This window comes from Cryptomeria japonica, chromosome 4 (assembly GCF_030272615.1).
Source record: "Cryptomeria japonica chromosome 4, Sugi_1.0, whole genome shotgun sequence".
NCBI lineage: Eukaryota > Viridiplantae > Streptophyta > Pinopsida > Cupressales > Cupressaceae > Cryptomeria > Cryptomeria japonica.
In genome coordinates this window covers 378,414,894-378,991,609 of record NC_081408.1, presented here as the reverse complement: position 1 = coordinate 378,991,609, position 576,716 = coordinate 378,414,894, and the positions used below count along the sequence as shown (strand labels likewise).

Sequence of the window (576,716 nt, the reverse complement as noted above, 5' to 3'; positions counted from 1 at the left end):
CTTTCCAAAGGTATGTGGTTTTAGCATAGTTTCCACTATTAAAATTTTGAGAACTTTTTATTAAAAAAAAGGCTCGTTGTTTTACTTTTTATTTTAGAATATTTACAGACAATCATGATAGTTTGCTTCACGTATTTGGCAATTTGGGGCCTCACACTATGAAGAAAGCCGCTACATCCACCTTTCTCTATTTTTTGTAGACACGCTATTTATAGGAGTCTATTCCAGGTTACTTGAATCCGCATTGAATGTGGGAGTAAATATATGTAGTGTTCTTTCATTCGCCATGCATTTTAAAGGAATCATTATTTTCAATTGGTAACAGTTTTTGAATGTTACAAGATTCATTATCTTTCATCCGACTGCAATGAATCTTGTATCTGACTGCAATCAATTTTGAGTAGCGAAGAGAGGAATCCTTCCAAATGGCAGAAATAAATTTCTACGTGAATAGGAATGGAAAAAGAGAACGAGAATTGCTACTGGAATAGAAAACAGAGGAATCGAAAGAGCTACAAGAACAAAATCTAAACTTAAATGAAAGTGTGGAAAAGATTGGGAGAGGATAGGTTGGGTTAAGTGGGCCCCACAGACCGACATATCTAAGCAGTTTGTCAGCTTAGTGTGTTTTCTTTAAGCCGCGCCTTTCCTATGCCCAGTCTTCTTTGTTCTAGACTCTAATGATACTTTCCTTCTCATGCTAGGTACTTCCTATCTTTTTCTATCAATTGTTGTCATATCATTATGAATTAGTCAATACTTATTTATTTGATTTTATCTAATATCCAACAACTTTCTCTGAAATATCCATTGTATCAATGCAAGTATATCTATTCTTGTACCATATTGTTTTCTTGGGATTACCTATTCCCCTTTGACCATCCATTTTTTTAAATTTTTGCATCAATCATCCCATATGGATAGAAATAAATTGATGTCTTATCTAGTGTGCTTTCATATCTTCATTCTTTGCAACCAAGGCTTTTCTAATTCGACTATTGGAAACATCATTGTTAAGGGTTTTCCATACCTACCATTCCTCTCTTGTCATTTAAAATTGCTCTATCTAGACCCGTCCATTTTGAAAAGTTTGCACCTATAATTTCAACATCATCTTGATTAACTCCATGATTAGCTATTATGTCTTATGTCTACTGCCATGTTGGCTTCTCGGTACACATGTTGAATCGAGAAGTCACCCACCTCCTTTACAAGATCCCATGTCATTGTACTAAGTTTTTAAGCTTCCAATTAGGTGTTTCTTTCTTTATTAGTGCTTGTATATAGAGCTAAGAATATTCCTTCAATCTCAATATTTTTTTAGTTTTTTCATTTTTCATAGCTTTAAACCCATCACCGCAACCTCCATCTTTGATTCATTGTTTGTTGTGACTCCCAAACACTTCCTGGGCTCACTTCCAGGTAGCCCATATGCAATCACCATTTTTATTTCTTATAATGCATCTAACTCTAACTAAACCCAAATTACCTTTTGAAGCCCCATCAAACTTCATCTTTAGTTGATTCATATAGGATGTAATCCATTTGACATCTCTTCTATTATATATTTTGTTAGTCATTATTGTAATTAGTCTTATAAGCTCTATCCATTCTTTCTGAATTATTTCATCCCATTTTGAAAACCTTATACCTTATTTGAATATGATTTTAGCATTTGAAACTTCCACAATGTTGTCCTTAATTAATTTGGTTATCCCCTCAATTCATTTTTTGACATTCTTGAATTTTATTTTTATTTCTCTCCTTTGAGATTTTCCATACTAAGATTGATGGAGCAATTACCCATATATCTACCCATAGAGCATTCCATTTGATCCTCGACCAACCATTAAGAAATTCTTTGATATGATCTTATCGAGGGCCAACCCAACTAAGTGTATATTGAAGCCAATCCTAGCAATGAGAAGCAAAGGGGTGGGATAAAAGAAGACGATCTATTGTTTCCATATTTTTACAACAAAGAGGTCATCTAGAAGGACCTTGGATACCAATTACCTATAGTTGATCTACAATAAGCACTCACTTATGTAGAGTCATCTAAAAGACCAACGTACAAGGATGTCGACATAAATAAAAGGGTCCAGATATATTTGATTGTATCATACTAAGGATAGAATATCCTAATTTGATAGTATATTCACTAGTCTTTGCACGACATCAAATACTCTCATCCTCTTGATCATAGATGCCCACTTTCCTTTATTCAAGCTCTCTTAATAGTGACTACTGAAGGTTGACTAGTATGGGAATAAGAGAGGGGTTAATGCACCCTGTTACATGGTTCCTAACACACCTTCCACTTGTGTGATATAGTTTTCTACCTTGGTGCCAAAAACATCTTTAATTTTTTCCACATATTTGCCTATACCTTCAATGTTTATTAATGGCTTATAACCATTCCAAGAATAAGTCCAAAAGTTTTCTTTCTATCCATTATTAATATTCCATGTGAGATGGTTTGTAATTAGATGTTTGTTGTCCCATAGAAAATTCCATATTGATGAGCCTCTCCTTGTGTTACCAATAGTAAGGATATGAATAGGATCTTCATTGTCCAGATATTTACTTTGAAATATTCTACACCATAGCTTGTGAGGATACCTATACATCTTCCATGAGAGTTTTTCTCCAAGTGCTACATTTTGTGTCCTCATTCTACATAGACCTTGTTGGTTCCCAAATCAACAGATCCTAAATCCTAGAGAAATAGCCATTGACTCATAAATAGATCTAGGATTGGGTTGGGCCAACGAACAAGATTCAATACAAAGGCTGCAATGTTCTGCTCTTTAGGCTCGGAAGACCTAGGTGGGTATCCCTATTGCAATGTTATACAACATTTTGGATTTATATAAATAAACATTGCATTGTATAACAAATGATTTCAATGAAAATATACCAAGGAAAGTATGATGAACTACAAATTCTGGCTTGAACCTTAGCTTGTATCACTTTGCTTGTATTGAAAGTTGACTCTAATCTATTCTACTCCTAATGCACAAGAACTGAAAACTTAAATATAAAAGGTGAAATAAGAATATGAGAATGATCCAGAAACCTAAAATAGTATGACCAGTGCCTGTTCAAGGGATATACAGAGTCAAATGATGAGCCTAATGACTAACAATATCATGTTATCAACGTTAAGATTCGATACTAAACATCTAAGACTTGCTTAACATGCTCAGAATAAGAACACATACACTCCTTCCTCACACTTTCTCTCACACAAATGCTGCACTATTCAAGACAAAATTTAATTCATTTTACTTGAAATGAAACCTATCAAGGAATACACATTCTCCATTAGAGAAGACAAGTTGAACATGTTATTAACATTACAACTCATACAACATAATACAAGAAATATGAGGAAGAAAAAATGAATGTTCTCTATATTGAGTTTCAGAATAAAATTGATACATTTATGATAGATTATTATGCTCACTAAACTTGCAAAAGACTATACATTTATGATAGATTATTATGCTCACTAAACTTGCAAAAGACTAACTGTCATTAAATTGCTTTACAACTTTCCTAGTACATACTAATCAAAATTTTGGAATCCTTCTTCTTGGCCCTGAATTCCTTTTTATAACATAAGGGAGCAAAACCAGCTTTAGGCCAAGAAGACACTTGTCAAAATTACATTGCATTACAATTCACCCTAAGTCTTTTTGTCCTTGTTACTCTACATGCAATCTTCTTTGTTGCATTAAATGTAGGCGACTGAGAGGGCATCATCCTAGGAGCTTTGGACTATAGGTCTGCTAAATCTGCCTTTTCATTGGTACTTTAACATTTTCTCTTGTCAAGATCTAAAGTACTTCTTGGCATCTGGTAGCAGGTATCTTAGAGAATGGTCCTTGGAGATTGAGTACTTCTATTAATCTTCCCTAAAATAAACAACTTGCACAAAATTTATAGTAACAAAAATAGAAGGATTATGACTAGTCCTCTCCCTCAAGTTTCTCTTCTTCCAAGGAGAAGTACCTTCTATGTAATGCTTCTATATCGTCCACTAGCCAATGAAAACTCCCCAAACCTTGCAACTTACTATTTTCTTTTTGCTTGGCTAAATTTGTTGGAGGGTGCATTGATTTGTTGAAACTCGCTCTTCTTCTCGCTCTGGAATGCTCTGAATTCACTTTCAGATGCAAGGTAAGGAAGAATACCGATGAATTCCTCTTTTATGGCGTCGCCATTAATTCATCCGTGCTGGGCAGAGCTGGTCGCTGGTGCCAGATTTGAATTTCATCCGTTGATCAAGAGATAAACGGTCAAGATTGTCCTTTGACAACTCTCGAATGATGACATGGCATTCATAAGACTCTCTTGACCACCTTAGAATTATCCAAAATTATATTATTTGAGATACTTTTACCATCCTATGATCTTTACTATCTATGTGAGATAAGCCTTCCTTACATACATCTTGTTTTCTTATCCCACATCATCTTTTACTACCTTAACTATCCCCATGGGATAAGGTTCTGTAGACACCTAAAACTTTCCCAACTAAATAAATGAATTTATATTTGTTTAATTACCCTAATCCTCCTATTGACTAAGCTAAAGTTTAATCAATATCCCTTTTCTTCTAATCAACCATTAATCAAATTAAATATTTAATTAATTCGCCCTTTCTTCTATCTAAGCCATTTAAATTAAATTCAACATTTAATTAAATATCCCCTTTTAGCCATTTTAATTAAATTCAACATTTAATTAAATATCCCCTTCTAGCCATTTTAATTAAATTCAATAGTTAATTAAATATCCCCTTCTAGCCACTTTAATCAAATTCAACATTTAATTAAAATTCCCTTTCCATTTTAATTAAATTCAACATTTAATTAAAATTCCCTTTCCCATTTAATTAAATTTACAGTTAATTAAAAATCCCTATTTCCCTCAACCCACTTGCATTTTACAACATATGCAAGTTGCATCTCCTTTTGGCTAAAATAAATCTTTTATTTTATCTAAAAAATCTTATTTTCCTCCACCCACTTGCATTTTCCTACAAATGCAAGTTGCACCACAATTTTAAATAAATAAATAATTTATTTGAAATCATATTTATCCTCACCCACTTGAAACCTTTAATGGCTTCCTTCTAGAGTCTTCTCAAACCTTTAATGGTTTCCCTTAAAGTCTTCTTAAGCCTTTAATGGTTTCCCTCAAAGTCTTCAAGCGTTTAATGGCTTCCTTCTAGAGTCTTCTCAAAACTTTAATGGTTTCCCTTAAAGTCTTCTTAAGCCTTTAATGGTTTCCCTCAAAGTATTCAAGCATTTAATGCTTTATCCCCCTTTTTCTCATTTAAATAAATTAAGATTTATTTAAATAAAATCCAAAATTCACATTCACATTTAAATAAATAAATTTTTATTTAAATATCTATCTAAATGCAAGTTGCATTCATTTTAGTTGAAATAAATCTTTTTATTTTAATTAAAAATTCTTATTTCTCCCACTTGCATTCTCCTACGTTTTCCATTAACTTCCTAAGCATTCTTCTAGAACTTCTCAAAACCCACTTAATTAGTCTAATTCTTCTATCATGGTCACAACCCTAAATTTTGGGGAAGTCACTTCTAATTTTGGAAGAAAGTCTTCTAAATGCATTTAAAGTTTTATCTTTTCAGCAAGCTAACTTTGTTGAGTTCCCCAAATTTGTAGGACTCTCACAAAAGTATTGAAGGTTATCTAACTTCCAATAAGATAACCTCCAAGGTCTCCAAAGAGCTTTTAATGCTCTTACAAAACTTCACATTTTTAACACATTGAGCTTTGCACAAGATTTTGTCCATTAGACAATATCTTTATTCATTGGATAAAAGCTTTTTTCCATGAATTTTCCCAAATGGGAATAACCATTAAGTCTTCTAAAGAATTTAATGTCTCCTCCCTCTCCTCTCAAGAAATCTTATGGTGACACTTGTCAGCATGGGATTGGGTTGAAAATCTAACATGGATTGATAACTTTCAATCTTGACCCTCAATACAATTCAATCTTGGCCATCCAATTCTCCAATTCTTCTATAAATAGAGCCCATTTCCCCTTAAATTGATATCTCAATCTTGTGCATCTAAATTATAGTCATTTTGCAGGTTAAGGAGCTCATCTTGTCATCTTCAAGCATTCAAGCCATCTTCAAGCATCCAAGCCATTTAGCATTAGCATTAGCGTTTTAGCTTCATTTTAGCATATCATCTAGTTAATTGCAAATCATCTCATAGTATTTTATACTCATCTAGGATCATCTAATCTTTAATTTGGAATACATTTAACATCTTAATCATCTAGTCTTGCATCTTGCATCCTACCTTCATCCATCATCTCATCTTAGCTAAGATCTTAGTTGCAACCATTTTGATCTTAGCACATCACTAAAATCTCATTCTCTAGGTTGTCATCTCAGAGATCAAGTGCTCTTCCAAGTGAGGGCCACCTTGAATCTTGAAAATATTTAGAGATAGAGGACAATGAGGTGATTTTAGGAGTTTTAAATCCACTAACCTTGTTTATGATTTCTAATTCTAATGCAATGCTTCATTGGTGTGTTTGAAGTGTTTTTCTTCTTGTAGGTTGAAGACCATATTTTTGGCATACAGGTTCCTATGTATTTACTTTGCTTTTTTATCCCACAACACTCGGGAGCATCTCTTTCACCTTCATGAGATAAGGCATCACTATCCTTCCTTTGTCGACATCCGTCTCTTCTTATCCCGTAGCACAACAGTCATCTTTGTTTTTCCTCACGGGATAAGGTTCTGAGTATGTCTTCTAATAATTTCCTTATCCTATGTTGCTTGTATCTCTCTATTTTTCTGCTGCTTGAAAGTGCTTTTCTTGGTGTGTTTACTCCATGCGGGATAAGCCATGTAAACCTATTCTCTCTCTTCCCACAACCAATCTCTTATCCCCACAGGGACGCGCAAGATAAGAAATCCTCTTGTCTTTGGCTTGTAATTCTTATCCTGCGACCCCATTTGAATAGGTGAAATTCCTTGCAGGATAAGGCTCCTTGAGAATCCTTTGATATTCCTTATCCCACGGTACCAATTTTTGCAGATGAAGAATACATTGGGACAAGCCTTTATACTTGTTACCTTTTCCACTATCTCTTATCTTGCGCTACCACTTTGGTGGCTTGGAGACCTTGCTGGATAAAATTTCCTTTGTGACTTTGAGTTATTTCTTATCCTTGGGGCTCATCTCGGTGTCCCTAAGATGCTGCTGGATAAGCTTTTCCTCCCACTGCTTCGGTGAATTCTCCTTGTCCCGCAAGATCCTTTTGCTGTTATGAAGCGTTTGTGGGATACACTTTTCTCTGTATTTGCTTTAGACCTCTTATCCTGCGGTGCTCTATTGCTACCTCAAATGTGTCATGGGATAACACTTCCTCTTGAGTAGTGCTATTCCCTTATCCAGTGGGGTCGAGACTTCTTGACAAAATGCTTGCGGGATAAACTATTCTTCATATTTCTCTTTGACATGCTTATCCTGCACAACAGTGACACTAAGGCAGACATTTAAGTGAATCTCTTTGAGCATGTGGAGACCTTTATGGGTGAAGTGACTATGTGTAGGGACCTTCCTAAGGGAATTTTGAACTTTATGTATCGGGGATTTTTGCAGCACTTAGGGACATAATAAAAATTAAAAGCACCGGCTTCAAGCGGTGACTTCTAATGCGTGAGCTCGGTAAACAGATGATAGAAAATAATCCTGACCATGACTTAAGACCAGGTCACTGACAAACACAAGTCAACTACAAAATATAACATAGCCCGGGGAGATCAAAGGGAAAATGCAGCAGGACAAAAAGCCTTTTAAAACCTAAACCCTAGGGATTGAGAATAACAGGCAAGGCACAATAAAAAGCTAATTTTTATTAATTCTAACAGTGGCTCTAGCTTGGGGACATTTGAACTGTTAGGTGAAAGAGAGGATCCAGATCTCTGGGGAAGCAGACCATTCAAAAAACATAAGTATATTATAAGATCCTAACCTACATATGTACAAACCCTAAACCTATAGTGCATGGAAGTAAATCAAGCAAATAAATGTGATGCAAAGCCAGGCAACAAACTAGGTGAAAATCTTCTCTCATCCACAACTACTATATCCAAAACAAGTTTTTTTAGGTGTAAACAACACACCTACCAAAAACTCAACTCACACAATGATTTGTGTGACCAGATCCATACCGGTTTAGTATCTTCTGGTACCGGTAGGATGAAAACACTCTACACTTATGTGAATGGCGGATAATCTTCTGGTACTGGTGGGATAGAAACCTATTTTATTTTGTCTATTGGTGGTCCAACCAATACAAAACACCCATAAGATCTTACTATCAAATGTGTTAGGGGATACTTGTCTCACAACTGTCCTAATTGTCAAGTAGCCCTACCAGTTGAGTTCTCTACACACAACTTAATAAAATTCCAAAGGACAAGACAAACTAAGGGCATATTCGTATACCCTTTATCGAGTTACACATTTCCCTGAAGGCTTAGACTCTAACCACAAGGTGAAAGGTCTATAACCTTACTGTCCTTCCAGACCTAATTAAGCCAATTAGGGCTAATTTACAAAGCAAGTACCCCTTGTATTAGTCCCCCGACTAAAAAACACTTCTGCAAGGTGGGGTAAGGTGTCAAATCACAAAATCCAAGGTTTCAAGACTTGATCCCATATTCTTTGTCTTCTGCAAGTGATTTCCATTTCTTCAGTTAAGGCGGTCACATAGAGATGCCCGCCTAGGGTCAATTCAATCTCTTCAGGCTTGGAGCCTCCCTACAAACAAAAACCAAAATATTATGGTACAATGTCCCCTCTAACATTTTTCCACAGGTTGTTTGATCCTCTGGTGAAAATGTTAGATTAAGGGCATCTTTACAGTAAAACCCTAGGCACCGATAGGGTTTGTGACCAGTCTGGTTAGTTTTTGATGGATCTCTACAACCCAATTGTTAAAAGACCTAAAAATTGATTCAAATTAAAGGTAAGCAACTTACCTAACTCATCCAATGGATTTTAGACATCCACCAATCCGTACTGGTAAAAAATGAACAACAAAAACACAAAATTTCAAAAAACTCCAAATATATTGTATTGCTCCAAACTCCAAAACATCATCAATTTCAATAACTTCAACAACTACGCCAACAAAAAACAACCTTGGAATCGATCCAAGTGGGCATAATATAGCCTCCCTAACGGTTTCCAACCACTTTTCAAACTTTGGAACCATTGGAGGATTAGTTACCCCTTTTTACAACAGTTTGCAATGACAACAAAAGTTGTCAACTTGCACTTTTCAAATTTGGCAACTCCAAGGTGTATTCGACCTATTCCAAGGATTGGTCTGATGTTTCTAAGACCAATATTTTTTTCCCAACTCATGCCTATACTCCTACTGACCCACATGGTCAATTGTCCATGGTGGCTTATAAAATGCAACCATGACAATGGCTTACATCAATTGGGTCTTATTGAATCACAAACCTATCAACCTATTACATATGATCATTTTCCCCTCATGAGTGATATTAGGCTCTTTTAGGCTTCATTTGTGTCTTCATTTTTTTCTTTGGGTGCTCCTGCACCATACTCCCCGGGTGATTCAATCTCAAGTCCACTTGAGATGAGTTCCTACAATGTAGCTCCATGTTTCTTCATCTGGTCTTCATCCATCCATAATTCATCTACCTTAGGGAGTCCTTGCCACTTGACAAGGTATTGTTTGTAGACCTTATTCCTAGTTTTCTTCACAATCTTGGTATCCAATATCCTTTCAAGTTTGGGTGGCCCTTGACTTGGAAAGTCTTTCAGTATGTCTGCAGCATCTTCCACCATGAATGTAGCATCTTCTTGCACTATACCTTTGAATGGTGTTAGATCTGCAACATTAAAGATTAGGGATATACCTATATCTGAAGGTAATTGGATTTCATATGCGTTGCTCCCAAACTTCTTGAGTATTTGACAAGGTCCAACCTTTCTCATCATGAGCTTTGTGTGTTTCCCTTTTGGCAATCTCTCCTTTTTCAGATTTGCCCATACCATGTCTCCAACTTGGAATTGCACATCTCTCTTTCTTTTGTTAGCTTTCTCCTTGTACTTCTCTGCAATTGCATCCTGACTTGGTCATGAATCTCCTTTATCCCTTTAGCAAATTCTTCTCCACAAGCACTGATATGTTCAGTTGAGGGTAGATTTCTCAATTCCAACACACCTCTTGGATTCAATCCATAGACAATTTGGGAAGGTCTCCTTCTGGTACTCCTATTGACAGAATCATTATAGGCATATTATGCTTGGGAGATGATGGAATCCCACTTTTCACCATGCTTCTTGGTGAGGCACCTCAACAAATTTACGAGTGACCTATTTACCACTTCTGTTTGGCCATCCATTTGGGGATGATAAGCTGAACTAAAAGACAAGTTTGTGCCTAACTTCCTCCATAAAGTCCTCCAAAAATGTCCTACAAATTTCACATCTCTATATGACACAATGTTCAAGGGTAAACCATGTATTCTCACAACTTCATTAAAGAAAAGGTTTGCAACATATGTAGCATCACTTGTGCTCTTGCATGGAAAGAAATGTATCTTGCTAAACCTGTCAACAACCACAAAAACAGTGTCAAAACCTTTTTGAGTTCTTGGCAAACCCATCATAAAGTCTATGCTAACACTCTCCCAAGGTCTTGAAGGAATGGGCAATGGCTGGTATAGTCCTGCATTTGTTTTTGTCCCTTTGGCTTTTTGACACACCACACATGAATCCACAAATTTTCTGACATCTGTCTGCAATTTAGGCCAATGATAAAATCTTCTCACGAACTCAAGAGTTTTGTCTAATCCAAAGTGTCCCCCATACAACCACCATGCTTCTCCTTAATTATGTTATCCCTCATTGAATATTTAGGAATGCATAACTGACATCCTTTGAAAAGTAGCCCATCTTGAATCAAATAATCAAAATACTCTAAATGATACCAGCTACCAAACTCAGTGCATACCTTGTATCTTTGAAATCTTCATTTGCAACATACATACCCTTGAGGGAATCAGCTCCTACACTCTGCAACTGGATTTATGAAACTATTAGTGCCCTCTTCCTAAGAGCATCTGCAACTTTGTTTGAGACACCTTTCTTGTGTTTGATTGTAAAGGTGTAGGCCTGAATGGACTCAACCCACTTCATATGCCTATGACTCAATTTCTCGTGACTATTTAGGAAGCTTAGGGCCTAATTATCTGTATACACAACAAATCTTTGGGAAGCAAATAATGCCTCCGCTTCTTTAGTGCCTGAACTAATGCATACATCTCCAAATTATAGGAAGAATATTTCTTTTTAGCATTATTTAATTTTTCACTAAAAAATGCAATTGGTCTACCTTCCTGGCTAAGTACTGCACCTATTGCCAAATGAATTGCATCACATTCAATCTGAAAGATTTTGTCAAAATTAGGTAAGGTAAGAACCGATTGTTGTGGTACCTTTTTCTTCAACATTTCAATGCTTCATCTGCGTCCTTGGTCCATGAAAATTTGCACTTTTGTCCACCCCTGATGGTCTCTAGCATGGGAGCACAAATCTAGCTAAAATTCTTGATAGACTTCCAATAAAAGGTAGCTAGGTCATTAAAAATCCTTACATCACCAATTATTCTAGGATTTGGCCATGTGAGAATGTCATTCACTTTATCAACATCCATTTTTAGATTTCCTCTAGAAATCACAAACCCAAGGTAAGTCAGTTCTTCTTGCAAAAACACACACTTTTCCATGTATATCATTAGTTTCTCTTCATTCAACCTTCTCAAGACCATATCCAAATGTTTTAGGTGCTCCTCCTTTGTCTTGCTAAACTCTAGGATGTCATCTAGATACACTATGACAAACTTACCAATGAACTCCTTCAATACCTCATTCATGAGTCTCATGAAAGTGCTAGGGGCATTTGACAACCCAAATAGCATCATCCTCCATTCATACAATTCTTTTTTTGCTTTAAAAGTAGTTTTCCATTCATCACTAGCTCTAATCCTTATTTGGTGATAACCAATTTTTAAATCAATCTTGGAATAATATCTTGCACCTCCTAAACAACCAAGCAAATCTTCTATTCTAGGCATAGGGAAGCTATACCTGATGGTTATCTTGGTAATGGCCCAAGAATCAGTGCATAATCTCCATGTTCCTTCCTTATTTGGTGCTAAGACAACTAGGACTGCACAAGGGCTCAATCTCTTCCCTATCAAACCTTTATCAATCGACTCTTGGATCTGCCTTGCAACTTCCTCATTTTGCTGGGTAGTCATTTTGTAGGTTGGCTTGTTTGGTAAGGTGGCACTGGGAATGAAGTCAATGCAATGGCTTATCTTCCTTATTGGTGGTAGGGTTCTTGGCAACTCTTCTACAACTATGTCCTTGTATTTTCTCAACATTTCCTTCACCTCCTAAGGGACTGTCAACCTTTTCGTTTCTACCTTGCCATCTACAATGGACTCTTCTTCTTGCCTTGGTACTGACATCACTGCAAAATGAGGTGTTCCCTCTTCTTCGATTGCCTTGAGGAACTCTTTTCCTTCCATGATCATGATCTTGGCCTCCTTCTCCTTCTGATCCTCACTGTTATCAGGCAGGGGTATCAATTCAATCACCTTTTCATCTTTGGTGATGGAGTAGGTGTTCTTGTATCCATCATGACAGGCCTTGAGGTCATATTGCCATGGCCTCCCAAAAAGAAGATGACAGGCATCCATCTCAACAATATCAAACAAGATTTTCTCTTTGTATGCTCTTATCTGAAATTCAACCCATGATTTCTCTTCTACCAAGGTTTGTTTTCCTTTAGTAAGCCAAGAAACTTTATATGGAAATGGATGAGGATTTTTTCTCAATTTTGTTTCTCTACCATTTCTAAGGATACTAAATTTTCAGTTGAACCTGAATCTATTATAACCTTACATACCTTGCCTCCTGCTTTGCATGTGGTCCAGAAGAGTGTCTTCCTTTGTGGAGGTTCAATATTGCTTGGTACTTTCAACAATGTTCTCCTCATCATCAAGGCTTCTCCTCTCTTTGGAAGTCCGTGGGAATTAGGTGAATTGACACTCTGACAATCAGTGTCTAGAACCAAATGTGTTCTCCTCTCTCCTTGGGAGCTTGATCTGGTCTTCTCAGGGCACTTAGCTGCGGTATGACCTACTTGATTGTAGTTGTAGCATTTGAAAGGCTCTGAGCTTCTTCCACCAAATCTACCTCTATGATTGGGTCTTCTTCCTCTGAAACCCCCTCTTGTGTTACCATCTCCATACCAAGTTTCTTGATTAGCCTCTCCTTGTGGCCCCTCTACCATTCATAGAGCCTCTGCCTCTAAAGTTTCTACCCCCTCTACCTCTATTATTCTGATCATTCTTTCTCTTTAGCTTCTCCTCTCCTCTTTGTGCTAGTTGAAAACTCTTGTTCACTGTCGCCGGTGCTAGTATGTTGATCTCATCTTGGATACTATATTTCAATCCGCTAAGATATCTTGCCACTTTCTGTGGTTCCTCCTCATGGTGTTTGGTCCTTAGACTCAACCTATGGAACTCCTCGATATATGTACTCACATCAAGGTCTTTTTTCCTCCAACCTTTTAGCCTCTTGTAGACTTGGACTTCATAGTCTATTGGGATGAATTGCGCCTTCACTTTTGCTAACATTATATCCCATGAGGTTATCATACCTCTACCTTCCTTCACCCTCTCACCTTGGAGGTAATTCCTCCAAGTGAGCACTGCTCCTTTCATCTTGGACTTAGAAAAGATATTCTTCTTATTCTCAAGGGTCTCTTGGACTTGTAAGTTGAGATATCAAAAGGCACAGTTGCCTTTGGCACTTCCTTCACTTGCTTAACTACTTTATTGGTTTATTTCATTTTCTTGGGTTCCTCTTCAGTATCAATTCCTTTAGATTATGCTTGGAGAATTAATTTCGGACCTCTTTTATTTGATGCAGTCTCCTTCTTTGCATATACTTTAGGTACCGGTTCCTTTTTGGTTTAGACACTTTGTGTCACTCTTATACTTTTTATTACTGGAGGTGCTTTCTCAACCTTCTTCTTCTTACCTTTACCTTTACCACTTATGGATGGAACAATACTGGTTTCAGCTGTTGCACTTTGAACTTCAACAATATCCAATCTTGCCTTATTTTTGTCCATTGGAGATGCCAACAGGTTATTGGCATAACCAATCAATAAGTCATAGTTGACCTCATAACTCACATCTTCCATTTCTTGTTCTCTAGGCTCAATAGCCTCCATCAACCAGAAATCACTGGTAACTATGAAAATAATGTCTTTAGCGAAGTGTTTTACCACATCCTCAGGCAATCTTACTCTCATACTAATTTTCTTTTGGAATTCATTGAAATATTTATTCATGGCAGCAAAGAAGGTGTTCTTCACAACTTTGATGTTGTTCTTAATCTAGGTAGATATTGGTAGATCCTTAGACCATTCAAGATCACCTATTCCTGATAGGAAATTCTGGAAATAAAAGAATAGACCGATCAACAATTATCCAAATTTAAACTTTAGATTGCTATCCTTCTTGATAGACTAAAGATTCAACAATATTTGGCTCCTTATGGCCTCACATAGGTCATATTAGCATTTTCAGCTATCATCTTGTAAGCAGTATGCACTGCTGTTGATGGAACACTATTCAATCTGCTAGAATAGAATACCCGGTAGCCTATAACCATAGCTACCAACTTTACCACTGGGTCCCTGATGTTATTGACAAAAAAAGCATGGCCATCAGATGTTGATCCAATTAGAGTGTTTATTGTCTCTTTTGAAATACGCCTTAGCTTAGGTACTTCACTGGTTGAGTAAAAACCAGTTACAACTTGAATAGCTTCCTTGGTCATAGTATGAGTCCTTTCTAAATACATGTTTTCCCCATGAACACGACTTAGAATAATTCGGATATGTTCTTCTTCAAAGTATTCAAGAAAGTATGCTGCATTATGAAAACCTTTCTCATAAACCCTAATATATTCTGGTTGAATCTTTCCATTTTCATTGCAAAGGGATTTCAACTGAGAATAAATGGACAATGATTCTAAATCCTCAATTTTGCAATCAATGTAGCTCAAATCTCCTTTTACTATGACACCACTAGGAATTTGTGATAAGGCATTATAAGACACAATTTGTTCCGCTTTTACAACTTCCATAGGTTCAGATGTAATCATCAATTTCTCTACTGGTTTAGAAGATGATGTCATTTCAAATAAACTAGATGCGAAGTAGGATTTTTCAAAGAAATACCTTATTTCACGCGTACTACCTCATTTACCGATTGAATACTCAAGTGAACACTAGTTCAATCTTCACCAATCTTCAAATCATCTTGATTACTCAAATCACAGTGCAACATCGACTGAAATTAGCTAACAATCCTTTCCTAGCTCTGCAAGCGCTCAAAAAATCTTTCTCGAATGTGTTAGGGTAAAAATAACAAAGTGAAAACTCGCTTTTATCCTTTTTACCTACTGCATTGAATGCTTGCTCGTTAGGGTTACAAGCCCTAATTATATCGCTTAATAATACATACAATTTTGACAGATGTAAAACCGGTTGATAACCGATTGTCAAAAAGTTATCAAAATTTCATGCATTCAAATTTTCTTACCAATCATTCATCTCAAGGGGTCCAGAAGTGGATTTACCGTTAAGTTCCCCTTAGCCATATTGAAAAGGCTTAGTTTACCGATGTAGGATTCTCTTCACTGGGTGAAGGAATAATTTCTTCTCCAGGTGAATCATCACTTTTCTTCTTCCATATTTGATTCATTTCTTCTCTGGTTTCTTCAATATTGACCTTCTGCTTGCCTTTCAGATCTTTAGAAGGATTGCCTGGTTTGCTCTTTCTAGATCTACAAAATTTTGCCAAGTGTCTCGGTTTATGATAGTGATAGCAGGCCATACCAGATGTTCTCCAAGGTCTTGCATTGCCTCTCCCAGTTCTTGTGCAATTCATAACCACATGACCAAAGTTGTTACAGATGTTGCAAATGAAATTTGTTACCTTTTCCATCTTAAATGGACTAAACCGGTTGTCGTAGGGTCTTTGCTAGTTCATGTTGACCCGATTATCATAGTTTCTCATCTAGTTGCCATTTGGTCTTGGATGCATATGCGGTATTGGATTGTTTGTTCCATATCTTCATTCAACTGATCTATGTCCATACATTTAGCATGTGAAGCAATGACCTTCAAATTTATTGGATACATACCTAGCATTTGTATTGTAGCTTGCATTTCCATTAGGTTTGTTTTTACAAACATTTGTAGTGTGACTAGGTTTATGGCAAACAAAACAGACAAGTTTAAAGACCTTCTTACCGGTAGGCTTTTTGTCCTTAGGAGTAGATTTGTTCTTATGAGTGTTTCTCTTGGTACCAGAGGATTCTCCTTTTTCAGATGTGTGAAAACCAAGTCCAAAGGTATCAACATTCATTCTTTGTGATTGTATTTGTTCTTCAAGCAAGGTAGAACTTTTGTTGAAATTTTCTAATTTCCCATTTGCTTTAGTGAGCTGTTTGGTGAGATATTCATTGTGTTTTGATAGGTTCTCTCTCAGAGATGATGTTAATTCAAGATCTAGCTATAAGTTCTCTCTTTCTTCTCTCTCTACATTCAAATGCTCATGCAAGGTAGCATTCTCTCGCTTGATCTTGGCAATCTCATGATCTCTTTCCTTGATGAGATCTTCATGAGTTCTCTTGGCTTCCAGTTCCTGATGCATGCAGATAGTAAGACCTTCTAGCTCTCTCCTTAGATTTAGCTTTACACTGTTTAGTTTTTCAACTTCCTCAGCTAAAGCATCAATATTGGCCTCATTTGAAGAACTATCATCAGAATTTTCTAATAGTTGTTCAGTTGGCTCTCTTCTTTTGACTTGAGAATTTTTCAGTTTGACCCTTAGGGTTTCAAGCTCATTCCTACTAGCCTCAAGCTTTGTAGCCATCTCAAAATAGCTCATATCCCCCATGGTAGCTTTAGGGTTTCCTTCCAAGTGACCAGGCTTTAAATATGTTATGCTCTGATACCAATTGATAAACTTGTAAATCACTGAGAGGGGGGGGGGTGGTGAATTAGTGACACCAAAAATAAAACAACTTTAAACACTGACCGATAGAAATACTTAATCAATCTGTTAAACAATATGCATGCAATCCAAAATGATATAACAACATCCACAATAAGTATAACATCCACCATAACACAAGTATTTATATGTGGAAAACCCAAATAGGTAAAAACCATGGTGAGATGTGACTCACAAGTTAACTATTTGTATTAATAGATAGCTGACCGGTTAAGGTCTACAAAGTGCTCTACTAGGAGCAAATCCTATTAAAGATCCCAAAGCTTAGTTAAAAGCTATACCTTCTAAAGGGTAGTACCCTATAAGGAGTAACCTCAGTGGAGGATTTCTGAATCCAAACTAATGGATCACCTAGTTAGAGGATTTGTAAAATGAATCTCGTTAGAGCTTACCTGGTTAGGGGATTTGACTGTTGCAATGATTATAAAACAATATGTAGTGTGATCTAGTAATAGCACAACTTGCTTGGATAGATCCTCTTCTGGGCACTCAACACTTCTTTTCCATCATACTCTACAACTTAATACTTCTACCTTTGCACATAACATTTCTCCTTCGCTCATACAAAATAATTGATTGCGATGTCAATATATAGACATTTAGATTTCATGTTAGCCTCTAGAAATCATATCACAATTACCTAGGTGCAGTGTATCTAGTCAAACAATCATAACACATCACAAAAATACCGCCAAATCTTGTTGGCAAGGATAACTCATCACGACTAGTGATAACTCATCACCTAATCAATGAGTAGCAGTTGGAGTTTAAACATATAAACTATTTATCCTTTGATGCTCCCTTGATAATCTTCGTTGGATATTCATGTTGATGCCGAGACAAGTATAATCACTAGTTGTCTCCATGCATATACTGGTTGTCACCATGTACTAGTTAGATATAAACCTCTAGTATACCGGTTGTAATATAAATAACTTTGAAGTCACACCGGTAGACAATATGAACATATGTGTGTATGTGTTTCATCAATTACAACATATGATGAAGTTTAATCATTACAATCATCATCAAGCCAATAGAATCCCAAGCCTTTTTATTTTTTTCCAGAGTCTTCTTGATGATCTTTAATAGACTCTTTTTGATAGACTCAGCTTGCCCATTTCCATGTCGGTGATACGGGGATTGATGCAAAGGTTGGCAGAAGTAGGGTGATAAACCCACCTACACACCTTGGTTTTCTTTACCTTGAGTCTTCCTCACAGTTACAATTCACACCTCAACTATGAAATCAAACTCTTACCCCTAACTAGGGATGGCACAACACTTTTACCCACTTCCTAAGACCTATCGAGATCTTCCAACATGCTATTTTGAAGTACAAGACAAATATTGGCTTTTGAGGCCTAGACAAGCCTACCGGTACAGGTCTACCGACACATGTTTCACAGGTTTACCGGCATCGGTCTACCGGTTAGTAGCCCTATTTCACTGTATTTTTGGACTTTTCTCTAGATAACACCAAAAAACACCCTAAACAAATTTAGGTTTCAGACACCCTTTTGGGATTACTATCAGATTCAAAAAGATTGGAATTCCACCCTATTCCTGCACTCTTCAACACCTACTTGGGTCACGAGACTAATTGATTAGGTTAGACCGATTTCACAAAGGAGGTATATGAGAATGGGATCACAGGAAGGTTCCAACTCTTCAGGAAGTTTCTTCTATGTTCAAATACTCTAATTCCATCAATTCAACTCATCATCTCATCATTGTTCATTTTAAGCTCAATGAAACTCATTTAATCTAATCTAAACCCTCAACCTGTTTAGACTAGGGCTTGGTGGTAATGTACCAACCATCTCCTCTGACCTCACCCCTCTGGAATCTCAAAATACATGTCCCTAACTTGCATTCTACCCATGGCCATCAGATCCCAATGAGTAGATTGCGAGGTAGGGTCTTATTTTCATGGTAACCCTTGAAAATGGAGGGTTTCAAACCTGCAGAGGATAAAACACTTATAACTTCCACTAAACTTTACTTCGAGAGGTTAGACCAAATGCATTGGAAGGGTGTTTCAGGGTTCTTTCCAACCAGATAAAAAATTCATCAATAGATCTCACGCTCTATATAGATAGTACGGAAAAATATCATGGTTATGACGAAATCAAACTTGTTCTATTCACTTTCTCCACCAAACTTTACAAAACTTTTGACTCTCATCTTCCTACGATTGTCCAAGCATATATAAACTTTTTCCAACGTCCATAACCAAATTTTGAATAGTTAGGACCATTGGAGAAGTAGTTGGCATCCTACCGATAACTTTGAAAAATTTCTTGACAACAAAAGCAACATTTTGCAACTTAGGACAATATCGGTTATTAACCACCTAGACCTTATGGAAACACATCCAAGGTCATTATTTGCCATTTTTTTAGACTCCAAACACCTAAGACAACATCCTAGACATACTAACATTGAAAGTCTAAATTCCAAGCCTTCATGGCCTAATAGACCTCTAGGTTTATATGCTCACCTAAGAGATTATTGACCATACAAATAGGCATTCAATTACATCAAGGGTGATCATTGATCCAACCCATTATTACATCACAAATGAACCTGTAGACACCATCGTGTGCTTGAAAATAGACGTGTAATGGAATGTTCTCTGCACCATACTCCCAAGCCCAAAATAAATTCAAGTCCCTTGAGTTGGGATGTCTACAAAGTGAGTTCCAGTCTTCTCAATGAGCTCATAAGTCATCCATGTAGCATCCTCTAAAGGTTGATTCTTCCATTTGATTAGGTACTCCAAGTAAGTCTTCCTCCTTGTTTTCTTGCTAACCCTTTGATCCAAAATGCACTCAATCTTAGGTTTGAGAGGGGAAGGAAGTCCTTCCAACATAGCTAGACTGGAAGAATCAGATGGACCTGCAACACAAACGTCATCCACAAAACCTTTATATTCATATATATCAGATACATTGAATATAGGAGATAAACCAACATCAGGGGGTAGATCTATCTTGTATGCATTTGTTCCACATCATTTTAGGACCTTAAAAGGACCTATCATTTTCATGAGTAGCTTGGTGTACTTCTCCCTAGGGAGTGTTTCTTTTTTTAGATGAATCATCATCATTTTTCCCACTTTAAACTGAACATCTCTCCTTGTGACATCTGCTGCTTGCTTATACTTTTCAGTGGTTTGTATCAATCTATCCTAGACATGTTGATGTATGTCTCTCATCACTTTAGCAAAATCATTCACTTGAGCACTCATTATTTCAATATTATTCACTTCTTCGAGTTCAAGAACACCTCTAGGATGGGTTCCATATACAATTTGGAAAGGACTCAGTCTGGTACTTCTGTTCACAGAGTCATTATATGGGAATTTTGCTTGTGGAAGAATAGTATCCCAAGTGACCCCATGGTCCTTAGTCAAACACCTCAACAAATTACCAAGGGATCTATTAATCACCTCTATTTGTCCATCAGATTGAGGGTGATAAGTAGAAGGGAAGGACAAATGTGTCCCTAACCTATGCCATAAAGTCCTCCAAAAATGTCCTACAAACTTAGGATCCCGGTCTGAGATAATGCTTTAAGGTAACCCATGAAGTCTAACAACCTCCTTGAAGAACAAACCTGCAATATTGGAAGCATCATGTGTAACTTTGCATGGAAAAAGTGTGCCATTTTGGAAAACCTGTCCACAACAACATATATACTATCATATTCTGATTTAGTCCTGGGAAGACCTAAGACAAAATCCATTCTAACTGAATCCCAAGGTTTAGTAGGGATTGATAATGGAGTATATAGACCTGCATTTGAACTTGTCCCTTTTGCGCTTTGGCATACCACACACTCTATCACATACTTTCTCACATTTGACTGCATCCTAGGCCAAAAGTATAATCTTCTAACTAATTCAAGTGTCTTATCAAGTCCAAAGTGTCCTGACAAACCTCCACAATGCTTTTATTTTATAATATTTTCCCTCATGGAGCAATTATGAATATAAAGCTGATTGCCTTTGAAAAGTAAGCCTTCTTGGAGGATATAATAAAAAAAATCAGTATGATACCTATCATTCATGTCCTTACAAACTTGATAGGCCTCCTTGAAATCTTCATATCCTTGATACATGTCTTTCAAGGTATTGATTCCCATGATTTCCAATTGAATCTCTTGGATTGCTAAGTTCCCTCTACTAAGTGCATCGACAACTTTAATAGCTACTCTCTTAGCCGATGAATTAGTTTCTCCATCCTGTTCAAAAAACTTAGAGCATGGTTGTCATTATATAAAATAAACTCCTTAGGTAAGAGGTAATGTCTCCACTTCCTAAGGGATCGCACCATAGCATACATCTCTAGGTCATATGTAGAATACTTCTGCTTTGCTTCATTTAGTTTCTCATTGGAAAATGCCACTGGCCTACCTTCCTGACTCAAGAATCCTCCTATGACCTTATTTGATGCATCACATTCAATAGTGAAAACCTTATGAAAGTTAGGGAGTACCAAAATAGGTTGCTCTGAAATTTTAGTTTTCAAAAAATTAGAAGATCTATCAACCTCCTTAGTCCAGACAAATTGACATTTCCTACCACCTTTTATGGTTTCTATCATTGGTGCACTAACCCTATTGAAATTCTTAATAAATTTTCTATAAAAACTTACTAATCCATGGAAACCTTTTACCTCACTCGCTGACTAAGGGGTTGGCCATTTTAAGGTTGCCTCCACCTTAAATGGATGGATTTCAAATTTCCTTAAGAAATCACAAATCCAAGGAACACTAGTTCTTCCTGCAAGAAGACACATTTATCCAAATTGATCTTCAATGACTCCTCATGTAAGCTTTGCAACACCAAATCCAAGTGTGTTAGATGTTCATTCTTGTCTTTACGGAAAATCAATATATCATCTAGATATACTACTACAAAATGATTAATGAAGGGCTTAAGAACCTCATTCACGAGTCTCATGAATGTACTAGGGGCGTTGGAAAGTCCAAATGGCATAACCATCCACTCAAATAGGCCTTCATTGGTCTTAAAAGTTGTCTTCCATTGGTCTCCATCTCTGATCCTTATTTGGTGATAACCACTTTTCAAATCCATTTTGGAATAATACTTGGCCCCTCCTAGACAATCCATCAAGTCCTCCATTCTTGGCATTGAGAATCTATATCTGATTGTTATCTTATTGATGGCCTTAGAGTCGGTACACAACCTCCATATTCCTTCCTTCTTAGGAGCTAGTACTACAGGGACTGCACAGGGACTTATGCTCTTCCTAATGAACCCTTTCTCAAGTAATTCTTGGATCTGTCTTGCAACTTCTGCATTTTGTTCAGGGGTATGCTTGTATGTTTCCTTATTGGGTAGTGTAGCACCTGGTATGAGATCAATACAATGATTGATTTCCCTTTGAGGGGGTAAGGAATTGGTACTGTCTGCAAATATTCCCTTATACCGGTCTAGCAGATTTTGAACTTCTTTAGGACCTACTTTCTTTTCCGTCTCTTGGTTCTTAGGCTGCTTCTTAGGTTTAGTCCTAGGCTTGACAACTATTGAAAAACAAGGAGTATCTTTCTCCTTCAAACCTTTCATGAACTCTTTCTCATCTACTATAATGACTCTAGTCACATTGTGCTTATCCTTACTGCAATCCAGAAGAGGTGTCATAGTGAAGTAAAAATTCTCCCTTCCCTCAAGTCTAGCATCTACATCATATTGCTAAGGCCTGCCTAGTAGCAGATGACAAGCATCCATTTCTACTACATCACACAAAACCCTATCTTTGTATTCACCTATTAAAAATTCTACCCAAACTTGCTCACTAATTAGGGCTTGTTGACCTTTGTTCAACCAAGACACTTTATAAGGATGAGAATGAGGTATTCTTTGCAAGTTAAGCTTAGTAACCATTTCAACAGAAGCTATGTTATCTGTGGACCCTGAGTCAACAATGACTTTTCATACCTTGCCTTGTACTTTGCAGGAGGTTTTGAAAAGAGATTTCCTCTAAGGTGGTACTTTAATGGTTGGCACTTTCAAGAGGGTCCTATTGATCATCAAGAGTTCTCCTTGCTCCAGATCTGCAGACTTTGAAGTTGATGTGTGGTAGGAGGTTGTTCTTTGACTATCTTCTTCTTGTATTAGATGTGCCCTCCTATTACCTCCTTGGCTACCATTGCTTAGTTTCTCAGGACATCTAAATGATTGATGCCCAACTTGGTTGCATGAAAAACACCTACTGGTAAAGACACTAGGTCCTCTTCCACCGAATCTTCCTCTACCATTTCCCCTCCTTCCTCTAAAGCTACCTTTGTTCCCTAATACTCCCTCTTCTTCCTTATGGCTGGACTCTCCTTGGGGTTTAGGATCTTCCATTGAATCTACCTTTGCCTCTGAAACTTGTACCCTTTCCTTTATTATTGTGTTCTTCTCTCCTTTTTTGCTTCTCCTCAATCCCAAGTGCCATCTAAAAACACTTGTGCACTGATTCAGGGTTAAATAAACTCAGTTAATCTTGAATACTAAACTTAAGACCATTCATGTACCTTGCTAGCTTTTGTGTTTCGCTCTCCAGCATCTTTTCTTTAAGGGTCATCCTGTGGAACTCCTCAGTGTAAGTACTGACATCCAAATCTCTTTGCCTTAGATTTTGTAATCTCTTGTGTAAAATTATCTCATAGTCCTTAGGCACAAAATGCCTTTTGATCTCTATCTCCATATTCTTCCATGAGAGTATAGGTCTCTTTCCTTCTTCATCTCTTTCATTTTGTATAAAGTTCCACCAACTAAGAGCCGGACCTTTCATTTTGGATTTAGCCACCTTCACCCTTTGGTTTTTAGGTACCTCTTCACATTCAAAATAATTGATCATTGCTTCTATTCAATCCATACACTCTTCTAGATTCATCTTTCTAGAGAATGTAGGTAGTTCTGCTCTATTATCTCTTCTTCCTACCTTATTGAGGGCTTCAACAAATTGCCTTTGATCTGCCGACATAAATAGTCTCTCTTCTTCCTCTTCTCCTTCTCCATCCGATGCTGATGCAACTCCCTTGCCTGCCTGGTCTTTCTTCAACCTTTCTATCTCCTCCTCCATCTTTTTATTCTTAGCCACCTGCTCCCTCCTTATCTTGGCTAACTCCATGTTTTTCATGGGTCTAGTGGGAATCTCCTCACTATTCTTTGTTGCATCTTCCATTGCTTTATTCTTCTCCAAGGCTCTTCTAACGCTCTGATACCACCTAATATAGAGGTTGGCAATAGTAGGGTGATAAACCCACCTACACACCTTGGTCTTCTTTACCTTGAGTCTTCCTCACAACTACGATTCACGCCTCAACTGTGAAATCAAATTCTTACCCCTAACCAGGGATGGCACAACACTTCTACCCACTTCCTAAGACCTATCAAGATCTTCCAACATACTATTTTGAAGCACAAGACAAATATTGGCTTTTTAGGCCTAGACAAGCCTACTGGTACAGGTCTACCGACACATGTTTCACAAGTTTACTAGCACTGGTCTACTAGTTAGTAGTCCTATTTCACTATCTTTTGGACTTTTCTCTAGATAACACCAAAAAACACCCTAAACAAATTTAGGTTTTAGACACCCTTTTGGGATTACTATCATATTCCAAAAGATTGGAATTCCACCCTATTTCCTGCACTCTTCAACACCTACTTGGGTCACAGGCCTAATTGATCAGGTTAGACTAATTTCACAAAGGAGGTATATGAGAATGGGATCACATGAAGGTTTCAACTCTTCAGGAAGTTTCTTCTATGTTCAAATACTCCAATTCCATCAATTCAACTCATCATCTCATCATTGTTCATTTTATGCTCAATGAAACTCATCTAATCTAATCCAAACCCTCAACTGGTTTAGATTAGGGCTTGGTGGTAATGTACCAACCAACTCCTCTGACCTCACCCCACTAGAATCTCCAAATACATGTCCCTAAATTGCATTCTACCCATGGCCATCGGATCCCAATGAGTAGATTGCGAGTTAGGGTCTTATTTGCATGGTAACCCTTGAAAATGGAGGGTTTCAAACCTGCAGAAGATAAAACGCTTAAAACTTCCACTAAAATTTACTTCAAGAGGTCAGACCAAATGCATTGGAAGGGTGTTTCAGGGTTCTTTCCAACCAGATAAAAAATTCATCAGTAGATCTCATGCTCTGTACAAATAGTACAGAAAAATATCACGGTTATGGCAAAATCAAACTTGTTCTATTCACTTTCTCCACCAAACTTTACAAATTTTTTGACTCTCATCTTCCTACCATTGTCCAAGCATATATAAAACTTTTCTAACACCCATAACCAACTTTTGAATAGTTAGGACCGTTGGAGAAGTAGTTGGCATCCTATCGACAACTTTGAAAAGTTGCTTGACAACAAATGCAAAATTTTGCAACTTAGGACAACATCGGTTATTAACCACCTAGACCTTATGGAAACACATCCAAGATCATTATTTTCCATTTTTTAGACTCCAAACACCTAAGACAACATCCTAGACATACTAACATTGAAAATCCAAATTCCAAGCCTTCATGGCCTAATAGACATGTAGGTTTATATGCTCACCTAAGAGATTATTGACCATACACATAGGCATTCAATTACATCAAGGGTGATCATTGATCCAACCCATTATTACATAAAAAATTAACCTATAGACACCACCATGTGCTTGAAAATAGATGTGTAATGGGATGTGCTCTGCACCAGGGATGAATAGGAGATACTGATACCATAAGTACTGCATAAATCAATAAACTCCTTAGATCTGAAGCACATTGCATTGTCCATTATTAATCTAACTAAAACTCCAAACCTGGTGATTATGTTACCTATAAAAAAATCAACCTAGTGGGAATAGCTTCCACCCATTTTGTAAAATAGTCTGTGGCTACTAGAATCCATCTATGTTCCCCACTAGATCTTTCAACCATCTCCCCAATAAAATCTATACCCCATTGATGGAAAGGAGCTTCAACATGCATAGATCTGAGAGGCAGAGCTCCCGAATACTTCAGCTAACTTGAGAAATTTGGGCAAGGTTCACATTTTCAGACAAATTCATGAGCATCCTTGAATAATGCAGGCCAAAAATACCCAACCCTTAACACTTTATGAGCAATATTTTTTGTTGTATAATGCCCCCCCACATATTCCTGTGTGCATGTCTTTAAGAATTATCTGAGACTGATTCTTATCTAAGCATAACAATAGCATACCATCTATGTTTCTGTAGTATAAATCTCCAGAAATAAAAACATACCTTTGGGTATGTAGTTTCAGAGTCCTTTTTTGAGTGTCAGTGAGTTCATTAGGACACTTTGCATGTTTTAGAAAATACAAAATGTTGGTATACCATGAGGTATATTGTAGGCTACATATGTTGTCTTCTGCGGTAGACAAAACATTAATTTGGGCAGCATCCAAATTTTCTTCTGCCATTTAGCTTTGCTAAACCCATTCCCTAGACCAACTTAGTAATCTGACTATCAATATTAAATTCTTGGATTTTATTGATCCATCTACATCTTTTGCTTGTTGTCTTTGATTGGACATATATATCTTTTACTGTTGCATTAGCCACATAAGCTATGACATGGGCGCCCACAAGGTATGGTTTGAAATTTTTCATAGCCTCGACTAAAGCATAGGCTTTCTTTTCCATGATTTCATTCTTGAGTTCTGTTGCTTGGAGATATTTACTATAGATAGAAATAGAATGTTCATACCCCTCATTGTTCTTTTGTAACATAACAACAACTATAGTGTGGAATGAAGAAAAAGAAAAAACCTAGAAAGGCTTGCTGAAATTTGGTGCTTTTAAAACAAGAGCCTGTTTAATGGCTCTCTTGATAGACACAAAGGCTTATAAAGCTTCATTTGTCTAGTCTATTACAACCCCTTTCTTTAGCATCCTAGAAATAGGTTTTACTATCTTTGTAAAGTTAGATATAAACCTACAGACAAAGTTTATTTGGCTAAAGAAAGATTGGATGGCCTTCACAGTTTTGGGGATGGGTATCCTGTCAATGGTAGCCACTCTCTCATGATGTATTATTACTCCATCCTTGGACACAATGTGTCCTAGTAGTTTACCTTTAGTTATAACAAAGTGACACTTTTTAGGATTAAGAGAAATCCCATACTCTAGTACTCTGGTGAATACCTTTTCTAAGTGTAGGCAATGCTCCTCTGCTTTCTTGGAGAATTCTATTAGATCATCTTGATAAACAACCATAATGATGTCTATTAAATCTAAAAAAGCTACATCCATAGCTCTCTGAAAAGTTTCTTCAGCATTAGTGATTCCAAAAGGCATTCTGACATAAACATAGGTCCCCCATGGGGTAGTGAGGGCAATCTTGTATTGTTCAGATTCTTTGACCTTCACTTGGTTGTAACCAGAGAATCCATCCATCATGGATAATAACTCACAACCTGTGATCTTTTGTAGTATTACTTCCATGTTAGGCAAAGGATAATTGTCTTTCAATGATGACACATTTAAATTCTTGAAATTCACACACAATCTAATGTCACCATTTTTCTTTCTGACAGGGACAAGATTAGAAACCCATGATGAATGCCTGATGGGTTTGATAATATCGTCATCTCTGAGCTTCATTATCTCCTCTTGCATTTTGGGTCTAAGCTCTGGGGTGATTGGACTTTTCTTTTGTCTACAAGGCTTAGTAGCTGGGTTCAAAGGGATTTCATGCTGGAATAAGTCTTCTCTGTAAGCCTTTAGGTCATCATATGACCATGCAAAAATATGCTTATATTTTCTAAGTAATCAACATGGATCTGATATTTGGGCTGATGTTTTTACCAATGTAGATTTTTCTAGGAGATGAATCAATTCCTAGGTTAACCTCCTCAAGGTACTCTTTGTTCACAGGGGACTGTTTCATTGTTTGACTATCTTGATTGTCAAACACTCTTTCTAGAGCCACCAATCCTTTTGGGATTTTATTCTTTAGCTGCACTATTTCATTCCCAAAATAGTGTCCTTCCCATCTATAGTTTCCACAAAAGCATTAAAGTCTATTTCTTGACTATCATACTCATCTATGCAATGCAAGAACCTCAACAAGTCATCATCATCATCATTAAAGACTTGCCAATTGCAAATATTATCAAGTATGGCAGGCCTAGTCTTTACCTCCACCTTTGAAATTCTAGCCAAGGTGATATGATCACTCTTCAAAGCAACATTTGCCAAGAAGTCTGACATAATGTTCTTTGATCTCTCTATCCATTTGATTTTGAAGGCATAAAAAATTTCTAATGAATCCCACACACCTGATCTGTATTGCTTCAATCTATCATTCTCGGAGGAATAAACCGATCTAACATGTGATACAATCAATTCTCAATCCCCTCATACTGATAGTTTCTTTATCCTATGCTTAGTGGAAAGATTTAAACCCAGTAACAATGCTTCATACTTTGCTACATTATTGATACATTCAAAAAGCAACTAGAAATAATACTTGAATGTTCTTCCACTAGGGGCAATAAAAACCACACCAACACTTGACCCTTCCTTCCTGCAAGCTCCATCAAAATACATGTGCCACAAATCTTCTTTACTGTTCCAAATTTTAGTTATGACAGGGTCTGAAATTTCTGGGGATAGTTGACTGGGTTCCACTTTGAAACTTCCCATATCCAAGTTACAAAACATCATCATATTATTTAGGTCATCTTGCTCATTAGTAGTATCCAATCTAGGTTCTCTTTCTAACCTAACATCTTGTCCATTAACAGGGATTGTAGCATATGCCAATCTACGTGAACATTTCCCCCAACCACAGTTGTCCATTGACGTGATAAAAGCATACCATAGTTTGGTGGGACATCTGCAACTGTTACATCTACCTTGTAGGAAGCTTCTGGAAAATTTTCTATCTTGACTTCTAAATTTTTTAGGATACCTATCACAGGTATGGATCTATTATCCATGGCATAACATTTAACCCAAGTTCTTCCATGACTCCTATAGGGATGATATTAATAGCAGCCCTAGAGTCAATCATACATTTTTTTACATACTTTCCATTTATCAACAAAGTTATATAGAAAGAATCTACTTGGGAAGGGATTTTAGTGATAGTATTCCCTAGATAGACCTCAGGATCTTGCATTGTTCCAGAGTGTTCCCCTTGTTTACAATTAGTTTCATTTTCTAAAATAACATTGTTGTGCAAAGCATCTTGGGGCATACTAGGAATTCCATTTATCAAAGGTAAAGCATTATTTCTATGTTATGGGATTTTCATCATTTCTAACAAAGGAACAAATTTTTTTATCTGAGACAATGTGTGCATCATGTCAAAAGGAGCAACAAAAGTACCTGGATTAACCTCCTTTTGATTTGTTGTCTTTGATTGCTTCTCCTTCTCATCTACCTCTGCTTTTGGGGGAGCTTCAGTTGTGATCTCCTTTTCTATCTTCTTGAATTTAGTGCTCCCTTTTGGTACATATTGGTGGGTAGGGGTGGTCTTTGCCACCTTGTTATTTTCTTCTGTAGATGGGGGATGAGTCTTTTGCTTAGGTTTTGGCTACTTGTCTTCATGGCTATTCCACCGGGTTTTCCTTGGTTGGGCAAAGCACCCCTCGGCTTCAAATTGTACCCACTCTTAATTTGGGTGATAACAACCATAATGATTATTTTGATTTCTTCTTCAGAAGGTCTCCTCAGATTGATGCTTTCAGATTGATCATTAGAAGCATTGACCCTATAATCTTACTTATTCTCTTCATTTGAAAACACTTCCTGATGATGGATACTACTCCATAGTCTCTGAACATCCACATCTATTTCTGCTTCATTTTATTCAGAGGTTGAATACTTAGACTCACTATCAGCTCAAAAAGAAATCATATTCACCATGTGATTAATGAATCCATCTTCCAAGCAACTAGCATAGACATCTTCATCTTCTTCCATGGATTTTTCTATTGCACATTGGGTTTGTGTATGTGGCAAATTACATGCCATACACCATGGGATATCTTCTACAAGATGAGCATGTTAGCACATATTTTTACAAAATATTTTTGTGCTATATATAGATCCCTTTTTCCATCATACGAGCATTTACTGCTAGTGTTTTATATGTAGGATCGTAATTGAAGAAAATGGAGTTGCCCAAAAGATCAAATGCCTCATGAATGGCATTGCCAGTCCTCCGAGCCTGCACAGATGGAGCTGTAGATTAGACATTAGAAACTTCCAAGAAAACACAGTTGCAAGGGGTTGTGTGGTTGCAGACTAGGCTCAAAAGTTTTCAAGCAAAGGCTCAGGTGTAGAACACATGCAATAGCAGGGGAGGCATAAAAGCATTTATCCCACATTGGCTGTGGAGAGGATATTTTTTGTACTTAAATGCAAAGTCACACACATCCATATTGTCGAAAGACAAATGGATTTTGGTGTGAAGAAGGTTGAACCTAGTGCACCCCATGCATGCAGACGCACATCTCGAGGAAACCAAAGTTTAGCGATAGACTGGCGAGGATGGAGGCTAAAGATTGAGAAAGTCAGGAAGATCTGATGGCCGGGCGAAAAGATCCAACGACTATCACTACATCGTGATGGGAAACCACTCGATGAATATCCATCGTGACTTGGCGACAAGGCAGAGCTTCATTCCAATAGTTAGTGAGGCCGTGCTAAGGTGGCAAGGTAGGGACTCCGAAGCCAATCAGGATGTGCCACATGGTGGAGCGTAGAAGAGGAACCCAGGTCTAAGTGGTGGGTAGGTGGATCCATGGGCGAACCAAAGAGTGACACATGGCATAGATGAGATAAAGAGCTGACAGGTCCGAGGAAGAACGCGGACGAGATGTTTTGAATATCGGAGTATCGAGAGACATTAATGTTGGGTTACCCCGATGTTCAATAGGATGAATAGGGGAGCCGAGGAGAAAAAGGTGCAGATCAAAAGTAAGATGGGTTCATTGGAGAAAATGTTAACTTTCAGAAAGGAATCAAAATAGCTTCATCGATACCCAATAAAGAGGATGAGCTCGTCATGATGGAAGTGATTACATCGGGAAAACTTACACCGATGGACCGAAGCAGCCCAAAAAGGAGAGTAAAGTGTGGGAGGACTCGTCGGGATATCTTACGATATCAGAGACACATTTATAAAGTTATGTCGATGCCTAATGGGCAAAATGCCACATAGGGCAGATCCATCGGGGTGACTTCTAGCATTAGAGAAGGGTGAAATGAGTTATTCTGATACCCGATGAGAGGTGTAGTCATTGAAATAAGTTACATCGATATAGATCATGTCATCGAGGTATCTTAGGTCATCAGGGAAAGGTTTTTTCATGTCATGCCGATACCCAATGAGGAAGTTAAGGTGGTTGCGAAGAAAGAGATCTCATCGGGAAGACTTATGTCGATACAGCCGAAGGTAATTTTTTCTGTTTGACTTAATGAATACCTAATTTTCTTTATCTCATGCAGAATTTGTTTATCTGGAAGACAATGGCATTGAGGATTATACAAGTGGAAGAAACTATGGGAATGCTTGAGATCTTAGTCTGTAATCTTAGTTGTTTGTCATGTTGTAATTACATGTCTTCAATTGCAAATTAGGTAGTTGTTAGGAATAGACGAATCAGTTTGAAGCTTGTTCACATCCCTTCAGTTATGTATATAACGGGATACCAAAACTGATGACAGAGGAATCATAAGAACAAGATATTGCTGTAAGGATTGAATATCATTTTGTATTAGGGAAGTCTATAGGAAGAAGAAGTATCATTTTGTGCAAGCAATCTGTAATGGAGTATCTACAAGTGCAGCTTATGTATGTAATTATTTCTTGAAGATTAATATACAAGGTTCGCTGTTTCTTTTCCCAAATATTATGTACACTTTTGTGTTGATGATTATCTTTGTCCTATTGATAAATTCGTTTATAGATTTGCTATGATGTGAATCACATGCCATTGCATTAAGTGAAAGATTGAGTTCTTATTGTTTGTGTAACACGTACTGAACCTTCATAGTTGATGAGAAATTGTCTCTTGAGTTGATAAGATATTTTGCCCACAAAGTGTCATATATATCCTTGGATAGAGGCACTAGTCTATTATTGATCTTTTAAGGGTTTTGATTTCTATGCATTCAAGGTCCTTGATAGAGAAACGTTCTTCCCAAATCCTATATGAACTAATCTATGCAGATTTCATTTAATTCCTAAAAGCAATTTCATTTTCAATATACATTCACAATCATTTCTTTTCAAAGCATTCAGTTAAAGCACATAATAAAGCATAGTTGCAGAATAATAATTTGTCAGCTATGTAAACTTGCTAAAAGGTTTAAATCCACTAAAAATAACCTCTTTTGTTCTTGAGAGGAAGATGCATACCCACCTAGGTTCAGTGGAGCCTAAAGTGCAGAGGGATTTGGTCTTTGACCATCCCTATTCATTGGCCAAGGTTGATTGGACTACTTGAGGATTTGGCAAGTCTTTTGGATTTCCAATTTGTGGTTTTGGGAATCAACAGAGCACTTGGTCTTTTCAATGGGTCTGGTGTTTCTTTGTTTTCAGGCCTTTGATTTCCAACTACAGGTCATCTATCTTTTCAGTTTGTATTATAGGGCATATCATGCAACTTGGATCTATCATGCCTTTGAAAACTAGGTTTGTCATGAGACATACACTTCTCATTTCTAGACACTTTGTAGCTCAAATATTTTAAGGCACTCATAACTTTGTCCAACTTATCCTCCTCTTTGAGCACTTTGTTGTGATGTCCTTTGGGATTTTGCAAGATCATAACATCATCTCTTCTTGTTGTTTTTTCTGAGGCTTTCCTATTGTTTTCTATGGTTTGAGAAAGTTTAAAAGCAACCCGCAAAGTTGGAGGGTTATTTGACCTCAACTCATACCCAATTTGGGATCAAAAGCATCAAATTAGAATACTAAGTTCATATTGTTAGTTGGTTTCAGACTAAGAGGAATTTTGTTGAGTATTTTGATAAACCTGTTATTAAAACATGCAACATCATCATTGTGATTCATTCTGATTCTTGTCAGCTCATGTAAAGAAAACTTGGGATCTGAATGGTCACCATACCGATTTCTAAACATTCTTTTGAAATCTTGAAATGATCTAATAGATAAGTCAGACAAACTTTTGTACCATTCTCTAGCATCATCAGTTAAAGATTGCATGAGAATTTTCTTGAAGATATCTTCACTTTCTACTTCAAAGTTATCCATTATTTTTTGGAATGTTCTAAGATGATCTTCCCTTGAGATTGCATTGTTTCCTGAGAATTTAAGTAGTGCATCCCTCAATTCATTGCTTACTGGGTTTGGGAAACCTACGATCCTAGTGAAATCAATCTGTCTATATCTATCCACTTGCATTGGTCTTCTAGCAAACTGATTATGCATTTGTTGTTGGTGTACATTTCCTTGATTAGGAATTTGATGCTATTGTTGTTGTTGTTGTTGCAAGGGTATCTGATATTGTTGTTGGTACTGCTGTACCATTTGCTGCTGAAATTGCAGGAATTGTAAATACTGATGGTAAGCATTATTTCCTCCCATTTGGTTATTGCTTTGATATGTTGGTGGGGGAGAATACTATGGAAAAAAAGGATATTGAGGAGGTGATGGGCCAAACATTTGAACTGACGTGTTGCATTGAATTTGTGTAACATAATGATGTTTCTGTGCTCCATGGTGTTGACTAGTACTTGTGTGACCAACGTTTCTATTTTGGACATTAGCAGGAGGTACACTTATGCTCATAGAAACAAAGGATGGACTTGACATTCCAATCATCCATGAATGAGTCACTAATATAGTACTAGCAACAATACTTGAAACATTTTCTCAAGTATTAGCTTGGGCAGTAGTTGTTGCACATGTTGAAACAACACTCACAACAGGGGTTTGAGCAGTAGTACTTGTAACAGCAGGAGCTGAAACTATAGTGGTACTTATTGTGGAAGGCAAAAGTGCAGAAATGTTTAAAGGACAACTAGATGTAATAGGTACACTGGGTGTTTAAATTGACACTCCTTGGAAAGGTATATATGTAGATTGTTGAATGGCCAAAGTTAACATCTCTTGTGACATCATATCTCTCTCATTTCTTACTTTTTCTAACTACCTCTGCAACTCTTCTATTGATCCCCTAGTTTCATTTCCTGAGGTAGAACATATATTAGACTAGGTGAATTGGGTTTGGAATAGATTTTGGGCTGCAGGGAAGCTCATTGACACATGGATGGCTATGGTGAATTTCGAACCAAAGTTATTTTGTGCATTAGCCAACTGGTCAGCATACCTAGCTTCGTATTCTCTTTGCAACCTAACCCTTTCAAAATCTGCATACAACTTGTCACAAGCTGCTTGGGCTTGGACCGGATCTTCATAGTAAGGATGTTATGGTTTCCTATCCATATTAGGGAAAGTGTAACTAATAATAAGATTCTCTCTTGAAAAGGAATCATCACTGCTAATGTTGTCTACCTCGTAAGAAGATCTATAAGTGTCACCGTGGTAGTTTTTTGAAACACCATTCCCTTTTAAACCAATATGCAACTGATTCTACTCCTCTATCCTAACAACATGAGTATTAAGGCTAACACTAACTGATGTTTGAGAGAAAACCATTTGAGGAATAAATTTATCCTTGACAATCCACCTTTTGGTGGTTGTATATTTGCTCCCTTTCCTGCTCCTTTGATCAACTTCTTTATTTGAACTAAGCTTAGTGTATGATGCTTTATGTCTTGCAATGCCTTCACTCCTCCTTGTAACAATATTTGTCACCTTTTTTCTGCTCATGTGAGGTTTTCAAGCTATGAACTAGCTTTCTTCTTTTCAGAGCCACCACACAAAATGGGAATACTTGTTTTTTTCTTTCACAACTCTGTTTGCCAGACAAGGACTACTAGGATAAAATACTTTTCTTGACAAAGTCTTGAATTTTCTCCCTACTAGAGTCGCTAATCTGTTGGTTCCAAAATCAACAAATCCTAAATACTAGAGAAATAGCCATTGACTTATAAACAGATCAAGGATTGGGTTTGGCCAACGAACAATATTCAACACAAAGGCTGCAATCTTCTGTTCTTTAGGCTCTGTAGGACCTAGGTGGGTATCCCTATTGCAATGTTATAGAACATTTTGGCTTTATGCAAATAAACATTGCATTGTATAGAAGATGCTTTCAATGAAAATATACCAAGGAAAGTATGATGAACTACAAATTGTGGCTTGAACCTTAGCTTGTATCAATTTGCTTGCATTGAAAGTTGGCTCTAATCTATTCTACTCCTAATGTAGAAGAACTAAAAACCTATATATAAAAGGTGAAATAAGAATGTGAGAATGATCCAGAAACCTAAAATAATAGACCAGTGCCTGTTCAAGGGATATACAGAGTCAAATGATGAGCCTAATGACAAACAATATCATGTTATCAACATTAGGACTCAATACTAAACATATAAGACTTGCTTAACATGCTCAGAATGAGAACAAATACACTCCTTCCTCACACTTTCTCTTACTCAAATGTTGTAGTATTCAAGACATAATTTAATTCATTTTACTTGAAATGAAACCTATCAAGGAATACACATTCTCCATTAGAGAAGACAAGTTGAACATGTCATTAACATTACAGCTCATACAACAAAATACAAGAAATATGAGCAAGAAAAAATGAATGTTCTCTATACTGATTTTCAGAATAAAATTGATACATTCATGATAAATTATTATGCTCACTAAACCTGCAAAAGACTAATTGTCATTATATTGTTTTACAACTTTCCTAGTACATACTAATCAAAATTTTAGAATCCTTCTTCTTGGCCCTGAATTCCCTTTTATAACATAAGAGAGCAAAACCAGCTTTAGGCCAAGAAGACACTTGTCAAAATTACATTGCATTACAATTTGCCCTAAGTCTTTTTGTCCTTGTTACTCTGCATGCAATCTTCTTTGCTACATTAAATGCAGGCGACTGAGAGGAAATCATCCTGGGAGCTTTAGACTGCAGGTCTGCTAAAATTGCCTTTTCACTGGTACTTTAACGTGTGCTCCTATCAAGATCTGAAGTACATCTTGGCATCTAGTAGCAGGTATCTTGGAGAATGGTGCTTGGTGATTGAGTGCTTCTAGCAATGTTCCGTAAAATAAACAACTTACACAAAATTTATAGTAACAAAAATAGAAGGATTATGACTAATCCTCTCCCTCAATTTTCTCTTCTTCCAAGGAGCAATACCTTCTATGCATTGCTTCTATCTTGTCCACTGGCCAAGAAAAACCCCTCAAACCTTTCAAATTATTGTTTTCTTTTTTCTTAGCTAAATTTGCTGGAGGGCGCGTTGATTTGCTGAAACTTGCTCTTCTTCTCGCTCTGGAATGCTCTGAATTCACTTTCAGATGCAAGGTAAGGAAGAATATCAATGAATTCCTATTTTATGGTGTTGCCATTAATTCATCCATGCTATGAAGAGCTGGTCGTTGGCACCATATTTGAATTTCATCCAATGATCAGGACATAAATGGTCAAGATTGTCCTTTGACAACTCTTGAATGATGACATGGCATTCATAAGACTCTCTCAGCCACCTTAGACTTATCAAAAATTATATTATTTGGGATACTTTTACCATCCTATGATCTTTATCATCTCTGTGGGATAATCCTTCCTTAGAGCCATGTTGTTTTGTTATCCCACGCCATCTTTTACTACCTTAACTATCCCCGAGGGATAAGGTTCCTATGTATTTACTTTTCTTTTTTATCCCACGACACTCGAGACCATCTCTTTCACCTTCGTGGGATAAGGTGTTGCTATCCTTTTTTGACATCCATCTCTTCTTATCCTGCAATACAACAATTATCTTTGTTTTTGCTTACGGGATAAGGTTCTGAGTATGTATTCTAAGAATTTTCTTATCCTGCATTTCTCATAGCTCTCTATTTGTCTACTGCTTGAAAACACTTTTCTTTGTGTGTTTACTCCATGCAGGATAAGCCTTTAAAAACCTATTCTCTCTTATCCCGCAACCCATCTCTTTTCCTTGCGGGAACATGCAGGATAATAAATCCTCTTGTCTTTGGATTGTAATTCTTATCGCGCAACCCCATCTGAATAGGTGAAATTACTTTTGGGATAATTCTTCTTGAGAATATTTTGATATTCCTTATCTCGCGAGACCAATCTTTATAGATGAAGAATACAGTAGGACAAGCCTTTATACTTGTTACCTTTTCTACTATCTCTTATCCCGCGCTACCACTTTCATAGTTTGGAGACCTTGCGGGATAAAATTTCCTTTGTGACTTTAAGTTATTTTTTATCCCGCAGGCTCATCTCGGTGTCCCTAAGATGCTGTGGTATAAGATTTTCCTCCCGCTGCTCCTATGAATGCTCTGTGTCCCACAGGATCCTTTTGCCGTTATGAAGCCTCTACAGGATAAGATTTTTTTTGTATTTTCTTTAGACCTCTTATCCCATGGTGCTCTATCGCTACCTCAAATGTGCCACGGGATAACACTTCCTCTTGAGTAGTGCTATTCCCTTATCCCACAAGGCCAAGACTTCACGCCAAAATGCTCACGTGATAGACTATTTTTCATATTTCTCTTTGACATGCTTATCCCGCACAACAGTGACACTAAGGAAAACATTTAAGTGAATCTTTTGAGCACGTCAAGACCTTTATGGGTGAAGTGATCGTGCATAGGGACCTTCCTAGGGGATTTTGGAACTTTTATGTATCGGGGATTTTTGCAGCACTTAGGGACATAATAAAAATTAAAAGCACCGGCTTCAAGTGACAACTTCTAACGTGTGGGGCTGGTAAACAACTGATAGAAAAGCCTCTCGACCATGACTTCAGACCAGGTCACTGACAAACACAAATCAACTACAAAATATAACACAACCCAGAGAGATCAAAGGGAAAATGCAGCAAGACAAAAACCCTTTTAAACCCTAAACCCTAGGGATTGAGAATAAAAGGCAAGGCACAATATAAAGCCAATTTATATCACTTCTAATAGACCTACATCCCCACTAGATTTTGGAAGCTAGAAACTTTCCTCTTTTATTAAAGGAATCTTTCTCTCCTCTTAGGATCACCTTGTATTCCATTGGTTGTGCTAAAAAATCCATATAAGGATCCATTAATCATTATTGAATATCTAACCGTAGTAACACAATACTGAATCATGTCAATCCATTGAGGGTTGAAACCAAAATTCTTTTTAATTTTAAATAAAAATTAAACACTGTCATATGCTTGTTACCTAATTTTGCTAATAGCTCAATCATGTAGAGCTATTTTATGTTTTAGAAGTGAGAAGGAGGTACATTTTAACTCTGCTATATCACATTCATGTGCATAAATAAATATCTGAAGACTACACTACTACATTGCATAATGCAAATGCATATAACATAAGAGACTGCACAAGCTTTTCAAAATGTAGTTTTATTGACAGTATTAATTTATGGTGTTCCACACAAGCCATGTAACTGACTATCTGAATGCATATGATGGAAAAAACTATACATTTATAGATACAAAAGAAAAAGAATGCACATAGGGAAAGGGGACCAGTCATTCCCTGAATGACAAATCCTAGTTGTTTGTTCTGTATCAGCTTCAATCTTTCCTGCTTGTCCAAGCCTCGAAGTTGGTGCTCCCTTGCTACTCCTAGTTTCCTACATCTGAGAGAGAGAGTGTTCTTAGAGAAATGAAGGGTCTGGTGCAGGAGCACCCATGGCGTAAGGAAAATATATGGTCAAATTCATCATTTGAAATATAATTTATATTTGAAGGTCATTTATAATGTATTTGAATCCATTTGGAATGATTTGTAAGACTTGGAAGCCTAAAAATGTAAGCAAGTCCTGATTATGTCCTAGTTGTCCATATAGGCCCTTATAGGTCAAGATGGTCAAAATTGTATAAAAGGCCATGAGAAGGCTATCAAGTATGTAAAAGGTATTAAATAGATTATTTGGACATGTTTATGAGGTTTTTACAATTTGGAGAGTCATTAGGAAAAAGTGTCAAAGTTGCAAGAAAATTGCAAAAGTGCAACATTTGCAAAAATGTAAAAGTGCAAAAATTGCACATAAAGTTGTAAGATGGAAGATGAAGGGTCATAAAAGTAGTTGGATGGTTTATAACTACCAAAGAGTCTATAAATATATTTTATTGGTCGAACCATATGATTATTGGAAGAATAGAGAAGAAAGGAGAACATTTTGGATACATTTTGGTGCATTCTACTATTGTTATTTTGGTTGGCTTTCCAGTTTTTGTGTTGGTTCCAGGCCTTGTACAACTATGTATGGCCTGGAAACCTTTGTATATGTATAATGGATAGTTAGATATGTTAATCACCTTTCTTTTCCTTTTTGTTTGGAGTTATTATGTTCAGAAATGAAGAAGATATGGAAGTTTTGGTGAAAGTTGTTAATTGCAGATTTGATACTTCCTGAGAACAATCACATTGCAACGTATGGTATGAACTCATATGATATTATTAAGACCTATAAATAGACTCATTGGAAAGATATGTGAATCATATTTCTTTTCCCTTTGGTTTGAGGAATTTTTATTTTTATTTGTGGAAGTTATGAAGATTTTGGTGAAAACTGGTTTTAAACTATCTTAAATGGAGTTGCTAGAAAGGGTTTGTACTTATCTTGTGATTTCACCATTGGAAAAATTAATGACTTGAATATTATGAAAGTAGACTCAGAGGGATTTAATTTTAGTATGGTATTGTTTTATTTTGGTTAAGTATTTGTTGTGAAATATGATGCCCTAGCAGGCAACAAGCATACATTTTCCAGATTTATGACAGTCAAAATTGGTCTCGGTGCAAAGATGATAACGTTTTAATGAACCATTGGATCATTCTCAATTTTTGATATAGTTTTAGAAACCTAGGTTTCTATAGTTTCACCAAAGCGATCTTCAAAATATTCTTGGGTTAAAAAGTTATTAATAACTGAGTACGGGTATATCAGGCTGTCATTAACTGGGACAACATAATGCATTGTTTTGGTCTTGATTAATGTTTAAAGGGTTATAAAATGATATGATGGATTTGATATTGGATTGGTTGGTTGATATTAATATCGTTTTGGACTGTAGAATGATTATTATGATCAGATTATGCCTCTAATACAAGTGAAGATGTTGTGTTGAGATTGAAACTCCATGTTGATTTGGGGTTCTTGAAGGGTTTTTCATGATGCCTCCGCATCAGGGTCACCATTCAATACATACACATGCATCTATAAACATATAATTTGATCATCTTATGTGCATTCAAACAACTAGCATATCATAGATTCCTAAGAAACAAGAGAGTGATCAAATACACCTATCATATGCTTTTTTTTAATCTAACATTGTTTATTTCCTTGTGCAGATACAGGTGAAATTATATCATTGGGTTTCATTCAATTTTATTTTTACAACATGTGGATTAAAATGAGGCTCCGACAAGGGTTGATCCCAACATACTTTTATGTCACTATAGCTTCATCAGGCAGGAACTCATCATCCACAACAGTGAGCCAATGTGGTCATTGTTATAGATAAAAAGTTTGTGCCTAATGGAACCATACTAACATGAGAAAATCCATTCAATGATTACTCTTATGCACCAGTTGAAATACTAGTCATAGCATCAATAACAACATTTAAATGATCAACACATGACATAGTTGGTAAGGGAAGAGTATGAAGACATCATAGTGAGAGCAACAATAGACTAGCAAGCAGCCCTAAAGTTTGAGAAGGAGTTAAAAGTTTGGACAATGATCAAAAGCAGTTACGATGATCTTAGTTACAATCATCTGAATACTTCAAGATTGAACCAAGAAAAAGGATTTCAAAGAACATAATACACTATTAAGCATACAGTCATCATACAACTACTAGAATCAAGCACAACCAATAGTTAATGGTCAATGACGATGGAGCAAAAGACAGTCATATTAGTCAAATAAGGAGTAACAGTCATAGGCATAGTTAGCATAGATCAAAGACAAGTTTGTAACAATTATATCGCATATCCATGTTTCCTATAATCATTATTACCTTTTAAGCTATTTGGAGTGCTCTATGGTCAAGTCTAGAAATTTAGAATGAAAAGACCAACGATGCAGTGTTCTATTTCACAGTGTTTAAAAAAACAACACATAACCAAGATTGCTTAACACAAAGTAGTAGTCATTAGCTTGTCAGAACCCAAAAGAGTGAACTAGGACAATCATCTACATGAGATAATCACAGTGAGAGAATTATTGGGTAGTCTTAAAGTTTGTTGAGCAATTCATTTTTAAAAAAATATAGTGCCTTGAATTTCACAGAGTTATTCACTGTTGATGAGCCATAAAAAGCTACAAATAACCCAGTGAAGGAGCATATTTATAAATAGTCAAACCATAGTAAGAGAAACTTTGATGCCCTTTTTTAGTATTTAAAAAAACATACTTCAACTTCTCAGAAGGCATCAAAAGCTAAGATTGCAGCCACAAGCCATAGAGAATCATATAAGAATAGCAATGACATATGATTTATCCCAAAGAACAATCATGAAGGGCTGTTATTTTCCAGCACATCAGCTCAAAACAATGACAATAAAGACAATGAATTCAAGAAAGTAACATGGCATTCGGGTCATTTGAAGAAAGAGCAATACCGGTATGGTCAAGAAAGACCCAATACTTCATAAGCAGAGTAATGGCAGTCTTGGAAAGGGAAGGACATATCAATTTATTCCATATAATGCAGATCTAACTGATAAATGGTAGTATACAGTCATTGTAGCAGTCATATAGGGTCCAACCACTATTGTATTTCATAAGAGGATAATTTGCCCAATGATGTCTGTTGTCAAGAAGCTCAAAGAGACCCCAAAATCATAAACATAAGGTTTGAAGAGAGAGAAATGATGTAACTTCTCTTAGGACATAAAGAGAATGATCTCAATCAACATAACAGTAATCTAAGGTAGATTGATGATGAAGCACTGCTTAGGGATCTCAATCACAAGAACCAAATGTACCCATGTGAGAGATATAGTCCATTTCATATGCACTTATGACACTCATGACATTGGAGAATAGTATGAATGTTAATGCCAATAATCTTGCACAGGGGAAGTCCCAAATCTACAAAATATAGTCTTCATGCTCTAGAAAATAGTGAGCTAGCACATAGAGAAGAATTTTTTTGGGTAAAGCTTTCTTTTAGAGTCCTAAATAGCAGTGAATGCTATAGGAAGAAATCTAGGGTTTCAAGGCATTGTTGTAGGTTCAACAAAGACAAAAGAATATCATAGATCAGTCCCGTACCCTTGTCATGGTAAAAGAGAAGCCCTTTACAAAATACAGTGATGAAAATTTTGACAGAACTTCAACAAAACAAAGGTGAGAAAGTTAAAACAATGAATGACTCAAGCAAAGAAGCCTTGTTGACAAGAAAGGCATGATCAAGAATAGAAGGCTAGAGTAGTAGCAGTAAAGTTTTAAGTAAAATGTAGTTAGAACATGGTCAAAAGTTATATACCAGTGATTTATTCTTTGTTACTATCAAAGAGATATTGAAGGTTGATAAATACAGTCAAAAGGTGTGGTTGCAACTTCATAAAGGTTTTTGATGTGCATGATAGATAAAAGATGCAAGTCTATCTTAGAAGAAGTAAGAGAAGCTAATGAGCAATGCACACAGTGATAGAATTTATGATGGTGACTTCCTTATGCTCAGAACTTGCATAAAACCCTTCCAGTTTCTTCCATTTATACCCTCAAATGCAAAAGATCATGGCGGCGCAACACAAAGTAGAGAGAGAAACATCAAATGCCAAAGTAATGTAATAAATGCTTTAGGGTTTGTAACCCTAATATGCCGATAAGAATAGGTATTTTTGTTGCCTTTCTTTTAGAAACTTCTTCCTCACTAATACCCCTGTGGGTATTAGAGTAAAACATTTGTTTTACTTTGAATGAATTTCATGAATGTAAATAATATTTATTAAGTGGTTTATAATTGGTCACTTAATGAATATTATCAAATGTAATGAATATTTATTAAGTGATGAATTAGAAATCACTTAATACATATTATTTATGAAGCAAATGATAACATATGTTTAGAGCCAGTCAAAGTAATGTAACTGGAAAATTAATGACAAGTGACAAGTCATAAGGGGGGATACGAATAAGATTTATGACAAGTGTCAAAGATATAGGACATATGTGCTATGAAAAGGGGAGGAGTTGAGAGTAGTTGGGACCATTGGGAAAGAATCTAGGAGACTTTATTTGTCATTTTAGGACTCTTAGAGTATATCTAGGCATGCTCTGAAGTGTTTTTATGGCATGTATGGTCATGGTTTGACCATTTCCCACATTTGAGCCTTTTTAGTGACTTTTAGGGACCTAAAAAGTAGGGTTTTTAGTTGCATTTGACCAAGGAGGTTGGGATTCCTATTATTTTGTGACTACTTGGAAAAAGCATAAGTATGGTCCAAACTTAATTTTTGAAGTTAGTTCTTTTCATTCACTGGCATTAATGTAACTCATTTCCTAAGTTCTTTACTGCAGAGATAGATTTGTAACTCATTTTTCTAGATTTTGTATATCAGATTACCTTTTGAGATCAATAGATAAGTGTTTGCCTTCCTTTATTTTTTGTCACATTGTATGCACTTAAGTGATTTAGCATTGCTACTTGTGAAGTTCTTACTTCCTTGTAATTTTGTTTTATTATTAAACATTTTTTGCAGAAGGAATATACATTTGTTATAGGTTTTTATGAGTTGTGTTGTGTTGTAGTTGTTCAAGTTGTGAAGTTTATTTATTCCTTTTTGGATTAGGTGCAGTAAAAACCTTCTTGTAGAGTGTCTATGCAAGGTATACAGTTTGAATTTGTGCAAGTTAGCTTATCTATTGATTGAAATTGTGTCATTGTTAAAGTTGATTTTACAAATTTGGATAGAATACTTTGGTGCATCACCTGTTAGATTATAGTTTCAGTTCATGCAATCCTCCTTTCTCTTTTCCTAGTGAAGCCCCCATAAGAACCAACTTTCTATAGAGGCTCACTCTAAGTTTTAGGCAACCCACAAGCCTAGGAATGTTCCCATGTTTCTCCTTAAAGCTAATTTCTACAAATTAGCAAGGGTGCATTTTTGAGAGATAACAATGCTTTCAAAATATTAAGCATTATCATCATTCATTTATTTTTCTCTAAAACCATAGTGTGAAATGTCTCACTTGCAATAATAATACTATATGTAATCTCTCTCCCTAGTGTAAAACCATTCTATTCTTCTAAAATACCTGCCTCAAGTACCCTTTTTAATCTATTTGCCAATACCTTTGTTGTGATTTCGTAGATAGAGTTACACAATGAAATAGTCTTGTAATCTACAAAGGATTCACAATTCTTCTATTTTGGTATTAAGTGTTATAGTTGTGTTATTAAGGTCTTTAACAAATCTTCTTCTAATTCTAAAATCCTCACCAATTTCCAAACCTCCATTCCAATAAAATACTAGCACGTTTGGTAGGATTTTGCTAGAAATTCATCAAGTCCCAGGGATTTATCCAAGTTTAATTAGAATACTACCTCTTTGACTTCCCTTTTTGTAACTAGTCCACATAACATATTGAAGTATCTTCCTCCCTAATAATTTTCTAAATGAAATTATGAGTATTATCATCTATCCTTAAATCTGAATGAGAGCCTAGAAATTTTTGAAAGAATTCTATTACCTCTTTTTCCACCTCGACTTTTCTGCAAGCCATATTTCCATTTGCTTTTTTAATCCTTTCAATTTTACTACCCACTCTATGTTCTTTTAAAGAGAAGTGGAAGAACTTTGAGTTCTAATCCCCTAATTAAGCCATGTAATTCTTGATTTAGTTCACAACTCTTCTCTAGCCAACACCTCTTTTAGTTCACTATTAAGTCTTTTTTCTTCTTCATAATCATACTTGAACATCCCATGCACCATGACCTTATTATTAAGATCAACCAATTCCTACTCCATCCTCAATTTTTCATCAAATATATCTTTGAAGATGTTCTTGTTCCATTCCTTGAGTTTTGTCTTGATATAGTGTGTTTTCTTAGTGAAAATATAGCTTAGTGTTCCACTGACCTAAATCTCCTTCCACCATGTTTCAATGTTGTCCACTAATTTCTCATCTCTCTACCACATACTTTTGAACCTAAATAGTGTCTTATTCTGAACTAAGTTTGATCTAATCTACAATTCTAGTGGGAAGTAATCTGAAATAGAAATAGGAAGAATACAACCTTCAATTGACGTTGCTCCCTTTTTCCGCTTTGGTGATATCAAAACTTGTCCAACTGTTCTAATATATTTGTAAATCCACTCCTTCTATTTGTCCATGTGTACCATCCATTTATTGTTATGCAGTCTATTAAGCCTAAATCTACCACGCACTCCTTGAAGTCTTGTATGTTCTTGTTTATCTTATGTAAGCCTCCACTTTTCTCTTTCAGTTTCTTTATGGCATTAAAGTACCCTCCCATGATTACTTGAATACCTTTGTTTCTTTCTAGGACATCCGATATATAATCTCATGTTTTCTTTTTATCTTATATTTTTTTGGGCCCATAAATGTTCACCACAATGAATTATTTATTCATTTTTATATTATATGCTTGACCATTAAGCCAATTTTTGTTAGGAATCCATAGGTATAATGGATGCAGTCTTCTCATTCCATAACAAACCCTTACCTCCAAATGAGCCATTTGCTTCCTTAAAAATTCCCATCCATGGCTTGCAGTAATTGTGAAAACTTGAGGCATCCTCTTTTGAGGGTGTAGCTTCTTGTAATAGTATAATATTTGTTGTTAATTTTTGTAAATGACACTTCATTAAGCATCTCTTGTCAAGGAAATTCAATCCCCTCACATCCCATATTATCATCTTCATTGTTTCCCAAGGGAGTTCGCTCCCTTGGTACTTGTCAAGAATTTTCTGATGCTTGCATAACCTCTCTATCGCTTCATCTTCCCTTTTCTTTTTTTTTAATGTTTTCCTACCACTCCCTTTCCTTTATATTTCTTTACCAAGCAATTGTGTCACTGAATAAGAGATGTACCCTTGATCAATGATGCCCAACTCTTCTTGGTCTAACCCCTCTGTTGACCCATTTGACATTGGTTTTGGCATTGATGTCAAGGATATTGGTATTAATTTTGAGCATCCTTGGCATTTGTTTATGGCAGATTGATTGCATTTGTGTATGACTTTTTATTTAGATGGACCATCTTCATATTGTACTCTGAATAGTGACAGCGTAACCACAATTGCATGGGTATTCAGAATGGATTGTTATTTGATGACATGTACCTTATATTATATTGGGTATTAATGTCTTGTATGTTTCTGTTTTATATAAGGAATCAATATTTTATCAATATATTATTGATAACTTGTTGATGCCTTTATCTATACCAAACATACAAGTTATTAGTAATTGATATAGAATAGGGTTCATGGGTGTCAAGTGATAAGGGTCAAAAGTTAATTATTTTTGCCTTAATTCTTTTGGTTTAAAATCAGTGGCAAAGGACTCGATCATTGATGTTGATATTGCCATTGGATACTTCTCTTATTACGTGGCACAATGACTGAAAATTCTCTTTTGCAGTGGGTCTCAACACAATAGAGAACATGCTATCAGAATAACATTGAGGTTCTAAGAAAGCCACAAGAGGTCTTGTCGACATCGAAAGTCATACCAAAATTCACCAAAACACCTCCCGTGTCACCCCGACATATGGATGTCGGTGTAATACCAAGGTATACAAAGATTGAAAGTGATTCTTCCAAAATGAGTAGTCTTTCCGAAAATTGAAGTGGAAATTTTTAAAAACATTAAGGCTTGGGATAAATTCAATTCAGTTTTTTTTGACCAGTTTTTGAAACTCTAGATGTAGTGAGCTAGGGCACTGACATTCTCAGAGATTAGAGATTATTTCGAGACAATATTGCATTAGAGAGTGGACTTAGAGCTAAGTAGTTATGGCGGCATCATTCAGACAACATTTGATAAATTTGGTAATATTGTTTTGGTTCCATTGGCTAAAAGGCATTTATTATGACAACTTAGTTAATCTGTTGATAAATGAGAGATGCTTACTTCTTTATTTGTTGATTTAATTTTCATGGTTTAAGAATTATTTGATATAACTTCTTGAAAATGTTTATCAAAAGGTTTAAAAGGGATTTCATTTTCTTATTGAAATGATCCTATTTTTAAAAAAAGAGAATAAGGCGAATAAAGAGTTTTGTTATGAAAATCCTTTATGAAAAAGCTATTTTGTAAGCACTGTTGCTTCTTTGTAAGTACTATTGAAAAATCACGAAACACTCATGCTTATGAGAAGATATTACTATATTAATACATTTTAGTTCTGATGGGCTTCTTGTCAGTGAAGTCTATGAGACATAGAGTGTGTTAATATGGAATTGTGAAAGGTACTTCAACGAAACAGAGAAACCTCTGTATTTTATTCTTTCAAAATTTGTTGGATTGTTCAAGGTCTTGTCAGTGAGACATATTGACCTCTTTGTGCATATCAGTAATATTTGGTGTTATTTTTTTCCAGTGAGGCATTATATGCCAATGAGGCCATTGTAAATAGTCATTTTTTATTATAAGCTAGTGAGGCAACTTGTGAGTGGTTTTTATACCCCAAGGGGTTTTTTCACTCATGAAAATTATGGTGTTAATGTTGTTCAGTGATCTCTCTGATGTTACATGTTGCAAAGATGTCTCATGTTAATTAATTTGTTCATGATTGAAAGTTACAAATTGGATATAACTGTATTGGTTAGTTGACTGTTCAAATTTGTTATAATATTAATTTAGCCTAAAACACTGGTTCACCCCCCCCCTCTTAGTGTTTTCTAAACTCCAACAATTGGTATCAATGTCAAACCCTAGTCAAATTAGGGGTTTCTTGGTGGAGTATAAGTCATGGCTAATTTAGAAGGTTTCTCTACAGCCAAAGAACTATTGTTTGATGGTAATAATTTTGCCTTTTGGAGTGTCAAAATGGAGACTTACCTGTCTTTATTGGGATTTGATGTGTGTGAGTCAGTCACTCAAGGTTATACATTGCCTTCAAAAGGCCCTTCTACAACTGATGAGAAGAAAGCAATGCAAAAGCTATAAATGCTCTTCTGTGTGGTTTAACCAATAAAATTCTTGTGAAAGTTATGGATTGTAAAAGTGCTAAGGAAGTATGGGATAAACGTTTTAGCATTTATCAAGGTGATGACAAAATAAAAGAAGCCAAACTTCAAACACTTAGGGCCAGATTTGAAAGCCTTAAAATGAATGAAGATGAAAAGGTTGTAGAATATCTACTTAGAGTAGATGAGACTGTTAATGCCATGAGAGGCCTTGGCGAAAAAGTTGAAGACAAAACTGTTCTTAAAAGGTCTTAAGATCTTTACCTTCTAGGTTTGATCTAAAGAGTCTGCAATTGAAGAAGCTAAAGATTTAAAAACATTTACTATAGATGAAATCCATGGATCTTTGACTACATATGAAGTGGGAAAACAAGATGAGTTGCCCATTAGCAAAGAAGCTGCATTTAAAACTTCAAAGAAGAATAGTATAATAGATTCTGAATCTAAGGATCTCTATTCTCTTAAAGAAATAAAGAGATTAAAAAAGGAATTGACCAAATATGAAAATCTCTTAACTAATGCTAGTCAATAAGTTGTTAACTTAGATTCTCAACTTGTAGAAAGCAAGAGAATAGAAGAAGTCACTAAGAAAGAGATAGAAATAAAAGAAAAACTTGTCAGAATTTAGAGGCAGAAATTGTTTCTTTGATAAAGAAGCTTGAGAAGTATGTCAAAAGAAGGTTAGAAGACCTTTTGAAAGGGAAGAAACAGAACAAAGATAAAACTAGTCTTGGTTTTGAAATTGGCTAATGCTCAAATTCATCAAAACTGTAAAAAGATCAATGTAATACTCTTTCTGGTCATAACACTCCTAAAAACTATATATGGTCAAATTATAATAGAAGGAGTGAGTATCCAATGTGTAGTGCCCCTCTCTCTTTTGGTTTGACAAACCTTGTGGTTTTGAGTTATGTGTGGTTTCCACCCTTTTGGTGTTGGTCGATTTTGGTTTTGGCTATGATGTTTGGCTATGCCTTTTGGATTCATATATGATATTCATACTTTGTGCTCTATGGTTCATTGCAATAATGATGTACTTCATGTTATATGATTATGAATGATCATTTATATGTTGATGTTTATGATAGATTGATATGATGTTGTTTATGATGTGCTTATAAGATGTTATTCATGTTCAATTAGTTAGATTATTGTGATTGATTACTCATGAGTTTATTGATGCATACTGATTTGATGTAAACTGCTTCTATTTTGATGTGCTTAGGTGAAAGGGAAAAGCATCGCACTGCCCTTCACGAGCATGCTACGTTGCTTCCATTCCCTATTCACGGTATGATATTATGTGGTTTATATGTACATGTTCAACAATTTGTTTATGAAGTTGCAAGTACCGAGCATTGACTGCACCTAAATCTTCAGGTCTGAGTGTGCTCTCCAACCCAATGGTAAAGTGGTAACTAGAGATATTAGTGAGACCCTAGACACAACCTTCCTGTCAGGTATCCTTGTGGTCATAGTTAGTTTGTATTTGCTGGTCATGTCCTTGTGTTCTTGTGTTATGTTGTTGCAATTGTCGTCTTAGAGTTGGTTAAAGTTTGATTAAATATTGCGAAAAAAGATTAATTTTATAATCAATAGTACTTGAGTTTTCTTGATCAATTATTTAATTAATGAAATGCAAATTGTGCTAAATTAAAACATTTAATTTGGTATTTTGTGCTCAAAAGAAATTAATTTTTAAAAGTAATTATTTGATATATTTGGCACTCATTAAATAATCCATTTAACCCTTTTAATAATAATAATATAATTTTTATGGGCATTTAATTATTTTATGCACGCATGAAGGGAGTTACGTGAAGAATTCTGTGCATGTGTTTCTTTTCGGGGAATGGCTTGAAAGAAATTGGGGAAAATTGATTTGGGAAAAAGAGAAATTTGGGGAAACCATGGAGTGTTATTGAATTTTTGCTCAGAAAGTAGAGGGGTTTTGTATGATTATTATAGTTGCTGGAATTTTGTGTTGGGCTCTCGGGATTTGACAACAGAGGATTATTTGGAGGACTTTGCATCTACCTTTGCACGAGATTCCCCTGTTAGCGTATAGAGGTAGGGATCCAAATCCTTCTATTTTGCATGTGAAGATTTCTTTGTGTTTTAGAAAATTTGTTGTTGAAAAGATACAAATTTTCTCGGATTGTCTGTTATTTGGTAAATTGTGGGTATTGGAATTTTAATGGAGAATCTGATTTTAATGCTTACTGTGAACTCTAGAAAATTGGGAGATCATTATTAAAAATAAATAAAAATAAAATCATTTACTATAGTCTTCATTTATAGATTTTGTGTGACAAAGAGTTCATGTTTTCAATTAGATTATCTGTCAAATGTGTTAATATTAATGTTATTGTTTTTACAGTTTAAATGTTATGTTTTTATTTATAAATATTAAATTTATCTAATTACATTAGTCTTGCCTGATGAAAACCCCTATATATGCTCTGGTTGTTGTGATTATACATACATACACACACACACACAGATGTGTATGTATATATATATATACATATACATATATATGTATATAGGTATATATACATATACATACATATATATACATATACATACATATATAAACATACATACATCTATACATACATACATACATCCATACATACATACATGTATGTATGTATGTATGTATGTATATGTATGTATGTATGTATGTATGTATGTATATGTATGTATATGTATGTATGTATGTATGTATGTATATATATGTATGTATGTATAAAATTTATAAATAAAAACATAACATTTAAATTGTAAAAACAATAACATTAATATTAACACATTTGATAGATAATCTAATTGAAAACATGAACTCTCTGTCACACAAAATCTATAAATGAAGACTATAGTAAATGATTTTATTTTTATTTATTTTTAATAATGATCTCCCAATTTTCCAAAGTTCACAGTAAGCATTAAAATCAGATTCTCCATTAAAATTCCAATACCCACAATTTACCAAATAACAAACAATTTACCATATATGTATGTATGTATGTATGTATGTATGTATGTATGTATGTATGTATGTACATGTATGTATTTATGTACATGTATGTATGTATGTATGTAATGTACATGTATGTATGTATGTATGTACATACATACATACATACATATACATACATATACATACATACATGTACACACACACACACACACACACACACACACACACACACACACACACACACACACACACACACACACACACACACACACACACACTTAACTGATTACAATTTGTGCATATAATTTCTTATGTCCGAATAACTCTTTATTTAAATTGTTGTTGAACAGATTGAGTTAACAAACTATATGAGAATATTTTTATTTCTTATTTGTTTGAAGTAGGAATTTAATGAGATTTAATGATTTAAAGTTGAATAAAACTAATGGGAGTAAAATAAGATGTAATGGTTTCTTTTTTTATAACCTTGGATTAACAAAGTTAACAATGTTTTGTTGTATTAGTGTAATTATGGTCTTATTAGTAATTTAAATTGTAATATTTTATCCTTGGCATGATGAGACCTTATTTTTGCTATTGAATCTTTTCTATCCTTGTGGGATTTATTCAGATGAGTTGTTCTTTGTTATTGTTTTTCGAGAGGCTATGGGAGAGAGTTTGTGGTTTCTTTGTTGCATAGTCATGCTTCTCTTTTGCTGAATTGAAGATCAAGCCTTGTCGTGTTTGAATCTAGATGATGTTTCCTAGTCTATGTTGGATACTCCATGTTTGTTATCTTATTCTAGAAAGAGAGAGTCAAGCCTTGCTATGGTATTTTGGTGTTTTACCATCTTGTGATTTCCAGTTTGATCTTTGATGTTGCTTGGATTCCTAGGTACAATCATGGGGGAGTAGCTTTCATTGGGGGCCGAGACCCAAAGTGGTTGCCAGGGTAACTCAATGAAAGTTTGTAATCAAGTGAAAACATATCATAATGAATTGGGGTGGGTAGTTAGATCACATTAATTTTTGTTGCCTCTTATGCTTAGGTACTTGTTTAGGGCTGAGGTAAGTAGAGAAAGGTATGGAATGGCTTCCACCAATCTTGTCCTTTTGAAAAGTTGGTGTGGTCCACTAGTGTTTGTATGGGGGCTAGGGGTTGGGAGAGGTCACCAGGGTAACCCAGGAAGGGGGTCGATACCTAGTGAAGGCCTACCAGGGTAACTCATGACAACTTAGTGATGACACTCTTCCCAATTGGTTTGTTCTTCTATGACTGCTTGGGCCTCTGGAAGTTGGTTGTTGTTCTTATGAGTTTCTTTGATCTCGTCTTGTGGTTTTCTTGTGATTGTAGTCTTGTGAGCCTTGTGTGTGTCCTTGTATCAATATGTTTCTTTCTTTTGTCTCTTGGGTCTGACTATTACCTCCTAGCATGGGGGGTGGACCTGATGGTACCAGATGGTTGGGTGGAGTGCTATTCACACGCATTGGGTTTTGGTATGAGTTGCATCTTGATCAAGATAGTTCATGAGATGACCAAAGATCTACATTGTGTACCAGTATTTGTACTCACTTCATTATTGTACTCTTGGAAATTATATCCTTATGGATACCTTGTAATGTAAACAATGATCTTATGTATATTCTCTCATGGAAATATAGTATTTAACCATGTACCTTATAAAGGACAATGTTATCTTATTTGTAAAAATTTTCATTTATTCTTATATTAATGGTTGTGTTAATTTTGAGTATAATCGTTGTCGGGCCCTGAGGACTCTTGTTAGAAATTATATGATCATTTTATCTTTATATTGTATCTTCATGTTACTCATTTCATTTGTCTATTTTAATTTTTTTTTTAATTATTCGCATTTTTATTGTTTATTATGTTTTGTCCTCTGGGCCTCATAGCCGAAGCGTTACACGATGTTTAGATCATCCTTCTCAGAATATTGTTTCTATTGCAATCAATATGGTCATAGAGCAAATACTTGTAATATGTTGAGAAGAAGGACACACTTTGTCTATAGAACTCCTTTTATGATGATGAGTCATATACAATGTTTTAGTTGCAACAAAACTGGACACATAGCTAAATTTTGCAGATCAAAGCTAAAAGAGAAAAGCTTGGAGAAAAACCATCACTTGCTAAATGAAAAGCCCAAAACCAAACTTGTTTGGAAACCAAAACAAAATCTTGCTAAAAAGTCAATGTTTGTAGAGGTTGCTCTACATCTGAAAAAGAAAGACTTGTGGATTATAGACAATGGTTGTTCAAACCATATTAAAAGGGATAAAAGCAAATTTACCAAACTGGAAGACTTCGATAGAGGGTTTGTAACACAACGTGATAATTTAGGAGTACAAATAAAAGGTAAAGTCACTCTACTTTTGGATAATGAAACACCTATTCATGATGTGTACTATGTTGAAGGGATTAAGAATAACCTCTTAAGTGTGAGTTAGATCTATTACAATGGCTTAAATGTCTTTTTTGACACAAATGGGTTTGAGATAAAAAATAAGTCAGGAAAACCAGTAGCCAAATGAATAAGTACCAAAAGTAATTTGTATAGTCTGTCAGGAACAAAAACTGTCAGTAATACACACATTTGTCTCATGAGTTAAGTTGAAGAGAGCTGGTTATGGAATAAGAGGCTCAGACACTTAAACTTTGACAATCTTGTCAAAGTGAGTAAACATCAAAATGTTAGGAATCTGCTACCTATCAATAAACCTGACAATGATATTTGTAATGAATGTCAACATGGAAAACAAACCAGAGGCAACTTCAAAACAAAAGAATATTTTTCAGCCAAGCCTTTAGAGATTGTGCACATAGACTTATGTGGACCCACTAAGACAAGAGACTTAAATGGAGAAAGATACTTTATTCTCTTTGTGGATGACTTCTCTAGAATGAACTGGGTAACATTTCTTAGGCACAAAGATGAAGCTTTTAATAGGTTTAATATTTTTAAAAATATGGTTGAGAAAGAATCAAATTACAAACTGAAATGTTTGAGATCCGATAAAGGAGGAGAGTTTATCTCTCAAGAATTTACTGATTACTGTGAGCAACATGGTATAAAGAGACAGTTTGCAGCATCAAGAACACTGCAAATAGAATGGTGTGGTTGAACAAAAGAACATAACAGTAAAAGAGATGTCTAGAACACTTCTACTTAGTGTTGGGCTACCTAACACATTCTGGAAAGAGGTTGTTCATATATAATTTTATACATTAAACAGAGTTCAATTAAGGGTGAAAACTCATTATACTCCTTATGAACTTTGGTATGGTAAGCCTGTTAATGTTGCCTATTTTAAGATTTTTGATAGCAAATGTTTTAGTAAAAGAAATGAAGAAGGTTTAGGCAATTTTGAATCTAGAAGTGATGAATTTATCTTTCTAGCTTATTCTACTCATAGTAAAGCCTATAGATGCTTTAATAAGAGGCTAAGGAAAATAGTAGAAAGTGCTAATGTTAAGGTTGATGAGAACTTGCATCCTAACATAAAGGAAAGGTGTTGATAATCCTTTGCATACTAAATAAGAACACGAAGCATCCAAGGAAAAGAATACTCTTGAAAATACAACAGAGAACACAATAGGAGTCCCTACCAAAACACCTTTAAAATCTATGCAAATAAATCATCCATAGGATTAGATTATAAGTGAGAAAAATGTAGGCGTTCAAACGAGAAGAAAAATTGCTAAATCAGGCGAAACAATAAATTTATGTCTATTATATTCTTTAGAGCCTAAAAATTATACTGAAGCTAGTCAAGATGATTCTTAGGTTAGGGTTATGAAAGATGAAATAAACCAGATAGAGAAAAATAAAACATGGGAACTGATTCCTAGGCCAAAAGATAAGAATATCATAGGTGCAAAATGGATTTTTCATAAATAAATTAGATGAAAATGGAAACATAGGAATAAATAAAGCACAATTAGTTTGTAAGGGATACTATTAGGTTGAGGGTATATGTTTCGATGATACCTTTGCACCTGTAGCAAGGTTAGAAGCTATAAGGATGTTCTTAGCCTTATCTATTTATAAGAATTTTAAAGTTTATCAATTAGATGTGAAATCTGCTTTTATTAATGGATTTCTAGAAGAGGAGGTTTACATGGAACATCCTGAAAGATTTCAGGTTGAGGGGTGATTTTGTTCTCAGATTAAAAAAGGCCCTGTATGGCCTTAAACAAGCACCTAGAGCATGGTACTCTAGGTTGGATAGATATTTGCAGGAACAAGGTTTTATCAAAGGCGAAGTTGATAGAAATTTACACTATAAAACAAAAGGTAACAATATTCTTGTTGTTGTTATTTATGTTGACGATATCATTTTTGGAAGTGATGATGATACTATGTGCTCAGATTTTTCTAATATAATTGAAAGTTGAATTTGAAATGTCAATGATGGGGGAACTGCCATTCTTTTTGGGCTTACAAGTTGCACAACTTAAAAAGGGCATATTCATCTCTCAAATGAAATATACTAAAGAGATGTTAAATTTTTTTAAATGGATGAAAGCAAACCTGTTTGCCCACCCATAGAAACAAGTTGTAAATTAAGAAAACATGTTGATCTTCCTAATGTAGATCACACATTGTATAGATCCATGATAGGAAGCCTTCTATATCTGACTGCCACAAGGCCTGATATTATGCAGGCAGTATGCCTAGCCTCTAGATTTCAATCTACTCCTAAACAACCACATCTTAATGCTTTCAAGAGGATACTTAAATAAATTATTGGTACTATTAATTACGGTCTATGGTATCCTAAGCATAATGGTTTTACACTGGTTGCATATACTAATACTGAATGGGCTGGTTGTCTTGATGATAGAAAGAGTACTTCAAGAGGTGCCTTCTTCTTAGGAGGTAGATTAGTTGCATGGCATAGTAAAAAACATGACTGTTGCTTTGTCCACAAGTGAAGTAGAGTACATTGCTACTTCCTCTTGTTGCACCCAAGTTATTTGGATGGTACAAACATTTAAGGACATTAAGGTTGAGGTTACCCCACCTGTACATATTCTTTGTGACAATACCAACACTATTAATATTTCTAAAAATCATGTCATGCATTCCAAAACTAAACATATAGCTATAAGATACCATTTTATATGGGAAAAAGTCTTATCTAATGAAGTTCTTTTGGAATATGTGACCTTAAAAGAGTAGGTGGTTGACATATTTACTAAGTCTTTACCGAAGGCATTGTTTGAACCATTATGAGAAAGACTTGGTGTCCTTTCCTTCAGTGCTTTTCCTTGATCCAACTTCATGCATTTCCATAGGGGGAGATTTCATGTTTTTCTTTCCTCCCTATTTTATTAGTTGTTAATGTTTCTTTGAGTTCTATGATTCCTACCTATTTTTCATAATGATTGACATGAGAGTGATATTTGTGTTCTCTTGGAACTATTACTTTAACCAGTGGTGGTATTTCTTGTGCTTCTCCTATGTATAGAGAGTTCTTTATGCTTCTTATATGTTATACTGATGGATTTGTTCAACCAACATGATGGCATCTTGGTTCTTTTTGTGACACCGTGTCAGCCGTGTATATTTCTATGCGATGCTCTTTTTTTGTGGCTTTATTCCTTTAGCTCTAATATTGTCTTGTGTCACTATGACAACAACTTATTGTTCATGAGCACCCATTTGTTGATATCCCATCCCTTTTACCTTTGACATTGTTGTCAAAAGGGGGAGAAAAAGAGATACACAGATTCATAAGTTCTTTTTGATCATTAAATTTTATTGATACAAGTTCATCAATTGAATTCATTTTGGTTCAAGTTCATTCTAATATTGCTTCAATTGAGTAATCATTTTATGTTGCTATGACAATGCATTAATGATCACACATGTTACTTGGCAGGTTTGACATCAACGCCAAAGGGGGAGTTTGTTGACCCATTTGACATTGGTTTTCACATTGATGTCAAGGATATTGGTATTGATTTTGAGCATCCTTGACAATTGTGTATGGTAGACTGATTGCATTTGTGTATGACTTGTTATTTAGATAGATCATCTTCATACTGTACTCCGAACAGTGACAGTGTAACCACAGTTGCACGGGTATTTAGAATGGCTTGTTATTTGATGACATGTACCTTATATTATATTAGGTATTAATGTCTTGTATGTTTTTTGTTTTATATAAGGAATCAATATTTTATCAATATATTATTTATAACTTGTTGATGTCTTTATCTATACCAAACATACAAGTTATTAGTCATCGATATAGCATAGGGTTCATGGGTGTCAAGTGATAAGGGTCAAAATTTAATAATTTCCACCTTAATTCTTTTGGTTGAAATCGGTGGCAAAGGACTCGATCCTGGATGTTGATATTCATATTGGATACTTCTCTTATTATGTGGCACAATGACTGAAAAGTCTCTTTCGCAGTGGGTCCCAACACAATAGAGAACATGCTATCAGAGTAACATTGAGGTTTTAAGAAAGCCACAAGAGGTCTTGTCGACAACGAAAGTCATACCGAAATTCACCAAAACACATCTCATGTCACCCAACATATGGATGTTGGTGTAATACCAAAGGTCTACCAAGGTTGAAAGTGATTATGCCGAAATGAGAATTCTTGCCGAAAACTGAAATGGAAATTTTTAAAAACATTAAGGCTCAGGATAAATTCAATTCAGTTGTTTTGACCAGTTTTTGAAACTCTAGCCGCAGTGAGCTAGGGCACGAGCATTCTTAGAGCTCAGAGATTCTTTTGAGACCATCTTGCATTAGAGTATGGACTTAGAGCTAAGTAGTCATGGCAACATCATTCATACAACATTTGATAAATTTGGTAATATTTTTTTGGTTCCATTGGCTAAAAGGCATTCGTCATAACGACTTAGTTAATCTCTTGATAAACGAGAGATGCTTACTTCTTTATTGGTTGATTTATTTTCCTTGGGTTAAGAATTCTTCAATATAACTGCTTGAAAATGGTTATTAAAAGGTTTAAAAGGGATTTCATTTTCTTGTTGAAAGGGTTCTATTTTTAAAAAAAAGAGAACAAGGGGAATAGAGAGTTTTGTTATGAAAATCCTTTCTGAAAAAGTTGTTTTGTAAGAATTGTTTCTTCTTTGTAAACACTATTGAAAAACATGAAACACTCATGCTTCTAAGAAGATGTTACTATATTAATACATTTTAGTTCTAATGGGCTTCTTGTTAGTGAAGTCTATGAGACATAGAGTGTGTTAATATGGAACTGTGAAAGGTACTTCAACAAAACAAAGAAATCCTCTATATTTTATTCTTCCAAAATTTGTTGGATTGTTCAAGGTCTTGTTAGTGAGACATATTGACCTCTATGTGCATATTAGTGAGATTTGGTGTTATTTTCTGCCAGTGAGGCCATTATAAACAATAATTTTTCATTATAAGCCAGTGAGGCAATTTGTGAGTGGTTTTTATACCCCAGGAGGGTTTTCCACTCATGAAAATTATGGAGTTAATGTTGTTCAATTATCTATCTGATGTTATATGTTTCAAACATGTCTCATGTTAATTACTTTCTTCATGATTAAAAGTTACAAATTGAATATAACCACATTGATTAGTTGTCTATTCAAATTTGTTATAAGATTAAATTAGCCTGAAACACTGATTCACGCCCCTCTCAGTGTTTGCTATACTCCAACACCCTCCTCTAGCAATTCATCCTCTATCTCTCCTGATCAAACGTCTCTTCTATAACCTCCATTTATTCATTTCTAGCTTCTATTGTAAGTACATCCATCTACTTGTCCACTTACATATATTTACTGTTAAATCTCTCTGTCCTTCTTTGTTCATAATAGGATTCCTAGTTTCCTCTATGGGAAGATTGCTTTCTAAATATGCATTCTTGTTCCTTGTGACTTCTCTGACTGGAGTTTTCTAACCTACAATTTTTCTTTGAATGTGAGAGAATAGGGTATTTCACCTTGCATGTTTTTTTTTCCTTTTTATTTTCTCCTTTAGATAATCTTTATTTTTGCATTCCAAATTATTGCAAGCTATTTTATTATCTTTGTATCCTCTTTTGCTTCCTCTAATAAATCTATCTATTACAATTTTCCTTTTACTTTTTCTATGATCTCCATTTATCTACTTTATACTACTAAGAGATCCCTCAATATCATTTTCTTTCTGTATTTGCTCCACTTTGCACTGGTCTGGAAATTGTTACCCTTTTTACCATCTACAGACATTCACTATTATGGTTTTACTAAACATGTGCCAGGTTAGCCTGAAAATTCTTTTATCAAATACCAAAATACAATTGAAGTCTAAATGAAACAAAAATTTATGTACAATGATTAGTTTGTTACTAAAAACTTAAAAGAATCAAAAACTACAAATGAACAAAGAAAATAAAACTTAAAAATCTCTTTGCTAGAATCCTTCCTACTCTTGTTAAATGACTAAACCCTAAAGATTAATCTATGATAAGATATTTTAACCTAGAAATATATATTTTTATAAAAAAAATGAAGCATATATAACGGCAAAAAGGATTGAGTATGTTCCCAAATGTAACACACAAAGGCAAGTTAATTTACGAGGGTTTGTTATTACTATAATCCTGCAATTCCCATGCTAGAGAGCATAGCATATACAAAATAAAGATTGTATAGAGCCCTATGGTTAAAAATTTACAATAATTCTATAAATCATTAAACTTAACGATGAGAATGAAGAAAACTCCCATGATATTTTCCAATTTAGGGTGTAGGGCTTGATCTTGTTTTCAAAAGGACTGCAAAGGATTCACTTATTTGAGATAATATTAAGATTTTTTGTCAATGCGAAAAAATTATAGTAGAATATTTGTTTGCAAGACTTGACCATTAATAATTTAGTAGACATCAAGTTTCCACAATCCATGTGTAGTGTCATAAAATTGTGACCCTAGCAATTTTTGACTGCATTAGGGTCCTCACGCATGCGAGATCGAATCTTCTATCCTAATCGGAGACCAGAGATTACTCAACCCTCAGAATCTGCTTCTTCATTAGCCTCTGCATCACCCTATCTGCACTCTACCTTGGAGAAAGGGGTATGCCCCTATCCCTCCTAGGATAGGGGCGTGTCACCCCTATCCCTGCCCTATTTTTGGGGCAGGACCTTTCCTGAGCATGCATTGTGGGTTGTGCATTGGGCGGGAAACTCCCCCGATGTCAGCCTGTGACAAAAATCAAATCCACTAACATGTATTTAAGGGACATTCATCCTCCCATTTACAAAAGTTGGATAGGTCAAAGTTGGATGAGATTCAAGTTTCTCAAGTTGCATAAGAGATCAAGCATTCAAAAACATTCAAGCATTCTTTTCCAGCATTGAACATTCTCAAGTCTCCCTTCAAGGATAGGTATTGCATTCAAGTCAAGGATTCAGCCATTGAAGAGGAGATTGATTCCAACATTCAATTCCACACAAGCATTTCTATCAACATTGCTATCACAACCTCCCTTGAGGTAATTTATAATTCAGTCTTTCATTTACAACTACTTGCAAGTACTTTATTTCATTACTTGGTTAATTCCAAAACTGGGGTTTGACCTAAAGGCAAACCCCCAATCCCAACCCATTTTCCTCTCTTTTCTATGTGTAGGTTGCAGGTGTGCAGCTATACTTTTAGATTTGGGCTCCATTTGTAGAGGCGGAAAAACCCTTTTCATTTTGCAGATTTTTTGGAGGACCGTGTACATTCTTGCCATGGTCTGGGCAACTTTTCCTCAAATTCGCAGGGCGACTTCATCTCAACACATTACCGCTAGATCCAGGTGCACAGTTTCATCCCATGTTCTGATCTTAAGATATAATTAGTTCTTTGTCACTCTTGCACCACATAATTCAATCAATTCCTTTCCATTTCAAATAAGGAAGAGGGGATCAACTTATCATTCCCATTTCATTTATAATTCAATCTTCATCTTTGAAGGTTGAATCTAGTGAATTCTCCTCTCCTCTTCCGAATGTAACTTGGTGAAAAGTGTTTGAAGGGTAATCAATAGTGAAACTCTCATCTCTCCTTGGAGGGAAAGGATAGTTTTCTTCTTGATCGCTTATGCACATTTCACCAACATTACACCATGATATATTAATCTTGAGTGTTTCCGGATTAGATTGTGTATGAGTCTTTTCATCAATGTTTTGGATCACACTCCATGATCCATCATCAGGATGACAAAACGCTGATGAAAAAACTCATCCACAATATAATCCAAAAACACTCAACATTAATAATTTGTATGAATTCTGTAAAAAACAATTGGCAAGTTGTAGGAATTGATTATGTTTTGCATTGATGTTTTGTCATTGATGGTAACACTAGCTGTTTTGATTGTTTACTGGTTTCCGGTATGTTCGATAGAGCGGTTGGATTATGATATTGATCCGGTATGCTTCGATATGCTTCATTTTGTGGAATTGGTTTGGATCTGTCATTCATGCTATTTATATGTGTATCATGATTAGTTGGTTTGGGATTTACCTAGGAGCTATCATTTGTTCTAGTGAGCCTTTTGGTCACCGGTAAGGGTTTTACCGACATAGCTTTGTTGAAGATCTTTTGATGTACTTGATAAGTGGTGTTGGTGCGGCTTCTAGATGGATTTCAGGATGCTGCTGTTGGTTATCTTGTTCGTGTTCTTGTTGATCAATGGTGTTGCATTTTGGACCGAACCTAATGGTATCTTATTTTGCTAGGTTATGGATGGGTTTATGTAACATGTTGGTGGATGATCCCGATGCATTTCCGGTTGAATCTATTGATTGGATTATATTGTTTCGATCTTAGGCCGACTTGGTTGATCATTGGATTGTGGGTTTATGTTATGAATTTATTGTATTATCATTTAGGTGGCCATCCTAATTGTTTAGGTCCCAAGTTGGTATAAATATGATGTAAGATCTCTTTGTAGATCGTGGTTTTTGGGATATAGGATTATTTGTGTGCGAATAAGGTTGTAATCATATGAAGAGGTTTTGGTAGATCATAGGTGATCTAATTGGGTTGGTGAAAGAGGTTTAAGACCTCTGGTACTAAAATTAACCAGAACTGTATTCAAGCATAGGAGATGCTATTCTTGCAGTTCACTCTTCTTTTTGGATTGTAGTCTAGATTTATTTTGTAGTCAGTGAGGCTCCTTTTGTGATCATGAGTAGTGTGCTCTAGGTTGTTGGCCTTCCTGCATGTGCATGCCCCTCTTTTTTTAATCACATACTTACTGCAGAAGTATTATCTGACTATGGGTAGGCTTCCCATCGTGGTTTTCCCTTTACCGGGTTTTCCACATACAAATATTGGTGTTATATTTTTTGGGTGGTTGGTAAATGTTCTATGGTTTATATTTGTGCTTAACTATTATATCTTTTATTCTGGTAATAATATTTTAATGCTTAATGTTCTATAATCTGTTAACAATTAATTCACCCCCCCTCTCATTTGTTCACTGGTTATCTAAGATGTCTAACAATTGGTATCAGAGTCTGGTCCTCTTTGCAGAAGATTAACAACTTGAGGAAGATCCTATGGCATCTAATAGTTGAAGTTCATCAAGTTCATCTGTAGCTATTTTTTGGAGAGAAATTCCTAGGCTTGATGGAACAAATTATAGAGTATGGAAGATTCAGATGGAGACTCATCAGAGATGTATTGGTAAGGAGATTTGGGAGATCACTAAGAAAGGATATATACCTCATAATATAGCATCTGGAAATCCTCCTCTGACAGGCTTGGATAAGGACATTGACAATTATTGTAGATCTAGAGAAGACCTTTTGTGTGCACTTTCTAATCAGCAAGTTATGGGACTAACTGACACATCAACTGCAAAGGCTATATGGGATGAATTGGAGAATCTAAATGAAGGTGACCCTACTATTAAAATTTCTAAAACTTGATTGTTACTGGGTAAGATATGAGAACCTAAAGATGGAAGAAGATGGAAGGATTACTGCTTTTATGTAGAGAGTTAATGAAATTGTTTTGGGAATTCAGTATTGTGGTGGATCTTTGAGCGAAGATGAAATAGTTTCTAAAGTATTGAGAGCTTTGCCACCAGCTTATAAGATGAAGGCTACTGCAATTAATGAGTTGAGAACAATAGAAAACACCTTTGTTAATAGGGATACCTTGGTTGGGAAGTTATCTACTTTTGAGCTTGAGGAATTTGGTCCTTCTGGAGTTGTAAAATCTGAACTTGCTTTTCATGCATTTACATTATCTACCGGCAAGAGTGATTGGAAAGGCTTATATGCTAAGGAAATGGAGGAAATGAAGAAAGATGATGAAGGGTTTTGGCAACTTGAATCTCTATTTTCTAGAAGAGTACCTAAAGGTCTGTCAGGAAGTAAGTATGAAGGAAAATTACCTTTTAAATGCTTCGCATGTAATAAGATAGGTCATTTTGCATCTAGATGTCCTGAAAGGAATTCAAGATTTGAGGAAAGAGCTAGAAGATTGTTTAGGCCTAACCATGATTATCAAAACAAGAATAAGTACAAGAGGAACATAGACAAATCATGTTAGTATGCGGATGAGGAAGGTTGACTAATTTTGATGATGAACCGACACAAGATTCAACTAGTGGATCCGACAATGGAAAGGAATGGGTATTCTTGGCTATCAAGGAAGATGATCTAGTACCTGAAGAAAAGGCCCTTGCTTCTAAAGTTGAAGACAAGGATGAATGGGTGATAGACAATGGATGTTCACATCATATGACTGGAGATAAAAGGAAGTTTCTATCTTTGCAAGAATTTGATGGCAGTCTAGCTAGATTTGGAGATGACAAAGCATGCATGATCAAGGGAAGAAGAACTATATCATTGGATGGTAAGCATGATACTGATAATATTTATTATGTTGAAGGTTTAAGGCATAATATTTTGAGTGTAGGATAGTTGGTGGATAATGGATTTCAGTTATAGTTCAAGGATGGAAAATGCAAGATTATCAACAAATCTGGATTGGAGATTGCAACGGGTACTCAGACTAAAGGTAACATCTTTCATTTGAACCACGATGAGAAGACATGTTTGATTGCACAAATTGATGAGAGCCAACTATGGCATAAGAGGTTGTGTCATGTGAATTTTGATTGCATTATAAATATCAGTTATACTAAGGCAATTAGAGATATACCTAAGATTGTGAAGCCCTATAATCCGGTATGTAAGGAATGTCAAATGGGAAAGCAAGGCAGAACTTCTTTTAAGAGTATACAAGACAAATATAATGATGTTCTTGATCTTATTCATACTGATTTGTGTGGTCCTCCTAGAATAAAAAGTTTTCAAGGTGATAGATATTTTATGCTAATCATTGATGACTATTCTAGAATGATGTGGGTTACTTTTCTAAGGGAGAAATTTGAAGCATTCAAAAAGTTTAAAATTTTTAAAGTAAAGTTGAGACAGAGATAGGATTGAAGATTAAATGCTTAAGGTCTAATCAGGGTGTAGAATTCATATTTGATGAATTTAACAATTATCTGCACCCCAAACACCTTAGTAGAATGGAGTTGTGGAAAGGAAGAATAAAAATATCTTGGATGCGGCTAGAACTATGATGATGGAACTTAATCTGCCTCATATCCACTAGAGAGAAGTTTTGAGAATGGCGGTATACATATTCAACATAGTTCATTTCAAAGGAGACACCGGTAAGACACCTTATGAGTTATGGTTTGGTCATACACCTACAGTTAATTATTTCAGAATCTTTGGTAGTAAATGCTATATGAAAAGAGATGATTCCATTGCAAAGTTTGATCCTAGATGTGATGAAGGAATATTTCTTGGTTATTCTAATGAAAGAAAAACATATAGATATTATAACAAAAGATTACAGAGAATTATGGAGATAAATAATTTCAAGGTGGATGAGATTAACATAAGTCAAATCAAAACTTATGAGAGAGAACCGATAGTAGAAATGATCATAATTGAACTAGTAGCACCTACACCGGAACAAAATGTTGAACTAGTTACTCGGGCAGTATCAAAAAATTCAACAGTAACTGAAGATCAGAGCAGAGGAACAAAAAATCAAAAGACTCCTACTTGTATGTTAGGTTAAATCATTTAGAAGATTAGATTATTGGAGACAAGAATAAAGGAGTGATGACAAGAAGAAGGTTGGCAGCTGATGAGGTATGTTTAATTTCTCAAATTGAACTGGCATCAGTAATTGAAGCATGTAAAGATGAATGTTGGATAAAAGCTATGGAAGAGGAATTGGATCAGATAGAAAAGAATAATACATGGACTTTAGTTCCCTGACCTAAAAATAAGAATGTTATTGGGACTATATGGGGTTTTAGGAATAAATTGAATGAAGATGGATGAATTGTGAGGAAAAAGGCTATATTGGTTTGTAAAGGATATTCTCAAAAGGAAGGAATTGATTATTGATTATGATGAAACTTTTGCTCTGGTAGCTAGGATTGAAGTTGTGAGATTATTTCTTGCTTATGTTGCCCATAAGAACTACAAGGTTTATCAGATGGATGTTAAGTGTGCATTTCTAAATGGAGATATTGAAGAGGAAGTTTGCATTGAGCAGCCTAATGGATTTTCACTTTCAGATGACAAAAAAATGTTTTGTAGGTTAAGGAAAGCTTTATATGGATTGAAACAAGCCCCTAGAGCTTGGTATGCAAGATTGGATAAATATCTTTTGAAGCTTGGTTTCACTAAAGGTAATGCTGATAGTAATTTATATTATAAGATCACTGATGCGACATATTTATTGTTGAAGTCTTTGTTGAAGATACCATTTTTGGAGGTGAGGATAAGTTATGTATGGAATTCTTTGATATTATGAAGAATGAATTTGAGGTCTATGATTGGGGAGATAAAATTATTCTGAGGTTTGCAGATTACTCAGAATGATAAAGGTATTTTCATCTATCAAACTAACTATGATAGGGAGTTATTGAAGAAATTCGGTATGAAAAATTCTAAACCGGTTGGTACTCCTATGGTTACAAGTGAGAAATTGACTAAGATAGATGCATCAACACTGATATATCCTACAAGGTACAAGTCTATGATTGGAGGTTTTTTATATCTGACTTAGACTAGACCGGATATAATGAATGTAATTTGTATTGTATCAAGATATAAGAGTGATCCTAGAGAGAATCATGAGAGTGCGGTGAAAAGGATTTTTAGGTATTTGCAAGGAACAATTGAATATGGTTTGTGGTATCCTAAAAATGATGATTTTACACCATGTGCATATACAAATGCAGATTGGGTTGGAGATGTTGATGACCAGAAGAGCACATTTAGTGGAGTTTTCTTTCCTGGAAAGAAACTTGTTTCATGGATTAGCAAGAAGAAATCATGTACCTCTTTATCTACTGCTGAAGCTGAGTATGTTGATGCTGCTACTAACTGTAGACACTCAAAATTGTCATGTCTAATTAAATAAATATTTTATTTATTTAATTATCTAAGCCTAATTCTTCTATTAATTAAATAAATTTTTATTTATTTAATTAATTCATTTATCCTCTTCTAGCCTTATTTCTCATTTAAATAAATACATTTATTTATTTAAATTATCCCTTTCCTAAATTAAATAAATATTTTATTTATTTAATTGTCCTACTTCTTCTATTCATTAAATAAATCTTTATTTATTTAATTAATTCATTATCTTTTTCTACACATGACACATGTCATTCATCTCTTAATTTATACACTACCTACCTCTTTCATTATTTTGGTATTTCTTTTACCTACCCTCTAATCCTAGCCGACCTCTCTTTTTACACCTCTCAATCTTAACCCTCCATTTCTTATTGTGTCTTCTATTTAAGGAGATGCTTTCTTCATTATCAAATCCTAATCATTCATTCCTAATCACTCATGCTAATGATCTTTCATGCAACTTGCTACACTACGATCCTACTTGCAACCACATTCTGTTCTTTGTTGAGCTCTTGTGCATATAAAAATCTGAGAGCAAATATATATCAAGCAAGATCAATGGAGATAGGAAGAATGGAGATCAAAACCCTATTGGACATGTGATGGTATAATCTTTGTGATTTCATTTGATTTGCATTGTCTTAGGTAATCTTCATATGTTATGGTGGATCTTTACTGATTGTTAGGCTAGGGTTTAGTGGTTGAATTCATTTAGCCTTTCAATATTGTTATTATTGTATCCATTTTCACCATAAACACTAACTGTACACAAGTTCTATGGATGAAACAAATGTTGAAGGATATAAGGGTGGATTGTAATGAATCGGTAGTTATTCACTGTGATAACTTTGCTACTATTGACATATCAAAGAATCCGGTATTTCATTCTAAGATAAAGCACATATCTATCAAGCACAAATTTTTGAAGGAGAAGGTGGAAGCAAATGAAGTCAGATTGATTTATATGAACACTAAAGAGAAGATTGAAGATATCTTCACTAAACATTTGCCTAAGGAACCATTTGAGTACTTCAGAGACAGATTGGAGGTTTCTGCCCCTCTGATAGAGACCCGAGTGATGCTAATTGGCATCAGCCCGGTATGCATTTATAGAGCTACTATTCATTTTGGATTGATATGTTGGTGCTACTACTCAGGGGGAGTAGTCAGCTGTGTGGTTCAGTGGATTAATGATTTTTCTTTGATGTTTATGTCATATTTTTGGCATTGATGTCAAAGGGGGAGTGATATATGTGAAAAACAAAACTTAACAAAATATCAATCAACATGAGATCAGAGCTTAACAGGGATATCATTCACAGGAGGAGTTTGTTAACTTCATTGTAATATCATATTATGGGAGATTGTTGGTTGTCTTCCTTTGGGGGAAACTTGTTTGGCATTTCTTGGCACTTGGATATTTTTCACATCTAGTGTTGCCATCAATACCAAAGGGGGAGATTGTTGGCAAATTGGAGGAATTGATTATGTGTTGCATTGATGTTTTGTCATTGATGGCAACACCGACTGTTTTGGTTGTTTATCGATTTCTAGTAGGTTTTGATAAACCTGTTGGATTATGATATTGATCCGATAAGATTTAGTTTGTGGAATTGGTTTGGATCTATCATTCATGCTATTCAGATGTGTATCACGATCAACTGGTTTGGGATTTACTCAAGAGCTATCATTTGTTCTAGTAAGCCTTTTGGTCACCCGTAAGGGTTTTACTGGAAGAGCTTTGTTGAAGATATTTTGATGCACTTGATAAGTGGTGTTGGTATGACTTCTAAATGGATTTCAGGATGCTATTGGTTATCTTGTTCATGTTCCTATTGATTAGTGGTATTGCATTTCAAACCGGACCTAATGCTATCTTATTCTGCTAGGTTATGGATTGATTTATGTAACGTGTTGGTGGATGATCCCGATGCATTTCCAGTTGAATCTATTTATTGGATTATGTTGTTTCGATCTTAGGCTGACTTGGTTGATTATTGGATTGCGGGTTTATGTTATGAATTATTGTATTATCTTTTAGGTGGCCGACCTAATTGTTTAGGTCTCAGGTTGGTATAAATATGATGTAAGATCTCTTTGTAGATTGTGGTTTTTGAGATATAGGATTATCTATGTGCGAATAAGGTTGTAATCATATGCAGAGGTTTTGGTCAATCATAGGTGATCGAATGGGGTTGGTGAAAGAGGTTTAAGACCTCCGGTATTGAGCTTAACCAAAACTATATTCAGGCATAGGAGATGCTATTCTTGCAGGTCACTCTTCTTTTTGGATTGTAGTCTGGATTTATTTTGTAGTCAGTGAGACTCCTTTTGTGATGAACAGTGCTTTCTAGGCTGTTGGCCTTCTTGCATGTGCAGGCCCCTCTTTTTGTAATCACATACTTACTGCAAAAGTATTATCTAAATGTGGGTAGGGTTCACACCATGGTTTTTCCCTTTATCGGGTTTTCCACGTAAAAATCTTGGTGTTATCTTTTGTGGATGGTTGGTAAATGTTCTATGGTTTATATTTGTGCTTAACTGTTATATCTGCTATTCTGGTAATAAGGTTTTAATACTTAAAGTTCTATAATATGTTAACAATTGATTCACCCCCCCTCTTAGTTGTTCACCGGTTATCTGAGTTGTCTAACAAAAATAATATTACAACCCACAATAAATGGACTCGATAATCTAAAACAATATACAAAAATCCTAATGTTAGCAAAAAAAAGAATAAATGTATAAAACTCTAAAAAAATAGGATAAATATGTGATTATGTGAAAGTAGAAGTGTCTCAATACAAATCATACATATTTAGAGTTTATTCATAGGTGTCATTGCTGCCAAGTTAAGAGAAAGACTGAATATGCAGTGGTGCGAATAAGTAGAAGGCGAGTTTATTCTCCAATGTAATAAAATCGTTTTCAATAATTTATGAAATAGGGTTGTATAAAACTGAGTTTTTAATATTTTTTTTGAATTGATAATATATTACCAAAATGATACATGAGGGTACATTCAATCATAACATAGAGGATAGAGTACTAAGACTGATGTCACATATCATAGTTATATTGTAATATGATTGGAAAACCAAACTACACCCTATAGACTCAAACTATAACATCCAAATCATAGTAGCATATTTATAATCAATACTAGGATCAAAAGTTGAAAATATAATATTTAGAGCATGAAACATTCCAAGCCCAAGATTAAAAGAACTATCATAGAACCAAAGTCCAAGAGCTGAGGATGCAATCATACTAGAAAAATCTAGCATTGTATTACTACAAGGATATCCAAATTTAAAGATACTACCATTGTATTGTTTGGAACAAAAAGTAAATTGTACCCCATTTATACGACCACTTACAAAATGAGTATTAGGTACCATAACAATATCAAAAATGGAGATGGTCTGACACTTTATTCATTAAAAAAAATGGGTCTCAAAATGTAAGATCCTCGAACAAAGTCTTAAGTGAATCTTTCACTAAATGAGTCCACATTATTCCACCTTATAGGTGGTTTGATCTCACAACTTCTAACATGAACTCATTACCATAAGGTATAAATACTGTTGACATTGTCTGGGTTCCTCTTGAGATGTATTGCATCCTTGACTTGGAGGAGCAACTGTGTTATTCTTGGGTGGGGGGTTTTGTCCTGCAAATCGTACCATAGGTTGTGCACTTTTGATAGTTCTTGCATCCACAACCCCGTTTTTGACGATGTTTTTGTTTTTGTTCCAGAAGTTAGGCTTATCACTATTGAAACGTGGGCGAGGGCCATCCTTTGGTTCATTATATATTTTGATAATCCCTTTTTTGATGAGAGCCCTCTCACATTTTAAGCCTTTTGTGATCATGTCGTTGAAAGAGTCTGTGCCTTTTATGTCTAGGTGAAATTCCATTTCGTCATTTAAGTTGGAAATAAATATTTCTACTAGTTCTTGTTCAGGTAATTGAAGAGAATGTCTGCTAGACATTTGACGCCATCATTGCAGAAAGACTGAAAATAGCTCACCTGGTTTTTGTTTAGTGTTACATAGATCAGCCATTGTGATATCACGTTCAATGTTGTGTGAGTAGTGTGTCAGGAACTTCTGGACTAGCTCTTTGAAGGTCCTAATGCCACCTGGTAATCAGGAAAACCATGATATGGTTGTTCCTCCCAAGCTTTGGGGAAAAAGTTGCATTAGGTATGTATCCTCGTATGCCACTTCAAGGCAAGCTGAATGGAATTCTCTAACATGATCACGAGGATCTCCTTTTCCTTTATACTTTTCAAACTTGGGTGTCTCAAACCCTCGCGGAAAAGGTGGCATATGAAGATTCCTATCAAAGGGATAGGGACAAATGTCATTAAGTGGAAACTGATTAGTTTTCACACCACTATGAAGTTGTTGGGCAAGATTCTCAACTTGTTGCCGCAACATTTCTATTTCATTTGGAGGAGGAGGAGGTGGGGGATTACCTTGATGAAGGTTGTATCTGATATATTCTCGACCTCTTTCATCCTCATTATGACTTTGGCATTCTGATGCTTGTCTTAGTTGTGCAACATCAAAGTCAGAGGGTAGTTTAGCCCCCTCTTGAGCAAGTCTTAAAAAGTGAGCAACGACGTTGCTCCTGAGTATTTCATCAAAAAGTCTATTAAAGAGAGGGTTGTGTTGTGCCCTTTCTATTGTCGCCGAAGTAGGAGTGCCTGGATTTTCATCATTTATATCTCCTCCTAGGGCTTCTTGGAACTCATTGATATTTTCTTCCTCTTCCTCTTCAATTTATTGTTGTCTAGATCTTGATCTGGTATGAGCCATTTTGTTTATAAGTTTTTGTTGAAGTTTGATGAAAATGATGATGACTTGGTGATGAAATGAAAGATTGATGTTTGGTGAAGTGTTTCGCATATGAATCTCTAGCACTAAAGGTAGATGGTACCAAAGTTCTTTCTTGAATTGTTTGTTGTGTTTGATTGACAAAGTTTGATGTGATAAGGTTTAGAGAAATCTGAGATGTATTACAGACTCAACTACCTAGTAATGAGAGGATTCACTCATAGACTAGTTTTAACCTGCATAGAAAGGTCTCTTAGGATGAGTTTATCCTAGATGTAGAGACACTCTAAAAAGTGATGTATTGTGTTTGATTCAAGAAATATCGAAATAGAACTTAGGACAAAAACCTCTTGATGTTTTGAGAGTTGGAAGTGGATTTGATGAGATATGGATATGATAATGGATGAAATGTGAACTTCAATAAAAGCTTTGTGTCACATATGGGACAAATTCTTCCTCTTCTCTTTCGGGAGTTGGTGGTTCTTCCTGAGCTACGTTATATGTGATGCAAATGTCAGGAAAGAAGTTAGGATTGATCTTTCCTCCCTTGTTTTTGTGATAACTCAAAGCTCGATATTGAGTAAAAGCTCTGCAATTTAATGACTCTTGATCAAACTCGTTTGATTTTCCTTGAAGATATAGACGCATGTGACGTAAGAAGGTTCTATGTGAGACAAAGATTTGTCTATTAAGATAGAAGAATTTCCTCCTTTTGATAAGAGCCTTTGAGCTTAATGGTCTTCTCTTCAAGTTGACATGTTGATGATGATTCTTCTTTCTTAAGATGTGAAGAATGGTCATCTAGTTTTGACAATTTTCTTTTGCTCTTTGTTTTTTATCTTTTTGCTGGTATTTGAAAATGTTGTGTTGGATGAATACTTGTTTTTGGAACTGATTTTTAATTTTTCTTTGACAAGAAAACCAAGCAAGCACACGAACACAAGAATGTTGCCTCAAAAGGTACAAATAGGTGTGGGTCTAGATCAACCCAATCCTTTGAACTTTTTATGACCCTTTCCTTCAAATGTTTTTTTTTTAGTCGGCTCAATTTGTAGGTCTGACACAAAACGAAGACACTTCAAACACACTTTATCCCTAAGGTCAAATGACCAGTTATGATAATTTCAGCCCGCATCTTGATATTTCTTCAACTTTGGTACTACATACCTTATGAATCCCATCGTGGTAGGTAAGGATGTGACATACGAAGTCTTTCACGAGCATAATAAATAGATGATCCCTATGATGGGGGAGTCACCACTTTTATCAGGCTACAAGTAACCTTTCAAAAAGCTATGTTTCTACTCAAGGAAATATGTATGGTGAGTATCTTGGGAGCAAAACCATCTATGCTCTTGCACTTAATTTATCACAAATATCCTCAATCAATAGAACGGGTGGGCTACTACATAAAGGTGTTTAGTAGTTTTTGATGTTTTTGGACATAAGTTCATTCTGTAGTGACTCACTTAAGAACCTTGTAACTTGTGGTGGGGCCCATTTGTCCTTTCGACAAGTTACACTGTAGGAACAGGTATACCCAAGGCTACAACTTTTGCTCACACCTGATTTCTATAGTGGCTCAAAGGATTTACTGTGCAAGGTCATTCCTAAGAGTGATGTGTCTCTTGGCAAGCCTCTCTTAAAAATATAAAATTTGAGTGTTACTAACACTTTTCTCTTGCACCTAGGACCACGAAAGCCAAGGGAGAGGATAGTGTGTGTTAGAAGTAGGACCACTCTACAGATTTTGCACAAGCATGCCAAACACAAAAGACACTTGTTCTTTTTAATTGATTTTCATTGCAATGTGATCTAACTATTTGGAGATGTTGCTCCAACAATCATGGTGTTCTTTTTAACTTTCAAAGGAAAAATGTGTTGTAAAGTTGGAACTTGAAATCCTGGTCAACTGAATTGAAAAACATATTTTTGCTTGAAGTAAAAATGCTTTTGAACTTTGAAGAAAAAAAATGGCTTGTTCTTTTTAGTTGGCCCCAAAACGAAATGTTGATTGTGAATTTCCTTAAGTTGATGCAAGAAATGAAAGTTGTGTTGTTGATTTTAAGCACCAAAATAAAGATTGTTCCTAACTTGCAAATAAACTTTGAAGTTTGGGGTTCTTTTTAATTTGCAAGTGGGGTTCTTTTTATAAACCAAAACTAAAGATGCCATTCTTTTTATGATAAAAAATGAAAATGTGAGGCTCAATTTTTAAGCCAAAAGAGACAATGAATTTGTTTTAATCCAACTTTGAAAACAAAGTCAAAGAAAGAATTCAATGCTTTCTAATCTAACTCCTCCAATCCTGCATAAACAAACAAACAGTTACTCGAAAAAATAAAAATAAAATGAGGTATTGGTGGGCTTCTACAAGCCTAGGTTTTGATTTTCGGTTACAATAAAAAAATTTACAAATCTCTATTACAATAGCGCCACTCTGTGTAAACAAAGAAATGCTATTTAACATGAAAGCGCTAAAGTGAAACCTGTGTGGCAATTTAAACAAAAAAGTTAGTAGTTTTGTAGAGAAATCTTGTGTTGGATTCACGTAGGGTTCACCAAATGATGCTCTGCAAAAAGGATTTGAAAATCTATTTGATGGCAACACACACAAGAGCACAAGAAACAAACGTTAGTGTTAACAACAAAAGATTATCCTAAATAGGCATATCAAGAGAGATATTAAGCATGAAATAGAAAGCATACAAACATAGAATAGATAAACTATACTCCTCCAAATGCTAATCAAGATGCTCATAGTTGCTCCTCCCTTGTTCATCTCCTCTTCAAGTTCCGCATGAGTGTAGCTCTAAGCTTTTAGCACTAGCTATGGATGCCATATGGAGATTCAAGATGGTTGAATATGATAAGAAAATGCTATGCAAGTGTAGATAGTGATGCTATGAAAAAGCTCTATGGTAATACCAGTATAACAACAATACTCTAATGCTTCCTTCTTTGCTTGAGGAGAAGGGTTCTATTTATAGAAGAAATGGGGAAATGAAGGGTTAAGATTGAGCAATCTTAACAAGGATTAGGATTGAAAGATATTCAATCCATGTGAGACTTTCAACCCAATCCCATGTTGATAAGTGTCACCATGAGGAGGCTTGAGAGGATAGATAAGGAGCATTGAATGATTGAGGGGACATGATGGTTACCCTAGGGGGTTGGGTTAGGGTTAGGTTAATGGATATTCCTTTTATCCAAGGGATAAATGAATGTGCAAGGGTTAAATGGTTGCCTTAGTCAAAGAAATAAATGCTTTGAAGAGACTCATGAGTCAAAAGGATGGTTAAGTTAGAGGAAAGTCTCTAACCAAAGGTAAAAGGCGAGTTAACCATAAATGGTTATGTAAGAGCCTTTAATGGTTTGGAAGACTTTAGAGGTTAACCATTTGAAGACATAAAGCCTTTAATGGTTGTTGAAGACTTTGGAGGTTTTTGAGAAGTGACTTCCTTTTATTTAGGAATGTGACAATGATTAGGATAGGATTAGGCTAATTAGAAGGAGTTAGAAGAATCTAGAAGGGATTTAGGCATGCAAGTGGATTTTGTAGGAGAATGCAAGTGGGAAGAATTTTGGGATTTTCAATTGAAATAAAATCATTTATTTCAATTAAATGGTGTAATTTGTATTTGGATAGATATTTAAATAAATATTAATTTATTTAAATGTGAATGTGATTTTTGGATTTTATTTTAATAAATCTTAATTTATTTACATGAGAAAAAGAAAGATAAAGCATTAAATGCTTGAAGACTTTGAAGGAAACCATTAAAGGCTTGAGAAGACTCTAGAAGGAAGCCATTAAGCTTGAAGACTTTAAGGGAAACCATTAAAGGCTTAAGAAGACTCTAGAAGGAAGCCATTAAGTTTGAAGACTTTAAGGGAAACCATTAAAGGTTTCAAGTGGGTGAGGATAAATGGGATTTTAAATAAATAATTTATTTATTTAAAATAGTTGTGCAACTTGCATTTGTAGGAAAATGCAAGTGGGTGGAGGATAAAGGTGATTTAAATAAATGTTAATTTATTTAAATGTGAGAGATGGGATTTTGGGAGATTTAAATAAATATAAATTTATTTAAATGTGAGAGAAGATTTAATTAAACAAATATAATTTATTTATTTAATTAATGGCCTGAATTTGGTTAAGTGAATTAAATCAAATAAATTGAATAATTTATTTAGTTAATAGGAGAAGAGGGTTAAGATGAATTAATTAAATATTAATTAAATTAATTATTGAGTGATGGTCAAATAATCAAATAAATACTAAACATTTATTTAATTAAGTGGACAAATTTATGTGACTACAAATACCTATTCTCATCTCTAAAACCCAAGTCCTTGGAAAGAGTGTCCTAGTACTTCTTATTATACTGCTTCTAGAACTCTTCAAGAACTCTTCATTGCCTTTCCTTGATTCAGGTCAATAACTTGCATATTTTATTGTAGACATGTTAAGAATTGTATGACCAAGGTCCCTCAACTCATCAAAACTATCTTTAGATATTTTATGTGTGATAGTCACTTGTATATTAACAATGTTGAATACGAGTCATCTAGAAGACTTAATAAGTTTCCTCATTTGGCCTTGATACCATTCATCAGTCCTAGATTTCCATAAAACCCAAAGAATCTCAATAGAAAGAACAAGCCATAAAATATTATAAGCTTTACCAAGATCTTTAATGTAGCCAACTAGGATTTAAAAAATACACGAATTTTCATTAGGAGAACAATAATTTAAACCAAATAAAAAGAACAAAAAGATGAACCAAACCTCTTTTACAAGCAAACATTTGAAACATTTTTAGGAACCCTACACAATGGGCTAAGATTAACATAAGATTTAGACAAGGGAAGCTTTTTCAACAATACAAGCCACTTGAAACATGATTTTTTTTTTCTCTAAAACACAAGACCAAAATGAATAAGAGCTTTGGACCATTGGGAAGGACTAAGGTTAAGGTTCCAACATTCATTGAGGTGTACAGTCACATTATTAATTTGTTGAACACTACTAGATGCTGAGAGGAGGGGGAATGAATCAACATATATAAAAACTTAATTAGAATTAACCTTTTTACTTATCACTCATTCTATATTATTTAAGCGTGAAAGTAAATGACTGAACCACAAAAGAAACCACACATGAACACCAATATTTTTACATGAAAAAACAAACTAGGAAAATCCATGGTGAGAACTATCTTACTGTATTAATAATTGAGTTACAATGTTTACGCTAGAGGCCAAGGATCTCATTTCCCCTGAGATGACTTGCAAAGCTAAGACACACAACCTAAGGGTAAGATACAAAAAAATACTTGCAAACACGAAAGATAATTTATTTAGGGCAAGATACAATACTCCAAATAAAAAGACATCAATAGGATTGAATTGTAAATAACCACATCCACTAAAATGCTTATCATAGTTCACAATTCAAAACATATCATAAATTATCTTCATCACTACTTTGTAATGCTTTTGGACAATTGTATTGCTTCACATATTCTTTGCACAACATAAACAACCTTTCTCTCACTTTACACAATCATTTAATCCTTTATATATCATCTGCAACCTCAATGACATCAATTAGATCAACCTAATTAGATGTAGCATGCAAATACATAACTATCAACCTAGAAAAAAACTACAATGCAATGTAGAAGGAAAAATAGGACATGTGAGGCTTCACACCAAGTTGACACACCTTCCTATCTAACCTAAAACATTTCCCATAGATCTACATGCGACCACATAGACCAAAACATTATAAATCAGGTGTAAAAGATAAAATTGTCAAAACACAATGCCACAACTTTACAAAATCTTCAACACGAAGCACTAAGAGTACTTCCAGATGCCCAAGATAACATCAACTAATACCAATAACATTTAATAATCAAACCACATCACCAAAATACTAGTAGGTATAGGAATGCAATGCATTCTTGTACATTGACTCCAAAACAATCACACTTGACTAAATACTAATTGCAGGTCCAAGAAACCAATACTCAAGGTTTGAAAATTTCAAGATACATCATTAAAAGACTTATGGAATAACCACAAATAGACTCCACACATCCACATGAACAAATTGCTATCCCACTATAATTGCACATACCAAATCACATTCGAACCAAAGGCTGTAACCAAGTATCTCGTTTGGATCAACAAGTTTGACATCAATGACAACAAGAACTCATTTGCAACAATCTACCCCTTTATCATTGATGGCAACACTTGTGCTAACTCCACAATCACTTCCGCTTTCACATCAAAGACAAAGGGTGTCTTTATACAACCAAATTAATGAATCTATATGACTCCCTTATCTAAAACACTTGCTAAAAACTGAAATCCAAAAATACATAATTTGTTAGACATATATGATATAGGGAATAAAATAAGAGGGGGGGGGGGGGGGTGAATCAGTTTACTATTAGAAATCAGAACTATTGCATATCAAAACCTTTAAACCAGAGCACAAAGAAACCAACACAATGAAAGATAAAACATGAAAGCACAATTTACACAACACCAATATTTTTGACGTGGAAAACCCGGTAAAGGGAAAAACCATGTTGGGAAACCCTACCCACAATTAGATAATGCTTCTGCAACAATATGTGAAATAATTACAATGGGGATTGCACTTGCAATCAGGCCAACAACCCAGAGCTCACAACTCATCACAAAAGGGAAGTCTCATTGACTTACAAAACATGAGACTACAATTCAGAAAGAATGAACTATTAAAGTACCATCTCCTAATGCTTAATACAGTTCTAGTTAAGCAGAGATGTCTTCCTGGCAACAACAAATCCTTCTATTGAATGATATATCACTTGTTCCCACATAAACCTTCCTCTGATAATGCAAACATAACCATCAATCCCACATATGAAATATTACATGAATAAGTCACCTATAAATATAGATCATCAACCTTAATGATAAGGTCGACTAAACCCTAAACCCAAAAACCCATAATTACAAAAATTACATCACACGATACTACCAGACCAATATTATGATTTACATTACATAGCATGAACCTAATTCAAATATCCAAGCAATTATATCCACCGGTAATTTCGTTAAGACCAAAATCCAACACATTTCACCAACCAGTAGAAACCCTTAGTGCAATAACACAAACAGTCTAACCAGATCCAAATAGGACCACCATAATAGAATGCCAGCCAATGCAAATTCACCAAACACACAAGACACGATCAAGAAGTACCTTCAAAATGATAGAAACTGATTCCATAAGCCAGACCAAAATCATCTAATCAAAACATCAAATATTGCTAATCAATACCAAGAAATATTAGTAGAGAACATAATTGATAGTTACCGAAGCACCAAAACATGAACCAACATAATATGGCAAGCATATAACCATCCCGAATAAGCATCCAAAACTGTATCCAAGGATATGATCATACCAAATCAGAATAAAAGCCAAAACCAAGATAAACACCAAGTCTAACCGGGATAGGTCCAACCAGGATAACATAACCATATCCAACCAGGATACAGTATTGACATCAATGACAACACTTAATCAAATCCAGCATATGCCAACACAATTAACATGTTTGCATATGTATACAATCAAAAAATTTCTTATTGGAAAATCATTTAACTATCTCGCTAAGATGAGGGTATGATACTCTAGTGGACAAACTTTAGCTGAGCCTAGGAAGTACTCCAATTAGCGCCTATAAAGACCAAAAGATTATGCTATCTCTCCATCTTCAACAAAAGATCCTTTGCCTCTTCACACATTTTTGGTACCTTCACTATCTTTCTTAACTCCTATGATTCTTTAAGGATATAGTGGTGAGATGCACGTCTATAATATCTCTCAACTTGTAGAAGTCCTTCTTGATCTGTTCTCTAATTGAACTCTCCCTTTACCATTTCTATATTCCTTAAAGTTTATTAACTTAGACGCCTCTACAATTTGATTCTAAAAAATGTTTATCTAACCCTGTATACCTTGAGTCGACTCAAGCCACTTGTGGTAAAATTGATATACCTCTACAATATTATCTACACTTTTCTCAAAAATGGAAATGCTCTTGTGCAACCGGTTCTGTGAATCTGCACACTTATTCACTAGATCACTCAATCTCTTCTTTGCCATCTTCTTCTTAGAAGTTGCTTCCAAATTAGAAGCACAATCTTTCAGTCCAGTCAACATAGCCTACAACTGCTCCTCTTCACTAAGAGACTCATCAACCTTCACTTTCAAAAGTTTGTCATGGAGAAATTTCACTATGTTACTTATCAATTTTGTACAATCCACCTTAGATATGATATGTTTCTTCCTTGCTGTGTGGTGTAGAACATTAGCCGCATGTAGCATATGAAGGGGAGATAACTTATTTGAATCTATCTTACCTTGTTTCATCGAAACCTGCTATACTTTTGATGTTACAACAGGTTCAAACTTCATTTGTAGCTATAATAATCTTAATCCACTCCTTCGTAGCTAAAATCAAGAAAATTCTTTCAAACATTCAAACCCATTGCAATTCTTATACAACTCCTTGAATGAAGTTAAATCATCTTCTATCAACTTATCCCAGATATCATGAAACTTTAGATGACTATAACCTCTTTCATCTCAACATGAATGTATGCCCTCACGTCTTCAGTGTAAACACGGTAAATCAAAACCCTTAAAAATTAACCTTCTTTGTATTTCACCATTTCCACAAACAAATATGGCTTGAACACAACTTGTGGATCTAATTTAGGGTTGACAACAATTGGAGTCACCATTTCACTCTTTCACAAAATTCACAAGGAACTTTGGGTTTATAGGAAAAAATACTTCAAACACACTGATTGCACAAGAAACTTGTTTCCACGCAAGATTTCTCAAGATAGCAATATCACAAGTGATCAAAATGATTTCAAAAAACCCATTTGTTTGTTGGGTTCACCTACGTAGGGTTAAATAGTCATTAATGCATTTTACAATTACAACTCATAAAGTTAATATGTTATTTCATCAATTTTCATAAATAATACTACAAACCAACAAAACCATCTGGAAACACCTTCACAAGCTCTGCCATGCTAAAAACAACTTAGCATCCAAATCGCATGGGGGTTCATAAGATCTTCATTTCACTCTCCCACTTGGATAGTGCATATTGTCTAGTTACGAGAAGAAGAATCTGCACCATAAGTAGGTGCACACCCATCCTCACTCTTTTCTTCCATCTTCTCATCTAATTTCTTTACCAATGTCATTTTCATCTTCTCTTTTTCTTCATTGACATCAATATTCTTTATCGAACCAAAAGTCTTCTCATTCTTTCCTCTGTAGAACCTAGCAATGTGTCCAAATTTGTTGTAGTTATAACAAGTTGAACATTGTTTGTAGATCATTTCTACTACTTTTGACATTAGATTTGGACTCAAAAGCCTTGTGTCCAAATTTCATGCATGCATAACAATACCCATTGAATGAATGGACATTTCTACCATAGTTTTTATTCACATATCCATTCCATACCATCCCACTTTTGCACTCATTTGCCTTATGTATAAACTTATTGCGAGTGTAGCATTGAACATTAAATGACTAAGATCTAATATGACTTCTACATTCACTAGCTCTATGTCCAAACTTATTGCATGAAAAATAGTTGCCATTAAAAGTTGATGAATACCTAGTTTAAGCAGGAGGAGTCCTTCTAACAATTTTATTGATAATCTCCTTGTTGATCTTTGTTAGAGTCCTTCAATTCATCTTGACCTTTTCCTTTTATTTATCTCCTTTTCTAGGAAATTTAGAGCTTTCACTTTTCTCATAACCAAGCCCACCTTTATCCTTTTTTTCTTTTTTCTTTTGAGCACTGAGCACCACATCAAGAACTTCACTATCACTTTTAAGCTTTAGACATTTGTTAATTTTTTATTTTGCCTCCTTCAACTCTTTCTTCATTATACCCACTTCTTCCTCAAGTTTGATACATTTTTTAGTTTTGTCATGTAGATTCAAAACAACAGGTATAGGAATGCAACGCATTCCTATACACTGACACCAAAATAGTCATACTTGACTAAATACCAATTGCGAATCTAAGAAACCATTTCCATTCCTATGTCACCCTTAATCCATTAGTATTAATCAATATGAGATATAAAAAATGGCTTGAACTCTTTGTGGTTCAACTAGTCTAACCCCCCTCCCCCCCCCAACAAGACATTAAACCCTAAACCCTAAGCATTCATGCCTTAGTCTTTTGGCCTTGTTCTAATTTTTAGTTGACATGCTTAATCGGTTACACTACTAAGGGTCACTAGTCGAAGGCCACTTAATCATTCTCTAAACTAGCCCTAGTTACTCATTGTCGGCTGCCTCGTCTCTTTGATGTGTTGAGGTCTCCTCGATGAAGTCCACAAAGCCACATTCTATCAACATCATTAAGACTGCAAGGTATGTCTCTCCGAAGTGTCAAGGTATCACCGACTAAGTTTGTGGGTGACATAATCAACATCAAGAGGATCTTTTTTCATATGTTCTCAATATCAAGGAGACTTAAAATGTGTCTCTTTGAGATGCCGATGTCTCCCCGACATGGCATGCACTATCGAAATTGATGAGACCTTGTCAACAATCTCTTCAATGTTGTCAGGTAGTATCGATGGTTCAACCCAAAGGAAATGGAGCCGATGACTGCAGATGTTGAGAGGGAGTCGTCATGGGGCCATTTCATTAGCCTGTTGACCTTCAATGTTGACAAAGACAACAAATGCCTTCTCATCCGTTGGGGAGACTTTGCTCACATATCTCCTATTTGTGATGGCAATGAGATATAGGGAGCTCCCAAATTAATCTTATCCATTCATTTGTGCATGAGGAATGAATCTAATGACTAGCATTCAAACTTGAGGGAAACATTCAAATTCAAATGGCTACCTAAGGTAGTTGCCGACTAGCAGGCCGATAATTAATTTTGACCTCGTCGATGGCTCAAATCTGATATGATCTCACTCCAACCACTTCCAGTTGATGTAGGACAATTTCAAATACTTTTTTGAAACTCTTGAAGTCTCTCCATACCCATTTATTGCTCGAAGAAGACCTTCATGTGTTGAAAAATAATTTTCAGACACCATACCTATGATAGAGCCACTTGGATTTCAGGGGTCTCCTGCCTACATCAACTGCAGCCATGCCTCTCTCTATCCTTTTCTACTTAAATGCATTTGTTCTAGCACACAAGCAATCAAATCTTTTAATTTGATTCATTTATCTTCATCCTTTCTATAATCTAACCCTAATTGGTTAGGGTTTTTGAATTCAATGCCTAATAAGAGTTATGACTACACTATAAAGGCAACAATATAACATATTTTGGGGGTTCTCTATCTCTTAGTCTATTAGATTTCTCACACAAAGTTATTCTTTATTTGTCTGTAAATCAACTTTCTCGTTGTTAAAGAAATCACTTGTTCTGCCTCCCATCTCATTCATACTTGTGTAATGTCATTGTCTTCTTGTTGAATGAATTATTTCCTTACTTCTATGCTATATGATTGTGTAAACATCCTTAACTAATATGGTTTGTAATAAATTCTCTGTTCCTTTCAATATTTTGTTAAGAATCACACCTTGATATGATTTTTAGAAGACAAGTTGAGATAGAAATATGTGTATTACTAATGCCATTAGTATATATCATGCATTGTCTAAGCTTGAGAAAAGAACCACAATTCTAGTCTTGGTGCATCACCTCCATTTAATTTATGCATTCCTTCTCCCTTTTCTCTACAAGTTAGTAAAAATGGGTTTAAGAATAGGCTTTACAAGTGTTGGGTTGGCTCAACATTGTACCCTGATTGGAAAGGAAGGCAACCTTCTTCAGAGATTTAACCTCACATGTCAAGGTCCCATGCTAGGAGGTTGTTTCCATGTTTCACAAGGTTGTTTGAGTTAATATCTCGAACAAGGGTGCAAACTTTTATGATAACAATTTCTAGCACACCTAGTGGGACAATTACATCAAGTTTATTCATCAAATCACTGGTTAGATAGTGTTAGCTAGATAAATTTAGCATTCATGGTAAGGATCCAATGTTGCTCTTAGCATATCAACCTAGATGAGGTTCATTTCTAAGCACATGACAACTCTTTGTTCATATATTGGTTCTCAGATCAGACCTAACATTTTCATGCTCAACATTCAAACGAGGTCATCTTCTAGAGGTATCTTCCAATATTCAGAACTCTAGAAGAAGGGGAAGTAGATCTTCCTTATCACCAGTTAGGGACATTCGAGTTGGAGTTAACCACTCCCCTAGATCTCTTTCTACTCCTCCACCTATTAGATCATTACAGCCTAGGGTTCCAGTTGCTCAGTTAAATAGACCATAATTCCATATAGCTCACCCTAGAAATCAAAATTTTGCTACCTTTAATGGAGGAAGTCCCCTTGTTTTAGCTCAAAAACATAATACTTCTATAGCTACATTAAAAAGTATACCTTATTTCAATAATGAAACCTCCATTACTCTAGTTGAAGATATTCGAGAGATTGTAAATGTCTTTGCTATCCATGACTTTATTGAGGATGATGTAGTTATTAGGTTATTAGCCTCATCATTGAAAATAAAGGATTTGTAGTGGTATAGGGGATTAACTCATAACTCCATTCACAACCGAGATGAATTAGGTGAGAAATTATGCAAAGCCTTTGAGGATAAAAGTGATTACCTATCACTTATGGAGCAATTGACTACTATTAAAAGAGCATCTGATGAGCTTATTGATGACTCTAACTTCAGATTTTAGAACACATGGGATAGAATCTCTGTTTTGGTTAAGAAAACTTCAAATTATTCTTTCGTATACTTCCCAAGGGCTCTTAATAGTGATATTGTTGTTATGATTTAGTCGATGGGTGGGGATTTCTTACCAAATGCATATGATATAGCCATAAATGTAGAGAATTGTTTTATACAGGCTAGTAAGATAGCCCCAAGGTCTCAAATGCCTTTATTTCCAAAGTCATCAACTTCTTAGCCTACTTTGGCTCCCAACCTAGTAGTCATTCCACATACAAGTTATGCCCCCACGACCTCTACATCCTAGAATGAATTTGATGAGAAAATATATGCTTCACATTCTTAGCAATGAAGTGGTGACAATGAAAAGGCAACAAGCTAAGGGTAGTAGAGCATATTGGGTGCAAAACCAGAACTATTAGCATAATGGACCCTCTTTTAAAGGGAAAAACCAATGGAATAACCCAAAAACTTTGAATAGTATGGGTCATTAGGTTGAAAATGATTCAAAAGAACTTATTCTACTGCAAAATAACCTTTCTCAAGAGCAAGATTGGCGCTTCCCATGTAATCAACCTCATAGTCAAACTACATGTCAAAATGGAGAGCTTTCTCAAGCTCTATTTTCTCAGAATGAACCAACAAATTTAGGACAACAATATGAGCACAATCAGTCTAGTGTTGACAATCAAAATCATGTACAAGGGGATTCAACTTTTATCAATTGGCAAGAGTCAAAATTTTGTGGCGTTAACCATTCAAGAACCGATGTTGTAGTGCATAACACTAGATCAAAAAAGAGGGTCATATAAAGTGCTACACTTTCCATGATGCCTCAAGCTTGAACTTTTGAAGTCACCACACACATACCGGCTCCAAAAACACCAGACAAGGTTGCTACTCTAAATCCAAATTAGAATACAAATCCGAACAACAAGAATATAGAGGGGCCCAAGGTTGCTCCTATATCAAAGGTAGAACTTGTTGTTTATAAAGGTCCTTCAAAGCTAGTGAATATTCCTTTCAACATTGTGGAACAAATGAAGAAGGCCAATCTCAATGTATCTATGTGGGACATCCTCTCTATTCCATTTAAGAGAGATTTTCTTCAAGAGACATTAAAGAATATCAATCAACAACAATGAGCAAAAATGACAAGAAAGACTCCAACTTCTATTATCTTTTTATAACCCAAGGAGGAAGGAAGTTCAAGCAAAACTAGTAAGACACCTCCTTCTATCTCTCTTTAATAATAGGAGATAATTTCTAGTGCGTAATTGCGTGATAGATTCAGGAGCCAGTAGCTTAGTCATGCCGAAGAAGGTAGCTAATATTCTTGGGATACAATATGAGCCTATGACTAAAGGGGTTGTCCTATTAGATGGCACATTAGGAAAAATAGTAGGGGTAATAAAAAAATTGGAACTTGTATGCTTGCCCTAATTGCCCCATTTTGCAAGATATTTTAGTCATAGACCTCCTCGATTTCTTTGCCATTTGCTTATGTAGAGACTTTACTACCAAAATAGGTGGGTAATTGTCCTTAGATTGGTCCCACATCTTATTTAGAACTAGATATGGCACAAAGATTGTCATTAAAGCAGAGCCTGTTGCTAATGATCATATTGAACCCTATAATCCTAGCCCTATGAACACAAATTGCAATTTATATGATGAAGAGGAGGAGTGTATGATCTTTGAGATTGCTGCTTAGGGGAGGCCCCTGATTTTTCATTAGATGAGTGGGATAATGCCTTTCATTTTCATTCAAGTGGTGAAGTTGAAGAAACCAACCTTGACACTTATTGCATTCATGAAGATGATACTCCCATAATCTCACCAAAATATAAAAAGATTAGAAAATTGTAAATTTCTTACAAGATGAAGTAGATTTTTATGCTAAGAATAAACCATGCTACAAAACCAATACAGAGACCAAATCATGCAACTCAAATCCAATAAATTGCCTAAAGGCTTAGTCACCTTGTAATGCATCTTTAATTCAGATGCAGAAGTAAAGAATAAAGGAATGAACTTAGCTACAAAAAATGGTGATTACAAGACAACCAACATTGCTAATGGAAGAACACTCAACTTGGAAAAGGTATGTGTTCATTTCTTCTTGTGATAAATCCAAGGTTTTAGGTGATTTAAGGTTAAATTGTTTACTTCATTGATCATTGTCCAAGTTGCACTATTTTGAAATTTTCTTTTGATTTTAGACATTGTGGTGAGGAGTCAAATAGCAAGAAAAGTCATGTTGATGTTTTATTAAGTTTTGGAGGGATTTTGTGCACATCAAACAAACCCTAGATATTACTTAACCATTGTAGGGTTGAGTTTATGTACTGCGGATGAGCTCTCACACAAGGGAAAACCTATTTTTTTTATCTTTCATTCCAACTACATTTCCTAAGGCTATGATGGTGACAAAGAGTGATTGAAAGTTGTTGAAGGTTGTAGTTTGGTTGGGGAAGATTAAAGGATTCAGGGGAACATGCTTTATTTCCCAAATACATTATCAGACACTTGGACATAAGGTAGTTTTTGTCACTATGACCCTAGATTTTTATCAGTAATGCATCTATGGAGTGATTTTAGGACATGATGAACGCATTCCTAATAGGAAATGGTCATTGTAGAGTCTTAATGTCATTATACTCTTTCCATTCAAATGCATGCTAAGGTACAAATGTGGGATTCAACATGTAAGGAAGCATGTTCAGGGTTTCATATGAGGAAGGGAGAGTTAAAAAACAATCTCGAGCAATCAACCTTCTAGAAGTATACATAACAATGAGAAGATTAAGCAAAGGCATGTTGTAGGCCAAAGTCAGTCCCTAGGTTATAATAGTGTTCAATGTAGGGGTTTGTGACAAGGAAAATTAAACAGCCTTATTGATCATCTTCAAATAGTGAGCAAAATTTTATATGAAGGTTTTTGCTGCATAAGCTCATGATTTGAAGATGATGAAACAAGGTAGTAGTCTTTTATGATAAAGAAAGAATATCATGAACAATAGAGGTTAATGAAAATGTGAAAGATCTTCTAGACAACTTGATTGCAGATACCTAATTACTATTATAGCTCAAAGGAGTAAATATAGTTCCATGAAGTATATAAGGGAAATAAGACAACCAATTCAAGATAGTTGCAAAGACAATTATACTTGTAATTAAGAACAACAAAGGTTCTTATTTAGAGATGTTTGGTGAAATCTATAAAGAGTCACAGGAAGTATTTGGAGTCCTTGTCAAAGTTTAATAAGGAAAGAGGCAGAAGATCATCGTTTTCAAATTTCTTAGCATACATGGGATAAGTAAATGATGGCTACTCAAGAACATAAAGGATAATTTTATTCAACAAATGTAATTTAATATTAGTGAGGGTGTAATGGCAAAAAATCAGTGAAGTATGGCAATAAGAATCACTTTGAAAGATATTTCACAAATAAATAAAGATAGGGTCTCAAATCCATGATGAAAGTTTGTAAATAGAGAAACAATACTATGCTATGACAACTCGATAAATAAATCCAAATGGAAGTGGAGATAATATTGATAGTAAAGATGAAGCATCATGAGTCCAAAACAGTGAAGACATCCAAAAGATAGTGATAATATTTTGTACAAAAAAATGAAAAGAAAGATGCACTCATGAAATCTCATTGACAATTGTTTTTGGCATGCTCGGTGGAACTAAGAACTAATTTTTAGTCCATTTTTAGAGTTTTTTACTACAGTTTGGTGTGTGCAGCAGCAATTCTAGTGTTTAAGAGGCAAAAAAGTCACATATCTGACAACTCTGAGCTCTAGTTAAGAATATTTGGTGCAAAACAGTGTATGAGAAGAGTGCAAACAAGAAGTAGCTCAGTCCCATTTGAGTATTTACAACTTTCTCCCCCTAAGAGGAAAGGGAGGGAAGTTGAAAGACCAAAGAAAACTCTTGTTAATCCCAAAAGAACCAAGTCTACCCCACCTATTGTAATACTTTATCCTGCTATCTCAAGAATACAAGTACCTTTGATTCCTATGGCTGCACCTAGGAATCAACCTTTTGTTCCATTTAATTAGGGCAGTCCTCTAAACTTAAATTAGCATGATGATATACCAACAATTGCCTTAAAGATTATCCTAGCTTTCACAAGTGAATACCAAACTATTCATATTGAGCACATAAAAGATGTGGCAAATATTTGTGGTCTTTTATCCGCAATTTGGAAATATTGGGGTAACCCTACAAATTTTTGGCCCATTTGTGATTCAATTGCTCTAGGCACGCACTTCAAGATGACTTTGTCATCTTGTGCATGGTTGTCATTTTTAAATTCCAAGTTATCCTCCTTTTTAAGTCCTAGGTTTCAATCGGGTTTATGAACCTGATTTACACCATTTTTGGCCTCTAGGTGCAAATCGGGTTCATAAACCCGATTTACACCTCCATTCATGTCTTTCCTTTTGCACATAGGTGCAAGTCAGGTTTGTGAACCCGAAATGCACCTTGTCATAGTAATAAGTGCAAATCAGGTTCATGAACCTGACGTGCACCTATTAATGACACATTGTGTGATATTAATGCCCCCTTTTCCAATTCGATTAGGATTCTTTTATCTTATTTTTAATCTTTTTACCCTACATTTTCTCTTATTGGTTTATCATTTTTCTCAAAGGTGACTTTGTGGAGCATCTCTTTCCTCTGATTTTGCAAGGTATCTTTCATTTCTTTGCCGGTGAGTTCTTTTCCATAATATTTATATTATTTTTCTTTTCCTTTTTGAATCTCTTTCCTTTGGTTGGTGCATTCGAGCTTAAAAACCCTAGCTGCATTTTTGTTTCCTGTGATGGTTTTCGGATTTTATAAATCCCAAACATATGTTTTTTTTTTTTAATTCACCCAAATATTTTGTGGTATTCAAGTTGGTGAATCTGAATCACACCAATGTGTGGTGGTATTCGGGTTCACCAAGCCAAATACCCCTTTTTCCTTATCCTTTGTTTCGAGTGGTCCTTCGATTGCATGCCTTTGCATACCATTTTTGGTCTTGTTTGGGTTTACCGGCCCAAACAACACCATATCTATGATGTTGCTCGGGTTTGGAAACTCGAGAAACATTGTGTCTCCCTTGTGCATTGAACTCATGGTGAGTTTCAGATTTGTAAACCTGAACCACACCAACTAATGGTGGTAGTCAGGTTTACAAACCCAAACCTCACCATTTTTAGCTCTTTCCCATTTTTGGTGTATGGCGGACCTATCGGTTCAACCTACACCATTTTATCTCTCCCTTAGGTGTAGTTTGGACCTATAGGTCCACCCTACACTTGTTTTAGCCAATCACATGTTTTTCTCCAGTTGCAGTTCGGGGCTATAGGTTCGAAATGCACCTAGACTTTATTCCAAGTGTAGTTCGGGTCTACAAACCTGAATTGCACCTTTGAGCCACACTTAGCCATAGGTGTAAATCGGGCCTATGAACTTGAATTACCCCAATTGCACACACATATAAGTAGGGTTCATAGGCCCAATTTACATGTTCTATCATGATGCAATGAGGGTTTTGGTAACCCGAATATCACCAGATACAACACATGCATGATCCTGTTTAGTTTTAAATGATCAAGATGCTGATGATTTCTCTTCTCAAGTACTAATGATTTCTCTATGCTATAGTACCATTCCTATACAAATGACATGACCATCTCCAAGCAAGAAGACCATGAAGTTCAAAAAAATAAGATTCACATCTAGTCTTCACACCTTCGTTAATGTCTTCAAATATTGATCATATAAGGGATGCTGAAATAGGTCATGTGGATCTAGTAGAATTTCTCAAGAGGATTGAGTAGCCACCCTCCTACTATAAGATGGAGCCTACCATCAACAATGGTATTCATTTGGTCTCAACATTCCCAATGTCTACTCAAGGTCTCGAATATGTTATGGCAGCTACAAATCAATTTGATCTTGTTAGTAGGAGTGTGAAGGATACTAGTGGAAAAAAGATAATCAGGCTTGATGAAGACTTTTTCAACACTATCTTCAAGTTTTTGAGCATTGAAAAGTATTCTAATATCACCATGCAGTTAGCACAAGATTAATATGATAGGAATTTAGATAAGTGTAGAAAGTATGAATGATAATTGGTTAAAGACCTCAAGACCTACAATTGCCAGGTGGTTAAAAACCTTTCCTAGAAGTGATCTCATTGAAGAGGTCAATGACTTGGTTACTACCTTGAGCAGGGTGAAAGGGATTCCTACTTAAAATACCTATTATTAATCGATGTATCAATACATCCTTGTCATTAAGAAAAATAAGGAGAAAATATTTTATGGAAAGAAAATAAGTGATGCCATATATGAACAACTCACTAAAGTACCAACTACCCTCAACTTCTACATGACATATTATTTGGTCTACGCAGTGGCTTCTACAAGAAATTTTCTAATTTTCTCTACATTAGAAGACAAAAGACAAGTGGTTCTGCATGAATACTATTCCCAGTTGGTATTGAAGAATAGTTTCCATCATTTTCGAAGGGTGAATGATGCATTCTTTAGCTATCACATGTGCATTGTTAACAAAGATTTATACAACAAAAGAGTATTAGATCATGCATGGGAAGTAGTGAAAAAATACAGATTTATGTCCCTATAGTTCCCTACCTTCATCTATCTTAGGGTGGGATGCTTTAATGTGAACCTTTTATGCTCCCAAGGTATCCATTAGATAAAATTATCTTGATGGAACTGGCTCATCAAATGGTGGCAGTACAAGAAGCACAATCTGGTTCCCATAAGGCAGGTGTGAAATTCAGATTGACTATTGGTAGATACTCTATCAACTCAATCTTCAAGGCAAGGGCAATGGATGAATAAATGAGAAGAGTAACTATGAAATACTTCAAAGTGAGGAGAGATTTTGACTATAGAGGAATGAGGAATAAATTGAAGAAAGCATATGTCCATGTACACCATATTGAAGACATCTGGATCGATTGTAGGACAAAGCACGATATCAAGAAACTTGATTATTGTTGGCTCACAATTAACCAAATCTGAGAGCCTGATCTTGCAGATATCCTAGATGATCTTGAAGATGATGGCAATGTTATAGACCTTGTCTATGTAGAAAATAAAGTTTATTCAACACCCTTTGCACTCATTCAATGGTCACAAAAAGAGACAACATCCATTAGAGAAAGATTCCAGTGTATTCTTGAAAATACTAATGTTTGGCTTTCTAAAAAGGGAATCCAATTGAAGTCCTTCTCTACTGGTTTTGATGATGACATTGATGGACTTATTGGTAAAAGGTTAGAAATTAGAACAAAGAAAAAACAAGATCCTGCTACTCCTCAAAAAGACCCAAAGTTGAAATTCATAGTTGGGGCTGACAAAGGAAAAGTCCAAGGAGAACCATCCATTTCAAGTGTTCAAGATGCGAAGGAGCTTGAGGTATAAGGTGAGAATTTGGATGGAGAACCTTTTTATCTAGAGCCTATTGATGTAGATCAATTTGAAGGTAAGGAGGAGGGTAATGAGGAACATGATGAAGAAGGATTGCCACAATATTCTAACAATTCTTAGTCAGATAATTCCCATGAGTCCCTTCCATAGATATCTCTTTCTTACTCAACCATGGTTCATGGTCTTGTTTCTACCATTGAATAAAAACCTTTTGGATCTACTATCACTTGTGTTACTCCTAGTACAATTGGTCATATTTATTCCACTGGTACTAGAGAGTTTTCTTTGGACACCTCTCATGACAATATTGAGAATGTTTTCTCTACCTTTCCAAATTTGTTTGAAGTGTCAACCACCATGCTAGATGACTTTGATAAATTCATGATAGAGATTGGTCCTAGACCTAACATGTCATCTCTTGTGAATTATCCCATCATTTTAACTATAACTTCACCTATTGTGGCTACCACTTTTCAAGAAAAAGCTAATCCCTCTCAAGCTTTAGTCATAGGTGTTGATGATGATTCTTCCTTACCACCATAGTTGTTATCCAATGCTCCTAAGAGGAAGAAACAAGATATTTATTCAGATTATATTTATTTGTCAGTTCATTTCCACCAAACCTAAGACTACCAAGGAAGCCAAGACCTTATCAAGGATAAATGTAGATGAAGCTAAGAACAAATATGCAAAGATTGCCATTCCTCCCACTGATAAGGACATTGATCAAATTCAAGATTTAGACAATATTATTAGCAGGGTTGATTTGGGAAAATAAAATAATGACTCTATCAAAGGAGATATTCAAACAATGTTAGATGCTCTTATTGATAGATATGATGAGGACAAAATCAAGAAAGATAATCTTAAAGCATAGGTTTTGGATTAAGGCAAAATTAGGTTTTGAAGGGGCCCTAAAACCCTTTACATAAAAGATTGTAAAAGGTTTAGAATCAAAGCATCAAAATAAAACCCAAAACAAAATAGGCTGCAAAAGATAGAACAATACATATGGCAGCCAAAGAACCAACAAAAGCCCAGATGGGTAGCAAAAAACCAGCAATGACCTAAAGACTAGCAACAAGAAAGAAATAGAACCAGAGACACAGAGACCAAAAATACATAAGGTTCTTAAGGGTCTCAGTGACCTCAGCCTCCAGAAGACTCATATTATCAGCAACAAACCTCAACTTGTTATAGTTTACACTTTGGGTAGCAGTTTTTTTTTTCAAATTCCCCCTAGTCTGCTTACAAGGGCCAAAATCCCCCTAAGTCTTGTCTTTGTAATCATCCAAATTGATTAGCATCTTGTCTTGTTGAACACTGTCAATATTTTTCACCATGATATTCATAGCATCAGCCGTTTGCTTGACAATTCTATGGTTGTTGGACATAATGGTCATGAGGGTGACCTGAATTTTCTTGTAATTCTCCTCAACATGAGTGAAGCTATCTTCAAAACCTTTCTTCATATGATCAATAACTTCAACAACTCTATTGATAAAATCCATGACAATTTTTTTGTCATCATCAGTTACTGACCGTCACCGCTCTATCTATCCTAGCAAGTAGAAGTGGGCAAAACTCCCAATTTGCTGCTCAAGGCCCTCTGGTTAAGTTTAACCTCCTTGAATTCATGGAAGAGCCATTTAAAAAGACTAAAAGTGTCAATGGAATAGTCTCCTACCATACCTAGGATATCCTCATAGTCCTCCCTTTTATCATTAAGATCAACACTCTTGGCATGAAGGTCCTTTTGAGCGACAACCCTAGTAGTGGTAATGGTCTCCTTATGAAGAGACGAGGGGGTAATTTCAAATTTTTAACTCCCAGGCTTCGGGCTAATTCTCTTGCTGACTGCATTGTCCTCATACTCCACCCTATGGCCACCAAAATCAGAGTCCTCATTACCAGCAAAGGTAGAAGAGGATGAGATAACAACCTGCTGTGAACCGTTCTTACCCTTGTGCAGAGTAGGTTTATCTTTAGTAGTATTCTTAATTTTTTCTTTTTTAGGAGGAGAGAAATTCTTATCCTCCTAATCTAAACTAGATTCCTCATCCTCAGACTCCCCAACAGTAGCATTATCATTTGAGGAAGTGGGGATATAAGAAGAAGGGGCAGGAAGGGCCCGACAATGCTTGTCAATTAGCACAAACAACCCTTAATGAAGGATAGGGTGCTTGGTCAGATTCTTCTTATGAGATCTGAAACTATCCCTAAGAGAAGACAACAGGAAAAAAGGAAAAGAAACCCTAACAGTATGGCATAAATGGTAAATACAGAACAAAATGGTGGCCATAAACGCTAGTAAAATGCCCATCAAGAGTAAAGTAATCCATGAGCACCTTCAGGAGTTTAGCCCATACGTCCTTACGAACACTGATATGATAAAAGTTGACAATTTTCTTCACCAATTTCCCCCTTTCCTTCTCAAATTTTGTAAAGTTCTGGACCACGTGTAATTCCTATCCCTGTAGTATTTCATGCCATCAAAGGATAGGTCTGTAACTTCAACAATCAAATTCTCATCCACCGTAACCTTACACACATGCAGAGTAATGGTGCCATCCTTCTAATGCTTGTCGAAATAAGCAACAACATCCTTGTTAACCCCCTGCACTTTCTCAATGAAGGGAGTAACACCCCCTTTCACAAGAAGCCTCCAAATGTTTTGGTTATTCTTCAGCTGCTCACAACTCGGAGGCTCAACCCGCTTCCTAACTCCCCCCATAATGCTCAGAGAAATCACAACAATCACTCTGAATAGAGAAGGCCAAACAAAATATATATCAACCCACAAAGCGTGCGAAATAATGACACAACAATTACATCGTCTGCAGCCAACACATGCCAAGAGGAGAAAGAGGACGATCTTTATAGAATCCCTACTACTAATAAAAGCAGTATTATTCATTGTCATCACTGCCTTGAATTATGTCATGAAGGATAATCATGTAGAGCTCAGTATCCACCTTGTCCTCATTGGTGCACGCCACTTTGCTAGCACTATTGACCCCTTTGTTAGCAAGGTAGTTGGCAACAACCTTAGACTCCCTATAAATATGAGAAATAATGGAATTTTCAAAAGAGTTAATGATTTCCCTAGCTTTATTTATCCATACTTCTACATTCCAAGATGGCCTAGAAATACCTTTGAGATAATTAATAATGTTTTTGGAGTCACCCTCTATCCAAACATGTTTGAAGTTATGCCGCTTAGAAAGATTAAGACCTTGGAAGGCTCCAATGGCTTCAACAAGGTGGTTAGTCTGAGTTCCCAATGGGAGCACCACCACTGAAATTAACATACCATTATGATCTCTTAACAATCCCTCGTAACCAGTTGGCCCAGGGTTACCCTTGGCCACCCCATCAAAGTTGATTTTGACCTAGCCGTGCAGGGGCATGCTCCAAGCTTGGATGACCCTACTCTTGGGGTTATTCTTCAAAGTTAAAGAAATGTCAATCTGCACCTCCCATGCCTTGGTGACCTTGAGCTCATAGTCATTACAAACCAATCTATTATGGAGGCTAGGCCTTGGGTTCAAAATAGTTAGGTTATCAATAATAACCTGATTGATTTTTCTAAAAACAATATCAGGTTGAAGATAGGCCTCCCTGAAAATATGATTGTTACACTCCTTCATAAGCCCCAAGCAACATGAGGGAAAACAAAAGACCGTAGAGTTTTTAAGATGTGTTTCTTAGTTGGCACCTACCATTGGAAAATGAATTCCTTAACCGAATCTGGAAAGGTCCAACATAGATCCCATCTTTAAAGCACATGACTCCAGACATTAGCAGGAAAGGGGTAGTGCAAAAAAAGATAATCAAGAAATTCAACATCCTTCAAGTAGAGATAACACCTGTTGGGAATAGAAAACCCTCTCTTACAGAGATTATTAGTAGTAAGGATCTTTTTCAAGATGAGGAGCCAAAAGAAAATGTTGATTTTCAGAATCAAATGTTTAATCTAGACTTTAGTCCACCAAGGGGAAGGAGGAGAATTAACAGATAACCAAATCGCTGAAGCAACAAAAAAATTACTAGAAGAAGAGCACCTCCACACCATCATATCCTCAGAGTTCACATTATCCAAAGAAAAGGAGTTCAATGAAGACTGCAAGGGCCCAAGGGTAGGATTAACCAAGGATAGATTAACCCACCTCTCATCAACCCATTAATCTACCACTTTCAGACCAAAAGAAGCAATACAATCTTCTTTAAAAACCCCATAAATAAGATTAGAAGCTAGTAGGATCTTACCAATTCAACAGTCATCCCAAAACAAAATACTTCTACCATTTCCTAGATTCCAACAAGACCCCAAAAGAGAAACATCCCTAGCCATGATAATATTGTTCCAAAGATGAGATCCGATAGGGAGATACGGGGAATTAAGGAATGCCTGAAAAATTCTAAAAATCATGAAGGTACTTATTATGCCATAGGGTGTTCCATTCACGTCTACATCCAAAGGTCTTCCAGACTTGCTTAGCAATGAGCACAAAATTGAAAGATTTGATACTCTTGAGCCCCAAACCTCCAAATCTCTGGGGTTTACATACACTCTCCTAATCCACCAAAGGGATTCTTTTTCTCTCGTCCACCCTAGACCAAAAGTCTTTTTTTTGAATTTTCTCAATGATATCAGCAAACTTAGTGAGAATATTGAATAAACTCGGAGCATACACTGACAAGTTTTGAAGAGTAGACTTTAAAAGTTGGACTTTCTCAGCCTGGCTCAGCAAGGCACCTTTCCAACCCACCAACTTCCTATAAAATCTATCAATTAGAGGGACGGAAAGAATCAAGAGGCTTAAGAGCCAAATGTCTAGCCTCAGGGTTGTTGATAAAGAAGATGGAGCTTTTGGCTCTATTTATCAACTGACCTGAAGCTCATTCATAAAGACTTAGGGTAGACTTCATAACTCTAGCCTCACCGACAGTCAAGCTCATAAACATAGTATCATCAACAAATTACTGATGAGAATAAATTAGAGCAGTAGAAGAAGGTTTCAAACCTTTTAAGGAGACATTACCAACCTATTTCAGAATAAATCTCCCAATCTCTCCACCATGATAGTAGATAGGATAGGAGAAATTGGGTCTCCTTGTCTTAAGCCACAAGAAGTATTTAAAAAATGGGAGGGTGACCCATTAGCAATACCAACCATGGAAGCAAAAGAAATAAGATGCCAAATGAGATTGATGACCCTATCAGAGAAGCCAAAAGAAACAAGGATTTTCTTAAGGAAAACCCAATCAAACCTATCATAAGCCTTAGAAATATCATGTTTCAATAGGAAACCTTGAGATTTAGAGATAGTCAAGGAGTGAATATTTCACTACTATGTTAATTAAGGTGACAAAGTCCTCTGAAATAATCAAACCAGTGACTTCATCATTGGATGAACAAGCTATGAAGAGAATAGAGCAAGTAGCTTCCCGAAGTAGAGTAGTGGGTGAATGGATAGATAGATTGGCCAGTCAAGGAACACAACTCTTGAGTTTAGTTGTCACCAGAGTCAAGAATCTTGACCTTGTGAAAATTGAGGTGGATAACACTAGAGAAATATTTTCCCAAGAGTTGGAAACATAAGAGAAGGACTTTGATACATGGTTGAAACTTGAATATTTTGACTCAGATGTTCTTGTGGAAAATGGCTTGCCATTCCTTCTCAAAATATCTATGTTGAGCATTAGGAAGCATTGGAGCATCAAATTAATACTCTAGAGTAGCTTATCAAAGACCTAAGAATGGCTCAAAAGGAATGTATGAATAGAAATAAAGAAAGATTATTGACAAAGTATCAAAAATTCCTTGCACTTTCTTAGATGAAAACTAGAGAGTTGTTGATGTTGATAAAATCATCAAAGGATTTAGTATGTTGCTAACAGCTGAATTTGAGAGAGAGGACTTCTATTTGTCCTCTATTAATAAGTTGGTTAATCTTCAGTTCATCTTGTATTCTCTCTTGATGAAACATAAAAAATGTTGCATTGATTTAGGAGATTCTATTACACGGGTCAAGGTCATCACCAGTCATACTCAGTGACCCAATGAAGCCCAAATGACAATTTCTCTACAAAACTTTGAAGAATTCCAGGAACACAATCAATGTGAAGATAATGATACTTATATTATTTTATGCTCTCTTAATGTCATTTTGAATAAGTAATTGACACCTTAGGTGTCATTCTATGTATGTACTAGTACACATGTAGGAATGCATGTGTCCTAAGTCAAATAGGTTTCTACCTCGACTTAGTCAATATTAGTTGTAACTTTCACTATTTTTGTGCATAATCCCTCTTCTATATATATGAGGGATATTTTTTTAATAAACATATTTTGGCTAAAACATCGAAACTCTGCAAAATTGAAAAGCTATCTAAGACTTTGATCTTCTAGTGTATTAAAAAAGTTTAATAAAGGAAGAAAAGAAGTTGCATCAAATATTTGTCTTGGGACTACTTTATTGTGTGAGGGAATGTTCTTATGTCATTCTTTTATACTTTCTTTGAGTATATCTTGATTTGTGACAAGTATTTGAGTTGAAAGAGATAAAAGTAAAATATCATAGACTTTATGTTATGATATCTTACCGAAAAAATTGTATTAAGTAAATAATAAGGTGAAGACTTTGTTCTTTGTTGAGTTATCTTGTTAGAGTAGAAAGCTTTGTGATACATTTGGGGGACTTTGTGCTTACAATATATCAATATTTGGGTTACAATGGTTGATAGGACTTGAGTATTTGAAGGAGACTTTGAGCTCTTTGTATACAAATGACCTGTCCCTTAAGTCATTTTCAGAAAAAGGAAGCAATGAAAGAATTTGCACTTTCATGGACACTTTGCTTCCAATTAGCATATATTTTTAAGATTGTTGTAAGTTAAAATTGTTTTGTTGATCTATCTAAATAGAGAACTAGAGAAATACTTATTCTGAAAAAAGAGAACTAAATTATTGTATCGTCCTAAAATTAGTGTAAAGTTAGTAGGTAGATTAAGAATAGATATAGATTGCAGTAGAAAGGGGGAGCCTTCCCTTATAAATAGGAGAGATCATATATTGCCTTCTAAGAGATATTGTCTCACACACTGTGGTGAAAATCCTCATTTTGTAAGCCTCACTAAGTTTACAAAATTTTCACCCAACACTATCAACCATGTCACTGAAGAGAATGTTGCAATCAGACTACTTGTAGTATCATTGAAAGGGAAAGCTCTACAATGGTTCAGAGGCTTACTGGTGAATTTAATAGATACATGGGACCAACAAGGTGATCGACTTTGCAAGCATTTTGAAGACAAATATGATCATTTTTCATTGGTGGAGAAATTTTCTACAATCAAGAGGGCTCCTCATGAGCACATGGCTAATTTCAATTTCAAGTTCCAAAGGACATGAGAGAGAATTCCACAAATGGTAAGACCATCAGTTGACCATACATTTTTATATTATTTTAGAGCTTTAAATAGCAATATCTTGATATGCTATAATATATGGGGGGTACTACACTCCCAACTGCATATGCCATTGCAATTAGGGATGAAAATAACCTCATACAAGTTGAAAAGATTGCCCCAAGACCACCCATGCCTTTTTTCCCTGAAGTACAACCACTTGCACCACTACAAATAGCCCCCATAGCTATTGTCCCACTACTACCTACAATGCCAACAAATAATAATCAACCAATCAATCAAGAAAATACACTTTCAGCTCTACCTAGTGAACTACAAGAGATTAAAGGCCTTTTGCAAACATTTGGCAATGAAATACTAAACCTTAAGAGACAACAAAATCAGAATGTCAGACCTTTCCAACCCTCATATCAACAAAACCAATATAATAGGCCTCCATATCAGCCCAACAATTAGGGCCAAAAGCAATTAGTTAATCCTAGGCCTTATCAAGCTTACAATCCAAATGTTGCTGGCACCTCAAAATAGCTTGTGCCAATTCAAAACAACATGGCTTAGGAGTATGAGTGGTGTTACCCACGTAAACAAGCTCATAACCAAAATACTTTCATAAATGGTGTTATAAATCAGGCTTTAATGGTCCAAAACAGTCCCAACTTGCAACCTAATGTGTCTGATGGAGCACCTATACAACATCAAGAAGAGAAACAACATGAAACAAATCTCCTAAATTAGCAAGGAGAGGAGTTTTGTAGGGTAAATCAAGATAGCTCATCTATTGCAGTCAATACAAGGAGCAAAAAGAGGGTTGTTGATATAGGACAAGCTAATATTGGTTCTTTTCAAGAAAATCAAGCACCAAAGATGAACCAAGGAGTTGCTGGTATGACTAATGGTGCAAGTAATTTTCAAGTTGGTGGCCCATCTAGTGGGCAGAATGTTCGTATTCTACCAAGAATTTAGACTTTGTCAAGTGTGGGATAACCTGATGGACAACCTCAAGTGAAACAAATTCAAGGAGAGTCTGTTGTTCCTAAAGGACAATCAAAGGTAAGCACACAGTCATTAAATATTTTGGAGAATATGAAAAAAACTAAAGTTTCAATTTCCATTTGGGATTTATTAGCCATTCCAGGATAAAAAAGAACTTTTGCAATCAGTTTTGTCTAACCTTTCTTTGTCCAATGAGTCTCCCCAAAGTACATCCAAAGTTGTGCTCACAAATGATGCCCAAACAAGTAGTAAACAACAAGATAAAAGTGTCAAGCTACCTTCATTCTATGTGCCTTTGATCATTGGTGACCATCTAGTTCATAATTGCATGATTAAATCAGGTTCTAGTAGTTTAGTAATGCCAAAAAAAATTATAGATTAGTTTAGTATTGAGTATGAACCACTTGAAAAGGGAGTTGTACAACTAGATGGTACTGTTGTTAACACCATATGGGTCATTAAGGGGTTGACTTTGACCTTATATGCTTGTCCAAAATTCTCTATTCCCCTAGTATTTATGTCATAGAGCCGCCTTCTTATTTTGATATTTGTTTGTCAAGGGATTTCACTGCTAAGATAGGTGGTTATCTATCTTCAGATTGGTCACATATACTTTTTAGGACTAGGTGTGACACAAAAGTTACTATAAAATCAGAACCCATGCTAAGGATCATATTGAACCATATATTTTAAGTGCTATCAATGCATTAGCTGTTGTTAATTGTAATATTATTGACCATGAAGATATTCTTGTAGCCAAAGAGTCAAGAACATAGATTGAGGACATACCTGATGCACTTTTAGATGAATGGGTAGCTGAGAATGATAAGGATATTTCAAACCAGTAGCTAGAAGAAGTTGGCTTTGGTGTTTATATGATGCATGATACTAATTCCTTTATGCCTAACCCTAAAAAAAGTGTTGAACAATAATGTGGATAGGAAGATAATGAGGTTTAGGAGCTATATTTTGATGGTTCCAGGAGTAAGATTGGAGTTGGTGTTGGATGCATGTTTGTTTCCCCAAAAGGTGAGAGGTATCATTCAAATTTCAGGTTTTGTTTTAGTTGTTTTAACACTACTGTTGAGTATGAATCTCTCATCTATGGTTTAGAATGGGCAAGAAAAAGATGTATTAGCTGTTTGAAGGTGTTTGGGGACACAAACTAATTGTAAACCAGGTAAGAAACCTCAATGTCACTAAGAATTAATTGCTTAAGTCCTATAATCATAGAGTGTGGGATATTATTGAGGAATTTGAAGCTTTCAATTTCTCGTCCATACCAAGAAATCAAAACAAATATGTTGATAGATTAGCTGCTTTAGGGGCTGAGTTTGATATTCCTAAAGAGATTAGTAGTGGAAGAAGCCATCAACATGTTAAGATTGTTGTTAAACCTTTTGTTCCAAAGAATAACATTAATTGACAAGTGTTTGATAATGATCAACATATTGTAAATTTCATAAGGGAAGAAATTGAATTTTCACATGTAAATTAGAAAAAGTTGGAACAACAGTATGAAGATCAGATTGTTCAACTGAAAATAAATAAGCCGCCTAAGGGATCGATAACATTGGAGTCTATTTTCAATTTAGATGACCAAATGAGGAAGGAAAAGGATAGTTTGAAAATCAAACTAGATCATTATGAGGAGATAGTAATCTTCAAAGGTAAACTCCTCAAGTTGGGTAAAATTTGTACTAAGGAAGAGAAAGAGTCATTTATTAAACTTTGTCAAGATTTTAGTGATATTTTTGTTATCCTTGTTTTCAATTCAAGAGATAACAAGGTAACCCCCTACAAATTTTTATTATATTCATCCTCTTTTCTCTACGTTTTGGTTTTTGAGGCATTTTCCTTACCTCACTCTTCTTTGAATACTTAATATTCAATCTAGAAAATCTCACCTTTTTAGTTAAAATCCAATTTTAACTTTAAAATGAGTTTTTTAATTTATTTTAGTGCTAAATTGGATTTAAAATCCGACTTTACACCATTTTTAGTCCTTAGGTGCAAAATCAATTTTTAAACCCAAAATTGCACTTGGTAGTCTCTTTTAGGTGTAATTCGGACTTGTAAGTTTGAATTACACATCTTTAGATATAATGGTGCAAATCGGACTTCCAAGTCTGAATTACACCATTATGAATCACATATTTGCAATTAATGTTTTGGAGAGTTCGATTCTTTTTGGGTTTCTTCCCCCTTGATTTTTGATTTGGGTCTTCTTTGTTTTCATTATTGAGTAGGTTATTCACAGGTGCCGAAGTTCTTTATTGCTCCAAATCAGACTTATCTTTCTTGTGGTATGTTAATTCTTGGTCTTTCCTTCATGCTTTCCTTTGTATTTTCATTGAATCTTTAGCTTTGATATCTATGTGTCAGGATTGAACATGAACAATATACATTGAAGGTTTCACTTCGATGTATATTGCTAATGTTAAAACCCACATTATCGTTCTTCATTGATTCATATTTTATTAAACCCAAGTTATAATTTTTATTTGTTATGATTCATACTATATTCAAAGCCATTTTCAGTGTGGGTCAGGGTTTAGAACCCAACACACACCGAAGCCCTAAGCTTCGATGTGTGTAGGGCCATAACCTGGCCCACATCCTTATTTCCTCCAAACTGTGCTTCTCGATGGTGGATGGTGGGGATGTGACCCTGCCATGCAACAGAGTGTTGATGCACAATGCGTGTTGAGGCCATGAATCCACCACCCACCATTTGTCCAAACTTTTTTTTGTGGTGCTAGTCGGGTTTATAATCTTGACTCCCACCATAGTCTTTTGCTTAGGTGCAAGTTGGGATTATAAACCCAACAAGCACCACCAATATTTTGACTTGCATTTTTATAAGATGAAGTGCATATAAGATTTATATTCCCAATATGCACCTTCACATTTTGACCTTCCCAAGTGCATATCGGGGTTATAAACCCGATATGCACATCCTTTTGAATGTTGGTTTTTTTCTTAAGTGCCAATTGGACTTATAAGTCCAATATGAACTTCTTGGTTTTCTCGCTATTTCTAGGTGCTAATCGGACTTATAAGTTTGTTTTTCATTTAACACACACACACTTACAAATTGGGAATTTTTAACCAATTTGTGATCAATCATAGGTTTTTGTTCTACCAAATGGAATTCTTATATCCATGAAAGGAGGCTAACCGACTAAAATATGGTGATGATATTTTTCAATATTGCAGTGCAATTATTTTCAAATGACGGAGCCATCACCAAGAAAAAGAACAATGGTGTTAAAAAAGCTAGAGATTCATCTGGTTTTCCTCCTCATTCTATATCATCAAATATTGAAAATATCATCGATACATAAATAGGGCATGTAGATCTTGATGAATTCATTAAAAGAGTCAGAGAGCCGCCAGTGTCCTACAAGATGGAGCCCACCATTAATAGTGGAATTTATTTGGTCGCGATATTCCCTATGTCAACACAAAACCTTTAATTTGTGCTGGCCTTGGCTAACAAATATGATCCTACAACTAGATCAGTGAAGGATGCATAGGGAAAAAATACACTTATCAAGCTTGATGATGATTTATTTGATACCATTTTCAAGTTCCCACAAATTGATCAATATGCCAACATTGATATGTAATCAATAGTGACCTACTATGATAATAATTTAGATAATTGTAAAAGAAACATCAATGAAAATTGGTTGAAGACTCTTAGGAAAACAATTGCAAGGTGGCTCGAGACTCTTCCTCAGAGTGATTTTATTGAAGAGGCCAAAGATTTGGTTACCCTTCTTAGTAGAGTGAAAGGACTCCCAACTTCTAACACATATTACAAGTGGATGTACCAATACATTTACATTATTAGGCAAAATAAGAAGCAAATCTACTAGGGCAAGCAAATTGCAAATGCATTGTGTGAGCAATTGACAAAAGAGCCTACCACCTTGAAGTTCTACATGACTTCATATCTTTTCTATGCATCTGTCTCAATGAGGAATTTTCCAAGTTTATCTACCATAGGTGACAAGAGTCAGATTCTTGTTTATCAATACTTCAGTCAACTGACTCTCAAAGAGAGTTTACATGTTTTCAGGAGGGTCAATGATACTTTCTTTGCCCACTGGATGTGTATGTTTGATAAGGATCTTCAGAAAAAGAGAGTGTTTGATGAGGCCTGGAATGTAGTAAATCAATATGGTTGTATGTTTTTACAATTCCCTACATTCACATATCTCCAGATTGGATGCTTTGATGGTGAACCTTACATGCTTCCAAGGTATTTGTCAGAGAAAATCATTCTCATGGATATGGTTCATCAAATGATATCAATACATGAGAGTCAATTTGGAGCTCAGAAGTCTGGTCTTAAATTATCCATCATCATTGGGAGATATTCTATTAATTCTATCTACAAGGCTTGAGCCATGGAGGATGAAATAAGGAGGGTGACAATGAAATTCTTCAAGGCCAAAAATAATTATGACTACAGGGGCATAAAGAATAAAATCAAGAAAAGTTACACTCATGTCCACCAGATTGAAGATGTATGGATTGATTGCAGGACTGAAGAAGACATTAGGAAGCTTGATTACTATCATATGACAGTAGAGAAAATTGAAAATTTGGATCTTGTTGATATTCCTGAGGATCTTAAGGATGATGGAGACATCCTAGATCCTATGTATGAAAAGACCAAAGTTATTGATTCTCCTTTGGCTTTGATCCAATAGTCTTAGAATGAGAATACTTCAATAGGGCCCAGGTTCCAAAACATCCTTGAAAATACCAATGTTTGGTTAAATCAGTGAGGAATTTAGTTGACGCCTTTAGAAATTGGATATAAAGATGACACTGTCGGTCATGTGGGTAAGACTTCAGAGTTGAGAACAAAAAGCAGACAAGATACAACAACCCCAAAGGTTCCCAAATTCAAATTCATAGCAGGAAAATGTAAGAGTCAAGGAGAATCATCAGCCCAAGAGACTCAAGTTCATGAAGAAGGTGAAGAAAGTGAGCAAGTAGAAGACAAAGAGCATGAAAAGGAACTAGAAGAACAAGATGAATTTGATGAGGAGGGATTACCTAAAATCCCAAATACTTCACAGTCTCAAGAGAAGGTGTTCCTCTTACGTCACATGGTGCTACAGGTACAACTTTAGTTTCAATTTCTGACACTGTCCCTTTTGGTTCCACTATCTCATTTTCATCTCAAGCTCCTGAGATCCATGTCATTCTTTCTAAAACTAATTGTGAGTCTACCCTTGACACACCTCATGACAACCTTGATAGTGTTTTCCTTCCTAACCTCTCTGAGGTTACCTCTTCCATGTTGGAAGAGTTTGATAAGTTTATGTCAAAAACTCATCCTCCTCCTAGATTTTCTATTTCTCAAAATCCACATGCCATTGTTACCTCCACTTCACCCATTGTTACTACAAGTATGTAGTCCCAAGAATTGGGATCAGAAGTATTGATTGTTGGAGTGGATGATGATACACCTTTGCCACCTTGGCTAGTATCTAACACTCCTAAGAGAAAGAAGCAAGCCATCTCTCTAGATGACTTTTATTTCAGTCAGTTGATTTCTACTAAGCCCAAAGGTACAAAGAAGGCCAAAAATTTATCTAGAGTGAAGGTGGATAAATCGAAGAATAAATATGTGGAAATGACAATTCCTCCAAACACGAATTTGGATAAATTTCAGCCTACAGATTATGTCATCAATAGAATTAACTTGGGAAAACAAACACAAGAAGGAGCAGTGGAAGATGCCCAAACATCTTTTTCATGTCTTGTGGTAATGTTCAATGAAGAAAGGTCAAGAAAGATAAATTGAACAAATAGGTAGATCAACTCACAAAGGTTTTGATCAAGATAACCAAATCATTAGAGATAGTTGATCCCGTCACTTCTTCAGTGGATGAGAAAATCATTAAACAAGATGAACAGGTCAATTCTCATGGGAGAATAGTTGGTGAATGGATGTATAGGTTATTGAGCTAAGGAACTCATATCTTATGTTCAACGGTGACTCTAATGAACAATCTTGAGGAGGTAAAGACTGAGATTGATAAGCTTTGAATTTCTTTTTAAATGAATTGGACATATGAGAAGGACTTCGACTCTTGGTTGAAGTTAGAAGATTTCCAATTGGATGTTCTAGTTGACAATAGAGTACTTCCTTCAAGAAATATATATATTGAACAAAGGAAGGTACTAGAAAATCAAATGAATGTTCTGGAGGCACTTGTCAAAGATATGATAAAAGCTCAGAAGGAGTGCAATGACAAGGGAAAAGACATCATTGAGAAGATATCAACACTTCCTTACACCTTTCTCGATGAGAATTAGAAACCTTTTTACACAGATGTCATCATCAAAGAATTTAGTCTACTTGTTGGTGAACAAGTTGATAAACAAGAGTTCTCATTATCTTGAATTGATAAGCTGATACATATTCAAGTTAATCTAGATGATTTAGCCTCTCTTTTGAAAAAGCACAAGAAATGTTTCATAAGCCTTAGAGACTCTACTACCCGGGTCAAGGTTATAGAGAGTCACACCAAAGGACCTGATAAATAAAAGATTAAAGTAATTCCGCAGAAGTTCAAGGAGTTCATGACACAAGATCAAAATGGAGTGTCTGGTGACACTTGGTATTTTCTATATTTTAGAATTTTTATATGCATTTTTGTAATAAGACTTTGACACCTCAAGTGTCATTTTGTATCTAGGTTTTTTCACCCAGGCTGTGCATGAGATCTAAGTCAAATAGAACTCTTCTTTGCTTTAGTCATAGTTTTTCCTAGATTTTATCAACGCACCTCACTTATATATATTGAGGTTGCTTATTATAATTATCTATCTTTAATCTATATGCAACAAAAATCTGCCGAAGTGAAGAGCAAAAGTGAAACTTTGTGTTCCTATTGTTATTTTGCAAGCTTATTCAAATAAGAAGATACCTTTGGCAATCAAACTTTGTGGTGGCTTCATTGTGTTCTTGGTAAGAGTATTTTTATTGAATCTTATTTTGCTTGAGTAAAGGCTTTGTGAAAAATATTGTTAAAGAGTAGAATAAGTGTTGGCTTTTGAACTTTGTGTCATATTTCAGCTCTTGTTATTAGAATTAAGAATAGGTGAAAGTGTTATCATTTCAAAGACTTTGAGCTTCATATTGGTACTTTCAAGATTCAAATTACTTGAAATATAGTAAGATAGCACTTCAAAGACTTTGTGATTTGTTTTGTCATCTTGAAAAAGGAAATTGTAATTTTAAGACTTTGTGCTTCATGTTATTGGTTTATATAAATATTATCTCAGTTCAATATTGTGGGTTACAAAGAAAGCTATTTGAAAAAGGGTTGATAGGAAAGCGGTGATTTTTTAAAACTTTGAGCTTAAACACTCTTTCCTATCTCAGAGAAGCAACAAAGGACTTTGGGCCTTTATAGAAACTTTGATTCTTTATGCATTTGTAATTTGTTCATTCGCACATTTCAAGTTAATTTGTAACATTGAAATTGTAAGAATTATTGCTGCTCTATATTGTAATTTTTTTCCTGAAGAAAGAAGAGAGAATACAATCTATTCTAAAAAAGAGGATAGGATGATGCATGACCCAAGCTTAAATTAGAAATCAGAAGTTATATTTTATTCTAGATAGACAGAGTAGTAAGTTAAAGGGGGAGCCTTCCCTTAGAAATTAGGAGAGATTCAATCTCACACACTGTGGCTGAAATGATAATTTTGTAAACTTCTCTAGTTTAGAAAATTTTCAACCAATAATTTTTTGCATGGGAGTATTCTGATTCATAAGGCTTTGATCCTAAGATAAAACAACATGCTATTGAGATTGAGCCTAATGCCAAACCTATGAGACAAAAAGGTCCCTTAAATCCTAAACTTGAGCCACTCATGAAAAAATAATTGAATAAGCTGATTGAGAGTAGTATTATCTTTCCCATTAAGCATACTTCACGGGTGTCAAACCCTATTCTAGTTAAGAAGAAAAATGGAGAGATAAGGATGTGTGTTGAATTTAGGGACTTGAATAGAGCCTCAGTCAAAGATCATTACTCTCTGCCCTCTATGGAACAAATCCTTCAAGTGGTTTCAGGTTCAGAGAGATTTTCCTTGCTTGATGAATATTCGGGCTATAATCAGATTTTGGTAAAAGAAGAGGACCAGTATAAGACAACATTTACAACTAAATGGGGTACCATGGCCTACAAGAAGATTCCCTTTGGTTTGTATAATGCTTGGGATACTTTTCAAAGATCCATGTTTTGAAGATTTGATGTCCAAGATAGTGTTGGTTAAATCTTGATGATATCACTATTTTTTCAAAGAATGCAAATGAACATCTAACTCATTTACAACATATTTTTGAAAGATGTAGGGAGTTTTGGATTTCCCTCAATACCAAGAAGTGTGTTTTTTTATTTCATGAAGGTAAGTTTCTAAGATATTTAGTGTCAAAATATGGCATTACTATTGATCCTAAAAGAGTAAGTGTCATTCTAGCTCTTCCTTCACCAGCTCATAAGAAAGGCTTACAAAGTTTCATTGGGAGAACTAATTTTGTTAGAAGGTTTATACTAGATATTGTTGATTTTTTGAGTCCACTAACGTATATGTTAAGAAAGAATGCGCCTTTTAGCTAGCGCAAAGATGGGAAGAGAAGTTTTGAAGCCATAAAAGAGGCACTTGTAGCTGCACCTATGCTGTTAAACTCAGATTTTTCAAAGGATTTCATACTATATAATTATGGGAATATTGATACTATCTCAGCTATGTTTGTAAATCAAAATGATGAAGATTTGGAGAAGCCTTTAGCCTTTTTTAGTCAAGGACTCAAAGACTATGAGTTGAGGTATACATTTGTTGAAAAACATGCTCTTGTTGTTATAAGGAGTTTGAAAAAGTTTAGGCATATGTTATCAAATAACAAGATTATTTCAATGGTTGGTCACCCAAGTGTGAAGGAGTTTTTGTTAAGCAAAAATTTAAGTGATAAGAGATCTGGTAGGGTGACTAAGGTGATGGAGTATGATGTTGAAATCAAGGTCACTAAGCTGGTTAGGGGCAAAGGTTTATGTGAATAGTTAGCTAGAAAATTAAAAATCAGTCAAGAACAAGAGGAGGAAGTTGTCTTAGCGCTCCAAGATGGAGAACAAGCAGTTGATGTAGCTCCTACCAGTAGTTGGGTACATGATATGACTCATTTACTACAAAATGGTGAATGTCCTCAAGGTTTGGATAAAGATAAAAGAAGGTACTATAGGCTACAATCTATTCCTTATGTTCTTCTCAATGGTGTTCTTTTTCTAAAAGATTTTAATGGTGGGATATTGAGATTTATTGAAGCTAATCATGTTGATAAAGTGTTGCAGGAGTTACATGAAGGGTGAACTGGAGGTCATTTTCCATTAAGAGCAACAACTCTTAAGGTCATGAGAGGTGGATATTATTGGCCCAATTTGTTTAAAGATTTGCACTCATGGGTGAGAAATTGTAAAGAGTGCGCTATATTTGTAGTGAAAGAGGACTTCTTCAACCATCAAGGCAAGGACACTTGACATTTTTCCAACAGTAGAGGCTTTCTATGTATGTAAATTTATAAATACTCAATTGAGAAGCCTTCAAAAGGCTAGTTCTTACTTGTTTTCTTGCTAAGTATTTTAGCCTAGCTCTTTGTTAGCAGAATACACTTGTTTGTAACTCAACATCAATCACTCTTGAACTGATATTTCTTTGTAAAAGTCATTTTCATGGAAATTTTTGAGTATTTTTAGATTTATTCTGTTGCAAAAGAGTTTCTTTGATCAATATAAAAACAAGTTTTGCATTCTATTAGTTGTCCCATATTGTGTTTAGCTTTCATGCATATGTTTTTCCCGTGTTTTATGAATATACCTATTAAGACATATGTTAATAAACCTATATGAGTAGAAAATGTATTCTTTTACTAGTTGTAGATTGTGACATAATGGTATAGGGTTGTTAAACAATGATAGGGTTTTCTATTCCTTCAAAAATAACAAAATACAAAGTCTTTTTTACAAAATGATTAAGTTAAAGTTTACAAAACCAGTTGTTGTGAAAGAAATTGAGATTTTCATTGAGTCATTGTGAGCTTAAACAACAAGTATGGGTCTTTCTGTTAGGGTGTATCACCAAAGTTAGTGTAGGTTTCATTTCTAAGCAATTTTTTCTTTTTTCCTCAATAAATCAGTAGTTTTAGGATAAGTTTCAAGTGTTAAATCAAAGGGAGCCAACCCTTTAACCTGGAGGTTTGATTTCACATAAGGTACCCACAGCTTGAGATCACTCTAATATTTCAAGAGATTTTTGAGCTATAGGTTCAATCAAGGTGCAAATCTCATTGACAACAGTATGCTCCAAGACTAAAAATGAAACCTTTGTTAATCTTTGTCAAGAGTATGTTGATGTAGTTGCTTGGATTTATGAAGATGTAAAAGGATTTAATTCTATTTTGGCCCAATAATATAGAATTAGACCCTAATGCAAAACTAGTTAGACAAAAGGAGAGGCCTGTCAATCCCAAGATATAACCCTTCATGAGGAAAAACTAACTAAGATCATAGAGGCTAATATAATATTTCCTATCAAGCATTCTTCATCGGTAGCTAACCTTGTTCCCGTAAGAAAGAAGAATGAGGAAATTTGATTATGTGTAGACTTTAGAGATCTTAATAGGACCTCCCTAAATGACCATTACCCCATGTCATATGTGGAACAAAATCTATCAAAGGTTAGTGGCTTCGAAATATTTTCATTCTTGGATGGGTATTCAAGTTACAATAAGGTTTTAGTCCAATAATCAAACCAATATAAGACTCCATTCACTACTAAATGGGGCACTTATGCCTATTGTAAAATGCCATTTGATATAACTAATGCAGGGGATACATTTCAAAGGGCAATGGATATAGATTTTAAAGGTGTATTAGCAAAAATTGTGCTAGTACATATTGATGATGTAGCTCTTTATTCAAAGCATGTAGTTGATCATTTTGATCATCTCATACAAGTGTTTGAATAATGCAGAGACTATGGTGTGCCTTTGAACCCAAGAAAAAATGTGTTTTCCACTAATCAAGGAAAGTTGTTAGGACACATTGTATCAAAGGATGGCTTGCCCATAGATCCAGAAAGAGTGGAAGATGTTCTTTCTCTTTCATTCCCTAGTCACAAAAAAGGATTGTAGAGTTTCCTTGGTGAGATCAATGTTGTGAGAAAGTTTATCCCCAACCTTGTAGCCATGGTAAAACCTCTCACAACCATGTTAAAAAAGAATTTAGTATTTAGTTAGACCAAGGAAGGGATAAATTCTATTAAAAAAATAAAGCAAACAATTACACAAGATCCTACTCTTGTCAATCCTAATTATGAACAAGATTTTATTCTCTATACTCTAGGAGGAGATTCAAGTATATCAGTTGTCCTAACGTAGACGAATAAAGATAATTTGGAGCAGTCCATTGCTTTCTTTATTGAGGGATTAAAATATTATGAGCTTAAGTACAACTATGTAGAGAAGCAAGTCCTCAGTGCCATAAGGGCATTAATAAAATTTAAACATATACTATCCAACAATAGGATCACAATATTAGTTTTTCATGCAAGTGTTAATGAATTCCTTTTGAACAAGGACATCAATGAAAGAAGAGTTTGATGGATCACAAATGTCATGAAATATGACCTAGATATAAAAATCACTAAAGTGATAAGAGGTAGGGGCCTATGTGAACAATTTTTTTCATCATTTGAAACTCAACCGAAGGTTGCCCTTGCATTGCAAGAAGAAGAACAATAATCTAACAATGATGATAGGCAAATCAGTTGGATAGAAGACATGAATACCTTCTTGTGAGAAGGTAAATATCCTCAAGGTCTTAACAAACCGAAAAGAAGACACTATAGACTGCAGTCCATTCCCTATGTCTTGGTGGATGGCATTATTTTCAAGAAAGACCTTAATGGTGGTTTACTAAGGTGCATAAAAGAAGATCAAGTCAACAGACTACTGAAAGAATTTTATGATTTCTCCTCAAGTGGTCATATATCTGCAAGAACCACAACAATAAAGATATTGAGGGTTGGATATTATTAGGCGACCCTATTCAAAGATTCATATAAATGGGTGAGGAAGTGTGACAAGTGTGCCTTCTTCTCAGGTGAACAAATATTATCTACCCTACCTCTTCATCATATTTAGGCAGACCAACCATTAGCACAATGGGGATTAGAATTCATTAGACCCATTAATCCTCCATAAAGTGCTAGTCAAAAAAGGATTTTAACAACCATAGATTACTTCACAAAATAGATAGAGGCAGTAGCATTGAGAGATACCACTGAGACTTCATTTCTTGATTTCCTTGATGGTATTGTTAATAGGTTTGGTACTCCTTCCACCATCATTTCAGACAATGCAAAGGTGTTCATTGGAGCCCAAATTAGTTCATGGGTTGTTAAGCAGGTTATTTACTTAAAGACCTTATCAAACTATTACCCTCAAGGCAATGGCTTGGCTAAGTCCTCCAACAATAATCTCATTAGGATAATCAATAGGACCATTGAAGACAATTAGAAATCTTGGCATATTAAGCTAAAGAGAACATTTTGGGCTGATAGGATTACACCTAAGAGGGCTATTGGTAACTAACATTTCATGTTGGTATATGGAAGAGAGGCAAGACTCCCACTATCTCTTGAATTGACTTCTCTTGAATCGACACATCGATTAGAGATAACAAAGGATGATGCAATTACAGTCATGATATTTGAACTAATGGAGCTAGAAGAAGTCAAAAATTAGGTCATGTTAACACTAGAATCTTAGCAAAAATAGGTCAAGAAGGATTTAATAAGAAGGCCATCAAAAGAACCTACAAGGAGGGTGATTTATTCCTCAAGTGGGATGTTGAAAGACCTTAACCAGGCTAACATTCCAAGTTTGATGCCATTTGGAGTGGCCCATATGTCATTACCAGCTATAAAGAGGCCAACTCGTTTCAACTATCTAGGCCTAATGATGAGCTACTACCCATTCTTGGGAATGGGATACATCTCAAACCTTGCTTCTGAAGGAGGTTTCAAGATATTGTAAATATCAGAATAGAGGTTCTTTTCTTTTCAAGAAGTGCTTGAGCACAAGTTGTTCCTCCTTAGAATGGTGAAGTTTTAATTTTTTTTGCAGTTTATAGGAGAGAATTCATTAATGTGTTGCGACCTTGACTCTACGCCCAATGGATTTTTAGGCATCTAGTCGTATGCAAGGCAGACTTGTACCCCCCTCTAAGTTGCCAAAAATGTTGACATTCCTATGTCACTCTTAAGCAATCAATTATAATTAATCTGAGATATTAAAAATGGGTTGAACTCTCCATGGGTTAACAAAGATAACCCCCACAACAAGGTTGTAAACCCTAAATCCTAATCTTTCATGCCTTATTCTTTTGAGCTTGTTGTAATTTCTAGTTAAATTTCTCAACCAGTTACATCACTAAGGGTCACTGGCTGAAGGCCACTTAATCATTCTCTAAATAGACCCTAGTTACTGATTATCAACTTCCTTATTTTCTTATCAGGTCAAGGAGACCAAAAAATCATCTCTTAGATGTGTCAGGGTCTCCTTGATGAAGTCCAAAAAGCCACATTCTATTGATATTGGTGAGATATAAAGGCATATCTCTCCGAAGTGCCAAGGTCTCACTGACCAAGTCTACGTTTGACATCATCAAAATAAAGATGATCTTGTGCCATATGTTCTTGATATCGAGGAGACTTAGAATGTGTCTCTTTGAGAAGCCCATGTCTTTGATGGTATGATGAAAGAATAAGTATCCGGTAGATTACTGAAGGGGGGGGGGGGTGAATCAGTAAATTAAAAAATTGATACAAACTTCCCAAACTCAAACTCAATCATACAAAGTAAACTTATCAATAGAATATCACTGTCAAGATCAATACTCATAAGAATACTCAACATAAACCGGTTAACTGTTGTAGCAACTTAATAGTAAACAACTTTAATCTTGTAAACATCCAAATTCTTAATCATATATCAACACACTCCATCTCTCAATGCTTCCAGTTATCATGCCTTATAAGAAGTTAATCAAATCAATAAATAAGATCATAACCACAAAAACATTCACCATAGGACACAAATGTTTATACATGGAAAACCCAAATAGGTAAAAACCACAGTGAGATGAGACTCACAAGATAGCTATCTGAACTCTTCTGAAGTTCGCCCTGTTAGGATTCAAGCCTGTTAAAGCTTTTATAATAAGTCCTGCTAAGAATTGATCCTGTTAGGAATCACCCGGTTAAGGGATTTACAAATGCCTTGATAAAAATCAAATACCTTGTTAGGAGTAACCTGGGTAGAGGATTTGAGAATCCAAGCTAATGGACCACCTTGTTACAAGATTTAAGATGTAACCAAGCTTGTTAGAGCTTACCTGGTTAGGGGATTTCAATTTTGTTGTAATTGTTAGAAGACAACAGTTTTTTCTTGATCTATCTGAATAGCACTACATTTTCTTGATCAGATCCTTTTAAGATTCAATCTGCCTTTACTCAAGCTGCAGATTCATTCTCCGGTTAGGCAACCACACAGTCACCTAATTTCTGCCATGTCTTGCCAACACCTTTTACAAAACAACTTCATCAACCTTAAATACAAATCAATTAGGTCGGTAACACAACAAAAAACCTAATTCTTTCATAGAGATTATAAACAAATCGTTTCAAGTGTGACCGTTGGATTTACATAGCAATCTATACACATTCTTCAAGAAAATTCCAACCGCTCCATGATCACCACTTCATTGAACTTGTAACTCATCACGCACTTTGCATTAGATGCAATCCACTTTGCTCATTCCCTAGACAATCAAACAAACATGCCAAAACAATCTGAATTTATCTTTACAATGACCACACGTGTCACCATCATTACCGCTCATCATCAGATAATAAACCAACATAACCATTTTGAAAAACTTAATCGGTTAGGGTTTAACAAAAAAAAATTGGTAGGGTTTACCAGTTACATAACATAGAAAGGTTTTAACCTTATACACCGGTTGCTGGTTCAACTCACATACTTATATACCGATTTACAACATCTTCCTCAAAGCTCTTCCTATCGGTTACAAGACAATATCAATAATATAAACAATATCAGGAATATCATAAATACCATTACCAGTTCAATTGACATCAATGACAACATAACATATCATTAATGTAATCTTCATGAAAATGCCAACAGTCTCACCAACATGGCATGCACTATCGACACTGATGAGACCTCATTGATGGTCTCTTTGATGGTTTCAGGTCTTATCGATGGTTCAAACCAAAGGCGGTGGGGCCAGTGACTGCAGGTACTAATAGGAAGTCATCATGGGGCTATTTTTGAGGTTTTGTCCAATGATCACATAGAGCCATATGTCGATAGTGTTGTTAATGCCAATTTAGCTATCCATGAGCGAGAAGACCAACCTATCCCACAAGACCCAAATACCCCTATTGATGATATCCTTGATATAATCTTAGATGAATGGGCATTTGAAAATCATGATGAAGATCTTTTTAAACACATGGATGAGGTAAGTCTTGGGGTCTACACGTTTCATGATCAAGGTCTTGCTGTCCCAAACTTGGTTAAGGATGAAAGTCAACAAGATAACCAACATTCTAATGAGCTTTAGAAGCTCTATTTTCATGGGTCTTGAAGTAAGAATGGTGGTGGTGGTGGTTATATGTTAGTTTCTCCTAATGAAGATAAGTACTATTCATCTTTCAATTTTTCATTTAGTTGTACTAATAACAAAACTAAGTATGAGGCCTTGAGTCATGGCCTACAATGGGCAAAGAAGAGAGGAATCAACTACTTGCAAGTGTCTGGTAATAATGAATTGATTGTCAACTAGATAAGAGGTCTCCATACCACCAAAAATAATCTTTTGAAGTCTTACAAGCATAAGGTATGGGATCTTATAGAAGATTTCCAATCTTTCAATCTACTCACCATTCCTAGAAATCTCAATAAACATGTTTATAGACTAGCTGCTATAGGAGCTCGGTATGATATTCCCAATGATATCAGCAACATTAAGGAACAACATTATGTTAAAGTGATTTTTAGATCTTCTATTCCTAACAATATTGATCATTGGTAAGTTTTTATAGTGATCAAAAAATCATAAATTTCTTGAGAGAAGAGGCGGAATTTTCTAATGGTAATCAAGAAAAGCTCAAACATTAGTATGAATATTAGATTATATAGCTGAAAACAAACAAGTTACCTAAGGGATTGGTCACCTTGGAGTCAATCTTCAATGCTGATGATCAAAAGAGAAAAAAAAAATCTAGTATGTAGATTAAGGAAGATCACTATGAGAATGTTGAAATCTTCAATGACAAGCTTTTAAAGCTTGGCAAGGTATGTACACTAGAAGAGAGACATGATTTCATTCCACTTCGTTAGGAATTTAGTGATATATTTGCATGGTAATATTCATATTTGAAGGGTTTTGATCCTAGCATCGCCCAACATACCATTGAGCTTGAGCCTAATGCCAAACCTGTGAGGCAAAAGAAAAGGCCTGTTAACCCCAAGCTTGAGCCCCTCATGGTCAAAGAGTTGAATAAACACATTGAGTGTAGCATCATATTTCCTATTAAGCATACCTCTTGGGTGTTGAACCTTGTTCCAATTAGAAATAAAAATGGTGAAATTAGACTTTGTGTTGATTTCAAAGACCTCAATAGAGCCTCCCTCAAAGATAGATACCTGCAACCCTCTATGGAACAAATCCTTCAAGTTGTTGCAGGTTTTGAGAGGTTTTCTTTATTAGATGGCTTCTCAAGGTACAATCAAATTTTATTGGAGGAGGACCAATTTAAAACAACATTTACAACCAAATGGGAAACTATGACTTACAATAAAATGCCATTTGGTTTGTCCAATGCTGGTGCTACCTTTTAGCGTGCTATGGACATGGCATTTCAAAGTTTGATGTATAAAATTGTACTTTTTTTATTTGGATGACATAACTATTTATTCAAAAAATTAAAATGAACATTTGGCTCACTTGAAGGAGATCTTTGAAAGGTGTAGGGAGTTTGGCATATTCCTCAACCCAAAGAAATGTGTGTTTGTTGTCCATTAGGGTAAGTTGTTGGGATATGTGGTTTCAAGAGAAGGCATTACCATTGATCTGGAGAGAGTAAGTGCCATCCTTTCTCTTCCTTTACCAACACACAGGAAAGGCTTGTAGAGTTCCTTGGGTAGAATACATTTTGTTATAAGGTTTATTCCAGATGTAGATGAGTTATTGAAGCCTCTAACCTCTATGTTGAAAAAGAATGTTCCTTTCAGCTGGTACAATGAAGGAAAGAAGAGTTTTGAGCTCATCAAAGAAGCACTTGCAGTTGCTCCTACTTTGTTGAGCCCAAATTTCTCAAAATATTCTATTTTGTATACATATGAAAGTATTGATAGCATATCAGCTATGCTAGTTCAAGAGAATGACCATGGTTTGGAGTAGCCCTTGGCTTTTTTTAGTCAAGACCTTAAAGAGTATGAACATAGACATTATTTTATTGAAAAGAATGTACTCACTATTGTTATAAGTTTGAAAACTTTAGATATATGATTTCTAGCAATAAAATCAAGTTGCTAGTTGCACATCCTTCAATTAAGGAATTTTTGTTGACTAAGGATTTGAATGGCAAAAGGGTTGGTTGGGTGACTAAGGTGATGCAATATGATATGGATATAAAAGTCACCAAGTTGATTAGAGGCAAAGGTTTGTGTGAGAAGCTTGATGGTGATACAAAGACCAGTATAGATGATGAAGAGAAGGCAGACCTAGCCCTTCAAGACCAAGAACAAACAATTGTACCTACTTCTTCTACAAGCTAGGTACAAGATATGACACATTTCCTATTGACCAGTGAGTGTCATCATGGTTTGGATACAGAAAAAAGAAGGTATTATAGGCTTCAATCCATTCCCTATGTGCTCCTAAATGGTATTCTTTTTAGGAAATATTTTCAGGGTGTTTTGTTAAGATGCATTGAGGCTGATCAAGTTGATAGAGTTTTACATGAGTTTCATGAAGGATCAGTTGGAGGACACTTTTCACTAAGAGCTACATCTCTTAAGATAATGAAAGGGGTCTATAATTGGCCCAATTTGTTCAAGGATGCACACTCATTGGTTAGAAAATGTAAAGTGTGTGCCATATTTGCAGGAAATGAGGAATTGGAAGCCCTTCGATTGTAGTCCACGTTCAAGTAGAACAAACCTTCATGAAGTGGGGTTTGGACTTTATTAGAATCATAAATCAACCTTCAAGTGCTAGCCACAAGTGGGTTCTCACATCCATTGATTATTTTACCAAATGGACTAAAGTTGTGGCACTAAAAGAGGCAAATGAGACAACTGTTCTAAATTTATATGAAGAGCTGATAACAAGTTTTGGAGTTCTAGAATCAATAATTTTAGATAATGCACTTGCTTTCATAGGAACTAGAATATCTGATTGGGCTATTAGAAATGGCGTTTATCTTAATACTTCTTCTAACTACTATCCTCAAGGCAATGGATAGGCATAGTCCACAATTAAGAACCTTCTTAGAATCATCAAAAGAACCATGGAAGGAAATCATAGAGCCTGACATACTAGGTTGAAATTAGCCTTATGGGTCGATGGCATAACTCCAAAGAGGTCTACATGACTATCTCCATACATGTTGGTTTATGGGAAAGAGGCAAGACTGCCTATTTCTATTGAACTTCCAACCCTTGATCTAGTTAATCAGCTTGACATGATTGAAGAAGAACCTATGACAACAAGATTAGCCAAACTGGTTGAGTTATAAGATGTAATAAATTATGCATTGACGAAGATGGAAATACACCAAGCTCAAATGAAGAGGTCATTTGATAAGAAAGGTTCTCTAAAAGTGTTTAAAGAAGGAGACATTATTTTGAAATGGAATGAGTTCAAGAGCAGGCCAGGTAAACATACAAAGTTTAATGATTTTTGGAGTGGGCCATATGTTATTTCTAACTGCAAGCAACACAATGCCTTCCACTTCTCTAAGCTGGATGGTGAGATGGAGCCAATCCCAGTCAATGGGATTCATCTCAAACATTTCTATTGAGGTGATGTTTCAATATTTGTACATATTAGGTTACATGTTTTAAATTCAATAAGGTGATGTAACATCTTGTTTGTTAGTCTAGTTTAATTTCTTCCAAATGCTTAAGCACAAGTTTTAGCAGCAGTTCTCAGTTCTTTCTGAGTTGTTTCAGTAGTGTTCTTGTTTAGTTGTCATTTCTCTAAGTACTGTGGCACATTTGTAGTTCATTTGGAGGTCTAGATTGAGTCTTTAAGTGCTATTTATGTTTCTAACAACACGTATTTTAGTTTGCCAAGTTTGATTTTCTAAGTTCTTAACACTCTATTCCCAATTTCAGTCATGAAGGCTACTGGTCCTAATGTATTTAGCAAGAAAATACCCCTGAGATGTCGCCAAAATGTTATCCAATTTTAGCCTTGTCTTAAAATTTCAAGTAATCTTTTAGTTTTTATCATGTCAATAGCATTTAATGCTCTATTTTAGGTTGACATGTACAGAAAGCTTGTGTTACTTGGACAAAATTCTAGGTCAAGCTTCAAAACCTATAATAGTTTTTATAGTTGAGAATTGTTTCCTTGGCTTCATCATTAATAAATGACTAAAAGCCTTCAATCTTCATGTATTTTCTTTTTGAAAAGTAATACATGGGAATGCTATTAACCCAAAGGAATGCGTGGGAGGGGCATCAAGAATAGAAAAAAGGTTTGTGTTGAGGTTTTGAAGGGAAGTACTTTTGTCTTCCTCGCATTTTGGTCATTGAGCTCAAGTGTGACTTGAGTTAAGAGAAGTTGCATGCGTTAGAAGGTTGAAGTTGGGTTTACAAACCCTTGTTTTATGGTTGAATCTTTTGTTTATAGCCTCTTTCATGGCCGATAGAGACTTACATCAGCAGATAACAACAATTTGTTGCAAGATGAGGAGCGAAACAGAAAGAAAGGAGCCACATTTTCCATTATTTGATGCACGTGTCAAGAGAAAAGGTAGGGTTTCAAACCCATGGCAAATAAATAAGTGTTTTTATTTATCAAAATGTTCTTATATCAAGCATGTAGGGGGTTTATCTTTCATATTTGTAAACCTGGTAAAAAAACCCTAGCCATGAAAATTCTTCATCTTTAGTGTTAGGTGCTTTGATTTTCATTGCATTATAGCACGAGCCCTTCCAACACAAAGCCTTCAAAACAATGAGAAAAATCTCATAAATCAGTTTGGTGTAAATCATTCTTTCTTAATGAAAAAAAGTATGAAGACACATAGGCATTAGAATAGATTGTAGAGACCTTGACAGCGTTTTTGTAGAGAACAATATAGATCAAGATCAGAATAAGGAAGGTTGTAAATCACAAAACAAAGCTGGAAACTTATTGTTTAGAAGTTTTGGTATCCAAGACCAAGATGACTGTCTTAGTAGAGTTAATCTCAATTATGACATGTTAGTTAGATGAGAGGGAGGGGTGAATCAGATAACCTCAATAATAATTACTCAAATCAGATTCAACCTCAGTAGCATTAACTTGATATAAAAATTATGATTGTAAATCATTCAAACTCATAAACAGATAAACATGAAATATTAATCACATTTGACACCAGATTTAACATGGAAACCCTAATAGGGAAAAACCACTGTGGGATTTCGGACCCACAAGAAAATATACTCTTCTAGATTATTCTCGGTTAAAAGCAAATCCTCTTAAAGATTACATACACATTGCTAGATGTGACCCGGTCAATAGATTTCCCCCAGATTTGTCAGAATCTTCACTTTGTTAGAAGTGACCTTGTCAAAGGATTTCAAACACTCATTTAGAATGTTACCTTCCAAGAGGATTTACAAATAAGACTGTTAAGTCCACTCATTTAAGTGATTTCCTGTCACTTACAAACATAAATAACAGTAATAAAATGTATCTGTAACTTCACATTTAAAATGTTAAAGCAGATTCTATGTTCTCAATGTGCTCAAGATAATCTTGTCATAAGACTTATCTTTCTCCTTGCCGGGCTTCTCAATCTATTCTTCAATCAGATCTTCAATCTTTTGTACTCGGTAATCACCTCTGTAGCATCACTGTGCTTCAGTTTGCTTGCATGCTTTGTTCAACAACATTACTTTATTTATAAGCAATTCCCAACCGCTTAATCTCCTTAATCACATTTCCCATGATTAATCTTAGTCATCAGATCTTCAAACTTGACTAGGTTCATTGTATCCTTCAATCTGATTTTTTTTTTATCTTGCCTTGAAACTTGTATACCTTTCTTGGTACTTGTGCTTGGTTAGGACCGTTCAATCTATGTTGTAGATCTTACTCTTGAATTTTAATTGCCATTGATCCTTAACAAACTTCTTGCATGACATTCCTATCTTCAATAAACCTCCAACTCATTGGCATCCTTCATTTAATAATGTATACACTTATTTAATGCATTCTATTACTACTTAGTTGATACTTGGTTAATACTGAACTTTACTCAGTAGATATTCTCTTCTTGGTGACTTTTTCTTTCATTAACCGACATCGGTAACCTTGGAGTTTACCGACTAGCTCCTTGCTCGGTAAAATAGAATAGTATCAAACCTTTACTCATTCTATTACATGAAATCTTTTCTCCTTCTTGTTCAGTCTTCAAATACACATATATAGGATATCAAAATAATCAAAACATCATAATCTCATCACTATCTAACTCGATAATAATTGCCCATTGAATAACTTATTATTCCCCTTCATTTTCACATTCTTTTTGTGTCACTTACCGACATCTTTATACTCATCAAAACATACTTTTTAAGATATGGCAACATCATACTGAATCAGAAAATCAATTGCTTGACATCAATGACAAAATAATAATATTAAGACAGTAATCATCCTTTATCAATTATATCATTCATCTCCAACAACCTTCTTAATATCATCAACCATCAAACTTATTGTAATGCCAACAATCTCCCAACTTATTGTAATGCCAACAATGACAGTGGTCCTTAGGTAGTAAATTGTCATATCAATAATCAAAAGACATTTGTTACAATAGTCCTAAAGGACTACATGCCATGGAAAAGACAATGAGGTCGTTGTCCATGCAATAGTAAATTCAAAGTATGAGCAATTATATGAGTCCAAGGAGAAGCTCAAAAGATAGTCACAGTGTAGTCCCTAAGGTTTTAGAGTAGACAAGACACCATTAGAAAATACAATATCTATTTTGACAAGGTCTACAAGAACAAAGAGGACTGTCAAAGAGGAGTGTTCTAGTGCATAAAGTAAGTCCATTGAGGATACAAGGTGACAATACCTTGTGATCTTTATCAGTCATGTTGCAGTCTAGGTATATTGGAAAAATAGTGAATGAGGGTATTGCACTTAGAATAAATAGCATTCCATGTAATAATCATGATTCATAGTCAGTACCATGAGCACCAATTGCAGCCCAATGACTGTTATAATAGTGAGAATATAGGATAGAGAAGAACCAAAGTATGACAATCATTAAGCCATCTTTATAGATAAAGAATTCATACTCAGAGCCAATGAAGCAATATAGGTAGTCTATGAATGATAAGAGAGGAAATATTTGTAATATGCTTATGCAAGGATAGTAGTAGTAAAGGGTTTTGAAAAGATGGAAACACAATCAATGGTAGGTGATAAAGGGAAGCCATTACAAAGAGCAGTCAAAACATGTCAAGGGTTCAGTCAAAACATGAGGAGATTCATGTCAAGAGTGTAGTCTAAGAAACACTATAGTTCCATGAAGCGTATAAAAGTCTAAAGGACAACCTTAGACTTGTTTCAAGATAATTTAATCCTATGAAAGGGTCTTGAAATGTCACAAGCTCAAGGAGGCTACAAGAAAGATAAGAGTAAATTTTCTAATATCTTTGAAGAGATAGAAAGCATGCTTCCAGTCTTAGGAGAGAACAACCACAGTAATTAAATCTTGTAGCTCATCATGCCAGGGATGAAGATAGTGAAAGAGGAAATTAAAGTCATGAAGGCCACATTATTCAAAAAAATGAAGCTCTTAAGCCAAGATGACAGTAAGGAGGTAGTCTTTGGTGAATATGGATGATAGAAGCCCACACACAAAGATAACCCTTGATGGGGTAAATGCAGTCAACAAACACCATAAAGACAATATCACACCTTCTAAGGATCCAGAATACTAGTAGACTAAGAAAGAGCAGTAATAGTGCATGAAATTATAAAAGAAGTGTTCATTATTTTGTCATGAGCTTAAAGGGACCATCAAGAAGGTCTGAGATAGTATAATAGTAGTCAATGTCAAAAGAAAAATACATTGATTCAATTCACTATCAAAAGGAAAAATTACTAGCAAAGAGCCATCAAGATATGAATAGAGGCCAATGACTTTATGAGCACTCTGTGGGTAGTCTTTAAGGCTATCATAAAGATCTAATCACTATCACATGGAAAAATACCAGTCCCAAGGGTTAAGCACAGTGAAGGTTTTGAATTAAAAGTATTATGCAGTCATAAAGACTCAGGGACAACCATATAGATACAGTCATAAGATATACTTTGAAGACAAAAGGGGCAATTCATGAGGTTTTATGCCCAAATGTACAATGAATAAACTCACAGTGACTGTTGAAAACCAATAAATGGCTTATTCCGAGTCAAGCACACCAGACAGAGGTGTTTCAAAATATAGAGCATCAAAAGAACATATCGGTCAAAGGACAGTGTTATATGACAATCCTGAGACAAAGATCAAAACATAGAAAATAGAGCCAAGAGTAAGCATTCACAGTCAGAAGGCAAGTTAAATAGCAATCTCAGTTCACAAGACAACTTTATATCAAAATTACAGTGAATCAATGAAAGATAATACAAAGCCTCATCAAGGAATAGAGATACAAGAAATATACAATGCTTTAATAAGGAAGAGATAAACTCATGAACATGGAAGTTTGAAATTTAAATTTCAAATGTGAAATGACACCGTAAGTAAGTTCTCTATTAAAGTTGACATTATGTGGGAACTTGTAAAATTTGTCATCAATGCAAGCTTAAAATTTTCAAGATGAGTCAAGGAGGGTCATCCAAGATGAAAATCTCATATTTTGAGGGGGATTTTGAGTCTTTAACAATAGTTGACACCTAATTTGAAGGCCCCCAAGGGTTAGTCATCATCTAAGAGGAGTTTAGAGATAGTTACTAGCTTGTGAACCTCAGTTCCAACCCTTTTTTTATGGAATTTTTAAATCATCTCGGCCAACAACTGAAGGAGATGATTCACAACTAGTTAATAGCTGATTTTGAGGACAAGGAGCAGTCAACAATCAAGTCAAACGGAGCCAAGAAATTCAAATTTAAAAATATTGGAGCCTCTTTTGATTTAAGTTGGATTTCTTTCTTCGTTCTTCTCTAATTCTGAGTTTTGGTTTTGCTGTAGCAGCATTATCTATTTTTGTAACTCATTCCTTATGAGTAATTCACTTATTATGTAATCATTTTTCCAAATTTATAATGAAAAAGACTCCTTTTCAATAAAATCTTGTTCCTTCTCTTATATTTTTGTTTTAAGTGTTGTATGTGAATGCTTTGATGAAAGTATTGTGATTGTTACTCAATAATCCTTCATTTTTGTCTAGTTCATTCAATGTTGAGTTCATAGTGTAGCATGTTATAGTGAAGATCAATGATTGTGTTGTGCTTTTTGATGAATGAAATTATGAAAACTATAGTTTTTCTTTACACAAACATAAAAAAAACTTAAACCTTTCATATGAGACATTTATATAAAGCATGCATTGCTAAGTTGTGAGATGATTTAGCTTCATTGTTTAGTGTTTTGTAAGTCTAGATAGCAGGTAAAGTCAAAATATCTTGGTCCAATCACCTATTAGTTAGTAGTTTCATTTCCAAAGAATCCTTTTATCCCTTTTCTCAAGAAAAATCTTTAGTTCTTAGGATATCTAAAGGGAACCAGCCCATACTCTGGAGGTTCATCCTTACAATGAGCAAGCCACAAGCTTGAGGATGTTCCCATTTTTCATGGGATTGTTGAGCATCAAGCATATCTCTCGGGTGAAAATCCCTATGACAACAACAACAATGTCTCTCTCTATCATTTTTTGCTTGAATGAATTTGTTCTAGCATGCAAACAATCAAATATTTTGATCTCATTCATGTATCTTCATCCTTTATGTAATCTAGCCCTAATCGGTTAGGGTTTCTAAATTCAATGCCTTATTAATGTTATGCCTGCACTATAAAGGCAATAATGTAACATATTTTGGGGGTTCACTCTCTCTTAGTCTTTCATATTTCTCACATAGAGTTATTCTTTCTTTGTCTATAAATCATCTTGCTCATTGTTAATGAATTCACTTGTTGTTCCTCTTATCTCATTCATACTTGTTGTGCAATTTCATTACCTTCTTGTTGAATGAATTCTTTCCTTACTTCTCTGCCATATGATTGTGTAAACCTCATTAACTGATATGGTTTGTGATTAATTATCTTTGCCTTTTAGTATTTTGTGCCTTTTAGTATTTTGTTAAGAATCATACCTTCATATGCTTTTTAGAAGGCAGGTTGAGATATAAATATGTGTAGTAGTAATTTCATTAGTATATCATGCATCCTCTCAGTCTAAGAAAAGAACTACAGGGTGAACCTACAATAGTGGGTTACACTTTTTTGGACAAAAGAAATTGACTCTTTTGTCCAAAACTCGATTTTAGCCACGTTCTGTCGAAACCTCCTTTTGATCGAATGCAAAAAAATCATTTGATCGAATCCAGAAAAGAATTCAATACAAAATTTGTATGAAAGGGGTTTGATCGAACCCCTTTCGATAGAACATAACCTCCATGCAAGTAAAACTTTAAGAAATCCCCCCCTCGGATAAGGTGTAAAAACCTGGAGAAAGCTATATAATTGCCGAGGAAAATTTTAATTTTATTGGCAAAATTTTGCGGTTTACGGAGAAAAAATAATAATCTCCATTGGCGAATCATCCGCAATCGCTCAAAGTTTGTGAAAAATCCTGGTGAATTGTAATGTTTTCAAAACCAAAAAATAATTTGCATGGGCGAATTGTAATGTTTTTAAAACTAGAAAAAATATTTGCATTGGCGATTTCAACCTATTTTCAAACCATTAAAAAAAAATATTGGCGATTTCAACCTATTTTCAAACCATTAAAAAAAAATATTGGCACTTTCTACCTATTTTCAAATTATAAAAAAATATATTGGCGATTTCAAGCTATTTTCAAACCATAAAAAAAATATATTGGTGATTTCAACCTTTTTCCAAAACATAAAAAAAATATATTGGTACCTCAGTAGTCCCCATCAAGTCATTAAAACACGTGGCACACAGTCGTCAACCCTCTACTTGAAAGAGTGCCCATTAGAAAATCTCGCGACCTAGTGACAAGCCCTTACAACTCTATCTCTAGCTCGCAAGCTGAAAATGCTAAGCCTTCATAACCTCGAGATATAGCGAATGAGGGCAACTGAACTGCCACTCACCAATTCTCGACCACAAAATGTTAAGTCCTCATCACCGTAGTGACTTGGAGATAGTGGTAACTTTAACCCTTGTCGCGTACTTGCCAACATAAAACTATTTATCTCTTAATCGCTAGCACTTCACTCGCAAGCTCACGACTTGATCAGGTCTTCAGACATTTAACTTCGTGAGCTGGCGATAACCATAAAACTTAATCACAAACTGTCTCGTCGCTAGCTCATGAGCTAAATATGCTAACATTAAACAAACATGAGAGATAGCGACAACTGTATGAAATGAGTTACTCGCTATCTCTCGCAGCTATAATGTATGACATTAGACCAACTTGAGACCTCACGACAAAAGAAATTTCATTAACAATCTCCAGCTCGCTAACATAAAATGCTAACACCCAAAAATCTAGAGATCTCGTGATGTAAACCCAAAACAACTTGTCACCAGCTCGTGGCTTGATCATGTCTTCAGACATTTAACCTCGCGAGTTGGAGATAACCATAAAACTTAACCACAAACTATCTAGTCACTAGCTTGGGACCTAAAAATGCTAAGATTAAACAAACATGAGAGATAGTGACAATTGTGGTGGCAAGATAATATGTACAAGGAATTTTTAAGGCTTGGATGCCAACTCATTCCTAAGGGACTACTTTGAAGGTTTCTCCTGAGTCAAGGTTGATTAGACAAGTGAGGACGACGGTTACAGAGGCATAAAAGGATTGGATAGATTCAGAGTTAGAGATGGGAGATCATGGATTTCTCTGAGAAATTAGAGGTTGCTTGTTGTCAAGGATTCTGAAGTAGAATTTGTACAATCAAGGAGAAATAAAATCAGAACAAAATCGTTCACATAAGATGAGCTTTAGCAAGATGTAGTGGATTTGATAGGCATGACTTCTAGAGTCTAGAGTCACATTGAAAAGCACCAAAATGATGATTTTTCACATGAATGAGCATCACCAGATGAAGTGTTAAAAAGTTATAAATACAATGGAGTGGTGACTTAATTGGTAGAAGAGAAAAGAAACCTTTTTCATTTTCTGAGAGTTTTTTTTTCCTCAGAAAGGAAGATGATGTTTGAGCAAGATCATGCATGGAGTTGATGTGTGCTCTGTGATACCAGATGGGTGTCTTTTTTTTTTCTCCTATGTGAGTTTGTTTATTGTTAGAGGGGTTGTGAAAGTGAGAAGGATTTATAGAGGGGGCGTGAAAGCCTTTTCTTATCAAGAAAGGCCACACATGGCACATCCTCTGCTTCTACTCTACCACAAGATGGCAGAGGGTTTGAAGAAGGAGCCCGAACAGGAATGAAAGGAGGACTTGTTTGGGTGGGGAGTGGTAACCAGTCATCTTTGTGATGACATAGAAGCTGCGACCCCTCCCCAACATATTATGTTTACCCTAAAGCTCCTCTTTCCACTTTCTCTGATCCTGGGCATGAAGGCTCGAGCTCCTCTTTCCATTTTCTCTATTCCTAGGCATGAAGGCTAAAGCTCCTCCTCTATTTTAGGGGTGACTTTACTTCTTGCCAGGTCCCAGTATCCCTTCCAAGAAGGGAAATGATTTGTTGGACAAAACATAACATCTCACACTCCATCTGAAGGAATCAGGGTGATAATGGCATGGCTCAAGAAGTTTTGCTTCTACCAATTTTTAGTTGAAAATTTTGATTCACGGCCAGTGCAGAGATAAAGAATATTTTGTAACAAAATTGCATATTGCCTTTTAGGCCTAATTGCTGAGAGAAAATGTTCTGTTGACATGTGTCTCTTGGCCTGAAGCTTGTTGCTTCCTTTTATTCTATAAAAAGGGAAATCAAGGCCATTAGAAGGGTTCCTTTTGGGGGGCTCTCTTGAGGGTTCTGAAATTCTAGTGCCTTTGGGGTTCCTTTTTTTATTCCAATAGTGAGTCTAGGTAAAGAGAGCAAGTTGTACAATCATTTATAGAGCAAATGAAAAGTATTTAGTGTCAATCTTTGTGCAAGTTCTTGAAGGAGTTATATGTAAATTTATTTTGTGACAAAAGTGGTAATTTTATTCAAGAGAAATTAAATTGTGATCTATTTCTCTTCACTATATAATTCTATCATCTTTCAAATGAACAAAATCAAGAGTTTTTTCATTTGTTGCGTTCTTATGGTGTATGTAATTTTTCATTTAATGCTTCCTATTATGCCCAGGAATGTGGAATTTTTGTTAGTCTAGAATCATATTGAGGATGCACCTTATTATAATTGGTGGGCAGATTACTTAAGGGAAGAGGGTTTTGAGGTCCCAGAAAACTTGTCGAACATACCGATCGATGAGATATAGGAAATTTTGAATGTTCACAGAGGAATATATATATATATATATATATATATATATATATATTCCTATATATATATATATATATATATATATTCCTATATATATATATATATATATATATATTCATATGTACACATATAATTGCAAGGATACAAAGGTTGAAATACATGTTGATTATAGGTATGAGGAAATGCCAACTTTATGGAGGAGGGAAAACATGTACATGATAGAACACCTCCATATATATTACATTAACATCCATAGCATATAAAATCATAAGAGTATTAATAATGAAAGGATCTAGATCAAACACCACAATAGATAGGAATACAACATAATTAGTAAAACATGCATGCAACTCAATTAAAGGGAATATCTTTTGAGGATCCAATTCTATGATAGATGTTATAGACAAAGAAGTAAGAACATAGTCTAAGGTTGGGTAGGTGAGATCAAATATATACAACACAATGAAAACCCAAACCCTAAACAAGATGTAATAATGAAACACAAATGAGGGTAGATCCAAAATCTAATCAAATCTAATATAAAAAGAATGCAATCATTAAATCAGATCTCAAAAAAATCACACTTTCATAATCAAAGGCAAACAAGAAAACATATTCACCCACAATGAATCAACTATTATAATTGGAAGGTCACTTCATCAAGACAACATCAAGAGAACAGACGAGTGCCTTATCCTAGGGCATAGAGTCACTTACAATTCAAAGACAACCTGATAATAAACTTCAATAAGACTCATTTGCAAATAAACAAGAATGAATATGCCATTACATACATAACCTAGATTCATACAAATGATATAATCATCAGATTTGTATTAAAAAAATGATTTCACTGAAACTGCCCCAAGAACTTTAATTCTTTCCTTGAAAGAAATCCTAGAACAATTCCATAATTTTCCTTGTAGATACATAAATTGAAAAACCCTTGACCATTCAATTCATAGTGAAAACATAAATTCAACACAAAGACAATTATGTGAAGATCTCAAACTGCAAATGATATTGATATTATATTGATAATGATATCAGAAAGTAAATTCAAAATGCGATTCAACTATGCACTTATCAATTTCTTGAATAGTTGAACTATTATAACTGTGTTAGAGTTTTCAATGTCAATAAAAGTGGCCAACTGGCAATCCCTCTCTACCGATCAAAAAAAGAAGTGGCCATCCCTCTCAAATTAATCTTGGAATCATTTTAGATGATGAGGATGCAACAAGCTTAGGATTACTTTGAGGAATCTTGGGTAGCACTAGCAACCTGACACATATTCTTTTTCTTTAGAATGGCTTGCTACTTGTCCACCTCTTTTTTTATTGGCCAACTGAATGCCTTTACCTCTTCCAACTTTGTAACTAACTTTGTCCATCTGGCATCTGTAACTACCATGCCTCAATAATAAACTTTGTATGGTCAACCTCAACCTTGAACAATGAATCAAGCATACCGTTAAGGGAATCAACATCAACCTGATCATCTATATGCTTGATTATTTCTTCTCCATCCAGAATCAAATAAAATTCGCTGGTCCAATCAGAAACTGATTTCAATTATCCATTACTATGATAAATTGAAGGCACCAATGTACTATAACCTTCCCCAAATGTCTGCAATTTTTCATTTATAAGCACATCCTTCCCTATGAAAAATCCATAAGCTGCATTGATTACCTACACCATGTCTTTAGTGTCACTGATCTTGGGAGGGAACTCGCCACTATACAAAATTGTAGTATCCAGCTTATCCATTAATCTACTTCTTCTTGACCAAACATTGAACAAAGGTCCAAGAAAAGCGACAGCCTCAAAGGATTTATTACTTGCCTCTTTCAAAGAAATGTACAAATTATGCACTACCATCAATTTTCCTTTCAATACATTAATCTTGTGCTTGAGAATTTCTGACACAACAACGATAGCCTTGAAAATTTGTTCCTTTTCAAGATTTTCAATTTTCTCTTTGTATTCCTCCATTTTTGTTGTTACATCAGCTGGTATTTCTTGTACTTATTCTGTAATCTGTATTGGAGGGGGCTCATTTGCAATTTTTTCTTTCAACTCCACTATCTCGTCATCTAGAGTGGCCTTCTTCATCAGCGTCTCTTCATATTTTTTAGCTAATACAATCAATTGGCTATATGTTTTTTGTGTATCTTCTTGACAAATCCTCTATTTTTGCTAAATTCATGAAAGAAACTTTAGTAAAAAATGAGGCAATCTCTGTGTCACTTGTGTTCTGTAAATTCTAGATCATTCTATTAGCATTCTTTTCTACTTGGATATTTAGAAGGTGGGGCTTTTGAGTGGAAGGGGCCAAAGACCAAGTAGCAAGTGTCTTTGACTTAGGATTAATTCCTGGTCCTCTTATTACATCTCCAATTTCAAATTCAGTTTTAAACAATGGGTCCTCTTGCTTCCTAATCTGATCAATAATAAAAATAACCGATATCCCAGTTAGGCATCACAATCATACCAGTACTCTTAATCAATTGTCTTGGCTAATCCACAGTTATTTGGTCCTTGTCAGGATCATATTTCTGTAGTGCCTTGACAATCTCCTCATTATTTTCTACATTTCCTTCCTCTATGATCAAATTTTGTCTTAATTGATTTTGTTTCAACCTTCTCAAAAAAATTTTAAATTCATCTAACTTAATAAAGTCATCATCTTTCATGAACTCATTTGACAACATCACACGGTCATCAAAGCTTTGAGCAAGGGCTTTGTTTGTTTCTCCTTTTTCTTCATTCTGCCCTACTTCTATGAGATGTGTCCTTATTTGATGAAAGTAGTGTCCTTGTTCAGTAACAATTTCTCTAGCAGGGTCTCTCCTCACAATTGCACCCGCCTCTTTGGTTTTTTGTTTCTTTGAAGGTAGCACTTGGGAAGATTGAACTTCATCCCCACTCTCTACATCATCAGTGGACACAATAAGTGGCCTCTTGCCATGTGAAGATTGTCCATCTTGGGGATCTTGCTGTCAAGCAACCACTTCTAGAATTTGAGGCATTTGATCCATCAGAGTCATATAAACCCAACATCCTGTTAATCCTCTCCAGGTATGGGTTATCAAGGCAAAAACCTAAGAAACTAGGGTCAGCATCCTTCAATTCTGCTTCAACTCTCATCAAATTTTTCCATTTTATTCTCCTTTCTTGTACTTCCTCTTTTCTCAGCAAATTTCTAACCACATCTTCATCATCCAATGGTTCATGGTCCTTTATTGTGGCCCAAGGTGTCATTTTTGGCAATGCACATTTAATAAATTGTTTAGGATCATAGAATCTAGACACAACATTAACCAACCTATATTGTTTAAGGAAATTTTTTACGTCATCAAAGGAATTCATACCAATGGTAAATTCAGACACAACCCAAAGCCTAGGAAGTAAAGAACCCTTCCTATTTTTCCCAAGGTACTATTTTTCAACTATAGTCAATTGCCAAATAAACTCCATAAAAGCAATCTTAATTGGAATAAATTTTGGTAAAATATGGGGAGGCTGAGGACACCCATAGAATCTAATCACAATAAAGTTATCAAAAAAGAAAAAGTTTCCCCAGTTATGTGAAGTAGACCAGTTTGGAACATACTGGTAAGGTCTCAAAACTCTCCTAACATTAATTGACAATCTTTCCCTATTTATTCCTAGCATTTCCATAATTGGCAAAACAATCCAATTTTCAAAGTAAAGGAAATAAGAATGGGGAGAGCTACTGTCTCAAACCTGGGTCCATCTTTGTATTGGCATTAAGACACCAAATTCTTCTTTGAACAACTCCAATTCTTTATTCATGAACTCAACATTATAGAACAAGATTAAATGCATCGGCAATGAATAATGATTAAATGTAGGGTTGGGTGCACCACTTTGAATTTCAACTAGAGCATTATGAATGTGTTCAACCACAAAGCCGACATAATCATAATCTTTGTTAACATCTGGGTGTTGAATGTCCATATCCATCATCAGTAATTCAACTGACACTGTTGAATCTCGATCAAAACCCAACACTTTGCATAATCCATAGATTGTACAATACATATAATGGTGGAAAGGTGTGATGTCAAATGGTGGTTTGATACTATCTGGAATTCTAACTGGTTTCCCATCCACCCTAGGCATGTATCTAGGCATTGCATGCTTCTTGATAACACCTTTGTATTTGTCATAATCCTTTGCAATTCGCTCCAAATCTATATATGTACATGCAACACCAGTAATTTGGAAAGCTTCAACGAAGCTAGCTCTGTTAATTGAAACTAGGCAAACTGGTTCTTTCTTCTGATTACCCTAGATACTAGGCAATAGTGTTTGGCCAACTCTTTGATTGAATCCACATCAATATACACATCTGGCACAATTAAATTTGCCATATTTAAATCCCAAGGGTTTTACATCGGCACACCCTTAACCCTATTATTCCAGAAATAATGAAATAGAGCAGTACCAAACATATAAAGCATGGTCGGGTTTCTGCATTGGCTCCATAAATATTTCCATGCCATTTCATTTGTATTCAAAGCAATGGAAGTCCCTGACAACAAATCTACAAATTCTTCTTTTTATTTCTTATCCTTCTTTTCCTCAGTGGCCTTGGGCTTGGAACCTCCACTTGTCATCACCTTGCTCATTTTAGCCGCAAGAGAAAAACTTAACCAATTTTCTAAATTTTTCCCACACCCAACACTTTGAATTCTCCAACTTTATCGCAAAGCTCAATTCACTAGATTACCTCGAAGATAGAATGAAATTATACAAAATCTTGGCTGGATCATGCAATTTATGGTATTTGGGCGCTGTCACTTCTCTCATTAATTGACACACTTGCATGAACTAGCTACTATGACATTAATTCAAAGCTTAAGTACTGGAGTGAAATTTGAATTCATGCCCTTCTATTTGATTGGTGATTTCCATTCAAAACTTTTACAAAACCCGGCAAACAAGTCCACGTGTCAATCCCCATATTTAATCACACACTCGCAACTGATTATAATAATTTGGAAAGTAACCGGCGAGTTAGCGACAATGCTACCAAATCCTCTTAATCCCAAGCTCACAACCCCTTTTACAAATCCTCAAAGAATCTCATGAGTGAGCGACAACCGTTGATCTTCATCAAGCCCTTCAGTCACAACCTCTCAACAACATTTGTAATATTCTTTCTTTACCTGCGAGCTAGCGACCACTACAAATCTAACAAACAACTTATTTCATCGCAAGCTTGCAACTCAAAACTTAACTTGACTTAAACCCTTGTGAGCGTGTGACAACAAGACACTTAACTGCCATCGCATGCTCACAATGATTTTTGACTTAATACTTACAAACCTGCGAGCATATGATGACCACAAAATTAGACCAAAACTTACCTGTCCCCAGATCGCAACATAAAATGCTAAACAACATCAAAACCTGTGAGCAAGCGACCAAACCAACTAAGTTGCGATATCGAACACATCACATGATCACAAATTAAAATGACTTAACCGTGAGCACCTCGTGACCTTGTGATAACATAAAATGGTCAAGTGCAAAACATCTTGCGAGGTAGTGACAACTAAAATCTCCTAGTACTCGCAAGCTCGTGACTTAAACTGACTTGATGGAAAAGGACCTGCGAGCTAGAGATAACCATAAAATCTCAAACTATTTATCTCTTATCCGTAGCGAGCCAATGAGTACCAACAAAAATTGATAGTCGCTCACTCTCCAATGTTTTATGTTACCTTCATAAACAGGCACGAGCAATGGCACAACATGTCCATTAATGACTTACTAACTAACTCTCACGGCTATAATGCATGACATCAGACCAACTCAAGACCTCATGACCAAAGTAGTTTCATTAACAATCTCCAAATCGCTAACATAAAATGCTAACACCCAAAAAGCTAGAGACCTCACGATTTAAACCCAAACCAATGCTCACTAACTCGCCACTTAAATTGTTAAACATGAAATTTATCTGTGAGTTAGAGATTAAACATTAAACATGTCTCATTGTCTGACCAACCGTTTAACCACACTCGACGTTGACATGTAAAAATAAAGAGAGGACAACTTAAATTTTCAACGCACGACAACTTCGGTTTACTAGCCAACTAAGACAAAAAACAAACACAAAACCCTAATCGCCATGAACATGACCAGAATTCGTGAAAAGATACTTCCAAGTTCCATAAAACTAGAGGATAAACCCACAACATGAATTGAAGCTCAACATGACTTAGCCAAAAAATTTGCAGTCCTAAAAGAGTTGGCATTTCATGTTCAACATAATGTGGAACCAATTTACTAATAATAAAGAAACTAAATTCTAATTGTTTACTAATAATTCAAATTCACAATTAAAAATATGAAATAAGTATCCGTTCTGATTGACAAATTCAAGGAATACACTATCAAAAATCATCAATGACAACTATAGTATTGCAAATTGTAATATGACTCAAGAATTATAGTATCAATACCTATAAACTGACTACTAATTCACTTCAGTGACTCAGTCTAAGGCTTATATATCCAAAATGGACTCAAGATCTAGAAGCTGACTAGTACTAATAGGTTCATCTTCATTCTGAGTTGAATATTCAAAAATTTCTTCGTCTTCATGCTGACTTTGAGTCTGCGATCCATCATTTGTCTCAGCACTAGTAGTAGAACCACCATCTTTTAAAGTGATGCACAACCCTCGTCTTTCACACATGGAATTCCAAATTGCCAGTGCCCTATCATATGGAAAATCTCTAACATTATACTGAGTTACAAACAACCTCAAGCAAGTTTCCAAATTTTTATCTAATTTGTTTATGATCTTTGATTTCAAAATCCCTAATGTACTGAAAACTCTCTCATCTTCCACCGATACCAATATCATTGTTTGACATAAATCAACAAGTTTGAAATATTTTGGTATTGCAATATGAAATACTTCACTCTGATCTATCCTTTTCCAAAGCCTTGTGATTGATCCAGGTTCAAATGGATTCCCCAAGTTATCCAATTGTTGTTTCATACACAATGCAAAGCATTTACATTGTTTTTTAAGATGATCTGAATTTAAAATTCCTTCTATTGCCTGTCCATTGCAATATACATCTTTTTAAAATGTCAATATCAATTCCTCTAGTTTTTTATGAAACACCTTTGCATCATTTGGATTATCACTAATTCAATGCCAAAATTGAGGATACACACAACCCATGGCTTCAAGTATTTATTCTCGAGGGAATCTTTCACGAATTTGAGATGAAAGTTTGTATGCAATAGACTTCAAATTATCACTAACAGATTTAACAATCCTATGAAAATCTTCCTTTTTAACTAGTAGTTCTCTGCCTCGCTTGCTCATCTTAGATTGGTGCATTGGTATTTGAAATCCTTTTACAAAGACACATAACTCATTTTTTGCATTTGAATATAAAAAAATGTTCAGCATGATTCAAATCTGTAATTATCTGCCACCTAAAAAAATTTGGGCTTCGCCCTGTTAGATTTGAATATAGACCATCGAGGTCCAAGCATGTCATTTTATGTAGAGTGTTATACTCATTGATATACATAGTTTTGTCTTGGCTTTCTTAACAAGTTTGTTCACTGAATCTAGCATGGGGAGAAGACTAGCTAAAGTTAATAGAGTCTCTATATCACTTAACTTATGTAAGAGATCAAGAGCTTTGTCTACTGTGAGGCATTGCTCATACATTAGTTCGATCAAGGATCGATATTCTGTTAGAACTCATCCCGTTGGTCCATGCAAGGAGATCCATCTAGTCTCAACATCCATGAGAAGCTTGTTTCCTGTTGTTACTCAATCAGTAAAAATCTGAAATTCTGCAAAATGTTTAGGACTTTGACAGAAGTATGAGCTCATGGACCAGATCTTCAACTTTTGACACTGTAGGGAAATTGCTTATAATTATATATGCTAAATTCATTCAATGGGCCATGCAGTGAATGCCAAACATGTATGGTGCAATACTAGTTTGTAATCTTGCGCAAAGACCAATCCTTTGACCTTGCATTACTGCAGCTCCATCAGATCCAACACACACCAACTTCTTTGCAATTGTCAAGTCATCCATACCAGCAATTTAATTCAAAGCTTTCTTAACTTCCAAATATAATTTTTTTGGTGTTGAATTGCCCCTCATTTTAGGAACACAGAGAAGATGAGCTCAGCGAACGTTTTCTTTTATGGTATACACATGCATATAGACCCAAGTAGTTTTATCTACCACAGTAACTTCATCTATAGATAATGAAATGAATTTTGACTCTTTTACACTCTCCTGTAAATTTTGCTTTTCTACCTTAGCGAGACGGTTTGTCATTTTCCATCCAACATTTATTGACCAATGTGACATAGGATAGTGAGAAACATTCAAAAAAGATAATAAATTACTATATTTTGGGAAATCTTTCATAGGACGCCCTCTCGACAGAATATGAATAACAATAGTCATCTGAACAGTCTTTGCCAGGTTTGCATCTTTCGCTACATGTTCAAGCCTAGCCTTGATTGTATTTCCACTATTACCAATTAGTGTCATTTTGTGGTTATTATCTTCATATTCTGTGACATACTTAACATGAAGACATTCTTCCTTTTATTTCCATTGTACTACTGGTGTTTCCTTTCCATCTATGATCTATTTTTCATAAACCTTACCAATATGCTTTTCTATGGTGTCAAGCTTTAGTTGCATCTTCTTCTCTCTTTTAGTTTTCGAGCTACAAATCTTACACCTACATTATGTTGGTTGTTCATCATTGTTTGGGACTGGTTCAATGAATGGGTACTTTTCTACCCAATCAATCTTAAAACTCCTTGTCATTTCCCACTCCCACCCTAGTTTTACTTTCATTTTTCTTTTCTTCCTACCAACATCATCTTTAGTACTAGCATTTGCATCCGAGTGAATTATCTCATTGTGTGTATTCCTTAGAACATCCTTTTCCGTGTCGGTATTGTCATCCTCATTTGATGCATTTAACTCAATGACAATCCCACCTTGTGGTGGTGGTGAGCTACTGTGAATGGATTCTGCAACAATAGAAGTTGATGGACCAGAAACTTTTCCAATTCCAAAGTAAGACTTTATGGTAGTATCTTTAAGTTTTGGGCATTTTGATGGCCTCCCAATCCCTTTAGTTTCACCGCCCTGAGGAGTCTTACCCTTGTCTGACATCCTAGTCCCTTCACCACCCTGAGGAGTCTTAGTCTCACCCTTGTCTGACATCTCAAACCCTTCACCACCCTAAGGAGTCTCACCCATGTTTGACATCTTGAGTCTTGACCTCTCACTACAAATTAAAACTAATACAATCAAGTATGAAGAAATGATTACTCACCTTTATGCCTTCTCAATTCTTTGAATCAGGAATCAGGAATGCTTAGGCCTATGTTGCAGGATTGTAACTCTGGCCCTCTGCCCTACAATCAACTTTGACATTCCAACTCAAATTATGAAATGTGAATCGAGAGTTCCCAAATTTACTAAGCAAACACAAACAAATTGTAAGAAAGAGTGTTTAAAACTTTCAATTGTATTTCTATCAATCCAAGATTGCATTTTTGGCAAATTTTGCGGGTGTTTCAAAATGCATCTTGATTTAAGTGGGGCGAAATGGGTCCTCGAATGCTTATAATGTTTTAATTGGTATTGGCGAATTGGGCCTCATTATTCTTAACATGAAATTTAACAATAGGCAAAATTGGCCGACACGTGCAATGTACATTTAATTTACCGTTGGCCAAATAAGTCCTGGGTACAAGGTCGTTTTACTATTTATGGCGAATAATGGAGGTGATCTAATACCCATGTCTGAGTGATTCTAGGTGAATATTACGGGCATCCATGTCAAACAGTGTGTGGTCAATGGCGAAGCTAGAATACAGTGGACCGTTAACCTTGAAATTTTGGGTGATTTGACCACTGTGTTGCCCTAGACTATTCACCATTTCTTGAAGAAAAAAAAATGCAGAACTCACCAGTTGGCAAAGATTCGCCACTAAAAAAATCTCTACCTCCATGTTAGAGATCTCCCCCCTAAACTCTCCTGGTTTTTGTAAATTTCTGGCCTTCGAAGCTCAAATTGGGGGCTCAAATGGATGAATTTTGACAAATCAAAATGCATGATAGTAGTACTCTAATTGAGCTTTCCAATGATTATTATTTTAATATATATTGAGTTTATGATGTTTTGTTTTTTTATATTAACTAAACATAGGTTTCTGACCAAACATCAACTCTTGAGTTCAACGCTTATGGAAAAATTGTAAACAAGTGAAAAAAAATCTAAAAAATATCTATGCAATAGGTATTGAAGTCCTCTTTCCAACCCCCCAAAAAATAATTTCAATACATACACAATAAGTTACAAGCGACCAAATGAACATCTATCAAGATTATAATTAACTCAAATTCAAAACTTCATAAAATATGAAATATTGAAGATAATGCTATGAAACCAATTGCAAACATGAGATATGCATTTTACAAAACTAAATTCAAAAGAATCACATTCATATCTATTTTAGAAAAATAGTTATTCCATACCAAAAGAGTATCACTCTTTAAAAATGTTGTTTTTTGTAAAAAACTAGATTTCAAGGGAGAGAGAAAATGGAAACAAATTGATTCTAAAAACTTTCAAAAAAATATATTGAGAATTTACACATATAAAAATAGTTATGCCTTACCAAATGAGTATCACTCTTGTAATGTCACCAAAATGTAATGGTGGGCAAAAAATGTGTGAATGAGAGATCAAGAGGAAAACTACCCTTTCCCTCCAAGGGGAGATGAGAGTTTCACTACAGATTTCCCTTCAAACACTTTTCAAACATTAAATTGGAAGAGGGGGGGGTAGGGGTAAATACACCAGATTCAACCTCCAAAGAAGAAGATAAAATTATGAATGAAATGAGAATGATAAGTTAATCCCCTCTTCTATTTGGAATGGAAAGGAATTAATTGAATTGTGTACAAAGACTAAGTGCAAAAGTGACAAAGAACTGATTATAACTTCAGATCGAAATGTGGGATGAAGCTGTGCACCTGGATCTGGCAGTAATATGTTGAGATAAAGCCGTCCTGTGAATTTGAGGAAAAGTTGCCCGAATAGTGGCAGGAATGTACACGGTCCTCCGAAAAATCCATGAAATGAAAAGGGTTTTTCCACCTCTGCAAATGAAGTCCAAATCCAAAAGTACAGCTACACACCTCCAACCCACACATAGAAAAGAGAGGAAAATGGGTTGGGATTGGGGGTTTGCCTTCGGGTCAAACCCCAATTTTGGAATTAACTAAGTAATGAAAGAGAGTACTTGCAAGTAAATGTAAGTGAAAGACTGAAATGTAAATCACCTCAAGGGAGGTTGTGATAGAAATGTTGATAGAAATGCTTGTATGAAGTTGAATGTTGGAATGAATCTCCTCTTCAATGGCTGAATCCTTGAATTGAATGCAACACCTAGCCTTGAAGGGAGACTTGAGAATGCTCAATGCTGGAAAAGAATGCTTGAATGCTATTGAATGCTTGAATGTGTGATCTCATGTATCTTTCTTATGATAAAATGGAAGGGGAAATGCGACTTTTATACTTGTCGATTAGGGTTAATGAAATTGATTTTTGTCACAAGTCAACATCGAGGAACTTTTCTCGCTCACTACACAACCTTCTATGCAAACTCAAAAAAGATCCTTCCCCAAAATAGGGCAGGGACATGGGCACCACACCCATATCCTGCCCTAGGGCAGAGTGCAGAGAGGGTGGTGCGGAGGGCAAGGGAGAAGCAATTTTTAGGGGTTGAGTAGTCTTTGATCTTCGATCAGGCTAGGGGATTCGATTTCATATTTGTGAGGACCCTAATGTGGTCAAAAAATTGCTAGGGTTGCAATTTTATGACACTACATTTAGCCCCCACTTTAGTGAGAGTTTGAGTGTATGCCAATACTACCAGTAAAGTACAAGGAAACAAGATTGAAAGGAATTTTACCACGTCAAGGAGGAAAGATGTGCCAAGCCCCAAGTGACCTAAGGATCTTATGACTTTGATTGACAAAGTAAAAGGGAAGATCAAGAAGGGGAAAACCATGACTGCAAGTAGAAAAGTTCCCCTCACTATGAGTCATGAAAGCAAGGATACCAAAGATTACAAAGCAAAAAAGTTCACTAGGTAATTCTAAGTATCAAGAAGGAAAATATGAGCGGAGTGTATGCCCCCATGTTAAAGAGATTATGCATGCCTTATCGTGAGCGATTTCTTTAAGGTAGGATACACCCAAGAGAGAGAGAAGAGATGGAGCACGTTACCACAAGGATTTATCCCCTAATCGAGGAATAAACCCAAGGACAAAGAACACAAAACACAAGGTAGTTTCGCTTTCCTCGGGGTCAGTATGTTGTATGATAACTCATGTATATCATATATGTATGTGCATGTAATAATCGTCATTCCCCAAAGAAAGAAAATTTCCTTGAAAGAAAGGGAAGATAAGAGTCTTTTGAGTCAACATAAAAGAGACCAAAAGAGATCTCAATGTTTTGCAACGTGCTCAAGTAGACATTAAGGGGATAATAGAAGAGCATGGATGAACATAGAAGAATAGTCACAAAAGAGCAAGAGGGGAGAGAGAGAGAAAATCTACAATGCTAATGTTGCTAATCTAGCACGACATCCACCTCTCGATTTTGCTAATCACTGTTTTGGGAAGTTGAGCAACATGCCAAAGGAGCGACATCGAGCACAATAGATGGAGTTATCACAAGATCCAAACAAGGACTATGTATTACTACTTACTAAGATTGCCATTAGTCTTATGTTCAAAGTTATTCTATATATTCTAGTTGGTTACTTCTGCCGAATCTTTCAATCGGTAAGCATAGTGCAGTCGGTTATAGAAGAAAGTAGTCTCAGAGCGTAGTATACACCGAACACTCTACCGAGTAACACTCTATGCCTACCAAGCAGCAAGAATGATATACCGAGTGAACACACACCGAGTGAAATGTGTTACCAGATTCACTGAACCTAGACATATATGGGAAATGTGTTACAAAGATCGAGGAACAAGTAACCATTATCACATTGGAAATTGCACTTAAAGATTGTGTATGATTTTGAGGTCATCTAATCAATGAAATATTTTGCATGGTTATTCATTCGAGAAATCATGTTTGTAAGATCGAAGCATGGACCAGATCACCAACATAAGAGATCTATTTATACAGCATGAATTCAGGATTAGATATATGTGCATGTGTGTGTGAAGCAAGACATATACAAAAAGGAAAATCATGAGATATCACAGTGTGTTATGACTATTATAGTTGATAGAGAAACACAAAGGTCACCAAGGAGGATTTCAGAGAACAGTCAAGGAACAGAGTAAACAGAAAGGGTTTACCGAGTTAATATATGGATTACCGAGGTATGCTATAAGCAAGGTTATATCATTTTGAGCACATAGAATCTGCTATAACATTTCAGATGTAAAGTTGCAGGTAATTTGTAAAGATTTGATTGTAATATTTTGAGTTGTAAGAAAAACCTCTAACAAGGTAAAAGACTCTAACTAAGTCTATAAATTGTAAAGCCTCTAGCCAGGTACAACATTTAGAATAAGTGTTGTAAAATCCTTTAGCAAGGTAGATCTAACATATATTGATACTCCTAACAAGGTAAGCTATCAGAAATAGCTAAACATGTAGCTCTAACCGAGCAACCTTTATTATTACAGTAGTGAAGTTGTGGGTGTCATCCCCACTACAGTTTTTCTCTCTAACCAAGAGTTTCTGCGTAACCAAAATATATGTGTTATGGAGTGAATCATGTATGATTGTTATTTATTTGTTTTAGCATTATATTATGTTATTGCACTATTCAGTTTATGCTTAATAGTAAAGTTATTGTTGAAGAAAAGTTTTGAAGTACTGATTCACCCCTCCCCTCTCAGTACATTAGCTTTCCATATTGGGCCTAACAATTGGTATCAGAGCTTCAATCTTGGAAAAGGGTTTAACTGCCTAAAGAGAAAGATCTTATCAATGGAAGGCTATAAACAATCTCAGAGAATTGTATATCTGCAAGAAGAGTTGGATCATGCTAATCAAGTGATTGCAGACATGCAAAGACAAATGCAAAAATCATTGAAAGTGAGAAGAAGATTATCTGATGATTTGCAAGAATCTCAAGAGTTAGTGAACAAATTGAGACATCATCTGAGAACAGTATGTCTGAAGAGACTGAAGAAATGATTGAAGTGTTGAAAGAAAAGAACAAAGCACTGACTGATAAGCTAAAAGCAATGAAAAGAGAACATGAGCATTTCAGCACACAGATGACCAAAAATCTTGATGCATTGAGGACAATCGAGGATAAAGTAAGAGATCTAGAAAGAGAGAAACAACAACTTGAAGCATTAGTATCTGAAAAGAATGATGCAATCATAAGATTGACTAGGATTCAACAAAATCTATCAGATCAACTAGGTTATGTACATCATGAAGCAAATCTAAAAGATGATGAGAATCAAGCATTGAAACTTGAAGTATCAAGGTTGACCGATGAACTTGAAATAGAGAAGAAATCCAAAGAAACATAGAAGAAGAGTTATGAAGCATCAAAGATGTTAGATGAGCAACTGAATACAAGAAGACCCAACAAAGATGCAGGACTCGGTTACAAAGGAAAAGACTCTATCGAGAAGGGAATTTATACTACCGAGAGAGGAGAATCATCAAAGGAAGCTAGAAACAAGAAGAACATCAAAAGAAAGAAGCCTATATGCAACTATTGTGGAAATCAAGGTCATACTGCCAACATGTGCCAAATCAGAAAAGGTAAGCAACCGAATGTCACTAAGTCCAACGATTATTATTACTGTAGTGTCCTAAAATTGCGACACTTGCAATTTCGACCACATTTGGGTCTTCACAATGGCGACGCAACACGCAACCTGAATGGAGACCCCGAAACCTGATTATGACACCAAAAACTGCATTTTCTTGCACCCTGGCCTGAACCTCCTTTGCACCCTGCTGTCCCAGGAGGTGGGACCAGAGCGCCCAGCGCCCTAGTCCTTCAGGACCAGGGCGCCCAGTGCCCTGGTCCCTGGGTCCTATTTTGGGCCCGGTCTCTTTTGGACTTCGGGTCTTTATGTTTGCAAATTGGAAAATTATCTTTCCTGGTCGGCCTAAGGTCGGGAAAATCAGTCTATCAGCCCTAATTGACAAGTATATAAACTACATTTTCCTCTTTCATTCGATATGAGGGAAAAAGTGTGGAAACTATACTCAAGCATTCAAGCATTCAAGCATTCTTTCAAGCAATTGATCATTCTAAGTCTCCATTCAAGGCTAAGTGTTGCATTCAAGACAAGCATTCAACCATTGAAGAGGAGATCACTTACTACATGCTACATACAACATACAACAATACAACAAACAACAACATCTATACCTTCGCACATAAGGATACAAACATCCTTACAACAAGGTATTAGTACTTGTTTTACATTACATTTACAACATTTCTCATTTCTTGGTTAATTCCAAAACCAGGGTTTGACCTAAGGGCAAACCCCTAATCCTTAACCCCCCAACCGTCTTTGCTTTTCTGTGTGTAGGTTGCAGGTACACGGCTGAAATTGAAGATCTGGAATCCTTGTGCAGAGATGAACAGATCCCCCTTCGTTTCGCGGATTTTTCGGAGGACCGTGTGCACGCCGGGCGCCATCGTCCCGTCAACTTTTGCTCAAATTTGCAGGACAGCGCCGTATCGACATTTTACTACTAATTCCAGGTCTGCAGCTTCATCCTATATCCCTATCTTAGTTTATAAGCGAATCTTTGTCACTTTCTATGCATTCCTAGCTTAATTCTTCTATCAACATTCTTTACAAAAGAGGGTAGCCTTGCTTTCTTAACCCTTGAAACACATTTAGCATCCAATCTTGCATTGTGTGGGATTGGATCTTGTGGGTTTCAACCCCTCTTTTGAATGTAAAGTCTCTCCCCTAAGTGAAAACCATCAACCCTAGTGAATCTCCCTTCTCTCTCCTTGGAGTTGGAAGAGGGGAGAGCAACTAGGGTTCGATCGCGATTTTCCGCTTTACAATTACAATTGCAATAAATAAGGTCATACATTTAACCAATGTAGGACAAAGTTTCCTAGCAATTATAAGAAGGCAAAATTCAAAGGGTTTTGTAAAAACTGCAATAGATATGGACACAGTACTGAGAAGTGTTGGTTTAAGCAAAAGAACTATATGTGGTCTGCACACCGAGCAAATACTGGAAGCTACCGAACTCATAGAGAACTTAACCGACCATATGCTGCAGTACCATGGGATTACAATACAAGGATATGGTGTGAATGTTGTGTAAGATATGGACATATAAGTGCCAACTGCTTTATAAGGTTTGGAATGAACAATCGAAGATCATGGAGAAATCTTGGTATGGCATGTTTTCATTGTCACAAAGTTGGACACTTGGCTAGAGATTGTAGAGATCAACCTAGAGGAGACACCGAAGAAATAAAAGGCAAATTACAGATGATTTGAAAATAGAAGGAAATTGTGTCAAATGAAGAAAGAACCTTACCTACCAAGTTAGGTGCACCTATTCCAAATTAATCGGTAAAGGTATGAAGGGACTGCACTCTCTCAAAGGTCAAATCTTAATAGTTCCTACTTTATTATGTACTTAAGTCAAAATCTGCATAGTTAAAGATGTATTAGTAAGTTTGAAATTCTATCAGAGTCTTTTGAAAGCACTATACAGGAAACCTGTCAAGTCGGTAACTACAGGAAGCCTGTCTAGTCGGTAAATGAAGGAAATCTGGCTACTCGATTAAAGCAGAAAAAGGAGAGTAAATCGGTTTAGTGGAACCGAGTGCATTTAATGTTTTAACCTAACCTACACAGAGCCCGATAAGGTATATTGTGTACTTAAAGAATTTATGCGGTTATTTTTTACTTACCAAGTTTTTGAGAGAACAGAGAAAAGAGAATCTAAGGCGATCAAACCTCCTCCAAAGTGAAATTCAAGGTATTTACATCAATCTCAACGCATTGTTAAGCTGGTTTACCGATCATAGCTATTGAAGATTTCTATTTCATATTTGTTAAGAGGAAAAGCATCTGTCGTTTGAAAGTTTTCAAACCCTAAGGATCTTTTCATAATTTCTATCTGAAATCTACAATGGCACTGAAGATCCAAGAACCCATTAATGTTAATAATGTTGAAAAGCCCTCACTAAAATACTCTCTAACTCCCAAAGTAGCATCAAAACCGGATGACAAAACTATATTTTCACTCATCCCGGATAGAGTTTTACTAGTTGAGGATGTTAGATCCTTCACCAAATGTCGAGTTGAAGAACTAGGTCATGTTGAAATCAAAGACACCTATGATGAATTGTGCACCGATGGGAAATTGGATAGCAAGTATGAGCACATTAAGATCAAGGGATTGACTGAAGCCCTAACCTATCCCCATGTCTTCAAACCCCAGTGGGTCAAGTTTGTTTTGAGCAGAGTTCACGATGATTTCATGTGGTTAGAGGAGCAACCATTCAAAATCACCAAGGAAATTATTCATCTGATCACCGGTTACCCTATTTATGATCATGCCCAAGCTCAGAAGATGATATCACAAAAGGAATTGATCACCTTAACAGGAGTGGAATCCAATTGTAGAGGATTGAAACTGAATAATGTAACTGACGCGGAGCTAAAGTTTACTATTAGAGTGATAGGTTATTGTTTCTTCCAATCGGCAAGGGAAAACAATGTACCCTGTGCAGTAGTCGACTTAGCATACAAAATTGTGAGAAAGGGAATGAAAATTGATCTTTGTGAAGTATTGCAGAAAAACCTATTTGACAATCTGAACACCATCAGGAAGCCGAAGAAGAACAACTCAGCCAATACACTAAAGTTTGGATCACTGTTATTATGCATGTTTTTCTATTTTAAAAAATTCTTTCCAATAGTTGGTAAAGTAGTTTGGGAGCTACACCGACCAGTCACCCATCAAATCAATGACTTTATCAAACGTCTAGGTGACAACTTCAATGATATTATGGATGATTATTTTAGCAAGTTTCAAGAGAAGATGCATAAAAGGTATAGAATTCCACCCCAGCTAGTGGAAAAATACAAAGATGACATATGTTTTGAAGGAGACACCGACTACTTCTATGTGAATGCTGTGGAACCAAGAACTCATTCTTTGCCACCTATGGGTTATGAGGTTGACTTTGACATCACACAATAGTAGATAGATTCCTTTCTTACACTACTAAGGCATGCTATCGAGCTGAGGTATGGAACATATGAAGAAGTGAAAGAGAAAGTAAAGATGAGCATTGTAGTACCAAAAGCTACAAGAAAAGCAACAAAGATGATCAAGGCACTATTAGAGAAATTTGGAGAAGGTTCTTCCTCCACACCTATCAAGGGTACACTAGTAATCACCAAGGAGGAATCAAAAGCCCAAGAGGCTACTATTACACTAAGCACCGAGTTGCCTAAAGGGAAAGTTCTGAAGAGGAAGAAACATGACACATCAAAGGCATCACTGACTACCTCAGTAAAGCTCCCAAACACAAGAGCATCTGCAGTGTCACCGAGTAAGAAACCAAACACTATTGTTGTTCCTAAGGTAACAAAGACCTATAAGAAATCTACTCAGATACTCATTTTGGCAAAAGAGTCTAGTGACACCGAATCTGAAGATGCAAGTAAATTTCAGATTGTCAAGAGTAAGAAGGTAAATGTACATAGTGTTGAAATTTTTTGTACTAACTTGAAAGAATATGGTGGATTTGGAGGATTCAGATATGTTAAGTATGAAACCAAATCTGATGATGAGAAGAGACAAATAGAAGAAGCTATCATCTGCACACTATGGAAATTCTGCTTGGTCCCATTGGAAGTATGTAAATCTCTTCCAAATGAATTATATTTAGATATTGACAACAGGTGGAAATATGCAATGGACTCGGAGAAACAGATTAGAGAAAGAAGTCTAGTACATCTCTTTCCAGACATGTCAGTAGTTAAAATAAAAGAACATGAGACAAAAGAAAAGTGGCAGGAATCTTTAGAATCAAGGATGCTGGTGAGCAAGCTATAGTTGAAATTGTTGATGTCACCGAGCAAGATCCTAATGTCACCGAGCAAGACCCTACTGACACCATACAAATTGATGAAGACATCATGGACATCGAGGCACCTAAACAGGAAATGATAGAAGGCAATGCCTATGCAAAACTAGTATCCAGTGAGTCAGTTTTGGAACAAGTTTAGCCTTATCCTCCAGCCACTCATTCTGCTGCAATCGAGGCCCCTCAAGATACTGAACAAGGTGCAGAGGTTCACAAGTCTATAGAAGGAGAAGCTACTCCTCAGGCCACTGGGGAACAGACCTCTCAAGATCCTCCTAACACTGAAAAATGTTACAACTGAGACCCCAAGCACCGAACCACCGAAGGACTCAGCAAAGGCTAAAGAAACTGACAAAAGTGTTGCCTCAACCGAGCAACCTACCGAGGATCCACAAGCCTCCCAAGCTATTGTATTGGTTCAATCGGCCAAATATAAAGAAAATAAGTTGAAAAAGCATAGTTTCAAGGTAGATATATCAAAACCAATAGTGTTGCCCAATGTAGACATATCAAAATTAAAAGGGCAATCACTCATTGAATTTGGTGAACTATGCAAAGCAAAGGCCGAATAGGAAAAACAAATGGCCATACAAAAGAAAAATAAAGTACTTCAGAAGGTAAAGACACTATTATCAGATATACTACCCGCAGCTACAGTGTCAATAGATGTATCCATCCATATTCAACTGGATGAACTCCTCAATCAGATAGAGACATTTAGAGTAGATGCATCTTAATATTTGAGCAAGTTAAAGGACAAAGAGCTCACTGCAAAAATGATTGAAGTGGTATAGAAAGCTATTGCTATTGGCAAAGTTAAACTTGTCAAATTTATTGATGAGTTGTCCCCTCAACTCAAGCACATTCTTTATTTATTTCAGAAACTCTGTACATTCTCTTTATTCATTAAAGTTATCAAAAATAAAACAAAAGCAATTGAGAAAGAGATCACCGATCTCTCAAATAAGTTGACCATCGAGCCCAATTCTGTTCAAAATTTTTATACAAAGTTACAATAGCTCATGGCTCAACAATTGGAACTCAGGACTGAAGAGCACAAAATAAGGATGGACATTATGACTCTTCAAACCTTATTCATTCCACACTTGTCCTCCATTCAAGAACAGATCAACCGAGCCACTTACCTATCTACTACACAAGAGGGAAGCACATTAGATGGCTTAATTTCTCTATTGGCTGACATTCAATCACATAATTCTTTAATGGACAGTGTCAAGGATGCACTCTTTGTCACCCTCACCAAAGTAAGGACAAAGTATAAATCCATTTTTGACCAGTTGCCTCCACCAAATGGTAACTAAGTCTTGATGTTTGTCAAAAAGGGGGAGCGAGTATTGTATCATAGTATACAGGGGGAGTGTAGTATACAGGGGGAGTATACCGAGTAGTGAACAGAGTAGTAAGCAATGAACAAGAGCAGCACACAGAACATTGATCACTGAGCATGCAAAATCAGAGTTATGAACAATATATTGATAAGGGGAGTATATCTGAATATACTATTTCATTGACAAATGTATACAAATTTTGCAAGTATATAGATTTCTGAGTTATAACTTTGAAAGTAGTTTTTGTCAAACATCTCAACTAATGTCAAAAGGGAAGATTGTTACTAATTACTATGATTGCCATTATTCTTATGTTTAAAGTTATTCTATATATTCTAGTCGGTTACTTCTACCGAATCTTTCAGTCGGTAAGCACAGTGCAGTTGGTTATAGAAGAAAGTAGTCTAAGAGCGTAGTATACACCGAACACTCTATTGAGTAACACTCTATGTCTACCGAGCAGCAAGAATGATATACCGAGTGAACACACACCAAGTGAAAAGTGTTACCAGATTCACTGAACCTAGACATATATAGGAAATGTGTTACAAAGATCGAGGAACAAGTAACCATTATCACATTGGAAATTGCACTTAAAGATTGTGTATGATTTTGAGGTCATCTAACCAATGAAATATTTTGCATGGTTATTCATTCGAGAAATCATGTTTGTAAGATCGAAGCATGGACCAGATCACCGACATAAGATATCTATTTATACAACATGAATTCAGGATTAGATATATGTACATGTGTGTGTGAAGCAAGACATATAAAAAAAGGAAAATCATGAGATATCACAGTGTGTTATGACTGTTATAGTTGATAGAGAAACACAGAGGTCACTGAGAAGGATTTCAGAGAATAGTCAAGGAACAAAGTAAACAGAAAGGGTTTACCGAGTTAATATATGGATTACCGAGGTATGCTATAAGCAAGGTTATATCATTTTGAGCACATAGAATCTGCTATAACATTTCAGATGTAAAGTTGCAGGTAATTTGTAAAGATTTGATTGTAATATTTTGAGTTGTAAGAAAAACCTCTAACAAGGTAAAAGACTCTAACTAAGTCTATAAATTGTAAAGCCTCTAACCAGGTACAACATTTAGAATAAGTGTTGTAAAATCCTTTAGCAAGGTAGATCTAACATATATTGATACTCCTAACAAGGTAAGCTATCAGAAATAGCTAAACATGTAGCTCTAACCGAGCAACCTTTATTATTACAGTAGTGAAGTTGTGGGTGTCATCCCCACAACAGTTTTTCTCTGTAACCAAGAGTTTCTGCGTAACCAAAATATATGTGTTATGGAGTGAATCATGTATGATTGTTATTTATTTGTTTTAGCATTATATTATGTTACTGCACTATTCAGTTTATGCTTAATAGTAAAGTTATTGTTGAAGAAAAGTTTTGAAGTACTGATTCACCCCTCCCCTCTCAGTACATTAGCTTTCCATATTGGGCCTAACACTATGCTCATGTTGTAAGTCACTTTGTTCGATTTTAGGAGCTAGGATTAGGGTTTGCAAAAATTCAGTTGATAAATTCTTGTCCAAATCAACATATTCATATTCACTATCAGAAGCATTAGGAGTTGTATTGCCACCATGAATAACATTTTCACTCATTTATTCATCAAATTTTAGAGAAAGAGGAGACAAAACACGAATAGGAGTAAAGCCATCACATGTTTTGTGCAACTTATGATTTGGAGATGTAGGTTGAACATCTTGCTTAGGAGAAAAGGGAATCATGTCAACTGTTGGAGTCTTAAGAGATTGAGTATTTTGAGGGACAACTTCATGAGCTCGAAAACAACATCTTTGTTGGTGTTCTCTCGCACAACGATTTCGTCGATTATTAGTGGAAGGTTGAGAAGGAGGAGGAACACTTTAAAAAGTAGGAATGTTTCTCTCCTTAATAGTTGAAGGTTTAGGTTGAGGTTTTTTAGGTTGAACAAGAGGAGAAGCAAGCCTCTTGTCTTGATAAGAGGAAGGAGGTGGAACCGTGCCATACAAAAGAGGAATATTAGGTGTAGGAAGGAGACTAGGTCCATCATGAGGAGGAGGTACAAGTCTAACCTTAGGAATAATATTGTTGTTCTTCTTAGTAGAAGGTATAGTCACACCCATAGGAATAGGTTGACGATCTTCCTTAGGAGGGAGATTAGTTCTATCTGTGAGGGGAAGAACCTCATCTTGAAGAATAGTAAGAATGCGAAGTGTTGGGGATCTAGGATGACTTAAGGATTATCTTTATTCCATTTTTGATAAGATTGAAAAAGAGAATCACTCCTTGATGGAAGAGATTTAAATTGCTTAGGCCAAAAGAAATCAATAGGAACACCGGGGATTCTTTCAGATGGTTTAAATAAGCTATGGTTCACAGTTATGATTTCACCATTGTGAGGAAATTTCAAACACTTATGGATAGGAGAAGCAATAGCCTTCATGCAAGATAGCCAAGGATAGCCCGAATTTACATGGAATTTCTAGGAAGAGAGGATGATAACAAAGTTGGCATCCATAGATTTAGTATGAAATTCAATAGGAAGGGTGATAGATCCAATGGTAGGACAAGATAATCCATCAAATAACTTCACAACATTAGAATCATCATATATTGCTTTATGCAATCATAAAGTGAAAAGATACTCTTTAGTTATGATATTAACCATGCAAGAGGGATCAATAAGGGAACCATGACAAGGTATATCCTTAACCTTCACAACTATGTATAAAGAGCCATCGGGTGCTCTAATGGTCTCACTAGGGTCAAATGTAATACAAGGATCCTTAGGCATATCTTGTTTTTCTACCATATTTACCAAGTTTGGAGCCATAGAGGTAAATTCCTCAGAAAAGAAAGAAGTAGGCATAATCTCAATAATGTTAGAGGTATGAGAAGGCAAGGGATCAATGAAAATCTTAAGATTTTGATTAGGAGGAGCTATTGATTTATTCCCTTTATCATTCACACCTGCCACATATATAGTTTATTATCAATCAAATCTTGAATCTTATTTTTTAATGGGAAACATTTATCAGTATCATGACTAGGCTAACGATGAAATTGATAAAATGAATTGTTATCAAAATAAGGGGATGCAAGTTTAGAAGGATAAACCTATTTTATAGGAGGAAGTTTCATAACATTTCTTTGCAACAACTAATACATAATACTATGTAAAGATTCATTCAAAGGAGTAAACTGTCTTTCTCTTAGGAAAAATTTAGAAATAGAAGGCATGCCTGTTGTAGCATTCACATTGTTGTTGTTGATTGTATCATTGAACTTGATGAAGCTTTTTGTTGGTTTGAACTTTGCAAATAGTTGTTGAACACTCTCCCCCTTATCACTCAGAGCCATAGGAGTGGATTTCTCCATTTGACTCACAACCAGTTGATAATTGTGGAATGTTGCACACAATTGCAGAAAGGAAGTAAACTTAGAAAAAATAAGCTTTTCCCTGATATCTTTTTGCAAATTAGAAATGAAAATTCATTGAATATCATTATCAGGTACATGAAAAGAAATTTGAGCACACAAATGCTTATATCTACCAATGAAATCATTCACTTTTTCTATAGCACCTTATTTACAATGCATTAAATCAGTCAAAGTGATTTTAGGACCAATGTTGTTTTGAAATTGTTGGATGAAAGCATTTTCTAGTTGTTGAAAAGAAGTGATAGAATAAGAAGGAAAAGAGAAATACCATTGTAAATCTTATCTCTTAGAGTTCTTGTAAACAATTTTGCAAGCAATCTTTGATCATAAGCAAAATTGATACACAAGGTTTGAAATGTTTTGACATGTGTAAGAGGATCACCTTTTCCATTATAGAGTTCTAATTGAGGGACCTCAACATGTTTAGGTGGAACGACTTTAACAATATCAAGAGAAAGTGGGCTCGCAACATCAAATGTGGGAACACTAAACTTGGATTGACTCATAGAAGCAATTTATTGTTGTAAGGAAGACACGGTTTGAGAAAGATTGTTAATTGTCGCTTCAGTAGAAGAATTGATGTTTGACATAGTTGATTGAGATGGTGGTGTGATGTTATTGAAAGAAGGCATGGACTGAGAATAAGGTGGTGGGACATTATGATAATTATGCATAGGTGATGATTGGGTAGGAAAAGGGACACTTAAAGGAGGAACAAAGTTGTTGAAGGAATTGCCCCCTTATGTCACATTGATTGGTTGAGGAATAATAAGAATACTTATGGAAAACATAGGTAAATATGGAGGATTAAATAAAGAAGAGGGATTGCCCCCATGACCAATGGTTGTAGGAATGAAATTTTGAGTTGAAGTAGCCATGATGTTGGAGGTAAAAGTAGGAATACTAGTCATAAGAGTAGTCAAAGGAATAGAAGGATTGACTTGTGTTGAAGGTTGTGAATAACCTAGGGTTTTGACACAACTCTTGATAGGCATGACATTAGAATCAACAATATGTGTAATGCCATGAATATATCAATTCCATTCTTATCATTTTGAATCATGCGCTTAAGGCCTTCAATTAATGGAAGAGCTTCACTATTAGGGTATTCTTGGGACATCCATTGTTGGAAGTTATCAAATTGATTATCCAATGTGGAAAGTTGATCTATAGAGACCCTAGTTAAAGCTTCTTCTTCATCACGGGATTCATCAATGGGGTGAATAGGCACATGAATAGGATGGGAAGGATTTACATGATCCTCATTAAAGAAGTCACCCAAATTAGGCTCCATCTCCTCAGTAATTAAACCTTGGGAGGCCTTAATTCTAATGCTTCGTCTAACAGGGATAGTATAGGCAGGACTAATAGTGGTAAAACTCATGCACTAGAGGGAAAATTTAAATTTTGAATTATAGGAACAAAGCTTACAAAATTGAGTAATACAAAATTTAAGAAAATAATGATTACACAATTTGAAGTTTGTTGGAGGAAGAGGATGACACAATTTCCAAAAATGAAAGAAAATTGGAATTTTAAAATTAGGGGCAAGTGAATACCACTTAATTTTAAAATTAACATAATTTTTAAAATTAGGGCAGACTATCATTAACCTCTTAATTTTAAAAATATTCTTGAAAATTTGAAATGTTGAATTTTTGAGGTATTTTCGATTCTAGAGGGATCGAAAATCTACAAAATCAACCAATCTTATGGATTTAGGCTATTAAATACAGTCATAACACACTTCCAAAATTTGGGGAAAAAAGTTGAGGATCATGGCGGGAATGCACATGGTCCGACCAACTTTTTTCAAAATTTTCAAGGACGAATATTATGATGATTTCAAAGATAACCCAAAAAAAATGGCGAATTTTACGATTTCTAGATGGGCAAAATTAAGGTTCAAATGTAAAAATAGGACCCTATTAGGGTTTTGAAGAAAAAGAGGAATTGAATTGCAAATTTGAAAAAGGTCAAACCTAATGGATAGGGACACCTTGGAAAATGTTTAGAATCTGAATTTGAATGAAATTGATTGAAATTTGCACAAAATTCAATTAAATTTGAAAATTAGGGTTTTATGACTTAACCACATAATTTTGAAATTTGAATTTTGGGAAAAAGGAGAAAATTTGAAAATTTAAATTGTAGGAATGAAAACAAGTCTCAGAACAATCACAAATCTGAAAATTAAATGGAAATTCAATTTTTGCACAAGTTCAAGATGATTTTTAAAAATTAGTGTTTTAACAAGTAACCGCTTAATTTTGTGAATTTGATTTGTAAATTGAACAAGACAATGAGGAAATTGAATTTGACAAACAAAACAACTTTCAAATCTATGATAACCACAAGCAATTTTTACAAATCACTAGTTCAATTTTAATTTTAAAAACTAGGGTTTGTAATGATTTAACCACTAAGTTTGCAGAAAATTTAAACTTGCAAATGAAAAATATGCAATTTTGTTCAAGGAAAGCATGCAAGATGTCGGGTTCACCAAAATGTAATGGTGGGTGAAAAATGTGTGAATGAGAGATCGAGAGGAAAACTACCCTTTCCCTCCAAGGAGAGATGAGAGTTTCACTACAGATTTCCCTTCAAACACTTTTCACACATTACATTGGAAGAGGGGGGGAAATTCACTAGATTCAACCTCCAAAGAAGAAGATAGAATTTTGAATGAAATGGGAATGATAAGTCAATCCCCTCTTCTATTTGTAATGCAAAGGAATTGATTGAATTATGTACAAAGACTAAGTTCAAAAGTGACAAAGAGCTAATTATAACTTGAGATCAAAGCATGGGATGAAGTTGTGAACTTGGATCTCGCAGTGATATGTCGAGATGAAACTGCCCTGCAAATTTGAGGAAAAGTTTCCCGGACCGTGGCGGGAATGTACACGGTCCTCCAAAAAATCTGTGAAACGAAAAATGGTTTTTCCACCTTTGCAAATGAAGTCCAAATCTAAAAGTATAGCTACGCACCTGCTACCTACACATAGAAAAGAGAGGAAAATGGGTTGGGATTGGGGGTTTGGCTTCGAGTCAAACCCCAGTTTTGGAATTAACCAAGTAATGAAAGAGAGTACTTGCAAGTAAATGTAAATGAAAGACTGAAATGTAAATCACCTCAAGAGAGGTTGTGATAGAAATGTTTATAGAAATGCTTGTATGAAGTTGAATGTTGGAATGCATCTCCTCTTCCATGGTTGAATCCTTGACTTGAATGCAACACATAGCCTTGAAGGGAGACTTGAGAATGCTCAATGCTGGAAAAGAATGCTTGAATGTGTGATCTCATGTATCTGTCTTATGCCAAAATGGAAGGGGAAATGTGACTTTTATACTTGTCGATTAGGGTTAATGCAACTAATTTTTGTCACAGGCTGACATCAGGGAATTTTTCACGCTCACTGCACAACCTTCTATACAAACTCAAGAAGAGGTCCTGCCCCAAAATAAGGCAGGAACAGAGGCTTGATGCCCCTGTCCTACTCTTTTCTCCAGGGCATAGTGTAGACAGGGTGGTGCGGAGGGCAAGGGAGAAGCAGTTTTCAGGGGTTGAGTAGTCTTCGGTCTCTGATCAGGCTAGGGGATTCAATTTCGCATGCGTAAGGATCCTAATGTGGTCGAAAATTGCTAGGGTCATAATTTTATGAAACTGCAACTCTTTAAAAATGTTGTTTTTTGTAAAAAACTAGTTTTTGAGGGAGAGAGAAAAATGGAAACAAATTGATTCTAAAAAATATATTGAGAATTTACACACAAAATTCCACAAATCACTACTTCACATCATCTACAAATTCCTTAAGGTTTAGCAGTAATAGGTGTTCGAATGTGAAGGATTTTTTTTCTTTCTGAAAATGAATATTGCAGTGTCAAAGTTGGCAAAAAAGTGTAACCCACTATTGTGGGTTCACCCCACAGTTCTAGTATTAGTGCATCACCTTCATTTACTTTCTGCATTCCTTCTTCCTTTTCTCTGCAAGTTAGTAAATATAGGTTTAGGAATAGGATTTACAAGTGTTGGGTTGGTTCAACATTGCACCCTAATTGGAAAGGAAGCTGACCTTCTCCAGATATTCAACCTCACATGTCATGGTCCCATGCTTGGAGGTTGTTTCATAAAGTTGTCTGAGTTAATAGCTTGAACAAGGGTGCAAACTTTTGTAACAACAAAAACTAATACCCAAGCTTTTAAAACTTCAAGATACATCATTAAAATATTTTTAGAAAAACCACAAATAGACTCCACACATACACATGACCACATTGCTATCCCACTATAACTACACTATAGTATACCACATCCAAACCAAAGATTGTATCCAAGTAGCTCATCCAGATCAACAAGTTTGACATCAATGACAACAAGAACTCATATTTGCAACATATTTTCCACCATTGAGCTATAAATCTACTATGAATTAAATTTACACAATAAGGTACCATCACACCACCTAGCACTATTAACCATCTTGGTATTAGGAGAAAATTTAATAACAAAGGGTAACACTTTAGAAGATTATCTGATAATTGAGGATGTCCTCCAATGGTATTGTGGAATCTCATACTCAGTGCTCAAATTAGACCAAGATGTAAGTTGTAGATTGCCAAAAATATGTGGAAACATTTTAATTCCTTTCTTGTGCCAAACTTTAGAGGAGTGACCCTACAATAAGGCAAGGGGTTTGTCTTTGTGGAAAAGATTCCACCATATTGATCTATTGGAATTTTTTTTTACCGAATCACAACCCATAAATTTCTCTCTTATCCATTCTCAAGCTTTCCAAATGCTCTTGACAACACTAGATCTAGAGCTTACAACAAATAAATTTCCAAATAGGCAGTCACAGATATTCAAACCTTTCCAACCTTTAGCATGCTTAGGTGAGGCCATCTAATGTTATTTCTGACTAGAAATTTCCATGGCTTATTACCATCTAGGGATTTTATAATCCCCTTGACTACTAAGGAAATATCATACATCTTCAAGTTTTTTATACCAAGATCTCCTTTCCATTTTGCTTAAACAACACTAGTTCCACTTCATTGAATATATTTTCTTCTTGTTTTTTTTCCATTTGATCGTAGAAATTTTTTTATTTTCTTCCGAATTTCATTCACTTGGTAACTATAAAACAACCAAACTAAATAGCAATAGAAGCTATAAGATGAACTTATTTTTTGGCAGACTTAATGCTTTTTCCACAAAGAAATTTTTTATATCAATTTTCTCATTAATCTAGTTCTACACATTTTTTAGATAAGGGCTAACAACAAATTGAATTCCTAAATACTAGGGCTACCCCACTAAATAGTGTATTTACCAAACCAATCAAGAGGCTTGTCCTTCCATCCTAACATCTTTGATTTGGCCATATAAATTCTTGCACTTAAAGCTTTACAAAATATCTCAAGTTTTCTCATCAAGTTATCAAAATTCCTTTTATTCCATACTGCAAAGATTCTATTGTCATTTGGAAATTGTACATGTGAAAGACTCACTTGATTTGGAAGGGTAATACCTTGCACAAAAGGCCCTAAACCAGGGTTGTTCAAGAGGTAATGTATGGCATCACAAGCTATGACAAAGAGGGTAGAATCCAAGGGGCACCCTTGTTTGATAGATCTCTGAAGGATGATAGTCTTAATAGGGTACCATTCATGTCTACTTGTGCCACAACATCATGGAAGAGATTCTTAACCATTTCACAAAAATTAGGTGGAAAACCAAAAGCCTCCAATGTCAAATCACCACTTCACTCTAGCATAGGCCTTTTCAAAGTTTAAAAGAAACATACCTACATCTTGGTCAAATACTTTAGCCCATTCTATTGCTTCCCAACCTGTGATGAGATTCTCAAGAATGTATCTCCCTCTAATGAAACTAGTTTGAGTCTTGCTAGTAAATGTAGGGAGGATATCAATTAATCAAGATGCTATCACCTTATCAAGAATCTTATATGAAATATTAAACAATGTGATAGGGTTGTAGCTCTTTATTAATGACTTATCACCACCCTTTGGTAATAATATTATAATACCCCTATTGATATTACTTCCAAGAGAGCCTGCATCAATGGACTTTGTGTATACTTGCAATAGGTCCTCACTGATCCATTGGTAATTTTTCTTTGTAAAATTATATAGTGAGGCCATCAATCCTAGGCGACTTCTCATTTTTTAGTGACAAGATGGCTTGTATAATTTCATCCTTAAAGATGTTTCTATTAAGTTTCTCAACTACATTACTAAAAATCTTCTTAGGTATAACTATTTTGTAGCATTCCCTATCTTTTATGCAATCATAACCATTTCCTTTAGATGAGAAGAGTTCTTTATGAAAGAGAAAGAATTGGTTAATAATTTTCTCTAGCTCTTTCAATATCTTACCATCATTCCAGATCCCATCAATTATTTCCTTGATTTTCTCTATTTGATATAATTGAAGAAAAATCCATATCCTTTGTTACCATGAGAAAACTAATTTATTTTGTTTCTAATTCTCATTCCTCAAGTTCTCTTAGTTTGGATCTGAATTAAGCATGATTCAGACGAAGACAATATCAACTTGATTTGATACGATGAAACTGATATGCCCCTAGAGATTTCGATTTTCAAGAACAATGAGGTTTTGTTTGATTAATCCTTGATTAAAAAGATTTTCGGCTCGACTTTCGATGAAGATTTGAAAAATAAAACTTAATTTTTTATGATGCAATTGTTGATAATGATGATGTAATGATCATGCCCCCTCAGGAGCAAAATTGAAAGACCAGCGAGATCGCAGGGATGCGAGGCAATTCGATTGATGAAAAGATTTAATAATGGTGAAGTGAGTTGGAGATTGAAAACTGTCAAGTGATCAACATTGTGAGAAGTTGACGAGAAAGAAAAAAAATCTCAGATTTCAATTTCGATCCCAAAAATGGACTCAAGACAGTCAATTTAGTCAAGGGTATAATTTTCACATCCATCAGAGCAAGTTTAAAAATTAAGGTTTTATATATAAGGGGTTTTGAATGTGTCATTTTCATTTCATTTTCACCTCTCAAAGTACAAAATTTCATAAACCTTCTCTGGAGCAAAATGGCAATTCTTGAGCATACCCACCGATTAGAGATGCAAAGATGACATAATTGACCTAGGAACTATCCCCCTATGGGAAGTGATCAATCTATAGCATGTTAAATTTCTAAATTTTTAAATTTTTGCATGAATTTCTCATTTGAAATTTCATTTTATCTCATTTTCGGTCGTTTAATCATATGGAAAACTAAGGTTTGTTGTACGACAAACTATTTAAATTTATTTTGTCGTATTAAGCTATTAGTTTTGTCACTCTATGGGAACCCTTGAGTCATATGAGACATGTTATCAGGGTCTGTTTAGTCATTCTATCTCAGGAAGTTAGTTGTATTAGTTTGTTTATTCGTATTACCTGAAATCTTTACTCGTACAAGTTTCTGGCCCATTGTGAAAACTCGTATGGGAAACAGTGTATGTTTTTCAAGGCATAAACATGAAGTTTTGATTTCCGTGATTGATTATTTGGATTCATGAGCACTTTTGACAACTTTCTAACCCAATTTGTATTGCATACTGATGAGTTGTCATTCAATTTTGTAGGTTAGCTTGGTGGACATACAGTTTTGATGTACCTATCTGCCCACTATGAGATTAGTTCGACAACTCTTAGATGCTCAAAGGGCTCATATCAATGCATGTAGTTTTGGATGGTTGCTCCATATGCTAGATATCCGTGTGAATCATGGATTGCTTATTGCGTTAGTTGAGAGATTCCATTCAGAGCATAATAATTTTCACTTGCCTATCGGGGAGATGAGGATTACTCCCAAGGAAGTGTAAAGCGGAAAAATCGAACCCTAGTTGTTTTCCCCCACTCCATGGAGAGAGAAGGGAGGTCACTAGGGTTGACGGTTTTCACTTAGGAGAGACTTTACATTCAAAAGAGGGGTTGAAACCCACAAGATCCAATCCCACACAATGCAAGACTGGATTCTAAATGAGTTTCAAGGGTTAAGACATCAAGGATACCCTCTTTTGTAAAGAATGTAGATAGAATGATTGAACTAGGAATGCATGTAAAGTAAGAAAGATTCGCTTATAAACAGAGATAGGGATATGGGATGAAGCTGCGGACCTGAAATTAGCAGTAAAATGTCGAGACGGTGTTGTTCTGCAAATTTGAGCGAAAGTTGACGGGACGATGGCGCCTGGAGTGCACACGGTCCTCCGAAAAATCCGCGAAACAAAGGTGGATCTGTTCATCTCTGCACAAGGATTCCAGATCTTCAATTACAACCACGTACCTGCAACCTACACACAGAAAAAAGAGGATGATTGGGGGGTTAGGGATTAGGGGTTTGCCTTTAGGTCAAACCCTAGTTTTGGAATTAACCAAGAAATGAGAATGTTGTAAATGTAAATGTTTGTAATGTAAACAAGTACTGATACCTTGTTGTAAGAATGTTTGTATTCTTACATGAAAAGGTGTAATGATGTTGTATGTTATATGTTGTAGGTGATCTCCTCTTCAATGGTTGAATCCTTGTCTTGAATGCAACACTTAGCCTTGAATGGAGACTTAGAATGCTCAATTGCTTGAAGGAATGCTTGAATGTTTGAATGTTTGAATATCGCTTCCGCCTCTTGCTCTTGCTTATTTTCTTCCTCCCTTTCTAGGAGAGGAAAAGTAGTTTATATACTTGTCAATTAGGGTTGAGAGACTGATTTTTCCGACCTTAGGCCGACCTAGAAGCATTGTTTTCCAAATTGCAAACTTAAAGACCCGATGCCCAACAAGAGACCGGGCCCAAAATAGGGCCAGGGACCAGGGTGCTAGGCGCCATGGTCCTGGGGGACCAGGGCACTGGGCGCCATGGTCCCACCTCCCGGGACAGCAGGGTGCAAGGAAGGATCAGGCCAAGGTGCAGAAATATGCAGTTTTTGATGTCGTAAACAAGTTTCGGGGTCTCCATTCAGGTTCAATGTTGCGCCGCCATCGTGAAGACCCAAATGCAGTCAAAATTGCAAGTGTCGCAATTTTAGGACACTACATTTAGCCCCCACTTTAGCGGGAGTATAAGCGTACACCCATACTTCTGGTAAAGTACAAGGAAACAACATTGAAAAACTTTCACCACGTCAAGGAGGCAAGATACACCAAGCCCCCAATGGACTAAGGATCTTACGACTTTGATTGACAAAGTAAAAGGGAAGATCATGAGGGAGAACCGTGACTGTCAGTAGTAAGGTTCCCTCACTATGAGTCATGCAAGAAAAATACCAAAAAATTTTCAAGGCCAAGCTAAGTTCGCCAAGAAACTTTCAAGTATCTTGAAGAGATATGAACGGGGTGTATGCCCCCCTACGTTAAAGCGATTGCACACACCTCATCGGGGGTGATTGCTTTAAGGTAGTGATACATATAAGAAATGAGAAGGGAAAGGAGCACGTTATCACAAGGATTTAGCCCCCAAGTGTGAGATAAGCCCAAGGATAATAGACACAAAACACAAAGCACAAGGTGACTTCGCTTTCCTCGGGGTCAGTATGCTATATGATAATTCATGTATATCATATGTATGTATGCATAATTGTTCTTCATTCCCCAATCAAGGAAGGTCACCTAGAAGAAGGGAACACATGTGTCTTTTGAGTCAACATGAGAGAGACCAAAAGAGATCTCAATGCTTTGCATCATCCTCAAGTAGACAACACTAAGGACAACAAATAGAAGAATGAGAATAACACATAGAAGAAGTAACAAAAGAGATCAAGAGAGGAGGAGAGAGTCTGCTATGCTAATGAAACTAGTCTAGCACGTCATCTACCCCCCGATCTTGCTGATCAATATTTCGGGAAGGCAGGAAACACGCTAGAGGAGGAACATCCAACACAGCAGATGGAGCTATCACAAGATCCAAACAAGGGCTATGTTCATGTTCCATGCCACGTTGTTCTTGTCTAGGAGCTAGGATAAGTGCTTTAGAAAATGCGTTAGATAAATGGTTATCAACATCAACATATTCATATTCACTATCAGAAGAAAGAGGAGTAACATTTTCATCATGAATAACATTTTCATCTATATCATCATCAAGATTTATAAAAATAGGATCTTTAACTCACACAGGATCAAAACCATCATGCAGCTTATGTTTAGGAGATTTTGGCTCAATTTTCGGCTAAGGAGAAAATGGAATAATACTAGCTAAAGGTATTTTTGGGGATTGCAAAGTTTGAGAAGCAGCTGCCTGAGCTCTAAGACGATGCTTTCGTCGGCGTTCACGTGCAGAACGATTTCGTCTAGTCTTAGTAGGAAGTTGAGAAGAGTGAGGAGGAGGAATGTTCTCATCCTTTTCACTTGGGTGTTTAGGTTGTAGTCTCTTAGGTTGAATAATAGGAGAAGAGGAAGGAGGAGGAACTGCTCCATATAAAGGGGGAATATTTGGTTTAGAAAGGAGACCAAGTCCATCATGACGAGGAGGTATAGGTCTACTTTTAGGAAGTTTATTAGTCATAGATGTAGTCACATTCATAGGGATGGGTTGGGAATCTTCTTGAGGAAAGACATTAGTTTTATCTGTCAAAGGAAGAACTTCCTTCTCAAGAATGATAGGAATATCAAGTTTAGGTGTTCTAGGTTCACTTAGAGATAGGATCATATCTTTTTTCCACTTTTGATAAGATTTGAAAAGATGATCACTCCGTGGTGGAAGAGATTGGAATTGTTTAGGCCAAAAATAATCAATAGGAATGCTAGAAGTTCTTTCAGCTGGTTTAAAGAGACTATGATTGACAGTAACAACTTCACCATTATGGGGAAATTTCAAACACTTGTGAATAGGAGAAGCAATAGTTTTCATGGAAGATAGCCAAGGATAGCCTAGCTTCACACGAAATTGTTCGGATGATGGAATAATAGCAAAGTCCACATCAAGGGGTTTGTTATGGACCTCAATAGGTAATGTAATAGAACCAATTGCAGGAGAAGAAAATGCATCAAATAATTTCACAACCACATTTGTTTCGTCATAGATCACTTGATTCAATTGCAAAGTAAAAAGAAATTCTTCAGTAATGACATTAACCATGCAAGAAGGATCAATAAGCACTCCACGGCAAGGTGTATTCTTGACTTTTGCAACTATATATAAAGGACCATCAGGTGCCCTGATAGTTTCACTAGAATCAAATGTGATAGAACATTCTTTAGGGATTTTCTGCTGTTCCACAAAGTTAATTACATTCGGAGTCATAGACACAAGACTATCAGGTGAAAAAGAGGAATCATTAGTCTCAACCACATTAGAGGTATGAGAAGGTAATGGATCAGTAAAAATCTTAAGATTTTGGTTAGGAGGAGCTACAGATGTGTTGCCTTTATCATTCACACCAGAAACAGAGATAGTATTATTATCAATCAAATCTTGAATTCTACCCTTTAAAGCAAAACATTTTTTGGTATCATGCCCAGGTTGACGATGAAATTGACAAAAAGATTTGTTATCAAAATAGGGTGAATTAATCTTTGTAGGATCTATTTTCTTTATAGGAGGGAGGGTAAGCACATTTTGTTCCAATAACTTATTCATAATACTATGCAATGATTCATTCAAAGGAGTAAACTTTCTTTCTTTCTTGAAAAACTTAGAAATAGGAGGCACACCTGATGCTGCATTCACATTGTTGTTGATGATGTTTTCATTGAATTTAATAGACTCTCTGTTCGGTTTAAACTTCCCAAATGGTTGTTGACTACTATCACCCTTATCACTCGGAGCCATAGGATTTGCTTGTTCCATTTGACTCACGGTCAGTTGATAATTGTGAAGAGTTGTGCACAACTGTTGGAAAGAAGTAAACTCAGAAAATAGAAGTTTTTCTCTAATATCTTTTTGTAAATTAGAAATAAAGATTCTTTGAATATCATTGTCAGGTACTGGAAAAGAAATTTGAGCATACAAATGCTTATATCTACCAATGAAATCAGTCACTTTTTCTTTAACACCTTGTTTACAATGCATTAAATCAATCAAAGTAACTTTAGGACTTATATTGTTTTGAAATTGTTGAATAAAAGCATTTGCAAGTTGTTCAAAAGAAGTAATAGAATAAGAAGGCAACGAGCAATACCATTGTAAGGCTTTATCTCTTAATGTTCTAGTAAACAGTTTTGCAAGCAACCTTTGGTCATAAGCAAAATCAGTACATATTGTTTGAAAGGTCTTAACATGTGTTAGAGGATCACCCTTACCATTATAAAGCTCCAAATGCGGGATTTCAACATGTTTAGGGGGGATAGCTCGAACAATGTCAAGAGAAAGTGGGCTCGCAACATCAAATGTGGGCACACTAGACTTAGATTGATTCATAGAGGCAATTTGTTGTTGTAAAGAAGAGACAGTTTGTGCAAGATTGTTAATGGTCGCTTCAGTCGAAGAGTTCATATTAGACGTGTTAGATTGTGATGGAGGTATTATGTTATTGAAAGAAGGTATTGATTGAGAGTAAGGTGGTGGGACACTATGATAGTTAGTCATAGGAGATGATTGGAAAGGAGGAACACTACAAGGAGGAATGGAATGGTTAAATGAATTGCCCCCTTGCGTCATGTTCATTTGTGGAGATGTAAAAGGAACACTCATTGAAGGAATGAGTGAAGAAGTTGGATTGAATGAAGGAAGAGGGTTGATTGAAGAAGAGGGATTGCCCCCATGACTGGTGATCATAGGTGGAATGTCTTGTATTGAAGTAGTCATTATGTTTGATGTAAAAGTAGGTATACTAGCAATAGAAGTTGTCAGAGGAATAGAATGATTGACTTGAGTAGGAGGTTGTGTATAACCTAAAGTTTCGGCACAACTCTTCATAGGCATCACATTCGAATCCACAATGTGTGCAATACTACGCAAAATATCAATTCCATTCTTATCACTTTGAACCATACGTTTTAGACCCTCAATTAATGAAAGAGCTTCACTATCAGGGTATTCTTGAGACATCCACTGTCGAAAATCATCAAATTGGTTATCCAATTTCGAAAGTTGTTCTACGAAAACCTCATGGAGAGCTTCTTCATCATTAAGAGGATTAGAGGAATTACCCATGTCCTCATTAAAAAGGCTATTCAAATTAGGTTCCATCTCCTCGGTAATTACACCTTGGAAGGACTTAATTCTAAGGCTTCGTCTAATGGGAATAGTGTAAGTAGGGCTTATTGTTGTAAAACTCATGCACTAAAGAGAGAGAGAAGATTTTGAATTTTAGAGGTAGCAAATTTCAATAAAATCAGCCAATCTCCTAGATTTAAGCTGTTAAATACAATCAGGACAATCTCTCGAAATTTCGGAAAAAATGTCAGGGACCGTGGCGAACGGAGTGCACACGGTCCTCGCAACTTTTTTCAAAATTTTCAGGGATGAAAGTTATGATGATTTTAAAGCTAATCTGAAAAAATTGAGTGATTTTAAGATCTGTAGATAGGCCAAATTAAAGTTGCAATCTCGAAATTGAACCCTACCAAGATTGTTGAAAAATGCAAAATTTGAATTTTGAAAAAGAGAGGGAAACTGAAATTTTGAATTTTATGATTTTAGAGGGAATACTGAAAGCAATGCAGGCTTTGAAATTTAAAAGTTGACTCAATTTCATGCAAAATTTAATTTTGAAAGTGGAAATCAAAGTTGCTGTAATTAAACACTTAATTTCAAAAGTCACAAACTGCAAAAATTTGAATAAAGCACTGAAATTTCGAATGAATGCCAACACACTTTTCAGATTTAGGACTGTAAGAAACACAATTTTAACACAAATTTCAATTTCAACAATTTTTGAATGATTATAAGCCTTAATCCAAGCAATCACTAGACCAACTTTGACTTTAATTTTGAAAGTGTTAGAATTGATAAAATTAGCCAAAATTCTGGATTTTAGTAGAAAAATACAGTAAGATCTAGCTCCCGAAATTTCGAAAAAAATGTCGACGACAATGGCGCTCGGGGTGCACACGGTCCTCGCAACTTTTTTCCAAATTTTCAGGGATGAGAGATATTGTGATTTTATTGTGGAATCCAAAGTTACAGGCGATTTGGAGGTGTTTTGATCAGTGAAATTATCAGTCAAAGGTTGAATCAAGAAGGTTTTAAAAATTAGGGTTTTGACACTTAACCACTTAATTTTCAGAATTAGAGCACAAATATGATTTGACAATTTGCAATAGAAGGGTAGATTTGAAACAAGCATTAACAATTAAACATTTCACAAACTCAATTACTAAAAGAAAATTTTAGGGTTTTTATGCAATTAACCTCTAAAATTTGCAAAAGATCAAACATGGAAATGTAAATTAAGGAAGCAAATTTTTCAGATCTAACCATGAATAATCAAAATTAGGATGTTCACATCGGGTTCACCAAAATGTAAAGAGGAAAAATTGAACCCTAGTTGTTTTCCCCCACTCCATGGAGAGAGAAGGGAGGTCACTAGGGTTGACGGTTTTCACTTAGGAGAGACTTTACATTCAAAAGAGGGGTTGAAACCCACAAGATCCAATCCCACACAATGCAAGACTGGATTCTAAATGAGTTTCAAGGGTTAAGACATCAAGGATACCCTCTTTTGTAAAGAATGTAGATAGAATGATTGAACTAGGAATGCATGTAAAGTAAGAAATATTCGCTTATAAACAGAGATAGGGATACGGGATGAAGCCGCGGACTTGAAATTAGCAATAAAATGTTGAGACGGTGTTGTTCTGCAAATTTGAGCGAAATTTGATGGGACGATGGCGCCCGGAGTGCACACGGTCCTCCGAAAAATCCGCGAAACAAAGGTGGATCTGTTCGTCTCTGCACAAGGATTCCAGATCTTCAATTACAGCCGCGTACCTGCAACCTACACACAGAAAAAAGAGGACGATTGGGGGGTTAGGGATTAGGGGTTTGCCTTTAGGTCAAACCCTGGTTTTGGAATTAACCAAGAAATGAGAATGTTGTAAATGTAAATGTTTGTAATGTAAACAAGTACTGATACCTTGTTGTAAGAATGTTTGTATTCTTACATGCAAAGGTGTAATGATGTTGTATGTTATATGTTGTAGGTGATCTCCTCTTCAATGGTTGAATCCTTGTCTTGAATGCAACACTTAGCCTTGAATGGAGACTTAGAATGCTCAATTGCTTGAAGGAATGCTTGAATGCTTGAATGTTTGAATGTTTGAATATCGCTTCCGCCTCTTGCTCTTGCTTATTTTCTTCCTCCCTTTCTAGGAGAGGAAAAGTAGTTTATATACTTGTCAATTAGGGTTGAGAGACTGATTTTTCTGACCTTAGGCCGACCTAGAAGCATTGTTTTCCAAATTGCAAACTTAAAGACCTGATGCCCAACAAGAGACCGGGCCCAAAATAGGGCTAGGGACCAGGGCGTTGGGCACCATGGTGCCACCGCCCGAGACAACAGGGTGCAAGGAAGGATCAGGCCAAGGTGTAGAAATATGCAGTTTTTGATGTCATAAACAAGTTTCGGGGTCTCCATTCAGGTTCAATGTTGCGCCGCCATCGTGAAGACCCAAATGCAGTTGAAATTGCAAGTGTCACAATTTTAGGACGCTACAGGAAGTATATAGGATTTTGAGGATTCTATTTCAAATGACAGGATGGACTATGATTCTTCTCCTCGGGTGGGGATTATAGCATTACGTAGGGTATTCCATGATGACACTCTTATAGTGTGCTCCATTTTGTGGGATGAGATATTGAGAAGATATGGAGGGCGATTTACTATCGCTTGTGTGCTCACTGGACTTATAGGATGCTTTGGTATGCCGGACATAGGACAACGAGGATAATTGTGTGGCTGGGGGAGGATATTGGAGATGTTAGTTGCTCAACTAAGGAGATTGGGTTGGGGATCCTGGTTGTTAGCACACATGTACCATGAGATGCATGAGATTGCATACCGAGATGCGAAGAGCATGGCCGCTGGGGTTCTTGTACTATAGATATGGGCATGGGAGCATATACCAGTTTGTAGGCTAGTTGTTGACGATTCTAGATAGCTACATCACCCCATTGTGTGTCGGTACTCAGGTTATTTGATGCAACCCCACTTAGGGAAGACAGTTTTCTGGAGGCTCTAGTTGGATGACTTGATTGTAGTTATCTAGAGGCCTTATAGGGGTTTAGAGGAATGGGATGATTGGAGGTGAGAGTGGAGATTGATGTTTATGACACGCCCACTCATTAGGAGATCTCACACTATTATTGAGCATTTTATTCTTAGCCAAGCTATGAGGCAGTCCGAGCGACTTCAAGCCATTTCACAAGAGTTTACTGCTTAAGCTCAGTTCGGAGATGAGGAGAGGAAGGGATGGGGGCTGAAGTTATCTTAATCCCTGGCATGACATGATTTGATAGCCCTCTAGCACACAACATTGGAACTATTTAGAGGATATTGTTGATGCGGGGGTGATCCCAGAGTACAGGGATGAGTTATTGAGACATCCATTACCACAATTTATAGATCCTGCAGAGCGAGCGCCTCATATTGATGAGAGTGGATATGATGTACTGGCTTAGGCACATAGACAAAGAGTAGATCTACCTAGGTGGGAAAGAGGCGATCCTGGTGCGAGTAGCAGTAGGGCACCAGTGACTGCTCAATAGCAGAGGAGAGGAGAGGGTGGTCCATTGGGTGTGGTCAGAGGTGAGGGAGGTGGAGCTCGAGGTGCAGAGGCTAGAGGTGATATTGGTGGTGAGGGGGAGATGGGAGAGAGAGCTGCCCCTAGATAAGCGCGACAACAGAGAGATGAGCCAACTAAGGGAGGAGACAAGGAGATACCCCATGGACAAATATTGGCAGACATGATCCGTACACTGAGAGGGAGAGTGAGGAATCTCCAAACATAGCTGACAGTCATGCAGACCCAGGCTGCAGAGTGTGATCAAGAGGTGCAAAGATTTCAAGGAGAGTTAGTTGCCTTCCGACATGAGGTTCTACATCAATCTAGCAAAGTATCTTATTATGTGGCAGCATACAGTGTAGCAGTGCCGACAGACAGATAGGTGGTCCCTTATTCATAGTACATGGCTGTTAGGGTTTCAAGCAGATCCGAAGCAAATATTTAAATACGAAAGATAAAGAAATAAAACAGGACATAGATAACATAGAGATTTAATGTGGTTCACCCAGAATGGGTTACGTCCACCATACACAACCATCCAATCTTTCTTATTATCCAACAAAAATAGTACATCAACCTTACAATGCCTTAAGCATCCCAGCCGCTTATAACATGCATTTTTAGGGCAACAAACAAAGTCGGCCTTTTTAGGGTTTTATTACAATGTCGGTTTTCATCAACAAAAAATGGCAAAAAAAAATTTCTCGAGGGCTGCCGCCCCCGAACCCCGTTGAGGATATGTGCTGAGTGTATAGTACTTTGCTGATCAATCACCACATTTCAACAATCTCCCACTTGGAGACTGATCAGTCTCCACACCGAACAATCTCCCACTTGCAGACTGATCAGTCTCCACACCGAACAATCTCCCACTTGGAGACTGATCAGTCTCCACACCGAACAATCTCCCACTTGGAGACTGATCAGTCTCCACACCGAACAATCTCCCACTTGGAGACTGATACTACACGACACCACTGTACATGCAACATCCACTGGATAAAACACTAGGACTTGACTGGTATAAATTCCACAATTATCAATCAAGAAGACCAACAGAAACTGATGAAGAAATCAACTTCTCCTATGGAATTGCCTTTGTGAACATATCGGCAGGATTCTCAATTGTGTGAATCTTCTCAAGCCGTAACTGACCCTCCTCCAAAACAATCTGGATGAAGTGGTACCTGAGCTGAATGTGCTTTGTCCTTGAATGAAAAGAAAAGTTCTTTGCAAGATGAATGGCACTCTGGCTATTAGTATACAATGGGCTATCCTCTTGTGTCTGACCCAATTCTTTCAGAAAACATTGCAACCAAATCATCTCCTTGCTGGCTTCTGTAGCAACAACATACTCAGCTTCAGTGGTTGAAAGTGCAACAACCTTTTGCAACCTAGAAATCCAACTGACTACAGTTCCCCCTATAGTAAAAACATACCCTATAGTGCTCCTCCATGAATCAACATCACCCGCCAGATCAGACTCAACAAATCCACTTAGAGCAGCATTAGATCCTTTGAAACATAATGCCTTCGTAGTAGTTCCTTTCAAATGCTGAAGAATCCATTTCACAGCATTCCAATGTTCCATACCCGGATTACTCATAAACCTGCTCACAACTCCCACTGCATGTGCAATATCTGGCCTTGTGCATACCATTGCATACATCAAACTACCAACAGCTGATGAATAGGGGATATTAGACATTTTATTAACCTCTTCCTGTGCCTTTGGGCACATCTCCTTAGTCAATTTGAAATGACTAGCCAAAGGTGTACTAACTGCTTTTGCATCCTGCATGTTAAATCTTTTCAACACCTTCTTTATATACTCACTTTGGGACAAATTCAAGGTTCTATTTTTCCTGTCCCGTGTAATCCTCATACCGAGAATTTGCTTAGCTACACCCAAATCCTTCATAGCAAATGACTTGGCTAATTTCTGTTTAAGATCATTTATATGTTGCATGTTAGACCCAGCAACAAGCATGTCATCAACATAAAGCAACAGGATAATATAACTGCCATTATCAAATCTCTTAAAATATACACAATGATCAGAATGACATCTATGATAACTGTGTTCAGCCATGAAACTATCAAATTTTAAATACCATTGTCGGGGTGCTTGCTTTAGGCCATACAGACTTTTCTTCAACCTGCACACCAAGTTCTCCTTACCTTTGACCTCATATCCTTGTGGTTGCAACATGTAAATTTCCTCCTCTAGATCTCCATGGAGAAAAGTTGTTTTGACATCTAATTTTTCAAGATGTAAATCATCTGCAGCCACAAGACTAAGTACAGTTCTAATTGAAGTCATTTTTACAACTGGAGAAAATATTTCATCATAATCTATACCCTTTTTCTGTGCAAAACCTTTTACCACAAGTCTGGCCTTATATCTTTTCTGACCTCCTTCCTCCTCCTTCAGTTGATAAACCCATTTGTTAAGCAAGGCTCTTTTTTCTGCAGGTAAAAGGACTAAGTCCCAAGTCTTATTTTTCATCAAGGAGTCCATCTCCTCTTTCATGCCTAGCTCCCACTATTGTTTGGCATCTACCTGCATTGCTTCTTCATAATCTTCTGGTTTACCAGAATCCGTTAATAAAATAGAATAAAAAGAAGGACAAAATCTTTCAGGGGGTCTACTTTTCCTCGTAGAATGTCTAACACTTGCAGGAGTTTGTGGGACAATCTGTTGTTGCTGAGCATCAGGTACCTGTGGCATTTCATTTTCAGGAATCTCATCCAACACCACATATTCTTGTTTGTCCTGTTCATGCTTCTTTTCCTGCATCTGTTCTTTATACATAACCTTCTCATTGAATATAACGTCTCTACTTCTAATTATTTTCTTATTTTCAAAATCCCATAACCGATAGCCATATTCATCTATCCCATATCCAATGAAGGTACATTTCTAAGATTTAGCATCAAGCTTGGTTCTGTTTTCTTTATCAACATGGACAAAAGCTTCGAAACAAAAAGTTTTTAGAATAGAATAATTTACCTTTTTACTAGTCCATGCCTCCTCTGGAATACCACCATCCAAAGGGGTTGAAGGTCCTCTATTTATCAAATAGACAGCAGTATGTACAACATCTGCCCAAAAATGTAAGGACAATCCAGCATGCAATCTCATGCTCCTCGCACGTTCCATGATGGTCCTATTCATTCTCTCTGACACACCATTTTCCTATGGAGTTCTTGGAATTGTCTTCTGCTTTCAAATCCCATTTAAGGAACAGTAATCTTCAAATGCTTTGCTGCAATACTCACCTCCATTATCCGATCTGAGACACTTCAACTTTTTTCCTGTCTCATTCTCAACCAAAGCTTTCCATTTCTTAAAAGTTTCAAAAACATCTGATTTTTGCTTTAAGAAATATACCCATGTTTTTTTGGTTGAGTCATCAATAAAAATAACATAATAACAAGAGCCACCAAGAGATGATACCTGATCCGGTCCCCATAAATCTGAATGTACAAGCTCTAACTTCTCACTCTTCTTCTCTTTCCCAACCTTGAGAAATCTGACTCTTTTCTGTTACCATAAACAGAGTTTTCACAAAACTCTAAATCAATCTTCTTTAGTCCTGGCAATAGATTTTTGGAGTGAAGGATTTTCATCCCTTTCTCACTCATGTGCTCAAGCCTATGGTGCCACATTATCGAATATGTTCTTGCAACATTTATTGTTGTTGTCCCTGCAGTAACTTTATCTGTAGCAGCTAAGGTAGAGTAAGTGTTACTAGTACACACATATAATTTGACTACCTTTGCACCTTTAGCTACTACTAATGATCCTTTAGTGGCCTTCCACATACTATCTGAGAAGGTAACTATGCAGCCTTCACTACCTAATTGCCCTGCAGAAATTAAATTTCTTCTTAAATTAGGAACATGTCTTACCTCCTATAGAAACCAGTCATTACCATTCTGCAACTTGATCTTTATCTTTTCTTTTCCAACAATTTGACAGGGCTCATCATCACCCAAATATACCTGTCCAAAGTCACCTTGAACATAATCTAGAAAATATTTTCTATGGGGTGTAGCATGAAATGAAGCCCCAGAATCTATTACCCAAGAATCATTAACATTATCCAAACATAAGATTAAAGCATCTTGTAAAGTATTACTTGCAATATTAGCTTCCTTACTGTCATTTTCATTTTTGTCTCCTTCTTTATTTTTCCAAGACCAACAATCTTTCTTTAGATGACCAGGCTTTCCGTAGTACCAGCAATCTTTCTTTCCTCTAGATTGAGAGTGTCCTTTCTTTGACTTCCCTCGTGACTTCTCATTCCCAGGGCCTTTTCCTCTTTCCTTTGATCTTTCTCTGTTCTCCACATTCAAAACACTACCCAATGATGTTGAAGTCTCACTTGTGCTTTTCCTTCGCATTTCCTCGCTTAGGATAACACCAACAATATCATCAAATACCAAAGTATTTTTACCAGAGACAGAGTTACTTACAGCCATAACCAAGCTATTCCAGCTTTCTGGCAAAGAACATAAAATCAAGAGAGCCCTAACCTCTTCTTCAAAGGTAATTTTTACCAAAGACAATTGACTGGTAATTGTATTAAATTCATTTAAGTGCTCTGCTACAGATCCTCCCTCACTCATTTTCAAATTAAACAAACGCTTCATAAGAAATACCTTATTCGAAGCCGAGGGTTTCTCATACAACTTAGCCAATGTTGTCATCAATTCTACAGTCATTTTTGCTTCTGTTATATTGAATGCTATAGACGATGCAAGACATAATCAAATGGATCCCAGTGCCTTTCTATCTAAAATGTCCCACTCTTCATCTGATATTGTGGTCGGTTTCTTTGCCTTTCCTTCCAATGGCTCCCACAAATCCTTTTGATACAGGTAATCCTCCATCTGCATTTTCCATAACTGATAATTCTGGCCGTTAAACTTTTCGACCTTGAATTTGGAATCCTCCATTGCTCCCACTCAAATCTGAAAGTCCTGCCAATTTACAGAAAACCTCGCTCTGATACCAATTGTTAGGGTTTCAAGCAGATCCAAAGCAAATATGAACTAACAATTATATGCAGATTTAAATACGAAAGATAAAGAAATAAAACAGGACACAGATAACACAGAGATTTAACGTGGTACACCCAGAATGGGTTACGTCCACCATACACAGCCATCTAATCTTTCTTATTATCCAGCAAAAATAGTACATCAACCTTACAATGCCTTAAGCATCCCAGCCGCTTATAACATGCATTTTTAGGGCAACAAACAAAGTCGGCCTTTTTAGGGTTTTATTACAATGTCGGTTTTCATCAACGAAAAATGGCAAAAAAAAATTTCTCGGGGGCTACCGCCCCTGAACCCTTGCCCGGGGCCCAACCTGGCCCCGGACCCCGGTGAGGATACGTGCTGAGTGTACAGTACTTTGCTGATCAGTCGCCACATTTCAACAATGGCTAGATCGGAGGGAGCACATGTACCTCATGTTAGACAATTCAAATAACCAGAAGACAAGTGAGAGGGGGGGGTGAATCAGTTGTCACCAGATTACCGAAACCTTAAGAAATTAAAACTTTAATATCAGAACCCAAAAAATCAATACCAGAATGCATAAATCAATTAAGCATAAACAATAATTAGAGAATAAATACCATCCACATGACACCAAGATTTATATGTGGAAAACTTGGTAAAGGGAAAAACCACAGTGGGAAGCCTACCTACAGTCAGATAATACTTCTGTAGTAAGTATGTAAATTACAATTGAGGGACCTGCACTTCCAGGAAGGCCAACAACCTAGAGCACACTGATCATCACAAAAGGAGTCTCACTGACTACATAGAAATCCAGACTACAATCCAGAGAAATGTATGAACTGCAAAGATAGCATCTCCTATGCCTAAATATAGTCCCGATTAAGCTCAATACCAAAGGACTAAATCCTCTTACATAATCACAACTCGATCACCAATGATCGAGCAAATCCTCTGCTTGAATGATTATTAAATTATTCTCTCCTTACATATCCATATCCCATTCCCATATAATCTACAATGAGATCTTACATCATATATATACAAACCCTCGACCATAAACAATCAGGTCGGCCACCAAACAATAAAACAATCAGGTCGGCCACCAAACAATAAAACAATTACATAATTACAAAACATGTCGGCCAAAGACCAAATAAATAATATCCAACCCTTAAGACATCCCAAAAACACATCGAGAGGTCCAATCCACACATTACATTAAGTCGATCCATAACCTAAAAAGTATTGGGACTCAACATAGGTCCACACACGCTGAAGCAATGATCCCAATAAACTAAGTCTCGAACATGATCACCATCAGCATCCTAAAACTCCACTAGAATCTGCACCAACACCACTTATGCATATCATCAAAGATCTTCAACAAAGCTCTGTCGGAGAAACCCTTTCCGAAACAACAAACCAAGCTTACTAGTAAACATGATAGCATCCGATCACCAGAACAAAACCAACTAACTGAACATGAATCTGAGTAGCATGAGTAAGCCAATTCCATAACCCAAACATACCAGAGCATACCAGATCATTATGATCTAATCCAACCAGAAACCAAACAACCTACTAGGACCAGAAGGATACCGGTAAAGCAACCAAAATAGCTAGTGTTGACATCAATGCAACACATAATCAATTCTTCCAAATGGCCAACAATCTCCCCCTTTGGCATTGATGGAAACACTAGATGTGAAAAACATCCAAATGCCAAGAAATGCCAAATAAGTCTCCCCCAATGGAAGACAACCAACAATCTCCCACACAAAGATATAACAATGAAGTTCTGAAACAAAGACCAAACTCCCCCTATGAATGATATCTCTGTAAAGCTCTGTTTTTCACATATATATCTCCCCCTTTGACATCAATGCCAAAAATCTAACAAAAATATCAAAGCAAAAACAAAAACCACTCAAACACAAGGCTAATTACTCCCCCTGAGCAGTGGCATCCCCACATCAATCCAAAATGAATGATATTTCTGATAATGAATACTGGACTGATGCCAAATAACATCAATCAGTTCTTTGTTGGAGGGGCAAAAACCCTTAATTTGTCTCTCAGGTACTCAAATGATTCTTTAGGCAAAGGTTTAGTGAAAATATCTACAATCTTCTCTTTAGTTTTCACATAAACCAATCTAACTTCATTTTCTTCCACCTTCTCCTTCAAAAAGTTATACTTGATAGATATGTGCTTTGTCTTAGAGTGAAATACCGGATTCTTTGATATGTCAATAGCAACAGAGTTATCAAAGTGAATAACTAACGATCCAATGCAATGCACTTTAATATCCTTCAACATTTGCTTCATCCATAGAACTTGTGTACAGTTAGTAGTAGCAACAACATACTTAGCTTCAACAGTAGATAAAGAAGTACATGATTGTTTCTTGTTGATCCATGCAACCAACTTCTTTCCAAGAAAGAAAGCTCCACCAGAAGTACTTTTCCGGTCATCAACATCTCCTGCCCAATCTACATCTGTATATGCACATAAAGTAAAGTTGTCATCCTTAGGGTACCATAAACTATATTTAGATGTACCTTGCAAGTATCTAAAAATTCTTTTCACCACACTCTCATGATTCTCTCTAGGATCACTTTGATATCTAGATGCAATACAAACAACATTCATTATGTCAGGCCTAGTCTGAGTCAAATATAGCAGACCTCCAATCATAGACATGTATCTTTTAGGATTTACCGATGCAGATTCATCTTTCCTCGACAATTTATCACTTATAACCATAGGAGTACTTACCGGTTTAGAATCTACCATACCAAATTTCTTCAACAATTCCCTAGCATACTTAGTTTGATAGATGAAAATACCTTTATCAGTCTGAGTAATCTGCAAACCTAAGAAAATATTCATTTGCCCAATCATAGACATTACAATTGAGGGGCCTGCACTTGCAGGACAACCAACAACCTAGAGCACACTACTCATCACAAAAGGAGTCTCACTGACTACATAGAAATATAGACTACAATCCAGAGAAATGAATGAACTGCAAACATAGCATCTCCTATGCATGAATACAGTTCCAGTTAAGCTCAATACCGGAGGACTAAATCCTCTTACATAAACAACCTACTGGGACCAAAAGGATATCAGTGAAGCAGTCAAAACAACTAGTGTTGACATCAATGACAAAACATCAATGCAACACATAATCAATTCCTCCAAATGGCCAACACCTCGACAGTTCGATGCTCAGCAGGCACCTCCTCCTCCACCAGCCGATGAGGGAGAGCACCAAAGCTAGATTTTTATAGGCTCTGTGTTATTTTGTATACCCCATTTTTGTAGTTTATGCGATTCTTGCCCCGATAGACATTATTTATGACAGTTGATATCATTTGTACCCCTTTGACATTGATATTTTGATGAGATATATATACGACACATGATTCGATCTCATTGTTCTTGTGTTGATTTATATGAGATGTTTTGTGAGATGTCCTTCTATATGCTTTGTTCTATATGAATGCATTTTTTGTTTTAGTATGTATGTAATGTAGATGAATGTGGATGTTTTTGTCTCTTTTTTATATACAATAAATGAATGTGGATGTGTATGTAATGGTCGTCACACCACTTGGCTGATCATATAGAAAAATGAGGTGGCGATTGACTGGGCGCTGACGTAGCGACTGATAGGACGCTGATGTGGTGGCTGACAGGGCACTGACGTGGTACAGTTACCTCCTGCCACGTGGTGGGCATGGTATGCCGAGGTATAGCGCTAGCTAGGTCGATGCTTGGTCAGTGGCTAGTTACTGGCGGGCAGTGTTTGAGCCAGTGGCTGGCGATGTTGCTGGAGCTGGTGGCCGGCGGTTGGTGGCTCGGTCGCCAAGGAGCAGGGTTGTCGGGTGAGAAGGGGTCGCTGGGTAGCAAGGTCGCTGGAGAGCAGGGTCATTGGGGGCTGGGGTCGTCGGGGAGCAGGGTCACCAGGGGCCATGGGTCGCCAGGGGTTGGGGTCGTTGGGTCTCTAGGGGCTGTGAGGTCGAGAATTTGCGTCGCCAAAGGATGTTGCTACTACCGGAGGACAAAAGTCAATGCCGCCGGAGGACGCTGCTGCCTGCCGGACGGTTGGTACAACTTTCAGTCTGCAGGTATGGGGGGTGGGGTCAACGTACCCCCCCCCCCCGACAATAGATATTTCCCTATTTTTATTTTTATTTTTAAAAACTTTCAAATAAATTTTTTTTTTTCGAAAAATCCATACCATACCCCCTGAATTGGGCAAAAATTTTCTCCACACCCAAAATCCAACTTTCACCAAAATAGGTCGAGTTTATACTCGATTTTTATGGAAACAGCCTTCCGGATGCAATGGTGAGGTCGAAAAACGCTCTAGGATGCCTCCAAAATGTGTAGTACCTCAGATCTGAAAATTGAAGCCTTCCAAGATGTCTCCCAAAACCAATCAATGAAGCCCCAATGGCTCTGATACCATGTGAGATTTTGTCAAGACCAAGGGCACAATGAAAAGCACAAAAGAGAGACAAAAGTATGACAAGAACAACTATATTCTCATCAATATACAAATGATCAATTGGATTAACCAATACAATGAATATGGACCTTCTTATATAGGAAAGGCCATATGGATATGTGAGCACACAATCATGACATGTGGCTCAATGAGAAACAAGGGTAGGTAAGAAAAAGTAGAGGTAGGTAAGAGAAATAATATAATATTCCACAAGAGGTGGACGACCCACCGAATGTGGAGTGTAACAATAAGATAAGACTACAAAAGGTGAAATTTCTCCTACAAGCTACATCCCTATGTGCACACTTCCCTAAGTGTCTCATATCCAAACTACGATGAGTTGTGTTATCCCAAGTTAGATTAAGTAAAGTGTAATAATATCAACGATGAATAATTATTTACACCAACAAATTATTTTGAGTTTTTCCAATTTTTTTTTTTTTTTCCAATTTTCACTCTAGGGATGAAGACACAGCAAACACTCAAGATGAAAAGTGTTCCAAGAACAACATGCTAACCATAAGGAAGCTGGCTAAGAAGGAAAACCTTTCCTTGTTGACTTAGGTACACACCCAATAGCCAATCAGAATATGGTCACTGAGTCTCACACAATGGATTCTCAACGCTGTATTAGCCGCCTCCAAATGCTAATGGGGGTACAATATGGCGAGTGTCTTGGGAGAGTTACTATCTCTCTTGCACAAAGATTATACCCCTTTCAGAGGTGAACTGGGTAGCTTCTATCTTAAATTTCTTGGTAAGGATTTCCGTTCGAAATTACCCCTTGAAGTCACGCAAGTGCGATTGAGGCCTATAGCCCGAGAAGGTACTGAAACAAGTTGTAGTCACACAAGCATGATTGAGACTATGAGGCCCTACAAAATGTCCGATATGAGAGATCTCAAAAGAGAAAACTCAAATAATCCCATCCTCCAAGACTTTAATCTTGAAAGGCCTATTTATTATAGTGAGTCGAAATGCTTGGGTTTAGCTATACTCACTTGGGTTGTTCTCACATGGTGATTAATTTTTCCCATTGTGACAGGCCCACTAAAAGGTACACAAATCTCAAACTTAAAAAAACTTCAAGGGTCTGGATTTTTGATTATCTGTGTAGACAAGAGCATACTCTCCTACCTCTTAGACTTTTCTTCAAACACAAAAGACATATTTGTTCATTTACCACATAGCAATTTAAGTGCCTAAAAATGAATTAAAGAATACACAATATTTAGTCGATTCTCCTTAGGCAACCTGCAAAACCAATGCATCAGTAGTCGTATTGTTTTTGATTCTTTGACATGGCGTAAGTTTGATTTGATAAATTCTTTGATAGGCATTCTGTAGAAAATCAATTAGGTTGTGAAAATCTCAGGCAGACAGAAGACAATTCAGGGTTAACATCAGTCAATCCGACTCCAAATCAAGAAAACCCCAAAAAGTATATTGTTTTTTTTAACGAGCAAAACAAAAAATCGTACGACAATTCTTACTGAGAAGAACGGGTATTCTCATCAAACCGAATGAGTAAACATAGAATGAAACAACACAACATATACTCGTACGAGGATTACCATTGAGCAGAACGACAAATATCAGAACTTGTATGACCTTTTGCCGAGATTGTACGGATGAAACCTGAAAAATAGAAAAATAATTTGCAAGGCCGAAAAAAATTTGAATCTTTTTGAGGCCCATGGTGGGCACCAAAAATTTGTGTGTGAAAAGTGAGATTTTTATTCGTATCTGAATACACAACACTTCAATAAGTCATTAGATGCATGGTTAGCAAAACAATAATCAATGAATAATAAAACCATTGCAAAATGACCTATTGCCTTCTAGTAGATGTGAGTTCTAGTCTTGCTCTTAGATTTCTCTATGCAATACTGGTGACTAGGCAACACCTAAATGAAGGATTTAATCTATATGTATGCAAGATTAAACTAAATATGTAAGATTAAGGTAACATGATTCAAGAAATTTATCCATCTATATGATTGTAATCAAACTAACATGATTCAAGCAATATGATTAAGCTAATGCAATATTCTCAATGTGCATAATCTTAATGAACCTAGAACAAAAACAACATAATAACAATAAAATCTCCGGGGGTTTTTTTGAATGAGAGATGAGAGTCTGAATTTATAGAAAATCCAGAGAGACCAACGGTCAAGATCGATCAATGATGAGCGGCCGAGATTCTCCAAGAGGAAGCACATCTAGGTGAATTGATGTGATTGGCTGTTGTTATCAGCTTTAAAGGAAATTGAACTAAATTTAAGATAAAATCAGAAAAAATTGATTGATTCTATATTTTTATTCAATTTTGAGATTTAATTGTTTTAATTGCTTTTCTTGAGATTTTTCAATTTATTAGATTTTTAATTTGATTTCTTTTCTCAATTTTAATTTATTTTTTCATGATTTAATGACAAATTGATTTATTAATTAAATATGCTAGGATATTTAATTAAATAAATAGGATAATTGATTAAAATGATTTTCTTGGAATGATTAATTAATTAAATAAATATTTAATTAATTTAAGATGATTTATTTGCCATGAGACATTAATGATTAGAGAATTAATTGATTATGTGTTCAAGATTGATTTAATTTACCTTTGGTTAGGACCTTGGTGATGAAATCGAGATTAAGGAGCCCATGGTTTTAGATGAACATTTTTAGGGTACTACAGGAGCATGTTGAGATTGTGCTTGGTGGAGGCCATGTCATCAATTAACACCCTATTAACAAGTTCAACTTGCAAATAATGTTCAAGAGAACAAATTTTCTTCTGCAAGGCCAATTTAATTTTCCTCCCGTTAGAGAAAGAAATTGACCTAAAAAAATTAGAACATGAATGTAAACAATATACTATGTTCATAAATATTTGAATTACTATTTAGATGCAAGTTGTATGCCTAGTTTGATTAATTTTAATGAAAAGGTGAATTGAGGAAATCACAATATGAAATTATACTCTAAAATCATATTTTGATGAAATTGAAGGTTAAGTATTTTGGAAAATAATTGTTTGATTATGGACAAATGCTTCTTTTTGAAATTTAATGCCATTTGTATTCAACATTTGTTTGAAACTCGTATTTATTTGCTCCCATTTATATACACTTCAAATTTTAATTTTAGGTGCATGAGAGGCTTGTTGTAATCTTTATGAACAAATGTGAGTAATCAAATCTTAAAAAATATTTTTTTGGATTCCTATGCCAAAGTATATTGCATGTCTAACTATATGGTACACATGTACCAATTTTAGCTATAATGACTTGTAGGAGAACCAATGTTCAACTCTAGTGTCCATGATAGTTATATAGCACCCATATTTAGTGCTAGTGAGGGGTAGAAACACCAAAGTTTGTCTTTGGTGTCTTGAAGCCTATGCCAAAGGTCAAATCTAGTGTTTCAACACTTACACCAACCTCTAGTGCTCACATGGGGGATTCACTAGATAATTGTATTTCCTAACCCACTCATCCACATAGTATTAAATAATACATCTCTTTCAATTTACACTTCACAATATTTGATTGATAGCACCCCATCTAATACAATTTTCTATTTCTAAATACCCATTATTTTACCATGTATGTGAATTCTCCATTCTCATGTGATATTTGTATATCTATTTATCTACCATGTATTTAAAATACTTATTTTTGATTAATTTTCAAAATATTATTGAAGGTTATTGTTATGTAAAAAATACTAAATATATTGGTAGGTAACATTTCATCCATGTTAATTCCTATAAAATCAAAATATTAACTCTTGACTTCTGTATCAATGTAGTCTATCGTTCACCATCCACTTGGAACACTCCTAATATCAAACCTTGTACTTTGATTAATTTATCCCCTTGACCCCTTAATATAGAACAATATACTTTAGATTTTTTATGATTCTTGAATCCCCTTTATGAATAGACATGTTGTGGTACCTATTAGGTAGTAAAATCCACATGTGTCTTAGTGTCTTGTATTGAGTGTTTTCCAAAGTTCCAATTGACATGTGTGTGCTTTAGTGCAAGTAATCTTTAGAAAGGTGTCTTTGGTTCACTATAAAACAGTGAATTTGTCCCTTGTCACAATTCTCTAAATAGATATATGGTTTAAAGGTGAAGATATTTATCTTGCCTTCTATCGAGACATGATCTATTATTTGTGGTTACTTGTTCAATAGTAACTAATTATTTCACATGTAAGAAATATAATAGAAGTACAAAGACTCAAACCTAAGTTTTGATACTAGTTAAATAGAAATGATATTAATATTAATTAATAATACATACATAATAAAGAAAATTATAAACATTCTAGAAAAAAAAATAGACACAAGATAAGATTTACATTAAAAAAAAAAACCCTTTTGAAGAAAAAACTAGAGACTAATAGCACCATTTTTGTTTTATGTATTTGCAATAACAAGATGACGTCAATACAAGAAATTAGCCCATGGTATATGAAGGAGATCTTCAATTCATTTCTTGGAAGTATTTTAGCTACATGTACTCGTCTCCCAATAGCCTTAAATACTCCATCAAAAGTACTTTATAATAAATAAGTCCTATCAAAAATAAAATCTAATGTGCAAACTTACTAATATTCACAAACAATGCAACTTATTACATTTCTTAAGGTAGGCGCCCAAGTTTGAGTTTAGATCTAAGGAAAAACCCACGTTGCTCTCAATTTAATTCGCATGCTCAATATGTCTTGTCTTTGTGTATTAAATTATATACATCTACCTTGTTAAATACTGATGTACCCAAAGTGTAGCTGCTCACTTCAAGCTGGGTAATAGTTGTGCATACTAAAAATTGTAGTAGGCTTGCGATGACACTCTTCACTAAATTTTCATCTAACTAATTAATTATTTCATTAGAACTAATCTTCTTCTTCTTAAGTGTCATCGATGCTACATAAGTGCCTTTAATGTATGTTGATTGGAGAACTCTTTTATCTTTTTGTCCTTTTTGCTCCGTCATCAGCTATCTTATTCTCTTCCCCAACCTCATTGATTATATGACTTGTGGAGTCTCGCGTGCTACAAAGATGTTTTTTGTAGTACCCCTCCATGCTTTGCTTTATACACTTATTGCTTTGACTTGTTAGACTATGTTTGACTCATTATGTGTGGTTTATTTTGTTGGTGTGTGTGCGTGTGGGTACATTCATGTGGTGCATGTTATTGAACTATTTTATGATGCTTATATACATGATTATTGTTATACTTTATTTGAGATGGACACATTGATGTTAGTGATGGTATACTTATGATATGGATTAGATATCGATGATTAATTATGATGCTTAATGAGATGTTAATTTGTGTTTTGATGTTATTATTTGATCATTGATGAAATCGATGCTTATGGATTGTATGTTTAGAATAGATCTTTATTGCATTGTCTACGTGGGGTTAGGGTGAAAGAAATGATTTCATATTACTCATTAATGAGCTCCATATGATGTCACGGTCTCCTTTCATTAGATGGGAGTAGAGATATACATGTATATATATGTTTGTATACAACACTTTTGTGCAAGTTGCAGATACCAGACATTGACTACACCTGGTCCCACAGGTTTGAGCGTGTCTTTAAATCCCAATGGTGATACAAGAGATAGTACAAGGCCCAAATGTACCTAGCCCTGACCATTGTCCTAACCTAGGGACAATTATCTAGTCTTTATTTTATCCCGTCAAATGTATCATCTAGACAATATCTTATCACCTTGTTGTCAGTGGTAAGTCTTGTTTGGATTATTGACATTATTTTATGATATATTTTAGTGTGTGGGATTTTATGTTATTTTGATTAGTGATATTAAATATGATTTGAGTATTACAAATTATTTATTATTTATTATTGTTTTAATTGTATTTTCAAAATATTCAATATATTTATATTATTAGATAATATTAATTCATTCATTCATTATTATGCATGTGATATCTTTAGTGTGGAAATTATTTTGGAGTTGAAATTATATTATATTTTATTATTGGTGGAAGTAATTGTTCTTTCTTGGTGGAACTAGTTTTTAATTATTTATTATTTATTCTTTTTAAGTGGGAGTTACTTATTTATTATTTATTCTTTTTAAGTGGGAGTTAATTATTTATAACTTATTCTTTTTGAGTGGGAGTTAATTATATTTTTAGTTGGAGTTAATTATTTATTCTTTTCTTGGTTGTCAAGTGGGAGTTAACTATTTTTAGAAAAAATTTAATTGGTGATTCAATATTGAATTATTATTGTTTAATTCTTTTGTGGGGGTTATAACTTTGGAATTAATTTAATATTTATTAAATGCTATTTTTATGATTTTCGAATTAGGGTTTTTGTGTGCATGATTTTGTGAGTTTTATTTAGGAGATAATTGAATTTTATTTATTCTTTATGAGAGTTATTTGACGTGACTTTTATGAAGTTTTTGGGAGGAATTATTGTTGGAATATTGTGAAGAATTTTAAGAGGGATTTTTGTGTCTTGGAATTGGAGGAGAGTTTGTAGCTTTTTAGGGTGGATTGAAGATTGTTTTCTTAGTTTTATTTGGCATGTGGATTAGTTTATTTGATCTTTCTTTCTGATTGGAGAAATATTTGTGGTTCAAAACTCATATGCAAATCTTCTTTCTTCATAGGTCTTCCAAGTAGGTCCCTATTTCCAAATTTTAATTTTTAGTTTAATTTGAAATAATGATTAGATGGACTATTAGGGGGATTTGGAAATGTGTATTTGATTATATTTACTATTTTAAATCAGTTATTTAAGGTACTTTGTCAAAGATTGAATTTTGCCAAAATCGAGTACAGGGATTTAACGTCTTCTTTGTTTGATTTTACTTAATTCTTGATTGAAATCCATGTATGAATCCATGTGATTGATCTATTAGTGTTTTTAGAATGTTATTATACCCTTGTCAAATGTGTTTGAATTAGATTTTTTCTTTGGAGTCTTTTAATGCTCATATGCACAGAATCACTGTTTTGGGTCTCGAATTTGCAATTTGATTTCGTTTTGGCTCCCGTTTTCTTGTAGAGGCTTGTTTTGGACTTGTGTCTTGTTATTAATGTATATTTAAATCTTATTGGTCTAATTTTTTTTTTGTTTTGGTGTCTTCATGCCCTTTCCTATGTTTGATTGTGAATTAAATCAGAATTTTATGCTTCAATTTTAGGACATAACCCTTTTTAATTGTCATGTCCCCTTTCTAGAGTGGACATCAGAGACAGAGGAGTTGGCCTATCATTGGAGTCTCATAGGCTAGCGGAGATTGATGGGGACTCATTCAGTGCATATAGTGATTAGATTTTGGCTTTACAGGTAGTTTAGAGCCAGTTTGGAACAGTTCCTAGATTTAAGGGGGTATCCCTAAATTTTAGGAGGTCGTGACAGTTGCTAGTCATGAGGTTATTCATGACCTTTTAGATGGTTTCAGTTTCAGGAGATTTGGGTGTGTTTCCTAGTTTCTAGGAGCATCCCTAGATTTTAGGGATGAGACTTCCAGTTGATCCATGATTTCCGACTTCAGTCACAGATAAGTGGCAGGTTTCATTTCAGGCTTTTGGAGTCATTTGAGCCTTCTACAACTATTTGGGATATATTTTTAATATTTTTAAATATTTCCTAAGTTAGCATTTAATTATTTAAATAAGGCTATGTTTATAGCCATTTTGGAGTAATAAGGGGTTTTTAGCCTCATCTGGATGTGTATCCCTTGGTGTAATAGCTCGTTGGAAAGGTCTTGTACTTTTCTAAATATTTCTCTCTTGACTCAGATCCTTTCGGTGAACGGATTTCTTTATATTTGAAAAAAAAGGTCATTTTCTATGCACTTGGCAACTTAAAATTAGAAATATAACATTTTAACTCTAAACGCCCCATTGAGTCACTTTTAGGGTTCGAGCTAAGTGGGAAGGTGTGATAAGGAAGTTGAGACCTAATTCTTATTATCTTTTACACATTTTACATCTTGGATTTGAGATTTGGCTCTAGAAGAGATTTTCAGCATCTAGGACGCCAACCCCAATGCCTTGCCTGTTTGGGACGTAGCCCCCAATACAGTGGTTTGGATTTGTTTGCAGCTATTAGCATCTTGGAGATTGTACAACATTCTTTCTAGAGGTTCAGTGATTCTAATAGAGTTCAGCGTGGGGTTTGGGGTTTCTAACCAATTGGGTGTACTTGGCAGCCATACAACTGTACCTGGTAGCCACTTTCCTTCCCACGTGCAGCACTTGGAGGGCTGGAATCTTGCCGCAGCTTCATTCCTAGTTATGTTATTCTTTCAGCATCCAAGTTGGGATTATTCCTGATTGTAATCTTCCTGAAATTATTGGAAATCTTCATCTGGTCAAATATTTGATCTTATATTCAGAAATCTGCCTTGAATCGAATTTGTTTTGGCTGTATATGAACTTCATTTTTAGTACTTTGTTCATGTACTTGTACTTCATTATTTACTTGTTGAAAAATCATCAAAATACAAAAAGAATCCAACCCTTCTGCAACTTCTGTTTATTTCTGAAAGAAAATATTAATAAGCAGGAAAAATCAATTTAAAATAATAAAAATTATAGCAGATTAGTAAAAGAGATCCATCAGGTATCTTTCATTAATTGGGTCGTGCATGGAAAGTCCTATTTTAGTTATGTAAACTGAGCTTGATTTAGATTAATATTGGTTCATTTTATTTTGGAGTGAATTTTATTTGAACCTTATGTATTAGGATAGCTAGGTGCATTAAGGGGGAGTGGCTCTCTATGGGGGTGGAGGCCTTAAGTGGCTACCAGGGTAACTCATAGGTGAGTAGATTAATAAGTGATAACATTAATAATAAAAATTTGGGTTGGGTTTAAAACACTAATAAGATAATATTTTGTGCCCCACTTATGGTCTTGTGTGTTCGTATAGACAAAGGATGAGATTGGGAAGGCCAATATGTCTTGAGAGGTGCTTGGAACTGACATGATCATGCAATGCCTTGTCTTCATGAAAGGAATGTATGGTTCTGCATGAGTTGTCGAATGGGGGCCGAGGTTTGGAGAGGATACCAAGGTAACCCATGTCGAGGCTATGTAATGACACTCTCTCCTTCATTCATCCTAGTATCCTATTGAGTCAACTTTTATGTGAATGCCTTTGGGAGTCTTTTGGATGGTTCGTTTGGTTGTTATCATTATTTTCTTATCTTGTGCAGTGCTATTTTGTGTAACTTGCTTATGATGTATGTTTAATTCTTTTATCCCCAGCCTTCTTGTTTGTCGTTAGGGGCCTTGTGTCTATCTCCAGCATGAGGGGTGGAACTCTGGGTTCTGCATGGTCGGGTGGTAGTGTTTTACCATCACTTGGGGTTTGTCTCTAGAGTTGTTGTACATGAGCCATTGGATGGATCTTATTTCTTGTACTAGTGATTCTAAATTCATATGTAGTTTGTTCTACATTGTAATTTATTAATTATATCTTCTAGAAGCAATGCAAAGAATGTGTAATTGCATGATTGTATTCATATTTGAAAGGATATTGTAATGAATTTTACAAGTGGAAAGGATTGGAATAGGATTGTTATGATAGTTGCAATTTTATTAATAGATATGTTGTAAGTGAATGTACTTTCATAGATTGTATATATATGTTCTTATTATTTATGAAGGTTATCATAGGAATCTTTCATTTGGTGCTCTAAAATGAACTTAGCATATATCTTTATGTGATGAGTTATATGATTAATGTATGATAGTTAGTGTTTCTTAGTAGCGATTCTAGGGAACCCTTAGAGTCTTGTTATGAGATGTGATAAGTTTTCTTCTTGACATTGTTGTTATAATTCATCTATGTTATGTAATGTATTTACTTAGTGTTTTAATGAGTTAAGAGATGAATGATTCATTAAGATTCTTTTAAAAAAAAATTATTTGCTATGTTTGGTTTATTAGTTGTTAATACTCTAGGGTCCCCTAGTGAGGCATTACATTTATGCACCATGCTAGCATCTTATGGATTTGCAATTTGCAAGTGGTCGTTTGATCATTATGCCTATGATTGATAGAGCTTTCAATGCCTCTTCTTGCGGCCACCAACATCGGTTTCATCCCCAACATGTGTACCTTCCCTTTCTTGCTCCATTTTGGCTCTAGGAACCCATTCAAGCATCTCTAACATCAATGTCACTCTTTATTCTCTTTATTCACTCTATGAAATCTCTCTAATCATATTTTCCAACAATCTTGGATTTTCTTCGTGCTTGAGACTCTCACCACCATTGCCACACTTTGAGGAGCACTTTGTGCTTCATCTTTTTCATCCAAAAGCTCTCCGCTTTTGGGTGTGGAAGGGGAGTTCTTCTCTTCCCCTTTTTTTTATCTTCATTAGCATATTTGATATTTCATCTACTTTTTATTTCATTATCATTTTTATCTATCTATCTATCTATCTATTTGTCTGTTCATGGAGGTGGAAACATCAAAATGGGGATTTGACTGAGTTTTGGTTTGTGTGCAAATTTCATTGGAAAAGAGTTGCTTTGTTGGAAGCTTCATTCGTGGACTAATTGTGAGATTACTTCCTTCCCTTCTTTTACTTCTCTTCTTTAATATTTGTAGTCATTTTCTACTCTCTATTATATATTCATCTAGTTTTACCTCATCTGGAACATGTATAGGTTGCATTGTATTTTTTGTACAAAAATCTATACTATGTTCATACAAGAAGTTAGCATGCCACAATGTAGTCCATGACCCATGTGTGCATCCTCAGACAAAGAGCTAACAAAGGTCCTCAAAATATCTCTATGACTTATCTCATGTTATCTACGAGGCACTCGATAGCCCTACTCTTTGTGCTCATCCTAAGTGGAGAGGTTGATTAGTGAGTCTCCAAGAGGTGGTTTTTCACCTGTCTGAGTGGTTCACTTTTCCCCCTCTACATTTTGGTTAACCTGACATGAATGCTCTTGTCTCTTGTTTGTTTGATTTGTTAGGTTCTTTGAGTACTCTTTCTTACATTCATTCTAAGTATTTGTGTTGGGTTCCTTCCTCACACCTTTTTTAGAGATTTTCAAATTGTTGTAAGGCTTGTTTATGAGATTTATGACCCAGATTGCCTCTGGGGTTGTTGTAAGAAGAATTTCTAGACTGAGTGTTCCTTTGAGCCACTATAGTCCTACTTGGTCAGGTCCACTGTTCATAGGTGTGGTGGATCCAAATGATCCCCTTTCCTCTCATCCCCTTAAGGGTATTATTATCGGGAGCTCTTCTACAAATTGTTCATAGATTAAATCTCAAAATAATACTCTGATGAATAGTCCCTCAAGGTCTCCTCCTATTGTCAATCATAAATCTACTCTTGAGGTTTCATTTGACCAAGTTCCCTCCTTAGAGGAGAATCTAAGAGACTTCAAGGGTTTCCTTGAGCAAGAAAATGTTCTCCCCTAAGATGGTTTTGTTATTCACAACTTGAGAGATATGCTTATCTCATATAAGAAAGGCCTGGAGGTGTTGAGAGTTATATCTATGATCATTAAGAGTCATGTACCACTTGTTGATGTCCTTTCCTAGGATGATGAATCTCACGTTGTTGACCCATAGATCAGTGTTGATATACCTAGGGCATTAGTCCACATTGTTGATATTAGGCCTACTTTTGACCTGTATGTTGGTAGCACTATACCTAGTGTTAATGTTTCACAAATACCCTTAGGGTATACTGATATGGCTACCACTTCCACAAACTTTGATACCTTTGTTAGTGTTCGTATGCATATTGGAGGTGGTATTGGTGGTGGTACCATCCCTCGTGGCTCTACTTCTCCACCTCCATGACTCTCGCCTAACAATCTAGTGTTGAATATAATTTTGTAGAATATGGGACAACAACAACTTACTACTCTAGCATCTGCTGCTAACTAGTCCTCACTGCCTACTTATTATCATCGTTGTCCCCTCCATCTAATAATCTTGAACATGATCACCCCTCAAGGCATATAATCGTTAAAGTTTGATCGATATAATAGAGAAGAAGATCCTAACATTCATATCGATTCTTTCATGATTGTCCGTAGTGACTATCACAACTTGGACTTTGTGTTGCTAAAGTTATTCTCTCCATCCCTTAAGGGAACCACACTAGAATGATATAGTTCATTGCTTTAAAATTACTCTATCGATTCATTCAATCAACTTATGGATGCCTTTCGTCTGCAATTCAAGAAAACTTTGGAAGCAAGCTCACTATAGAGGACCTTCTTCACTACAAGCAAAAACCCAACAAGAGGATTATAGAGTTCATTTCTCTCTACCAGTCAATTAGCACAAAGATTAATTTTTCCTTTCTAGACAATGATTGATAGATGATATTCATTATAAATTTTCAATCGACACTAAGGGAGAAATCGACTCTTAATCGTTATTCAAAATCTACCGATCTATGTTCAATATTCACTAACTATAGGCACACAATGAATCATTTTGGGGAATCCTCTTCAAGCTCTCGCACTGATAATTTTGGAGGAGTGTCTTCCATGAGATAGTCTAAAAATAATAAGGTTGTGGATAATGTTATTACTATCCCTTAGGCTACTCAAAAGTCTGTGTAGGATCCACAACAGAATTGGTTCTTCACAAATTTATCTGATTCCTACATGAGGATAATGCAAAAGCTTTTGAAGGATAATATGATAACCCTCCTTGAGATCATAACACTACTTGACAACAAACTATACCCTCGATGGTATGATGGTTCCAAATTGTGTCAGTATAACTGTGTGCCTGTACATGATATTGAGCATTGTATTCATCTAAGACATTTAGTCTAGGATCATATAGACAATGGTGCCATCTGGGTTGGTGAGCATAAATAGAAATCTAAGGTCCATTGATAAAACCAACAATGAGCTTCAAATATACACTAATACTTTCCCACCCCACTCATCAAAATTCATCTCTGCATCATCATACCTTGAGCCAAGTGGTAGTTGATTTGTTAACATGATCACCATCACTTTGATCTCCCCCAAGCCAGAGGCTGAAAAATATGGTATATATTTCACACCTCTGGATGCTCCTTATAGTTGACAACCCACCTTTTTGTACATCCTAGCTAAGATAAACAGTCACACTATTATAGGTGTGATGGTAGATCCAAAGTGTCAAGTCAGTGTCATCACAAAAGAGTCTCTATTTACCAATTGGCTACACGGGCCAAGATATGATGGGTGTCATGCCTTTGTTTGCATGCATGACATGCTAGTCGTTCATCCTCTAGGTAACACCACTTTGATAGTCCTCATGGAACCCAAGGCAGTGTCAATTACCTTTTTTGTTATTCCTAAATCAAATCTATTCTGGGTTAAGCTAGGTATTCATAGACTGATTGCCATGGAAGCAATTCCTTTGATTGTGCATAAATGTTTGAAATTTCCTCATGAGGGCACAATACATGTCACTTTAGATACTAGATTCCAACCACTAATTTCTCATGGTGGTTTTTGATTGGATCAGTTTTGGCCTACTCTAGTTGGGCCTATGCTTCCTCATGGAATATACTATATATTTCTTATTATAAGTCTAAAACAAGGGAGTTGGCCTCTATATTAATTTAGCATGTGGTCTCATTATCTCCTCCGATATCAATTTGTGTTTTTCCTTCCTTGTCTACTCCTATGCTTTAGCAAGTTGTGTCTTCTTCCCCTTCTTCATTGGGGGCTAAGGATAGACCTCCTCACCCACCTAGGAATAGCAACCAGTGGTGATGTCTTATGTTCCTAGGATTTCACCTAGTGAAAGCAAGGGAAAGACACCTGTGCTATCCAAGTCCATAGTCTTCCCTCCCCTTGAGCTTTTGATCATGATCGATATCCCTCGTACTATCTGATATAGTAATATTAGGTGTTCACCTCAAGCTTGCTCATCACCTTTGGCTCCTACATCACAGCCTCCAAGGGTACCTCCTATTCGTTTGGTTTCTCCTAAGAGAAATGAGGAAGGGCGCCTGTGACTATGTTTGCAGGACCTATTTTAGGAACAACTTTTGCCCCATTGGTTGGGCCTTCTCTTTTTTTTGCAATGGCTTTGAAGGCCTCTCCCATGGAGCACAATGTTGTTGATCCTTTTCAAACTTATGTACTTGATCCCCATTTATGTTGGAACTATCTTGCACATGAGTGTAAGTGTTGTCGAAAGACAATGGGTATTGGGTTGCCCTAAAGGATGCAAGTCATTGACGTCCACCTTGAAGGCTATGAGTGAGTTTTCGGTGTCTACCCCTACGACTTGATGGTGGAAAACCTATAGGGTAGTACCATTTTTTATTTATGTTATATATTAGGGTGTGCATGTTCATGCTCCCTCATACTTTCTTTATGTATTTTGTGCCCCTCTGAAGGGCCCAAGTTACTTCGTTGGTACTTGGAAACAAGGGGTGATGACTATCTTTTTTATGGTTGTACTCCTTTGAAGGACCCAAGTCACTTTGTAGGTGCTTGGAAATAGGGGATTTTTTGTCATGACTTTCTTCTATTTGTTAATCACTCTTTTTCTATTTATCATATCTTATTTTTATTTTTATTTTGGGATAATGCAAAGCATTGGGGGCATTTAGACTCTCTTCTATGTTGACCTGAATTTTTATTTTATCTTTGTTTTCATGTGCCTTCTTAAGATCCATACACTTCAGAATCATGATGAGTAATTATTATCAATCAAAGTTTCATCTAGGCTAAGCTATTAACTCATCCACTTGTTAGTATATGAGATCTCCTTAAGGTTGTGGGTAACCTGTAATGAAAGAGAACCTCCAGAGTAGGCTAACTCCTCTTCTAACCTACTAAAATCCTACTTCTAAACTATTGACCTTTTAAAGAAAGGGGAATAAATGCTTGTAAAATGAAATCTACTCTATGTTATTGGTGATGCACCTATAATGACCTAACTTGCAACTACTATTTATGACTCACAATGATAAAAGATTATTCATTTTGCACTACTTCTACTTTTACACTCTATGCATCAATGTTTTGCAGAAAGGAAACTTATATCTTGCTATTCAAAAGGAATTCTAAAGTATTTTCACAACTTAACAACCTAACACAAGCCTTACACAAACTACAAATTTCATATTGAAGTTTTTTCCTACTCCAAGGTGTTTGTTTGAGAGATGTTCTGAAGATTTGGTAACAAAACATTATAAAGCATTCACATCAAAATATCAACACACAATAGAACAACACATATTGATGATAATGCATAATATTTTATTGATAAAAAGAGTTTTTTAGTAGTATAAATCTGAAAATAACTTAAAACATGCTTCCAAAATGACTTTTACATTTAAATTTCAATCATTATGACTTATTTTTGTGAGTTACAAGACTATGTTTTCTTCCTGAAAGAGATCTAAAAGCTACAATACCTTGCAAAAATGAAAGCAAGAACTAACTAAAATTAAACAACAAATCTATATTTTATAGCTGGGCAACAACTATTTACATTATTATTGAGCATTAAACTCATAGAAGAGAGGAGAAGCAGAAGTTTGTTACTTTATCATCAATTTCTTGGTCATGTAAGCTCTTTTTTGCTACTTTTCAGCCTCCAAACTTGCTCCAACAAGGTGGGAAAGTGAGGAGAAGACTACCTCTTTGACTCATCTATCGATGAGGTGTCTTAAATTGGCCCTAGATGCCTTGGATTGGTCTTGAAAAGGTCTTTAATTGCTCCTATATCAGCTGCACCACCTGGACAACTCATAAACCTTTTCCTAGATCACCTCTACCTATCGTCTACCTCATTAGCTTAACCCTAAATCTATCTCCATGATGTCTTTCAGCTACCTAAGGTTGAATGCAACTAATTTTGGATCATAAAGACCCTCCCAACTACTCCAAAATGAGTGTTTATGAAAGTTGATATATCCACTAGGTAACATCCCACATCATAAAATGATAATTAAGAGCCCCAAAGATACTCCTAATATCTTTATTGCAACTGTTGTTTGCAGTTTTCTTTTCTCGAGGTATTGATTGCCTTTGTAGGTGTGACTTTGTGTTTCCTCTTTCATAGATTGATGAATAATATCAATCTCTAGCTTGTGAAAGACTATATATTTCTCTTTATTTCATTGTGGTTTTGAGCTCAACATTGATTCTTCATAGTCTAGTGTCTTGGATTTTTATAGTCCTTATGACTATATCTTCATTGTTTTCTTTGACTTTGAAGACTGTTTTGATGGTGTTCTTCATGTTCTAATCTTTTGTCCTATCAAACAATCATCAGAGATCCATCTTGATTGCAAAGTTACCCAAACTATGAATTGCTATTTAGTGCTTTAAGACCTAAAGATTTACCACTATGACAACTCATGCTTGATGAACTTGAAGACTGCCATCTCCTCTAGTCTTTGTCATTAAAATGGTTCTTACATCTATATTCACAACATTTACTGCTCTTTCAAATGAAAAAGGGTTCATGATATGACAATGGCAAAAACACATACTTAATCTATGAGTCATAGGTCCCCTTGCTTCCAAGATTCATCAGGCATGCCTCTAAGAAATTTTCTTAAGGCTTGAAATCAACATCCCTTTATCTTTATTACTCTAGGGTAATCTTTGTCTTGACATTATGATTTTCACCATTCTACCACCTACCCTACCTTTAAATTGTGATATCATGATAGTGATAAAGATTACATATATGTTTGATAGTCTTAGGTGGCTGTAATAATGTATTCTCTACCATCTCATTGCCACTATTCTTTGCTTAGGGTGTATTCATTATCATTTTTAATTGAGATGACTATTTTTGTCTCTCTTAGTATCCCTTAGAAGTGTTTGAATAAATGGTAGCCTCCTTTATAACAATACTTGCTTTGGTACCTTGGCACTATCATGATGGTCTTCTATTCACTCAAACTATTTTCTTTCCATCGACTATTATTAGGCCATTTATGCTTGTGTTAGCTGCTATGAGAATGCCACTATCCTTTATTCATTTAATTTGTATGCCTTAGCGACTGTGTATGTCTTATCTTCATTCATGTATGTCTACACTATACCATCAGGCTGTGATTTGTACTAAGGTCTCTAACATTTCAAATTTATGCTCAAGTTTGATATTGTCATTAATATTTGTTACCTATCATGGTTTATCTCAACAAGGACTACACCTTTTATCATTTAATGAATGTTGCAAGTATACCTTGCATGGAGGAGACCTTGCTTCTAATGTGTTTATGACTGCCACAAAGATTCATGCCTTCTATTAATGAGCTATTCTGTTTTGGATCTTACATTCTTAAGAGAAGATCATTGTCATTTTATCATAATTACCATGCTCTTCTACTCTTTGTATCTTTGCAACTTATCTTGCTTGATGTTGCTATCTTGACTAATAACTGCATCTTCCATTGCTATGAGACTATTGTAACCTTCTCTATGAGATATTTGATCTTCATAACTTTGTAACCCTTCTAATATGTTGGCCTTTACTTGTTTTCTCATTGTCATATATGTTCTATTACTATGCCTTCAACTACTACCAGAGCTTTTTTTTTCTTTTCAATCTTTGTATCTCTTTTTCAATGCCCCTATTTGACTTTATCATGACAATGACTACATTTATGGTGGCCTAAAATATTGTGTCATTGTTCCTTCTTGACCTGATATATCCTTGTACTGTGATTTGTCTTCTCTGACATCATTTCTCTATTCTTTTCCTTTCATATTACTTTAGTCAACTTGTCTCTACACTATTCTATCTCTTAATGCTTGATCCTTAGAGCTATGCATACATCTTTTGTGATAGCTGTGAAAAGTCTTCCCATTCTCATTAATGGGAAGCTCTTTAATCAGACTATGATTGCAAACTATCATCTTCAAAGGCTTCTTTTAGCACTGTCATTATTCATTGTTATTGTCAACCTTAACATTAACACTATTTGGATTTCCCTATAAAAATGGTCTTGACTTCATAAACAAAGCACTGTTATTTGTCCCAAATTGCTTCTATGTGATAGATTTTTCATCTCATTGTTTCATATCATCAAACCCCTTCATATCCATTGTACTGTGAAGGACTATTCTATCATTTTAGGTGCTATTGACATGCTCTTCAGATTACTATTTTCCTACAATCTCCATGTTTCATTAGTCTTTAATCTTATCACTGTCATTAGTATTTTGTTGATTATTCCTAAACATGACTGTCATAATGCTAAATGTTTTTTTCTCGTTGATGGAAGACAATTAGGGATAACTTTAAGAAAGCACCCCTCGGGTAAAACTGTAAAACCCTGGTGAATCAGGTGTTATTTTGGGGGGTAAATTTTCATATTGATGGCGAAATTTATTTTCAAAGTAGGAAAAAAAATTAATTTGTATTGGCGATATTTTTCTAGGGTATGAAAATTCCATAAAATTCTGGTGAATAATACCTTGTTTTATGGGAAAAATATATATTGTAGGAGGCGAATATTTTTTGTTTAAAGGAAAAAATATATAAGTGTATGGGCGAAAATTTTTACTCCAAAGGAAAAATTATTTAAGTGTATTGGTGATTTCTATCCACCGCTTGAAAATTATTTAATTTATTTGGCTAATATTTCGTCATTTATGGAAAAATATATATTTTATTGGCAATTTCATGAATTCATTGCCATTAATAGACAAGGCACATCACATCACATCAGTACATCACATTGAGTCCGAACTCTACATGATGTATCGATAAGTGCGACCTCTTTGACACATGACACGTACCTAAAATCCATCAATGATTTTAAATTGTTCGATGATCGTAGATCAATGGCTGAAGTTTTATTTTGGCCCAAATTTATGAAGAGAACGTAGTTCTCCAAAAAGTGCCTGGAATGGAATTGGATTCAATAGACACGTATCAAATGTCACGGTCGATAATGTTGGTCATTTAATATATGTCTAGTCACTAACTGCAATCCACTATGTCCCCACAAATTCCAATATGGTATTTGGTACTCGTTTTTTTTTTTTTCTAATTTCGCACACTAGTGCAATTATGGAAAAGATTTGCAGAGATATACGAAAGATTTAAAAAAATTTAAAGGAACTAATACAGTTAGAGAAGGAATTATTACAATCAAGAGATTCAACTATTTATAGATGATCTCTACTTCTTTAATCTTCAATTAGCCTTTGGTAGATAAATCGTCGGAGCTCATGGTATTTAAATTCTGCCTCTGGTTCAAGTCTATAGGCTCAGGCTGTATAATTTGGTATTTTGATTTCTTAAGATGGACACTCCTATCCGCTTGAGAAGAATTTCTATGGAAGACCAGAGGGCCTTTTTAGGCTCCATTAGAGACCCAACCCTCCAATTAGTCTGTAAGGAGGTTGGGATGTTCACTAATGAGGCTGTGAGGATGGTGTTGGGCATAGATCTTATGCGTAATGAAAATAGATACCGTGTTCACATGGATGTTACTTCTCGGTTCTTGGCGTCTCTTCTGGACCTTGGAGGAGACAAGGTGGATATGTTGATTTTGTTAAGGAAGTTGTTTAAAGAAGAATTCCATGGAGACGACGTTACTGTTGTCATCTTTGCAAAAGTAGGGGTAGGGATTCCTTGGATGAATGAATTAACCAAGCTTCTCCTCCTTGATCAAACAGTGGCCAGGCAACCGTTTCTTTTGAACCTGAATGCGGAGAAGTTGACACGTCATAGGAAATGGGCGCAAATTGGTAGGGACTTTCTCCAAAAATGGTTCCTCCTGGATGACTTTCCAAACTACAGTTGGCTTAAAGAATTATCACAACTTATAGTGTTTGAAGAATTATACATAGAGGGAGGGAAAGATTCTTATGGTAAACCATGAACGTGTCCATTACCTGTGCCCTAGCCCTGACCCCCAGGTAGTTTTATTTTTTTGGCTATTTCCTTGTACCGTCACTCATTTTGGCTTTAAATTTTTTGAGGGACTCCGACATGTAAAAATTATAAATTTGTGAAACATATATATTAATGATAATTTTGCAAATTCCAGTTTGTTTCAGTTTGCCTCTTATGGATATAAAAATACTTTCTATTTCATTTTATTATTTGTTGCTACCATCATGCCATGTCAAGATACTTAGCATAATCACTATGTTTTGAAATAGCTTAAATAGTTATCAATTTGTGTGGATATAAGATTTAATTTTCACCATAAAAAAATACCAGGTCTGTTTTAATTTCTTCTCTAAAGTTAAAGAACATACTCAGTGTCACTTCTAAGATGACCTTTTCTAAAAGATATTTGAAGTGCTTGACAAAGAAGTATTTGAAAAAACATAATGTTAGGGATTGGCTACAAGTGATAGCATCCAATAAGGATCGCAATGTCTATGAGCTACATTTTTTTTTGTCTATGAGCTACGTTATTTCAATATTTTGTTAAATAATAGAAATAAATTTAATACTGTGATCTTTTTTATGTAATGTTTCTTCTTCTATATTTAATATATATAAAAAAAATCTAGTTCATTCCATTAATTATTTGTACATTGATTATCATTGATTATAAGTCCTCTATATTTCCTCTATATTTTCCTTAGATGAAAAAAAGATGTTAATCTCACGAAAAACAAGTGAATTAGAAGTCCAACTTACTTGTTGTAATTTTTTCTGCATAATTTCAATATATAAAAAAAAAAGTCCAACTAACTAGATACATGTACATTGAACATCGACATGAAATAAAGGCTATGGCCCATGGGACGATGAAGCATCAGGTGATGTGGCATTTGGGTGGTAGGAATCCTATGTATAATGGGACCCATGAGAACTGACAACGGATATGCAGTGATATTGCCTTATGGACCTATGGTACGCACATCACTGAAAGTGAATGGTTAACATTTAGCCTTTATGTGGCTTGTGCGGATGAACTGGTGCATGCAAAGGAATGATGATAGAGTTTGTGATTAATGTTGACGTTCACCGCCATTGGATGTCAGAAATTAGAATTAAGTGAGAGGTGTTTAAATCTTGGGTGGATTGGAAGTCTTGGTATCATACTGTCTAAACTTGCAGCATTGTCTTGGGTTTCTTAAGCAACATGGAAGCCAATTTCTCCTTCCATACTGATAAGAAATTAGTCCCATTTCTTGGACGATTTACGGATAGGAGGCTGAAAGGTTTGTTTTTGTTTAAGGATGAGTGGTTGTACAAGAGTGTGAAAATGCTATTGGGAGAGGAAATTGTCCATGTATGTCATCACTACAAGACAAACATGGAGACATATTCATTGATTTTCGCTTGGGGTTTCTAATTTGAGGACGAGGTGGACAAGGTAAAATGCCCTTAGAGTTGTAATTGATGGGATCTACCTGTTAAATTTGGATATTGTGTGTGCTCATGTGGTCCTAAAGGTGGGAATTGTTCCTAAGACAGGGGTGGTTGGCTCGGTGGCGCCACTACCACTCATCAATGGGATGATGTTGATTTGAAGGCAAGATGCAGAGCTCTTGCTTGGCATGGGTGGAAGGCCTTCAAAATGTTTGCAAGGTTGATGCAGTGTGATGAGGTTTTAATGGTCCTTCATGAAGTGACACGCATAGAGGTGGGTCAAGAGTTGTGATCGAGACTGAAGACTACCCAAGCAATGAAGCAACTCTTAGAATTCTATGATGACTCGGAGTGCAGATCATTTATGGGTTAATCCTACTATGGCCAGTGGTGTTTGGTATTGTTTGTTTGTATCTTTTTGTTCCATGGCCATTTTCTCCCCAAATTTGTATATATGAGGGGATGTCTGCTACAATTTTTGGTACATCGAATTGGAATTCTGGGGTTTTTGCATGTAGTAGGGTTTTATTTTTTGTTGGGAATGGTGTTTTTGGCCCTTGGGGGTGTTTTTTGTGGTGGTAGAACTCTGGTGGCATTCCTATACCACCTATACTTGCATATTTGTAATATTTTATTTCCAATTAATACTATACAAAAATTATTGATAAAAAAAAAATGAAATATCATGCAAGTTTTGAAATTACATATTTATATTAATAATAATTTATAAAATTACAATAGGATTCTAGAAATTTTGCCCTTTAGGTATTACTTTTGAACTTTTCAGTGTTTTCAAAATAAGTGACTCATAATCATATTGCATTTCATGGACAAACCAATAAATCCAGGGAGATTCAGAAATGAATACTAGATTGAGGAATGCAACAGAGTCTGTTTGTGCTAATCTAGTGAAATATAAATTTTGGGTAAAATCTAGAACACCTACATCTCGCATTTTTTATTTTTTTTAATCACGTGGTTCAATTTGAGGTTTAGAATTTTCAGGCGTGTATCTACCATTATTTTGAATTATTAACAGTAACAGTGATGGGGAAACCAGGAAGCAGTAGTTCAACAGGAAGCCAAGTGAATAAAAAAATATACCTAACCGAACTGGTTAAAACACCAAGTTTCACTGATGAATACCATGATATTTATGTGTTGGCATTTCAGCAGAAAGAAAGATTGTTGATATTCAATAAGGATATTGAGAAGGTTGTTGAAGATTATTGATATAACTGAAGAAGGATGATAACTATCTTTATAACATTATTTTGTCATTGATGTCAAGAAATTGATTATCTGATTCAGTATGATGTTGCCATATCTTGAGGAGATTGATTTGAAGAGAATTAAGATGTCGGTAAAAGACACAGAAAGAATGTGATGAATAAGGGGAGAAATGAGTTATTCAATGGGCAACTATTACTGAGTTAGACAATGATGAGATCATGATGTTTAGATTGTTTTGATATCCTACATATGTTGTTGATTGTAAGGTTAATACTATACTATGTCACTGAGCAAAGAACCTAGTCGGTAAACCCTAAGGAACCTAGTTAGTAAACCCTAAGGTTATCGATATCAGTTAATGAAGGCTAAATGTCTACCGAGTAAAGTTTAGTATTTACCGAGTTGCAACCGAGTTATGACAGTGCGCATTGGATGGATAAAAGCATTATTTAATGAAGGACAATGATTAGCTGGAGATGTATAAATGATTGGTATGTCATGCATGAAGTTTGTTAAGGATCTATGGTAAAGGAAAATCGGCAGGAAGATCTACAATGCAGATTGAACCGCAATAACCTTGTGCAAGTTCCAAGAAGGGAATGCAAGTCCCTAGGCAAGGTAAAACATTTTTAGATTAGAAGGATACATTGAACCTGGTCAAGTTTGAAGATCTGATGGCTAAGATTGATCATGAGAAATGTGATCAAGGAGATTAAGCGGTTAGCAATTGTTTATAAATAAGGAATTGTTAATAAACAATGTATGCAGGCAAGTGTAAGCACAGGGATGCTACATAGTGATTACCGAGTACAAAAGCTTGAAGACCTGTTTGAATAATAGAGTAGAGAGCCCAACAGAGGGACAAGATAAGTCCTATGACTAGATTGTTTTGAGCAAATAAGAATCTTCTTTAGCATTTTAGATGTGAAGTTGCAGATATATTTTATTACTGTTATTTTGTAAGTGACATAAAATCTCTTAATCGAGTGGACTTAACAGTCTTATTTGTAAACCCTCTAGCAAGGTAACATTCTAAATGAGTGTTTAAAATCCTTTGACAAGGTCACTTCTAACAAAGTGAAGTTCCTAACAGAGCTAAGGGAAATCCCTTAACCGGGTCACATCTAGCAATGTGTTTGTAATCTTTAACAGGATTTGCTTTTAACCGAGCATACTCTAGAAGAGTATATTTCTTAGTGGGTCCGAAATCCCACAGTGGTTTTTCCCTATTTGGGTTTCCACGTTAAATCTGGTGTTATGAGTGTTATGATGATTATGTGTTTATGAGTTAACATGTTTAAGCAGTTTTTGGTTATGTTGCTGAAGTAGAAGTTACCGAGGTTGAATCTGTTGATTTTATGGAAGTTTAAGTTTGTATGATTCACCCCCCCTCTCATCTTGTTAGCTATTGGTATCTGTACTTTACAATTAGTATCAGAACTAATAATTGGTATCAGAGATTTGGACTCTAGAAGAAAAAGTTTAAAGGTACTTGAGGCAAAGATCCAAAGATGTATAAAAGAGATGCACCGAAGCTGAACAAGTCAAGTTTCTCCACATGGAAGAAAAGGATGTAGCTGCATTTATCAAGAATTGGAGAATATGCAACATATTATCTGGAGAATGATTACATTGCACTGAGCACCAACCCTATGACCTTGGAAGAGATAAAGGCAAAGAAAGAACATATTCAAGCAATGATTGAAATAACATCAGCATTGACCGACAAAGAGTTTAATGATCTAGAAGGCTGTAATGATGCAAAAGAAATGTGGAATAAGCTCATATCTGTGTATGGAGGTGATGAACATGTTCAAAGAGAAAAAGTAGATAGTCTAAGAGGACAACTTGAATCCATGAGGATGAATGAAGGTGAGAACATAACCCAATACAGTATAAGACTAAAGGAGATTGTCAATCAAATTAAAGGAGCAGGTGGAACTATTGAAGAAAAGGATATAACAAGTAAGTTGTTGAGAACCCTTCTACCATCTTATGCTATTCGAGTCTTTGCAATCAATGAATTGAGGTCTGTACCTAACATGCCAGTTTCTTTGGATGCTACTATTGGTAAGCTACATGCATTTGAGTTAAGTAATTTTGATAACAGTGGGTCTTTGGTAAATAAAGTAGAATCTGCATTCAGTTCTTTTCATATTGGTGAAACTGATGATTAAAATGATAGAATGAGTAAGTACTCTGAAGGGGATCACAGTGGAGCAAGTGAAAGATTTCGCAAAAACATGGAAAAAGTGCACAAACTATATGAGGAAATCAAGAAGCAAGAATAATTTGAAGCATTATTAGCCAGAAGGTTACCGAGAGGCAAAGGTAAGTATAAAGGGAAGCTACCTTTGAAATGTTTCAATTGTGATAAAATAGGACATATGGCTTCCAACTGCCCTGAAAAAGAATCTAGTGAAAAGAGGGAATACCAAGATAATAGGCAGAAAGACAACCAATACAGAGGACACCGAGACTTCAGAAGGAGAGATAGAAAGACATGTCTAGTAGCTGATGAGGAATCCAACGATGACAAATCTGATGAAAGTGATACAGAGGAAGTTGTTTATGTGGCTATTAAAGATGGATCTGATGAAGAAAGGTATGAAGAAAAAGCCCTAATATCTCACATAAATAATAATGATTCTTGGATCATAGACAGTGGATGCTCACATCATATGATAGGTGATAAACACAAGTTTGTTAAATTAGAAGACTATGATGGAGGCTATGCAAGATTTGGTAATGATGCACCATGTCCGGTGAAAGGTAAAGGATCTATAACATTTCTTGACAATGCTAAATGTGATGATGTATATTGGGTTGAAGGTTTGAAATACAATTTGTTGAGTGTAGCACAACTAAACAATACATGATACTAAATAGAATTTCAGAAAGGAATTGTCAAAGTTCATGACAAGCATGGAAAGTTAGCTACTACCGAGACACAAACAAAAGGTAATACATTTCATCTTGACTCAACTCGGAACAAGTGTATTTATGCAAAGATAGATGATACCTGGTTATGGCATAAAAGGTTTTGTCATGTAAATTTTGATAATCTGATCAAAATAAGTAAGAAGCACCGAGTAAGAGGTCTACCGAGTCTAGAAAAAACTGAGAATGCTATGTGCCGAGGATGCCAGATGGGTAATTTGACAAGATCAAGCTTTACAAGTAAGTCCTACACTTCTAAAGGAATTTTAGATCTAGTACACACTGATCTTTGTGGTCCTATGAAAGTTCAAAGTTATTATGGTGATAAATATTTCATATTATTTGTGGATGATTACTCAAGGATGATGTGAGTTATGTTTTTAAAAGAAAAATCAGAAGCTTTTCAAATGTTTAAATAGTAAAAGGCAAGAGTTGAAAATGAAACAGGAAGACAGTTGAAATGTCTTAGATCTGATAGAGGAGGAGAATTCACTTCTGATGAATTTAACTTATTCTACAATGATCATGGTATAAAGAGGCAAGTATCTACACCGAGAACACCTCAGCAAAATGGGATAGCCGAGAGAAGAAACAAATCAATTGTGGATTGTGCAAGAACCATGGTGATAGAAAAGAGGGTACCTCAAACATTTTGGAGAGAAGCAATCAACACTGCAGTTTACACCCTGAACCAAGTTCAACTGAAGAAAGGAACTATGAAGACACCATATGAGATCTAGTATGACAAGAAACCTAATGTAAGCTATTTTAAAATCTTTGGAAGTAGATGCTATGTTCACAAAGATGACAGAAATGGAAAATTTGATCAGAAAAGTGAAGAAGGAACATTTCTTGGTTATTCTTCTAGAAGTAAAGCATTTAAATGTCTGATCAAATCATCTAACAAAATAGTGGAAAGTGAAAATGTGAAAATTGATGAATTTGCAGAAGGAAATTCCAAAGAACCAGAAGATAATGAAGAATTCGTTTATGTTCAACCGAGAAGTCCTACCGAGAAAGTTGCTAAAGAAAATGAAGATAATGTCCAGTTACTGAGTGATGAAGAAGATCATACAGAACCCACTGAGCCTATATTAGCCAAATATGTTAGAAGACATCATGCATCAAGTCAGATTATAGGAGATAAGGATGATCCAGTGATGACAAGGAACAAACTGAGACAAAACACATGTCTGATTTCTAAATTTGAACCAAGAATAGTAAAAGAGGCATTTAACAGTGAAGATTGGGTAAATGCTATGACAGAAGAGATTGATCAAATCAAGAAGAATGACATATGGACATTGATCCCAAGACCAAAGGACAAAAAATTAATCGGTACTAAGTGGATTTTCAAAAACAAGCTAAATGAAAAAGGTGAGGTCATTCACAACAAAGCAAGACTAGTTTGCAAAGGTTATGCTCAAGAAGAAGGAATAGATTATGGTGAGACTTTTGCACCTGTGGCTAAACTTGAGGGAGTAAGAACATTGTTGGCATATGCTGCTTTCAAAAATTTCAAGGTATATCAAATGGATGTTAAATCTGCATTTTTGAATGGTATACTAGAAGAAGTTTACATTGAACAACTTGAAGGATTTGTTGAAGACAGGAGTAAAGATCAGGTATGCAAACTAAACAAAGCTTTATATGGTCTGAAGCAAGCACCTAGAGCATGGTATGAGAGACTGCACTCTTATTTAATCAAGATTGGTTTTATAAGGACAAGTGAAAACAACAATATGTACATGAAGAAAGATGAGGACAATGGAATACTGATCTCAGCCATATTTATTGATGACATTATATTTTGTGGAAATGACTCCTTATGCAAAAATTTTGGAAATGAAATCAACAAAGAATTTGAGATGTCACTAATCGGTGAGATAAAGTATTTTATAGGTTTATAGATACTTCAAATGAAAGATGAGATTTTCATTACTCAATCCAAGTACATAGAGGAAATCTTGAAGAAATTCGGAATGGAGGATTCTAAACCAGTAAGCACTCTTATGACTACTAACTGTAAATTATCAAAGAATGATGAATCTGCATCTATTGATGAGACACTTTACCAATCTATGATTGGAAAGTTGCAATATGTTGTGCATAGTAGACCAGATATAGCACATGCAGTAGGTATTGTAGCAAGATTCTCTGCAGATCCCAAGGAAACACATATGACAACAATCAAGAGAATTTTTAGATACCTGAGAGGAACTAAAGATTATGGCTTAGTATATGAAAAGAGGAATAATTTTGATTTAAAAGTTTATACTGATGCTGATTGGGCAGGCAACATAGATGATAGGAAAAGCACAAGTGGTGGAGCTTTCTTTTTGGGAGAAAGACTAGTAAGTTGGCTTAGCAAGAAACAAGGATGTATTTCACAGTCTACAACAGAAGCTAAATATGTTGCTGCAACATTGAATTGTACCAATATAGCATGGATCAAACAACTGTTGGAAGGTATAAATGAGAAAGTTACCGAGCTAGTAATTATATTCTTTGATAATACTGGTGCCATTAACATTTCAAAGAATCCAGTAATGCACTCTAAGACAAAGCATATATCTATAAAGTATCACTATCTCAGAGAAGAAGTTCAAGAGAAGAAAGTTGTGCTAGAATATATCAGTTCAAAGGAGCAATTAGCAGACATCTTCACAAAGCCATTGCCAAGGGACACTTTTGAGTATCTCAGAAGCAAGTTAGGGCTCCTACCCCTATCTTCTACTCACTGACCGAGTTTGGTGAAAGCATCAATTCAATGAATCTATAGAATATTATGTGTGGATTGATGTTGATTTACGCACTTTAGAAGGTTTTCTAAAGGTGTGCAAGAAAAAGTGAATAGAGACAAGTTGATCTGACTGAGATTGAGATGATACACAACAAGGCAAATCACTTTACAGAGGAATAAATCATGATTTAGTTCTTTTACTTTTTGGCATTGTTGTCAAAGGGGGAGAAGACTAAATGGTTGGAAGACTAAATGGTTGACTGAATGGTAAAGCCCTAAATGATGGAAATAACAGAAGATTAAAGACATAGGGAGAAGATTGAAAAACGAAGAAGACTAAATGCAAGTCAACAACTCAGAAGCCTAATAACAAAGGGAGAAGATTTTAGAAGATTTTAACAGCTCAAGGATAACAGGAGAAGTCTAACAGCAATCTGAATCCAAATCAATTTGAATATCTTGTTGGTATTACCATTTAATTGTTGGTTTTGCCATCAATGCCAAAGGGGGAGATTGTTGGCATTTTAGTAGAAAGAAAGATTGTTGATATTCAATAAGGATATTGAGAAGGTTGTTGAAGATTATTGATATAACTGAAGAAGGATGATAACAATCTTTATAACATTATTTTGTCATTGATGTCAAGAAATTGATTATCTGATTCAATATGATGTTTCCATATCTTGAGGAGATTGATTTGAAGAGAATTAAGATGTCGGTAAAAGACACAGAAAGAATGTGATGAATAAGGGGAGAAATAAGTTATTCAATGGGCAACTATTACCGAGTTAGACAATGATGAGATCATGATGTTTAGATTGTTTTGATATCCTACATATGTTGTTGATTATAAGGTTAATACTATACTATGTCACTGAGAAAAGAACCTAGTCGGTAAACCCTAAGGTTATCGATATCGGTTAATGAAGGCAGAATGTCTACCGAGTGAAGTTTAGTATTTACCGAGTTGCAACTGAGTTATGACAATGCGCATTGGATGGATAAAAGCATTATTTAATGAAGGACAATGATTAGCTAGAGATGTATAAATGATTGGTATGTCGTGCATGAAGTTTGTTAAGGATCTATGGCAAAGGAAAATCGACAGGAAGATCTACAGCACAAATTGAACCGCAATAACCTTGTGCAAGTTCCAAGAAGGGAATGCAAGTCCCTAGGCAAGGTAAAACATTTTCAGATCGAAAGGATACATTGAACCTGGTCAAGTTTGAAGATTTGATGGCTAAGATTGATCATGAGAAATGTGATCAAGGAGATTAAGCAAGTAGCAATTGTTTATAATAAGGAATTGTTAATAAACAATGTATGCGAGCAAGTGTAAGCACAAGGATGCTACATAGTGATTACCGAGCACAGAAGCTTGAAAATCTATTTGAATAACAGAGTAGAGAGCCCAGCAGAGAGACAAGATAAGTCCTATGACTAGATTGTTTTGAGCAAATAAGAATTTTCTTTAGCATTTTAGATGTAAAGTTGCAGATATATTTTATTACTGTTATTTTGTAAGTGACAGAAAATCTCTTAACCGAGTGGACTTAACAGTCTTATTTGTAAACCCTCTAGCAAGGTAACATTCTAAATGAGTGTTTGAAATCCTTTGACAAGGTCACTTCTAACAAAGTGAAGATCTTAACAGATTTGAGGGAAATCCCTTAACCAAGTCACATCTAGCAATGTGTTTGTAATCTTTAACAGGATTTGCTTTCAACTAAGCATACTCTAGAAGAGTATATTTCTTAGTGGGTCCGAAATCCCACAGTGTTTTTTCCCTATTTGGGTTTCCACATTAAATATGGTGTTATGAGTGTTATGATGATTATGTGTTTATGATTTAACATGTTTAAGCAATTTTTGGTTATGTTGCTAAAGTAGAAGTTACCGAGGTTGAATCTTTTGATTTTATGGAAGTTTAAGTTTGTATGATTCAACCCCCCCCCCTGCTCATCTTGTTAGCTATTGGTATCTGTACTTTACAATTAGTATCAGAACTAACATTATGACCCTACTATCCATAGTGAAAAGCATATCATATAAATTAGATATGCATTGTCTAATAAGGCGGTAGATCCAAGCAGGGCAAAATTTACTATTTTCAAAACAATGTTAAAACAAAGAACAAATAAAATCACATCGTAGGATGCTAGATTGGGAAGCATGGTGTTACCCAAAGTATTCCCTTGCCCTGAATTTGTCATGGTCTGTGCCAAAAATTATGATGAAGATAAAAAAGAAATTGTCAATAAAAATACAAAAGAGGAAATTTTATCCATAAATGAGGGAGAATTTTCTCATTTGTTGAAGCTAGGGTTTGAAGCATAAAACTCAAATGTCCACATTGACCTAGGAAAGCTGGAAGAGAATTATGAGAGTCTCGATCCAAGTCATAGAGATTCATTTATCAAATCTCTAATAATGCATGGTACTCCATTGGATTAGAATCATAAGCCTCCTTATGATTGTAACATTTTTGTTCCATGGGTTCAGGATACTATTTCCTTGCTGACATTTTGCCTGGGATTGGAAAATGATAGGGAAGTGGGTGCTAGCCTTCTTGAAACAGTTTTTAATATCCATTGTGTAAGTCAACTAGTAAGATATAATTTTGTTGAGCACGTTGTTCAATCCATGCAAAAACAATTATTAATGATCAAAAAAGGTTCCTATAAGACATTTAGGTTCTCATCCTACTTGTGTTATCTTCTTCTATCCAAGTATCGTGCAATATTCGAGAACAACAATATTCACATTGTGAACTATAAGATTGATGAGAAAACTCATAACATATAAGAGTGTCCAATATATGAATGGACACCTAAGATAAGGATGCATGATAATAGAAAGAACTACAACCATTTTGTACACTTCTTTTTGGCACCAATGTACAATGAAATTACAAGCACTCCAATTCCTAGATTTCCTGTGTCTTGTAGAGATTGCATTCAATTCGGAAGTCAAATACAATTGGCTGACTAGTTCTTCATGGAAGAATACATTGTGTTAAGGTTTTACAGATCAACGGTAAAACTCTATAGACTTCCAATATATGTGACAGTGAGGGTATTTGTATTGGAATATGTACGGCAATTGGAGAGCATAGATAGGCACTTTCATGGTCAGCAAAAGAAGAGCATATTTCCTTCCTTTCCTTTCTCATGTGGAGGGTTCACATTTGAGAGAAAAGCATTCAAAGTGGCACATGATTTTCTGACAGTTTTTAGCTTTGGTGATGAGGGTCTTTGGCAGTATGATACAATCGGTGTAGTTCAAGCACGGCTTAAGAAAAATGGGAACTCTTCAGTGTTATGTCAACATGAAAGTAAACCATTGCTATAAAATATTAGAAACATGGACTCCTAGGATGAGATATAAAAAGAGATGGAGAAATTTATCACTGACAATAACATTTCAACAGAAGAATTGTCATAAAAAATTATAACATTGCACACAGAGAGAACAACAGAGGAGGGCATCCAAAATAGGAGGTCCTAAAATTTCTACCAAAAATCTACTAATCCATCTAACAAATCTATTCCCAAAACAATTCTGCAAGAATGTGCAGACATATTTTGGACTCAAACCAAAATAACACAATTTTTGGAATATGACAAAGAATCTCGGTGAACCAAAGTCCAGTGCAGATTTTGAGACCATCAATGAGGATGTAGAGTTTATCAAATTATGGAATATGGAGCATCCCACAATAGTATATGACATGAGGGATGATTAAAATGAGTATGAGGTTGAGGCCACTCCAACAACTATTACAATTCCTGCACTATTAGGTTGAGTCAATGAGTCCATGAAAGAAAAATATAGCAAAGGGGCAAACATTATGAAAAAAATAGGTTTTGAAGGTGGTGGTCTAGGTCCCAAAGGAGAAGGAATTTGGGCTCCACTTGAGGTACAAATTCCATCAGATTCAAAATAAAAAGCTCATGTTAAACCAGTCATTAGACTTGATTCGTCAGATTAATCACGGAAAGATACTACTCGTTACCCTCCAGATCTACCTACATTTGTTAGAAGTTCAAATCCACAACCACCATCACATCATGGTATTCCCATTGGTGTTGAATCAAGTGCCACTAACACTGGTGGGGAATCTGGGGATAGTATTCCTATTAGTGTTTAGTCAAGTGCCACTGTGATTGGTGGGGTTGGCATGGATACTACTACTAATACTAGTTGTCTTGGTGTTGGACAAGTGCAACAACAAAATATCTCTCACAAGAGGCCACTAGTGGTAGATACTCATACTATTTAGAATCCTATATCAAGTTTCAGTGCCGCTAAAAATCTATCATTTACAGCTTCAGAATAGACCCCTCAAAAGACTATAAAAACTACACATGCAAGTGATAGTGGGACAGGATCAAGAATGGTTGTTGGTACTCCTCATAATGCATTATTTAAAACCATAGGCATAGGTGGAACTGGAGCCTCTTCTATTTCACCTTTCAAACATTCAATTGCTTCAGAAAGCCCAGAATTTCAATTTTGGGATTACTATAAAAAAATTGAACACGCAACAAATGCAAATAAAGAAAAAAAGAGAGCATTGCAGAGGGTTGCCCTGATTAAAGTTTTAGAGGAACAACCTGCAAGGAACGGGGTATTTCCAACATATGACCCACACAAAGATATGATGGAGTTCATGTTTGTTATGCCCCAAAATAAAGATAAAAATCCACCATAGGGTCAGATAGATCCCTCTGAATTTCAAGTTAGCACCCTCCAAATGGATTTTTCCAAAGCAAAAAATGTGGACAAAATTATTGTGTCAAAAAGGACTAACGAACCAGTCTACACTTCATTGCTAAAGGTGGAGAGAGAAAAAAATAAACTGTAGAAACAAATACAAAATTTATAAGCAAACCTAGCAAATGAAAAAATCAAAGTGGAAAGCAACAAATAACAAATGCAATGATTTACAGAAAAGGATAAAAAATTCAGGCTCTGCAATAGAAATTGCAGACCAGGAAAAGATGGAGGCAGATTTGAAGGAATTGAGGGAAAAATTGGCTAAAAGAAGTAAGAAAATTGATGATGAAAAAGCCATTTTTCAAAAATTATACAAAATTTATGAGTCTGCTACTACCGAAATAAGAAAAATACAGGACCTATTGGATCATGAGAAGGAAAAAGAAAAACATTTAGATGAGGAAGTAGAGGAAGAAAGAAAAAAATGTGCACAAATGAAAGAAGACCCGCACAATGCAAATGATAAAATTAAAACTTCAGAGAATAGATTGAAAGATAATATGAAAAATACAATAAAGTATATACAAGAAAACATTTGGGGGAAAATAATGTAGAGGAGTGACAAGTTGTGTGAATGGTTTGAATTGAATGAAAGTCTGAGATTAATTTATATGAAAAAGAAAGGGCACATTGAGAAGAGCATACATGTTTATTCAAAAGAGGATATGGCAAAAAAAAATTTACAAGTAGTCTACAGTACTAGTGACATCTATTTGGCATCCAAGGGAATTAACAACCACATTGTCATCTATCTTTCAAAAATGCCAGAAACTAAGGAAAACATTAGAAGTTATGCATAAAGGTGGCAAAAAGATATTGAAGCTGCAAGAAAAGACAACTACTTTGATTAAACATGGTTTGCCTAAGTCCATTGACCCATCAAATATTCATTGGAAAATAAGCTTACAAAAAACACATGGAGACAAAATTGAAGTTTGATTTAGACTTGCTCCCTAAGAAAACAACTCCCCAAAGTTTTTTGGAATTCATCAAACTATTTACAACTCTGAATGCGGTATTAGGTGAAACAATGATGTCAAGTCACTCTTCTAAATATGGATTGTTAATGAAGTTGTAGTTGATTTTCCATAATTTAAAGAATATTGACCTTCCATCAAACGAAGAGTGAAGCACCCTACAAAAACTGACACAAAAATCTCAAGAATCATAGTATGTATTGCACAGTTTTCTGCTTTTACTGTTAATTCAAGGTTTTATGTTTTTTCTATTTGGAATTTGGTATCACTTGAAATAACTTTGTTTTATGAATAGGAAAAAACCAACACTCGCTATTACTAATCCATCCTATGAATATATGATGCACAGTGCAAACCTTCAGCCTGTAAATTTGTATTCTCAAATTCTCCCAAGTTTTAACATTTTTGCATTTCTCTATTTTTGATTTCTAGGTTTTGGGAACTACTATTATCTATATTTAATTTTTCATGGCTTGAATTATTGAACTCTATTTTTTAAATAGGAGACATGTAGCAGTTGTTAAATTGCTAAATTGCTAATCCGGCCTATGATGGCCATGCACATTTGTGTTGAGTTTGTGATATTGATGGTAGTCGGGATGATGTATTCAATGTTCAGTGCCTTAGTAATTGATTTTGATGTTGAGTCTTCACATGTTGTAAATCGACCTGAAGCTATTGTTGCTCCCTTGTTTCTATAAAACAGAATTCGGGGTCATTTGCAAAGGGTTCTGAAACTTTGTATTGACTTTTTCATGGAGAATCACACAGAGTGGTGTATTGAATGAATTGTATCATATGGCTATATTTTGAAAGAATTAATGAAAATATAAGTTCTCAACATGTCTAAATAAACATCTTTGTATCAATAAACACATTATGGTCTTTTATTATGCTATTTTAAATCTAGAAATAGAAAGTTGAAAAATATAATTACAAATCAATATTAAATTCTAATTACAAAAAGTTGATAGAATCATAAAATATCATAAAGTTATCAACCATAATAATCTGCTTTTGTAATATGAATGATGAGATACAGTAATAAGATTAATAAATACCAATCTCTTATATTTTCCATTCATCCTCATCAAATTCAGAGCTTTCTTGATTCTTGTCTATGTTTTCTTGACTCTGAGTCTGCATACCTTTGTTGAACTGCATCTCAATGCTACTAGTAGGTCAAGTACATGAGTCAAGAGTCTCACTAGCACTTTGGTTTGAAGTGTTTCCCAAACCTCTTCTTTCACATTTGGATCTCCATATTTTCAGTGCCTTATCGTAAGGAAAAGTCTGGACATCATGCCTAGATGTATAGAGCCTCAAGCAATTTTCCAAATTTTTGTCTAGTTTGTTTCTTAGCTTTGATTTTAGGAACGCCAAAGCATTGAAAACTCTCTCATCTTCCACCGAACCCAATATCATGGTAAGACATAAGCCAACAAGCTTCAAATATTTTGGTATTGAATCACGCAACGCTACGTTCTCACCTATATTTTTCCAAAGCCTTGTTCCTAATCCCTCTTCGCAGGGTTCTCCACTTTGCCATATTGTTCCCTCATAGTGTATGCAAAATGAGATGATTGCTCTCTAAGATGAGTTTTGTCTAATATTCTATTTATAGTTACTCCATTCAATTCTTTGGATATGTAAAATTATTTTATCAAAGTCAGTAGCTTACTTCGAAAATCAGTTGCACTGTTGAGGCTCCAATATTGAGGAAACACAATGGACATGGCTTCGATAAGGTTGTCAGGGGGGAATTTGCTTCTAATATGTGAGGAAAAATCATAGGCAATTTTCTTCACAGAAGTAGTTACAAACTCAACAATCTTGTCGAAATCTTCCTTTGTAACTCTTGCTAGTTGGTTCCTGGGGTGCTTTCTTGGTTCCTCAAGGTTGACCGTGGCATAGAAGTGCATTGGTATCTCAACTCCCCGTACATTGGCACATACCTCCCCGTTTTCATCGATTTGTAAAAATTTATTAAGACTCTTAAAATTTATGATTGTCCTCCACTTAACAAATTTATTCATCAAATAGTGTTGGTTGATTTCGATAGAGATTGTCAAGGGCCATGCAAGTCAAATTATGCAGTGTAGCATATTTTGCAATATACAAAGCTCTTTTTTGGGCAACCTTCATAATATTCCTCATTTCCTCTAGCATGGGTAGAAGAGTTTCTAAAGTTAAGAGTGTCTCTAGATTACTTAACCTCCGAAGAAAGTCAGGAAATTTTGATTTCTCTGATTCATTGCGAGTTGTGTGAAATAGTCCAATCAAGGATGAATATTATGAAAAAACTCGATGTGCTAGACCATCCAAAGAGATCCATTTGGTATCATTATCCTTGAGAAGCTTGTTCCCATCGGTTATTTCATCAACAAAGTGTTAAAAATCCATAAATCGCTTGGGACTTCCACAAAAGTGTGAGTAGAACTCCCTGATTAGAATTTTAATTTTTTTTACTGAAGCATACTTGCTCACAAATCCAAAAGATAGATTCATTATGTGAGCCATGCAGTGAATTGCAGTAATGTACGGTGCAAAAGAAGTTTCAATCTTTGTACAAAGACCGTTCCTGTGACCTTGCATTACTAAAGCTCCATCTGCTTCAACACACACCAATTTTTTGGCACCGTCATGTCATCCATACCTCCATATTCAATTAAACATCTCTTTACTAGGTGTAATAAATTTTCTGTTGTCGCACTATCCTTCATTTTAGCAACAGATGGTAGATGCGGTTGGCGGAAATGATTCTATATAGTATAAACATGCATGCATACCCATGAAGTATTGTCTACTGTCATAACTTCGTCTAAAGAAAATGCAATAATGTTTGACTCTCTTATTTTTTCCTTTGCGTCTTCTTTTTCAACCTCAACAAGACAACTTGCCCATTCCCATCCACTGTTTACTGACCAGTGACTATTAGGATAGTTGGGAAATTTCAAAAAGTGTAATAAACCACTAATTGATGGGAAATTTGTCATAGGATGCCCTCTTCTCAAAATATAAAAAACAACACGTAACTGAACAACTTTTCCTAGTGTTCTATTTGCATTGCTTTTCTAAAACTAGCTTCAAGAGAACCTTTAACTTCAACAGGCTTCGTCTGTATTTTCTCATGAAAATAATAATCTTCGACATTCCTCACATGCTTACATTCGTCCTTTGTTTTCCATCTTATCACTGATTTTTCAACTCCATCTATCATTTGTTTTTCATAAACTTTACCCATATGCTTTTCTATGGTGTCAAATTTTAGTTGCAACCGAATTTCCTTGTTATGTTTCCAAATGCAAATATTACACCTGCATTCTATTGGAGGCTTGCCTTCAATTGGATCCTCCACTGGTTCAATGAATGGATACTTTGATGCCCAATTAATTTGAAAATTCTTCACTGACATATCTCACTCCCGATCCTTTTTTGATTTTGGTTGATCCTTTTTTGATCTAGCTTTTCTTTGCCCCTTTTGTGCATTATCATCTATGGCATTATCACCCAAGTCAATTATATCATTCCGACTAACCTGGGTATCTACCAGATAATGTTCTTCAAGATCATCCTGATCTAAGATATCAAGTTCGTCGTCATCTTCAACATGCAGTGTAGGTTGTGAATTTTGTACTTGTACTTGTGATGATGTACCTTCCTGATTTTCACCACAATATTTTCCAAAGCCAAAGTACGAAGATAACGTTCTGCGTTTTGTTGGCCTCTCATGGCCTTCCCCACATTCAGGTTTCCTACCCTTCTTCCTGTTCAACATCTCCAATGAAATAAAGGCTGCAAAAAAATATCAATTTGTTGAAGAAGTAATAATAGACTATAAAGTATAATATATGTTTCATTGGCCCTACGACCTACAATCTAGATGTTTGAGTTTTGAATCTCCCGACTGACCACTTGACATTGATGGGTCCCCACTGAATAAGAATGAACTCAACAGTGTAAACAAATATAGATAAATTCAAAATAATATTATAACACTTCAAAAATATGATCACTCACCTTTAGGTCACTAGCAGTCGCTAATGCAGTCAACAACAATGATTTTCTTTGGTTTGAAACTTCTCTATTGATCCGAATTGAGAGCCTAGAACCCACTAGATTGTGTAGAGATAGATTTGATCTTTGAATGTATTTATACCAATCCTTATATGGCGAATTCCGTGGGAATTTTATATGGTATACAAATATTTGGCGAGTCCCACTTAACTATAACATGACATGTAATTTTCAAGGCGATTATGGATCATCCAAATAATTGGCAAATACAATATAGTTGGAAAAAATTGGGGTGAATGGAGACATGCGTCGGCAAAATGTCGGGCGAATTGGGTCCTCCTGGCTAGCAAATCTTCATGTGCCTATAGGTGAATTATGGTCGTTTATTAAGGCAACCTTGGAGAGTGTAGGTGAAAAACTTAAATTTACCGTGTGTCCATCGTATATTGTATTGGCAAAATCCTTGCATAGAAACATTTAATTAGATAAAACATATTGCGATCAGGCCATGAATTTGATAGAAATTGATAATGTTTTGGTGACATGGCCAGCCCCAGTCGATACAAAATATTCACCATTTTCCAGGTCACCGATGTGAAAAATTTGTCATTGGCGAATATTCGCCACTAAAGTAATCTCTAAAGACAATCCTTTATCTCATTTCTACTAAACTTTGTCCCTAATAATTGTAAATCTCTCTGATACTATCCTTAATTGGTTGTAACTTAGTCTTAAGAGCCCTCATTTTGGCTCAATCGCTATGCTTAATTTGTGATATGAACTTATTTTTATTTAAAAGATCATTAGCAATCATGGATTTTTTTTATGTAACATGATTCAGATTTTAAATGAAGAGGTAACTAACCAGGTATAAAAAGAATATGGAAATACATCTATAGACTCTTTCAAACATGTCCCTTCACATAATTGAGTTGTGACTTTCTTTGATCAAGCAACATGTTACATTTCAAGCCCCAACAATTTTTATATTTGGTTTGTGTGTTACATCTATCTATTTGGCTATCCATGGAGGTGGAAACACCAAAACCGGGGTCTAATTGTGGAAGTATTCTAAACATAGCCCCAATAGTTTTTATTTTTGGTTTGTGTGCAGTTTTCATTGGAGAAGAGTTGCTTTGCTGGAAGCTTCATTTGTGGACTGATTGTGAGATTACTATAGCTTCCGCGTACAATAGTTGATTTCCTGACTAATAATACTCATTACACTTCTTGCCCACATAAAAGGGAGTACAGAAAGGACACATGAAAGCCTCATGCATCATTTGATCAAGCATTCAACATAGATAGGCCACATGGAATTGGGTGTTTTATTTCCTCAAATTATGTTAAGGTGATGAAGATGTAGATGGGCCTCAATCCATTGACCAAGGGAAGAACAATGGTATAATATTCTCCAATGAAGAAATGAATATCCTCTCCATTATGATTCTACCACCAAAAATATATTCTCTATAAGGGTATGTGCAGGATCATGGTGTGCCAAAACAGGCCCTTAAGTGTCAATGAAATTTTAAAAAATCAAAGTTATGCAACTTGACATGAAAAATTGAATATGTTATGAATATTATTTTTAAAATATGTAAGAAGAGAATCTATATAAAATTGAATGTAGTGTCTAAGCTACTAGTTGTTTTTTGGAAAAAAAAATCCTATTTGATGAAAATTCAAATTTCAATACAGTGGTACTAAAATTTCAAGAAAAAGATAAGAAGTAGGAGTATGTCTGACCACCCTAATCACAATCAAATCATAATATTTTTTATAAGATTTATAATATAAGTATTAGACTCATGTCCAGATGTGACACATATTTTTTTATAATTTTTCATAAAGTAAATAATTATTTATGAATTTTTTACTACAATATTTCAGAAATGTAGAAACTCCTACGTCTAACCACCTTAACTTGGTCAAAACCTTATGATTTTTTTTTTTTAATTTTTCCCTATAGTAGATGAGGCATAGGATGCGACACATGTTTTGGATTCAAAAATTGTTATATCGTTTGAAAGTTATGAGTGTTTTTCAATCAATCTATCAATTAGGACTTTTGTCAGAATTCAATTAGAAAATAAATAATAATTATTTATTAAAGTTGAAATAAGACAAGCCTTATATTGTTGGAAAGTTGAGAACGTCCTTAAAAAACCCTTTCCGTTTAATCAATTTTGGCTATAAAAATAGTCATCAGCCACTAGTGTAAAGTCTGGAAAATCAAGGAATACTGAAAAACACGTTTTTTCAGTTGACTTTCTAGGCTTGTCACTTCCAAGCCAAATCCTCAAGAAAACCCAAGCCAAAATTTCAAATTTCAAATTTGTACAATAGAAATTGGATATCCGATACAATCAGATATCCAATTTTAATAAGTAAATTCAATAACTAAATTTGTACATAATTAATCTATTGTTTATCAATATATCATATATTAATATAATATATTAATTTATAAATATATTAGTATATGATATTAGGGAGAGGGAGAGGGGGGCGTGGGGAGAGAGAGAGAGAGAGAGAGAGAGGGGGGGGGGGGAGGGGTCATATTGTGTCCTATGACCCCTTAGGTGTCAAATTTTTGTAAGTAGTATTAGCACTACTTTTTATATTGTAATAATGGTTCATCTTGCCACCTTATGACACACTATGATCCATTAGGACACCATATGGTGTTGTTAGGGGTCATATGGTATCCTAAGGGGTCATGGGATACCATATAACCCTTAAGGACAACATATGACCCCTTATGACACCATATTGGGCCGTTATGGGTCCTATAGTGTCCTAAGGGGTCATATTGTGTCCTATGACCCCTTAGGACACCATATGACTCCTTGCAACACCAAATTGTGTTGTTATGGGTCATGTTGTGTCATATGACCCCTTAAGACACCATATGACCCCTTAGGACATAATATGACCCTTTACGACACTATACAATGTCGTTATGGGTCATATGACCCCTTATGACACTATATGGTGTTGTTAGGGGTCATATGGTGTCCTAAGGGGTCATGGGATACCATATGACCCCTAAGGACAACATATGATCCCTTATGACACCATATTGGGTTGTTATGGGTCTTATGGTGTCTTAAGGGGTCATATTGTGTCCTATGACCCCTTAGGACACCATATGACCCCTTACGACACCAAATTGTGTCGTTATGGGTCATATTATGTCCTAAATAGTCATATTATGTCATATGACCCCTTAAGACACCATATGACCTCTTAGGACACAAAATGACCCTGTACGACACTATACAATGTCGTTATAGGTCATATTGTGTCCTACGGAGTCATATTGGGTCCTATGCCCCCTTATGACACCAAATTGTGTCATTATGGGTCATATTATGTCCTAAGGGGTCATATTGTGTCATATGACCCCTTAAGACACCATAATATTGGGTTGTTATGGGTCCTAAGGGGTCATATGACCCCTCTCCCCTAATCTCTCTCTGCCCCTCTACCCTAATCTCTCCCTCTCCCTCTCCCCTAGTCTCTCTCTCTCCCTCTCCCCTAATCTCTCTTTGATCTCCCCCTCTCCTCTAATCTCTCCCTCTCTCTCTCTCTCACCCCCTCTCCCCCTCTCCCCTAATCTCTCTCTCTCTCCCTCTCCCCTACTCTCTCTCTCTCCCCCTCTCCCCTAATATTTCTCTCTCTCTCCCCCTCTCCCCTAATCTCTCTCTCCCTCTCCCCTAATATCTCTTCCCCTCCCCCTCCCCCCTCTCTCCCCCTCTCCCCTAATATTTATCTCTTCCCCTTTCCCCTACTCTCTCTCTCTCCTAACTTCTCTCTCTATCCCCTAATCTCTCTCTCTCCCCCTACCCCCTCCCCCCTCTATCCTCTAATCTCTCTCTCTCTCTCTCTAAAATATGAGTACTCAAATCAGATATCCGATATAATCGGATATTCGATTTCTGCCACTGCTATTAATGTGGCATCAGTAAAAAAAAGGCGGCAACGAGAATTATTTTTGGGACCCCAAATTTATGCATTAAAATCGGATATCCGATTTTTGTAAATAAAAAAGAGCCTTGTAGGCCATTTTGTGGATTCCAACGGCCCACATTCTTCACATTTTGGTTTTTGTCAACAATCATGGGTTTTCAAACAGGTTAAGACAAATTTGTGTTTTTGAGAGATTCTTAAAGTCAAATATTACATTGTCAATCATTTAGGAGCATCTTTGTGGAGATAAATGGGGAGTAGTAGTCATCGGAAGTCTAAACGCAAAAGAAAGCCTTCAAATGACCAAATTGAAGTGTATAGAGAAAGAGATAGAGAAGGTCATAGGAGGAGAAGACAAGGTATGTTAATTATTACTAATGTTACTCCTCTTGTGGCCCCGTAGGTTCAAACAAATCATTCGCAGGTGTCACGGATTCCGAGTTAGGGCCCGTCAAAGTTTGATAATTTTTAGCACTTAGGGTGCGCAAGGGATGACGTTGGCAGGGTATGACCCCGAGCGTTTGACCGAGTGGGGGGGGGGGGGGAATAGGAGCATGCATAGGGTAAGAATGCCTAACTGGATATGTAAAAATTGATGATTCGTGATCACAATGAGAAAAACAAGAAATTGGCCACACAACAATATTTGATTAAATGAGACTGACGAGTTTTTCATCGACTGAAAAAATGTTACCCTAATAAAACCGTAGGGAATATTGAAAATCCGAGATAGGCTTTTATAGGGACCCCTCTTGTGGCCTCGTAGGTTCAAACGAATTGTTTGCAGGCGCCATAGATTCTGAGTTAGGGCCCATCAAAGTTTGACAATTTTTAGCACTTAGGGCGCTCAAGGGACGACGCTAGTAGGGTATGACCCCGAGTGTTCGACCGAGTGGGGGGGGAATAGGAGCATGCATAGGGTAAGAATGCCTAACTAGACATGTTGAAACCAACGATTCGTGATCACGATGAGAAAAATGAGAAATTGGCCACGTGACAACATTTGATTGAATGAGACTAATGATTTTTTCACCAACTAAAAAAATGTTGCCCTAATAAAACCATAGGGAATCTTGAAAAACCGAGATAGGCTTTTGTAGGGACCCCTCTCTTGGCCTCGTAGGTTCAAATGGATTGTTTGCAGGTGTCATGGATTCTGAGTTAGGGCCCATCAAATTTTGATAATTTTTAGTGCTTAAGGCACTCAAGGGATGACACTGGCAGGGTATGACCTCGAGCATTCGACCAAGTGGGTGGGGAAAAATAGGAGCATGCATAGGGTAAGAATGCCTAACTGGACATGTTATAACTGATGATTCGTGATCATGATGAGAAAAATGAGAAATTGACCATGCGACAACATTTGATTGAATGAGACTGATGATTTTTTCACAAACTGAAAACATGTTGCCTTAATAAAATTGTAGGGAATCTTGAAAAACCGAGATACAATTTTGTAGGGACCCCTCTCATGTCCCCGTAGGTTCAAACGGATCATTCGCAAGTGCCACAGATTCTAAAGTTAGGGCCCATCAAAGTTTGATAATTTTTAGCACTTAGGGCACTCAAGGGACGACACCGACAGGGTATGACCCTGAGCGTTCGACTAAGTGGGGGGGGGAATAGGAGCATGCATAGAGTAAGAATGTCTAATTGGACATGTCAGAACTAACAGTTCATAATCATGACGAGAAAAATGAGAAATTGGCCATGCGACAACAATTGATTAAATGAGACTGACAATTTTTTCACCAACTGAAAAATGTTGCTCTAATAAAATGGTAGGGAATCTTGAAAAACCAAGACAAGATTTTGTAGGAACCCTTCTTGTGGCCCTGTAGGTTCAAACAGATCATTCGCAGGTGCCATAGATTCTGAGTTAGGGCCTGTCAAAGTTTGACAATTTTTAGCACTTAGGGCGCTCAAGGGACGACGCCGATACGATATGACCCCGAGAGTTCGACCAAGTGGGGGGGAATAGGAGCATGCATAGGGTAAGAATGCCTAACTAGACATGTCAGAACTGACAGTTCGTGATCACAACGAACAAAACGAGAAATTGGCCACGTGACAACATTTGATTGAATGAGACTGATGATTTTTTCACCAACTGAAAAAATGTTGCCCTAATAAAATCGTAGGGAATCTTGAAAAACCGAGATAGGATTTTGTAGGGACCCCTCTCATGGCCCCGTAGGTTCAAATAGATTGTTCACAGGTACCACGGATTTTGAGTTAGGGCCTGTCAAAGTTTGATAATTTTTAGCACTTAGGGTGCTCAAGGGACAACGTCGGTAGGGTATGAACCCAAGTGTTCGACTGAGTGGGGGGGCGGGGGGGAATAGGAGCATGCATAGGGTAAGAATGTCTAATTGGACATGTTGGAACTGACAGTTCGTGATCACAACGAGCATAATGAGAAATTGGTCACATGACAACATTTGATTGAATGAGACTGACGATTTTTTTGCCAACTGAAAAAATGTTGCCCTAATAAAACCACAGGGAATCTTGAAAAACCAAGATGAATCATTTCAACTAAATCCCCCATTGACAACTTTTTACAACTTTTGAGCAATCTTGAGCAATTTTACCAATATGAGTAACCTATGACTAGACATAACAAATATTGGTTTAGATGACCTTATTACATAAAAAATGATTATATTTCACCTTATTTACATTGAGAATCCATCAAAACACTTGTCTTCCAAATTTGACCTCGTGGAGGCCTAATGAGAAAGGAGGTCATTAAATTTGGTAAAGTTGCCAAAGGCAACCAAATTTAACACTTGCAATTTAGATGAAATGAATTATATATAATTTGAAGATTATACAAACAACACTTACGATGAAATGAAATGAATTGTATTGTTCATTAAATAACCATTATTAACCATTGTTAATTATTAGATCGAAGATTAAAGTTTAAAATGATAACACCATGCACACATGAGCAACAATTTATATGATCAAATATCAACTTCTGTATATATGAAAATGTCAAATGATTACAAGTGTATGTACATACACAAATATTGCATAAACGCCAACTCAAACAAAATGTATGTCTATATACGTGAATGCATGTCCATATACAAAATATACATGCCAACTAGACATGTAAGCATCCCAAAACTATCTATAACATCCTAAGCTACCAATGGATCATCAAAATCTATCCTCTTTGCCGCACTGCTTGGCTCTAAAGGATCCTGCACAAGAAAAAACAAACCACCTGTTGTCCTTATTTTTGTTTTAAAAAATGAAGGACCATTTAATGAAATTTTTGTGAATTTTTTTTTTTTAAATTACTCTATGGCACACTTCTCGAGACAAAATTTTGACTAATCCTTGGACTGGCTTAATCCTCAGTCCATCCTCAAACTACATTTCGAATTTCGTCGAATTCTGGTTTTGTTTCCTATGTCTTTCCTTCAATTTCGGGTTTTAAAATCCCGATTGTAGGTGGAGAATTTTCTTCAAACTGCAAGTTTTAATGATGTCCATTGTTTTGGTCTTTGTAGGGGAATTTTCAGCTTATTACATGTGCACTTTTATACAAAGATGAATACTTGTAATTTGGTTTAAATTTCCCCTTTGTTGTTTTTATCATTTTTATTGTTTTTTGGTCTTTTTTAGTTAAAATGGGGATTTTTTGGCTAAATTACAACTTGTAGTTTGGTCTAAAAACCCCTACTTTAATGGTTTTTACATGTAAAAGAGATTTTAAACCCCTATTACATATGTGCAGGTTATTAAAACTTGTTGTAGGGATTTTATTTTCCCTTTACAAGTAATTAAAACTTGCACATCTCTCTCCAAAACCCGATTTTGCCTAGAAATGAAATAAAGTGACAATTTTAAACTTGCTATTTGGTCCAAAAAACCCGATTTTGCTTATAAAGTGCATTTTTGACATTTTAAACTTGCTATTTGGCCAAAAAATCCTGATTTTGCCCAACATGTTGAAAAACAAAAATTTTAAACTTGTTATATCTTCTAAAAAACCCGATTTTCATTGTTTCAATGCATTTCGAACTTGTTATTGGTTCCAAAAAACCCGAATTGCAAGGAAAAACATTTTTTTTTAGGATTTTAGGCAAATTTTTGTGGAGATTTTTTTGGAGATAGAAGGCATTTTGGATTCCTCCCTATTTTAATGCATTTTCAAACACCTTTCACGCCACATGGAGGTTAAGATTGCTGGTTTTTAGCTTTATAACACCAGCCACGTTTTTTCAAAAAACCTCTTTTTTTTGCCATTTGGAATGCCACAAATCAGCAATGTTATGAATCGTTTTGGCTTGGTATGCTAAGGCGTTGAGGTTAGAAAGAGTCTTGGCCATTTTCCATGCCATTTCTCATGCATTTGCTACCACGTTTTTCAGTTTTGGGCATTTTTTCAAAAACGTGGCTAGGGTTTTGGAATGTGGTTAATTTCTTTTTAAGAGTTCTCCTTCCTTCTTTCAAAGATTGATCATATTTTTGAAGAAGGCATTTTCAGTTTGGAGCAAGGTAAGATTTCTTTTCTTCTTGTTTCATTTTTCTTGTTTTTTTTTGTTTTCTTATTTTCTTTCTTTGTTTCAGTTTCTTGTTTTCTTGTTTTTCCTTTCTAGTTGTAAATATGTTGGATCTTCTCCAAAAATCGGTTTTGTGAGAGAGATTCTCCCCTTTGTAAAGCAATTTTAGAATTGCATTGTTCTTCCCCATTTTCCCTCTTTACTTGTATTCGGGATTTTAAATCCCGATTACAAGTTGGATGAAAATAATTGTTCTTCCCTTACGGATAAAAGATTTAACCATCTTTTGTTGAAATTCCAAGTTGCAAAGATGAGAAATACCCATCCTTTCAAAATCGGGTTTTTGGAACCGGATTGCATGTTGAAAGTTCTTCCCATTTTCTTGAAGATGATCTTCCCAAAATCTTTTCATATTCATTTCCATCATCTGTACATACCATTTCATCCACTCATTTCACACCTTCATTCATTTTCCCCATTTAAAGTCTACCTGTTGTCAGCCATCCAAAACCCGAAATTGGTCCAAAATGCACTCAAAAAACACTTGAAAATGAGTTCTAAAGGTCCAATTACAAGTGCAAACTTGTAGTTACCCATTACACATATGAAATTGCATGTTTGTTCCCCGCAATTCCAAGTTAATGCTCTTGTTTTCCCCACACATGTAATGCAACTTCCAAAACCCGAAATTCACTTGTGAGCCCATTTTTGCATCAATTTCTCTCTTCCCTTGTCAGTCTGGTTTGCACACACGATCTACCAAATCAATGGATTAAGACATGGGCCTTATTTTGCAAGCAAATTTCAAGAAATGGAGGATGATACAAAAAAGAGATACAACAACAATTCATGGTTGCGAGCATAGAATGCTTTCAAGACAAAGACGGTCATGACATAAAAAGAGGAAGGTCGACCTTTCCCTCTTGAAAAGCCAGTACTACCCCAAGCAAGAAGACAAGGATGCAAGTTCATGTTTCGATTCAAGATGTCTTTACCAATCCAGAATACTTCAACTTCTAGCATCTTGAAGCGACATGAAGATCATCACAAACAAAGGATGATGCAGTTAGAGTCTTGTCTTTAGACACATGGAATAATTTTAGTTATGTATTTGTAATTTTGTTTTGACAAGTTACATGTAAAATTATTTTTTGTAAAATACAAGTTACACATTACTTGCACTTTTGTAATTACATGTAAGGCAACTACAAGTTGTGTCCAATTAAGACTGTAGTATTTTAAGTCTTAGTTAGTTATTTAATAAGTCTTGGTGGTTGAGAGAATCTCTCAAGTTAGTTAGGATCCTCTCACCTTTTTCTCAAAGCTCCTCTTCTATAAATACTAGAGGGATCTATTGTAATATATATCTTTTGGGAAAGCAAGCAAAAACTCTGCCAAATTTACAACAAGATGTCTTTGAGCTTATGTATGTGAATTGAAGGTTTTGAAGAATAACAAAGAAGGATCACTCAAGTTTTGAGTCTTTGAGCTACATGTTTGAGTTTGAATATTTGTATTTCTTCCATGCAAAGTGTTTCTAAAGGAGCTTAGTCTAATATGATTTGAAGTCTTTGAGCTGCAAGTAGAGAAGATTAATTAAAATAGGAAAATCTCTTGAAGGAGCAACAAGTCTTTGAGCTTGCGTCTATTATTGAGGAAAAATTACTGTTTGATAAGAAATATCAACAAGTCTTTGAGCTTGCATTAGTCCTTGTCTTTGTGTTGAAAGAATAGATTGTTCCAGTCTTTGAGCTGTTGTCTTTTATTCATTGTAAAATTTAGTATAGCAAAGGGTAGATAGGATTTCCAATAGTCAATTCTTTGAGCTTGATATTGCCGTCTCGTCCCGAAGGAAGTGACGGAAGTCTTTGTGCTTTCAGGAAACTTCATTTCCTTTCTCTCATTTCACTTGAAAGTAGTTACTGTTGTTCATATTCAATCGCTATCCTTTTCTGTGAAGAGAAAAGGATATTGTATTTCTTGAAGAAAGAAGGAAGACTGTTGTACCATCTTGTTTTTATTTCAGTTTTAGTTAGATAGGGGGAGCCTTCCCTTAATTAGGAGAGTTTCATACTCACACACTGTGGTTGAAGCCACAATTTTGTTTGCTTTCACGAGTGTACAAAATTTTCAACCAACACCACCAGATGCACTGCTACCATCAAAAGGAAGGTTGAGTTACTGCCCCAGCCTGAGAAACCAAAAGGCTACTCAAAGAGTGAATAATCGATATGGTCTGTGACGCTGCCTCATAGATGATATCCGGATGCCGCATTAGAAGTGGGGGATCAACAAGAGGAAGGGGGACATATGGACCCTAGACTACTCTGACTGCCCCAGGTCTATCTTGGGGCATACCTAAACCCACACCCTGGAAAGGTTGGATATCAAAGTAGTTCACATGTTTTCCTAAAACAAACTTAACATACAATTTTTTCATGAAGTAGAAGGGGACGTCGAGATTGTTGTTGGGTGATTTATCGAAAATCATCCACCAACGATCCCAAAAATTTTTCACAATATCATTATTTGTGCACCATTTAATAGAATTTTTTTTTTTTTTTGGGTCTATGGGTTGACCAATGTGGGGATTCAAAAACAATGCAGCGATATCGGCTTTGGATATCTCGATATCTTTGATCTCCTTATAGGAAAATTCATCTGCATATTTTTCCCTGATTGAATCTCACCACAAAAGAGCCGTATTGTGCTCCTCACTGATGGTTTCTATACTCTTTATGATGGATGTGAGGGGATCAAACCTTTGGTTCAGGCGAGGGATCCTACAATAGACATCTACAATCCCCCTCAATTGGTTCAAATTTTGTGCAATTAAATCATGAATTGAGGGAGGGTTTGACAAAGGAGGGTTTGGTTGTTGCGGTTGTGGTTGATCAATGTTTTCACTGTTGTCCCCCATTTTTAACCTAATTGAATGTAAACAATTGAATTTAGTTAACAAATTTGAACAATTTTGTATTTGATTTAAAAAAACCTAGTTTTCATGAAAAAAACATATTTTGAATGAAAATACAAATAAACATTAAAAATAATGCAAAAAATTGAATGAATATGATGAAAAACAATAAAAACCTACCTTTTCTTGGATTTTTTTTGCAAATTTGGGTCACAAAATCGGATATCGGGTCCAACCGGATATCGGATTTGCTTGAATTCGCGCAACCCGTGGGTAAAAAATAACTCACAGACTATCACAGTCCTCTTTTATTGTCTAAGAGAAATCAGATATCCAATTTTTACAGTTAAATTATTTTAAAATAACAATATATTATATAATACATATTATATACTATATAATATATTATTATATAATAATATATTATATAGTATATAATGTGTATTATATAATATATAATTTATTTTTAATTTAAAATTACCTATAAAAATTGGATATTCGATTCACCCAAGTGTTTACCATGCCAAGGTGTACTGACACCCAAGCCAAGCAAATAGTCAACACGAATTTTTGCGTTTTTAGGCGAGTGGAAATGGCTATTTTTTTCACATCACCACTTTTTGGCCCCCCATGATCCTGCACTTACCCATAATTGGAAAAGATTCTTAGGAGATGGAGAAAATATAAAAGCCAGAGAGAACATTAAAGAGGGGAGTTTTTTGGAGGGAACCTTTTCTTGCTTCTAATGAATGGTAGGTCTTTTACAACCTTTCTGGTCTTATTTTGTACTACATGCATCTTCATGTTGTGTTTGAAAGGAATTAGCCTGGTTCTTTGTTTGAGCCTCAGTATGTTTTCCCTTCATAAAATATTGGATTGTGCCTTATTCACCTTTCTGATATATGTTACAAGATATGTTTCTATGCTCACAAGTTAAAATCTTGGTTGTTTTCCTATTTGATTATTTTTTGGATTGTTGATATCTCTAATGATGAATGAATCATGTAAGGAATTTTACTCTTCCATTTTTACTTAGGATGAACCCCGAATTATACTATTCAATACATGATTAATGAGATTGCTAATCATTTTGAAAATTTAAAGGATTTGTTTAAATTTGTTTGGCCTTTACATTTAAACTTTGCAGCAAAGTTATGAATATATCATCTTATGTCTTTGTTACTTTGATAGTTTATTCTCCTCTTTCACAACAATTTTTCTAATGTAGCTCGTTCCTCAAAATAAATGAATCCTAGATGTCTCCAGATCATAAGGATTAAAGTGTTGTAAAAGCTTTGCATTCATTACAAGCTTGTGAATCATTAAAGTACTCCTTTATCTCTAGGAATTTTTAACTATTCCTTCCCTTTCCTCCTCCCCTTTGAATTATGAAGAGTCAACTTCTAAAATCCTAGAGGTCGCTTCATAGGTCATACTAGGTCTCACACCTATGGAGCTTCCTGAATGCCCTTATTTAAGGCTAAGGCCTTCTTAGGGACGAGCAATATTTTTTGGCATGCTTGGCCCAACCTAGTAAAGTTTATGGATAATTAATGTGTTCTTTGGATTTCTATTTTTTAGAGGTTTCCTTTACAACCTAATAGAACCTCATCAGAAAATCCCAAACAATCAATAATGAATGAATATTTTAACAAATCCTCGTAAATTTCTCCCATCCAAGATTCTTTGATTTTTGAAGAGTATAGTTTGAGAGCTAGGGAGATATTACTTGATTTGTAGAGGCAGTTGGAGGCCATTGAGTTTGAAAAAATGGAATATCAACATTCACTTAAAGATCATGTTGTGACATAGCAACAAAGAGAGGAGAGACAAAGAGGTAAAGAAATGCTAGTTTTGTCTTTTCAGGCGACGAGAATTCATCAAAATGATAAGGAACTAAGATACACATTTGGGAAACTTGATTTTACTAAGTAAGTTAGGTCACCTTTTCCTTTCTTGGAAAGATTTTTTTCATGCCAAGAGTCCTCCTGAAAATATTTCGCTCTTCAAGGGAGCACCAGTGAGTTGGAATTCAAGCTTCTCTCATGAACAAATAAGAGGGATTCCGTAGTCAAATATCATCTTGAAGGTCCCTATCCCATAACCACTTTCAAATGTGGTTGAACATGAATCATAAATGGAGCATAATTTTGTGGAATTAAAGAAGGTTTGTCCTATAGAAGACAAGGAAGCATTATCCAAGGATACTAAAGGTTATTAGGAAGTGAAGAGTGAGGCATGCATTCTGAGCCATGAAGTGGACCAAGTTGATGAAGCTCAGTTTTGGGATTAATTAGAACTTTTTTGCTTATCACTAGAGAGTTAATAGATGGTCAAAATACAAGAAAATGCTCTAATTCACGAAAAAAATTGTGTTACAAAATCTCCTGGAGAAATCTTAAGCTCGATGCATGAGAAAAGATCAAATGATAGAAGACTTAACCCTTGCTACAAATTTGGTACACAATTCTTTATGCGCTCTTGGGGGTTCCCGATTAGATATCATGCACAACAAGAGGTCAGCATATCTTTTCAATTCACTCATTCCTTTGAGCATGAGAGAGGCTCTCTGGAGGTAAGAGCATTCTCCTTTTCTTTAGGAATTAGTCCTTTCATGTGTGCTTATGTTATAATTCCTAATGTGCATGTGAAAATTAATTGAAAGTGATGTCTGAAATGCTTTACTTGGCTTCAAGGTAGCAAAAACATTGAGAAATTAGGGCATAAAAGGGAGTTATTACCAAAAATCGGTTAATGGATTTATTTAGCTCGCTATTGTTATGAGTTAGAGTTAGGTAGTTAGGATGGCCATTTATTTTCCAAGAAGTGCTATTATGATTTTTTTGTTCCTTTTAGGATAGTTATGTACAATCTTCATTTTCCCTAAGTGTGTTTTGCACATGTTTTTTTTTGTGTGTCATTCATCGGGTGGTGAGCAGTGAACATTGTATCTACTTGTTTTCTTGGTATAAGTTTTGGGCAAAGGTGAATATCATTTGGTGTGGTGGAAATATTATTCTCACCTTTGTGCATTGTTTTTTAAGAGAAAATATGCTATGGTTGGAACTTGAATTATGTTGGAAATAATAGTTTTTTGACCAGGGTTGGTACCAGGTACCTTCTCCCCTTCACTAGTTGTTGTATATAGTGAATGGTGGCCATCATTATGCTTATAGACATTTTTTTTTTAAAATATAATGAGGACAAGAATGGTACCCATTTGATTCATGTTCTTTCTATAAATTTAACAAATCTTTTAGATGTTACATCTATCATAAATAGTTGAAACATGCATCAAAAGATGGAAGTAAAAAATAAACACACCTTTTGATAAAAGCTATATGCATATATTCATTATCATAGATATATATTTACAATAATCTTTTAAGAAAAAGTTGTATTATGTGAAGGTCACAACAAGAAGAAAAGAATTGAAAGGAAAAATACAAGCAGATTCCAGTTTAGTCTGAGGAGTAGTCATCATCTTCTTCTTCGTTCGACGCTAGGAGTTCATCCTCCCTCAACATGTCACTATCCTCCATGCCCCATGCATTGTCATCATAGACTAAGGTTATGAACTCCTCAATCTAATCCACATCAAAGTCCACATGCACCCTAGTGATCTTCCTTAGAAATTCGCAGGTAGGGCCAAAATGCTCATTATGCTCCCTAATGCTCATGGTGTAAAGGTTGCCAATAAATGGATACCAATGCACTACAAAATAACATACCACATGTTCCTTTAAGTCTGTGGTCATGGGAATGCCCATTCCATATTAGGCCACCTCCAAAAATTGATCCAACCCTCTGGTATATTCTATCCCAAATAACCCCTACATCATCAGTGCTATATCAGGTCTCGGTTCTCCCAAGTCCAATATAAACAAACCACAAAAGGAGATAAAATATCAGTATTTAATTGATATCTATCTTCACTAATGAGAAAATCAGCCCCAAGGACCCATTTAACAATTGCAATGATCAAACCTTTGTAAGTTTTGAGTAGATGCTCTAGCTTGCAGTCTGTAATGAGGCCAAGGAACCCACTTTGAGCTTTGTCAGTTGTCAACCTAATAGGAGTAACCATATTATCTCATCTTGAATACTTAGCACTGATCTCATTGGAAATTTTATGATAATTTCACTTAATTTGGAATTCCTTTTAGGATAAGAATGCTTATTTTTATAGCCAGCATATGCTTTTTTCACACGTGTGAGTGGTTACTCTTGGGTAAAATTTTGAGGCAAGTAAAATAATTCTCAAAGGAGAAATTAGTAAGTAGTAGTAGTCCCAAGGTCCTCATAGTTAGCCAGCATTCAATGCAAGCATGCTTCCTCACGATGACAAAGATAATACAGAGGAATCGTATGTCTAGGGTGTTGGTTCCCAAATGGGTTTACACTGCAAGAAGGCAGAAAACAAGTTGATTCTTCAAATAACTATGGAGAAGCCAACTCCAACTATTAAAATCCTCAAGAACTTGGACCAACTGACAAGGATTTTGCAAATCCTTCTACGCTTTGGGCTCTGCAAGACCCGGGAGGGTGGTCCCTTTAGTGAATTTTATGATCTCTACACCACACTCAAAGATTCACTAAAACAAAGCAGATGCTCTCATATACGAGGCTCAAAAAAGAGGGAGAATGCTAAAGGATGGCTATTCCTTAGTGATCCTCAACCACTTGGAGAAATGAGACGAGTAGAACACACAATAACAAACATAAAATAAAAAACATTCTAATAATCAACCAATTTATAGCAAGGATAGATGAACGTAGCAGAAAACTGATTGTAAAGACTCAGACAAGCTAATGACCAATACCTTATCCATTGGAGAGTAAAATTCATGAAATATAAGATGAATTTCAACAAAAATAATCTAATAGCATTTTGATCTAAGATTATATTGCCTTACAATACATCTCAACTATGACCTAGGCCTAAAACTACTTATCAAAATCCTCGCACAAGCCCTACTAATTTGCAATTTTTTTTAAGCGTTTAATCGACCCCTTGGATCTAAGAATAAACACAAATCACATACATCATAACAATGCACCGAAACAAATAAGCCCTTGATCTATTTCATTCAAAAGATATCATAATCATACACTGGAGAGAAATAAGCCTGAATTTGATTTCATTTATTAAATTACTATATCTATCATAACACTGTATACAATTCAGTCTTTCAAAACCTGCAAAAAAATAAGACACATGACTCATTCTATTTTTCTTTGTAAAAGACTCTACACTTTGCTCATTTGCATCTAAAACCTACTAAAGGAACCAAAAATTTGGAAACCTCAAGGGACCCCAAAAAGGAACCCTTCTAATGACCTTAATTTCCCTTTTTATAGAAAAAAGGGAGCAACAAGCTTCAAGCCAAGAGACACATACCAACATAAGATTTACTCTCAACAATTGGGCCTAAAAGGCCATATGCGATTCTGTTACAAAAAATATTCTTTATCCATGCACTGGCACCCGTGAATCAAAATTTTCAACTGAAAATTTGATAGAAACAAAATTGCTTGATTTGTGCCATTATCACCCTGATGCCTTCAGATGGAGTGTGAGATGCTACATTCTGTCCAATAGAGCATTTCTCTTCTCGGAAGGGATACTAGGTACTGGCAAGAAGTAAAGTCACCCCTAAACTAGAGGAGGAGCTTCAGCCTTCATGTACAGGATTAGAGAAAGTCGAAGGAGGAGCTTAAGGGAAAACATAATATGTTAGGGAGGGGTCACAACTTCCATGTCGTCATAGAGATGACTGGCTGCCACTCCCCACCCAAACAAATCCTTCTTTCATTCCTCTGCGGGCTCCTTCTTCAAACCCCCAGCCAACTAGTGGCAGAGTAGAAGCAGAGGATGCATCATGCGTGACCTTTCTTGATAAGAAAAGGCTTTCATGCCCCCTCTGGAAATCCTTCTCACTTTCACAACCCCTCTGACAATAAACAAACTCACACAGGAGAAAGAAGACAGTTCAAATAATCGGAAGACAACTGAGAGGGGGGGGATCAATCAGTTGTCACAAGATTACCGAAACCTTAAGAAATCAAAACTTTAATACTGGAATGCATAAACCAATTACCAAAATAGAAGATAAACCAATTAAGCATAAACAATAATCAAAGAATAAATACCATCCACATGACACCAAGATTTATACGTGGAAAACCTGGTAAAGGGAAAAACCATGGTGGGAATCCTACCCACAGTCAGATAATACTTCTGCAGTAAGTATGTGAATTACAGTTGAGGGGCCTGCACTTGCAGGAAGGCCAACAACCTAGAGCGCACTGCTCATCACAAAAGGAGTCTCACTGACTACATAGAAATCCATACTACAATCCGGAAGAAGGAATGAGCTGGAAAGATAACATCTCCTATGCCTGAATATAGTTTCGGTTAAGCTCAATATCGGAGGACTAATTTCTCTTACATAAACCTAATTCAGTCACCAATGATCAACCAAATCCTCTGCCTGAATGATTATTGTATTATTCACTCCTTACATCCCATGGTATGATCTACAATGAGATCTTACATCATATATATACAAACCCTCGACCACAAACAATAAAGTTGACCACTAGACAATAAAACATTTACATAATTATAAAACACGGCTAGAGACCAAACAAATAATATGCAACCCATAAGACATCCCGGAAACATATTGAGAGGTCCAATCCACATGTTACATTAAGTCGGTCCATAACCTAGACAATATCGGGACCCAATATAGGTCCATACACACTAAAGCAATAATCCCAATCAACTAAGTCTCGAACATGATCACCATCAACATCCTGAATCTCCACTAGAAGCTGCACCAACACCACTTATGCATATCATCAAAGATCTTCATCAAAGCTCTGTTGGTGAAACCCTCACCGGAACAACAAACCAAGCTTACTAGCAAACATGATAGCATCCAATCACTAGATCAAAACCAATTGAATGAACATGAACATGAATAAGCCAATACCATAAGCCAAACATACTGGAGCATATCGGATCATACCAAATCAAATCCAACCAGAAACAAAACAACCTGTCGGGACCAGAAGGATACCGATAAACAACCAAAACAACTAGTGTTGACATCAATGATAAAACATCAATGCAACACATAATCAATTCCTCCAAATGGCCAATAGATGCATCATGCATGGCCTTTCTTGATAAGAAAAGGCTTTCACGCCCCCTCTAAAAATCCTTATCACTTTCACAACCTCTTTGACAATAAACAAACTCATACAGGAGAAAGAACACCCATCCGGTATCATAGAGCACACAACAACTCCATGCACAATCCTACTCAAACATCATCTTCCTTGTTGAGGAAAAAACCACTCTCAGAAAATAAAGAGGCTTCTTTTCTCTTCTACCATTTTAGTCACCACCCCATTGTATTTATAATAAAAAACACTTCACCTGGTGATGCTCATTCACGTGAAAAATCATCATTTTGGTGCTTTCAACTCACCCCGCCAATTATCGACTCTATAAATCATGCCTATCAAATCCATTGCCTCCTGCTAAGGCTCATCTTATGTGAATGATTTTGTTCTGATATTCTTCTTCCTTGATTGTACAAATTCTTCTTTAGAATCCCTAACAACAAGCAACCTTTGATTTCTCAGAGTAGTCTGTGATCTCCTATCTCTAACTCCATAAAATTCTTGCATCTTCCTTCATGAGGTTACGAGAGCCATTGGATCTTGTTCGCACTTTACCCTGCGGCCATAGTGCCTGCCAACCTTTACAAATTAATTGTCGAGCACCTTTTCGCCCAGATTATAACATCGTTGTCCATTGAAACACGTGAAAAATTGATGGAACCATTAGTAGCTCAAATTTTACCTGCTGGGAACTGGTAACATCAGAGATTTGAAAATTCAAACCGCCAACTTAACCTTCTCCATCGAGGACAAGTGGCATCATCTCGTGATGTCACGGTTCTTATCTTCCTTGCACTTTCAACCGCGGGTTTGTGCGAACCATAGGATCTTCTCGCGATTTAACATAAAATCACCAACGAAATACATAAGACTTTAAACTTAGGAAAATTTAGGTGCTAGCAGACAATATTAAATGGGATCCACCTAGGGTAATTTTGCGTGCAACTTAGGAAAAACAATAAAGGGACCAATCGAACACAACTCAATGCCTAGGAAAAAGAAATGGCCCCGCCAACGGTAACCAACCCTTGGCTTTAAGTGGAAAAAAGTTAACACCGAATTATAACTGGCCTAGGGTTTATAATAAAATTTAATCAAAAAATGCATAAAATCCTAAACTCTAGGGGCAAGAACACAAAACAAAATTAATTCCAAATAATCAGAAAATTTACCAAGGCATGAAAATCTTTTGCATTGTCATTTTTAGGACTAACATAGGGTGGGGTGAAAATAAATGCATTTAATGCCATCTTTTATGGTATACGATTTCCTTGCATTTTATTAAGACTCTTGATTTTATAGTTAAAAGGATTGCATGCTTGTAATGTCTTGTCATATACAGGTGTTCTCATGAACCTTAGTAATAAACTCACATCTTAAATAATTCTAGTTAGAATGAGATGACAAACTTGTACTTTCTTGGTTTAAGTGAAAAATCTTAAGGTCACTTCTACTACTGCTCTGGATGCCAACTTGATGATATGAGTTCATTGTCAGAAACTAGAGCTATGCCATGCGGTAACCAGAGTGATAACCTTGCCAGGGTTATGGACACTCATCTAGTAGCAAGGCTCTATCTTGGTGGCTATGAGAGGTTAGGCTCAACTACATAGCTTGATCCAAGGACATACTTCTCTGTTTGTTCTATTCATAGGAAGAAGGAAAATTATCATAATGCACACACATTTAGACTCTTAGATCCTAATGAAGCATGGTTTTATTTTTAGAGCCGCACTTTTAGTCTCGCTCCAAACTATAGTCCACTAAGGGCATCCCAAATATTATGAAGTCACCTATTTTGTACAAAAGAAAGGTTTGTTTTGTTTTACACTTTTTATAACCCTTTGACACTCAAATCTTTCGTGATTGCAGGAGGACCAGAGATGCAATAATGCGTAAGAGGAAATTCCAGAAGGTCCATGTTCACCTAGTTCATTGTTAAGATCTGATCGGAAACAACTCATGTGAACCTATGAAAAAAACATTTCAATATCCGACCTACGAAACTAGAGAAGTCTAGGTCCACTTCTGCAAGCAAAAGTCCCCCTATGTGTCGCCAAAATTGTATCCTTCGCCTACAATAGTTAGTTTCTTATTTAATAATATGCTTTCATCTTCTTTCCCACACAAAAGGGAGTATAGAAGGTACACATGAAATCTTCACACATTTTTTGAAAATAATTCCCCACCTCAAGAAGGTTCCTTGTAGATAGGCTATTATAAAAGGAAACTATGAGTGGTTGAGGAAATACAATAAAAGGATCCATGCTAGTATGTCATGTACCAATATCTCAAAGAATCTAGCAACTACCGAACAAAGGTCACGAGAACATTTTCACCGTCCTCACGCATGTCCCTGTTTCAATTAGGTATTTTGGAAACATCATGTGGTGGTTATGTAGAAGATTCCAAGTGGCCCTAGTTGGCAAAATCACGCAATTGGGCCAAAACAAAGAAAAAGGAATGATCATGCAAGTGGAATTGGGTGTTTTACTCCCTTGAATTATGGTAAGAAGGTGATGAAGATGTAAATGAATCTCATGTTGGTGACCAAGGGAAGAACAACGGTATAAGATTCTCCATCATAATTCCGCTACCAAAAAGATATTCTTTGTAACTGGCAAAGATGGTTAGGAGATGAAGGTGATTTAGGAGAGATAACATTAAAGAGGGGAGTTTTTTTGGAGGGAACCTTTTCCCGCTTCTAATGAATGGCAAGGATTTTACAACCTTCCTGGTCTTATGGTGTACTACAGTCATCCGCTTGTTTTGTTTGAAAAGAATTAAACCTCGGTTCTTTATTCAAGCCTCAATATTTTTTCCCTTAATAAAATATTGGATTCTGCCTTAGTCACCTTTCTGATATATGTTGTGAGATATTATCTATGCTGATAAGTTAAAAGCTTGGATTTTTTCTTGTCTGAGTTTTTTTTGGGACTGTTGATATCTCTAATAATGAATGGATCATGTAAGAAATTTTTCTCTTCTATTTTAACTTGGGATGAACCCAAATTATATTGTTCAATACAAGATTAATGAGATTGCTAATCGTCATGAAAATTCAAAGTATTTGCTTAATTTTGTTTGGCTTTTACATGTACTCTTTGTAGCAAAGTTACAAATATGTATCATCTTATGTCTTTGTTACTTTTATGATTTATTCCACTCTTTCACATAAAGTTTTCTAATGTACTATGCCCATTTCTCAAAATAAATGAATCCTAGATGTTTGTAGATCACAAGGATTAAAGTGTTGTAAAAGCTTTGCATTCATCACAAGCTTGTGAATCATTAAAGTATTCCTCCATCTTTAGGAATTTTCAACTGTTCCTTCTCTTTCATCCCCCACTTTGAATTATGAAGAGCTGACTTCTAAAATCTTAGAGGTTGCTTCATAGGTTGCACTAGGTCTCACACCTGTGGAGCTTCCCAACTGCCCTTATTTAAGGCTAAGGCCTTCTTAAGGATGAACAATTACTTCCTTCCCTTCTTTATCTTCTATAATATCTGTAGTTGTTATCTACTTTTTGTTGTATATTTATCTAGTTTTACCTCACATAGAACACATATATGTTGCATTGTATTTTTTATATGGAAATTTGTAATTTGTCTGTATAGGAAGCCAATGCATCATGCTATTGTTGATGACTTGTGCATGTGTCCCTGGACAAAGATCAAATGAAGGTCTTCATAATATCTCTACGATCTATCATGTGTTATCTACAAGGCACTTGACAATGTTGGAAAATGGTGTCTCAACCTTGCATTTACATGAGGTTACTATTTATAGCAAGTTTTTATTTGGGCATGAAATGGTACAAAATTCTCCTTGAAGCTTTTGGTTGGCTAGATAAGCATTCCGGTAAAGTTACGTTGCAAGATCACAACTAGTTTTGAAGATATTAAATTTTCTGTTTTGGAGGGGTCCAATGAAAGGTTTAAATTTGATTTTGTGGACTTGAGAGGCCCCAAAATACTCTGAAAAGTAGGCGTAAACAACGTAGTAGTTAATGAGGCAATAGAGCACTTCATGAGCTTTTCGACACTTCAAACAGTTCGTCAATTGAACACACGGTTCTCAAGTTATGGCCTCCGGAAGTTTGTACTCTTGAAATAGGAAATATAAAATACATCGGATACATAAATGAGCTGTAAAAAGGGAGGGACATGCCATAGGGCATCTAGAAGGGAGATAAAGTCCGCTACACATTATTGGGTAGTTTTAGCGAATGGTTTTTTAATACAGTTCGATGGTTTCTTGTATTGTATCTCCTATATATGAGGTGCGTGAGATAGAGGTTGTGTGTAAGACTCTTATGGCTATTGAGTTACCTTTGAATCTCTGATTATTGGTACTCCTGCGTAGAGCTTGCTTTGCAAGTATATTGTAATCTATTTTTTTATTGTTGAATAATATGTTGGGCGACTTTTAGAGTGTGGGGTTTTTCTCTTGAAAGGGTTTTCCCCACGTAAATCACTGTGTTATGGTTTGAATGTTATTATATCTATTTCTATTTTTTTGTAACTGTTGTGACGATCTATAAAAGTTTTTACATTACCCTTCTCTCAAGGTTAGTGCAGGAAGTTGATTCACTGCTTAACTTCCTTACAAGTGGTATCAGATCTTGATCACCTTTGGTTTCATTTGTGGGTTGTTGTTGGGTTTTTTGAACTAATCTAGATTTGAGTGGGAGCTTTTTTGCAAAAGACACTTTTTGATCTTGTTGCAGGAATTTTCAGATGGCAAGTTCGTCAAGGAAAATAGAGGTGGAGAAATTTAATGGAACAAATTTTGAGATGTGGAAGCTGAAGATGGAAGATCTGCTAATAGATCGAGATCTATGGGATGCTTATGATGCGAATGTCCAAAGGCCCTCAGATCCTTTTGCGGCAACTCAATATGATGTTATGGACTGAAAAGCCAAGGGTTTAATCAGATTGTGCCTATCAGAGTCTATTCTGATCAATGTCCATGAAGAAAACACTGCAAAGAAGCTATGGACTAAGCTTGGTGAAATGTATCAAGCAAAATCTTTATTAAATTAGATTTTCTTCAGGAAGAAATTGTATTCCTTGAAGATGGAAGAGGGTGGATGAGTTGCAGACCACTTAGAAGCATTCAATATGTTGTTGGATCAATTAGTATTTGTCAATGTTAAGATGAACGAAGAGGAGAAATGCCAGATCTTGCTTTGTTCTTTGTCTGATTCATGGGATTCTCTTGTTATGGCTATCAATAGTACTTCTATTGTTTTGAAGTTCGAAGATGTGGTGGGTGCCCTACTTGGTGATGAGATGCAAAGGAAGGTATCCCATAGTTTGAAGGAAGCCCTAACTGTTCGTGGAAGACCTAAGGAGAAAGGCAAGAAAAATGAGAAGCGTGATAAGTCCAAATTGAGAGGGAGATCGAAATCTCCAGGAAAGTCCAAAGTCATTTGCTGGAATTGCGGTAAACCAAGTCACATGCGTAAGGAATGCAAAGAAGAAAAGAAGAAGAAAAAGAAGAAGATTGATTCTGATTCTGAGTCCAAGAAGAAAGATGGTGATGCATTTATTGCAGCTTTGGCGACTCATGCAGGTAATGATGCCTGGTTAATTGACTCAGGTGCATCTTTTCATATGACTGCCAATAGAGATTGGTTTTCTAAATATGAAGAATTTAATGGAGGTAAGGTGTCCTTGGGTGATGATTCACATTTAGACATTGTTGATTGAGGTAAAGTTAGAATCAGGTTTTCTGATGGTAGAATAGAAAGGATTAATGGTGTGTTGCATATCCCTGGCTTAAAACGAAATCTGTTATCTGTGAGCAAACTGATAGATGCAGGTGTGTAGGTAGTCTTTTCTAAATACAGATATAAGATGATTAAGGGTGCTATGGTAATGGCTAGAGGTGTCAGATTCAACACTTTGCATAAGTTAGATGCATACATTGTTGAGTGTGTTAGTACTTCTGTAAAAAGTAGATATGTGGAAGATTTGAGGGTTTCACCTTCAGCGAATGGAAATGGATTTTGGGTACTAAAGGGTGCTCTTTCTTCTGAAGCAAAGTTACCTGCAGAGAAGACTATGTTATGGCATTAGAGGCTTGGCCACATTGGAGAAAAGGGTCTAAGGACCTTGAAAAATAAAAACCTTGTTGAAGGTTTGAATGATTGTAATCTTGACTTTGATTTCTATGAGCATTGCATTTATGGAAAACAAAACCGTGTTTAGTTTTACCCGAGTTCTCATAAAACTTGTGGTGTTTTGGATCTTATTCATTCTGATGTGTTTGGTACTATAGATGTTTCTTCTATTGGAAAATTCACATATTATGTTTCATTTTTTATGATGTTAGTAGAAGGACATGGGTATATTTTCTAAAGAGTAAATATGAAGTTTTCAGTTTATTTAAAGAATTTAAAGCAATGGTTGAGTTGCAGAATGGAAAGAAAATTAAATGTTTGAGGACTGATAATGGCGGTGAATTTTGATCTAATGATTTTGATAGATTCTGTAAAGACTGTGGCATTAATAGATAGAAGACAACTCCATATTCTCCACAATAGAATGGAGTTCCAGAAAGAATGAACAAGACACTGATGGAGAAGGCTAGGAGTATGATGAGTGGTGCTAGTCTAGAACAAAAGTTTTGGGCTGAAGTTGTTGCCACTGCTTGCTACCTGATTAACAGGTCTCCTACATCGGCCCTTGTTGATAAAACGCCTATGGAAGCATGGTCAGGTCACAAGCCTTCATTGAGACATCTTAGAGTTTTTGATTGTGAGGCATATGCACATGTGCTAAAGGAGAAGCAGACAAAGTTGGAGAACAAGGCCGTGAAATGTATCTTCATCGGGTATAGTTATGGTGTGAAAGGATACAAGCTTTGGGACCCTATTGCACATAAGGTAATTCATAGTAGAAGTGTTATTTTTAGAGAAATTAAGTCTCCTTTTGTTACATTGCAGCCAAAACAGATTAAAAAGGAAGATGTGATTCAATTTCTTCTACACCTGAAAGAGTTGAATCGAGACCCCTAGATAGGCAAGAAGTTGAGGAGAGCTCATCTAGCTCTAAATCTTCAGAAGAGGAGGAAGAACCTCCAACTCGGCTTGTTAAAAGGTCTAAAAGACATAGACGACCACCTGAAAAGTATTCAACTGATGATTGGAGATGTATTTTTTGCTTTGAATACTAATATGGATGAACCAAATTCTATGGAAAAGGCATTAGCTATGAATGATGCAGAATCTTGGAAGATTGCTATGGAAGAAGAAATGGTAGCTTTGAAAAAGAATAATATATCAGATCTTATACCATTGCCCGAAGAATGAAAGCCTATTGGTTGCAAATGGGTAAGATTAAATGTCTCTTTAATTACTTAATCTTTTTCAGTTTCTAAATCCCTCTAATTAAATAAATTTGACATTTTTTAATTATCATCAACATGTGGGTGAAAATAAATAAAGATAATTTATTTATTTACACTCCATGTCCCACTCCACCTTCTTATTTCCTCACTCTAATATTCTAATTTCTCCTTTCACATAACTCTTCCACCTTTCCACTTATCACTCCCACTTACTAATTCTTCTCCCCACTCAACTAACCCATCTTCTTCTCTTAACTCACACTTGACAATTTCATCTCTTCACTTGTCATACTCGCTTTTTGTTGAAAATAAATAGTTTATTTATTTATTTTCAATTATCTCATCTCTTTTTCCACTTAGCTTATTCCTCACTCATTATTTCCTCCACTTTCAAAATAGTATCTTTTGTTGGAAATGAATACTTTCAATTATTTATTTTTACTTAACTCATTAACTCCTCTCATGTGATCCCATCCATCCATTTCTCAAAATCAAAATCGATCTTGGTCCTTCATCTCATTCAACTAGTCTGTAAACACAAATCATTTTCTCATTTTTAAAACCACATATTTGATAGCTTCTCGTCATTATTGCATCATTTCGAGCTTTCAAATTTTCTTTGTGCTCGCATAATAAAGAAGATTAAGGACAATGGAGGCTTCGTAGATTTAATGCAATATGGCTTATGGTTTGCATTTCATTTATTGCATTTTGAATTTGTTTTCTTCATTGGTTGAATCGTATTTTCTTTGAAATTTGAGTTAGTGGTTGCTCCCATGTTTCATTGTAGTTATACATATTTTTTATTTGACAATAGCTTTACAAAATAAATATTTTATGCAATGTGTACCTCACCTTTCCCAAAATTATCCATAATAGTCCAACTATCCTCTCCCTTGAGTCACCTAACCTCCCCACTCACCATTACTTGTGGCATGATCAACATCTATTGTATATAAAGCATGTACCTATTAGACACTCTTGCTAGTCTCACAAGCCTTATTATACATTGAAATGACCCTACATATAATAAGGTGTTGTCCACAATGCACCATCCACCCCCCAAATAAAGTAATACATATCATGATAACGTGGGCTAAAGTGCATCAACCTCGTGAAACTACACTCCCTCAGTTTCGATTGTATTTATACAATGAATTAATTTGCCATGCAGGGTGATGTTCTCCCATTTGCTACTACTACAAATGTCACCAAAGTAACAATAATTTTATGTGCTTAGTGATGAGCTCAAATAATGGCTCAATTTTGTCTCTGTTTTCTATACTTTTGTTAGGTTTTGACAAGGGTCTAGCTACTGTCCGAGTCCTAAAACTTTATTAAAACAATGATTTTGTTATGTTTTTATGAACTTGACAAAATGGCATGAACTTACCCTTATATATATATATATATATATTCCTTTTGGTTGAAATTATGATTAATGATAGAGTGGCCATGCTATGTGATTTATCCATATTAATCTTGCATGCAGTTAGATAAATGTTACTCTGGCATGGAATAGATATATCTTTGTTTTGTACACGGTAATGATATGATGCAGGAGTTAATGAAGAACATGAAAAGGTCAAAGATTCAACATGGGAGTTCATGCTAGTTAGTTGGATGAAGACAAAGTCTCAGCAAGATGAGTGTTGAAGGAGTCAACAATCGGTTATCTACAACTGAGAGAGTGTAATTATGAAACTTCGGTATTCATGTTTGTAGGAGAATAAATCTAGGAGGGATGGTTATGCTAGATTTCCTCTATAGTTGAAACAACTTGATTGTTTCCTATTCAAAGTGTAACTCCCTGTCCTCTTTTTGTAATAATGGCATCCTCCTAATGTTCTGGGAGTGGACCCGCCAGTAGTTAGAGTTAGTTAGGAGTTTCTTTATCATAAGTAAGTTTAGATATCCCTTCTCAGGGATGGTGAACGTCAACTATTGTAATTTTCAGTCTTTTATTGTAGAACAATTTTCAACAAATACTCTGATGTAACAAGTGTTTTCAGATTAATAAGACAATATTCCAATTTGTAGCATTTAGTTGAGTTTTGTGAGGACTTTCTAAGGGGGCCCACTTAGTAAGAATTCCACCCTTTGTGTTCAGCAGTTATTTTCCTTCAGTATTTAGTTTGTTGTCCTGATAGCTGACTGTTCTTGTAGCCACTGGAAATCATCCTGTGATTGTTCCTGCAGCCAAGGCAGACAAAGTAGTTTCTTGCCTGCTTGCTATGGAACAAGTTCCCATTTTTCTGAATTAAAGGTAGCTTCTATTCAAGCGTTTTAGTCATTTGCTTTCAGAAACATTTTCTTCTTGGTAGAATGACTATAATGAGGACTTTAGTGCATATACCTTGCTGACCCATTTCAAGTATACGCCCCGGGTTGACAAAGAAATGAGCGCCCTAGGTTGACAAAGAAATGAGCTTTCATGATGATCATATAACTACTTAGTATGGATGTCCAATCCCTAAGTCATGGCCTCATAGTCTAGTTATTAGAACCATTAAGGGAGACAAACACTTGGGGTATGCTAGAAGGAATAATACGCTCCAATGGAATCCCCTCCATATCTCCATCTCTTTTCCCCTCAACCTAATTGATGTTGGCCATCCCATATTGTATTGGTACGCATAACACATATTGTTCCTTGACATATCCTAAAAAGATTACCTGCCTCCCTTTCCCATGCAATATTGAATTCCACCACATCCACAAGTGTGACGGCGATCCATATTCTCAATAATGTTTTTGCATAGGTGTTTCAATGTCCCCTCTCTAGATTAATGTCATCAACATCTTGTAATGATACCCTATATTTGGTAGCTCTAATACTAATACATTTCTTAGTTCTAATGCCATAAGAAAATATTTGTACTCATCCATCCCTCCCAAATCATATAGGGGTTGTAATGTATCATGATCTATGTCACTAATATCTTATCCTACACAATAGAAACATAACACAAAACACATAAAACTGATTAAATCTATTGTTTGATTAATAAAATTATAAACAATTCAACTCATTCATAATAATCAATTATATATTTAATTTTTTATTTTTTTCCACTTTTTGAAATTTAAAATATTTCCTTTCAAAAATTCACATTTCTCATTTTCTAAAACATTCAAAATTTCCTAGAAAAGTTCTTTGCCTACCCAAAAAGTTTAAAATTTCTCTTCCCAAAATATTCAATACTCCATTTTCTCACAAATATGATGAATACCCTTTACCATAAAGTAAAATAAAAAATATCACAGGTTGTACTTAATGTTGCCACCATGTTCCATTGCTCAAAAACACAATAAAATTGTTATTATTTTTAAATTTTCATAAAATGCACATTTAAAAAAAAATGGTTATAGTGGCCCACCTCAATGGTTTTTGGCCTTAGCATAGGGCTCACTTGCACACAATCTAATTGATGTCCATGTTACCCATTTTTTTTATTTTATGACAATGTAGGTTAGCACTTTGATGTTACCAATTCATTTTCAGTAACTTACCTAGGGGCTTTTAGGCTTTTGATGTATTGAAACCGGGTATTCTCAAAGTAGATTTAATAAATATTGGTCAAGAAATTGGGTTTTAGTTAGTTCTTCACCTTTCTCATGCCCCTCTTTGTGTGGGCTTAGTCAAGAAGTTTTTTTCTTGGTAAAGAGAAAGAGTCTCAAGAAGCTATAACATTTGAAGGAAAGAGAGGTAAATTTTGCAAATTAAAAGGCAACTCTTAATGACTTGGTTGACCTTTAGGGTTTTACACTTTATCCATCACTTATAATAGTTTTAAACAAGCTACAATGGTGGCCAAGAGTTTGAGGAAGCAATTAAATAAATTTATGATGAATGGGAGGAGTTGAAAGAGCCTCTAAAGAACACATTTTTTATTCCATGCACAATCATGCATGTGGAAAATGAAGAAGCCCAAGTTTGAATTCTATTTAAGGCTCTGTCAATATAATTAGAGATGTTTGTAGTCTTTAACGTTGTTTATGCCTGTTGGATAAGTATTTGCCTATGTAAAGATATTATAGGGTATGGTTGTGACAAATCATAGTGATAATACCCAGTTTCGTGTTATATCTCGCTACCAAATACTTATGGTCTGTAAAATTCATGGTAGGATTGGTGGGTTTTGTTTGTTCCATTCACACACCTTGTAAAATATATCAAAAGTAGCATTCTTTGATTATGCATGAGTGTGTGATATTGGTATGTATACTATATGGGTATATAGGCACAATGAATATACATGGAAACAAAATGACTATCATGTTTCCTTTTATACACAGGTTTTCTATGCACATTGATGTTGACTGAGAAGCACCTGTGGATTTAGATGATTTGCATATTGATAATAAGATCATAGTAAGCCATGTCAGCTAGAAGAACATAATTAGCTAAATTCTTTAAACCAAACAACAATGAATGCATTATTTTACAAATATTAATAACTATTGGCAACCTAAAAGGGCTTTTGTTTATAAGAATGTTCTAATTGTGTCATGCCAAAGTTGTACTTTCACTTGACAGTTCTCCTAAGGTATTCATGAAAAGACCCAAACTTGTGTCTCTTAAGGTTTCAATGAAGCTTGATTTAGGGTTATGTCTTTGGAAGAGGGGGGACATAGTTAAGGATTGTATGACTATGATGACAATCCAAAGGACTTCAAAGGTGACAGAGGTCATTGGAAAATAAGAAGACAGATGCTTTATGAAAATAAAGAAAATTAGTGGAAAACATGTTAAACAAGAGTTAGTGGTGTACAATGAGAAGAAATTCATACCATGAATGACTTATAAAGTGTGCTTACCTGTTAAAATACAAAGGAAAGGAAAAGTTAGTGTTCACCATGTATGAGCAAAGTAAAGAATAATAGTGATCAAGTTTTCTTTGAAAGAGGACAGTGTTCACCATATATGAGTAGGGTATTTTAGAGCTTCAAGACACAATCCAATGAAAATAGTATGTGAATGAAAAGGAAGCTCACTTGAGATATGAGCAACATACAAAAAAAGATGCATAAGGGACAACATTATTAATGCCCTACTACAACAATGTAGGACTAATGGCCGTCCACCTTCAAAGTTATTCATGGTAGTCAAAATGTTTCATAGGATGTAAACAAATTCAACCAAGCAAGACATACCCTACACGTAGGACAATGGATTAATGACGATTCAACATAGCACGGTAAACATAGATGGGAGTTTAAAAACAAGCTAAATAAAAATGTCAAAGAATGAAAAGTGGCAGAGATCATTAAATTAACACTTTGTGCTTGAGGCTACCACTACAACTTTACTTGCTCACTTAGATTTTGTGTATGTAAACTAAGGCATAAGTGGTTTGATCATCTCAATTATTGCTACCATTAGCATCTCAACATGAAAGACATCATCAAAGGTATTCCTCAAAATTAGTTTTTTCAACGATGTTTGTTGAAGTTATGTTTTGGGAAAACATTCTAAGGACAAGTTCAACAAAAGAAAAACTTAGAGGGATTTTGAAGTCCTTGAGTTGGTTCATAGTGACTTGGTAGGTCCTTTTCCATCCTTGTCTTTCAGCGAGGCCCACTACTTTCTCATCTTGATTGATGAGCATTTTAAATACACATGGGCTCTATTCCTTTAGAAAAAAAAAAGTAAATTCTTTGACAAGTTTTAAGAGTTCAAGACTTATTTCAAGAAATAATATGAAAAGAAAGATTTTCTAGACTAATAAAGGCAAATAGTTTGTGAACCAATTCTTTGAGCAATTTTGCACTCTTGAAGGGATTGATATTCAAAATACTATTTTTCCTACACACCTTAGTAGAATGGTGTAGCAAAGAGGAAAAATAGATCCCTAAAGGAGACGATTGGCTGCATGATCCATGCATGTTCACTTACACCTAAGTATTGGGCTGAAGCTATCAACTATGCTACACACATCTATAATAGGGTTCTTCATAAGACATTGAAGAACATCACTCCCTATGAAGCCTAGTGTCCCAAGAAACCTATTGAGTGGAACTTAAGAGTTTTAGATCACTTGCATGAGCACACATTCCTTCAAAGAAACATCAAACCTTGGAACCTCAGAGTTGGTCCTACATTTTTGTGGGATACCTTAGTGGTGTTAAATGATATTGATATTTAGATCCTAAGACACACAATCTCTTCATTAAACACAATGTGCAATTCGAGGAAACCTCTCCTAGCTCATCTTCTCAGATTCTTCCTTCCTAAAAAGTGGAATTAAATGGTAGTGACATATTGGATTTTCCTCCAACATCTTCTACTCGTAGGTTAATCATGAGGCTCCCCCACCATCCCCTTCTTTTAAGCCTTTCCTAGAAACTTGAGTCTACAAGAAATTTTGTTGGAGATCCTTTAGACACATGGAGGAGTTGGTCACAACACTAAGATATTTTGAAATCCTACATTTCTACAACTTCAGATCTATAGGCATTTCAAGAAGCATCAAACATTGCTGAGTGTGATTTAGTCATCAAGGAAGAACACAATTCTTTGATTTGGAACAACATACAAGTTCCACTACCTAAGGGAAGAAAACTAGTTTGATGCAAGTGGATCTATCAAATCAAATCTCTAAGAAATAGATCAATTGACAAGTTCAAAGCATGGCTTGTGGCCGAAGGTTTTTGGTAGGTTCTTGGTGTTGACTACACTAATACCTTTGCTTGGTTGCCAAAATGAATTCCATTCACCCAAATATTTCTATGTTGCAACTCATGGTTGGGTTGTACGTTAGATGGATATAGAGAGTGCATTTCTTTATGGGGATTTATAGGAGATTTACATGGAACAACCATAATGATTAAGTTAGGATTATTCAATAATTTGTAGATTGAGGAAGTCGCTTTATGGACTCAAGTAGGCCTCACATGCTTGGTATGCCAAGATGGACTTCTATCTTCTCTCAATTGGGTTCACTAGATGTCACTCAATCTGAATGTCTACATCTTGAGATGGAAGGATGTTCCTCTTTTCTTAGTTCTCTTTGTTGATGATTGATTATCATATGGAGCGCCTCATCCATCATCTCTACCATCTAGATTGCTTTGCATGACATGTTTGTCATGATTGATTTTGGTCTCTTTCACTAATTTTTAGGATCATGATTACTCAAATTTCTTCTTAGATCTCTCTTTCCCATCCCGAGTATGGTCTTGATCTTCTACCTTGTTTTCACATGGTTGATTGTAAGTTTGCATCAAATTCCTTTTTTTCTAGAGCTAATCTTGAGGTGAAATCTTTCCACACCACTTGATTTCATTTTGTATCATCAACTTATTTGTAGCCTCATCTACTTGACTCATACTTGCCTTGACATTTTCTTTGTAGTTGGCATAGTTTCATGCTTCATGATGGAGCCACATGGACTTCACTATAAGGCATCCAAACACATTTTGAACTACATATAAGACACTCAAAGTTACATGATTCATAATGCAATAGGAATAGGTTTAAATTTTATTGGATACACAAACTTTGATTGGGTTGGTGACCTTAATGAGTGCAAGTTCATATTTGGCTACAATTTTCACATTTTACAATCCTATTTATGGTCAAAACAAGAACCATCACCCCATTGCTTTGTCTTTGACTAAGGTTGAATATCAAGGGGGTTGCCAATGCCACCATTAAGGTTGTTAACTTTAGAATATCCTCACTTAACTTGGCATCACTTTTTAGAAGTCATTAGTCATATACTACAACCCAAGTGCCATTTAGATCTTGAAGAACTAAGTCTAACATCAATGGATCAAACACACCAAGATCCAATGATTTTCTTAGGGAATTGATTTACGAGCAGGTCATTGATTTGCACTACTATTTGACAATAGAGTAGATTGTAGATATCTTCACCAAACCCTTCACTAAGAGCAAGTACATCCATCTTCATTCTTTCTTAGCAATGAGACATTTTTCAAGGGGGATCATTTAGCCCTTCTTTCTCTTTCCTCTCATGGGGGATTTTTTTCTCACTAGGTTTTCCCTTCTCTTTTGTTTTGAGATCTTTGTATTTGGGTAACTCATAAGGGCTTATTTCCAAGACCCATCTTTGAGTTTTTTGCTCTTTTCTTTCACCTAAGTTGCACTTAAGATGGGTGTTGGTATGAATAGGGTATATTTCCTCACTAGTCTATTTTCTATGAGATTCTCCACTTAGGTCCTTTTCACATTAAGTTTTCTCACGAACTTTTTACATATTATCTTATATTGGTTGTGTTTTAGTCTCCTAGGTGATAAATCCTATATATATTCACCTATAACTCACATTGTAATCACATTCAAGCTTATATGCTTTGCATTCTTTTTTAATAGAATACAATTTATTCAACCATTTTGGTTTTCTATTTTTTCTTTCCTTTAGTCATTTGCATTCTAGATGGCTTCACAACAAAATCTTATGAGTACATTTGATCCTTCAATCTTTTTAACACTTGTTGTTTTAGCTCTTTAATAAAAGTACTCAATTTCTTCTTTTTCTTTTGATTTTTCTTTACTCTTCTTCTAATTCATCTTCTTGTTCCACCTTGAGTATGAGAGTTCTTGTGAAACAATACTCATAAATATGACTTATTGAAACTCGACTCAACACTCCACATTAAATCTCAATATATCATCACATAATCAATATATAAATATTATGTGCATGAATTTCTGGAAAAAACTGTATATTTTTGAATCAACGTTTCAGATTGCACTCAATAATCCATCGTCCTCTTACTGACGATAGATTGTTGAGTGCAATCTGAAACGTTGATTAAAAAATATACACAATTTTTTCCAAGAACTCGTGCACATAACTTTATAGATCGTAGAAAATTCATGCCTACTATAAAAATATTATTTATAAAGAAAATAATATATAAATATAAAAAATTAATGATCTAATTAAATATAATTAATATTTTGCTTCTATGCTAACTTCTTGATAATTATTTGCCATGAATTACTTAGAATATGACTGCCTTCTGTCTTCTCAATTTGAAGTAACTAAGACAATTCTTATGGTATTGTTCAGATTTAACTAGGATTTTCATGTTTTTCAAATATTAATAAAGTGTTCATCTCATGTAGATTTGTTAATGTTGTTGTGGCTCATGTAATACTCTCTTATTCAACGTATACTTTTGTTAGTTTGTTGTAGAGCCTAATCCATCACAATAGCCGGAATTAACCAAAATACCAAATAAGACGTTATTTAACAAATTTCCAAAAAATTCATGGTCATGGTTGTAGACAGCGAAAAAAGCTTGCAGCCGGTTCAATCTTTTATAGAGAATTAATTAAATAACTGTTGAATTGTTACAATACTTTGTAAAGATTGACCCTAAAGAACATACATCTAGAATTGCAAATAACATTTTCCAATACTTTCCCTCATTATGGAAGTGTTATTTCACTTCGCTTATAGAATCATTATACAATATTCCATTGTGTGATCCAAATCCTGTAAGAAAATGAAAACATGCACTGTTATCTATTTAAGGTGGCAAGACAATTTCTTGGGCCAGAATTAAATCTGAAGTTGTTTTCCCATGTCGGTCGATTCTTCGCGAGCAATTTACACCTCCATCCAAAGCATTTCTGACTACAATGTTTAGAGATTTGATACCTTTAGCCTCATAGATCTCTACCGTTAATGCTTCATTGTATTCTGGAAGATCCTTGCCCATATTCTTGAATGGTGCATTGTCCTCAAAATGCAGGTCTTCGGAATGCTGTACCATTCTGATGGCATTTGGTGTCATGAGAATCGTTATCACATTCTTAACCCATTCCACTGTTATAACCTTTTTCAACCTTTCAATATCTGCAAGAAAATGTGGTATGATGGAGAAATTCAAGTCATTTCCTTTATCCCCTGCTCGACTATGGGCTACTTGGTAAAGTGGGATTTTTTCGCCGGCTGGAGCTGGCCGCGTAGGAATACTCCAGGGTGGATTGGAAAAGTCTATTGTTTTTTCAACAGACTGAGTCTGCTCAAGACCTCTATTATGCTTAAGTGGTGGTATCTCCACATCCTTTAAATTCATAGCATGCCTATTTTCACATTGACTGTCCGATGGATTTATGCTTTTTATGTCAAATTCCCAGTAAGTGTTCTCTCGTGGTACCTGAAGCACAAAATAGAACAACTTACTACCAATCTTAAAACACAAACCTAAAAAAATTGAGCGAATCTCTGTTTCACGGTGATTGCTTTTTTCTGAAGTGACACGATAGACGATACAATTAATAGAAACTATCATAAATCTAGCATGCCAAGTAAAAGAGAGAAACAAAGAATAGCATCCATTCAAATCAGTGTCTTTGATAAAAACATAAAAGCTGGCAATATTCTTCTTGATTACTGCAAAATAAAGAAAATCCTTTTAGTGGTTTTGACTATGGAGTTTCCAAGGGTCACGTCTGCTTCCTTTCCTGTTAATTTTCATACTTGAGAAATGAGAGCCATTGCCCAGTTTAATTACATCATGCCTTTTGTGCTGCACCTAATATTACATTTTTTGTTTTAATATCTTTAATCGCATTTAGGTATATATCCTTAATATTATTGATCACATGTTATTGATACTACTCTATTCATTGCCCAAAGCCGTGATCCAATATAGTACAGAATACGCTCAAGATTAAATACATGAAAACGTTTGTCACTAAAATGAAAGGCCTAGAATTTTCAGCTGATTTCGTTGGTAATGCAAACAAAGTAATGGTTATATTTGTCTATATCTTCCTTTTTTTTTGGTTGCATAACACTTTACAAAATTAAGCAACTAATTAATAGCATGCATGAAGTTAACTGTGTTCTTTTATAAAAATGAGATAAATTTGGATAACAACAATGAACTGAATATATCAGTGCAGGACATTGGCAGTTACAGATAAAACATGATGATATAATACTCTCAGTACTCTCGTGCTTATAAAATGCTAGAGCCAAATAAGACTTCCCAATGGCATCTTTTCCATCTAGCTCTTTATAACTATCATTAACTTCTAACTCTTTATAACTATCATTAACATTTTTTAAGTATTTTGATATCGCAAGGGAAGAAACTTCTTGCTGTTCAATTAGTTGCTTTTTCTCCACACTGAATTTACAAGATTCCAAGTCCCTGTCCTTTTAATTTTTTTTCACTTTCAACAACTTATTTAGTTAGCGAAAACTCACAACAGAACTTATTCAATGTCTAGACTCGTTATTTTAAGGCTGTGTTGTGCTGGGTCAGCTTGTTTTGTCCTCTTAGGAAGGTAGTTGTTAACAGTTGAGAAACATCCAATTTCACGAGTAATCAACTAAAGCATGAATTTAACGTTCATCCACTTCCAAGAAAAGTGATCATATGCACTTAATAAACTGAAACGCAAGGGGAAGAATCTATACCTGATCCATTAAATCGATTCCCTCTAGTATAATAATAAATCAGGCAAATCTTAGAACGCAGATGAGATGGTCCATTTCGTCCAAAATGTGATCTCCGATGAGGACAGTACTGCATACTCCAACATCTTGGTGAATTCCAGGAGTTGATGACTGCTCAAACACTACAGGATACATAACATTATACTAAAGAATGTAATATGGGTTGACCAATTTGAAAGCAAACATTGGCATAGTCCAAGTTGCAATTATTTGTCAATCTCTTAATAGAAGTAAATCAAATTTTTTTATAGATCCGTAGCGAGCAATTGATAAGCTGAAACAATCCCAGAAGGATTGTTAGTTAGTTGAAAAGGTGCTCTAAAATTGCCTATGACCTTTCATGTCATCTCCTTGTTTTCATTTCATTTCCAGATCAGATGATAAAATTGTCAATTCTCAGATAGCACCACCACATTGCTGACGGAATCACCACTTGTTTTGAAACCCTCGCTTTTGTAACAAAATTGCAAACGGTGGTTTTTGTCACAAAAAGTATTCTCATAAGGAAGAAATATGCCTTGAAGAAGACCAATAGGGCAAACCAAGCAAAAAAAAAGTCAACAAGGCCGAGTGAGTGTCAAGGTAGACAAGTATGCAATGGATGTGGAGTCTGGACAATTGAGCATGTGGAACGACTCAATAGCATGAGTTGACAAAATAAGTCAAGCAGAAGTCAAAATATGTAATAAAGGGAAATTAAGGTGATAGAGCACAACTAAATGATATGAGGCGGTTATAATTGACAAACACAAAAGCAGCACTAGCATGTAAAGTCTATGTGTGCAAAGTTACCAAATAATTCTATGACTAAATCATTCCCATGTGGCGCCTTGTTTGCGAAGGGCCCTCTTGGCTTGTCGAAATATGAAGTTAACAGTTGGGGATCCTAGACCCTCCTGTTTTGTGAAAATTCTAACTTGGCTTTGGTTACCTATACTAGAATCATAAAAGCAAAAATGTAGATCTATTTATTCGAGTATAAATACTTTATATATACAAAAAAATTATGAAAAGGTAAGAACAAAAAACACACTGAACCAAAACGATTTCAATGTAACAAAGGGCCTTTTAAGAGACTGCAAATTCAAAATAAAATACAGTGCATAGCAAACATATAAAAGCCCGATTTTACTACAATCTTGTGCTAATCATATTCAGAGTTGTTAGTTCATCTATAAGAAACAACAATTCACATACAAATAAAGCCCACGACTCAAGCTATCAATTAAATGATAACCATTTACAAATGGACTAAGCTCAAATATGAAAGAAAATCAGACAAATATATGGTGAATTTTAAGCATTTTTTTTAATTACTTAACAATAAATAATGAAATGACATTGATCAATAAAGAAATGTCTGCCAAAAAGATGTTTGCAAAGGAAAAGGGGATCCTGATTTAATTCAAAATTATTGCAGTTAATGTCTCATTACAATTCTCCTTTTTATGAACTTTTGACACAGATAATGGGAACTGATTGATTTCACCGAATCTCTTCACATCCCACATACAACAAATTTATTGACTCCTGCGAAAATGGTCTTCATACATCTTTGCCACATCAAACAGCTGAGAAACATAATTGAAATCTACAACAAAACTAGTTGTGTTAGAATCCATACCATCTAGTCCACTACTCAGTTACTTGAGCTTTCTTTTCATCCATTCCATGAATGACCAAGAGCTCTAACTTTTTGCTAAAGGATCGGCAAAAGCTTTGAGGGTGTGTGAGTCGGCTGATGTAGGATGGTATCCATTTTCCTTTGAAATCTCACCATGATAGGAACTTTATTAGCAAATTGTAGTTCATTAATATCATAGTATGAAGCCCATTAAAATCATAGTAGTACAATAATTTCTCAACCTGAATTTATCTTGCAACCACATATATGCTGTGTTGTAAACGCATATGCCCCATTCCAAATGGGGACCCCCACTTTTTCGCTTTTTGGATTAGGTAGTTTTGTTTTAGTTTGGCAATAATTTCGTAGTTTTTAACCTTTGTTTATGGGAGGGGTTTTGTCTTGTCAATCCAGGAATGAGTGTTGGGTGACCCTTGAAGTGACTTAGAGTGTAATGTCTTGTCCTTAGGGTGTGATCAAGTTAGGAATTCAAGTATTGAGTCCAATATCCATGAACAAACATCAGGAATGACAATTGTTGTCAATATTGTCAAAAACTGTCGAAGTTGTCAAAATTGCAAAAAATGTTGTTAAGGATAGTTGTCTGGAAATTGAAGATTGAAATGTCAAGTGTGAAAAATGATGAAGATTCAATACCTACACAAGGAAGATTCCTTGTCAAGGTCAGATTTTCTGACCTTGATAGGAGAGGAAAATAAGAAAAATTTATTGAAAATCCTTAGACAAAAGTGCAAAATTCAAGTGCAATCCTTGTGTGAAGTGTGGAATTCTAAATTAAAAAAATTCAATCCTTATTCAAAGTATGGAATTCCAAAACTAAAATGCAAAGTGCAAGTCTAAACATGGATTCACAATCAAAATTAATTTTTCTTTGGCAAATTGTTCACAAAGTTGCTTGTCCTTGATCACCCTTGTTTAGCGCTCAACATCCCTTGATCAACCTTAGCAAGCCCTTGGAATTCCTTGTTAGCATGTGTTTAGCACCTAGGTATCCTTCACTCCCCTTCTCTAGCGACTAGGTGTCTTGGATAATCCCTTTAAGTTCGCTTTGCTTTGAAATCAATCCTTCGATAGGTTGGAAGAGCGCTCAAACAAATTCTTGAACTCATCTTGGTGGCGCCTTTCAATCCAGAATTATAGGTTCCATGGGTCCTATAATCTGGAACTATAGAGCCTGTTGATGTGTTATTATGCACAATCGAACATAGAATAAAATACCAAAATATTTTACCCTCACTTGAACAAAATCACCTCAGATGCTAAATATTTGATCAACTAAGATGATTCCAAGGTTTCTACGGTCAGTTCTTGACATGTGGGTAGCTCAATGGTTTGATGTGAATTGCTGTTTTCACATGGGGTCTTACACAATTGTTCTTAATGATGTCAAACTTATCATGAATGGAGTAGGCTTGCCAATGATTTCAAATGACTTATGATTTCGCAATTGAGCTCTTGATCTATTCTAACAAAGATTTTAAATAAAATGCAAAAGGATGAGGGTCTAGGAGTTCTAATCTAATCCTATCTAACTGTTGTGACGTTTTCACACATCGCCCCATTGCAAATGGGGACCCCTGCTTTTTGCTTTTCTGGGGTTTGTTTTTAGGTCATTTAGGGTTTTGTCTGTTAGCCTTTGCATTTTGAGTGTCGCCAAGGGGATCACCTGGATAGCAGGTCCTGCTGGAGTGATGTCCTGATCCTGAAATTTGGCTAAGTCTGGAAAGTCCTGATCCTGAAATTTGGCTAAGTCTGGAATGTCCTGATCCTGAAATTTGACTAAGTCTGGAAACTGAAAAACCTCCAAAAACTAGATTTTGCAATATAACTCCTGGAGGTCTGAAACCACTCTCAAACATCCTAAAAGTATATATGGAATATAACTTAAAGTATAAGAAAGAAGTCTTTCTTATACTTAAATGTTATATTCCATAAAATTATCCTGATGGAGAGTTCAAAAGGTCAGAAAATCGCTCTTGACCCTCAGTGAAGGCCCATAGCGAAAAATCGCTCCTGACCCTCAGAGAGGGCCACAACGCGAAATCTTATAGGGGTCATTGCTAGCCTTATTTGGTCGATTTGAGAGGTCAAGAGCATGATGAAGGATAGAATGAGCATAATGAAGTATCCAGACTTGATTGAAGATGATAAATTGAAGGAGTTTTGCCCAGGAAAGGAAAAATCGCTCCTGACCCTTAGAGAGGGCCCACAGCGATTTTCTTTGTGTGCACATTTTTGGACCTTTCTTGGACATGAATTTTTATTCATAGCAAGGAACAAGACGATATCTCCCTTGGCAAAGTGATTTTTAGATGAAAAGTGAAACATTTTGGTCTAGGTAGCAAAAGTCCCTCCTGACCCTCAGAGAGGGTCCACAGCGAGATTTTCAAATATGCATTATTCTTACAAGATCAAAGTGATTTTATGATTGGAAGGGATGAAGGAAAGCATGTTCTATCCGTTGAATATAATTTGGAGGATCAACACAAGAAGAAATCAACCCAAAATGAAAAAGTCGCTCCGGACCCTCAGAGAAGGCCCACAGCGAAAAATCGCTCCGAACCCTTAGAGAAGGCCCACAGCGAGAAACCTAAAATGGGAATTTTTCATCCAAGTTTGAGGAAGGCTAAGGTTAGGCATGGGTTTGAAACGATGTTTGAAAGGCCTTGAAGTGAAAAGAGATCGTTGAGAATCAAAATTTTGAAGGCAATTACAAAAATTGCTCCGGACCCTCAGAGAGGGCCCATAGCGATTTTCCAGGTTTCTCTCCTTTGTTTGAACAATTGAGATAAAATCTTTCTTGGACAGGAGGAGAACGTGATGTGTTATGCCTTGGAGGTGATTTGAAGATTAAAAGATAAAGGAATTTGCCTAAAAACAAAAAGTCGCTCCTGACCCTCACTGAAGGTCCACAGCGAGATTTTCAAAAAATGCATGTTTTCTTCAAAATGGTGCTAAGGCAAGGTTAGGATAAGGAGAAGAGACCTCCAAAAACATGATGAATATTGTTTTGCCTTTGAAACTTGATGATTTTGGTCAGAAAATGAAAAATCACTCCTGACCCTTAGAGAGGGCCCATAGCGAAAAATCGCTCCTGACCCTCAGAGAGGGCCCAGAGCGAAATTATTGAAAATCCTCATTTTACCTTGCAACAACAAAGCGAGTTTGGATGAGATGGATAAAGGAAGGATGTTGCTTAATGACGAATGAAGTTTCAATGAAAAATGATGAAGAATCAAGCCTAAAATCAAAAAGTCGCTCCTGACCCTCAGAGAGGGCCCATAGCGATTTTTCAGGATCCTCTCCTTTGTTTGAGGAATTGAGACAAGATCTTGTGTGGATAGGAAGAAGAGATGATGTTTTATGTCTTGGAAGCAATTTGGAATCCAAAAGATGAAGGATTAAGAGCAAGATTGAAAAATCGCTCCTGACCTTCACTGAAGGTCCAGGGCAAAATTGGTGATATCCTTCATTTTTTATTGAGCGTTGATATCCTTAAAATGCACCAAGTGGCTAACTTTGAGGCCTTTGGAAGGGCTAAATCAAATTCGCACTAAATTAAAGGCATTTTCATTTAATAAATTAATATTTAGGCCTTGAAATAATCAAAAATCCACTTTGGAGGCATTAAAATTAATTTTCAAATTTTAAATGAAGGTGAGCGCTCAAATACATTTATTTGCTTTTACAAGCAAGTCGGCCTTCTTTTGAGGGGGATTTTATTTCATTTTCATTTCCCTTTTGGCAAGTCGGCCTTGGAGGGAATCAAGGTGAGCGCTCTATATATGGGTGATGCTTTGTTCAAGTTTAATTATTCATTCATCCTTTCCTAAGTGCGAAATTGGAGAGCTATTTGAGGGGCGAAATCCAGAGGTTGAAGTGCAATTTGAGGAGCGAAATCCAGAAGATTGGAGGCGAAGTTGAAGATTGGAGGCGAAGTTTGCTAAGTGTTGGAGGTTAATGGAGGTGTGATTCATCCAAGAGGAGGCTATGATTTAAACTTTGCCTAGCGAAATTCATCTATTTTTACATCATTTCGTAGAGTTTAATACTCAAGAGGAGGTATGGCGAAATCATCTTAACACCCTTGTTCAAGGTTTGATTTTTAGTCATTTTCTAGAAAAGTCTAAGTATTGCATGGTTAATTAGGAAATGATAACTCTAGATTTATCATGAAGTTTCCTAATTAAAATCTTAAATCTTCCTTTTAAGTCTAGATTTCTACACTTCAAGATATAATGCTTGAGAACTAATTTTGAAATGTTGTGTAGGTATCAAGATGGCAACTCCTAAGGCTGAAGATCTACAGGTCGGCAGGCTCTCATCAAAGAAGATCCGGTCTAGGACAAAGATGATCTCCTCCAGCTCAGCATCATCAAAGAAGATCAAGCAAGGATAAGGGCGAACTCCTCCAGTCTAGCATCGACAAGGACGACCTTCTTCGGTCAAGCATCATCATGACTAACCTCTTCCAATCCATCATTCCAAGGCGAGGTACATCATCATCCTGCACATCAAAGACAAAAGAAGTTAGAGCAAGGGTTCGTTGAAGAAGCAGATAGTTTCAGAAGAGTTAATTAAAGACTAGCTTCTCAACATCATCGAATTGGATATCTACCAAGTTCCAAGTGTCAGGCGAGGTGGCATCCCAGTCATCACTTATCCAGCTGGTGTGGTCTATCTCAGCATGTCCAGATTCAATGTACCTAACTCATGGGAGGTGGCACAAACTTCGATGTACCTACCCCAGCTATCCATTGGTCAAATTTTTCAGAGAAGACATGTGTCCTAAAATGTAATTTTATCATTGGTCAAGCATTAAATGTTATTTAATGGTTGTAACAAACCCTAATTAGGGTTTTCATTGTTGAATCTTGGCCATTGATCTCAAATTCATCTGAGCCATCGAATTGTATTGTGGGCACTATATAAGCCCCGACTCTTCATTTTGTAAAGGCAGTTGGAAGCAGTTAGAAGGTAGGGAGTGAATAGTTAGAATAGTGAATTAGTCAGTTGATAGAATAGCAATTAGAGTAGAGTAGAGAGAGAAGGCAAAGATTGTTGCCAAGGTGTTGTTGTAAAAGACTTGTAAAACTTCATTGAAGAAATGGTGAAATTCATGGGTCGATTCAACAATTTGCATGGTCTCTATACTTCTCATATTTGATTTCATGTTATTAGATGAGTGGAAGAAATGTGCTTGATTGATGGTGAAATTCGTATATCCATACTACTAGCAGTTTGTTGATTGCAGACTTGCCTTGTGTAGTCAACTGAAATCATTCAGCTTAAGCTTAACTTCAATTGTCGCTTCTTCATTGATATGCATCAGCCTGATGGTGTCTATGCCTGCAGTGATGATTTGAACATCATAAAGCTTCCCTTCAAAGATCGCACTAACCTTGTGGAGATGGTCCTGGGATGTCAAAACAAGACTTAGTTAGAATTTCATCAAAGATCATTCATTGCTCTTACATTCTTAGTATTAGAATTAGATCCTTTCCTCGCCCTTGTCCTTTTTTCCTTTTTTTCGAATCTAAGGCAGTGAAATCCTGTGTTCCAGCAATATTCAAAGCAAATCAGACGTTTAGGTCGACAAGTGTAAGTCCCCTTGTGATTCTAGCAAATCACATCATACCACAGAGAGCTTATCCACACGTAGAGATCCTACAGAAAAGAACCTTGAAGTCACCCTGATTGATCCTTTTTGCGATATCTTCAGCATTCAGAGGCTTTACTCAAGAGAGGATAAGGTACCTTTAGGTATTTTATTCTGTGTTCACATGTGCGTAAAAAACACATCAACACTAACCTAGAATGCAAGAGGTAATGAATGATTCAATGAAATTCAACTTGGCTAGGTTTCACCATCAAAGAACAATTCAACACAAGCTTAGTGCAATCATCTAAGGCAAATTTATTGATGTTCAAATTAATACCATCAACATCAATGCCATCAAGGTAATGTATACCAATGGATGAGAAATAATTTAAGTTAAGCTCAATTCAAATTCTAGTTGACCACACAAGGCAAAATTAAAATTAGCAAGAAGAAGGTGGTATGGATCAAAGGAATTTCATTCAATTGCATTCAACACTTCTTTCATCAAGTCTAAAATACTTGAAACAAATTCTAATCTAAATTTGGAGGAAATGAGAACCACAAATGCTTCAAATCTCAACAAAATCAACGAACTTCAATGATTATATTCAAACTTGCAGCATGCAGATGACAATTCTCAAAAATCTCTCTTATAAATGAGAGGCAAATGGGTTTATATAGTCTCAAAATGAAATGAACAACCAAGATTCATTATGGAATCAAGGGCCAAGATCATGCCCACACTGCCCTAATTAGGGTTTACATCAAAAAGTGGAATAAAAAAAGGTCCAATGGGATGACGCCTAGTCATCAAGTAGGGAATCTTCTAGAAGATTCCGGCCTGCATCCCTCTCTCTAGCTGCATACTCAACAAATCTAGCTAAAACCGAGTCGAGTTCCTCCATCGTAACACTGGGTAGACCTTCCTGTTGCAAATCAATCACATCCAAGGCATTTGAGCAAGCATTGAAAATGCTTTCCCAATCCGGGATAAGCTTCTGCAAGTTGCTGATGTGAATCATGAGAGAAACCAAGTCATCTAGCTGATTCTTCCTTAAAGATTCCAACTCCTTGAAGTAAATGAACTTCATTTTCCTTTTCAATTGTTCCAGGTTCAAATTGCTGGAAGCATGAACATCTTGTCCCAATAATTCTTCAATAGATGTAAGGATTTTGGATTATATCTCCTGGATCAATCCTTCCATCTCAATGCACTCCTGCTTCGCATGATCATACACTGACTTCTGCATGGCCAAAGAACAATACAAACCATGGAAATTGTAAACATTGCCTTCTTGAAAAACTCCCTCTTGGATCAATGTGGACATAGGAATTCGCTTCAATACCTTGAGGCGAGGAATAGTCTTCTCCTGCACTGGTCAGAAATCTTCCCAAACTCCTTCCAAGTACTGCATCCTAAATATGAGCATTGTTGTCTTGTCAAATGCTTGGACAGACTAAGCTAGGAAATCATTTGCTTTCCTCGAAACATCCTCTATCCATTTTCCATCCTCCTGATATATATTCCTCATCACCTCATGATCGAAGGGGGATCCATGAGCAATAGCAATGGGTGAGACAAAGGTAGGATCCTCACACCTTAGGGAATTCATCCCTTCAATACACTCCTTGAGTCTCTTGTTCTCACTCTCAAGCATCTCTTTCTTTGCAATAGTCCTATCCAATCGTGCCTCAATTGCCTTGACTATATGATCGAGCTCCTGGAACTCTTGCTTCTTCGTAGTAGTACAAGGTTAATTGTGGTAACCTAATAATCCATAGGAGTGACCACATCTCTGGTCTTGTCACGTGTCGGGACAACCACTTGTGCAATGCGTACTCCTGTATCATCTCTAGTAATCCTAGAGAACATCTTAGCCTTCTTTTGCTCCTTTTCCTTGCCAACCCTAGCTAGGAAGTCATCAATATCTTCTGCAGGCTACGCCTCTATCACTTTCCTCTTCTCCATGCTACTCAACAACCAATAAGGAATAGAAGACAATTCCATCCCCATCTTCAAGGTTCAAGTCTTGATCAAGTCCTCTGAAGGCTGAAATAACATCATCATTTGTATCCTTATCCTTAGTCAAATCTACTACATTGTTGCTCAAATCAACCTCCAGCTGAACTGTGGGGGATCCTCACTGTTCTTCATCATCTTCATGTGGTGCCGATTGTGTTGTAGCATGTAAATCTCTGTCATTCCCTTGTAGGATTTCCATGTCGCAACCCTGTTTGGATTCATTGTCCTTCTTTGTCATATCATTCTCCTTCATGGATGAGGAACTCATGGTAGAGTGGGGAGTGCTAGACTTGTGTTTCCTGTGCATTGACTCCTGGCTAACAATCTCCTTGCCTTTTGTTTGTGAACTTCCAGGCATACCTTTTCTCCTTTTGGGAGCCTGACTCTCCTCATCGTTATGTGTTCTAACATTGCTTATCGTTCTCTCATCATCATTGAGAGAGGACTCCTCATTTATCATCTTCTCATAAGTAAAGGTGGCCTTTAGTTTTCTCAACTTGTTCATGTACTTGTCCACCCATTCCTTGGAGTAATCATTCACATCTCTCATTACAACATTCAAATCTACCAACTCAGGTTGTGCCCAGCTAGGCAACGAGATAGGCTTGTCTTTCTCATTTTCATATTACAAATGGATGTGATCCCCATCATCTTGCACCTAATCCAGAATGGAGAAGTTACACTTCCTCATGAAGTCCACTGACATGCGAGACTACATCTTTCTTCTAACTGTAAACTCATCCATGAGATTAGCCCAATAGTCTTCGATGTCAATCTTGTGTATAAAATTCCCTCCCTTAATCGTTACAATTCTCTGAATGGATCGAATCGATCCTTTCTTTTATAGATTGCAAGATGATAGAATTCCAATTCCTCATTGACCATCTCTGCTGTGGATGCAGTGTGGCATACCTCCTTCATCTTCCCAAGCGAGAGAGTAAAAGTTATCCCTGTTCTGTGCTTCGCCTTCTGGATGAAATCATATTCTAAAAGCTATCTCACTACCTCAAGCAAAACCATCTTGTTTGTCGAATACCTATGAAGCTTGTAGGGTTCCGATGTGAATCCCTGAATCCTTAAGTATGTGAAGGTAGGAAACAGGATATACCACGATCCGTACTTCTCTATAAGTGTTGTTGCCTCCTTAGACAATCGTTTATGTATTCCGCTTTGTAGCAACCTTGTGATGTACATGGTGAAAGCATCGTTCACCCTTCTATAATGTTCAATTTTATGTAGATGGAGTTGCGGATAGCACTCATAAACTCTGTATTGTCCTGGGCCGTTCCCAAATTCGCCCTTGCGTATCAATCTTTTGTGCACAACATATCTGGCAAGCACATAGACAAGGTAGGAAGTCATATTGAATGTCCTTGTTTTCTCCAAACCTCTCAATTGGATGTCAAGGTTACAACTTATTATCTTTGCCCAGTTGATCACCGTTCCTCCCACTATGTCCTCAATAAAATAGTACATCCATGTTTCAAATAGTGCCCCTTGAGGTGCTCCCATGACTAGGTTGAGTAGAGATATTAGGCCGTTGTACTCCTCCTTGAAGTCCGAACTTAAGAGCCTCTTGGGTAACCTGGAGTGGTGACACCTTGTCTCAAGAACCCACTCAGTATTGATAACTGTCATACATGACTCCGTTCTTTCAAATTTTGCTTGCGCTTCTTCCTTGGTTCTCTCTTGAATGTCTGTACATCTAGGGATTCCAAATACTTCCCCAATTGACTCAGCCAGGTATGCGAGCACTATCTCCTTGGGTGTTTTGAACATTTTGGTTTGAGGATCATAATGCTTTGCACACTCGACTACGAGCCCATAGCACTAAATGGATGGTGGAAAGCCAGCCACTTGGTAGATTCCATTCTTCATGATATTAGCCGCCAAAGTAAATGGAAGATGATTCTTCGTTCCAAACATTCTCTGCCTTATCCTCTTCATGACCGGGTACTCTATGTTCGTGTCTCCAACCTTCTTCCATTGGGATGTTATCTGTGACTCTGGATAGTAACCCTCCTGTATGATATTCAATTGATTTTTCCTTGCTGATATCCCAGCCTTGGACATAGTACCTGTACGAAGCTTGAAGTTAATATCATGGTAAAAATAGCTCTAATAATTTATTTTCAGAAATTTCTAAGTTCTGATTTTTAAAGATTTTCACATTTATGGGTTCAAAATAAGAAATTTAAGCAATGGGGAACATAAATTCTGATAAATAAATGAATCTTGATCAAAATGAGGCATATTGCCTCTCTTTAAACCTGATTTTCAGACTTAATACAAATCTGATCACAATTGGCAAGTCTAAAGACACCCTGCAAACACTCAGAAAATGGAGTATTTGATGTCCACAATATGTTTCCAGGTCTGAACACACTTGTCAATGCTCAGAGAATGACTGATTTTGGATTTCAAAATGGTGTATCAGGTTTGATTCTCTGAATACAATGTCTGAATATGCCCCCAAATGGCTGGGAAATGTGGAACCTGGGTGCCTTTAGAATATCTCAGGTCTGATTTTGTCACTTTGTAGTCTGAGAACATACATTTGAATCACATTTCAATGGCTGGAAGTGATCACAGCCATGGCACACCTCCACACACAAGGCGATTTGCCCCTTTAGACCTGAAAATGACCACGCCTTGGCATAGAGTTGATACTTGGAAATGATTGCTGGTCTGAGAATGATGCTGGAAATGGAGTTTCAGACCTTGGATCAACAATGGCGCCCCCTTGAAGAATGTCACAACTCTCCAACAATGTCGCCTAACACACACTTGGGCAAAATCACACGTCTACCAGCAATGGTGCCACACACAAAATGCTCACAAATCCTCTTCAATGGTGGTGCAATCAGCCACTTAGCAAAATCGTAGCCCCCCTTGAATGATGGCGCACCTCCAATTAGCTTCCAAACAGTCACATCAATGGCAATATAATATCATATATGTGCTGGGCTGGGTCTTTTATTCTTGTTTTTGCCTTACAAAATCACCACACAACCAATGTGGGATAAAACTTCTCTTCTTATCTGCCTAGTGGAAAAACGATTTGCATAGGGATTCCACACTTAGAATTAAATTCATTTTGTTTGATCATTAAATGTTTGTGGTAAGGCAAAATTAATATCATTTGGGCACACTTTGTCATTAAAATTTCATTTGAATTCAGTTCCAGCCACCTAGGCGAAAAATGCACCCCATTTGGACACATAAATTCACTTAAATTCATTTCCATTCACCACATATACCCTTGAGGGGAAAATCAACCCTCATTTGGACAAATAAATTTCATCACTTGACTCATTTTTGCTCACAAATCTGTCCAGGGGAAAATTGATGGCCATTTGGACAATTAAAATTCATCATTTCATGTAAAAACACCCTCTAGTGGAAAAACATCCTTCATCTGAACACTAAAATCTCATTAAACTTGTCAAATTCCATCAAGATACCTCCAGGGGAAATTCGAACTCCATCTGGACAATTAAAATCAACCAAAATTCATCAATTTACCTCCAATGGAAAAACACACCTCATCAAGACAACATAAATTCATCCACACTTCACTCCATTTCACTTATTTTCCCTCTGGTGGAGTTTTGAACCTTATCTGGACACAATAATTGCACTTAACTTGGTCATTTACCTCCTAGTGGAAAAACGTGGGTCATTTGGACTCACTTTCCTTGTTCATTCACTCTTGAAGGCCTAGTGGATAAACGACCTCCATCGATACAACCACAGTGGAGAATCTAGATGCATCAAGGTTTTCCCAAAAAGCATTGTGCATGAGGGAAAAAACACACCTCATTTGGACAAAGACCATTTTCATCATAAAAATCACTTGTGTTCAAAATGTACTGGAAAATCATGCTCCATTGGGAAAAAGTCCATTTTCACCTTTAAGCTCAATGGAAAAACGCCTCCCATTGGGACAACCTATTTTTATGCCTTGATTTAATGGGTAAAAAGGTCTTCCATAGAGACTATGATGATTTTCACACACTAAAGTACCAAACTTTACAAAGGTTAGATTTGACTGTAAGTATGTTGAGCTGTATTATAGAGACTTTGCACTACTGCGACAAACTGGACATGTTGAAACTTATGTTAATGAGTTTCAATGTATTGCTTTGTGGTTCTTGAGATGCTAGATAGATGCATGGTGATGTTGTTTATTGAGGGTTTGCATAATAGACTACGGGGATTGGTCAAGGCTCTTAAGCCTAGGGCCCTGTTGTGACCTTTTCACACATTGCCCCATTGCAAATGTGGACCCCCTCTTTCCTGCTTTGTGCGTGTTGTTAGATTAGGGTTTTGGCAGTAACCGACGATTTTGAGCTTCCAGTGTTCGAGTCTCGAGCTTTGAAGTGTGATCATGCCTAATTGCTATTAGGGTTTTGAAGTTTTGTAGAGGATCAAGTGCGTAAGTGTTAGATGCCTAGAGATCCCAAATTTTGTCTAAGTGTAGACCTTTTGAGCATGAATGAGTTTTGAACGTCCAAATCGGTGATATTTTTGTGCCCAAGCGTTGAAAGGTCCTTTAGGCGTTGTTTTCTCACTCCTAGGAGGTTATTAAGTGAAATTTGCAATTTATCCCAATGAATTTCCTTTTGTCTCGCTCAAATTTTGGTGAATTTGACTAAGTCCCGATGCGTTTTATTGAAAATTTGAAGTGTCCAATTGATTTTGAGTGGAAAAAATCATCAAATTCCTGATGAAAATTCATGTTCTAGTGGTCAAAAAGTCAAAATTCCTGATGGAAGGTGCTTTTCCCCCATATTTTCGATGACCCATGATTTTCTTCCACTTAAAATCCTGATGGGAGGTGAATTTTCACCAGATTTTCGATGGACCTTATTTTTCCCCCATTTAGATTCTTGATGGAGGGCGATTTTCCACCAGAGGGGTAAATTTTGGCTAAGTGTTGGGAAATTGTCTCAATGACCCACGATTTTCCCCTGGGACTGCAAATGACTTTGATGGGGATGAAATTCATATTCCTGATGAAGATCGATTTTCCACTAGGGCAATTCATGATAAAATTTAACGGATTTTTTATGTAGAGGATTGTCCTGATGAAAGGTGAATTTCCCCAAGTGCGAGTTTTGATGGATTTCAATCTGGATAGTTATCCAGATAGGGGTCGGTTTTCGCCAAGGTAATTTTTGGACTTAATGGCAAAATGAAGTAGATTTTCCCTTGAGGTTTTTTTTTGGGGGCAAATGTGATGGATTTTGATTGGGATTTTTATCCCAATAGAGGGTGATTTTCCCCCAAGAGCAAATTATGACATTTCCCCAGGAGCCCAAATTTGATTAATTTTTGAATTTTTTTTTTGTGGGCACAAATTTAATTGTTTTTGTAATAACCAACGATTATTTAAAAATCAGAAACAATTATTAATGGTTTGCAATGGTCATTTAATGATTATGTATTTTTTAGAAGCAAATCGATTTTCCCAAGCAAGTATAAAAAGCAAGTTTTTATCCCACATTCCTTGTGTGGTGAAGTTTCAAGGTGAAAGCAAGAATAAAGAGACCCAAACAGCAATAAAGTAATATTATATTGTGCTGATGTGATTGATTGTGATTGCTAAGTGGCTGATTTTGGAGATTTCTTCCTATTGGGCAATTTTGGAGGAATATCCATTGGACACCATTGAAGGTTTGAAGCTGCAAGTTAGTAATTCATTTGTCCAAAACACCTGGGCGCTGCCATTAGAGAGAACATTACAACAAGTTGGTGGCCTTTTTTGCCACATAAATCGATTTTGCTAAGATGGCGCCATTCTTCCAACTAGGCGATTTTGTTTTGAGGGTGATTTCCTCCATATTTGGAGTGATTTGCTTACATTTGGGAGGCGCCATTGCTGATTGTTGGCTGCCATTGTTCTCAGACCTGAGTTTGCTGCCATTGCTGAAGGTGCTTTGACCTCCATTGTTGGCTGGGAACTAAGTTTTTAGGCTTAACTTTTCCATTTCTAGCTCACTCCCACCTAGGCGATTTTTATCGAAGATCATTTTGGGAGCATTTCGAGGCATTTTCAGGGATCACCATTAATGTTGCAGGTTTGAGAACTCCATTTTCAGTCTGTCTTCAGACTTGGGGTTCATTTCCAGCCACTTTACTAGTGGGTGATTTCACTAAGGGGGCATTTTATAGCCATTTTCTAAGTATTTGGGAGTGTTTTCATCGCTGGACTGAGTCTGAAACCTTCATTTTTAGATTTGTCCTCAGACTTAAATCTTTTTACCAGCTCATTATTCGTGCTCAGATTTGACAACTTTGACTTGGGAGGTAAAATTCCATCGATTGCTAGTGTTTCTACATGGCTGCAACCTTGTTATGAGAATAATTTTAGGTGTTGCAGGTTGTCTTCAGACCAATTGGCAGCCATTGTTGAATTTGGAGAGGTGTCTTCGGACATTTGAAGCTGAAAATCAGAACTTTATTCACCTTTTCCAAGTGAAATTTGACCCTTGATATACTCCTATGACCTTAATTTTGATGAATTTTCTGAGTATACTAAGTGTCTTCAGACTTAGTTAAGTCTGAAAATGATGATTTTTAAAGGTTTTATGAGGGTTTTAGACCCAATTCTTGTCATATTTTCATTCTATTTTCAGAATTCGTTAGAAATATAGATTGAATTCTTGATTTTCATTCCTAAAACTTGTCTAAATCATAGATGCAAATATCGGGAAAATATCAGGAAGATAGCGATATATCGCGATCCAAATTCGCGGCCGATTTAATCGGCAAAGATTTTTCATAAAAAATCGCAGTTTGTTCTGGAAAAAAATCGGGGTTTTTTAGCTTTAAATCGCTATTTCAAAATAAAGATCGCCGAAACCCTACACGGAAAAAGCGAAATAAAATACATGCGGGAGGAAAAAATAAACCTGACGCCAGAACACGCTCTGCCTGTGACTTTTGATGCCCGACGCCTGACATCGCATATATAACAAATATAGCCAATATATAACTAAGGGTATCAGCGATGACATCAATAAAGCAATATCATTATACTATTTAGTTGTGCAGTGTCTTATTTAGGGTTAGAAAATTATATATGTTTTGTCCAAAACAAAGTCTCATGTATAAATATAAATTTAATATATTATATTTTCTTAGATTTATATATATTTTAACATTATTGAAATATTAATATACTTATTTTTGATAAATGTATAATGTGTATACTAATTTTAAGAAATTAAATATATTAAATGTATTATGAGGATAGATGAACAAACATATGTCACATTAGATGTATGCTTAAGTCAATGATAAATGTATAACATGTATATTAAATATATATTAGAATATTTTAAGAAATTATATATTTTCAAATGTTCGATAAATTTGCCAATTTATTGCCGATTTTTTCCCGATTCCCGATTTTTTAAAAAATTTCGGCCAAAAGATTTATTGCCGATTAAGATATTTACATCTTTGGTCTAAATCATTAGAAAGCAGAACTAATTCAATTCTGAAAATAGCTATCAGGACAATTTTTCAAAGTTATTGACTTCTAGCGTCATATAGGTACCATGTCTAAATACGGGATTGGAGTTTGGAAGGAGCAGTTGAAGATTGTCCAGGAGGGATTCTATCCGGAATCCAAATTGTCATCCTGATGGAAAGATATCACAAACACAAATATGCACTTCTTGAATATGGAGCAAATGCGGCAAAGGATGTTTGGAACAAGGAACTAGATTCCCTCTCCTACCTATGCAAACATCATGAAGAGTGGTATTTATCATGCCGTTGGATTTCCACAATCCATACAATGCAGCAAGTTGGTCTTGGAAAGCGCAAGGCACTATGATCCTCTCTCCTGAATGATAAAGACTCCTAAAGGGGTAACCATTGCCTACCTTGCTGAGGATGCGATTGCCGAAGTGTTTGGAATTCCCCATAGTGCAGACATGAAGGATAGAACAAAGGAAGAGTATGAGGCGAAATACAAGTTGAAGGCAGATGCATGCAAGACCATACTGAACAAGGAGTGGATGATTGAGATGAGGCCTCATCATTCCAAAGCTTCCAAGACACTCATGTTCACAAATTTGAAAGAGGAATATAGCGATTTGGTATTCCTACTTAACCGAGTGATGGTGATGTCACAGAGCACATTATTTGAAGGATGGATGTTTTATTTTATCCAGGATTGTATAAGAGGGACGATGATCAATTGGTAAAAAATCATCAGTGACAATTTGGATTTTCAGTTGAGAAATGTGGAAAGAACTAAGTCATTCACCATGACTTCTTACCTTGTGTATATACTTGTAAGATTTGTCACATATAAGGGATTGATATGCAGAGGTGAAGTTGGGAATGGACAAGGACAATATAGGAGTTATGAATGTTATCCATAGCTGGATATACATAGAATTGAAGGCTACCAGAGGGTGAATGATGCATTTACCATGTATATTACGAGGTTGTTGCAAGGAAGAATCCACAAGAGGTTGTCCAAGGAGGCAACGGAATTGATTGAACAATATGGATCGTGGTATATACAGTTTTTCACTTTCACATGCCTAAGGATTCAGGGATTCCAATCCGAACCATACAAAATTCCTAGGTATCCTACAAACAGAATGATTCTTCTTGAGGTGGTGAGACAACTTCTGGAATATGATTTCATCCAGAAGGAGAAGCATAAAACAGGGATGACTTTTCCGATTGCCATAGGAAAAACATTGGAGGTGTGCCAATTCGCCGCTCCAGCTAGTACGATGATTGACGAGCTTGCATTCTATCTCCTTGGAACATATAAGAAAAGAGATAGATTTGATCCGCATAAAAATGTTGAGAGGATTAGAGGAGATAGATTCATACACAAGATGGACATTGAAGATTATTAGGCTAACCTAATGGACGAGCAAGCAGTGAAGAGAAGAATGTGGTCCAGGATGTCTGTGGATTTATGAGAAAGTGTGAATTCTTTCTCATTCCTAATCAGATATTGGATGATAGTGATCATACTCATCCGCAGTATGAAAGTCAAATGAAGAAGTCTATCCTATTGCCTAGTTGGTCAGAGCAGGAGGTGACAGAATTGAGTGTACTTATGAGAGACGTCGTGGATTTCTCTAGAGAATGGGTAGACAAGCAAATGAATGGATTGATAGATATGGGCGTTGTTTTCACATTTGAGAAAATGAAACAGGCGGAATCCTCTCTTGAGGATGATCAGAGGACAATTAGCGATTTGAGGATTCATGCAAATGAGGAGAGTCAAGCTCCAAAATGAAGGAAGAATACACCTGGAGAATCCAAGATGAAGGGGAAGGAGATGGTTAGTAAGGAGAAGAAGAAGAAGAAGCAAAAACCTAGCACTCCTTTGTCTCTCCTTAGTTTCTCGTCAATCAAGTAGATTGACATGCCAAAACAGAACAAAGAATTTAAATAGTGTTCCAACACAGTGATTTTACTAGATAATACTCAGGATTTGCATGCCACAGCTCAATCCGCGCCACCAAATGAAGATGATGAGCAACTGGGATCTCCTACTATCCTATTAGAGGTTGGCTTGGGTAATGATGTTCATGATTTGACTAAGGACAAGGAGGATGATGATGATGTTATCTCGGCATTGAAGGAACATGATCGGGAAATGTGTCTTGATGATGGAATGGAAATGTCCGCCATTCCCGATTGGTTGATGAAGAGCATGGAGAAGAGTAAGAGGGTAGTAGAGGCCCAACCTATTGATGATATTGATGATTACTTAGCCAGGAGCAATCAAGAGAAAGAACCTAAGAAGGATAAGATACTTTCAAATATAGCTAGAGATGAGATAGGAATGCGGATTGCACAGGTGGCCATCCTGATTGATGTAACTATGGATGCGACTACTCCTATGGATTTCCAGATCACTTCGGTTGCCCTTGGACAAACTACAAAAGAGAAAGAGTTCTAGGAACTTGATGATATCATCAGGGTGATCAATGTGAGGTTAGATAGGGAGATTGAGAAGAAAGAGATGTATAGAGAAGAAAATATCAAATTAAGAGAATATATTGCAGGGATTAGGCGTGAGAATCCTGCCTTTGTTTCCCCTATTGCAGTTGATCATGGACTACATATTAATCATGAGGCAACAAGAGATACACTTGCAGAGTTGAGAAAATGGATTGAAGATGTAAAGAGGCAAGCAGATGATTTCCTTACTTAGTTTGTCCAGGCATTTGACAGGACAATGGCACTTATATTCAGGATACAGTATTTGGAGGGAGTTTGGGATGAATTCTAGCCTATTCAAGAGAAGACTATTTCCCGCCTCAGAGTTTTGAAGAGAATTCCGATGTCCACATTGATTCAGGAGAGAGTTGTGCATGATGGAGATAGATACAATTTCCATGGTTGGTAATGCACATTGGCATTGAGGAAATCCACTTATGAGCATGCACGAAAGGATTGTGCAGAGATGGAAGGATCGATTCAGGATATACAATCGAGGATCCTTACATCTATTGAGGAATTGTTGGGGATAGATGTTAGTGTTGCCAACGGTCTACACTTAGAAGAATTGAGAGATAAGATAAAGTTCATATACTTTAGTCAGTTGGATTCTTTGAAGAAGAATCAGATAGATGATTTGGTTTCCTTGCCGATTCATGTCCATAATTTGCAGAAGCTTATGCCAAATTGGGAGAACACTTTAGATGCTTGTTCCGATGCATTGGATGTGATAGATATGTAGCAGGATACTTTGCCCAGCATTACCATGGAGGAGTTAGATTCATTATTGGCTAGATTCCTGGAGTATGCTGTGAGAGAGAGGGATGCAGGCCGAAATCTTCTAGAGGATTCCCTACTTGATGATTAGGCAATTGGGCCATGTGTTGGTGGCTCCATTTTTGATGTAAACCCTAATTAGGGCAACTTTAGGGCATTGTTGGCATGATCTTGGCCCTTGATTCAAAATGAATCTTGGCCATTCATTTCTTTTGAGGCTCTATATAAACCCCATTGCCTCTCATTTGTAAGAGATATTTTTGAGAATTGTCGGTTATATACTGCAAATTTGAATACAAGTCATTGTTCCATTGATGGTGATTTTGTTTAAGTGTTGCATGCATTTGTGGTTCTCACTGCCCCCAAATTAGATTAGAATTTTAGATTAGAATTTGCTTTCAAGTATTTTAGATTGAATGAAGGAATTTGTTGAAAGCATTTGTGTGGAATCCATTTAGTCCATACCACTAGCTTCTTGCTGATTGTAAGTGTGCCTTGCGTGGTCAACTGGAATTTTATGTGCACTTAACTTTAATTGTTATACGTCCATTGTTATGCATTAATTTGAATGGTATCAATGTTTGATGGTAATAATTTGAACATCTTTGAAATATACCTTAGATGATTGCACTGAGCTTGTGTCAAATTGTTCGACTTGATGGTGAGACATTGCCCAATAGGATTCCATCGAATCATTTACCCTTTTCTTGCATTCTAGGCTTTAGAATAGAATTCCTAAACCCTATTCCTTTTGTCCTTTTTTTTAGAAATCTTTGTTAGATTAGAACCAAGAATTTCATTGCAAAATCTTAAGTCATCGACATACCTTTCCAATTCCAAATCCATGAAAGATTCCCAAATTGAACAGTTACGTAAGTCCCCAAGTGAAAACAACATTATCACATCAAGCCATTGAGTTACCCACATGTCAAGAACTGACCGTAGAAACCTTGGAATCATCATATGAACTTCTAGTGATCTTAGCATACAAGGTGATTTTGTTCAAGAGAGGGTAAAATACTTTGGTATTTTATTCTGTGTTCGTATGTGCCTAAAACACACATCAACAGACCCTACATGAGGCTATTCAGATTACCTTGGACGTTGAGACTACACCACCACTCACTTCTCATCAGCAGAATAAGAAATCTTCTGAAGGCCCCAAGCCTTTTCAAAGGTCTTCTACACAACACCAGAATGCACCACCTCCTCCCAGGATGGATCAGGAGACTCATAATGAGTTGAGGATGAAGAAGCTATGCTTCTCGTGTAAGGAGCTTGGACAAAGATACCTTGGGAAAGGCAAGGCACATCTCATTGAGGTACATTCAAATGTGGATGATGAGCATATTCATGATACAGATTATGAGGGCAACAATGAGGAAGTTGCTGATACAAATGATGTTGCTTATGGCACTATTGCTACTCTTTTCAGTGTTCCTAGGTATCAGCCATTTGTGTTGGAAGGAATTGTCAAGGAACAACGAGTGTTATGCATGGTTGATAGTGGTGCTACTCATAATTTCATCAATGAAAGTTTTGTAGCCAATAAGGGGCTGGAGGTAAAGGAGTTTGATGGATTCCATGTCATGCTAGTGGATGGTTCCAAGAAGAGTTGCGCAAGACAGGTACCACAATTATCTATTGCATTAGATAATTATTCTTTCACAGAGGATTACTATGTTGTTGGTGTTGGAGGAGGGACGGATGTGGTACTTGGTGTGAAATGGTTGAAGTCTCTAGGGAGGTATGTCCAAGATTTGAACAAGATGGAGTTGGAGTTTACTCACATGGGTAAACATATTGTGCTTAAGGAACTAATGAATGAAACAAAGAATGGGGTATAAAATGGGACAGCTGGAAGTATGGTTATTTGCTATGGCAATGAAGCTTCCAAAGTCATGGATAAAAAATGAAGAAATCAGTTTTGATTTTCTGATGTTTAACAGCAGTGGTAAATCCTCAATTTCTCATGACATCGCAGCCTCTGACCATAAGGAAATGAGTGATGTAGACTCTATTGTGATTGGCGCACAAAATGCAAGCATTGGGCATGACAAATTTTATGATGCATCTCATTATAGGACTGATTTTAAATATTTTGGAGCAGCTGATATAAAGCAGTCTCAGAAATTGACTGATGGTTGGCTAGGAAGGGTAGATCAAGCCAAGCTCCATCTTCAACACATTCATGACATCCACCACACTTTACATGATGAGCAAAGATTGGCCAATTCTGAAAATTCAGATGTTGATCATTTTCTTGATGGTAATGCTGATTTTATTGACAACACTCCTAGTGAGCCAGCAACACAAGAGTTGTCTATAACGAGCATTGAAGACATCCATAACTCATCTTTGGTTATGTCGCCGATTTCTGATGATATGTCAGCAATCTACTTGTTGATTGGTGATTTATTCTTCATAGATTCTACATGGGATAGTGGCTGTCCTAGTTGGAATTATGTTGCACTTCCTGATTTTTCATGGTTACATCAGGTATTTAGTTACTTGAGAGTGTATGGAAGTATGTTTATTGGATGGACATGGAGTATGAGATGGGTTTCTATGGTTTGAATTGGTATGATGACACCTATGACATCATTCAGTTTGCTGGTCTGAGTTACAACAGTGAGGTTAGGTGGCCATTGGTGTTGGTTTTTTGGATTGCGGGAACTCATTTCCACATTCTCTTGGTGGCCTACCCCCATGGGTGGTTGTTTCATGGTGCTTGGTTGAAATAATTCTACTTCATCTCTTTCAGTAGGATCGATTTTCTGGTTTGGGATTCGGGAATTGGCTTCAATGACGCATTGGCACTTCAGGATCATGGTGAGTTGCTTCAGGTATTGAGGCTATATGGCATTTATATCAGAATGGAGCAACGGAAGCATACAGTGTTCTACCTACGGTTAGTGTGGGATCCTGGTGGTATAGTGGTGCATTGCTTATGGGCAAGCAATTCCAGGAAGGGAGGACTGTAATGTCCCCTCTTTTCTTGACGATCACTTAGGAGACAAGATTTGCCTATTATCCATCTTTGTAGGCAAGTCCAGTGGATAGGAGGTGTTACTCCATGCAAGGAAGGACTTACACGCTACAATTTGACTTATCGCATGCCTCTTCTTAGCCCCTTTATCATCTGACCAGAGAAAATTCTCGGTGACCTTTTGAATGATAGTCACTTGATAACTAGAGAAAAACCACACTGAACCATAATAAATTGAGTAGGCTAAGAGAACCTTCTGACAAACCTGGGTTCTACTAGCTAAGGATAAGAATGCTCTATTCCAGTTATTCAACTTTTTCTCAGTCTTACCAAACATCTAGTTCCACATATTAGGAAGAGTAGGGGAAACCGAGAAGGGGATTCCAAGATAGTTAACTATCTTGTTAGGTCCCCCTCATTGCCAACCAAAACTTGTCAACCACTCAAGAGCCTCATTATTCCATCCCAAAAGGATGGATGTGGATTCAATTTTTTTTGCCTCGGATGCAACACAAAACAAATCTGACCTTCTTCTAACATTCTTCATGTTGTCTTCATCCAGTACAGGGAATTAGGCTGTATCATCTACAAATTGAATGTTCATTAAAAGGGAATCATTAGGTAGTTTAATCCCCTGAGGGACACCTCCCAACAATTCCAATCTCAAAAGATAGTGTAGAGCTTCTGAGGCTATAACAAACAGGGTAGGGGCTAGTGGGCAGCCTTGCCTAATAGATCTGCCTAGAAGGAAAGCTTCAGAAAGCTCACCATTAATCTCCACCTAAGCATTAGCATCCTTAAACAACACATGCACCATTTTACAAAATGGGTCATGGAATTCAATTGCCTCAAGAACAGTGGTAATAAAAGACCATTCAACTCTGTCATAGGCTTTTTCAAAGTCTAGAAGGAGATTACGTACATTCTATCTATTCCTCTTAGCCCAACGTAGCCCTTCCCAAATGGTTATAATATTTTCAAGAATATACTGGCTTTTGATGAATCCTGTTTGAGTCAGGCTAATAATGCTAGGTAGAATGTTAGTAAGCCTTCGAGCAAGTAACTTGGCCAAAATCTTAAAAGATACATTTAACAATGTAATTGGTCTCCAATAACAGATATTACTCTTTTCTCACTCTTTGGGCAACAATTTGATAATACCTTTATTTATCTCCATCCCCAGAGTACCTCTTCTGAATGCATTGCAATACACTTCAAATAGATCATCAACTACCTAGGAGATGTTGGCCTTATAGAATTCAATAGGAAGGCCATCTGCTCTTGAAGACTTACCATTCTTGAAAGAAAGGATGGCTTCCCTAATCTCACCTTTGGATATCATCTTCCCAACCTTTTCGACCATGCTTGGTGAGATTTTTTGGGGATTAGATGTTTGCAAATCTCTTGGGTCACCTAGCAATCTATCATTGTATCTTCAACAATGAACAATGATTTGTAAAAATCATGGAAAATTTTGGTGATGTCACTATTGTCATGAGCCATTGGTTATTATCTTGGATAGGACCTATCACTTCTCTACCTTGTTTGATTTTACCCATGTTAAAGAAAAAATTGGATCCTTATCACCTTCCTTTATCCAGTTAAGCTCGACCCTCACTCTGGCCCCTTGTGCTCTTGTAGTTTGAAATTTTCTTAATGCAAGTTGAGTGTCCTTAATTTTGTTGATCTATTCTGCATCATTAGGGTTCTTCTACAACATCTCCTCAATATCCATCAAGTTTTGTTGGACCAGATACTCCTTCCTGGCGTTGATAGCATTCCTTTTCCCTACAGTTGTCAACAAGTTCAGAATATTATTAATAAGCCTTCTCCAATATGTTACTAGATCTTCATAATGATTCAAGGCTTTGGATAGTGCTCTGAGAGTAGAGATCCCCTCAACAATATCCTTTTGCTTAAGCAAATCCACATTTAGCTTGAACATTCCACTAATTTTGTTTATCTTATTCATATTCTTATCCTTTATAATAATACTAGCCTCAATTGGGTAATGCTTTGACATGGCCATTGACTTAACTTGCACATAGTTTGCATTAGGATTGTCTTCAAAATAGAATAGGTCCCTATTCACATACATTCTATCTAATTTGCAATAGACTCTTTTCCTAGCCCCTTGGTTGTTACACCAAGTAAACCAAACACTCTTGCTATGCCTTTTCCTTCCTTCCAAGGGGTCATATATTTTTAGGACCCTTTTAAGTCTTGACCAGAAAAACTTCTCATTTCCTTTCCAACTCCATCTATTAACTCCCTTCTTGTCTTCATCCTATTCTGTCATGTTGAAATCACCTATAACGATCTAGGGGATATTAGGTAAGTTTTCAGCCATCTACTACCACAAGGTTGTACGTTTTGTATAGTCATTGGAGGCATAAATTGGACGAATACCAAATGTGTATATTTTTTTTTTGAATTTCTACCCACAGACATCTATTACATGGGGAGATACCATATTTCTTCATATGTCCAACCCACTTAGGGCTGATCAAGAGTGCGATCCCCCCCCTCCCTTTTTCATGTTTGGTGAACAAAGCCTTAGCCTCTCTCCAGATAAATCTGGTATTACACTCTAATTGAAATCTAATAGCTTTCACTTCTTACAAAATTAGAAAATCAATAGTTTTCCTTTGGTTTCATAGATTTCTAATTATATACTTCCTATCTAGGGATTCTAATTTCCGAATGTTCCAACTTAAGCAATGTACCATCATTTAATTCTCATGATGGTTGGCATTACCACTTCTACAGAGCCGTTCAAAGGACTTTGTGATATCAATTCCTTTTCCTTTTTTGCCATCCATTTTAGAGCTATTAGACCTACTGACATTCTTCCTTTTCCTCTTAGGTTTGCTTGGAGCCACTTTCTCCCACCCCCTTGCCTCTGTCATTTCATCATCAAAAGGGGGGGGGGGACATACACACTAGCATCACCATTCGATTCAAAGCCCTCATTGCCCGAAAAATCCTCAAGGGAGCCTACAATCCTAGCAGTGTTGGATAAGTTAGAGGCCCAATTACTGCAAGGAGGGATATTGTCCAAAATGGCAAGGGGAAGGTTATTGTCTATGCAAGAGGGGAGAGGTTCTTTGTAATGTCCCCTTTTTCACTCTAGTTTGTTTTGGGGTCTGCTGGCCAATCTCGAGACCCGTTGGTCAATCAGAGCCAAAATTAGGGTTTCCTATTTTCTAGGAGGATGTTTTGGCAATTTTGGTGGCTTGCATGTTGGAGTTTTACAGTTTTGATTCTGGATTCCTTTTGGATTTTCAGAAAGCTTTGCAATGATAGTACATGCATAGCAATCAGTGTAGTTTGGTAAACTTACTATTTTTGGTAAGTGGGGGCAAGGACAACTTCCTTTTATGGGTTTTTAGAGAGCCTCACGATGATGTGACATGCAAACGAATCTGAAGACTTTTTCGGACTTACTATTTTTAGTAAGTTGTGACAGCTGCTCAATATGTGGTTAAATTGCATTTGGACACACTATTTTTAGCAGCATGCTATTTTCAGCAAGTGATAGTTGCTTCCCGGTTTGTGCACTAATGGAGTTTGGAGACACTATTTTTAGGGTTTTGGATTGGGCCAGTGCAACATAGGCTATTTATGGCAATCCAGCTTGACATGATGATCCAAAGATTTAGTTCTATTTTTGGCAGGCAAATTGGATTCAACTTCTTCAGCTTGATTATATGATCAAATGGACCTAGTCATTTATTAATTAAATGACTTAAGTTATTTCTTCTTTTTGGGGGCGTCCATCTTAAAAATATTTTATTAAAGATTTTAATCTTTGAAAATGTGTAAACAAGTGCTTATGTTGGGCAATTCCTTGTTGAGGAAAAATGTTTTATTAAGTGAAATATTAGCTAAGGCATAATGGACGCGTAGGGGAGAAATAAGTTAATTTTGCAATATATTTCACTTATTCATATTGGACGCCTAAGGAGGAATAAGTTGATTTTATAATATAATGCACTTTATCACCTTTGGACACCATATTATGCTTTATTGACATTTTTATAAAGTATATTTGCCTCTTAGTGAAGGTCAATTTGGGGAAAAGGAGAAATGAAATGTAAATTTCAAAATAATATGAAGTGAATGTGCATTTGGGTTTGGAGTCCATTTGGAGGGAATGTGAATTGGAATTTCGAGACACAAAAAGCTAAAAATAAGAGTGTTGGGCTCTTGTTTTGGTATCCAAGAATTTTATAACAAAGTGCTGACAAAATGTTGTTGGAATGCTTCGAGGAATGCTTACCTCCCAGACTATTTGCTTAGCTTCTCGCTTGAAAGATAGCAGCTAGTTGAGTTTGGGACTATTCTTCACTCAGAAGAATAGATGGATTCATTGCTAGTGTGTGTTCAAGTTTTCTAATTCTGGAGTGCTGTGTGTGGCTTTTCAAGTTGCTAGTTTGGTGTGGCTGTAGCATGTTTTTGTTCATAATTCTCTATATGGGTGTCAGCTCATTTTGGGTAGTGGCTCATTCTCTTCCTATGTCTCAAGTGATCATTCTTGTAAGTTGGTAGAGATTAATTTGGTGTATTCATTTTTTAAATGCAAGTCGTACTTCTGCCCTAGCCGTACCATGTTGGGCTGCCTGGGAATGCGTGTAAGAATTCATTTGTTGGGTCTAGCTTAATCGCCTGTCTCATATCTTTCATTTGTAACTGTTTTAGGGTCATTCCGTTGAGTGTGGGCAAAGTTATGAGCTTTTTGGTTAGTTTTTAGGTTGCTGGTCTGCGTTTTCCTAGTGTGTGGTTTGCTTTTTTAGAGTGTGAAGTTGTTAGTGTGGAGTGCATTCTTGGTGTGGTTGGTCTATGTTGGTTTTGGGAGTGAATATCTTATTATTTGCAGCTGTTAGACTTGTTATCAACACTTGATTTACCATTCTTATTCATTTTGTAATGCTGGTTAGCAAAACTAATAGCAAGTTTCTTGATTACTCTTAGTCCCACTGCATAAGTGGAAGAGGCTGGCTTTGCCGCCTATTTTCAAACAGCAATATCTCATAATTAGAAAATCCATATTATGCATTGTAAAGCTGATTAGTAGTACTAACAGCTATCTATTTTGGATTGTTGCTCAAGACCCACTGAATAAGTGGAAGAGGCTGGCTTGCCACCTTTCTTTATTATTGTAACACTGTCCTCCCACTGAATAAGCGGTTGAGTAGATTGCAATTCCATTTTAGTCCTCCCACTCGATAAGTGGTTGAGTGATTGTTTCTATTTTCCAGTTCCTTGTAATCTTGTAATTGGCTAGTTGCATCGACAAACTGCTTTGGAAGTTCTATCACCCATTGGATAAGCGGAAGGGGCCGGCTTGCTGCCCAGTATTGTACTTTGCATTGTAATTTCCACCAGTTCATTGAGCTAACAATCCCCTTAGCACCATATGCTCTCACCTTCCCACATTGGGCTCTTGGTGATCACAAAGTGAAAGGGTTACCTTTCAGCAGTGATTTTGATTATATTTTCTAACCTTGACGCGTGCTTGTAATGTTTGTAACTGGAAAAAATTGAAAAAAAATCAAAGGGGATATTTCATTCTTTAAGCATTGTACCTTTAGGTTCTAATGCCTTAGCAACATTATAGGGATCCTCAAGAGCCTTTTGTAATCTGATTCTACTTTTTTTCAATTCTCTCATTTGTCTAGAACCACTTCTTGAGCATTTTTAGTTTTATGTTTATAACCAGATGAGCCTGTTGCTTATTCTGCACCACATTATAGACATCTTTGGTACTATCCTTTAGTAATCCTTCTTTATTATCAATCTTTCTACTAGGATCATTACCACCAACTACACTAGATTGCAACACATTAGGGGTTACATTTATGGTAGCCTCTGGAGATGAATCAAGTTGCATATTCATTGGGGTTGCCAGATTTTCCTCATTACCCTCCCCCCTAGGCCCACCATTAGTGCAATCCACTGGTTGTGTTGCAGTTTCAACATTAAACCTTGCATTTTTACTTTTCCCATTTTTGTTACCAATTTTAGAATAGTCTCTTTTATGGTGCCCATCATATTTACACAGAAAGCAAGAGTTTAGCCCCCCAAGGCTTCTATTTCACATTTAACAATTTGATCTATCACAGGGAATTCAATCATCTCAAGGATTTGAACCCCTTTGTTAAAAGATATCAAAACCCTAGCATTCATATGCGAGAGGGTGATACGAGACTCTTCCACTTGCAATGCTTTACCTGACAACTCTAAAAGTTTAGGCAAAAAACTCCAACTTAGCACAGGGACATTTTTAACTTGAATCCATCTAGGAGTAGGACCAAAAAAAATTTCATTATGAGAGACATTTGGTGCCCAATGCATGGCTTTGAAAAGGGAATTGCCTACATTCCAATACTTCTTTTCAATCACTCTTTTCTGCATGTTATGATTTTTTTTTAAAATAACAAATAAACCAAATTGAATCATTCTACAAAAGGTTATGTAAACCCCAAGTTTCCTTCCCCAAACTATATTCAACCAATTGTCAAGAAACCTTCTTGCAGGCAAAGATTTGTTATCCAAACACAAAAAAAATTATAGTGTTTTTTAACCGATTTTCCTCACTTCTCATGGCCTTAACCATTTCCTCATTAGGGTTAAGCCTTAACACCCTAGGAAGGATACAATCCTTACCTCCTTCGGTTGATTCTCTGTCTGTTTCTCCTTTCCCTTGGGGGGGCCCTACACCATCTCCTCTGACATTGAATACTGCTTCCGCCAGAATTTATTGGGCTTCTTCCTCTTGCACCACTTCTTTGAATGTTTTGCCACTTTTGTCTTCTCCATTAAGACTCGCTTGTCCAGACTTAAGGCCACTGGGTTTCTTCTGTCCTTCAACTTTTTGTCCCGTGTCCATACAACCCTAACAAACAACCCACGATCACATTCATGCAACTTGCCTAGATGACCTTTGCAAACTTACGACAAACAATGAATTAATCCAAAAAACAGAGAAAGGAAAACACAAAACGATCGATGGCATCTTGAGAAAACCAAGCAAGGACGAAAGCACAGAGACCAAGGCAAGGATGAGCCAAGTGAATAGCAATTGCATGCCTTGAGAGAAGAAACCCTCATACAGCAGAGCCAGAGCTCACCTTCCCTCAATAATACTATATATTAATATACAATATCAATATATAATATAATGTAATAGGCAGCCCTATTTGTAGTCTGATTTTTTGGAGTGTGTTTGTTGTTTTTACAATGTCCACAATGCCAAATAAGGTGTAGGTTTCAAAGATAATATTTCTATATTTATGTTGAATGAAATATACTAGAAACTTCAAAAATAACACTATTGAAAATTCCAAATTTAAACTTAGAATATTCATTGTTTCTTCTAAGTAATGGCAACCCAGATAATAAAATATCATTTATTATCTAAATCTTACATACCCACAAAATGCAATGCTGAAAATGTCCTTGTTGTTCACAAAATCTGCATTTTTCAAGCTCAAAACCCTAGGCGTTCAACTCCACAACAAGCTAACTTGATCGGCAATGAATGAAAGGTGAAAATAAGCTTCAATCTCCTCCTAAACGCCTCAGAAAACAGTAACATTAGTGGCTTCACACCTCTAGAAGTCCATATGAGCAAACTAGAGAGGGATGGCCAACATAGAAAGGAATATCCAGCTTGAAAGAGGACGCTTCAGCAATGGTAGCAAATCAGCAAACTAAACACTTCATTCCTCCTCCAAATATGCACTCCAAATTCTTTAGTAATTTGTGACTTCTTTTTTAATATAAATCTCTACTAATCCAAACTAAGCTTCTTGTGTGAAAACTCCAAGTGATTCTCCAGATTGTATTTTGCAATAGTGTGAAGAATGTTGCTTATGAGGGTTTTCGTCCTCACAAACCTTAGAGAAATAATCTCCAGCAAACAATCTTTTAAAATCTCCAACCAAGCACACCAAATGAACTACACTAGTTTTCTTTTATAACAATCTCAAGGGACTTCACTCTTTCCATCAATCAATGTGGGATAAATAAAGTCACTTTTTAGTTTTCCCAATGTGGAGTAGAAAATAATAGAGGCCCCCCATTCACTTATTTAAAAATAAAACAACTTTCACTTAATAACTAGCCCCTTTTTAAAAAAAACAAAGTGTGCAACTAGACCAAGTGGTACAAGTCGCTTAAGTCATAAAGTGACAATATAAGAGACTTAGGTGATTAAAATCAAAACATATTTCTCTAAACATAATAAAACTTCACCCAACGTCGAAATATGAAATATTACACTGTTAGAGAAACAAAGGCCGACCCAACTACTAAAAATAGACACTTACTAAAAATAGCAATTGCTAAAAATAGTGTGTCCAAACACCAAATTGGCCCAAACTGAGATACACTGAAACTTACTATAAATAGTAAGTGCTAAAAATGGCCCTACTAAAAATAGTAAGTATTGGACAAGTTGTCTAAAATCACTCCAAAAAGTGTCGTTCATCTCCATTGATCCATCTGTACACATTGGCAACATCAAAATACCTCTTTGATCCTTTTGACACCAACCTAGAAAGCCAACACCAGATGCACAACAAGAGAACTAGAAAATGGGGACATTACAGTCCGCCCTTCCTAGAGATTGCTTGTTGTCAAGCAATGCCAAAGCAACTCCACAATCACCAAACTGATCCAACCTGTAACCAAGAATGATCCTAGGGTCCCAAGTAAACCTAGGAGATCTATAGCACCAATCTCTCAAAGCACTGCCCCATTTGATGCCAACACAAGAGACCTCCTGATAACAACTAGCAAGTAGGGCAATCAAATATTGGACTAACTTTGTCAACTCCTTAGGAAACTGCTCTCCAGAAAAACTAAACTGGAACACCAGAGGTGTAAACCCCAGTAAGCCAACATTGGCTTCCTCATCCTCAATTGCTAAACTGAAAACCCAAGTGATCCTAGGGTTCCAAATCAATCTTAGAAAGGAACCACCATGCTGACATTGCGCCACTTTGATCACAAAATGAAACATCTCTTGCTGTGGCAACCCAGTAAGATCCATAACTGCAATCCTAGTAATTAACATGATTTTGGGCGACTTGGAGAGTTGTCTACTTAGCCCAAAACTGTAATCCTCTATATATCTCCACATGAAGTACCAAACAAGAAAATGATCCATCACTGTCAAGGGACTGGTAATGAAGATATCAACATATACAACTCTAAAAGCACCTAAAGAGGTAGTGACTTTGTGATCACCAACTGAAATCATATCAGCGACACTTAATCTCCAAGTGTAAAGGGAAGAAACTTGAGTATGCCAACAAACCCAATTTGCTGCAATCAACCAATCATTATCTAGAAGCATGCATACTAACATCATGAAGTGACTGCAATGATCAATATTTTCACAATTGGAAGTGGAAAATAACTGAATTTTACCCAGAAGATCTCCCACAATTGACTGCACTAAAATCTACAAGAGCTCAAAACCAATCTGCCCATAGACTGAAGACACCTTAAATAATGTAGAAAAGCAAGGGCAGCAGTAAATAATTTGAAATATCACTGAAAACATAAGTGACGTGTTTATGAAAGTAGCTGAAGAATCATCTCCTATGATTAAAATACCTCTACTAACCAGCCACATCTATATAGTACTCAACCGTTGATTAGAAGCCATCCAACTCATTTGTCGGTACAGGACAAAAGTCATGCATAGGCTGATTGAAAAGTGGACAGCGGTGCTAATACTCGCTGTAACAACTCCAAAGGCCTCTAAAAGATGAACCATAACATATAGAAGTTCACATGTATAAGCATGCGTGAGAAACATAGGGCTGCACCAAATCAACTCAGAAGTGACTAGGAAACACTTCCAAGCAATCTGCAATGGAAAACCTTTACTTTCTTGACAAAGTTATGTTCCAAAGCCCTTGAATGAGAGAAAACCATATTGTGAACTGACTGACCTGCAACCAATCAGCTAGCTCAAGACTGAAAATCTGAACAATTTTTTGCCAATAAATGCTCCCAAAAGTAATTACTCCTTCATTGCTCCAATCCTTACTTAAAATCTCTCTCCAATCCATTTGTAAATGAGAAAATGGAATCACTAAATGGCTGGTAAGAAAAAGAGTAGCATTATTAATTCTGAAACTTTCATCCTTATACCTCCAAAGATCATACCTACCATCTCCAATAAGCTCCATCAATCCTTGTTGAGGATCCCAAGCATGATTACCAAACCAAGAATGATCTCCAATATACCTAGAAAGATGCACATCACAATTGCAAGTGTCATCATGCACAGCAAGGAAGTTCATGACCCTTTTGGTAATCTCTTGTAACCCATCCATGAAAGCATCAACAACTAAAGTGCTAGGAGGAATTTTCATCCTCGAAATCAACCCCAAAGAAAGGTTAGCATAAAATAGAAAATCACTCAATCCAATGGATGGATTGTCAAAACTATCAATGTCATGTTTAGATCTTTCTTCCTCCATAGCTACACAAGTAACTAGCTTGAAATCTACTTTCCTTGTAGATGTTCTAGAAATTCCAGCAAGCTCAGTAAAATTGCAAAAATCAAGATAAAACTTCATACAAGATTGGTGCAACTCAAAGCAAGTACCAACAAAGAAAGAATCTTCAACTGAAATCATCAAATTGCATACCCAATTTCCCTTCCAATTTCTTATGTAGTAAGGAATGATGATGCCTCCTAATGTCATAACACTGTTGTCTTAATTTTTGAATTTTCAAAAATTAACAATCCCTACATATTTTTGCTCAAAATTCATAGTTTTCTTCTCTAAGGCATGTTTTACAAGGTTCAAATATCGTATTTGTTTGTCTTTTTGTTAGTGGGTGTTTTTGTCATCTTAGTTTTAGTTTTGGTCGATTTTTGTCTCCTTTTTCCTTCCTTTCTGTGCAATTTCGGATTTTGGCAGAGTCATTGCAAGTAGGGGTTTTTAGAGGTCATTGCAAGTAAACGAACCTTTACTTGCAATCGGGTTTCTATAACTCGATTACAAGTCAACCCATTTTTATAAAGTTTCTACTTGCAATCGGGGTTTTGTAACCCAATTACAAGTATGTTTTGATCAAGTAAAATAAAATGCATTCTTGCAATCGAGCTTTTGTAACCCGATTACAAGTTCATTTTATTGAAATGAAATGTGTTTTCCTTTACTTGTATTGACGCTTTTAAAACCCGACTCTCTCTCTCTCTCTTGCAAACCCATGTTTTGGGGTGGAGTTTCATTAATGGTGTAGTCATTGCATTATAGGAGTGTCCTTCCTTCAAATTGTCTATTTGAAGTCCTTGGATAGGTCTTTAAAGCTTCATTTAGCTCTCTGAAATCGCGTTTGTGATTTGGGCGATTCTTCTAGCATTCTACTCTTTCTTTTCCAAGTATGTCTCTTTTTAGCGTTTGAATCTCTTTCTTTGGGGATCGTTTTGTTTTAAATATGCCTTTGTTGCGTTTCCACCTTTGCTTGTGGTCGCATCCTCCTCTGCGTGTTTTGAACTCTTTGTGTGTTGGGGTTTCTATAAACCGACCATGCATGTGCTCTTTCCCATTTGTAAAGTGTTTCAGTTTCATTTACACTTGGGTGTATGTTATTCAATCGCCAAGTGTGTTTGAAGAATCATTTCCCTTGCAATTCCCATTGCACCAAACTTGCAATTGGGTTTTCAAGACCCGATTGCAAGCCATCATGTTAGCTTGCATTTCATAATGTGCACACTTGCAATTGGGACTCATAACCCTGATTCCAAGTAAGCCTTTTCACTTGCAATTGGGGTTTTGAGGCCCGATTGCAAGCTCGTTTCTTCCACCACTCTCTTTATTGCAAGTTTGCTCACTTGAAATCGGGTCTTCAAGACCCGATTGCAAGCTTATCCTTACCACTCTTTTGCAATCACTATGCACACTTGCAATCGGGTCTTGGGGTCTTCAAGACCCGATTGCAAGATTATACCAAATTATGCAAGCTTGCTTACTTGCAATCGGGTCTTCAAGACCCAATTGCAAGTGTAAGTGTCAAGGTTCCTTCCTAACTTGCGTTGATCATTTCCACTTTTCCAAGGTCGCTGCGTTTCACTTGCATTCCACCTACTAAGATCTGAATTTTTGCCCTTTGTCTCCATATGCGTCCTTTTCATAATTCATTGAACAAGCATGTCCACTCATTTTCACTTTCCCATGATAAATATCATGATAGGTCAAGAATTAGGCATTGTTTTCCAAGCTCTTTCATTTGAAGAAGGTGTCATGGGTTCTCCAATATCCTGTGATGATGTCTTTACTCTTTGGGGTTTTCATCGCAGTGTTACAGATTCTTGCTCAATGACAGAAGAACCGGAATCTCCTTCAAACAAGAAGATGAAGTACAAATATGACAAATACCAAAATGAGATTTCTCCTTCTCAAGTGAGCTCTCTTTTGATGAAATCAAAGATATGGAGATTGGGCATGTTGATATGTCCGAGTTCCTTAAGAGAGCAAAAGGGTCACCAAATCATAGCATGCAACTGCTTTTAAATAGTCATATCCACTTGGTTTCCACTTTCCGAGTGGCTGCTTTGGAACCAAAAATTTTCCTTGCTTGTGTTGCTCATTTTGACAAGGGATTTAGGCAAATCAAGGATGATGATGGCAATATTGTCATCAGATTGTGATAAAATCTTCAAGGCTCTTGCTGCTCCAGTGTATGCTGATATCACCATGAAGAGTGCTTTGTATCACTATAACCAGAAAAAGGTAGATTGCATAAGGCATATCAACTCCAAATGGCTTAACATTCCCAGGACCTGTTTGTCTCGATGGCCCAAATTGTACCATTCTGATTTCATTGAAGAGATCAGTGATATGATCGTGCTCCTAAGCAGAATAATGGGGTTGAAACAATCTAATGTGTTTGAGATCTAGATGTATAAATACATTGTGGTTATGAGGAAGGCTCAGACACATATATTCTAGGATGAAGTGATTAGTGATAACCTATGTGAGCAGCTCTCACAAGTAACAATCACTCTCACTTTCTACATGAACTCCTACCTGGTATACAAACCAGCGTCACTAAGACAGTCTCCAAGGCTTTCTACCAAAGGTGACAAGTTGTTGGTACCAGTGTGGAAATACTATGATCAACTCACCTTGAGACTTGTTAGGGTTCACTACAGAAGGGTACAAGATGCCTTCTTTGGTCATTTCATGTGTTTGTTTGATAAGACACTCAAGAACAAGAGAGTGTTTGAGGTGGCCTGGAAGAAGGTGAATGAGTATGAACGCCTATTTCTTCAGTTCTTGATTTTCACTTACATGAGAGTTGGTTGTTTTGAAGGCTATCCATACATGCTTCTAAGATATCCTACTGACAAGATTATCCTGATGGATTTGGCTAGACAACTAATGGCAGTCCAATTAGCTCAACATAAGTTAGGGATCAATATATCCTCACATAATCCACTTCAAATAAGTAGATACTCCTTGACCACATCAGCAAGAGACAAGGCAATGGAGATGGAGCTTCAAGAAATCAAGTTGAAGAAGTTTAAAGTGAGGAAAGATTTCGATTATCGAGGGATAAAAGATAAAATCAAGAGGGCTTTCACTCACATTCATCGCATTGAGGATATTGGGTTGATCTTTGTATTGAGGAAGACATCAGGAAGATGGACTATAGCAGGCTTACCTTGGAGCAAATTGTAGATCTGAATCTAACCAAGATTCCAGAAGGCATGGTAGATGATGGGAAAACACTTGATCCAGAATACACAGAACAAAGGGTCGCGGAGGCTCCTCTTCCATTTGTACAATGGTCGTAGAAGGAATGTTCCTCAATCTTTGATAGATTTCTGCCTATCCTTGCCAACACCAATGCTTTGTTGAAAATCAATAATTTTAAAACTATAAAGATTAAAGTTGGAATAGAGGATGATTCAATGGGACCTATTGGACGTAAGTCTGAAGTAAGAGTCAAAACCAAAGAGAATGCTTCTTCCTCTGGTAATAGAATCAAGCTATGAGTTAGTAGAGCTTTAGTTATTCCTCCACAAGAGGTGTTGTTGAAAGGAAAAGAGAAGCCTCAAGTGCAAATTCAGGTCATTGACCCTGAGGATGAACCACAACAAGAGAATGCTCCAGAATCTCCTACTACTTTGAACTCAAATTCTCCTCATATGGTCATTCCCCAATTGTCTTTGGATGATTCTATGTCTCCAATAGACACAGATGTTGATTCTTTCTCTACAGTTCACATTGATCTTGTTGTGCCAACTGTATCTATTTGTACTATTGTGACATCATCAACAGTAGAGATACCTGTTGACGTGTATTTTGTACACTATCAAACACAGAATAAAATACCCAAGGGTACCTTATCCTCTCTTGAGTAAAGCCTCTGATTGCTGAAGATATCGCGGAAAAGGATCAATCAGGATGACTCCAAGGTTCTTCGTTGTAGGATCTCTACGTGTGGATAAGCACCAGTGGTATGATGTGATTTGCTGGAATCACAAGGGGACTTACATTTGATGATTGAACTTCTGATTTGCTTTGAATATTGCTAGAACACAGGATTTTACTAGCTTTGATTTGAAAAAAGGAAAAAAGACGAGGGCGAAGAGAGGATCTAATCCTAATACTAAGAATGTAGGAGCAATGAATGATCTTTGATGGAATTCTAACTAAGTCTTGTTTTGACATCACAGGAACATCTCCACAAGGTTAGTGCGATCTTCGAAGGAAAGCTTTATGATGTTCAAATCATCACTGCAGGCATAGATACCATCAGGTTGATGCATATCAATGAAGAAGCGACAATTGAAGTTAAGCTTAAGCTGAATGATTCCAGTTGACTACACAAGGCAAGTCTGCAATCAACAAACTGCTAGTAGTATGAATATACGAATTCCACCATCAATCAAGCACATTTCTTCCACTCATCTAATAACACGAAATCAAATATGAGAAGTATAGAGACCACACAAATTGTCGAATCGACCCATAAATTTCACCATTTCTTCAATGAAGTTACAAGTCTTTTACAACAACATCTTGGCAACAATCTTTGCCTTCTCTCTCTACTCTAATTGCTATTCTATCAACTAGCTAATCACCTTCTAACTACTCTCTATTCACTAACTCTATTCTATTAGCCTTTACAAATGAAATGCTAGGGCTTATATAGTGCCCTCAATACAATTCGATGGCTTAGATCAATTCTAGATCAATGGCCAAGATTTTACAATGAAAACCCTAATTAGGGTTTGTTACAACCATTACATAACATTTAATGCTTGACCAATGAAATAATTGTATTGCTTGGACACATGTCCTCTCTGGAAAAATCGACCAATGGATAGCCGGGGTAGGTACATCGGAGTTTGTGCCACCTCCCATGAGTTAGGTACATTGAATCCGGACATTGTGAGGTGGACCACACTAACTGGAGGAGTGATGACTGGGATGCCAACTCATCTGACACTTGTATCTTGGTAGATATTCAACTTGATGTTGTTGAGAAGCTAGCTTTAATTAACTCTTCTGGAACTATCTGCTCCTTCAATGAACCCTTTGCTCCGACTCCTTTTGTCTTTGATGTGCAGGATGATGATGTACCTTGCCTTGGAATGCTGGATTGGAGAAGTCGCCCTTGATGACGTTAGTCCAAAGAAGGCCGTCCTTGACGATGCTAGACTGGAGGAGGTCGCCATTATCCTTGCTTGATCTTCTTGGAGGAGACCATCCTTGATCTGGCTTGATTTTCCAACTCCGGGATCTCCATTTGATGCCTACACAAAATATTAAAGTTAGTCTTTTGAGCATCAAACCTCAAAGCATGAAATTTAAGACCTTTCAAAGGTAAAACTTAAGATATTAATTTGAAAAAAGTCATGATAAATCAAGAATTACACATTTTCAAATTAATAATGAATGGAAATTGGATTTTCAAGACTTAGATTTTACAAAATTGCAATGGGATCATAATAAGTCTTGAATGAGATCTTCAAAAAAGTAATTCTTCATACCTTCCTTTGAGTATTTAAGTACAAAACCTTGAAAAATGAAGGAAGAGGACCGGATTTTGTTGGGCAAGATTTATAGCCTTCCCTTGGATGAAGTACGCCCCCTTTAGCTTGGAAAAGAACTCCACCTTCCACTAGCTTCTTAAAAAATCTAGAAATTGGCCTTCAAATACCTTCAAAACATCTAGAAATTATCCTCCAATTTAGCAAGAAATTTGCCTCTCCAATGGCCTTCAATATGAATTTCGCCCACCTTAGTCTCCACACTTGGTAGAAATTCGCTCCACTCCAGCTAGATTTCGCACCTTCAATTAGCTCTCCAAATTCGCACTTGAAAGGATGATTGAATGATTTGAATTGTGAAACAAACCCCTTCAATATATAGAGCGCTCACCTTCTACTTACCCATGAGGCCGACCTAGCAAATAAAAGGTGAAATAATAAATAAAACCTCAAAACGAGTAGGCCGACTTGTCAAATAAAGGCAAAATAATGCCTTGTGCGCTCAACTTTTAATTTTTAATTTCACAAAAATTAATTTTAAATGCCTTTATAATAGAAATTCAATTTTTTGAGGCCCAAAATTAATTTATTAAATGCCAATTTAATTAATTTTTCCAAATATTCCAAAGTTAGCAATTTGGCATCTAATGCAATTTTGGAGGATATCAACGTTGGGATATGGCAAAAATAAAGAATGTTAATGACTTCGCTCTGGTCCCTTGGAGAGGGACAGGAGCACTTTTCTTAATCTAGGTCTTGCATTCCTCATTTTCACGTTCAAAACTTTATCTAGGCATTTTAAAATGGCATTTTTATTTGGAGTCTTGAGTTTAATTCACTTGATCTCTAGAAGGAATGTGCCTTAGGACATTTTCGCCCTGGTCCCTCAGTGAGGGATAGGAGCACTTTTTCACTTTTGTCCTCAATCCTTCATCTTTCATTTGTCGATTCTCATTGTGTAGTAAGCAATGATCTCTTTCACTTGTTCCATGCATGCTCAACTCGTTTTTTGAAAGGCAAAATTGATTTTCCAAGGATTTTCGCCCTGGTCCCTTGGAGAGGGACAGGAGCACTTTTTGTATTTTAGGCTAGGATTCTCAAATTTTGAAGTCAAATCTTCATTCACCATGCTTTAGAAGATCCTTCCCATCTCGCACAACCTTGTCTTAGCATAATCTCGGAGGGAAATTGTTGATTTCATAAAAATCGCCCTGGTCCTTCAGTGAGGGACCGGAGCACTTTTTGAGTCCTTGTGCAAATTCTTGATCACATTAATCTTCAAATTACCCTCAAGGCGTAGAACATCATATTTCACTCCTTCTTGAGCCTTGGTAATAAAAATATCCTTTCAAAATGCAAGGTAAATGGGCATATTTGGAGATTTCGCCCTGGTCCTCCAGTGAAGGACAGGAGCACTTTTGCCAATTGTCGTCAAAATATGCAACTCTTGCATCTCAATTCCACTTCGAAGCATTTTAAACATCATTTCAAACTTGCGCCTTGGTCCCAATTTGTTCAAACTTGGAGAGGAGAGCTAGATAACATGTTTTTCGCCCTGGTCCCTTGGAGAGGGACAGGAGCACTTTTGCAATTTCAAGCCTATCCGTCCTTTGCTAGCCTTCCAAATTATCTTCAATGGGCTAATCATGTCTTCTTCCATTCATTTCAATCACAAACTTGTCTTGGCCTTGCAAGAAATTTACACTTTTTAGAAAATCGCTCTGGACCCTTGGAGAGGGACAGGAGCACTTTTTTAGAAAATCGCTCTAGACCCTTGGAGAGGGACAGGAGCACTTTTTGCCTTCATGGTATATTTCCTTGTCTTTTAAACCTTCAATCGCATCTAAGGCATAAAACATCATTCGTCCTTCCCATCCAAGTCAATTTTTGCCATAAAATCTCAAACAAAGAGGAGAAACTTGAAAAAGCGTCATGGTCCTTCAGTGAGGGACAAGAGCACTTTTGTCACTTTGGTTGATTTACTCCTTTGTGGACCACTTAAATTATATTCAATGGATAAATCATGCTTCCCTTGACCTCTTCAAATCATAAAATTGTCTTAATCTTGCAAGAACAGTGCAAATTTGAAAATCAAGCTCCGATCCTTCAGTGAAGGACAGGAGCACTTTTGACCCTCTAAGCCAAATTGTCTCACTTTTCATCTCGAAATTCCTTTGCTAAGGAAGATTTCATCTTACTTCACGCTATGAATAAAAGTTAATGCCCAAAAAAGGTCTAAAATTGTGCATATAAAGAAAATCGCTCTGGTCCTTCAGTGAGGGACAGGAGCGCTTTTACCTTTCTAGACAAAAACTCCATCATTTCATCGTCCTTGATCAAGTCTGGATGCTCTATCATGTTCATTTCGTTCTCCACCATGCCTTTGATATCTCAATTTAGCCAAACAAGGCCAGGAATGACTCAAATAGGTCTTTTTGCCCTGGACCCTTGGTGAGGGACAGGAGCACTTTTCGCTCTAGATCCTTAGTGAAGGACAGGAGCGCTTTTCGCTCTGGATCCTCAGTGAAGGACAGGAGTGCAATTTGACTTTTTGAACTCTCTATCAGGATAATTTTTATGGAATATAACATTTAAGTATAAACTTATACTTTAAGTTATATTCCATATATACTTTCAGGATGTTTGAGAGTGGTTTCAGACTTCCAGGAGTTATATTGCAAAATCTAGTTTTTGGAGGTTTTTCAGTTTCCAGACTTAGTCAAATTTCAGGATCAGGACATTCCAGACTTAGCCAAATTTCAGGATCAAGACATCACTCAAGCCGGACTTGCTATCTAGGTGATCCCCTTGGCGACATTCAAAATGCAAAGGCTAACTGACAAAACCCTAAAAGACCTAGAAACAAACCCTAAAAAGCAAAAAAAAGCAGGGGTCCCCATTTGCAATGGGGCGATGTGTGAAAACGTCACAACAATACCTATGGATGCCTCACATGACAACTTGGAGAATGTTTTTGATGCAAATCCTTCATATGCATTTCTATCGAGTATGTAACTTCCTGAGATTGATACCTCTGTTGTAAGCTTTGATAAGTTTATGACCGAACCCGATCATGACATGTCATCTAAGAAAACACTTGTTGCTGTTCAGACTGAGGCCTCCCCTAGAATGACAACTGAAGTACAGACTGAGCTTGTTTCAACTCAAATTGCAGTTGTTGTTACTGAGGCAAGCTCATTAGATTTGCCCCCATGGTTGAGCTCAATCACTCCTAAGAGGAAAAAGCAAGAGATTTCTCCTAATGTGTTTGACTTTCAGCAGCTTAGAAAATCCAAGCCAAAGGCTGCCAAGAAAGATAAAATAATTTCACGAGTGCTTGTGGATAGTAACAAGATGAAGTATGTAGAGGTGGCAGAACCTTTTATTGATAAGCCACAAGGAGTATCTGATTACAGGTTCACAAGAGTAGAGCTAAGAAAGCAGACACATGTTGGAAGGATGCATGATGCTCAAGACTCTATAGCTTCATTAGTTCAAAGTTATGATGAGCTTTTAGCAAAGAAGGATAAGCTCAAAGAGGAAAATGCACAACTCATTGTAGTGATCCAAAAGATCACTAAATCTTCAAAATAGGTTGATCCCTTGACTTCTTCCACTTCTGAAGAATCTATCAAATAGGTCGAAAGAGTTGCGCAAAAGGCCAAGGCTATTGATTCTTGGGTAGATCAATTGGCAAATCAAAGTACTCAAGTGGTAAAGAAAGCCTTAAAAGTTCTGAGTAATGTGAGAGAAACAAAGATGAAGCTAAACCAAACTTTAGAAGCTTTTAAGCAAAGTCTGGAATCCATTGAAAAAGATTTGAAAATTTGGCATGAAATGGATCAAGTAAAGTTGGATATCCTGTGCAACAACACCGTGATACCAAATAGAGAAAGGTACATTGAATTTGAAGAACTTATGATCAATAAATCATTAGTTGTCAAGGACCTGATTGAAGATATAGAGGCTACTCTAGAAATGAGTGTTGAAGTGGAGTAGGATATTATTTCTAATTTTGAGAAAATGCCCTGCAAGATGGTAAGTCAAGATGAAGAGTTACTTCCTGAAAACGTGATACTCTTTGAGTTGGTGTCAAGGCTTTATCAGGAGCTTGAATTTGAATAGTTTATAGTGGCTTCAATCAATAGATTTGTGAATTGCCAAGTTTTTCTTGATAAGATGCAAATTGTTCTTGAAGAACATAGAGTAGCAACAGTGGGACATTTCGATGTCATCATCAAAACTGTTGCCGTTGCAAGAAATACAGGAGGTCCAGATCCTAGTGAATTGCAGGAATCAATTAACAAATTCCAAGCTTTCATGGCCAATAATAGAGAAGAATAAGGAGTGTCTTCTATCACTTGAATTATGTCTTTGTTTTGTTGTTGAATGTTTTTTCCTTTTTTGACAAATTACATGTAATATCAAAACTTGTAATTACAAGTAGTCACAGTACTTGTATTCTTGTAACTTGTAATTACATGTAAATAAATTACAAGTTGAAAGACAATAGGACTGCAATTTGGAATAAGTCATAGTTAGTTATAGTTAGTTGGACTTCTTCCACTTTTTTCTCTTAGCCCCTCTCCTATATATATTGGAGGGTGCTCTATGTAATATCTATCTTTTGAGCAAACAAGAAAGCTCTGCAGAAAATTTACAGCGATAAAAACTTTGTGTTTTATACTTGTAGATTGGATTCCCAAGCAATATAAAGAAGACATTTGAGTTTCAGACTTTGTGTTGAGGCTTTGTTCATATATCCATTGTGTTCTTATGTTACAATGATATATTTTTCTGCATATACTTGAGATTTTAGTGAAGTTGCTGGAAAGAGCTTGGATCTAATTTCTTGTAGACTTTGTGCTGCAGATATTGAGGATTAAATTAGCATAGTTAAGTGTTCATAATAGAGAAAAGTTACAAGACTTTGTGCTTGTAATTGTTCGTAGTCATAGTAGTTTGGAATACATCATATCAACAGACTTTGAGCTGTTATATGTTGTATGTTATTATCATACTAATCATTTTGGAAGGCAGATAGGACAGTCGAAAAGTGAGGACTTTGAGTTTTGCTTCTACATTCCCGTCCCGAGGAAGTTGTAATAGGCTGCCCTGTCTGCTGTAAATTTCCCTAACACCCTGTTGTTATTTCTTCGAACAATTTGCAAGCATTTAGTAATAATCTGATTTTTTCCCACTCCTGAAGTTTTTTGCGGTTAAGTTGTATCCTGGTGCATTTTGATAGTTTGTGCTTTCATTCATTCACTAGCATGATGAACAATAAACCTCCTAACAACAACCGAGCTAATGGACATTGTTTGCTTTCCATTCCAATGATTAATTCATATCAAACATCTAACTGAATTCAATTGCTATTATCAAAGACACTCGTACTATTTTTACTTCTAAGGCACAATACATGGATATATATTTAGTATGCAATGTAAATTACAGCTGCAAGTGAGATAACTGTGAACCTGGAGAATTAGTTAATCTGTTGTATTTCCTTCTGAGACCTTCATTCTAGCAGTAATCTCCTTCCACGACACAATGACTTCAGCCTTTGTTTAGACGCCACTATTTCCAGTGTCACGAACTGAATCACGACTACCTGTTGTTCTTCACACGCCCAACACTTTGTTGTGACCTTTTTCACACATCACCCCATTAAGAATGGGGACCCTCTCCTTTCCTGCTTTCTAGGGTTTTTGTTAGTGTCTCCTGGCCTTTTGCTTTAGTTTTTCTCAGTTCTGTCAAGTTTTGAATGGTTTGAGTCTTAAGGATTGAAAGTCAGTTTTTGCAAACCAAGTAATAACGGAGTCTAGACACCGTCAAAGTGCCTAGAAAGGCCAAAGGATGAAGAATGCAATTGATTTGAACGAATTCAGACAACTTTCTATTTTTGGAAAGTTTGCTTTTTCCTATTTTTTAGGAAGTTTCATTTTTGGCATTTTTAGCTCGATCCCTGGGATGGCTATTTTTAGAAAGTTTTCCCTATTTTTTAGGGATGTTTGCTTTTTGCTTTTTCGGAGTGGGGACCTAGGGTTTGCACTGGTACCACTGACCTACATCGATCGCAATCAAAAAAATTCAAGTTTTGACCCAAAAAGCTAAGTTCCTACATTTTAGGGGTCATGGCACTTCAGATGGGTTACCTGAGTATGGATTTCAAATATCATGTTAATCTGGCTAAAATTGAAGAAGTTATCAAATTTTGAAGTTTTCCAAGTATTTCTCTAAGTCTGGCTAATCGTGTTTGGTGTTGAATGTTATGTCAAGAAATCCAAAGTCTGCCCTCCAAAGTGCACATGTTTGGAAAAAGTCCGCCCAAGATGAAGTATAAGTGGCATGAAGCTGATGAAGTCCGCTCTCCAAGGTTTCTAAACCTTCTTAAAGTCCGCCCTAAGGTGAGATAAGAAGCAAGTAAATGGTGCATAAGTCTAACCAAGTCCGCCTTGAGGGAGATTTGAAGACCAAGTGCATAAGGCAAGGAAAGTCCGCCTAGGACTAGTTTGCATTGGGGAATGAAAGGCATGAAGTCCGCCTTCCTACTTGGGAAGAGAACAAGTAAAGTCTGCCCTACAACTTATGGAAGTAACACTCAAGGAAAGTCCGCCTAGAGGTGTGTGAGCATGGTCAAGGTAACAAGCAAGTCCACCCTCATGGTGTGTGCCAAGGGTATCAAGAATTTCCAAGTCCGCCCTCCAAAGTGCACATGTTTGATAAAGTCGGCCTTATGCTGCAAGGACAAAGCTCCTAAGTGTTGTCAAGTCCGCCCCATGCTGCAGATGAAAGGCTCCTAAGTGTGAAGAACTCCGCCCAAGGTGATTAATGATGGATCACAACCTAAGTAAAGTCTACCCTAGGGAGAAGGAAGTAGCATGTGGATGGTGCTTGATCCCTCCAAAGTCCGCCCTATCTCAATTAAAAGTTGAAGGATTCTCAAGTCAAGTAAAGTCCACCTAACATCAAATCAAGGTGCATGACAACAAGCAAACTCCGCCCAAGGTAATGGTGCCTTCAACAGAATCCGCCCTTACCTTACCTCGAATGAGATGAAGTCCGCCTTGATCTATGGTGCATAAGATGAGCAAAGTCCACCCAAGGTGATGAGTAGAAGATGGTGCCTAAGATGGATGAAGTCCGCCCTGCTGCAAGTAAAGTTCATAGTGATCAAGAAAGTCCACCTAACCTGTAGGTCTGTGGTGCCTAACTTCAGCAAAGTCCACCCTCCAAGGTTCCCAAGTTAAACAAAGTCCGCCCTATCATTGCACATGGTGCCTAATGTTAAGAAAGTCCACCCAACTTTGTAGCCAACAGTTCCTAAATCTGATGAAGTCCGCCCCATGGTGGAGAAACTCATAAAGTCCACCATGTGAAAGGAGAAGAAGGGGAAAAGCAATTCAAGTCCGCTCAAGGGTATGAAGATGGTGCCTAAGTCAAATGAAGTCCGCCCTTGATCAACATGAATGGTGCCCAAGTCAAACAAAGTCCGCCTTGCTGCAAATAAAGCTCATAATGATCAATGAAGTCCGCCTTCCTCTACTTGGGAAGAGGATCAACAAAGTCCGCCTTATCTATGATGGAGGATGAAGCAAGTCAAAGAAAGTCCGCCCTGTCTTTGATAAAGGTTGAAGCAAATCTAACCAAGTCCACCCTTATATGGAAAAGATTGACAAAATCCACCTTGCTGTCAAGAAAATCTGCTAAAGGAAAGAAGAAAGTTTTTAGAAAGTTTCAAATTTGGAAGGAGAAAGAAAGATAGAGTTCGATTCATGAACTCAAACTGAAAGTAGAAACTTTCTAAAGGAACTACACTCAAACTTGATTCAAAATCAGAACTTTCCCATGTGACTAAGTTCAACTGAGAATGAAATTAGAAACCTTCTTAAGAGACTGAACTCAACAAAGAAACAAGATTTCGTAGTTTTAAATCAACTTTCTTAACCCTATCCCCTTTTCCCCTTTTTGAAAGCCTAAATCTTGGAAAATCAAAAAAAAAAAAAGAGAGCCTGAAATTGGCAAATTTATCTAATTCCAGAAGCTTGGAAGACATTTGTAAACATAAGTCCCCCTTGAGATTTTCATCAGACACTACCCAAGTAGCTATCCCACTAAAGTCGCTTGTTCGCACATATAGACCTTGGAATCGCCATATGATAAGCGGTGATTTTTCAGGAGAGGATAGAATACCTTTGGGTATCTTATTCTAATGTTCAGTATATGATAAAACGTACACCAACACACCCCACACCCCACACACAACAGCTTATCACTAGTCATGCACAAAAATTCATATTTGCCCAGCTGGAAAGGAGTTTTAACACGCCTAGCTAGGACGTCTTTCTACGCTCAGTCTGTACACAACCCACGCCCAACCAATAGAATTAACCTCGCCCAACAGTAGTAATAAGATTTATGCCCAACAGATATATTGGTGTTGAATGAATCTTATAAGGTTCATCTTCTAACATCTGGCCTATATAATGCAAAATACGAAGTCCCATGTATGACTCCCTTCCCAATACGCCCACCTGTATCAGATTTTAGTGTCCAACAAAAAAGTTAATTACGTCCAGCAAGGTAGTTTGAATGATATTCATAGAATGGTGAGTTTGAATTGTCTTGGCTGATGGCAATCATAGCGAACTTAATAATTAACATATGCCCACGCTTTCCCTGTGGCAATGCCCTTATATATGTGTAGTGGATATGATGTTTTAAACCTTCGACTATACTGAAGTTTTCTCTGTGAATGTTGAGCTAGAATTTTTCTGCAACTGGAAACTTCGATACCATATAACACAAAGTTTGGTTTTAACTCCTTACCAGTTCAGTGGGCCCTATAGATGTTAAACAATCCCAAACTAAAAGATTCGATCCCTTCCTTCAATGCCAGTTTAATCTTAGAGATTTCCCAAACCTGGTTTCTCACAGGCAAGAGAAATGTCAAACTTGAGGGGTTTTGTCCCCAAATGCCAAGAAAATCTCCAGAATGAATTTCCAGAACCTCAAAATTCAAGAATACAATTTCCAAGATGTCTGAATCCTCATTAAATGCTCATATTTATTACTTCTTTTTGGCACACATCCCAAGGCACTATCAATGTGGGATAAATGAAAAGTAGAATAAAATATTATTATCCTCTTATGTCTCCACAAGGAAGGGGTACTTTTAATATTTCTTTTTTGACATTAGCTTCAACAATAAATAACCCCTTAAGTTAAATAATTAAATTTAACTTTAGAAACTTTTGATTTTTGCCTGAATAATTAATTCCCCCATATGAAAGCATTCCAGGTGAATAAATAAATGCACCAAAATGAAGATAACCAAAATCGCTCCAAAAATTCACCCGACACTGAGCCCAAACTGACTTACTATAAATAGTAAGTTCCTAGAAACCATGTCAAATCAACTCCATTTGGCTCAAAACTGAATTTGCCTAGGCCAAATCCATCATAGATCCCTACAAAGTCCTAGTTAGCCCTCGGGACCATGTGTAATGTCCCCTTTTTAGCGCAACATGATATGGGGTGTCGTTAGCCTATTCTGACACGATCTCGAAGGCTAACAAGGACATTGGTGGGATCCTGAGGTGTTTTGGCCTAGGTGTTTTCAGTTTCAGGCCAATCGGTGCTGCTTTGACAGGGTTTCTAGACACTTACTATTTATAGTAAGTTAGTCTCCAAGCAGTGACTTGGAATTTTTAGTGTTTCCCTGGTTGGCATAATTATCAGTAGAAAATATTTGAAGGCGACAATGATTTAAAGGGATTATCAACAAGGTTTTAATATTTAACGATAAAGTGTAAAGTTAAATTAAATATTTAACTTTATCGTTATATTATAAGGTTGGGAATATAAAGTAATGTTTAAAATATTAAAAGTTCCCTTTAATGTGTACATTGTGGGAAATAATATTTTATTCTAAAATGTATTATCCCACATTGAGGAAATGAAGTGTTTGCATCCAGGAAGAAGATATAAATGGAGGTCGATAGCTCTCTTTTGGGATATGTTGGGATGAATTAATGTTATGCTGTTGGATTTCGTAGAGATCTGATTATTGGGCTTGGAGGACGGAATCCCTCTTTGCTAGCATTCTCTTCGCTGTTGAAAGACACAGTCAGGAGGATTAATGGTGTTTTCATTCAGGAAACACATTGGGCTTCATTTGGTGCTCTCGCATGATGTTTTTACAGGGGTTTGAAAGTGCAGATTTGAAAATAGTGTTTTTGCTACAGTACCGCATGAATAGTGTTTTTGCTACAGTACCACGTGAATAGTGTTTTGCTACAGTGCCACGTGAATAGTGTTTTGCTACAGTGCCGCGTGAATAGTGTTTGCTACAGTACCACGTGAACAGTGTTTTGCTACAGTACCACGTGAACAGTGTTTTGCTACAGTACCGCATGAATAGTAAAAATGCTACAGTGCCGTGAATAGTGCAGCTACAGTGCGTGAACAGTGTTTTCAGCAGGTTCTATACTTGTGGAGTCCAGGTTTGAATTTGTTTATTATCTTATGGTCTGTAATATTCTTCAAATCTGATTTGTATGCTTGGAGTTGGAATTAAATAAATACCATCAGCATTAATCCTCTTGTTTTTGGCATTTGATATGTCTGGTTATTTTTATATTGAATAAACTTTGAAAGCTTTACAATAAATATTAGTTTACCAAATTTATCCTATAGCAAAACAAGAACCCAAAAAAATCCAGTAGTCAGCTTGCACGCCAACTGTTTGACAAAATTACACTAAGTAAAAAGGACATAAATTTAGTACCAAACAGGGGGGTGCCCATTACACCATGACAAAAAGGGCTAATGACAAATCGCCAAATAACTGCTAAAAAGGGGACATTACAGTCCGCCCCCCTTGAAATTGCTTGTCCTCAAGCAATTTCAGCTTTGGATGCCATAAGATCTGCTCGCTCTCCCAAGTAGCATCCTCTATTGGCAAATTCCTCCACTTCACCAAATATTCTCTGATGACTCGTCTCCATAAGGTGCGCTCCCTAGTCTCCAAAATGGCCTCAAGAACAAAAATAAGTTTCCCCTCATCATCAAGAGGAGGTAACTTTGCTGAAGGTACTATATTATGACCCAACACCTTTTTGAGGCGTGACACATGAAAAACATTGTAATGTATTGTATGCTTATCCTGTCGTACGACAGCACAACCTCCACCGTACGACCAACACAACCTCCGACGTACAACCAACACACCCCCCACCGTATAGTACGCTCCCTACCTTCCGTATGGTCAATTGACTCTCCTGCGTACGGAACTAATAATCTCGGCCTCAAAAAGATGGTTCCATATATATGCAATATGTTGGTGCTATGACAATGTGAGAGATGTAAAGGCAAGCAATGATTTTACGAACAATTACTGGAATACTAGAATGCTTGGATTATGAATATTATTCAGAACGCAATATCAAATATCGCTGTCTAATACATATTTGTCTTCAAATGAAGACTTCACAAATTTGTAGCATAATATGAAATATCTTAATGATATTCCCAATGGCAGACTAGGGTGGCTGTGAACCCACCGAAATTGCGAATACCAAGTAGGGAGGATCTTCCACCTCTGAAATGGCTGACAACTAAACTCCAACTAGAATTCGCACATATAGAGAAAACACCAAATTTGCATACCTACAACAATGACTAACTCGGCCAAAAGTAAAAAGGGCTCGAGATATAATAAATTTAACTTTCGGAGCCATACACACACAATTATTAAATTATTTAATAATATCGGGGACATTACAAGCATTGTGTACCTTATTGTCTGTCGGCAACTTAAGCTCATAGGCCACTTCTCCAACCCTCCTGATAACTCTGAATGGGCCATAATAACGTAGCTTCAACTTTCCTGCACCACTCCTTTTGAGAGTGGACTGTTGGTAGGGCTGCAACCTAAGATAAACCATGTCACCCACCTCAAAAGATCTCTCGATTCTATGCTGATCTGCATATTATTTTTGCTGATTTTGAGCCTTCTGAATATTTTATTTCAGTGATCTCATGATATCCTGACTCTCCTATAAGAGATCCCTTGCCTTTGGTACTCGGTTGTCCCCAAAAAGAAAATCCAAGAAGCTCGGAGCCTCATAACCATATAGGGCCATAAAAGGAGACATCTGAATGGACATATGATAAGTGACGTTGTAACAATACTCTCCTAGATGCAACCACTTTACCCACGCCTTTTGCTGCCCTGCAATATAATTGCGGAGGTATCTTTCCACCCACTTATTCACAATCTCTGACTGACCATCTGTCTGCAGGTGATAACTCGTGCTCGGAGTAAGCTCTATCCCACACAACCTGAAGAGCTCCTGCCAAAAATTACTCATAAACCTGCTGTCCTAGTCACTCACAATGCTCTGAGGCAATCTGTGCAACTTGAATACCTCTCTAAAAAACAATTCCGCTATCTGCATTGCTGTATAGGTGGATGAAACAGCGAAAAAATGAGGAAACTTCGTCAACCGATCCACCACCACATATATGCAATCCCTGCCTTGAACCTTAGGTAGGCCTGTAATGAAATCCATTGACAGATTGTCCCACTTCCTCTCAGGAATGTGTAGCGGCTGCAATAAACCATCAGGGAAAGAGTGCTCATGGTTATTATGTTGACACATTGGGCACTCCCTCACATATTGTAATACTTCTGACTTGATCCCTTTCCAAGTAAAGCGCTCTCTCACCTGCCTGTAGATTTTGAAATACCTTGGATGTCCCGCTAATGGTGAGTCATGGAAAGCTCTCAAAATCTTCTGCTTGATAGCAGATCCCAACACTAAATAAATCCTCTCCTTGTAAATGATCAAACTATTTTCCACTGTATACCTATCATCCTGGATAGTGCCATCAATGATACCAGTAGCCCACCTATCTTTCGCATACTCTGTTGAAATCAATTCCCTCCATTCATCCTCCAACACTCCCAAAGCACACAAATGTGGTCTCCTGGATAAGGCATCAACAACTATGTTTTTCTTGCCTTTGACGAAGACTATATCAAAGTCATAAGCCTGCAATTTGTTAACCCATTTCTGCTGCCTGTCATTCAGATCCTTCTGCCCAAGGAAATGCCTCAAACTGTTATGATATGTCTTGATGGTAAACTTACTACCCACCAGATACTATCTAAATTTCGCCAAAGAGTGCATAATCGCTAACATTTCCTTGTCGTAAATGTTGTAACTCTTCTCAAGCCCCCTCAATTTCCTGCTCTCAAAAGCAATGGGGTGTCTATCCTGCATCAATATCGCACCAAGGCCCTCACCCGAGGCATCACAATGCAACTCAAAAGGCCTGCTGAAATCTGGAATAGCCAACACTGGACATGTGCTCATCAACTCCTTAAATCTATCGAAACACTGTTGAGCGTTGTCAGTCCACTCAAATCTATCTTTCCTAGTCAAATCTGTAAGGGGTGTAGCAGTCTGAGAAAAACCCCTCACAAAGAGGCGGTAGAATCCACACAACCCAAGGAATCACTTCAGCTGAGAAACATTCTTGTTGTCCTCAATTTTTGATTTCAAAAATTGAACTATCACATGGAAATTTTTATTAAAAAATGAAAATTTTTACTCTATGGCATGCTTCCCGAGGTAGAAATTCGCCCCATCCTTGGACTGGATCGATTGTTGATCCATCCCCAAGCTACGTTTCGAATTTCGTCGCGTTTCGAGTCCGTTTGCTATGTTTTTGCTTCAATGTAGGGGAATTTTTCGATAATTACCAGTAACTGGTAATTTGTTTTTCAAAACCCCCTTGAAGCTTTTGGTCTTGTAGGGGAATTTTTCTCCAATTACAAGTTTTTGGAAACTGGTAAAAAGGGTTTTAAAACCCCCTTTACTAGTAGAATGACTTAAGTGTTTTATAAAACTTGTAAATGGGTTTTTAAAACCCCTTTACATGTTTTTATGACTTAAAGTTATTTTTTATTTTTAAATAGAACTTGTAAATGGGATTTTAAAATCCCTTTACATGTTTTAAGTAAAATCACTTGTAAAGGGAATTCTATTTCCCTATTACAAGTAGTTTAACTTGTATTTCCTTTTCTAAAACCCGAAATTTGCCTTAGAGGCAAAAATATGAACATTTTGAAAACTTGTTTCATTTCTAAAACCCGAAATTTCTCCCATGCCTTTGCAAATTGATTTGGGTTCGAATTTTTTGGAGGAAAGATAGGGATTCCTTCCAAATGTAGATTTGCTGCAACTTTGAAGGATTCAAACCCTTGTTCTACGCATCTATCAAACTGATTTTCGCCATTTGTCTTCTTCAACGTTTTTTTTTTCTGAATCATGCATTTGTGCCATTTGCCATGGTTTGGAGGTTCGAATCTGCTCTTTCCTAAGGTGTTTTTGATTTAATCATAAATGCGTTGGATTTCAAGCTTCATTCAAACCGTTTTGTGCGCATTTTGGGGAATCGATTTGCAAAAACGCCCTAAAAACCAGTCACGTTTTTTGCAAGTTTCGCACCTTTCTCATTCAAGGTATGCTTTCAATTCTAAATCGTTTTTGCTTTCTCTTGTATGTAATGATGAATCAAATCATTTTCGAACTACTTCCTTGGCATTTTTCATGGCGTTTTTATAGCAAATCGGTTTTTCTTTGGTCACCATGCGTGGCTAAGTTTCTTCCTTTGTTTAAATTCTATTTAAAGGGTTTCATCTTCTATGTTTGGTTGACTCTACAAGCTTGGATCCCTCCTCATCTTTTCAAGGTAATTTTTATTTTTGTATTTCTTTCTTGCATCTTCTTGTTTAAGTTTTGGTTTTGTTCATGTTCATATTGGGTTTATGAGAGGAAATTCCCCATTTTACAAAGAAATTTGTAAAGTAATGTGTTCTTCCCCATTGAAAATTCTCCTTCTTTACTTGCATTCGGGTTTTAGAAACCCGATTGCAAGTAAGAGGAAAATATGTGTTCTTCCCTTTTTTGGCCAAAGACAACCTTCTTTGATCCAAAAGATCAAGTTTCAAAACAAGAAAAATGTGTTCTTTCAAATGTGTTCTTCCAAATATGTTCTTCCCAATTTGCAAGTGTGAAAAGTTCTACCTCAAAGATGCGTTCTTCCCTTTTTGGACAAAGACTTAACCTTCTTTAGTCCAAAAATCAAGTTTCAATGACAAAAAAATCAAGTTCTTCCCAATTTCGGGTTTTGAAATCCGGATTGCAAGTTGAAAGTCCTTCCCATTTTGGCATGACAAAGTTCCAAGTGATCTTCCCGAAATTCATTTTTACCTATCCACTTCCAATTCCCTCATCCGTACTTATCATCTTCGTCATTTCCCGCATGCCTAAATACCTTTTTTCCGTCCATTCCTTCAATTTTCAGTTTGTAAATAAGTTTGCATTTGGATTTAGAAAACCAATTGCAAATGTGTTCTTCCCAACTTCCAAACTGAAAATTCATTCTCCTTCCATTTATTCATGCTTCGTGTTTCGCAAGTATAATTGCATTCGAAATTTAAAATTTGATTGCACGTTTGTACTTCCCTCTTGTGTACTTGCGAAACATGTTTCAAAACCCGAAATAAGTCAAAAGCTTATTTTTCCACCTCTTATATCTCCTCTCACAAAGCCAAAATACGAAAGTTGAACTTTCTCATTTGGAGGAGTGAAAATGTCTAAAGATACTGACTTTGATATTGCCTTGATACTCTTGGATTTACATTGCAGCATTCCCGGTTGTTTCCAGATGACAGATGTATCATCATCTCCCACTCCAAAAAAGATGAAATACAGGTATGATAAATACCAGAATGAAGTTCCGCAATCACAGATCTCCTCCTCCCTTGATCATATCAAGGATACTGAGATAGGGCATGTTGACATGTCCGAATTCATACAAAGGATTGAAGATCCGAAGGAGGGTGATATGCAACGGTTGCTGGACAGCCATATCCATCATGCCACATCCTTTCCAGTTGCTGCCCTAGAACCAGAATTTATTCTAGCATGTGCTCATCATTTTGACAAAGAGACACGAGTCATTAGAAATGATGACGGGGAAGTGATCATTCGCCTGGATGCAAAAGCTATAGAGAGGGTTTTCAAAATACCTTCCGAAACCATTTATATAGAGATCTCCAAGCAAAGTGCAGCTGAATACTTTGCCAAAAGGGAGAAAGACTGTAAGCGTCATATCAACAAATGGATTCATGAACCTCGCACTGCGCTTACCAAATGGGCAAAGTTATATCGGTCTGATTTCAAGAATGAGATCGGTGATACTATTACTCTTCTTAGCCGTATGATGGGATTGGAGCATTCCAATGTTTTTGAACCTTGGATGTACCAATTTATTATGTTAGTAAGGCAGTCTCAGCACATCTGTTGGGGTGAAATCATCAGTGATGCTTTGTGTGAGCAACTTGCGGTCGTCCCTACTACCTTCACCTTCTACATGAATTCATATCTCGTGTAAATTGCTGCATCACTTAGACATTTCCCAGGTCTTTCCACCAAGGGTGACCGCATGCTTGTACTGGTTTGGGAATACTATGATCAGTTGCCTCTAAGATCAAGTAGGTCTCATTTTAGAAGGGTTCAGGACACTTTCTTTGGTCATTATTTGTGTCAATTTGACAAGAACCTGAAGAACAAAAGAGTCTCAGATGAAGCATGGGAAAAGGTGAAAGAATATGGTTGTTTGTTTCTCCAATTTCCAACTTTTACCTACATGAGAGTTGGATGCTATGGCGGGCAGCCTTACATGCTCCCACGGTACCCAACAGATAAGATTATTCTCATGGAATTGGGAAGGCAGATCATGGCTATGCATACACACCAGTCAATTAAGCACAAGGTTGGCATGGGTATTTCTTCCAACAACCCATTGAAGATTGGTCAATATTCTCTAATGACTTCAATCAAGGCCAGGGCTATGGAGACTGAGTTGCAGGAAATCAGACTCAAAAGATTCAAACCTAGAGCTGATTTCGATTACCGAGGCATGAAGGAGAAGATCAAGAAGACCTTCATCCATGTACACCGGATAGAAGATATCTGGGCTGATCTTCGTACCGAAAAGGAGATTTGCAAGATGGATTACTGTCGACTCACTGCAGAATAGATTGTGGATCTAAACCTCGTGAACATGCCACAAGGTATGATTGATGATGGTAACGTTCTTGATCCTGAGTTTGTCAATCAAAATGTTGATGAGGCTCTGCTTCCTTCTATCCACTGGTCCCACAAGGAAGGCACTTCTATCTTGGATAGATTCCAGTCAGTTCTTGCCAATACCAATATCTGGCTAAAGAATAATGGTGTCAAGCTCATTAAGATTAAGGTTGGGAAAGAAGATGATTCTACAGGTCCTCTTGGGCAGAAGTCTGAAATTCAACTAGACAACAAAGAAGGTGCATCCTCTTCTAGTACGAGGATTAAATTGCGAGTCAACCGTGCAATGGTGCTTCCTCCTCAAGAAATAACAGTTCAAGGCAAGGAGAAGCCACAGTTAGAAATTCATGTGATTGATCCTAAAGCTTTAGAGGAAGAAACTCAATCTGATAATGCTCCTCAGTCACTTTCTACAGAGTCTCCACATAATTCTCTTTCTTCACTTCCTATTGAGGTACCCATGTTTCCTCCTGTGATAGATGTGAGCTCACAATCTGCCCCTTCAGTTTCAGAATCTCTGCAGAACGTCCTCCCACTTTCAGCAGCAGAACCATCTCAAGGCCATCCTTAGGAAAATTTGTTGAATATCTTTTCAGAAGATCCTTCATATGTACCTGTATCTGATATTGATACTTCTATGACCTGTTTTGATGAGTTCATGACATCTTCATCACATCCTGTCGTCACTCAACAGACTATGGTGGCTATCCAGACGGACACTTCTCCCAAGGTCACCACTGTTATTCAAACAGAAACTGCTTCTCCCTCTATCCCAAAATCAGAGTTAATGGCTTTACCTCCATGGCTCAGTTCCTTCACTACAAAGAGGAAGAAGCAGGTGATCTCACCTGATCCCTTCGACTACCAACAATTGAAACAATCAAAACCTAAAGCTGTTAAGAGGGCAAAGACAGTTTCAAGGGTGATCGTTGATGAAAACCGGATGAGAGTGGCAGAGATTGCTGAACCAATATCAGATAAACCAGTTGAAGAAATGCAAGCAGCTGATTATCGGATCACCAAAGTTCAACTGGGTAAGCAGACTCATGAGGTTGTCAAGCACGATGCTCAACAAACAGTGGCTACATTGGTACAACGATATGATGAGGTGTTGACCAAGAAAGATCAACTGGAAGTAGAGAATCAAAGACTCATGGCAGCTATCCAAAGTATTACTCAACCTTCAAGTGGAGAAGGCCAAGTACCTATTTCTTCCAGGGTCAGCGAACCAATCCAAGGTATCGAGAGAGCCGCCCAAAAGGTTCAAGCCTTAGACACCTGGGTTGATCAACTGCATGACTTATGTTCACAAGTCATAAGACAGGTATTTGAAACGATGGTTAAATTGGAGATCATTGAAGATAAGTTGAATCAAATCTTGGGTGCTTTCAAGCTAAATCTGGAGAAGGTTGAGGGAAATTTAGTTTCTTGGCAAAAGATGCCTCAACATCAGTTGGGCGTTCTTCAGGTGCATGGCGTGATTCCTTCCAGAGTCACGTACATTGAATATGAGGAACTCCTGGAGAACAAATCTCTTGTTCTCAAATCACTCATTGAAGAAATTGATGAAACCTTAAAGTTGCGTGAAGCAGTCTTCCAAGATGTAACCTCCCATTGCAAAAAGGCATCCTGCGACATTTTAAATCAGAATGATGAGCTGCTGCCCGAGGAAGAATTTCTTGTAGACCTGCAACTCAAGATTCATGATGAATGGAGAAGTGAGCAATTCTCAGTCGCTTCCATTCAAATATTGATTAAGTATCAAACTGAGTTGCAGGAAATCCGGTCAGCATTGGAAAAAAGGAATTCCATGCTATGCCAATGCCATGATGTCATCGTAAAAACTAGGGTGGTGGCTATGAACACTCATGAACCAGATCCTGATGAATTGCAGAAAGTTATTCAGAAGTTCGAATTGTTCGTGTCTTCAAGAGTTGCAACTTAAGTGTTTTTAACACTTGTTGTAAAATTTTAAAATTGTAATTTCAGAATTGTAGTTTTGCTTTCGGCAAGTTGTCATCACTTGCATTTTTGTAATTGCAAGTTGTCATCACTTGCATTTTTGTAATTACTAGTAAGGCAACTACAAGTTGTGTCCGATTAGGACTATAGTTAGAATAAGTCTTAGTTAGTTAATAAAGTCATAATTAGTTGTTGAATAGGTCTTGGTGGTTGAGGGAATTTCTCAAGTTAGTTAGGATCCTCCCACCTTTTTCTCAAGGCTCCTCTCCTATAAATAGAAGAGAGGGTCCTTTGTAATCTTTATCTTTTGGGAAAGCAAGCAAAAACTCTGCCAAATTTACAGCAAGAAGTCTTTGAGCTTATGTATGTGAATTGAAGGTTTTGAAGAATAGTAAAGAAAGATTACTCAAGTTTTGAGTCTTTGAGCTACAAGTTTGAGTTTCATTCTTTTTATTTATTCTATGCAAAGTGTTTCTAAAGGAGCTTAGTCCAATCTGATTTGAAGTCTTTGAGCTGCAAGTAGAGAAGATTAATTAAAATAGGAAATCTCTAGAAGGAGCAGCAAGTCTTTGAGCTTGCGACTGTTCTCGAGAAAAAATTATTGTTTGATAAGAAATAGCAGCAAGTCTTTGAGCTTGCATTAGTTCTTGTCTTTGTGTTAAAAGAATAAATTATTCCAGTCTTTGTGCTGTCGTCTTTTATTCATTGTAAAATTTAGTATAGCAAAGGGTAGATAGGACTTCCAATATCAAGTCTTTGAGCTTGATATTGTTGTCCCGTCCCGAAGGAAGTGACGGAAGTCTTTGCGCTTTCAGGAAACTTCATTTCCTTTCTCTCATTTTACTTAAAAGTGGTTATTACTGTTCATATTCAATCGCTATCCTTTTCTGTGAAGAGAAAAGGATATTGTCTTTCTTAAAGAAAGAAGGAAGACTGCTGTAACATCTTGTTTTTATTTCAGTTTTAGTTAGATAGGGGGAGCCTTCCCTTAATTAGGAGAGTTTTTACTCGTGTGCTGTGGTTGAAACCATAATTTTGTATATTTCCCCAAGTGTACAAAATTTTCAACCAACAATTCTTCGATGGCAGCCAATCCATAATAGCGCTAATCTTATCTAGATCCACATGAACACCCCCAGCACTAATGATGTGCCCCGAGTACAACAACTTTGTCATCCCAAAAGCACATTTAGACATCTTCGCATACATGGATTCACCCTCAAGAATACTCAACACAATATCTATGTGTTTCAAATGCTCCTCCCAAGTCTTATTGTAAATCAATATGTCATCAAAGAAAATCAACACAAACCTCCTCAACTGATCTCTGAATGTCCTATTCATACATGACTGGAAGGTAGGTGGCGCATTAGTCAAGCCAAAGGGCATGACCAGGAACTCAAAGTGCCCATAGTGTCACATGAAAGCTGTCTTCTCCATGTCATCCTCCCTGACTCAAATTTGATGATAACCGGATCTCAAATCTATTTTGGAGAAGTAACAGGGACAATGTAACTCATCTATGAGTTCATCAATATGGGGAATCGGATATCTGTTTTTTATCATCTTCTTGTTTAATTCCTTGTAATCAATGCACATCCTGAAAGTATTGTCCTTTTTAACCAACGCCACTGAAGAAGCAAACAAACTCTTACTGGGTCTGATGTGCCCCATCTCGAGAAGCTCTTTGATAGCCTTCTCGATCTCATCCTTATACCTTTTTGGATGCCTAGGTGTTGTGATAATAGGTTTGACAACCTCCTCAAATTTTATAACATGCTCAATGCCCCTGTCAGGAGGTCTACCTGGAGGTATATCACCAAACACTCTAGAATGTTTGGTCAGCAATGACTGAACCTGTGGAGGATAATCCTGCTTATGTTGTCTCGTTCCCTCTGGCATCACTAAAATCTCAGCACCCCACTGCACCTGGTCATGACGAATCAACCTCTCCATACATCTAAGTGATACTGTTCTAAGACCACCATCTGACAACCCACGAAGTACCACTTTCCGGCCCTGATGCTCAAATCTCATTTCAACTCTCTCTAGATTAAATGTAAACTCAACCAGAGAAGTCATCCAAGTCGTGCCTAGTATGACATCATAGTCTCCCATGTCTACAACATAGAAATCATCAACCAACTCATAATCACCAATCCTCGTGCAAATTAGAAATTTTCTGCATACATAGGATCTTATGCCCACTACCCACTACAACTCTGAATCCATCATGCTCCTCTGTCTGTAATCCCCATTTCTCCACAACCTGAGCATCGATAAAATTATGAGTAACACCAGTGTCAATCATGATATCACTCTCTGCCCTTGAATCACACCACACACCTTAAAAGTAATTGATTTTTTATTTCTTGACAAGCGTGGAATCACTCTGTCATCACTGCTATTCCCACCGGAAGCTGATTTACTATTGTCGTCCCCTATAGATGATGAACTATCTGAACTCTCAGAAGCTATCTCCTCAGCTGAAAAGTACTCAATCTGCTTAGCCTTAGCCTTAAGGGGACATTTGTGAGAAGGATCCCAATGAAATATCCCCTGTAGTGTTATGACTGATGATACAAGGAATATTTACGAACAAGTGTCTTTTCCACCCGCTGATACCAAGTTTTGGTCTTGCTGATATGTTGTCTCATAATTTCAGTTTGACAAGGAAATCATTTAACTCATGTTTTGACTGATTTTAGCTACTAACAAGGACTAGAATTGATTAAATAATTATCAAGAATGGATAAACAACTTCCTAGAGATGTAACATATCAGATTAGGCTCTCAAATATGGACAAACTACTAACTGACATTATGACAAACAGTTGTCATACATCCTCAGAAAAGGTTATGTTTTAAGATGCAATCAATACTCCTTCAATCTTTATTCATATGATAACCCAATGTGACATTACGATGACAGTGATATAATCAGACAAATTGACTGATATCAATTGACCATTTTCAGACTTCTGAAGACAAATGACAGTCCTAATCTTATGCACACAAACTGAGAATTACAATGAAGTTTATTTGCAAATGAACTTGAGATAAGGCGCTTTGAAGAAGCAAGCAATATCATAGACAAAGCAGCCTCCAATATGTGAATTCATCCTCTTCATCAATTTGCCCCTGCTGCTGCTAGATGGAGGTCTGAAATATCAGTAAATGACAGCTGCAAGTTCTTTAGTTTCCTTCCAAAAATGATCGCCCTTCCCTCACAGGTGTAGCACTGCCTTAAGTGATGAGTTTTGATGCTGAATGAAGGAGATATGAACAAAATCGATGGTTGCAGGCTGTCTGGTACAATTTTAATGCAGACTGATGTATTAGTGATTCTTCCTCAATATCACCTTTAAAATTGTCTCTAAAGAATCGCCTTTCTCCCCCAAAAAATGTCGCTGGCTTCAGATGTGGTATTTGATGCCTCAATGAAGAAAGATGAGTGAAATCGTGATTTTGGTGTTAGGAGCTCGATTTACTTCAGACCTGAAAATTAGGATCAGCGAACTCACAATTTACCCCAATGCTCCTCCAATGAGATCGGCTACCTTCTCCAATCAAAAATCGATATGCAATGGACACTTAACTTGGCAATCTGAAAATCCAATGAACTCATCAACCATGAAAGTATAGCAAGCTCAATAAGCACACTTAGGAAGACTGATACGTCTCCCTCTCACAATAGAAACCCCTCGGAAGATCTCTCACCTCTTCAGTTATGCTAATCATCGGGAGTTTTTGTTCCCAAATGATTGTTTGCTGAAAACCCTTCGGCTCCACAAGTCTACACAAGAAGAGATATTCAACAACTGATGCCCAACAATGAATCACCTTCCTCTATTTATTCTTTTCATATCCAATCATATGATTCCTTCTAGAAGATTCTCTTCTTATCCTGTAGGTACACTTTATTATTATTTTATTACACATTAATTTAATTGCACTTTTAAAATATTATTACATTATAATTAAAGTGCACACGTCTCACGATATGTGTAATCTCCTTATTTCGCCATAAAACCAAGTAGACACAAAATGTGAAGCCGCAAATCACTGCAAATTGACTCCCTAATCAATCTCATTGGACTACGAGGGTCAGATGTGTTGACGTGTCTAAAGTCGCGGAACTACGACTCCATCCGGCCAATGCAGAATAGAAATGCTAAGAATCCTATCCTCTCTTGAGATAAGGAAATCCCTAATGCTGTGTCAATTTGATCAATGGGGATGATCTCAATGTTTCGGTTGTCAGGTCTTGACTACAGGATAGCTTAGTAGTTGATGTGTTTTGCAGGAAACACAACAGGGACTTACGGTTAGACGGGATTGGTTTTGTACAAGCTCCCTAAAGTTTACAATCCTATATCATTTGATTTGCTCATAATTGATGTTATTTCAGCTTGACTGGTGGGCTTCTTTAAGGAAAAAGGAAAAAAGGGAGGGATGAGGATAAAGAGTGAATAAGAACAGCTAACTAATTTTAACCAAGACATCATATTTCAACACATGGACGGAAATCTCAAAATAACTAGAAATTACTTTGCCAACTAATTAGCAAGCTAGGTAAAAACCAGTGCAATCATCTAAGGATTTTGAATTTTCAAGCTATTAGATACGAATGATAGACTCTTACACCTATTTATCCAAATCTAATAACCAAACTTAGCACAAAAGGGGCTCAGACTAACCATGCAGAGGAAACAATAATCAACTATTTCCTAATGGTATGAACCAAGATTTTCCATCAAATACATGCATAAATAACTGTCTGAAAGTAAATACAGTTTCAAAAATATGAAATAAATGGAGAAGAGGACCATGCACTAACAGTAAAACAAACATAGCTTTAACATCCATTAAATCTTGTATATATTTCGCCAGAGTTTTTTGCAACAATCTTTGTTTTCTCTCTTTACAAAGGAGGGACTAACTCCTTTATATAGAATTCCAAAAATGGATGAATGGCCAAGATTAAACTTAAACAAGTGGGCCAGATTCATCCATTTATCAAAATTGCCCATACCCATAAATGGGAGGCAAAATATCAACAACAACAAAAGGAGAAACAATAACTACCAAAAAGGTAATCAATAACTACCCAAAAAGCTGCTCCAAAAAGTGCACATGCACGGAGCTCAAGATTTACAACTGTTTTGGTAGTTAGAAATGAACTTTATGTTTGAAAAGTATTTTTTAAGATTTAAAAAGAAACTTGCACTTTAGGAAAACACTTTCTCCTTTTCTGTTGTAGACCCTTTTTCCAAAAATTCATCTTCGTTGTGCAAATACTCCTTCCAGATGTCCCGACCTGCTATACGCTCTGCCTGAACATATTCTTGAAATCTGATGCATAGCTGGAACAACACCATGCTTTGGGGCATAGGAGGATGGCGTATTTTATAATGCATACCCTCCAAGTGGCGATCTACATGCTTTAACCCATCCTTCCAGTCAGACCGATGAGCCTCAAAACTTAATATGTCCGAATGCAACCCACTGGCAAATTCTAGGTCCTCCATGGAGTATGCGACCTTATCAATTCTTAATCTATCCTCCTAGTCTGGTTGTACTTGATTATCGGACAAACTATTTTCTAGCCTAGAACCATTGATCTGAGGATCTTTCCACCAAGATCCCTCATGTTTTTCAAAATTTCCTCGCATTCCTCCTACTCTTTATTAATGGTATCTTTTGTGTCATTCTTCATGTTGGCAGTCCAGTACCATTCTTTAAAAACACTAATGTCATAGGGATCCAGGATAGCGGACAATGTGGGAATCTGTGTGTGGGTCCAGAAAAGAGCCCTTATGAGGGGAAGAATTGTACCAACCACCTCATGGACCCTGAAACACTCCTTTACTTCAAACAATTTGACAAGAATGGTCTCTCGGTGGTGGGCCATTTCCTTTACGTCTTCAATGATCCACTCTCCCTTTTCCTTAATGTCCCGAATCCATTCCCTAATGGCCTTGGCGGTATCACGTACTCCTTCAAACTCGGTTGTAGTCCTTTGTACCAATGCCAATGGGGGAACATGGGACTCGGGGGCATGTTGCAATGGTTTTAGCAGGTGATCAATGTATCCCTCAACTTGCTCAGCACGAACTCGGTACATGTCTCTCTTAGCAGTCATTTCGTCGAGTTGTCTGAGCATATTCTGCACAGAATCCTTGAACTCTTCCCTTTCTTGCTCTTTGGTGGCTCGCCCTATCGGGATGGTTGTAATGCTATAATCGGCCAATGCAATCTAATCGGCTGGCTTATCTATAGGCGGTGTAGCAATATGAATGGTACGGTTCCTCTGCTCATCCTTAGTGATCCGGGAGTAGGTCTTGGGCTTTTTCTTACCTTTGGATTTTATCGCTCCTATGCGAGAGAAGATATCCTCCAAGTTGATAGGTGGCTTGACAGCTGCTTTCCGTTGTGCACGAGCAATTAACCAGTCTTGAGGGATGGTCTGTCCAGATGTTATTGCCAAATTCCCACTTTGTTCCTTGGAGGTTTCAGTTGGCTCACTGCCTATCTGCAATTGATTTGTCATAGAAGGAACGGATGCAGTATCCAATCCCTTAGTCATAGCTGAGTTCTCCCCTACCTCACTGAAGAGTTGTTGGCTATCCCCTTGCGATGGTTGCTCTTCAGTTTTGTCGAGCTCCTGGGTCTCATCCCCCTTTTGTTCTCCCTCAACAGTGGTGTCATCTTTGTCGACGCTATTCAATTGTAATTCATGCCGACTCCCTTGTGTGAGCTCACGCTTACCAACCTCTCGATTAGGTGGAATTTCTCCCTCCCTCCACTTGATTTCTAGGTTCATCGGAGCCAATGACCCTTACTTCTGCATCTGGCTCTCCTTGTGCCGGAGGATTATTAGCCTCGAACGCATCAACATCACTCTGGGAAGGTGGAGCGGGTATATAGTCAAGATCAACTACATCATCCTCTGAACTAGGGTCTTTGGATGACGAACTGACTTCCGGCCTCTTGATAGGGATCTTTTCCCTTCTAGTTCTTTTTGATGTCTGAGTCCCTCTATTGGCTCTGGCTTTCTTCCTCTTCTTTCCGGGTTTCTCAATCTCTTCTTTGGGTGCGCTTGAGGTTCCCTCCTCCTCCGAAGACTGGGAATCGAGACTGCCCATCATATTGTATGTAAATTGAATCCCTTCATGGGTCAGTTTCCCGATTTGCTGGGATAGCCAGTGATCGGTATACCTTCTTGGAGCCTCCATGACCGCCTCAAAATCAGTAATTGGATCCTGAGACCAATCAATGCCTGGCAAGAGGTATTTAACTGCCTCAAACTCTTGGACTTGCAAGCAATTGCCATAATCTGTTACCTGATCTGGGACCCGACGGTACTCATAAAGCCGCATTTGCTGCACACTTAGCCTAGAATACTCACGCCGTCGGACCTCATAGTCATCGGAACAGTTGTTCCAATAATCCTCAATTGATGCCTTCGCTCTGTAGTGCCTGCCATAGGCTCTCTTTGCCAAATTGTCATGATCGAAACACTTCCTTGGGAAATGTTCCTATAGGCCATAGGATGCTAATTCAGCAAGTGACTCATCGGCTTGTACTGAATTCTTGAAATGCACATCGAGGTCTCCCAAGATCATGGGGAAGGTGAATCCGGACTGTTTTCTTATCTCTAAGTAGGCTGCCTACTAGGTGCGCTTGTCTTGTGACTTCCATAAGGACTATTTTGTCTGTCAGATAGCGTGGAAGTCGGAATGGAGCTCCCTCAAAGCCTGCTATCCTGATATAGGTGAACCTAGGGAATTGGATAAACCATGCGCCATACTTTTGTATCAAAGTGGTAGCCTGCTCTGAAAGCCTTATATGCAATCCTCCTTGCATTAACCTGACTAGGCGCATTGTAAAGGTGTCATTGACACGCTCATACTGCCCAATTGCGTAAGCAATGTTGTTCTTTTCTCTTTGAGCTATGTCATAGTAATGCAGTTTAGGGTAGCATTCATACACCTTGACCTGATTTGGGTTGTTCCCGATCTCACCCTTCTTGATTAATCCTGTCAGTGGCTGGTGTCGGGCAAACATGTAAATCAGGTAGGAAGTCATGGTGAAGTACTTCTTTTCTTCAAGTTCGACCAGCTGTGTATGGATATTATCACCAATGATCTGAGTCCAGTTGAACTTGGACTTCCCAGCAAAGACCTGCTCCGTAAAGTAGAACATCCACTGAGGGAGTCCCATAACCCGGCTGAGTAAGGTGACCATATCACCATACTCGTTATGAAAGTCACTTCTAGGGGTCTTTTTACTGATCCTAATGCTCGGAGGTCTTCTCTCTTTATACCATTCTTCGTTTATCAATGTCCTGCATTTAGCAGGATTCATGTCGTAAGCAACCTGTGCCTCATCTATAGTTGTAGCAATAGGATTATCAGGAAATGGGATGTCAAATGCTTCCCTAATGGCCTTAGGTGTGAAATAAGCTAGCACCATATTTTTTAGGACCACTAACCTGGTCTTTGGATGATAATGTCTGGCCACCTCAACTACTAGTTCATAATTTTGCACGGATGGAGGGAAACCTGCTGCCTGAGCGATACCACTCTCCATCATCCGCCTGGGCTTTCCATAGGCGTTAGGAGAATATACCCTGCTTTTGAAATCCTGAATGTCTATGTGGCCCAAATCAGTATCACCTATGTTCTCCCATATGCTCTGGACTTTCGACTCCCTAACTCCTCCCTTTTGGTATTGGTACTTCATTTTCTCGCCTCTGCGGGGAATGTCAGATTTAGAGACCCGAGATGTTCCGGTTGCACCAGGTGTCTTAGAGGACTGTACCGCCGATTTAGGCATTTATCCTGCACAACCAGACACAGATTATGAGACAAGATGAAGAAAGTGAACAGGTTAGCGAAAACAGAGGATGATGTTAGCGTATAAAACCAAAGATCAATAGGAACACCAGATTCAGAAAAAGCATGATGCTTCAATAAAAGAGCCCGATTAATTGGAAGTGAAATGCTTATTTGAAACAAGAAATTAAGCTGGCTCTGTTTTAAAAAAAATGCCACTTGGTTGCATATCAGGGCTCGGGTGTTTAATGATTGTCGATTTTCACACTCGGAGAAGAGTCTTGCTTAAGTTCAGTTTTCAAAATGTTCAAAATTTTCCTAGTTTGAATTTTACATTTCAAGGTTAAATTTGCCTAGCTGGCTCTGCCTTTGCACTATGTTTAATGCTTTGTAGAATTACAACCTACAAAACTTCACTCTTCAATTCATTGCTTAAACAGTACGACCAGTTTGCATTCATTTAATGACTTTAAAGGAGACAAAACGAACTCACCTGGCGAATAAGGTGGTTATCCCGCGATTTCCCCAAACTTCGGGTTAGAAAAGCTTTGTGCGAGTTCGATCTGCAAGGCCTTTTTGTAACCTTTAAAAACTTCTTCCTCCGACTAGCATCTTGCGATTTAACGACTGCAAGGGGTTGCGAAAGGTTTCACAAGAATGAAAGGTTTAACGAAAACGCCCTACCTTCCACGAACTTCGCGTCAAAGGGGGACTCTGCAAACTCAAAAGCTTAACGCCTATTTTTCTCTCCCTTTACTTGGTTGTTTCGGCCTTAAAAGGCTTTTTTGCGAGAATATGAAAACGCCCCACCTTCTTTGCTTTGCCCAATTTCGAGCCTAAAGGCTAAAATGCAAACTCTAAATTGCCCTTCACGCGATTTTGCAACTTCATAGATGTTTGCCCATTTTCAGGCTAGGAAGTCTATTTGCGAATTTATAAAACTTAACACCTTTTTCATGAGTTGTTCGGCTAGATGGGCATTTTCGCGAATTTGGTGTTCCTCGGGTTGAAAGACTAAAATGTAAATGTTAAAACGCCTTTCCCCCTTTGGCGATTTCACAATTTCATTGATGTTTGCCCATTTTCGGGCTAGGAAGACGATTTGCGAACTTTTATTTTCAACGCCTTTCTGTTGCTTGCGATTTTCGGGGTAGGAGACCTTTTTGCAAATTTATGAAAACGCCTTACCTTTTTTATTTCGCGTTTTTGGCCTAAAGGGGGATTTTGCAATGTTTTAAAGTTAGTAAAAACGCTTTTTCACTCGTATTTCGCGTTTTCGGCCCATGAGGCCTTTTTGCAAGGTTTAAAGTTTAAAACGCCTTATGACTCGGTTCACGTTTTCGGGTTAAAAGGTTATTTTGAAAAGTTTTAAGTTTCACTTACCTCATGACTTGTGCGACATTCACCCTTCTGCCAAATTTTGGGGCTAAATGGAGTTTTCAAAAACTTTAAGTGAAACGCCCCTTGCAATTTTGGGCTGGAGGGGCATTTTGGAAAGTTTGCATTTTACTTGCTTTTTGTGATTGTAATTTTCAGGCCAGAAAGCGATTTTGAAAGTTCGCGTTTAACTTTTCCTTTCTATTATTTTCGAGCTGGGAGGCGAAAATGCAAACTTAGAAAGTCTAACACCCTTTTCATATTGGCACTCCTAGTAGTTTTGCCAATTTTCGGGGTAAACAGGGAGTTTGAAAACTTTAAAAAAATTTGATGCCTTACTTCACTCTAAATTCGGGCTAAATGGAGTTTTAAAAAAAGTTCCCAAATATAACACCGTCTCAAAATTTGGCCTAAAGAGATGCTTTGAAAAGCTTAAAAGGTGAAACGCCGAATTTGGCCTAGAAGGTCATCTTGCAAACCCATCTCCTAAAGGTTACATAGCTCATTGCTTCACTACTACTTGCCGGACCTCAAAATGGCGGATAAAAATCAAAATCCTACACCGAGCAAGACGAAAACTGGAAAAGAAACGAGGGGGACCCTATCGGCGACAGGGAGTGTGTGCAACGCACAACAAGATGATAGGCCAAACCCATGAATATCTGAGGACTAATGAGAAGGGGACATTACACCCAAGGCTCCCTACAATGGAAACATAATTTCTTCCTTCTGAGTTCATTCAACTAGCCATTATCAAGTTTCTTATTATCCTTTTGTGGCTGATGTGAATCCTTATGAAATGGTTTCTTATCTTTGTCCTTCTTGTAGTGAGATTCCTTAGATTTAAATTTGCTCTTGTAAGATGAAGGTGCTAAATCTTTATCTGTTTTGATGGCCTCCTACAATGTCAAAAGGATTATGACCCTTGACCCAACCCCGTAAAGGATCTAAAAGCCCATCCATAAATAAAACAACAAGTCTCCTCTCTGAAATATCCGTCACTAGCACCGCTAACCGTTGAAATTCTAAAATATAAACATCTACTGATCCCCACTATCTAAGCTGCACTAATTCTTTGAAATGCAACTCAGGATCCTTGGTGTCAAACCTCTCAATCAACCGCTCTGTGAACTCAACATAAGAAGTAATCTGCCCATGTCCCTTTTTAATCATACCGTGGTGCCACCACTCATGAGCCACTCCATCAAGGTGTATTGCAACATACTTAATAGCTTCCTCCTCAATCATAGGATTCAACTGAAGGTAAGTGTCCACCTTTTGGACCCAACCTCGTGTTGTAGTCTTACCAGAAGCATCAAAATAAGGTAAAGACAATTTACCCACTTTCTTCCTTAGCTCATAATTTTGGTCCCTGTCACCTGCACAAGGCATGTGTCTGATCCTCACATCAATATAGTCCCGAAGAGTTATAGCTGCTTGAAAATCCTATACACCTCTCTTCCAATCTCTCCGAAACTGATCCTATAAGTCTACAATCTGTGGTTCAACAACTGGCTGAAGTGGAACTCTAGGTGTAAAGGTGGGTATAAGAGGTCTAGAACTCGATGTCCTAGTGGGCTGCGCTACATGACCAAAACTATCTGCCATCTGTCCTCCCCCATTTCCATCGTTCCCTCCATTTTGTCCATTATTCCCTCCTTGATGGTTATTGATTACACCTTGTTGATTATTGATTCCACCTTGCTAATTATTGATCCCACCTTGCTAGTTATTTCCAGCATTACCACCACCAAGGTTATTCACATTTAAGCCATTTGTCTCACTATCATCTGTGTCAATAAATCCAACCGCTGATTCTATTGTTGTGCCCTTTGTTCTGCTAACTGCTGCCCTTGTACCAGCGTGTCCAATAATTGAATAAACCTTTCCTCTACCGGATCTCTTCTTTCACCCATATTTTCAGTTGAGAAAGAATTACTTACTTCTTCAAAAACAGGAAGTTCGTTTGGGTAAGTGACTATGGGTATAGAACTTCCCTGTTGTGAAGAAGACCCTTGATTAATACCCAAAATACCTGATGCTGTTTGGCCTTCAGGAATTAATGGTGGTTGCCACTCTTTTCTTAATTCTCGCTGATAATATCTCCTTTCTCTTTCACTCATTAACCCTCACAGGTTGGCAAGACTAAAAGCTCTGATACCACTATAATAGGCTGCCCTGTCTGCTGTAAATTTCCCTAACACCCTGTTGTTATTTCTTCGAATAGTTTGCAAGCATTCAGTAATAATCTGATTTTTTCCCACTCCTGAAGTTTTTTGTGGTTAAGTTGTATCCTGGTGCATTTTGATAGTTTGTGCTTTCATTCATTCACTAGCATGATGAACAATAAACCTCCTATCAACAATCAAGCTAATGGACATTGTTTGCTTTCCATTCCAATGATTAATTCATATCAAACATCTAACTGAATTCAATTGCTATTATCAAAGACATTTATCAAAGACACTCATAGTGTTTTTACTTCTAAGGTAAAATACATGGATATATATTTAGTATGCAATGTAAATTACAGCTGCAAGTGAGATAACTGTGAACCTAGAGAATTAGTTAATCTATTGTATTTCCTTCTAAGACCTTCGTTCCAGCAGCAATCTCCTTCCACGACACAATGACTTCAACCTTTGTTTAGACGCCACTATTTCCAGTGTCACAAACTGAATCACGGCTACCTGTTGTTCTTCACACGCCCAACACCCCACACACAGCAGCTTATCACCAATCACGCACAAAAATTAATATTCGCCCAGTTGGAAAGGAGTTTTAACACGCCCAGCTAGGACGTCTTTCTACGCTCAGTCTGTACACAGCCCACGCCCAACCAATAGAATTAACCTCGCCCAACAGTAGTAATAAGATTTACGCCCAACAGATATATTGGTGTTGAATGTATCTTAAAAGGTTCAGCTTCTAACATCTGGCCTATATAATGCAAAATACGAAGTCCCATGTATGACTCCCTTCCCAATACGCCCAACTGTATCAGATTTTAGTGTCCAACAGAAAGGTCAATTACATCCAGCAAGGTAGTTTGAATGATGTTCACAGAATGGTGAGTTCGAACTGTCTTGGCTGATGGCAATCATAGCGAACTTAATAATTAACATGTGCCCACGCTTTCCTTGTGCCAATGCCCTTATATATGTGCAGTGGATATGATGTTTTAAGCCTTCGAATATACTAAAGTTTTCTCTGTGAATGCTGACCTAGAATTTTTCTGCAACTGGAAACTTTGATACCATATAACACCGAGTTTGGTTTTAACTCCTTAGTAGTTTAGTGGGCCCTGCAGATGTTAAACAATCCTAGACCTAAAGATTCGATCCCTTCCTTCAATGCCAGTTTAATCTTAGAGATTTCCCAAACCTGGTCTCTCACAAGCAAGAGAAATGTCACACTTGAGGGGTTTTGTCCCCAAATGCTAAGAAAATCTCCAGAATGAATTTCCAGAAACTCAAAATTCACGAACACAATTTTCAAGATGTCTGAATCCTCATTAAATGCTCATATTTATTACTTCTTTTTGGCACACACCCCAAGGCACTATCAATGTGGGATAAATGAAAAGTAGAATAAAATATTATTATCCTCTTATGTCTCCACAAGGAAGGGTACTTTTAATATTTCTTTTTTGACATTAGCTTCAGCAATAAATAACCCCTTAAATAATTAAATTTAACTTTAGAAACTTTTGATTTTTGCCTGAATAATTAATTCCCCTATATAAAAGCATTCCAGGCGAATAAATAAATGCACCAAAATGAAGATAACCAAAATCTCTCCAAAAATTCACCCGACACTGAGCCCAAATTGACTTACTATAAATAGTAAGTTCCTAGAAACCCTGTCAAATCAACTCCGTTTGGCCCGAAACTGAATTTGCCTAGGCCAAATCCATCATAGATCCCTCCAAAGTCATGGTTAGCCCTCAGGACCATGACAAAAAAGGGCTGACGACAAATCGCTAGATAGCTGCTAAAAAGGGGACATTACAAAAGTGATGGAAGACTTTACGCTTTCATGGAAACTTTGTTTCCTTTCATATAAGCATCTTTGTAGTTGTTGGAATTTCTTAAGTTTTTGTATTTATTACTCTAGTTGCAATTTCTTTTCTGAAAAGAGAAAAGAATATCATCTTTTTTGAAAAAAGAGAAAAGGATGTTGTCCCACCCAGATAAGATTAGTGTTTATATGTTATAGTTAATTTGTAATAGTAGGAAAGGGAGAGCCTTCCCTTAGAATTAGAAGAGTTTTTAACTCACACATTGTGGCTGAAACCATAATTTTACACGCCTTCCGAGGTGTACAAAATTTTCAACCAACACACTCCTAATACAATCTTCATCTGGCTTCTCATTTGCATATTTCATTTTTGGTGGTCTCCGAAGAGGGTAACCAACCACCTCATAAAGTGAACTCGGATCATTAGTAGGCTGAAAATCATACTCTAACTAAGGTTTTGAATCTTCTCCCGGATCCCATACCTTACTATTTTCACCAAGTACAACATTACAACCAAGAGTTGTTCCATCATCCAACTCAAAAGGTGGATTGTCATGTGTCATATCATCACCTATCTCTAGCAATGGATTATCAACAACCACCACAAATTGATTCTTCCAATCTTGTTCATGCAAAAAAAATGAATTGTTGTTATGATGATACTAAATCAGAACTTTCATACCTAACAGCAGTAACTCTATAGCTGTCCCAAATCACCTGTGCCTCTTTGTTATGAAGATGCTCAACAATAGGATGTGGATCAACAATCTCACTAGGCCTTTGCTCAAAATCAGCTCCAAGCAATGATAAATCAGATTTTGTTTCAATATCATTGTTAAATTGATCAATGGCATCCTCCATGCTTGAATTGTGCTAAAAAATTAGAACATCATCACAATCAAGAGGAAGTTCATATTGTGTAGGATCTTCATCATACTTAGGTGCCAACGCACTTGGATTCCATGTGTCAAAAAGTTGAGCATTTTGTTTAGAAATAGAGTGCTCGATGTCCTCATGAGTGGTTGCCTTTGTGAGGAAGTCACTCCCAAGCTCACTAGCATTGATGTCTTCATAAACACTCCTCTCCAAAGGTTGTGTATGATCATCCAACCTGTATCTATTTGTACCATCATCACTAGAAATATCTAATCTTAAACCCAGGTCTATTGTTTTGTCCTTCAATTCATGCACAAAATCAACAGTAACTACATGCATGTTCAAAGAGTCTTTCTGAAACTGTCACATAATCTTTATGTATCAAGGCTCTATATCCATCCGAATGATTTACTATGAACTTGTTTTCATTTTCTTGTTTCTCATTGTTTTTTACACTAGTAGAATCTTTTTCATTCAATTCTTCTTTCTTTTTAAAGATGGATCTCAACCACCCAGGATGCTCGCACAAGTACTTCAAATTTTCCCAACTCGCTCTATAATTTTGACAACTCTCATTTTTTCTTTGATAACTTTTCTTTAATTCTATCAGCCCTTCTAGTTGGCCTTCAAAAGTCTTCATTTTTATACTGGACCCTTCAGGATGGCAAGATACACTGCTTTGATACCACTGTAATATGCAGCCCTATTTGTAGTCTAATTTTTGGGAGTGTGTTTGTTATTTTTACAATGTCTACAATGCCAAATAAAGTGTAGGTTTCAAAGATAATATTGCTATATTTATATTGAATGAAATATACTAGAAACTTCATAAATAACATTGTTGAAAATTTCAGATTTAAACTCAAACTTAAATATCCATTGTTTCTTCGAAGTAATGACAACCTAGATCACAAAATATCATTAATTATCTAAATCTTACATACCCACAAAATGCAATGCTGAAAATGTCCTTGTTGTTCACAAAATCTGCATTTTTCAAGCTCAAAACCCTAGGCGTTCAACTCCACAACAAGCTAACTTGATCGGCAATGAATGAAAGGTGAAGATAAGCTTCAATCTCCTCCTAAACGCCTCAGAAAACAGTAACATTAGTGGCTTCACACCTCTAGAAGTCCATATGAGCAAACTAGAGAGGGATGGCCAACATAGAAAGGAATATCCAGCTTGAAAGAGGACGCTTCAGCAATGGTAGCAAATCAGCAAACTAAACACTTCATTCCTCCTCCAAATATGCACTCCAAATTCTTTAGTAATTTGTGACTTCTTTTTTAATATAAATCTCTACTAATCCAAACTAAGCTTCTTGTGTGAAAACTCCAAGTGATTCTCCAGATTGTATTTTGCAATAGTGTGAAGAATGTTGCTTATGAGGGTTTTCGTCCTCACAAACCTTAGAGAAATAATCTCCAGCAAACAATCTTTTAAAATCTCCAACCAAGCACACCAAATGAACTACACTAGTTTTCTTTTATAACAATCTCAAGGGACTTCACTCTTTCCATCAATCAATGTGGGATAAATAAAGTCACTTTTTAGTTTTCCCAATGTGGAGTAGAAAATAATAAAGGCCTCATTCACTTATTTAAAAATAAAACAACTTTGACTTAATAACTAGCCCCTTTTTTTTAAAAACAACGTTGTGCAACTAGTCCAATGGGTACAAGTCGCTTAAGTCATAAAGTGACAATATTAGAGACTTAGGTGATTAAAATCAAAATATATTTCTCTGAACATAATTAAACTTCACCCGACGTCGAAATATGAAATACTACACTGTTGGAGAAACAAAGGCCGACCCAAATGCTAAAAATAGACACTTACTAAAAATAGAAATTGCTAAAAATAGTGTGTCCAAACACCAAATTGAGATACACTAAAACCTACTATAAATAGTAACTGCTAAAAATGGCCCTGCTAAAGTAAGTCTTACACAAGTTGTCCGAAATCACTCCAGAAAGTGTCGTTAATCTCCATTAATCCATCTGTACACATTGGCAACATCAAAATACCCTTCTGATCCTGTTGACACCAACACAGATAGCCAACACCAGATGCACTACAAGAGAACTAGAAAATGGGGACATATAATATAATATAATATCTATTATTTTATATTATAATAATATTATATATTAATATACAATATCATTATATAATATGATATAATATCTATTATATAATATGATATAATATCTATTATATTATATTATATAATAATATATAATAATCAATGAATTAATTAAAAAACTTCAACCGACTTGTATATAGGTTTTAATTCATTATATTATTGAATGAAAGATCCGAATGAAAAATCCTGACAAGTAGCAAACCCGACCCGAACTAGGTGCGAACTCGAACCCAAGCCGGACCTAGTCCGGGCACGGGCTACCTGAGTGCCGAACTTGGTAACTAAGGTCCACGTTCATCAAACTTGACTCATCAACAACTATACATGTGGAAGGCACTGAATTCAATGCAACAACGACTATTTTTTCATTGGTCCACATTCAAAAGGGATATATATATCCAAAGCAATGTAATTTTCTCATTGGAGGACATTAAATGTATGAAGGTGGTAGTTGTAACTACCCACATTAGGGTTTCTTATAATTACCTTGGTTGTTGATTTCAAATCAATATTGGCCATTCATTTATAATCAAGACCTCTATATAAGGCTTTGCCTTCTCATTTGTAAAGGATAATAGGGGGAAATTAGCAAGTAGCAGTAGCAGTAGGAGGAGATAAGAGATTGTTGCCAAGACTATGGTGGAATTAATACATAACTTCCATCAAAGACATGGTGGATCTTTATGTGTTGTTTCAACATTTTGGATGGTTACTACTACTTCAATTTTTAGTTGAAGTTCATTGATCATAATGGAGAAATGTGATGATTTTCGATTAGATTCCAGTTCATAGCATTTGTTGTTTGTTGATTGCAAATTGTAGTGTATGGTTAGTCTGAACCTAATTTAGCACTAGTTTGATTGTGGATGTCCATTTGGATTGTGCTAGTATTGGGTATTTGATGAATATTTTACAATATGAAAATCCTTCGTTACTGTTGTCATTTTATGACACCCTTGGTCCATTAGTAAGAACCGATTAGAGATACAATCCATGGACCAGCGCCGCCCTAGTTGGTCAAGGAGAAAAGTAGAAGAATTATGAGGTATGAGGTGTTGCCTTGCCCGGAGGAAGTTCCTCCCTTAGCATTTTCTTCCTTCCCCGGAATTCCGGAACCCCGAGGTTCCGAAATTCCTTCTCTTTGCCTTCTCTTGTTTTTCTTCTCTGGAACTCCAGAACCCCGAGTTTTCGAAGTTCCCTCTTCATTTTCTTCCCTTCTCTGAAACTTCGGAACCCCGAGGTTCTGAAGTTCCTCCCTTTCTTTCCCCTCCTCTTCTGTTCCTTGAAACTCCGGAACCCTGAGGTTCCGAAGTTCCTTTGCCAAGTCTCGCCTTTTCCTTGCCTCCTTCTCAGTTCCCTGGAACTCCAAAACCTCAAGGTCTCGAAGTTCCCTCCTAGCCTTCCTTTCTTTCCCCGGAACTCCGAAACCTCAAGGTTCCGAAGTTCTCTTCCTTTGCTTCCCTTCTTCGTTCCTCCAGAACTCCAGAACCCTGAGGTTCCGAAGTTCCCTGTTGCTCTCCTTTCTCCTTCCCGGAACCCCAAGGTTCCGAGGTTCTTTCCTTGTCTTCCCCACTTTGGGAACCCAAGTTTACGAAGTCCTCAGACTTCTTTCCTGCTGGCAACACTTCTGGATGGCATGATCAACACTCAAATCTTTAAATACTCCGACGACTTTTGTGACTTGTGCACCTTCTTTTGTGGAGCCATAGGGGTGCATTTAAGGTTTTTGGCAGGATTTCCATCAAGAGAGGTACAGGGCCATGCTAGTTGTGGTGACTTATGTCATGTCTGTATGCTCTGACTTTGGAAGGTCAGTCAATCCACCCTTCTCAGGGTTGCATTTTCAGGGTATGGCTAGGTTGCTTGCATGCACAGAATTCAAGTGCATGCACTTCCCTACACTCCCAGACTGACATTTCCCTGCACACATAGGGGTCATGATCACTCTTGTAACCATTTTTCTATATAAAGGTTGTTAAGCCTCATTGTAAAGGGTTCTCTCCCTGTTGGCTTGAGCTATTCTATGCTCTTTCACTTCTGTTGTATTTATCTTGCATTTTTGCAACTGTAAGTTTGGCCATTGGGCTTATGATGAATTGAAATCACCATTCTTGCCTTCCTTCAACTTATGTATTCTATGTATGTTTCCTTACCTTCATCATAGGTGTATGTTTGGCGGCTCTTCTCTCATATATGTTGTGTTAATTTATTTCTGAGTGTGACTTGTGGGAAACCTTCTCCCCTCTTGACATTCAGCGAATTCTAAACTCCATACATGCATTGGGGTCACTCATACAACTGAAGTTTGTGCATCTCCTGGGTGTTTCAATTGATTCTTTGTGTCATTTCGGGTAGGGAGAGAAACAATCTGTTCTTGGTGCATCACCTCCTTTTATTTTCAGCATTTCTCTCTTCCCTTTACCTTTGCAAGTTGTTAGGATAGGCTTAGGAGTAAGTTTTGAAGTGTTGAGTTGGTTCAACACCTGCACCTGGATTGAGAAGGAAGTCGGCCTTCTCTGAACATTCAACCCCCTTGTGCAAGGTCCCACACTTCGGGGTTGTTTCCATGTTTCACAAGGTTGTTGAGTTGATAGCTCAGCAAGGGTGCAAGCTTTTGTGATAACAATTACCTTTGGAGATTGCATCAGTTTTGTTTAGTCATGGCAAAGAAAGGCTTGATTTATGGAATCCATCTATCTAAGCACTATCTATTATCATCATTGTCTTTAGTTTTAGATTAGATTTCTCTAACCTTGTCCTTTTGTCTTTTATTTTTTTTCAAGTGAGTTTAGTAATCCAATTCCACGTTCTAGCAAAACATAAGTCCCTTTGTGTTACTGGCAATATTATTGTCAGAATATGCTATCTTAGTATGGATTTGTTAGTTTGCGTCTAAGGATTCTATTCGACCAGTTCTAACAGATTTGACAACATACCTTTGCTGTTGAGATGTAATTCTAGAGTTGTTCATAGTAGTTTAATAGAGTTTTTGGTACAAATTGCAGCATTGATTCATCCTTCAACAAACTCTCAAACATATCATCATTAATTCCAAGTACTTCACATTTTATGCAGATTACTTGCCAGCTATTTGACAAAATCTCTACCTTTAAATTGTTGGCCAATTGTTTGACATATTCATGGTTTTGAAAATAGAAAAGTTTCCCACTTCTTTATTATTCAAATTGTATCATATATAAGGTTCACCACCAAATTATCTTGAAATTGTAAGTCTAGATGGTTATGACATCAAGACAAAAATTAAATGTTTAATTTTCTGCATTGTCTTCATGTAGAACTGTGCAGCTTGCTGCTAGCAAGTTAGCATTCTAGTCACTGTAGTGCTTTCACCTTGCCCACATCGGAATGTGGGTGACCAAAAAGTATGAGAGTTAATAAATTTCATCAAATATTTGTCATAATCCAAAAATATTAACTCTGGGACAATAAATTGCATAGGATTTAAGATGAAACAGATAATAAACAGTTCATGCAAGATTTTCTAGGTTTAACACATACATAAATTTCTAGATAGATTGTAGAGAATGGAAATTTGTGCTCACAAACGAAACTTCAATGGCTGAATAAAACACAAAATTATGAATTTTTATAAATTAATAAGATGAAGAGTAAAGAGCAAATAACATTGTATAAATAATAGATCTAGTACAAAGTAAAATTATTAAAATTATTAGTTAGTTTCCAATAATTTATAAAATCTTTGACACAATGTTACAACACAAAGTGAACAATGAAATTACATCAATCATAATACAATCCACCATTCACATAGAATTTCATAATAGTTAAAATAATAAAATTATATCACAATAAAACGCTTCAATAAAATTCTTCTCTTTTAAAAAGAGCTTTTAATAAAATTATGATAAAAAGTAGATCCTTCCCAAAAAAAATCCCCTTACAATGTGCATTAGCACTTACTAATATGGTTTTCCAGACACGACTTGGAAACTTTCACAACATTCAAAGTCTTAAAAATTAAGATTAACTCTCCTAATTTTAATCCTTCTACTCTCACTATTGCATTTCTTATTCTATTTGAGATTGTGTGTGCTCTTTTCCAAATTTTCTAATTAAATTACAATTTACATGATCCACAAATTAAATATTTATGCAAAATTTTGAAATTATTGATTGTAAAAAAATAGATCGTTGAAAGGGGCCTTTTTAGGTAAGTCCATATTTAGACTTTTTGAGACAACAATGATTAACTTGAAATGATAATTTGACCCCCCACGTCATATGATGATGTGTAAACAAGCTCCAATGAAACCAAATTATAGTCCTTTACCTTATCCATTGGATGAAAAAGTCAATAAACATTATTTTTAACAAATTTCATCCATTGTAGGACCATGCATCTTTCATTATTTTTTGATGCCACTCAAATTTTCAATTCTTGAGAAAGTAGACCCTCAATTTAAAATTTAAGCTATAATTGACTAAAAATGCGGGTTATCCCTATGTCAAGATAACAATGTACCCGAAAAAAAAATCATTTTCAAAATTATTTACATATTTCAAATATAGAGATTGTTCTTGAAACTACTATTTTGTTAAAGGCTCCACTATAAATTATCTACACCTTGAATCACATATTTACTTAGCCCTAATGTAGACACCTAAAATCATCCTAACATCATATCAATGTTAACTTACATAAATCCAATCCATACTAATGTTTTCGGCATCATTAATTAATTAAATAACATCTACAATGGAAGTTGAATGAGAAGATTTCCTTTATATCAAGAGAAGGCCATGATTAAGTTTGTTCAAGATGAAGGGATGAGATTATTTACGTAAATACATAAATAATTAGTTGCAAGCTATAATGAGAAGGAAAAACAATTAGTTGGTCATTTATTTTTGGCAATGGAGGGAATATAGATTGATTATAAATAAAAATATTATTTAATTTAATTTAATTTATTTTTGGCAATGAATTAATTAAATAAGAAGATTATTTCATTAGACATGACTTTGGATTAGACTAATTAAATAATATAATATTTAGTTAATTAATGATGACGAAAAATTAAGATGGAATGAGTTTACATAAGGTGACTTTGGTATAATGTTAAGATGATTTTAGTTGTCTAAATCTACAACTTAAAAATAGAAATAGAAGCACGATCTATCAAATTTAAATCTATCTGATAATTGGTCCTTTTTGTGTAAAACTTTTTACCCTTCTCAAATAAAGGATTGTCATAGTTTAATTCTTTAAATTAAAAAAAATGTAAAGCTAGTCATACCAATATTTTTTGAAGAAACGTCTCCTTCTTAACACCGGTGCTGCAAAGATAGAATGAAATCTCTTAGTGTTTGAAGAAAATAAGCACAATAAGTACTTATGCTTAGGAGTGAAAACATCCTTTTATAGAAAAGAATAAGAACACAATTATTAAAATGAGAGGTATACTTCTTTTCTTAAACAACGGGCTTTATGAGTTATGGCAATTCTATACAAATTCAAAATGAAATACAAAACTGTAATAAAAATAAGGCTTTGTCTCAACCTTGACCATAAAATTATAGACTTTATGAAATTAAGTTTTCTCTTTAACCCTAACATTCACAAATAAAACAATATCTTCTTATAGAGAATCTTTATTTGATATACACAAAACTGTGAACATGTTTTTGTGGTTGGATTTCTTCCCTAAGGGTTACTCACATAAATCTGTGTCATGCAATCTTATGTATGCTGTAATATGCAGACCTGTTTGCCTTTGATTTTTGTTTGTTTTGAATGTGTTTTGCAATGATTTTGAGATGACAAATAAAGTGCAGATAATGAAAGTAACTTGTAGCAAATAAGCAACTAAAAAATATGACAATATTCAGAAATACACGTAGCTGAAAATTCCAGATTTTATTTCTGATCTGGAAGTACAATTTTTCTCAAATGTAAGAGCAACTCAAATCATTAAAAAGCATTACATATCTATTTCAGACATACCCAGAAAATGCAGAAATGAAATGGCTTGGATGGCTGGAAATGAGAAGAGAAAAGAGTGATGGCGTCCCCAAAATCAGCCACAAACCTCTGCAAAACCCCAACGCCCTCTCCAAGAACCCCCACACACTCACTTCAACAAGGTACAACCAAAATGAAGTACGACCAGCCTCAAACAATTAAAAGATGTGCAATAAAATCAATCAACCCTCTAAATCAGTCTCCACCAATAATATCGGACAGCAATCAAGAACACTACAAACTGAGAAGAAGGAATTAACAAGTCACCATTGAAGCTCAGCTGTGGTCTCTGTATGACTATGAAATCACCAAGATATTCTCCAAATTATCTCTCAATAACGTGGAGAATATCAATTGCAAGGGGTTTCGTCCTCATAAACTTGAGAAGAACTCCTCCAAGAGTAATAAATATCCAAAATATCAAACTTAGCATAAGAGAAATGAGCTCTAATTTTCTCTTTTATATTTTCCTAGAAGGGGTCGGCCTCTCCCAAATAGCCTTTTTAAAATATTAAAATAACATCAAAGACTCCATTAAGTGCGTTTAAATCTCCAAAATGCCCCCTTTATTAAATATTTGTATTTGCACTTTAATCTTGGTACTCAAATAGTCTTTATTTTAAAATAAACTAAATAATGATAAAGTTAAATATTTAATTTATTAACTTATTGTTATTTGAAATAAAACCACCAAACTACATAGAATATTGTGTTAATAATATCCACTACTCCCATTGGCATGTCTAAAAGTAGAAATACTGACAACTGGCTTAGTCGGTGCCTGAACCCAACTTTCTAAAAATATTATGGGAAAATTCGTTCAAAATCACTGCAGAAAAGGGCATCATGCTTATCATAACTACTAGAGCCCAAATAAACATATGATATTGCTATCCTATTGGATCATCTGGCTCTAAATTTCCCTAACCCTAACACATTAGCCTACAAGAACCCAATTGAATAGGTTAACAGTCCACCCTACTAAACATGTTAGGAAGAGAACATTACTGTTGGACACTGCTATCGTTACACCAAAAGCTCGAGCTATCAACGAACGCCACAATAGCCAAAGACAAGGATCCACGGGAGGCGGTTAAGCACATGTCTCGAATCCCGAGGTCAGCGCTCAACGTCTATTACAGACTAGAGGGTAACAATCCCCCCTTCGCGTGATCCGCGAGATTCGAACCCATAACCCAACGGTCTGATACCACTTGTTGGACATCGTTGCCATTACGCCAAAAGCTCGAGCTATCAACGAATGCTACAACAGCTAGAGACAAGGATCCACGGGAGGCAGTTAAGCACATGTCCCAAATCTTGAGGTCAATGTTGAATGTCTATTACAGACTAGAGGGTAACAATTACATATGCACATGTATTATTCCATTTACTTCTCTCAATGTTAGATAAATCTTGCAAATGTTGGTGACTGTTTTCAGATCACAGCATCTTATGTTTCTTAATCCTAGTCTATCAATTGCTTGCAATAGAGGTGTGAATCCCCAACAATTCCAAGAATTGCTCAATGATATATAACAAGTGAATATTTATTATGAATTGATATATGTTCCTACTTACTAGCTCATGAAGCCAATGGCAAGACTAGATCAAGATGAAATATCTAGAGAATAACTGAAACTATATTATTAGGAATTAAAAATATTACAAAATCAAATCACATATTCCAAAAACTTTCATGAGATATGTTATTGAAAATGTACTTCAGCAAAATATGAAATTACAAAACTAGAAAGTGTATTCCAAGAGCCTTGGAGATATATGGTATACTTATAATTGGGTTACCTGGGGAACTAAACATGTTTTAAACAATTTGCTATATGTTATGCTTCATTCTATGACTCTAGGCCAATCTACAAGAAGTACATTAATATGACATATGAGGGCTTTTTTGGTCATATAAGCAATTTTAAAACACATTTTTCAGGCATATCCAACTTGAGGGAAAACACATTTTTCTAGAAGCTTGTAGAAAGGGAATTTCTGTTTTAGATTTGTTAGTATTTTATTTCATACCTTTCAATGTGACACTAAAAACAACTTACAAGGTAAACGATTTATTCAAAATAGATGAAGAAGCTCTATGTAAGAAAAATAGAACAAAACCTCTATAAACTAAGGGCATGACTAGACTTTTAACAATATAATCAATTCAACACTTGAGGTTTTTAATATACATCACTGGCAAATTAAAGAAATTATTGGCGATTTTCTCTCAAGTAAGGGCACAAATTGATTCAACACTTATAATACTCAAAGTGAACTTTTCATCTTTTTATTTAAAGGAAATTAATACTTACTTTTTTTTGGCTAGAAGCAAAGACCCAAAATTGTAAGCACAACACAAAGATTGAATTGATTTGAACAAAAGAAGCATGATTTGGTAATAGGAATTAATGAATTGAGTACAAAGCCACAAACACCAACTTTATATGAACATGCAATAAAATGCCTACAAATTCAACAAAGTAATTCTATCTACCCAAGCACAAACAAGATCTCTTAAAACATTTGAACAAGAATTTTAGCATTATGCAGGCATAATATTCTTATTAAAAAACTATTGCAAATGACACGTTTGTAAGCATGTACAAAATTTTGCATGATACATAATAAAGTACATGTGGGAAAAGTACATGCCAATCCTTGGGCAACAAGAATAGAATGCTGAGTATCCTATCCTCTCTTGAATAAGGAAATCTCTAATGCTGTTATGAATGATCAAAGGGGATAACCTCAAGGTTCCAACTGTCAGGTCTTGACTGCTCAAGATAACTCAACGGTGATGTGTTTTGCTAGTAAACACGAGGGGGCTTACAAATGCAACAAGCTGGTTTGCATCTGCTGATGCTTAGTTCTCAGACTGGGGAAATAAATAAAAGCAAAAGGATAGGGTTTAGAAATCCTAAGGACAATGATGTTAATGGTTGGTGCTGCAGGTAGGCAGATTTCACATAACTAACCCCTGCTTAGCCAGAGATGTACTCACAACTCTACAAGGATAGTGCAAGCTCCAAGGGATAAAAGGATTTTCAGACCATGGGTATTCATTCAGGCACCCAATTCTGGCGCAGCCTGAGACAAACACCTACAGTTGAACTAAGCACAATAAAAGGGTTCAAACTAACCATGCACAGGGACCTACAATTAGCAAGCCTCCAATGGTATGAACCTGGAATCACATCCAACTCTAACTAACCGGTTGAAGAGAAACCATGCAAACAAATTAGGACAAAACAACAAAACACCATGCTTCAGTGTACCATTTATTTTTTCTAACTACCATTACAACAATTTCTTTCCCAACAATCCTATTCTACTTCTACTTTGCTAACTGCTAAAAAATAATCTAACTTCTAAAATCTAACTATCTAACTCCTAAAAATCTAACCCTTTACAAAGAGAGAGGCATCTACCTTTATAGATTTTACAATTTGAATCAGAGGCCAGGATTGAAACCATCCAATGGCTGCAATCTGCCTTCTAGAAGCCTAATAGCTTTAGCCCATGCCTAGTAGTTCCCATAACTTCCCAACTGCCTTTTCAACCACTTCTTCAGCTACTTGCAACTGTTTTACATAAATTCTGCAAATCAGGCAGCTGGGAAATAACTAACCTATGTCCCCCCTTGTTTTAAATGGCATTAATGGGGCCCACACGTAGTTATTTACAATAAGGCCATTGTTTTACAAACAAAATGATTTTCTATTGTTTCTAGTTGTGCATCTCTTTGATTCTGCATGTTCTCGTAGCATCCTGTGTAAGCACCAGCCTTTAATCTTGTGATTTGGACTTCAACTTGTTGTCTTGCCGATGGTTGTGGTTTCACCTTCCTGATCTTTGGGGCACACTCTTTGTTGACGCTGCAAGCCGCTGAGGTGTTCAGTGTACTGGTGTGGTGTTTGTGATACTTCAAATGGTAGCGCTTAAGCATATCTGTATGGCTTCCTTTGAGATCCTCATCTTGCCTGAATAGATAGGTCAAAGATCAATTATCATTTTGTTGTCATTTCATTATTGTCACTTAACACTGATCTTACTTAATTGGTTTGGATATCTTCATTGGGTGCCACCAAACTAGAAAACTTCATCACAATATTACATCAATTCCCTTATTGACAAAATTTGATAGTTCAGGCCTCTCTTACGCGATAGGAATGCTTTGGGAGCAATGCCTCATTCTCTTCGTGTTAGCACATACCGAAGTTTAGAGTCTCATGGTTTTGACGTTATTAAACTTGGCTTGAAACAAAATTTGGTATATTTTTCAGCCTTTACAAAGGCGTTGTGAGGGCAAAATGTCCTCCCCTTGACAACATGAACATATTTTCGGTGTTTAGAGGCTTCAGCAAACTTTAAGATGTTAATGAATTTTGTGTTTTTACCTTGCCAAACTTTATTACCCCTCTTCTATGTTTTGAAACTTCAACCCTTTAAAGGTGACTTTGGAGCTATTGGGATATCTCTCGGTGAATACAAGAGAGCTTTATTTCAATTTCAACACCCATGGCTTATGTTACTGGTCATCATTTAAGTTCGAACTCTATTGCTTTGTTTTGGTTTTAAACATAGCATGGGCATTTTCTTTCCAGCTATATGTGTTTATCCTAACACACAGCCCTATAGTCATCTTCACTTCTACAACATAAGTTAGAGGGAGAGGAACAATATAGCATATGTAGTGGGTCAGTATGAGCGCGTGAATGATCCCTTCACCATGCGCATGGTCAGAACTATGCGAGAAGGACAGCAGCACAAGCTGTCCAAACAGGCAATTGCACTAATATGGAAGTATAAGACTTCGGTTTTTTTCTCGAGCTTTGAAGGGCAATGACAGGAGGTGATTTCAAAGAAAAACTCAAACTTTTCTTTTCATTGGCTTCTCAACTTTTCATTCGACTTTCACCTGTTTTTCTCTTAGATGCAATTCAGGATTAATCATTAGGGATGCTGGAAATGTAGAGTCAGGCCTATGATAGCGAATAAAAAGAATGATTTCATTTGAATGAAATACCCGAGCTTTTCTTTGTGTCTCAACCTCACGTGGAGCATTGTCAAGATTTTCTTGGCATTTTTAGGTGGTTCGACTTTGTCTACAGACTTCTCTCTCTCTTACATGGGCAAGCAAAATGGGGGTCCCTTGGCTAAGAGGGGGTGGGATGTGCAAGCACAACAGGGAGGTCGGCCCCTTTTGAAAACATTTATTTGAAATTTCAATGTCAAGAAGGATTTCCAAAATACCAAACAGTAAGCACACATGTGAACCTTGTGTGAGTCAATTCGAGAATAGGTGCCCAACTCCACTCCCCCCCCCCCCCCTACTCAGAGAAAATAATCTATAGTTAGTAGATTGCCTAACCTCGAGCACCTTCTATTCCCACTCAACGCGAAGATAGTTTCCTTCTTTGAACCCAATCTTCACCATAAGATTTTTGTCCTAGGCTGCAACTTTGAACAAGATGTTCAAATTCCACCACTGAGGTTTTCAAAATATGAAATGCCAAAAGATGTGAATGCCTTTTTCCCTGCACAAGCTTCCTTTTGATAACTCACTTTAGATCTTTCTAATAAATACTTTTTGCAACCACTTTGAAAACTTTCTAGAAAAATTATTAATACTTTTTGGACAAATAAGTCACTTTTTTATAAAATAATTATTAATTAAGTATAAGTTGCCATAAAATAAAGATAATTCAAGACAACTAGATTTAATTAGTTATTGATTTATTTTCTCTTGCTTGCAAATGGAGACATTACAAATTTATATATATCAAACTTAGATATTACCATGAAAGGTACGGTTTTAAAAAAAAATCAATAGATCACCTTTCCAGCACAAATTAGTATCTCCCTTGATACTAATCCAAATCAAAATGTGACCACTGTTTGAAAAGCTGTCAAAATCCTCTTTCAACGAATCTAAACTCACTTTTTATAAAAATTTGATTCATGAACACTCTACAAGGAATTTGCCCCTTATCGGAAAAAAAATAAAATCAGCCACAATCTTCTTCCCAGCCTTGAAAAAAGTTCTTATACCAAATGTTAAGAACCTCACATGAAATAATATAAAAAATTTAATATATTTAAAAATAGAATAAACCCCTGAGATAGGGCAGTACCATACCATAGCCACTTTGAGGGAGAAAACCTCCCAATGCTAATTTGAAAGAGACAACTCTCTCAGCAAAGTATAAACTCCAATTAATATTCAAGATTCTTTTTACATTTGATAAGTAACTACAATAAATAAAGTCTTGCTAAAGACAACTATAACTATCCCATGCATGTAGATGCTAAATACTTTTATTTAATTTAACTAGTGAGATAAATTACAAAGATTATGCACATACACCTTTATGTAGTACTAATTAATACATTATCATATCATACACCTAGATGCATAACAATTATGACTATGTGCATCTTCAGATAGTGAAAAATTATACATAAATATTTGGTAGAACGAATGTTCATATTGATTGTATCTAGGGAGAAATTTGGTTGTCATTTTAGTGATTGCTTCTTGTTATTTTAGTAATCATGTTATTCTTTTATTAAATCCAACAGCAATACATCTTTTAGAGTAATATATATAACACCGGATTTTATTAGTAAACAAGATCAAGAATTACTACTTGCAATTACATATTTATAATAGAAAATTGTATTATAAGTTAACTCTAACCTGATGCCACCACCACCCGCTGGTCCATTTGTATAAAGAGCTTCACATTCCTGTGTGAAATGTACTGCATGGTCCTTTGAACTAAAGAGGCCATCCATTCGTAACCTTATGTCCATTGGCTCACCAGTTGACAAAGGATGTAAATCAGCAGAATGTGCCTGCAAGCTATCTACTCCAATGATGTATGAAACTATGTGATCTTGAGTTCCATGATACATCTGCTCTATCCATGAGCGAACCTATTATTTGAATTGATGAAAAAGAACAAACCATCATTATCTCAAGCATTTCAAAATATAAATGTTATAGTTTATACAGAACATGAAATCTATAAAATTAAATATTAAAATGAAGCTACATGCTTTAACCAAAGTCATTAAAAATATATAATTGAATATTGCTCCTAATATACTTCCAGTTTCCGCAACAGAGTATTAGTATTTAAAATCCCAAATTCAAAGTTAGTGAATTGGCTAAATATGCTCTTAAAAAGAATAAATGAGAAAAACTATCATCGCTATAATTACTCTCTGTGGAGGTCATCTTGAGATTAGCTAAAACACAGATGGGTCAAAACCCACAAAAAATAAAAATCTAACAATGCTTACAATGATACTTATTCTTGCCTTTCTTAATTAATGATGGATGTGGTGTTCCTCTTGCCCTTCCTTTTGTTTTTCTCCTTGCCCTTATCACCACCTTGCTGCTGTCCTTTACCCTATTGTCTCTTTGGCTCGACCATTAGAACAAGCATCTGTAAATGCCCAAACAGCCCACCAATGAATTTCTTTAGCACCTTCTGGTCCATGATGCTTTTTCCAAGTTCCACCGCTTCTTCTGGAATTTACTTGTGTACTATTGTACACTTTGGCCTTCTTTTTATCTAAGGAAATGTCAATGGATGGTTTTTTCATCCTCATAGAATATGGGTTAAAATTGTTTCATCAACAGATCTTTTTAAGTCTTCTCACTTGGATATTGGTTAACACTTTTCAAATCTGCAATGAAGACAAACGACTTCACATTATATGAGAGCATGCCCAGTAATTTCTGTCATGCAAAGTATATTTGTTGATGTTCACTCAACTGTTGCAAACTGAAATAAACCTCAAATCAGGCTATCCAATGATTATGTTTTCTGCACTCACCTCTCCATCAAACAGCTGAATGTTGGTCTTAACTTCAGCCTTCAAGATTGAAATGTTTTCACTAGAAGTAGGCTGTTCTGAATCTTGTTCTTTGCCTTTGAGCTCTTTTCCCTGCTCTTCTTGATTTTGAGGAAGTCCCAACTTTTGTTACAAGGCTATTATTACATATTAAAGCCTCTCTAGTCTGACCACTGATAGAGATCTTTAGGCCACATCATCTGCCAACCTGCAAATCTTGCTTCAACTCCATCCATCTCCCTCTCCATATCTGTTGCCATCACTCTCTTTTCTCTATTCCATTCTTTGTACTAATCTTGGGCTCAAATGGATCAAAATCACCACATCCACTAGAGTTTTCATATGTGTAACCTATAGGCTATAATTTTCAACCTTTTTTACCACAAACACAATTGTAAAGAACCTAAATATTGCTCTGATACCATCTGATATGTACACTAATGATGATATTCCACAAACAGTTCTTTAACTAAAGATATGAGCCACCAACACACAAATCTGAGCAGAGACTGTAATCTTTGTAAAAATACTTGAATTCTTCATACTCATTCATTAGTACACCCATTGGAATATATGAAATCATAAGGAAAACTAGAAACACCAAGGAAACATGCATAGACAATGACTAAAACACCAAATTACCCCGAAGAAATCCTCAATAGGTGAAATATCCAGCAATATTTAGACTTCATCATTTTTCTGATTACTATCCTGAACTACTGAAATCTGCAATAGGAGATTAAACACCGCACGTTGGCAGGGTCTAGGTTCTGATGCCACTGTTAGGAACCCTACTAATTGCAAATAACTTAAAAAGATTTTTCAAATTTGATTCACATGAGTTTTTTCAAACAATTGGCATGCAATGATTCAATTGTAATTTCTGATCTAAAGCTCATAAATAGCTGCAACTAAATCAGGTTTATAGGCACAATCCTAAATGTTTAGCAATCACTGAGTTTCTTCAGGTACATTTTGATGAAAAATTGGCATCAACTAGACTAAGAATATTTTCAACAATGTTTGTTCTGGAATCCCATTGTTTGACAATTAACGATAATACTCTTTTATTATGATACAAATCAGATGAACAAGAGTATAATATTGATCTCAGACAACTACAATGCAAGTCATCTTTACTGTAATAAGGCATTCCAAACTTGGAAATGAAAAGATTCTAACCTCACAACTATTGAAGCTGATAACAGTGTTATTACTGATAAATGCAATTACCCAGATGGCTTCTCTATATTCTGGAATTCCTGAAATCTCCTGCACTCCAAAGGGACAATTTGAAATGCCAACCACCTATTGGTCATATAATGCTGTTCGATCCATACAAAACCTTTTGAATGCTTACCACGTCTTTTTCAAAAAACACAAAAACATTAGAATCTGTCAATTCCTTGGCTCCACATCACCCCCTTGGAGCCAATCAACTTACTTGAGGAAAAGCAAGACAATGGATCCTACAATTTTGGGTGTTGGGTCACAACAGAAATATCCATCTTCTTCCTTTTAGTTACTGAATGCCATAACCTTCAGCACATACCCAGCTCCCTCTGTTGTCTATTTTTATAGGCAATGAAGCTACTAATAAATGTAAACCAGACTTGTGGAAAGGATGAAACACTACTTTTTTTTAAAATTTTATGCCCTTGTTTTCACACTCAACATCCACATTCTATCTTCAACATGAACTCCACCCTACTTTTTTACTCCCAATGCTCACGACCTAGCACTTTGCTAAATTACACTCTAATTTCAAGCTTTATACACCCATGTCTTGGCGTTAGGGCAAATCACACCAGTATTTAAAAGTTTTTTGGCCTCTATTGATATTCATGCCTAGCTGTGTTTTCCACGACTTCCTTATTTGAACATTATGAACTTCAAAATACATATGGCTGCCATTAAATTCTCATACATTTGTAGAAATGGACTTGACTTCTAAAGTGAACTTGCTAAATGCAACAACAATCATGAATTGGCAACTAGCAGATAGAATGGATAGCATTCATTTGGGGTGACTTGTTGGTGTAAATAATGTCTCATAATTACACTTTACTTAAGTTGACTTAGGATAATGCATCTCATAGTAGTTTGGATATGAGACACTTGGGGAAGTGTGCACATAGGGATGATGCATGATGGAGAAATTCCACCTTTTGTGGTCTTATCTTGTTGTTACATTCCACCTTTGGTGGGTGATCTACATCTTGTGGAATATTTTATTATATCTCCTACCTACTCCTACCTACCCTACCTACCCTTGTTTCTCATTGAGCCACATGTCATAATTGTGTGCTCACATATCCATATGGCCTTGCCTTTATAAGCAGGTTCATCTACATAGTATGTAATGATCCAGTTGATCAGTATTTTGCATATCGATTAGAATACAGTTTATTCTTATCAAATCTATTTGTCTCTCTTTTGTGCTATTCAACGTGCTCTTGATCTTGGCTATCTTCAACAAATTCCTACATGACTAGAAATTGTAGCAAACCCCTTTTGAAGTGCTCTCTTGCTTCCCAAAATCCTTCATCTATATTGTGTGAATCACTCTTTAAAATACAAAACCCACAACCAAATTATTAAAATTTAAATACATGGATACAACTTTTGATGTTGCAATGTTCAAACGGATTACATTGAGCATTGTAGGTGATCCCTGAATGGAATCACTCAAAACGAAACGAGGGTTTCCATCCTCATCTCGAAATCTTCAGCTCTTTGTCGATCCTTGGCTGGAACCGCATTGCCTTCCGGTTTTTTGTTTATCAGGAAAACCGTTGGGGTTTTCATCCCTCAAGTGAGAAATTTAGTCATAGGCACAAATCTCCAAAAGAGAAATAACCAAACTCGAAATGAATACTTGTTATCTCCTAAGCCTCCTTTTATAACCTCCCGCAAAACTTTCCAAATAATATCTTTTTAATAACACTTTTAATAAAATAATATTCCTTTTGCACTAGGCTGCCATAAAATCAAATATTATCCATAAAACCCATTTGATTTAATAATAACATATTAGTTGCACTCTATTAATAAAATAAAGTTATTTTGAGGAGCTAAATATTTAAATATCAAATTAATTTGATTGGTTAGAAAGGAGACATGACAATTAGGCACTTGTTTAGTGGTAGAAATCCAACCATCCACTCATTCAAAATTGAAAAAAGCATTTTAAAATTTTTTCTTAATTTAATTCTTCAGCCATTATGCATGGCACATTGTTATAAGTTTATGCTTAAACTATGGTGAATTTCTGTCTGTAAAAAATCCTAGAGGATTGCGCATAAGGTATTGTACTAGGTTAATGGTATTGCAAGCAACTAGCAAAGAAATATATCTACAAGGAGTTGTGACCAAGTTTTATCTATAGTTGCACCGTTCAACTTAGCCGCCTATGATTAAAGATCTATAATTTAAAAGTAATCCTTGACAAAGTACAGTAGTCAAAATATGTTATAATTATATTTGTATGAGGATTCATTCTAGTTTTGTTGGTTATATCTTTAGAAGATCTCTAGAAAAACATTACTAAGCTTGGCAAAAGTGTAGAAGAGGTTTATTATCCTGTTGTTCATTGGTTTTTGGAACCCTTGAACCTGAACATAGGTGTTTTCCCTATTTTAAAAAGTTTGGTCACCATGACTACACCTAGGTGAAAGCCTTAGGGTGAGGATTAGTGCAGAAAACAAAACCAAGTTGTTCTCCTCTTGTCACAAGTTTGTAATTCCTCTATTGTTGAGAGGAACTGATCTCCATATAGCTTCATCCCACAATCAAGAAGAATAGGATTACCTTTGGGAAGGAAGAGAAGCCATTGGTTATACAAATGCATTTGTACTTCATGGACCACATAATGCTTGTGTACAAGGAGGGCCCAACAGCGTGGTGATATATAGACCCAAATGAGCTACAAAAGATTGATGAGGATCAAGCTACATAAATATTAGTGTCCAAAAGTGGGAGTTTCAAGTACATGGGTCCAATAGTTCTAGCAACGAGTTTGATATGGCATTCAGGGAGGATTATTAAATGACTAAAACATTGGCCCATTGTACTTGAAAGTTAACACTTGATGTAATCATGATATTGAATATAATAATATATTTATGTTTAAATTTTTTAGTGCATTGTTAGTTCAATTGATTCTTTGTGTTTACAATTTAATTTTACGAAAAAAGACAAATTGCAATTTCTTTTACAATTTTTTTATAATTAATTTTTCAAGTACCCTATCATATTTGTGTTGCTGTCCTCTTCCATCCACTGTGTTTGGAAATTATTTTTCAAATTTGAAAGGGTGGTTCCCTAATTTAATCTAGTCCAAAATTAAAAAAGTCGGATAACCCATATTATCGAAAAATATGAAACACAATTATAGTCATTGTGCACTAACTACAAAAGCTTGCTACTTATGCACGCTATTTAAAATATTCTTTGAGGTTTTGCATGAAAGTAAAACAACCTAAAAGCAAAGTTGACCTATTTTCTTACTAGAAGCACAAGATTTGCGATGTTCTTATCTCATCATGAGGTTTTCTATTATGTAACTTAAAAACAATACAAACTAAAAACAAATACTACTCAATGGTAGAAATAGAGATTGATGAATTTATATTAACAATAGGATCAATTTAACATAAGAAACATTTCACAAACAGTATGAAACACAATGCAAGATTGAAGGCAGCAATTATTTAAAAGCTTGCAAAGTACTGATTAAGAAGAAAGAACAAATACTAAGCAAAGTTGAACACAAATCTTCTTATTACTAACTTATCGAATCTCAACATTAATAAACTCACTTCAAAGCTGAATAGAAACTTCTACAACATAATTTTTGCACAAAATCTCCTTACAGCGTACGTGCACAAGGCATTTACTTATTAACCCTCAACAAGAGGCGAAAAAAATAACCCCACAAAGCTCACGCTTTAAAGAAAAACTGATCTTTGTTTAAAAACTAATGGCCTCAAAATATAGAATTATAAAAAATGACTAGTTATGTATCATCAATTTTTCTATTTCAATATATGAATTTGAATATTTTGAATGTCTAGGGGGTTCAGGAGATGGTACACTATTGTTTTGCTTTGCCAATCAAAATGGATCCAAAAACTCTCTAATTTCCATGATTGAAGGGTTTTGTGCTGATTCTTCTCTATCCAACTATCACTGTGCAAAGTTTCTATTGTTGATAAACAATATTTGGTACTTAGGTAGCTTAAGTCTGTATGTAGTAGTTTGTTGAAATGTTGCGACTGATCAGCAAAGTACTGTACACTCTGCACGTATCCTCGCCAGGGTCCGGGGCCGGGCCGGGCCCCGGGCAGGGGTTCGAGGGCGGCAGCCCCCGAGAAAATTTTTTTTGCCGTTTTTTGTTGATGAAAACCGACATTGTAATAAAACCCTAAAAAGGCCGACTTTGTTTGTTGCCCTAAAAACGCATGTTATAAGCAGCTGGGATGCTTAAGGCATTGTAAGGTTGATGTACTATTTTTGCTGGATACTAAGAAAGATTGGACAGCTGTGTATGGTGGACGTAACCCATTCTGGGTGAACCACGTTAAATCTTTGTGTTATCTGTGTCTTGTTTTAGTTCTTTATCTTTCATATTTAAATCTGCATATAATTGTTAGTTCATATTTGCTTCGGATTTGCTTGAAACCCTAACAATTGGTATCAGAGCGAGGTTTTCTGTAATTGGCAGGACTTTCAGATTTGAGTGGGAGCAATGGAGGATTCCAAATTCAAGGTTGAAAAGTTTAACGGCCAGAATTATCAGTTATGGAAAATGCAGATGGAGGATTACTTGTATCAAAAGGATTTGTGGCGGCCATTGGAAGGAAAGGCAAAGAAACCGACCACAATATCAGATGAAAAGTGGGACATTTTAGATAGAAAGGCACTGGGATCCATTCGATTGTGCCTTGCGTCGTCTGTAGCATTCAATATAACAGAAGCAAAAACGACTGTAGATTTGATGGCAACATTGGCTAAGCTGTATGAGAAACCCTCGGCTTCGAATAAGGTATTTCTTATGAAACGTTTGTTTAATTTGAAAATGAGTGAGGGAGGATCTGTAGCGGAGCACTTAAATGAATTTAATACAATTACCAGTCAATTGTCTTCGGTAAAAATTACCTTTGCAGAAGAGGTTAGGGCTCTCTTGATTTTATGTTCTTTGCCAGAAAGCTGGAATAGCTTGGTTATGGCTGTAAATAACTCTATCTCTGGTAAAAATACTTTGGTATTTGATGATATTGTTGGTGTTATCCTAAGCGAGGAAATGCGAAGGAAAAGCACAGGTGAGACTTCAACATCATCGGGTAGTGTTTTGAATGTGGAGAACAGAGGAAGATCAAAGGAAAGAGGAAAAGGCCCTGGGAATGAGAAGTCACGAGGGAAGTCAAAGAAAGGACGCTCTCAATCTAGAGGAAAGAAAGATTGCTGGTACTGCAGAAAGCCTGGTCATCTAAAGAAAGACTGTTGGTCTCGAAAAAACAAAGAAGGAGACAAAAATGAAAATGACAGTAAGGAAGCTAATATTGCAAGTAATACTTTACAAGATGCTTTAATCTTATGTTTGGATAATGTTAATGATTCCTGGGTAATAGATTCTGGGGCTTCATTTCATACTACACCCCATAGAAAATATTTTCTAGATTATGTTCAAGGTGATTTTGGACAGGTATATTTGGGTGATGATGAGCCCTGCCAAATTGTTGGAAAAGGAAAGATAAAGATCAAGTTGCAGAATGGTAATGACTGGTTTCTGCAAGAGGTAAGACATGTTCCTAATTTAAGAAGAAATTTAATTTCTGCAGGACAATTAGGTAGTGAAGGTTGCATAGTTACCTTCTCAGACAATATGTGGAAGGTCACTAAAGGATCATTAGTAGTAGCTAAAGGTGCGAAGGTAGGCACATTATATCTGTGTACTGGTAACACTTACTCTACCTTAGCTACTACAGATAAAGTTACTGCAGGAACAACAACAATAAATGTTGCAAGAATAGATTCGATAATGTGGCACCATAGGCTTGGGCACATGAGTGAGAAAGGGATGAAAATCCTTCACTCCAAAAATCTATTGCCAGGACTAAAGAAGATTGATTTAGAGTTCTGTGAAAACTGTGTTTATGGTAAACAGAAAAGAGTCAGATTTCTCAAGGTTGGGAAAGAGAAGAAGAGTGAGAAGTTAGAGCTTGTACATTCAGATGTATGGGGACCGGCTCAGGTATCATCTCTTGGTGGCTCTTGTTATTATGTTATTTTTATTGATGACTCAACCAGAAAAACATGGGTATATTTCCTAAAACAAAAATCAGATGTTTTTGAAACTTTTAAGAAATGGAAAGCTTTGGTTGAGAATGAGACAAGAAAAAAGTTGAAGTGTCTCAGATCGGATAATGGAGGTGAGTATTGCAGCAAAACATTTGAAGATTCTTGTTCCTTAAATGGGATTCGAAAGCAGAAGACAGTTCCAGGAACTCCACAGGAAAATGGTGTGTCAGAGAGAATGAATAGGACTATCATGGAACGTGCGAGGAGCATGAGATTGCATGCTGGATTGCCCTTACATTTTTGGGCAGATGTTGTACATACTGCTGTCTATTTGATAAATAGAGGAGCTTCAACCCCTTTGGATGGTGGTATTCTAGAGGAGGCATGGACTGGTAAAAAGGTAAATTATTCTTTTCTAAAAACTTTTGGTTGCGAAGCTTTTGTCCATGTTGATAAAGAAAACAGAACCAAGCTTGATGCTAAATCTCAGAAATGTACCTTCATTGGATATGGGATAGATGAATATGGCTATCGGTTATGGGATTTTGAAAATAAGAAAATAATTAGAAGTAGAGATGTTATATTCAATGAGAAGGTTATGTATAAAGAACAGATGCAGGAAAAGAAGCATGAATAGGAAAAACAAGAATATGTGATGTTGGATGAGATTCCTGAAAATGAAATGCCACAGGTACCTGATGCTCAGCAACAACAGATTGTCCCACAAACTCCTACAAGTGTTAGATGTTCTACGAGGACAAGTAGACCCCCTGAAAGATTTTCTCCTTCTTTGTATTCTATTTTATTAACGGATTCTGGTGAACCAGAAGAATATGAAAAAGCAATGCAGGTAGATGCCAAACAACAGTGGGAGCTAGGCATGAAAGAGGAGATGGACTCCTTGATGAAAAATAAGACTTGGGACTTAGTCCCTTTACCTGCAGAAAAAAGAGCCTTGCCTAACAAATGGGTTTATCGGCTGAAGGAGAAGGAAGGAGGTCAGAAAAGATATAAGGCCAAACTTGTGGTAAAAGGTTTTGCACAGAAAAAGGGTATAAATTATGATGAAATATTTTCTCCAGTTGTAAAAATGACTTCAATTAGAACTGTACTTAGTCTTGTGTCTGCAGATGATTTACATCTTGAACAATTAGATGTCAAAACAACTTTTCTCCATGGAGATTTGGAGGAGGAAATTTACATGTTGCAACCACAGGGATATGAGGTCAAAGGTAAGGAGAACTTGGTGTGCAGGTTGAAGAAAAGTCTGTATGGCCTAAAGCAAGCACCCCGACAATGGTATTTAAAATTTGATAGTTTCATGGCTGAACACGGTTATCATAGATGTCATTCTGATCATTGTGTATATTTTAAGAGATTTGATAATGGCAATTATATTATCCTGTTGCTTTATGTTGATGACATGCTTGTTGCTGGGTCTAACATGCAACATATAAATGATCTTAAATAGAAATTAGCCAAGTCATTTGCTATGAAGGATTTGGGTGCAGCTAAGCAAATTCTTGGTATGAGGATTACACGGGACAGGAAAAATAGAACCTTGAATTTGTCCCAAAGTGAGTATATAAAGAAGGTGTTGAAAAGATTTAACATGCAGGATGCAAAAGCAGTTAGTACACCTTTGGCTAGTCATTTCAAATTGATTAAGGAGATGTGCCCAAAGGCATAGGAAGAGGTTAATAAAATGTCTAACATCCCGTATTCATTAGCTGTTGGCAGTCTGATGTATGCAATGGTATGCACAAGGCCAGATATTGCACATGCAGTGGGAGTTGTGAGCAGGTTTATGAGTAATCCGGGTATGGAACATTGGAATGCTGTGAAATGGATTCTTCGGTATTTGAACGGAACTACTACGAAGACATTATGTTTCAAAGGATCTAATGCTGCTCTGAGTGGATTTGTTGACTCTGATCTGGTGGGTGATATTGATTCACGGAGGAGTACTACACGGTATGTTTTTACTATAGGGGGAACTGCAGTCAGTTGGATTTCTAGGCTGCAAAAGGTTGTTGCACTTTCAACCACTGAAGCTGAGTATGTTGCTGCTACAGAAGCCAGCAAGGAGATGATTTGGTTGCAATGTCTTTTGAAGGAATTGGGTCAGACACAAGAGGATAGCCCATTGTATACTGATAGCCAGAGTGCCATTCATCTTGCAAAGAACTCAGCTTTTCATTCAAGGAAAAAGCACATTCAGCTCAGGTACCACTTCATTCGGACTGTTTTGGAGGAGGGTTAGTTACGGCTTGAGAAGATTCACACAAGTGAGAATCCTGCCGATATGTTCACAAAGGCAATTCCACAGGAGAAGCTGATTTCTTCATTAGTTTCTGTTGGTCTTCTTGATTGATAATTGTGGAATTTATACCAGTTAAGTCCTAGTGTTTTATCCAGCGGATGTTGTATGTATAGTGGTGTCGTGTAAGTATCAGTCTCCAAGTGGGAGATTGTTCAGTGTGGAGCCTGATCAGTCTCCAAGTGGGAGATTGTTGAAATGTGGCGACTGATCAGCAAAGTACTGTACACTCTGCACGTATTTCGTTGATGAAATTTTTTTCGCCGTTTTTCATTGATGAAAACCGACATTGTAATAAAACCCTAAAAAGGCCGACTTTGTTTGTTGCCCTAAAAACGCATGTTATAAGCGGCTGGGATGCTTAAGGCATTGTAAGGTTGATGTACTATTTTTGTTGGATAATAAGAAAGATTGGACGGCTGTGTATGGTGGACGTAACCCATTCTGGGTGAACCACGTTAAATCTCTGTGTTATCTGTGTCCTGTTTTAGTTCTTTATCTTTCGTATTTAAATCTGCATATAATTGTTAGTTCATATTTGCTTCGGATCTGCTTGAAACCCTAACACAGTTCTCCCTGCAAATTTTATCAATTCATCCAGATTGCTATTATTTAAGGCTGATCCTCCCAACTTAGTTGTGATTAGCTGCTCAAAATTACTCTTTACCATATCTAGATTATCTTCAATAAATGTGTATTGTTGAGGTGTGTAGAAATATAGAATATCCTGCTCAATAATTTTTAGCTTCTCTATGTTCTCCTTAACAATCTTTAGAGTGGGCTCTTGTAACTCAAACAGAACTTAGCACTTAGCTATCCATTTTGGAACCTGATCATTTCAAATTATCTATCACCTCCAATTTAATCAACTCCTCTACTCCCCAAAACTCCATTGATCTAAACTGGTTAATATGCCACTACACAAGGGAATATTAGCAGTACTGGTGTATTGTACATGAGATGAAGCTGTAAATGATCTACTTAACAAGTTCGCAAATGATTTCCTAGCTACCAATCACAATAACAACTTTGTGTTGGTGCTTGCAGTAATCAATTCAATCAGAACGGATGCATCTTAGAATGTCCTGCAGTTTTTGGATTGATAATAAATATGCAGCATAACTTGAATAGAAATGTTAAGAGATAACTATTGACATTCATAACAGCATGTAGCAGATAGCAATTGCCAAACAAAACACTTATCAAAGAATAGTCTGCAAGTTTGGTGATGACCAATAAAAAGTGCAACATAGCTAAAGGGACCACATGGTAAGGGTAAGCCGCTAAAGAGTGATACTTAAGAGGGAAATGAGAATAAGAGGAAGAAATATCAATTGCAAAATTCATCTGGTACTTCCAACTCACACTTTGGGTCTTGATATTTGCAAAAACTATGCTCAAAGTGTCTACTGAAGAGAATTGTGTGTTTTGGATATACCCTGAGGCCTGAACAATAACACAATCAGTTTGTTGTATTTTCTATTGATGCCCTAGAGTGTATTATGAAATTCTAATTGATGAAGAACACACTGTGACCATGCAAGACAGTAAGTTCAGATTTCTTGTAGGATGCTTATTAAGTTATTTGCTAATTATTTCTTAGTTGCACTGAGTATATGCAAGGTCAAGGTCATCAATTCAAATGGGTGTATGTGCCTCAACAAATCCTGGACAAATCTCCCTGACAATAGATACAGAGGAAACCTTGTGAAACTCAAGGGGTTATTTACCTGCACCCTCCCATTTTTCTAATTCAAATACATTTATGCACTATAACCTTGAGCTTTAACAAGAAAAACTATTGAGAGAATTACAATCTTCTTGCACACGATATAAATTTTCTAAGACATGGATAGAATACAGGAACCTCATATTACGAATCAAGTGAATTTCCTAATGATCTGTGGAAATTAAAAATCACTAGTTATCACATTTCAAATACTCGAGTTAGAAGATAGCGTATCTTTAAAAATTGGACTCAAAACAAACTTGGCGGCTCAAAATTTTTAATTGGTCTTGGAACTCAGCAAAAATAAGAAAAAAATCACGAATTTAAATATATATATAAATTCAAATAAAATACAAAAAACAATGTTAAAAAGCATAGTAAATGAATTTAGAGATCGCTAGCAAGGAGATTGTGGAAAAATCCTTTAAATCCATAGCAAGGCAAAAACATTGAAAAGAAATCAAGAAAATTAAAATAAATTTTCTGCTAGCTGGCGGGATTTTAGTATAAACACGCAATTTTTTCTGTGCAAATCTCCACAAGTACTTGCCAGAACCTCAAAATGTCATGTTTTCGGCAACTTACTAGGCTATATAGATTGGTTAGTGAGTACTCATTAGTTTGGCAAGTTCTCTACAGTTTATGAAATTAGGTAGAGAGGATTCCAAAAGAGAATATCTAACCAGATAATCTGCTGCTGTTGCACGCTTCACACAACCCAATCCTCCATACGATATTTCTCCCCAACCTTTCCAGCCACATTCCTGTAAACAAAATTGAGGTTTTTTTCATGATAACTAGGCACAGAAAATTGAAAAAAAGAAAACAATTCCTAAATGATGAAGCAACTGATTACAGCATTTTCAATATCTGTACATATCCGAAGATCAAAGTGATAAACATATTATTTAATGTTGGAAGAGAAGCATTTGAGACTATCATCCATACCTTATATTCTCTAAAATATTGATTCTACATGTTCACTGTAATTTAAAGCTACTAACTTGCATAAAACAAAATGATGACTGTGTCAAAAGAAAGAAAGCATGAAATTAAATTGATGTCCACAGTAAACAAAGCTGATCTATACAACTTGAAAGCACATATAGTCACAATGGAAAACTACTAGAGGGAAAAGAACCCTAGGATTTGAAAAACAACTAAACATAGTTGAAGGGGACAAATTGAACGATGGTAAAACCCTAATCATATGATCCAAATAGAAGTAGAAATAGCTATGTCAAAGAAATACAAATCAAGGAAAGAAATTACTGAAGACAAAAGCTGGAGACCAAGGTAGTAAACCAGCACAGCCATTCATTGCAAATCTCTGAAAAAGATTGACAATAAATAAACTCATTTTGTGCTGCACTGGGTGGAAAACCAACATTTTTTCCAAGCAACTGTATGCTATTTATAATTTTGGTTTGCCAAACAAAATCCCAATTCCAAGCAATGGTACTAAGATATTTAAGGTTATTTTGAAAATAGAGCAATATAGTAAGTCTTTCTGTGAAAGTTTATTGGAATTCGGCAATTTTTTAAATTTCCCAAGTTTTGCCACCTTGTTTGAGTCCGAATAAAAAATGACTTACAATGTTTGAGTCTCAACATTATGATCTTCTACTTTAGTTTTTTTTTCTGCAATGTCAGTATCAATTTCTTTAACAAGTTTGACTTAAGTAACAATGAGTAGCCTGGGAATCCAGAAATTGGAAATACAGGTGTAGAAAGGGAAAGAGGAAGCAATCAAAGTAATGCAATTGGGAGTGCTATGAATTTTAGTTGCCCTTCCAAGACACTAGAGGATTTGGCCAAGTGTCCACTCAATAAGAAGACCCCATTTTTGGAATGAAAACGAAAAACAATTAAATTGAAAAAATCAGTTTTTTCTTATTTCTCAAGCATTCTTCACCAGCTAACAATAGGTCAGACTTGATTAAATACCAAAAGTCTTGGGAGAGTTCAACCAGAAACCCATCAGATCTTGGAGCTTTGTCTTGACTAAAGGAGAAAATTACTCTTTCCAATTCAACCTCCTTGATAGAAAAATATGAATTTGAATTTCTGAACTCTGTATACAAAACAATCTTTAAGATAGAAGGAAGAATCAAGAGTTATGTACTTGCATACATCAGAATCAGTCAGTAAATCCTGAAAGTATTTTTTGACTACATTTATTGACAGAATCAAGAAAGTTAATAGTGTTATCATCTAGAAGAATTAAATGGTCCATTTTGGTGTGTTGTATATGGTCCATATAAGAGTCACAGAATAATTTAGTGTTGGCATCTTCATTGCAGATCCGGTTTGCCTTGGTTTCTGGGGCCAATAGGACTCTTTATTCAGTTGAAGGCTAGAAAGTTGATAAACAAGTTAAACTTCCTCCTTTTACATATCAGCCATGCAAACCTTCTCCCTGATTTACTGTTGCAAGATTCCTAGTTTACAAAGCGAATCTGACTTATCAGAAAATACGTTCCCAAAACATCCATGTTCCAAAACTTTGGTTCCTGTTTTAGAAAATAGAGTTTGCCAACTAAATTGTACATAAAACATCCAGAAATTAAAGGCCATTCTACCTGTTGTGACGTTATCACACATCACCCCCTTGCAAATGGGGACCCCAACTTTTTTGCTTGTAGGGTAGTCGTTTTGTTAGATTGCTTAGCTTGGCAGTAGTTTCTTAGGTCGTTAGCCTTATTGGTATTGTCAAAACTGAGTTAAAGAGGTATGTGAAATCAATCATATGGATGTTGTCAATGATGCTAAGCTTGCTAGGTTGTCAATATTGTCCAAGGGATGAAATTTGCTCGGTGTTGTACAAACTTGTCAAGGTTGTTAAAGATGCAAAGAGGTTCCTAAAGTGTTGGAGTGGAAATTTCACTTGCAATTACTGAAGTGTTTCATGTGGATCTTACTCTACAATGTTGAGGTTGTCAAGGTTGAAATGTTACATTTTTTCTAAATGTTGAGCAGCCTAAGGATTTTCACACAAGGCAAGAAGGGGTAAATGTTAATCAAGTGCTAATCATGAACAAAATCTGAGTCTTGCAAGGCATTGATCAATGCATGATTGAATGAAATTCTGATCCTAATTAATGCAACAATGAGAAATCTCACTTGATGCATAAGTGATTCAAACCCCGCCCTTATTAGATTGATATTTGCATATCTTATTATTAATGGTCAATAATGTATTTTTAGTTAGATTAGATTCTTTCTAATTTAGTCTTTTGTTATCGATTGTTTCTTTCGGAAACATCGTCAATGTAATTGCCTATACGTACACTCTCATTTGTTAAATAAATCATGCAATTACCATTGTAACATGCTATCAGAGCGGAAGAACTTCTGGGCATTTTTGTTTTTCCTATAATTCGCATTTCATTCTGAAAATCGTATGAGGACTTCAAGCTTGTTGTTGGTTGAAAATTTTGTACACTTGGGGGATGTGCAAAATTGTGGTTTCAACCACAGTGAGTGAGTATGATACTCTCCTAATTTAGGGAAGGCTCCCCCTATCTACAAACTAAACTAATCTAATATGGGTGAGACAGCAGTCTTTCTTCTTCTTTCCAGAAAAACTATACTCTTTTCTCTTCACAGAAAAGCAATAGCAATTGGAAATAAATAATAGCAAATACAAAAATGAGACTTTTTTGTAGGATTTTTGGAACATAAAGGGAAGGAAAGTTTCCATGAAGGCACAAAGACCTCCGTCACTTCCCCGAGACGGGAAAACAGAAATGAAAGCTCAAAATCTTCAACTATCTATTCTCTTATCAACCTTTTCAAAATGATAACAATGTACAACACACAGCAGCTCAAAGTCTATCTATATGATGCACTTCACCTTACATGCACAAGTCTTAAAAATAAAAGAAACACAAAGTCTACTAGTTATCTCCTTACTTGAGCTTTCTACACTAGCTTCAAACGTGATAAACAGCTCAAAGTCTGCAAGACCAAGTCTGAAAACTAAACCTATATCTCCAAATGCAATTAGCAGCTCAAAGTCTGCAAGATTGAATTTAAATCCCTCTTGAACAATAGAACAAAAATCACAATCAACTCCAGAAAATGTCGTCACATAACAACTTAAATTGACACAAAGTCTCAACACAACTTTTTAGGCACCCTGACGGTGTCTAGACTCTGTTCTGACCATGGCTTGCACAAACTGACTTATGACTTCCAAAACTTGGACCTTTCAAAACTGACAAAATGGTGTCGAGAAGGGTTGTGAAGCTCTAACAAAACCCTAAAAAGCAAAAACAAGGAGGGTCCCCATTCGCAATGGGACGATGTGTGAAAAAGGTCACAACATGTCCCTGATATCACCAACCAACTTCTGTAACACCAACACCAATGGTACTGATAATCTATGCCAAACCAAATCAATCCCAACCATAGGTGTCGCTAGAGCATAAATCTCATGAGGAAGCAACTTGGAGTGCTAACAAGGTTTGCTTCTCAACTCTACGCCAAGCAAGCTATCATACACTCTGTCTAGCACATGCACCACTGAACTATGCATTTGAAATAGATCATGCACATGAGGATCAAATGTAAAACTATATGCACTCCTCACTATGTACACCTCAGAAAACTCCTCTGTGAACCCTGTCTGAAGACCCAATGCACTAGTAGGGCCCCAAACGCTACAATTAATGCTCATCTCAGGTCTGGGGTCAAGAGAGTGATCAACATCTAACTCAAAGAGGGGATTATCATAGGATAAAGTAGCATCTGTCTCAAACAAGGGATTGTTCACAAACTAAACAATACCTCCATGCTGATCCAAATCATACAACTCTGAACCCCTGGAGTCATGAGTGAACGCGAACTCCTCCTGGATCATCTCACGCTCCTTCTCCTGAATAATCTCATGCTCTATCTTCCTGCCCCCTTTACTAATGAGAGAGATAGTAGGCAAGATCCCATCTGCAATTCCCCTCAACAGATATTTCCTGTTATTCAACTCAAATTTCATTTCCAATCTAGGTACGTTGAGGGTAAATATAATATCCCAATTATTTTTATTTTTATTTTTAAGGCCAACACTAAAAATCAACAAGAAATTAACCCGTTAAGGTTAGAAATCATAAACTGAAACATGCTGGGAAAGGAACCCTTCCACTTTCTGATCACCAAGTGCCCAATGTGGGAAGGTGAGAGCATACGGTGTTGAGGGGACCATTAGCTTAAGAAACTGAAATACAATGCAATGCTTGGGCGGCAAGCCAGCCCCTTCCGCTTACCCAGCGGGAAAACAAGGAAACTTGGCGGTGAACCAGCCAAGTAAGATACACAAAATAAGAATCACTCAACCGCAATATTTCAGCGGGAGGACTGCAATTACATAACAACTTCAACTCGACCGCTTACGCAGCGAGAGGACCATTACACATAACTATCACTCGACCACTTATGCAGTGGGAGGACTGAAATTACAAATTTGCTTGATAGTAGGCGGCAAGCCAGCCTCTTCCACTTTTTCAGTGGGATGAGAATTACAAAGCAGAACTGGTTAGTAGTACTACTACTTAACCTTACAAAAATAGAGATAAGAGAAGGAAAGTAATGCAGATTATCACAATAAGAACATGAATTTCTGCTAAAACCAATCTGCAGGCTGGAATTACAAATCAACAACCTATGAAAATGCTAAAAAGCTCATAACTCCCTCAATATACATCCAAATCACTTCAAACCAGTCCCAAACCCACAATATATCAAGTGCAACAACAACTAACCAAAACCATGTTACCAAAAACCCCTCATTAATTTGGCATGCATCCCAATGCAAACAGAAAACCCACGCCTAGCCTAAGAATTTTGATTTGGTCTAGGAAATTCAAAGCTTAATTAAAATTGCTATAAACTCACAAAATGTATCACCATTGCTGGGAAGGAGGATGGAGCTGATACCCATAACTGTCAGCCGCTTCAGCAGAGAGGTGTGATCGAGAATGTACTTCAGCCAAAGGCAAAACCAGCAAGTCTCCAGAATCATTTCAACACCAAAAATGTCTATGGCAAGCTCTGAGAATGTAGTAGAATACAGCACGCAGCTAGGTACTATGTTTCAAGTACGAAACCGGGAAGCACTAGGGAGACGCACCTCGAAGCCTCAAGTTTTGTCACCAAACCGACAGCATAACATTACAAATTTTCAAGATGCCTCAAATGGGAGCCCAAGGCTCTTATTTATAACTTCTCACCATCAAAATTCAAATGCAAATTCCCCCAAACTCCACTTCCTTCATTTGCATTTCATTTCACCTCATGTGGACCCCAACTGTAGCACCATTTCCCACAAGTCAAACTTCACGCCAAAGGCATGGACCCACATTAAACACTTTGGCAAATATTAGAGATGCAATATAAAAATAATATTCCTCTAAGTAATTTCGATATCCCTTATTACACATGAATTTTGCCAAACTTAGGAGATAATAGACATTAATCCCAAATTCCATAAATCAATAGCAATTAATCAGATTAATTAAATATTAAACCTTAGGATAAGGAAATAATATTTAATTGCGTTACATATGGCTCCCGTACTGATTACTACCAAAACCAGGATGAAACTGAGGCAAGAAGACCACTGAACTACTGCAGGATCAGGAACCTGTCCACTGCCAGAAATAGAATTATGCCATACTACCACTTACTAAAAATAGTAAGTCAAGAACTAATGGTCCGAAAAGCATGATCTTCGCGCCCAATGACAGAGCATGGAGAGCTCAATAGGACAGTATCACCAAAATAGCCATTCCCCGACTTACTAAAAATAGTAAATCCTCGCTTCATCAATGCTGGACCCTCATTCTTCATTCCACCTAGCCTACGGGTCTCAGGAATAGGCTAATGGACCACTGGAAGGTCATCAATGAGAAGGGGGCATTACAGTAAATTCTCCGATGTCTTGGAGCCATTTCATACCCAATACTATATACACCGCACCCATGTTGACCACATAGAAGTCAACCTGTAACTCATAATCATTCAGTTGTAAGGTGAGATTACCTATCCGCTTGGTGCATGTGAGGGTATATCCATCTGCAACTCGGACTCTAAACCCATTGAAGTCCTCTGTCTGAAGTGTACATTTGGTCACAAACCTCTCATCGATAAAATTATGCGTTGCTCCAGTGTCAAGCATAGCAATGCAATGCTATCCATTGACTGTTCCCTTGAATCCTAAGTTACTGGTACTTCACATTTTTCCCCCAAATCCAGATACGATACGTATCGGATTCGGATTCGCCCTGGAATCCCTGTGGATTCGGACAAGGCACTGATTTTTTCCTCCTGACACCTATCCGCTTTTTGAGTCACGAATCTTGATGCATTCGGTGTAGACGTGGCGATTCCACAGGGTTTTTTTGACGAATCCGCATCATTCACAAATTTTGAGGGTTTTTTTCACGGGTCGAATCGTGTTTTTTAACGTGTTAAAGCCTAAAGCAAAGCCAAAAGTTAAAAAACGCGAAACCATTCCTTCCATGCCACGCACAGTGAAAAATACTAAGGAAAACCGAAAAACGGAAACCATTCTTTCCGCTACGACGACACAAAGGTGAGAGGAGGTGCGACGACACAAAGGAGGTGATGGGAGGCGTGACAGGAGGCGCAAAGGCACAGAGGAGGCGAGACGGGAGGTGCCACAGCAGGAGGGCAATGGCCGACGACCAACCCCCATTCTTTTCGGCTTCCGCATCCTCCATTTTTCCGGCTTCCGCTGCAAGTACGAAAACATGTTTTCTATTAAAAAATTTATTATAGTTTGTTAAAAAAATTATTATAGTTTGTTAAATTTTATTATAGTTTTTTTAAAAAATTATTATAGTTTGTTAAATTTTATAATATTTTTTTTTAAAAACTATTCATATTTAAAATAATAATAATTAAATAATACTAAATACAAATCAAAATGATATTTAATTTTAATTTGTAGTATTATTATTTAATTTATTTTAAATAGGTATATTTTAATTACTTATTGTGTAATTTAGAAGTTTGTAAAAATTTAAATGTTGTTATTACTTTCATAATTATAATAATTTCACTTTCATTTTAAATAAATTATTGAATTTAATTTTATATATTTAACATTTATAATCTATTGTTTAATATTAAATATTAATAATTATTTTTTAATTTGTTGTAGAAATCATAATGGCAACGACTACTAGCTCTACTCCTCAACGGACTTTCAAAACTGACCCAAATTCACCTTTATGGAAATATGTCAAAATAATAGACCAAGTAAAAGGTGGTGGAACATTTAATTGGATATGCAACTTCTGTAGTGTGAAAAAAACTAGCTCCTACAGTCGTGTCAAAGCACATTTTTGTGCCATTCCCCAACAAGGAATCAAACCATGTCTAGGAAAGGATGGAAATGGGATGTCACTTCAAGAAATAGCAGGATATATTAGAGAGCAAGAGGAAGCAAATGCAAGAGTTGGTCGTGCCTCAAACCATCCTTTGTTGACAAGAAGAGGAAGTAGATCAAAGAGGCCCCCTACTTCTCCATCTTATAGCGATTTTCCTGATATCATGGTAGAGAGCCACCCATTCTTGGACCCAATTAGTGAAGAACCTATTATTGTAAAGAGAAGCAGGGGACCATTAGAGAGAGCATTTAAGAATGATGCTAGAGAGATTACAGATCAATCCGTTGGAAGATGTCTATATGCAAACAGTTTGTCATTTAATGTGGTACGATCACCATATTGGCAGGATATGTTGAGAAAGGTAAATGAGGCTCCACAAGGGTACACAGGGCCAGGTTATGAGAAAGTGCGTAGCACCTTACTAGCAAAGGAGGTAAAAAACATAGACAATGCATTGGCTCCCATTAGAAATTCATGGAAACAAACAGGGGTGTCCATTTCAGATGGATGGAAGGATACCAAAAATCAGCCATTAATTAATGTAATTGCAATGTGCCCTAAAGGGGCAATGTTTCTGAAAACTGTGGATTGTGAGGAACAGGTGAAGGATGCACAATTTATTGCTAACATCCTTATACAATGCATTCAGGATGTGGGACCTCAAAATGTTGTCCAAGTAATAACGGACAATGCAAAGAATTGTAGAGATGCAGGTATGTTGATTGAGACACGGTTTGAACACATATTTTGGACACCTTGTGCTGTCCACTCTCTCAACCTCATGCTACAAAAGATAGGCAGGAACATACATTGGATCAAACAAATTTATGTTGAGGCTGAAGAGATCCAAATGTTCATCACAAACCATAACATGTCACAGGCCATTTTCTAATCATTTTCACAGTTGGAGTTGCTAAAGGTAATTGAAAAACTTCAATTTTTAAAATCTACATTTCACTTTGATGATTACTTAATTTTTTTTTTTTTTATCATATCTTCTTTGTATTCTAATTTTTATTTTTAATTTTTGAATAGGTTGCCGAGACTCGATTTGCATCCAACACAATCGTCTTGAGGCGACTTGTGAAGGTGCGACAGCCACTTGCTAGCATGGTAATTAGTCAAAGTTGGTCCCTATGGAGGCAATCCAATACTGAAAGGGCAACAAATGTAAAGCACATGATCCTAGATGACACTTGGTGGGATCGAGTGGAATATCTTTTGAGTTTCATTGAGCCCATCATGAGTATGATCCATTATACTGACATGGATCACCCATGTTTGGGAGAGGTATACGATGGCATTGACTCGATGATTGAGAAAATGAAAGCCATCATCAATGCAAAAGAGCAAGATCCCGAAGAAACTTTCTTCAAAGAGGTTCAATCAATTTGTGTTGAGCGGTGGAACAAAATGACCACCCCACTACATCTTGCATTTGCATTGACTCCCAAATTTTATAGTGATGAAATGCTTGCTAAGCCATCAAGGGTACCACCATATAGAGATTCAAAAGTCAATGAAGGGTGTAGGACAGCACTTACTAAACTCTTCCCCGATTCTGAAATGGAGGATTTAATGACAAGTGAGTTTGCTATTTTTGTAGCCTCCAATGGTCAAAGTGTTTCTGCTCTCCGTGACAAGTATAAAAAGGATTCTCATGCTTGGTAGTACCTCAATGGCCATACCTCCCCAAACCTTCAAACTCTTGCAATCAAAGTTTTATCGCAAGTAAGTTTCTTAATTTTTATTGCTCTCTAAATTTATATTTTTTACTATTTTATGATTGTCACCCTCTCACTTTGTGTCAATTATTCAATAGGTTGCTAGTTCCTCTTCATCTGAGCGAAATTGGAGCACATACTCCTTTATCCACTCAGTGAAACGCAACCGACTGGCAACAAGTAAGGCGGAAGAGCTCGTTTATGTGCATTCAAACTTGCACCTTCTTACTCATAAACAAAATGAGTACAAGGATGGGAGCACAAAGTTTTGGGATGTAGATCCAAAGCAAACTGATTTGGATTTTTCAGCTGCCACACAATCTTTACTTTCTGGGGAGTCTGATAGCCAATTTGCTGCTAGTGCAAGTGGCAGTGAGGCTGCATGTGGTTCCAATACTCTACCTACATCATCTAATGTCAATGATGATATTGATCTTGATCTTCCTAGTGACCCATATGATGCTATTGCTGATTATTAGTTGTGTTATTTTATTGTTGAACCAATGAACAATGAATTTGATATCTATCATAACATTCAAAGTTTGACAAATGGATATTTCATATTAGATTAGACTTATAGTAAATTTGTAATTTTGTTATAGTTATAAACTTATATCAATATGAATCATATATGATAGTTCCAAGTTTTGTTTAGCAAATGGATGATATGTGGGATTCTAAATTTAATTTTTGTTTCTACTTATTAGACTGTATATATGTATATATTTATGATTTTTACATTTTTTTGTACGGACATACCCAGCCCCTCCCCCAAAAAAATTGTCGTACCAGCGTACCATACCCACGTACCCGTACCCGTACCGGCAACTTAGCTTGAATCGGAATGAAATCTCATCCTGCACGTTAGCAAATAATGCCATAGGAGATAGATTCCCATCAGGCCCAAACTCTGCAGAGGCTTTTCCACCCTGATCAACTGTAGTGTCCACCCTTGATTCGACTTATTTTGACTAGTGTTGGCTTTTATATTTTGCTTGATAGACTTATCTAGACTATATTTTGATGATTTGGATGATGATTACTCATGTGCTTCAATGACTTATGATTGATGTTAGATACTATTGGACATATGCTATTTTGATGATCTATATGGATGTTGGTACTATCATGATTGATCATGTGATTTGATGATATATGTACTCAATGGATTTTATATGCTCACCATGTGATAGATTATTGATAGATTAGATTTATCATGGTTTTGATGATGATTACGATTATACTAACCCTACTTTATGTTTGCATATGATGAGATGTTTATGAGATGTGTTTGACTATTGTTTGACTGTCTTTGTGATAGAGACGATTCCACATCACTCATTGTGAGCGGGATGTGTCGTCGCGATTCTCTATCACTTGCTTGTTCTATAAATGTATATGTATATGTGGTATTGTCGTTTTGTGGTTGCAGGATTTTGCAGGTACCAGACATCGACTCCACCTGGCTTCACAGGTCTGAGCGTGTCTTAGTTCCAATGGCTTGTGTGGTTCGAAGATGGCATGAGATTCCCTTCACATACTCTAGGTCTAAGTTATTCACCATGTTTAGTCAGTGTCTTGGCATAATTCGCCATGTCAGTTAGTAAGCTTGGTCCTTTGGTATTGTGAGTCCAGTTTATGCCAGTTGATTTACTTGATGATGTTAGAGTAATTATGTGTAGTTTTCTATTTGGAAATGTTTATTTTAATATATTTAATTTATAAGTTTTCAATATTTAATTATTTGATATTTATATTTATTTGATAATTAACATTTATTGATTTTATGATTATTTTAATATTTGATAAGCTTTATTGTTGTTTAATATTTATTTAATATTTGCGATTTAATCTTTAATGGTATTTGACTATTTAATTATTTATTTGACTTTCTATGGTTTAACATTTATTTGATATCTTTTATCTATTTGGTTCTTTAATTTATTTTATTAGCTTTTGGTTTAATTGATTTTAATTCCCTTTTGGATTAAATTTATTTTCATCTTATATTTATTTAATAGTTTGACTTTTTATTTCTAAGTGGGGTGTATGAGCACAATAAATTAAATAAAGAAATAAAAACAATCCCACTTGGTTGAATAAGTATATTTTATTTACTTTACCTACCCTTCACTCTCATTGGTTAAATTCAAAATGGATGAATAAATTATATTATATGGTGGGTTGGTAAAATATACTCCAAAATGGAATATTTTGATTGGACGAAATTGAGGCTAGGGTTTTTGGATTATTGTTGCTTTTAATTTTCATTCCCGTGAAGTTTTTCGGTTGGATTTTTGCTATTCTCTGGAAATTTCTTCCTTGGTTTTGGATTGCTGCACTCTTGGTTTTTGGCTGGAGCTTGATTGGATTTTGGTTTGGCTTGTGGGAGCTCTTCTTCAACTACAAACCATCACACAGGTTGCAGGTTGGAGGCTTCTCCATTGGTTTCTTGTTTTGCTTTCAAAGTTTGAAACTTGTATGCTCCATGTTTGATTTGGTTAAAAAAAAAAAAGATTTGGTTTATGCATTCTCTTTAGCCTTCCTATATTTGGAATGGGTAGCCATGGGATTCTATATTCTTTGCTTGGTTTATAGTTCTGGAAATAATGCTTCATGTGCATTGCCGTGAATGTTCATCATGAGGAATATCTTGCAGATTTTGTATATGTCTTGTATGAATTATTTTAATAAGATTTGTATTTTATATTAAGGAGATTTTAACCTAGTAGATGAGTTCTTATGGAGATTGTGAATCTGGGAAAGAGGAGAGTCTTTGTGAGCTCCCAATCTAGCTCTGTTGTAGAGGAGACTCACAGGACTTTTTCCCCTTTTTATTTTCACACATCCCCTTATGTATGGATGTTATTGGTTATGTGGAATGTCTTTTTAAATGTATTTTGAGTCATATATTATGCTTTCTATATTTTAAAATTCAAAGTTGTGGAGTATTTCCTTAGTTTTGACAGTGCTGGAGATGTTCTTCCTCCAAAAGTCTGCATTATGTTTTCAATTGGAGTTCCTCGGATGAATTTTATTATTTTATTTTGTTCACATATTCTTATAGTTATTTCGTGCCGATTCCAACGAGTATAAATACGTCATATTTGGCTGTTTATATTTCGAGCAGTTTTGATTTCGCACTTAAGTAGTTTTCTACCAAAATTTACTTTTTTTTTTATGCACTAAAATATCAATCATATGTGCCATTATGTGTATTTTTAAGGTTTTGTCCAGTTTGAAGTCTATTTGAGGTCAGTTGGATTTGGGGTTATACCAGAGGCTTTTTGAGGGCATTTATGATGTTGTTTAAATTATTTATGATTGGTGATGTCTTCATATGATTTATTTATTTTTGTTTTGTATGCATTTTACTCCATTTGAGTTGTTTGTGCTTCCTCTCTTGTTGATGCACCAAGAGAGAGATTGAGATTCTTGTGATTATGTGCCAGCAAGTGGATAGGCCTTGCTGAGATTATGTGATGATTCATTTCAGATTTGATGGTATTTCTTATGGCCTTGATATGTTTATTTGGCCAAGAGGCTCATTGATTTTTGATTCTCATGATGTTAACTTTCCCATGTTTCATGATTATGAGATGATATTGTTGTTTGCATATGGATTATTTGTGATTTCAAATTTATGTATATTCTCAGATCCAATTATGATTCTAGAGCCTCTTGTGTTTTCATGTTTGAGACCATGTTAGGGGGGAGTGGGCTTCCTTGTGATGACCGGGGTCACGAGAGATAGGCTTGCATGAGGTTCCTTGTAAGGATGCATGAAGTCTAACTACCCAACCCATCAATTATTAGGTTATCATGGGAAGTAAGTAATGTTGTAGGTTGCATATCTCATGAGTAGATAATTATATTATGATGCAATAATGAAGGTGAAATATATCTTTCACATGCGTAGTATGCTATTGTGGAAATGAATTCAAGTAATGATGCTAAAGTACCCTAGGGAAAGATTGATGATGTTGTTATATTTCCGCTTGCGTTAATTCATGAAATGAGCAATGATATATGTTCATATTGGTTAATTGATGAACGAATGTAAATAGATGGAGATGTTATGTGTTGCATTAATTGTTATTAGATGTTAATTAAAAAATAATAATTATCTCCATTTGTATATTATTGTTTAGTTTCTTGAGGGTATTTTGGCGGGCATTACATCAACCCCTGAAGCAACTGGCTGATCTGAAATTTCAGAGTCGGAATCCTCACAATACGCCCACATTACACAATTGTCTTTTCCCTTAGGTCTCAGAGGACAGTCGTGCTCTTTGCTATAAGACTCCTTGCACCAGAAAAACATTTTTTTTTTCCTTAACTCCTCCCGTGACTCCTCATCCACCACGGTTGTTGATTTCTTTTTCTTATTAACAAATTGTTGAGGACTCTCATTGCTAGAAAGAGTAGCATCCTTATGAGTAGGCTTGCTTTTCGAAGCTGCCTACTCCATGCTCCTGGCCTTCCTCGCAGCTTCCTGAAGTGAAGGGAGATCAAAAGATTTGATCCATCCTCTCAATGGTTCACATAAGCCCTCTGTAAACAGCATAACCAACCTTCTTTCAGATATGTTGGGAACCATAACTGATAGCTTCTGAAAATCAACAATGTAACTCTCTAGACTCCCAACCTGCTTGAGTTGTGCCAAGTCCCTGAAATATGTTTCAAGATCCTTCTTATCAAAGCATTCAATCAACCTATCGGTGAACTCCTGATATGAGGAATTGAAGTTATGTCGCAAGGTGACCATCCCATTATGCCACCAGTCATGAACCACCCTATCCAGGTGCAATGTTGTATACTTGATTGCATCCCCTTCTGTCATAAGCCGAAGAGTTAAGAAAGTATCCAATTTATGGATTCACGATCGTGCTGTGACATTTTCGCTGCCATCAAACATCGGTAAGGTGAGTTTACTGGTAGCATATTCAAGGTCCTTGTTTTGATTCCACAATCTTCTATCTTGCCTTGACCTGTGGTGCTCTCTCCTTTGACTAATAAATCAGTCGAAGTTTAAATGTTCCTTTACTTCTAGGGTGATTAAATTCCACTCATCATGCAATTCATAACATTATCAGCAAATGAAGCATCTTCCTCTTTCCAAACATTTTCTTCTCCTGGTTCATCCTGTTGAACACTATATTTGAAAATAAAAAATATATATAAAAAATGTATATTCCCATAGGCGTGAAGACTGAAAGATGTTTTCGGCCAGCAAATTGTATCGAGCACTGCAAAAGAAGTTTCATCGAAAGAGTATTTTCATCGAAATGAGGTATGTAAAGCACCGAACAAAAGTATTTCGGCAAAAGGTCACTTTCGATGAATGTAGAAAATCACTCATCGATACTCTAAGTTTCATCGAAAGGCAAAAAGGCAAAAGTAATTTCGAAGGAATATCATTACCGAAGAAACTCATAAAGCATTCATCGAAACGCAAGTTTTCATCGATGACATAATGTCGAACAAAAGCAAAGGTGTTTCATCGATAAAGGAGGATATCGATGAAAAAGGAATGTCGATGAACATACATGGGCCCTCACCGAAGAAAGAAACTCATCGAAAGAATGATTTCGATGAAACTTGCGAGTGACTTATCGAAAAGGAGGACTATCAATGAAAGAATGATTTCGATGAGTCTTGAAAGTGGCTTCTCGACATGGGCTATTCACCGAAACAATAGTATCGAAGAAAATGGGCTTTCGATGAAGGATTTAAACACTCGGCCGAAGACAAGGGTTTCATCGATAACTTGAAATATGATCACTTTGAGCGAACTGTACTTCCCGCGAAAGAGTTAAAGGCCCAAGTGAAGAATGTCACATCTGCAATTAAGTTTAAACACTTGAGTAGCCGTTGTAGACACAGAACATTAACTATGCACAAGTTGCCCATACGATTACAGTTGAACTGATTGAATTTTCATAAGAACTAGATCAATGCTAAAAGACTAAAAATTGCGGAGAGCTTGTGGAAACTTGCGAACGATAACCAGAAGAGCTGAGCATTTCTCCAAGTAAGTGTTGTTTCTCATATTTGCTGTAATCATGGAACCTTCGTCTTCTTCTTCTAAAAAGAGTAGGAAAGGAAAAGAGTTAAACCCTGAAGAGAAGCCCAAGAGACAAAAGAAGGAAGGAAGAGCTCTGACTCAGGATTTATTAGACCAATGTCCCTCATCTAGTGTAAGGTCCAAAAAGATCAAAAGTGAAGAAGAAGGATTGGAGGATAGGTTTGAAAATCTAGGAGATATTTGGACTGAAATCAGAGGACATGAGTTATTCTTATTTAGTTACAAAAGAAGGGACGCTCCTGAACCCATAAGTAATCTATGGAAGAAGAACTTATGCAAATTGGTAGTCCCAAATGTGTTTGTAGATGTAGAATTAATGAAAGCTCTGGTAGATTGTTACAACCCAAGAACCAAAACCATATGTGATTACAGAGGGAATACATTAGTAGTAATTAACAAACAGACTATTGATATGGTGTTTGATTTGGACTGGGAGGTGGAGGAGAGTATCGATATGAAGAAACTTTCACAAGAATTCTTTAGTTTGGAAAACATCTACAGGACTTGGAGGCTACCTATTCACAGGCCAAAAGTGGGTGGGTCATTTGTTCCATTCAGCAAAGATGACAAGGTGCCATTTGATGTCAACCATTTCCATCCTTATTTTAAATATACCTATTATGCTGCAGCTCAAGTATTAGGCCTAGAGGCTCATCCACTCATGGATATTGGGGTTATGGTTCTGTGTGCTGATTTACAGTCAAAAGACCCTAGGTCATTTGATTTTGCCACTTATGTTGCAGATGCTTTAAATCATGGATTGGAAAAGTTGAAAGGGGACCTTGTGAATGTTCATTTTTCATTGTATTCCTTGTTAATGCATATCATTCTTTATTGTGGACAAGAGATTAATTTCTGGTCAGATGATTTCTGCATTCGATCCTATGATAAAAATGGTTTGAAGAAGCCAGTTCAGTTATGGGTATCTACATGGGACCAGAGGTTCATGAACAACCAGTACTGGCACTTTCAAGAATATTTTGTGAAACCTCTTAGTGCAGCTTTTGGGCAACACAGGGATTACACTTTGTCCCCTGAAATCAAGAGATTCCTCAGACCAAAGGACTTCTCTCCAGAGTCACAGATTGATCATAATTGGGGTGATTGGTATTGCCATAACAATCACACAGAAATCAGGATATTTGGATATGAAGGAAAACCCCACATGCTCCCAATTACAGTGCCAAACAGGGTGGCTAGCCTGGAGATTATAAGACAATTGTCTATTGTCAGTGCTAAACACCTTACAGATTCCGGTAAACAATCCATTGTTCCAGGTTTATTGGTTTTTTCTGATTTCATTGTTAAAAGTTCAAAAAGTTATCATTTACTGCAGAACAAGTTAGACTACTATGGCATGACTCTGGGTGAACCTAGAGAGAACTTTGACCCTGAAGGATATATAAGAGCTGCCAGAGTATCACAAAAACTCAAAGCCGGAATACATGTGGCCAAAATGCCAGATGACCTGATTAAGAATCTTGAAAGAGAGGAGGCCAAAGCTTTGAGAGAAAAGAGTGAGTTAGTTTGGGAGGCCTACAAATGGAAAAGGGCAAGGGGAATGATAGATGGAGACCTAATTGGAAATCTCCAAGATCCTCTTGAAGTGGCTAAAAGGCTGCTTCAACATGAAGCAGAAATCATGCATAGAGTGCCCTCGCAATTCCTTCATTTCATTAATACTGAGAAGGATAGTCAGCCCCTAGCCCACATGTCACCAAAATCGACCGCCAGTAGTATCCCAGCTGATTCTCCTAGAGAAGATTATCCTCCTGGTTTCGAAGCAGAGATGAATATGGACACTGGTGAAATTAACATCAAGGATGTCGTCGATATAAGGATGACTGAGCATGAAGATTTTGTTGCTGATGATGGATTCGCCTCCTCTAGGGAATTTCTTTCATTTTTATACCAATACAAAGGAGCTCATGTAAAACGAAGCATGGCTGGAAGACCAGAAGAGGAACAGATGAAGAAATTGCAGGATGAGATTGATGTCCTCATGAAGGATATGACTCCTGAGAAAGGGAGGAAATTACTGAAAGAGGCCGGTGTAATCATCTTCTCTGGTTGGGATATAAACTCAGCACTTTTATTTGACGGCTTCCTGAAGAAACAAGACTTAAATCAACAGGTGTTGCCTCAGGAGATAGACAAATTGTTCTTAGGCTCTGGATATGATCCAGACAAGAAAGCTCTCCTACAATGGGCATTATATCCAAAGGGGAAGAGGCCTATCATTGTAGACATTGAAGAAACCTTTGGGCACCTCATGGTTCATCAGGTTGGTAAGACAGACCCTAGGATCACTGCTAAACTCAACTTGGATGTTGCTAGATTGAACCTAGACCAGACAGAATTTTTGGTCAGAGAAAACGTCACATATAAGGGTTTATATGAAAAATCTAAAGAGGAGAATCAAAAGTTGCAGGCAAAAGTATTGCAACTAGAGACAGGGACTCCTATCAGTGAATACACCTCATACCCCGCGGGACGTAGCTTGGACGATGTCTTTGATGCTCTGTACTGGAAGTATCAAGCAGAAAAGGCCAATAAACGCGCAGAAGGTATCCAACAAAGGATGGACAAACTGGTCAACAACATCATAGGACATCGATTTAACACCATGCTCTTGCAGGTTGAACCATATTGGAAAGTATATAATGGAACGATAAAAGCGTTAACAGAGCATGAGAGGTTAAAAGCACGATTGCATGAAGTACTAAATAATGTCGATGCCTTGACGCCAGAGGAAAAAGCTGAGGGGACTGCGTATATGGAGAATCATGTCAAACTTGAAGATATGCTAAGAAGAGATCTGAAGGAGTTGGATGATGAGAAACCTATTGGAATGCCCTCCGTTTACAAAGAAGGAGATGTGATATCCCTGGAGGACTTGCGAAAAGAGCTCATCAGCGTCAAGGATTGGGCCTTGTCAAAAATAGATCGAAGTAAGGATATGGCCCCTACTGTCAACCAGATAATATTCAAATATCTGTCGCTGGGAGATGAAGTGAAGAAACAGACTGTTCGGATCAAAACCTTTAAAGACGATGACTACATTCATCATTTAGGACTTCTAAATCTATTTCTGCTTAAGTTTGTTAGAAGCACTCAAACTAATGATTAGTGTTTCGAAAAGTCGTGTCTCTTCATGAAAAGTCTTCATCCTCATATATATATGAGAATGATTTTTGTAATATGGGGCGATAGTGATTATATAGGATGAAGGTAGCGAAAAATGACAGCCTGTAAGTCTTTTGTATACAAACTATAATGGAATACAAATTTTGATCAACTATTTCTCTGCATATGTGTTGTGGATCATTTCATTTTCTTTTGGCAATCGTCTGTGATATTGTCTGATAAGATAAGGTTATTCATGTTCTTAAGATCAGATCTATGTTTTATATTATAATGTTGCAACAAAAGTTTTGCTTGCGGATTGTGATTGTTCCTTGCAAAGCATAATTGACTGGTCCCTTAAGGGTAGGGTTAAATTCACTCAATCAGCATATGATATAAGCATTCATTTGGTTCCAAAAGAAATAATAACTGACAGGTTCATAAAGGGATGAATTAAAAAACTGTCTCACAGGTTCGCACCATAAGTCCTAAAGAAAAGTGTAATGACTCTGTAACCCAAACAGCGAAGAAGGCACTGGCTAAATTACAAGTTGCACTCATCATTTCATTCATAATTGAGTATTTTAATAAGCAATAGAAGTAATTAAGAAACATAAAGCAAACAGTTATTACAAACAACAATCTTGAACTCATCTGCTATATCTCCATTCAAGGAACTCATGCCATTTCAAGATCAGGATATATCAGATTAGGATAATAAATCTGCTATAAAAAGCACTGGTAATTGGAGACATTCAATGAATAGGTATACCTGCCTAGGTCCTGCAGAGCCTAAAGTGAGAGAGTTAGCAACCAAACAGGTTCACTCTATATGTTGGCCAAGTCAATTGGAGGGTTTGATCATAGGAGTTGGCATTTCCTTAGAACCTATCCAATCTGTTGATTTGAGACCCAACACATCCCTCAAGAAAGTGGGTCCTGTTGGCGTATCAGTGGTGCGAGTAGGTGTTCTCTGTGCCCTAGGAGTCCCAACCACACTCCTATTCTCACCCTGCTCATGATTTTGTCTTCTCGGATTATTCAACTGCAGTATGGTTGCAATGAGCTGCAGTAATGTATCAGCTACACGTTGTTGTCCATCTTGTAGACCTCTCAAGGTTTCTCTCACTTCTTTGGCTTCATCCCCTAGTGGACTATTTTCCCTTCTATCATCCATACTTGCAACCTGTCCAGTATTCCTAGAAGATGACTCTTGTTGAGTACCAATCAATCCTGACACTGTTTTCCCTTCAGGTACCTGCAGTGAATGCCAAGTTTTCCGGAATTCCCTCTAATAATATCTTCTTTCCTTGTCACTTGGTTGCATTAACAATCTAATTTAAACCCAAAGGATGGTAGGAAACTACTTTGATACCACTGTGAAGTACCCAAGTACTTCCCAACCAAGAACTTTGACCCTACTGTTGAATGAATTCTGAAATTTTGCTTTGTTTTTTTATTTTTATACTTTTTTGTGTTTTTTGGGATATGACATACAATTAAAAATAAACGTCGGAAATGAAAAGCTCTACTAGAAATAATTAAGCCAAGCTGCAATTGAAGAAGCTTTATTTATTCTTCTTTCTAGGGTTTATACAATGACATGCATACCCAGAAATTAAGTAATGATATTCTATTGCAAATTCTGGAATTGCAGGCAGCTGCAGCAAATCTGATCAGAAGTTCTTCCCGCAACAAACAGTGATTTCTCCTCCTCAAAATTCACACCAAATACTTTCAATGAATTGGGCGACAACCTTGATGAAGACTTGAACCCAAAAAGCTAGGTGATTTGCCTAGAATGAACACGTGTAGGGCAGAAGATGGTACGGATGGAAATAAGAAAGTTGTACGACCTGAAATTAGCATGCCTAGTGATGAATGAACACAGCCTTACAATTATTCTTCTCTTCACCAAAAATCTGCTCAAAACCCTCGATTAATCTTTCTCCAGTTTGCACAAATATGGCCTCTGAGTGAAGCCACGCTGATTGCTACCTTCAATGGATATTTCACCACCTCAGTATAGCTGCAACACTGAAGAGTTGACATTCTCCAATGGCTGTAAGTGCTGGAAACCCTTGGTTTCTTCCCACTGCTCATGAATGAAGAGATCAAAAATATCAATAATAATGAATTTGATCTTCTCTTGGCACTTTATATATTTCTCATGAAGGAGGTTGATTTCCCTTTAAAAAGCACCTTTTTAATCATTTAATAACATTAGAAGTTTGCACTTTAATAACAATTAATATTCTCCTTGGTCTAGGCGCCTAAATAATTAAATAACATGGCCCCCTTTTAATGATAAATTGACCCCTCAACTTAAAGTGCAAATATTTTTTTTATAATATGCCTTCAATGATTAATTATTAATAAAGTATTACTTTATTAATAATTAGAATAACATAGCTCCATAAATACTCATTATTTCTTGATTCCGTCTGAACCAGGGAGTCAATCATTGCATCCACTGCGCCTCCATCTTCCTTACTAAAAATAGTAAGGGTCCCTCACAAACATCCATTGACTTACTATTAATAGTAAGTGTGAGAAACTGAAGGCCAATCCTGAACCAAACTGAGTCCGGAGGAGAGAATACTCTACCAACTACCCACCAGAACCCTCTAACCATCTACTTTAGCCTACGAGGGCCAAAATAATAGGCTAAATTGTCAAGAACAGGAACGAGCTAAAAAGGGGACATTACAGCATATGAGGTTTCCTTGTTCAAGAGAGGATAGAATACCTTGGTATTTTATTCTGTGTTTGAAGTGCATTAAAAACACATCAACACTACCCACCAAGATGCAATATTTGAAATGATGAATAAATAGTGTCTCTACATTTTCCCATATCTAAGATAATAGTTATTGGTGATAGGTGTTGGTTGGATAGAGAGGCAAATAGGACAATGATCCCAGAGAGTAGAGTTCTACGGCAAAGCTAAGAATGTGGCCAAGCATTCTGACAATGCATTGAGGGCCCTCTGTTTGCTGCACCAAAGATATATAACCTGGACCAAGTCAAGATGGACAAAATTAACTTCTTTTAAAACAATTACAATTGGGAATCCATGTGAGGATTGAAAGGCAGCTAACCTTTCTTGTAAATTGTATGCAAGACAATATTAACAATGCCACCAAAATATAGCACGATTCTATTGAACTGATAACAACCACATTTTAAGATCCGATACCTTGTTATCTCTAAATTTCCCATGATGAAATATGCACATTCACTAGATGGATAAGAAAAGCAAATTCATTTGAATGGAAACTGGCTGTTAGACATCAACTATGATGACTATAATTTTGGAACTTGCGGTTTGTTGGTTTGCAGTGAATTAGGACACATATCAGTATATAATGACATGCTTTGCAAATAGATTCTTTGGATCTCGAAGTTGGCTTCTTATAAGAGAGTCATGTCCATACATCTTGACTGACACCAATTTTAAGGAACTTCCTCTTGTTTAGAGCACTTAATAATCCAACATTCAAGAAATTATTTTCATGATGAATGATTTTAGGATAATGTGTAATGTCCCCATTTTTTGGAGAGGAATTAATTAATTAATTTAATTAGTTAAGTTGTCCGAATTTTTATTATTTTTCATGGATAGCTTAATTAATTATTTTAATTAAAAATATTAAGTTAATTATTTATAAAGTTATCAAATAAATTAAAAACTAAAAGATGACTTTATATTTAATTAATTTAATAAAGTGACTTAATTAAAAATTATATCATAAAGTCACTTAAGTGAAATAATATTATTTTAATATTATTTCTAGAAGCTTCTAGAAATGAGCTGAAAAAGTATAAAGGGAGATCTAGTTGAGCTTCAAGGAGCTTGGGGATTGGATTTTGATATTGATTGAGTTTTGTAGAACCAAGGGGTGTCTGTAGACTATTGTCTTTGGGAACAAAAACTCCCATTGATAGCATAACTGAGGGAGTGAAAGACCTTCCGAGGGGTTGCAGCTGAGAGTCGGAGACAACTGAGTCTTCCATATTGTGCTTATTGGGATTACTACATTTTCATGGTGATTGGGATTCATGGTATTTTCAGATCATTATATTGGACATCCCTAGTGTATCGATTTTTATGTGAGAAAGAGGCGATCTTATTGATGGACAATTAGAGGTGGAGATTGTGAGTTTGCTGATTAAATTGCAGGTCTGAGACAAAATCGGGTATCCTACTCTAAACCCATGATTTAGTTCCTATGTCATCATTGAATGCAGCATAGCACACATGGATGACAGTGATATCATTGAGAACTTGAGGCGTTTCATATTGAAGCTTTTGGGAAGGAAAATTGGAAGGATTTGGTAGCAAATCAGGTCTGAAGTCAGAATCATATCAGACCTCCATTCCCTACAATGCTTATAGACTTCCATAGTGGTGTCAAATCTCATCAAGAAGGGTAGCGCTGGCATAAGGACTGAAGGGCGATACTATTAGGAGCATTTGAAGGGAGAAATTAAGAAGGATTCATTGATCAATCGAAATCTGCAGTCAAGCTGTAACAGTCCTCTCATACCCACGATTTTGCACAAAGACACTCATATTTGCATCGAACTACAGTTTTGATGGCAGCATTAACCTTGGAGAGGAGAATCGATCATTTTCAGGGAAATAGTAAGATGTTGGAGCTGTCCATTATTCACTATCAGTCCACCAATATTGCAGCAGGGGCGATTTCTGAAGACAAGTTCGATTTGCAGATTGGAGGCTCCAAATCCATGATATTGCTTGCTTCTTCAACTATCGAGTTAGGCGATCTCTTCCAGGTTCATTTGTCAAACATTCTATGTACTTATTTCAGATAAGTTGTAATGTTCATGGCTGTCCTGAGTCCTCAGAATTTCTGAGAAATAGGTGGGTTGAGTTTGGTCATTAGTATTGTTATTGTGAAGACCTATTGATCATCATTTTGAATAAGAAAGGAGGAATAAGGTTGTATTTCGATTACATGATTTTCTGAGGTTTCATGCCAATTGTTTGATGTAATGTCAGCTAGCTGTAAGTACATAATTGTGTGTCCTAATTGGTATAGAACAGCATAAACTAGTTGCATATGCATCTTTGGCAATTATCCTATCAATTAGAAGTTATTGTAATCGTTCATTCATGAGAAATATGTGGTTGTTAACCTCTACACAAATCTGAAAAAATTCTGAGACAACATATCAGCATAACACACAAAACATAAAAACCGCATAACATGCAGTTGGACAGCAAATATTCCTTGCATTTTCAGTCAATCTACCACAGGGAATATTACAGGAACCATAATCTGCTGAAGAGTTCGACCATTGTCTATACCTGGGAGAGCTTGCTAGATGGATTAAACAATTTGTTGTCCTCCATCTAGTCAAGAGTTAACCTGTTTCCATAGAAGGATTTCCTTCACTTCTTCCTATTGATGTTGGAGTTAGTTTCCCAGTTTGACGATACTTTAGATTTTCACTGCCTGAGCCATGAATTTTGTGGATGACATTAATGCTTTGAGGTGGTGAACCATCAGTGATAGAGGTTGATTCTGAAATTCTGCAGTCTTGTCCAGATTTTGAGAAGTTTGAGAATATCATGAATTGGACATATGTAGACTCCCCTGGGGTTCTTGGAAGAGCTTTCCTTGCAGCTATATGACTCACTAGGTTGTCCTTTGTCATTGCTCCAGCTACCACCACTTCTTATTATGGGTTTCTGCAGCAGTGTTTAGAATTTTCATAGTTTCATAGAAAACAGCTCTTTCTCGTTCTCAGGAGGATGGGTCGTACTGGAAACTACCATAGGAGGGTGATGTTTGTCTGCTGCCTGAGGAAGTGGAGTACAGAGAAATGCAACATTAAAAGGAATTGTTTTCATAGTCAATGACATTTTCTCATTCAATCACTCCCAGTTCCAACAGATTGTAATCTAGTAGGGGCTTTTCTAGATAGATGTTAATGTAGATTCATGCATACAGAAGTACTCGGAATTGATATCTCAGCTCAGATGCTGCAATTGATTTTCTCATTACATTGCCTATCTTCCAAAGAGGAGGTTCACCCTATATTCAGAAGGGATCAAAGCAAATATCAACAATACAAGAATGTTAGAGAATTTTATTGTAGAACTTAATGTTGGAATCTTTTATCTCATGAAAAGTCCACATTTGTTGCAAAACTAGGGACCTCCTTAAAAAATTGTGTCCATTTTAGAAATCAAAATAGATATGAAATAGCCTTTAGGCATCACAAGCATGTAATAGATCCTTTGGGTTCCATCTTTAGGCAAACCAGAATTTCAGAGCTTTTAGACCTGTAGCCCCAATGAAACAACAAATCGGAGCAGTTTCTTTGAGATGACAAAAGACTCTATTTCCTCCACAAAATACGGAATTTTTCAAAGTGCAATCTGTGATAACTATTCAACCTTATTAAATGTTTCTTATTCATCATTTCTATGGGAGACTTTTATTCCACGTGTCTAGAAAAATCAGTAGAGAATAACTGCATTTGTACACTGTCCTAACAAAATCCAGAGATTTCCAAGCTTAGGATTTGTTAAGGAAAAGCAAGTCCACAAGAAGTGGTTTCCGATTAATCTTTCAGAACTGAGATGGTTTGTGTTTAATCATTTATATTTGGATTGACCACCTATTAACATCCTAGTGTGCTTTCAAAGGTGAATGATTATTGGAGCTAGCTTTATCAACAAAGACTCCCATAAGAAAAGGAAAATAGAATTCCAACCATGAGTTCTGTTCATTTGGTACACAACTACATTTGTAACAGCAGCTTAGAGAATAAATTCCTTTGAAGACCTTTCAGATAGACTGAACTAGAGAAAAAGATTTTTCCAGCCACTCATTGGCCATTGACACAAATACTTAATCTTATTTGCCTTTTATGGTGCATATGTTCTATTGAATGGGATGCCATGACAATTAGCATTTCAAAAACAATATTTCACTATAGATAACTTTCTATGCACAAAATAAATCCAATTCAAGGGACTTCCTACCACAAAAAAAAAATCCTAAAACATTTGCATCCTTAGGATTCACATAAATTTATCAACTCAACAAACTCATTTGAATTGCAACAAATCTAACCTTGAGTATAAAATTCCCAAGATAAATATTAAATCAATGCTCCTAAATAATACGCTATTGGTTCATGAACAATGAGAAAATGGATGCAATTTTTTCTTTACCTGTGGCACCAATTGGAGTAATCTCTCAGGACGTTCTAAAATATTTGCTTCTGCTCCCTCGGCAAGAACTAAATCTTTAGACAAAGGTGAAAAGAACACATTTTGAAAATTTACAACCTGCATTTAATATGTTAGATTTCTTAAACCTGTTACAAAGAAAATTAAGTGTTTACATACAAACATACAAAGATCACAATGATTTGACAAAGCAGTCATACCATTAACAGAATAAGCTTGGCCAAATTTGTTTCACAGGAGAGAAAATTTCACGTGTATAATTTTTTGTAATGATGTCTATGCATCAATCAAATCTAGTATGAAAAAACAATAGAGGTATAACAACATCCAAAAAGTAACACCAAGCACAAATTCTCACAACATCTGGAGTAATATATTCACTAGGATCTCCAACTTCATAAAGGAGCTGTTGAGCACAAGTTCTGAAACTGATCTCCCCTCCACTGTTCTCTGCTTTGCCCAAATAGACTTTTCCATCAAAGGTGATGTCTGCAAATGGCAGTGACACATCGAGAAGTTGCTGAAAAGAAAAGTTCCGATGTGGATCCGCTACACAGGTATAAACATAAAAAGTTTATATTAAGATCACATATTCAGAAAAATTCTTCACGAGTTGCTAGAAATCATATCTAACAGGAGGTTAATCAGTGTGATCTTTTCAGTTACAAAGGAACATTGCATTATATCAACATAAAACACTATTACATCTACCACAAGTAAAATACAAATCACAGAAAAATGTCTACCTACTACCTTTGCAGAAAAATACAAAGCTTATAGAAATTACTTCTCTACAACAGCTATCATCTAAAAAACAAAAACCAAAAAAAGTGAAAAGCAATGAATAAAAACCAGATACAATTAAGGGCTAGTGCCACGACTAAACAAAAGAACAACACACCCATATCTGATTCAGCTAGTTTAACTAGTCTACCTAGTATTTCATCTGTAGATTGCAACTCCATATGTAGCATTTCATTGAGAGCTATAACAACCCACCCTACTTTTTTTTTTGCAAATATAGAAATGCATATGCAATCTGAGAGTGGGCAAGGTTAGATATTATAATTCTTCAACCACACTATCTATGATGTATGCAAGAAGATAAATGGTGGCAAGCTGACTAGAGTGCACGGACAATTGAGCCACCCTAATCATACCTCTTCAATGGAGTACACGAATCGAAGGAAAGCCATTGGCAGAATGTCTAAGATTGACTCAGACCAAAATGGTTGATAATGCTAGCTTGTTCAATTCCAAAAAGGGTTGTGTGCTGATGCTATTATAATTGGCCGTAAACCAACCAATCCTATAGTATGAAATGCATGCAAATGATAACCCTTCGGTAATATTACCATTCAAAGAATTCAAAGTAGTTAGGAAATGCATTACATTATGACAAAGATAAGAAATTTCTGTAATCAATTGTAATATCAGGTCTGATCCTACATAAACAATACTGCAACACAATGAATTAGTTCATAAAACCATATAACAAGGGAATATAAGCTCACAATGGTCAATGGAACTCTGCAATGCTGAACAACGATGAATATATGCTGATTAGAACATTATTGTCACAAAAATAAGACTAATACACTGTTGATAACACACTTGAAGCACCACCCACACAACAGTAGCCATTACCCAGATGCACACCAACACAACCAAATTGAAATACTATTGAAAACATTCATATTTCTCTTCAGAATCGATGTAGATCAAACTAATAAGACATAATATACTACTGTAGGTCTGAAACAGATACTAATGTTACTAGTACATCCCACAAAAACCTCAAACATCCTCCTAGAACATGTTATAATCTTCAACAAAATTGCATCAACAACATTTAACAGTATACATCACATATTTCCATTTTACCAAACATATGTATAAAAATCAGCTTGCAACAATGTGATCTCAAGGTGACATCACCATGTCTAGCTAGGAGGGTTTCCCCAAAACTAGTATTCTGAGAGTTTTCATCCTCAATAAATATGATGTCAAATTCTTCTTTAGAGAAAATGAAAATGAAAAATAACTCAATTAGCCTTCTTCTCAAGATCCTCCTTTTATAACCTATTTAGAGCTATTTTACAAAAAAAGCATTTTTTCTTTATTGTTGCTTTTTTGGAAAAAGCATTTTTCCTTTTTCATTGTTTTTTGCTTTTTCATTACTTTTTCAGTTTTTTTTTGCTTTTTCATTGTTTTTTTTCCAAAAAAAACACTTTTTGTTTTTTATTCTCTTTCAAAAAAGCATTTTTCCCTTTAATAAAATAAAATAAAGTGTCCTTATGACCACTTTTCATCACCTTGAACCTAATGACTCTTTATTTGCACACTAAAAACACCTTTTTTAATAAAAAATTAAAGATAAGTTCTCATATAAAATATTGAAAAGTAACTTTTTGACAACTTAATTATTCAAATTGATTTCCCTTTTCCAATGCCAATTAGCTTATGGGAAAACTTGTAATATCCCTGATGTTATTAACTAAGATATCCAAGGGATATTGTCAAACAATGTACTGATTACTTTGCTGTTCAAACTTCCTAACTGTATAACCTGCGTGTTATGCAGATTTGTAGTCCACTTGAGTGTTATGCTGTTTTGATTTTCTGCAACACTTCAGACTAATTTTGACACTAGGAAAATTGATTTTCTAATGCGGATGACTTCAAAACAAATAGGACAATAATCAAGGATGATAATGCAACTTGTATTTTTATGTTTTGATGAAAATGCATGAATAGATATGCAGAAATATGTGATTACAACAGACTGTAATTATGACAAATAGTTGGCATACAATCATGTAACAACACATAGACTAGCAACCTTATATCTCCCTTTATTAAAAGGCAATAGACTTATTACAATGTCTAGATAAGGGCCAAAGACTCTTGGCTAAACAATGATAATTTTCAGAGTGTCTGAGTACAAATGACAGCCATGAATTCACACATACATAACTGAAACTTATTGTAAATAGTGCCAAGAAGAACCTGGAAATATCGCCTAGGTGTAGATGTGAAGAAGCAAGCAATATCAAGATGCCTTATGCACTCCTTATGCCAATTCGGTCCATTCACCAAAATCGCCCCTGTTCTGAGGTAAATGAGAATAACAAATAAATACCAGCAGATTCATCTCCTTTCAATCATCAAATACCATCGTTGACCTTAACCAAAAAGGGTTCTCCAAACCAGAGATGAAATCGATGCATGAACTAGGAGTTATGATGAAAATCGTGGGACATGGAAGGACTGATCGAATTTGTCTCAGATCTGAAAAGCCTGCAACTCTCTTCAAAATCGACCTCCAATATGCTCCAAGAAAAACACCTAGCCTCTCTCAATGTGTAGGCTCAATCATCACTGTCCATTCACCAAAGAGATGAAGTCTTCACCAAAAATCGTTCACCATGAAAACTGATATCAAACCACAATTAGCTCAGTATGAAGGACTGAATGTCCCTCACTCTCAAGGCAACCCTGAAATATTCCGAGCCAAATTTTTTCGTTTGTACAAAATTACAAATTACATTCAATGCACCCGATAAGGTTAGAAGATAAACCAAAACGTGCTGAAGCAACTCTAACCAGAATGTACACCAAGATCCCGATGTGGGCAAGGTGTGAGCATTGGTCAGAGGATCTAAAACAAATTGCTTATGCTATGAATGTCCACGTGCTAAGGAGAAGGGGACATAATAAAACTTTAGAAAATAAGCAAATGGCTAAACAATTGCTCATGTGCGAGAAGGGGACATTACAAGAGCCATGGCTACACAAAAGTGCAACAATCCCATACCTCATTCAAATAGTTCATTTCATAGTTACAAGAGTTGCTAGGTGTTGTGACGTATTCACACATCGCCCCATTGCAAATGGGGACCCCTACTTTTCTCTTTCTAGGATTAGTCCTCTTAGCTTAGTTCTGGTTAGTGTTGAGTCTTTCGCTATGAACCTTTGCATTGAAAAGGTATAGTGGGTCAAGAGGTCAGAAGTTGATCAAGTTTGTCTCTCTAAGATGTACTGGGGTTCGACACTTCCTTTGCCCAACCAAGATTTTATCACTTCCACTTCTCCCAACACTACTTGTGAGTGCCCAGGCCAGATCACTCTCATTTCCATTCCTCACCTTCGCCATCACCATTCTACCCTTCCATCGTTTTTGTCTCTCTCTTCATTCCATAACCATCCATCTTGACGGCTTTCCACTTCCCCTTTCCTACCCTTCACCTACATTTACTCTTACCACTACACCCCTTAACCTCCATCCCATCCTAAACCTCCCTTCACTTAACTTAAACCTACCCTTCCATCTTAGACCCTCACCTTCCTATCCTCTATCCTCCATCCACCTTTCATACCCCATGCCTTAACCTCCTTCCTATACCTATCCTAACCTACCACTTCCATGTCCCTTACCTTACATCCCATCATCTAACCTATACCTTTACCTACCTAACCCTCTCCCCATCCTAGTATACTCATCCACTACCCTTCATCTACATTTACACCTACCTTGCCCACACCTACATCTTCCACCCTCCTATCTCTATAACCCTTAGCCTACCACATCCTAACCTCCCTACCTACTTAATTATTCCCATTTCCCACCTTTATTCCTAATTACCTTCTTCCTACCCACACCTTTCCACTTTACCATCTACCCTCATCCTAGCCTACCCCTATCCTATCCCTATCCCAACCCCCTTACATCTCACACCCCTTACCCTTTTCACTACCCCTTATACCTCCCGTTCCACTTTACTCCCCATATCCTAACTCCTACCTCCCACCTCAGCACTTCTTATAACCCCGTATCGACTTTCAATTACCCCTTATGTCTCCCTTTCCCAGCATCTTCTCCTTCCCTTCCTCACGTGGCATTTCCCTTACCACTCTTCCCTTCCCCCACAACACCTCACATTTCTTCATCAATCCCTGCCAAATCACATCTTGGTCTTGGGCCCCACACACTCTAAAATGGAGAATTAAATAAATTCTTTCAAGAACTCTCCTGCTGGGCCCCACATAATCTGAAATGGAGATTTGGAAAGCTTGTTTGAAGACATAATATTTCCTTTGATTTCCTTTACCACGTAGCTTTGATTTGGCCCCACCAAAATTTTGAAATAAAAGAAAAGTTTTTAAAAGAATTCTAAAAAAAAGTATCCACCTCATCAGTCTTTGCAAGGTGTGGTAACACAAAATAAGGAGGTGGCCCTTAATGAAGATGTGTCACTTTAGTGAAGATAGAAGAAAACAGACTCCTTAACATCCACCGGCTATATAAGAAGACACTCATCCTCATTCTAAGGCATCGATCAAAGCAATTTATACAATCTACTCTGGATAAAATGATTGATCATTTCATTGATCAAACATACGTTGACAAGGAGAAATGGAACAAATTTGAGTTTAAGGCAAGTTGCAGCAGACAGAGAGGCAGAGCTACAAATTTGAGGATCAAAATTAAGATCAGAATTGATCAAAATTCAGATCAGAACTGATTGTTATTTCCCAAATTTCTGATTGTTATTTCCCAGATTTGAATTAATGATGCATTAAGGGTGTGAAGAATTGTTTTGTTTGCATGTTTCTTGATTCATTATATGTCTTTCAGGTTTTGATAGGAGGATCGGAAGCTGATAAAGAGATGGTTTCAGACTACACTCAGGCAAATTGAATTCAATTACTCGCACATCAATATCCACATTTGAAAAGAGACAATATCAAAATTCAATCACATGAAGAAGATGGATCAGACCATTACTATGCACTTGCAGAGCTGAATGCAGGATATTCAACACCTTAAACAGAATTGGAGTTTGATACAAAGGCAAAGGGGCAGATTTCAAAGGAATTCCAGATCATTTTCCAAGGTTCTGATTTGATGTTTGATATGAAGATAGAAGAAAAGAGAAAGATGAGCACCCAAGGAAGCATGGAGGACAAGTCACGACAACATCAATCTGGAAGATAATTATTCAGAAATAACTTCCTCCACCATTCAAGAGATCTGATCACACTTACATTGAGAAGCAGGTTGAAAGGAAGTGCTCCCTGATTGGAGTAAAATCTGCTTCCACCGCTCATAGTTGGGAGCGATGTAGGCACTTGAATGGATGAAATGAAAGGAGTGGGCAAAGGATGTGTTAAATTTCAAGTTTGGATTTCAACTTCATTTGAACACTTGAGTGAATTTCCTGATTCGCTCCAGTACCTTCCAAAGGGACAGGAGCGAAGTTATTCAAGCTCATGTACCTTGCTAAGATCAAGAAGACAGGATTGGAGAAAGAATGGACAAAGAGAAGGAATTGACTTATATATGCCCTTGAAGTAAGTGAATTCAAAATTGAGCGATGAAAAAGCAAAGAATTTGTGCAAACTTGACAAATTCGCTCCTGACTCTTCCAAAGGTACAGGATCGAATTTTCTTTGAGGTCATGTACCTTCCAAAGGTACCCAAGCGAAATCTCTTCTAGGCCTTCTTGGGGTCAAAATGATGATATTTTCATATGGAAGAATTGGAATCTAAGCCTAAAATGATGAAAAGGAGGCAATAAGTGAATTTAGCTAGTAAAGAAGCTAATTCGCTCATGTACCTGTCAGAGGGACAGGAGCGAATTCTCCATGAGCCCTGAACCTTGCCCATGGTCTTGAGCGAACTCTTATCTTTGAGCCTTTTGAGGATTAATTGATGATGTTTTCATAGGAGAGGAATTGAAAATCAAAGATCAAGGCAATGAGAACAAGTTGAAGCATGAATTGAGCCTAATACCTCAAATTCGCTGGCCTTAATTGCTCACTCAAAAAATTAAATGGATCCTATTATGAGCTAGGTTGAGGGCAGATGGACTTGATCAAGGTGGAAGAAGGACTCAAAACCTAGGTTTAAGAGCAAAATTGAAGGAATATGAAGTGTTTGAATCAAACAGAAGAACTTCGCTCCTGCCCTTCCAAAGGTACAGGAGACCCCCTATCTCACTTAATGCACTAAGAAGATCTTGTTTTAAGCTAAGATGGAGGCGAATTGACTTGATCATGGTGAGAAAAGAATTAAGAAATCAAGTCTAAGGCAAGATAAAGGAGGAATTGAGTGTGAATTCAGCTGGGAACGAAATTCGCTTGTGTCCCTCTCTAAGGTACCAAAGCGAAATGCATTTATGGTGAATGATTTGCTAATAAAGGCGCGTTAAAGGATTTCTTCAAGGTAATTCAAGTGGCCAAACGTCCTAAAAATCATAAGAATTAAACATGCCTCAATCAAATAATGGTAAAAACTTCATCATTTTCTCAATTCGCTCACGTCCCTTTCTAAGGTACCAAGGCGAAATTTTATTAGGGACCTGTACCTCTTGAAGGTACAAGAGCGAAATCAGGTGAAGATTAAGTGCTTTGCATGGGAAGACCGGCTGGAGAGAAGACTAAAAGCAAGCAAGTCGGCCTATGAGCATTAATGCAATAACAAAACCAATTTCACCTTTTGGCGCAAAGGACTAATTTGAATTTACAATGTGAAAGTCGGCCAGTTTAAGGGAGATGCAATTAAATTTATTTATCCAAAGCAAAGTCGGCTTTTAGAGAAAGAGGTGAAGGCGCCTATTTAAAGGAGGTTGATTCTTAGTTATCCATCATTCATTTCAAGACATCTTATCTTCCTAAAAGGTGAATTCAAGATCAGATTTGAAGAGCGAACTTCAGCAGTCACGAGGCGAATCCTCAAGAAAGGATCAACATGTCTCCAGCTTAGACCTCATTCAAAAACAGTGAACTTAAAGAACGAGATCCTCCAGCTTAGACCTCATTCAAAAAAAGTGAACTTAAAGAACGAGATCCACCAACAATTAAAGGAGTGAATTCCAGATTTGTCAATTACAAGACAACAATCTCCACAAGCTCAAGTTCATTAAGGAAAAGAAAGAAATCAGAAGGACCAAGTTGGAGGGAAGATCAAAACGAGGATCTCAAGAAGGATATTTTGACATCAAGGTCAAAGGAAGACCTCTTCAAGAGGATCTCATAGGCAAACACAAGAGAGTCAAGGAAGGGTACATCGTTCATCAAGTATATCAAGGACGATGGAGGATCGACCAAGGTCATCACAAAGCAAGTACCAAACAAGGTGGCATCCCAGTCACTGTTCCTCCAATCAGATAGGTCCACATCAGCCTGTCCAAATTCAATGTACCTGACTCACAGTGGTGCCACAAACTTCGAGGCACCTACCCTGATTTCCTATTGGTCCACACTCATGAGAATGTAATTTTCTCATTGGCTAAAGGAGTTTGTTGTAACAAACCCTAATTAGGGTTTTCATCTTGTAATCCTAGCCATTGATTGTAAATCAATCAGAGCCATTGAAATGTAAAGAGCTCTCTATATAAAGCTCTAGCTCTTCATTTGTAAAGGTTAATGGTTAGTTAATAGTGAATAATAAGAGAATAGCTAATAGTCAGAAGTTAGTAGCTAGAATAGAAGCTTAGATAGCAATTACAGTAGATTAGGAAGAGAAGGCAAGAAATTGTTGCCTTGATTGTAAATGAACTCCATTTTCATTGAAGTTATGGTGAAGTGTGTTGTTTCTTTGCAATATGCATGGTTTCTTGTTGAATCTTCATTTTAGATGGTAAATGATTAGATTGAATGAAAGAAGTTATTGAATGCACTCGCATGGAATCCGCCTAGTCCAAACCACTAGCCTCTTACTGATTGTGAGCGTGCCTTGTGTGGTCAACTGGATTGATATGAGCCTAACCTCGAATCATCCTACACTCATTGTTTATGCATTAACTTGAATGGTGATCAATATTCGGTGGTAATGGTTCAAACATCTTTCAAATGTCCTTAGAAGATTGCACTGAGCTTGTGTCAGTTTGTTCATTTTGATGGTGAGACCTCGCTCAGTAGGATTCCATCTAATCATTCACTCATCTTCCTACATTCTTAGGATTAGAATAGAATCTCTCAACCCTTCGTCCTTTGACATTTTTTCAATTCAAGTTAGTCTAGGACAAAGAGCATCGCCCAATTGAAATATCAGATGATCAAGTTCCAACAAATCAAACATTCAGGCATTCGAATGTAAGTCCCCTTGTGATTCCAGCATAATCACATCATACCAACTGTGCTTATCCACACGTAGAGACCCTACATACCAAAACCTTGGAGTTATTTCGATTGATCCTTAGGTAAATCTTCAGCATACAAATAACTTTGTTCAAGAGAGGATAAGATACCTTGGTATTTTATTACGTGTTCACATGTGCATGAAAAACACATCAACACTAGGACTCACCTAGGCTTAGAAAAAACAGCATAAAAATTTGAAATTGCTCAAACCTAAAAGCATGAAAGTCAAGCACATTTTGAAGAGTTTTGACGATTGTTGGAAGATGGTTAAGAGTGAAAATTATCATAAATGGCATGCGCCATGACAGCTTGTACGATCTCGTAGGCTTTAATTTGGGCTTGGTGGTGGCAGCTACAGCCCTCAGCCCCACCTTGTATCACAACAAGGAGCACTCCCTAGAATCCTTATGAGGGGTGTTGCCCCTCAACCCAACTAGGGGCATTGCCCCCAAACCCCCACAAGGGGTTTTGCCCCTTGAGCCCATTGGAGGTGGTACTCCCAAATCCCTGATCTAGTTTTAAAAAACAAGAAAATGAGAATCTTTTTGGGCCATGTTGAATGGAAGAGAAACATTTTTTTTATTTTTGGACTTTTCTCTAACTAAATTCCTAGTAATTAAATTATGTTTATACTTCTAGTTTGCTAAGTCAAAGCATATCCTAAGTAATGCTCCTAAGGATACACCAACATAAACAAGCTTGTATGACATACAAGTGAATGACTCCACATAAAGCTAGTGATATTGGGCTTTGCAATACAAGCTTCTTTTTACCATATTTCATGAATCCATGTTGTGAATTTTTGTTTTGTATGCAATGGATATCATAATCCACGAGTTATGTACACTTTAAAAACTTGATACGGACTTCTACAAGCAAGAGTTGGATGTGGAAGAAACCTTGAACAAGCTGCAGTAGTGCTTCTTGTTGTTTTATGGCTTTTGGTTGCTTGGTCTCTTTTTGTTGGTTGTAGTTTGGTTGCCAGGTGGCTGTGTTTTTTCTTTGGGCAGCATTTTGTAATAGGGTTTCCCATTATGAAGATTATTCCACCATATAGACCTGCCCAAGTTGAGAGAACCCCTATTATCAATAATGTTCCTATTGCTGATGAATTGTCTGACATGGTTCCAAGCCTTCCACATAGACTTGAATACTTCTGATCCTGCAGGGGAGATCTCAAAATTACCAGCAATCAGGTCCCCCATGGGTAAGTTCTTCCAATTTTTTGCCATTTTTGGGGTTGATCGCTGTATATTGTGTCTAATCAGAATTTTCCAAGGTTCATAGCCATCAAGGGCTTTACAAATCCAATTGGCAGCCAAAGCAATTCCCTGGATTTTAAGATCTTTGAGGCCCATACCGCCCTGAAGCTTAGATCTGACACACCAACCCCATTTGACAGCATGTTGTTTCCTGTTCCCCTTCCCATCTGACCAAAGAAATTTCCTGATTTGTTTTTGACGATAGTTGAATTGGTAATTACTAAATAGCCAAGCTGAGGAGCAATAGATGTTATATGATGACAAGATTTTTTGACAGACCTGGAAGCGACCTTCTAGGGAGAGAAAGTTCTTGTTCCATTTGGTGAGTTTTTTATCCACCTTATTCCTGAACCACTCCCACATTTCTTTCAGATTCGGGGAGACAGAGAAGGGAACACCCAGATATCTGGTGATAGTGTTCGGCTCTCCCCATTTCAATTCAAATTTAGACAGCCAGTTGGGAGGGGAGTCGGTCCACCCTAGCAGGGTAGATTTGTGGAGAGCAATTCTACTGCCTGGGGCCTTACAGAAAATTTCAATGTTATGGAGGAGAGAGGATAAGTTCCCCTCATCCTGGGTGAATAGAATAGCTGTATCATCTATGAACTGAACATTGATGATTTCTTCATTATTAGGGAGAGAAATACCTTTGACCCTCGGGGTTATACTGTAGTCCTTAAGAACATAGTGCATAGCATCAGCAGCCAGGACAAATAGGGCCGGGGCAAGTGGGCATCCCTGTCTAATTGACCTGGAAAGAACAATATTATCAGATCTGCTCCCATTTACATCGACAACAGCATTGGCATCGCAGAGTAGTGTTTGCACAATCTTACAGAATGTCTCAGGGAAGCCCAAACTTACTAACATCTGGACTATGAAACTCCACTCTATTCTATCATATGCATTTTCAAAATCAATCAACAGCGTGGCCCCATTCTGTCCTGAGACCTTAGCCCACTCAAGTGATTCCCAGCAGGTCACCAAGTTTTCAAGGATATATCTGCCTTTAACAAAACTTGTTTGGGTGGGGCTGATTATTTTTGGCAGAATTTTAATCAACCTGTTGGCTACCACTTTGGCCAATATCTTATAAGATACATTTAGTAGCGTGATAGGCCTCCAATTCTTAAGCAATGTCTTGTCTCCCTCCTTAGGAATGAGTTTGATAAGCCATTGATTGATTTCTTTGCCCAGGGTTCCTTTGCTGATAGCTTCCAGATAAAGGTCATGGAGATCTCCTACAATCCACTCAATGTTTTTCTTATAAAATTCCACCAGAAAGCCATCCAGTCCAGGGGACCTGTCATTGTCCATTGAGGAGATGGCCTTTGCAATTTCCTCTCTTGAGATGGGTTTCCCTACAGATTCATAATCCTCAGCATTAAGCTTGGTTGGGGTCAACTCCTTAATGAGTTCCCTAGCAGCCCTAAAGTCATCATTTAACTCTTCTGTGGTGAAAAGTTTTTGGTAGAATTGGGAGAAGCACTTTAGGATCTCCTCTAAATCTGTAATATGGGTATTGTTATCCCAAATAGCATTGATGTTCTCTTTAGCCTCTTTGACTTTAAGTAATTGGAAGAAGAATTTTGACCCCTTGTCTCCTGAGTCCAACCAGTTTAATTTGGTCCTGGTTTTCAACCCCCTAATTTTCTAATTTTGTATCTTCCTGGGGTGGTCCTTGATTGACACCAGAGTGTTAGTAAGGTTTTCATCATTAGGGGAGTTATGTAGGTTCATCTCTGCAATGCAAAGGTCTTCCTGAAGCAGTCTTTCTACCCTCCTGGCATCCTTGGCTTTCTTTTTCCCCACTGTTTGACAGAGGGTGGGCCATCTTTTAATGTTCAGGTTCCATTTATCAATCTTAGAGAGTCGGATCTGATTGTTCATATTAAACAGTCTGATGAAGGCCAGGGCAGAACAAAGATCCTCATCCTCCAAGAGTCTGGTTTTTAAGTTGAAGGAAGGAGGTCTTGAAGAGGGGGGGAGGCCAAATGGAGAGAGGTCAATTCCCATTATTATGGGGTGGTGATCTGACAGTGTGTATGGGGAGACAGAGTAATGATCTCCATTAGCACCTTTGCCAATATCAAAGTGGCATTTATTGAAGTAAAGTTTGTCCAGCCTGTAGTAGATCGTTTTATTCATCTGTTGGTAGTTACACCAAGTGAACCATACAGTGTTCAATTGGTCTTTTCTTCCAACAATAGGATCAATAAGATGTAGTTTATTAATCATTTTGTCCCATTGCAACCTTTCCATTCCCTTCCATTCAAATTTGTTGCCACCTTTTTTGTCATTGGCTGATTCAACCATATTGAAATCCCCCCCAATAATCCACGAGATATCTTCTAGCCCTATTAGCCAGTTCCATAGCTCCACCCTCTCTCTATAGTCATTAGGGGCATATACAGAGCAAATTCCAAACTTCTGGTCTTCCAGTTGAATAGATACATTTAAGGCCGATTTGTAGGGTGAAACCCATAGCTTTTAGCTCTTGTAGGAGAAGGCAATCCATGTTTTTATGGCCATTAAGGAATCTTTTGATGATATATTTCCGATCAGAGGCCTCAAGGCCCCTGATGTTCCAAGAGATTGTTTTCAGCATGACTAACTTAGTTGAGTAGGGTCCGTTTGGGATTTAAATCCCTCAAAACATTTAGGCCATTCCTCTTTATTTGTGATATTGCTAGCATCAAATGCAATAGAAGAGCAAGGTCGACCTCTCTTTTTCCTTGCCTTGGATATTTGTTCAGGGCCAAGGGATTCCTTCCTGGAAGCACTATCTTTACTATTCTTGGGGGATCTCTTCCTTCTAGTTTTCCTGTTTTTAACCACAGTAAATCCTTCTTGTGTATCTGTCGAGCCTTGTTCAAAGTTAGTGTTTCCAGGAGTGAACGGGTCCATGATGATCCCCACTTCTTGGGTGGTAGCTTGCTTTGCCTTAAGGGCATCAATAGGGGTGCTAGAAGTACAATAGGTATTACTAGCAAGGTCTCTCGTAGTGGCCTTTGAGTCAATGGGTGCATCTAGAGGGACTACTGAGACCTCATCCATAGTAGGTCCTCCCACTTCCCCTTCCAAGGTAGGAGTCTCATCAGTTTTGAGTCTAGTAAGATCTTTACATGCAGACAATTAAGGGTCCTGGTCAGAGGCCCTGCTAATAGTATCTGTAATAATTGGAGCACCCCTATCCATGTCCTCAAGGTCAGGTATCTGCCACGGGGAGGCTTCAATTTCCAATTTCTGCTTAAGAAGGTTTTGCTCAAGAACTTTCCTAGCTTCAACTGCTCTTCTCAATTTTTCCATCACTAGCTGTTGTGAGTTATGGGATCTTGGGCCCAGGAGAAGATCAGGGATGCCAACAAACTCAGAGGGGCTAAAGGGTGGAGGATGGGCAGCGGAGAGGGCTTCCTTAATAGCATTGTTGTAGTTCAAGATGGAATTAGCCATCGAGGGGGCTGAGGAAGAAGGGGGGGGGGGGTCGGGGGGTTGAGGGGAAGGCGACGACGGAGGGGGAAAAAACAGGTTGGGGGGGGGCAGAGGGAGGATCATGAGAAGGAATAGACAGAGGAGGTTCAGAGGGGGCAGTCTGAGTCATGGCGGGGGGAGGACCAGAAGGATGTTTCTTAACTCTATTGGTTTTATTTGTCAATAAAGGGCATTTACTTCTAAAATGGCCACTTACCTTACAGTAATGACAGACATCTATGCCACCCATGTATTCAATTGGACAGCAGAAGGTTTTATTGTCCAGACATCGCAATTTCGGTGGGGTAGACCATACCCGGTTTGAGGGCAATGAGTAATCTAGCATCAAGATGAGGGAGAACGGAGGGGGAGGAGTCAATTTTTACAATTTTTCCCAAGGGTTTTGCAATTTTATCAATACAAGACCAGAGAAATGGGGGGATATTTTTAATGGTTATCCATTTTGGACAAGATAGGGCGAGAATTTCATCATTACAAGCCTCAGGGTCCCAACGAACAGCCCTAAAAGACGAGTTCCCTACTGACCAGAACTGTTTATTTACAATCTTGCTTTGGCTTTCTTTATTGTCAAAAAAGATTAAAAACAGACCCTTCTGAATCATTCTACAAAATGAAAAATGAAACCCTAGTTTATTAACCCACACATCTTGCAGCCATTTGTTCATGTATTGACGAGATGGTACATTATTTACATCAAAGGCAGCAAAAAAAATAGCCAAATCCCTAAGTCTCGAAATCTCGGAAGAAATGGCAGAAAGCATTGAACCATTAGGTTTAATGATGATGCGCTTGGAGGGGGAGACCTCTCCTTGTGTTCTCGTGAGATGGGCTTCATCTTCATGCTGCTGTGCAGTCTCAAACTTTGCATCTTCAGGGAATAGAAACTGCTTGCCCTCCACCGCCTGACTGAAGGTTTTCCGTCTCACTCGTTTGTTCTCGGAGGAAGGAATGGCCGGTTTAACTTTGCTTTGGGCATCTTTATTGGCCTCCATTAAAGGCAGTAAGCGCACAGTAAATGCTCGAGGGCTGCCCAGCGAAGCCAAGGAGCCCTCGCATGCGGTGGCGTCCTGCAACCAACGACACCTCCGAAGTTTGTGCCCTAGTTGCAGAGCACCCCTTCCCTTTCCTCAATCTTTTTGATCTCGAATATAAATAGATAATTTTATAAAATTACCTAATAAATAAACTTTAATATATTAAATTTTATATTTTTTATATATTAATAATAAAAAACCTAAAAAATATATTTTAAAATATTAAATTTTAATCTATAACATTAATATGTTAAAGAAGAAGAAAAAGAAAATAAAACAATATCTATACGTTTTAATATGTGAAATTTTATAAAAAATAGAAAATAGGGCCATATTTTAATAGCCGCCCATTTGCATTAATTCCTATAGGACAAAATATAATAAAAACACCAAAGAAGACCTACAAATCCAAATAAATAAAATATATTCAATAGTTAGAATATATTAATAGCCGCCTTCTAATAGCATGGGTTTTAGTTAGTGGATGAGAAGAGCTACACAGCCGATAAGAGGACTTGGTCGTGGATACCTGTACCAAAAATCCAATACTTCCCGTTTCGCCCTACATCCCAATGTTTCACAACACCTCAGGTTCACCCATTTTGTTAGATCCTGACCCCCCATCATGATCTCCCCGGTGGTTCATACAAGAGCTATTGCTGTTTGATTGTTGGTCTAGAATCGCTACCCTAGGTTTTGAATATTCAATGCATTTTAAAAATATTTTTTAATAATCAAACTTTAGGGCCTTCTCTGTATGAATTTGGGCGAACTTAAATGAATTTTTAATATTTTTATGAAGTTCGCTGGATTTCGAATTTCTTCCTTGAAATTTGGCAAATGTTGTGACATAAGTAATATATTAATAAATATAATTTTATCAAAACTGAATATATTTCATCATAACTTTTAATTCAAAATTTTAAGAATAGTTTGGGAGATAGAACTTACCTTGCTTTATTGTAATAATCTTCCCTGCATTTTGTGAATGCCCTTGAATGAAGGGCACGAGTTTTTATTTTTTTGTTACAAATCTTTAAACACTGAACTCGATTCTCATGCTCTTTAAAACTTTTGATTCTAGCGTTTAAAAGGAAGTTGGGGGCTTTCTTCGGCGTTAGTAACGTTGCTAAAGGATTCAAGTTTATCTTAGAATTGCTAAAGCCTACTTTGGCTTGAAGTCTTCGATCTTTCAAATTGTTTTAAAACCCCCCTTAGATGCCTTTTCAGTGCTTTTATTGGCAAAAACAAGGGCATGGGAAGGTCGATAGCAAAGTCCACCTTCTTTTGTCAAACACCGAACTTCATTTCGTGTTTTTTTTTTAAAATTTTAAGCGCTTTGATGGCTCAAAAAGCAATAACAAGACCAAAAGCATAACCTCGCCTTAAAGAAAATGCCGATGTTTGGTTTGTTTTAAGGTTCGATTTTTAGAAGTAAATTTGGGCTTTACTTTGGTTTTGGCAAAGGCGTTAAAAAAAGAAATGATTGTTTTGTTTTAGTTGCTAATGTCGAATTTTGGTTGATAATTGGTATTTTAAAATGCTTGAGACTTTGGTGTTTTATTGGCCAAAGCAAGGGGATGAGAAAGAGCGATATTACCTCACCTTAGTTGCAAGTGCCTAACTTTGATCTTTTAAATATTTTAGAACACTTGAATTAATTTCGCCCCTTTTTCAACAAACATCATAAGCCACTCATGACAAAGTCGACTTTGGCTAATGATTTAAAATTTGAACTTTGGCATTTCATAGTGAAATTTGGAGTTTATTTCGGCCTTTTCAAACATTTTGGCAATAAACACTTCATTACTTTAGCCCTTTTTACCGAACTTTGGAATCATGTTCCAAATGCTAGCTTTTTCAAATGCTTTAAGGCAGTGACCTGGGTGATATCTCTACACTTTGAAGGCTCTTTCCCTACAGTAAGATTCAAATTTTCAGGCTCAGGTATACGGGCATGCCTTTGTCTAGTTCCTATCACGTTTCAAATTCAAGCTCTCTCTCTCTCTCTCTCTCTCTCTCTCTCTTAGACGAACAGAATTATTTCAGGACCTTGATGAGGCAAACAAAGGGAGGGGGGTCCTTGTCGAAGATGGGGAGTGTGTGCAAGGCACAACAAACTCCATAGATCCTTAAATTTAATAGTATTCCCCTTGTGGCATTGGGTCCAACTATCATAGAAGACATTGAGATTTACTTGAATATGGGTTTGGTTTTTAGGATTGAAAACCTATGGCCTAGCCTAGCTAAGCTTCATGCTTGGCTAACTAAGTTTTCGCAATCCTTGTTTGATGTTTTAGTACTCTACCCATTTGTGCAAGATTATTTTATTGTCATGTTTGATATGAAGGAAGATCATCGGGCTCTTCTAGAATGGGGACCCTAGTATTGGGGTTTTTCTCTACTAATATGGTTCCCTAAATTTTCTCCCTTCTTTGGCTTCCTTTGCCATGGCTCTTGTTTGGGTACATCCACCTAACCTCCAAATTCACTTTTGGTAGCCACTTAGTCTTTCAACTATCGATAATGCCTTGGGTAGACAAAGACCCAATATCTGTGATTTCAAAAGAAATCCACAAAAACATACTAACATATGTTGAAGAAAATAAATACAAGTAAAAAGATGAATATAATCAACTTCATAATTCAACTAGAGTACTTCTAGGAAACCACTATGTGCAAATTATTGCATTAAGATTTTGGATCCTACTCCATGATCCAATATGATGGGAAAGAATTGTGCACGAGTTTTTGAATCAATGACTCATGGAGTATGATCCAAAACAATTATCCAAAAATTTACACACAATTATTTCCTAGAAGCACTCTAGTTGAATTACTACAATGGATTGTAGAAATCTAATGTCTCTAACTTCACAATCATTTTTTCTATTTTCCAAAGGCAATAACTATAGTATTTGAAATCAAAGAATCAAAACAAGAGTGCTATGAAATATGAATCTTGATTAGCATGTCCATACCAGGATGCATGTAGTAGCCACCTGTTAGTTGACAACCGCACTCAAGCAAGTGACCAGCCAAAGTTCCTTGAGCAAGTTTATCGAATTCGTTCCAGTTCCAACCAAGCTCATACACCTAAAATGCATTATATCTCATTATAACTTGAATTTTTCGGATTCGTTCCAGTTCCAACCAAGCTCATACACCTAAAATGCATTATATCTCATTATAACTTGAATTTTTTTCCAAAAATAAGAAATTTTAAAAACAAAAGCAAATGAAAATTGATCTCAAAATAAGAAAAATTCCCATAAAATCAAGTTAGGAATACTTCAACAAAGTTAATGATTACAATGGTAGATATGATTGGCTACATAATGTTAATTTAGGAAGGTTCTAGAAGGGACATACATGCCATGATAACAATTCAAGGAGGCATTGCCATTTCAGGGAACAAAGAAGTCAATATGATGAACATTTGTCACTAACATCAGAACCATGAAACATAATTGCATCATAGACTAAGTGAGGTTAAGAGAGAAGCCATCATAAATACATGTGAATGGCACTTCATTTCATCCTACAAATATTTGTTCTAGAGTAACTATGCCAAAGAAAATTACATTATTTCTCTTCAAGGGCATTGATATTTAATCCACGTGAGCAGCTCTACTTTAAAAATGAATATAATTACAACTTAAACTAGAACATTGTATGAGAAAATCCTCTTTTCAAATTTGCAAGGGAAGCTCCCTAATCTAACCTACTCCTAAAGTCTAAAACAAATCATTTAGATTGCTTCTTATGCACATTGTAAAATTTATATTTTCGGGGTATTTTCATGAAAGTAAAATGTTGATAGCAATCTCTATCTTTCTTGATCTCGGCAGTTAGAGCAGAAGATTGAAGTACTCTAGCTTTCAACAGGTATTTTTGTTTATATGGCTAAGCTATAACATGAATTAAACACAAATGATATCCACTAATTCAAACAAAGATCAAGAATTCAGAACAATAGTAGGATTGATTGAACAAAGAAAAAATATGAATAAAAAGAAGAAAAAAGCATGAAATTGAAAAGGAACAATAACCCAAAAACATAAAAAAATACATTGAGGATATAAGATAGATGTTATGCAAACTTAAACATGAATCTTCTTTATTGCTAACTTGTCAATGTAATGTCCCCATTTTTAGCAAAAGTAATCTATGAACAATTTGCTTAGTTTCCAAGTTCTTCCTAAGGCTAATTGGTGAACAAGAGGAATCCCCGAAGTTCTTGGAGAGCACAGGTTCAGTATTGTAGGATTTTAATTCATAGCAAAGAGCTCAATTAGTCGTGCGGATCATCACAACACTTCCAGAAGTGTTTTCTAACATTTGGGGAGCTCTCCAAACTTCTTGGACAAGCAGTGTAGTTTTAGTAAGTCATCCAATTGCCTCTAATCATCATCTCAAGTCTTCAATATAATGTTGGTATGATCACAGTTTGGTTTCTATGTTGTTTTAATTCTTTCCACAACTTGGGTAAAATAATTTAAGTTTCTAATGTTAAATATTAAAGTGATAGCTTAAATGTAATATCTCTTTAAAAGGTGTTAAAGTGGTTTCAAAGTTGGACATCTAGGGCATGGGGTGGCCTATTTGTAATGTCCCAACTTTTAGCAAAAGTGACTTGTAAAAAATTAGCCTAGTTTCCAAGTTCTTCATGCAGGTTGGTGGTGGCTAGACCCATGGAGGAAGTTGCATGTGTTTTGGGTAGAACTTTTAACATTGACATGATTATAGAAGACCTACATGAAATAAACATTTAAGTATAATTGGTATTTATATTTGGATATTTATTTTCTTATACTTGAAGTTAAATCATGTATATTGTCAAGATGTTTGAGATGGATTTCAGATCTTTAGGAGTTATGATGCAAATTCTAGTTTTGGAGGATCTAATAAGTTTTCAAACTTAGTCAAATTTCAATGATCAGCAGTTTTTAGTGTTTTCTCATTGTATGTTTAGTTCTGTTATGACAGTTCGAACAGCAGCAAAAAAGCGTTATCAGATCTACAACAGTATTTCATCATTCAAACAAGGTATATCATTGTTATTTCATTGTTGGATTGATGGGTTCGTGATATTTGCTATTATCTAGGTGTGTTACAATAGTGTTTTCTATACCAGCACTTTACATCAGTAATTAATCCTCTTATTTTGGTGTTTATGATGCATAAGAACTAACTTTGTGATTCTTTGAATGATCATACTACCAAAAGCTATTATTGTTAGTGTGAAAAGAGATATTATCAAACTAGTATGCTTTCATATTAGTAGAGTCCTATTCACACTACACTTAAGCTCACATAGAGGTTATCCAGACTTTTGTCTCACCTCATGTAAACTCACCTAGCGTCCCAACACTTGTCCATAGAATCCTACACTTGTTTCATACTTGGAGTGGTAGTTTTAGTTTAACTCCTACCTACTCACCTCTGCTTGCTTGCTTTTACAAACAAGACTCAATTGTACATTTTACATTACAAGCTTATGATATTTCTCATTTTGCACATTGTTTATTTGTGGAGAGTTCTAAATTTGCAAGCAGATTTTTTCTGCTCCAACATGGTATCAAAGCAAGCTTGCAACTTCTCTCTCTTATTTGAAATTTGTGAGGGTCTTGGGCATCAAGTTTTCTAGGGTGCATTTTGAAGTGAAATGAATGTCATAGTTGCAATCAAGAGGGCTAAGGAATGACTTTTGACACAATATTTGGAGATGAAAATTTGTTTGTAGATTTTTTGTGCCCCATCCACGGTGGGTCATACAGAAAGTTGTACCATTTCTAGGATCCGTATGACCATACTGCTTTTGTACCTATTGTGACCTTTTCACACATCACCCCATTGCAAATGGGCACCCCCTTTTTTGCTTAGGTGTCTAGTTGTTTTCTAGGGTTTTGTTAATTTCGCAATAGTTCTTGATCTTCGGAGGCAATTCACTTTTGAAAAATTTGATTAAGTTTGTAGTTTGAGCTAGCATTGATGAAGGGTCATTAAAATTGTAGGGTGGAAGCGAAATGCACAATATTGACAATTTTGTAAAATGTTGTCAATATTGTTGATATGTTGTTAACATTGTTGAGTTGTTGTCAGAATGCTAAGTGTTGGTGTAGTGTCAGGTTGTCAAGTTTCTATGTTGCATTTGGGGTTAAGTGATTGAGCAAATTAAGAGTTTTCGCACTAAGGGGAATGTCAATCAATGCAAATACTTCCTAAAGCCCGACCTTGTTTTGTAGAATGCAAGATCTATTGAAAGTTCAACTTGACAATTGTGCACAATCAATTGAAACTCCGACCTCGAGGAATACAAACTTGTTTAAAAATGGTGAGGAAAATGCAAAATTGTTCCATACACCGCCATCAAACTTGACCTATTGCAAAACTTATTGAAACTCCGATCTTGATCAATGCAAAGCTGAATGAAACTCCGACCTCAAGTGTAAGGTTGTTTCAAAATCCAATCAGCAAAATTGCATAAACAGAAACAAACTCTAAGCAGCCTTAATGCAAGACATGAAAAAACTCCAACTAAGCCATGAGAGATTGCAAAATGGTCACAAAGTTTGACCTCATGGAATGCAAAATGTGTGTGGAGTCCGCCATGGTAGACGAATGCAAATCTGATCCAAAGTCTGACCTACATCATTTCATAACTTGAATTAACTCTGACCTAGATGAGAAGAGAAGAGTGCAAATCATGGCAAAAGTCCAATCTCTATAATGCGTATTCCTTTCAAAGTCCAATTCAACATTGCAAGAATTGCCTAAACTCTGACCTAAGGTATTTGATAATTGCAAAACTTGACAAAGGTCTGATCAGTATCAATGTAAATTTTACATAAACTCTGACTTGGGGAGGCAAAGTCTAATCAAAGTCCAACTTGCATCAATGCACAATTAATCTAAAGTCTGATCTTGGTTATTGCAAATTCAATTAAAACTCCAATCTTCCTTGTGTAGAACCTTGAAAAACTCCGCTTTACATATTGCAAGAACGATTTAAAGTCCGATCTATGATTGATAAGAATGCAAAGTTGTCAAAGACTCCGATTCGTAGAGGAGGTAACACAAAACATTTTAAAACTCCAACCAACCTAGTGAAGGAGTGTAAAATTCATCAAAAGTCCGACTTGGCAAACAAAGCAAATCTCAAGAAAAGTCCAATCTTATGATTGATAGGAATGTTGTAGTATCCCTTGCTTATGTATGGAAGAATTGATGATTTTGATTCAAGGAATATTGTCCAACAAGTTACATACAATCTACAACTAAGCACTTTACTGATTTGCAAAGTATATAGGAAACATATATCAATTTAACTACCAAGGGAACAACTTAATTTTTCATCAATACTAGAATTGACATTATGTCAAATAGATGTCATACATGCTTCAGAAATATGGGAGTTTGAAGTATACAACTGTTGCAATTAATTTCTGATCACTATTTCAGACTTTCTAAGATAGACAATGACATTCATTGATACATGAACAAAGATGTAAGTTTGCAACTGATCTCTAAATCGAACCTTGACAAGATAGGATTCCAATTAAGCACACTTGAATTGGCTGAGTACCAATTCCGAAGAGCAACCCTTCAGAGGATCTTTCACCCCCTCAGTTATGCAATCACTGGGGAGGTATCGTTCCCAATGATTCAGCTGAATACTTGCAGACCTTCAAGCTCCACAAATGCTCAAGTAGATGCACTAGAGAAAATAAACTTCGATGCCAAATGAGAGACCCATGGGGTCTATTTATTCACTTTTTAGAATCTTCCTCTAGAAGCCTCTTAACTTTCTAGAAGTATCCATAACTTTCTAGAAGTATCCATAATAGAATCTTCCTCTAGAAGCCTCTTAACTTTCTAGAAGTATCCATAACTTTCTAGAAGTATCCATAATAGAATCTTCCTCCAGAAGCCTCTTAACTTTCTAGAAGTATCCATGTTGACAGGAATAATCATTATGTTATGTTGGTATATTATGTTTATGTTGTCGTCGGTAATAATGAGTTACGGCGGTCAGTTAGTTAGCCGACGGGTAGGTAGTTGGAGTCGCGACGGTTGTGTCGCACCCCTTCGGCTGTCATATATTGTACCACCTCCGGGTGTTGGAGGACATGTAATGTTGGCGACAGATTATAATATGAACATCTTTTGACATTAATGGCAAGCTTATTCTGGTACTTCTTTTGTATTTGCATTGTGCATTGCTGTTCGATTTCTGTATTCTTCCTGTTTACCCAGTGAGGTAAACATTTGGCGCCGCTGCCTAGACGAACTCGGGAACGGAAGACACGGATGGCGCACAGACACAATGGGCCTACCCGTTGGTGAAGTAAACCCGGAGGCCGACGACGCGCGGACAGAACTTTATACAGGAGAAGACGCGGCAATGCGAGAGTTTTCAATTTTGTTCCAGGTGGCCATTCAGACATACGTTCGACGAGAAGCAGCGGAGGCAGAAATCCCACCAAGTGCCGTGTGGACAGCGCTGGAGGTTAGCCCGGTAGTAAACCGGTTAATGAACCACCTCCCCCGGTTGCTTGCAGAGGCATCGCTGGCACAACAGGCCCACCTGGAGGAGATTGCCCAAGAAGAGCGACGACAACAAATCCTGCAACGCTACGAAGAGAACAGCCGACGGGAAACGGAATGAGATGGCGCCAGGCCAGGAGGAAATTGAACCTTTGACTTATGCCCAATAGACTAAATAAGGACAAAAAATAAAAAGATACAGAGTGACGAATGGGAAGTGGCACAAACCGCGTTGAATCTCAGACAGCAGATAGAACGAAGGCGTAGGCTAAGGCAGCTTGCCGAGGGACGACCGGCCGAGGGGTTGCCTGAAGGGAACCCAGGAGGTGTCACGGAGGTTGCGGAGGCAGAGATAGACGGAGAGAACTACACTGTCTACACTGTTGTAGGGCTGCCAGAAGGAGTCACGGAGGGTGCCGAAGGAGAACTCTATAGTTCGCCAGAATACCATCATAGGGTAAGAAGCTGCGAAGATTTGGTGGAACAAACAAGGCGAAGTCTAAACCTGATCGACGCTACCAGAGACTTGCTCAAGAATTTGTCCATTTCAGAGGATCACCGAAGGGAGCCGGGCACGGGTGACGGCGAAGGGGAAGCTAACCGCACGGTAGTCGCTCTCACGCCACAAAGGGAGGATCACCGAAGGGAGCCGGGCACGGGTGACGGCGAAGGGGAAGCTAACCGCACGGTAGGTACAAGGCAGAACACCGTACCTTTGGTCACCACCACAAGAGACATCAGCGGCATCCGAGGGAGCAGCGCCGGAGGGCAGACACGGCCACAACCGCCTCCAAGTGGACGACTTCCATCAATGGCGACCAAACAAAAGTTGCCCAAATTCAACGGGGATAGCAAAGATGATCCCGCACGGCATTGCCGTACCTGCGAAACCATCTGGACAGCCAACGGGGTGACTGACCAGGATGAATGGATGAAGCAGTTCCCCGCCTCACTATGAGGAGTGGCTATTGACTGGTATTCAGACTTGGATAAAACTGGGGTAACTACGTGGGATGAATTGAAGAAAGCATTCGAGAAGGAATTTCGGCTTCTCCGAGATGATAATGAGATAGTCTCCGAAATCTATGGAACAAAGCAAGGAAAGAAGGAGACCGTACGGGCGTATGGCCGCCGACTGAAGGAATTAGTCGGAAAGATGGAAAGCCAACCGGCTGATGGCTTAAAGAAGCAGTGGTTTGTCGAGGGTTTGAACCCTAAGCTACGACGAAAGATGAAAATTGTGCCTCCGACATCCTACAATGATGCATACAACCGGGCCATGGACTTGGAAAGTGAAAATAAGACGGCCAAAAAGAAGAAGAATAGATCTTCGTCATCCTCTGAAGATGATACGTCGGAAGAAGAGAGTAGCAGTGATGAGAAGCCCAAGAAGAAAGTCACGGCCCTTCAGAAGGATATGGAACGAATGTTAAAAGAGTTTAAGACAATGAAGGGGACCACAGGCAAGGATGATGAATTGTGGTGCACGGATTGTAAGGAGAACGGCCACACAAAGGGTGCCTGTCCCAAGAAGGCATTCTGTGACATCTGCCAGATCATGGGACATTCTACGAAGGAATGCCCATACAATCTGAAGGCACGTAACCAGCAAGTGCTCTTTGCCCAGGAGCAGCCCTCCACATCGGATTCAAACAATAATGCATCTTCCGGAGGCTACCGAGGAAACCGACAAGGCAGACGGGGGAATAATAATAATTCCACTAGAAACAGGGTCCAATACGATGCGAAGGGACGCCCGATTATCCAATGTAGGGCCTGTAATCAGTGGGGGCACTTCGCCCGTGATTGCACGAAGGAAGCCACCCCTCAGCACCTCTGTCGTTGGTGTGGGCCAGGCAACCATGAGGACGCAAATTGCCCACAAGCAGGGGTTAATCTCCTCAACATTGAGAAGGCTAAGAAGACTGGTGAGAAAGAAGTACTGGCGATCACCCGCGCCCAGATGAACAAAACCACTTATCCCGACCCCCGTATGGAGAAGGAGAGATTACGGGAGGCAAAGGCCAATATTGAACGTGAGATGACGACCGAACGACGAGACAACGAGGTGGCGAGTACATCATCCCGTACGGAAGCAAAAAATAACATCATTGGGCAAATCTTGCAGATGGAGGTGCCGATAAAGGTAAAAGACCTTCTAGACTCTATGCCACAATTGAGGACTGCCATCCTCACCAATGTGCAAAGCACCGCAGCGTCGAGTGCCCCACAGGTACGGGTTCCCGCCACCGCATCGTCGAGTGCACCACAGGTAGGGGTTCCCGCCACCGCTTCGAAGAGTACACCACAGGTGGAGGTTTCCGTCAGCCCTTCGACTGACCCGATGTTACTAGCCTTGAGCAGTGGTAGACACCTAGCTGTGGTAGAAATGGGTATCCGTGGGACCATTCTGAAGGACACCATTGTGGATGGTGGATCTGGGGTGAATGTACTACCAGAAGAAACATGGAAGCGGCTGGGGAAGCCCACCCTGTGGCCACCCACATTCAACCTGGTGGGAGCGGACCAACACGACATTAAGCCACTCGGCCTGTTGATGGCCCACCAAGTGACGATTGGTACGCAACCATTCTTGTTAGATTTCGTGGTTATTCCCTCGAAGAAGAAAGGCTATGACACCATCCTGGGGAGAACGTGGTTGATCAACGCAAGGGTAAACCACAACTGGAAGAAAAATACACTTTCCATGGAGAAGGGAGGGCGGAAATATACCATTGACCTACACACCCAAGATGTCGGCGAAGAGCTCGCCTCTTCCGACTCGGACTCAGAGGACTCTAATAAAGGGGAAGGGGGTCCCGATGAAAGTAAGGGCAAGAACGTGATGGAGCCGAACAGTTATGGGGTGCTCAAATTGGAGGGATGTTATGAAGATGAGGTATGCTCACTTAATGGGCTCTTCCACTGGCAAATGGGGGATTACGAAATGTTCCAAAGCTACAGGCTAGAAGTAGAGGAACCAGAGCAACCAGAGCAACCAACAGAGGTGTACCTGCCGGAATACAAAGAATATTGGAAGGGAGACGCCCCAAACCCTGGCGACGTAAATAATCTGAAGAGTGTCGGCAACGATTGGAACCCTGTGTGGAAGGCCGCAGCCTTCAAAATCTTTATTATCCTTCTTCTTCTTATGTACGGGAAGGAGATCGTGGTCCCTATAGAATTTGTGGTTCCAGGTCTTCGGATGGCCATGGAAAATAAACTTGCCACCAATAGGTTTAAATTGAAACCCTATCACGCGAAGCGCGCAGGGGACCCGAGAGGCCGGACGGACACCCGAGAGCCCGAAGGGGGACCCAAGAGGATGGAAGGGGACCTAAGAGGCCGGGCAAGCGACTTGAGAGGCACAGGACAAAAGCAGGAGACTTTTGGGCGAGAAAAACCGAGAAGAATGAAGGGCAATCCCAGAGACAGGGGACCCGAGCCGAAGACTCTCTAGACAACTTCAAAAAAAAAAAAAAAAAAAATCGCACGGTCGTACGACAGCGACCGTACGGTCAAAAAAAAAAAAAGAAAAAGAAGGGGAAAATGGCCACCGTACGGTGGGACCAAGGTGACAAGGTGACACCACCGTGCGGTGGACGGTGCACCACCGTGCGGTGGAAGCACCGACGGTGGCACCACTGTGCGGTGGCATCACCGACGGCGGAACCACCGTGCGGTGGAAGCACCGACGGTGGCATCACCGACGGTGGCACCACCGTGCGGTGGAAGCACCGACGGTGGCACCATCGTGTGGTGGAACCACCGACGGTGGCACCATCGTGCGGTGGTCACACCGTGCGGTGGGAGCCACCGAAGGTGGTCACCAAGCCAAGACATCAAAGACGCCGCACAACACCACCACAACGAAGAACAAAACAACCCCGCACACCGCCATCACCGCACAGCAAGGGGTAAAGGGAAGAAGACGCCGAACACCGCACCAGCACGCCACCACGTGATGCGAAGGGTAAAGCACGGGCCGACCGCCACAGGTAGACCAAGTAGCCGCACGATCGGAGGTGCCAATGCTGTTGTTGACTGTATAGGGAGGTTGTATGGCCGGGTAGCCATCGGGGACATTACAGTGCCCTTAAAAAAAAACGACGACAGCCAGATTTAAAATGATTTGCTGGAGTTTGAAGCCAGGACACTGGAAATTCAGAGTGTAGAAGAAGGGTTTTTGGCATCTTAAAATATCACAGAAATGCTTCGTATGGTTTTGAGGGTTGTAAATTGGTGTTGGCGGCGGGGGCGCTGCCCCTCGACCCCGCCCTGTACTGCGACAGGGAGCGCACCTGGGGCACTGCCCCAGGACCCCGCGAGGGACGCTGCCCCTCGACCCCGCTGGGGGCGTTGCCCCCAGACCCCCAGTTTATTTTGAGCTACAGAAGACCACGGGAAGTGTTGTGGTTGTCCGTATTGTGAGACAGAAGCCTGCAGCTAAGCATTGGCAGGGAAGCCATAAGCCGTAGAGGGAGACGGAATTGGAGGTTGCGAACAAACAGAGTTTGAGGGAAGGCATTGCAGGTCCGCGCAGTTGTATGACACCAGGGAGTTATTCAGTTCAGTTTTTAGCCTTTGGGGAGTGTGATGGAGGATTTGAGTTGGCTCCTAGCATTTGTGCCAACGGATTGTGGCCACCTCCAGGCATGACTGGTACGCTTTGAGGAACTCGGAGTATGTCTCGGCTGGACGTGAGGTTGCCTTGGTGGATGCACAAAGGGCTCGGGAGGAGCTGACCACCAGGTTGGAGGCAATAGTCGCGTGAGACTTAGTTCAGCGTACCCAGGAGTTGGATGCCGAGAGAGCAGCACGGGTGGCTATCGAGGACAAATTGGCTAGGGAGACAGAATCATTTGAGTAGCAGTTGGTGGAAGCTGAGACTGAAAAACGTGTTTTGCAGACAAGTTTGGGTTAGGCCCAGGAGAACTGTGATGGCAAAGGAAGCAATATTGGTGAAATCCGCACTTGAGCATCAGATGGTAGTAGAAAAGGGTTTTCAGGCGAGGACGCAGCAAGTGTATAAGATCCGGGCCCGACTGGCGTCAGTAGTTCCTGCCGTTCATCTCTATTTTGTATTAAGTCGTCGAAGTCGACTTCTTTTCTTGGGGGGGATGATGTTGACGGGAATAATCATTATGTTATGTTGGTATATTATGTTTATGTTGTCGTCAGTAATAATGAGTTACGGCGGTCAGTTAGTTAGCCGACGGGTAGGTTGTTGGAGTCGCGACGGTTGTGTCGCACCCCTTCGGCTGTCATATATTGTACCACCTCCGGGTGTTGGAGGACATGTAATGTTGGCGACAGATTATAATATGAACATCTTTTGACATTAATGGCAAGCTTATTCTGGTACTTCTTTTGTATTTGCATTGTGCATTGCTGTTCGATTTCTGTATTCTTCCTATTTACCCAGTGAGGTAAACAATCCATAATATTCTTATAAAGTCTCATTGCACTTTTTAGATAAAAAAGTAACTTTATAAAATAAAAAGTGCACCTCAATTTAAAAATATAACATCTTGGCCCCAAATAATAAAATATAATGTCTCCAAGAGCATAATGAGCCATCCATTCACCAAATAAACGCCAAAATGACTCTCTCACCACAACCATCTGCCTACGAGAGTCTGGAATAGGCAAATCCACGTAAAGTGTCATGTCATACTAAAGAGGGGACATGACAAATGTTAAACATGTCTAAAGTCCGACTAAGGAATGCAAAATCGGTTCAAACTCCACCAAGGCAAGAAAGGAGTGTTACACTCAATCAAAGTCTGATCTGCTTTTGTAAATTCTGAAGGGGTAGCTGACTTGTCTTTGTAAATGATGTGATTTAATTTGAAAGAGAGAGTTGTAAAGTCGGCCTTAGGGGTGAAAAGGTGTGTATCTTTGGAGTAGCACCTATATAGAGGGGTGAGTCTAAGCCATTTCAAAGTCATTCAACACAATTCCAGGCAATTCAATTTAAGAGCAGGGCTGTGTGAATTTATATCAGACCAGCAGCCGATTTTTAGGCAAATTTGATCACTTTGTTGAGCATGTTTGCAATTGGAGATGGTGCGATTTTGTTAGAAACAAAGTTTAATGCTAATTAAAGGGTGATTTCCATCCATTGTCAATGAGATTGAGGTGAATTTGTGATCAGGCCTGCTGCATTTCAGAGTAAAGGCCAGGTTGCAGGTGGATTTCAAAATTATCTTCATCCTCTTTGTTTCCATTTGGTGCGAATTTATCAAGGGCTTGATTTGAAGTAATTTCAGACCTTCCTTCATCTGTTTTGTCCCCGATTTGGTGTGAATATTGTCTCTAATTGAAGTACTCATCATTTTTGTGATATTGTTAGCGAAGCTTGCAAAGTTCTAATCAAATGGATTCATCAATTCTTTTATGATTTCAAAAGATCTCATCTTACATTGATATGTTTCTTAGCCTTCTTTACATCCTTGCATATTTGCATCCTTGTAACTTAAGGTGTTTTAATTTTCAGGGGTCGATGTCAGCTCTAGGAGGTATCTCTCGAATGGCTCAAATGAAGTACGATACAAAGGAGTATTGTCCGAGTCCAAGATCACTTCAAAATGGAAAAAGGTTGGAGATACCAACCTTGGACATGTGGATATTGATGATTTCAAGAAGCAAATGTATGGACGTGATGGATGCTTACCCTCAACAATAGCAAGGAGGATGATGCATAATGGAATTGTACAAGCAGCTGATTTTCCCCCTACAATACAATGCAATGAGCTGATTGTGGAATGTGCAAGGCATTCTGATCCTCAAGAGAGACAAATATGGGCTCCTGATGGTAGAGTGTTGGCATATCTTCGAGAAGTTGCAATCAAGGAAGCATTTGGAATCCCCAATCATAATTCCACAATTTACAAGTCAAAGGAGGAAGCAATGAAAATTTATGAGGCAAAGATTGAAGCATTACTCAAGGATCCAAAGATGCTCTTATGCGTTGATTTCAAAGAAGATTATGGAGACCTCGTCCTTTTGTTAAACCGAGTCATGGGAACACCTCAAGGTGTCGTTTTTCAGCCATGGATGTTTTATTTCATTGATGAAATTGCATCCGGTGTGAAGATGATAGATTGGGGCATTATAATCAGTTATAATGTGGATGAACAATTGAGGAACTTGGAATGCACTCGATCTTTCTACATGAGTTCGCATAAGAAGTTACAGGTAACAAGGATTGATATGTAAAGGGATGGTTGGAAATAAGAAAGATCAAGTCAAGGTGTATGATTGCTATCCACAATTGCATCTACATGAGAAATCTCATTTCAAGAGAACATGCGATGCCTTTTCAATGTACATTGTCAAAACTCTACAAGGGGGTACTCATCAAAGATTAACACAAGAAGCTAAAGACTTGGTGAAGAAGTCCGGTTCATGGTACATTCAATTTCCCAAGTTCACATATATCCGAGTTCAAGGAATTGTAGGATGTCCTTACAAGCTTCCAAGATATCCTACTGATAAGATGATATTGCTTGAGATCACAAGCCCATTGTCCACATACGACAAAATTCAAAGAAGTGGGCACAAGGCTAGAGTATCCTTTCCACTTGCAATTGGGAAGATGATTGAGTCATGTCTTTCGACATAACCAGCTGAGAAATCTGATGAAGAAATACAATTTTATCCTCTTTCCCTCTAAAGATCAAGATCCAATTTTGATACTTATCATTGCATCAAAACGATAAATGAAAGAAAGTATAAGCATAGAGTTGATCTTGAGGATTATTGGGCCAATGCAGCAGACGAGTTCGAGATGAGGAAAAGGATGTGGTCAAGATTGTCAGTGTGTTTGATTAGACTTTGTGAACTTTTTCCTATGCCCGATCAACTCAAAGATGATGGAAATTATGTTCAAGTCCATTATGAAAAAGAAAACAGTAAGCCACTTCCTCCTCTTAATTGATCCGATCTTGAAATATTTACATTGATGAGACCAATTACAAAGTATACAAGGTGGTGGGTTGATCAACAAGTTGAAAGAAAAGAATACTTCCTTGACTTATGAATTGATGAGTGATTTGGAGTCACATTCATCTGATGATGAGGAAAATACTGAAAGCACAAAGAGAGATTATAGTATGCAAGAAGATGAAAATTCAAGGAAAAGGAAAGATACAACAAAATGTTCACAAGTTAGAAAAGCAAAAGTAAGGAAGGATGCAAGTGAAGAACAGAGACAAAAGTGACAAAGGGCAAGTATGACTCATTCTTCTACTAGTACCTCATTGGTAAGAGAAGTTGACTCTTTAAGAGATAAAAATGGGAGATCAATGGCTGAAAAATGAATCACAAAAGGAACTTGAGTTAAGATCTCCAATTCATGAAAATCAAAATGTGAATGCATTTGTCGAATCAATTCAGCAAGAAAATCAGGAGCATGAGTTTTCACAAGACATTGACATTCCTATTGTAGATTGCCTTATCAAACTAGGACGTAGGAACATTAGTAGTTGAAGATTTAGGAAACCCAGAAATTCCCATTCCAAATACAGATTTTGATGAAGGAATGATTTCAGCACTAAAGGGACTTTATTATAAAGTAACTTTATAATTTTTTAATAAAGTGACCTTTTAAATAAATTACAAAGTTACTTTATATTATAAAATAAAGTGACTTGAACAATAAATTATAAAGTCACTTCATGAGATAATAATAAAATGACTTTATGAAGTCATAATGGACGCCACATTGGAGGAATGAATAATTAAAGTGGGAAATATTTTATTAAAAAAATAAAATACTTGCAACCCTAAAAGTGGCGTTAGGGTTTGACGGAGAATAAAGAGACATTTGGGCTTTCATTTTGGCATCTTTGGAATCATTATTTTTTGGAGAAATCATCTTTGACACTCTAGAGCTCTTCAAGCTAGGGTTTGCCAAGAATTATTTGTGAAGACGAAATCCTTCACAAATCTGAATGTTTGCAACTGTGGAAGATCACCCAAGGGTATAATTTACAAGCAATTTCACACAAGGATTGCATTGAGCTTATTGCAGGTTTTACGTTATTCAGGAGCTACAACCAGCTAGGATTTCAAGTTTACTTGTAGGTGGAAGACATATTGCTTCCAATTTGGAAGTTTGATCGCCATATGTTGATAATAGCTTGGACGACTAGGGTTTGGGATTCAAGTTTGTAAAGATTTTGAAGAACTTAAGACTTGTTTGAAGCTGCTACAGTGATTTTGTACATTGCTACAGTAGTTACATACTTGCTATGGTGCCCTGAATAGTGAGTTTTCAGAGGCGTTTTGGGAATGGTTAGCTAGCCGACCTTGTCCAAGAAGCACCCAGCTAGCTACAACAGTCTCTTTTGGTAGGTTTTTTTATTGTTTTCAGATCCAATTAAGTGAGAATCTTAAGTCTTAAGGGCTGTTCAACAGTTCCAAGCGGTTTGGAAGGTGTTGTTTGAAGATTTCGGACTGCATTGTGTTGTTCTCTGCCCCAGATTCCACGTCTTTGACAAGGACCCTCATTGTTTTTGACTTGCTTTCTGCATGAGGAAGAGAGAGAGAGAGAGAGAGAGAGAGAGAGAGCGCTCAAGGACATGTACACCAAAATCAAACTCGTTGTTTCAACACCAAACCAATCACCAACTTCATCCCCAAACCTGAGTTAAGTTCGGCTCTAGTGGAAAAAAGAAAGCGAGTAAATCATATTTTTAAATGCCCCTCCTATTCCCTTGAAAAAGCCGAGCTTTAGGCCGAAATGCTTGGTTGCCGAAATGCTTGGTTGCCAAGTTGCTTGCAAATTCCTACAGGAGAACCTAAGTTCAAAGTTTTGTTTGAAGAAAGTTCGGCATTTACTAAACTAAACACCTGTTGCTCCCCTTGAAAATGCCGAACTTTCATCGAAATTCACACTATTCATGACAAAACTTCTATGTTTGCAGAGTCTTAGGTCAGAAAAGTTCGAAGTTAAAGCGGAAGTTTGGGTTAGTGGTCATCGTTTCCTCAAAATTCATAGGATTCCAATGAAAAAGGGATGAGTCTTCCTCATTATGGGCCCCCAAGCTTCAAGAAAAGGGCAACAAAGACCCCCTCCTAAGCATGATCAAAGAATACCAGCATTAAATCTTTATGTTTAAGAGGGATATGGGTTGATGAAGTAAAAGAAAAAAAAAAAGGCAAAATCCAAGCACAAACTAGGCCCTAGTAAACTTCATTCCATTAGCCAAGCAAAGTGTATGCCCTTTCCTAAGCAAAGTTCGGAGTTTGCAAGACCATGGACATTCCAAAAAACTTGCAAACCCCCTTGAAAACACTGAACTTGGGACCTAAACTGATCAAATTTGAAGAAATTTTGGTACTTTTAGACAAAAACACTTGCCAACACCGAGAAAAATACCGAAGTTGGTAAAAATTTAAAGAAAGTTCAGCATTTACTGAACTTTCTACTTGCAAAATCCGTGGAAAAGTCCGAGGAAAACACTGAAATTGACCTATTCATAATAAAAGTTCAGTATTTTCTTGATGTTTTGTCTTGCCACCCTCATGAAAAGGCCGAAGTTTTGGCCAATCAATCAAAATTGTGGAGGGAATGGAGCTTTGTTTCCAATGAATCTTCAAATGCCAAGGTAGAGACCGAACTTCCTCATCTTGTGCTAGCATTTAATGATGTTATAATTCCCCCTTCTAATGTTGAAAGTCTTCTTTCCCAAGTTTGTCTCAAAGTTGGGTTTGCAATCACAAAGGTCACATTGGGAGGCATCAAAGGCCTTTCCTAGAGCAGTCAAAGGCTAGTGTTGATGGAGACTCAAAATTAGGGAAAGGCTTCACCCCCCAAAGTGTTTATCCCAAGCTCATGCAGTTCATTGCTTCCTCCAAGCCAAGAGACCTTCATAGGCACGATGATAGAGTAATGTTCAAATCACATGAGGGGGGTAATCAATTTGAGTTCCTCTGGGAAACGAGAGAATGATGAAATAATGATTTAGACCTGAGTATTCACGCAAGGTGGACGACTCACAGGAGGCCGCGTGGAGATGCTTAGGATAAAGCATTACCATCCAGAGCACCAAATGAGTCGGAAGATCCCCAAGATAAAGCCAAAAGGGAGAATGCCATGAAAGCACCCTGAAGACGTCAGTGAGTAGACCCAATGGGCAAAGCAAGAAGGGTTGGATAAGAAAGGGTCCTTACCACCACCATCGGTAACAAGTTGAAAGCTAGGGCATGAGATTGCAAGAAAGGTCACAGAACAAACAATGCTGCGCGAATATGTAGAAACAGAAAATGAACAGCTGGAAATAATAGAAAGTAAATTTATTGTAAAAGCAATTGCTTTATTGTAAGATGACTACTTGTGGGCCTAGTTTAATGCAATCCAAAAGGGGGTCCCAAGTTAGTTATTTCCTAGTTACTAGATTCACCTACTAGTTGTGACCTCCTAAAGCTGTTGCAGATCTCCTCCCGCACAACACATTGCATAACTCATAAACACACCAAGTTGTTTCTTTCCTTTCTACTGTTGATTTTGAATGTTATTAGTTTGATGTTGAATGTTTTGGGAAAACAACCTACATATGGATCAACCATGGACCTAACGAATCGCCCCAATTACTAATATTGCCTGATGTCCTGGTTGAGCCCGAGAGTGGCCCACTGAATTTTTTTCTTTCAAAGTATAAAGACAAATCAGCCAGACTTAAGACTATGCCCTTTACCCTGTTATTGCTGCATGCTTTACGAAACCATCTTGGGTCAAGGATTCATGCGAATAGTCCACATTTTGTGCAATTGGTCTCTCCTTGTATACAGTTAGTTTAGTTTTCTTTTCTACTTTGGATAGTTTTATTTTCTGTTCTTAGCTTAGATTTCTTGTTTTTTGCTTTAGGCTAGGTTTTCTTTGTTTGCTTTAGTGTAGGTTCGCTTTCGGAGGGGTTGTCTCTCTATCATTTTGTAGGGGTATGTATGCTTTGCCTAACTTTGGTGTATGAAGGCAGGATATATTTCAATCTATTTCTTCGATGCCGACTTTGGTAGAGCACTTAATTCACAGTTGCCCCCGTAGTCAACTAATTTGGTTTAAAGCTTATTCATTTTAATAATCGCTAAAGTTTGTTGTTTCGTCAAAGGGAAGTCATTGCAGGCGAGAAAATTGAAGCTTTGCTTCAGCAACCACTGTAACACTCAAACCCATGTAGGCTTCGTTGCTAACAAGTCAAAATAAGTGTGAAAATAAAAAGGAAAAGAGAAAAATCAAAAGAAAGAAATTGCAAAGAAAACAATTATAAAAAATACTTGGCTTTGGGGGTGCGGACATCTCTACTGGTACTCAAAAAGAAAATTCATCGGAAATAGAGCAATCTCTGTGAGCTTACAGGTGATAACCTTGTTGGGGCTATGAATGCTTACTAGCAGCGAGGAAATATCTAGGTTGCTTTTGGAGTTCACCCTATGTAGCCTACCATGACTGAACAATGATGTCTCAACTTTCTTTAAGCAAGAATGAACTTCACTGCAAACACCTGGCTTCCAAGGTTGGTGACTTGGCTCAGTTTGTAGCCTTATTTTTACCTTGAATTTGTCTGTTTGTCATTTGGTTCGGCCTGTGGGGTGTTAACCAGAGATTCTGGGTTCAATCTAGATAGTCATCCTTAAATGTTCAAGAACATTTCCAAGCTGAGACACCATTTGTTGTGCTCTGCCCCACATTCCCTGTCTTTGACAAGGACCCCCATTGATTTTGATCTGCTATTTGCGTGAGGAAGAGAGAGGGAGCTCTGGGACATGTCCACCAAAATCAAACTCATTGTTGTTTCAACGCTCAACCAATCACCAACTTCATCCCCAAACTTGAGTTAAGTTCGGCTATGTTGGAAAAACAAAAAAAGCAAGCAAATCATATTTTAAAATGCCCCTCCTATCCCCTTAAAAAGGCCGAGCTTTAGGCTGAAATGCGTGGTTGCCAAGTTGCTTGTAAATGCCTAGAGGAGAACCTAAGTTCGGAGTTTTGTTTGAAGAAAGTTCAGCATTTACTAAACTAAATACCTGCTGCTCCCCTTGAAAATGCCTAACTTTTCATCGAATTCACACTATTCATGACAAAACTTTGGTATTTGCAGAGTCTTAGGTCTGAAAAGTTCAAAGATAAAGCCAAAGTTTGGGCCAATGGTCATGGTTTCCTCAAAATTCATAGGATTGCAATGAAAAATGGATGAGTCTTCCTCATTATGGGCCTCCAAGCTTCAAGCAAAAGGCATCAAAGACAGCCTCATAAGCATGATCAAAGAATACCAGCATTGAATCTTTATGTTTAAGAGGGATATGGGTTGATGAAGTAAAAGAAAAAATAAGGCAAAAGCCAAGTGCAAACCAAGCCCCATTAGGAACAACTTCATTCCATTAGCCAAGAAAAGTTTATGGCCTTTCCTAAGCAAAGTTCGAAGTTTACAAGACCTTGGACATTCCAAAATACCTTCAAACCCCCTGGAAAACACCGAACTTTGCACCTAAACTGATAAAATTTGAAGAAAGTTCGGTACTTTCAAACCAAAACACTTGCCAACACCAAGAAAGATACCAAAGTTGGTCAAAATTTGAAGAAAGTTCACCATTTACTGAACTTTCTGCTTGCAAACTCCGTGGAAAAGTCCGAGGAAAACACTAAAATTGACCTATTCATAAGACAAGTTTGGCATTTTGTTGATGTTTTGTCTTGCCACCCTCATGAAAAGGCCGAAGTTTTGGCCAATCAGTCCAAACTGTGGAGGGAATGGAGGTTTGTTTCCAATGACCCTTCCAATGCCGAGGTAGAGGCCGAACTTCCTTGTGCTAGCATTTAATGATGTTATAATGCCACCTTCTAATATCGAAAGTCTTCTTTCCCAAGTTAATCTCGAAGTTGGGGTTGCAACCACAAAGGTCATATTGGGAGGCATCAAAGGCCTTTCCTAGACCAGCCGAAGGCTAGTGTTGGAGACTCAAAACTAGGGAAAGTCTTCACCCCCCAAAGTGTTCATCCCAAGCTCATGTAGTTCATCGCTTCCTCCAAGCCAAGAGACCCTCGTAGGCACGATGTTAGAGTAATGTAAAACTCACATGAGGGGGGTAATCAATTTGAGTTCCTCTCGGAAATGAGGGAATGATGAAATAATGATTGATCTTAGAGTTGTGTATTCATGCAGAGTGGATTCATAGGAGGCCACGTGGAGATGCTTAGGATAAAGCATTACCATCCAGAGCACCGAACGAGCCAGAAGATCCCCAACATAAAGCCAGAAGGAAGAGTGCCATGGAAGCACCCTAAAGACGTCAGTGAGCAGACCCAATGGGCGAAGCAAGAAGGGTTGGATAAGCAACAACCCTTACCACCACCATTGGCAACAAGTTGAAATCCAGGGCATGAGTTACAGCAAAGGTGACAGAACACAGAATGCTACAGGAGTATGAAGAAACAGAAAATGAACAGCTGGAAATAACAGAAAGTAAATTTATTATACATGCAATTGCTTTATTTTAAGATGACTACTTGTGGGCCCAGTTTAATGCAATCCAAAAGGGGGTCCCAAGTTAGTTATTTCCCAGCTACAAGATTCACCTTTTTGTGCCTCAAGCCGAGTGAAATTTTGTCTTCTAGTGAGATTAATTTAAAACAGTTGTGGCTAGTTGAAAAGGTAGTTGACAGTTGCTAAGATCATTAACCAAAAAGCTATCAGGACTTCTAGAAAGAAAATTGGAGCCATTGGATGAATTGAATCTTGGCCATTGATGCAGAATGTAAAACCTATAAAACGCCAGTGCCTCTCTCATTGTTAGAGGTTAGAGGGTTATAAAGTTAGATAGTTACAATTTTAGAAGACTAGCGGGTTAGAAGTAGTTGTAATTAGGAGTAGAAGTAGAATACAGTAGGATTGTTGGACAAAAATTGTTGTAAAGTCAGCTGGAGCAAATGAATAAAACATTGAAATATGGTGTTTTGCCATTTGTCCTAACTTTTTTGCATGGTTTTCCTCCATCTAGTTAATTTAAGTTCAGTGATCTTAATGGTGAAGTGTGAGGGTATTTGATTTGATTTCAGGTTCATACCATTGGAGGCTTGTTGACTATAAGTCTCTATACATGGTTAGTCTAAACACATTATTGTTCTTAGTTCGAATATGGGTGTTTGCTTCAGATTGCACCAAAATTGGGTATATGAATGAATGTCCATAGTCTAAAAATCCCTTTATTCCATTCAAGCTTGCACTATTCCTGTGGAGTTGTGAGTTTATCTCTTGCTAAGCAGGAACTAGTTTATTCGAAATCTATCTACCTACAACACCAACTATTACTATCATTGTCCATAGGATCTCTAAACCCTAATCCTTTTGTTATTTGTTTCATCTAGTTCAAGAAGTAAAGCATCACCAAATAGCCATACCAGATGCAAACCAACTTGTAAAATGCATAAGTCCCCTCATGTCTACCCGCAAAAGACATTAATCACTGAGTTATCCTAAGCAAGTCAAGACCTGACAATTGGAACCTTGAGGTTATCCCCTATGATCAATCTGAAAAGCATTAGGGATTTCCTTATTCAAGAGAGGATAAGATACACTCGGCATTCTATTCTGTGTTGACCGAAAGCGCAAGCAAAGCAAGCTCTTTTTCGCCATCAACACATTGCCCTATCTTTAATGCTCAGATTGCTACAACAGCCATATATATCGTGTTGCAGCCTTGATAGTGATTGAGTATTAGTTTGCAAGGACTGATTTTCAGATCTGAGCAATTAGTGGGCCTTTCCCTCTAATTTGGAAAATTTTGGATGCCATTGCTACCTTTGGAGTCTTGGTTTCTAGCATGTGACATCACAAGAAATTGCTATTAGTGATTGTTCAAACTCATAAAACTATAACAAACCTATTGAGTGCCTCTTTGGTTGACATTCTAAGGTTTTATCATTGGTAGAGCAGTTTATTAAGAGTTTGGAGTCTTAGAGAACATTTACATTATTCAATTGTTAATGTTGCTAGATGGTTGAACGTGGATCAGAGTTGAGCACTCTATCTTGCGTTTGAAGGTAATATCAGGTCTGCAATATTGTTTAGAAATCTGTTTGTAATGCTTTGAACATGTTTCATAAAGTAGAAAGGATGACTTATGCAGATATATCATGTTTTATGCTTGTATATTGTTTAAATGCAATCTGATTAAAAAAATCAGCAAAATATCTTCATTGAACACATATTTGCAACAAAAAAGAAAAAAACAAAAACTATCCAGATCGGGGTAGGATACTATAGTGGTATCATAGTATTAGCCTACAGGAAGACTTTTGATAGGCTAACCCTGGTAGGATACTATAGTGGTATCACAGTATTAGCCTACACGAAGACTTTTGATAGGCTAACCCTGCTAAAAATATTAACCTAGGAAATGGGGACATTACAGTCCGCCCTCCCCAAGATTGCTTGTCCTCAAGCAATTATGCAAAGTACCAACTGCAACTATCTACTAGCTACTAGAACCCCAGAAGAATCTATACCAAGATCCTTCTGAATGCAGCTACAGCCTAAAACCCTGTCTATGCTCGATACTTTGTGAAACTCTGCCTCTGGGTGAAGGAAAACACTCCTCACACTCTTCCTTGCATCCCAGTGCCAAAAAGGGAAACTACTATTCCCACTTCTTGGTGGGTCCTGCTGCACCACTCTGGCATCGTTGGCAAACTACCACATCCTACATCGCAGTACAATCCAAGTCATAGAACTAACCTGCTCCTACAAGATGAAATGAACGTCACTCATGTCAACTAGGAATCTACCGTACTCAACAACCACTGACCTCTGTTGCACCGAGAGCAGTGATGCAACTCAATTGGACCTGAATGGAATGAACTACCAAACGAGTCACCACTTGAATGCCAAACCACCATATATCCATATCCAGTGTACATGAGGAGATGGAAGCACCTTGAAGTGTCATCAACACCAAACCACCATCCGGATCTTGTATGGGAGCAAAAAGTATTTCTAGTGACATAGGCTGATATGAAATCACCACTATGATATTCTCCAAACAAGAGACTAGGGGCAAACGAACAAACCTATGTCACCCTTTGGGCTAACTGGGTGCAGTCCGACCGAACTTAGCTCGGCCGAACTATTTTTCTATCATCTGGCGCTCGTTGGCGCGGTAAGGGCGCCAAGAGTTTGGCCGAACTAAGTTCGGCCGAACTATTTTTAATATAAATCAAGTTCAACCGAACTATCCAATGTGTCATGTGATGTGGCAACCAGAGTTCCCAGACTCGCCGCGAGTCAGGCGAGTTTGCCGAGTTGGCGAGTCGAGCCAAGCTCAGCGAGTTTTGACAACTCGTGACTCGGACTCAGCGAGTTTTTCTCATAACTCGCCTGAATCGCGAGTTAGGCGAGTTATGGAAAAACTCGCCGAGTCCAAGCTCCAGGACTTGCGCCATGGCAGGTCAATGTTTTGACTTGCCAAAAAAAAAACATGAAGTTGTTTGACAAGTTAGTCTCTCCGTCAGGATTCATATATGGAATATAACATTTAAGTATAAGTGGAAATTATATTCCATATATATTGTTAGGATGTTTGAGAGTGGTTTCGGACCTCCATGAGTTATAATGCAAAATCTATTTTTTGGAGGATCCTTCAGATTTCCAGACAGTCAAATTTCAGGCCATTTCAAGATCAGGATGACATTCCAGACTTCTAAGGCGAGTTCGCTCTGACCTTGATGTAAGGGGCAGGACCTAGGAGGACACTATGCATTCAACCAAGTTTTGATTTAGCAACTTGAAGCGTGACCGGATAGTACACAAAAACCCTAGGAATGATCTAAATAACCCCTAATCACTCAACTAAGTTGACCTCCTTCACTCCACCTTGAGGAGATCCACCTGACTTGATGACCTTTGAGAAACTCAATCCCTTCAAGGCAAAGGCTAAGACACTAAAACGACCAACAACAAAACTAAAAGAGCTAACCCTAGAAAGCAAAAAAGTGGGGGTCCCCATTTGCAATGGGGCAATGTGTGAGTACCTCACAACAGGGATGTTTCTTAAATTTTTGAAAAAAGGGGGTGAGTTGGGGATATTTCCTACCTGTCCCCACATCCCAAAAAATCCCCCTATGGGGCACAAGGTTATTTTTGGCAAGGGACATGTCTTTGAGGAGCATATTTTCAAACCCTTTTGGCCCCACAATTCCCCCTTCCATCCAACATATATATAGCCCAAAAACTAAGAGGTCCAAGAAAGACCAAGGTCAACTATAGTCTCAAGGTAAAACCTAAGTTCAACAAGCACACTATTTAATGCTACCATACACAAGCACTCCTTAAAGTTTCCAAGTGAAGATGTTCATGATGTCTCATGTTGGTGCTCCCAGAATTTCAATTTGGCCAAAGAAAATACTAAACAGAAGCCCCAAACAAGTAGATACTCTACCAGCATGCCTTTCATCATTCATGGCATAACAAGCTAGCGCACATTATAATTGGGCTTTATTCAATAATGAGTGCATGAAACAAGTTTTAAATCATTAAAACTCTCTTAATTTCAAGGGTTTTTTATTTTGCCGAGTCACGAGTCGAGTCGGCCTTGCCGAGTCCGAACCGAGTCTGGGAACTTTGATGGCAACAAAATTAACATTTTGTCTACATTTCTGAAACTTTTCACTTCTGCTGTATTTTTCTTCAAGCAGAATATTTTTTTACAAAATCAAAAAATACCCTTTTGTAGAGCTCAAAGTCATGAATCTGGCCATATAATTTTTTTAATATTTTGATTAATTTTAATATTTTTATTTTTTAAACATTGCAAGTAAGTTTTTTAAGTTCAAAAAGAGGTTGATTAGAAATTAAAAAAAAAATATTAAATGATATTAAAAAATTTTACAAAAAATATTTTTCACTAGATGAGAGAATCTTCTCCAAAAGGGTATAATTTTTGTTTTGATAATGCTAAATTTAGTAGACAAAAGGTGACGTCGAATGAAAACTGCCAAAGTCAACTACGTTGGACTTCAAAAAATTATTACAAGAAAAATATAAATCAAAATTTAATTTATTTATTTTTAGCACTGCATATATATGTCCTCTATTCGGAAAATTAAAATCAGGGAAAAATAAGTTCATTTTCATTTTTTTGGTGACGCTGACTAAAACCCCTGATTTTTCGGCATTTTTTAGCAATAAAAAATCTATTTTTGAATATATAAAAAATGTCAATTTTTTTTTAAAATTTTAAAAAATAACAGACATAAATTTCACTAATATTTCTACATTTGATCAATTTACATAATTTTGAAATTCAATTTAGAAATGTCACTTTTATGCGGTCGAAATTAAATAGTTTTAGTTGTGTTGGCCACTTCCTCTATAAAAGGATGACATAGCATTGTGCTTTTACCTGAAGATAGTCCCGCTCTCCTCCAAACTCCCAAACAACCATTGCCCTCCAACCACCTGGTAGGAGATCCATGCACCAAACAGTATAACAACCATCTCTTCCCACAATAAGGAGTACCTCACAGACAAGGGCTAGAACACCAACACCAACCTACTCAACTCTCACCTCCACACCATAATCCAGCTACAATGCACACATTATTGCCTCCTGATCATAAATGGTACCAATGTCTCCATACCTAAACTCACGAGCCAACAAAATATCCAAGGTATACCAACCAAATGCATAAGTATATATGGTATGCAACCCCAATCTCTGGGATAGAACGGCTACATCCTCTACTAAGGAGTCGGCCACTAGGTGAGACGTGTTACAAACAAACTCATCAAGTGCTCCATGGATGTTCAAGACCTCAAAAGATAGTATATCACCCACATCACCATGAAACAACCATCCATGAAGGAAGACCAGCAAAGTGATGTGATCAATGCTCACATGCCAGTAAGTCAATACGGAAGGTCTCCCAGTATCGCTGTTATGACTCCGGCGGCCCAGCCAGCAATACGAATGATACCAAGGGTGTCAACATACCAATACAAACCAAAGGAATTTGCCACATACTCAATGTCCATTTGATAGACATGCCTCCACACACCTCCAAACAACTGAATAGCTGATGTAGACCATGAAAAATTAGGAAGTGCAAGGTAATTCTCAGTAGGACAGCCACTAACCCATAACAGTTCAGTGAAGATGAAGTCTCCAACTAACAAATAAGTAGCTGCCATATTATAAGAGGTCGGTGGCAACCTCAAAAACAAGTTATGATAGCATGTCACACCCATCCAGGACAACTCTTGAGTGGCTGGTCCACGAAAATGGAGCTTGGCTTGTTGAGTCAACAACTAGGGAACACTAACCTTCACAAGCCAACTCTCAATCATTGTTTGGGTCTGATCTGATGCTGCTATCCCTAGGTGAACAAATTCAGTCTTCTCACAAGAAGCATCATCCAAAACATTATGTCCATCTCTCATTTCTTGTACACCATCAAATGGAGAAGCAATATTATTTATTTTTTTATGAGTTCAGGCAGCTAACCTATGAATATGGAGGTATAGTGCTACTGTCATAAATTAGAGATTTAGGACTGACTGTAGCAATCTTTTCACTGCCTCTGAAGCCTTCAATGCTAGAGTGTACTTGGCATGATATAGTCATTAAGTACTCCATGACTCCAACCTAGTCCATGTAGTATACTCTCAAAAATCTCTCCACTAGAGGTGACACCAAAACCACAAACAGTAAGTTATGTGAACCCCAAAATAATTCTAAATTATACCCCGAACCTGATTGCTTTACTTGCTTGGCCACATACTGCACTAACTCATTCCTTTTGTGCCTTGGATATACAATTAAGGTCTCATTCCTATCCTCGAATGGAATACCAACATTGGAAGAAGTCTCCTCAAGACAAGATAATTCCAAAACCCAAGTGCCAAACTTGTAGGGTTCCTCTACTTGCTTCTCCTCATGTGCAATGGCTGCTACAAATGAGGGGGTAGAACTGCTGCCATAAATCAGAATAACAGTCCTGCTGTCATGTCCCATCATGCTATTCTCTAGTACCCAGAAAGTGCCCTCTTCCATAACTTCATGTGCTCTTACAAGTGCAGTCCCAAAAGGTGGCATAGGTACTATAATTTCTTGAGAATGAAGAGGTATAATACTGCTGTCCTTGCCTAGAAAACTAGGACTGTTTATACCTTGTGTTTCATTGCCTTGGTAGACTTCAATGCTAGAGTCTACTTGAATAGTCTTAGCCTCAATAGCTGATACGTTTGCTATTCCTATCCAGCTCCAAGGAGAAATATGCACAACAAACCAAACGTTATTAGTTTGTAAGATCTTCTCATTAGACTATCTCTCGGCTGGTGGTCTCCCAGGGGGGTAGCCAATCACATCATGGTGTGGAATAAGGTCAACCTCAAGTTGGAAATTACGATCCAACTCATGTTCTGCATTAGCTATCGGATCCCACACTATGCTTTGTTCACCAGGTGTATTGCTAGAGTCAAGTGATGTTCCACCTTCCAATTCATACAATGGATTGTCATACGTCTCCTCAACTCCCATCTCAAACAACTAATTATTGAAGGTTATCCAATTTTGATTTTGTGTAGAAAGTGAACTGCTGCTATGATCAAGATCTAAAGAAGAATTATTATACGTGTCATCGCTGATCCCATAGCTGTCCCAACTCTCTTGTGCATCCTCCTCATCACTTTCAGTGGTGTACAGTGGATCCAAAACATCAAGGTTGCTAACCTCATGCTCAAAGTCAGCTGCAAACGAAGATAAATCAGATGTCCTCTCCAGAATACAATCAACTTCACTAGTGCAAATCTGTATGCTTGTACCATGCCCTGACTTAATGATTGCCTTTTTATTTTCAGACTTAACCTCATGCTTGGATCTAATCATTGTCCCACAGAACCCCTTGATATCTGGGTTCCTCATAAGCTTGGCGAGTCTTGTCAACTCGGTAATTGTCTCACTGGAAGTATACATCTATCCAATCACTGTCATAACCCCTACAAGATGGCAAGAAAACTTTGCTCTAATACCACTGTATTAGCCTATGGGAGCCCTGTTGATAGGCTAACCCTACTAAAAATACTGACCTAGGAAATGGGAACATTACATTTAATCCACATCATTTTACATTAATTACTGGTTGTAAGTCCTCATAAAATGAACGGGTGACTACAATTAAATTCTACACTATCCCTATCTGTGTAAAGGGAACTGGTGGGCAATAACAAGTACCTCCCAGTTAGATACTTTGCTTTTCAGGAATTGCAGGAAATGCCTATGTAAATATTTATAAACTCATTGATGTCTGACAAACAGTTTGATACCACATGATGCAACATAGGTGTAGTAGACCTGCATACATGTGATTGCAATATTCAAATTTGACAATTTTCTTAGAATATTTTGATTCTTGAACATCATTTATGGTACATGGATAAATAATATATCCATTTGTCTAATGTCCAGATATTTTTTATCTGATGGTCATATCGAATACTAAATAATAATCAGATGTATAACATTTAAATTATCTAATCCTAGAAAGAGAAACAAAATAGTATTAGCATACAGTAAAAGTTTTGTAAAAGATCTGAAAAGAATGCTTAACTGAAAATAAATACTTTCTAAAAATGTATTCTACCACATAGGAGACTCTTTTTATAGACCATTCAAAAACTCATCATGCAAAGCACACTGAATAGTGTATGTTACCATTGGGCCAAGAAATAAAGCAGCATCTGCTAGACGTGTAGTGATGATAATGTGTGGTTTAGATTCCTCCAATGCATGAACAATGGGAGCTGCTCCTAGATATGTACTGACGCCCTTGTATGCATCAAATTACAGATATCGTCAATATTGAATACAAACATGAACCCAAAAAACAAATTGTGAATAAACTTACCAAATATGTTGAATTCTATCTCAATACTCTACTATACAGAAATATAATTCCACCAAAATTGAATAGCTATAAAAAGCGTAACAAAATTGCTAATTAGGTATATTTTAGCATTTGAATATGCTCATTTGCACAAAGCAAAATTGTTATCTGTAGGAGTAATCTTTTCTTTTAAGTTAAAAGTAACTTAAAAAAATGCTTCTAACATAAGTTACAATAAATGTGACGTGAGAGCCCCACTGCACTTTAAAACACACGAATGCCATCCACAATGAAATTGCCAATTTAAGAGCCTGCCTTGGTGCTCTTTGCAGCCTCAACAACTGCCACATAAATTTTGTGTGTTGCCCATAATCTGTCAGCAGTGTTGCCACTTACCAGTGTCCACATGAATCTAAATTTAAATGATAAATCCTGTCAAGAACAGCATTCTAGGTAGTTTGCATATTTTTTCTTTATTAATTATTTAACCTTTTGACTAAGCCCAAAGAGATGGTAAACTTAATAGCACCACTGCATGCCTGATTTTTAATATAAGACTTAAACAGACATGATTGTAGGGTATGCGGTGCTTGGCAAAGCTATTGTTCACAATTCAAATGGCACTGGGCTAAGTGAACCTCTCATTACCAATTCAAATGGCACCATCTTTGGCCAAGCTACAGTTCACAACTTAAAACACAATGTGCTCAGAAAACCTATAATTAGCTCAAATGAAACTGATTTTTTTTTTTCTTTTATAAATTTACAAATTGTTTTTTATGACAATTGTATGGAGCTATTTATTTAAACATTTCTGAATATAAATCATATAAATTTTTATTTTCAATATTTTTTGAACTTTGCTTTCAAATTTATTTGGATGCAAACCTCCATTTGTTAATATTGAGTTTCAATATTGATTCATGCATGAAACTATTTTTGACGCATCAATTTCATGAAGAGTCCTTTCAGTTATGTTTCCTATACACAAACACACAAACCAATACCATTTCTTAAATCTAGCCCCTCTAACCCCATTTTCCATAATGTTGTAGTTGCCATTGCTATTTCTTGGTTCTGGTAAGATAAGCACTAACATGCAACTGTGATTGAAGTTTCCTTTTGAAAAGAAGCAAACAATTTACTGTTCTGCACACACACTAACTTGAACACTACGTAATAACTGGAACCCAGGGAAAAAGAAGTTCAGGACTTTCAGCTTTCATCAACTTACCATGAAATTTACTAAACATAGAGATATACTTTATAATCCCTTGGACTTCAAAATCAATATTCTTAATAACTGAACCTGCGATGCATGCCAATCAAATATCTCTTTTGAGTAAATTCTCTCGGCTTCCATATTTATTGGCTTTTCCTTTTGGGCAGTTGAGAAATGTTTTCCCCGTAGGGTGTCAGGTTAAGACATTGCATAAATGACAGAAGTACACAGAATATATGAAACTCACAAGTGTTCTATTGATTCATAATAAGCCAATACATACAATGATAGCAATATGTTCGACTACAATAGCATGTCCAAAGACTGGAGACAGATACAATATAAAGGAGTCAGTCAGTTACCCGGTGCCAACTGCCGACAACCGACGGGTTAACTGCCAATGCTAACACAATTTACCTTAAGGCTTAATTACCCGACAACATCACCCCCCCCAAAAAGAAATGTCGTCTCCGGCCGACAGACAACCAAAATGGGAATGATGTACAAGCAAAACTGAAACCCAAAACAACAAATCACTGGGGAGGGCAAGAGGGCGTCCCTGAAGAAGAAGGGGCCGCTGATGTATCTGCACCGTCGGGCTCGACTTGCCTTCAAAGGTCCGATGAAATCCAGCCCCCATCGTTCAAACAGTTCCTGGGCATTAGACGGGTTGAGGGGCATAAAATCCCTCTTCAGCGGCCTCCCCGCCCGTTGGCACGTGTCACAACTTGTCATCCACTCCCGAGCGTCATCGTGCAGTGTCGACCACCATAGCCCTGCCAATAGAACTTTCCTGGCCGTGGTGTCGGGCCCCATGTGCCCTCCTATCGGGCCTTCATGTGCTTCCCATAAAACACCTTGAATTTCTTCCTCCAGGACACATCGTCGTAGGACCTGGTCAGGTCCCATCTTATACAAAAGGCCATTAATGAGTTGAAACATCTTACTCCTTAGTACGAGCTTCCTTCGCTCCCCTGGTGGCATCTCTCTAGGGAATTGTGATGTCGACAGATATTCCCCAATGCTTGTGTACCAGGCAGGAAGAACAGCAATGCGGAATAAGTGGGCGTTCAGGAAGTCTTCATTTACTCCTTCCGCCGGTTCCCCTGACTTGATTCTAGATAGTTGGTCGACTATCACATGGCTTTTCCCAAGTCGTACAATAATGTTGAATGTAAACTCCTGCAGCAGCAGTAGCCATCGGCTAATTCACCCCTGAATGATTGGCTTATTCACCAGGTACATTAACGCCTGGTGGTCCACATAGAATGTGAACGGCGTGGCCAGTAAGTAATGTCTAAACTTTTGGACGGAGTACACCATCACTAGGGCTTCCCTTTTTGTCGTACCATAGTTTTTTTCCGCCTTTGACAGGAGTCTGCTCACGAAGTATACCGGGTGATCTAGCCCGTGATCGCCAACCCGCGCCAGTGTGGCCCCTATGGCAAAATTGGATGCATCGACATGTACATGGAACTCTTTGTCCCAATTCGGATATGTCAGGATTGGCGCACCTACCAACCGTGACTTCAGTTCTTGGAAGGCTTCTTCCTGAGCCGTCCCCCATGCATACCGTTAACCTCTCCTCATCAGCTTGTCCAGAGGGCAAGATACTTGAGCAAAATTTTTGATAAACCGCCTGTAATACCCTATGTGTCCTAGGAAGGATTTGATTTCCGTGACATCTGTCGATGCCTCCATTTCCACTATCACCCGAATCTTGTCCGAGTCAGTCTTGAGTCCAAGCTTACACACTATGTGTCCTAACAGCTTCCCTTGAGGCACCATGAATCTGCATTTTTTGGGATTGAGTGCTAGGCGGGCTCGCCTGCATCTCTCCATGCATTCGCCAAGTGCGGCAAGATGTGCATCCTGGTTACTGTAGATGGAGCAGTCGTCAAGGAACGCCCTGAAGTTTCCTACTGACATCTTGTCAAATATCTGAAGGATTATCCACTAGAATGTCCCTAGCGCGTTGCATAACCTGAACAGCATTCGGTTATACACGTACACGCCATCTTCCACTACGAAGGTCCTTTTTAAATTGTCCCCTTTGGCAATGGATATCTGGTTATACCCAGAAAATCCATCCATAAATGAATAAATTTCATGACCAGCCACTTCCTCCAAGATGCTATCCGTAAATGGTATTGGAAATGGGTCCTTTATGGTGAGCGCGTTAAGGCATCTGAAATCCACGCAGATTCGGATTTGGTTTGCCTCCTTTTTAAGGGATATCACTATGGGCGACACCCACTCGCTAGTCTGCACTTTAAAAATAATCCCGGCTTCGAGCATACGTTCGATTTCATCATTCACTCTCGCAGCATAGTTTTTATTCATTCTGTACAGCCTCTTCCGTACAGGTATGGCCCTAGGTACGAGTGAAATTTGGTGTACGCACAGTTCTAGTGGCAGCCCTTTGAGGTCCTTGTATGTCCAGGCGAATACATCCTTGTATTCCATGAATATTTTAAACTCGGCGGCTTTCAGGACTGGACTCCAGTCGTCGCCAACCAGGATGTTCCTTGACTCTACTTCCGTGCCAAGGTTTGTAGGTTTTACGGACTCTTCGTACCGGAATGGTTTCGTCATGTCAAACCTATGTGTTGGTGCCTCGTTGACAGGAGCATCCCCTTCCTTGTATTCCCCGTACGCTGGCGGAAATTCATTTTCGTCCGGCTCCTCGTCAACCTGCAACATGTTGCACCCATACAACAACTCGTAGTCTTCCATTTGCCAGTGGAAGATCCCATTAAGAGAATCGGTCTTATCTTCCGAACATCCTTGGATTCCCAGGACGCCTTCCTCATCCGGTTCCCTTCCATACTTTCCTTCGTCAACTCCACCCTCACCGTCCGATTCCGATTCTGATGCAAGTTCTTCACTCATGAGTTGTGTTTCAGGTCAATAATAAATTTTCACCCGGCTTTCTCCATGGACAGCGTGTTACGCTTCCAGTTGTGATTCGCTCTGGCCACCACCAAACATCCTCTGCTAAGAAAGGCGGCGTATCCTTTCTTGGTGAGTGGAATCACCACGAAGTCGAGGACAAATGGTTGTGTCCTGATGGTCACTTGTTGCGCCATGAGCGTTCCAAGAGGTTTGATACCATGTTGATCCACTCCCAGTAAGTTGAAGGTTGACGGCCACAGTGTCGGCTTGCCAAGCTTCTTCCAGGTTTCTTCTGGAAGCACATTCACTCCCGACCCGCTGTCGACAATGGTGTGAGTCAAAAATGTGCCAAGTATTCCCATTTCTACCACTGCCGGGTGCCGACCACTGTATAGTGTCAGGACCAATGGGTCTGTTGGTGTTCCGCCAGGAACATCCGTATTCCAGGTCACCTGACTCTGTGGAGTTACTTGCACCGTACGTAGGAGTGTCGTACATAATTGCGGCATCATTTCCAGGAGGTCCTTCATCTTCACAGGTACTTCAATCTGCAGCATTTGATTCAGGATATTTTCCTCAGCCTCAGAGCGGGAAGTACTTGTCGCTTCCTGAGTGTTCCCTTGTGCCAACATTTCCTTCGCCACTTCTTCCTTTGCCTCTAGCACCCGGTGCTTCTCCGTGTGAGGGTCCAGGTATGTGGCCTTCTTTGCCTGTGACTGTGTGATTGCCAATACCCGTTCCTCCATCCTGTCAATGTTGAGCAGGTTCACTCCAGACTTTGGGCAAGTTCCATCATCGTGGTCTCCAAGCCCAAACCATTTGCATAGTTTTTGTGGAGTTTCTTCTGAGGTGCATTCCCTGGCAAAGTGGCCCCATTGATTGCAGGCTCGGCACTAGATCATTGGTCGTCCCTTCGCATCATATTGGATCTGACTCCTATTATTATTGTTATTATTGGTCTTCCCCCCTTGCCGGTTGTTTCGGTATCCGCCAGATGATGCATTATTATTGGCCGTTTGCGAAGTTCCGGCAACCGACTGCTCTTGCATGAAGAGAACTTGTTGGCTCCTGATTTTCATATTGTAGGGACATTCCTTTGTCAAATGTCCGGCAATTTGACAAATGTCGCAAAAACCCTTCTTGGGGTAGGACCCCTTGGTGTGTCAGTCACTCCTACACTCCGTACACAACACGTCGTTTTCTTCAATCTTACTTGTACTCCCCTTCATGGCTTTGAATTCCTTCAACATTCGTTCCATATCTTTTTGGAGCGCGTGCACCTTTTTACTCGATTCGCCACCGCTGCTGCTTTCCTTGTCAGAGTCTTCATCATCGTCACATGAGTATTTATTACTTTTCTTCGTCTTTGACGTTTTGTGTTCGATCTCGAGGTCCATCGCCCTATTATAGGCATCGTCATATGACGTCAAGGGTACAATTTTCATCTTCTTTTGTAGGAAGGATTTCAACCCTTCAACGAACCATCGTTTCTTCAACCCATCTACGGGTTGGCTTTCCATTTTACCCAACAATTCTTTCAACCTCCGGATGTATGCCCGTACTATCTCCTTGGGACCTTGTTTGGTACTGTATATCTCGGCTATGATTTCATTGTCATCACGGAGCAACCGAAACTCCTCCTTGAATTCCTTCTATAGATTGGCCCATGTGGCCACTTTTTGCTTGTCAACGTCGGAGTACCAATCTATTGCAACTCCGCGTAATGTGGCTGGGAACTGTTGTACCCACTCATCTTGGTCTGTCACTACGTTGGCGGACCAAATAGTTTCACATGTACAGCAGTGTCGTACGGGGTCTTCCTTGCCGTCCCCTGTGAACTTTGGCAATTTATGTTTACTTGCCATCCCACTGCTGGGTCTCGCTCTTCTGATGCCTTGTGTCCTTGTACCTGGTGATCCGCTGCCTCCACCTCCTGCACTTGACCCTCCACTCGTGGGTCCTCCGGAGAAGGTTGCTGACCCCGAACCGCACAAATTGCCTCCCGTACGGTACCCTTGTGTTCCCTCGGCACCTTCGGCCGTACTGTCACCTTCGGTCGTCTCCCTCCGGTTGGTTGTCTCCCTCTGGTTGTCCTCCGAAATGGACAAGTTCTTTAGTAGGTCTTTGGTAGCGTCAATCAGGTTTAGATTTCGCCTTGTTTGTTCCACCAACTCTTCGCGACTTCTTATCCTATGGTGGTATTCTGGCAAACTATAGAGTTCTCCTTCGGCACCCTCCGTGACTTCTTCTAGGTTCCCTTCGGGCAACCCTACAACAGTGTAGAGAGTGTAATTCTCTCTGTCTATCTCTGCCTCCGCAACCTCCGTGACAGCTCCTGGGTTCCCTTCGAGCAACCCCTCGACCGGTCATCCGTCGGCAAGCTACCTTAGCCTACGGCTTCGTTCTATCTGTTGTTTGAGATTCAACGCTCTTTGTGCCACTTCCCATTCGTCACTTTGTATCTTTTTATTTTTGTCTTTATTTAGTATATTGGGCATAAATCACTTCCGTACATAGCAAGCACACACCATGTACACAACCAAAAAAAACTTTTATAACTTCATCCCTCATACATAATGTATGTCACTGACATACTCATTACAATGGGGTGTTCTTATTTATTCTCTCTGACCGTCAAAGTTCATGTATTGCGCTCATCTTCTTGGCACTCCCTAAATTCCCGTAGAATTTGCTGTCGTCAGTTCTCTCGGTAGATGTCTTCCCTTCGGTTCTAGAGAGCCAAAAATCCTTGTGCCAAAAGGTTAGGCAGTTCGCTCATCAACCGATTCACAGCGGGGCTTACTCCGAGCAAACTCCACACAGCATCTTCTAGGACATCTTCGGCGGTGGCTTCCCTCCGTACGTGTGTTTCGATTGGCGCCTGTAGGATGTAGGAGAAATCCTTTGTGAGTGTCTTTTCCCCCTCGAACAATTCTTCGAGTTCTCTGTCAGGGTCACTCGTTCCTTATGGTAATGGTTGTCCCATTATCCATGTGCCATGTAGTACGTCCTTTTCCCCGTTGCTCCCAAGTTGTTACTTAGGCAACGGCACCAAATGTTTTCCCCGTAGGGTGTCAAGTTAAGACATTGCATAAATGACAGAAGTACACAGAATATATGAAACTCACAAGTGTTCCATTGATTCATAATAAGACAGTACATACAATGATAGCAATATGTTCGACTACAATAGCATGTCCAAAGACTAGAAACAGATACAATATAAAGGAGTCGGTCAACTACCCGGTGCCAACTGCCAACAACCGACGGGTTAACTACCAATGCAAACACAATTTACCTTAATGCTTAATTACCCGACAACAAGAAATACCTTAATGCTTCCTTCTACCCTAGAATCTTGATGGGCCTCAAAAGTATTTTTTTTTTTGGTTCTATATATGTGTCTCATTTATCTATATATGTTTCAAGTATGCTAAAGAAGAAAGCCATTAATGAGAAGACTGAAACAAGCTTTCTTTACTGATACGTTGTAAATTCTAGATGTTGCTATTAATGTTTGGGTTGTTGAAAAATATTAGAGCAAATATTGGCATTTAATAAAATACATTTTAAGCTTGTAAAAATATTCTATGGATATTGATTAAGCATGTCAAGTATACAAAGAAATCTTGCAAAAGTATTTTGCTCCTCAATACATACCCCTGGTGCACATCTAGGATCTGAAACAAGAGCATCTGATCCTGCAATGAATGGCTCAGCAATTCAAAATTATAACAAACATTTCAAAGACCAAATCAAAACGCCTAAGTAGAAAAGGAGACACTGACATATGAATAAATTAACTATTTCAAATCCTGGATGAGAATGATAGCATTTTAAATATACTACAGAATAGGATCTTAAATTGATGTATTTATTACTAGGAAGTTAGACATTTGCAACTAGCATATTGAAAATATAATGTTTCTTTATTTTGCAAAATATTTAGGATTACCTGTTCGAATCATGAAGGTTTCATAGACAACTGCAACAGTGATAGAAAGAGAAAGCCTTTTTGCTACTCTCAAGACTTCTTCTTGAGCTCCAATTGCATCCACTTTTATTAAAAAAAACAACTTGCAAACATCAGACTCATAAGCATCATTGGCAACTTAAAAAAGTCGTTGCAAGCCTGGAAATATACTACCACAAATTCACTAAAGCTAGCTAATTAAAATTATATTTCTTTGAAAAAATTTCAGGGGAATACTTACTTGCACCCATATTTGTAATTATGCAAACTCCCCTTTCAACTGCTGATGGAAGCAACACTGACATCCATTCTGAGACTGACCCAAAAAGAAGAAAACTGTAGGTAAAAGCAACCCATATAACCAGTATAGAAAATTTTCAAATTCAGAAAATAACATAAACATAATCGAAACATGCATAAAATGACTTGGATGTAAATCTGTGAAGATCAGTCACTGTTACCGATGATATCCACTTTAAAAGATACAGTTATATTTTTGTCACCAAACATAATACTGGCAAAACCTGAAATGCAGCATGAAATTGTAGATTGCAAATGTTTATCCCAAAAAAGTATGAAAAATATCAAGATACAAGTTCAGGGATTCAAGATGCCACAGCCAAGCCTCTCACGGAAAGGAAAATAATAAATCAGGGACAAGTACAACTTGCAAATGTAGTATTCAATCAAATAGATAATTGGAAGGAAACTAGATATGTAATTTTATTATGCTAAAAGTAAAAAAAAGTAAAAATAATACATGGAAAAAGTATTGAGATATATGTTTGAAGGATTTAAAATGTCACAACTACAGTTCTGTCAAGGTAGATGGTCAATCAGCAACAATAAGTACAAGTAGCAAATGTAATCTTAACTGTCATAGATAATTGATTAGAACCTAGATAAGAAGTTCTATATTTATGGTAAAAGTTGCATCCTTCCAAAAAGTGAGTTAGACTAATCAAGTGTGTCCAACGATCACCAGTTTTGCTAACTTTACTGAATGTACACCATCCTCATTCTCCACACACATGGCCACTATTGAGCACACTCTATATCATTTTGATTCCAAGAAAGTGATTTTTTGTAATGCCTCTCATGTATGTGTTCTGTTGTTCATATTTTAAGACATGTTGTGTTCTGTATATTAGATTCAAGATTCTTCGTATCACCATTCTTTTGTATTGGCATCATTATTGGATGCTCTTCACAAGACATCTATAGTATTACTGCATTATGATGGGCATGTTGTTATCTTTCAATTGATTATGCACATGTATGCTCGTGTGATTGTTTCATAATTATAATGTGGTACCTCGTTTGGGGATTGTATGTGCTTCAGCTATAATGTATATGCATAGGTACACTTGATGTGTTGAGTGGTTGCAAGTATAAGACATTTATAGTATTACTACATTATAATGGATATGTTGTTATCTTTCCATTTGATTATGCACATGCATGCTCGTGTGATTGTTTCATTATTATGATGTGGTACCCTGTAATGTCCCCTTCTCCGTAGTGATTAGTTCTATTGCCCGTTAACCTAGTTCAGAGGCCCATAGGCTAGTCGGGAGCAGAAATTAGGGTTTCCTATTTTTTAGGAGGATTCTTTGGTGTTTTCGGGGGCTATATGTGGGAGTTTGATAGTTTGGATTCTGGATTCCTTCGGGGTTTTCAGAGAGCTTCAAGATGGTTCGACATGCATCTACATCGGGTGACTTTTTCTAGACTTACTATTTTTAGTAAGTTTGACGACTGCTCAGAATGTGGTTAAAATCACTTTGGAAACACTTACTATTTTTAGCAGTATGCTATTTTTAGTAAGTACTATTTTTAGCAGTTCTATTTTTAGCAGGATGTCAACAGACCTGTTCAGATGGCTATTTCCGGCAGGTCAGTTTGAGTAGTTGGTCTTTCAACATTTTTTCGGGCTAATCTTGGCAAGGATTCTACAACTAGGCTCAGTGGCTATTTCTAGCAGTATTATTTTGGCAGGATCCGGTATTCACTCAGATGACTATTTTTAGCAGTTCAATTCAAAGCCCCAACTCAGTTCAGTTTTGGTGATTTCCAGCACTTCAGTCTCTGGTTAAATGTGGCAATAATCAATATTTGAGGAGAAGGTAATTTTAATATATTAATACCTTAGGCATGAGGTATTAATATTTGATTATTTTATGGATGGACAACTTAGGAAGGGAGAAAATATTAATTTTATCCTAAGTCTATTTGAGCGAAATTTGCATATGACTTCAAGGGGGTCATCATGGTGTTAATAAATAAAATTATAACTCAAGGCAAATGGGGCGATTTTCTAAGTATATTGCCTTAGTAATATTTTTTATTTGGAAGTCATAGTTGGGCGCCCACTTTACACTTTATTTTATGACACTTATATTTATTAAAAAAGGCGATTTAGGGTGAATGTGAATTGGGCGAACTTGTGCAAGGAAATGAAATGAAATGCAATGCCAAATGTGGATGAAATGGAATGGCATTTGGTTTGGGCGTATTTGGAGTGCATTTGAATTTGAATTTGGTTGGCAAAAAAGTTATAAATAAGTGACTTGGGCTCTCATTTTGGTATCTCAAATAATTTACACCGTTATGCTATCGGATTAACTCCAGACAATCTTCGAGGGTGAATACCTCCTAGGGCTCTTGATAGACTTTGAGTGTGAGACATCACTCCTAGCTGTGATTGGATCTTCTGAATGTGTGGTTCGATTTTAGTGTGCATTTTCGGATTTTCAGTGTGGTGTAGATTTCAGTAGTGTTGTTTTTTGGTGTGGCTGAAGCGAACATTTGATCGTACCTCCCTGCCTGTGCAATCGATTGTTTTGGGTAATAGCTCATTGGAAGCATATCTAGAGGGCGATCATTCTTCTACCTTGGTGTTTCTTTTGGTGTTCTTTCTGATTTTTGGCAGCCAATCGATCTTTCCAGCTGGGTCGTACCATCGCTTGGCTGCCTTGGGTTGTGTGTTGTCTGTTTGTGGTGTTCGCGGTGCAAGTTTGAGTCTCTAGTTGCATCGCCTTAGTCATAGCTTTCATTTGCTTCCGTTTTTGTGTCATTCGGAGTTGATTTGGAGAAGTTATGAGCATTTTGGGGTGTTCGTAGCTTGCTGGTCTGCATGTTTTCTATGCGCGTTATTGATTTTCAGAATTTCATAGTTGTGTTAGAAGAGCTTTTTGGTGTGAGCAGTCTAAGTTGGTTTGGGAGTGATTATCTATTATTGTTGCAGCTGTTGGACTTGTTATCAGCACTTGATTCTTCGTTCTATATGATTTGTAATGCTGGTTAGTAGTACTAACAGCAAGGTTATGTTATTTTTTAGTCCCACTGCATAAGTGGAAGAGGCTGGCTATGCCACCTATCTTTGGGATAGTGATATTTCATGTATTGATAATCCATAATGTGCATTGTAAAGCTAGTTAGTAGTACTAACAGCTATCTTTTGGATTATTGCTTGTAGTCCCATTGCATAAGTGGAAGAGGTTGGCTTTGCACGTATTTTGAATATTCTGTAATACTGTCCTCCCGCTGCATAAGCGATTGAGTTGATTGTAATGTTGTCCTCCCACTGAATAAGCGGTGGAGTTGATAGTAAATTTCATTTCTAGTCCTCCTGCTGCATATGCGGTAAAGTGATTGTTCTTCAGTTTCTTGTATTATCCTTGGTTGGTTTACCGCCAAGTGATCTTCAATATTCTCCATATCCCGCTGAAAAGTGGAAGGGGTTGGCTTGCCGCCCGAGCATTGTATTATTTCTAGTTATTTGAAGCTAACGATCCCCTCAACACCGTATGCTCTCACCTTCTCATATTGGGCACTTGGTGATCAGAAAGTGGAAGGGTTACAACTTCAGCATTATTGTATCTTGATTTCCTAACCTTAACGGGTTCTTGTTGTCATTGTAACTTGAAACAAATTGAAAAAATTGTTGGGGATATTACATACCCCGTTCAGAGATTGTATGTGCTTCGGCTATTATGTATATGCATAGGTATATTGACATTTGTTGAGTGGTTGCAAATACTAGGAATTTTTCTACCTAGCTTCACAGATCTGAGTTATTCCCTAACAATGGTTATTAGGAGGTGTCATATTGGCCATACCCATTTTACCTCACTCATCGTACTCAAATTGAGTACAATTTCCCTGTTATTTTGTTTATTGATTACTCCAAATATCATGGTTGGTAGTATTCCGAAAAAACCTTAATCCCTATGTGGACGTCCAATAATGAGTGTTTGGATGTTATGCTGATTTATATTTCCCGTAAATTTAAATGTGAAAATGAGCTTTTATGGTTTTGGATCATAATTCTATATTGAAATTGAAATATGACTTGTGAGTCCTCCTTAATTGTGTGTTTTGGGAAATGAGAGTAAATGAAATCAATCTAGGAATTAAAAAGAAAAATTTATTTATATATTTATTTTATTGTTTACAGAAATGAAATTGGCTTTGGGTTAAAAAGGGCAAAAAGACATTCATTTGGAGTGAGTAAATTTTTTAGAGTAAAATAGAGAATGGAGAAATCAGAAAACCCACTTTGGCTCGAGTCTTTAAACTGGGATTTTGAATCCATTTGAGCTCGAATTTGCAAGAGATCAGTTGCATTTGGATAGGAATTGGGAAGGGAAGTGGTGTCTATGAGTGCTCATGGATCCATTCACTATGTTGAAAGATCTTTCAATTTGAATTTCTTGCTAAGAATTGAGATAATTTGTAGTTTCTTTGCCTATGCTTGTTTTCGTTAATTCAAAAGGTTAAGTTTAGCATTAATAGGAGATTTTAACTCTCTTTCGCTCTTTGTTTCATTCAAAATTACCATGTGAAATTTTCATAAAAAATTCCCAAAACAAGGTTACTATGCCTAGATTTTATAAAAATGGTCAATGTGGATTTTATGTTAATAAGTGGTGGTTGGGCACTTTCTTTCCAAAAGGGTATTCTTAGAATTTTGATTTTGTGACTTTGATTTTTTAATAAAATCTGAAGCTATTTTAATGGAATTCAATGGACATTTCTACTTTTGTGTTTTTAAGGAATTTGAAAAAATGGAAAATTGTGATGGTTTTTGGGTGAGTTATAATGCGGGAATGAAGGTGCACTTTGTAGATTGTAAAAAGAAATCTGTTGGAACCATGTTGTGAAAACATGAAATTTTGCATTATATTGGTTTTGAGCATGGTGCATTGTGTCAATTTATGATTCGTTGGAAAACCTGGTGAGCTTAGGATGTAGGTACTAGAGAGGGTTATAGGAGTGGCTTCCAACATGTCTCTTGTCCAAAGTGGTATGCAAGCAATCACGGGCGGGAGTCATATAATCAAGTGAAAATTAATGAAACATGGGTATTTAACCAATACAGATAATGGATGCCTCTCTCATGCCTTGAGTGCTCGTAAAGGCTAAGGATGACTTGGGAAGACATGTCCCCTCATGGAGTGTTGGACTTGTATGATTGAGTATCCACATCCATGGGAAAAGGTACTAGGTTCCACATGATGGCACTCCCTAACTGGCTCTGTAATGTCCCTACTAGTTAGAGACCACTGTCCTGCAAAACAGATTGTTAGAATACAACAAATATACATATATAGCTAATCTAATTTGCAATTAAACTTAAATTACTTAATTAATGCTAATCTCAATTCCTATTTAATAAAAAGGATACAAGTGCAGTACTGAGACATGTCCTTAGGCGGCTGTGAAACTCGCCTTCTTGGAACCCATCTTGGTTCCAAGCCATCCAGGAAATCGAAGGTTAATTTGATTCCTGTCTTGGATGTAATTTCTTACACCCAAGCCATCCAGGAAATCGAAGGTTAATTCAATTCATGTCTTGGATGTAATTCCTTACACCCAAGCCATCTAGGAATCGAAGGTTAATTCGATTCCTGTCTTGGACATAATTTCTTACCCCCAAGCCATACCAAGGAAGACCATCCTATATGATCCATTCCTTGCCTTGGATGATGCATCTCATCATCCAAGTCTACCAGAGAGGACCAGCCAGATCCGTCTCTTCTTGGATGAACTTAGTCAACCAAGCCATATATATCCATATAGATATTCAGTATATACTGCCTACTAGGGATTATCATAATCCCTCCATTAGGCTAAGGGAGTTTCCTCCCTATAACCTCCATCATATAATCACATTTATATTACATTTTATAATTTATTACTACTTTCCATTCCATAATCCACATTTACATATTCCTAACTTAACATGTATTCCATAACATATATTCAGGAAGTGTCCATTATCAAACATTCACATTTATTAACGTATATTCCTAACTATTCATTGATATGTATTCATTAACATATGTTTATACATATTCATTAACATCTAAAAAACATTCATTAACATATGTATTAAACTGTTCATTACTATATTCACTAACATATGAATTAAAGTATTTAGTATTTATATTCATTAACATATGTAATAACATGTTCATTATTTATATTCATTAACATATGTAATAACATGTTCATTATTTATATTCATTAACATATATAATACAATATTCAATCCTTACTTACCTATGCGTAACCTGTTGTCGTAGCTTCCAGACCTTTCTCTCTAACCACGTAGCAGTCCTTCTTCCTTTTCCGTTGCGGCCCTCCCATCTGTGTGCTACTGTTTCCCCTTTATACCCCGTGAAGGGTTTTACCCCTCCACGGGTCCCCTTCCGCACGAAGGGATGCGATGGTAATCGCAGGCTGCGATTACTGTCGCACCACTTCGTCCGAGGGTAATCGTGGGGGGGGGCCTTGTTAATAGTTTTAATATATGTTAATATTACATTGTGCGGGGTGGCTTTATTATATTTTGAATATTTGATGTTTTAAATATATTAACTATTACATTGACATATATTAAATATTGACATTGTAAATATATTAAATATTAAATAATACTTTCTTTATTATTATATATTAAATATATTTCCATTATTTTTTATATATTACTATTTATCATTTTAATCATTTATTTATAATAACCTTATTTAATTAATCCATATATTAATATTATTAAATAATCTTACATTAGGTGATACCGTAGGGGTTATCACAGGCTCTTTAGCATCTAATCCTAGTGTAGTCTGAGTAGCACCTAAAAGATGTGTTATGCATTTCTTTGTTGGTGTTGTTTATTTCTCATATATAGATGTCATGTACTCTCCATGTATGATGTGAGCGTATGCCCCCTCCCTATGTGTTTTATGTGTGTATTTGGGTTGTGTGATCATCTCCTAGCATGGTTGGGTGAACCTTCGGGTCTCACATGGTCAAGTAGCGTGGAAACCACCATTGAGGATCGAAGGACTATGGAACCGAGATAGCATCGGAATCCCCTATTCTTCATTTCCCTTTACATTAAGAATAGTTTCTTTTAAAGAAAATTGTATATTCAAGGTGTGATGTCCCCTTCTAGCTTGTGATTAGCCTATCAAAGACCCTCGTAGGCTAGTAGGATTGGATAGAGGGTCACCTTGGCGTGGAGATCTTCCGGGGACAGAGCAGAGTACACTTCTGGGTTGCCAGAGTTTGTTTATGATGAGTTTTGCTTTGAGTTTGGCTTGGCCAGGCTATTTTTAGCAGTTGGAGATGGACCCCTGCTATTTTTAGCAGACATCACGGTCATATGGGTGGTCAACTGGTGAGCTCCAGTTTCAGACGGCATAGCTAAATTCAAAATATTCGTGGAGTTAGACAAGTTTGAATAACTTAGCATTTATTATTAAGTGATTTAATAATAAAGTTATAAAGTGACTTTATATTATAATCACTTAACTTGAGGGTCAACTCATCATTAGACGGGGCCATGTTTTTAATTAAATTATCTGAGCCAGACTATTGAAATATTAAAATTAAATGCCCATTTAATGATTAAAATCGTTTTGACACCCAAAGTGAACTTAAATGAAACTACAAGCAAAATTGTAATTAAGAGGATTAGGGTACGATTTGCAAAAAAAGGATATATAGCGTTGAGTTTGGAAAGAAGAGGATGGCTATTTTTATTTTGACATTGTGAAATTGAAAGGGTTTTGCTCTGGAGACTAGGGTTTTCAGCCACCATTGGAGGACGTAGTTGCTTCAATGTTCACCATCTAAGCTGATGAAATATTCAGTGATATTTGGTTTCAAGAAGACTTCATTCAAAGGTCTTATTTGCATCTAATTGCGCAGAATTGAAGAATAAATTCATGAGAAATTATTGCAGATTTATTGAAGAAATTTTGATGATTAACAAGTACGGTACGGATTGCTACAATGCCGCCGTACTGACTGCTACAGTGCCGCCGTACGGACTGCTACAGTACCGCGTGAACACTAAAAAAAATTTAAAAATAAAAATTTGCAGTTTGCAGATTTTTCATCTACTGGGACAGCAAAAATCAGGTTTTTATCTTACATTGTAATGAATTTGTTTTTCAGGCATATTGGCCATAAAACAGAACAAACATTCCCTTGATAGTCTCGTAAATTAATTTCAGCAGTAATATATTATTGTTTCAGTATTATTTTAAGCAGAGGAGTTTATTTCAGTATTGTATCATTGCTCATTGTTACCAAAAAAACACAAAAAAATCCATAAACATTCAAAAACCAAACAAATTCAAATCTACTGCATTCAAAAGAAACAGTCAGCAAAGGAGAGCCAAGTTGGGTTCTTACATTGGTATCAGAGCTAAATCCTACCATCCTGAGGGTTTAGCAATCACATGCAGCCGCCTGAGGTTGGCTCTCACAGATATTACACTCGCAGGCGAGCTTTGTTTGACAGGGAACAAAAATTTGACAGGCAGCCGGGCACCATGGGTGATAGGCAAGGGGGTAGCCCACCCAAAGGTGATAGGAATGAGGAGCAAGAAACAAGGGAATTTTTCAGAGCAATGGCTACAGGACAGCAGCAGATGGCTCAGGCCTTGCAGGCCCTCACCACCATGATTGAGCGCATGAACCCACAAGACAGACAGAATCAGGAGCAAGGAGATAACAGGAGTGCAGTGGGGTCACCTAGAGCTCATAGGACTCATTCCAGGACAGCAGACAGGCCTACACGTCCTACCTTCATTAGAGATGAGCCTGAGGTAGCACCTCCAGGAGAACTAGGAGAGGAGATGTTCGCAGATATCCTCATGGCTGCGAATGACGAATGGGATTTATTAACTCCACAGGTGCAAGAGAGGATGACATTCGAGAGGTTTGTTAATCAGAGGAGAGAGCATTACAGGTCACTCAGACAGGATAGGAGGCCTAGAGGTCAAAATAGTGAGCTGAATAGGGTTACAGGCAAGCTTACTATGCCTACATTTGATGGGAGTGGTAAGATGACAGCTCAAGCTTGGATTCATAAGCTTGACACATTTTTGGCGCTGAGGCCAATGACAGAGATTGAAGCTATCAAATACGCCACTTTGCATTTGGAGGGAGTAGCACATGATTGGTGGTACCATGGTATGGTAACACTTCAGCATAATTAGGTGACAGAGTACCAGGACTTCGTGGATAGGTTGGTTGAAAGATTTGACAAGAAAGATCCAGAGGTTTACTTCCGGGACCTAGCACAGCTAAAACAAACAGGCAACTTGGAGTATTTCATTGGTGAATTTCAGCAATTGGCAGTCATGGTGCCAAATATTTCAGAGCGTAGATTGATAGTTCTTTTCATTGAGGGCCTATCCGAACCACTGAGAGGTTGGATAAAGGTATTTGATCCTATTTCTTTACAGGAAGCTATGAAAAAGGCAAGAAGTATGGAACATGCAGTCCCAACAAACAAATTTCAGTCCAAAGGAGCATCTTCTAGTAAGGATAACAAACCATTTTATAAAAAACCAGAGAGGACTGATTTTAAAAATGATTCTAAAGATAAAACTCCAGCACCTTTTGACAGGGAAACATTAAATGATTTGAGGAAGAAAAAATTATGTTTCTACTGTAAGGGACCCTATGATGCAAACCATGATTGTCCTCTTAAACCAAAGGGCAAAGCTAATAGAGTTATGTGGGCATACTATGAGGAATCAGAATCAGATAATTCAGACCAGCAGTCTGATATAGAGGAAATAGATGGTGAAAAAAAGGAAGACAAAGCTGAAAACTTGTCTAAAATGGAGTCCAAGGATGGGGAAGGAGATGGGCAACTTAGGGAAGCTCGTCTCACAAGTATTAGGCAGGAAGGGTCATTCCGGATGAGAGGAGTGCTTGCTGGACAGCAAGTCATAACTTTGGTTGATACAGGTGCCACTCATAATTTCATTGATGCTAGGATGGTGGAGAAGCGTGGCATACAAACAGAGGAGTTTGGGGGAATTAGAGTGAGGGTAGCTGATGGCTATGTCCTCAAATGTGATCATAGGATCAATGGACTCCCATTGAAAGTTAATAATTATGACTTTAAGGCAGATTTCTATGTTGTGCCTATGGGAGATACAGATATAGTCCTTGGGATGAGTTGGTTGCATGATATTGGGGAGTTCACTCTTAACCTCAAGGAGATGGAGATGAGGTTTAAAGTGAATGGGAAGACACATATTCTTAAGGCAATCAGGGACAGTGATCTCAGGATGGTTTCTTTCCGGAGGATGGCTAGATTGATTCGACATGATCAGGTAGAGTGGGCAGCAGAGTGCATGTTGATGCCATCACAGGAGGGACAGCAGAAGATTGAATATCCTCCTAATATTCAGGAGCTTAGAGTTAAACACTCTAAGGTGTTCAGTGACATTCCACCAGGTAGACCACCAGACAGGGGTATTGAGCACATCATTGAGTTAGAGGAGGGGGCTAAACCCATCATGATTACACCTTACAGGCATCCGAAGAGGTTGAAGGATGAAATTGAGAAAACCGTAAAGGAGTTACTTGCTATGGGCCACATTAGACCAAGTAAGTCTCCTTTCGCTTCTTCAGTGGTCTTAGTGAAGAAGAAGGATGGGACATTGAGGATGTGCATTGATTAGGCAATGGCTACGCAGCGGACAAAACGGCCCACCGGTGCCATGCCTTCCCATCCCCATCTCCATCCCCATCCCCCCATCCCATCACCGTCCACTCAAACTCACTCGCGAAACAAGATGCTCCGTGTTACCTACTACCCGATGCTACCGTGAAAAGGAAGGAGCTATTTTTTAATGTTTATTTTTTATTTGTTCATTTTTATATGAAGTTTCTTATCCGTTTATATTATCATTTTATTTATTTTTTTATATGAATTTTTAAATGTCTATATAATGTATTGTTAAATATTTTTTTAATAAATACCATATAAAAGAATTTCATATGTTATTTTTTTATTGCTTTATAAACATGTATAATTTTTTAAATTTAATTATATATAATTTTTAATTGTTATAAAATTTACTTAAAATTATAATGCTTAAATTTTAACTAAATCTATAAAATTATAATGTTTAAATTTTAAGTATCATTATAAAATTAATTTTAAGTAAATTTTTATAGTAATTTTTTTAGTAATTTATTAAAGAAATAATTTTAAAATTTACTTTAACTTATAATATTACTACAAAAATTTACTTAAAATTATAATGCTTAAATTTTAAGTAAATCTATAAAATTAATTTAAAGTAAATTTTTATAGTAATTTTTTCATAATTGTTTATTTTTAAAACATCTTTGAAATTTAATAAACAATCATGGAAAAAAATATTACTATATACAATAGATAAAGTCTACTAGGGTTATATTTTAATTAAATTCAAGTAGGGTTAAAATTTAATTAAAATTAGAGTTCAATTTTACTTATGATTCAATTAGGATAAAACATATTACAATATACAATAGATAAAGTCTACTAGGGTTATATTTTAATTAAATTCAAGTAGGGTTAAAATTTAATTAAAATTAGAGTTCAATTTTACTTATGATTCAATTAGGATAAAACATATTACAATATACAATAGATAAAGTCTACTAGGGTTATATTTTAATTAAATTCAAGTAGGGTTAAATTTTAATTAAAATTAGAGTTCAATTTTACTTATGATTCAATTAGGATTACCTTTATTTGATAAATCTTAGGGTTATGACAATTTTATGGTTCAAAAAGGATTAGAATTACCATAAAAATTTAAAATTAAAGTTAGATTTATATTTTTATAGATTTACTTAAAACTTAAACATTATAATTTTTATGGTAACTCTAATTCTATTTGAACCCTAAAATTGACCATAACCCTAAGATTTATCAAATAATGGTAATCATAACTTGAATCACAATTAAACCCTAATTGAACTCTTACTTTAATTAAAATATAACCCTACTTAACTCTAAATCTAATTAAAATATAACCATAGTTGACTTTATCTATTGTATATAATAATATTACTTTTCATAATTAGTAATATTTGAATTTTTACTACATCAATCTTTACACCCATATTTATTATATTTGAATTTTTACTTATGATTCAATTAAGATTACCGTTATTATACCAACAATACACTCTTTCGTATCACAGTCTGTAACCCTAAAAAATGCTTATGCGCTTTCCTTTTTAGGGCAACTTCCAAAGATAGCCGTATTAGGGTTTTACCATTCTCCAAGAAAATAGGAACCCTAAAAATTTTTCCGGGGCGATGCCCCAAACCCCACGATTGAGGAAGAGTGTATAGTACTCAACTTTATCAGTTGCCACATGTCTTGCATGTCTTCACCCGTCATTGAAATCTCCTAGAAATAACTCTTACGTGTCATAGGAATCCATCATAACCGTTTCAGCCATGATCTCCTTACACACAATTCAAGATGTCGACACATCAACATGCCAACTAGACATGTACACTCACACTTAATTACATTATTTGCAAGAAATACATTTTACAAAACAAATAATAAGATTAGAATTACCATAAAAATTTAAAATTAAAGTTAGATTTATAATTTTATAGATTTACTTAAAACTTAAACATTATAATTTTTATGGTAACTCTAATTCTATTTGAACCCTAAAATTGACCATAACCCTAAGATTTATCAAATAATGGTATAATGATACTTAAAATTTAAACATTATAATTTTAAAAATTTAGTTAAAATTTAAGCATTATAATTTTAAGTAAATTTTATAACTATAAAAAATTATATATAATTAAATTAAAAAAATTATACAGGTTTATAAAGCAATAAAAAAATAGCATATGAAATTCTTTTATATAGTATTTATTAAAAAAAATATTAAACAATACATTATATAGACATTTAAAAATTCATATAAAAAAACAAATAAAATAATAATATAAACATATAAAAAACTTCATATAAAAATGAACAAATAAAAAATAAACATTAAAAAACCGCTCCTTCCTTTTCACGGCAGCACGGGGTAGTCAGCACAGCAGTCGAAGTAAGAGTGAGTTTAAGTGGACGGTGATGGCATGGGGGATGGGGATGGGATGGGAAGGCATGGCATGGGCGGGCCGTTTTGTCCGCTGCGTAGCCATTGCCCATTGATTACAGGGTGCTTAATAGGAAGACAATTAAAAACAGATACCCCATTCCTAGGATCGATGAGTTGATAGATGAGCTTCATGGAGCTTGCTTCTTCTCGAAGATAGATTTGAGATCAGGTTATCACCAGATCAGAGTTAGAGAGCAGGACATTGAGAAGATAGCCTTTAGATGTCATTGTGGCCATTTTGAGTTTGTAGTTATGCCATTTGGGCTAACTAACGCACCTGCTACTTTTCAGGCAACAATGAATCAGGTTTTCCATCCTCAATTGAGGAAATTTGTACTTGTCTTCTTCGATGATATCTTGGTGTACAGTAGATCTTGGGAGGAGCACTTGGTTCACCTTGACACGGTGTTGGATATATTGGGCAGAGAGTCCTTGTATGCAAAGGAGTCAAAGTGTGATTTGGGCATGACAGAGTTGTTGTACTTGGGTCACATCATCAGTGCAGAGGGCGTACGCATGGATCCTGAAAAGATTCGTGCCATTGTGGAGTGGCCTTCATTGGTGAACCTTACACAGTTGAGGGGCTTTCTGGGATTATGTGGTTTCTACAGGAGGTTTGTGGATGGATATTCTAGGCATGCAACACCCTTGACAGATTTTATGAGAAAGGGAGCTTTCTTGTGGACTCCCGAGGCACAGGACTGTTTTGAGAAATTTAAGGAGTTGATGACTTCTTGTCCAGTGTTAGCATTACCAGATTTCAGCAAACCTTTTGAGCTACACTGTGATGCATCCAGAGAGGGCATTGGAGCGGTGCTTATGCAGGAGAAGCACCCTATTGCTTATGAGAGCAGGAAATTGAGAGGGCCAGAGCGAAGCTTCAGCATATATGATAAGGAGATGTTAGCCATTATGCATGCTTTGGCTAAATTCAGGCAATATTTGGTAGGTAGCAAATTTTGTATCAAAACCGACCATAATAGCCTAAAATACTTTTTGGGGCATCAAGATCTCAATGATAGGCAGCAGAAGTGGGTGAGCAAGTTACAGTCCTATGACTTTGACATTACATATTTTAAGGGGACATAGAATGTAGTTGCTGATGCCTTATCACGTAGGCCCCATTTGAGCTTATTGACAGACATATCGGAGGATTGGAGACACTTGATCCTTGCAGAGTATGCAAAGGATACTTGGGCAGCTGGATTCATAGATGGGAATATTCAAGACAGCAGATACACCCTTGTGAACGAGCTCATCATTTACAAAGGGCGAATATTTTTGGTTCCAGGATCAGCAATGAGGAGGATGGTTCTGAAATCTTTTCATGATTCACCTATGGCAGGACATCCTGGTTACTACAAGACATACTGGTAGATTAGAGAGCGCTTCACATGGAAAGGGCTCAAAGCAGAGGTACTTCAGTATGTTAGGGAGTGTCCCACCTGCCAGCAGAATAAGCAAGAACACTCCTATCCAGCTGGTTTACTTCAGCCACTTCCGATTCTTGATAGGAAGTGGGAGTGTTTGTCTATGGACTTCATCACAGGACTGCCTAGAGCCCAAGGCAGGGACTGCATATATGTGGTTGTGGATCGCCTTACGAAGTTTGCACACTTCTTTCCAATCACTGCTACACAGGTGGAAGAGTTGTTCTTCAAGGAGATATTCAGATTACATGGTTTACCTCGGAGCATTGTGAGTGACAGGGACAGCAGGTTTATGAGTCACTTTTGGCAGGAGCTATTCAGGTTGTGTGCGACAGAGCTCACTCTGAGTACTAGCTACCACCCTCAGACAGATGGTCAGACGGAGATAGTGAACAAATGGGTGGAGGGATATCTCAGAAATAATATAGCAGGGCAACAGAAGGCATGGGTAAAGTGGATTTATCTCTGTGAGTATTGCTACAATACCACTTATCACATGTCTATTCAGATGTCACCCTTTATGGCCCTGTATGGGTATGAGGCACCCAATTTTATGGATCTGCTTTTGAGTGACAGTAGAGTGCCCAGTGCAGGTGATTTGTTACAGGAGAGTCAAGACATTGTTAAGACTCTCAAGGATAATATAACTAAGGCACAGAATCAGCAGAAGCAGTATGCAGATTAGAAGAGGACTGAGCGGACTTTTGAGGTTGGAGATATGGTGAATCTTATGTTGCAGCCTTACCGTCAATCCACTCTCAAAAAGAGTGTTGCCGAGAAACTTAAGCCACGATACTATGGTTCATTTAGGATTATCAGGAAAGTGGGAGAGATGGCTTATGAGTTAGATTTGCCGGCGGAGAGCAAGGTGCACAACGTTTTTCATGTGTCACGCCTCAAGAAGGTGCTAGGACATCATATTGTGCCTTCTACAATACTACCACCCCTGGATGATGAGGGAAAACTTGTTTTGATACCGGAGGCTATCATTGATTTCAAAGAAAGGAACTTGAGGAGACGTACCATCCGGGAATATTTGGTGAAGTGGAAGGATTTGCTGGTAGAGGATGCTACTTGGGAGAGCAAGGAGATTTTACAGCATCCAGAGTTGAGATTGCTTGAGGACAAGCAATTTCAGGGAGGGCGGACTGTGATGTCCCCTTCTAGCTAGAGACATCACTCTAGCTTGTAATTAGCCTATCAAAGACCCTCGTAGGCTAGTAGGATTGGATAGAGGGTCACCTTGGCGTGGAGATCTTCCGGGGACAGAGCAGAGTACACTTCTGGGTTGCCAGAGTTTGTTTATGATGAGTTTTGCTTTGAGTTTGGCTTGGCCAGGCTATTTTTAGCAGTTGGAGATGGACCCCTGCTATTTTTAGCAGACATCACGGTCATATGGGTGGTCAATTGGTGAGCTCCAGTTTCAGACGGCATAGCTAAATTCAAAGTATTCGTGGAGTTAGACAAGTTTGAATAACTTAGCATTTATTATTAAGTGATTTAATAATAAAGTTATAAAGTGACTTTATATTATAATCACTTAACTTGAGGGTCAACTCATCATTAGACGGGGCCATGTTTTTAATTAAATTATCTGAGCCAGACTATTGAAATATTAAAATTAAATGCCCATTTAATGATTAAAATCGTTTTGACACCCAAAGTGAAATTAAATGAAACTACAAGCAAAATTGTAATTAAGAGGATTAGGGTACGATTTGCAAAAAAAGGATATATAGCGTTGAGTTTGGAAAGAAGAGGATGGCTATTTTTATTTTGACATTGTGAAATTGAAAGGGTTTTGCTCTGGAGACTAGGGTTTTCAGCCACCATTGGAGGACGTAGTTGCTTCAATGTTCACCATCTAAGCTGATGAAATATTCAGTGATATTTGGTTTCAGGAAGACTTCATTCAAAGGTCTTATTTGCATCTAATTGCGCAGAATTGAAGAATAAATTCATGAGAAATTATTGCAGATTTATTGAAGAAATTTTGATGATTAACAAGTATGGTACGGATTGCTACAATGCCGCCGTACTGACTGCTACAGTGCCGCCGTACGGACTGCTACAGTACCGCGTGAACAGTAAAAAAATTTAAAAATAAAAATTTGCAGTTTGCAGATTTTTCATCTACTGGGACAGCAAAAATCAGGTTTTTATCTTACATTGTAATGAATTTGTTTTTCAGGCATATTGGCCATAAAACAGAACAAACATTCCCTTGATAGTCTCATAAATTAATTTCAGCAGTAATATATTATTGTTTCAGTATTATTTTAAGCAGAGGAGTTTATTTCAGTATTGTATCATTGCTCATTGTTACCAAAAAAACACAAAAAAATCCATAAACATTCAAAAACCAAACAAATTCAAGTCTACTGCATTCAAAAGAAACAGTCAGCAAAGGAGAGCCAAGTTGGGTTCTTACACAAGGACATTTGAGTCATCAGGATGTAATTATAATATTGAATTTTAAACCTCTCTTGCAAGAAAACTTGTGAGAAGGAGATTTTTTAAATCGATGTCCATAGGGTGGTGGTTCTAGTTGTTCAGGCGCTGAGGCCGAGAGTTCTACGGTGGTGCAAAGGAGGTTGGACCACTCATGTGAGCTCTCGCTTCATGCGGACAAAGGACGACCTACGTCATTGGGTGTTTGGCTTTCAGGCTTAATGGCATTCAATGCTAGTTACGCCAGGTTGTGACTTTTTATGGTCCCTAAACTGCCTGAGAATGGCATCGATCCTAATGTTGCATGGGAGAGAGCAGTGCTAAATCCTTCAAACAGGCGGAGGTGGAGTCGCAGAGTCTTCCAAAACGAGCCAAATTCCTCTCGAAGCAAGTGTCGGACGAAGGAGAAGCAAATGGCGGAGGAGGAAGAGGTAAGACTATCCCCGACTCTGATGGAAAGAGTAGGTTGAAAAAAATTGCCATTTCCCTTGCAACTCTTGACATTAACAAGTTACCCTCTAGAAACTATATGAATACCTAGCTTCAAAACACTTGGGATTAAAAGCTAGGGTTTAACTACACATTCTGTAATATGATTTAGAAAGGGCTTTTCTTAATTTTTTTCAAAAACCCTAAAAGTCAAAAAGAAGCCATTAAAAGGCAATATTGGACTATCGGCTCCAACTGCTTCAAGGCTATTAGTTGGGCACCGAATGCAAATGCTAAAGAAATTCTAGCTCTTTCGAGCCCTAAGTGGATCACTATTCATACATACCTCCATTCTTAAGGAATGTCATCCCTAGAGCCATGGAACCCACTGGGAATGTCCTTAGGATGGATGAAATGACATCCTTGTTGCCAGACATGGATGCAAGAATGCTCGTTTCGATGAATCTTGGGAGAGATCTTCCGAGAGAGCTTAAGATGGAATTAAAAATGAAATCATCATCTACCCTATTCTATTTTGGGGGGGATTAACATGTGTTTTTTATGCAAAAGGGAAGGGCATGTGAAGAATAATTGCCCCTTGCTGAGGAATAATAAAAAAGATGATAAGCCTAACCCTAAGTCTGTGAATTCCGCTAACCCTAATTTGGCTGTTGAGAACGATGGTAACTCCAATTGTTCGCCCCCCTATGAGCCTCTGATTGTTGTTGCTAATGATGTTAACCCCAATTCTTTGATCTCTGACCCCAAATCTTTTCAAACGCCTTCCACGATTGTTCAGACTGATCATTCATCTATTACTCCCAAGTCCAATCATGATGGTTCCTTGATTAGTAAGCTTGATGCTATCAGTGTTGCGATTCGAAAAGCCAATCGATCTTTTGTTGTCGTTCCTCCCCCTGAACCTCTGGTCGATCCCTCTGGCCTTAAGGCTCCACCCTCTGGTCAGGGAGATAGACTCCCTAAGCACAAAACACTCAATGCTCAACAGATTATTCTTGAAAATTTGAAGAAAAAGGCTGACACCAAAAAAATGATTAAAAATAACCTAAATGTTGAAAAGCAGATGGATAAAAACCGTGACAAAAAGAAGATAGGAGAGTCAACTCAAACTTTTTTGGACTCCCCTACTAGTGATAAGACTAGGACCCTTGTTAGTAAATCCCTTGACTTTGATGGAAATCTGATGAACCTGATGGGGAGGTGTTAGGCATGGAATTCTATGAAGTTCCTGATAAAGAAACTGTTTATGTGTTCGATAGTGCAGATGAGGCCTTAAATGCCATTAAGAGGGCCAATGACTCTGTAGAATGCTGCCAAGAAATCTCATTGATCAAAGATACCCAACCTAACCCCCCCCCCCCTTCAAACTTGACCAGAGATTCAACAAAGACATAGAATTTTCTAACAAGAGAAATGGGCATATCACTAATAGTGAAGTGCTAGAGAGAATGGAGGAAGAACAAATGATGGAATCTGTTGAAGAAAGGGAGATTGTTGATGAAAAGGCTATCAAATGGGCTATTGTTCAATTCAAAGGGGAACACAATAAAGACCTTGTTGAGGAAGCCATGAAGGAATATGGTGTTAGCAAGACAAAAAAGAAGGGAGTAAAAAAGTCAAAAAAACCTAACACTTCCCACTTGGGGGCTGATCAGATCTTTGAATTTAAAAGGAGAAGCGGGAGACATAGTGGATCTTCTGCTATTGCACAAGAGAAGAACGCTCCCAAGGGGAAACTACCCAAATGCTATGATAGCTTCAAAGCACCCATGGAAATCGCTCCTTAAATCCTTATGGAATTGAATCTTACATCTTGGAATGTAAGGGGACTTGAGTCCCCAGATAGGAAGATTCCTAAAAATGAACAATGTTATTGACATTTTGCTTCTTCAAGAGTTACAGGTCGTTGACTATTGTCTAGACATCAATTTAAAATACATATGGAGGGAAGCAGATTACTTTACCACTAGGCATGAAAAAGGTAAAGGTGGAGCGGTCATCGTAGTGAGTAATAGGTGCAGCAAATTTGTCTCTAGGTGGGGTTATTCACCTTGCAATAGACTTGTGTGGGTTATCATGAAGTACAAAGAGATTGAGTTTGGGATATGCTCTATCTATGCATCCAATGATCATAAGGAAAGAATTGAGCTTTGGAAATGGATCTCTCAACTTGAAGAGATCTCGAGGATTCTGGGGGGGACTTTAATATGATAGAGAACCCTCAAGATAAGGTTGGAGGCAATAAATTTGAATGGAAAGGGGATGAAAGATTTTTCTGGAATAGGATGTTGAGCAAACTCAGACTTATAGATCCTTTGGCAGGCAAAAAGAAGGACAACCGGGCCATTTGGTTTACCTGGTGTAATTTCCAACAAGGGAATAGGAGAATTTATAGCAGGCCGGATAGATTCTATTTCAATAAGGACTTCTTCAAGACCAGAAAGGAGCCTGATGGAAGCAATGTGAAAGTAACTCCTTATACCCTTTCAAATCACCATCCTATCCAAATTGTTATCTCTCACAGTGACCCCCTCGAAGGTCTCATAATGAGAAGAAAGCGTTTGCTCTCAATACCAACCTATTAAGGGAATATGAGATGAAGCAGGCTGCCTTCATTATTAGACAATTCAACAAATGGATCACTAAGCAAACTAGCTCTATTGATAGATGGAACCAGAGTGTCAATAGTTGGAAGATCCTATTTCAAACAATGGGTAAGAAAAGAGCCAAGGACTATAGGAGGTTGGAGACTAAGGAACATTACAAACTCTTGAGGGAAGAGGAGGACATTCAAAACACGCTCCCAATGCTAGTGCGATGCTCTAAGTCAGGCCAAGGATGCACTTAGAAAAATCCAAAATGTGAGAATTCAAGGAGCCAAGACTAGAGCCAAAATGAACTGGCTAGAGCACAGAGATAAAGGTTCCAAGTACTTCTTTCAACTTCTCAAGAATAAAGAAGCTAAAGAAAGAATTGACAGTATTTGGGAGAGAAGTGAATACATCACGGCTCAGATAGATATATTGAAGGCTTTTGCTAGGTTTTACCAATAGTTGTTTACTTTAGAAGATAATGGCCTCAATAAGGAAAGGGCTAGAGAAAAGATCAGGAGTATTATTCCAAGGAAAGTCAGTAGAGAAGATTTTGAAATGCTTAATAAAAGGCTACCCTTGGATGAGATTAAGAAGGCCATTCTAGCACTTAACAATGATAAAGCCTGGGCCTGATGGGTTGCTTGTTAAATTTTACAAGGATTGAATTGATTGGATAGGAGAGGGACCTTCTTCAAGTCTATAAAGAGGCAATAGATAGGGGTTCCTTACGAGATGAAATCAATAAAGGGCTTATCAAGTTAATCCCTAAAGAGGGGGATAGGTCATTAATTAAAAATTGGAGACCTATCACATTATTGAATGTTTCTTATAAAATACTTGCCGAAGTCTTGGCAAGGAGGTTGGAGAGCATCTTGCCTAAGGTGATCAATCCCACTCAAAAATTTTTGTAAAAGGCATATATATCCTTGAAAATCTGCTAACATGTTGGGAACCGATGAATTGGGCTAAGGAGTCAAAGCATGAAGTAGCCATGTTACTACTAGATTTTGAGAAAGCATATAATAGAATTGAGTGGAGTTTTGTGAATATGATGATGGAGAGCCTTGGGTTTCCAAGGCATTTATGTCAGATGGTGAGGAGTGTCATGAAAGATGCAAGGGCTTGTGTGGAAATTAATGGGTGCAAATCGGGAACTTTTGATCTTTCCAAGTCCATCAGGCAAAATTGCCCGTTGGCGTCGGCCATTTTTGTGATTGCTGCAGATGCCTTATACTACCTATTGAGAGATACCAATTTATCACTTAAAGTTAATGGTGTCACTCTCCCTAATGGTGAAGATCTCTCCAATATATAGTTTGCTGATGATACAACCATTCTTGCTAAATTGGAAGAGGGCAATCTTGATGTTTTAATGCTCAATTTGGACTTATTTTGTGAGGATTCAGGCAGCAAAGTCTCTCTTCCTAAATCTATAAAGTTGGGTTGGCACTCTTAGCCTCCTACGTGGTACAGAAAGCATTCCCTAATGTGGGGCTAGCCTAATCATCAAGTAAGATATCTAGGGATACCTTTTGCCATCAGTCTAGATTTGAAGGCGATGTGGGAATGGATAAAGGAGAAAATAGACAAGAAACTTAGAAGGTGAAATAGACACTACCTATCTCTTGCAAGAAGAGTGCAGGTTTGCCAAAAGATTCTCTCGTCCTACATTATATACTATACTTTGGCTTGGCTCTTCAACAACTATCAATTCTATCATATTCAAAAGCAGATTAGGGAGTTCCTTAGGTCATATGGGAAAGGAGGAAAAAAGAGACACACTATGAAATGGCAATGGTATATAATGAGCAAGAATAGAGGAGGTCTAGGTCTTAAGGATCTAAGGTGGCAGCATATATCTCTAGTGGCCAAGTGGATCTTTAAGGCATTGCAAGGGGATGAGCCTTGGAAGATTCTTATTAGACAATATTTCTAAATTTGTCCCTAAGAAAAGCCCTACCTGGAAGGGTTTGCCACTCAGTGACATTATTGTTGGGCAATTTGATGTTAGACCTTTAGGCTCCATTGTTTTCAATTCAATCTAAAAAGCTTAGGAGGTTGTGAAACAGAATATCTCTCATGTTAGTATCATATGGGAGGATAATAGGATATGTGGGGAGAGATCTATATGGTGGAATTTGAAGCATAAAGATAAACAACTGGCTCTACTACAAGGATGTGTTGTGAGGTATTCACACATCGCGCCATCGCAAATGGGGACCTGTTGATGTGTTTTTCATGCACATGCGAACACAGAATAAAATACCAAGGTATCTTATCCTCTCTTGAACAAAGTTTCCTCGAATGCTGAAGATTTCGCCTAAGGATCAATCGAGGCAACTCCAAGGTTCTTATATGTAGGGTCTCTACGTGTGGATAAGCTCAATTTGGTCTGATGTGATTATGCTGGAATCACAACGGGACTTACATTTGATGGCCTGAGTGTTTAATCTGCTATAACTCAAGTCCTATCTACTCACCGGGATAATGAAGAAATAGCAAAAGATGAAAGGCTCAGAAAGTCTACTCTAAGGCCTAGAATGCAAGAAGATGAATGAACGACTAGGTGGAGTCCTACTGGGCTAGGTCTCACCATCAAACTGAACAATTCAACACCAGCTCACTGCGATCTTCTAGGGTAGTTCAAAATATGTTCAAATCATCACTGCCAAACACTGATCATCATTCAAGTTAATGCATGAACAATAGACACATAATGACTCGAGATTAAGCTCATTCAATGCCAGTTGACCACGCAGGGCGCACTTACAATCAGTAAGAGGCTAGTGGTTTGGACTATGCGGATTCGACGCGAGTACATTCAATAACTTCCTTCATTCAATCTAATTATTTAAAATGAAGATTCAACAAGAGACCATGCATATTGCAAAGAAACAACACACTTCACCATAACTTCAATGAAAATGGAGTTCATTTACAATCAAGGCAACAATTTCTTGCCTCCTCCTAATCTACTCTAATTGCTACTTTATTTGCTATTCTATTTTACTGACTATTAGCTAACTATTAACTATTAACCATTGACTATTATCCTTTACAAATGAAGAGCCAGAGCTTTATATAGGGAGCTCTTTACAATTCAATGGATCTGATTGATTTACAATCAATGGCTAGGATTACAAGATGAAAACCCTAATTAGGGTTTGTTACAACAAACTCCTTTAGCCAATGAGAAAATTACATTCAATGCTTGAGAACCAATAGGAAACAAGGGTGGGTACATCGAAGTTTGTGCCATCACTGGTGAGTCAGATACATTGAATCTGGACATGCTGATGTGGACCTATCTGACCGGAGCAATAGTGACTGGGATGCCACCTTGTCTGGTACTTGCTCATATCTCTTTTGATACTCAATTTGTTGATGCTAAAAAGCTAACTTTGATTAACTCTTCTGAAACTATTTGCTTCTTCAATGTACCTTTGCACTGACCTCGGTTGATCCTCCTCTGTCCTTGATGTATTTGAGAAATGATGTAGCTTTCCTTGGCTCTCTTGCGTTTGATGAAACCCCTTCACGGTCAAGTCACTCCCCGTCTGGTAGCTCATATAGCATTGAAGTATTATAAGATCTTTCTTCTGATATCCTGTGGTTTCTCCATGTGGTAGAATGAGGTCTTTGAGGATGGTTAACTCCATTGCTTGCAACGCCTTGAACACTTGAAGTCCTCCAACTTTGAAGCACCTTGAGTCCTCTCTCACGCATTTGAAGTGTCCTTGATGATGATGAAACTGGAAAAGGTCGCCCTTATTCTGGCCTGATCTTCCTTCATCTTGATTTTGTTGATCTGCAAAACAAACAAAAAATGATTAAGTATACATAATATATTCATTCTAACATAGCATTTCTCACCTTAAATCATCAACAAGAAGACATTAGGATTAATTTCGCTCTAGATTCTCTCAAAGGATAGGACCTGTAATGAAATGCGCTTTGGATCCTCTCCAGGGACAACACCTATAATGAGATTTTCGCTCAGGATCCTCTCCAAGGACAGGACCTATAATGAGATTTTCGCTCAGGACCCTCCGGAAGGGTCAAGAGCGAAAATTGACAAAGTTGCTCAATTAGACCTCATTTTCAACCTTACCTTACCAAGATCAAATCAATTTACCATCAATTTAGCTTAAAACAAGGTTCTTTTAGTGCATTAGGCGAAATTGGGGAATCCTAGGAATTTCGCTCTGGACCCTTTGGAAGGGTCAGGAGCGAAATTTGCATTGTAGGCTCAAATCACATTCAATTTGCCTTAGATTTGATTTTTTTACCCTTACCTTATCATACTCAAGCCAACTTGCTCTCAAAGTGGTGTCTCCTCAATGTTTTTGGCAAGAAAATTAGGCTATCCTAAGGATTTCGCTCTGGACCCTTTGGAAGGGTCAGGAGCTTAGAAAAATTTCGCTCTGGACCCTTTGGAAGGGTCAGGAGCGAAATTAATGTTTTAGGCTCAAATTTATCATTATTGACTTTATTTTCAACCTTTCCTCATCAAAAACAAGTGTTTTGCCTTCAAAAATGCTTCGGAATGAGTTAGTTCAAAGGTTTGAGCAAGATATAATGCTTCATGGAGAAATTCGCTCTGGACTCTTTGGAAGGGTCAGGAGCGAAATTTACATTTTAGGCTCAATTCTCATCCTTTTTCACTTAGCCTTGCTTTAGACTTGACCTTCGATCCTTTTCTCTGCCATGCATGACCACCATTCAAAGTCCCTAGTGAAGAAATAAGCCATTTGGAGGATTTTTCTCTGGACCCTTTGGAAGGGTCAGGAGCTTGGATAAATTTTTCTCTGGACCCTTTGGAAGGGTCAGGAGCGAATTTGGTGTTTTTGCCCAAATTCTCCATTTCTTCATGTTCCAAGTGTATTTATCCTCTTCAAAGACGCCATGGGAGCAAGGTTTGTGATGCAAATTAGGACCAAGAAGGGAGATATAAGGAAATTCGCTCTAGACCCTTTGGAAGGGTCAGGAGCGAAATTCATGCTTCCACTCAATTTATCCTTCATCTCACTTATGTTTTGACCTTGGTCCATGCTAGGAAGGCATCCTAAGGGTTTACTTTGCTCAACTTTTGGATCAAAAGGCAACTATTGACAAGTTCGCTTGTGTACCCTTGGAAGGATAGGACCTCTCTAGGAATTTCGCTTTGGACCCCTTGGAAGGGTCAGGAGCGAAATTCATGTTTTACGCTCAAATTCTTCATAGAACTTCATCTTACTTGGTTGCAACTCACTCCAAAGGTATGCATGAATTAACCTTGCCTCAATCACGCCAAAGATTTTGACCTAAACAAGGAGATCAAAGGAAATTCGCTCTGGACCCTTTGGAAGGGTCAGGAGCGAAATTTGCTTCTTGGTCAAATTCCTAACATTCTCATCAAATTTCCATGTCTAAGTTTGTCCAAGGCATCTCCAAGGGTGGATTCAAGCTAATTTCCCCTCAAGTCGTGCCTTAAAGTGAAGTTTTGTTGAAAATAGGAGTCAAAAAGGGAGCTAAGGAAGATTTCGCTCCTGTCCCTTTGGAAGGGTCAGGAGCGAATTTGACAATCTAGCTCAAATTTCTCATTCAACTCTCAAGTTTTCAAGTCTAGGCTTGGTCGTTAGGCATTTCTTAAGGATAAATAGGTCAATTTTATACCAATCAATGCCTAGAGTACAACGACATCATTCATCAACTGGACCAATCTCAAACCCTCAAAGGGAAGAATCCTTGAGAACACCTGCTCACATACCTCCATTCACTTCCTCAACTCAATGACATAGGCCCCAAAAGGCAAGATTCCTAGCATGATACAAAGACTTCCTAAAACTCAATCAAGACTCAACCTTCGAAGCAAGACTCGGGCCTAACCAAGAGGAAGCTTTCAACAGAGACCCCGACCTGGCCCACCTACTGACCAATTTGAGCCTAAGCAGACCATCCTATCCTAACGAGCCCTCTGGCGACCCTTCAATGCAAAGACTAATAACCAAGAACATAAAAGACCAAGCCAGGAAGACTAACCCTAGAAAGCAAAAAGTAGGGGTCCCCATTCTCAATGGGGCGATGTGTGAATATGTCACAATAGGACCCCCACTTTTTTCCTGCTTTCTAGGATAGTGTTAGAGTCCTTAACTATTACCCTTTGCATTGGAGGGGTATAGGTGGTCAAAAGGACAAGAGTTTGGTGAATAGCCTTGTATGAGTGTGAAGTGAGTAAGTTTGTAAAGTCTAGATATCATGAGTTCAATCATGAGTGAAGAAGGATTGCTAGTTAAAAGGTTACTTCAAATGCTCCTCTTGAGGAGTGAACTTCACTTCATGTACACCCCTTATGTAGCGAACTTCTTGCACTTCTCCCAGAGAGAAAAAACTCATCCTAAGACCTCATGTTGAGCATGTTATCATGTATTAAAGTTGCGTGAGTGTGATGAACCCTTGCTGGTTCAATTCTTCAATCCACTGTAATTTAATATTTTTTTGTGTTTTTGATTATTAGAGATGGTCTTTCAGAAATAGACAGAAGTTGCAAAAGGGTGTTTCTTTAATTTTCAATACATATTGAAAGAATACATGAAATTAATCAGCTGAAACAAGAAATTGGAGAATTTAGAAGTATACTCGTAGGTCCTTAGCCAATTTATTGAAATTAAAAGATTCAAACCAGAAACTTACAAAGTTCTGATATTTATTCTAAAAACAATTCAGATCTGCTCTTATTTAATAATAAGACACCCAAACGGTAAGATGGCGCCAATAAATGAACAAGTTGTGTGTTTGGGAAAGAGACTTCCAAACCACAGAAAATTATCAGCAATAACAGCAAATAGAAAACCTACAACAAATCTGCCTTGTAGGAAGCTAAATCTGCCCCAATTTGATTCAATTTGACTTCTGAATGAAGCCAACCAAGCTGCAAGAATTTGATTGATCTTTCACAATCTCAAAGCTACTGAATTCTAAAGAATGCATGCTCTTCAAAATAGGTCCAAACCCTAGCCGCCATAACCAAGTGCTCAGAAGAAATGTCAAATTCTCAATATCCAATTAATGAGGTCTAATTTCATCTTGGCCACCTAAATACCCAAATGGTACAATTTTAGCTTTTAGGGTTTTAAAAATAATAACTTGCTTTTAGGGTTCCCAACTTAATCCTAAAAGGGACACCCAACTTAGAAGATAATAAATTCTCACTTAAATAAATTTAAGTGATGCACTTTATGATTTTATTTTAATATTTCATTAAAACATTAGTTGCCTACAAGAACCACTAAAAAATTCATATCTCCCTCATTATCGCTCAGAAACTGAATCCATCAAAAGCTGAGGCCACAGTTCGCCATGCCAATGAAAATAGGACCATGTCTATTTTTAGCAATTTTTTCCCTAAAAAATAGGAAATCCTCATATGATGTTAGAAACTGATGAAACGAAGACCAGAACTAAACTCAACACTGAACTAGAACAAATAGACTAACCACTCCTCAAGATACTGCATCATTGACCCCCTTATCCATACCCTGTTAGCCTACAAGGGTCTAAAAATAGGCTAACTCCTCAAACCACTGCCTGTGACTAGGATAGGGACATCACAGTCCGCCCTCCCCGAATTTGCTTGTCCTCAAGAAAACTCAAAGATGGATGTTGTAAAATAGTATCACTCTCCCATGTAGCATCCTTTGTTGGCAAGTCTTTCCACTTAACCGAATATTCCCTGATGACACGCCTCCGTAGATGATGCTCTCTGAGTTCCAGAATGGCCTTAGGTACTAGCACTATCTTTCCCTCATCATCCAAGGGTGGTAAATCTGCAGAAGGAGCTATGTGTTGTCGCAAACCTTCTTGAAGCGCGATACATGAAGCACATTATGTACCCTACTGTCTGCCGGTAACTCCAACTCATAAGCCACCTCACCAATACGCCTGACAATCATGAATGGTCCATAGTAGCGTGGCTTGAGTTTCTCTGCACCCTTCTTCCTCAAGGTGGACTGCCTGTAGGGATGAAGCATCAGAAATACCATATCTCCAATCTCAAATGCTCGCTCAACCCTCTTCTGATCAGCATACTGCTTCTGCTGATTTTGAGCCTTCTGGATGTTCTCACGAAGAGCTCTCATAATGTCTTGGTTATCCTGTAACAGATCCCCAGCACTAGGCACTCTGCAATCACTCAACAATAAATCCAAGAAACTCGGTGCATCATAACCATACAAAGCTTTGAAAGGTGTCATCTGAATACTCGCACAAGTGTAACCACTTCACCCAAGCCTTTTGCTGCCCTGAAATGTAGTTCCGCGGGTATTCTTCCACCCATTTGTTGACAATCTCTGTCTGTCCATCAGTCTGGGGGTGGTAACTGGTACTCGGAGTGGGCTCTATCCTACAAAATCTAATAAATCCTGCCAGAAATGACCCATGAACCTACTGTCCCTATCACTGACAATACTCCGAGGTAAACCATGCAATTTGAATACATACTTAGTCGTCGTGATCGGGAAAAAATGTGCATACTTAGTCAACCAATCAACTACCACATAAATGTTGTCTCTCCCTTGAGCTTTCGGCAAGCCCGTAATAAAGTCCATAGACAAGCATTCCCACTTCCTATCAAGAATAGGAAGCGACTGAAGTAACTCTGCAGGAAAGCTATGCTTCTGCTTGTTGTGCTGGCAAACAGAACACTCTCTGACGTACTGAAGAACATCAGACTTGAGACTCTTCCAAGAGAATCTCTCCCGAACCTGCCTATAGGTCTTAAAGTAACCGGGATGTCTAGCCATAGGTGAATCATGGAAAGTCCTCAATACAATGCGTTTCACCTCAGAACATGGGACTAGAAATATCCTCTCTTTGTAAATGATGTCATTCACAAGAGAGTACCTATTGTCCTATAATGTCCCATCAATAATACCAAAGGCTCATGGATTCTTGGCATACTCTTCTATAATCAAGTGTTTCCAATCCTCGGAAACAGCTGCCATGGAGCTCAAATGGGGATGGCAAGATAAGGCATTAGCAACAACGTTCTGAGTCCCTTTGACATAGGAGATGTCAAAATCATAAGACTGTAACTTGCTAACCCACTTTTGTTGACATTCATTTAGATCTCGTTGTCCAAGGAAATGCTTCAAGCTATTATGATCAGTTTTGACACAAAACTTGTTGCCAACTAAGTATTTCCTGAGCTTAGCCATTGCATGCATGATGGCTAACATTTTCTTATCATAAATACTATAGCTTCTCTCAGGACCCCTAAGCTTCCTGCTCTTGAAAGCTAGAGGATGACGATCCTGCATAATCACTGCACCAATACCCTCTCCACATGCATCACAATGAAGCTCAAAAGGTTTGGTGAAATCAGGTAAAGCTAGAACTGGACATGTAGTCATCAATTGCTTGAACTTCTCAAAACAATCCTATGCTAGAGGTGTCCAAACAAATGCACCCTTCTTTGTCAAATCAGTAAGTGGTGCGGCATGCCATGAGAAACCACTAACAAACAGACGGTAGAAGGCACATAAACCAACAAATCCCCTGAGCTGAGTCAAGGTCTTTGGCGTAGGCCAATCAACAATGGCACGAACCTTATTAGGATACATGCAAACTCCCTCTCTGCTAATTATGTGACCCAAATACAAAAGTTCTGCCATTCCCAATGCACACTTGGACTCCTTGGCGTAAAAGGACTCCCTGTCAAGTATGCCTAAAACAGTATCCAAGTGAACCAGGTGCTCCTCCCAAGTTATACTGTAAACCAAAATGTCATCAAAGAAAACTAGAACAAATCTCCTCAACTAAGACTAGAAGACCCTGTTCATAGTGGACTGAAAGGTGGCTGGTGCGTTGGTTAACCCAAAAGGCATAACCAAACACTCATAGTGTCCACAATGACATCTGAATGCAATCTTCTCAATATTATGCTCCTTGACACTGATCTGATGATTAACCTGTCCTCATGTCAATCTTAGAGGAATAACAATCTCCGTGAAGCTCATCTAACAACTCATCGATGCAAGGAATGGGATACCTGTTCTTTATCGTCCTTCTATTCAGCATATGGTAATCAATGCACATTCTAAGTGTGCCATCTTTCTTCTTCACCAAAACAACTGATGAAGCGAAAGGAGACTTACTCGGCCTTATGTGTCCCATTGCTACAAGCTCTTTGATGGTTTTCTCAATTTCATCTTTCAACCGCTTGGGGTATCGATAAGGTGTAATCATGATGGGCTTGGTGCCCTCTTCAAGCTCAATAATGTTCTCTATGCCTCTATCAGGAGGCCTACTAGGAGGTATGTCACTAAACACCTTTGTATGCTTGACTCTAAGCTCTTGAATATCCGAATAGTAAGGTGTTTTATGCTGCTCCTCATAAGTAGGCATTAGTTTACACTCTGCTGCCCAATCCACCATGTCATGTCTGATAAGTCTCTCCATTCTTTTAAGAGTGATTAATTTTAAGTTACTGGCCTTGATAGCTTTAAGAACATGATTAGTCCCATCAACCTTGAATTTCATCTCCATATCTCTAAGGTTGAGTGTAAATTCACCTATTGCATGAAGCCACTTCATGCCAAGGACCACATCCATGTTTCGCATGTTAACCACATAAAAATCAGCTTTGAATTCATAATTATTGAGTTTCATGGGTAAGTCTAAAATCATTCTATCACAATTCAGCACATTACCATCAGCAACTTTCACCCTTATGCCTTCAAAATCTTGAGTTTGAATCCCACGTTTCTCCACCAACCGTGCATCTATGAAATTATGAGTTGCACCTGTATCAAGTAGAGAAATGACTCTTTGACCAGCCAAGAGTCCATGCAACGTAACCTTCTCCCTGCATGCTAGACATATGAGCTTCCCGTAGATCAAATTCTCCTTCATTTTCAACTCCCTTCTCTGAATTTTCAGTCTTTGAATCAAATTGATCATCTTGCTGGTCTGTGTTATCAGTCATGTTTTCTCCCTCATAAAACCACTCCATATGCCTATTTTGACCCTTAGGCTTGAGGGGACAATCATGGTTTTGATCATAAGGGCCCTTACAATGAAAACACAACTTCCTTCTATGCAAGTCATTAAGTGTTTCCCTTTCAAAAGGTGCTGCAAACTTCTTCCCTTGATCCACATTTTCTGATTTCTTTGGATCAGACTTGCTGTCATTAAATGATGAGGATGGTTTTGAGTTGTTTGGAGTGAACTTAATACGAGGAGCGATCAATTCCATGCTACATGTCTTCCTCATGGCTTCTTGCAAGGTAGGGGGATCGAAGCCTTAATCCAACCCTTCATAGGCTCATAAAGACCTTCAACAAAAAGAATAACCAGCCTTCTCTCTAAGATGTTAGTTACCATAACCGAAAGCTTCTGACATTCACTAATGTAAGATTCCAAGCTGCCCATTTGTTTCAGCTGAGCTAAATCCCTGAAATATAACTCTGGATCTCTTTTATCAAAACACTCAACCAATCTGTTAGTGAATTCTTGGTATGTAGTAATAAGGTCATGATGCAAAGTCACCATCCCATGGTGCCACCAATCATGGGTACCCCATCCAAATGCAAAGTTGCAAACTTAATAGCATCTTCTTCTGACATAGGACGTAGGGTCAAGAAAGTATCCAGCTTGCTAATCCAAGCTCTAGCTGTAACTCTACCGCTGCCATCAAAAGTAGAAAGTGTGAGCTTGTTGATTGCATATTTGAGATCATTAGTTTTGTTCCAAGGTTTCTGATTATTCCAATTCTTGTTATGATCTCTCTTCTGACTAATAAACTTGTCAAAGTTAAGGTGATCCTTAACTCTCTGTGGTAACCTATCCCACTCATCATGCATTGCCATGATATTGTCACCAAAAACCACATCATCTCCACCTTCGGAATCAACCTCATCTTCAGGTTCAGCTCTCACAAAAGTGGGGCGTGTGGGTCCGTCATATGTGCGTGTTAGTCACACGAGCTACTGCCATTCTCTTCTTGATTCTGATCATTACCCTTATGTATGGAAAGTTGTATGGCGGTAGTCAGTTGTTGCAACACTATTGCTACCTATTGCTATCCAGTTGCTATACCTCTCATGACCTCCCTTGCCTCATTGTCATCATTTTGTGTCGTGTTTTTGTTAGCTTCTTCATTCCTGTCACCCATATTTTCAAATGGAGTCTGGCCAAATTGATATTGGTTTCCTTGTAAACCAAATCTCCTGCGTGTATAAAACCTGTGATACCCAAACTGTTGGTGATGCATATGAAATCCCCTAACCCTCCAGGATGGCAAGATTAGAGCTCTGATACCACTGTTATGAACCCTTGCTGGTTCAATTCTTCAATTTGGTACAAGCGAGCTATTGATGGAACTTTCCTTCGTTGTGTTGATAAGGCGCAACAAGTTAGATTGTTAGAATCTTTCCATAATCAGGCATGTGGTGGGCATTTCTCCACACCAGTAACTGCTCATAAGATTTTGTGAGCTAAATATTATTGGCCAACATTGTTCCATGATGCTTTCAAATGGGTGTGAAAGTGTGTTCATTGTCAGCAGTTTGTGGGCAAACAAAAGCTTTCAGCTTTGCCATTAAAACTTGTGATTGTCGAAGAACCTTTCCGGCAATGGGGTATTGATTTCATCGGTGTTATCAATCCTTCTTCAAGTGCAAGTAATTCATATGTTCTCACGGCAACAAATAACTTCACCAAATGGGTGGAGGCAGTACCAATGAAACATGCTACTTCTAAGGTGGTATGTAGATTTCTCAAGGAGAACATCATCTCTAGGTTTGGTGTTCCAGACAAGATTGTGACTGATAATGCAGCCACATTCTCTTCTTTTGAGACAACACAATTTTGTTTTGAATATGGTATCTTATTGGCTCATTCATCTGACTATTATCCTCAGGGTAATGGTCAGGCAAAATAAAGTAATAAGAACTTGATTACTATCATACGCAAGCTTGTTGAGGAAAATCAAAGGTCTTGGCATAAGGCTCCAAAAGAGCTATTGGTATGTCACCATTTCAGCTTCTTTATGGGATAAATGCAGAAATACCCATCACTTTGGAACTTCCTGCTCTTAAATTGGCTAAAGCGATTGAAGATGAGACCCTTGAGAGTGCTTTAGACAAAAGAATCATGTATCTTTCCCAGCTGGAAGAGCAAAGGACACAAGTGGTAGACCGAATTGCTCAGCATCAGAAACAAGTCAAAATCCTTTTTGACAAAAAAGCTAAGCAAAGACGATTTTGAGTTGGTGGTTGTGTGTTGCTTTAGGATAAGCACAAAGAACCTAAAGGCTTGCATGGAAAATTTGATTATCTATGGTGTGGACCTTTCACCATTCACCATGTTGCTGGAGAAGATAGCTTTATCTTGGCTTATCATGATGGTACACCATTTGCGCTGCCCTATAGTGGCCAGCACCTGAAGCATTACTTCGAATAAAGGTTCGAGTTGAACTCTTGTAAATAATGTCCAAGTCTTTTTCTTTGTTTTGAGTCTTTTGTTTTGTTTTTGTTTTTTGCTTTGATTGACTCTGTGGCCCAATGGATAAGGAGGAAGGCACTTAGAGATCTGGTTTCTATTCTTTCACAATAAGTGAAATGAATTCCCCAATCAGAGCCAGCTGTTGTCCGTATTTTTGTATTCACAAAAATAGACAACCCCTTTAAAAATTTTGTTAAAAAATGAAAATATTTCCCTAAGCACACTTCCCGAGACAAAAAATTTATTCGCCCTTGGACTGGCTTAGTCCTCAGTCCATCCTCAATCCACGTTTCAAATTTCATCGCATTCTAAGTTTGTTTGCTATGTTTTTTCTTCAATTTCGGGTTTTTTCTTCTTGACTGCAGGTGGAAAATTTTCCTTTGATTGCAAGTTTTATTTTTCCCTTGTTTTAGAGTTGTAGGGAAATTTTAAAACAATTACAAGTGCACTTTATTTAAAACTTGTAACTTACTTTTTATTTCCCCCTTTCTTTTTATGTCTTTTAAGTTCTAGGAACTTTTTGGACAAATTACAAGTGGATTTAAAATTATAAGTTAAAAAGAACTTGTAATTTCTTTCAAAAGTTCCTACTTAAGTGGTTTTGAGATGTAATAGAGATTTTATTTCCTTATTACATGTTTTAATGTTTTTAGTCACTTGTAAAGGGAATTTCATTTCCCTATGGCAAGTTCTTTTTTTAAATTAAGTCATTAAACTTGTAAAGGGGATTTTATTTCCCTATTACAAGTTATTTTGACATGTCTTCTTGTTCTTTTCTCTCACAAACCCGATTTTGCCTTATGAGTTTAAAAGTGAAGCAAATTAAAACTTGTAAAGGGGATTTGAAAACCCGATTTCATGTCTTTTGCTTGTATTTTAAATTTGCTCCTTCTCTCCAAGAACCCGACTTGGTTTTTCTCCAAGGAGTTCGAGTTTTGGAGGAATTGCAAACTGATTTTTGTGGGAGAATGCATTCATGAAGGAGGTGCGGTGATTCTTATCCCTCTTTTGCTGGTTTATGTGCCATGTATTTCCCTTTTTGCAAGGCGTTTTTGCTGATTTTGGAGTCACGTTTTTCCCCTTCATGGCCATTTTTGCAGCTTGTATGGAGGCGTTTTGGTCTCATTAACCTAAGCATTTCTTCTCCTTGCTTCAACACGTGATCTACTAGGCGATTTGACTCATTCCTCCTCCTTGGATGTCATTTTTTGGTGATTTTTGTTGAAATCCGAGTTTGTTAAAAACGTGGCTAGGGTTTCAATGTTTTGGTTCTGCCTTCTATTTAAGGAGCTGATTGTTTCTTTCAAAGTTATTCCATCTCTTTGGAGGGCATCTTGATCAAGCAATGTATGTTTTGTTTTAAGTTTGGTCTTTATTTTATTTTTGTTCTTTTAAAATTCCTTGATTGATCATGATAGTTGTTTGTTTTGTTTTGTTTCAATTCGGGTTTGAGAAAGATCTTCCCATTTCTATCCAAGTCTTGAATGTAATTTAAGAATTGCATTGTCTTTCCCCTTCCATTTCTCCCTCTTTACTTGCCTTCGGGTTTTTAAAACTCGATTGCAAGTAAGATGAAAAAGTGAATTTTTCCCCTTTGGCTGAAAAGACTCATCATCTTCTGCCAAAAATTCAAGTTTCAAAGTAGTAAAAGACTTGTCTTTTCCATTTCAGGTTTTAAAGACCTGATTACAAGTGAAGGTTTTTCCCATTCCCTTGAGGTTAAAATGAAGATGATCATCCAAAATTCTTTCTTTATTCATCCGCATTCATTACCCTTGTTCACACTTTCCATTACCATTATATTTTTCATGTCAAAATTCCATTTTTCGCACATCCTTCCATTTTTCTTATTACAAGTATACTTGCATTCAGGTTTTACAAACCCGATTATGAATATGTTCTACCCCACTTGCATACTTGTAGTTGTAACACATCTCCCAAGATCTGAAATTGACCAAAAGCCAAGTTTCAAGTGTTCCTATTTATTCACCATTTTCCTCTCAAAAGGGATAGTGTTTTTTCCCATTGAAAAGAAGATATATGTTTCATTCGGCTGATCTTGATGTTGCTTTGACACTTCTAGATCTTCGTCGCAGCACACGAGGTTCTTGTTCAATGACTGATTTACCGTCATCTTCCTCTCAAAAGAAGATGAAATATAAATATGATAAGTAACAAAACGAGATTTCTCCATCCCAAGTTTCCACTCCCATGGAGCACATCAAAGATACAAAAATAGGGCATGTTGACATGTCATAGTTCGTTAAACGGGTGGAGGATCCCAAGGATAGCAATATGCAGTGCCTGTTGGACAGCCACATTCACCATACTTCTTCCTTTTCACTAGCTGCCCTAGAACCTGAGTTCGTTCTTGCTTGTGCCAATCATTTTGACAAAGAGACAAGAACTATCAAGAATGATGATGGGGAAGTGATAATCCGTCTTGATGCGGACACTATTCAGAAGGTTTTCAGAATACGACCAGCACCTGTGTACATAGAGATCTCCAAAGATAGTGCAGCTGAGTACCATGCTTCAAGAGAAAAAGATTGCAAACGCCATATCAATAGATGGATCAGTGAGCCACGAGCTGCTTTTACAAGGTGGACAAAGTTGTACCGTAGTGATTTCAAGTGGGAAATCGGAGACACAATCACTCTTCTCAGCAGGATGATGGGTTTGGAACATTCTAATATTTTTGAACCATGGATGTATAAGTTCATCATGTTCATAAGGTAGTCTCAACACATCTCTTGGGGCGAAATCATCTATGACACCCTTTGTGAACAACTTGCAACAGTTCCTTCCACTATGACGTTCTGCATGAACTCATATTTGGTGTATATAGCAGCATCACTCAGACACTTCCCTAGTCTTTCTACCAAGGGTGATCGCTCACTTATACCAGTGTGGGATTACTATGACCAATTGTCTTTGAGACCCAGCAGATTGCACTTCAGGAGGGTCCAGGACGCCTTCTTTGGTCATTATATGTGCATGTTTGATAAGACATTGAAAAACAGAAGAATGTCAGATGTTGCATGGGAGAAGGTGAATGAATATGGCTGCTTATTCCTTCAATTCCCAACTTTCACTTACATGAGAGTTGGATGTTATAGCGGCCTGCCATATATACTTCCTAGATATCTAACTGATAAGATCATTCTTATGGAGTTGGGAAGACAGATCATGGCTGTTCATGCACATCAATCTGTTAAGCATAAGGTTGGAATGGGAATTTCTACAAATAACCCATTGAAAATTGGCCATTATTCCCTCATTACATCCACTAAAGCCAAGACCATGGAGATCGAAATGCAGGAAATAAAGCTCAAAAGATTCAAGCCAAGAGTAGATTTTCATTACCGAGGCATGAAGGAGAAGATCAAAAAGTCCTTCACGCATGTGCATCGGATAGAAGACATTTGGGTTGATCTCCGTACAGAAAAGGAGGTTCGTAAGATGGATTATTGCAGACTCACTCTTCAGCAGATTATTGACCTGAACTTGGCAAACATTCCTGAAGGAATGATTGATGATAGAGAGATACTTGATCCTGAATATGTTGAAAAGAGAGTTGATGAAGCACCATTTCCATCAATTCAATGGTCACATAAGGAATGTACTTCCATTCTTGATAGATTTCAACCTATCTTAGCTAATACCAATACTTGGCTCAAGGGTAATGGTGTTAGACTCATCAAGATCAAGATTGGAAAAGAAGATGATTCTACAGGACCTGTCGGACTCAATTCCAATTCTGAAATCAAAGTAGACAACAAGGAAGGTGCATCATCTTCAAGCACGAGAATCAAGTTGAGGGTTAGCAGAGCAATGGTACTTCCTCCTGAAGAAGTGACAGTTCGAGGGAAAGAAAATCTTCAGCTTCATATTCATGTAATTGATGCTGAAGATCTAGAGGAAGAACTACAATCAAGTAATGCTCCCAAGTCACCCATTTCGGAGTCACTTCATGAAGTTCCCCCTCAGATTCCTTTAAAATTACCTATGTCTTCTCTTGACGCGAATGTGGATGCTTTTTCCACTGTTTATATTGTTCCTGTTTCAGCGGGTGAATCTCTTCAGAGAGTCATTCCGATTTCAGCAGCAGAGCCATCTCTTGATCATCCTCAAGAGAATTTGATGAATATCTTTGAGGATAATCCTGCATATGCCCCTTTGTTAGAAATTGATACTATTGCTTCTAGTTTTGATGAGTTCATGATGCAATCATCAGGACCTTTGGTTAATGAGCAGTCTATAGTTGTTGTTCAAACAATAACTTCTCCCAGGATGACGACTGTTGTTCAAACAAAAATTGCTTCTCCCTCACATTCAGTCGTTGTTCAAGGAGAATTGATGGCTTTACCTCCATGGATTAGTTCTTTTACACCTAAAAGAAAGAAGCAAGAAATCTCTCTTGACATCTTTGATTTCTAGCATCTCAAGCAATCAAAACCCAAGGTTGCCAAAAGAGCTAAGACAATTTCAAGGGTAATAGTGGATAGTAACAAAATGAAGGTGGCTGAAATTGTTGAGCCAATTGTAGACAAGCCACGGGAAGAGATGCAAACTGCTGCTTGTAGGATCACAAGGGTGGAGTTGGGCAAACAAACGCATAAGTGGTCAAACATGATGCTCAACATTTTGTAGACTCATTGGTGCAACGGTATGATGAACTTCTAGCAAAGAAGGATAAGCTAGAAGAGGAAAATGTGCAACTTGTTGCCACAATTCAAAGGATCACCAAGTCTTCTAATGAAGGGGACAATCCTTCAACTTTGTCAAATGCAAAAGAATCAATCCAAGGAGTTGAAAGAGCTGCTCAAAAGGTACAAGCGCTGGATTCTTGGGTAAATCAGCTTCATGATTTATGTACTTAAGTATTGAAAGATGTATTCCATATGATGATCAAGTTGGAGACCATTGAAGAAAAATTGAACTAGGCTTCTGATGTTTTCAAATAGAACCTAGAAAGAGTAGAAGGCAATTTGACGGTTTGGCACAAGATGCCTCAAGAAAAGTTGAACGTTCTTCAAGAACATGACATTATTCCTTCCAAAGTCATGTATCTGGAATTTGAAGAACTCTTGGAGAACAAAGTCCTTGTTCTCAAGTCACTCGTTGATGATATTGATGATGCCATGAAATTACACACTGAAGCGTTGCGAGATGTTGTTTCTTGTTGTGAGAAAGCGTCTTGTAATATTATTGATCAAAATGGGGAATTGTTGCCAGAAGAAAAATTTCTCTCAGATCTACAGATGAAGTTCACCATGAATGGAGGAATGAACAATTTTAAGCTCTATCGATTCAAGCTTTGATGAAATACCAAATCTTATTGTAGGAAATCCAGTCTTCTCTTGAGAAGAACAGCATCGCAATCCTTCATTGCAGCGATGTTGTTGTGAAAACCATGATCGTTGCGAAGAATACTCACGAACCAAATCCTGATGAACTACAAATGATCATCCAAAAGTTTGAAGGGTTCATGGCCAAACACGCTGGAAGTTGTAACATAAGTGTTTTTCAACACTTAGTTGTAGTCTCAAATTTGTAATTTCAGTATTGTAGTTTTCTTGTTGACAAGCTTACTTGTAAAAGCAATTTTGTAAATTGCAAGCTAAGTCATCACTTGCATTTTTGTAATTACCAATTGGCTGATTACAAGTCAAATTAGAATAGGACTTGTAATTTTGAATAAGTCTTAGTAGTTGAATAAGTCATGGTGGTTGAGAGAATTTCTCAAGTTAGTTGAGATCCTCCCACCTTTTTCTCAAGACTCCTCTCCTATAAATACTTGAGGGGGTCTATTGTAATCTTTATCTTTTGAAAAGCAAGCAAGTAAACTCTGCTAAAATTTACAGCAAGAAAGACTTTGTGTTTTTTATATGTAAATTGAAGTTGAAAGAAATAGAAGAAGATTGCTCAAGGATTGAGACTTTGAGCTGAATATCTTGAGTTTGTGTTCAATATTATCTTTCTTGCTAGTCTTTCTATAAGAGCTTAATCAAATTTGATTTGCAGACTTTGTGTTGCAAGTATTGGAGATTAATATCAGTTAGAGTAGATATTATGTTGAGAGAAGTTGTAGGACTTTGTGTCTACACTTGTTCTTGAGAGAAAGTAGAAGTAGATTTTGTGATAAGAAATAGTTGGGAGACTTTGAGCTCACATTGGTTCTTGTTGTTTTATGTAGAGAAGAATAAGATATTTCAAACTTTGTGTTGTTATACTTTGTTCTTGTTATCATGAATATAGAAAAGGGTAGATAGGATTTCACATATTCAAGACTTTGAGCTTGATATTGTTGTCTCGTCCCGAAGGAAGTGACGGAAGTCTTTGTTCTTTCAGGAAACTTCATTTCCTTTCTCTCACTTTGTTTTATAAGTTGTTACTGCCGTTATTTTCAATTGCTATCACTTTTTTGTGAAGAGAAAAGGATATGGTTTTTCTTTAAGGAAGAAGAAAAAATTGTTGTCTCATCCGTTTTTAGTTTAAGAATAGTTTATAGGTAGGGGGAGTCTTCCCTTAATTAGGAGAGTATCATATTCACATGTTGTGGCTGAAACCACAATTTTTTACATTCCCCAAGTGTACAAAATATTCAACCAACAAGACCCACTATGGGTAGCAAAGCAGTACGATATCATGATATAGGGTGTTTTTGCATGAACTACTGACTTTGTATTATTTCAGACTCAGTAACTGTTTCTATATGTATAATTTTTGCAGTCTGATCTATAAGTAGTGATATAGGATAGATGGGGCATGAACATATTTCATTTTTGGCTCCTATGCGTTTGTTGAACAATGTGACAAGCTGATATTATATCTTTCGTATTGTGCCTAAATTATAATTAATAATAAAAAATAAAACCTCTCTTGCAGAGGGTATGTAACTGAAAAATCAATGATAATAGATATTTAGAAGTAATTACGTGACTCAATGTTGGTATTGAGCATGATGGAATTGTACTTTACTTTCATCTTGAATGTTGCCAAGATAAAATGAACTTAGGAATCGCTATTCAGGTTTAAAAAGAACCTCTTTATTTATGTAGACAACCCATCCCTGAACCTTGAAAATCTGTTCAAAATTGCCAAAAATTTCTAAGTGTTTTGGGCTTCATTGATTGGGTCTTTACCTTATTGACTTCATTAAGTTTGGGAAAGGGGTAAGGCTCGTCATTGAACCCTGATCACCGATGGTCCTTTAAAAGCTTTAAATTTTCTCTAAGGTTGTCGAGCATCAAATTTCAGGCTTTTTCTCTAATAGTTAAGCTTTCCTCTTAGTATGAGGAAAGGCTTATTGCTGATCCCCAACCCCTAAGTGTTACATAAAGACCTTTTATCTTAAGTTATCGGGCTTCAAACATCAAGCTTACACCCCTTCAATTTCAGCCAACTTATGAAATGGATAAGCCATAAACCCAACACCCGATTCCCAATAGTCCTATTTTGGAGTTCAGAATTCCCAAGTTCACCAAGCTTTGGACTTCAGGCTTTTGCCTTTCCATTTACATCCTCACCAGATAATGGGTAAGCAAAAAACTCGATCTTCGAAACCTCGATCTAGTTCATCAATCTTTGGACTTTGAGCTTTCCCTTTTCCAAGTTCCTCTAATTCACGAAAGATGTAAGGTGAAATGTAGACCTTCGAACCCCAACAAGCAAACTGGTAGTACCAAAACTAATGCATATATTTACTTGCCTCAATAAGGTCATAACTTTTGACGGAGTGATCAAAAATTGAACTTCTTAATATCATCGAAAGAGCTTGAAGAGATCAAGCCCAATCCCTTGGAACATTACCTACAGCAATGGTCCTAAGGGACCAATGAAAGTTTAGACCCCAAATTCCACCTTAGAGACCTCTAGAAATGCAATTTTCTGAGATGTTGAAAATACCAAGAAAAATAGACTTTCGATATTTCTCATCTCCATGTTAGGCAACCTTTATATTGGTTGGTTGCAAACATTTGAAGACATCCTTGGTCATGTTAGTGGATTGGAGGTTGATGATTACCTCATCCTAACCTTTTTTGTGGGAATGCAACCATGGGTTCGTACCTGAACACCCTTGGGGTGTTGTTCTCCCTCTTTATGGTTCAACATGGGTGAGTTGCCCTGTGATGGTTAGTCTTCTACTAGTACCATCATGCTTACACATCGGTGAGGATTTTCTCTTGTCTTACCTTCATGGCATTGCATTTTATGTGACACTTACGTGCACATTGTAGTGCAAGTGCGACATGTTGACGTCATAATGGTGGTGTTGTGGTTTGCTTTTGTTATTATTTCAAAAAAAAATTGTTTTGTTAGGTTTCGCCTTGGTCCTTCAGACGAGGCATTAGATTTTTGACCAAGTGTTTGAAAAATATATGCAAGACCCCAAGTTCCTTCTTAAATCTGAATATTATATATGAAGAGTGTAAGGACCACAAGTGTTTGTGCCTTCATTGTGTGTTGCAATTTTGTATCAGATTTTATATGCAATATATGATAAACTGTATTTATTGGTGATCACTTATGGATTCCAAAATACTAAGTAATAAATATATACATAGATATGTGTGTCTGTGTGTGTATGAAAGTTATTATTTTATGATTTAACTTGTATGACTCTTTTAGCTCCACTGTTTGTATAATATTCATGCGCTATTAATTGATAAATTTGTAGTACTTTTGTATTAGTGACATTATTATATGCAAAGTAAGAATGCATTGTGTCTCGTCCTAATTATGCTTGATTGATAGAGTAATATTGATATGTATATGATTTGATCAAAAGATAGATATGTATTGTTTAATTTATAACGATGTTGATTTTTCTATGTTGTGATTTGCAAGTATGCTTGATGTGTTAATTGAATATGCAAGTACAAGATTAAAATAAAAAATGGTTAGTTCAAAATCAGACATGTTGTTTGCTTGGTTTTGTAAAACCATCTTAATTTGTGCAGCATAATAAGACATGAGATATGTTTAATCATTTAACGTTGTCTAAATCATTTGCAGTTCTAGACCCCAATCTATACCAAACAGTTAATATGTTTACATTCATTGGTGCTTTTAATTAACTTTGTGTGTGCATATTGGTTACTATAAGGCTAGGATTAATTCAATGGCCTAGTGAAATGATAAAAATGCAATTTGGAATATTAGGAGGGCATTTGGATTCATATTGGCAAATTTTCGAAGTTAAAAAAAAAGTGTTTCAAATTATTTATGCAGAAATTATAATGGTTTTTTGGTATACATCATTCAGGAGCAATTTTGACTATCTATAAAATGAAAATGTGACTTGTTGATAAGGTTAGGTCACATTCAGATATTTTCTTTAAATAAATATTAGGTTGTTTTAAAAAGTTTGTATTTTTTATGTGAAAACAAAATGTATAATTGCATTTGGTTATTCGGATATATATGCAAAAAAAACTCTAGGAAAGGGCTTTTTACTTTATGCATTTTTTAATTGTAAACTTGTAGAAAAAGAAAGAGAGTGCTTGGTTCTCCTTGAATCCCTAGTGTGTTTGCTTGAAAGATTGTTGGAGAACAATAACATGTGCAAAGAAAACTTGCTTGGATTGGTTTGAAGAAAGATTATATTGCACATTGTTTCCTTGGATTGCATTTTTTGAATAAAGGAGATATCCATTTTGAAAGATTGCTCTACTTCAAAGTATTTTCCTTCTATGTTTGCAATTTACAAAATATGGAAAGATTGTGTTTTGTGCATCCTAGCATGGAAAGGGAGGGCAATTTAATTTATTTTAGGAATGAAACAAGATTTTTTATTCTTGTTGTGCAGACACAGAATAATCATTTTTCCATTTGAATAATCTATAGAGAATTTATACACTTAATGTTGTTTTGCTCAAATTGGTGTCAAATCTAATGTTGGGTATGAATTGAAATTGTTTGCGTGGTGTTGGGTGCTTTTGAAAGAAAAAGGTATAAATAAATACTTTAATATTTTTCAAGTCTTTAGAAAAAGTTTCGTGAACTCTTTTGATGGAGGTTAAAAAAAAATTATAGTTTTTGAGAAAACAATTGTTTTTTTTTATTTGTGATTGCTTGACAAGTTTATATTTTGTGGAACAGACATATAGATTGTTAGTGAATGATTATAGGTGTTGACATGGTGTAGATGGACACTTTGTGTATTTGTGTGAAAACTTTAACTCTCCTACCATAAAACCCATTTGGAGAAGTGGTCTACATAGGTTATGTAGCTTGATATTAGTAGAAGGCTTGGAGTCTTTCTTGCTCACCTGGGATAGTGGAGATCTAGGTGGAGTAGAGCTTCTTACTCACAAAGATAAGACTTCTTGGAGTCTTTCTTTCTCACCTAGGATAGTGGAGATCTAGGTGGAGTAGAGCTTCTTACTCACAAAGATAAGGCTTACTTTTGTAATAAAGTCACCACTGTGACTTAAGTGTTTTATTTTGATATCCTTTTTATATTTAGGTTTTCGGATGTATCATATTTATCCGTTGACATGTCATGTTTTGTAATGTCCCCTTATTTTATGCCTTAGGAAATAGGGACATTTATCTCATAAAGATCAATTGCAAGAGGTTATTTTCTATTTAATGTTAATGAATATAATTCTACACGAATTATGTTACAAAACAACAATTCTGAAATGATTCTTTAAGTCACTGATAATATACTTGCTATATGATGGGAATTATCTTGATCCACAATATCGCTTATACAGAGCAATATATCCGCTCGGTTTATGATAATGTGGACGAGGTAATAGATCTCCATTTGCAACTATAGATAGATATCGATGCATAGATAAATGGAACGAGTAGTAGTCTATTCGTCCTTCTTGAATATGGTCTTGATAGCCATGCATTCGGTAGTTATGGTTTTGATAGAAATTCTGAAACTTTGCTCCCAAAAGGGACGTCGGATAAGAATATCAATCTGATATATCTTTGGTTATGCAACAATAGGATCTCCTCAATGCAATATAACTGTAATCTTATAATTCTGTGTTGAATAAATAAAGATTTGATCATATATATGAAGACAATAAGATCTTTTCTTTTTGTTCGCTCATTCTTTATATGTGCTTTATAATCCTAGGTTCATTTGACGTAAGTCCTGATTAATAGACTCCATGTGTGTGTGTATCTTAGCCTTGCATATGGCGGAACATATACCATCTCCGCTTTATTGTTCAAAGACTCCTATGAGAACTACCTGCTCTAAGCTCCCCCTTGGTGAATTGTTAGAAATGCCTTATTATACACTTACATTTGAAAAGATAAGTCACAATGTAGAGGCGCAACTCATGTCTTCATAATTACTTTCTAATCACACCATTCCATGATAATTAATCTTTAAATTGTAATCAATATTAACACTATTTAGTTTGCGTTAGTTTTAGATATCTATCCAATCCCCACCGATATGATTGAGTATAACATTAGTCGATGACTTCTATTGCTATCTATTCTTAGCCGATCTCGCAATCCTTATCTTTCTGTGATGGCTATCACTTAGATCGATGCAACTTCTCTTAAACTTAGTCGACATTACTCCAATTCTTCATCGCTCTCTTAAATCAATTCTCGTGATCATATCCAATACCTTGATATAAGATTATATCTCTTTCTTTTTTATATTAGATCACCAACTAATCATTATTCCCGTTGTGTAAACCATATCCGTCATTCATTGCCTTAATAGATTGGGCTTATGTCTTAAACAAACTAATCGATGTTTACCATAAGTCCCTTGGCCATCGATGCTTGCTTCTTTTAATTGAATTAATTGTTATTTTTCAACTTAACCTGCTTCCTTCAATTATCAAGGAATTGATATAATTTATCATTTGTTTGCCCTCTAGGCGAAGAGTTTAATGCATACAAACAGAATACATAAGAAAGAACAGTAATCCATAGATTTCAGATAAACACAGTCATAATATATTAAGTTACACAATGTATATCAATTGCTAGCCAACAAAAAAGATACCATTCCATTCATAATCGTAATAATGGCAAGTTACATCACATGGTATATAAAGGTACCGAGGGGGTGCGAGGGACAACCGTCGCACCCATAACTACCTACCCTCGGTTACATCACTAAAAAAGTACTTCCTAATTACTTAATTACTTATTATTCTCGTACATACAATATGCTGCCAACATCATCCCCCCAAAAAAACAAGGTCATCTCCTGACAACTGACAACAAAAATGGGAGGATCAAAAGAAAAAAAATCAAGACTGAGAATGGGGCAAAGCAAGCATCCCTAGTGAGGATGGTGTCGATGCTCATGGTGTGGCTTCCAGGTGTGCCCATAACTTGTAGACCTGCTTAGTCCTCAACTTGAGGTCCCTCTCTGCAACCATTTGTCGCTCCATAGCTGTCTTCACCATCATCGCAGCTTCCAGGACTTCCTTATCCTCCTCCTCCACCATCTCCAAGGCACTAGCGAGACGATTCTCCAACATAGCCCTTTCCTCCCCGGCTTCCTCCAACCGTGCCCCCAAGGCATCCTTCTCCGACCTCTCCTCTGCCAACTCTGCTTCCAAGGTAGTTGTCTCCTCTACCCCCGAGGCCTTCTCCCAAGCCAACTGCTCCCTGTGCGACTCCTCCATCTGCTCGAGTCGAGCAACCAACTCCTCCCTCGCCGACTCGGCCTGCTGCCACTGGGTCTCCGTACCCTAAGCAACATGTTGTGTCCGCCTCAGCTCTACCCTTCGCAACAGGGACTGTGTGCTGGTCTCTCCAACCTGCTCCCGGAGACCCCAATCTTCCAGCATCTGCAAGGTCTCCGTAGTAGGCCACCCCCTCGACTCAAAACACTCAGAAAAGTGTGTCGTGCAACAATTTCTCATAAACCTAAGCAGCTGCTCCAACTGTCTGTCTGTCCTGGCATCTCCCTAGGACCGTGCCGAGGCTACAATCCTCTGAGCTCCAGCAACCATGTCCGCAATAAACTGCTCCAAATCCATGTCACCATCCACTCTCGAAGATGCAGGGACACCTTTCTCCCAGGCATCCTGGTGAGGACTCTGCAGTAGCTCAACATGAGGGGGGCTCTGTATCAACTCCTGCTCTTGCCAAGGACTCAGCACCAACTCACGAATGGGTGAGTGGTCTCCCTACACTGTCTACGAGTTCTCTGGTGAGCTATCTCCTACCAAGTCTGCAATCTCATGGGGGCTCAGCAACTAACGTCGTGGAGAGAGGACAACTGCTCCAACCAATGCCACGGGTGCCATCTTATACCGACTCAACCAAGCACTCAGATCTACCTAAGAAGGGGTACCACTCGCTCCAAGGTGCTCTGATGCTACCGCAGCCTCACTACCAACCATCTCCCCACTGGTCCCTGTCTCCACTCCTGCCGTGGGAATCTTGCCTCCTACCCTTTGGGCCTCGAGTGTGTTGTGCGTTCTGCACACACACCCCATCTTGGACAGGGGACCACCGTCCCTAGAGCCTCTAAATTCTTCCCAAACTCACCAAGTCACCCCAATCCAGTCAATAAACTAATACCGTCTAAATTCGCACAACACGTCCTTATTTGTCGGAAAGAGAGATTTCAAAAAGCTCACAAAATCTCCTTGGAAGCCGAAAATGAACACCAAAGCTAAATCATGCAAAATGGTCAGACAAGCCGAATTTTACAAAGCATGAAAGGCAATAGAAGCATAAGATGGTTAAAAATTGCGCAATCTACATATTTGGCCCGAAAACCTTAAGGATTCGCGAAAGTGACTTTTTAGCCGAGATGAAAGGTGGTCGTCAAACTCGGAAAATAATCAAAATACCCGAAGTTGTTTCCTAAGGCAAATGAAATCAGTTCATATCTCGCAAATTCCCTCTACCAAGCCGAAGTCAAAAAATCGCTCCATAAGCCGAAATCGTGCATAACCTCCAAGTCGCTAAAACTCACAAAACGGCCTCTAAGGCCGAAAAAGCTTAGGAAAGTTCATCTCTCGCAAATTCACCTTGCAGGCCGAAGAAGACATAGGAGGAGACAATTGTGTCATTTACTCTTATTGGCCGAAAATGAACCTGAGAGAATCCCGAATTTCATTCTTAGTCGACCAAGCTTCACATCACGCAATAACACTTATTAGGCCGAATTCATTTTCAAACTTGCAGAATCAACTCGATAGCCAAAATAAAAGAAGATGAATAGAAAGACAAAATCGCGCATGAAGCCCAACTAAACCGAAAAACTAATGAAAGGAAAAATTATAAATTCGGCCCATCAGCCGAAAATGGGAAGCAAAATGAAAATCTCGCAATACAACTTGAGTTTGCGAAATCTACTTTCATGCTGAAATAAAGAAAAGATTTAACATTTTGAAAAACATTCAAATTCCCGATTTCGCGAATTTCACAAGTCAGCTCATAAGCCGAAAATAAGAAAATGAACATCGCGCAAATAGGCCATTCAGACCGAAAATTAGTAAAGGCTCTACAGTCGCAAAAAATCAGCATGAAAGGCCGAAGTGAATAAACACGCAAAATTGCCTTAAACTCCGAAAATCATATAGAGACACGAATTTTAAAAATGATAAGGAAAGCATTTTGACTTAAGATAAAATCTCTCAAGCAAAGCAAATGGCTTGAAGTTTACAGAAGTAGGGGCTTTTAAAATTTAAAGTAATAAAAGAAAAATCTCCCAAAATGATCCAAATTGGCCGAATTTCTTCTCTAGAGGTTGGGCGTTTCATCAAAACAACAAAATCGCGTATTTTCTTCCATTTGGTCGAATTTCATCACAAAGGCATTTTGAACTTAAATGTAATCACGCGAATAGAGCCTTTTAGGCCAAAAACATGAAGACCTCTCAAATCGCCCAATAGACACGAAAATCATGAAAGAACATGGGGAAACAAGTGTAGATTAATGTGTTGAATGGTATGTCAAGTGAAAAGGTTTAGGTCATGATCAATGTACGTGGGAACGAGAAAGTAAGGACATCCTACCTTCAAATTCAGCTAAGGATCTAATGAAGGCATTTGAAATTCACTCAAAGGAAGCGCAACATCTCTCAATTTGCCTAAAGGTCTCGAAATCCGAAAGAGAAGGCGAAAAAATTTTAACTTAACATCTTCTAAAAGAGAAACATTGAAAAGATACATCTCCCAAAGAGCTTCTCAAGCCCGAACTCCACCGAAACGTAGCCGGACATCGCAGTCAAATATAATATTTGTCAAATTAATTTAATTAAATTTTCAAATTAATTTATGCAAGTGAAATTGATTGTTCGCAGAAAAACAACATCGGGAGGGGCTAAAGTGACGACTTAACACAAGATCAAAGCCAGGCGCTGGAAGCTGGAGAAAAAGGTGCAGAAGCGCCAAAACGGAACCAAGTATTCGGAAGCGTGCCCCAGACCACAAAGTTGAAATCCACCACCGAGACCAAAGACCTAAGAACATTCAGAATGCAGCAAGTATGCATTCTCGAAGGATGCACTATTGGATTTAATTCCAGAAATTCAGTTTTAAAAACTAAAATTGTTTAATGTAAAACTACCTGTGGGTCCCACTCAAGATATTTTGAAACAAAGTGGAACACAGGTCAGTTGTGTTCAACTACCGGATTGACCGAATAAATGCCAAACAGTGATAGGTAGTTGAGATAGTAGTTGATGGGATAACCAAGAATTAAGTGGGTATGGGCAGCCTTATTTTGTGGAATAAATCAGAACCCTTGGATGCAGTCCATCCTGGCCACCGATTCAAATTGTAAATTCTATAAAAGGCAGAGGCCTTTCTTTTGTAAAGGGTTAGAGATTTTTGTTAGACTCTAGTTAGGTTGTTCGATTTCAGCTAGAATAGGTTAGATTTTAGTGGTAGCATAGAGATGTTGCAAAAATTGTTGTAATGGCAGTTGAAGCAAATATATGAACATTGAAGAATGTTGTTTATTGTCTTTGTTTTCTTCTGTTTGCATGGTTTCTTTCAGCATTTTAGATAGATCTTTCTATTTTGGGTGTGCAGGTATTTGATGGATTCAGGCTCATACCATTGAGAATATACTGATTGTATGTTCTTGTGTATATTTAGTCTGAGCCTTTAATTGCGTTTAGTTCAATTGCAGGTGTCTGTCTGAGCTGCACCAGAATTGGGTGCTTAGCCATGCATTTGCAGTCTAAAAATCTTCCAAGTCCCTTTGAAGATTGCACCATTCCTACAAGGTTGTGAGCCATTCTAGCCAAGCAGGGATTGGTTATGTTGAATCCGTCTACCCACATACCAGCCTTATAAATTTTAGGTTTCCTAAACCCTTCCCTTTTGATTTTTTTTCGTAGTCTGAGAATCACAGCAGACCAGCTTGTTGCAAAACGTAAGGCCCCTTGTGCTCCCAGCAAAACACATCGATCACTGAGTTATCTCGCAGTCAAGAACTGATATTTGGAACCTTGAGGTTGTCCCCTTTGATCAATTAAAAACAGCATTAGGGCTTTCCTTATCTCAAGAGAGGATAGGATACTTAGCATTCTATTCTGCGTTGATCGGAGAGAGTTGCAGCGATGCGACTTTAGACACGTCAACAGAATTGGTGCTAGGAGGGCCCCCTATCAAGTTCCTTGTAGCAAATTAGTCTAATAGACCTTTTAAATGCTATATTTGGGATATGCAAGATCCCCGTTAAACCAAAAAATCTGAAAATCTGAAAAAATAAATAAATAAAAAAAAATTCTGAGTCAGTATGTCCGGTCAGCCATTTCACGAAGACTGTTCGAAGTCCAACAGTTTCCAAATTCAGAAAAGGTTGAGTCTGCAATTGTATCCAAACTAGTTACTCGAGTTCACATCTACAAGTCACTGCAGAATTCATAGTACAGCTGAGCATGATGAGTTGAGTTGCTTGACGATTCTGTCAAGAGTCGAGTTGGCATTGCAGGGGCAGATATTTTTTTGGGATATCCCCAAACTGGAGGAGCTAGCACAATTGGATATCCCCAATCCTCTATCCAGCACTGATGAGTTTGCAAGATTTAAGGATCGGATTGAGAACCAGTTTGGTCTCAAGGAGGAGTTGTGCTTGGAGAACGTGCTGTCACCTTTGTGGTGTAGAATTCACCGCACCCCATATTCGGAATTTACTTGCTCGCTATGCATGGAGGCAGTCAGTCAAGTTAAAGCCCAATATGGACTGTCGGAAGAACCAAAAGAGCCCGTCACCAGCAAAGTGTGGAGTGCCTACCTTGTTGCATATGAGTATAGACGAACGCAAAATCAATGCAACGCCACACTCCTTGATGATGAAAGGATGGAGTTACCAATTGTTGAGCAAGACGAACCAGTCGATCAAATTATGCAAGCAAAAGATTTTGTTGTCCTTATGCCACGGGAAGATGTGACAGCAGATGATAGTGATGTCTCTGCACCTGAAGAGGACAAAGATGAAGAAGATGATAATCAAGTGAGCCCTGAAGATCAGCCCCAAGTTGAAAAGCAATTTGTAGCAACCCCGCCAATAAAGGATACAGTCCAAGAGTCCGTCAAGGACATTTCTGAGGACCAATCAATCGAAGAGTCCCTGCTAATTGAGGACGTGCTGACAGAAACGCATAGGACTGCATTGTTCATACAATCCGAAGATGCACCAACAAATGATGCACCCCTCTTTCTTGATTTTGAGTTTGATTTTGAGATCAATTTTCAGCCTGCGCAACCCGATGAAGAATTTGATGCTGATTTGCACGAACTGGACATGAGCAAGATGTTGCACCACCAATGGTGACCTACTAATATAGCTGCTAAAGATCTCCCGCCGCCTGACCCTCCGCATGACCCAGAAAGTTGCCAAGTTGTTTCTTTCCCTTCTGCTGTTAATTTTGAAAATTTTCAGTTTAATTTTGAATATGCCAGGAAAACAACTTGTAAATGGATTAACCACAAACCTAATGAACTCCCTCAACTGATAATTTTGCCCGATGCTGAGAGTGGCCAACTGAAAATTTTCTTTTCAAAGTACAAATACAAACAAGCCAGACTTAGAACTGTTTCCACTGCCCTTTTATTGTTGCACATACTAAAAAATCACCCTGGGTCGAGAACCTATGCATACAGTCCACATTTTGTACAATCAATTTCTCCTTGTACATAGTTTAAGTTTTGTTTTTTGTTCTGGAGTAGTTTGCTTTTCTGTTTTAGCTTAGCTTCCCTACTTTTTCTGCTTTAGTTTATTTTGCCTTTTCGTAGTATAGGTGTCCTTTCGGAAGGGGTTGTCTCCCTGTCAGTTTTTGTAGGGGTATGTTTTTCTTTTCCCAATATTGGTGTGCGAAGTCAGGAAATTTTTTCCGGTCTGTTTCATAGATGTCAACTTTGGTAGAGCAACTAATTGACGGTTGCCCTCGTAGTCCGCTCATTTGGTCTAAAGGCTTAGTCATTCTAAAAATTTAGTTGCTAACTGCGTCTTGTCACCAACACTGTGATCACTACACTTTTAAACGCTTAAATCGCTTTAGTCTATCGTTTTATCAAAGGGAAGTCAATGCAAGTGAAAATTTGAAGCTTTGCTTCAGCAACCACTGTAACACTCAATCCCACGTAGGCTTCATTGCTTACCAGCCAATGTGAAAAAGTGAAAATAAAAGAAAAATCAAAAGAAAAGAAACTGAAAAGCAAAGAAATATCCAATACTTGGCTTTGGGACCGGAAACAAAGCAATCTCTGTGAGCTTACAGGCGATAACCTCGCCAAGGCTATGAACGCTCGCTGGCAGCAAAGCAATATCCAGGTTGCTTTTGAAGTTAGACTCGTCCCTCATAACTTGTCTTGATTGAACAATGACATTTCAACTTTCTCTAAGCTGAAATGAACTTCATTGCACACACTTGATTTTCAAGGTTGGTGAATTGATTCAGTTTGCGACCTCATTTTTCCTTTGACTCTGTCTTTCGTCATTTGATTTGTTGTGTGGGTGTAATGTCCCCTTCTCATTGATGACCTTCCAGTAGTCCATTAGCCTATCCCTGAGACCCGTAGGCTAGGTGGAATGAAGAATGAGGGGTCCAGCATTGATGAAACAAGGACATACTATTTTTAGTAAGTCAAGGAATGGCAATTCTGGTGATACTGTCCTACTGAGCTCTCCATGCTCTGTCTCTGAGCGCTAAGATCATGCTTTTCGGAGCATTAGTTCTTGACTTACTATTTTTAGTAAGTGACAGTGTGGCATAATTCTATTTTTGGCAGTGGACAGGGTCCTAATTCTGCAGCAGTACAGTGGTCTTCCTCGCTCAGTTTCATCCTGGTTGTGATAATAATCAGTACGGGAGTCTTATGTGACACGATTAAATATTATTTCCTTCTCCTAAGGTTTAATATTTAATTAATCTGATTATTGGTTGTTGATTATTGAATTTGGGATTAATGTCTATTTTTTCCTAAGTATTTGGCAAATTTCATGTTAAATAAAGAGATGTCGAAATTATTGGAGGAGATATTATTTTATGACTTATCTCTAATGTGCCAAGTGAAGTTCGTGGGCCCATGCCTTTTTGGCGTGAGGGTTGTGTTGAGGATATGGCACCACTCTTGGGGTCCACGTAGAGTGGAATGAAAGGCAAATGAGAGAAGTGAATTTGAGGGAATTTGCATTTGGAACTGAGGGTGTGAAGTTATAAATATGAGACTTGGGCTCCCATTTGCACTATCTTGAAAAATTGTAATGTTATGCTGTCGGTTTGGCGATAGAACTAAGACTTCGGAGTGCATCTCCCTACTGCTTCCCGGTTTCGTACTTGAAATACAGTACCTAGTTGTGCGTTGTATTCTTCTACATTCTCAGAGTTTGCTTAGACATTTTTGGTGTTGAAGTGATGCTGGAGACTTGCTGGTTTGCCTGTAGCTGAAGTATCTTTTCGCTCATACCTCTCTGCTGAAGCGACTGACAATTATGGGTATCATCTCCTTCTTCCTTCCCAGCACTGGCGATAAACTTTGTGAGTTTATAGCATGTTTGCTTGAGTTTTGAATTTGTTATGCTAAATCGAAATTCCTAGGTATAGCGTGGGTTTCTATTTTTGCATTGGGATGCGTGCAAAATAAATAAGGGGTTGGCTTGCCGCCCAAGCATTGCATTATGTTTCAGTTTTCTTATGCTAATGATCCCCTCAACACCGTACGCTCTCACCTTCCCACATTGGGCACTTGGTGATCAAAAAGTGGAAGGGTTACTTTCCAGTATGGTTTCAGTTATGTTTTCTAACCTTAAGGGTTAAATACTTGTTGATGTTATTGCCGGCCTTGAAAATTCAAAAAAAAATTACTGGGATACTACAGTGGTATCAGAGCTGGTTTTCCTGCCAGCCTGTGAGAGTCAGTGGGTTCAAAAGTCTCCATGAGTGACAGAGACGTCAAATACTACAATAGAGAGCAGAAGAGACAGCAGTTTCAGATTCCTATAGTGCCCGAAGAGGACACATTTTCAGAAGTACTGAGAAACAAGGGGAAGGATCTAGATACCTCAGATTCAGTGGATTCAATGGCAGATAAGCCTACAGAACCAAATGAGGCACCCAATAAGAAGGCAAAGAGACAATTCAATGCCATGATGGACATGATGTCTCTACTGCTGGCCAAGCTCAACCAGAACATTGTTGGGGTCCCTAATCAGCCCAACAATGGATCGGAAGCCAGCACTTCTAACACTCCTGTAGGCAATGGAAATGGGAGCAACAACAGGAGTAACAATGGAGTTTCAGCCCCAAGGCCTTTACAACCTGTATTTCTGCCAAGAGAAGTACAACAAGCTAAAACTGAGATACCCACAGTTGATGAAATAAGGAACAGCTACATGGAGTATGCTTCTCTTCCTGGTGAGATCCAAGATATCCTAACTCTGGATTAGTTTATGAATCAGAAAATGAAGAGAGGAAGGAGGAATGACTATAAGTCTGCTACCCCAAGAGATTATCAACAAGCTCTTGGAAGAGTGACCTTTGCACACTTTGATGGAAGTGCTAAGAGTACAGCTAGAGCATGGGTACAGAAGTTGGACAATTACTTGTCCTTGAGGCCTATGCCGGAGGAGGATGTCATCAAGTTTTCTACCTTGCACTTGGATGGAGTGGCCCACGAATGGTGGTACCATGGGTTGGTCACCCTTGGTCATAACTTAATCACCACCTATGCTGATTTCACCAATAAGCTGATTGAGAGATTCGACACCAGGGATCCAGAGGTGAAGTTTAGAGAACTTGCACAACTCAGGCAGCAAGGTTCATTGGACACTTACGTGATTGCATTCCAAAACCTGTCAGTCATGGTGAGTAGCATCTCAGAGAAGCGATTGGTTGTCCTTTTCGTTGAAGGACTTGAAGAACCTTTGAAAGGATGGGTCAAAGCTTTTGATCCGCCCACCCTGGCAAAAGCTATTAAAAAATCTAGAAGTATGGAGTTCGCTGCCCCAAAGAGTAAAATTCAATCCCAGCCTTTCCCTTTCAGAAAGGATAAGAAGAAGTTCACGAATCAGACCAAGAGGTTCCCTCCGCGTATGGATGATGGGCTCCGTCAAGAGCTTCGGAGAAAGAATCTTTGTTATTCTTGCAGAGAAACTTGGGTTCCCGGACATAAGTGCCATGGAAAAGGGAATTTGCATCAAATGGAGTGCTATTCAGAAGATGGATCAGATTCTGAAATTTCAGAACAGCAAACTGAAGTTGAGGACAGCAAGTATGAAGAGGCTCCTGAAGGGCCTGAATTTGGGTCAGAAGATAGAGGAGTGGTTGCTCAACTCTCAAGCATTCACAAAAATGAATCCTTCAGAGTTCGAGGTGTGATTGGAGAGCATTGTGTCATTGCTCTCATTGACACAGGTGCAACACACAACTTCATTGATAAGAGGATTGTTGCAAAAAAGGGACTAGTGGCAGAGGAAGTTGAGGGCTTCAAAGTCATGGTAGCAAATGGCTCCACTATATCCTGTAACCAAATGATTTCCAACATGTCTCTGAAGTTGGGGAATCATGAAATCAGAGATGATTTCTTTGTGGTGAGCATTGGAGGGACTGATAATGCAGTCCTCGGGATTCAATGGCTGAGATCTCTTGGTGAGATCACACTAAACCTACAAACCATGGAGCTGAAATTCATGTCTGAAGGGAAGAAGGTAGTGTTGAGAGGAATGTCGCATGGGGGACTTAAAGTGGTATCCTTGAAAAGAATGGAAAGGCTGATCCGCGATAATCAGGTGGAGTGGGCAGCAGAGTGTTTGATAATGCCTTCCAATCCATTGGTAGATAAGGGCAGCTATTCCTCAAATATTTCAGCAATGATCAAGGATAGAAGCAAGATCATGGTCATGCCTTCAGAACCACAAAAGGAGCACAGGAATTATCCTGAAGACATTCAAGCTTTGATAACCAAGAGAAGCAAGGTGTTTGAAAATCCACCTCCTGGCAGGCCTCCTGAAAGAGGTGTCGAACACATTATGGAGCTTGAAGAAGGAGCTAAGCCAGTCATGACTACTCCTTACCGATATCCTAAGAAGCAGAAGGATGAGATTGAGAAAGCAATTCAGGAATTGCTTGACATGGGTTACATATGGTCTAGCAAAAGCCCCTTTGCTTCGACTGTTGTTTTGGTGAGAAAGAAGGATGGAACCATGCGCATGTGTGTGGAATACAGAGCCCTGAATCAGAAAACCATCAAGAATTGGTATCCTATTCCGAGGATTGATGAGCTCATTGACGAGCTACATGGGGTAGTGTTCTTTTCCAAGATTGACCTCAGGTCGGGGTACCATCAGATTAGAATGAGAACATCAGATGTGGAGAAGACTGCTTTCAGATGCCACTTTGAGCATTTTGAGTTCCTAGTCATGCCCTTTGGCTTGACTAATACACCCGATACATTTCAGTCATGCATGAATAGAAACTTCCAAGAACAGCTAAGGAAGTTTGTTTTGATATACTTTGATGACATACTTATATTCAGCAAATCTTGGAAAGAACATTTACAGCAGTTGGATGAAGTGTTGAGCATATTGGAATCCGAGTCCTTGTTTGCCAAGGAGTCCAAATGTGAGTTTGGAATGGAAGAGTTGCTCTACCATGGTCACATTATCAGTGCAGGTGGTGTGAAGGTGGATCCTGAAAAGATTAGAGCCATCATTGATTGGCCTACTCCCGAAAACATAACACATTTGAGGGGATTTTTGGGGTTGTGTGGATTTTATCGGAGGTTTGTGAAGGGATATTCTCAGTTGGCTGCCCCCCTTACAGATCTTACAAAGAAAGGAGCTTTTGAATGGTCCGAAAAAGCACAGACAGTATTTGAGCAGTTTAAAAGGATCATGAGTTCCTGTCCTATTTTAACATTGCCTGATTTCACCAAGCCATTTGAGCTACAGTGTGATGCCTCTGGAAAAGGTGTTGGTGCGGTCCTCATGCAGGATAAGCATCCTATAGTCTTTGAGAGCAAAAAGTTGAGAGGTCCTGAGAGACTGTACTCCATTTATGACAAGGAAATGCTTGCCATAATGCATGCCCTTGCAAAGTTCAGGCAGTATCTAGTGGGGTGTAAATTCATTGTTAAGACTGATCACAATAGTCTTAAACACTAAATGCATCAGAAAGATTTGAATGAGAGACAACAAAAATGGGTGAGTAAGTTGCAGGCTTACGATTTCGACATTGAGTATGTTAAGGGTAAAAACAGTGTTGTGGCAGATCCCTTATCCAGAAGACCCCATTTAAGCTCACTTTGCGAGCTTACTGCTGATTGGAGAGAGTTGTTGCTTGCTGATTATGCCAAAAATCAGTTTGCAACCAGCCTTATAGAACGTACTTTTCATTGTGAAAGGTACAAATTGGTTGAGGGATTGATCTTGTACAAGGGAAGAATCTTCATAGTAGGTGAATCTAAGTTAAAAGAGAAGATTTTGAAGACTTTCCATGACATCCCCCTTGCTGATCACCAAGGTTATTTCAAAACATACAGGCAAATCCGGGAGAGATTCTCTTGGAAGGGACTTAAAAGTGATGTTTTGAAGTACATTAAGGAGTGTCATACATGTCAGAGGAACAAAGATGAGCACACTCTACCAGCTGGTTTGTTACAACCCTTGCCTATTCCCGGTCAAAAATGGGAGAGTATCTCCATGGATTTCATCACGGGGTTGCCTCGGGCTCAAGGGAAGGATAGTATCTATGTGGTGGTGGACAGACTTACAAAGTTTGCTCATTTCTTCGCCATCACCAGCTCTTTTACAGCAGCACAAGTTGCTGAAGTGTTCTTCCGGGAGGTGTTCAGATTACATGGTTTACTGAAAAACATTGTAAGTGATAGGGACAGCAAGTTCCTAAGTGCTTTTTGGCATGAAATTTTCAGATTGTGTGGTACTATGCTCACTCCAAGCACCAGTTCCCACCCTCAAACTGATGGGCAGCCCGAGATAGTGAATAAATGGTTGGAAGGTTATCTTAGAAACTATGTCTCAGAGCAGCAAAATACATGGGTGAGATGGCTTCACCTAGGGGAATATTTTTACAATTCCTCCTCTCACATGTCCATCCGGATGTCACAGTTCATGGCACTATATGCTTATGAAGCTCCTAGCTTTGCGGACTTGGTATTTGGTGATAGCAGAACCCCTCAAGCAAAGGATATTCTGAGGATTCTGAGGGACAATCTCCAGCATGCACAGAATCAGCAAAAGTTGTATGCTGATCAGCAGCGAATTGAGCGCACCTTTGAGGTGGGTGACTTGGTTTATTTGAGCCTCCAGCCCTACAGACAGTCTACTCTCAAGAAGAGTGGGGTTGAGAAGTTGAAGTCACGATTCTATGGGCCTTTCAGAGTCAGCAGAAGGGTTGGAGAAGTGGCGTATAAGTTCGAATCACTAACAAGCAGCAGGATCCATAATGTATTTCATGTGTCTTGCCTTAAGAAGGCTCTGGGACATAATGTTGTTGCTTCAGCTGAGTTACCTCCGCTTGATGAGGAGGGTGAGTTGGTTTTGGTTCCTGAAGCTATCCTTGAATTCAGGGAACGATCTTTGAGGAGAAGGGTTATCAGGGAATACTTGATCAAATGGAAGAATCTACCAGCAAAGGATGCTACATGGGAAAATGAGGAGATTTTACTGCATCTAGCCTTACAGTTGCTTGAGGACAAGCAATTTTGGGGAGGGTGGACTGTAATGTCCCATTCTCATTGATGACCTTCTAGTGGTCCATTAGCCTATCCCTGAGACCTGTAGGCTAGGTGGAATGAAGAATGAGGGGTCCAGCACTGATGAAACAAGGACTTACTATTTTTAGTAAGTCAAGGAATGGCTATTCTAGTGATACTGTCCTACTAAGCTCTCCATCCTCTGTCTCTGAGCGCGAAGATCATGCTTTTCGGAGCATTAGTTCTTGACTTACTATTTTTAGTAAGTGACAGTGTGGCATAATTCTATTTTTGGCAGTGGACAGGGTCCTGATTCTACAGCAATACAGTGGTCTTCCTGGCTCAGTTTCATCCTAGTTGTGGTAATAATCAGTACGGGAGTCTTATGTGACACGATTAATAATTATTTCCTTCTCCTAAGGTTTAATATTTAATTAATCTGATTATTGGTTGCTGATTATTGAATTTGGGATTAATGTCTATATTTTCCTAAGTATTTGGCAAATTTCATGTTAAATAAAGAGATGTCGAAATTATTGGAGGAGATATTATTTTATGACTTATCTCTAATGTGCCAAGTGAAGTTCGTGGGCCCATGCCTTTTGGCGTGAGGGTTGTGTTGAGGATATGGCGCCACTCTTAGGGTCCACGTAGAGTGGAATGAAAGGCAAATGAGAGAAGTGAATTTTAGGGAATTTGCATTTGGATTTGAGGGTGTGAAGTTATAAATATGAGACTTGGGCTACCATTTGCATTATCTAGAAAAATTGTAATGTTATGCTGCCGGTTTGGCGACAGAACTAAGACTTCGGAGTGCATCTCCCTACTGCTTCCCGATTTCGTACTTGAAATACAGTACCTAGCTATGCGTTGTATTCTTCTACATTCTCAGAGTTTGCTTAGACATTTTTGGTGTTGAAGTAATGTTGGAGACTTGCTGGTTTGCCTGTGGCTGAAGTATCTTTTCGCTCATACCTCTTTGCTGAAGCGACTGACGATTATGGGTATCATCTCCTCCTTCCTTCCCAGCACTAGCGATAAACTTTGTGAGTTTATAGCAGAGAAACGAGACTCGCCCGAAATCGCCCAAACTCGGCGAGTCCGAGTCCGAGTTAGGCCAAACGAGTCCCAGGGGCTCGGACTCGGACTCGGCCGAGTCTGGAGAGTAAACTCGCCAGACTCGCCGAATTGGCGATTTTGGCTCAAAATCGCCAGACTCGGCGAGTCCTGAGCCCTAGACTCGGCTACTGGCTGGGTTAATAAAATGACCAAAAAAAAAACATTTTAAAAAGTAATAAGTTTTTTTGGAAGGGCGAAATTTGACATTTTGGTCTCTCCGTCAGGATTATTTTATGGAATATAACATTTAAGTATAAGTGACATTTTAAGTTATATTCCATATATACTGTCAGGATGTTTGAGAGTGGTTTCGGGCCTCCAGGAGTTATATTGCAAAATTTAGTTTTTGGAGGATTCTTCAGTTTTCCAGACTTAGTCAAATTTCAGGATCAGGACATTCCAGACTTAGCCAAATTTCAGGGCATTTGAAGATCAGGATGACATTCCAGACTTTATCACTCACCAACTTGACCTAGCTTGGACCTTCAAGAATGATACTCACTCACCAAGCAAGACCCAATTAGCAACAAGAGCAAAACCAGGCCCTAAGGAAGACTCTCAAAGAAACCCTAATTCAGACTTGTAATAAGTTTTTTTGGCCTCGCGGGGCGCTGCCCCTCGACCTCGCCTTGTATCGCGACAGGGAGCGCGCAAGGGGCGCTGCCCCCAAACCCCCGTCGAAAAATATGGGGGAAACTGCGTCGATAGAAGTAGAGAAAATTTAACCTCCGAGTCTGACATTGATTGGATCGACCAGGTAGATATAGAGGTTGAGACTGTAGCCATGGCAAAGGAGGAGCGGAGAGCACGAGCACAGACAGGAGATTCAGAGGCAGATAGTGACACAGATGTTCCTGATGTTGGTGAGCATGGCATGGTGTCACGGGGAGCGGCTATGGCAGTCGAATCATCCAGGACCTACCTTAGACGCCTTCGCAGGGGGCTGGGGCCGGAGCGTGCAGGCTCCTCTGAGCCATAGACTTGTAGTTGTATTTACCTTTGGTATTTGTATGAAACATTTGAGGATGATCATATGATGACATGGATTTTTTATTCCATGAGTTTTGTAATATTGTATACATTTGACAATATTTATATATCTATGTTTGTTATTTTCTTCAGCTACAATTTGCGTTTATGCTTATGTGATTGATGTATACTTGTGTATGTAATCAAATGAGCCGAGTTTGATGATGTTATTGTGTCTTTAAGGTGTATTCAATAAAGGGTGTCTAAAACAGGTTTTAAATATTTAAAAATCTCTAAATTTCTTGAGTTTTTCACTATCCCGAGTCCAGCCGAGTCTGGAGCCGAGTTTGACGCCGAGTCCCGAGTCCGAGTCCGAGTTGGCCTTGCCGAGTCCGAGCCGAGTCCGAGTCCGAGCCGAGTCCGAGTCCCGTTTCTTTGGTTTATAGCATGTTTGTTTGAGTTTTGAATTTGTTATGCTAAATCGAAATTCCTAGGTATAGCGTGGGTTTTTGTTTTTGCATTGGGATGCGTGCAAAATAAATAAGGGGTTGGCTTGCCGCCCAAGCATTGCATTATGTTTCAGTTTTCTTATGCTAATGATCCCCTCAACACCATATGCTCTCACCTTCCCACATTGGGCACTTGGTGATCAGAAAGTGGAAGGGTTACTTTCCACTATGGTTTCAGTTATGTTTTCTAACCTTAACGAGTTAATTCCTTGTTGATGTTATTGCCAGCCTTGAAAATTCAAAAAAAAAATTACTGGGATACTACAGTGGGGTGTATATCAAAGATTCTAGGGTTCGATCTGGATAGTCATCCTTGAAATGTTCAGGAACATTTCCTAGCCAAGTCGCCATTTGTTGTGCGTTCTACACACACACCCCATCTCGGATAGGGGACCCCCATGTCAGGAGCCTCCAAATTCTTCCCAAATTCGTAAAGTCACCCCAATCGGGTCGATAAACCAATAACATCTAAATTCGCACAACGCGTCCTTATTTGCCCGAAAGAGAGATTTGAAAAAGCTCACAAAATCTCCTTGGAAGCCGAAAATGAACACCAAAGCTAAATTGTGCAAAATAGTCAAACAAGCCAAATTTTATAAAGCATGAAAGGCGATAGAAGCATAAGACAGTTAAAAATCGCGCAATCTACATATTTGTCCCGAAAACCTTAAGGATTTGCGAAAGTGACTTTTTAGCCGAGATGAAAGGTAGTCGTCAAACTTGCAAAATAATCAAAACACCCGAAGTGGTTTCCTAAGGCAAATGAAATCAGTTCATATCTCGCAAATTCCCTCTAACAAGTCGAAGTCAAAAAATGGCTCCATGAGCCGAAATCATGCATAACCTCCAAGTCGCTAAAACTCACAAAACGACCTCTAAGGCCGAAAAAACTTAGGAAAGTTCATATCTCGCAAACTCACCTTGCAGGCCGAAGAAGACATAGGAGGAGACAATCGCGCCATTTCCTCTTATTGGCCGAAAATGAACCTGAGAGAATCCCGAATTTCATTCTTAGTCGACCAAGCTTCACATCGCGCAATAACACTTATTAGGCCGAATTCATTTTCAAACTCGCAAAATCAACTTGAGAGCCGAAATAAAAGATGAATAGAAAGACAAAATCGCGCATGAAGCCCAACTAAGCCGAAAAACTGATGAAAGGAAAAATCGTAAATTCGGCCCATGAGCCGAAAATGGGAAGCAAAATGAAAATCTCGCAATACAACTTGAGTTTGTGAAATCTGCTTACATGCCGAAATAAAGAAAAGATTTAACATTTCGAAAAACTTTCAAACTCCCGATTTCACGAATTTCACAAGTCGGCACATAAGTCAAAAAGAAGAAAATGAACATCGCGCAAATAGGCCATTCAGGCCAAAAATTAGTAAAGGCTCTACAGCTGCACAAAATCGGCATGAAAGGCTGAAGTGAATAAACACGCAAAATTGCCTTAAACTCCGAAAATCATATAGAGACGCGAATTTAAAAAATGATAAGCAAAGCATTTTGACATAAGATAAAATCTCTCAAGCAAAGCAAATGGCCCGAAGTTTACAGAAGTAGGGGCATTTAAAATTTTAAGTAATAAAAGCAAAATCTCGCAAAATGGTCCAAATTGGCCGAATTTCTTCTCTAGAGGTTAGGTGTTTAATCAAAACAACAAAATCGCGTATTTTCTTCCATTTGGTCGAATCTCATCACAAAGGCATTTTGAACTTAAATGTAATCGCGCAAATAGAGCCTTTTAAGCCAAAAACACGAAGACCTCTCAAATCGCCCAATAGACCCGAAAATCATGAAAGAACATGGGGAAACAAGTGCAGATTATTGTGTTGAATGGTATGTCAAGTGAAAAGGTTTAGGTCATGATCAATGTACGTGGGAACTAGAAAGTACGGACATCCTACCTTCAAATTCAGCTAAGGATCTAATGAAGGCATTTGAAATTTGCTTTAAGGAAGCACAACATCTCTCAATTTGCCTAAAGGTCCTGAAATCCGAAAGAGAAGGCGAAAACATTTAAACTTAACATCTTGCAAAAAAGAAACATTGAAAAGATACATCTCCCAAAGAGCTTCTCAAGCCCGAACTCCATCGAGACGTAGCCCGACATCGCAATCAAAATTAATATTTGTCAAATTAATTTAATTAATTTTTCAAATTGATTTATGCAAGTGAAATTGATTGTTCGCAGGAAAACGACATCGGGAGGGGCTAAAGTGGCGACTTATCACAAGATCAAAGCCAAGCGCAGGAAGCTGGAGAAAAAGGTGCAGAAGCGCCAGAATGGAACCAAGCATTGGGAAGCGTGCCCAGACCACAAATTTGAAATCCACCACCGAGACCAAAGACCTAAGAACATTCAGAATGCTGCAAGTATGCATTCTTTAAGGATGCACTGCTGGATTTAATTTCAGAAATTCAGTTTTAAAAACAGAAATTGTTTAATGTAAAACTACCTGTGGGTCCAGCTCAAGATATTTTCAAACAAAGTGGAACACAGGTCAGTTGTGTTCAACTACCGGATTGACCGAATTAATGCCAAACAGTGATAGGTAGTTGAGATAGTAGTTGAAGGGATAACTAAGAATTAAGTGGGTATGGGCAGCCTTATTTTGTGGGATAAATAAGGACCCTTGGATACAGTCCATCCTGGCCACCGGTTCAAATTGTAAATTCTATAAAAAGCAGAGGCCTTTCTTTTGTAAAGGGTTAGAGATTTTTGTTAGACTCTAGTTAGGCTGTTCGATTTCAGCTAGAATAGGTTAGATTTTAGTGGTAGCATAGAGATTGTTGTCCTCATTTTTGTTTTCAAAAATGAAGGACCATTACATAAAATTTTTGTTAAAAAATGAAAAATTTTACTCTATGGCACGCTTCTCGAGGCAGAATTTTGACTAATCCTTGGACTGGCTTAATCCTCAGTCCATCCTCGAACTACGTTTCGAATTTCGTCAAATTCTGGGTTCGTTTGCTATGTCTTTCCTTCAATCGGGTTTTAAAATCCCGAATGCAGGTGGAGAATTTTCTTCAAACTGCAAGTTTTAATGATATTCATTGTTTTGGTCTTTGTAGGGGAATTTTTGACTTATTACATGTGCACTTTTATTTAGAAAATGTTACTTGTAATTTGATTTAAATTTCCCCTTTGTTGTTTTTAACTTTTTTATTGTTTTTTGGTCTTTTTTAGTTAAAATAGGGATTTTTTGACTCAATTACAAATAAACTTGCAATTTGGTCAAAAAACCCCTACTTTAATGGTTTTTGCATGTAATAGGGATTTTAAATCCCCATTACATATGTGCAAGCAAGTATAACTTGTTGTAGGGATTTTATTTCCCATTTACAAGTATTTAAAACCTGCAGTTTGCTCCAAAAAACCCGATTTTGCCTTGCAAGTGCATTTTTGACAATTTTTAAACTTGTCATTTGTCCAAAAAATCCCGATTTTGGCTTGGTAAGTGAAAAAGTGAATTTTAAACTTGCTATTTGTCTTAAAAATCCAGATTTTGCCTTGTAAGTGAAAAAGTGACAATTTAAAACTTGCACTTTGGTCCAAAAAACCCGATTTTGCTCATAAAGTGCATTTTTGACATTTTAAACTTGCTATTTGTTCCAAAAAACCCGAATTGCAAGGAAAAACATGTTTTTTGAGGATTTTTAGCAAATTTTTGTGGAGATTTTTTGGGAGATAGAAGGCGTTTTGGATTCCTCCCTATTTTTATGCATTTTCAAACACCTTTCACGCCACATGGAGGTTAAGATTGCTGGTTTTTAGCTTTATAACAAAAAACACGTTTTTGCCAAAAAACCACGTTTTTCTTCATTAAAAATGCCACGAATCAGCAATGTTATGAATCGTTTTGGCTTGGTATGCTAAGATATTGAGGTTAGAAAGAGTCTTGGCCATTTTCCATGCCATTTCTCATGCATTTGCTGCCACGTTTTTCAGTTTTGGGCATGTTTTCAAAAACGTGGCTAGGGTTTTGGAATACGGTTAATTTCTTTTGAAGAGATATTCTTTTTTATTTCAAAGATTGATTAGCTTTTGGAAAGGCATTTTCACATTGGAGCAAGGTAAGATTTATTTTCTTCTTGTTTCTTTTTTCTTGTTTTCTTGTTTTTTCCTTTCTAGTTGTAAATTTGTAAATGGTTGGTTCTTCACCAAAAATCAGATTTTGTGAGAGAGATTTTCCCTTTTGTAAAGCAATTTTAGAATTGCATTGTTCTTCCCCATTTTCCCTCTTTCCTTGTATTCGGGATTTTAAATTCTGATTACAAGTTGGATGAAAATAATTGTTCTTCCCTTACGGATAAAAGATTTAACCATCTTTTGTTGAAATTTCAAGTTGCAAAGATGAGAAATGTTATCGGAAAATATGTATAGTTTAGTAATGTTAATCGTTTAGCAATGTTAATCATTGATAGTTAGTTAGCCGACGGGTAGGTAGTGGAGTCGCAACGGTTGTGTCACACCCCTTCGGCTGTTATATATTATACTACCTTCGGGTCTTTTGTTGCAGAGGGCCACTGGCGGTGCATAATGGACGTCATCAAGAGCAAGTTGACGGGGGCTGGTAGGGCATCGGACATCGCTCTCCCGCAGATTATACTGATCAATGGACTCCTTTACAAAATGGGGACAGATCAAGTACTCCGCCGATGCGTGATAGAGGAAGAGATACCGGGGATTTTGAAGGAAGCACACGAAGGACCCGCAGGAGGCCATATGGGGCGGGACACGACGGCCAGGAAAAGTACAGAAACAGTACAGTAATGAACAATGCAATTATAACAGAAGTACCAGAATAAGCTTTCCATTAATGTCTCCAAATGCTCATAGCATAATCTGTAGCCAATATATTACATCTCCAATACCCGAAGGTAGTATAATATATAACAGCCGAAGGCGTGCGACACAACCGTCGCGACTCCACTACCTACCCTTCAGCTAACTAACTATCAATGATTAACATTGCTAAACGATTAACATTACTAAACTATACATATTTTCCGATAACAAGAAATACCCATCCTTTCAAAATGGGGTTTTTAGAACCGGATTACATGTTGAAAGTTCTTCCCATTTTCTTGAAGATGATCTTCCCAAAATATTTTCATATTCATCATCCATACATACCATTTCATCCACTCATTTCACACCTTCATTCATTTTCCCCATTTAAAGTCTACTTGCAATCAGCCATCCAGAACCCGAAATTGGTCCAAAATGCACTCAAAAAACACTTGTAAATGAGTTTTAAAGGTCCAATTACAAGTGAAAACTTGTAGTTACCCATTACACATATGAAGTTGCATGTTTGTTCCCACATTTGCAAGTTAATGCTCTTGTTTTTCCCACACATGTAATGCAGCTTCCAAAACTCGAAATTCACTTGTGAGCCCATTTTTGCATCAATTTATCCCTTCCCTTGTCAATCCGGTTTGCACACACGATCTACCAAATCAATGGATTAAGGCATGGGCCTTATTTTGCAAGAAGATTTCAAGAATGAAGGATGATACAAAGAAGAGATACAACAACAATTCATGGTTGAGAACATAGAATGCTTTCAAGACAAAGATGGTTATGACATAAAAAGAGGAAGGCCGCCCTTTCCCTCTTGAAAAGCCAGTACTACCCCAAGCAAGAAGACAAGGATGCAAGTTCCCGTTCCAGTTCAAGATGTCTTTACCAATCTAGAATACTTCAAGTTCTAACATCCTGAAGCGACATGAAGATCATCACAGAAAAAGGATGATGCAGTTAGAGTCGTGTCTTTAGACACATGGAATAGTTTTAATTATGCATTTGTAATTTTGTTTTGACAAGTTACATGTAAAAGTATTTTTTGTAAAATGCAAGTTACACATTACTTGCACTTTTGTAATTACATGTAAGACAACTACAAGTTGTGTCCGATTAGGACTGTAGTTGGAATAAGTCGTAGTTGATTGGAGTAACTCTTAGTTAGTTAATGAAGTCTCAGTTAGTTATTGAATGAGTCTTGGTGGTTGAGAGAATCTCTCTAGTTAGTTAGGATCCTCCCACCTTTTTCTCAAGGCTCCTCTCCTTTAAATAGAAGAGAGGGTCCATTGTAATTTTTATCTTTTGGAAAGCAAACAAAAACTCTGCCAAATTTACAGCAAGAAGTCTTTGAGCTTATGTATGTGGATTGAAAGTTTTTGAAGAATAATAAAGAAGGATTACTCAAGTTTTGAGTCTTTGAGCTACATGTTTGAGTTTGAATCTTTTATTTCTTCTATGCCAAGTGTTTCTAAAGGAGCTTAGTCCAATCTGATTTGAAGTCTTTGAGCTGCAAGTAGAGAAGACTAATTAAAATAGGAAATCTCTAGAAGGAGCAGCAAGTCTTTGAGCTTGCGTCTATTCTTGAGGAAAAATTATTGTTCGATAAGAAATAGCAGCAAGTCTTTGAGCTTGCATTAGTTCTTGTCTTTGTGTTAAAAGAATAAATTATTCCAGTCTTTGAGCTGTTGTCTTTTATTCATTGTAAAATTTAGTATAGCAAAGGGTAGATAGGACTTCCAATAGTCAAGTCTTTGAGCTTGATATTGCTGTCCCATCCCGAAGGAAGTGATGGAAGTCTTTGCGCTTTCAGGAAACTTCATTTCCTTTCTCTTATTTCACTTGAAAGTGGTTACTGCTGTTATTCAATCGCTATCCTTTTCTGTGAAGAGAAAAGGATATTGTCTTTCTTGAACAAAGAAGAAAGATTGTTGTCCCATCCCATTTTATTTTCCAAGTTGTAGTTAGAAGGGGGAGCCTTCCCTTAATTAGGAGAGTTTTTACTCGTGTGCTATGGTTGAAACCACAATTTTGTATATTTCCCCAAGTGTACAAAATTTTCAACCAACAGAGATGCTGCAGAAATTGTTGTAATGGCAACTAAAGCAAATATATGAACAGTCAGATATCCCTAGTCCTCTATCCAGCACTGATGAGTTTACAAGATTAAAGGATCGGATTGAGAACCAGTTTGGTCTCGAGGAGTTGTGCTTGGAGAACGTGCTGTCACCTTTGTGGTGTAGAATTCACCGCACCCCACATTTGGAATTTACTTGCTCGCTATGCATGGAGGCAGTCAGTCAAGTTAAAGCCCAATATGGACTACCGGAAGAACCAAAAGAGCCTGTCACCAACAAAGTGTGGAGTGCCTACCTTGTTGCATATGAATATAGACGAACGCAAAATCAATGCAGCGCCACACTCCTTGATAATGAAAGGATGGAGTTACCAATTGTTGAGCAAGATGAACCAGTCAATCAAATTATGCAAGCAAAAGATTTTGCTGTCCTTATGCCAAAGGAAGATGTGACAGCAGATGATAGTGATGTCTCTGAACCTGGAAGAGGACAAAGCTGAAGAAGATGATAATCAAGTGAGCCCCGAAGATCAGCCCCAAGTTGAAAAGCAATTTGCAGCAGCCCCGCCAATAAAGGATACTGTCCAAGAGTCTGTCAAGGACATTTCTGAGGACCAATCAATCGAAGAGTCCCTGTTGATTGAGGACGTGCTGACAGAAACGCATAGGACTGCATTGTTCATACAATCCAAAGATGCACCAACAGATGATGCACCCCTCTTTTCTAATTTTGAGTTCGGTTTTGATATCAATTTTCAGCCTACGCAACCCGATGAAGAATTTGTTGCTGATTTGCGCGAAGTGGACGTGAGCAAGATGTTGCACCACCAATGGCAACCTCCTGATATAGCTGATAAAGATCTCCCGCCGCCCGACCCTCCGCATGACTCAGAAACTTGCCAAGTTGTTTCTTTCCCTTCTGTGACTTTAGACACGTCAACAGGGTGGTCCTTGTGGGGCCACCAATGTCGTGGCCATGCTTCCCGGGATCATAATTGCTGGTGTCCGGGCCTGCCCAAACCCAATAACAGGCATTGCCAATACTGTTGCTCCAAGTGGTAGAGTCTGAGGGGCTACCGTGGCACTTGATGATGTCGTCTGCTGGGGTAACTCACTCCGTGGAGGTGTTGTTGCCGCTACTTGTGTAACTACGGGAGTTGTCGCCACAGTCTCCTCCTCCACCTGTTGTCCTCCTCTACCTACCATCCTGAAACTACCCTCTGTGGCCTGTGACGTATCTACGAAGTCCTTTGCACTCTCTTCCTCACTCTGGCCACTAGTCTCTTGCACCGACTCTGGCTCAGACTCAAACACCACCACCCTCCGCTTCCGTTTCTTGCTTGTTTGTATGTCTCCGCTCGGTGCCAAGGTATCTAAATGGACCCAATAGAATATAGGTGACTGTCCAGGGTGTACACGGCCGTGTGGTACCAAGTGATGTTTCTGGGGCGGTATCTGAAGACGCACTGCATCCAAGAAGAGTCCAATGGCATGGTACGACATATAGAAAGTTTTGTGCTGCAAGGTCATAAATTTCTCCATCCTATCAGCGAGCACAGATGTCGAATCATATACCACACCATTGAGGATGCCATTCATCAATACGACCCGCGCCATGGCAATGTCCAAAGCCCTACTGGCTCCCATCAAGCGGCTCTTCAACACATCCAAGAGGCACCGCCACTCTCCTCGTAAAAAAAACTTCTTCAGGCCTCTTCCCTTGCTTGCATGCTGGAGGCTATCGAGCTCGGCCTATGTGAGGTCGTCCTTGCACATCAACTTCAAGAGTTTATCCTTGAAGTCTGGAGATATCTTCTTGCCCTTATCTACTTTCTTCCCCTGCGTCCCTGGGATACCAAAAACCCTCGGGAACTCTGTGGAAGCCAAAGAGACCGTAACCTGGTGGTGCTCATAGTCAAACACCGACTACCGCGTTTGTTTGTCATATGCACCAATCATAGCCCTCAACACGACCTTGAAATCTTTGATGCAAAATATGGGCATCTGAATGGCCCAGTGTACCTATGCCTGTTGCAGTTGTGCCTTTACGAGATCATCATGCAAGGTCTCAGTCCACCATTTTCTACAATCTACTCCACTCAGACCCTCTAAAGTAATGGTGTCGACAGTCACATCATCTTTCGTTGCCATCTGACTCTGCACTTTAGGTCGTACCTTTTTGCCCTTGCCTTTGCTGTTGTCAGCCATGTCGCCTCTTACTTTCACACCTGAAGGCAAAATGCAAATGTCCTTCCTGTTGGCAGAGGGTGACGCCACTGTAGCAGGTAACTACTGCAACTATTTTTTCCAACTTTTGCCTCCGCTGGGGTCCATTAACTATTTTTTGTTTTGTCGTATATGAAATGAACTATGGAGGGAAAACTAGGGTTAATTCCACCAACCGGCCGACACTAATCCTCCCTACGTCGTGCAAGCTGCCGATATTGCTTTGTCGTCAATCCGCGTGTGCTACTACTAGTTGTCGGGTTTCGCCCGCCTCCATGTTTGATGAATATATCCTCCTGCCTATATGGTGCGTACGGTGTTCTGCGCGGCTTTATGCGTCGACGATAAACAGTGAGTTACCTTTTCTTCATAATCGATATCCCTCTTAAGGTTGGATGCTCTGGTTAACCAAATGCCATGATTTATGTGCCTGGGACCACGCGGTGGATGTCCTCATCGTGCGGTGGATGTCATCATCGTGTCGGAATGGATACACCGTGCGGTGAGTGGAGATAGCTCCATCATGCGGTGATCGTCACCGCACGGGAGCGAAAGTGGCCCCACCTTGTGGTGATTACCACTGTACGGGAGTGAATGGCTCCACCATGCGATGAAGGTCACCGCACGGGAGCGAATGGCTCCACTGTGCGGTGTTCGTCACTGTACGGTGGTCTCTTTTCTTTCTCTTGTTTAAATATTTATTTTTCTTTTTTTTCACTTTCTAACTATGCTTGCGGGAGCTTCCAGCTTGCCCCGAGTCGTTTCTATACCTTCTCTCATGATATGGTTTTAACTTCGACCTGTTGACACTCTCTGGAACTTCCCGTCCATCCAGTGTCCACAATTTAATCAACCCGTTCTCCGCCACTTCACGAACTTTATACGGCCCTAACCACCTTACTTTGAATTTGTCGGGTTTAATCTCGTTGCACCCATTGTACTTCAACACCAGTTGTATCGGGGTGAGCCTCACTCACTTCAAGTGTTTGTCATGCCACATCTTCCTCCTTTGCTGAGTTGCTTTGGTAGCCCATTGAACCATCATCCTTTTCTCGTCCAACTTGTTCAAGACGTATAACCTTTCTCGTAAACTGTCCATATCCCCGAGTCTATTTTCAATGGCGATGCAAAAACTTGGCACCATGAACTCGGCTGGTACAATAGCTTCCTACCCGTACATGAGTTGAAATGGCGTCTGGCCTGTAGTCACCTTGTAGGTGGTGGGGTAGGCCCACAAAACAGAGGGTAACTTTTCTTCCCAGTCTTCTCCGTCGACATCGTACGACTTATAGATCACTCCAACTAGAATCTTGTTGGTAGCCTCAGCTTGGCCATTGGCTCGTGGGTAATAAGTGCTGGACAATGAGTGAAAAATTTTGAGTTCAGTCGTGAGTAATTTGATGACGTGGTTCACAAAGTGTCCACCCCTGTCACTGGTCAAATGGATGGGGATGTCGTATCGCATGATTATCTGTTCATAAATGAATATTGAAGTACTCAAGGCCGAGTTGTCAAGTAAGGCCCACGCTTCTACCCATTTAGTTAAATACTTTGTGGCTACGACAATGTAGCGGCACCTCCTAGGATGGCTGGCCTTGAGCGGCCCAATAAAATCCAGCCCCTAGCACTCGAATAACTCTCAAGCATGCAAGGGGTTGAGGGGCATGAAATCCCTCTTCAGCGGCTTCCCGACTCTCTAACATGTGTCGCAACCCACTACCCATTCCCTAGCATCATTATACAGTGTGGGCCACCATAGACCTGCAAGTAGCACCTTTCGTGCCTAGTGTCGAGTCCCATATGGCCTCCTGTGGGGCCCTCATGTGCCTCCCTCAGAACGCTTGGCACCTCTTCCTCCATTACACACTGACGCAACACCTGGTCGGGCCCCATTTTGTACAGCAATCCATTAATTAACTGGAATGTATGACTTCTCAACACGAGTTTCCTTCGTTCCCCAGGGGGCATACCTTGCGGGAACACGGAAGTGGAGAGATATTCCCCAATAGCAGTATACCATGATGGCAATACTGCGATCTAGAACAGGTGAGCATCCGGAGATTCATCATTAACCCCCTCTGGCGACTCCCCCGACCTTATCCTTGATAGTTGGTAAGCTATCACATGGCTTTTTCCGGGCCGCACAATGATAGTGAATGTAAACTCCTGCAACAAGAGCAACCATCTGCTGATCCTTCCTTGAATAATTGGTTTATTGACCAGATACATAAGTGCCTGGTGGTCCACGTAAAAGGTGAATGGCATCACCAGAAGATAATGTCTAAACTTTTGCATGGCATATACCCTCCCTAGGGCCTCTCGCTCCATTGTGTTGTAATTCTTTTGAGCCTTAAATAATAACCTGTTCAAAAAATAGATTGGATGGTCCAATCCATGGTCACCCACCTGAGCTAATGTGGCACCAATTGCGAAATTGGAGGCATCTACGTGGACATGGAACTCCTTGTCCCAATTGGGGTACGCAAGGATAGGGGCCACCACCAGCCTGGTCTTCAACTCCTCAAAAGCTTCGCCTTCCGGGGTCCCCCACGTGTACTGCTCACCCTTCCGAGTTAGTTTATCCAAGAGGTAGGATATCTAAGCAAAATTCTTTATAAACCTTCTATAGTAACCAATGTGGCCCAAAAAAGATTTTACCCCTGTGACATTTGTGGGTGGCTCCATCTCCACAATCACCCGGACCTTGTTAGGGTCTATCTTCAACCCCGCTTTACAAACAATGTGCCCGAGCAGTTTGCCTTGCAACACCATAAATCTGCACTTCTTAGGGTTGAGTGCCAATCTTACCCTCCAGCATCTCTCCATGCATTCCCTTAGGGCTACCAGATGTGTGTCCTGCCCACTGTAAATCGACCAATCGTTGAGGAAAGCCATAAAGTTTCCCACGGACATCTTGTCAACGATGTGTCGGATGATCCTTTGAAAAGTTGCAGGCGCATTGCATAAACCAAATGGCATCCGGTTATATGTGTACATGTCATCCTCCACCACGAAGGTGGTCTTGAGCTTATCCTCCCCGGCAATCGAGATCTGGTTGTATCCTGAAAACCTGTCCATGAAGGAATACATTTCATTCCCAGCTACCTCTTCCAATATGCTATCCGTGATGAAAGGTATGGGAAAAGGATCCTTGATAGTGATTGCATTCAGGCACCGGAAATCGACACAGATCCGGATTTGATTGGCCTCTTTCTTTAAGGAAATGACAATCAGAGACATCCATTCGCTGGTCTGGACCCGAAAGATGATGCCAGCTTGCAACATCTTCTCTATTTTACTCATTGACCCTTGCGGCATAGTTTTTGTCCATCCGGTACAGCCTCTTCCGCACCCGGAGCATGTTGCATTGGAACAGCTCATAGTCCTCCATTTGCCAATGGAAGAGTCCATTTAAGGAGCACATGTCTTCTGAGCAACCATCAAGTTCCAACACTCCTTCACTGTTTGGTTCCATCGGCTCCTTTCCTTCATCCACACCAGTCGTCTCTTCCTCTGATTCAGACTCCAAGGAAGACGCCAACTCCTCGCTTACCATTTGTGTGTGGAGATCAATGACATACTTCCGCCCACCTTTCTCCATGGAGAGGGTGTTCCTCTTCCAATTGTAATTTACTTTCGTTGTCACCAACCACCCTCTACCTAAGATGGCATCGTAGCCCTTCTTCTTAAGGGGTATTACCACAAAATCTAGTAAGAAGGGTTGTGTGCCAATGGTCACCTGTTGAGCCATCAGGGTGCCGAGCGGCTTAATACCATGCTAGTCTGCTCCCACCAAATTGAATGTGGGTGGCCATAGTGTCGGCTTTCCCAGCTTCTTCCACGTTTCCTCCAGCAACACATTTACTCCTGATCCTCCGTCCATGATGGTATCCGTAAGAATGGTCCCAAGGATACCCATCTCTACCACCGCGGGGTGCCGACCACTATTGACGGCCAACAGCATTGGGTCAGCCGAAGGGCTGACTGGGAATTCCAGTTGGTTTGAAGATGTGTAAGAAAATGTGTGGGCCATGCTATGCACAGAGCTCAGGATGATAGTCCTCAGTTGTGGCATTGAGTAGGTGGCCTTCTTTGCTTGTGCCCAAATGAGTGCCAACACCTCCTTTTCCTCGCCAGGTTTCTCAATATTTAATAGATTCACTCCAAGCTTGGGGCAATTTGTATCGTCGTGGTCGCCAGGACCACACCATCTGCACAAGTTCTGAGGGGTTTCAGCCTTCTGGCAATCCCGCGCGAAATGCCCCCACTGGTTGCAGGCCCGGCATTGAATCATTGGTCGTCCTTTAACATCGTACTGCATTCGGCTCCGATTATTGTTGTTGTTATTGTTGCCTCTTCCTCCCCTTCGGTTACCTCTGTAACTGTCAGATGATGCCGTGGTGTTGGCTTGGGGTTGGGATGTGCCTCCCGAAGTGGATGGTGACAGCTGCTCATAAGTGAAGAGCACTTGATTCCCTCGTCTCTTCATATTGTAGGGACACTCTTTGGTGGAGTGTCCCAACACTTGGCAAATTTCACAGAAGGCCTTTTTAGGACATATGCCTTTTGTATGACCTTCCTCCTTACACTCGGTGCACCACACTTCCTCATTCTTGCCCGTGCTTCCATTCATACTTTTAAATTCTTTCATCATGCGATGCATGTCCTTCTGGAGGGCTTGCACCTTCTTTTTGGATCCCTCATCGCCACTACTTCCATCCAAGGATTCCTCGTCACCAGAGGACTTGTCTTTCTTTTTACTAGATGTTTTGCCTTCACTTTCCAGGTCCATCGCGTGGTTGTAGGCATCTTCATAGGACGTGGGTGGTACGATTTTCATTTTCTTCCGGAGGGATGATTTCAAACCCTCCACGAACCACCTTTTTTTTAATCTATCAATCGGCTGGTTGTCCATCTTTCCCAACAATTCCTTCAATCGTCGGCTATATGCTCTAACTGTCTCGTGTTTTCCTTGCTTTGTACTCAGGATTTCCGCGACGATTTCATTGTCAAGACAAAGGAGTCGAAACTTCGTCTCGAAGGCTTTCTGTAACTTGTCCCAAGTTCCTACCTCCGTCTTATCTGTATCGGAGTACCAGTCAATGGCTACCCCGCGTAGGGTGGCGGGGAGCTACACCACCCATTCAGCTTTGTCGACTACTCCATTGGCCGACCAGATCGTCTCACATGTCCGACAATGCCATACAGGATCTTCCTTCCCGTCTCCAATGAATTTAGGCAACTTCTGCTTATTCGCCATTATGCTCCTTGGCTGTGGCCCAGTCTGCCCTCCAAAGCTTGACCCTCCAGAAAGTGGTCCGCTGAGATTTGGTACGTTGGGTCCCACCAGGTTACTCTGACTACCAAGGTGTGATGAGCCTGAACCGAACAGATTGCTTCTACTACTGTGCCCTTGTGTCCTCTCGACACCTTCGGTCACACCAGTATCTCCCACTTCTCTGTTCTCGGTCTTGGCTTCCTCTTCTCTCCTGGTCTCGTCACCTCTAAATGGCGTGTACGGCTCTACCGTACTCCCATCGCCAATCTCCTCGAACGTGAGGGAAAGGTCCCCCAATCGCTTCCTAGTGGTTTCTATTAACACAGAAACTTGGCCCTCGCCACTCGAGCCATCATTGCCATTCCCACTTCCTTCAGCCGTCTCCGACGTTCGGCTTGTTGCTCCAACCTTAGTGCCCTCGCTGCTGCCTCGTGCCCGTCTTCTTCTTCTTGTCCCTTTGGCACACGATTTATATCCTTATTCAGCATCACGGGCATCAATTCCTTCATTCCGTGGGATTGAAGGTTCGCTGATGGCTTTTGTCACGTTCTTCCTCCTCGCGCCGACTCCTCTCTTCGAACTACTATAAGATTTGTTGCTGCCGGTTCTCACGATATGTTTCTTCTCAGCGGTTTTGAAGGGCAAGGAAAGCTTGTGCCAATAGGTTGGGCAGGTTGTTCATCAACTAGTTCACCGCAGGGCTCACTCCGAGGTAAGTCCACACAGCACTCTCAGGAACGTCTTCTCGTGTTGCTTCCCTTCGTACGTGAGTTTCAATGGATGCTTGCAATATGCACCTAAAGTCTACTGTCAATGCCCTTTCCCCTTCAAACAATTCTTCGGGTTCTTCTTCCTCAGAGCTACTCGTCCCTTCACTCAATGGTTGGCCCATTATCATTGTGCCATGTAGCATACTCCCGTCATTCCCAGGTTTAAATCGGCAACGACGCCAGATGTTTTCCCTCTGGGCGAACAGTTTAATGCATGCAAACAGATTACATAACAAAGAACAGTAATGCCATAGATTTCAGATAAACACAGTCATAATATATTAAGTTACACAATGTATATCAATTGCTAGCCAATAGAAAAGATACCATTCCATTCATAATCGTAATAATGGCAAGTTACATCACATGGTATATAAAGGTACCGAGGGGGTGCGAGGGACAACCATCGTACTTGTAACTACCTACCCTCGATTACATCACTAAACAAAGTACTTCCTAATTACTTAATTACTTATTATTGTCGTACATACAATATGCCGCCAACATCATTGCTTTACAGAGTCACCATCAAGGAGTTGTTCATACTATACTATCGCTGCTATATACTGTCAATCGGGTGATTTAAAACTTGTTCTTTACTATCTTTGATATGGAAAACAAGGGTATATAATACCCTTCATTTAATTATCATTTTCTTTACTGCAATTTTGTCTCCTTGGAGACCTCACAAAATTGAAGAAGTTCTAGCGATGTAAGGTCCATCTAATGTCCCCACTTCTCTAGTTGCTATTCAAATGCATAGATTTGCCTGTCAACCATCTCCGCAAGCAAATTCACAGTGTAGGGGGGGTGGTTGGTTAGCCATAGGGGACCAATACTTAGTCAAATTTTGCTTTGGTGAGCCATTTATCAAGGATGAAAAAATCATGAAAAAATCGAGTCATTCTGGCAAACGATTTAATCGTTATTTTAATTGCAGACGATTTTTTCTTTAAAAAATCGCCATTCTTAGATGCCAAAAATTGCGATTAAATCGCAACAAAAATGTAGAATATCGTGGTCAAAACTAGGGCCGTCGGTAATCAAATGTATGAGGGGGGCAAGCTTTATCCACAGACGATCTTGGGTCCTCCTTGTGGCCTCCACAGTGGGCAGAAGATCATCAATGCGTGCAAACTGCAGTAATTTTTTGAACCGTGAGCATTGAGCAATAAGACTCGTTTTTTGAATCCCTGTTTGCGATAGAATGGGCGTCGTGAACAATGCTTGCAGGGTATGCGTATTTAACGAACAAAACAAAGCCTTTGAAACCGTGTTTTACCTAAATGCGATGTATACTTCACAATATTAAATAATAAATAATAAATATATTCTAGGCCTACCATGGATGTGAAACTCCTTAGAATATATTTATTATTTGATACATAATAGTTAACATAATTGTTGTTTATATATTAACAAATTAAAAAATTAAAATTTTAAATATATTTATATTACAATGTTTTTTTAAATTTATTATAATGTATTAAATAATTCATAATATTGTTTTATTTGTAATAATTTTAATTTAATATATGAAAAATGTTTCTTTTAATTTTAAAATTTAATATAATATTTTATTTGAATAAATAATAAATTTGATCTTTTTATTTCAAATATATTTAAAATGTTAAATTATTTTGACAATTTAATGAATTTATTATTTATATATTTTTAAAATTCAAATTTATATAGGCGAATTTAATGTCGAATTTAATGTTCCTCCTCAACCTCACTGCAACTGTTGCCATTTTTTAATTTAATAGCTCTGGTTACTAAAGTGAGAATTTTTTAATAAAAATTTCATGTCAAATTTAAATGGTAATAAAAACCTATCATCAAAAATTTATTAAACTGTTATATATTCGTATTGATTACTATTTAGTAATTAGTAATTACTATTATAAATTTAATAACAGTAAGATATAACAGTTTTTAGTGTATAATGTGTTTTTTTAGAATATTTTAAGAAATTATATATTTTCAAATGTTCGATAATTTTGCCGATTTATTGCCGATTTATTGCCGATTTTTTCCCAATTTTTTCCCGATTCCCGATTTTTTTTAAATATTCGGCCAAAAGATTTATTGCTGATTAAGATATTTACATCTTTGCCATTTATAATAAAACTTTATAATATTATGTTATAAAGTTACTGAAAGATCCCGAGCTGAGATTTGATCCAATTTTCTGATTTATGTGGTTTCCTGTTTGAGTCTTATTGAGTTTTACTTTTGTAAAGTTCTTTTTTTTTTGTTTGAGGTGTGATACCAAATATCAATGCAAGGGTTTAACATTCATCACATGCATTAAATTAACACTTTCTGAGCATTTTAACCACATATCCAAGGTCTGATATAAAAATTAGAGTTCTGATTTTAATGATAGCTACAAACAATTTCCAGATCTAACAATTAGAATATCAAATGACAAGAGTTTCCATACCTGGAGATTCCAGCACTGCTTTATATGAGATTATCAATAATGTATTGTCCTGTTACAAAGAATTGCTAGCTGGCAGCTACAGAAGGTTGATTTGTGATTTAGACCCCAAATCATCAATTATGGATGCTGTAAATGTTTTTATTACTGTGGACTGATTTTCTGATCCAGCTGGGCGACATTATTGTAGAAGGAATTAATATAATATTAAGGATCGATATCCTTTAAATGCTGGTCTGGTTCCAAGTTTGCTGCTCTCAGTCTGAACTCCGATTCTTGTTAATCAACCCTTGCTTAATGATGCCGAAGCCTGTCCACATCTATTCTCCAATGCTGACCGCTCTATCAATGAATTAATTTATGAATTCATCGAATCATTTTCCTCAAATTCCTCCGAGTAAGGATCTGAAACCTTGGTGCCCAAATATACCAATTAAAATCAGCAACAAACCCTTATAAATATATCAAGATTGATTGCCATAATGATGCCGTAAAACCAACTTGATCAAATCTTCAGTAACTCCAAAACCCCAAATTGATATTTGGTCAAATCGCCATCAATTGGCCTTCAAACTCTAATCGATCCAAGTCTGAAATTAAGCCTGCAAATACAGAACATATGAAGCCCTGAAGTAGACTCCTCTCACAGTGAGCTAGGTTACCATCCAACCCACAAGGGATATAAAGGGTTTCCGACCTTGAATCTAATAGCTGAATCGAATTGTAGCTAAGGAGGAAATTCCTTAATCAAATTATCAGAAAAATATATCATCCGATGATTCTTTTTCCTTCCGTTTTTCAGATTAAACAACCTCTGAAACCCGTCAATCCTAGATCCTCAATCAGCGCCTAAACTCTGATGAAATCTGTTGTTTAACCAGCTCCCACTGAACCTCGACTCCAGTCTTCCGCTCACACAAGCACAGAAATATGACCCAGCTCTTCATTGGCCGATTAAACCAATTTCCCAATTTTCCAAAGTTGGGAATGAAATATTTGGCTCGGGAAAGAAATATTTGGGTTTGTGCCAAAGTCCCAATCAACAAAAATTTCTTATTGGTTCACACAATTATTTTTCCCTAGCCGATAAAGTCCAGGAGATAATTTGAGCCGATTATTTTTTAACGCCTCTATTGTTGCCAGGGCAATATCAAACTTCATGGCTTAAAGCGGCCCCACCAAGATAAAAACTTTATTTCATAAGAGAAATGATTTATTTTATTATTAAGTCATGATATGTATGATTAAATATTATCATACTTTATTATTATTATTTTATTTCCCCAAACACTCAATTGAACCTCAAACTGTATTTTGTTAATGACCACCTAAAAGTGGATATAGCCTAAATCCTCGATGCCAACTGGGCATACATTCCTAAAATCTAGGGATGCTCATAAAGTGTAGACGAAAATCCTGATGAACCTGAAACTGAGTCCTGATGACTCATCACTGCTATAAGCACCTCTTGGTAACTGTTGCTGATCTGGAAGTTCTTCCTAAAAATTAGGAGAGCCTCCTAAAAATTAGGAACCTGACAAAAGTCTCCCAATCATCCCAGAAAGTCTTCGGGCACCTCCCAGAAAGTCTCCGGGCACCTCCCAGACCAATCCTAATCATCCCCTAAAATCTAGGAATACCTCCTAAATTTTAGAAATATGCCTGAAACTGCTCAAAATGGCATATAAAGCTCAGGACTACCTCTGTCAATCCACTGAAAGGAATCCCTCTGTACCCTGATGGCCTATGGAATCCAAATAATAGACCATCTCACTACTCTTCTCCTGTCGCCTAGAAAGGGGACATTATAGTTACTTTTTCTAAATTTAAAAAAGTTAATAAAAAGTAACTTATAAAGTTACTTTACCTTGGAATAAGTAACTTTAATTAAAACTTACATTGCACACTTTGCTAGGAGGTTTTAATAACTTAAAAGGTGATTAATAATTCATGAGGAGACCCCCCCTCAAGATGGCGTCACTTTAAGGGAGAGGAAGATTGCAAGGAATCTTTAAAAGATACCACGAGGGAGTTCGATTTAGGGTTGAAGTGATAAAAGAGCTTGTACGTATCATTTGGCATCATTGGAGATTGTTATTTTTGAGGATTTTTTGCATTTGCAAGTCTGCAACGCTCTTGTAGGGTCTGAAATTGGGTTTGAAGGTGAAAATCTTCAGACTTTGTGTGAGAGGACGAAAGTCCCCTCACCTTTGTGCCATCAATTTAGCCTGGAATGTTCATATTCAGCCATTAAGGACCAAAATCCAAGTTTGTGAGCAGCTACAGCAAGGTTATAGACTGAATATCAGATCTGAGCAGATTTTGAGAAGATATTTCAGAGTGTGGCGAATTGTGGTCTACCATTCTCTCCCTAGCCAAATCGTACCACTTGGAGCTTGCCTGGATTTTCAATAAAATAATTTAAGGGGTTTTGCATCAGTTTTTTCATACAATTTTCATTGTCAGCAGCAAATAAGAGGAAATCCATTGATTATTTGGTGAATTTGGCTCATACCAGAGCTACAGGAGCAAAACTGTGGGTAGAAGACACACCAGATTGGGGTTTCTCCTGGGAAAAGTTCAAGAAGTGCACTGGAATAAGAATTTTTCCACTAAATTGTTTTTGATAATTATCCAGTAGATGAATAAAGTTCTCAGGAGTCATTGGTTGCAGCTGGAGGTGCTTCATTCAGGCATTTCACCTATTCAGGCCAAGAAATCAACCTCTGTTCCCAGCGCTGGACTCATGGTAGGCCATTGTTGGCTCAGATTGTTGAAGAAAATCATTTATATTCAATTGTTTATTGCTGATAAATAAAAATCAGAAATCTGAGACTAGTTTCCAGTCAATTATTTTATGTGTTATCATTGTTATTCATTTTGCATTGTCAATTCCCTAAGCTTAAATCATAAAAAACTCAAAAAAGGCATAAAACCTCAAAAAACTCATTTAAAAACCAAAATTCCAACCGCTGGTCAAAGAAATCAGACTCAGAAAAATATATCAGATTGCTCCAATCAGCACTCGGCATCTCTCAGTCCAAGTTTGGGGACATTACATGTTTATCTGGTTACATCTTCTAATTTTAGATAAGGAGATGAACCAACTTGTAATCAATATCTCGATATCTAAAATAATTATAATATTGTGTTATATTTCTTTTTACAACATGGTTTTAAAGCAGGAGATCACGTGGAAAGGAATCACTAAAATTCGCTTCATAGGTTTTCTTTCAAAAGAAGACTTGAGGGTTCACAAACTGAAAGATCATAGGTGGACTTTTGTTGTTAAAAATTGTGACCATTTGCATAGTGGAATTTGGAGGGGAGTTTTTTTGCTGATCATAACACCAAAGGAGGAATATTGTGGTTGAGAAAGAGATGCAAATCGTGCCATTTTTTGTGATAATCCCAACTCAAAATAACCAGAAATCGTGAATATTTGCAAGGATAAATAGCATAGGTTTTTTCTATTAATTGCAGGGTTTTTTGTGAAAAAAATCACAAGCATTCAATAATAAAAAATCATGCTTGCTTCTTTTGCAAAAACTTGTGAGGAGTATATGTTGGAAAATCACAAGCCATCTTTGCTAACTATGATAAGATTTTCTACAAAAAATATGGATAGGTATATGACATAAAAATAACAGCAATGTTTTATTGTGATTGCTCTACGATTTTATTATGTTTGGATTGACTCAACAGATTGGTGTGTAATATCAAATACAGGAAGATGAATGCAAGTCAAGGTGATCCCATTCTCACACAACCTAAAGAGAACGATACCCCCCTTGACATCAAGGCCAAACCTTACTGATTTGATGAGGATGGAAATCAATGGAAGATGCATGATGTGGGAACAGTGAAGATACTTGAGCACAAGGAGATTGCTAAGGTTTGGCTAGTCATAAGACAATCCAAGACATCAAAAATCTGTCCAACCATTTAATTTTGGCATCACTGTCATCGCAGGAGCATGATGATGGTGATAAAACCAAAGCAATTGTTGAATATCCTTTAAAGCTAGCAATAGTGAAAAATTTGCTTTGTGTGCATTTTGAAGATAGCAAGGAATCTGATGTAGTTAAAACTCCATATGAATTTTTGCCCAATTAGTTTGGGAGTTTGTGGATCATAGGAGTTATACCCTTACAAGACTCATGAGAAAAATTAATGGAGCATTTTGGATGTAGCTTAGCATGAATTCTTGAACAATAATTCAAGAGATCCATAATTTGAGAGTTTGGGGAGGTGGTAATCTGCGAACTAAAGAATTCAGCTCAAGAGCTACACCTTTACAAGGGTTACTACACAGCTTGATGGAGTTCTACTTGGCCTATGATATATTTTCAAATAAAACTTCTAATAAATTCATGGAATTGAACATTGCTAGTTTATTTGTTATTATGTTAGTTTGCTTTGTTTTAGTGCAGTAAGCCTTAGGAGGGGGTATTTGAAGATAAGACTTAGCTTTGTACTAAAGTCAACGTTATGACTTAAGTTTTTCATTTTTATTTCCTTTTAAGTTGTTGGTTGAAAATTTTGTACACCTTGGAAGATGTGCCAAATTGTGGTTTCAGCCACAGTGTGTGAGTATAAAACTCTCCTAATTTAACGAAGGCTCCCCCTCTACTACTACTAACACTAAACTAATTTGGGTGGGATAACATCTTATTCTCTTTCTTCAAAACAGACGATATTCTTTCTCTTATTTCAGAAAAGAAATTACAGCAACAACGGTTAATACAGAAATGAAACTTTTTGTAGGATTTTTAGAACATAAAGGGAAGCAAAGTTTCCATGAAAGCACAAAGACTTCTGTCACTTCCCCGAGACGGGAAAATAGAAATGAAAGCACAAAGTCTTCAGCACTTCTACTGTCCTATCAACCTTCTCAAAATGATAAGAGTGTACAACACTTAGCAGCTCAAAGTCTGTCTATAGGATGCACTTCACCTTACATGCCATTTTTCGGTCATGGGACCCTGTCGACGATGGGGAGTGTGCACAAGGCACAACACCCTCTTGGGAAGATCATTTTTGGGGGTGCAAGATTCCTCCCTAGCTGGTGATTGGCGATTGGCGGAGCCACATTTGATTTCGCATTAGTTTTAACTATTGGAGTTCAATGAAATTTGTAAGGTCTTTGTTGAACTCAAATTTCCAGATATTGAAATATTGAACATTAAAAGATTTTGCAGATTCAAGAATAAGAGCTGAATGTAGATAATAAGGTGCACAACGTTTATTTTCTGATTGCAGCAAACTCTGTTCCAGATTGGTATTTTTCTTAGTATTGGTATTTGCAAATCAATTCAATTTTATATATTTGCCTTGTTATTGAAAGGAATATGATTAATGGTAATTTCTATTTTTGCATCAATCCTTTCATTCTGAGAAACATCTATCTTTGGCAAGTCTGAAACTCTTTGAACAGATTATTGAGAAGATAAAGTTAAAATTTTGGGAAGATTTCTAAGGGGATCTTACATGCCCTTTGCTGGAAACCCACATGTGGCATAACTGGGTGTTTATTGGCATTGTTTTGACATCGACCAGGTGTTGTTAGCTTCTGCAGACCTAACTGAGACTGCTTGGATCAGATATGACTGAGTTTTGAGGAGTTTTATACCTTGCTGTCCCTGTGTTGGCGCTAGGATCAGAACTGGAGTTGATGTTTTGTCATTGCAGACATGCAAAAAATCATTATTCAGAATCTCCAAGGGTGATTGATGAGTTAGAGGCATTGTTTCAACTTTCATCTGTTGGTAATCATTGGTTGAGGTTGTGGTGGAGTTTGAAGGCTCGTAGAGAAGGCTTCGGGCTGTAGTTGACTGAATTTGTGCTATTTTCAGATCAAGTCCTCTTTGAATCTTTGGTTTCAGACTTGTGAGCTGCATCAGATTATTTTCTTGAAATATTTCATGCACGCATTCATGATCAAATCTATGTAATGTAATAAATGAATGCTTGAAAATAAGAGTTTCATCAAGTGGTTGTTGTAATCAGCTTATTGTATGCCTATGATATATTAGTTTGTAACAACAGTGTCCTTTCAAATAAATGTTTGTTGTTGTTAAGTTGTTTTGCAAAACTTTCAAAAAAAAACAGGGGGTGCATATTACAATAACAATAGGCATAGCATGGAGAAGGAAAATAGTGAGGTAAAACTTGTTAACAATTGATTCTCCCTATATCATAAAGAAAAACAGAAAAAATAATTATAGAGAAAAAATGAGAGCTATGTGAGCATTAAAATATCAAGAACATGTCATTATCTATAATTAAAATTCTATTAATTAACAATATCTTGCAAAGACAAATTAAGTATTTGTAAGGTACTTACAATTGTCTTTTATGTTAGAAAAATCAGTTTTAAGGATAAAACATGAGATCAAAATACCATAGAACTATTGTCACTAAAGAGGGATTGAAATTCCAGGTGGATCTGCATAAGTTTACACCCAAAAAATTCATATGAAATGATATCAGGAAATCTGAAACATACTCCGTGAATCGTAGCCATGTCCACCAGACATCATTATATCATAGCGAAGAGCCAAGGTCCGTTCGGCCAAACACTCAAGCACAAGATAGTCTAAATTCGGCACTCTTTGAAGCAACTGTAGTGCAGCAACTGGCCTATCACCTCTAAAACCAGCACCGCATCCTATGCGAATTGTTTCTTTGTGCCTGATGGGATTTCCCCTCTGAAAGAAGAAGCAATGTATGCAATAAGAATAGCCTGAGAATTTGCAACCATTACTGTCTACATATAGCAACATATCAACAACATGGTGACAACAAAGCTACAAAAAATAGGGAAATCTTAACCCAAAAAATGAATCAAAACTTTAAATCATTCAAATCTAAGCTGCCTCATTAAAATCGAGAACAAAATGAAAAGCAAATGGTACCACCGGACATGTGGCTCAGACAAGGGAGAAAGGGAAAATAAAGAAATTGAGTGTTACACAAGATATCATAGGCTAAAAGACAATTGCAACAAAATATTACTTTCTATGCATATCAAGGCACATATCGTAGGTTTAAGAATATTTTGGTGAAAGAAAAACATGGGTTGCCAGTTTTATTTCAAAGGGATGGCATATATCACACAAAGATATAGATTGAGAAAGTTCTCAAGCATAGATATGTATAATCTCAAAAGATGCAAAGAACCATTTTTCAGAATACTAGCCATTTGTGTTTATCTCACAGTGCATGTGATCTATGCATACACACACAAACCATTTTTGTAAATCCTTCTGAGGGATCATCAACCTTAAGTATTACACAAGTTACTGAGAAACAAATTATTCTCACCCAGTCACACCCACAATTTTCCAGTCAAGTTCGCAGCCCATTCCTCTCATCTACCAACACTATCAAGTTCTGTATCAGTTCCTTGTTTTATTCCACACTCATATTCTAATGTAGAACTAGATTAGCACCAGTCAAGATACCCTTTTGATTTCTCTTCTTGATCAACATCTACAGCACGGGAGTTTCTTTCACATGACCAGTTGTAATATTTGTAACATTTTTTATATTTGAATTTTGTATTATCGTAATTTGTGCTAATTTCTCTAAGCATTTATGATATTTGTACTGTCTGTAATTTACCTTAATGTCTCAAAGAATTTTCTTTTACTCTAGCTAGTTTTTAGTGTGTATTCTGATACTACAGCTTTTATCTTTTCATTTGGGCTCCCCAAGCTATTATAACTAGATATGCTTGTTATGTCCTAGCCTACTTTAGTCACTTGGGAGAGTGTAGTATTATCTCTTTCCTTTTATTTTGCTGGTAAAGAAATTATCTAAGCAGGGTTTGTGAATCAGTTAGATCATACCTTTCTGTGATTTAATGGCATTCAACAACAATGTGCATGCATTTTTTAAGGTGCTTAATGTCCAGTTGTTAACAAAATTTTCATCACATGATACAATTTACCTTTCTATATAGCTGAAGTTTCAAGAATATAAATTATTATGATCCTCTTAGATATTACAAAACTTAACATTTAAGGGCTTGTTGGATCACAGATTCAGAGCTTCATCAATGAATTTCAAAAGGCACAGGATTGAGAGGTTGTTGCTACTTCTGCTGCTACTTATTATTGTTTGAGGGTTTGGGCAGAGACACTTTGCATGATATTCATCATAATTTGTTGCTGAAGTTTCTGCACCAGCCATACAGGGACATTTGTTTGCTAACTATTGTCATCAATCATGTTGTTTGAGTGCTTGGGTGGACATACTTTGCATTATATTTGTCATAATTTGTTGCTGGAGTTTCTGCACCAGCCATACAGGGGGGTTTATTTGCTAACTATTGTCATCAATGCTACTATTTGAGGCTGATCACACCTATTAGGACCTGTGTCATCATTGGGAAGATTGTATTTGCAACATTATTTCTGTTCAGTTGTTTCCAACCTTCAAAACATCTTTTCTAGGTCCTCCACAGCCCTATACCAGCCAGCCACCTTGTCATATTGGGCAATCTACTTTTTCAGAGGACTTTTGTTGCTGTCACAATTTTATTTCCGTCATATCCAGCCACCAATCTTGCTGTTCACAAGGTTCCTCTGGCGTGTGGCAGTTATATTACCATCATTTTCGGTCAAGTAATTCAAATATAAACTCAGATCAACAAGGCCCCTTGTGAGCCCTAAATAAAATTGGAGTGTCTGAAATTGTGTTTCCAATTTGTGTATCTGTCAATGTAATTGTCCCAGCAGTTGCAAATCATATAAAATCAATTTTCAGAGGGTTACAAATTGATGTTTCATTCAAATTTAAGTGCATTTGACACCTCGGGGTTTCATAATTACTTACTATTTGCATTTCAGGATTCAATAATTCTTTTCCAGCCATATCAAGTTATCAACATTTATAATTGATGTATCAGCGCATAAACTATGTGTTGGTGTGCATTTTATCACCCACCGAACACAAAATAAAATGCCCAAGGACACTCTACCCTCTCTTGAACAAAATCACTATGTATGCCAAGATTGCTGAAGACCATACGGCGACTCCAAGGTTTATATGTGTGAACTAGCGGCTTTACGTTGGATATAGCTTCCTTGGTGATGTTTGCTGAAATACAAGGGGAACTTACACTCAACTGATATGATTCACAAGTTAAGACTTAGACGGATTTGACAATAAACGTTATCTTTTTGGGGCATTTTCAATTTCGGATTTCAAAAAAAGGATAAAAAGGAGAAAGGTTTAGAAGTTCTATTCTACTCCTAAGAACTCGAAAGACAGTAAAGATTAGGTGAAACTAACAACAACACTTTACTTCACCACGCTAAGGACAACTACACAAAGTATATGCAATCTTCAAGGGTTGTGCTATAGATTTTCATACTTGTGAATTAATACCATCAAATGAACAATATTTATCCAAAGTAGAAGTTAAAGCATCCACGCAATAAGCTCAGGCTAACTTTACACAATGAACAAAAATCATTTGTTCAAAAAAAGTATTAGCAAACATTTCACCAATCTATACTATCAAATCTTTCATTCATCTGACAACTTTGTAAAGCAAATCTATTCTATGTTGAAGAAAATATGCAACCATGCAACCACGTGATAACAATAAGGATTCAAAGCAAAATGAATGAACATTTATTATCAAAATAGTTCTTAGCAACAATCTCATAAATTTCTCCACACAATAAAATGAGAGAAGAGGAGCTTATATAGAGTTTCTGAAATAAATGAAAGGCCGAGATCAATCTAAGATCAACGATCAAGATCAAAACATAACTACCCTAAATAGGGTTTCCCATAATAGCAACAAGAACAAATGCATGGAAGACAAGTGGCACAAGGAGCCATCTTCTAGGAAGGTGCATCCTTATCCTCTTTCGCAGCAGCATGTTCGATGAATCTGGACACAATCGAGCTGACCTCTTCCATTGTGACATGTGGCAGTATATTCACTTTGAATTCCATTCCGTCCAAGTCATCTGCATGCGTGGTAAAAGCATTCTCCCATTCCAAATCCTGTTTCTGGAAGGCATCCCAGATGGACAAGAAATTTGATGCCTTAGTCAAATTCTATTTTAGAATTGGTCCAGTGATGGCGAAGAAATTCTCCTGAGTTTTGAGCTTTAGATTTTCCACCTACATATCATTTTGTCAAATAGTCTCTTTCCCAAGTATATCAGCAGCTACAAGGAAAATATTGTTTTGAATTTCTCTAATCTGCTCAACTTTGATACCATCATCTTTCACCTTTTCTAGGACCTCACTTCGTGCAGCCAAGCCCAATACGACGTGTTGAAATCATATACAGCCCCTGCTACAATTACTTGTTCATCAATTAATTCCTGCTTAGGAATTCCTTTCAACACCCTTAGGCACAAGATTATTCTATCTTGAATATCCTAAAGATCCTCTCATACTGTTGCCATGTCATGAATTCTAGAGAGAAATACAAAAGTTTGTCCATATGTTAGCACCACTTTTTCCACAAATGTGGCAGCCTCTTCACTGTTGCTTGCCATCCATTTCTTGGCCTCTTTTGCTGTCACCTTTTCGTCCTCAAAGTCTCCAATTGCTTCCTGTGAGAGATTCAAAAGCGGAGGGGCTACAGCATCATATTGATCAAGAGGCTTGGTCAAGTGCTGAATATACTTCTTTAGGCATTCAATTCCCTTCTTGTATTCTCTTTTCTTTCCTATTTCCTTTTCCAATCTCGCCTTGATGGAAGTGATTGAATTGTCCAAGTCTTCAACTTCTTGACCCTTGGTGGTCGGACCTAAGTTGATAGTGGTGATTTCATACTCCTGAGGAGTAATGTCTTCCTTTTCTCTATCAACTTTCGGCACAGCAATCTGAATTGAATGGCAGCCCATTTCATCCCTCTGAATTGTGGAAAACCTCTTGGTTGTCTTCTTTACTGCCACCCTCTCTAATCTAGGCAAGAAATCAATTGTGTCATCTTCTTCCTGAACTTCCATAGGCGCTTTTATTTTCATCCTTTCTCTTAACCAATCAGGAATTGTAGGTTGTTCAATACCTTCCTCTTCCTGATTACTTTCTTCACACAGATTATCCTCAACCCCACGAAGAGCGTAAATCATCCCCTCTTGGAATCCCTCATCCAGGATATCCATCTCATCATTCTCTAACTTATACATTCTTACCATAGACTAATACATTCTTACACTAAGTTTACTAAGTGGTAGATTGCTAGATTTGATTGTAGGGATGTTGAGTTGTATTACAGAGACCTTGCACTGCTGCAATAGACCGGACATGTTGAAACTTACATTAATGAGTTTCAACGTATTGTTGTTATGGTTCCTGAGATGCCAAATAGACGCGTGGTGATGTTGTTTATTGAGGGTTTGCATAACAGACTATGGGGATTGGTTAAGGCTCTTAAGCCTAAGACCCTACATGAGGCTATTCATATTACCCTGGACCTTGAGACTATACCACCACCCACTTCTCTTCAACAGAATAAGAAATCTTCCGATGGCCCCAAGCCTTTTCAAAGGTCTTCAACATAGCACCAAAATGCACCACCTCCTCCCAGGATGGATCAAGAGACTCGTAATGAGTCGAGGATGAAGAAGCTATGCTTCTCGTGTAAGGAGCCTTGGGAGCCTCGACACAGATGCCTTTGGAAAGGCAAGGCACATCTCATTGAGGTTCATTCAGATGTGGATGATGAGCGAATTCAGGATACAAATTCTGAGGGCAACAATGAGGAAGTTGTTGATACACATGATTTTGCTTATGGCACTATTGCTACTCTTTTCAGTGTTCCTAGTTATCAGCCTTTCGTGTTGGAAGGGATTGTCAAGGAACGAGTGTTATGCTTGGTAGATAGCAGTGCCACTCATAATTTCATAAATGAGGGTTTTATGGAAAATAAGGGGCTGGAGGTAGAGGAATTCGATGGATTCCATGTCATGCTAGCAGATGGTTCCAAAGTGAGTTGCACAAGAAGGGTACCACGATTATCTATTGCATTGGATAATTATTCTTTCATAGATGATTACTATGTTGTTGGTATTGGTGGAGGGACGCATGTGGTACTTGGTGTTCAATGGTTGAAATCTCTTGGGAGGTATGCCCATGATTTCAACAAGATGGAGTTGGAGTTTACTCACATGGGTAAACATATTGTACTTAAGGCACTAATGAGTGAACCAAAGAGCAGGGCAGCTAACAGTATGCTTGCTTGCTTTAACAAGGAGGCTTTTAAAAACATGGATAAAAATGAAGAAATTAGCTCTAATTTTCTAATATTTAATAGCAGTGGTAAATCCTCAATTTTTCATGACATTGCAACCTTTAATCATAGGGAAATGAGTGATGTAGACTCTACTGTGATTGGCACACAAAATGCAAGCATTGGGCATGGTAAAATTTATGATGCAACTCATTATGGGACTGATTTTAAACATTTTGGAGCAGCTGACATAGAGTAGTCTCAGAAATTGAATGATGGTTGGCTAGAAAGGGCAAAGCAAGCCAAGTTATTGGCCCTTCAAGCCAAGCTCCATCTTCAGCACATTCATGACATCCACCACACTTTACATCATGATGAGCAAAGATTGGCCAATTCTGAAAAATTCAGAAAATTCAAGATGTTGATCATTTTCTTGATGGTAATGATGATTTTATTGACAACACTCCTAGTGGACGAGCAACACAAGAGTTGTCTATAACAAGCATTGAAGATATTCATAACTCATCTTTGGCTATGTCACCGATTTCGTGTGATATGGCAGCGATCTACTTTGTTGGTTGGTGATTTATTTTTCATAGATTTTACATGGGATAGTGGCTGTCCTAGTTGGAATTATGCTGCACTTCTTGAATTTCCATGGTTTATATCAGCTATTCAGCTACTTGGGATTGTATGGAAGTATATTTATTGGATGGATGGAGTATGAGATGTGGAAGGAGTATGAGATGGGTTTCCATGGTTTGCATTGGTATGATGACACTTATGATATCATCCAGATTGCTGATCTGAGTTACAACAGTGATGTTAGGTGTCCAATTGTGTTGGTTTATTGGATTGTGGGAGTTCATTTTCACATTTTCTTGTTGGTCTACCCCCATGGGTGGTTCTTTCATGGTGTTTCATTGAGATATTTCTCCTTCATCTCAATTAAGCAAGTTTGACATTTTGGTTTGGGATCCAGGAACTGGCTTCAATGATGCATTGGCACTTCAGGATCATGGTGAATTGCTTCAAGTATTGAGGCTATATGGCATCTATATCAAAATAGAGCAGTGGAAGCATACAGTGTTCTACCTACGGTTAGTGTGGGATCCCGGTGATATAGTGACGCATTGCTTGTGGACAAGCAATCTCCGGGAAAGGAGGACTCTAATGTCCCTTCCTTAGACAATCCAGTTGTCAACATGGGTTAGCCTATAAGTAGGGTTCCCATGGGCTGAAATGTTGAATAGGGAGTCCATTTGGGGATTTGGTGACCTAAGGAGTATTGGAGACATTTTGGGCATTCTAGAGCAATTTCTTATTTTTTAGGAGGGTTCCTATTTTTTAGGAGATTGCCAATTGATTGTTTGACCATTGGAGGACCGAAGAGCATAGCAGAGTGTCTTAGCAGTGTTTATCATCGATTTGAGACAGTCTCCTAATTTTTAGGAGCATCCCTACTTTTATGAGATTGTTAGTTGCACTGCCACATCTAGTCATCATACTTGGACAATCGATAGCATTCAATTTTCAGTTTGGGAGTTCATGTGGTGAATTCGGGAATAAATTTGGATTATTAAAGTAATAACTTCAATAGTTCCACTTAATTGAATAAAGTGTTTTTTTAATAAAGTATTTTTAATATTATAATAAAGGCGACCACCTTGGGCCACATTGGCTAGGAGAAATAGCATAAGTTGTTTTTAAAACAACTTAAAATAATAAAAGGGAGCCTAGGGAAAAGGTACGATCAGCATAGAGGAAGGCCAAGTAATTAATAAAACATCATTGTGTTATAAAATAAAGCATGGAAACCCTAAAAAGTACGTTTACGGTTAGAGGCTATTAAAGTGACATGTTGGGGGTTTCTTTGGATATTCATTCAATCATTTTACATCAGCTATTTTGGAATTAAGCTTTGCAAATGGTTTTCAGCAGCAGACAAGCCTTTAGGGAACGAAAACTCCTTGGGGATCAGTGAATTGGATACAAACCCAGTTCATAATTGTGGAGAATCCATACAAGATTCCTATTTGTGCTTCAATTGAGAGTACTATCAGCAGATACAAACTTTACCTTGCAAATTGAAGAGGGTTTGGAAACCCCCAAAGGGTGTCGTACCATTCCTTGGGCCAGCCGTACCTTCTCCTTGCTGGTCGTTCCCCACTTGCAGGCCTCTGGGTGCACAAATTGCGTCATACATCTCAGTAGAGGGTTGGGAATTGGAGTATTCTTCATTGTCCTCACTTTCCATCAAAGATTTGATGCATTCTTCACGCTACACATGGCAAATGGGGTTCAGATCAATCATTCATTGAGGAAAACTTAGTAAATTCAATAATCTTGCCTGCAAGCCAAGCACAAATCTTAGAAAATTCAGAATATTTGTTTTTGTTAATTATAGTTGGTGCAAATAAACTCCGTTGGAGTCATTGGACATCCTCGGACGCTAATCCATTGTGTTCTTTTCAAGATTATTCAATAAACCCCCTATCCTAGCTAGGCGTTGGACTCCTGGCATGCTCATTGTGCTTTGGTGAAATAGATTTCTTGATTTTGGAAGTCATTGTATTGCTGTCTCAAAAATCAGAATTCTGAAATTAATATACAGTCAATTATATTCTTGCATTTTGCTTTCAAAAGTGATGGTTTATTGGCAATTATTCATGATTATACCCTATTCAAACTATTGATAACAAATCCAAGCAAAAACCCTCAAAAAATCAGTCTTAAACCTCAATACAGCAGCATAAGAATCAGAAAAAATTCAGTATAACCTGGCTGGGGACCTTTCAAACTTCTCCTCAAATAGGTTCTTGAGGGAATATCATATTTTTTTCTTCTCCTTTTCCCTCCAAAACTTTATTTTTGAAAAGTTTCTAGAAATTCCTTTTAATTAACATTACTTTTGGACCATAATCCTGGTGGCAATTCATAATTTTTTATAGTGAAACATAAGTTGCCTTTTATGAATATAGCATAAAGTTACATTTTAGGACAACTTAAATTATTAAATTATTTTCCTTGCAACACCTCAATAGCCTACATGAAATAAAATAATAGGCTAGGGTCTTCTAATGATTTACATTTAAAAAGGGGACATGACATATACCTATCTATCTATCACTCCTTACAAATGTTATAGATATGCGAGTACAGATTACATGGCATGAAGGCTAAGAGTCCTTATGGAAGTAGAACTGAGCATTGTGGAAGTTGAAGTATTTCCATGTGTGACTAATCATCTCCAGATGGTTAGACAATCTGGTTGTTTTGCGTGATGTGTAGGTGGATGACTTGGCATAACATGAGCATCAAGAGTACCACCTAGATTACCGCAACAATTGCATTGTCTAATGTTCATATTGTAACACTCAAAATGGCATGATGATGAGCAGTGTGAGTTTTGCTGAAGTGATAGTTAAAACCGCAAAAGGTTTTACACATTCATGGTGATTACCAAGCCCAATGTTCTGTAGAGTGCTTTGCACCATTATCACAGCATGAGACATCTACTAAACAAAAATGATGATTCTTGTGTTATCATGAACATCTAGGAGGTTCTCTATGTGTTGCAAACCATAGAAGTGTTACCACAATGATCACAAGCTATGAGAATGGTCTTGGTGTAACCGCAAGAACCACTATTAGTAGATCCTCCTAGATAATCTATTCACTTACAAAACTCAAATGCAGACATCAGCATTCTTCAACCATCCCAAGTGAAATAAAACTTGCATGCACACAACATTCTTCAACCATCAAAGTGGAACTTCAATTAAATGAAAAATCAAGTGATTTGACTACAAATAAAAATGCTCCAAATCAAAAAGTAACCTCAACAAGTTTATCTAAGAGCTTCTACTTTGTTTTATCCACCTTGAGGGAAGCAAACAACACCAACACCACCTTCTCTTTGAAATAAAATCTTGCAAACCATTCAACGTGACACTTAAGCACCTTATGTCTTTGGACGTGTAGTTTCTCGGTTAAAACACTTCGTTGGTGAAGCAGCCACCAAGGTTCAAATCCTTGCTAGGCCACTGAGCTCACATGCCTTGTGCTTTTGCCGGGCCATTGAGCTCACGAGTTTGATCAAGTGAAGTGTGGGGATGCGATTCCCCATTTGTGGCCTCACTGATTCATAGTTTCGGCTCAAAAGTGTTTCACGTGGAGTCAGAGGGCATGTCATGCCAGCATCACCGGTCATGTTAAAAAAATTTACCAAGCACAAAAATTAAGAAAAAGATACTTGAGCACCTTACATAACTTCTATGGAGATATTAAGTATAACCCCTAGCATCACCTTTAATGGGAACCAAGATTGTATGGCTCATCTTAGATCTTCCAACAACACCTACAAAGATTGGATCCTAAAAAATTGACAAGGGAAAACTCTTTGCTGAAATGCTTGCTAGAAAAGCATTAAAATGGTGCAATAAATTAAAACCTAATTCCATTCTCAAATGTGAAGAATTAGTCAATGTTTTAGACCAGAACACTACCCAAGATTCAAAGCACTATTTGGATGGTTTAAAGGAGGATAATGTCACCCCTTGGGATGGTATTGATCTCGTTCCCACAAATGGAGAAGACGAAGAGGCAAGGAGCTCACAATGACCCTCCTTTAACCTAAAAATGAAGATTCCACAATATGAGTTGGATGTGTAGGGGAAATCCATACATGACTAAGCTAAAACTAACCTTTAGGGTACAATAAATAAACAAGCTAAATGTTGTGGTACTACTTGCTAAGACTAACCTTTAGGGTAGAAATAATAAACAAGCTAAATGTTGTGGTACTGCTTGCACAAGGGTAGAAAGATGGAATTTTAAAAATCCGAATGAAGACTTTACTGATTTTGTTTATCCTATCACTAAGAGAACAAATTCCAATTGGATTGAATTTTATGAAACTCGATTGATGCACCTATTTTAGGAAGATGTAATTGTGGAGTACAGAGAAAAAATTCAAGTTTTGGAATCCAAGTTCAAGCCACCTTCAAATCTAGTGCAAAAATACATATTTGCAACTTGCAAGTGGACATTTGAACAAAGGTAAAACTATAGTTGAACTACTCGCCAAAAGCAAAAACTCACCAAGGCCTAAAAAAACAGCAAAAACTCAGCAAATACTTGGCAAAATCCAATGAGGAGATGCATCCAATGAGTCAATAAATGAGTACACAAAAGAAACAAGCTGAGTCTAGATATATTTGATTGATTTAAATGCAAATCAGGTTCAAAATCACATCCTCGTGTGGCATGTTGATGATTGATAATCTGAAACAAAATGAAATAGCAAATTGTTTTTGTAAAACTAAAAGTAAATACTACATTCAAACATTTACATCTTCCCCTTCCTAGCTCTAGTTTAAACCAGGGGAGAGGTAGAACTAAAGGGTCTAGTCCAAGGAGACTGATGTGGCTCCTCCACCTCGCCAAAATGAGGTTGAGGGTAGCACACCTCGCGGGGGTCTGAAGGTGAGAGATATAAAGGTAGACATATATGTCTAGATCTTGACGAAGAGAGGAGAGAGTGAGATAGAGAGAGGTGGAGAGAGGGGATAAAGGAAGAGTGATAGGGAGATCGATAGGTGTAGGATTAGGAGCAGATAAAGTGAGTGGGATAGAGAAAGCAAGAGACTGTTGATAGTGTTGACGTGGCTAAAATCGCATCGCTGCAACTCTATCCGACCAATGCAAAATAGAATGATCTCGCCGAGTATCCTATCCTCTCTTGTGTAAGGAAGCCCTAATGCTGTTTTAGTTGATCAGAGGGGACAACCTCAAGGTTCCAAATGTCAGTTCTTGACTGCAGAATAACTCAGTGATCGATGTGTATTGTTGGGAGCACAAGGGGACTTACGTTTTGCAACAAGCTAGTCTGCTGAGATTCTCGCACTGCGAAATAAAATCAAAAGGGAAGGGTTTAAGAAACCTAAAATTAACAAGACTGGTATGCCGGTAGACGGATCCAACATAACCAATCCCTGCTAAGCCAGAATAACTCACAACCTCACAGGAACGGTGCAATCTTCAAAGGGACTTGGAAGATTTTCAAACTTAAAATGCATGGCTAAGCACCCAATTTTGGCGCAGCTCAGACTGACACCTGCAATTGAACTAAGCACGATTAAAGGCTCAGACTAACCATACACAAGAACATACAATCAGTATATCCTCAATGGTATGAGCCTGAATCCATCAAATACCTGCACACCCAAAACAGAAAGATCTATCTAAAAATGCTGAAAGAAACCATGCACACAGACTAAAACCAAGATGATAAACACCAAATCAATGTCCATTATATTGATTCCAGCTATCTATTACAACAATTTCTGCAGCATCTCTACTTTGCTCCTAATCTGAAAACTGAAATCTAACAGCCTAACTAGAATCTAACTATCTAACAATCTAACCCTTTACAAAAGAAAGGCCTCTACCTTTTATAAGATTTATAATTTGAATCGATGGGCAGGATTGACTGCATCCAAGGGTCCTAATTTATTCCACAAAATAAGGCTGCCCATACCCACTTAATTCTTAATTATCCCTTCAACCACAATTCCAACTACCTAAAACTGTTTGGCTTCAATTTGGGTATATCCGGTAGTTGGAGATAACTGACCTGAGTTCCACTTTGTTTCAAAATATCTTGAGTGGGGTCCACAGGTAGTTTTACATTAAACAATTTCAGTTTTTAAAACTGAATTTCTGGAATTAAATCCAACTGTGCATTTTTGAGAATGTATAGACTTGTTGCATTCTGAATGTTCTTCGGTCTTTGGTCTCGGTGGTGGATTCTAACTCCGTGGTTCAGGTGGTGGCGAGCTTCCCAATGCTTGGTCTTGCAATCTCGCGCTCTTGTATCTTCTTTTCCAGCTTCTAGCACTTGGCTTTGATCTTGCGTTAAGTCGTCACTTTAGCTCCTCCCAATGTCGTTTTCCTACGAACAATCAATTTCATCTTTAATCAATCGATTTGAAAAATTAACTAAATTAATTTAACAAACATTAAATTTAACTGACGATGTCGGGCTTTGTCTCGGTAGAGTTCGGGCTTGAGAAGCTCTTTGTGAGATGTATCTTTTAAATGCTTCTCACGAAATTCGAGCCTTGAAGAAGAATGCAAGACTTGTTTTTTAATGTTTATTTGCCTCTTTACCCAATTTCAGGCCTGAAAAGCCTTTCGCAAGATTTTGACTTTCAAGTTAAAGGCACTCCATTTGAATCTCCAGCGAAATTCGGCTATTTAAGAGGTTTTGGGCGATTTTGTCTTTGGGCGACTTTCTTTTTAATCCTGCAAACTCCACAAAATCGCCGAGTTATCTTCACTACGCCCTTTATAAATTGGAAATTCGGCATGCTTAGTAAAAGTACGTGATTTTTATTAGAATATTTAATTATATTTTAGTCACCTATATTTAGTTCCTTGTTTAATGGTCATTTAGTTTTTTAGTTAATTAGCTTTTAAGCTTTATTTAGCATTTAGCTTTTTCTTTTTAGTTAATTAGCTTTTAAGCTTTATTTAGTGTTTAGCTTTTTAGTAATTCACTTTAAAGTTTAAACGACTTGTTCTTAATTTAAAACGTCGTCTTGTAATCTCTATATATACATTATCCGATTATTGAATCATTCATTCAATTTATTTTTCATGGTATCAGAGCGGGTCGATGGGATTCTTTAAAGTTTGGCAAATTTTTTAATAAAAATTCATGGCCTTCTCTTTGGAATATTTTCCAGATTTTTTTTATTGTTTTTTTATTTTAAAAAAAACGATTTTGCTTTTTTGAAGGCTTTTTGAGGGTTTCTGGTTCGTGGGCGAATTTCTTTGTGCTGGGCAGCAGTTCATGTTTTTTTAGGGTTTTGGAGATTTTCGGGCTTGCAACTTGGAGGTTTTTTTTGCAGATTGAGAATTTACCTAGGGTTTCTGCAATTTTCGACTAGGGTTTTGAACCTTCAGTTCAAGTCGAAATTTTATTCCGATTGTAGATTCTTGGTGGATTTTTTGAAACCTCAACTGGATCGTCGTCAGTTTTTTCTGGGTGCATTGTTTTTCGTGTCTCAATTTTTGAGCCGTTGGATCTGCATTTTGATTTCAAATTCTTGGTGGGTTTTTCAAGAGCTTTTCTGGGTTGGTCTTAGATTTTTCTGGGTGCCTCGTTTTCCATACCTCGAATTTTGTGCCAGCGAATTTGCCTTGGAATTTTAAAATAGTCAACGATTTCTGCTAATTCTGTGGACGTCGGGAATTTTGGTGTATTCTGGGCGCTGTTTATGTTGTACATCCGACCTAGGGTTTCTGCCCCTTTTTTTTTTGCCTTTTTTTTGGCGAAAAAAAATCGTCATTATTTTTCCATTTTTTTTTACAAAAAAATCAGAGGTATTTTTTAATTTTCTACAAATTATTAATTTTTTCTGATTATTTTTAGGAAAAATTTCAAGTTTTAAGTTTGCAGAAAATTTTAATTTGTGGGTTTCTTCCAAACCTTGAAATTCGCACCTTAGAATTCGTACCAAAATTCTCCTCTAGGGTTTCAAATTTTTTGTGCAGCTGCTTCTATTCTGATTTTTGAATCAGATTCTTTTATCTCATGCTTTCACTAGGTTGACCTCGTTCAACCTCCATTTTCGTGATGGAATCTTTGACCAACATCATGTTGGAACACAGTCAGAAGTTCAATGGCCTCAACCACAACACTTGGAAACAGATTCTTTTGTCTCATGCTTTCACTAGGTTGACCTCGTTCAACCTCCATTTTCGTGATGGCATCTTTGACCAACATCATGTTGGAACACAGTCAGAAGTTCAGTGGCCTCAACCACAACACTTGGAAACAGTGCATGTTCACGATATCTGAATATCGTTACCTTTATCAGATTGATTTAGGCCAGACCTCGTCTTACAGGTCCCAGGGTTTTCACGATTTTTTCCTGAAAAATTGTTTGTCAGTTTTCTGATTTTTTCCACAAAAAATCATGGGAGGGTTTTCACGATTTTTTCCTCAAAAATTGTTCGCAGGGTTTATAATTTTCCCTTAAAAATTATCTCATATGTAATCCGCGATATTCGCGTAAGATTTTAGTTATCTAGGTTTTACCATTTTTTTCCACAAAAACGATGATTTGTAACCTTAGATTTCTTGGTTTTTCGATTTTCTCCTCAAAATCGTAAATTCTCTTTTCGAGGGTTCCTATTTCAAGGTTTGACGGTTTTTTCCTCAAAATCATGCTTTGTTGCAGTTAGTTTGGGTCGCACCTGCCAGGGCAAACATCTACAACCATGGTATCTTGCAGTCAGTTTTGGAGTTGATACTCTTCTGCAAAAGGGTCTGCCTATTTTCCTCAAAATCATGGTTTCGGGTTTCAATTTGGTTACCCAACATCAAGTTGGATGGATTCTGGTATTCTTGGTCATTAACACTTTTCAAATCCAAGGAGGGTCTCCACTGGAGCAGAGTGTTCTTTTCATTTGTGATCAAAAGACCTGCAGTGTCTTCTATAAGGTAGTTAGTAGATAGAATGACCATTAAGGGAGGGTATTAGAATATTTAATTATATTTTAGTCACCTATATTTAGTTCCTTGTTTAATGGTCATTTAGCTTTTTAGTTAATTAGCTTTTAAGCTTTATTTAGCATTTAGCTTTTTCTTTTTAGTTAATTAGCTTTTAAGCTTTATTTAGCATTTAGCTTTTTCTTTTTAGTTAATTAGTTTTTAAGCTTTATTTAGTGTTTAGCTTTTTAGTAGTTCACTTTAAACGACTTGTTCTTAATTTAGAACGTCGTCTTGTAATCTCTGTATATACATTATCCGATTATTGAATCATTCATTCAATTTATTTTTCAATTTTAACTAAATTCGACTATTTGCGATATATTGCACGACACATTCATCTTTTCTCAAAATATAATCAAAGGCAGAAATACGCTTTGGCCACCTTTTGTTTAATGAAATTCGCGACTTTCAATGAGGTGTGCGAGTTTGTTTTATTTCATTTCTTGTAAAAAGGGGGGGAAATCGTCGAACCTAAACCTTTTAATGAAATTCGGCCCTTTTGCTAAAATGGTGCGACTTATTGGACTTCACTTTTTTCGTCCCTCTGTGAAAATTCAGGCTTTTGAGGCAAAATGTAAGACTTTAAACAAACAACTCGGTGATTTGCACGATTTTCCTTTATTTTCGACCTTTGATCTATAGGTTTTCGGCTAAAAGGGGTATATCGCGTGATTTTGATTGATGCCGAATTTGGCTTTGATCTTTTCGGCCATTTTGGCATGTTAGCACGGTTTATTCTTCATTCCATTTTCGAGCCAAATGGCCTCTATTGCGCGATTTACTCTTCATTCCATTTTCAGGCCATTGAATTATTTTGTGAGAGTTTTAACTTAATGACCCTTTCCGTATATTTGGTCATCGAGGATATACAGCATGATATGAACTTGTTTGAATTTTTCAACCTTTTAACACTATTTTCGTGAGTTTGGGTTGCATTTCGAATTTCGGCCTTTGTCTTCTTCTTTACAAATTTCACGATTTTAGGCTTGGAGGGTTATTTTGCAAACTTGAAACTTGCTCCGTTTTCCCTTTTTCGAGTTATGGATCATTTTTGCGAGCTTCTCTCTACTTCATTTTCGGCTTCAAAGAGGATTTTCAGCTTAGTGAACTAGTTTGCGTGATTTAAAATTCTTTGTTCATTTTCCTGAAAGGCGCGATTTTAACTTTAAGTTCTTCATTTTATCTTTTTCATTTTCGGCTAATGAGCTTACATTGAGAGCCTTGGAGAGTTTTTCGGCTTGTGAGGGCAAATTTGAAACTTGTATCTCGCATTTTGGGCTATAAGGCCGATTTTGAGACTTATCCTCACATTTCGGACTTAGAGACAATTTTCAAGTTTCCGAACTTCGCATTTAGGCATGCGGGCCGATTTTGAGAGTTTGAGTGTTATTTGGGTATGAAACCATAATGCGCGATTTAGTCTCAGACACCTCCCTCACTAACTTTTCAGCCTATGGAGGGGATTTGCGAGATTGTCTTTATCGCTTCCTTTACCTTAAAAATGTGATCTTTAACAAACTTCAGGCTATAGACATGAGTTTATGCGGTTTTGAAGCTTGAATAACTTTTTCGAGCAAATTGAAGGTTTTGTGCGATTTTCATTCCTTCACAATTTGGCCCTAGAGGGCGATTTGAGAGCTTATCATCTCATTCGTCCCTCTTTGTAAGGTTCCCAATAGAAGCAAGGGGAAGGAAGTATCCTGGAATTAGTGGTGTTGTAAGCTCGAAAATACTGCCTGCACTGCTAACAAAATCTGCATACATTCGTCATTGCCTTGGAACATCATCAAAAAGGCCTCCATTTTATAGTGAGATTTCATCTCTTCATGTACCTCATCCTCTATTTGTACCATAGAACTCTTGTCTAACACATACCTTTTGTAGTTTCATTATTGCTTTGAAGCCCGAGTTTCATCTCTGGTTTCAAAGTCCTTAGGCATTCTCACTTGAGAGAGGGAAGACCAGATTAAAACGGGGGGGTCCCATGTCATAAACGGGGTGAAGTGTGCGAGCACAACAAATAGGAGCCTACTAATTACAGAATGTTGATAGGAGCCTACTACTGATTACTGAAATTTGACTAAGTCTGAAAATTTAAAAGATCTTCTAAAACCTAGAATTTGCAAAATAACTCCTAGAGATCTGAAACCACACTCAAACATCCTGCCTATATATACATGAAATGTGACTTATACTTAAATGTTATATTTCATGTATATATTATGATGAAGAAAATAAGACTGACTTGAAAAAAAATAGATAATTTTTTTATGTGTTTGAGCCTCTCTTTTTTATGCAGCTGAGTTTTTGCGCTAGACTCACCGAGTTTTTGTGAAAAACTCAGCGAGTTTTTCCCAAAAACTCTTTTAAGTTTTGTGCGAGTTAATGGCATAAATAATCGCCAAGCATAAAACTCGCGAGTTTTTCAAGACTTGACAAGTACTCTGCGAGTTTTCCATCTAAGGGTAAAACTATTTGCACCAACTCTTTGAAAATAGGTATTGTTGTAAATAGGAGAGTGAAAAAACATATCAAGGCCCTTAGGAAGAGAGTTACAAGATATGTTAAGAACTGTTTTTCATTTGAAAATAGAGTGGCGAAGAAGGGAGATCTAGGTCTTATTTTAAAAAAACTATTCATCAATCAAACACAACTCTAAATACCTTTGTTACAAACCCTTGTCACAAATGTTTAAAACATAGAATATGGGTCATTTATGTAATCCAAAAGATCTTTGCATGGCTAATGATATGCTCCCATATGAGTCAAATTCTGAGCTACATATTGAAGAAACCACTAAGCAACCTAATGTTGAGAATGAACCTAACAACTAGTCTACTCCAATGGTAGAGACATGGCAATTGTTGGCATCACTAGCAATAATGATTGGCATAGACTATCTAGATGCATTCAAATTCTTTTACCACATCAAAAGGAATAGAGTTTTTGTCTTGGTAGACATTGGAAGCGTCCTAAATATCCTAGACAAGAAACAAATCTATTGATTAAACCTTCATGTGTATGCCTCAACAAACTTGCCCATACAGGTCCAAGAATATTCAGTTCTTAGGTGTGGTGGATAACCTAGAGCTAACAACGGGTGACTATACTCTAAAAGAGAAATCTTATGTGGTAGATGTTGTAATGTCCCCTTCTTGCACCTAGCTCAGTATGAGTTTTCTATTAGCCTATTCTTGGGTTCCCATAGGCTAAATGGATATGGTTAGGGGACTCAATGTCCTAAAGTCATCTCTAGCAGTGATTTTAAAAGTTTTCCGACAAACTCTCTATTTTTTGCATGTTGCTATTTTTAGCACTTGGTCTTGGCCTCTATTCCTTCTTAGTTCAATGAAGTGGTTTCCAATTATGGCCTTGGTGAGTTCTAATGTTTTTAGAAAGATATTTGATTTTTATCACTAAGTCAATTATAAAGTTGCTTTATGACTTAAAGTAAGGGTGTTGGGTTCATAAAGTATACCCCCTGTGTTACGCCTAGTGAAGTGGCAACTTAACTTGCTTGTAAAAGGAGGCCAAATAGACATCCTAAGGTGACACCAAGGAAGGGGGGATGTTGTAGTTTTAAAAGATTATTATTTAGCTTCCCCAAATGTGACACCTTGACATAAGAAGACTAAAGTGAACTTAAAAAGTTATATTTTGAGAGCTCCAAAAGGTTCAACCCTTTTTGGGTTATTTTGTTGTGCTTTGAAAAGTGGTTTTGAAAGGAAATGAATTCAAATTGAAGAAAGGTTGCCCTAACTCTTCCCTCTCTCTTTATATTTTCATTTGAGCTCTCATTTGGTTATGCCTGCTTTGACAACTTACTGTTATGCTGCCAGATTGATTTTTGGAGTTCATCTTTGGTTAGATAGAGGACGAAATCTCTCATCTAGGTTGTTGGTTTTGGTGGTGAAATATTCACCCTAATTGGTTGGTACTTTGGGTTGAAGATATTCAGTGATTTTGGGCTTGTTGGTGAATTTTGGCTTGAGAAAGATGAAGTTATTCTTAGTTTTCCAATATGAGTTTCTTGCTTTTGGTGTGGAGTGTGCTTATTTGGAGTGCGGTTTGAGTTTAGAGATGATTAGAAGCTTTTTCTGAGTGCTGGTGTGAAAATTCTGAGTTTGGAGTGCTTTTTCTGAGTAGCTGGGAATCGAAGTTTTGCTCATACTTCAGCAACCAGGCTTGCTATCATTCTGGGTATAATTTCTGAGTATTCCTCTTTGCTGGGCGATGCATTTTGAGCGGTCATTTGTCATATTTGGATAAGACTTGAATTTTCTAGGCTGATCTCCCTACTCTAGGAAGGCTGTACATCTTGCCTTGGCATATGGGAGTTATAACAGGTCTGGAATCTGCTATTTGGTGGCTTATTGATATCAATCTTGGTTTGAATAAAAACTTGTTATAATCAGCACTTTATCTTCTATGTCATGTTGCAAAATATCATCTTTTATGCTTGCTTTGTATCTTGAATGCAATCTGAAAGCTAACACCAGCAAACTCTCTTTGTTGGAAACAATTTGCAAACAAACACTTTTCAAAAAAAAATCAGGGGTGGTTATTACAAATGTTGGGGTGTAGATATGTTTTAGGCATCCTTACCTTCAAGTGAGGCAATCATGTGTACACTATCAAGTTCTTACCTCCTGAAGGGATAAAACAAGTTGATCCTGATCAAATAGAGAATATCTTGAAGAAAGGGTATTTTCATTTCAGGTCCCACATATAATCCATGAATGTTAACCTTTTTAGTCAACATGAACAAATTTCAAGGATTCTTGCGTTGCTTTAAAGTATCAAGTGGCATTCTAGATCTTCCCACGAAGCTTCCTCAAGATATAGGACTCAAGCATATCATTCAAATTGAAGACTTATTGTTGTTTATCCTTCTAGGTATGAGCAGTTCCAAAAAATCTGAAATTGCGAAGCATTTGCATGAGTTGCTGGAAATTAGAGTTATTGTAACGAACAAAATTCCTTATGATGCACCCATGGACTTGGCTAGGAAAAAGGATGGGTACTATCACTTATGCATTTAATTATAGACAACTCAATCAAATCACCAAAAAGAATAAATTTCCAATCCCAAGAATCAATGATTCACTAGATGAGTTGCATGGAACCAAATATTTCTCAAAGATCATACTGGATATTGAATTCCAATCTGACATCAAGATCAAAAAAAGACTACATTTTGAACTCACCAAGGGCATTACCAATTTTGAATCATGCCTTTTGTACTTTGCAATGTTCTTGCTACATGCATTTGCAATTTTAAAATTTGTCCCTTTATTTTTGACAATATCCTTGTTTATGATAAAACAGAAACAATGCATCTTGAGCATCTAATATTACACAGGTAATTGGTAAATATTGAATGAATTAAATGAATGATTGAAAGATCATTTATAGAGTTACAAGATCAATGTTTCCATAAAGAAACAATCGACAACTGAAGCAAAATTAGAAACATCTAATATTTACAATACTTTACAATATTGACTATTAATAATTAATAACTAAGATATTATTATAATACCCTCCCTTAATGGTCAATCTATCTACTACACCATGTTACCCCCTGAATTTAAATAACTTATCCGGATGTAGAGACTTGGTGAGGATATTCGCAGTCTAGTCCTCAGTAGGAACATACTGCAAATCTACAGATCCATCTTCAACCAGCTTGTAGATGAAGTGACAATGAAGCTCAACATGGTTGGTTCGCTCATGGAAGTTTGGATTTTTGGAGAGTTTGAGCACCCCTTGATTGTTGTAGAAGAAGGGTGAAGGGCCTGCTTGAGACATTTGGATGTCTAAAAGCATCCTTCGAAGTCAAACTGCCTCACAAGCTACTTTGACTGTTCCTCAATATTCAGCTTTTGTCAAGGAAAGAGCTACGACCTGCTGCTTCTTACTGGTCCAAGTGACAGCACCGGTGCCCAAACTGAAGATATACCCGGATGTGGACTTTTTGTCGTCAACAGAGCCTTCCCAATCCAAATCTGTGTAACCGATGAGTTTGGGATCTTTGGTCCGTCCATAGAGGATACCAAAGTCTGAAGTGCCCTTGACATAGCGCAGGATCCGCCTCGCTGTAGCCCAATGATTTGATGTAGGAGCTATCATGAAGCAGGATATGTAAATCACTACATAGCTTAGATCAGGTCTAGTGGTGGTGAGATAGATTAAGCTGCCCACTAGTTGCTTGAAATCAGATTCATTCTCAATTGGAGAACCGGATTTGGTTGACAACTTCAGGCCTTTCTCCATAGGTGTAGATGCATGTTTGCAGTCCTGCATTCAGAACTTGTCTAACAGAGCCCTGGCATATTTAGACTGAGAAATGAAGATGCCATGAGACTGCTACCAAACCCCAACACCTAAGCAATAGTGCAGAAGCCCAAGGTTGGTTATGTCAAAAGACTGGCATAAATTTTGCTTGATTCCCTGAATCAAAGATGTCAAACTACCAGTGATGATCAGATCATCAACATAAATAACCAAAATGATGATATCACTGCCAGTAGTCTTGATATACAAATTTGAGTCGAGAGGACTCCTCTAAAAACCCTAATTTGTGAGGTACTTATCAATTTTCATGTACCAAGTCCGAGGAGCCTATTTCAGGCTGTAGAGTGCTTTCACCAGTTTGAGTACCTGGTATTCTTTTCCAGCAACCTTGAATCCAGGAGGTCGCGTCATGTAGACCTCTTCTTGTAACTCACCATTTAGGGAGGCACTCTTGATGTCCATCTGATGGACCTTCCATCCACACTGAGCTGCCATGGCTAGGACTAATCTGATGGTGCTCATCTTTGCTATTGGAGCAAAGGTCTCCTCGTAATCAATTCCTTCAGACTGAGAGAAGTCTTTGGCAACAAGACAAGCCTTGTACTTATCCAAAGTACCATCAGCCTTGTATTTGACCTTATAGACCCATTTGCATCCAATGGGTTTCTTCCCTGCAGGAAGATCGGACATAATCCAAGTGTTATTTTTCAGCAAGCTGTGGTGCTCAATTGCCATAGCTTGTTCCCACAAAGGTATCTCTTTCTCCTCTATTTATGTGTGAAGCTCATACACACTGTGAATGTTGGCCATGAGAGAAAAATTGACATAATCAAGTTGTTTGCTCTTCTTCTGAGCAGTTCTACCCTCAATGAGCTCATCATCATGAAGATCGCCAATCGTCTTAGCCCACCATTTAGGCCGGAGAGTAGAAGTGCCAACATCAGCTACAGGAGGCGCAACAGGATCAAGGTTATCAAACAAAAGGTCGGATGAATCCTGAGGAAAATCAGGTGGTGCAATTGCGTGTCTAGGTGATCCTCTAAGAGAAGGAACTAGTGTAGGCGCAAGAACTGGAACAGCTGGAGCCCTCCCATTAGGTGGACCTAATGGAAGACGGACACCCAAGTCTTGAGCCTTGAAAAGCTGATCCTCTGAATCCACAACTGGAGGAGAGAGTTGAAATGGCCCTCATTCCTCATCAAAAACCACATCACGACTGAAGATGAGATGATTTGTCTCGATGTCAATCAGTCAGTACGCTTTGTGATTATCACTGTAGCCAATTAGCATGAGTTTCTGGCTCTTGGCATCCAACTTAGTGCATTTCACATCAGAGATCCAAACAAAAGCAGTAGAGCCAAAAACCTTCAGGTGATTGATTCTAGGCTTGCAGCCTAACCAAGCCTCTTCCGAAGTCCTCTTCTTCACAACTACAATAGGAGACCGATTCAAAAGATAGACTGCAATGTTAACTGCTTCAGCCCAAAACGTATTTGGAACACTTTTGTGTTCAAGCATAGACCGGGTCATTTTCGTAATCATGCGGTTTCTCCACTCAACGACACCATTTTGCTAAGGGGTGTAAGGTGTAATGAGTTGGCACTTGATGAAATGTTGTTCACAGAAATGGAAGAAGGAAGAACAGAATTCCCCCCATTATCAAACCGAAGAGTAACAATATGTTGACCAGACTTTTTTTCTACTAATGCTTTGAACTTTTGAAACAAAACAAACCCCTCTGATTTCTGATGAAGGAAATACACCCACATTTTACAACTAAAATCATCAACAAAAAGTAAGAAATACTTGGACCCAGTAATAGAAGGAGTAGCCATAGGTCCACAAATATCAACATGGACCAGTTGTAGTACCTTAGAAGCTCTCCAAGACTCGCCATCCGAAAACGGAGTCCGATATTGCTTCTCAAGCTAACATGCTCCGCAAAATCCGAGGTTCTAGGTCTGGATCTCTAGCAGTTCGATGACAAGATCTTCCCGAACAAGTTGAGAAAGACAATGCACATGTAAGTGCCCGTAACGTTGATGCCAGAGTGTACTAACAGAAGAGCACTTGGCTACCATGGCAAGCTCCTGATAATCGCCAAAATCAACTAGTCTGAAAAGACCATGATCCTCAAGACCCACGGCAACTATAGACTGACTCTCCTTATCAATGATACTGCATTGATGTGAGTTAAAGGTCACGTCGAGCCAAGGAGAGTGTCTCAGAATTTGACTGACTGAGAGAAGGTTGAGTTCCATTCTTGGAACATAGTACACATCAAGGAAAATCAATTTCCTCCCTCTAGACTGAATCTGCACATTGCCCTTTCCGACAACGGTGTACTCTTCCCCTCCTCCAAAAGCAATTGAATCTAAGTAAGGCTGAAAATCAATGAACCAATCTCGTCAATGAGTGAAGTGGTGTGAGGCACTTGAATCAATATACCAGGCAAAAGATTTTGCATTGTCTACAGTTCTTTTATCCATGAAGGCATAAAAGGCAAACTCGCTTTGCTCAGTGTGCTCCACTACATTTGCTTTAGGTTGTGAACCACTTTGCTTGGCCTATGCAGCCAAGCATTTACGGCACTCAAGTTTCATATGACCAAACTTATGGCAGTAATTGCACTAAACACTTTTCTTCTTCGAGCGTTCCGATGATGGAGCAGAGGGTTTTTGCTAAGAAGACTAAGAAGACTGAAATTTGCCTTTATCCTTATGAATGGATTTGGTTTCGAATGCTTGTTCTGTAGAGAATGAGCTGAAACTGTTGCCAAACTGCTGCTTCCACCGATCCTGTTGCAGAATGTTGTGCGTTGCACACGCTCCCTGTCGCTGACAGGGTCCCCTTTCCTTTTTTTGGTCTTTTCGCCTTCGCCCTTTTGAGTTCCGCGCAGGGTGTCTCGCGTCTTTTTGAGCGTGCCCGTAATCAGTCCATGAGATGATGATGTCATGAGCGGAAGCCTGTGAATCCGTAAGATCGGTTGAGCCTTCGAGCATGAAAATTCCAAGAGATCGTTTAAACTTGTGAAATCGCTTGAGATAGGCGAGGAATGATAGAAACTGGCAAAATTCCCCAACTAAAAGGCAAAGCGTCTGAAGGTTGCATGAGGACCCAAAGTGCCGATTTTCGTCAAAGGATATAGGAGAGATAAAAGGATGCAAAATGTCGAAGTTTCAAAACCTCCCAAAATCTTGAAATTCGCACTAAGGGGGAGAAATTACATGAGTTTCCAAAAATTGGCAAAATGGGTGAAAATCCCGAAATTCGCCAGTATTGGACAAAATACAAGAAGTGAAAACTTGCAAAAGCTCTCCAAGTGCCGAAGTTTTCAAAACACCCTATAACGCTGAAATTTGCATTAGAAGGGTAAAAGTGCGAAAAGGTAGAAGGTTTGCAAATGACCCTATGATGTCGAAGTTTCAAAAAACCTCCCATTCGCCGAAAATCGCGATTTTGTTGGTGTAAGTGATAAAAGAGAAAGTTTGCAAAAGGCACAAAATCCCCAAAAATCGCATTTTAGAGGGTAAAAGTGCGAAAAGGTAGAAGGTTTGCAAATGACCCTATAATGCCGAAGTTTCGAAAAACCTCCCATTCGCCGAAAATCGCGATTTTGTTGGTGTAAGTGATAAAAGAGAAAGTTTGCAAAAGGCACGAAATCCCCGAAAATCGCATTTTAGAGGGTAAAGTGTGAAAGGGAAGGAACTTTGCAAAATGTTAAAAAACGCCGAACTTCGCAAAGCGTTATAAAATGCTGAAGTAGAGGAAAAGTGCGAAAAAAAGGCCAAAGTTTTGCAAAACACTCGAAATCCCCAAAAATCGCGTTATTAGGGATAGTTGCAAGGAAGTTTAAAAAGTTTGAAAAACCCCTGAAAAGCCCAAAATTCGCATGACAAGGATAAATGGCAAAGTTTTAAACTTTTCAAGGAGCCTCTAATTGCCGAAGTCCGCGACTAAGGCGTAAATTGCGGAGTGTTATAATGGATTTTCAAAATGCCAAAACGCCGAAGTTTGCAACCTATGGGAGAATCGCGAAATAGCTTTGAAGGTAAAATTTGCAAACTTTCCCTCATTCGCCGAAGTTCAACATCCCTAAGGAAATCGCAAAAGCTATAAAGGTTTGCAAAAGCATCCAAAGTCCTGAAGTATGGGCAAACAGCGCGATTTATTATAAAGAGCAAAACGCCCAGGCTCGACAAGGTATTAATTCGCGAAGAGGTTTGTTGAAGGAGAGTAAAACCCTTTTTTTAACGCCAAAGCTGAAAATGGAGATCACGAAGTTTGTGAGTTGTATAAACCCTTTGCAATTGCCTCCTTTCCGCTGAAATACGCCTAGGGACAGGATCGCTGGGTTTCATTTCTTTGTAAGTGCAAAATCACCATTAACCCCCCCCATTTTCATCGCCATAAGGTAAAACGCGAGGTGAAAGTTTGATACATTGCAAACAGCCCCAAAATTCACCATTAAAATTGCAAAGTGAAAGCGCAGCAAAGTATTTTCAAAACCCCCGTTCTCCGAAAATCACCAAGGTAAAAATCGCTAAATCTAAGTTTTTTAGATTGCTGCATTTCTCTCTCCAAACCTAGGCGCGAAATTGGGAATAAGGAGTAAACCGTTAAAATTTGAAATTGTAGAACTCTCTCATTCCCAAATTTGCAAATTGTGAGTTTGTCTTTTCAAGCGTAGGGCATAGGAGGCATCATTTTTTTCAAAATCCAAAAGAAACCATTCATTTCGCTAGGTAAGTTTGCCTTGTCCCTCTTGAAATCACCTAAAATATATGCAAAATGGGAATAGATGTGTTTGTGTAAAACAATTGATCAAAACAATTAAATCTTTAAAACCGCATCTTTTCCCTTTTATAAGGCGTCAAGCGAAGCAATTGAAATTAGAAGTCTATTCCTAGGAGTTAGCTAGGAAATGCATTTTCAGACTTAGGGAAAATCTTAAACTTCGTCCGTTTTGAAAATTGATCCTAAAAACGCCAAAGTGTAAATTTAGCAGTCGAAATCGCCTAAGTCCTTGAACCACAGCAGAATAAATAAATTTGCAATCGAAAAGCTTCATAAATATTCATGTCTAAATCAATCAAGCTTTTTAGCTAAAGTATTATGCTTTTCTTTAAATTCGGTTTTCAAATTGATCCTTGTATGCTGGCGTATCCCTTTATCTAACCTGCTTCGTTTCCTTTATATCGTCTCGTAATCCGCGTCCGACTGTGCAAGATAAATGCCTAAATTGGCGGTAGAATCATCAAAGACACCTGCTGCAGCCGAGACATCCCGAGCGTCCAAGTCAAATATTCCTCGCAAAGTCGAAAAGATGAAGTATCAATATCAGAGAGGAGGACTGAGGGAATCAAAAGTTCAGAGTGTGTGGGAAAATGTAGGTGATACTGACCTGGGGCACATTGATATTCAAGATTTCAGAGACCGAATTTTCTCCCCTAATGCCTATGGCAGGCCTAGGTGGATGATGGAAAGTGGCATCGCTCAGGCAGCAGGATTTCCCCTGTCAATGCAAAACTATGAACTAGTAGTAGAGGCTGCCAGGCAATACCAACCAAGCACCAGATTGGTACTCCTTGAGAATATGGTTCTCGCTGACTTCACTCCTGAAGCCATTGGCGACACCTTTGATATTCCCTTCCCAAACAACCCCATAGCAACAACTATAGATGAAGCATAGGTGGTGTATGATATGAACCCCGCCAAATGCATAACACTGATAAATGAGGAGTGGTACAAGGAGAGAAGACCTCCAAGCATCAGGATTGGGAAAAAGACCCCCAGGAGGGACTTTCACAACGAGCATGGAGACATGGTCACATTGCTCAGCAGGATTATGGGACTCCCCCAATCCATCTACTTCGAAGAATGGATGTTCTACTTCACAGAATAGGTCTTCGCTGGGAAATCCAAGTTCGACTGGGCCCAAATCATAAGTGACAACATCCATACCCAATTGATCGAACTTGAGGCGAAAAAGTACTTTACTAAGACATCCTATCTAGTCTACATGTTCGCCAAAAACCAGCCACTTCTAGGTTTGATCATGAAAGGTGAAATTGGGAACGGACCCAATCAGGTGAAGGTATATGATTGTTATCCACAGCTGCACTATCAGGACATAGCTCAAAGGGAAAAGAATAGCCTGCCTATGCGGTTGGTCAATATGAGCGCATCAATGACGCCTTCACAATGCGCTTGGTCAGGCTGATGCAAGGAGGACTACACATAAGGCTCTTAGAGAAAGCTACCATTCTAGTATAGAGGTATGGCACCTGGTTCATCCAGTTCCCAAGATTCTCCTACATCCGAATAGCTGGCTTTGACGGCGCTCCTTTCCGACTTCCGCGATACCCAACCGACAAAATAGTTCTCCTGGAAGTCGCAAGGCAGTCATGTCCAGCGAGCAGTTTACTCAAAGACATAAAGCAGTCTGGATTCGTCTTCCCTATGATCATAGGTAACCTTGATGTCCATCTGAAGAACCCAGCTCATGCAAAGGAATCCCTTGCAGAACTAGCCTCCTACGGCCTACAAGAACATTTCCCAAGGAAATGCTTTGATCACGACAATCTGGCAAAGAGAGCCTATGGCAGGCGATACAGAGCAAAGGAATCAGTTGAAGATTATTGGAAGAACTACTCTGATGACTATGAGGTCCGACGACGCGAATATTCAAGGCTAAGTGTGCAGCAAATGCGACTCTATGAATACCGTCGGGTCCCGGATCAGCTAACAAATTCAGGAAATTGCCTACAGGTCCGGGAATTTGAAGCGGTACGACATCTCTTGCCAAGCATCGATTGGTCACAAGATCCAATCACTGATTTTGAGGCGGTTATGGCAGCCCCAGGGAGATACACTGACCAGTGGTTGCACCAGCAAATTGAGCGACTGATTCATGAGGGAGTCCAATTCACCTACCACTTGATGGGTAGCCTTGATTTTCAGTCCTCTGAAGATGAGGGAACCTCCAGTGCACCTAAGGAAGAGGTTGAAAAGCCCGAGAAAAAGAAGAAGGCTAAAGCCAGCAGAGGGACTCGGACATCTAAGAGAACAAGAAGGGAGAAGATCCCTATTAGAAGACCGGAAGTAACTTCATCATCAAAAGACCCCAGTTCATCTGATGATGTAGTTGAACTAGATTATATACTTGCTCCGCCTTCCCAGAGCGATATTGACGCATTCAGAGCTGATGATACTCCTGAACAAGACAGGCTAGATACAGAGATAAGAGCCATTGAATCTGCCGAACTTGAGAATCAAGTAGAGGAAGGAGAAATTCCATCTACTCAGGGGCTTGAATTGCATGAACCCACCCAGCAAAGCCGCCATGAACTGCAGCCGCATAGTACTGCCAAGGATGACTCCACTGTTGAAGGAGAGCAAAGGACAGATGAGACTCGCAAGCCTGAAAAGACTGAAGAACAACCATCACATGAAGATACCAGACAATTGTTCAGTGAAGTGGGAGAGAATTCAACTGCGAGCAAAGGACTTGACACTTCCTCCACTCCTGTAACAGAGCAGCTACAAATATGCAATGAGCTGACTGAAAACATTAAAGAGCAGAGTGCAAATTTAACTATAGCATCAGCGCAGACCATACCTCAAGATTGGCTAGTTGCTCGAGCTCAGCGCAAGGCAGCCACCAAGCCACCCATCGACTTGGAAGACATCTTCTCACGCATACACCAAGCCAAGGCCAAGGGGAAGAAAAAGCCCAAGGCATATTCCAGGATAACCCATGATGAGCAAAGGAACCGTACACTTCATATCGCCACCCCGCCCGTCGATAAGCCAGCAAATCAAATTACACTGGTTGATTATAGCATCACAACTGTCCCCATCGGACGAGCCACCAAGGAGCGGGAAACGGAGGAATTCAAAGACTCTGTGCAAAACATGCTCAGGCAACTCGAAGAGATAACTGCTGAAAAGAACATGTATCGAGTTCGTGCTGAGCAGGACGAGGGGTACATTGATCAACTCCTGAGACCATTACATAATCCTTCTGAATCCCACATTCCCCTGACGGCATTGGCGCAAAGGACCACAACAGAATTTGAAGGAGTACGAGATACTGCCAAGGCCGTCAAGGAATGGATGTAGGGCCTTAAAGGAAGACGAGAGCAAATCATTGAAGAGGTAAAGAAAATGGCTCACCATCAAGAGACCATTTTGGTCAAGTTGCTCGAGGTAAAACGGGAATGCCTCAGGATCCATGAGGTAGCTGCTACAACTCTACCTCTTATAAGGCCTCTTTTTTGGACCCAAGCACAGATCCCTACACTCTCCGCCATCCTGGACCCCCATAATATCAGAGTTTTTAAAGAATGGTACTGGACTATCACCATGAAGAATGAGACAAGAGAGATCATTGACAAAGAGCAAGATGCATGCGAAGGAATTCTGAAGAACATGCAGGAACTTGGCAAGACAATCCTCTGATCAATGATTTTGGGGTGAAAAAATGATCTATCCGATGACATAATGCAACCAGACTGGGAGAAAAGATTGAGAACAGACAAGATCGCCTACTCAACCAAGGACCTTGGTTTTGCCGGTCAACTACATTCAGACATGTGTTTTGAGCGTAAACGGTCCAGCAGGCAGGATGGTTTGAAGCACGTAGACCGTTATCTAGAGGGCATGCAGTATAAAATTCGTCATCCCCCTATGCCTCCGTTCAGTTTGTTGTTCCAATTATGCATCAGGTTCCAGGAGTATGTTCACGAAGAACATGCAGCAGGTCGGGACCTTTGGAAGAAGTATTTGCATGGCGAAGATGAATTTTTAGAAACAGAATCTACAGTTGGAAAAGAGAAAGTGCTTTCTTAAAATGCATTTTTTCTTTTAAATTTAAAAGGCACCTTTTTGGCCAAAATCCATATTTGACTGCCAAGTCAACTGTAGACTTTTAAAACTTTGTGCATGTGCACTTTTTGAATTGTTATGGATAATTTTAATTACCTTTTTAGGTAGTTATTGCTCCCTTTCGGGTGGTTGCTGATATTTACCTTCCATTTATGGGTATGGGTACCTTTTGTAAAGATGAATCTAGGCCACTTGTTTAGTTTAGATCTTGGCCATTCATCTATTTTTGAAAGCCTATTTAAAGGGACTGGTTTTCCCTTATTTTGTAAGAAGTTCATGGATTGTAGCTGAAGCTCTGGCGAAATTTACACAGGATTTAATGCAAAATTAAGGCTGTTTCTATTTCATTGTGAGTGCATGGTCTCCTTCTTCACCATTTGAATTATTCTGTTATGTTTCTTTGATTTTTCTATAGCATTTTCTAGATGAACATCTGATAGAATCCTCACTGTTCATACCATTAGGGATTGACTGACTGTCATTCCTTTTGCATGGTTAATCTGAACCCCCTCATATGCTTAGTTCGGTTATTAAACACTTAGTGAATGAATGTTAAAGTTCTGAAGTTATGTTTAATAGCATGAAAACTTATTTTCCCTTGAAGATCGCGCTAGATTCTTACAAACGTTGTGCTTAAATAGCTGATAGTGTTTAATCTGGTTATTTGGAGGTGTCTATCTGTTTTTCTTAAATATGCTATCTTAGTTAAATAATTAGATTTCCTGTATCTCTTTTCCCTATCCCTCCCTTTTTCCTTTTTTTTTTACCAAGAAGAATCCACAGTCCTGCTGAATTAGTATCAATCCAACTGAAACCAACTAATAACGAGACTGTTAGAATTCTAGGGAACTCATCCAGCAATTGCCCATCTCACCGTAAGTCCCCTTTGTGTTTCCAGCAAAACACATCAATCACTGAGTAATCTCGCAGTCAAGACCTGACAATCAAAACCTTGAGGTCATCCCCTTTGATCAAATGCAAAAAACAACATTAGGGATTTCCTTATCTCAAGAGAGGATAGGATACTCAGCGAGTACATTCTATTCTGCGTTGGCCAAATGGAGTTTGCAGCAATGCAACTTTAGACACGTCAACACAGAAGTTTTGTGCAAAGATCAGCGAACTTCAGATCAACACCAATTGAGGTGATGTTGAGTGTTTCAACAAAATGCTTGTAGGACTTTGGCAAACTCTTCAAGGTTATAACGACCATGTCCTCCTCCATATTCCACCCAATTGCTTCTAACTGGTCACGGATGTTCTTAATCCGATTGAGATGATCCTGAAGAGAATTTCTCTCATCCATGACAATAGAGAAGAACATATTTTTTAGAAAGAAGGCTCTACTCTTATCAGACATCTCATGTAGCGTCTTGAGGTGCTCCCATATCTCGACAGCTATTTTGCCGATAAGTATCTAAGGAAGTTGATCATCGATCATAGAGAGCTTGATGAGCATGACAGTTTCACGATTTTGTTCATCAAACTTTGTCTGAATAGGACTGGCTAAAGAGGGATGGGTGGCTTTTCCAAGAACCAACTGATCAATAACACGATACTCGAAAATAGTGAGCATCCGCTGCTTCCAAGTATTATAATTTCTGCCATTGAATTTTCGACTCCCCTCGAGTAGAATATTCATCAGACATGCCATCACAAAAAACTAAGGTCAAAGTTGGTTGACCAAATGATGGCATGAATATCGAGGCAAGAGTTGTTCAATGCATGAAATCGTGTGAACGCAACACGTAATGAACAAAATTGAGGCAAAATCTTGCACTGATTTCGAGGTAGAATAAAAAAAATTTGGGCACGGATCCCAATGTACATATTTTTTATGACCCTGAAATTTTTGACAAAGACCCAGAAGAGTTTTTGAAAAACCTAGGAAATAGATTTCTAAGAATAAATTTTCCAAAACCCCTAGCCGTAGAAAAAATACTGAGGGTTTGAAAAAAAACCTAGACGCCACAAATAGGTTGTAGGTTAGAGAAAAAAATTGCGAAAATCAAAAACCGTTGCCGGAAAGAAAACCTAGGTCACAAAAAAAATCTGCAAACAGGCGCAAAACAAATACCGCATGCATCAGAAATGAAGACCACAAAAAAAACTCCTTCGCACGCAAAAAAGAAATGATATTGGGCACAGAAAACCACTCCCGTCACAAAAGAATGGTCGCCACCAATCAGAATCGCCGAGAAACAAAGAATCGTGAGGCAAAAATAAAAAAATTACGGGTGGAAAAACCACGGATTGTGGCCACAAATCATCACGTAGAAGAAAGTAAGGCAAATGTGGTCATCGTGAAAATACAAAATCGTGTACTGAAAACCAGACGCAAGTAGGAGAAAAAAATTCCCCAAGGTAGACCCACGATACAGGACCAAGAAGAAATGACAGAAAAAAATGTTTTGAAATTTTCACTAAAAACTTTTCAAATGAAAAGATTTTAGAATCATAAATTTTTCAAAAAAATTTAAATTCCTGCTCTGATACCATATTACACAGGTAATTGGTAAATGATTGAATGACTTAAATGAATGATTGAAAGATCATTTTTAGAGTTACAAGATGGATGTTTCCATAAAGAAACAATTGACAACTGAAGCAAAATTAGAAATATCTAATATTTGCAATACTTTACAATATGGACCATTAATAATTAATAACTAAGATATTATTCTAATATCTAAATACTACGCTTTCGATTTTAGTAAAGAGAAATTTGCATGCTAAGGAATTAAAGTTGTGAGTTCACGATGCCATCTCTTGGGTATCTTGGCCATATTCTTTTATGCAAAAGGTGGTGTGCTTGACCCTACAAAAATCAACACCAGATGTGATTGACCTATACCTAAGACTCTTATTTAACTCTCAAGTTTATTAGGATTAACAAGATTCTATGTAAGATTTGTGAGAAACTTCTCTTCAATGGCATAACCCTTGACCAACCATACCAAAAATGGTTCTTTTTCATTTGAAGAGCTTGAGGAGGCCCTCGTTTGTGCTCCTGCATTAATCACCCCTAATTTTTCCCAACCCTTGATTATTATGTGATGCCGCTTGATTTCAAGTTTGGTGCATTACTTTCCTAGGCTAACCAACCTATTGCTTTTGAAAGTAGAAAGTTGACTAATAGAGAGAAATGTGTGTCCACATATAGTGAGATGAGGGTTATCCTACATGCACTAACTAAACAGAATCTATTTCTCCTTGAAAATAATTTTCCATCAATACTAATCATCTTGGTCCAAAATACCTTTTGTCACAAGGATCTCTGACAAAAAAAGAAACAAAAATGGATTGATCAATTGCATGCATGTGACTTTTATCTACTATTAGGAAAGGGAAAGACAATGTGGTTGCAAATACTCTGCCACATTAAGATGAGACACCTATTTTCAAGACCGTCTGTGTTGGCCAACCCATGTGGTCAGAAGAAATTTTTCAAGACTACAATAGTGACACTAGAACATCTCAACTCCCACAAGATATTGTAGAAGGGAAGAAGGGGAAGGCTCGGTAAGTGAGGGACAATGTTATATTCTTTTAAGATCAAATGTACCTCTGAATCGGATTATCTCTCATACAAAAGGCACTTGAACGTAGGCATTCATCAACCAGTGGGATTTCAGAACACCTATTGGAATATAACTAGCTTCTTTTGGTAGAACATGAAAGTTGATAACCTCTAGTTTGTAGCTGAGTATGATACCTGCCCACACAATAAAGTGGAGAGCATTCCACTTCCTAGATTATTGCAGCCAAATGCTATTCCAATCAAAAGCGGAAATCATCTCGATGGATTTCATCTCCAGCCTACAGCAATCTGAAGGTAAGGATGTGATATTTGTTTCTGCAGATCATTAGAAGTGTGCATATTTCATTCATGTGAATAAGTCTAGGTTGACTGGATCAAAGATTCTAAAGATATATGTTCAGCATGTGTTTAAGTTGCATGGGATCCCACAGAGTATCATTTGTGATAGGGAACAAATTTTCAAAAACTTTTTTTGGTAGGAACTATTTGAGCTACTATTTGAGCTTATAGGACTAACATTCAACATAAGTACATTCTACCATCCTCAAATACATGGGCAAATAGAGGAATTAAGCAAATGTTTGAAGGGTTTCCTTAAGATGTATGTATGCGGCAAACAAGGGAAATAGGTAGAACAACTATACATGGTAAAGTATTTGTACAACACCAACTACCACTCACCAGTCAAGATGACTCCATTCAAACAATTGTATGTATACGATTCACATGGGTGCGTGGTGTAATGGTATGTCCATTGTTTGTTTAGCAATAAGCACCAAGTTTAAGTCTTGTAGATCCTTGGTGGATGATGTGTCTCAATGTATGAGGATGAGGCCCCCAAGTTGTGGCCTCACTAGCTAGGGCCAGTTAAACCCTGGATTCAATGTATCAAAAAAGTTAAAAACTGTATAATGATGATCCTCCGTTGCCAACAATATATTTTGATGTAAATCCTTTTGTCAAAACTGCACTTCAGAAATTGTTGAAAACACCTATGAACATCACATAAGGCATCTTAATTGACATACCAAGTTTGGGCACGACCATCAAGCAAGCACCAAATGGAGTAGATGTAATCACATTGTTAACTAAGGCAATGAACAATGGCGATCTTATTGGCCTTATGTCGGCAACAATGCTTGGCATGATCGAACATTTGAGTCAAGCCCAACATGGAGCCAATGCAATTTTGTGGAGCAAGGGTCCCATGAGAAGAAGAAAAATATGCTACAAAATAAATGAGAATCTTGTGGAAGAAAAGAGGAGCCCTTACATTTTAGATTTAGATTTTAAAGGGGTGTCTTTGGGGTTGGGGCTAAAGGTTTCCTCCGCCAGCTTCCTAAAAAAATTTGCAGTTAGATGTCATTCATCTATAATTTTCAAAGTTTTTAACAATGATTTATTAAATATAACTATAGATTTAATATTCCTTGTTGGGGGCAGCTTTCTGAAATTTTTGAAGTTTTAAGTTTTAAGTTTGTTCATTCTTACAAAATCCAAAAAATTATCTGCTTATGGAAACTCGTCAAAATTCTCAGCAACACCCATTGAAAATTCTAAAAAGTTCCCCTCCTCAGTGGGACCACAGCCTAAGTATGATGAATAAATGTTTGTTTACAATATCCCAGCTGCATGAATGAATGAATGTATGATTTTAATGACGTTCATGACGTCCATGAGACCAAACAGCCTATGGGAACCACAGATAGCTAGCAAATGAGACCAAACAGCTTATGGGAACCAAAGATAGCTAGCAAAAGAAGGCATGCAAAGCCTGCATCAATATCATACACAAGACCTTTCCTTCCATTCCTCATACAATATAAACTTAGCTAAAGCTTAAAAAGCCTTCACGTTGTTATTTGTTATTGGAGACAAAATTCTGATTAGCAATGAATGCGCCAGCTATTTCTTTTGAGTGTGGACGAGAGTCTGGTATTATAAGTTTGCCTTCCCTATGTACGTTTTAAAATAATAGCTACTTCATTGGCATGTGAACCATATTGAATAATTAAAAAGGCATTGAGAAAAATAGATATTGTTAAGATTTGAACTTCTGAAACTCTCTGTTGCAAGTGTTAAAATGAAAGAAAGAAGACAGAAGGAATACAAACCAAACGGGCAGTGGAATCAAACACTTTGCTTTTTCCTTTTTCCCTTTCCTCCATTACAGTGCTTCTCTGCATGTCAAATAGCAGGATATTTGCCTGTATGTTAAGTAAAGCTTCAGGACTCTCGCTTAATCGGCGATTCATTTTAATATTATTTTGGACATTTTCTATTTTTTGTCAAAACTACATCAAGAATGGTAGTTTTAATATAAATTCATTTCGGTTTAATTTAATTTTTCTCTTATAAATATATTAGAGTTTAAATATCAAGACGAGAATAAAATATCAATTTGATTGATGTCAAAATACTTTATTTATACTTTTTTATATTTTAAAAATAATAAGTTATATTTGTAAAGATAAAAGTATATACTTTTTTATTTATTATTTTTTATTTTTTATTTTTTATTTTACACTATTTGGTATGGGTATCTTAAGTATTTTGTTTGAGTATATAATTTTGATCTATTAAACATTTGTATTAATCCTAATTTATAGTTGGCTTTGAAAATAGAATTGGATTTCTAGTTGGACAATATCAATTAGTCATTATTTAATGTTTTCTACACAAAAACTTTTGAATTATACGTGTAGGACAAATATAAAGTGGCATCAACTCTTGGTCATTCCATAAAGAAATGTTGGTTGAAAATTTTGTACACTTGGTGAAATATACAAAATTGTGGTTTCAACCACACCACACGAGTAAAAACTCTCCTAATTAAGGGAAGGCTCCCCCTATCTAACTAAAACTGAAATAAAAACAGGATGTTATAGCAGTCTTCCTTCTTTCTTTAAGCAAGACAATATCCTTTTCTCTTCACAAAAAATGATAGCGATTGAATATGAACATTAATAACCACTTTTAAGTAAAATGAGAGAAAGGAAATGAAGTTTCCTAAAAGCGCAAAGACTTCCGTCACTTCCTTCGGGACGGGACAACAATATCAAGCTCAAAGACTTGACTATTGGAAGTCCTATCTACCCTTTGCTACACTAAATTTTACAATGAATAAAAGACGACAGCACAAAGATTGGAATAATTTATTCTTTTAACACAAAGACAAGAACTAATGCAAGCTCAAAGACTTGCTACTATTTCTTATTAAACAATATTTTTTTCTCAAGAATAGACGCAATCTCAAAAACTTGCTGCTCCTTCTAGAGATTTCCTATTTTAATTAATCTTCTCTACTTGCAGCTCAAAGACTTCAAATCAAATTGGACTAAGCTCCTTTAGAAACACTTTGCATAGAATAAATAAAAAGAATGAAACTCAAACTTGTAGCTCAAAGACTCAAAACTTGAGTAATCTTTCTTTACTATTCTTCAAAACCTTCAATTCACATACATAAGCTCAAAGACTTCTTGCTGTAAATTTGGCAGAGTTTTTGTTTGCTTTCCCAAAAGATAAAAATTACAATAGACTCCTCCAGTATTTATAGAAGAGGAGCCTTGGGAAAAAGGTGGGAGGATCCTAACTAACTTGAGAGATTCTCTCAACCACCAAGACTCATTCAACAACTAACTAAGACTTATTCCAACTACAGTCCTAATTGGACACAACTTGTAGTTGTCTTACATGTAATTACAAAAGTGCAAGTAATGTGTAACTTGCGTTTTACAAAAATACTTTTACATGTAACTTGTCAAAATGAAATTACAAATGCACAACTAAAATTATTCCATGTGTCTAAAGACACGACTCTAACTGCATCATCCTTTGTCTGTGATGATCTTCATGTCGCTTCAGGATGCTAGAACTTGAAGTATTATAGATTGGTAAAGACATCTTGAACCAGAACGGGAACTTGCATCCTTGTCTTCTTGCTTGGGGTAGTACTAGCTTTTCAAGAGGGAACAGGCTGCCTTCCTCTTTTCATGTCATGACCATCTTTGTCTTGAAAGCATTCTATGCTCTCAACCATGAATTGTTGTTGTATCTATTCTTTGTATCATCCTTCATTCTTGAAATCTTCTTGCAAAATAAGGCCCATGCCTTAATCCATTGATTTGGTAGATCGTGTGTGCAAACTAGACTGACAAGGGAAGGGATAAATTGATGCAAAAATGGGCTCACAAGTGAATTTCGGGTTTTGGAAGTTGCATTACATGTGTGGGATAAACAAGAGAATTAACTTGCAAGTGTGGGAACAAACATGCAATTTTTCATATGCGTAATGGGTAACTACAAGTTTGCATTTGTAATCGAACTTTTAAAACTCAATTTCAAGTGTTTTTTTAGTGCATTTTGGACCAATTTCGGGTTCTGGATGGCTGACCGCAGGTAGAATTTAAATGGGGAAAATGAATGAAAGTGTGAAATGAGTGGATGAAATGGTATGTACGGATGATGGAAACATATATGAAAAAAATTTGAGAAGATCATCTTCAAGAAAATGGGAAGAACTTGATTTTTTAATCATTGAAGCTTGATTTTTGGACTAAAGAAGGTTAAGTCTTTGTCCAAAAAGGGAAGAACACATCAAAACATTCCTCTTGCAAATGATTGGGAAGAACACATCAAGAGGTAGAACTCTTTACACTTGCAAATCTCTTTGCAAATTTGGGAAGAACACATCTTTCTTATTTTGAAACTTGATTTTTGGACCAAAGAAGATTTTAAGTCTTTGTCCAAAAAGGGAAGAACACTAATTTTCCTCTTACTTGCAATCAGGTTTTTAAAACCCGAATGCAAGTAAAGAAGGAGAAATTCCAAAGGGGAAGAACAACTTTACTTTACAAATTTATTTGTAAAATGGAGAATTTCCTCTCATAAAAACCGATTTTAGGGAAGAACCAACCATTTACAAATTTACAACTAGAAAGGAGAAACAACAAAACAAGAAAACAAGAAAAAAATAAATCTTACCTTGCTCCAATCTGAAAATGCCTCTCCAAAAGATGATCAATCTTTGAAATAAAGAAGAATATCTCTTAAAAAGAAATAAACCGTATTCCAAAACCCTAGCCACGTTTTTGAAAAAATGCCCAAAACTGAAAAACGTGGCAGCAAATGCATGAGAAATGGCATGGAAAATGACCAAAACTCTTTCTAACCTCAATACCTTAGCATACCAAGTCAAAATGATTCACAAGATTGCTGATATGTGGCATTTTTAATGAAGAAAAATGTGGTTTTTTGGCAAAAATGTGTTTGTTGTTATAAAGCTAAAAACCAGCAATCTTAACCTCCATGTGGCGTGAAAGGTGTTTGAAAATGCATAAAAATAGTGAGGAATCCAAAACGCCTTCTATCTCCCAAAAAATCTCCACAAAAATTTGCTAAAAATCCTCAAAAAACATGTTTTTCCTTGCAATTCGGGTTTTTTTGGAACAAATAGCAAGTTTAAAATGCATGAAACAATGAAAATCGGGTTTTAAAAATGTAATTACAAGTTTAAAATCCTCAAAAAAACACTTTATGAGCAAAATTGGGTTTTAGAAAAGAAATTACAAGTAAAATTACTTGTAATAGGGAAATAGAATTCCCTTTACAAGTGATTTCACTTAAAACATGTAAAGGGGTTTTAAAATCCCATTTACAAGTTTTATTTTAACATTATAAAAACAACTTTAAGCTATAAAGACATGTAAAGGGGTTTTAAAATCTCATTTACAAGTTTTTAAACACTTAAAGTGAAGCTACTGGTAATGGGGGTTTTAAACCCCCATTACAAGTTTTATAAAAACTTGCAATTGGAGAAAAATTCCCCTACAAGCCTAAAAGCTTCAAGGGGGTTTTGAAAAACAAATTACCAGTTACTGGTAATCATTGAAAAATTCCCCTACATTGAAGCAAAAACATAGCAAATGGACTCAAAACGCGACGAAATTTGAAATGTAGCTTGGGGATGGATTGAGGATTAAGCCAGTCTAAGGATTAGTCAAAATTCTACCTCGGGAAGTGTGCCATAGAGTAAAAACTTCAACTTCCAGTGATTGTTCTGAAACCCGAAATTGCATAGAAAGCTAAGAAAAAGAATACCAAAACTCACCAAAACTTGGACAATGATGGCAAAAACACCCCCCAATGATTTGACACTATCAAATGTGAGTTTTTTACCTCGTAAAATGTGCCTTGGAGACAAAAATGACACTTTTAAGGCAAAAATTTGTAGGGGTTGTCACATTTTTGAGAATCCAAAAATGAGGACAACTTGAAAAACATTTAAGAGATCCATCGTTAGGCCATTACCTTTGTATCTATCTATCATAAAGATCAATATTCAACCTTCTAGGTCAACTTTTGTATCAACACATTGAAAAACCCTAGCTCATATAATAGGTCATTCCAACATCTATCATCCATTGCACATTATTACATTAAAGTCTAAAGTTTTAGCATTACCATAGCCACATCAATTGTAATCTTCCACTTTTGTCACAGTCATTAAACTAGTCAACAAGGCTTGACTAAACCAAAAGGAACAAAGCAAGTTGCCTCTTGGACCTAGTGTGGTAGTTTCTAACAATGTAACTCAATACCACAAAAATTTTCATTAAATATAGACACATATGAAAAATGTACGTATGTACAAAAAAAATTGAAAACAATAGGGTCAAATCTATAGTAAAAGATTAGAATCACACCAAAAAGGTTAACATAGTAGTTGCAATAATCAACATCATAGATGTCAAATTTACCCAAATTCATATATAGCTTCAAAACTTATAAAGTACAATCATCTTAGACTTTTGTCCTAAATCCAAATCCATAAAATAGGTGATAGTCAGCTCTCTTAACCTTTCTCATCTTTACTTGGCCCATTTTTATTATTTTATTATATTTTTATGTCGAACCTAATCAAATGCATGTATTTGCTTTAGTGCCTAAGTTATCTAGAGTAATTTGATTAAATTACAACACTATTGCATTTATTTACTCAAGATATTCATTCACATAGAAAATATTGTATTTCCTTACATAAAATGAACTCAACATTCAAATCATTATAGATTTTTTCTAAGGTTTTGACCTCTTTTATCTCTTACTTTTTTACTTAGTAGTTATGTAGAAAAATTTGAATGATGGTAGAATAAAAAACAAAAATTAATATACCATAACATAGTGATATAAGTGGGGAAAGCCATTTCAAGAGAAAAACTCCAAAATTCAAAGCAAGTTAATATATTGTTCAGTATTCAACAGTTACAATATGTTTGCAAAGTCTAAGCCTTAACAACAAGAAACCTTGAGAAATGTTAATAAAATAAAAAATACTAGACATGGTGCAATCACAAATGGAGAGTGCAGGAGTAGGACTTTCCAACCATGCAGCCTAGAGTTAACATAAAGGAATTATCATGAATAGGAAAGAAATTCTCATCGATTCAAAATATTTGAATGATTACAAGATACATATTTGTCTACCACTATAGATCAGAATTGGCTCATACGATGTTAGAGGCCTATTACTGGCCTACGTGACAAATTCAACTTCAAAATCTAGAATTTTATGACTTTATTGACTCTATAGTATCCTAGCTTACTAATTGACTATCTATCCACTTCCACCAAAGATCACTTCTATTTGGTGTAATTAAGGTGTTTTACCTTGGTTATTCTCCACCTAGATCCTAATTGCATGTCACTTAAGCTTACTTAGGGAACCACATAGGAGTTTGTTGGAGCATCTCCATTTTAGTTAGCATTATCATGCTATTATTTCCACTTTATGTGGTGTCTCCACCTTTCGTGGTTGCACTTTTCCACCTTTGGTGGGTGATCCACCTTTAGTGGTGTTATAATGTGATCACTTTTCCACTTCAGGTGGGATGATAGCTTTTCACTTTTTGTCTTATGTCATAAGATTATGACACTTCTCATAATCTTATGCACTCATATGCTCTCTCACTTGGGCTAGATAACCAAGGGGTCTCCTATGTAAATTCATTGATAATCCAATTGATTCTATTACATCATTGATAGGAATACAATTCATTCTTGTCACATTTGTTCTCTATTGTTCTTTTTTTTTTCATTAGGCCCCTAGATCTTGGGTGGCTACCTTCATAGCCAATTCTTACAATGTATCAAAGCTTTTAGAGTGTCATTAATTTACCATTTGAGAGTTTTTTGGTACAATTTGAGGTTTTGCATTACGTGGCTTTCTATTGCAGGTCAAAATTGGAGCTTGTTGGGTTAGATCTGAGATCACCCTTAGATTAAAGAGGTTCAGGAAAGTCAGAAACTTCTTTTGTTTCATCCAAATATGACACCGGAGACCAAATCTATTGTCGTTTGAAGGTGGGAGGTGGTTACTAGTCCTAGGAGCAATCTACAATTTTGGAGCACTTTGGGCCAAATCGGACCCCACCATTATGCTCAGAAGGTTCAAAAAACCTAAAATACATTATCAAAATTGGAGCTAGGCACCCTGAGCTAAAAAAAAATCCCCTCTTGGTCATACATACGTCATCATTGTTGTAGGTATAGGTTATTTTTTTTATTAAAAAAAATCTTGTTTTCTTTTAATTTTTAGAAAAAAAAAAAAGAGAGATATTAAAAAAATGAATTAATGGGGGTTGACCCATGTAGTTTAGTGGTTAAAACACTTGCTTGGTGAAACCACCACCAAGGTTCAAATCCCCGTTGGGCCGCTATGCTCGTAGGCTTGGTACTTTCGTTGGGCTAGTGTGCACGCGGATTTGAACAACAATAGTGTACAACACCTTAAAAAGTGTCCATTACCAATTTAAAAAAAATGAGTTAATGGGGAACATTTTGTAGTTTTTGTTTTAATAAAACAAAAGTAGTACCTTTATGGTACCCCTGCGCAAACCTACATAGTGATATCGTGTTTGTACCACCTGCACAGACTTGCATAGTGGTATTGCACAGGTACCACTTGTGTAGGGTACCCTATGCAAGGTGTACTTGTGTGGGGTACCCTACGCAAGGTGTACTTGTGTGGTACCCCACAAGTACCAATAATAAATATTTAAAAAGTTTTTACTTTAAAAAAAAGGTTTTTTTATAATCTTTTTTTTTTTTTTTTATTGGTAATGGGCCGAAGCCGATAAGGTGTACATACCCTACCCCCTTATGGGATTTGAACTTGTGACCTCTCTTTCAAGAGCACAAGTTCTCCACCACTAGGCCAACTCAGGTTATACTTTTTTATAATCTTTTTAATCAATATTCAAAAATAAAATAAATTTTTATTAATATTTTTTAATAAAAAATTTCAATATTTTTTCTTTATTAGATTTTTAGTTAAGGTTTTTAAATCAGTTTTTTTTCTTCTAATAAAGTTTTTTAATTCAAAAAAAACAAAATGTGTGTTTTTTTTTTCTTTTTTTTTAATAAAGTTTTTTCAAAAATTAAAAAATTGGCAAGTTTTCTTTATTAATTTTTAATAAAGTTTTTTTATTCGTGTTTTTTAAATAAATGTTTTTAATTAGACTTTAATAAAAAAAAATTAAAACAATTTTTTCATGAAATGGGCAAATTTGGAGAATTTTTTTTTTTTCCACCTATCATACCTGTTTGCAGCAACCATCCATCCTTCCAATCGGCAGCCAAGGGGGGCATTTGCTCCTATTTTTTCTTGGCAACATACCAATCGAAGGGCATCATCTGCAGTCTTCTTCAGGCAATCCTTTGGTGGCACCATCTTCATGTTTTCATATATGCATCGTCATCATGTCATGTTGTATTCTCTTGCATGAGTTATGTTGTACTCGTGCTAATATAAAATTCCACACCTCTTTGTACTGTGTCATTGATTACATATTTGATGTAATCCTACTATGCTCAGTACGTTAGGAACTATCTTGTGAGACTGGTACATGTCTCCAATTGAAAATGTATGTAGTTTGAGTATTTAATTGATGCTCATACAGGTTGTTTTCATGCTTGATCTTCATCATGTTGTAGTGAGTGAATCATCGACCATTCAAGTCATTGACAACAATACCTGGTTTTGTCACACTTCGACATTCTTGGTGCAACATTGGCTCTATTTCTTCCTAATAGAGAGGAATGTCGATTAACTTCTTGGACCATTTTTGCAAGAGATTCTACATTAAGGGAGGCTTCATGGTCTATCTTCTTCTTTCTAATGGTGGGGACTTTTTTCTCACATGAGGTTTTGTTCTCCTCATTCTTCATTGAGGGGATTGTGTGTTTTCATCTCTTTTTTGAGGATGATTTTTGTCCCACTAGGTTTTCTCCTCTTTGTTTGTGAGAGACTATATTGCATTTGTACATGGGTACCTAACATGGCCTAGTTGTTGGGACCCATCTTGCATTGTTAGCTTTTGTGCATATCTCCCTAAGTTGCACTTAAGGGGGTGTTGGTGTAACTAAGGTGTTATAACTTGGTTATTCTCCACCTAGGTCCTAATTACACGTCACTTAAGCTTACTTAGGGAGCCACATAAGAGTTTGTTGGGGCATCTCCACTTTAGGTGGCATTATCATGTTATCATTGGGTGAATTACACGTTTTTGGACAAAGAAATTGCACTTGTTTGTCCAAAACATATTTTTTACCACTTTGGACCGAAAAAATGATTCAATCGAACGTATTATTTTAAATATTTTCGATCGAATATAAAATTATAAAAAAAGGGGGTTCAATCGAACCCCCTTTTTTAATGGTTTTTTAAAAAGAACATGGTCATTATGCTTAGAGGGGTTCGATAGAACATGGGTTCAATCGAACCCCTTTCGATAGAACATATGTTCTATCGAACCCGCCTGCTAGATATCTTTCCCCCCAAACTCTCCTACTTTTTGCGGATTTTTGTCCTTCAAAGCTCAAATGGGGGGCTCAAATGGATGAATTTTGACAAACCCAAATTCATGATAGTAGTACTCGAAGCAAGCTTTCCAATGATTATTATTTTAATATATATTGAGTTTATTAAGAATTATTTTTTTTAGGTTAACTGAACATAGGTTTCACACCAAACATCAACTTCTGAGTTCAACACTTACGGAAAAATACTAAAAAAGTGAAAAAAAAATCTAAAAAATATCTACACACTAGCTATTGAAGTCCTCTTTCCAACAAAAAAATAAAATAAAATTGTTACATACACAACAAGTTATGAATGACCAAATGGACATATGTCAAAATTACAGTTAACTCGACTTCAAAATTTAATAAAATATGAAATACTGAAGATAATGTTATCAAACCAATTGTAAACATTAGATGTGGACGATACAAAACTAAATTCAAAATAATCACATTCATATCTATTTTAGAAAAAAATTATGCTTGACCGAGTGAGTATCACTCTTTAAATTTTTTTGTAAAAAAAACTAGTTTTCGAGGGAGATAGAAAAATAGAAGCAAATTGATTCCAAAAATTTTCAAAAAAATATTTTTAGAATCTGCATATAAAATGACACAAATCACTAGTTCACGTCATCTACAAATTCTTTACGATTTAGCAGTAATAGGTATCTGAATGCGAAGTTTGTTTGTTTTTTCTGAAAATGAATATTGCAATGTCAAAGTTGGCAAAAAAGCATAACCCACTATTATGGGTTCACCCCATTTCCACTTTATGTTGTGTCTCCACCTTTAGTGCCTTATCACATCCACTTTTGTGGTTGCACTTTTTCACCTTTGGTGGTTGATCCACCTATAGTGGTGTTATCATGTGATCACTTTTCCACTTTAGGTGGGATGATATCTTTTCATTTTTTGTCTCATGTCATAAGATTATGACACTTCTCATAATCCTATGCACTCCTATTTTCTCATCTTGGCTATATAACCAAGGGGTCTCCTATGTACATTCATTGATAATCCAATTGACTCTATCACATCATTGATAGGAATATAGTGTATTCTTATCACATTTGTTCTCCCTTGTTCTTGTGCTTTCCATTAGGCCTCTAGGTCTTGGGTAGCTACCTTCATAGCCAATTCTTAGAACTTCTTTCTCATGATGTGATATATGTTTAAATATCAACTTTGAGCCTTAGCAATGCTCCATGTTGACCACACGGCTACCCAACACCCAATCCTTTTTGAAACACGTAGCTCTACCTAATTTGAATTGTGAAGCTACAAGACTAAACAAAATGTACTATGGTCCCATTTTGGGGTTTTTTTATCACATTTTGTGTTTGATGCCACAAGGTAAGGAAAGAATTTGCATGCCCTATCTGATGAGCTTTGTATTGTTTGTTCTACATTGTGACCTTTTGTCAAAATAACTTCCCAAGAATTGATCCAAATATCTTGATTCCTGAATTTGTTGTGCATGTGTTATTGTCGATGCCTTCTTCTCTTTCATGAGTCAAAGTGATGTAGTGCAATGAAATGTAGTAGGATTTGAACCATGTTGCTCCTACATCAAACATTTGAGTTATTTGGAAATTGAGCCTTGCACTTTATCGATTATTTGCAAAATCCAATGCATTTCATATGAGCTTAAGAAATCCATGATGAGTTTTTAACTAGCCTTCCAATCCACTTTACTAGTTGTTCCATATACTATTGATTTATAGTACTACACCTAATTCTATTGTCTAATATCTACTCAATTTGTTTTGATTTCTATTACGGTAGTCGCTCCTTGAAAGAAACTTTTGTGGTGTTGCCACTTACTATCCTTCATGGTACTAGTGAAGAGCTACAATGTTGAATATAGGTGATATGACAATTTCTTTTGGTAACTCAATTTAATATTACAATCATTCAATAGACAAAACTTCACCTTTAGGTTGTTGTATGTATCTACTAATAATCTTTCCTTCCTGAGATATACCATAATTTTATTGCCAACTTTCAGTATTTGTTTCTTCTCTTCTCATCTACCTAACCTTATTCTTTTTGTCCATTATCTCCAAGTGTTCCTTGACTTGATTGTGCATTATTTCCATGTAGGTTGCATATTTGTCTACTTTCTCACTCATTTTATTATTTATATTGGTTTCTCTAAGTTTTGCTACTCCTCTCGGATGCAATCTAATCATAGTCTTAGTTAGTTTCCTTCATGTACTCCTATTCATTGAATTTTTTTATCCAAACCTTGCTTGTTATAGAACTATGTCCCAATTTCTCACTTTGTCTCCTATTAGACATCTCAACAAGTTGACCAAAGTTTGTTTTACTAACTCATTTTTTTCATTAATCTATGGATGGAATGTCAAACTAAATTTTAGATATGTCTTTACCTTCTTCCATAATGTCCTCCAAAAATATCTTGTGAGCTTATTATCCCTATTTGAAATGATACTCTTTAGTAAGCCATGCAATCTCACAATCTCTCTAAAGAATAGGTCATCAACATGTACAACATCATGTGTCTTCTTATGAGGAAGGAAATGCACCATCTTGGGGAATCATTCAACCACCACAAATATTAAATCATGTCATCTCTATATCTTTGGAAATTCTAATGCAAAATCTATGTTGCAATCCTCACAAGGTCTTTTTGGAACTGTTACGAGTCAGTAAAATCCAATATTATAACTACTCCCTTTGCAACTTGACAAGTCCTCCATTCTTGAATAGTTTTTCTTACTTCTTTATAAATGTAAGGAAATAAGTAATTCTCACTCAACAAAGCTTCTATCTTGTCAATTCCAAGGTGTCTTGCTAATCCACCACTATGTATCTCCTTAATCAAATATTCTAGCATTGAACTCTTAGGAACGCTCAATTAACCTTAGATAACATACCATCTTGAATGAAATAGTTTAGCCACTTTCTTTTGTCTATCACTATTGTGTCCCTACCTTCTTTCTAAGATTTTTTTAAAATCTAGATCATCCTCATAAAGGTGTTTCAATTCTTCAAATCTCATTACAACTACCATCATCTCTATTAACAAGTTTCTCCTTCCATTCAATGCATCTACAACCTTATTTTACTTTTTGCTTTGGTGTTTCAATAAGATGTATACCTATGCATGGAATCTACCCACTTCATGTGTCTTTGATCTAATTTACCTTGACTACCCAAATACTATAAGGTTGATGGTTAGTATACAACACAAATTATTTTGGCAACAAGTAATGTCTCCACTTCTTCAGGGCTTGAATTATGGCATAGAACTCCTTAACATAAATAAAATTTCTTATTCTTGCATCAGTGAACTACTCGCTAGAATATATTATTGATCTTCCTTCTTGACTCAATATTGTTCCTATTAGACTTCAATTCGTATCACAATCAACCTAAAATACTTTATCAAAATTAGGAAAATATAATATTGGTTGTGTAGATACATTTTGCTTTAACAATTCAAAACCCTTTTGTTCTTATGATGTCAACTTGAATTCCTTCTAGTCTCCCCTCGTGGTCTCCATCATTGGTGTACAAATGGAAGTAAAACACTTAATAAACTTTTGGTAGAAATTTGTCAATCCATTAAAATATATTACCCCCCGCAATACTTAGTAGTGTATATCATTCCACAATTGCCCTTACTTTTTCTAGATGCATCTTCAATCCTTTAGCAAGAATGAAAAATCCCAAATAGTGTTAGCATTTAATTATATTACATCATTTTTTGTTTCCTTTTCTACCAACCTATTGGTCATGGTCGATTCAGTAGCTATGTGGTTGTTGTAACCACTTTACTCGGTATATATTGTTGTTCAATAAAGTCTCGTCTATTTTTGCCCATCTTGATCTCTAATTTAATATGATATCGTAACGTTACAAATACCATGTGCATATGTAAACATGGCAAGTGAACTTTTGAGATTCCCTTGGCATGGGGCAATGAGGATCAAGCATTAAAGTTTGGTTAGAGGCATGAAGGAAGTAGACACTTATAGAAGTCACACAAGAAGGCATTGAATTTGCTACATTCTTATTGCCACTCAGTCAAAACTAACCTTGCCAATTTATATAGAATGGGCTTGGTCATGACTACAATGTAAGAAGGTGTTAAAGATATTTGAGCATAATAATAATATCTTTTGGTGTTGCATTCCAAGTTGTCTAAAGTAGAGATGGGTGTTACAATCATTTTTTTCAAAACAATAAATATAATAGTCATCATAAATTATTATTATTGTGACACAATAAGCTAAAAACTAAAGTGATTCTTCATAACATCTCTCCAAAGTTTGAAGGAATTGATCCTATCAAGAAGTCATTTGGAGCAGATAAACTAATGCAAAAGAAAAAGCGCAATACCAGATCCATTTTGGCAATAGAGGCAAGAAAAGGTGCATTTTTTTACTCTCCCTAGTCTATGCTCTTTAAAGAAGAAAAATGTACAATTATTATTATTATTTTTATCAAATAAATTTGCACCCTTATCAAACCGTTGGTTTACAAATGTAATAAAATAAGTAAACACCCTAGGGCTTATGCGTTGCTTGTAGGTTGGTGTGAATCTCTAGAGAAGTCTGGTACCTTTTAGTACTTCACCTAACATAACATACCAACTAATTTTGATGAGAATAGGGGGGAAATAGCTTGAATTGAAACCTAAGACTACTAAGGTGATGCACCAAATTATTAGTTTTCCAAATGTCATTATTCGGGGATGTTTTTTCCATTTCTCTCAATGCTTGTGGAGGAAGTTCAAGAAGAAGGTCTACAAACACATTACAGTGTTGATGAAGTATTTGCAATTGAGATCAAGAAACTTGTTACAATAGCTTTCATGCCTTAGATAGACCCAATTGATGCATTTGAAATACTTCTACAATCTCCTTTTTATAGAGAACATGAGGAGATTCTACAACGCATAATTGATTATTCTGAAGACACATGGATTGGCAAACTAACCAGAAGAGGCAACAAACAATCACCCAAGTATCACAATGTGGAATTGTTATTCAGCTATTCAAGATGGTCTTCCCAAAACCAATAATACTATTGAGCAATGACACACAGGATTTAGTGAATTGCGTCAAGCATTGCACAACTCAGTCTGGAAATTCATCAAAGCAGTGAAAAAAAACAAGGTCTCCAAGAGAATAAAATAGAGAAAAATATGGTTGGATACATTGAGCAACCAAGCAAGAAAAAATACCATGAACTCAAAGAAAGACTAAAAAGACTGGTTGATGGTTATGACAACCATAACATTTTAGATTATATAAGAGGTGTCACTCATAATTTGACACTTTAACTGAAAATTTGAATAATAAATTTTTTAGCAACATACATGTAATTTATAAATTTTATTTTCCTTTCTCTATATTCTTACGGGGATATTTTGTCCATGGGTTATTCTAACCACTGGTTATTTTGGCTTGGGTTATTTTGTCCTTGGGTTATTGTGACCGAGTTATTCTGTCCAGGATTTTTTTGGCCAGGTTATTATGTCCTACAACTGTGGGAGTAGAAATGATCCATGAACTTTTCAATTCAAATTTAAAAAATAAACCAATGTTCTCTATTTCTAGCTAGTCATTATGAGTTAACTAAAGTATATAACAATTAAAATTCCACATTGGATTTTGTATAAAAATACAAATCCTAATTCATTTTGACAGTTTTGGAAGCACATCCAAAAATCATTTGAGAGCTTCATTTACACATTGCTTTGTCACAAGAGCTTAACATTAACATTCTATTGGATGAAAATTTTGTAAATTGGGGAAGTTTACAAAATTGTGGTTTTAGCCACAGTACGTGAGATTAAATATCTCCTAGTTATAAGGGAACGCTCCCCCTTTGCTTACTACTCTTCTCTACTTAGAACAAAACTTTATTAATGAATTTTAATCTAAACTTGGGTGATACATCATCTTATTCTCTTTTTTAGAATAGATGTTATTCTTTTCTCATTTTTCAAAAAAGAAGTTACAATTAAGAGCAATAATGATTTAAATGACTTCTAAGTTACTATGGAATAATTAAAAGTACACTTAATGAAATATACAATTAACAAAAAGCAAAGTTTCCATGAAAGCAATATTGTCACCAAGATTGCACCCGTAATGCTAAGTGTAAAATTCAACAATCATGTGAAACATGGGATGATTTCCAGGCCTGTGGGTTGCCTATAATAGAAATCAACCTCCAGATGAAGGGTTGGTTCCCTTTGAAAGAACCTCCTAAAAATATTAACTTGGTTGGAAAAGGGATAGAAGAGAATATTTGAAATGAAATTCTAAAGCCACAGGAGGTGATGCATCTAAATGCTTTTGATTCTATTTGTTATCTTGAACTCGTAATCAGCCTTAAACAAAGAGGATTTTATGTTCACAACTCAGATGTGAACATGTAATGCATAAATGTTTCATAGAAAGGTTTTGTTTCAACACTTGCATGGAAGGAAACAATGTTTCACAACCTAAACTTGCCTAAAACTAGCAAACACAAACTATAACCCGCACTAACATGATATATTTTGCCTTAATAGTGCATAAATAAGACATATTCAGAGGCTCACAAGAAATAAACATAGTGAAATATATCAAATTATTCGTTCACAATATCAAAACACTAGATAATTAAGAAGGAAAAGTTGCTCTTTTATTGAATACTTAAAGGAATTCTATTATCATGCTTGAAAATCTAGAATAATTGAGTTACAATGCTTTACTGTTGTGTGTGTAGGAAGAAAAGAAAGAACTAACTTAGAAATGAAGAGAAGAAAAATACTTATAGAAGAAGTCTTGAGAAGAACTTGAAGTTGAGCTGATTTGCCTTGTAGAATTGAAGATGAACTGGTGGTCTTCTTCCTTGAATTTATCTTCAATTTGCATGATCTTTGCTTCATGGGTCGAATTTGAGGGAAAACCATGCAAAAAGAGGCTCAAAACAACTACAAACTGAGAGCAAATTGCTTTAAAAGTTGTCTCATGTTGAGACCAACCCATAAGGGGTTCCTAATTGCACTTGAACAGTTGTAAACTCCTCGAAAATCTCCTTTTTAGGCTGAAAATGACTATGAGTTGATCCTTGGACTGCTTATTTAATTGATTGATTGCATTTCATAATTCTTCATCTTCATTCATTTCATGAAACCTGCAACAATCACTCTTTCCAAGACTGCACCAGTGATTGAATGAACTACCATTCTCATTATTGCAACTTGTGTCTTTGTTCTTAAGTCACCATTTTGTGTTCACTTTTTACAATCATTGTGTAAAACCTATACCTTATTGGACTATTGCATCCTATAAGGGTAGACCTTAACTATCAATAAAGAGATGATACTGACTTGAACACTGCTTTAATGTTTGAGGATTGTCATTATTATTCTTAGTGTTGTATTTATTTACACAAGACTGTCATGGGTATATGATTGTCTCCCTTTCTTTCAAGGACTGCTAATTATTTTTTTATTTTCCCTTTGTCTTCACTATGTAATAATTCTAATGAAGGTTGTCCTTGAACTATATATTTCACTTTGTATCCTTATTGCCTGACCTTTTTGTTGAAGATTTTGTCATTATTATCCAAATTGACTGTGTTTTGATTATCTTTCTCATGAATGCTCTTGTTAATAATTCTAATGAAGGTTGTCCTTGAACTATATATTTTACCTTTTATCCTTATTGATTGCCCCTTTTGCTAAATATTTTGTCATTATTATCCTTATTGACTGTGTTTTGATTAGATTTCTCATGAATGCCATATATATTAGTGATCCTACACCCAATGAAGTTTCTTGATCACTTGGTGCTTTTATAGCAAGGGCTTTTGTTAATTGTTCATCTCAAGATCCAACTGTCAATCTCAAGATCTAATTGTCAATAGCCAATTACAAGAGAAAAATTACTTCATGGCTTTTGGGGTTTTTCATTGGTTAATTATACTTTATGGCGAGGTCCTCATTGGTTAAGTATTTCATCCCCAAAGTATAGTGATAACACTTGTAATACCAACATGGCATTTTGATTATTCAATAGATATGAAAGGAAGGAAGACTAGAATGGTGCCAAGAGTTTCCATGAATTATTTGATGGAATATGATTATTAATTGACCAAGAATTTTACAGAGGAAAATGGTAATTACCTGATAAAAAATATAATACAATGTATACAAAGTCATTCAACTCAACTAATTGCAATTCTACAAGAGTGCATGTTGAAGGAAGTTAAATCTAGAGATTGGTAAACTTTCAATCTTGGTGACCGAATTCCCACCAAGGAATTCAAAACTCACCTACTCTATGGTAATTTAGAATGTAATTAGAGAACATCATATTGTAGAAATTAAATTATTGGCAATGCAACCATGGACCTAACCCCTCTTCCTACGAAATTGGTACATATAACACTTTCTCCCTATAAGTTCAAGATGCCTAGTTGCTTCTTTGGTGGTTTCAAACACTTTCAAGTGGTGGTGTATACATAATCACGAACAAATAGGGTTGTAAGATGTGATCTTCAATCTAACAAGATTCACAAAAAGGAAATTTGATGCATTGGCAAAGCATCTAATTTTGCCAACTCTCTTGGTTCCCTTATCTCCCCTCTTTCTCTCTTATTTTTATATAGATAATTTCTTACTTAGCTCCCATGAATTTTTTTTATCTATTCATATGTTAGATTGAGCCTTATTTGTGTTAGCATTTAATTTGCACATTTTAATGTGACACAAAATGAAACCGTGTGTATAATAAATTATTCTTTGATTTGTGAGGGGAAGCAAAGCATCCAAATTTGTCAACTCTCTTGGTTCCTTTATCTCTCCTCTTTATCTCTTGATTTTATATAAATAAGAACTTCTTACTTATCTCCCATGAAAAAAATTACTTATTCATATGTACGATTGAGCCTTATTTGTGTTAGCATTTAATTTGCACATTTTAATATGACACAAAATGAAATCATTCCTATAAAAAGAGTTGCAATGCGTCACATTCTTTCCAATAGTGTGGTTAGTTAAGAGTAGATAAAAGTAGAGATGAAATTAGAGCAGGAG

General features: G+C 37.1%; 1 protein-coding gene across 3 annotated transcripts; it reads right to left on the bottom strand.

Moving 5' to 3' along the window:
- Positions 1 to 253,175: 253,175 nt before the first annotated feature.
- LOC131047558 (uncharacterized) lies at positions 253,176 to 559,074 on the bottom strand. 3 transcript variants are annotated; one of them, XM_057981396.2, is made up of 13 exons: positions 558,901 to 559,074; positions 522,795 to 522,996; positions 437,338 to 437,412; positions 437,079 to 437,180; positions 436,784 to 436,824; positions 428,835 to 428,948; positions 400,556 to 400,670; positions 382,998 to 383,188; positions 382,622 to 382,738; positions 356,743 to 356,823; positions 343,543 to 343,781; positions 336,109 to 336,148; positions 253,176 to 254,059 (listed from the first exon to the last, which is right to left on the bottom strand). In XM_057981396.2, exons 1-13 carry the CDS (start codon positions 559,039 to 559,041, stop codon positions 253,427 to 253,429), a joined length of 2,091 nt encoding a protein of 696 aa, XP_057837379.2. In that variant the 5' UTR covers positions 559,042 to 559,074; the 3' UTR covers positions 253,176 to 253,426. The 3 variants fall into 3 exon arrangements, with proteins under 3 accessions (XP_057837379.2, XP_057837381.2, XP_059075821.1); XM_057981398.2 differs by lacking the exon at positions 558,901 to 559,074 and adding an exon at positions 530,574 to 530,775; XM_059219838.1 differs by lacking the exons at positions 428,835 to 428,948; positions 558,901 to 559,074 and adding an exon at positions 530,574 to 530,775.
- Positions 559,075 to 576,716: the final 17,642 nt, after the last annotated feature.

Coding starts and splice junctions, on each gene's coding strand:
- LOC131047558 (XM_057981398.2), bottom strand. CDS start 530,735: ATGAAGAATACTCCAATTCCCAACCCTCTACTGAGATGTATGACGCAA. Junction 436,825..437,078: donor AACCTTCATGATTCGAACAG/GTAATCCTAAAT, acceptor CATTCATTGCAG/GATCAGATGCTCTTGTTTCA. Junction 356,824..382,621: donor TACTCCAATTGGTGCCACAG/GTAAAGAAAAAA, acceptor TTTTGTTTACAG/GAATGTGGCTGGAAAGGTTG.